This window comes from Helicoverpa zea, chromosome 31 (genome assembly GCF_022581195.2).
Source record: "Helicoverpa zea isolate HzStark_Cry1AcR chromosome 31, ilHelZeax1.1, whole genome shotgun sequence".
NCBI lineage: Eukaryota > Metazoa > Arthropoda > Insecta > Lepidoptera > Noctuidae > Helicoverpa > Helicoverpa zea.
Window position 1 is genome coordinate 5,220,265 of NC_061482.1, and position 487,285 is coordinate 5,707,549.

Consider the following 487,285-nt stretch of genomic DNA (forward strand, 5'->3'; position numbering starts at 1 on the left):
TCAAAATCTGCTCGGATATTCCGTGATTCCAAGTGAACTTTTGTCTGTCAATCAATTACAAGAGAAATATCACAATATGCAGGTTGGTAGGGTAGAATTTTGATTTGCACGTATGCAGCTTCTATTTCCACGAACACGGCAAATCGTTTTGGTAAACCAACCCTCCGGTTTACTAACAAATCGAAAGGGTATTCAAGAACTTCCAATTTGTTACAAACCAATTGTGTTATCGGAATAGTTTCTCTTTCCTACGATACTGCATTTCAAATACGATGAGAAACTATTGGATTTGATGGATGTGTGATAAGACCACTCTATACCTATACAATCTCAGCAGGGTCAGAAAGGGGGCTAAAGCTAAAGATGTTGAGGGCTCCAAAGATCCTACAGAGCATCTGAAGCTAAAAGCTCTTGAACTCAGATTGATAAGCCTCTTGAACTGTTAGGCTAACTGTTAGCCCTGAACTAATACTTCAAACTGCCTCGTTGTTCTATTGTGAAATTCAACAGCCTATATCATCTTGTTCAGCCATCTTGAGATTGACTTTTATATACAAACAAGTAATTACAAATTCCTACCACTTGTAAGCAAATCAACAAATAGAAAGGTCAAGGGTATTAGCAACAGTAATTACACAAATGTCTTGCGCAGCTAGCTCATCTCCTTACAAGATGCCGTTGTAGCTACCGAAAATGACAATCGGCCTGAACGCAATTATAAATGCAATCATTACCACAATCGGCGCCATGATAGCCGTATTAACGTATGGTTTTTCGGTCTCATAAAATAGATAATCGAGGTACAGCTTATTTCGAGAAGCTACTTAAGATTAGATGTCCTTTGTTAGGGCTAATGAGTCCATTACGTCAAACAGCGAGGAACCTGTCACCTCGGTAAAATAATTGAAGTGGCGCCGTGTAGGGCGTCGTATCCACAAAGCTACTTGCGTATGGCGTTCTTAACCCTTCATGCTATTGTGTTTCTCAGACAGGATTGTTTGATTCTAGGAATCGTCTAGTGCAGGGTTGGCGAACCAATGGCACGCGTTCCCGTAGTGGCACGCAGACCAACAATTTAGGCTCGCCACTTGTAGGTAACTAAATTATTGCAATTGAAATTAGGTAGAACTAGTTTTATCGAGGGCATTTAACCGCATCCCGAGGGATGTACTTCCGTATCCGATAAATTAGAGCCTAAAGGCTTGAACATTATAATGGTGAACTATTTACTTACAACGGTCAATTAGTTTTTTAATAATGAGCTATCATTCTTGACTGTTTGCGTGAAGGTACTAAGACGACAAAATTTATCACTCCTTTATCATACCGTAAACCACTGCCTTTGCATTTTTTTAGGAATTTCGCGCGTAAGGCGATAGTAGTTCACTAACCCTGATCTAGTTACCCTACGTTAGGAGTACACACAAGTAATAAATCTGGCTTGAACAACTGAGAATGCTTTAACGCAACATCAATGAAAAACAACATCATAACAAGTAAGGTATGACTTTTTACTGCAGAATCAACCGATGAACGGTCGAAAAACGTTGGTGTGATACTTTATAAGTATATGGTGGTTGGCAACCAATTGTATGACAGTAATAACTATGAAATGTACACCGTGCACAGCACACATTGGAACTACCACTCCAAAGGTCTGTCAATTTGCACTGTGATAGGTTTTCGGCGAACGCGACTGTGAAAATTTTCCGGATTTGTAGTGGTTATGTTTTTTGCCGCGGAACCCAAAATCTATCTATCCGTAATCCATTGCGTAGCCCTTTGACATGTTGTGAAGTGCGCTTTTTTTACTGTACTTCCGGGCGAATGTTTTTGTGTGACTGTCTTTTTTTCCCTTTGAACTAAAATGTTGGATGAACTTTGCAGTTGTGGTGGCGTTAGATACTCAAAAATTTTAGATTTGCAACACTTTGACTAAAGTTATGAGATCAAATAGTTCTTGTTTTGAGTTTTTGATTCATTGCCCAATTGTAGCTTCACGTCCATTATGTTTGGGCTACAAATATTTTTTTGGTTCCTTTTTAATGCGATGCGACACTATTCAATAAAAAAAACTCATTCATTAACATTCAATTAGCGTAAAAGTAGACCAGAAGAAATAATTGCCGCAAGTGATGCTGGTAAAATCTCACCTTCATTCATTTTTGGGTTAATACCTTCTTACATCGAGTGATATTTAAAAATTTATTTTCGTTTCATTTATTTTGGATTCCGAGAAAGAAAGTAAACCAAAATTTCAATTCTTGCACAGCGAATAATCGTGATTGACTTACTAGTCAGTAGTTTAGGCCTAAATCCTATTTTAGTACTTAGTAAGTCTAGTTTTATCTAGCTATGATATCAAATGGTTCTGGTCAGAATTTTAAAATTCTTTGCGAAATTATATCTGTGTCCCACTCAAGTTACCAATTTGGATTCCCTTTTATATTTGTATGATAACTTATGTTATTTTATTTAGGTATAATCTCTTTTATTCTGGGATGGGGACGAATTTTTTGACGCTTTTTAGTTGTTTGTTTTACTAGGATAGTTTTTGATATTTATTGTAAATATGTATTGTAAATATCTATGTAAATAAAATAAAGAGTATTTTATTCTGTATAATAAACATTTTTATAGGTAAATCCGATTTTTTGGTTTTGGTGTTAGTACCTATGTATCTATGTAAAAATCCAAATATGTAAATCTCCAGTAACACAATTAAGGTATCAAGAAAATATTTGCTTTGTTTACACAAATTACTTACCTTTTATTATTTCCTTGGCGAGAGTTTTTTGTTTAGAGGAACTTTATAATTATGAAATCTGCTACGAAGCTGAAATCCGTCAGAAAAAAGTTACAGGCGTTTAAAGTTCCTTCGTTTAATCGCTGCTTGGCTTCGTTTAAACTTATACATCGTATTTAAAGGCGTATCCACACTGCACTTACTTTCCGAAGTGCAACAGTATGCAACACTATAAAGCTAGGTAACATCCTTCAACTTTTGCAAAAGTATAGGTAAGTACTTAGTCAATTATAAAGATAGCTTTATAATTGACTAAGTACTTACCTATACTTTCCTGCTATCGGATTGATCATTAAAGTAACATGTTGCTCCACAAACAGTGACTGCGGTATGGATGCACCTTTACTTTGAAAGGAGTTAACGGAAAAATCAAAATTTTACTATTATAATTTAATTATATGCAAGGGTATAAAACTCCATAGAAATCTGTCCACTCTCTTCAGTCATTTTCTTTTAAATCATGCCGACATTGTCGACTCCACTCCCATTCGCCAAAAGTTTACCATAATTATTTCTCTATAGATACTACTATTTACTATAAGTATCAGTGCGGTTAGGAAAACACACGGCTTACACGTGTTTATTTATATATTTATACTAGCTTCTGCCAGCGGTTTCACCCGCATCCCGTGGGAACTAGTCCCCGTACCGGGATAAAAAGTAGCCTATAGCCTTCCTCGATAAATGGGCCGTCTAACACTGAAAGAAATTTTCAAATCGGACCAGTAGTTCCTGAGATTAGCGCGTTCAAACAAACAAACAAACAAACTCATACCGTCTTACCACAAAAAACTTTTTAACGTCAGTTTAAGACTTGTCTAAAAAAATGTCAAATTATGATGTTGACATATGGTTCATTTTGGAGCCACATTTTTTTTAGACAAGTTTAAAACAGTGGTTAAAGTTTTTGTAGTAAGGCCATTTAGCTTTATAATATTAGTATGGATAGAGCGTCCGCAGCCAATTACACTATTTAACTACCTAATTTTAACTCAGTCATGCATCCTTCTCACAAAAAATCAAACATGCTAACATGCTTTATAAACAATACCTACAACATTTTCTTAGCCTTAAATATTTTATCTATAACTTTCGAAATTAAAATTAAGTACCTACATCTAAATTGCTTTGAGGCATACTATTACCGAGAATAATTATAAGATCACGCCTCACACCTATCGACAACTAAGTTTTCACCTTAAACACATGGTAAAAGTACATCCGTCATAACACAAAAACTTTTAAACGTCTGTTGAACACTTCTCTAAAAAATGACAGATTATGACGTGATTATGAAATGTATTAAAGTCAAAGTTTAACATTACAGCCTTACTACAAAAACTTAAACATCTGTTGAACACTTGTCTAAAAACGGAAGGTCCGTTTTGCAGCCACACTTTTTTTAGACAAGTGTTCAACAGATATTTAAGTTTTTGTAGTAAGGCTGTAGTGTTTAACTTTTAAATAATAACACTATTACACGCGATTATACATTGCATTGCTAAAATAGTTTAGCAGACAGCTTACTGACAGCGAGCTTACCGCCGTCAACCTGCCATGTTGCCAACGTAAAATGTATCGAGAACACAAAACTTAAACGTCTGCTTGTTGAGAGCACAGTCCAGTCTTTTAACGGTAGGTTTCTATGACTAACAGCCAGTTTCTTCATCAAAAGTTAAAGCCAAAGTAAATGTCAAAGTAATGTCTAAAGTAAAAGTAACGGTCAAATTCAATATTTCTATTAGTTTTGCTGTCACTTTAGTCTTGAAAAAACGATTTTGACCGTTACTTTTACTTTAGACATTACTTTAACTTTAACTTTTGATGAAGAAACTGGCCGTTATTTATCCGTTTTATGCCATTTGAGATGGATTTTTAACATTAACGGCCAGTTTCTTCATCAAAAGTTAAAGTTAAAGTAATGTCTAAAGTAAAAGTAACGGTCAAATACGTTTTTCAAGGCTAAAGTGAAAGCAAAACTAATAGAAAAATTGAATTTGACCGTTACTTTTACTTTAGACATTACTTTGACTTTTACTTTGGCTTTAACTTTTGATGAAGAAACTGGCTGTAAGTAACACAAAAACAATGTCTCATAGAAAAACAATATACCTATTGGTTATTATAATCCGCAGCAAGTGAGCTATGATCTTAATAAATTACCGGAAAGCTTTTAATTATTTCTTCTAATATTCTGAATCAAAAATGAGTTACACTGAAAATTATTACAATAACTGTTATTGTTTCCATGTAGTGATTTCAATGCTAATGAATTATTTGAATACCAAGAATAATACTTGCATAGTTGCTATGTTCATCTTCTCAAAGTAGGTAATAGGTAAATCAATAAATGGCTATTGATGTTTGTTACCTAATATTTTGATGAAGACTTAATGGCTAGATTCCTATGGTGTGCACTTTGAGCCACAGTTAGTGAATGTTTCTTCTGGTCTACTCGCTGTAGCAAACAGTTACAAATTGCGTGCGAACATTTCTAAAATGCCTGTGAAGTGGCAACCCACGTGGCAACCTTTATTAGTGAAAACATGCTGGCTGTGGTCTAACGCCTACGCGTAAACATTTTTTTTGTGGAAAACTATTTCGGTAGAATCTCAGCAAAAAGTCCTTTGATAGGTACAGGTTCAGATGTAATTAAGCAAACATATCGAGTGTCTAATTATTGTATTTTGGCGACTGTGTAAGTCCTAGTCATAACAAAAATTGTAATCTAAGCTTTATTTACACAGAAGTTGTTTGGTAAACCTGTTGATATAAATAACTTATAAATAGCTTCGCATTTATTAATGCTAGCTAGCTATATATGATACATATAGTATGATAGCTTTGATTAATGCTCAATCCTTCTCCGTGTGAGAGGAGGCCTGAGCCCAGCAGTGGGACGATAAAAAGTCTGTAAAAGTAATAGTAAACAGCTTTGCATTTATTATGATTATAAAACTAAAACTGATGTTGTCAAGCTTTTCAATTTCAGTGTTATAAGTAAGTATGAAATCTTTTGTAGTGAGTTAAAACGGGCGAAACGTCTTATCAAAGTTTACGTATCCAGTACAACTCGATTTAACTCGTCATATTTTGACAACAATTAAAATGTTAAATCAAATATTAATTTGTTTCCCAAATAAAATAATAACCGCAAAACCGTAAGCCCAATTAGAAAACTATATGATAATTTATTATGACAAACACTACTGAAACTAATCAAATTGATATTTTAAACATAACAATAATTTTCTAATAAATCGGCAATAAAGCTTAATTACAATAGCTATTTATGCGTAATTAAGTAAAATCATTTACGGGTACGTAGTTACTAGTTTTCCAATTGCTAGTGTGATATAATTCCTGGTATCATAATTTGTAGCGAAAACCCCTCAGTAATTTGTTAACTGTAAGATTGGTTTTTATTCACAAAATATTTACATTAATTGAAAAAAAAAACTTATATATATATACAACTTAAAACTAATACCTACAGTGCATCAAAAAATTGCTCCTCATCGCTGTCACTGGGTAATCTACCCAAAAGACTGGCAGCATTGCCACGTTGGATGGCAATGCTCAACCTCTGTGCGAAATAAAAGCCAGCCTTTGGGTCCCGGGAAGTGTCAACCAGGCGCTGGGAAATATCCCTGGCAAGAAGGTGGGCGCTCGGACCCCACGGCCCTAGAGTTTCAACCCAAAACGGCTCAAACATTTGTTAACTGAATATTGCTGATTGGTCAGTTCCAAATTGAAGCTTGTGTTCCCATCCACCAATAGGCAAGCTGTGTAAAATATCCTCCTCTCGCTTCCCCGCACTATATACAGAGTGCTTTTGTTTAATGACCTTGGGAATATTACAATTTTCAATTCTACAATTTTTGTATAAAGTTCTTAATTACTTATGTAAATTAATATTTAATATCATCAAATTCTTTATCTGAAGACCGTCCATACCAAGACAATCATATTTCGTAGATATCTAAACACAAAAATCCGACGAATTTACGATGTAGCGAAGCGTTTTAGTTCTCCGAAGAAAGTTTAAAAAGTTAACCTCTGTCTATGTAAGTATAAGACAAGTTCTTATTTACCACAGATTTGTTATTTTTCGTTAAATTTTAGAGAAACGCTCTTAGTTTAGCGTGATCTTGTAATTGTGGGCGTTACCAACTTCAAATAATCCTTGTACGTAACTAATTAATTAATAAAAAAAGAATAATGTATTTATTAATTGTTAATAAAAAAAAATTAAACAGAATAACCCAAAGAAAAAAAGTGACGCACATCAGGAATTCCAGCAGGAAGGCGGGCTCAGCGAAATAGGCGGGAACTGCATGTTCCCGCCTATTTCGCTACCTGCTGAAAGTAAATGCAATAGCAATATTCCCCTGCCCCTCTAAATATTGTGGCCAGTGCAAGCTCAGTAGCCTTCGTCACACCAGATCGTTCTGACGTGACAATACGGTAATCCAGCACTTACGGTCATATCCCATCGAAGTACACGCATCGTCGCGTTCCTCCGATCATTTATTTATTTAATTTTTTAGTGAAAATAAAATCAGTTTTACAAAAAAAAATATTTATTAAAAAAATGTGTTTTGAAACATTCAAAAAAAATAAAATGAAAAGTTTTTTCGTTCTCGTTGTTTATAATCAAACAGTGAAAACAAATTCAAAATAAAAATAAACAATTGCGGAAATAAATAAAAAAACTTTTAGTGGATTTTTAAAATTGTTTGAAAGTTTAAACAGTGTTGAAAAAAACTTTGAAAGTTTTTGAAAATTACTGAATATGTCTCATTGCGTCAAAAAATCGTAAGTACTATATCGTATAATCACAAAAAAAGTATTATGGTTATTTTTTAATTAAAATGAATTACATAACACTGTGAATAATTTATTGTTTATAGGTTCAGCGCCGTAGGTGAAGTACTGCGTGAGTGCTTCAGTAGCCGTAAGACACGATTTATATTTAAATGCATTGATGTCTAAATGTGTATCAAAATTCATAACAACCATTGATCATTCAAGATCATTACATTCGGAAACTGCATGATGATAGATCACCATCACTATCATTCATTGACATCATCGCATCATAAAGCTTTAAAGTTTTTCATGCTTTTACCTACAGTCAATCAACCAAAATTTCTGTCGGTTATTGAGGCACTCACTATGAGCGTAAGGTATTTATTCTATAGTTTTAACATCTTCACTTCATCATAAAATGAAATGTTATGTAAATAAAGATCCATACGTACAGACTCATTGTTGAACGAGATCAAAACAACCAAAACGCGCCGTCTCAAGTTAAAGCTTGCCAATAGGTACTCCAATCTTTTGAGGTGTCAATAGCCTAAAATATGCGTGGGTTTATGAACGAGCAAAGGTACAAGTTCGAAGCCGTCTCATCGGGCAAACAGTTAGGATTTAAAAACTACAGATTTCTAGACAAGCTCGCTGTTTGTTTCCTGCATGTAACACTCGAGCAATAAAACATAAATAACATTATTGGGACTACAATAAAAAAAATAAGAAGTTTTTACAGGCATAACATCCATAGCATCAACAACAATACCGAAAAACAATATGAACAAAACTTATAATAAACTTATAAATATTTATACAACTTAAAACTAATGTATTTTAACTTTTTTTAAATTAATGTAAATATTTTAATAAAAACCATAATTATTTGAAAATATAAAAAAAAGCATAATTAAAATGAAATAAAAATAAATAAAATAATCTTCAGGATATAATTACGGCTACAACGCAATTTGTTGATCAGGAACACCGTTTCTAAAAAGGAGTTTATTTTAGACATAACAACAATACAAAAATGTAAGTAATAATTAAAATTAAATAAAACAAGATAGGAAAATTACTCGTCTAACTAAGGATCTCCATATTGAAGATGAGATCCTACCCGCCAGTCTCCAGAATTTCACTTTATCAGGAACACCGCTTTAAGAACGTTTTATGTCAGAGTTTTCATAACATCCTTAGCCTCAATAATAATACAGAAATGCAATAAAAATAAAATTAAAAACAAGTAAAGATACGGAAATCAATCAAAGATATCAGTACACCGTTTTTTAAAATGAATTTATTTCAAACGTAGCATCGATAGCATCAACAATAATACCGCAAAACAATAAAATACAAGTTGCAATTACAATGAAATAAAAATATACAAAATAATATACGGAAATCATCCTTCTTAATAAGAATCTCCATATACTGAGGACGAGATCCTGCCCGCCATCGCTGTAGTCTTTACGATTTACTTGCGACTGCTACGCAATCTGTTGATTAGAGACACCGTTTATTTCAGACATAGCAAGAATAATAAAACAGAAAAAACAATATTAATAAACATTAAAATAAATAAAATAAGATAGGAAAATAACTTTTCTAACTAAGGATTTCCATATTGGAGATGAAATCCTGCTCGTCACAATTTTCAAGATTTAATTGCGGCTACCACGTTCAACAAACAAACAATCAACGTTCTTAAAAATCAATTTATTTCAAACTTAGCATCGATGGCATCAACAATAACACCGATAAAAGTTATTTTTATTTATTTTATGTAGTTAGGAAACAAACAGTCTCTACGAGTACAAACTAATGATTACAAAAAAAATACGTATAGACTTTGAGTTCCATAACGTTAATTATAAAGTAATATTTAAAATGAAATAAACAATATAAGATACGGAAATCACCCGTCTATCGTATATTGGAGATGAAATCCTGCGCGCCACAGTTTTTAGGACTTAAGTACTTGCGGCTACCCCGCAATCTGTTGACCAGGGATGTAATTTTCTTACGCGTGTCGGCATGAAAACCATCAATATAAAATATTGCAAACATCTGTGATGTTGGTCGACTGGCAGGGTCGCCATGTGATGTTGGGCCTGCCAACCTTCCGACAGGCAGGGTCCTCAGGTGGTAATGACGGATAGTCGTGTCAATAAAACACAGAACCACAAATCGAGGTTTAGTTAAGGCAACTAATATACAATAATCTTGATATGTAATGCTATATGTTTATCTTAACTAATCAATATCTAATTACTATCTTCTTATCTGTACGCTGAATTACTATTATGTACTTATCTTAACATTATCAATACATGATGAATACAATACGTGATCACAGATCACACATCACTTACGTACTACACAAGCGAGGCAGCTCCAACATCGTCCTGGATACATTATTGTAATACAGTCTAACCGGATGCTGAGAACCTGTGTTACACATGGGGCGACTGCATGTCAGACTTTCTGGATTTTGACTAACAGTTACGACTACCAAAGATGTTCAAATGGCAGGTGAGACCCACCAGTTTATCGCGCCTTCCGAAACACGGAAGAACTCATTATGATAGCAATATAGTCACTCATCCACGGAGGACTACACACGTTTAAGAAAATACCGTCGCCAATTTGGATGTGCGCCTAAGAAACGTGTGAACGGGCCGTCTTTCTAACTAACGTTCCTCAAAACATATCGGGCCAAGCAGCAAGCGAGCTGCTCGCGCAAAGTATGGCTCCGAAACCATCCCACAGTCGGCACATTACGGTATTAGAGTTAACTTGTCAACAAAAAGAGCGTAATAGGTAGAAGGAAATAAAGTAACAGCACTTAGGACGTATACGGCTGTCATTTGAACACCATTTGCAGTCGTTACGGGCAGTAAAAAGCTAGAAAATCTGACAACCAGTCTTACCACGGTGTATTGGGCTTCCCGAGTAAATGGGTTGAGAATTGGCAGTCGCGCCTTGTAAAACACTGGCACTTAGCACCATGCGGTTAGACTAGAAGCTGACCCCAACATATTTTGGAAAACGATAGATAAATGGAAGAATAAATGACTCAGACATATACACCTTTACGGTGTATTAACAGACAATAGCGTGAAGGAAATAAGCCTTTGTGGTCACCACAACTTATAAAGACTTCTATGAAATGTACTGTTTACGAGTGAAATCATAACAGCATAAAACATTTTAACCAAGGAATTAACTGGCATAATTTAAATCCCGATAAAAAAGTCACACACATATTACATTTATTTCTTTTGTAGAAAAACTAACATTGCAATCCATGGAGTTCCAATAACAATTACGAGCTTATTATTGTGAAATACCGACGCATTCATTTGTCCGCAATATAATTAAAACATGAGTGAAGTTACATTTATTACATCGTTCGTCAAACAGAACTTTTTTGTTTTCCTTTAATGATGATTGTGAAAGGGATGATAATATTCCGAATGGCACAGCGGGGTTTCCATAAATGCTTAACATTTAACTATAGTATTATGTGAAAACATAGACAAAACATATTTTGATGGTGACAATATTAGTTAGTATCACCGACTATATTAAAACATTCTCCAACAAAAACGGGCCACATTTCAAGTGAATCTTCAATACTCCTTATTATTATTCTTTATTGACACTTAATATGTTTATAACACAAAGAATACAGACAGTTTATGTACAACGGCGAGCTGAACCCAGAATTCGGTTTTCTTACAGCCAACCTTAAAGTGATAGACAGTTATAACATAACAGTAAACTAAACTCCTTAAATTATATCTACTCGGTAACATTATCTATCGTGGCTAAAACGTTATGATTTTAAATAAAATTCAATTAAAGTTGATTTAATTTCCGAAATTTGGCAGTTCTGACCAGATGTGCTAGCTAAACGTCTACTAAAACGATTAGTCTATTAAATAAGCCAATCAGAAGATCCGTACTTCTTCAGAATTAATCATCAGTAACTCAACCCGGAAAAGGAAACATAAACAATAGAAAAAGTATTTAGTATTTCTCTGTGTACTCCATTGAAGTGAGCACATATCACTTCACAGTCTTTATATGACTTTTCACTTAAAAACTCAGATCATAATAAAATTTAACTAAAACAAATTACAAACAATTTAAAATTATATTAAATCAATTTTTAAATAGTTTAAGCAAACGTTTATTTGTTTAATGCGGTATACCTGTAATTAAGTGCATAAACAAATGGAGTACAGCTATATAATAAAACAAGTTAACAGAAAGTTGGAAAGTTTTTCCTAGCATTGGCTTCTTTGGCGACCTTTTCATTAGACCACCTCGTTCTGAGTTGGACATTCATTGCGCGAATAAGGATGCGTTTGAATCAGTGGTCTGTCAGTGGCCAGGCTACAACTTCTTCTTCTTATACAGGGTGGCCCATCCATAGGCGTCCAAAAGAAAAATTTAGAAGCTCTATGCTATGGGGTATCCGAATCACCCCCATGTATGTTCTGCGATTTTTTTGTAGTTTAGGAGCTAGAATTGTTTTTAATTTTTTTCCGTAATTTTCATTTCAACATTGTTTTTTATATTTTACCTTTTTTTCCTAACGTTTCCAGATGATTTTTTTTTTGTAATTAATCATCATGATAATAGCTAACACCTGAAAAAGGCAGTTTGGCTAAACATTCTAGAACTTACATGAAATTTTATCTGAAGTTCAAAATTACTGTTGGAGTTCAGTAGCCAAAAATGTTAAGGGCTTAAAAAAAAATTATAAGGGGTTTCTAAGCAGGTTTCTAATTTTGAACTTCAGATAAAATTTTATTTAAGTTCTAGAATGTTTAGCCAAACTGCTTTTTTTCAGGTGTTAGCTTCTATCATGATGATTAATTACACAAAAAAACATCTGTAAACGTTAGGAAAAAAAAGATAAAATAGAAAAAACAATGTTGAAATGAAAATTACGGAAAAAAATTAAAAACAATTCTAGCTCCTACAAAAAATCGCTGAACATACATGGGGTCGGATACCCCATAGCATAGAGCTTCTAAATTTTTCTTTTGGACGCCTATGGATGGGTCACCCTGTATATATGCAGGTTTTTTATTACCTAATACGCCCTAGTGTCCGAGTCTTCTCAAATCAGCCTGACAGCCCCAAACGTGGAATTGTAACAACGACTGCTGCTGAATGACCGAAATAGCTTGTTTTTTATTTATTTATTAAAAAAGAAAATGGGCCAATTACATTTGTTTTATAAAAGAAACATTCGTACGCTCATTTCACAGTACTCCAGTTATGCTGACAGTATCGTGTTACAATCGTCCGTAAACAATTACGTGTTGCCATAACGGTCCTCCGAATATAATTATTATGATCCTACCTTTCTTGCTTTGATGCCTCGTACAAAATAAGCCCGAAACTACAAGAAACTTGAAAATTAATTTAACATCACATTAGAATTAATTTCACATGAGACATCATTCGCGGAAGTAATTTTTAACGTCCTTGTGTAATTCGAACTGAAAGAACTACTCCGAAAGTTCTTTCGCTAAAAAAATGATAACAGAGATAGAATATCATCATCTGCCTATCCTTTTCCCATCTATGTTGGGATTGGCTTCCAGTCTAACCAAATGCAGCTGAGAAGCAGTGCTTTACATGGAGCGACTGTCTATCTTTCCCATCTTACCCAAGCGACCCGATACCCCTTGGTAACACTGGCTGTCAGATTTTCTGGCTTCTGACAACCCGTAACGACTGCCAAAGATGTTAAAATGATAGCCGGGACTTATCTGACTGACAGTTTAACGTAATTTTCGAAAAATGGAAGCACTAGACAAGATATCATTTGGTCACCCATTAACGTACTGATAGCGCCAAGAGTTTCTTAACTTTGTAATCGACCGATCCTATCCACGAGTTTTTCATATGGGTAAAATATAAATAATATACATATTTTACATTTGAATATCCCGCTACCAGTCGAAGGATTCACATTAATTTCAAAACTTCAACAATGTTCTTTCATTCCTTTATGAGTACATATATTCACTTCATTAATATTTAAATAATTTGGGTTCCGCGAAGTGTCTTTGGACCGCATTCACTTCTACTTATACATTTCTACGAAGTTGCGCAAAAATCTCTATGATGCATTTATATGTAATGCATGATACTATTATGAACAGAATTATACAGTAGAAACGGAAATTATTTTATTTGTTGTCTGCTACGCTTTTCAGTATGTTATGGGATCGGTTGCTACGCTTTCGTAGCAATCTCGTAGCAACTTCGTAGCACGGAAAAAAGATGCGTGTTCAAGTTATTAGCAAACAATTTTTCAATGCCGTATTTCTTTTAGATTTGGATACTTATGTGTAGTCACTTAAGGATCAAGTACAAATTAACTTGACTTCGTCGGGCTAGAAACTCCTGGAAGTTATGAAAAGTCCGACACGTATCCATTAGATTAAACTGCTATTCTCTGCCTCAAGCAAACTGTGCAGTACTATACAGCAAGAAAAACACCTGTCTATGCCTGTTACCTTGACCTTTCCAAGGCTTTTGACCTGGTATCGTATAATGTCTTATGGGAAAAGCTGAGGAACGAAACCAGCCTACCGTCAGAGGTGATAGGTATTTTTAGGTACTGGTACGAAAACCAGCGAAATCGTGTCAGGTGGGCCGAATCACTTTCGAGCGAGTACAGGCTGGAATGCGGGGTGAGACAGGGTGGTTTGACCTCACCAGCGCTCTTCAACCTGTACATGAATAATCTGATTGAGGGCCTCAGTAGTACTGGCATCGGATGTCATATAGACGGTATTTGTGTAAATAACATAAGTTATGCGGATGACATAGTGCTGCTGAGTCCCTCAATCAGAGCTCTGAGGAAGTTGATTGGTATGTGTGAGTCCTATGCTGAGACTCATGGGCTCAAATACAATGCACTAAAGAGCGAGTTTATGGTTTTTAAGACCAGTAGTAATAATTACTCTGATGTGCCACCAGTTTTGCTACGTGGTACTCCACTGAACAGAGCTACTAAGGTCAAGTATTTGGGCCACTGGGTCTCGGAAGACCTGAAAGACAACCTAGATATCGAGCGGGAGCGCAGGTCGCTTGCTGTCCGGTTTCGAGTCCCGGATTTTTGGGAGGCGAACGTGGGGCCGAAGCCAACACGCTGAAGCCCTTTTGAGACGACTTTAATGAAATGGTGACACAAAACCGACGATTATCCCTGTATACACTATAGAAATGTACCCAAGGACAATCCCCGGTTCTGTGCTAAACTATTGCTAACTATGGATGAAAACTACTTAGGCTATTGTGATTGGATGCTAATGGACTAGGAATGGGGAAACTACGGGAACTATGGCACCTGCCGATGACAATGTATTAAATACATGTTAAAATGGCAGGTGGAGACTCGCCAACTCACTTACTGGGCCCCCGGGAATCAGTCACTGAAAAGCAACAAGAGGGCAACAGGGACATGAGCGGCTGAGAAGGGTGAGGATACCTCGGCGGACTTTTAACTTTATTATTATCTCTTCCAGACCTCGGGACTATAGAGTCCCGGATTTTTGGGAGGCGAACGTGGGGCCGAAGCCAACACGCTGAAGCCCTTTTGAGACAACTTTAATGAAATGGTGACACAAAACCGACGATTATCCCTGTATTCACTATAGAAATGTACCCAAGGACAATCCCCGGTTCTGTGCTAAACTATTGCTAACTATGGATGAAAACTACTTGGGCTATTGTGATGGGATGCTAATGGACTAGGAATGGGGAAACTACGGGAACTATGGCACCTGCCGATGACAATGTATTAAATACATGTTAAAATGGCAGGTGGAGACTCGCCAACTCACTTACTGGGCCCCCGGGAATCAGTCGCTGAAAAGCAACAAGAGGGCAACAGGGACATGAGCGGCTGAGAAGGGTGAGGATACCTCGGCGGACTTTAAACGCAGATCACGCGCTCCCTGTGGGTCCAGCATCACCGGCCCACTCGCCACTTACCACGAGGCACCTACCCTTCGAGCAGGACTAACCTTGCTCTAGCGACTCCACTCTGACCGGCCGATGAAGGCAAGCCAAGAGGCGGGAGACCTATCCCCCGTCATGCTTTACTCCGGCAAGCCGGAGATGGGGGACAGTATACTCTCCCTGGAGCACTCGGATATATAGCCCCGCGGGGTCGCTACTCCCCGTCATCCGCCTCAGATGCCCTGCGGGGCTTATTGTTATTATTATTAGAAAATTATGTACTCGGACTCGTAACAGTTGGAAATGTCTGTGTTACATTAAATTACAGAGTTACAGATTTAATGTTTTGAGCAGATATTTAGCTGAAAACCCATTTCAATTAGAAAAGATCATAATACAAGACTCTTAGTACAATAAACACATAAGCACTTTTTCTTAAAGAAAACTAACTAGGTATGTTTTCGAAATCTAGGCAGATAATTTACGGCCGGAGAATAATTGTCAGATCCAATTGTACGTTTTAGACCAAAGACTTTAATGGATTTCGTAGACATGGCATTCCATTCACAGGAACTTCGGACCTCGATACTCGAGTTTGCTACAGGTTGGATATTTCGAAGAAAAGTCCTTTTTAGGGAGACAAAGTGCATTCCAAAAAGTATCGGTTATTAAGTTTGCTTGCAAAACAAACAGTGATGGGCAAAATGTCATAAGTGCCTTACTTCCTACAAGCTAGCCTGATTTTACCGACAGTCTGTACGACGAGTGATAAGTTACAGACGATAGACAGCAGTACCTAATAAAAGCAACCTAATGAAAGCTTAAATTGAAATGATGAAAATGATTTTAATGCGCATTCTAATAAAGGATTTATTGATGAACAGACATTTTTGTTATGTTCAATAATCATCATCTCAGCCATAGGACATCCACTGCTGAACATAAGCCTCCCCCATAAATCTCCACAAACTCCTGTGGGAGGCGAGCTGCATCCAGCGTCTTCCGGCGACTTTTATAAGATCGTCTGTCCACCTTGTTGGTGGACGTCCAATAATGGGCTTGTATTAATACGGATTGTTTAGGTTTCACCTCTGATAAAACATATGCTTTTGTAAGTAAAGATGCAAGGCTGCAAACCACAGAATTCTGAGGCTCAAGTTCACCGAAAACACAAACGTCAGTTTCTTAAAAACCATGATGTTTACTATGAATTTTTATTTTTTATTTTCAAAGTGATCAGTTGTCAGTTAATTTGAGACTTAGCTATAGGCCAAAATAGTTACTGTCTAAACGGTGGTTAGATCATTGTGTCTTGTGGAACCAGAGCATAAAGTTCCGCAATAAGAGCGTACTGCAATGGGATATTAATAGACGGAAACCTTTCTGTGTTACTAACATTCAATGAACATTTTAAATTAAAGAAGTGATTGTGTCTCACGTATACAAAAAACTATAAAGGGGTGCAAGAAACCCCGAACAGATGCATAGATGAATACGGGAAGGTTTGTCAATAATAAAGGAATAAGCTAAGGCTCGTAAATCCGCAAAAAAAAAAAACAATCTGCCGGCAAAACTTGTAAAATAATATACTTAAAGCAAGTCCTGCCATACCATGCATTAGCGTCACAAAAGCAGGCTATAATTATAGTATTATAGTAAGAGCACCGAGGACAAAATATGGTATAAAGGACCGATGTGTATTACTTTACAAGATGGTCCTTTGCTCTGTGAATGCTCTTTTTATAAGACTATTAAGGAGTCGGAGTCACAATTTTAAAAAGGCTATTCGAGCACCATTTGTTTAAACGATAAACTGTACGTCCCAGATCCCATGTGAAGAAGCCAGTAACTCTGACAACCAGTCCTACCTAGGTGTAGTGGGTTGCCCAGGTAACTGGGTTGAGCAGGTCAGATAGTCAGTTACTCCTTAGACCTTTTAAAACACTGGTACTCAGCTGCATCTGGTTAGACTGGAAGCCTACCCCATTATAGCTGGAAAATCGCTAGGTATAGTGTAAGCTTTTTATTTGCATTTTATTTTCACTTTGCCACGTATCCTAATCTTAATTCATAAGTGAATAATCGACTTTTTTTTGTGGAAACTTCAACCGTCAATTTGCATGTAATTGCTGACACTCATTAAATGAGCATTGACTAAAAAGAAAAATTTAAAGAGAAATAGAACATTTTTAGTATGATAAATATTATTTGAAGACGCTTTAAAAAACTATCCATATTCATAATTATTACGAGGAAAAGAAGTTAACTTATAACTTAATCTTCAAACAAAAACAACACATAACTCACACACTAATGAGTATGTTATCTAAAATAAATAAAATATATAGGAGCAAAACAGCCTTCGTGCCTGTGATTTCCAAGAATCGTATGTAAACTTTCTTCACAAAGTATTAGCTAGAATGTGTAAATCGAGAACTCGCAGTAACATTTTTTATTCCACAACTTTGCTTTTTCAATGTTTATTCTGTGTAGCGTGTTAAATTTCATGCTCTATTAAATACGATACTTACGTAGTTAAAAGTTTTATGTGCGTAGCTATTTAGGCCGTGGTTTTACCTGAGTTCTGTAGGAACACTTTCCCAAATTCGGATAAAAAGTAGCCAATGTCCTTTCTCAGACTCTAGACTAAACTATTTGGTTATTAGTTCTGTGTTTTATTGTTATAAGGCCGTAGATCAGAGCGCAGTATGGCAGGTCTCAGTGCTGGCATCGGTCAGTTTGGTCCCCTTTGGTCCAGTCTGAAACTATACTGATGTTGAAACTCGTAGTCCGGAATGACGAACTTTTATTGAGTTACGTTCATAAAAAACAATTTCCTTATAAAATACAACGACATAGTGTCGGCCCGAAACCCTAAATGGCTCAAAGGTATATTTACCTACGAGGCTACTACGAGGGTTTATTGTACTGTTTGAGGTTCTCTGCGGCAGCAGCAGCGGAACCAACGGAACAAGCGGAACGGAAGTTTGATGGTGCAACAGAATGGACACAAGTCCCGTCGCAACCTAATGACCTACCCATATCAAATTATTTTTATTTAATTATTCATTTATTTATTTTTAAACATATATTTTACATTTTTAAATATTAAATATAAAAATAAAAATAAAAAACATTTAAAAATATAAAAAATAGGTTACCACCGATATCGGGCACAGGGTCCAAGGTACCGGTGGTTAGGGTCCCAGATACAGAAACCTCCTCACAATACGCGCCGTATCAAGGAGTACTGTACGAGCACACTCGACAATTTTATGCTGACGCCCGCGATCTTTACTTACGTTAATACTTTATAACATATGCATTACTGTAATAAGTTTAGTTCAATAAAGCTGCTTGGTTAATACACATGTCGGTGTTTTCTTCCACATTGCACATTAGAATTCCCGGCGCACAGCATACCTAAGCGGCTGGACTCTACAAGTACTGCCTTCTGAATCAGTCCCTTGATCCAGCCGCCTAACGAGAGCCTCCTGAGGTGTTGGTCGAGGCTCTTGGCTATTAGATCATTGGCCGTAACGACAATCGGCACAATGACAGCCGTGTCGACACTCCACATGGCGACAACCTCGTGCGCTAAGTCAAGATACTTTATTTGTTTCTCTTTCTCAGCTTTCACGAGGTTCTCGTCATGCGGAACGGCGACATCGACTATCATCGCGCGGCGCGCTAATCGATCTATCACCACTATATCAGGCTTATTGGCTGCAATAGTCCTGTCAGTGATGATAGATCGATCCCAGTACAACATGATATGGTCGTTTTCGAGAACTGGGTCGGGCGAATACTTGTAGTACGGTACCTCAAGATCTACAAGTTTGTACTGCAGAGCAAGCTGCTGGTGGATGACCTTGGCCACTTGGTTATGTCTGTGCAAATATTCACCGTTAGCCAAACGAGAACAACCAGAAATAATATGTCTGATAGACTCACCCGGATGGTGATATGCCCGACATATGTCAACCGTCCCGTCTCTCATGATATATCTCCGGTAGTTATTCGTAAGGATAACTTCGTCCATAATTGCACATACAAACCCTTCGGTTTCTCCAAATAAGTCACCGAAGCATAGCCAAGATACGGACGCTTTGAAGTCTACATCGGGGCCATGAAGAGCCCCGGAGAAGCGTCCGTGTAGCTGTTTGCTCTGCCATACCTCCTTGCGATCATGGGTAGTTAGTACCACAGGTTTGCGCCAGTTCTCATTTGCCAACAATAGCGGGGTGAGTCCTCTGTCCACTGCTACCACATCACGGTGGTATTTATTTAATTAATTTATTTATTTATTTTATTTATTCTTAGGTAGGTAAATGACCAAAACTAATTTTAAAACCACCGGACAAGCAAAATGGTTACCAAAACGTTTCAAATAAAATATTTGCAGAAAACTGAAACAACAATAAAAAATTATAGAAATACAGATAAAATAAATAAACTTTAATTAGTAAACAACAACGCGTTTGTTTGCCTTTTCCTTGCGTTTTATTTTCAATACAGCAAATGTTAACCAATTTAACATGGTGTGGTTTAACATTACGTCAATAACGGCAGGTTGAAACGAATTCGGTTAGCGAAAACAAAACCACGGATACCACCGTATACAATAATTTGACGAAATAAAAATCAGAACCAATAGTCGCACCATTTCATAATTAGGCAATAACAATGTTCACCAATTATTTCTCACTAAATATTTTCCATAAACGTCCGTCATTACAAATCATTATGTTGCTCAATAGAACTTTATGTTTATCGCTGGATTTTATTACGTGCGACACATTCCGAACGACAAAAAGCCTGTTGCGTTTTCACGTATCTTCATTTGAAACGGTAGTTGTTTACCGCAAGTACGAGTGGAAATTGCTGTTTATATTGCTGCTAAAGGTATGCTTTTAATTCTTGCTGCTGACTGCAACTGCCGACCGCATGTGCAGTCGCTGTCAGATATCTGACGTCTGACGAACATGCTGCTGCTACTTTGATTCAAAACGGTTGCGTGTAAATAAATACAAACCCGTACTGCAGCTGCGGCTGACTTCATGCAGTGGCGGCATGTGCGGTCGGCAGTTGCAGTCGGAAGCAAGAATTGAAAACGTACCTTATACCCTTGAACTTCTGAAAAACGATGCAGTAATACTACAATCGACCTTCATCGATAAATAGAATCTTAAAAAGCTGCAGCTTAAATTACTAAGAACTAAGTCCTAACAAAAACAACGCACGCAATACGTGAAGGTTTTAGAACTTTGTTGTGAGATCCCAACAAACTTAATTAGTGGCTAGACTGAGTGTCATGTTACATCATTCCAAGGTCGACGCTTCATATATCTGAAATATTTTTATTTTTTCTCTTTAATCTCACTCTCATTCTCTCATAACTGTATAAAATCTAGTCCTTTCTATTTGTTATTTAAGTTGTATATTATACTGAGCACTGGTAGATCAAATGGTAAATTTCTTTTCTTTTGACTTTTAGTTACTTTTGGAACAACGCATGTGAAATATATTGTAACATTTTCCGATTGGAGCGTGGCGTGCTTGAGACGGCAAGAGTTCTGTTTTTAATATTTACTACAAAATATAGTAAGACCTAACATACTTTTTACAATTGAAAAGTTACTTTTCGGTAATTTAAAAAATATCGAAGTGTAACTTTCTATATCCAATTGTGGAATGCGTGTAACGGAATGCATCTCGCGTGCTTTTTGGTCGAACTCTGCCATAATATTTGTTTGTTAATTCGCTTGTTGAACGAGAACAAACAGTTTACTGATTGTAAACTGGAATTGTATTACTTGTTCAACATTATATTGTGCTGTCAAACACATATGGAAGAGAAGACTGAGGATAACTGCTATCAAATAAAAATCATTTCGTAGCCTAGTTTTTTCACTTTCTCTCGTAACGTTTCGTTCCATTCAAGATATGTGTATATTTGACTTCATTTATTGTTAGATAACTTTTCTGAAATATAACAAGTGTGCACTTCACTTTCACTGAATGACATGCCTTCATGTTACATTAGTACGTTGCATGTTTTTGATTTCAATTCAACAGGTATGAATATTCTTGCAGGTTATATGTATTGTATTGCGATGTTGTTCTTCATTACATTTTGTAACTAGTTTCCTCCAGGATTCACCCGTGTCCCACTGGAACTGCGCACCTGGATAAAAAAGTAGCAAATAGCCTTTCTCAAGACATTGGCTAACCAATATAAAAGATTTTATCAAATCTGTCTTGTGGTTCCTGATTTTAAGCAAAATACTAACAACATACCTGCAAACCAACTCTTCAGCTTTTTATTATTAAATATAGATCTCACATACATGTACCTACTGCATAATAATGTATTATATTTTGGCATTAATGATTTGTTCGTTTCACAGAAAGTCCCGCACAACGACGCCGACGTCACCACAGTCTACCCAGCAATTTAACCAGCCCGAGGTCTCGGTCTGAAGAAGTTAGAACCACAAACTCCACTCCCAGTAGGACTGGACATACTGATACCCAATCATCCGATACTGAAAAAGAAGCATCAAACAAAGATTTATACAAAGAAATTCAACATTACACGCGCAATAATCGAAAGCAGTTGTCTTTCCAAGACGAAAAGAAAGAGCGTGCTCAGCGAACCTCAGATGCATCAACATCTGAACAAGTTCAAGTTACCGTACTAAGAGAGAGTGTAGTCGCAGAAGTACACCAAGCTGAAAACAGTCGATTCAAAAAACGCTGTCAATCAGCTGAATCTGTGATTTGTCCTAAAGAAGACGCAGCCGTTCAAGTTCCAAGTACTAGGGCTCAGGGTACTCAAACACCAAACTTTGAGCCACCAGTGACTGAACCGCCCACGCCTGTAAAATACAAGCCTATAATCCCCTCGACAAGATTACAAGCAGCGTTAGATATCCGAAGAGCTATTGCGTCGTCAAAATTAGTATGTTCGGGAACCAAGTACTACGATACTCCGCCGACACAATTACCATCCAACTACTTCAGAGAGGTGTACCCAACATATCCCTACAGACATAGTTACGAGCCGCCTCCATCACCAGCACCGACTGCAGGTTACAGCGGTGGTGACTCACAAAAACCATTCCTCGACGTAAGCGGAAAATATTGCGAGGAGTGTCTGACGAGTGGCCCTTCTCAGTCCGGAGCGCGGCTCCTGAAGGACCCGTGCATTGGTGACTTTCTGCTCTACAGAGAAAGAATAAAAAAAGAAAGAGAGTCTCGACTTAAAAATACTCTGAGTGACTGGAGGCTGGAAAGCAGAAGCCTACCGAACTCACCAAAGCGTTATTTGAGGAGAAACGCATCGCAGCAGCTGTACTCTGAGGAATTGCCCTTAACCAGCAGTTTGAATCTACCGGGTTATGGCTCACTGACTACGTCGTATTCACGTTTTCAAGATAGTGGCCTGTATGGCCTATCAAATATACGATCTGCATCATACCTAGGTAGTGTCTGCGATTTCCATATTTTACGATACCACTAGCTTTCGGTTTCACCCGCGTCCCTTGAAAAGTAGCCTTCCTCAATAAAATAACTGAAACACTAACATTCGAACCCGATCACTAGTTACTAAAATTTTCGAGTTCAAACAAGCAAACAAATAAACAAATTATTCAGCTTTATAACATTAGTATTGAAAAGAAAACCCAGTTCGACCCGTGAAGGATATTCGGTATCTAAATGAGGTTCCATGAATTCAGAAAACTCAAGGAAGCCAATTTTAAAATAACTTGCAATAATATTTCATGAAATCACTATGAGAATTCGGGGTTGTGGGTTTGTTTCCAAAAAAACTAGGGGAGTCCGACGGTACTTTTGCAGTAATAGATAACATGTCATATTAATTTCAATTCAATTTCTTTCGGGTTTTTTAACATTTTACAAATATTCGTATTCAAGAAAGATTCAAGCAGACTTGTTTAAAAACCTTCAACTTCAAGACATGTTCACGTAGTGTTTAAAATATTTTTATAACTAATAACTCCGTGTTTTTTTTTTGCAGAATCCAACAGAAACGAGCCATTAAGCTATCTTAATCAAGGCTCTCAAACTTTTGTGCGATTTCCTTCGCATTTCGAAACGTCTGACCAGTACGACTCGCGTACCGTAAGACACAATTTATACTATTACTAGTTAGTACTACATAATTATTAATTGTCGTATGGCAGCTATTTTTTCTACCGTTGTAGTTTCTTCACCTTGGAAAGCTTATTGCCACTTGTTTCAATATGTGTATTGCTATCCATTGCTGTTTTTCTTATCTGTTATACTCGCTTTGATTATTATTATTTCTGTTGGTGGCTAAAATAAGTAACCGACATTACTTAATTGATAGGATTTCGAACGCCAGCCAGGGGAGGTTAGGTTTCAAGAGCCGTATGCAGAATCGGTGCGCGCAGGCTCCTCTTACAAATACGCGAATTTTGACGTGGAGCCGCGACGGCCGAGAGAGCGACGGTCTGAACCCCCCACCTGGCATCAACCTACACACAAGGATCGACATTATTATAGACATATTAAACAAGTTAAACCACAAATGGGGAGGATGAATCCCCTTGACGAACACGAGCGCAAAATCATCATAGAATTCTGCCATCTCCTTGAAAAATCCAAGCAGCTTTTTAACGGTTTGCGGTGAGTGCCACATATATTTTTTTATGTGTATTTCAATGTGATTTTCTCTCTATCTGTCCTAATATTATAAAGAGGTATTTGTAAGTTTGTATGTAGGGAACATTTGGTTACGTTTGACGAATTTGTATCTGTTTGCGATGTTATCTCGAGATAGCTGAAGGGAATTTAAAACTATTTGACGCTTTGCTTCTGATTCAGTTTAATAAGTAAATAATGGATGATTTTCGAGATTTAGAATCAATCAACAATAAACGCAACATCGGGACTCGTTAGATTAAGTCGTGATCGTAAACGTTCTGAGGGAACCAGCAACCGCAGTACTTATATTTGTAGTTGAACAATAAGCTCTGAACAGCGCATTTTTAAATACATTTTATTTAAAAGTAACTGGCTTTTCAATAACTCAGTAAGATTTTGTTGTGTCTACCGTAATATTATGCACTATTTAAATTACCAGTGAATTATAATAAAATGACGTGCGAAATCAATCACTCAAAAATCATGTCAGAATTAAATTCAACAAGAGATTTAAATAAAGTTCTATAATGCATATGATTTACACTTTATTAACGTTCAAATAAATGTACCGTTTTTTTATTATCACTCCATGTCCATGAAGTGGTATAAGTTCAATTATGAACTTACAAACAGGAATTAATTCAATAGAATTTATTTTGGATAAAGTACAAGCTTATAAATGCCTTAATTCGTTTGTTTTGTTTATTTTACTGTTGGCGCTGCATCCGTTAGTTTATGTTTATTAGGCATTTGGCAGCTTAGTTTTTAAGTTTATTTTTTTCCGTTGTGCTTTTACAGCGAGACGAGCCAAAAGCAATAAAATCAGGCAAGTTCTGTATTATGTTGATTACTTAATCGTAATAGCTGTTTAATGTTGTACTTATCTATAATTCGTAATTTAGGAAGTAGCATACAGCCGTACGTGAGCTACCATCTCAGCGTTTACAACTATAATAGGTAAGTACCTATTGATAGTTATAAAACTAAAAATACAAAAATCGTTCGTTCCTGACAATTTATATTTGCAAAATCACAAGCTTGGTTTTTATTTATATAAAAATCACAGGCTGAATTTTCATTTCTATGAAAATTAAAATTTTGCAACACTATATCCAATTTTGTAACTCACATAGATTGGAATATTGTGTTTCTGATGTGCACTCACAGTGTATGTTTCAACGAATGTTTTGTTAAAAACATTTTGGACATTAAAAAGGAGGTTAGATAAAATGAAACAGTACCTACCTGTGTATCTACTGTAGAATGAAGGGGGTTGGGACAAACTGCGGACAGACACTTGTTACGCTTGAAACCGAGTCGAGGTTTACCGGCCGACACGAACCGGACTCTGCAAGTTTTGTTTACTAGTTAAATACATTTGATAACTCACCATTGCTAACATTTTAACGTTGAATATCATCAATACTCATACAAACTAGAAATTAAGATCATTTTCACTTCATATCATTTTTCTTTCTGGAGAGACGCAACATCCATCCAAAGTATGTATTATGTACTACATATAGGCACAATACACTAAAAACATTCATTTGATTGTCTGATCCAACGTTCAGTCTCTGTCCCGGTTAGTTCAGGGGAATTCCAGCTTTGTCTGTGGCCATCACACAGTGCTGTCGCGGCGTAGGCAAATAATCATTTCCCTCGATTGGAATGTCTATGCGACGAATGTCATTGAACGTCAGTGGACGTACCATGCAATATGATTGCATTGTTCACTATCGCAAAGGTGACCTGCCCGAATAACTTGCTTTGTCTCTCTCAACACAGCTTCGATTGTTTACTAGCTGAACTTAGTTCTTCGGTCTAGGTGTTTTTTATTTCAGTTGCTTTACCTCACCGGTTTTGAAAATCGATTCGTAATTTTTACCGAGAAAATGTTACAGACAGACAAAATCTCTTTCTAAGTTTTTTCTCGTAAAGTTCATTTCCGCGGAGAATTTAGATCGTCCCGTAAATTTCTAACCAGTTGCCTAGTACGCACTTAGCTTCGTAGAACGAATTCACGACTAACTCTTTATCATATTAGCATGGATAGTTAAATGAAGTAGACTTGCCATAATTCCATAATCTATTGCAATGTTTCCTTCCCTTCTGTCTCGCAGTGAGCTTCCGCAATACGGACACAAGCAATGGCACTCTTACTTCGGAAAAACCTTTGATGTTTATACGAAGTTGTGGAAGTTTCAGCAGCAGCACCGCGCTATTCTTGATTCTAAATATGGTTTAAAACGTTGGCAAATTGGTGAGATAGCGTCCAAAATTGGACAGCTGTATTATCATTTTTAGTAAGTATTCAACGCCGAGCGAACAGAAACGTATTTATCTAAGTGGAGACTATTCCATTTAATAAAAGAAAGAACACGATAATAATAATAATTACAATATTATTTATTGTGTTCCTTCTTTTCCCTCATTATCGTATATTTATATCTCATTTATTTATCATGTGTGTGTATAAAAAAAAAAATATTCTACTTTTCCGATTCAATCAAAATGTTAATAAAAAGCTTTGCCGACTATTTAGTAGATGGTTTATGTAAAGTTAACCAACTTATACAAAGTGTTCACAAAAATATTATTGGGTCGCCAAAAAAGGCATAGACAGTAACCAACAGAAGGACCACTGGAAAACATTATTGAAAAAGCAATGAATACGACCACCATACTACCCAGCTTTCGTGGAATATAATAAAGCATTCGGGCTTCACAAAAAAACCAAGGAGTAGAGAACCAGTACATCAGCATATTCAAACAAATATACCTATATATTAATAGCACAGTAAAGATACAAATAGAAAGCTTAGGAGATCAGTTTTGAGGTGGAAAGGAGTCAGACTGGGAAGCCCGCTATCGCCAAATTGAATGCAATATTGAAAAATATCGTTAGACAAATGAACTGGGATGATTTTGGCATTAACACATACGCGGAAAAAAATTACACCATCTAAGATTAGCAGATGATCTCACCTTATTCGCAGAAGACCCTTGTCTACATCTTATATGTATATAAAAGAAAGTCGTGTTAGTTACACCACTTATAACTCAAGAACGGCTGAACCGATTTAGCTGAAAATTGGCAGAGAGGTAGTTTAGAGCCAGGAGAAGGACATAGGAGGACACCGCTATTCCAGACAGTCAGCAGTTTGTGAACACACACTAGACAAGGCCCAGCATTACATCAGATTTGATAAACCACAAGTCCTTGCAAAAGAAAACCGATTCCTACCTAGGATGATTCGCGAGGCTATTGAAATTAAAAAACATCCAAATTTCAATAGAGAAGATGGCTGGTGCATACCACCTGCTTGGAATCCCATCATAGAAACTATTAAATCAAAATCCAAGCCTACAACTGCTCGACCTATGGATACAGTGAGCTCGTTTTGCGTGAATCGGATTGTCAATAATAATCAACAAAATGTAGGGTAGCTGTTTGTAACTAATATATCAAGACGACCAACACCTTAGTCTGCCCGTGACCATGGATGCTGTAAAGGATCCGAAATGTCGGGATTAAATAATATTAATATAACGCGATAAAATCCGTAAAAGTAGTTTTATTTAAACATCACTATAGTAGCAGATGTTAACATAAAAACACGAACACTGAAGTAGAAATGGACAGGCCACATAAAAAGTTAACCAAGAAAGTCACAGATTATGCAGAGTATCCAAGAAATGGAAAAAAGACGTAGTGGAAGGCTATCTAAAAGGTGGGAAGATGATCAAATGAAGGATTGGACGGGAATAGCGTTGGATCGCTGCAAGTGGAGAGAACTTGAGGAGGCTTATGTCGGAAGACAACCAGACCCGATAGCTGATTAAGATTTACATAATCATTTTCAAAATTCAATCACAAGATTTACATCATCAGTAGTATAATATATTTTTGCAGTGCCTCTGCTGACTAGATCAAGAAGAAAGAATTTTTTCAAGAAGTTATTTTTTAATCGTTGTGTAATCGGATGTTTTAAAATTATAATAAATCTTATTTATAAATATGTCTGTAAATTTTGTTCAATATATTAAATTAAGGCATGCGTCCATGCGACGCCACTGGTTGTTTTATAATTAAAAGGCATGTTATTACTAAAGTGACGAGCAGTTGACACATCTTTAAAATCTTAGATAATAGATATAAAGATAATATGGTATCATATACCATATCACATTGAGTGAGCTGAGCTTAAACTCTATATTAAAATGTTATTTATTTATTTGCAGTTTAAGAACAAGCGATACCGTTTATTTAAGTGAAGCATTCTCATTCTATTACGCAATTAGAGGCAGAAGTTATTACACTCAAGCATGTAAGGAAGACAAATGTGAGCTAATGGTAAAGAAACTTCGCTACTATGCAAGATTCATAGTAGCGGGTTTACTTTTGAAAAAAGTAAAATTAGTAAAAGATTTATTAAAAGAGCTCGACAAACAAATAACTGAATACGGCAATGCGTACCAGCCGGATGATCAGAACGAGTGGAGGATTGTAGCAGACGAAGTCAGGTCTTTCATTAAAGTGGAGCCGGTTGTGTCCGTGCACCACCCTGACGAGTACGTGGTAATCCTGTCTCACCGGTAAGTTGTAGCACCATGTTACGATTTTTTTCCCACAGCTGTTTCACCGAATATGTTGTTTTTCTTTTTTAGCCTCAGCCCGCAAGTGACGCCCCCGGTTGAAAGGACCCCATCAATGATTCTCTCGCTACAAGAGGTGCTGATTATTGGCAGCAATTCTACGCAGGTCAAGTTTTCAGAGCTGACCATGGATATGTTCAGAATGATGCAAACTCTTGAACGGGAGCCTTCTGGCGATATTCAACACATCTATGACGAGTCTCCGCGGCAGCGGTACCCATCGACTCCAAGCGCGGTCCACAACAAAGGTAGGCTTCACCGCGAATGTTTTGTTGACTTCATGCTCCGAACATGCGATGTTGCTCCTATTGACAAAATGCGAATTTACTATTGGTGCTTGCGCAATATACGATCTGTGATATTCAAAGTACGCAATGTTCAGGAATTATGCTCACGCTTAGGAACACACTACACAGCTGGCTAATAACATGTAGGTAAACTGACTTGGAATTAAAATCAAGTCAAACAAAGATTGTTCGCTTCTCGTTTCTGATTTACAAAATCATCATGGCATCGGCTAAAATAATAGGAAGGATAGCGGTGATAATTATGTATTTAACAAGATTTACCTATGTAAATGTCTCGACAACTTTATGATTATAAAAGTTTTAAAAATTGAACTACTAATAATTTGGGGACTTTTCTAGGATATAACTTAGAGTGCGGCAGCAGCAAAATCGAGAGTCCTCATAAATACTTGCTATTCAAGCCTTCGCCGAACCAAATATTTGTGTACTTGGCGAGCGCCTGCGATGACCTGCCACCCAACGGGGTGGTCCTGCTCTATATATCGGCAGAGGGACTCATCGTTCCACCCGTCAAACATCCTGAAGATGGTAAGTACAAATTGGCGACAAATAACCATCACATTAATAGGGATAAAATGTACAACGAAGCTACTGTTTTACATATCCACTATAGTAGGTGATCTAAATACAAACGATTCCCTTGCTGTTGGTATTTTTCCAATTTCAACAACAACTTATACAACGGATCACTTGCACTCAGTGACATGTAATGTTTGACAGCTGGTGGCTACGACGTAGGAGGTCTCATCACAACATCGAAGATGGACGTGCTTCACCGAGAATCAAAAGAAGGAAAGCCATTACCATCAAAGCACAGGGAGCTTCAGGTTTTACACCCTGGCGACCTGTTCCCCTTCACGCGGCGACCGATGTGCATCATCGTGGACTCTGATAACTCCTTTATATTCAACGACATGCCTCGGTATTTTGGACAGCCTCTGATCATTCTGATGTCCCCGATTGAGCTGCCCACCACTTTATATCGTAAGTGTATACTTGGTTTTAATTGTGTTTTTTTTTGTTTTGTTCACTCTGGTGTGTCCTGGCCTTGATACCTAATGTTTCTCCGATGTGAATTAACAAAAGATACTTAGCTTGAAATAAAAAATAGTGTTTCTTTATAAAATCTACCTCTCTATACAAATACCACTATTATTTTCATATTAGTACTTTAAATTTAAGATTTCGTAGAATCTGACCTTGCAGTGTAGTTCCAAGTTTTGACCTATTGTCTAGTACTTATAAAACTTGAAATATTTCAAGGAACCAAAACTAAGTTGTTACTAAAGCTACTTACGTTGTTCGTTGTCTTGTACCGGTCAGTTTTGTCTAACTAAACTGAATAGGAACTTATAATAACGCTTCTTGGCAGTTGGGTAAAAAGTTTTCTTAAACGGTTGCAAGGGTACCTACGAGAACTTATTTCAACAAAATTGAATTTGATTGTTTTAATTTTAAAAATGCGTTTACGTTAACTGTTATTTCTACTATTATTTTATTAACAGAGGATAACACTTTAATAACTGTTTTGTGTGCTAAATACTAGCTAATCTAGCTTTTAATGATTCTGAAAATGCATAGTTCAATATGTCAAAGTTAAAAGTAGGACGTAATCTCATTTAACTGAGAAAGAAATGAGAGCAATCATAGTTGGCACTCGATCGTATGCAACTATTGCCAGTAACAGCTTCACAATCATCAGGTCACGGTTCATTGCAGCCCATTTAATAGTTACAAGAACCGCACTGAAATCGAGTATTGACAGATACTATTGATACATTATTCTAAACACATAAGTAGCTGTTTTTGAGTTACAGTCACACAACTAGGCATTAACTTTTGCATATTGCATTTCCAAGTTGAGTTACTTACCTATGTAAAATATATAATGTACTTACATATTTTGTGCCTTTTCCTAGCAGGGTCAGATGTACTTCAGTACACACACGTAAATTTTTAAAATGTTCAAAATTGACAAAAACTTGATTTTGAACTAAATAGTGCAACTTAGCCATTACCTACTGGCTTCAAGATTGATAGACTTAGGCCCAAGTTTACCGACAGCATAAAAGTCAGTTTTTCTTAGATCACTTTTTAAGAACCATCTTTGACACTTGAACGTGATAACTCGCAGTAAAAACTTATTTCGACAAAACTGACAGGTAGGGTGCGTCTAAACGGTGCATGTAGCTGACAAGAGCACGCGGTTGGGTATTTTGCTTTGGTACATGCGCGAGTCGCTGGACCCGCACTGCATTTTTAAAACGCATGTGCCTCAATATGCGCACGCTACTTGCACGTGTAGATGTACCCTTATGTTGTCGGCTGTAAGTCTATATAACCTCTGTAACCTTCCAGCTTCATTAGAAGACCAGCGCGTCGAAGGCAGCTTGTTCAGCCTGTTCCTGCACTGCCCCCTATCGGCCGTCTGCTTCTGCTGTGACATCAGAAAAATGTCCTTGATGAGCTGGGAACGGGCTCAGGCCTACATCGACTCGTATCTGGCTGAGGCTGCGATGCTGCTGATACGGAGCCGCCCAGGTTAGTTTTAGGACTACGTATTTATTTTAATTTTAGTTAGTTATTTTATAAAATGTCGCGCAGCTATTGGCTTATTCAGCCACAAAAGAAAGTGCTTACAGCCAGCACACGGCCAGTTAGAAACCGCATACACCAGTACTGCCGCAATCATCTGACCTAGATGCACTGTGGCCAATGACGATGATGATGTGTTGATTCCTTTTCGAATTCGAATATGAAAACAAAACCTCGAACTAATATCTTCAGTTCGTCAAGCATACAACCTTGCACCCAATGCGACTATAACAATTGTGCATTACAATTTCAGAGAGCATGTACGTAGCATACCTGGGCGACGACTTCCTCCGGCTGCTGATACTCAGATTTATATTCTGTGAGACAATCCTGCGCATGCACCGACTATTCCGCGGACGTTCGCAGAGGACCCGCGCATCCCCACCGCTGCCCGAAGACATCTACGAACACCCAGCACTCACGCACATCGTCATCGACCTGGTCTCCCATCTTCAGGTAATTAAGAAAAAAAAAACAATTGAATCTAAAACATGGCGAGTTCTAAATTCTAAATTCGAATGCGAAAGCCATAATCATGTGCGAAAGTCGCTGCGCTGTTGCTTTTCATTTGTTTTCATTTAGTTAGTTACAACGGCTGGCGGCTATTAGCGGCTATTAGCTATTTGAATATAAACTTTTGATTAATGAAATGTGTTGGTGATTTTTTTGATATCATAAATTAGGTGTTTTGTGATAACGCTATGACTGTAATTTTCAGGTTCGAGGACACTTCCACGATCCGGCTGCTGGTCCCCCTTCTACTAGGGAATGATATAACAGGGCCTCAACCGTATCGTTTGCTGATCAATAAAGTGATGAGTGTTTGTCGAGAGTCAAGTGTATATGTAACATGGGCTTAATGAGGACAATGGAAATGCAAGGACAAAAAGTGTACTAACTTCGTCAAAATTATACGTCACTGAAAACGGTGACTAGTTTAATCTATTTAAAAAGTTTTATGCACTTATGGCCGGTTGCTACAGACAAGATAGGATTCGTTTTGCCTACAGAAGGCAGTTTTTTGATGTCGATTCCATGAAGATTAAGTCAAAATTTGTCATCCGTATGCAAAACGATTGGTTTCTTGTTTATAGGAACTGGTCATACAATAATTAAGTATATTGTAAGATGGACTTTACAAAATTGTGGGACTTTGAGAAAAAAATATCTTTAAACTGTGAACATTCCGGACACGAACATTACGGAATTTAGTATTAAGAAATGAAAGTACATCAATATGTGCGTCTATGAAGATAAACGTAGTTAATGAATTGAAATGATATGAGTAAAATATGTAAATATAAGCATTTATAATAATAAACGCTTCCTTGCAGATCTTCTAACTTCACAATATATATCATGTAGCTTTATATGTAGTTCAAATCATATATTTTAGAAATTGAATGTAAGTACATAATAATCAATTAAAATAGGTAAAGATATATTTTGTGAAAAAAAATATTTTAAAATAGTACGTTTGGAGCTATATTCATCCATTATATTTAAGATTACCTTATTTAGTAATACACCTATGTACAAGATTTGGCAAACACCAAACTAAGGTATGTACCGACTTAACAAAAGGAGGCGTAATGAAGACTCCTAGTACATACCTAGTTAACAATAAGACAGCAAACACGGAGAGTGTTTGCTGTCCTGAACTGGACTGAGTTAAAAATATCAGAAATTATTTTTGCTACTTTTAATAATGCTTACAAACAAAAACGAAATTCGATTACATTTATAAGATATAATCATTTTAGGATAATATTCATAGCAAATGTATCATAAGCACTATTTTGTCAGCATATTGCCATATTTACATTTTCGAAATTTTTGCCGCATTATTGAATAAAGTTGTATATGTAAGTATATAAATCTAACCGATAGTATAGGTCATGAAATACAACTTTTATCCCAAAACCTTATATATTATGTAACACAATATAAGTATTTTATAATGTAGGTATATAATTATATATATACATCTCATAAGCTTTCAGCTTATAGCTTCTCTTACACACCTATAGGTATATCTATATAACCAGTTATTTTCGATAATATGTTAATATTCACAAATATAACTACTTTTAATACATATTTCGTTATAACGTAAAATAATATTCACTTAATTTAGTTAAATTGTGACATATTGCATCAAGGAAGACGGTACATTTATGTGCAGTCTGAAAAACTTTAAAATCCAGCATTTCATTCTTATAATTGAATTTGAAGTTTAAGATATTCTAATAAAACATTCTATTTTATTCATTCCCAGTAGACCTTAATAGTTATGAAAAGATGCATAAAACTTTTTAAAATAATAAGTTTATAATACTCCTTATACTTTAAACACGTAATTTTAACCAAATTATTATTTAAATTAGCATTTAAATGAACGTAAAAATACCAATAAACTGATAAGAAACCCAATACTTAAATATGTAAATAAGTATATGTAATGTGTAAATTCACTGATTACAAAATGAGAACCTATGGGTATCTCAAACAAAATACACCCTGATTGACTAATTCCGGCAAGAATTTGCAAAATTGATGATCTCGAATGAGAGACCAAATTATATACCCGGACTTGACCAGTGTATACTCATACACACTTTTTAATGTCGTTGAACAATTAGTACAGTTTTCAACGGAATTAATGACATACAACTTATAAGTAGGAACATTTGATCAACAAATGTATAGCAAGACGTATGCAAAACATACGTATGTATTCCATCGGAATGAATTAAAAAGTACATCAAGATATTCTATATTATGTCAGTGTAATAAATGTTTAATAGTCACAACGTCTCCATTTCCAATCAATATTGTTACAAGTTAGATTTTTCGTCATTTCAAATAGATGCAACGATGTTAAGATTCATATCTCATCCATGTGTCATCACGAATATTCAAATCACAATTTTTAAGTAACTAAGTATTCATTTGTTTAATTACAAAGATTGAAAAACAATCAGTAATCACAAAAACACGTTAAATAAAAGGACAAAACAAATGATTGCCAACCCGTTCTTATTTGCCGAATAAACACAAATAATAAGTCAATCGGATTACAGAAGATTGATTTCTGGCGTCTAAAATAACATTATGTTAACTCCGTGGTATATTTATGACCACTGGCAACAGATATAACGTTAAACCCACACGTTCACAATAAACCGGCGATATTTAGGTGAATGACGAACGAAATATCACTGTATTTGCTAGTCTCAAGAAATCAGATCTGAAACATAAACTGCAGACTTTGAAAAAACATTCAAGGTCTTGCCATTAATCAAATAGTTGATTTGTTAAAGTATCCATTGTTAACACGATTTTACCATCAATATCCATAATTACAGCCAATATCTCATATTTGTATCCAATTTATGATCAGTAGTGTAGTAGTTGTAAGTTTAAATATTATGTCATTTATATTATATCAATTGTCAAATATTGTTCACCTTCATTTGTCTTCGAGATGAAAATGCAATTAGATTATTTCCTATCTTTTTACAATAACAGTGACGACGGAACAAATTGAATTAAAAAAACGAAAAATTCGGGACGGACTCCCGAAGGATTTCGGAACTACTGAAATCATAGTATGGGACATCACCTCAAATAATGCAAAATCAATCACTTTTGTTGGATGGGAGTCCGCAACAATATTGAGTTTTCAGAAATACATCATCCAAAAAGAAAGCGAAATATTGAACAAAGGTCTATCTATCACGGTTCATAAGATTCAACTAACCGATGAAAGACGGACAGACGAACAGCGAAATGAAAGTAATAGGGTCCTATTTTAACTTTTGGAAGTACCCAAAATTATCATATTAACGTAACATCCTACAATTGTAGTTACATCATCATTGCACACTTTGTATAGGATTAAATGATTCACTTGGATATTGGGTATATACCACATATGTATAATAACTTCTTATCGATCTCACGAAGTTTTGAGGGCGCTCAAACACTAGCTGGCTTGGTCGCGCGTATGCATTCGAGCGGCAAAAAACCTGACACACGGTTCCAGATATCATCGTTTAAACCAGAAGTTGTCCGTTGTTTGATGTCGCTAATATACGCGAAAAACTGACTGGAAAATGCGCTGGTGTGAAAACGCCGTAACATCAAAATTCTTTACCTGGCATGCTACAAAAAAACTTTAGCAGATAGCCATCTTTAAGACATTGATAACTTAATACTAAAAAACAACAAAATTATGAACTCCAAAATTTTAAAATCGATGGGGAGGGAGGAGATCGATATACCTATCACACCTTTAGGTACATTTTGACAAAATTTTCACATGGATTCGTAATCTAAATTTAAAACAGATTGTAATTAAATATATTTTATTATCAATGAAATAAATATAGTATGTACTAAGTTATTATTTCGGAAATGTGCCTGTTAACTTTTGTCGTTTACTTAAACGAGTAATGATTTTGAAACAGTTACATACATACACACATACATACATTGCAAGTTAAATAAAAGCTTGTAAAAAAGACGTTTTCAGACATCACAAGGTAGCCACAAGGTGGTAGTATTTCGAAATCGCAATAAAGTCAATAAAAACTGGTTTCACTGCATGAAGAATATTATCAAAAACGATAAGTTTTTTCACGGTTCACGGTTTTCGTAAACGACGGAAGGTAAGAGGCAGCTCACATGTTTGTTTAATCTAAATCTTCCATGCAAAGGTATATAAGTTAGTTAATATTTTACAACCCACACGTTCTCTTAAATAACTATCTAGCTTTGTAACTTGTACGTACTCATAATGATTAAGCAAGCTAATATGTTAAACAATCATATTAAGTTTCTTTTTTACTTTTATATTTTTAATTGTTCTGTGCAATGAAATTAATTTTAAATAAGTCATATTTTTGTATTGAGCTGATAATTTATATTTCTGTTAATTCAACACTTATCGAGTTCCGTAGTAAATGCTATGGATGAAAAATTCAATCTTGCAATATTTTTCAGGATATAGTACCCACGTCGTATAAAATCACTGTAATAATTTTAATTATTGACAACTAAATGCAGTTGTTAGTTGCACAACTACAAGGGAATGGTCAAATGATGAAGAATTGAAAACAAACGAAAAACTCATTCTGATTTTAAATACTTGAACCTTTGGATTAGGTACTTCTACATTTCAGGTAGGTGCTCGAGCCAATACATCATTATTCAGCTTAGTACGAAAAGATAAATTAATGACAAACGCATTTACCCTCACAATCTTGCAAGGCTGCGAGCCTGAAAATTGAAAATTTTTGGTGTTTACTACGGAACCCTATAAAAATCGTTTATTATCATAAGTTTGAAATTGTATTTATCCAATGTATAGCTGTATAACATAGTTTGATATCACTATTCACATTATAAATATCGATATTTATATTATACAAATTTCATTCTCATCTAAATATTATATTATATCATTAAAACTGCACTCGTGAGTTTCATTTTTTCCTCCCCTCCCTTATTTCCCCTCCAATTCCTTATCTCCGGTTTCCTTCCCTGCCTAAGAAGTTTTTTGGATGACAAAATGCTAGTATATTATTCATTATACTGATTATGATTATGTATCATCATATATCATCTTCAGTAATAAGCGTTACGTCAGTGAGGTGTTTCATTGATATATGAGAGAGACTTAAATTAATGATACCGTGAATTCAACAAATCTATGTCATAATCCGACTACATTAAATTGTGTGTGGAAAATGTACATAAACTTTACATTTTAGGCGTTATAGTATATAGTAGGTAGGCAACACTTTCAATGTCTCCTAATAAAACCATCACAATGTGAAGATACTAAATTAAAAGTTTAACAATGACTACGTATCTGTTAAATACATATGTTTACATAATGTGTGAGTACGTATACAATTATACACATATACATAAATAAATAAATGTGTAAATGTAACAGTCACGCGCAAACTGAGTCCGCCGCCCAGCCGCACCAGACACTTGGACTTCGTTCAAGGTGCTATAGGTAAGTCCACTCATTACCAAGCTGAATGACGGCACTAACCCACCCTTTTCATTCATTTACTTACACCTCAATCATCTCTAATTACATACGTCGTAGCAAGCCTTCAAAAATCGAGCACGGTCCTATAGTTTTAACTGATGACGCGAAATACTCACCAAAAATAAATTCATGCTCAATCTTATATTTAGCGCGCTTGCTCGGACTAAGACGTGTCGGCCAGTTGAACCGGGATTCAGTGGAGATCGCCAATCGTTTTCGATCGGAAATATAAAACAAAAAACGCGTCTAGTGCATCCCATGTCAACAAACAAACACCAGGGATGGTGAGGACTCACGAGAGAACTGGCCTGATCGCTTCAAGGTAACACCGGTGCATTAGTCCAAAATAATCCGTTGGCCAATGATCATAGTACACAACTTATTCACACCTATTTCTACACGAGCCCACGCAAACATAACGTGTTTTCAGTTCGAGATTCTCACATTGAAACGAAATGTTGTGTTCTTAGTTTATACGGTGAAAAAGTGAATTTTGCGGGGTTCGTGCATTAATATTTAAAATATCATCAACCCCTCACAAAACATTGTGTTCGGCAAAACTTACTTAATTGATCTATTTTTTGTCAAATTAATAAAAATAAATTAAACAATTAAACATATGGAATCTGAATTGTCACCAGATAAAGAGAAAGATTTACCACCAGTGCCAATAAAAACATATGAATGGGAAGATTTGAGAAGAGCACGTGAAGCGGGAAGGTACCCATGGACGCACCTGTTGAAGGCGCCACTTCAAGGTGAAATTACCGCTGAAGACATCATCAGAGAAACGACGCCAAGAAGAAGCATGTCGCGAGAATTTTCAAGGTCTCGAACGCATTCGCCGGTAGACGATGACGTGCAGAGGATACTCAACCTTGATTCTTCACCTGGAAGTAGTCGCAAGCACGGCGAAGAAGGTGAAGATGAAGGAGTACACATACCAAATTTTTCCAAAGAAGTATCATTAGATTCTGAAGATGATGCCATAAATCAGGCTGTGAAAGCTTACGTAGTTAAATCTCCTGAAAGTCAAGCTAGATCCCACTTAGCAACACCTGTTGAAATACCAAAGAATGTTTCCCCTAAAGGTATACTTAAGCGCCGAGTCCCAGAGCAACAATATAACATAGGAGTTACTTCAGAAACCAGAGAAAAAACCAAATGCTGTCATCCTTTGGTGAATAAAATAAAACATTTAGCGGATAAAACTTTACATAAACTTGAGCGTACTGAAAATGAGAAATCACCAATACCAAAACGTAAAAAGAATGAAGAAGCACAAGAAATAAGACAGCTAAGATCTTCTCCTGGTGCAGTCCGAAGACAAAAATTCGGTGCTATAAAATTAGGAAGTTCTGATGAAATGAGTAAAACTATGGTTGTAGACACGCCACCACCGAGGAAAAAAAAGGAACATATTTACGAGGATATAGAAGACGGAAAAGATGTGCATTTTGCGCCAGATGTCGATAAACAAGACATCAATAAAACAGACGAGGAAAGTAGGAGTAACAGCAACAAAGAAAATGAAAGCCTGTTGGAGAAAAAGTCGATCGCTTCCCAAGACCCCAGTTTAGTTCTGGAAAACACGAGCCTGAAATCCGACGAACATGTTATGGAAAAATTACATAAAATGGATAATGTAAATAGAGAAGCTATTATTTTAGACGAAGAAATGGATCCTGATGAACCCAACGTAGACGAAATATTTCAAAATCAATTAGATGAAAGAGGACCAAGCAACGAATCCCCAAATATCACTATCACGGAACTGACTGAAGAGGAAGCAGCAGTAACAGATGACCAACCTGCAGCAATCCCCATAGAATCATCGCCCAGCCCCAGCCCACACGATGCCAACGATCGACAACAAACAGAGTACCCGAGAAAATGGTCTAAACCCAGCAGGTAATTATATCATTTTTTAACATAATAGTTCTACATCATACGTAACTGTGACATAACAACCGTGTTCAACTCATGCAAAGCGAACGCGCTAGCTTCTGACTGTTTGATAAATATAGCTCGCTCCGACCGATCTTCCTGCACATTGGGAAAGCTCTTAAAATTGTCATCAGTGATCAGTACTCGCGGCTGCTTTCACGTCTGTGATTAGTTCATTTACTGTCTAGCTTTGAAAAACATGCCTAATGACTCATTGCCCGCGTGCAAATGACAGTTTGTGTAGTTTACGGGAAACGAGTAATTAAATATGCCCTGGATTCGGTAGTTGGTAGTTATGACTACACTTCGGCGATGGACTTCCGAAGGTGGCACTCCAATAGAGAGGCCTGTGAGGCCTACCCGAGAGGGGAGCGCTCAGATATTTACCCCAGATGTCCGATGCGCTTGTCAGTTTTTTCAATGTGACTCGCTCCTACCGGAAAGAGTGAATCCAGTTGGTACTAGGCCCACTTCGCGAGCTAGTAATTTTATTTCGTACGAGAGGTAAGTCAGCCCACCTACATTTATTTGAAATAGTTTACGTGACATTTTATAACTAAAATTACGAACTGCAAAATTATTATGAAGAGCATCTTTCGCCCGGAGGCTGCGGCTAAAACGAGCGCCGGCTGTTGGCCTAATTGTGACTCGAGCAACGTGTGTGTGTAGTTTAAATATAACTCAAATCTTCTGCGACGAATCTCAATTTTTGCGATTTGCATTTCGTTTCTGTGTTGTGCTCTTTCTAATTAATGCCATGCGAATGATTTACTGCTAATCAAAAAGTTATATTTTTTATTAGTCCATTTGCGAATGTATGTCATAATCATGCTCTGTATAATAGTTATGTTACCTGCTATATTTAATACGAATGTTCTCATTCCAGTGATCACGAATATGAAATCATCGAAAAGCCACCGCCAAACATTATTTACACTGCTCCCAGTGTAGACGAAAAACCAAACCAATTGGTCAAAACAGATGATGAACTGTCTAGTACAACTTCGTTGGAACGAAAATATTTACAACACACATCAGATGATGAGGAACAATTAGATGAAAACTTAAATTTAAATGAAGATAAAAACGAAGAAATGATCAGTGCTGAAGCACTTCAACGAGATATTGAAGACAGGTATTTTGTAAATACTCCGTCAACACTATCGCGTACAGAGTGTGAAGTAAGTACCAGTCAAGTTGATTCATCTGCATTGGAAAAGTTACCTTTAAAGCGTGACAGTAGATCCAAAAATGCTGAAAACACTGACAGTAAGATTCAACAACGTATCAGAGAAGGTACAGGTAAACTAAAATCACAAGCTGGTAAACTAAAAACCAAATTACAAAGTATTAAAACAAAACAATTTACAATGCCTGAAAAACCTAAGATCAGTATGCCTGATCGGCCCAAATTTAAAATGCCGCAAAGACCTAAGATATCTCTGCCTGATCGGCCTAAATTCTCATTACCAGATAGACGGAAATTTAGTTTACCTGATCGACCTAAATTCAATATTGCAGAAAAATTACATCGATCTAGATTTACAATGCCAGAGAGACCCAGGTTTACTGTCCCCGATCTTCCTAAATTCAGAATGCCTGACAAACCCAAAATAAACTTCCCTAGTCTTGGTAGAAAAAAAGAATACAAGGTAACTAGTGACTCTACTAACTCAAACGAGCCAACAGATGTTGCCACAGTAGAATTTGAAGCTAGAACTTACCCCCGACTATTCAATAGGAAAAAGAAATCAGAGCTTGCCAAAACGTCTTCAACCCCTACTATTAATAGGGAAGATACACCACCCCCTACGTTTACATTTACACGGGTTAAAAAACAAAAAGAAGAACCAAGTTACATCCCCGATAGCCCTGAACAGCCGCGAGAGTATGGGAATATTGACAACGATGATGCAAACTTCAAAATGGACGATGTCAGGCGAATTGAGACTACCTATGATTTTGATAAGGTGGACACAGAATATTTGGACGATGAACCTGAACCTTCAAATCTAGAACACGATCACGATAGACAAGATGCTGCATCCATACCCGATATATCACCATCTAAACAAGAATACACACATGTCATAACCGAAATTAACAATGACGAATTTTTTGTTCGACCGAGAGGTATTTCTCGCGAAGATATTCAAACAAGGGAATATTTGAGCGACGAAACACGAAAAGCGTTTCAAAACCCGAAGAATATTCTTTCCCTAATAGGGAGTAATTCGGGAATGAACGACGATAATATGTACATCAACGATCCTGACGCCGATCCTGAGCTGATGATCGATGACAACGAACCGATGAGGTATTCAACTGAAGATTTGAATGATAAAGATGATGGTTATTACACATTTCCACCAGTGCGACCATCAAGGGCAAAGCGGAAGAAGAAAGAGGAGGAGGCAACTCCATACATGGACGATAGTGTCAACGCCAGTATGCAATTTAGTGAGGTGGACTTGTTAGACGAGCATCATGACGAACGTATCAGTTGTGACATGGAAGAAAATATTGATATGCAGGTCAATAACCACACTGATTTTACACCCACGACGGATTTGCATTCCATACATGAATATGCAAATGATGATGTTATCCAGTATCCTGACACCGTGCCAATTCAATCACAAACGCTGCCGATGCCACCGAAAAGAAAGAAGAAATTCAATAAGAAGGATTTCAAGCATTCATCTTTAAACGACTTTAAAAATGCTTCGCAACTTTGGGAACAGCCGCAAGAACATGAAAACACGGACGATGTGAGTATAAACTTATCATTTATTGCACACGATTATAAAATGCTCGTAGCGATATTAACGATTGAGGTAAAATTATTATCTCTCAATCACAGTAATTGCTATTCAATAGTTGTCTATGTCTGTTAAACTAGGACGGAAAATGGCTGAAACGACTATATAAACTAAAAACCTTAAGACCCGGTAGGTGGTGCGGCCAGTTTAGTTGGTTAAGCTTAATGATATATAATATGTAAGGCCTTATATAATAAAAAATATAACCAGGTAGAGTAATGAACGGTATTTTCAGGGATCTTTTGAAATATGTAGAAAACGAGTCATACACCTAATGCAGTTTTTAGGCTTCCAAATCTGCGGTCTAAAGTATCTACGTACCATTTTTTCCTCATCGTCAGCCGTTTGATTGTTAAAAAAATCCTGGAAAAAAGATGCTACGTACGCTTGAGACCGGGAGCTTTGATATATTTAAATAACTTTATGTTTGTTTTTGATTGGGAGCGAAGTGACAACTTCAGTATAAAAAACTATTCTGTTTAAACATATTTAAATGGTTGTCCAGCCAGGCTACAATTAAATGAATAAAACCTTAAGACTAAAGAGTTTCTAATTGCTCTACAGTACTGACCTATAGGCTTTAATACTAATTATCCATAAGGCTGGCTAAGAAGAAATATATAATTTACGTTTGCGCAGATGAAGAGATAATTTTAATATTATGTAGGTAAAATATAAATGATTTTCCCAGCAACTCAAGCTGGCAGTCATCCAGTGAATCTATACGTCGAGATGGACTTGAGATTTATTTTTGGACATTGTTGTTTCATTTGGTTTGTTGACCTAGAAAACGAAAATATAAACAAATGGCGACTACATTATGCTCATCGACTGATATAGGTACAGGACGTTGTACGGCAGCTACAAAATAAAATAAAGTATAGAACTTAAACTTTAAAAAATCTTAAAATGTTTCCTGCCAACTTATCAAATAGTAGTCTAGCCATTATAGGCTCGAAGTTCCAAAATTACAACGACAAAAAAATAATTTTATACATATCTTATCCCCATTTTGCTGTTTGCCTGCCTCAACCTACTAAAGAGTTTTGCATATGTGTAATTCTTTTGAACTTCTGCCAAAAGACTACGCCTTTGCCATTACATAAATTAATTTTACGGCGATATTTTTGGGATTATCGTGTTTTTATTATGTAGGTATATTGAAAATTACTTTTCATAATATTTTGTTAGTAGGTCGTATTCGGAATCGATTAATTTAAATAATTTTGTAAGTATCAAAATGTCCTTTTTATTTGTAAATTTTAGTCTTTTAAATACAAAGCCTATATTTTTCCTTTATAAAGTAAAAATTATAACAAAGAATATAATAGAATAGAAAATAATATTAAGATTTTTTTTAAATACGCTCGTTTAAAGGCGCCGAAAGCTAAAAATATTATCAAATATAAGTTTGTTAACCTCATGAAATAAAAACAACACCCTTAATTACTAGAACAACTATACCAATTCTAATGAACGGCATTCGATACCAATCTTAATAGAAGACAATTAAGCCCTACTGCTGTTACATTATTGGTCCCATTAAATATAGCTTTTGTGTTGGTTCAGTTTAGATACAAGGTCAAGGAGCTATTGTCGTCATTGACACTACAGTTGCTTCATTCAAAACAAGCGTCAATTTATCAAACTATTATAATTATGCTTATTACATTCCAGATCATTGTTTATCGCACTGAACACGAGTATATCGTACCGCAAGAGTATGTGCATTCAACGGTCCACGAGCATAGCCCGGTGCCCCCACGGCGCACGCGCTCCAGGAGCTCCCGAGGGACTTCTCTCTGTGACGACGACCGCACATCGCATGGTGCTGAATCTCTAATACTCGATACTAACATAGCACCCACTGAAGAAATTGATATCGAAAGGGAAATTCGCCATGAGAGCCCTGGATACGCAACTGTTGACAAAAGCCCATACGCACCAAGCAAAGGTGTAAGACGTTCTAAAAGTAAGACCCCGCCTAGACGCAGGAAGAGCAATAGCTCAGAACGTAAATATTATACGGTTGGATCCACTAAACCTGCCGGGCCTGATCGACCACCACGAAAGAAGTCTTCTACCAGTCTTATGACATTAGACAGCTTCACTAAACGATCAGTGAGTGGAGATTTGACTCAGTATGTTGAAATAGATGAACCATTTGAAGAAGTTCACAAAGACTTAAAATCTGGAGAGGTTGTTAACAAAATGAAAGATAGGCCCTTGCCGCCTCCACCACGCCCACCGAGAGGATCAAGGCGAAGAAGAAGGGACAAAAATAATCTTCAACGGGACATTTCTACAGACGCCGAATCAATAGGAGTACCCCGTGATTTCGATGAAAATCAGAAACAAGACGATGTAATAGAAATTGAAGTATCTACACAGACTGACCCACTGCCAGATGATGTCATTTTTGAATTAGGTATGGATGAAAATATTGACGTCTCCATGTCCAGCTCCTTAAGAGACATTGTCGATGAAGATTTTATGCATTCTAAGAGTCAATCAAGGGCCGACGAAAGTCCTCGCGTATCACGGCCAACATCCCGTTCTGAAAAATCTAAAAAGCTTTCAGACCCAAAAATATCTGAATTATCTAAACCAACTCTCGGGCGTACATCGCCTACAGTTATATTAGTAGAGAGACGAGTGTCGAGTCCAACTAGGATTAATGAACGTGAAGAAATGCTAACCGAGGCTTCGTTAACTGTTCAACCTATAGACATCGATGATTCACATATCCCAGATGTTCCCCCACTACCACGATCAAGAGGTATTTCAGGCACTATTCAAACTCAAAAACCTACAGCGACGCCGGTTGAAGAACAAGCCCTCGAAAAAGTAAGTGACACATGTCGGGAAGTCCAGTTAGATAACTTAGTGACTCAACGACTACAAGTGAAAGACTTAGATGTAGGTCGACTAAATGTATCTGAACTGCAAGCCAATAAAATTTTGGTGTCAGATATAGAAGGAATGACATTACAAGTCTCAGAATTAGATTCGAAATCTGGGCACATTTCTGTTAGCGGGATTGAGTTTTCCCAATCGGTCATAGACGAAATTGTCAAAAAATTCGCTGAAATATCTACAGCACACGCTCCTCCACCTCCGGCAGCTCTAGAAACTATCGAACATCCAAGGCCGGTAAGTAGGGAAGAACACACACAGACTGACGATTTTCCTGTTGAAAAAACTTCGGAAACCAAAGTAGAAGAGGTTAAATTGTCTCAAGAAGAGGCGCCACAAACTCCTCCACCTCCTAGGCCTCCTAGTGCTGAGGATGCAGGAGCTCCACCTCAAAGACCTCCTCCCCCCGATTTAACCCCATTGTTGTACTCGTATCTCCAAGACATAACCATACCTCCTGCTTCTTTCTTCCCTGGTCGTACGCTAAGGGAACGACCTCATTTTGAGTTTCATGACTCACAACACCAAACCCCTCCGCCACCAACAAGGCGTGCTAAAAGGAAACCTGCAGCTCCTCATTCTGAATCTAGTTCCGACGATGGTAGACCTCGTCCTTCCCCGCGTCGAATCGCGCCCCCCGTCAGATCCCATGAGCCCACTATAACTGAAGCAGGAGCCCAATTTCTGCGTGTTTGCCACTCTTCAATTAGTAGGACTATAAGGAGCATGTTCAACTCCTTCATGTCGTACATAAGTGGCACGGAAGACAAGAAAGACGTGCAAATGGCAATGGTTATATTCCTCGTGCTGATTGCGGGCCTAATCATGTTTGGACTGAGTGACAGCCGGGCGGTGCACCATCACCACTGGGAGTTCTTTAATCCACCAGATGGGAAGCCTTGATCTTAGTGCCTCATCGTGTATTGGTATTTATCAATTAATCTTGTAGATTACGAAATAGTCTTAAGTTCGACAGGCTTGTTGGACGCGTTGTTGTTGATTTAATTTATGATGAGGGCCATCGTTTACACGGTCTTTCCTGAAAATGTATGAATTATGTTGTATTTAAAGAAACTATATTTATTTATTTGTAGCACCTTTATGATATCTAGTCACTTTTCCTATAATTATATTCTCCACATTGTTAAAGATTGTCAAGAAAGCGTCCAAACAAGTCTGATTAATTAATTGTCGTGAACTGTATGATGCAACGTTTTATGAAAAGAAGTAAAAAGCATTTTATGCAAAGCAGACTTTCCACTACAGTTTATTTTTAATGAACACTTTAGTTTTATTATAATTTTTAAGTATTCGTTTAATTTACTAAATGTCCAGATGGTGCTTGATCTTGCAGTACAAAACCTCCACATATTAATTAATTACCTACATAATTGTTTTGCTTTCCTTATAACAACAATGGTAACAATTAGATGTAAATCACGCATTTTTAGTCATGGCTCTCGACTTCCTATTTATATATTATTCGCAATGTGAAAACCTAATTTAGTATTTTTAATTAAGGATAGAACCACAACAGATTTAGGTAACGAAGAATATACATATTCTAAAAAAGGCACAAGCACCATATCGGATCGTTTGTTTGTCACCTTATATAGAACCCGAGAGTTTTATAAAAAATAACTATGATAACTTAATTTGTGATTTTAACATTATTAGGTGCACTTTTTTTCAAAATGTTTCAAACAGGCTTTGGCTTAATTAAGAAATAATTTGTAATAGAACCACCTGCAGAAAGTCTTCAAGTCTTTGCACCTAATAATGCTACATTATCTATGAGAAGTTAGTACACAGGAAGAAATGTTACAAGAACGAAATTTCTTAAAAATGTTTAGATGTACTGTTCTGACTACTGATTAATTATTAACTGTAGAAATGAAGTAAAGAGTATGGTCAGTGAAATTGACAGATCTGTCTACTAATTATTACACCGCTGATTAAGGGTGATTGACCCGTCGTCTTTTTAATTTTTCTCCTGTGTATTAATTTAACTCAAACAATATACTGTTACCTAGTTATATAAAACATATTAACCACACTGTTAACGTAGTATTTCAGATGGCGTTATGCATTTTGTAAATTTCCTTTTTTTGTTGTGTAATTATGAAGGAAAATAAAATTTGTTAAATAATCTGTGGTTCGCTTAATTCATTCATTTGTTTTATAAAGATGACTGCTTCATTAGAATTTAAAGAATATTCACTGAACTTATAGATATTTTGTAGCATCAGACTAATCACATGATGAAAGTAGATTGAATTCAAATCTTTGGAAGGAAGGCGCTATGGGTAAGTTATCGTCAATGCTGCATTTGCGTAGTTCCAAACGGGTAAAATGAAAAAAATATTCTCAATTCGTCATTATCTACAAATCAACAATATTATTATCGAAGGTGCTAATCCACTTTTACAGTAAATAAGCTTATGTCCAATATAAATTTTATTAAAAGGAAACAGTAAAAATACTCGTGCTGTTCTTTTTCAATTACATTGAATTAGATCGTGGAATATACTCGTATAGTACGAAGAACTTCCAAAACAATGGAACAACGCACGACCTACTGAGCACACAGATAAACAAACTACAAACAGTACATACATTTATGTATAATGTGCCTTGTTATCATTGTAAGGTATATAAATAGGCGGCTAAGAGGAATGGACGCTAGCCAAGACGCAACGAATTACAAGACTTCAACCTAACCCAGTTTATTGGTAAGGTCATTTATGTAGCTTCTGGGGGTAATGAAAAACTTATATTCCGAATCACGTATAAAAGGTAAGTTTGACAAGCATAGGTATCTAGGTACATCACCTGCCCAGCTTTTTCTCAAGCAAGTTTGACGACAGACAACGGTACTAATACTACAAAGCTAAAAAGTTTGGAACGAATTTTCCGAATTAGAAAAATTTTGCTCTCCTAGATGGCTTATTTAGCTAGGAAGGCTAACCAATACAGTAAAAAGGGTGAGCTTATGAGCCGCTGGTGGAAGATAATAGATACATTAATAAGATTTAAAGTGAGAAGCAGAATGGAAAAAGGATATTACTGAGTGATCAGAAACGAGATGCTTGTGTGTTGACTTTAGGTATACGTATAAATGTCACGACTAAAGCCCGAAGTGCGGCTACACCTACTACGTTTAACCAGCTACAGCTAGGCCAGCCATATGCGGCTAAACTTAATTGTGTCCCCTTATCAACGGCTAAAACTAGGTGTAGCCTTCATCATAGCTGCTAGAACTCTAGTCCTGGTCCATGGCCTGGGTGTATCCGTATCTTTGGCTTTAGACGTAACAATACATTGATATCGGTAAGCTAATTCTCACCGAACAGCAAGGGTTGGTACAAAGGACGACCAACTTCCCCTTATAAATAAGAGATGGCGCCACACGTACGTAAGTTTTGGGGTTGAGAGGAACTCTCAAGGAATTAAATATTACTTGAATTATAATAAACAGATTATTAATAAAACGATATTCAAACATACAGGAGAACAGGGAAAATTTTATGAGATCTGGTTCTCGCTTCAACAGTAATAAACAACTAACGATATCATACTTCCATACCTTAGTAGAGTTTTCTTTAATAAGTAAAACATAATTCATAATAGGAAGGCAATTTAAAAATATTTTTTTGTTTATGTGAATGAACAAAATAAATAAAAATCTTTATTTGATCTTATCTTGATTGCTTTCATGCATAACATTATTTAATGTTGACATGGAACGCATGTGAGGCCGAGAACGTAATGCATCAAGTTGCATTTTTGATTTTGACATGGAACGCACTTCAGGTCAGAAACGCAATGTTGCCGCAACAAAATATTTCAAACCTTTTTTTTCATACACTCGATATGTGTATTGAGAAAAAATAATAATATGAAATCATAATGATCGAATGAAAATTGATCTTTATGTTTTATTATTTGGTTATTACTTTAGAACGGTTTGTTATTAAGACATCGAAATTCGAACGGAAATAACATGACAATTTTTCAGGTCTTGAGTAGCGCCACCTGTCTTTTTATGTCGTAGTAAAAGTGTAGGGTACCTAAATCAAGTGCAACTTGCATTTAGTATTTTCAAGAGACATCTAGAGCTGGAAGCGGATACTACTAATAGAAAGGTCCTCGTGACTTTTGCTAGATGGCTTGGCTGCGTTGTTCATCAGATTAAAAATCCGCTAGGGGTTTGGTCAAAAGCGAAGGCCGTGGGTTGACGATGGACGTCGGGTCCAGTCGGGTGCTCCCAACCGGCCCTGTATCTCGATTCTGGAGGACGTATTCAGCAGTGGACGTCCTTAAGCTGAGATGATGATGATATTGAGAAGTTCTTTTTTCAGTCTTAGGCGCATTTCAAAGATACTTGAAACTTTATACGATTGCACTGTTCAGTTTAAAACCAAATACGATCGCGGGGCCATTTAAATAATTATAGGCACTTTTACGCAAAATTATAATTTCCCTGACAGTTCTATTTTTTTCAGCCTTGCTTAAAGGTTTTAAATTAAGATTATCTGTACTTTTACACTAATGTACATACGGATGATATTATAAAATCGAAAAATATATATTCCGTAGTGCCTCGAAACTACTGAATCGATTAGATTCTTTCAACTGCTTTATTTTCGATGCAAGTAAACCCGTGGAAAATAGAAAGAAAGAAAATTTTATTAAAAAAAAAAAAAACGGTTGTCACTTGTTTCTTTCTAACGACGAGCTTAGTTACAAAGAAGTATTTTTTTATGTAGAGAATTCATTGCTATGCAGTTAAACTGATATTTTTTAAACCCACTGAAAGCTACGATCGATTCCTGGCTGTCCCACCTCACGCTTCGTACCGTGCTATGGATACAGAGCGAGGTGAGGCCACCGTGAGGCAAGGTTATAGAGGTCTAACTTAACCATATCTAATAAGCGAATGTAGTACTAACCGCAGATAAACTCAAAACTCAAAATTGTTTATTAAAATCAGGCTGATAAATCAGCACTTTTCAAGCGTCAAGAAATTAAAAGACAGCCCCCTCCCCCCCAACGCACACAACAAGAGATACGCACAAGAGTCAACTTAAACTAATAGAACCCTGAAGAAATTTTGATGCAACGTCACATTAGTTACTCGGAAACAAAAAGTTGTCCGACTACTGTAGACTGGCAACACTAAGTTGTCATTATAAGATGGTGACCACATAAGCACCAACCACTCGGACATTCCTGATAGCCACCGTTTGAGTCACACTTCTGTAAACAGTAGGTAAATAAAATGAGTTTCTTACAATGAACTAGAATCACTAGAATTTTGATATTAGCGCCATACAAGTACCTTATGTCAAATTCTTAGTTACTAAATGGTCAAATGCAATTTTTATTTAAGTAGTATATCATAGTTTAAAGCCTAAGGAAACAAATTTTTCAAGTGGTTTTTTCACATCATGAGGATTAATTAATTAAATGCCATCATCGGAGTCATCACTTAGAAGTTCAAAAAATAATAAAAAAAGTAGATCAAACTAACTCGTATTAACTGGGGCTAAAGTACTTTAAACACTATCACTTTATTAAAAACTTAAAGTAAGACGACCCACTGACCAAGGATTGTAGTGTTTAATTTTGGCAATAAAAGTATAATTTGTATTTAAATAACATTTAAAAGTATTTACGGTAATTAACTGTTACTTAACCAAAATAATTTTAAACCCTATCGGATTATCCATGATTAGTTTACACAAAATATACATGGCAATTTCACATGTATTAGGTTGAAGTATAATTCTGTTTCCTATAATAAACGTTTCATTTAAAAAGTTTGATGTCACCAACCCGTTAAAAAATATAGGTACTCTGAAGTGTGGTTAATTTATATATCAATGTCAGTTAAGTAATAAAATAACCCCGAAAAGTTCTAAAGTGACAGTTTAATTAAGCTCAACATACATTTTGTACCCAGAAGCATCTTTAATCCTATAAAATTGACTATCGAAATGGTTCTATGATATAGATTGATAAGCCGCTTCCACCACCGGGCCTGACAAACCAATCACAATTCGCAATTCAGATGGAAACATGGCCTGCATTTGACTGTCTCGTTCTGATGCATTGCACTTTCCCACAGCTCTTCTCAAAGGCCGAGGCTCCGGTTACGATGGTTCTCTATTACGCGACTGACAAACCAGAACGAATGAGAGAGTGAGCGAGATGCATTCATTTAGTTTTCATTCGGTGCCTGCTCGTTAAGTTGTCAGCACTTGACTCGGCGGCTGGCCGCGCGCCGTCCGACTTCGTAGTAGTCGTTGTCGTTCGTCCGCCAGCACCGTAATCAACTCTTATCGCGATCGCGTGTCGTATAGCAAATACTATAAATTCCAACTAAATATTCGAAATAAACATGAGACCCCGTCGAGTCTCTCTAATATCTTGACATATAAGCGCTGATATTATTTATAAATTGGCAAAAATGTTACACTGGATTCAAGTTCTTCGAGGTGTTTAAGATAAATCTCTCGTCGTTTACGATCTTGGCGTTTTCGTCAGAGAGACTTTAAACCCCGTGGTCACTTTCCGCCGTCAAGATTAATAATAATATGCAACGATGTGGTTTCTGCTCAATGTTGTCTGGGCTGCTGAGGAGGGCGATGTGTGTCGGCAGCAGAAGAGGTAGCAGTGAATCATACTACCGTGAGCTGGGCGACCAAGACACGCTGGTAAACATTTTAATTAGTATTAACCGTACATAAACATCACTTTAGTAGCACTGTGCTGGTTCTGTTCATTCATATTATTGTTTATTTCATTGTGTGAACGTGTGTCGTGCATTGCTCGCCATCAACCTGTTTACCTGCCTTTAATAAGTGTGTGTTATGATGTATACTAGCGTAACGCCGTAGTATATGCTAATCAAACATGTGTATTTTTATCAGAGCTAATATTGTATGAGCCTTATTGCATTTTTTACATTTCTATGAGCTGGCCTGAGTACTTAGTAGATATTTATGTAGTTGTCAAGTAGTTCTCTCACTAGTCAGTCAGTGTTTATTAAAAGTAAATATGTTGTCTATGCTTTATAATGTGTAGTGAAAGTGGAGTTTCTCTTTATGTTTAGTCACTGCTAATTGTTGGACTGTTAGCCTCATGAATCTAAATGTGTTTACTTATGTGGAAATCCTTGCTTAGAATGGTTTGTACATCTGGAATGCATCTTATAATTTACAAATACTATTAATATATCTCATTTATATCTCAATTGCTTGGCACTTCCATACTTAATTTTGTTTTATTGTTTATGATTAACTGCAAAATATGAATAACCTTTTCCTGATAATTTATTTACCTAAGTGTGTTTTAGACCACATGTACTCATAAGGTAATAGGATACACATTATTGTTAATACTCTACATGGATCCTAAAGTATGAATTATGATGTAGGTAACAAAAGTAAGTTGCCCATAACGGTAACATCACTGACCACACCAGACTCTTGTGACACACTTAAATGTACACATACTCAATATTCATACTCCTTTTGACAAAATCTTCTGATTAAAGAAAACTACACACAATAAATAAATCTTCTTAAAACGCTTTGTAAGATTTTTACACATGAATAGTTTGGGAATCAATATCTTCTCTTGAGAATGAATCTAACCTTCTTGGAATTATTACAAGAACAACCATAAACTGTAATAAGCTCGTTTGAAAATAGAATTATTGCAAATCATTTAGAGGCCTTGGATGCCTTTAAGTCTGCTAGGACACATAAAGTCATGTTAAAATGTACTACAGCGGCATAAATAGCACATTTGAAATATGCACCGTGAGGACTTGCAACAAACTGGTACTTAACAATTATTTGGCTCAGTTTTAGAATCTGACATTACATTCATGCTAAACATAGTTCTTAGTAAACTAGTTTATGAGAAAATATATTTTTAGAGATAATAATATGCAAAGACACAGCGTGGCTGGCATTGATTTTTTTAAATAAATTTGGATTAGTGACACAGCCTTGCATTATTTCTAAACATAGAATCTTAATACATAATTACATTTTTATAATGGTGTCAACAACACAATGATATAAACCTTTTTGTACTGTCTTGATCAAGAATTTAATTTAACACGCTGTTCAAAAATAATATTGTAATGGTCACACGTTTGAAAATTGTATTGCCGACCACGAGTTGAATTCCTCAAGCAAAAATATTGCTAAGAACAACTCAAATTACCTATTTATTAATATTCTACTTAAATACAGATCTCATTCTAAAATCAACAGTTCAACGGCTTTGACAATTGTTAATTATGAAGAAATAGCCACAAAACTCACAAAATTATTATCATTTTCATTGTTCATATAATTAAAAATAACCACATCCCAAGTATAAAACCTTTATGGCATAAATCAATTGAAAAAATAACTATCTAAGGGCCAATTTGGAAAAATGAAAGCAAATACCAAAGCCTCAGAATATCATTATAGGTGTCTAAGTTAAAACTTACCTACAAACACCAACTATCCTCTATGACCAGTTTAATAGAGGAAAATACTTATTCCTCAACATAATATTATCATCGGCATTGATGGACATCATACTTAAAAAAATGGTACCTAGTAAAGAATGGCTTACTGAAAATATGTAGTAAGCATTCCAATATTAATATAGGGATATCTCTACATGATGAGTAGAGGTAATGAGGATCATAAATTGGCAAACTGGTTTAAGTTATTGTCATAGGTAGTAAGTTCTTCATTACATTTAAGGCAGGCAGGAGAAATGCCTGAACCAAGTGCAAGGACATTATCTGTATTGACAATACCCAAGTTGACGTATTTCGAAGAGAAAACAACATGACATTCTGACAAAGGCCCTCATCTAAACAGCCATAAAATATAAATCAGAAATTCAAATGTTTAGTTAAACAAAGAACTTCAAATTAATGTTAGTTTCTTGATGTTGGCAAATATTTGTCAAACAGTAATATTTTGTTAATTTTTATAAAAAATCTTGATGATATAAAAGTTAAGATTTTTTCAGTTTTTAGTAAAATTTATCAAAAATGCATCTAATTTATTGCATCAATGTAACCTTAATTCAAATTGTTACTAGGTGTCAATCAGACTACTAGTATTTCGTAACAGGTACTATAAGGAGTTATTCTTGATAGCAATGAGATCCTACAACAAATTCTGGTTTAAAATGGTAGACCCGAAACTTAGAACCCATTCCCTAATTATAACATTGGATGTTACAACACTTTAGCGTTTATAAATAACAAAATCAAGATTAAGCCAATTATATAGATGGATACATAGTCCTGTCAAACGAGGAAAATATCTAGCAGGTTAATTTATTTGTATCACATAACAAAACCAAATCTACATTACCCTAAGCTAGTCATATGTGGTTTGCCTTTACAAAATGACGGGGTTTTCAATGCGCGTGAGCATAAGTTACTGACGCCGACGTTCTCAGAGAGTTTATATTTCATTTGCAGAAAAAAATGTGGTTTCTATCCGTCCGTAATATACATTCCGTCAATTTTTAATTAGGTTCAATATCGAACATTGAAGTAATCTGTTAACGCCATTGTCAAAACCACGGGTAACCGTTCTGAAGTTGTCCAATCTACGATTAACGAGCACTTACGTCTTTACGATGGCTCAAGCTAAATAATTATTAAACCAAATAAATTGCACGAACGCTAATCATCTGCATTCAATCAAAACTATTCGATAACATTGCAATACATAGTAAACAATATTTTATAAACAGTTCCGTAGCGTGTTTTCAAATCCAGGAATGAAAACCTTATTGCTACGGTTTTGTATCGGATCACACGGCCGTTTATTGAGACAATTCGGCCGATCGACACCTCTTTTGTCAATTTAAATAACATTGTCAGGATTTAAAAATCAGTAGGTTTATTAATTTTATTCTTTTTTAACCCCCGACGCAAAAACGACGGGGTGTTATAAGTTTGACGTGTCTGTGTGTGTGTGTGTGTGTGTGTGTGTGTGTGTGTGTGTATGTGGCATCGTAGCTCCCAAACGGATGATCCGATTGTAATGCGGTTTTTTTTGTTTGAAAGGAATGGCATTCGGGAGTGTTCTTAGCTATGTTTGGTGGAAATCGGTTCAGGTCTTCAAGGTCATCAGCTCGTTTGATAGGTGTGATAGGAATGTTACACGCTCAGTTTACTTACAAGCATATGTGGGATCTGAAATTTGAAACACTAATATCTTCTGGAACCACTGAGCTGGTCTGCTGTTAGGGCACGAAGATAGGAGACGTAACCCTGAACTGCCTTTTAGTAAACGCATCGAGTTTGGGCTCGTTGAATTTGTCTTGACTAGTTCTCTTCATGATTCTAATTGACGAGAACCTGATGCTGGAAATGGGATGTGACGGATGAAACCCAGGAATGCCGGAATGAAACGGATAAACCGATTTATATTTTTGCTGAAAATCTAAAATGACCAAAAGTGAATCTTTATTGATTCTTAATCTGTGCAATTCTTTAAGAGCCAGTATGTCATGAGGATTGTTAAACAGCTTCCTTTGGCCGTGATCGCATATAGCGACCCCATCTTAAAATAAAAGAAATCAAATGAAGGATAGAAAAATTAAGGAGCTCCTTCAAAAAGCATGAAATAAAATTAAATTATAAATTTAAAAAAACCCCCGACCCAAAAAAAGTACGCAATTAAACCCTATAAAAAGCAAAAAATAACTTTAAACACTACGTAAGTACCAACTAAAGCATGTCAGACTAAACAAAATTTTGACGTGTCGGGGGACCGCTTTTTACCTTTAAAAATACTTACATAAATCAAATGATACCTACCTAATTACAACACTCGTATAAAAAAACACGTATCTAAACACAATTATATACAAAGTTATAAGTAGTATATAATTACTTCTAACGTTAGGCTAATAAATTAGAGCGGTCCCTCGACACGACAAAATTTTGTTTAGTCTGACATGCTTTAGTTGGTACTTACGTAGTGTTTAAAGTTATTTTTTGCTTTTTATCGGGTTTAATTGCGTACTTTTTTTGGGTCGGGGGTTTTTTAAATTTATAATTTAATTTTTAACACAAATCAATCAAACCATGTTTTATTTATTTAAGTACATTTTGAGTAACAAGTTTATGCTTGGACCAGCATGTGTATTAATGACTTTACTACATATACTATTATACCTATTACAATAATTAACCATTATTGTTTTAAAACTTAATTAGTTCAATAAATGAACTTTTAACAGTAAGATGTATAGACGCAAAAGATATGAATATTCTTATAATACACAACATAATTGAAAAACATCTCAACACGGTAACTGGGTCCGAAATTCCGAACCTACATTGAAACATCTGAAGCTTAACATTCAATAATGTAACACTGACGCTCAGTTTATTTCGGCTGCAATTGCGTCGGGACTCGGTTATTGGTAAACCCGATGTTTCCATAACCGTGTTAATTTTGCCCAGTTATGCAATCAAATAATTCCCTGAAGGAATGAAATCAATATCGATCTAAAATCAATATTTCGTTCTCGTTACGATGACAGTCAGCCATCAGCATGAGCCGAACCATAAGCCATATAATTAAACAATAGGCGTATAGATCTAAAACGAGACTACTTTATTATGTCGTTTCTTAATTGATTTATTTATTGCGGACTTGACAGCTCTTATTCATAACAGTGAGGCCAACATTCACAAAACATAGTACAATACATGCCAACATGAATAAGTTCCTTATTTACAATATCCGAAGAAACGCCTTGAGCAAATTAATTTATGTTATTTATTTGAAAGATAATTAAGACACGTGTAACATGTCTTCACATAATGCTAGGCGCCCTGCCATGAACGAACGCAGAAAATGCGAATATGTGTGTAAATATGTCAGAAGTAACCTACCTCAACACAACATTAACGGTAGGTTATCCATATCAGTTGCTGAGGAATATGGTAAAGGAAATGAAATAAAAAGTTATGGCGGCTTAGTTGCTAGAACGCCAGTCTCTCAAGTACGAGTGTGCAGGTTCGATTCCAAGACAAACGCAAGGGTAATTAACGCTTATTCCAAAGACTGGTGGTGAACTTACTATGGTTCAGACATTGCAGTTCTAAATTCTGCTTGCATTGCAAATAAGTTATAATTGCTCAAGTTGCTGAAGTTTCAACTACTTATCTCTTTACTAAGACTAGCAATTAGAACCAAAACTCTTGACTTGTTAACTTCAACTTATCCTGATCTCTGAGGTCCTGACTCTGGAAAAATGTATCTTCGTGAAAACATCGTCTTTGTTATAATGGAGTGTAAATGCTTTCTGCTTGATATAACCAGGTACTGCCCAGCAGTAACTCATTTATTTGGAAGGCATTTTAGATATTGGATTCTAACCAGGTCAGGTTTGTAACAGGCTCCAGTGTAGGTTTACTTTGCAAAGCCCCTCTTCCTCTGAAAAAATGTGAGAAACATTTATTTAAAAATCCTTACGACTGCAACCACAATGTAGAACGATCAAGCTTAAAACTATTTCAATTGGAACGGCTGTGAGAAATAGAACGTATGATAATGAAATTTATCAACGGCAACTTGTCGCGGAGACGCCTATTTCCGTCTCGCGAGTCTACAATGGGTGTGCATCCTTAGGCTGTCTCCTGCTAGCTTCAATCTTATGTGCAGCTCACTGCATTTCCGTTCTATTGTTGCACAAGACTTGTCATATGGGTCAACGCAGTGTTAAAAGATCCATGTTCGTGCATGCAGGCCTCTGGTTATAATCCGAAGTCAATATTAATAAGTTCAGTTAGTTTGGCAAGCCCAAAACAATTCCTATTTATTTCCTCTTCTGTGAAGAAACAATGAAACTTAGGCTGTGTGTGAAATTACTATCAGACGCCGAAAGTATTTTAGTATTTTCACTTTTCCGTTTACATCTAACCGACGATACGTTATTACGCTATGCAAACTATTAGACACGGACATTCGGCCGCCGATTATGATTTTATTTTCACGTTTACACTGAGGCTCACAGTAAGCCTACAAACGGCGACCGACAGTCAGTTTGATTTGAACACAGCCTTAAAGAACTCGTTAATCAAATAGCACCTTCTGGTGATGGGCCGTACGTGCCTCAGCGGTATTAGGACCGCAATAATTGTCACATACGCAATCTGGAATAGAGGTCGGTGATCTGAAATGCTGAATGCATGCTACGATGCCCTGCACCATCGTATACGTCCTGTGACACTCGCTTCACTGGTTTGCCATATCATACATCACTGACTACTGAAAGCATCTAATCAAATCGGACAGTGCGAAGACAAGAGGTTCGATTTTAACCCTGGCTGGTTATCGATGCTAGAAGTCTCTGAGAATCGATTAAGTAAAATATTACATTTCAATTTAGTTACTTTCAATACTTTCCTGCATTACAAACATCGCAGTAACAATATGAATTGCGTATCGAATTTACGTTAATGCGTGAATGAAGAAAATACTAATGTGGTTACCAACAAGTTACTCTTTAATAACCCACAACTACGTTAAAAGTAAATCAGATTTTGCGGGGATCAAAAGCTGATAAATGTTAAATACCACATAATTGAAATAAACTGATTAAAACTGACAATACCTGGAATAATAAAATCAGAACACGATAATCCACAGTATTGCAAAATAATCCCCTACAATATAATTAATAGTATCTATGCTACAAAAATATTAAATAGCATTTATTTTACGCGGTTCAACTCGCGTCAATATTTAACCACTTCATGGAAAGTGTCCTTATTTACAAACCCCGTCACGTTCAGTTCTGTTAATAACCGTAAATGTATAATAGTTTCGCATTTTTACTATTTAATAGCAATTTATTTATTTCATCGAAGTTTTGTATAAGTAATCGATTATTGCGATGACCATCTTAACTCTCCCCTGTATCTACATACTAGAATCATGCAAATTTGTCCGTAAACACCAAGAGCTGTACACTCAACGAGACGACAACCAATCACGCTATCAACTCAGACCCCGCGCTAAACTAAATATACCCAAGTCAAGATTAAAAATGCACTCGACAAGTCCCTACGTTATGTCTATTAAATTGTACAATAAACTACCCGCACAAATAAAAAGAGAAGATAAAATTAATATATGGGCGATTCTCTGTAAGCTCGTAATCGGCTGTCCGGACCGATTTTTTCAATAAATAGTTTAATTCTTATTTAAAAAATCACATTTTATGAAACTTTAACCCTGAAGCTTCACGGGCCCTTTGTTTTTATAAACATAATTACTTTAATTTTTTTTCTATACGTTTTAAAAGCTCGAAAAATACAGTCCCCTGGCTGTCCCTTTCACTGCATTTACACCTAGAAATGCGATTTCCGAAAAACTTGATGAAACTACATTCACTTGGCAGTTAATATCACAAACAAAAATAATGAAATTATATTATTTTCGTAAAACAAGCACTCATTACAACTTTATTCATTTTAATAAACTCCTGTAAACTTTGTCCTGAGAATTTTAATACAGTCCCCTGCCAAAAATTTAAATCAATATTTAAAAAAAACTATAATATTTTACAATCGTTTTATTAGTGCAACGAAATGCAATTGTTGTGAAGTTGGCAAACTAATCAAATGCGGTAACGATACGCCATTCTGTTTAATATTAGAGCGTCATTTGTGAGGTGAACAAGCGTTTGGGCCGCTACCTCACACAGGCCTCTGGTAAATAATTGTATGTAATTTAATTACTTAAATTATCTCTATTTATAGTTAATTGTTACATTATTTGTGCCTTAATTGATCGGTAGGTTCTTAAAAAACTATAAGACATCGGTTTCATAAATATTGTGAAATCTAACTGAAATACACAGTCCTCTGGCAACAGTCCTTTGCCAAAAAACGCAACAGGGGACTGTTTAACAAAACAGGGGACTGTGTATTCTGCGTATTGGTTTAATAGTTTTCATGAATTGTTTGTGTAAATGTATTCGCTAGTCTCTTTTAATAATTTAAGAATCAAACTATCATTGCATCGCATTATTTTTTTCCTTTATGAACTTGAAATATATTACACAGGCTGATCGAACGCACGTGATATGGCCCCTAAAAAGAAGAAGCTATCCCGAGAGGAATTACTACAAAAAAAGAGAGAAGCAGTGCGGCAGGAGCGACTGCCCTATCTGACCTCCACAACTCAGTTACCCGTGCAACCGACTTTTTTTAACGACGCTAAAAATCATCAAATGACCCCTCCCGCTGCGGGTCAGAAGCGGTGAGGGAGTGTCAGACTTTTACTGACTAAAAATCCGTCGTGTTCCGTCGTAGGCCTTTAATGTACCAGGGCCGTGGTAACTCTTTCGTACAGCCCCGCAGCCCCAGCGGCCCTATGCCCTGCTGGGCCTAGCTAGGGTTGCTGACATCAACTTGAGGAGCGCGTGGAACTACGCACGCCACCAACACGGGTCTGTTGTCTAAAAAGACGCAGGAACGATGAACCATCCGAACTCATCGCCCACAGACCCACGCCTACGGTGGCCGGGAGTCGTCTCGCGCAACCCGGCGCCCGTGGTGACTACCTGGTCCAGCCGGGATGAGAGATGCGAACTCTGTCGTTCCGCCGCCTACTTCTCGAGCATGACTGCTTCGCAGAAGGAGGCGACGGCATCCCATTCCTCTCGCCCCGGACCATGGCCTGAACCAGGGCCGGACGCCCTCGACGAGGATCCGGCGGTGTCCTTCCCATGCAGGGCACTCCTGGACTGTGAGGTCCACCGTGTCCTCGAAACTGTCCGCATAGTGGTGACACCCGGGCGCCACCTCACGACCGATTCGATACTTCCCAAAACAACCGTGTCCGGTGAGGACCTGCGTCATGCGGTAAATGAGGGCGCCGTGACTCCTCCCGAGCCACTCCTCAAAGAGGTCCCCGCTATGGTGGCGTGCCCTAACCCTGTACCCCTTAGTTCGACTGGTGTTAGACTTACTGGCGTCTGACTACCCGTAACGACTGTCAAGGATGTTAAATAACAGCCGAGACCTACAGTCTAACGTGCCATCCGAAACACAGTCTGGTGAAAGTACATACAGAAAAGTTGCATTGGTACTTGCCTGACCTGGAATCGAAGCCGCGCCCTCATAATTGACAAGTTGGTTCTTTACCCACGAGGTCTACCACGACTTTTTGGCCGGCGACGTCATTGGTAAGCAGTTGAAAGAAATGGGTTATCAAACCAAACGCTCAAAATGGCGAAACACGTCTTTGTATAGTTCACAGCCACATAGACATGAAGCTCAGCGCTCTTCATACTGCTAACATATTAACTTACAACAATCACCAGGAGTTGCTGGAATATCTATGTTGCGACGTATCTAGATCTATGTCGTGTCATGCTTGCGGTAATAAAACCCCAAAATATATGGCTTTTGATCATAGAAAAGTCATAAAATGTGGGTTTCTGTTCACATTCAAAACAGTCCCCTGATGCCTCAAACAGTCCCCTGTCATGATTTTTTGGAAAATCGCTAATAACTCGGAAAATAGGTACAAATTCAGTGGGCCTCCTTGTCTAACTAAATGAATAGTTAATTTTCTTTGGCATAGGACTAGGTTTTTTGTCAAATTTAAAAAAAAATTGCCAGGACAGAAATTGTATGGAGCTGAACGAGCTTACAGAGAATCGCCCATATTTTTAAAATAAAAACCGGCCAAGTGCGAGTCGGACTCGTGCACGAAGGGTTCCGTAAATTACAGTTAAATCAACCTATCTCAAAAACTATAAGAGATACTTTGATCAAACCAAAAATCGTTGAAAGAGTTAATTAGCATGCATCACCTCTATTTTTTTTAGAATTTTATACCCCGTAGTTATAAAAATAGAGGGGGGGGGACATACTTTTTACGACTTTGAGAGCTGATATCTCAAAAACCGTTCACTTTAAGAAAAATGTTTTTTAGAAAACTTTATATCATTTTAAAAGACCTTTCCATTGATACCCCACACGGGTATGTACATCGAAAAAAAAAATTTCATCCCTCAGTTACATGTATGGGGGGCCCCACCCCCAATTCTTTTTTTTACTATTTAGTGTCATATTTTTGTAGCGGTTCATACAACACATATTCCCATCAAATTTCATCACTGTAGTACTTATAGTTTCCGAGTAAATCGGCTGTGACAGACGGACAGACGGACAGACGGACAGACGGACATGACGAAACTATAAGGGTTCCGTTTTTGCCATTTTGGCTACGGAACCCTAAAAACTTAGACAATTTCTTATAAGTAAATGCTACTATTCCGTTAACGAATACCTAAATGATAAAAATATAAAGACATAAACAGTCACACACACATACACACACACACACACACACACATATACGCGCACACACACAGCTTCCAAGTTTGCAGTGTAGATTAAGTGTTTAAATAAAAATAAAAATTAAAATAAAAAAAAACAACCTTTAAAATAAAAATATGTAACTTATTTGCCTATATAACTACTTTAGTCTTAGTTAACAATAATAAGTAACATAGCCGATAAGAGCTTCCTCTCTCCTATCCCACTTATTTTGCTGTGCCCGACAGGGTCCATGTGAACTATATATATGTAAGACTACCACCTAAGAATACACATGGAAAGCAAATAAAGTATTGAGTATTGAGAACTCTTGGCCGCCTTGGCTTTAAATTTAATATCAATTTCTCGTTATTTATTAATATCTCTCGTAGGCCAGCAAATTGGTAAACTTTCATCTGTGTACCGACATTGCTTTTGGGTCCTCTAGAAAGTCCGCTTGCGGTGACATTTAAACGTTGGGACATACATGGATCTGCCCAGCATTTCGCATATTATGATTTTGAAAATTTTGTAGTACGAGACACATTAATCTAAGCGTAGCTTTGCGAAGCTTTGACTGACAATAGGTATTCTACAGCTTTGACTGACAATAGGTATGTTACAGGGTGTTTTTCAGAAAAGAATACCCTGTGACGCACAGGATTTTTTTTTTATTTCGTGAATTCTATTACATTTACTCTAATATTAAAGAATATATTGTTAACTAGCTAAATCTGCATTTTAAATTAAAATTATAAGATTATTTTAAGAAATATTAAAGTTTTTCTGTCAGCGTATGATGCATAGTATTCCTGAACGTCACAAAATATAATTAATTAAAAATAAAACAAACAAGTATTAAAACGAAATCAACTTATGGTAGCATAAAGATATACTTAAAATCTTTTAAAAACAAACAAAACGATAGCATAATTCTATAAGATTATTAAATAATCAGCTAAATAATTTCACTTTCGTCACTTCTTGGACACATCTCACTAGAAAAGTTGTTATTACTAATGATACCCGCTACAATTTCCAAAATCAAGCCTAGTGAGAAATTTTAGATACTAACAAAATACTATGATGCCAAAATAAACGCTATAAAATGAAAAATATATATTTTAAAACCATTTTTGTAACATCCAGAATATGGGACAGTGACTATTATGAAAATTTCGTGATGGATAAGAATAATTTGAGCAATGTCCACACTGCCGTTTTCAAAACACAATTACAAAGAATAAAGTATTAACTCACAATTTTTTTAGATATAAACCTTTACACACACATATATAAACAAAACCGATTAAATGTAAGCCTTTTCGTTTGATACCTACCACACGCACGGACAGGACGCTCCCATAAATTATTTAATTGTACACTAAGCTTTACAATTCAAGATCGTTACGATTTTGTTCCGGTAGTATGTAACGTGACGCACAGGAGGTGACTTTTTCATCTCACGAGACTTTTAAAATTGAAAATAACTAATATTTATTTAAACTACCTTGTTTTTAGCCTTACTAATCTAATAATGATGAGTTGTTTATGTTATATACAGTGTTATAGAGTTAAAAAAACAATATATTAACCTTTTAAATACTGCCACTATCCGGACCAAAAATTTTGCGCGCCGATGACACCAACATTGTCGTCACAGTTTTCGCCTTAACTGACTTTAAAACGGCAATGGCGGAATCCTAATACGATCATAAAGTTGCCAAGAAGGTAGAAAAAACACAAATTAGTAGATTTTGTCTTCAGTACGATATCAAATTCACCGTGACGAAACCGGATTTTCCGGAACAATGATTTTTGTAGGACAACATTAAAATAATGATATTTCTTAAAATAACAATAAATTTATGGCATAAAAATTAAAAATACGTTTTTAGAAATACAGAGACTAAGTTCAAAAACTTAAACATACCTAAAAACGAATATTTTTGAAGTTAGATGTATTTGAAATCTCCAAGAGCGCCATGGGACACACGATATTTATACGTCCTCTTCAGGTTTATTTTAAATATAAAAATAACTATCCACTTTTTATGCTACATATCGATTTAATTGTACATTAAAATATATACCTAAATTAATCAAAAACTCACTTTCACACGTGCCATATAAAAAAATCAAAATAAAAATGTTTGAATGTGTGGGACAGGCCCATTTTGCTAGGCTCAAGTTTTCTGAAAAACACCCTACAACAATTGATGGGGAAATGAAAATGTAGTTGAATCGGCTGCATGTTTGTGCTTGGCTATTATGTTCTAAATCTAAATAACCTTTTGTGCAACAATTCCTTTTCGACTGAGCTAAGAGGGATAATCATTTAAGAGGGATTTTCTATTCATCCATTTAAAATAATTTATCAGTGCGTCTGCATCACCGTGACAAAAGCGGCGTTGTTCTCTTATCGCAACTATGAGACTGTATGTCTCCACGTTTATCAGATACTGTCTAGTCACAGTACAGTGCATGTATTATCCACAACAATGCGACCACGTAAGGCATCCTAAAATAATAATCAAGATAAAAATTTGACACGTGTAGTCAGAGTTAAGCTAACACCTAATATTTATATTTCGGGGACACGGGTAGGCCGATGAAGTAAAGAAGCCTCTGATGAAAATTAATATTTTCTTTTTATAAGCACTATTTAGCGTTTATTCAATATTCACTATGTTATTATATGAATATAATACTGGGATTTTAGTAGGTAGTTTCACTTTAAGTCTTCAAATCGGGCGACTGGACTTTCAGAATCAATTTGTCAGTCAAGCAAATATTGTAACACCTACAACAAATATTTTAATTATTTTCAATAGTGCTTTAAGTATGATTTTAACTTTTCTCTTTTCCCGACTCTAGAACCCTTGACAGCACTCATAGTCGCCGCGGAATTCTAACCGATAAAAATGAAAAAAAAAAGGAGATACTAGCGGGTAAAGGCGCTTTAACCGCATCCACATTGCAGACATTCTGAAGTCGCGTGGTTGATGTATTTCCCACTAGATATAATTTGCGAACTGACTGACTGTACCTGGAGATAAAAGTGCATATGCGGCAGTCGTTATATTATATTTTCGCGAGCTTTTTAGTGTGCATGGGTAGTGGTAGAAACAGTTTGAATGACATATTTTCCTTTAAATACTTATAGGATATGTTCTATGTCACAATAAGAAAGAATTACATTATATAAAGAGCGTAAGCTATAAAATAAAGTCCTAGATAAATAAAGGAAAATTATTGTCATGATTTCATTGATAATATTATTTTTGTAAAATTTATCTTAGTAACTACATTCGCTTTTGGCACTTTTATTTGTATTTATAAATATTTAACCATAGCTAAGCGTTTTGTTTAAAACATCCTCAAGTCTTAACCGATTCAAGGTTTGTAGCCATAACGTAGCGATATAATAATAAACAAAGGAGATTCTCATTAAATGCTAATTTATTCTAAACTATTATATTGTACATACTTATTGCCTGTTTTGGGGCTTACAATAATCGAAACTTATGTATAGTTTGACTATTCATATTACCAGTCGGATAGATCACAATGAATTAGTTCTGATTTCATATGTTGCTAAGGTACCTACATTTCAATATTGGACATGAGTCCTTACTAGATCACGATAAGTAATTAAAAAGATACATGAAATATACTATTTTCCTTTTTTGCAGAAAATCGAAGATAAATCTTCAGACCTCTCAGACGATGCTGAGGAAGAAACCAGTAAGTACTAATTATGTAACCATCATTCGGAGTTAATAAATAAATCTAAAGCCCAAAAACTTCATCTCATATCATTCTTCGCAACCTGGACAGTCAAAAATCATAGCTATGAATGCGACAGCTATTAGCCAAACCCCACATCATATAAAAAATATTGCATTCGGCGAAAATGCATACGATTAAAACATTGCTATTCAACGAATCATTTTTGGGATTTGTATAAAACAGTTGTAATTTAAAACGAAAAAGCTCGTGAGCTCATCAAACATGCAACGGTATGGCTTGAACTGTTTTAGCTTTTGACACAGTCCTCTGCGTGAACTTATGACTATTATTGTCGACTAAAAAGTATGACGCAAAATATGTCAATGAACACAGTTTCTGAGTCTCTCGTAGAATTTTCATAATATCTTATTTATGATGTTGCGATTTTCAAAGTTCCGCGGCGCTCCCTCTTCGCTTTCACTACAGAACATCAACCAGTATGGCTTAATGGCCTGCCTATTCATGGCGCTTGCGTTAATCGTTGTTAACACTGTGCCATAACAAATTCTTATAATGTTTGAATATGATCCGGCAATATTATTTAGGGACATTTAAGTCCTGCAGGGGTTAGTATGCAATCGAATCTCCGGTCAACTCGGGACAGTCAGCTTCGACAGCAAAATATTTATATAAATACTATAATATAATTGTAGCCACTATTGTCAATTTCCGTATTCCGTCGGCTTAGCTTTGCCTTATCAGTTTTTCAGTCACGCGATAAAAAGTTCTCTGAACTTGCTTCTTGGCATTCAATCTATCGTCAAATTAAGCCTCTGTGTAGAACGCTCCATTACTCCGACAGCGTAGGTATGAGCCCCATCACCTTGGAATGAAGGCGAATGAAAAACAACTGGAAGGATCTTCCATCCATATCGAATTTAACTATTTTAAGAATGATTCCCATATAAAACGGTAGTTCAACTCCAATACTCAGCTTTGAATTGAAATATAAATAGCTCAAGGAGTCAGCTCATTAAATTATCTTGCTCATAATCATCTTAAGTTTTAAAAACATCGTTGAGATAATCAAGAGTCATTAAGGTCCAAAACGAAATTGACAGCGTTACTTTTCTTATTGACATAAAATGAATTTGAAAGATACGATCCTCCCTTATTGAATTCAGTTATGGAGATCAGGGTGCAAACATCAGCACCTTTGAGTTCCATTGAACTATTAAGTTTATTAATTTCTCTTATTTTCAGGAGGATCGTAAGTGCATTCAACTGAAGTGAGCCTTGCGTCATAATACTAAATGAAATATCGTTGTAATAGGTCACGAAGCGCGGTTCAATTCGATTGACCGAACAATTTATTTATTGATCATTGTATAGCTATAATTGTCAGATCGCGCAGATGTGCTGCGAGAGAAAAACAATTTGTTAATAGTTGTTGACTCTTATAATAGGTACTGTGGAATATTTTTTTGGTTTCATTGATTTAAAAAAAGAAGACATTAACTGTGAGACGGACTCTCTCTTTTACGCGTAAAAAGAATAGGGCGGTTTGACTGAACATATCTGTATGACATTTGAAATGTACAAATTAATTGAAAATATCTCGAACTTTGAGGGACTAAATTGTTGACAATAATAAGGAAACTCAGTACCAATATTATTGTCATTTTGATTGCGTCCATTTATTTGAATACCCTGATTGTCAACATAGTTTTTGACTCTGTACCTGGTGCAAAAATAATTACAAAAAGAATGTTATGGGTGCTGAAGGACAAACTAAATTTTACCGTCGGAAAACGGTTGTCCCGTGCATGCATTACAATCGCGGTTCACGTCGATAGCGGTTAGTTTACCAACTGTACAAAATAATTGTACAAAACTAATTATGTGCGAGTGACGTAGCTCGGTTTCGGTTTCCTGGTAGTTTTTTAATTACATGCAAAATTGTTTACGTTAATGGTCGCTAGGGATGACTTAACGCAGAGAGATGGCTGGATGGATTTGAAAGAAATGTGTCCGTACTGGTGATTCTGTAGAACATACCTGTATAGTTTTCAAGTGGGTACCTACATCATTTTTTGAAACGAGTATTTAACGTTTAATAAAAACCCATCTAGCCCCATTGCTCAGGTACTATAATAGTTAAGTTGAAACACTACTAAATTACCCACGTGTGTAAAACAGGAACGCGAACATTTATCATCATATTTCCTATCGCTATCAGTGTATCACGGGCCGTTAAATGAACGTGAAATAATGGTATTCCAAACTATAAATATTCTTGAATGCATTGCATTTAGATAAATGGTTCTAGTTTCCTAACAGGGCAAATCGTGACGTCTTATAAAACACTTATCCTATGTATCATCGTTATGTATAAAGATTCCTTCACACGGCATAATGACGAGATTCCGCCATGATTGTTCGCTCACATTTGTTCGCAAGCAAAATTTTGTACGGCACAAAACATGTGTTCGCACACAAAGTTCGTAATTTTGCGGGCACTTTAGAAATGTTCGCACGCAAAGTTTGCAAGACCAAATCGACCAGAAGAAACATTCTTGTGCGCCGAAGTGCCGCACACAGGTGGAATCCTACCTTAACAAGTTCACCGTCTTGTAACTTCCACTACTCAATCAGCTTTATTAGTTGCACTGCAACAGCAAAACTATGTTCCTAGTATCTTAGTTCATTCGTTGAAGTTGCTTTCCGAAGAGCAAGAAGCGTATGCATTGTTCACTTCGCCTCACGTATTAATATGACTTATGACGTCTAGAAACTATAAAATTAATAATACATTGAGCAGGATGTTTTCCGGTAGTCATTGTATATAACACCTATACATAGTTAACAGATATCAAGTTCCCCTGTCCAGTTGATGTTTAAACTATCACCTATTTATTTATGACTTGTTATCGTGGCTGGCGGGGCAAGTAGGGTTCATATCGAATCGTATCATGTTGTAGTATGGACACAGTGCGGAATTAATAGCCGTACGCTGAGATGCATTAAGTGGATGGCGATGCATGCAGAATTCTTGGGTAATTCGTACTTATAGTAGAAGCACACACACACAGTATCGTCAGTAAACGTTACCCAGATTAGTAGAAGTATTAGCTTTGCCAATTTATTTACAACAAGTTTCCGCCGACTGTTTCACCTTAGGGTTCTCTTCTCGCACCGGGATAAAAAGTATCCTCCATGTCAATTCTCTGGTGTACTCTCCAGAATTTCGAACATAGTGCACAATTTCAAAGGTAAAGGGCCTGCATACATAGACGTGTTTGTAGATGCACTCTGTTTCGACACTCTCCGTGTACGATGGGGAGGGATTAAATTCCGGATTGAGGGCTGTACAGCGTTCGTGCCATCTGGAGCTCGCAGGGCGTTCCTATGTGTTCCAAACATGTTCACCGATCCATGGACTTACAGCTACCGCACTGACCTATCGATGCGTCCCTTTGTTCAGCTTAACATGCTTTTGAGGCTCCTCGACTAAAAGCTGTAACAGCATGTTCATCCAAACACTCCGAAACAGACAAATCTCCGGTGTCAATTTCAACGCTGCATTTGATAAGCCTTTACGCCAACAATTACTTAGAATAAGTGCACATTACTCTATTAATTCTACGATTTCAAAAGTCAGCCCTAATGCGGCTGTAAATATTAGAACCGTGCGACTTGTAGGTTTCTTGTTAACTGAGTCGCTGCTTACTTCAAGAAAACCATTATCAACTATTTCTCTAATTACATAGATACATACGTTGCTACATACCTCACCAGACTTGGAGATAGTCTAGAGCACGTTGCGAACTGTGAGCTTCCAATGTCATCAATCGACTTCTATTTTTCATCCGACTGCTTCGTTTAGGAATATTTTTGTTGATCAGTCAGTCACACAGGTTTCTTATTTTATCAATATTTTTATTTGCTGCAACTATAGATAATCGCAACATAAATAGGCTAAACTGTACTCACCACGAGCATTAATTGGCTCTCAACAATCGCTTATCTGTGAACTGCTCTTAGAAGGTCGTGGCTTGTGGTACCTACTCATTAGTAGCTCGAGAGCATGGTATAAATAACAACGAAAGTAATTACATACGTATTAAATTGATTTGCACATCTTAACCAGTTGTATCTAGTTGTTTTTACAAGTGTAATTGATCTATTGCAAGGGAGATTCTGAGTTAGAATGTGGATGACTGGGAAAGCACATGGTCTAGAAGACGGTAGGGCTAGAAAAGATGAGGATGAAGATGTTTATCGTGTCAGTGATACCTCAAAGAGCTGAACATTTCTGTATGACTGGTCAGATCACATTTAACTTTTCATGCGATTGAATCTACACTATTCACATAATCTTGTAGCGTTACATCTTAAATGGAAACTCAAATAAGGCATTCAAACGAGGGGTCATACCAGGGGGGTGAGAGGGGTGCAAGACGGTGTGCAACATACTTCTCGGCACCCAAGCATTCCAGGATGAATTTTTCTCAGATACTGCATTTTTCAGTTGGAATCCCGGAATCCCTACGTGTGTATGAATTTCCTCTCCTCCGCTGAAATCCATGCATATCTCTATATTTGTACTTGGCTCCGGATAGAAATTTTACATCTTACTTATAAATGTGAAAGTTTGTGAGAATATATGGATGTATGTTTGTTATTCAATCACGCAAAAACGGCTGGACCGATTTGATTGAAATTCGGTATGTAGATAGGTGATACCCTGGATTAACACATAGGCTACTTTTTATCAACAGACCACGCGGGCGAAGCCGCTGGCGGAAGCTAGTTTTACAAATAATTCTCTACACCTTCCGCATGATTTGAACCGTACCTACATTTGAATCTATCAGCCTTATAGTTTTATTGATGGAAGATGCATATTTCTGAATCACGTTCATATATTATGCATAATGCATAATTATAACATGCCTCGAACATATGAGATGTCGAAGAGGCAGCATAAAGTCAATTGAATTCATAAAATGTAGCTAAATATAGCATATAGAAATAAAATATAGCAGTTACAAAAAAAACATTTATGTACGTTTTGGCTATTCAATAAAGTTTTTTTTTCGAAACGTATCTATTTGGAATTACTTAAATTAACTATATTGAATGGAAAGGCAATCACTGAAAACTTCATTTAAATATTTACGTTCGTTATTTATGCAGAAATATTTAATTTATTTTGATTCACATTTTCTGTTACTGTGCTGTACGTATTTATTTGCATTTGAATTTTCATGAAGCAAATATGGACATGAATTGTGCATATTGGCACAAAAGTCTGCAAGTTTCTAGGAAACTGCAGAAAACCGTAGGAAAATCCTTCTTGAAACTGTTAAGGTACTGGCGATCAGCGGGTACCTACGTGTGAAGCCATTGTAACAAATTAGATATTGTTAAAGAAAACCGCATGAAAATTCGTGCAGTATTTTTTTAGTTTATCACCAGAGCTGTCCGTGTGGACAGAAGCGTCAAATGGCATAACATTATTATTTCAAGAAACCATCGATTAAAAACTAACTTACAGCCCTGACAAGCTGTTCTCACGTTGATAGGATAAAGGTACACAATTAAGTTATTTTCTATTGTGTATTAAGTCTAAATAAAGTATGATATAGTCAATAGAGTTTAATTACTCGCTCCATAGATCACACCTTCGTTCGCCGTAAACGGTCGCCGCTGTGACCTAGTATTTAAAACCATTTGAGGCGACGTACCTACTTACTTTGTAAAATCCGCTATATTTACTAACTAATCGCTTATTGCTCGGAGTATGACCTCGTCCTATAAATTATAGTTTTATCTTTTACTTACCTTATAAGGTCAACCACTTAGGTTCATACTGGTTGGTAAGGTGGCTAACATAAAACCAAGATAACTCATACCACCGGAAGAAATATTAATAACCAGCTAATCTGTTTATCGTGTCTCTATCGATGATACAAGGTATTCAAATCAGTTTATTTTAAGTTATATCGACAATTGCAAAAGTGTCTCCCTTGAAATAAAATAAACTGTATTTACTAGGTATTTACTTATTCATAAGTGGGAAATAATTTAAAACAATATGTCGTACTTTGACGAGCCTATGTTGCCATCACGACTCACTATAGAAAACGGAAAACTCGTCAAATGCGCATGATTGAATGTTAGGAAGATTTTCAGCATGAAAGTGCGATAGATGAACTAATGATTATCTACATAGAAGATGATAAGGGTGGAATGAACGTTACTTGTGTACTACAGATAGAGAAGTGATAATGAACAGTATGGAAGAAGACATATTCCGTCGACCCGTATGCAGAAAAACGTTGACATGACATAATACGGAACCCAAAATGTATAAACATTCACATGGAATCTTAAAATTCAAAATCTTATCTTAATCGTTATCAATAACATTTATCGATACCCATCAGCCTTGCTTTACTAAGTCTATGAGTTGTTACACTTGTTACGATTTGACGAGATAGCGCCGTGTACAGATACCAATATAAAATGGTAGCGATTGATTAAATCTTGACCGTGTATTCGTGAACTAATCCTACTTATATTATAATTGTGAAAGTTTGTGAGAATGTATGGATGTATGTTTGTTATTCAATCACGCAAAAACGGCTGGACCGATTTGATTGAAATTTGGTATGTAGATAGGTGATACCCTGGATTAACACATAGGCTACTTTTTATCAACACACCACGCGGGCGAAGCCGCTGGCGGAAGTTAGTTAGGTAATAAAGCAATTATTTTATTGTCAAATTTTGTACTATCAGTAGCAGTAATTATACTACGAGTATTAATATGCTGTTTAGCGCGTGGCTTTTAATTACTAGTATTTTACGGAAAAAAAAAAACAATCAGACATTTTTAAGTTTGATGAAAAATAACAGTATTTTTATAAAAGTTGTCAAATCGTATTTCTTGAATAAAAGAAAACCTAAATTAGTATATTTGTAAACGCGCATGAAACTGGCAACCATTATTCGCTCATTGAAGAAATAACACTGCGCTCATGTTTTTACGATCTAATTGTTGGTACGAAAATAAATAAAACAAACCTTCTGTGAAATCATAAGCGTAATATTGCTATGGTATGACACTTAATAGTAAATTGATTTACGGCTAATTATTACTGCATGCATGCTGAGTTGTGGCAAGGTCCGCGTCCAGCGCCCCCTGATGCATCGGACCTCTCCATTTCTTGGAAGAAGTATTCTTTGTAGTGTTTTTTGATTGCCTCTACCAGTTCTTTTGTATGATCCCAACCTCTGGTTTCAACAATCACTTTCAACTGCAAAATAGGAGTTAAATTCTGTTAGCAAGAACTGCTTTCTCTTGCCATCATAATGAAGTCAGATTCATCATCATCATCTGCCTATACTTTTCCCAACTGTGTTGGTATAGGCTTCCAGTCTAATCGGATGCAGCTGATTATATAGAGCGACTACCTGTCTGCCCCCTCGAACCAGTTACCTGTGCAACCCGGTACCCCTTGGTAAGACTGATTGTCAGACTTTCTGCCTTCTAATTACCCGTAACAACTGCCAAAGATGTTCAATTGACAGCCGGGACCCTAAAGTTTATCGTGTCTTCCAAAACAGAAAATAACTCTTCATGATAAGATGGTCACCCATACACGGACCGTTGTTTAAACTTCCGATAGATCGGACTTAGCCACGATCTCTTCTTATGAAGTTGGGTTCTAGATACGAAATTAAAATATTCTGGTTTATGCCCCACAGTTCGGGTAACCGTCCGGAAAGAGCGAGTTTATTAAACTTGTACTTACTTGAACACTGAAAACATCTCCTTTGACCCAGGCTCGTTCAGGCACACAGTCCCGCATGGTGACGCCGAGGCTTGCAAGCATACTGCACAATTCGGCTAGGCCTCCGGGTCGGTCCGACACCGTCACCTTGAACTTCACTAGTCGCCCCTCCGCTGCCATACCTCGTTCCAGCGCACGCGTAAGAGTTGTTGCATCAATGTTACCCCCAGAGCAGACTGCCACCACTCTGTAATTTTGAGTTTCATTAGTCGGTGTGGTGAACATGAAAGCTTTGAGAGGTTGAGTGTAGTTTTTTTAGCGATTGTCATTTGCTATCGATAAAATAACACTTACGTTTTGCCTTTTAAGTGTGGGAACAAGCCGGCCATAATAGCTGCAATACCCACGGCTGCGGCTCCCTCTATAACGACCTTTTCTTCTTCGATCACATGCATAATAGCTCGAGCCACCCAGTCCTCCCTTACTACAACCTAAAAGGAATTAAGATTATTCGCTAGGATCGGTTAAAATATGGAACACCAGCTTACCTCCGGGGTTTCACCCACTCGTCAAGAGAACTACTTCCCGCGCATAAATAAAACATATAATCTACTGATGTACAAGCTATATTGCGAAGTTTGAGCTAATTACCATTTTGTCGACAAACCCTCTCATGTTGTGGAACGTGTTGGCACCAACTTTGTTCACTGCTAGTCCATCGGCTATCGATGGTTCCAGTGGAATAGTGACGCGTTCATTCTTCTTAAGAGCCTCTACCATACTGTATGTTTTATCTGTTACCACACCCTGCAATGAGAGGTGTCCGATGAATAAGGGATTAGGCGACTAAAAGTACTTTGCACATTAAAGTGAAACTTACATAAACTTCGCAGTCGGGCTTTAGATGTTTTATGGCGATGGCTGTTCCAGCTAGCAGACTTCCTCCTCCGCATGGTACTAGAATGGCATCCACGTTAGGCACCTGTTCTATCACCTCTATACCAATGGTACCCTGACCTTCTATGACATTTGGATGATCGTAGCTGCAAAATAATACGGTGTCAAAGTCGAGTACCTACAATATGAAGTCACCATATAAAAATATATTCCTCAGAATTATAGTTCGGCCATTCAGAGAATGCGTTCCTGACACGTCGCGATTGAACTGACGACGTAACTTTGCAATGGCGTTGCAGTTACGATAAAAATATTTTTGCTGGTTGTTTACCGTTTTAACAATTGAGGAGCATTAAAACAACATTATTATATCAATAATCAATGAATGTAGTTACGTCGTCAGTTCAATCGCGACGTGTCAGGAACGCATTCTCTGAATGGCCGAACTATAATGTAAGGTATCTGATAGACAAGAAAAAGCAGTTCCCCACGGTTTCGCCCGCACTCTCGCTAACCTGCATAAATATCTCCGTACTGCACAATCATACAATGAGCGTTTTCGCAAAATATCAAGCTTCGAGAGCTGGATCTGGCAGCGTCATCTGTGCGTTTATAAATTACTCGGTCTTATATGCTATACCTTTTTTTTTACGTAGATGTACTGAAAGAAATAGTTCAGGAAAAGTGACTTACCCGTTAATATACATCATTTTCTTCTCCTTCGCCATTGTCATGGCATAATGTTTAGCCTCTGCCATACTAGCGCCATGTAAAACTATCTTTCCTCCAGATCTTTCAGCCTTATTTATTTTGGTGATCGGGGCATGTATAGGCATGACGACCATGCTAGGTATGCCCATCTGAGCGGAGTGATATGCGAGAGCCCCAGCATGGTTACCGGTGCTGGCTGCAGCTACACCATATTTTTTTTGTTCTTCGTTTAGTAATAATAACGTGTTTCTCACTCCGCGTTCTTTAAAACTATAACACAGACATATGAAATATCTTCATACACTTGAATGATGCCAGGGTAGAATTCTCAACTGAGACAGTATTTTGATAAATAGAAATCCAAAAACTTATAAGTGCAGTAAATACAAATCCAAAAAAGTCCTCACAAGTCTGCAGAGAATTCTCGAGTACAGATTGAGCTCCTGGTCTTATTTTTATTATTTTGATATTTTTTTATTATTTGGGATTTGATTACAAGGGGAATACCTCTATTTTTGCAGGCAACCAGAACGACTTTCTATGCCAGATACTTTGCTGTTGACGGTGCCCATCCGCATAGACTCAAAGGAGTCTCAGTATATAATTTATGAAACCATAGGAATATTATAAATCATTAAAATATATTACCATCCCGTGGCCTGAAGGAATTCCTCTTTCAGATATAATTCCATTCCCAGTCTTTTCGACATATGAGCTCTCTGTATGAAAAATTGAGAAATTGTTAAAATGTATGCCAAAAATAGTCAATACAGGCAAATCTAAATCAGTGTGTATACTTAAATTTCTTCAGTCAACAAAATTACTATTCTTATTATTCAATTTAACCGGTATGATTACTTTTATCTACGAGTAAATAATTAAATACCTTTTCACAAACATTACAAACAACTACTAGTTGTGTATCTATGCTGCTAACCATCGGGGTGCAAGCCAGCCATGAGAAGTATTTCAAAAAAGTTTATAAGATCTATCGATCACTTACAAACTAATAAGGCAATTAAACAAAAGCTTTTTTATTTGGCTGTAATGTCCAAGGCGGTTTAAGCATCTTAGGTATTCGCGGTGAATGTAAAACAGAGGCGGCGCATTGAGAATCTACTTTTGGCCACACTGGAAGTCAGTTAAAAATACTTACCATACATGGTGTTTTAACAATCTGGCCTTCAATACGACGTGACGCAGCTAATATATCGTCATATTTGATGATACGTGGATTATCTGGATCACACCACTCGTCGTATTCGGGATCCTAAGTGACAGGTTTAAAAATAATCACCTCAAAATCTGGATGTAAATTTTTGCAATTGGAATGCAAAATAAACTGTAAAATACTAACGTCCTTTGGATTTGTCATGGCGCTGAAGATGGTATAAAACTGTTAACGTGGAGGCTATTAGTTAATTAGTATTTTGGGTGTTATGACTCATTTTTTTAATGTATACATTTTTGATTCTAAAAGTTTGTCATTTTTGTGGAAATGGCTATAGAAATTATTAAATTTTGAAAAGCACATCGAAATCCGACATTACGCTTGACGGGTTAAGATTTTCAGTCGGAAAAAATACGGCTTGACAGCCATAAAGTATAGTGCTGTCAGATATGGAAACTCAATCATCCATCATTGAAAAGAAGGTTTAAATACTCAACTTTAACTTTATTTTTTGTTTGTATCTTGTTAGTCTACGAGGTTCTTGTAAAGGAGGTTTTTTTTGTATAGGTATGTACGAGTATACTACTTCTTGCCAAAATTAACTGCTGTACTGTACTGCAGCAGCGGTTGTTTATTGTTTTTTTAAGAAAACCTAATATGAAAATAATGCAACAACGACGTTTGCGACCCAAAATTGAACATTGAGTTTAATTTCTATCATAAAAACATTCATAGTAAAAAACTTCTTGGAGGCAAAGATGACCAAAGTGTCAATGCAAAGTGTCTTTGATAATCACCAATGTCACAACATCTCTGAAAAAACTCTATTTTGTCAAGAATGTTGTCAGACTGCGTATGCTAGAAAGAAATATTATACTACAAAATATAATAACTCAAAAAAAAGAGGGAAGCAATTGAAATAACATTATGCATCCAAATTAATATTCACCCGCACCGCTGTCGGCCGGGATCGAGCCCAAAAGGTTGGCTGCATTGGAACTTTTCATACCTATACCTCTACTATGCCTTTACTGATCTTTGTTCAAAGTTTTGGTTACGGTTCGTAAACATTGCTATAATAATATACTTCCCTTGCAAAGCTGACGGGATCCTAAGCCCCTGGATCTTTATAGCCAAACGGCTCAAACATATAATTTCGAAACGTCTTTCATTTGAGATGTCGGTAGTTACTTCAGCTGCAAGAGCGCAGTTTTCGCTTTTACAAAGTACTTAAACCTGATGTAAATCTGTATATATACCTACTATAGTAGCTATGGGTAAAATTGTTGCCGTCTATCTTTACTAGATTTAGTAATCGAGTTTCAGATTTATTTGATGAGTAGCTGAAGACATGTCAGATGGTATGTTGTTGAGCTTCTACTGAACTTCATCACTTCTGCACACCAAACACTTCCCAATAAATCAGTATGGTGCAGTTATTAAGTTCCTTCATAGTTTTGCAAACATGCGCCAGCTTTGTGTACTTTACTGTGTACACCTGCTAATTAATGGTACTTATAATAGTGACATCAAAACTTCGCTTGTTTGTTGGCTACTCGACAAGAGTGCCCTCTGAAATACACACATCAAAAGTGTCTAGGGATCAAGCATTTTTATGCGGATTTCTTGAGATTGAGATGTGGCTTTGTAATAAATTTATGATTTTATAAATTTATATGGATCCTTTTTGGTGCATTTCATAATTTGAATCAGGAACTGTGAATCAAATTCGAGTAAAAGATGAAAATCAGCTGTCAATATTTTCCCTATAAACACATACAACGCATTGAAGACATTATTAGTGCTACTGTTTCCCTACTACTGATTAAAACCAACGTTATTATGGAGCGGCGACGTCATTTAAGCAGGGAAGAAATGCTCAGAGCCGTGGGAATGATAGAAGCTGGTTCCCGGCAACGTACTGTGGCTTTAGCTCTGAATACAAGTCAGAGTGTTATCAGTCGACTTTGGACACGTTACCGAAGCACTGGTACCGTAGCTGAGCGCCATGGAGGACGGTATCGCTGCACCACACGGAGACAAGACCGATACATTCAAATCTTAACTCGAAGAGCTCCAACAATAACCGCCATGATGTTAGCCGTGAGGCTTCATCACTCTTCAGGGAACTTAATTAGCGACCAAACAGTCAGAAACCGCTTGCATGAAGTGAACCTTCATTCCCGAAGACCGCTACGGGTACCACCTATAGCAATGCACAATCGTAGGATTCGATATCAATGGGCTCTTGAACACAGAAATTGGGCAGAAGAACAATGGCGTTTCGTGTGCTTTTCTGATGAGTCTCGTTTTGGTATGAGACCGGATACAAGACGTATACGACACTGGAGAACCCCTGGACGCCAACAGCGATTAAAATCCTGCCAGGAAGTCCATCCTTATAGTGGTGGAACCATCATGGTATGGGCGGGTATTTGGATCGGCGGAAGAACTGAGTTGATTTGGATCAGAAGCAACCTCAACGCTCAAATTTATGCTGAGACGATTGTATCAGACGTCATCGTTCCTCTACAAGTGCAAATCGGTCCCTTATTTCAGTTAATGCATGATAATGCACGACCGCACACCGCAAGAGTTGTAAGACAGACTCTCGCGGCAGCTAACATCAATGTCCTGCCCTGGCCTGCTCAGTCGCCAGACTTGAACCCGATTGAGCATGCATGGGATATGCTACAGAGAAGAGCTCTGCCGAATATGGAGGGTATCCAGTCGCAAGAAGACCTTTTTTTGTTGTTGCAACGAACATGGGCGGCCATTCCACATCGTGATTTGGATGAACTCATTTTGAGTATGCCAAACCGATGTTCTTGTGTTGTTAGTGTTCGCGGTAGAAACACGGATTATTAATTGTTTAAGTTACCCAATAAACTTTTAAAGAAAACTGTTATTTCAGTCTTTTTTTTCGAACTTTTGTGTTAGTGTTTCAAATGTCAAAAATCCCTTTATTAGGAAAATGGCAAATTTCTTTATTAGTGCAAAGGTGACTTGGTTTATCGTTACTGTGACAAACGAAAACACTTTATTTGATGAATCCTTAAAGAAAATTTTAATTAATATCAATCAGGAGAAAAGTTATTGCAAAAATATATGTTGATCCCTAGACACTTTTGATGTGTGTATATTATTAATCGAACGAAACGGTGAAAATTGTGTGAGCTAATTTTATCGACGGGGCTTAATAATACTTGAATACACTCCTTACCTAGGTACACACAATCTAGACCCAAAGCAAACATCTAGACACACGGCAGTGTGTCCGCCAAGTTCGAGCAAAAAAGGCGACACACCGGCCGTGGGTTATATTACACGAACCATTTCGGGCCAAATTCGACCCCCCTGTAACTCAAAATCTATTTTATTTACGCATATCAAATTTCTAGTATCTGTTGAGACCCCCTCACTTATCTAAAATACAAAATTTCATTAATATACCTATTGTAGGTCTTGAGATATTGACGTCAGAAAATCGCTATTTTTACTATACACTGATTCACTTATTCACTGACTCACTCATCAAAAACCTAGACCACTTCCAATGGTCGTATTGACTTGAAATTTGGCATGGAGGTAGGTCTTTATGTCAAGGTAAAGGGAAAAATCTGAAAATGGCCAAGTGTGAGTCGGTTTCAAAATAATGAAGGTGTTTTATACCCGGTGTAAATTTATACCCCTAAGGAACTAAAACGAACTAAATTTATCTATATTTATATAATATATCTTCGAATGGTACAAAGGTTTGTATTTAGTCAAAGTAACGTAAAAATCTGAAAACGGCCAAGTGTGAATCACTTTCGAAAATAACAAATGTGTAACTTTGATCCACGAACATAATATATGATAACATGTCATGTCAGTCAGTTGGTAAATCTAGTCATAGTTAATCTAGTTCATTTCTTTGTAAGAAACATAGTGCATATTAAAAAATCTAAAAAATAGTATAAATGAGACATTTCTTTAACTAACTTCATCATAAGAAAAAAATAAAATAAACAACCTTACAAAAATAAATGAAATCCCACCCAAAACAAAAATGTGAAAGACTGCCAAGTTCGATAATATGGGAATGCTTCGCCTATAAAAGAAGTGAGATCTGAATAAGTACCAAGTTCCATACACATACCTCAGTTAAAAATAGTTACTTTTTAATGATGATTACTTGGCAAGTTTTAATAGAAAATTAAATACTTGATTCATTGCGTTTAGTAGGTTTATAACAAGGTGTATGAAAACTTGCCAAGTAACATCATTAAAAAGTAACTATTTTTAACTGAGGTATGTGTATGGAACTTGGTACTTATTCAGATCTCACTTCTTTTATAGGCGAAGCATTCCCATATTATCGAACTTGGCAGTCTTTCACATTTTTGTTTTGGGTGGGATAGATTATTAATAGCCTAGTTCATGACATACTCGAGACTTTCCACATACTGGTTCACACCTTCATTAAACCTTTAAGTATTATTAAGTATATCTCAATATTGGTTAAATTAGTTGTGGTTAGATAAACAAATTCAAAATTGCCCATAACATACTGCAATACTCGTTTTGTTCCTTCATAATATCTGTCTAACAATGCGAATAAATTGATCTCTGCAAACCGTGTCTAGACTCCAACTAACAAAGTCGACATAAACGACCGTAAACTTCATTTAATATACCCACAGAAAGTTAACAATGGCTTTATTCGAATCACACTAATATTATAAAGGCGTTAGTTTGTGTGTCTCCTCCACGCGCAAATGGCTGAAACCATTTTGACGTAAATTGGCATAACAATAAATGCTACTTTTAATCAGGATATAAATATATGTATACTGGAAGTAGGTCATTCGGGAAGCGGATGAAACCATTACCTAGTGGAAGTTAGAGTTTTCATAAGTTTTGTTACTATAGTTCGGCCATTCAGAGAATGCGTTCCTGACACGTCGCGATTGAACTGACGACGTAACTTTGCAATGGCGTTGCAGTTACGATAAAAATATTTTTGCTGGTTGTTTACCGTTTTAACAATTGAGGAGCATTAAAACAACATTATTATATCAATAATCAATGAATGTTATAATTTTGTGCCAAACTGAGTGTCAAATAACTTGGTAAACAATATTTTTCTAAATCTATACTGCGCTATTACAAGGTTATGTCAGCGGTTTATATTTTGTAGTGCTGTGCTAAAAATAACAGGCAAGTATCGTAATCTGTTCTTATACAGTTATAATATAAAATAATACGTTTTGATTTTCTTTTTAAGAATTGGAAAATAATGGACTATAAGACTTAATTATAACTTTTATGAAATATAAAAATAAAACTATGACCAAACCGCATTTTTATACTTAGATTAAAAATGGTAACCCCAAATGGCGTTATGGGCCGCCATTTTGTGACGCTAAAACAGTCGTCCGTTGTCGTTTCGTGCGCATAGACCACGTTTTTCAAGTGTTTTCGATCTGTTTTTATTTGATTACCCGGCTTTTGTTAGACCGAGATATCAGGATTGATTCTGTTATTGATAATAATATAATTATACATGTAGGCGAAGATGATGATGAAGACACCACCTCCTCAAGCAAATCGGAGTCTGATTAATATTCTGTTCGCACATTCAATTCAATGTACTTGTAACAAAGAATAAATAAAACAATTTTATTATATGAATATTACCTTTTTTTGGTTTCCACTTAAATAACTAAAATATAAAACAAATGCCAATTTAAAACGAAAATAATCTTAAAATAATGCGGCGGTTCATTTTGAAGGAACGGTAACGAACTCAGTGTTATGTTGTGCCCATCACTAGTCGTGACTAACTGATAGGTGTCAGGAACGCATTCTCTGAACGGCCGAAGTATAATTTCACTGACATGGGGTTGATGAAGTGACGTCGCAGCGTCACGCATTGCCCTGTAGATTAGACAGCTAATATAGCCTATTACTTGCTAGACTGATAACAGGCTAAGCTGATATAATAGATCAATTACTATTTAATTGACCGCTGCGCTGTTTAAGCTCCATTAGTTACTTAAGCGCTTTCACACTAGCGTATTTTCCGCTTGGTTTTTCCGAGCGACAACGATGGAATCGCACGGGCGAATTAAAAATCGCGCGAATCTTTTCTAATCGGAATGAGTCGCGTGTCTAAGCGCGAAATATCCGCCAGTGAAGCGAGAAAGCACTGTAAGCTATCTGGGTGTGCTTTCTTCGAGTGAACGTTGTGCCATATTAATATGACCTTACTGTTTTCAAAAAAGCTTTCTAATGGGTGAAATCTAGTGGTTTTTGTTGTGTTTATTATTTTAATCCTAAAAAGATAACAGAGCTTTCCTGTTTATAATATCAATGTTACCGTGGATGTAGAAGCAACTTGACATATTCTTTGTCGAATATCTCAGGTTGGTAACTGGAATAGGAAAAGGTTTATTTTAGATTTAATACCAGGAAACGAACGTTGAAGGAGAACCGGCGCGTGACTCTCCAAAGCTAGACTTTAATTCAACTTCGGTTTAGTATAAGGTCATGACCTCAAGATGTTAATGGTCTGGAAAAGGGAAAATCTTACATCTGTAGTGACGTCTTATATTTCTCACCTTTGATCCGTGTCTAAATTCTAAATCTGTTTCTTCTAAACTGTGAAGTGAGTGTCCGGCACATCAAGATAATGTTAAGAATCGTCCCACTAATAACTGGGTTATATTAAAAGTGTGATAAGATATAAAAGATAAGGAATATATCTACATACGATATAATGCATCGCAAGTCTGAGCGAGAGTCATCTTTCAAGTTTAATTACATATTTTTAATTAAATTTTTAAATCTAAAACAATAAAGGTGACTTTATTTTTATAAAGGGTTGTTTGTAAATAATCTACTTCCAATTGGGATATCATATGAAAGGGCTTAATGTGCACATTGCAAACTTTAGTTTACTATGTTTTCTGACGCATACAATTATACATAGAAATATTTGATTTTCGTAACTCTAAACACGTTTGGAACCCTTGGCGGCCGAATCATACACTCTCCTTCCGATGATTTTTTTACTTCTTAGTGGGTAATAAATTATGTCAATCACTGTTCATAATTCTAATATTTAACATTTTTGGGTGTGTATAATTTTCTAATATTATTTAACGTACCTGTGGTTCCACAGTGTCTTGTTGTACCTGTCTCGCTGTTCAAGTGGTCGTTAGCGAGACCGCGCACTCGCTCTCAGATACATTGCCGAGTCTGGCTGAAATCGCATCGTGGGTTTTTACAATTTTCAAATGCAGCCCGGAGCCTGGCAGTTTTCAAAACCCCCGTAGGAATACACGTTAAGCCGTCGCCGCGTCGTTCCCAGTTTTCTGTTTCGAAGCAGTTGTTGCAATTGCATGTCAAACTGTTGTGGATTTTTAGACACTTGGGCTTGTGGCAAAAGGATTAAAAAAGCATCTCACACTAGTAACAGTACTTTTAACGAAAAAGTTAATTAATTGTTATCTTCCGAAATAATATAACTGAAAGCACTGCAAAACAAAGCAATCCAGAATCTGAAGTATTTTAATTTTAAATCCGTCAAAAAGTCTTCCAACGTTTCAAATTAAATTCGAACCACTTTAGCTGGATTAAAATCTTGCTGAAGTGGTATTCATAATTTGTTGATACTTTAAAACTACTGCAAAAGTTGAGGATCAAGCCATTATAACTGGTGTCCGTAAGTCAAATAAACTTAGTTGGCGCTTAAAATAATCTGCTGTTGGGATCAGAGCGAGTTGATTTATTTCACCAATATTGCAGCTGGAGATCTAATAACACTCCTTTTATTAAATCAACTGAACATTCAGAAGACATTCCCAGCCTTCCGGATCCTTAATTGAGACGCAAATGAAAATACTTCGTGCTCTTTTAGTAGTTTTTGTAAGGAATACTTGATCAACCTACTGTTGAAAAACCGAGTCGAGTTATATCTATGTTTGCAGTGAGTAAATGAGTGAAAATGCTGATTTGAAGTTCTGAATATTTTCGAGAAGAACTCTACTCTTTCTGAAATACATGATGACGTAGTTTTCCTTTTAAATGTTATATTGAGGCAATTTCTAGGTAGGTACCTAAGTAGGTACATAAGTAAACAAATAAGCATTCTCTGTGTGCTCGCTTAGTAATAGAAAGATTAATATTTAGTCAATCTACTTAATTGATATTTCGCCAATCAAACAGTAGTGATAATAATATCAGCCAATTAATGGGATTATTATTTGAGTGTTCGCCGGAGAGAGTTAAAATTGGTTAGAATCGGGATGGCTCCGTAGTCATGACTTGGATTCCGAAGTATTTAAGAGGAAACATAATTCTCAAAAGATCTTTGAAAAAAGTATTGCTGTCGCTTGGGCGTCCGGCCGGTCAAGTGGGGCGTCAACTACTTTTACTGAAACGGAAAAAAATAAACGGCTTCCTAAAAATAAAATTCCAAAAATTTAAGAGAGACGACAGGCGAATTGTGCTGTTGTTTAAGTCACTGATTGCGACTTATAAAGTGATGTTTTGTTCCAAAATGTATTTTTAGATAAATCTGGAATGTGTCAGTAAGTAAAGAATTCTCGATATAAACACGAACAGATTATGATTCATACACAAAAAATATCTACAGTTACTGTCGCGACAAAATAATTATAACTGGGCGGGCGGCGATCGGTGTATTTTATCTTATGACGAGTTTTACGACACACACTATGCGATGGCATTCGCAAATATTATGTGCAATTATTCGGTTGCGATTGAACAAGGCCGGTGTATCTTGTCGACCCTGAAGGATTAGCTGCGCAGTAGAAGATTTCGTCCCTAAAACTCAAGTCAACTTATTGTATTAGTTATGTTTTAGTTCGGGCTTTCCAGTCGGTTATGGTTTAACCGCTTGTATGTCACTAATTATATTATAGAACAATAGAAAATCAATTGTATCTCTCGTATATCTGGATCTGCGTACCGACATACAACGGGTTAATTAAAGATTTAATTATTTTGCCTTATGGAGATCTTTTTATGTTTTTTTTTTTATTTAATACTGGTGGTGCCAAAAGCACATGCTAGCACACACGTGTGAATCTTACACGCACTTGCCAGTACACGCGTTATAGCATTAAAATTCAGGAACACATTTATTAGAGTAACATGTGACCAGAACGTAGAAATAAACACAAAGTCGTAGGCGATTTAATGAAAAATGTTTGAGGAACTATTTTAGTACACACATTCGCGACACGGCGGATGATACGACCCGACAGCGTCGGTACGACATCTATAATGCTATTCCACAGAAAATATGATATTTTTCATCATTAACATTTATTTTTAGCGTTGAAATAATCCTTGACTGGAGTATAGACTCTCAATTCGTTTTCGTCTGATCGACCTCAAAGATCTGTAGCTTCGGATTCAGCACTCGAACTCAAATATGAAACCTGTAAGATGAGCGGAAGAAACGTACTAGTTGATCGTTTATTGCTTGAATTTAGATTCGAGATGCCTGCGTGGTACTTTTGTTTATTATAGTCGATACCTTGATATGTAAAAGCGCGTTGATACTAAAGGAAATTTCATTGTATACCCGCCTGTTAATTTTTTTTTTTTTTTTGTGGGAACAAGTAAAGAATGCTTTGCAACCGCTTAAGTACGTACGGAGACAATTTAGATGGCGCAGTAGATCGGGAATTAAATGCCGCCGCATACGTCTACATAGAAAACAGCTAGTGCCAGATAGATTCTTAGATTTGTTAAAAAAATGTCGGGAAACTCCCGGAAGAACCGAAAGTCCGAACTCCACCTAAGAAATGCAGAAGAGGTTTTAAACAATGAGTCGAATTTTTTATCCAAACAATTTTTTATCCAAACAAGTCTCTGCCAAGTCAGTTCCCGAAGCGGAAAAACTCTGTTTAAAAACTACTCCGGTCCGCTTTAGTGGAGTCTGGGCCTAAACGCTAACTTAGCCACTCTTATCAAACTCAGTCGCCCTTGTTATTTAAGCAAGCTGCGTTGCTCATTTTTTAAAGACATCTAAAAGTAATTTGCAATATCTCTTGTGTAAAAGGAGCTCCGACTGTAGCCGACGGAGTTCAGTTAAAGTAACGTAGCCTTCACTGAGTTTATTTCGAATAGGAAACTTAAACGTTATTTCTTGAAACTTTTATTTATTTTCCAAGCTGTAGTTACTGAAATTTTGACTATGTTATTTCTTTTATTTCACTTCCTGGCCACAGGCCCAGCTTCTGAATACTGTACATGTTTTTCTGTTTAACGTTTTCAAAGTATATTTCTGCAAAGAATTTTCGTACTGGAAACGCCAAAGTGGCGAATAGACGGAACAAAAATGCTTATAGCTATATGTAACTTATAAGATAAGTAACAATGTGGGGGTAACTTTTTTTTATTTTATTGGCTGCTAGTATCCTCTTTTCCTTTTAAATATTCCCAGTGGAATTAAAAAAAAAAAACTTTCGGACAGTTCTTAATTTGACGTTGAAATAACACGGTCCCTAAGATTCTTACTTCTGTTTTAGTATTAGTAATGCTACAATGATATCTTGAGTCTGTTTTTTTGATTTGTTACATGAATACAATCTCATAATACTAATACGCAACGTGATGACGTCGTTGTACCGAAAGCATTAAAACAGGAACAGTGCATGACGCGTATATGTTTGTGACAAATCTGTACTAGGTCAGCCCAGACATGTATAACGCATTGTTAGACTATTGCTTTGTATTTCAGTTTGTACACTTTATATTCTACAGCTCGTACTTGTTAGACTAAAAAAGCTTAGTTATTAAGACTTACTAGCTTCTCTAAGGGATGTGTAAGTACCTTATATTCAAGATATAAACTATCTTGAATGTTTACAATCAGTGCACTCTTAATTGCTCTAATTAAGTCATAATATACAAATCAAATGACAGTAAGATTCTTACATATGTGTGTGTGATAAGCATCTCCGTAAGCTCTCTCGCTCTCAAAGGTAGCACGTACAGCGAATGCATTTCAATATTAATTACTCCAGGGCTTAGATGAGAAACGCCTAGCGTTCCAATGACTGCATACTCATTAACCTCTGCTCAGGATTTCTAATTTAATAAATGTGTCTATTTTGCGACACATTTTAGTGTTTGAAATAAACGCATAATGATACTATTGCGACCCGTTATCTAGAGCTTTTTGCTCCATCTGAATCAAATATTTCAGTACCAAATTCTGGATAAAGTTTTAATGAACATATTAAATTATCTAAAACATTGACTAATATCCGCTAATTTATATGCCAGTAAAATCTACGTTTAACGATTTGCGGATTACGCTTGAAAAGTGCCTAGATTTTATTTGTTTGGTACTAAGACAACGAGTATAATAAAAGGTAGACTGGTAGAGAACGCCCAAGGCGTTAAGTCCGCCATTGTACTATTTGTGCAAGAAGTATTTTAAATAAATAAAAAAATGTAATAAGTAAACTATGTATACTATTCATATTCAACCGCTGTATTTCCACCAATATAAGCATTTTCAGCGCAGCATGTTTCATTTCAAATGGGTTCATTGCCATTCATACAGTGGCTCATGTCCAAAATATTGAATTATCAATATGACAAGCTATTGATAAAGGCTTTAATTCATAATCGGCTTATTCTTAAAATAACTAATTAAAAAAAATATTCCAAATTACTAAAACGCCCACACGGCAATTGATACGATTTATTTTAATCGGTTTAAAAAAACTACAGAAAAGCTTTTAATTAATAATATAATATAAAATTGGTGCTCTTTGTTACAATATAAATATATGCGTGGGATACTAATTCCGAGCATATAATTAATTATACCTAAATTTTTGACGTAAACAATTCGGAGATTCATTTTTCTTTATATAAATTAGATAAGTAAAAGCTAAGATTCTTACATAACTTGAGGTGATTTGAGGGAAACTGCAGCAAAGCTAATTAAACATTTCTCGTTGCGAAATGTCGTAGCAATTCAGACGCTTTCACATTTTTACTCGGAATTAAACTGAAGATCTAGTTTGATGCTGCAGTAAAAACATGAATTACACTGGAACTTTGTAAGGGAATAAAATATATTACAGTAATAAGTCGGGAAATCTAACATTTTGAATAAGTATTGCTTCAGTAGCTTACTGTCTCTCAGTCCCTTTTGGTAGCGTTCCTTGCAAAGCATTTCTGGGACTAGACTTCAAAGAAAACACGGAGTATAAATTAAATTACACGCTTTCAAAAAACTGCTTTTTAAGATCTGACGGTACTCCGACGTGAAAGCTTAACACCTCCAGTACAATTTTTTGAATAGCTGTTTGCGAGTTTTTTTTTTTGTAATTTTGAAAAATACTAGCAATGAAAGTCAAGTACATATTTTGCGTTGAACGAGCAACTTGTTCTGTTAGGGAAGTGAACACCACAACCAATTCAAAGCGAGTAATAGAAATAGAGAACTAGAAAACTTCCATTTTTATTCTCCGATATTGAATTGATACACTATGGATGGAAAGCCTTGGCTCCGGTTTTCATTTTTGTTAAACGTTTTTCGTCAATCTAGCTAGTGCTCCGTTATGCCTATTGCCATTGTGTTTTTGAGCAAGTAGTAAGTAGTATTTGAGTTTCGGTGTATTTGTTACTCCTAAAATTCTAGTTCTACATGGCATATCCCTATGCTATTCCCTGATCATAATATTCTACCAAACCCTACTAATACTCATACCCTATTACATTCTACGAAAATGATAATTCAAAGAAAAATTTAAAAACACCTCTGGGATAGGTGTTGTCACTGACATTTCAGTATCTTGAAATGCGTCATACAAGCTTACGAAAGTCGTTACTTACAAATTAAATAAAAACATTGTTTCAATTACGGCTACCAAAAAATTGAAGATTAAGTTATTTTTAAGCCTAAACGATTATCTTTTAATTGATTAATAAGCTTAAACCAGTGTCTGCTTACGTAAATAGAACAAAAAACAACTACAAAAACAAGATAAATACGCTGATAGAACCTTATAAATAGCGTTATTACATTATAAAATAGTTTTTCTGTATTATTATGATAAAGCTACGGATCGAAAACATTTTCACTTCACACGTTTGGTAATAACGTTTATTAATTATGTGGTGTAGGTGCGTGAAATTACCAAATTACCCCGTGTATCTATTGGTGGCCACTTTGATCACATAATATAACGTGATTTCAGATTTCATCATGCAAAGTCCTGTAGGTAAATTACAGGTGCAGGGCCTGGTTTCTATAGAAATTACACCTAAATTATTTTGAAAGGGTATTGATGCACGAAATATGATTAGCCCCGAGTATTTTCACTTTCTAGGAAATATGCCACCAGTAGACACACTTGCATATCAATGAAGTACATATACATGATTTTATTATTAAATTAGGTACATAGTGTAGTTTAATATTTCCTTCATGCAACTATAAGCTTTATGGACAAAGTTTGTTCTTGCCATTAGTTTCAGAAGTTTTTAATATTGAAATTACTTAACGAACTCTTGTCTTGTCAAGGAGAATACATCAGGTAGGACACAAGTAGAACAGAATGATTAAAATTGCATACAAAACTGCAACACAGGTACAGGAAGAAATGTTTCGTGCCATCTGAGGTCGGACAGTACTTTATCACGATTTCTGTCAAAACAACAAGTCCTATGAAAAAAAGTTTATCAATTCAATTTCTCAGTAAAAATGACTGGCTTTTCCCATTTATTACATAGGTACTTTTAATCTCGTATAAAAGCTATGCAGCTTAAAGATGAAAGACTAGGAGCCACAATAAAATTAATAAAATATAGTGCAGTGAATCCTCTCTAGTTTCGTTTCATAGTATTACTGGTCCTGTCAAAGTATTACTCTTCCAGATTGAAAGAAGCTTTACTAGTTCATACGCTTCGATATAATAGTATACTTTTGAAATAAGTAGGAGGATAAAGGGAAGAAGCTTACGCCTCCGGTTCATTATTTTAAACAGTCTGTTATATGCATGGGTTACTGATCGGAGATCGGCATAGTACCTACATATGTATAGAACTTTTATACCATATTTTATGGATAGTTGAGTTTTATTATCAAGACGTAATGTAAAAATGACAATTTAAAAATGTTAATGACAATTTATTATTTGTCGTTTGTCGTCATTTATGAATGATAAAAAAAGAGATGTTACATAAAAGGGTTTCTATGACAATGTGATCACGAGACAATTCAGAAGATTACCTCCTACATACGAGCTTTAAAAGTTTACTTATTTACAATACCAGTAGTATTGAGTAAAACATTTTTTACTTTTTTAGCTTGTTACCCTTGTTTAGTAAAACAACAAATAATCCTCAAGCTTCATTTGTCATATCAAAGGAATCGATGTTTTTAAAGGTCTATCTGCTTTTTTAAATAATATGCTGTCTGAGGCTACAATTAAAAAAAAATCATTTTGTTTTCACTATAGAAGTAATCTTCTATGCATTTTCCTATTAATAAAATTAAAAAGTTTGCTCCGGCCGATACTAATCTTGAAAGTCTCTTTATTTATACAACCTCATTAGTCCCGGTCCCAATACGGCTGAATAAAAACAGCTCACCCGCTTGAGGCATAACATCGTCCCTGGCTTCCGTAGTCTCTAAAATTAGATATTTTTATAGGACAACGCTGGGGGCTTTTATTAAGCTTGTGGTCCATTCAGGCGTAATGTCAGGAGAAGTTAAGTTAGGAGTATAGCCTAGCCTCGACCATGTCTAAAATTTGTAAGTCCTTACACCTAGAACAAAAATGGCTTCAATTAAATACCACATCATTCATTTCGACTGTGATGCAAATATCATGCCATATGCATAGTCGTCCTCTCTTAAATCCACCAGTCAGTTATTAAGTACTAGTCGCGAAACTTTCGGACCTTCATCAAATATTTTGTGAAAATGTTACACGTGGCAAAAAATTACAACAGAGTATAATCTCCATGCTTGGATAGATCGATGCAACTTTATTTAACCTTTTACCGGTATCTACTTTAAACCTTGCATACAACCCGCGCAGCTGTTAGTAATCTACGAAGCGTTCTTGTTAACTTACCTTGTGTTGTTGAAACTTACTCACAATTTTCTTCAGTCAAAAAACAACAGACACGTGCACTGTAACCTTTAGTATGCTAAAGGGTTTTATAATCTCACGATAAATATTTATGCAAATTTTGATGATGTACTGAATCTTTATACATGAGAAGAGCTGTTTTTAAAGCAACCCACGGCTCGATGGCTTATTAAGGTCGCAAGGTGTATACGAATCGTTGTTGTTATAGGTCTTTGCCATGGAAGTCGCGGGACGCCGCGGGCTAGCCCCCGGTCTTCGCCGAGGGCGAGCCCGCGGACGTCTCCCCGATCGTCTCGGCGATCGTCCCCACGGATGTCTCGGCGGACGTCCCCGCGGACTTCCCCTTGGATGTCCCGGCGGGCGTCCCCGAAGACTTCTCCCCGATCATCCCGACGAACCTCACCACGCTCCTCCCCACGGACCTCGTCGCGGACGTCCCCACGGCCATCCCGGCAATATCCACGTGAGTAACCCTGCATGAATTGAGTGTTACTCATTTACATACTACTCATATACCTGTAATTTTTTTTCATTGTTACCCATGCATGTGTCAATTCATTTGTTTACGTATAATAAAAAAAGTTTATAAGTTCGTAGTAGTAATTTTGTTGTTATAATTTAATTTCGAGTAGTATAGTAAACGTTATAGTAATAGAAGAGTAAATAGAATCTGGTACACATGAGTGCTTTCATTTATTCACATTTTGTAAAAAAAAAGTTTTTAAAGTCGATGTAAAATAACAAACACAATATTTGTGTTTTTCATAAATATAGTTTTGTCCAAAACCTTTTATGTAGATATGCAGCATTGTTCGGCTTACCTAGGCGTCCTATATTTTTTATGCATAAATTTTTACCATTGCAAACACAATTTAGCTATGTATTTTTCGCTGTTTTGTCCCCCGGTCACAAAGCTAGCTTGACAATACATAGCCGTTACACAGAAGGTTTTAAAAGTAATCCAATATAGTAGAAACAGAGGATTACATCTGTGCCAAACCAAATAAATAAAATTAAAATACGTTACTTAAATTCCAAGTTTCATCCAAGCGATTCCATCCGATGTAGGAAAATATTCCAGTTTACGCATTAAGGCACGGAACACTAAAAACCTTTTAAGTTGTCAAAAGAAAGAATTTTGACATGTACCTCATGTGACTGATAAAATATCAACATCATAAAATATTACTTTGAATGAAGCAATCTGAATCTATTTTTGTAGGTATTATAGCATAAACGTATTATGATATTTTGTAGACTAGGGTACAACAATTGATAATTAATTAAATTTTAGTACCAGATCATTAAGAGTGAATAGTTTGCTTATTTTATTAAAAGTGTTTTTGAATGAAAACTATTAAAATAAATCTTTCATCATACGTAAAACACATCAACTGGGGGAGATCATTGTAAAGAGGTTCTCTAAGGATACTTTCCGCGCCTTAGGGGATAAGGCTCGGGTGACTAAAATCCGTACATACATAGTCCGTACATATATCATATGATACTACATCAGTGCCTTGGGCTCCCATGTTCAAGAAGGTGCAATAATTTTGCACGCTTAATCCATTTAGTTAACTAAAACATTTTTGAGTTGGTTGCGTTAGTCAATTATTTCAACTATTATGTAGGTATGCAATTTCGAACTGAAGTCACAAAGCAACTGCTGAAACCTTTACGGCAAAAGAATAGGTTAATAGGTTGGAGTTCCGAAAAATAGCGATTCAAAAATATTTTCAGGAACTCCTCTTTTCAGACTTTTCGTCGACAGCGCGAATGCTGATACTAATTTGATTAATTAAACCTTTCACGGTTCGATACTGAACACGAGCATTCTTCGTCGAAATATGGATTTTGTAAAAGGTTTCAAAAGGTTAATCCTGCATCGTTGAATAGTCCTGCACTAGTATGAGTACGTTGTATGAAACCCACTTTTGTCTACTATGCAATACATATGTATGCATACAATAGGTACAAACAAATTGGGATTAGCGCGACTGTTATTCGAACGCTGCATATGTGTGCAAAGTTGGAAAGAAAATTAAAATAAATTGACGTGGGGCTTATTTCTGAGAGATTATCAAAAATAGTTTCCTTTCGTATTTAAATAGTTAATACTAATGCCAATAACATAAACGCCTTGCTATAAGAATAGATTGCAACAAATTGGCCATAGATAATTCTTTACATCTCTGAAGGTTCCAGACCACCACAAAAGCATTTCTCAAGATTTTAATTTATTGAACAATGCTATGTAAGCAAAGAGAAACAAGAGTATAAAGTGGGACGTATCAACATGAAATCCCCGGTTGCACATATTTTCCTATTCCATCCAAATGCAAGCGTATGCAGTCGTATAATTTCCTTTTACACTGTAAAGCGATCGATACCTCGAACGTATAATATTAAACGGGGAAACAAATCAACTGCATGATTCCGGTTAAAAAGAAAGTTGAAAAAGAAGCCAGATAAAGTTCGGTTTTCAGAACAAAGGGTTTTAAACTAAAGTTAGGAAAACCGAAGATTTCGTCCGAAGTTTCGCAATTTTCTACTTTACTTACATTTGGTTTCTATATTTTGACCGTAGGAAGATTGTTTGACATTTAAATTCCCTCTGCAATTTTCTTCTCGTCAGAAAATTACTCAGAGTAGATTCGCTATTGAAACCACGTTTAATTTTAGATCGTAACCAATGTCTCGTATAGTTATGGAGTAGATAATACAAAATATCTTATGCAACAAAGGACCGGCAGTAAAAAATAATAAAACATACCGAGTCTTCTAAAAACTGAAAACCTCACGTACGGCTAGATTAATACTTTTGCTTATGGATTTAAACGTAAAAACTGTTGAGATGCACGTTGCGTTTTTACTGTGTTGGTTATTACAAATTTTAAGCCGGGAGATTGAAATAAAATATTTTTACCGTAAATTTATTTACCTCGTTTCGAGGAAGTAAGCATATGGTTATTTTAAAGACCATCCTAGTTCCAGTAGTACTACGCTAGGAATATAGGTATTGGTGCAACCACAACGCAGTTGCTCTTTGTTGACTTTTCTCTAAATGGATAGTAGAATGGGCAGTCACGGCAATCACATTCGGTTGTTAAACCAACTTTGTGCCACATGTTGGTCAGTGGCTAAAAGTTCCAGTTGTATTTATTTCGCCACTGACTTTTAGAGCGATGCTTGTGAATTTGTCGCGAGTAGAAATACCGTGCGTTACGCGCGATAAAATACGATAGTCCGAAAACGCTATTATATTCGTGGCCTATTCTCATTCAACGATGCAGTCAGTGCTAAAAGATAAGAATCTTGGCAGCAACTAACGCTTTGTTTTCCGGATTATCATATCAAACTTGAATTACATACATGGACGTGATACAAACAAATCGACTAAGTGCTTCGATAAATCATTTCTCGATTTTGCAATATTTAGTTTAATTACGCTTCAGTCGAATCGATTGTACACAATTCGATTTGTCATTAACACTAAAAATATGTTAAAACACGGCTATTGTGTTCGTATTACTATTTTATCGCAACAGATAATTCGTTGCGAAGTTTATCAACGCGCCGCTATATCAATATACCGCATTTGGTAACTATTTATTTTGCCATCACCAAACATAAGGACGTGGTATTTGTTGACGGACGAGCTTTTGCTGAAAAATCAACTCTGTAGTTTATACAAACTTACATTCGAAAAAAAAAAACAATTGTGTTTCACATAGTAAAAAGTTGAGAGTCGTATTCACGAATGTTCTGTTCTGTCATTGCCAACCGAGTTAAATCTACTTCTATTGTATTCGCCGCAAACTATGTTTTTGTTAATTCAGCTTATTTTGCAGCTGTTTAAAAGTTTGTCTGAAACTGAATAAAGTTTATAAATGAATTGTAAATAAGTAGGGTATTATACTTTAGTGCTGGACAAAAGCTTAAATAGTAAACAGAATAAAGTTCCAAATGTATGTCCGTTACAAAAATAAATCACCTCTATTTGATAATTTCAATTAATTGACGTTTAAACTGGAGGTGTTGGAATGCGAGTTAATTTAAACTTACAAAGTTTTAATAATATCTTTTCCTTTGACTACCTAGCTGAAATTACAAGTTCTAAATCGAGATTCAAAAGAAAACCATTAAGACATAAACATAGAATAAACTCTTCAGGATTCCGCTTGCTTCATGGATCAAAAACGTTCAAAACCGTTTTGAATAGCGAATTGTATTTCCTCAAAATAATGTATATTATGATATGTACCAATTAATTTTCATAAGCGAGTCATTTGAAGTCCGATAATTCTGTACGTATGTGAAATCAATTTATGATTATGAATGGCGACGCGACGGTAATTATTATTTTTTTTTTTTGTTTTACTTAGATAAAGTGAGGTAATCAGCAACCTTAAAAGCTGTAGACAGAGCTGTGGCTTAAAAGAAGTTTTCATTAATTTTTCAATATCATCTTTTCAGCAAGAGGAAGCCCACGTCAGCTGCTATTATTTTCTGTAATTTATATGGAAACTATATACTTTTTTCTCTCTCTTTATGTCAATCTTTTCTTAAGATTTTAATAAATAGGCGAATAGCCGATTCATTTCATGTAATTAAAACTATATACCTAGATACTTACATTCTATTCGTAATAACGTTCCACGCAATTCTATGAATAAGTATAATGAAGCTCAATAATTTAATATTGGTGATAGTGATAATAATGCAATAATTTACTGTCACTACACAGAAAATTTTGTTTTCTATTGATGTAAAGTTTTCGGAGGTTGATTAATTATGCATGTAACATATATTGGAAAGCCCTGCTTTGCTGTTTGTTTAACAATAGTCCCGTCTTGAGTGCTAAGGGTCGGCACACGATAACACTTAATGTCTGACTGGTGTTAGTAGACTTGCGAGATGAAATTGTTCCAAGTACTAATTCGCAGTTAAAAACTTTCAATACTGTTTCACATTACCAACATAATATGTAGGTGTAGGTTGTGTCATTCTTTTGACATAGGTCTTTCGTTTGCCATTGTCTTATATATTGATCTGTGTTTCTTTTAGGCCTAGGGCATTTGGTCCACTTACGGCCAGTTTCTTCATCAAAAGTTAAAGTTAAAGTTATGGCTAAAGTAAAAGTAACGGTCAAATTCGTCTTTTCAAGGCTAAAGTGACGGCAAAACTAATAGAAAAATTGAATTTAACCGTTACTTTTACTTTAGACATTACTTTAGCCATAACTTTAACTTTAACTTTTGATGAAGAAACTGGCCGTTAGCAACAATTTTCACTGATCGATATTATATTATTTTGCTTATTTACTTATTCTTACATCGAACTGCTAGGCAAAATCTTCTATGAAAACAACTTATTCAAATCCCTTCTCCAGAGCTTTTACGGGGAAAACTGTTCAAATATACAAACGTTGGTCGTATATATAAAACATGGTTTCCCGCGTAGCTTTGTGGTTTCCACGAGATCCTGTAATCGATTAGCATGGTACTTAGAAACGTAACATTATTTAGAGCGCTTCGTAAACGCTTTTACTGGATTTTTATCAATGCTTTTGTAAACAATGAGTTTGATAAACTGCTATGTTCCCTGATATACATTCGTGTTGATATCATCATTCATTTTCGCGCAACTCCTCGGCCGTTTGGGTTATCGATATTGTGGAGTTCACGTCAATTTCCTATTTCGAAAAACTTCTTCATTACTTTGAAGTCAATATAATAGTATTCAGTAGTCAACTGTGTTGCAGCCGTAGTTAAAGAAACCGATGTATAAAAAGGACTGCATTTACTTAATGCTCGTATTGTTTACAGAATCGAACATACAACCGGACCCGCCGGTAGAGAAGTTCCCGGAGCTCAACAATATGAAGCAAAAGAACATGTCTGCGGGCAGATTTCTAACCATGCATAAGAGACGGAAGAAAAAATTACTCACACGATCTCTGTACACCGAAAAAGCTTTACTCGACGACCTATCGCTCGGCCAAGTGCAAGTGAGTATCTGCTCTTACAAACACGCGGACTTATGAACGATTGCGGACTGCACTCGTGACAGGGAGGTTTTTATCGAAAACTATTCCATTGATTACAAAGTAATAAATACATTAAGTACAATTTATCACTTATTTAGTACTTGATTCGTCTCCGCGATCTGCATTAAAAGTTTATCTCTCGCTTAGGAATTAAGTTGAAGCGCTCAGCGCTCAACTCCCAAAGTGTTGCGAAAGAATTAACTAGGCGTTGTAACGTATACACGGCGCATAGTTAATCTGTGCCATAATGGGCATGTTTAACGCGGCGGCGTCACTCATTGTTTCTCCCATCATGGTCATTCCGCAGTCCTTCGCTACAGCGACTCGTATTGTTTCTAGCTCCGCCACAAATTTAAATGTCGTTTGTCTGTATTCAAGAACCGTCCTCACGCACTATTTGTAGGTATGTTCTTGTGACATATTGTTGGATGTCGTTCTGCGTTTCAAGTAGTCGAGGCAAGGACGTCGCAATGCGAATAAAAACGTATGTCGATTTCTTCTGTACTCGTGGCGTCCAGCCCCGATGCGAGATGATGCCCTGTTTGGTGGCGACGTTATTGCTCTTGATCTTATTTTTAGCGTTCATATATGGTACTGCACCTTATATGATGTTATAGTATACAAACCAGACCTTCATCTATACAGCAATCATAGTAACGATGGCCGAATGCATCTATAAAAATTGATAAAATCCAAACGATGTACGTAGTATGCAGCCGTAGTTACGAACGCTCGCGCATTCCTTTATGTAAAATTATTGCTTAATTTTATTGCGAACATAATTGTCGTTTCTATTATACTGCAGTATCAGAGTAGATGTCACATGCATGACGCATATTAATAGACTTGGCGGTCACATAATAAGTCTCAGGTTTACCGGATGAAAAACCGAGTCTAGTCTCGTAAACAACCACTTTCGACAATTTATTTACACGATGTATATTTGAAGTTACTTATGCGGAAATGCAATATGCGTATGTGACTTATAGTTGCATATTTATGCATGTGACGTTGACAAGTATTAAAATTCCTACCTGATGCAATGGACATTGACAGTGGGCCAAGAATCCGCGGAACAAACATGATTCTTTATCGTACCAAGTGTTTATCCACCTTGCTTAAAGGTCGTTGACTCGACTCGATGCCTTGCGACTTTTTACGACATTTTTCTATCGCATTGCGACTACTTTCTACAAAACTGCTTGCGAGAATGACTTCGCGACTTCAAAGAGAAGCGCTTTTGAGGGTGTTAATAAACTTTTCTGCTTTTGTTACAGTGCATCTTGAATCAATCAGTACAATGGAAATTTAACGCGTTTATTCTTGAGAATGTGTCAGGAGGTAATGTATTTTATTGAACTGTAGACAAACATATTTATAGTTATAATTGTAGAAAGAGCCAAACATTGACTGCGATCTGATTATTATGACGTCCTCGCCTTAACTTACTCGCGATAATAGAAGCTCATTTTTGGGTTAGCATATAAGAACCAATGACAATGTTTTTTTTTTCTAATAAACTCATGAATATAATGCTCTTAATGAATATACCTAGTTATAAATTTAAGTAATTTCAGTACGATGTTAAGGTTATATCATTCGGCACAAAGATAAATGCGCTTAGAAATAGAAAAACATGATATATAAATAAAATCTATAAAGTCGGTCACCGATGCGTCATTCCTCTCAATAGTTGAATGGACGGGAAATACAAGCACATCAATATTGCATTCACATGTAGCTCACTAGCGTAGGGAAATAAAGCTCTCTACTGAAATCCTAACGTTACGAGTGAAATACAAGCAAACACAATTTTCCACCATTTACTTTTTGATTGCAATATTGATCTTTTATTAAAGATATATAAAAGTGGTTTGGTATTTGCGTGACTAACCAGCACTTACGAGAAAATTATATAAAATAGGCACCCATAAAAGGTCATAATCATTTCCGAATGATCGTTTTACTACACTGCGCAGGTGCATCGATACGCCAACTGAAATTAATTATTAATGTGCTATGTTGAGTCGTAGTAGGAATGTTTCTTATTTAAATTCCTGTGTACAGTTTACGATGAATGCTGAATTTACTCATTTTGGTTCCGACTGTACCCTGAAAAGCCAATGAAGAATGTTTAGTCCACTATGCGTCTTTATTGCTCATTTTAGACTGAATTCAGAGCTTATAGACCAACAGTTATTTTACCGTCAAATTATCAAGTGTGAGGTTTTCTTGTCTCTCGATTTCAAATTCAAATACATATATTTGTAAACACTCATATGTTAAAAAGTAAGTTTAGAAATGTGACCATACAGTGAAGCCCATTTAGACGATCACTGAACAACGCGTGTAAGTTAATAATAGTTCAGGCAATACCCAGATGTTCGTTCCGACTAGGATATAAGTCATTAAAATTAGTACATGTCTAAAATAAAGTATATCAATCGCCATTTGAATAGGACTTCTTATTTTTGTTCTTCTAACAAAACCATTTTCTTGTCTTTACATACCGATACCGGCTTTTTAACGGGATAATTAATTTTAAACAAAGTCCATCGGCCTTTCGCATAAAATAAACCTTTTCGTAACTTACGGTTTTGTCATAATATTGACAAAAAAAAAACTATTGTCTATAACAGCCACAAAAACAGAAACCTCAACAGTTTTTGCATAATAATAGTGCATGGCTATTTCAAAATTACCATGTAGCCTGGTGTGGTTGCGACATATTCGTGTCACTGTCGTGTCGGTCGCAGCGTTGTCACCTCTGTGCCCCGACTTATTCAGACTTACACGGCCCTCGTTTCTATGTCCAACTTTACAAAACTCGATAAATCGTAGAAACAAAATACGTGACTGTTCGGACAAGTTTAAATAAAACTTCTGTTTTTTTGTTTTAACTCTCCCGTACCAGGCCTGTTCTAAGAGAAGCTTTCCTGTCTTAAGGAATAAGCTGTACCTTTGTACTCGATTGTCCTATTATTCTTCTTCTCTTATGGACTGTTTAATAATTTTATAAAAAAAGAAGCTGTAGGTTTAATCACCTAACAATCCATATAGCAACAGAGTTTTTCCAATCTTCCGAACGGCCTCTCACATAGAAATGAAATAAGTACTAAAATACAAAAATCCAGTTTTCTAGTAAGCTACTGTTAGTCAAAAAATACGAACATAGGAAATGAAATATCACGATTGTAAAAGCTCTTCGTAGGAAAAAGTCGTTTTCCTCGAGATTTCTGATTTCCCGTTAAGATAGATACTATGATTATATTTTATCTGTCTCGGTGGAACGGCGCTCTCTAAAGCAAAGAAGAAGTGCTAGCTTTGCATAGCCATTTTTTTGAGAATAGCTCATGTTATAAATATGATTGGTAAATAATTAAAATTATTCTCAATAATCGGTAGTTTTGAGTTTTCTTTTTTTTTAATGTTAGATAGCCAATTTATCGTGGAAGGCTGATGGTTTCTTAGTTGGGTGCGCAAAATAGTGAAGTGATTTCGCTAAGTGAAACTGCTGGCTTGCTAGCTATAACTTAATATGCCTATTGCTAAAATGATTAATGACATCAGCAGTGTTTTTTTAAATTGCATTATTTAAACTGTTTTATTGCTATTGTACACAAGTAGTGGTATGGGGGTGACTAACGTGATTTTTATGTTATTGTATGAACACGAGCTTATGTCGCTGACGTATATAGCTACAGTTTAAAAGTTTCGATCAAAGCCTATTTTTACATACCTAACTTTAGTATTCCAACTTTGTTGTCCTAGATAGCTAAATATAGTCCACAAAGTTGAACATTGTAGATTGTATCAATTTTCAAAAAAAATATATATGTAATTACAGCTATTGTGTGCAGGTGCACTTATGTTCTAAGTAGGGACACGAAAGGGGCTTATCACACTATCTGCTATAAAGCGGCATTTTTTTTTCATGTGAAAAAGCAAATAATTATTTCGTGCCTCGATAAAATTAAGCATAGATTCAATCATTTCGATATGTGCACATTATGAAGACTCGCACGGTATAACTTTATTCCATTTTAGTCATATTTATTTTCAAATGAATTGAAGTGGCTTTTCGTTAAATAGGGGTTGATTTTCCAACGGTACGAGTAATTCTTCGAACTACCTACAGTTATCTCACTATTTGGAAAATCTCTCGTTGTTCTCAATTCGTTTTATTCAAGCGTTCTCAATTACTTTGTGCGATCCGATTTACTGACTTTAAAAGGCTTAACGCAATCAAAACAAACACTGAAAATCGTAGCTGAAATATACAGCTGAAACCAGATATACTTGAATTACTGTCGAACATAAAAAGTCATCAATTCGGATATATAAAGCTTTTTGTGGCTACCCTAATTGGTTACTCGGCTGTGCATTGAATTGATGCAGCTGGAAATGATTAAAATCTTTTTCAATGTTGTAGTATAGTTGATTTATTTCGAATTCGACCTTTTGTCAATATCCGTGAAAAATAAAACTCGCTATATTTTCATTGTTACTACTTTATTTTGCCTCTACTAGTGCCGCGTTCATATATCAGCACGTCTGAACATGAAGTATTCTCGTTAACATTAATTTAAACTTTGACCGCAGCTTTGGGCATAAAACAATCGAAACTGAGCGAACCTATTGATACTTGTAAAGGCAGTTTCATTCTGCGAATTGATATTTATTTTTTGAACGCAGTGAATATCAAAGTGATTGGTGGATACGCCTAACGTGGCAGTGAGCGGTATTGTATGTGAATCGCCTTAGTCGTGTATGGCTCTTTGATACAATTATAAACTGTTAACCAGACACCGGCTGTCATCAGCCGTTATGAAGCCTGTTAATTAACTTATACTTCGTTGTTCCACCAGGGAGATGCTTGCCCGTGCTGTGCGTGCATCTCTTCCAGATGTACGGACTCCTGTCCTATTTCAAACTCGACGCGGCAAAAGCATGGAAACTGTTCAGCCTAATCGAAGAAGGATACCACAGCAGCAACCCCTACCACAACTCAGTTCACGCAGCAGACGTGACACAGGCAATGCATTGCTTCCTCCAACAAGAACGGGTAAGTCATTCATTTTAAGGCTTTTACTTTGATTTTTTTTCGTGTAACATCAGACCTAGATACGGTTGAAAAACGATATGGAAAGTTATAAAACGTACCGATGGTCTACTTTTACTCAACGTAATGTTAAATGACCGAAGTTTTCAGGCATAATCACATTTTGGGTGCAATATTTCGACAGTACAAAAATTGACGCTTAGATTTTTCGTCGCGGTCCTAATAAACAGATTCTTTCTTAGATATAGGTACCTAATATTAAATTAGCTTACTGCCTTTTTTATAACGGCCAGGAGTTTCATACTGGTACTAAAATATCTATTTTATGAACCTTTCGCGTATTATATGGAGTGTAGCAGCACTTTCTCCTCCGTGGGCAGCACATTAAAACAGCAGAATTAACCAGATTTAATACTCATGTAGGTAAGATCCTGGAAGTTATATGCTACCTTTTTATCTAGGCGCGAGATGTTTCCCTCTGGACCTAGGTGAAAGCGGGAAAAAAATGAGACCTATTATGATAAATGAACCACACAGCAATTTCGTCAGTAATAAGTCGGTCGAATACAAAAATACAAAGAGCAACTATTGCTATGAATTTATTATAATAAATAAAGTTTATCATTATTTTATAGTTTAAATACCATCTGCTAAGCGCGTCTTTTTTCGCATGAAACATTGAACCTCGGCAATACTATGAATTGTTCAAGGTTGATAAATGTACTATACTTTACGTCGTCGCCTTCAGTTAATAGCACATCACTGCCTTAGGCTTCGAGGAAAAATGCTAGAAATAAGTGTCCTTTTAAAATTTTAGTCATTCTGTAATGCTGGTGCAAGCTAGGTTCTAGGTCATCGGAACAAATTAAAATTAAGTTATATCTGTATATATCGTTTCTGTGGACGTCCCAAAGTAGTGTAAATATGCAAAAAAAATCGATTTCGCTAAAATATGTTACAAAAATCCTTTCAATCCTAAATTGATAGATGTATTTGGTTAGAAAGTATCCACAGTTCTGTATGAACACATTCCGTATCACGGACATAGGTATTTTCAATTTCAACTGAAATTCGTTAAAACTATTTTTCACAAATACCGGTCTCGTAAATTTTATTTTAATTGTGTGTCATGTGCAATTGTGCATAGTTTGCTACGAGACATATGAACAAAGTTTAATATTACAATTTAATATTGCCAGGAGTAGTTGGCCCCTGGATCGCGGTCCGCGGTTCGCAAACGTTTGAACTATGCTATGCCCCGTTTGTGCATTGCTGCCGTCGAATAAGTAAATAGCTCAGTGAATTTATTAATTCTGCGTCTAATAATAAAATTCATTTCGTACATTCGACGAATAAAAGACAAAAACAGTAGCGATGACTCGCCGACCTTCGCTTCAGCATTGACAATGGAATTAAAATTGCCAATTGATAAGCTTTGGATGTATTCCAAACCCTTCCATCTGTGACCTGCAGTATTAAATGCTAAGATTAGCACATTCACTCCTTCAATGTTGTACAAAAGATCGTATTTTCAAAGGAGAGTTCCGTCACTCTGGCTTATTTATTAATTCCGTAAAACAATTTGCTGCATACAATTACGCATCAACATTTATTTCGATGAAGTTCAAATAAACAGTAAAGTAAACAAAAACAGACTTGGCGTCAAATAACAATACCTAGTTGATTCATACAGAAAAGGTTAATGTACCTGCTTTCATATGTTTTCCAGTTTTAAATATGGTTATTTATATTTGAAAGTTGTGCCTTCCAAGTTATGAACTCACAAAAAACAATGTTCACAATAATCGTTTACTTATTACTGGGTATGTTAAAATAATAATTGTAAGTCTTGATCATAAAATAAAACATAACTTTAGTTAGACGGAAAAATGCACACAATACATAGATCAGGTATCGAACAGAACTTGTACCTATTTGATAAATTGAAATACTAGTCATTGAAATAGAAGTCGCTTTTATAGTGGCACCGACTGGCGCCATATAATTATTAAAACAAATATAATTCCATTTATTGCAATTTCCCACGCGGACAGTTCAATGCAATCTGTCAACACAATATCTTACATTTACTCATCAATTAAACGGTCAATGGTAACTATCGAGCTCAGAACAATACAGGCGTTCGTAGAACTGGGTCAGCCAGGTTGTGTTGATCATGCATGTGTCTGCAAGCGTCAATTTCCATAATAATTACAAACTAACTACATATATTTTTGATACACTGACTGTTTATTCTACATATGTATATCAAAGTTTTGACAAATTTTGAAGATGGCATTCAACATATTTAGTACTAGAGAACGTGTCCCGAACACTCATTGTATCCCCCTCAACCTCAGTATAATCCACACGCCTATCAATGCGTTGTAATAGTGTGGTTTAGTGTGGTTTTGACATTGCCTTAGTGTGAATGTTTACGAATTATCAAATTTAATTTGGCAGTCCGTGTAGAAAATTCAATCGCATTATAAAAATCACTCAGTTAATTGTTAGTTAAAAATAAGCGTCACTTTCGCTATTTAAAATGTTTGAGGATGACATCTTGCATATCCGCAGAAAGTGCATTTCGTAAAGAATTACTGCAATGCATCCGGCGTCTATTTAAAACTCTTAAAACATTCCTCTTAATTCGGTAATTATTGGGCACGTGAGGGCTTGATTTGAATATCGGCACGTGTCGTAGTGGGTCACGGGGGTATTCTCAATGTTTTTAAACACAAGTACCTCCTTCCGCGAAGTTGGAAGTTATACTAATGTTAAAATAACTCAACTGTATAATACAATCGATTTCCTTGTTACGCAAAATTTTATTCGAATGTGGGTTAACTGTGGAGCTTGTTTAAGTAAAATTTTTGGTGTTTCCTGTGTATAGAGCCGTGCCCCCTTTAAGTCACGTGCGGAAAACTCAAATCGCAAATTTTCACGTGCCTTAAACCGTTGACAAGTTGAGAGTAAGTTTTTACGGTTTTAACTCAAAGCCTTGTGATATTTGTAAACCTTTTGGGAAAAAGTAACGTACACGTGAATGAAAACTTTTAAAACGCTCTCAAGGAAGAAAGTTTCTATGAAAATATATTGTTCCGCGGTTTGTAACTTCCGTGGCTTCTTCCTGTAAAGTAAGAAAAAATGTTATTTTGAATATTGGTAATATGGAGTGACAATTAATACAAAGTAAATATTTTAAAACATTTTATATTTTTTGCTCTGCGATATTGTTGTGTTTGACGAGGCTTTTGCGGTGCGATACCCGCATCATTCGACGTATTTAGGCGTAATCTAAAACTGTGATTTTATTTCCGAGTAATGGATTCACAGGTTATTTGTATATTTTTGTATTATCTAAATAATTGAATTGCGCGTTCCCAAAAAAATATCGGAAACATTAAAAAAAAGAAGTACATGCAATGACCAGAATCCACCCGCATAGATAAAATAATATTGAATAAATATTGATGAAATACCGAAATTTGTCTGAAGTAGGTGTACCACAATGATCAGACCTATCTTACCTCATAATGTAGACAAAGCAGCTTTATTAATAGATTTGTAACAATATGGATATCGTACTCAGGCGATGAGCGTTCTATTGACGTAATACCGCTAGTATTCTGTCAAAGGATTACTAAGAACTGTTAGAAATGCTCTTGTTATAACAATTTCAAGCAAAAGCACGTGGTTTATGCCCCTGGCAAAATGAAGCAATATAAATAAAATGATTTTCAGTTCACACCCCAAGTCATGCAAACAAGTAATAAATATTCCGTAAATATTCAGAGCCAGCTTCTATTCCATCGATAAATACAATATAATATTGTCTTTACAAGCTTATGGGTCCTTGTCGTGTTCTACATAACGTAATCATATTATATTCAATATTGTAGGCGCTCGGTGCTAAAATAGTCCAGCCTCATACTAAATGCATGGAGATTGGACGCAAGTGCCGACCGCCGCTTCCTTTTGACTGACGTAGTGTCATTTTAATGAAATTTGCAATGTAGGTTAACATACGAACGAAAATTACGGCAGACATATTACGGTGGTGCTATTTGAATGAGCACCCACCATCATTAAGCTCCCATTATTCGGGTTGGGCAAATAGTGTCGGTTCACGTAGGTACACTGATTACGGGATATTAACGGAGCGTAAATCCGACGGAGCTGAATATGCAAGTAAATTTAAGGTTTGCGGCTCCGATGCATTACTGGGAAATGAAATGCAGGTATTGTAGTTCAACAATCGGATATTGGAGAGATGCACAAAGGCCCTTATGGCTTACGTAAAGAGGATTTTAATATCACTAGAAACGTTCGCTAGCAGCAGATATTCTCTATTTGGAATTACAGGATAGCTTTTGATAGTAATACATGATTCGAGACCTCGAAACAGTTACATATAAATAATTGGAAGTTTACAGTTGTTCCAAAGGCTTGAAGCATTTTCCAAACCTACAAATAAGGTTAGGTATACGATAAAGTTTTGAAGTTAGTCACGTTAATATTATTCGATTACTTGGTCTTTATTGTTCGGAAGGAAACTTTCGGTTTAAAGTTGTAGGTATTCACTTACAATTGTTTTCAATGTATAATGCCTACAAATCCAGTTATGATAATAGAAAAGTCGAGCCTAGAAACTAAAGTCACTGCTGTGCTGCTAGATGTTTTGAGAAAATTCTTTGAAAAAGCTCATATTTTCGTATTAGTTTTTATTTAAATGTGGTTTATTGGGTTAACATCGAATAGCGTAAAAATCAAATACCTTGACAATCTCTGAACTTGGCGCTTATACAGGTGCAGTATAATTCGGTGCGTCTAGATCTTTCTACGAACTCTGCTGCATCAACCATTTTCTTCAACCTTAGGCCACGTTCTCGTCACGCCCAGAAGAACACAAAATCAAACGCTTCCAAGATTTAATCAAATAAAAATACGATCATCCTTGAATGCGTTTTGCAATCTTATTGAAAGCTAGAACTCCGATCGCTTTCAGTTTAATTGAAAGTACCTACAACCATAAATGTTCAATACGTTTGCTACGTAGAACCGCTAAAATAGAATGAAGTCCCATTCAGTGAAATCCTCGGTTGTCATTGAAAATCAGCGTTGGAACTCCTGTACAGGGTCGCGGCATTATGATGAGCGAGAACTGATACCCGAGAATCCGACTCATATGTGGCCTTATTTTAATCTCTTTTGTCTAATTAGTCAACAACATGCCACTTATTGGTATTGCAGAGCCAATCATACCGTAACGAATTATTTGAATGAGACGATGAAATAGTCAAATGATAAAAAATCACGTGCAAAACATTTATAATATCGTGGAAAGTCAAGCTAAAAAAAGAAAATACCTCAAATGATCAAACATTCAGGTACATCGTTACATCAAAACCTACACGCAAATCAAAGAAATGAAATAACGGTTCCAGGAATCTTACACCCTCACTTACTCCTGAAGCTTTTTGGTCTTCAAAACAATTTTACAATAATAATATTTTAGGACCTAACAATTATTACGTTAGTAAGTTTTACGCGTACCTATGTACCTGTACCTATCTTCGTTGTTATGTATGTTTTTCTCAACCATCTCGAAAATTCACAATCAAACTATTTATTGATACGACAAAGAGAAAGTAAGCGAGTAGACCATGTTGCCAATGATAAAAGACCTTAGTAATAATGGACTTCATAGAGCAGATTACGAACCTAAAAGGTAAATGGAGTGGACCGACAAAATCGAATTATAGATGTAGAGTTTCGCACGTGAACCAAGTTAACTAACAGCCCGAGGAATTGCTAAACTGAAAATGGCGCTGAGAGCTTTTCTCTTGCTGTTATGGTAACTGAACTATAGAAGTTTCTCAAAAAAAAAACTCATATTTTTAACACTTACAGCCTTACTACAAAAAGTTAAACATCCGTTGATCACTTGTCTAAAAAAATGTGGCTGCAAAACGAATCTTATTAACCGTTTTTAGACAAGTGTTCAACAGACGTATAAAAGATTTTTGTGGTACGACAGTTTTGGTACAATTTTGGTTTGGTCTCACTATTTTTAAATTAAAATTATTTTTAACTACATATTAATAAATTCAACTGCAATGCAACATCACAGTTATTTATTCAAGTAACTATTTCTCAATTCGTAATCCAAGTATGAAGTACTAAGAACTCTCGCTCCAAAACGTCGGAGCAGACAACTACTTACCTCCTACAACTGGGATTACATGGCACCGTTGGCGAACACTATGCACCTGCCTTCTAGAACTTAGCTCTTACAAGATATATTGACCAGACTTACCGCAGAACTCTCGGAGTTTGACAGAAATATTATCTGTATCGAGTCAATATTAATTTGACTACTCGATATTAGCATCGGAACTCTCGGTTAATAAATCAATAATTTTGAGCCAGTACTTACTGAGAATATAAAAACGGACGTAACTATCTGTCTGTCGCGCTTTCACGCCAAAACTGCTAAACCGATTTGCGAATATTCTGGAAGCCTGGGAAAGAAAGAAACCAGACAATTTTTTTTCTAAACTACCACTCCGCTCGGTTCACGTTGAGTTTTGGGACACCTTGTCAAAAATGAATTGATATTCCTTAGTTTCGCCAAACATAACGTAAATAGGCATAACAAATTTAAATGTCAAGTAAATAATTAGCAACTTGGAGTTTGCTATTGACAACGTAAAGCATTCATTGAATATAAGTTTAGGTACCTACTACGGTGCTTTCACACTAACGGTTTTTCCGAGCGACACTGCACGGTTTCGCGTTCAGCGCGAAATAAAACAATTGACGACCCCAATATGAAGTTAAAAACCGTCAGATTTTGACTGCTCGGAATGTGTTTGCGCGCTTACGCTTGGTTTTGCTATGCGCGGAAAATCCTCCAGTGTGAAAGCGCTGTCATAAGTAAGCAGTCAGAGTTTCCAATATTTTCTTTCAAAGTCAGAACTGTTGAGAAGCGATAGATAGTCTCGAAACTACTAACAAGCTTTATTACCTTATGCAAGTTACCTACGGTTGAAGTATTTTTTCTTGTTAAGGAGTTAACTCGAAAGTTATAGCGATAAGATTAATAAAGCTTTGAGTACCTATGCGATTGAAGGACCGGTTTTCTTCAGTTTTCTAGTAGGTACTTACTTTTTTTCAATTATATTCCTATAAAATGGAAACCCTCTTCAGAAAACACTGAAGAGGAAAAGAAAAAGTTATAATTTTTTAGAAAAGATTTTTTGTGGTTTTGTTTTTTTCTAGTATGCTACAAGATAAGTATATAGATGATACAAAAAGTTACAAAAAAGGTTACTTATAATCAAATCCAACTTCAATTATACCATTGACATATATTCTAGCGATAGACAAGAACATCCATACAAATAATTTACCCGCTTATGTCGTCTGTTGACATCTCGATGACGTATTGTGACATGTAGTCATCCTCATTGATGTTAATTGCAGAAGTGTCGCTCGTATTTTGCCTACATTTTTCATTACTCAAAAAGTTTATATCTAAGTGAATTCAAAATCATGTAATATATCAAAAAGTTTATTTATATCTAATTGAATGCAAAATCATGTAATATATTAAAACCAGGAACTTATTTTTAGGGTTTTTAATATTAATTACGATGTTTTTTTTTTTAAGAGGGCTATCACAAATTTTCGCGAATTTAATTATTTTTTCTTGAAAGTAAGAACATACCATGACAAAGTGAAGTCTGTTTTCATTGATATTTTACCTACTGCCAGTTTTATGGCACATCTGTTTCTGCACGATTTTCTTAATCCATAATTTAAGATGGCGGGCGGGAACAAATTAATGCATATTTGTAAAATTGAATTATAAATGAAAAGTATGATATACAAGCGTTGTAATAGCATGAACAGCGTGTAATTTTACTAACTTGACTCTCGAATTAGTTTATATGTGTAAGTTTATACCTTGATATGTATTTTCTATTTTATAATTGTCGTTTCATAGACATCCATCTGACGCAGGTGTCAAAATCGCTCTGATTTGCCATTTTGGGCACTGCATAGTCTGCACTGCAGTTCAGTGTGGTAAGCTTTTTGTTCGGAACGTTCTATCTAGTACGTAGTACATATATATCGATGAATTATACCTATATAAGGCCTCATTTACGGAGACGCGGGGCGTCGCGCGTTGCGTTGAGCGGCGCGGCCCGCACTGAATTCAAATATATGGCGCTGTATGAGTGCGTTTACGGAGAAGCGATTTTAGATGCGTTTGTTTGAATTAGGGCGTTTTTTGCGGCCGAGCCCGCGGACGGCACCGACGCGTCCCACGCGGCGTTTATCGCGGCGGCGCACGCAGCGGCAATTCTCGATGAAGCTATGTCCAATGCGGAATCTTCTGTCAGTCTTATTTAGAAATCGCGTAACACAGACGTAGTCACCGTCGCAATGGAGTAACATATGATCGACTTTTTTTTAGAAGAAAATTCAAAACTAGTCGTTTTGATCGAGGCGAGCGTGCGCCGCCGCGATGCCCGCCGCGTGCTTCGCTAAACGCCAGAGCATTCGCCGCGGTCGACGCGGCGGGCACCGCCACGCTTCCCGTCTCGCTTCTCCATGAACATGGAGGTACATTGCTATAAGTTTGTGCTTACGCGTGCGATGATGCGTGCCGCTTCACGCGCCGCCCCACCGTAAACAGAAAAAACGTCAGACGCGCCGCGAGACGCCCCGCGTCCCCGTAAATGAGGCCTAAGGTGTACCTTCATGTACAAAATACGTACGTTTACACGAAACGGATTTCTTAGATTAATTGAAAATATAACACGAATATGCTTCGAATAAATCCAATTAAGAGTATTTTAATATGTTTTGACCGTTTGTCTAATTTTACACTGTTAGGTTGTATAAATCATCGCTCGCAGGATCCATTTTAAGATATTTCGCAAAATAATTATAGCGAAACGGAGCGTTATTACACTCATTATAAATAAAGGTTCAATTTAATGAACAAATGTCGAATCAAGCTTGCACTAATGTTAATTATTACGGTTACATAGTTTTTACCCTGTCTGCACTCGTATAATGGTAAACATGCTTGCTATAATATAAATTGATATCATCGTAAAGTACCAAAGAATATCAAATTGTTTTCTTTTGTATCATAATAGGCTGTCCTCATTGTGAAGAGGTAGTTTGAATAAACCAGACCGCAGTTGAAGTACTCTCAAATACTCCGTGCCGTACACTCAAGCGTTGAGACAATGTTACCCAAGTTCGGCCAACCGATTTACCCAAACATTACTTGTGTAGTTGAACATTATATTTATGTCTGCAAATATAAGTACGGATCCGAAGCTTAGTGACCCGTTTACATTAATCACATGAGAAGCAATTAGCCAATTTTGAGCAACAAACATGCTTGCTCGCACAGAAAATCTGTCGCTCGAATATTTCATAACGAAGAACATCCGTGGACAGGAATAAATCATTTATTGCAAAGCGGTGTATAATTGCATAATGGCCAGTGACCTAAACTGCTATGTTCAAAGACATGAGTGATGCTCGATGCCCTAATTGCATTGTCTGTTGGTCGTCCGTCCTCTATATCAGTGCATAACTCTGCGTGTTTGCTTCCTACGAAATTATTTGTTTCCACATAGTGAAACATAGGTGGTCTCGAAACAGTTGCCGTTTAACGCCAATCATTGGCTTGTTAACCCAGAATTCATGAGTAACTTGTTGAAGTCCTCGCCAAAATTATAATTTGTAACAAAGCTTATATAAAATTCTAGCTTTTTTCCACGATCTATCATAGAACAGGAACATAATTATACGACGTGTTGTTGTAATATTCACATACAAATTACACGTGTTTGATGCAGACGACGAACTGTCTAGTCCAGAGTTGTATCGATTGTTGACCAGGGCAACAACCCACCTCATTGAATGTGATTATGCCTCTTTATAGAACGACATTAAAGTCTTACAACATAATGACGTTCAGACCGTTTGTCGGACACAACAACTTTTCTCTAATGAGCGAGACATTATGCACAAGCGTTCGCCTAGACATAGGTGCACTCTGTATTAGCTCACTCTTATAGTCCGATAGGCCGGCAATCCTATACGACCGAAAAAACAGCGCAGGACCGATATTTAAGAGCTCTTCGATGCACAGGCGTATCACTACCAACTTAGCAACTTCTTAATCAAGGGGGCAGTCTTCTAAATACCACTTGTTATCCCGGCATTGTAAGCTTTTCTATCCATGCAAAGCTTTCATACACCTATACATACATACAAGCTTATTAACGCTGTCAAAGTCACGGCCGAAATCTAAAAAGTGCCTATTTATATCTTAATATTGTATTTTTTCTTTGTTGTCCCATAGATACGCGACCACCTGACACCACTAGAGATATTGGCATCTCTGCTGGCAGCGATCGCCCATGACATGGACCATCCCGGCGTTAACCAGCCGTTCCTGATAGCAACGTCGAACCACCTCGCGACGTTATACAGGGTAAGTCTACTTCAATCCTACTTGCAGCCAGTTTCAGTGGTTACTGATAAAGTCTGTTTTCCTATCAGGGACTTATCTGACAGATAAACTTTTGGTTTTACATGTCTCGTATAGCAACATGCCTGTAAGCTGCCTTTATCTGGTAGATAGCATTAACTATCACTTCATCGGTAACCAGTGAAATGGGCTTTGATGATTATAAATGCAAAACGGACGTACGTATTGTGTACGGTTCACTTTTTGATGAAACTCGGAACTAATATAGCCAATAACACATATATCAGAATAACTACCAAGCCACCTAGGCAGCAGTTCCTTCGGTACACAGGTGAAACCGCGAATGGAAATTAGAACTATAATAATATAACTTCAGAGCAGAGCTACGGCTGTTCGAATTCAGTTTCTCCTGCATGTAAACTATTTGTTAATTATGTCTTATTACAAGTGTATCCGCGTATATTGCAACTATCCTGAAACTCTCGACTATCTTTGATTCACTCGTACACTTTAACTCTGGTGATATAGGTAATATTGTTGAGTTTAGTTAAATGGATTCAACATAGTTAGAAACTACCTTTGCCTTTCAGTGATTTTAGGAACAATTTTTTCATAATGTTTTTCATCCCGGAAATTTAAGTCTTTTGGTCTATATTCACAAAAAATATCGTAGTTCTAAATACAGATTAAACACTAAACACAGCCTATTTTCTTCAACTGTGTTTTTTTTCTATGACCATTTTCCCTAAAATCTTATATGTTTCATCTTCCTGTAAAGGTCCTAATTATAGTCCAATCAATATGAAATCGTATGTCTCAAAATAGACTCATGTTTGCGTTACGGTCAGTCTAACTTAAGTATGTCTAATGTTACCGACTCATATTAGCGATGTTTATAAGTATCTTCTTTAATTCATAGTGTGTATTCTATGTTTCGATTTTAAATTTTAGTGTAGATGAACTAGCAAAGTTGACTTTTCAATATCCCGCCTATTTGACGCACGAGAGTATGTAAGGCAATTATTGATTAGAGAAGAAAAGCGATCTTTATAATTAGGCTCTATCAGCTGATTCCTGGTAATCTCATGTAGCAAACAAAAAACATAAACCTCTGTTGCATTGTGGTATAATGGCAGTATTGGTCCATATTAAGAAAAGGGTCATGGACAGCCAGGATTATAAAAAAATCTAAGATGAATCTTGAAAAATATAAGGCTATTAAATATACATTGTTGCTATGAGGCCTAAAGGACGTGGCACATTACAGCAGCACGGCAACAGCACGGCTCCACACCAGCATTTAAGTTGTCATTCAATTTAGAGCATTAAATCGTGTATATTATAATATATTTCGTAATGTCAATATGAAAAAGCCAACGGCGAGCAGTCAGCGTGCTTGCCGCTTCCACACAACTCGACTCGCCGCCCGCGTGCTGCAAGCGAGCGGTCCTCATGCGTACAGCGCGCCGACGGCGTGCTAATTGCGCGCCGACTCCGAGCCGGCAGCGACAATCATAACATCAATCATAATCGTCTTAAAATAATATTGAGTTTGCGGTGACAGCAAGCTTACACCTCGCGGCCGGCGCGCGGCCGGCGCGCCGACGGCGAGCGGACAGCGCGTGGTTAGCGCGCTGTCCGCTCGCCGTAGTCTTAATTCGAGGCGACGCCGTGCTGCAGCCGTGCTGTTGCGGTGCTGCTATAATGTGCCACAAGCTTAAACCTTTAAATGAAACTATAACAGACAATTTGGATGAAATTAACGTCTCTTTTGTTTTCTTGCGGTCAATATCAATTATAACATTATACAGATGTCAATAATAATTATTATCAATCCAAATATCATCTTATGGCGTTTCCATGTAATTCCGACAGGCTTAATTTCAGTTGATCCTATTTTCGCATTTCATGGAATTGAAATGGCCAGTTGATAGGCATTCTATTCGTTAAACCGAATTATCTTACAAAAGCCGTTGCGGTTCTCGTGTCTAGTATGTCAGAATTTCCAATCGACAACCAATTTTCAATTTTCGGATTAACGGTGTAATTGAACTCCTAGTCGAAACTCTGTCAAGGATTTTAACGTGAACATACACCTATCAGAATTGAACGCAACGAAACAACATTGTAAATTACTAGAAATTCGGATATCAGTGTAAATTGAAAAGTCTGTCTGTCTGTTAACGATTTCAAAATTAACCGACCAGATTTTCAGACGATTTTCACCAAAAACAGAATGATCCTTGATAAAGGTTGGGATAAACATTAAACCCGTGTGTCGTCGTCGTGTTGGATCACTGAGTCAAATAAAATTTGTCTCATCAGTAGCCTGCTAAATAAGTTGTTATTTTTTTCTAAAGATGCATTTTAAGTTTCTTAGATTTTCATACATTCAAAAACTTTTCTAATTACAAACACGTGAGAAAGAATTGTAAAGCAAGTCAATCTTAAGTAAAGAAAATAAGTTTAACTATTGTATGTAGTAAAAATCTGACAAAAGTTAAATAACGGTTTGAAGTATAATTTAGCGTGCAGGAATATTTAACTGAGCATTGTAAACACCACCACAATTAAGAATTTATCGGCGAACCAATTATGCAGCCCGTAATTCTAGCTACCACTATTTAGTTTGTAAAACAATACTTTTAAACTTTAATAAAATACGCTAAGTTTAAAATGTAATTCCTTGTCTTAATAATGCTACTGTTGTTATAGTTTTCATAATCAATCTGTTTATTAAATTATATTATCAGACTACATAGTGGTTGAAACAATGTTGCAAAAATAATTTTAAACACAATAAGTTGTTGAACCTTGTTTCCCGATTAGGCTACATAACTTAACCTCTCAACTTTTTATTAAGTACTTTTGATAAATTAACTAGCACAACCAAAGATAAGATTAACACAAATTATAAGAATCATAAGTCCGTCGTGTCACCCGCAAATCGTACGAATGACCCACCAAAATTATTCCATGTATTTTACCAAAATATTAATTTTCCATTTTCGAGCTAGGTGTAAAACCGGATATCAAATATCCGGTATGCGGCGGTTCGCCAAATCACCGACCGCTGCATCCGTGGTATTTCCGAATATATATGTAGCTACAGCTCTATCTATCTCGTCTCGAAAGCTCGAACACTATGTGTTATTAACTGAAATGATTTTGTAATATCGAATTTGGTAAACAACGATTCTGAACTACAGATAAGCGTGTTTTGATTAAAAGCTGCACTTTGAGTGCTTTAAAACTGGAGCAGAGCTTTTCGAAAGGACGATGGGCGTTTTGGTACCCTGTCCAACAGTGTTGATTCTAGTACCATTGCGTAGGTCTTGGCAAGCCAAAAAATGTTTACTATGACGACTAGTCCCAATTCCTTGTCCATTTCGCGTGACATCGACTTATAGAATGTATAATGTTCATAAATCATCAACGTAGATGTAGTTGTTAAATCCAACTGTATTGAATAAAAACTGGTAAAGTAACAAAAAAACAAGAATTTGGCCTTCTTAGAATGTTTGCCTGCCCACTGCTTTAAAAAAAGTCTGTGCGCAAACCTTAGCAGTTCACGCAGAATATAGCTTATGTATTTGATGAAAGTCTTTCAGTATTTACAATCAATTAATGTTTAATGATTATCGTGTTTTAATAACAGGTTTTTTTTTATTTCATATAATGTGTAGGTACATGGAAGCCAGTATGTTTAAAGATAGTATGTAACTAAAATGATTAGTTGTGTTTTCAGAAATGTTTTGAACTTTTGTCAAATCAGATGACGATTGTGTTTCCGTAGTATGACTCCATAGACTATTACAACCTTTAGATTATAATAGAGTGTATCTCAAACAATTTAAGATGTCTATTAACTGAGTTTAAAATTATTATACTGACGACATATGCCTCTTAATGAATTTGCATATATGGATGACATACTTGTTTCCATGTCGATTTAATTTTTATCGTTACTCGGATCGGACAGCTAATTGAGGCAAGCCCCATAGTTTTTATTATTGTTCACGTAAATACCTTTCTAATGATATATCATACGTTACTGTTGGAGCGGGTACCAAATCCCATACAAAGTGCCCATTGTCCTTTGTAAGGTCTGCTATGCTTGTATGTCCAAAATCTACGATGACGTAACGTACAGTTGAATAGATGCTATTACGTTAGGAGACACGTGAAAATTTGGATGGCCCTGCTCTTCATGTTGTTGACGGCTATTTTGCTTGGTTGCCAGTTTCGGTAAGATAAACGTCAAAACGTATACAGCAAAATACCTATCTCCGAAAATGGAGATCGGCTCTCAAATAGCTATCAGAAGCGCATGTCACTATCAAAATTGCACAGCAGGGAGCTGATGACAATAGCCGTATCTTCGCTTTGATACAAAGAGGTTAATGTATATTGTTGCATAATGAGATGCATGACAATCCCATTTGTCAGAAGTCTTGTTACATAATTACCTCGCAGGACTATTGTATGTATTGTGTAATCAACCTCAGCAATTGGATTCAGGTCCTTCAGGGTTCACCGGCAACCTAAACGTCCGTTTTTGTTAAACAAACTTTTTACTTTGAACTTTTACTAAGAAAACTGACGTTTATGCTGTCGGTGAACTTGAGTTTTACTTCGTACATTCCAACGTTTGGAAGTGACGTGCTGCGTACTTTCATCGAATAAACACTTGCGTCTTTTGTGCATATAATACTCCTGCGCGCTCAGAGTGCAACTTCTAACAAAGGCACAGTCTGGCGGATTTAATTAAATTTTACTGTGAGTGTTTTATTGCTTTTCGTATTTTACTGTTTTGATATGGGAATTTATATTTATTACGTTTTGTTTGACTAATAAAAAGCTTGTCGTTGTAATTAAAACAGAAATTCTATGAACATTTTCATGCATCTAATACACAACCGTTTTACAATACATCGTACGTAGGCTACCTTACTACCTTTTGTAATTTCCGTGGTCAGTGCTGTCGCTGACAGCTATCTTACTGCCTTTGTGTAACTTTGCATGCATCCTTCCATGGTTGTAAATTACCTTCTATAATTAACATGCTTTGTTTACGGAAGAAAAACTGAGATCATCATATTTTATGAGATCACTTTATGAGTTAGCTTTTCCTTGCACCTCGCCAAAGGGAATATCAGGATTAAACTTTAATAAATCCGGCTAGCGTGCATCAAACGTTTGAGCTTACGTGGACTGTTTACCTACATTATAGCGAAGTCCTTTGAGACTCGATATACAGGGTCCTTTTAGAGCAATTGACATAGCCCCTAGCTAGGCAAATCAGCTTCCAAGCATATTCACAAACAAGCTAATAAACTGTTAAGTCTAACTTTACTGGATTTATTCTGCAGCCTTGCAATTTGCATACAAGGTAAACATGCATTGAAGTAGAAATTACCTTAGATAGCCGGCGATCCTCGGTCCTCGGTCATTCGGCAGATATCCCCAGAAAATACTACATTTATTAAAAAAAAACTTCGATACAAGTTTTTTTTTTAATAAATGTAGTATTTTTTTTAATAAGAATGCTTTTTGATTAAGCCAATAAAATGTTTTCGTGATCTTTAAATCTTTGGAAAAATATGTCATCTAAAAGTACAAAAAATGGAGTCTTGAAATTCATATAACAAAAATAATAAATAAGTTCACTTTTTGTTTTACGGTCTTGACATTTCTATTCTCCATGGTTTTAACCCTTCCAAAAGTAACTTTATTTTTATAAACTGTAAATAAGTAAACATAAAAGCATTTTCTTTTAGCGAAAAATATGGACTCTGCTTACGCAATAATGTATTAGTATAAAAGCCTTTCGGCTTACAGTTTTAAAGTTTTATAGGCTTCAGCGTCAGAAAATGATTGTTTCAGGTTGGTTTCTAGAAACTCTTAAATACATTTCAGAGTGAGAATTGAAATACGTATTTTTTTAATGTAGGTAAAAAGGAATTCTTTCCTTACATGAAATCGCAATTTGTGTTTCTGAAATACGAGTACCTAAAAGTATTTCCTACAGAAATGGTCGATTTCTGAAGAGAGGAATTAAAGCTCGCGACAGGCAAGCAGCTTACAGGTCTTAAGGGACGTCTGTTAAGAATTTGCGGAGACACCATCGATTTGAAAATACGGCGATAGATAAGATTTTTTTACAGAAATTAATTTACAATCTCCATTGCAATAGCCGCAACCTAACAGTGATTTATTTAAGAAACTAGCTGTTGCCCGCGACTTCGTCTGCGTGAGCAATATAGAATTACCAATTTCGTTTATTTATTCATTCATTGCTCAACCCCCGTAGGTGATAGCGTGATAATATATAGCCTATGTGTTGAACCGGCCCCCAGGTAATAGTGATGCAAAATTTGATTTAAATCCATGCAGTACTTTTTGAGTTTATCCGGGACAAACATACAGACAAACAGACATACAGACAAAAATTCTAAAAACTACATATTTGGGTTCAGTATCGATTATGGATCACCCCCCAAGTATTCTTTTTTAAAAATATTCAATGTACAGTTTCGACTTTCCTATCATTTTATTATATGTACGTGGATGACAAAATCGAGAAATGTTGACGATTTAACGATCTGGTCAAATTAACATGAACATTTCATGAAACGCAACCATTTCATGAAATGCTCAAGCTTTTCATGAAGTGGTCAATTCTACGATATGGCTACGACATATAGATATTTCAAGAACATTCAATTGATTCATTTTTATCCGCAGTAAATATCTCTCTGAAGTGGTGTACCTAGGAAATATTCAGTCACTTTTATATATTCTGAATTTGACACACTGACAAATATCTCTTTGCTGTACAAAGGTAAATATTAGCTTCAAGCTCATTGCTCAGACCGGTTTTAGTAAATTGGATGCTTTTGCCAACTGCCAGGAGCCACATCTACCGCAATGTGATATGAGTTTCCCATTCGCAAGTCTAACATATTATAAAATGGTCTGTCTACAACATTTGCCAGTAGGAAAATTATTGCCTTTGAAAATATGTCAAGTGCTTAACAATGTACAATGTTATTAACATGCACGCACACTAGTTAATGGAGTCCCTCTATTCAACTGTCTCCAAATGCAGGCGCAAATTGCAGCGAAACATGCCATTGAGGACGGATGTAATGGGTTTCACTTTATCATTAAAGCTAACCTTTGAACCTGTTGACTATTAATATGTATGAATTTGTTCACTAAACATGATAGTTGCCTGTATTCAAGCTCGCAATTAAGCTTCACACGAGCTCCGGTGCTCGAGTTACATAAACTTCATGGAGTTAATTGTATACCACTTAGAACATAGAAATTTGGGAATTGAGGTAACCTCTAGGATGCATAGTATTTTAGAGACATTTTAGAAAGAGCTATTGCAGCTCTGACAGCCTTTGAAATATTACCAGATTGAATCGCTATATTCTTACTAACTTATTATTTACATTAATAAAACTAAGATATGGTAAATTACGGAATTATCGGAGTGGACAATTACCACCGAAAGATACAAACTGCTTCATCTAATATTACGGTGTGAAGAAAATGTTAAATTAACCATCCCATGGTTTCTTTGTACCAATTCCAATACAGCGATTTATTTCTTACTTACTAGCAATGTTGAGACTGGTATCTAAGGCTTATTCGTGCCACACGAGCGAGGGTAATTTTGGATACGTGTCCTTTGTACTTAAACGGTATCTAACCCGTCCTTGGATCATAAGCGTGCTTGAAAGATGGGGCAGGGAAAAATATAAATACCTGGTAGAAGAATAACTTAATAACGATTAAGTCGGTGACCATCAGTGAAACTTTTTACAAAATCATTCCAATTTATTATTTGTAACTTTTGCTGGTCATAATTTTCCGAGTTTCATTTCATCAAAAACCAAACTCCTTTATGCTATTGTCTCATACGGCACTTTAAGCATTAAGAAACAATTTGTTCCTAAGAGGATTTTCTGTTATACAATCACTCTTCAGTGTAATTGTAGTATCTTGAGCCTCTATTCCGCTGAGCTTTCGAACGAACATCGATGATTGTTTTCTTAAGAGTTTTACAACTGCGCGCAACAAGTTTGCTCGACTAAACCATTTAATTTTCCGTTCGAACGCTTTTCTGAACACCATGTAGTAGTATTACCTAATTTGTTTCTATTGTTTGTGTAGAATACATCGGTCCTGGAAAATCACCACTGGCGGTCAGCAATGAGCTGCCTCATTGAAAGCGGTATCCTGGACTGCTTGCATGCCAGCCCGGGGCTTCGCACTAAGCTGGAGAATCAGATCAGTTCGTTGATCTTAGCCACCGATATTACCCGCCAACAAGAGTACCTGAACCACTTTAAGGTAAGTTTAGCTACGTAATCAAGCCTCTTGAAATTCCTTTGATGAATAAACCACCTGTGCTCGACTGCGCACTACGGTGATTATCTTCTAAGCATATCTTGAGATTCTTGGTATACCTTTTGCACATAATATAAGCCTTTTGAATGATGTTGTCTAATAATATGTATATTGGTTAATTAACCGATCTCGAATTTGTGCACGAGAGCATAGGTAGATAAGTATGTTAGCATTTATGAAACTCCTACAGGTAAAAATCTTCCTCTTACTATTTTTGAAAGGATGTGTGGCGATCAGATCTAATTTTTGAATCTATTTAAAACTATGTTTAAAGGGAGGGTTTATATCTTTTTCCAGACAAGGATTTTCTTGCATATAATATATGTAAACTATTTCCTATGCACAATATGATTTGTCTGCAAATAAAATATCAGGCGCACTTCTCAATACAGGAATATTGTTCGTAGATGTAGTCGTAGCTTTGAAAGCTTTCCTTCGATGGACGAGGGATTTCATTTCCGGATGGCTTACCGTTCGTACGAGCCGTGGTATAGTGCGGTCGACCGAAGCCTTGCGACTCGGCCGTCACCTCCCCCCTTCCCTAAATCATCGCCAATAGCCGTGTTGACAGGGTTAAGAAATAGTGTTTCTAATCCGTCTTTGAAATAAGCTAGTTATATTGGACAACGTGTTATTTATTTTAACAAAACTGTTAAAATATTGAAATTATGATGTATTGAAGATTGGGACTGTGGGCTTGGGACATCTCACCTACGTAAAATTTGTATCTAGGTAGGAGTAACATTTAATAACATAAAATTACGGCCCACATAACATGAGTCGTATCAATTCAAAAGAAAACTTATAGAATACCATCACTCATTACTACCCACAACTTGCCTTTTCAATATATTTTTTACATTAATCTTCTTAGCGTTTTACTGTGAATTATAGTTCGGCCATTCAGAGAATGCGTTCCTGACACGTCGCGATTGAACTGACGACGTAACTTTGCAATGGCGTTGCAGTTACGATAAAAATATTTTTGCTGGTTGTTTACCGTTTTAACAATTGAGGAGCATTAAAACAACATTATTATATCAATAATCAATGAATGTAGTTACGTCGTCAGTTCAATCGCGACGTGTCAGGAACGCATTCTCTGAATGGCCGAACTATAATTTGATTGAAATATAATTAATCCTACGAATTGAATACCTGCGCGTGGAAAATTTCATCTTCGGAAAAATCCAGATATTAAAAAATCAGACCGATTACTTTCTACGAAAACAACACAAGACTTTACTGACATTACAAGGAGATAGTTGGAATGAATCTAAACGAAGTAAGGAGTAGCTTTATGCATCCTTGACACTTAAAAATCGGTTTTACAGGACGTAGTAAACAGTTAAAGAAGAATGTTGGTGGACTTTTGTGATACTACTAATAGGGAAGGTGTTACCTTAATCCTTTTGGCCGTTCCCCCGTAAGGTTTTTTCCAATCGCGTTAAAACGGTGTAACGTGCTCCGAGATAAAAATAAACCTACCTTTAACATGAGTACAAGATGTTACCTCCAGTAATGTCCCTAAATAAGGACGCTTATTAGCTGAACGTTTAACGTCGTAATATTCATAAATAAAACCTAAAAATAATGGTTTTATAATAGCTGTAACCGTGGCTATTACCTACATGCACAATTTAGACCAAAATATATTTGATCTGCTTAGGCTTTCAGGCCGACTATCATGGGGTTGGCTTCTAGTCTAAACGGATGCGTCTGAATATCAATGGGTCACATGAGCGTTTGCCTATTCTCTTCTCAGTTCATTGCTTCTAAACCGTAATGACTGCCAAAGATGTCAGAATGACAGCCGCGACCTACCAATTTAACAAGCCTTTCGAAACACGGAGTTGATGTATCAAATATATTTTAATTGCACATTTTAAGTCCATTAAAACGAATGAGGCGTTAATTCTTAAAACCTATATTTAACGATAAATAACATTACGATAACTACAGTCATCAATTCATTACTTTTAATTAAGTTTGGTATTTGCGAAATGAATGTTTATTGGTAAATCGAAATCCTGTTATCATTTCCAATTCAATCCTTAATTTTACTGTATGGATTGCTCACTCAGTGCACCGGACAGGTATTTACAGAAACGTCGGAATATCGTAGTCCATTCCGATCATTTCAATTTCGCCTTTGACTGGCATCATGTTTGATATTGCGTCCAAACCTTTTACTTTATTGGGTTTCGTTATTAAAACCGTACAGAATATCCAGGTATATAGTTAATTAATGTTTTATTTGCATTGCTGGTGAAAGGACATCGCAACATGAGTGTTATGTTTAAAATTAAATATTCACACCTCGAAAGGTTTTCAGTGATTTTCAGTGTGTGAGTTTGTACCGATACATAGTTTAAATTCTGCGCAATCCTGTTATCTCAGAATCATTGCTTTCAACCTTAAAATAAGCGAGATCCCCAAGGCTTCGAATTATATGGCATTATAATATCATTGTTTCTAAATAAAAACGAAGACGGAACTCTCGTCGGCCGAGGTCAACACTCACGTTAAGTTCTGAAAAAGACAACACCCCTAAATATGATTATGAACAAAGACATTTTGAATAATTTTCCACACTGAGGACGCCCTGAGGGAGTAACACTTGCCGTATAACAAAAAAACTGGAGAAAATATTAAAGCAGTGTATCAGTACCTACAGCCAGGAGAGATAGCTCGGGGGTATGGAAATAACGATGTGCCATAATCGCAATGTTAAGGTTTCTTTGATTAGGTAAATCAAACGTTATGTGAATAATGAGATTTTTCCCGTGATGATGTAATAAAGGGTGATTCTATTACAAAATCTTGAGACGTATCGGCAATTTATTTCTATTCTGTTAAGTTTCTCAAGTTGCATCAAGTTAAAAGTAGTCAAAACATGAATCCCACACGAGACCAAAATATATAAGTATGTTGTATTTTTCCGATATCCAAGAACAATGAAGCTCGTTACTGACCTCGGTTAATAAATGTGATTTTTTCCGTACGAATACAGAATCAAAAATAAGAACAATAGTTTGTTAGTTGAAATGAATCGCTACAATTTGTTTTGTAGCCTATGTTGGTGTAACGTTTGACATTTTCAAAATACATTTGGGTACAGACCTCATAGGAATTTTGTATTGTACTTTACTAGTTGACGCGTACGTCGTACGCGCATAGACAATCTCAAACAATCGATGAAGCGTAAAGTTTCAGTTTTGTTTTTTAATTTTCTGCGATACCTTCTATTTTTTAATAACATGTATCAACTTCTCCTGGTGAAATTATAGATTTTATATTGTTTCCTTATATTTCAAAGGGCATTTACCAAAGGCTGTCAACAAGTAAATGTTATTAGATATTCTAGGCCGCCATATTGAATGCAGTACAAACATGGATGTTTACTCATGATTGATTATTATAGTAGCTTTCCAATTAGATCGTGATTAGTTAAGCAAGAGACCTGCCCAACCATAAAGCTGTTTGCTAATTAAACTAGATTTGTTTGAATAACTTGCATACACCGTACCTTACATATTCAAACCACAAAGGAAGAAAAGATGAACGAAAATGCCATCATGCCAGGCTGAAAGGTCAGGTGTCTTCTTCTAGATTCAATACGTACGGTGAACGTGACCACAACGCTTCATCATGAGTGAACTATCGAACTACATACATACTACAACTACACATTATGGACGATTTTTGGTTTTAAATAAAATGGGTGGGTTCCAAAGAAGGCTTTGGAGAGCGTAGCCAGTAACGTTCCTCGTCCCTACAGCACCCGCATTTTGGCGACGCTTTATGACATCTCCGCTCATCATTTTGTTTTCCATGATTAAAACCTTATATCCTCAATAGCTTTACAAAGTCTTTACGAACGGAACAATATTTATTTAAATTCAATTGACAGATTTCGTGACAAAAACAATTAGCCAAAACTCTCGTAGCTTTTTCGCTGGCCGGAATTCAATTGTAAAACCACAGTTGGTCCCGTCACACGTGAAAACTTGATTAAAATTATTGCATTGTTTCAGTTCTCGATAAACAAAAAGACGTATTTTTCCTCTCGATTGTATGTTCGAATGTGTAATTGAATGTTGGCAGGCGTTGATTTTATAAATCTTTAGAACGTTTGGTGTCGTTTTTTTTTTACAAAAAGTGCTAAAGAAATGCAATGTATGTTTTTGGAAAACATCTGAAAAAGTCCGGTAATTATTTTTTGGCTTGATTACGTATTATGGATTACTTTCCACATACAAACAACGTAAAACTTGAAAATAGCAACCAATAAGCAACTCGTTACACTAGCTACAGCCTTGGCCAAAAGTATTGAGCACCTTACAAATTTCGCTAGATCACGGTAATTATGGGAGAAACCCGAATCTATCGTTGAAATATTCTTTTATCGGTTATCTACAAAGATTTTAAAACAATGACTTATGCCACAGCGGACAATAAAACACCTGGGTGCAAGAAAATGTGTCTTTTACAATTTTTGAATTTATTTTTTAGCTCGCTACCATCGCTCGTTGTGACAACATCCAGTGATCTAGTGCGCCTTTGGTATTTTATTTCAAAGTTTTAAGTGTTATAGTTGTGATATGCCAAAACGAAACGAACTTTCTTTAGAATAATGAGTGCAGATGCAGCTTCTGCATGAGCAAGGGAAATCACAAGTAGAGATTTCCAAAACTGTGAAATGTTCGCGCCGATTCGTGCATTATGCTATTCAGCGATTCTCTGATACCGGATCACATCAAAATAGACCGAGAACCGGGCGCAAACGCATCACCATAGGCCGTCAAGATCGTCAGTTACTGAGAGAGTCATTAAGAAATAGGAAAAAAACATCTTCAGAGCTCGCTGCTGAGTTTTCAGAACAAATGAAGAAAACAATTTCTGCTCGAACTACTCGTAGAAGGCTTCAGAAAGCTGGTCTGAAAGGCTGTAAAGCTAGGAAGAAGCCATGGCTCTCCGAGAGCAACAAAAAAGCTCGGTACAAATGGGCCTTATAACACCGAACTTTCACCGCTGCAGATTGGTCAAATGTTGTGTGGTCAGACGAATCAAACTTTGAGGTGAGTAAGTCTATTTAATGCCCTAACAAAATAATGTAAAATGGTTTAAATTCTAAACGCATAGAGGAAGTTCTTTTTATTTCCGGAACTCAGTATTTTTCTCTTTATTGCAGATTTTTGGTACACCTGGTGTGACCTTTGTGCGTCGCCGGGTGGGCGAAGAATTGAAGCCAGAGTGTGTGGTCGCAACCGTAAAACACGGCGGCAGCAGTATAATTGTCAGGGGTTGCATGACAGATTCCGGAGTTGGCGAATTGTTCTTGTGTGAGGGCCGCATGGACTCTTCTAAGTACATAAATGTGCTAGAAACTGCGTTGCTGCCTTCGTTCACGAAACTTTTCGGTGACACGAACATGGATAGTGATAAATTACAGCAGAATAACGCGCCTTGCCACAAATCTGCCCGCACTATGACATGGTTTCGGGAAAATAGCATAGAGCTTCTTGACTGGCCTGCCCAGTCGCCAGATCTGAACCCCATAGAACATTTATGGGTTTTATTAAAGCGTCGAGTTAGGCGCCACACAATTAACAACAGAGAAGAATTGAAACGCTACCTGCGCCTAGAATGGAACGCGATAGCTGCTGAAGACTGTAAAAATCTTGTTAGCTCTTTACCAAAAAGAATTTCTGCTGTAATTAAGACAAAGGGTGGACCCACAAAATATTAATTTTAAATTAATAAATAGTAAATTACAAATAAAAAAAAACGTTTTGTTTTATTCCTATTTGATACTCCGCATAAAACTGAAAGATGTCATGGGTGCTCAATACTTTTGGCCAAGGCTGTATTTTCTTAACTTTTAAAATAATGTACTAGTTTCCATAATAATAATTTAAGTTAAATTCAATCGGTAGCTAAGTGGCTATAGCCTCTTCACTGACTGACTTAAGTACGTACACTCGAAGTCTGTTAGATACATTTACTTCATTTATTATTACAGAATAAGATCGAAGAGCACTAGGGTATACTTACTCCTACAAGTAACCAGCTACTTAGTCATAAATAGAGGTACAAGCTTTAAAAGTCTTAAGTAGGAAAACACGGTAAAGGCACTTTCAGTCGGCCATATCAAACCCCGCAATAGTTCGACGATAAGTTTAAATTGCGACGTTGTACGTGCGGTTGCTCTCAAGCCTTTAAGTTCCCATTAAGTAATTACATTTCTGGTTTATACCTTTAGACGGACGTTTGGTCGCCCAGGACTTTACAGAAAGTTCTATTGATTCTTAGGTTTAATTATTCTTCTTTAAATGATCTTCATCTCTTGTGAAGCCGCTTAATTACTACATAGGAAAAACATTGTCTGTTTAATTATGATACGTAGATGAATTTAGAAAGCCTTTCAGATATTCTCTTGGCATTAGGAATAAAAAAGCTCGGTAGATTTATCCATTTAAGCGCATTTAGTTTACTTTAGACGGTCACGTAAATGTAGCTGAATTTTTACACTAACTTCAAGCATGCAGATAAGTCCTAATTTTATGCGTTTGTTTTGCTATTTTCAGAAGGAGTCCTAACTAGCTACTTGTATGTCCCTCTCTAAACATTTTTGTTGCGCTCACGTCTAGAATTTAAAGCGAATATAATTATTTCCGTACAAACTGGAAACATGAAATTTCAAAAATAGGTCATCAATTTGTGGGGACGTATTCAGAGTCAAGATAATCGACATTGATATACAGACATTGACGGACAACAGAACTATCGCATTAGGGGCATATCCCCTGAGAACTGGCTCCTTCAATAAATAGGCGCGTTCCTATTGTAAGATAACAGACTAATTTTAGCTAAAACTGGGAATATTTGACGGCGTCGCTAAGGTACGGCGAGAGTTTTATCATACATCGATAGAATTGGCTACGACAACATTAATCACACGTACGCTTCATTTAACGCAGTTTCGTGTTTAGAAAATGGATCGTTTACGCCAATCTATACAGGGAACGTAAACACTCTGTACCTAATAGCAATACTGAATATGAAAAGCTTTGCCCGTGTAATCTCGTGAGCCAATTAATCAATTGCTCTGTATTCCCATACTCGTTTATTGAGAGGATCGAATACCTTCCCGAGGCAAGCTTTATGAATCATCATGATATCATTTGAAATACGCAACTCTCTATTAGACTTTTTTAATCACAACTCGCTTCTACTACTAAACATGTTTGCTAAATGTTTGTAAAAGCTATTAGACCACTCTAGAAAAACACATACTTATTATCGTCCGAGACTTGCTTTTTTATATCAGAACGTCGTTGTTTTTAATTTTGTCGTCGTTAATTAAATGTTAATTTCCTTTACAATATTTACACATGTAGATGTGATGTGATGTGTGATGTGACCTGTATTTCATATTTATTAGTGGAATGAAAGCTCGTTAATTACAAGGAAATGTTAGCTGCTCTCTAACATGTGTTTCTAAACATACTAATAATGCTCTTATATCTAACGTTTTAAGAGTTATTTTGCTTTGATTCTCAGATATCTCAATCATTCGAAATAGTGTGAGTTGGGTCCTTCTTTTGCCGTAATAAAGTATGATTTTGGTTTAATAGGACTTTTAATACCTACAGTATCGTCGTCCGAATTGCAAGTATTTTAAAAATAAGCCTTTTTCAAGACTATGGTCAGACAAAACCGCGGACCAAGATAACTAAACGTATGCGCATTGAATGGAGAAGTTTTATTTGAAGCAATGTAACAAATAAAATAGTAATTCGTCTTAATCAAATTGTTTTGACGCCAATTAAATAAAGTACAGGGCTAATAAGACGCCTCCATAACACTATATCTGATTCAATCTACATACCTTATGAATCATTAGAGCATGCCTACTGAAGGCGAGATATGCTAAGAGACTTATTTTGTTTTTACAACCTTTTGTATTTACCATGTCTGTGCGAATAAAGATTTTCATTACCTAACCAAATGCCAAATCCTATGGTTCTTTTTGCTGATGACAGCACTTTAATAATTAAATGTCACAATAAAGATTCCTATGAAGATAACGTTAACAGTACGCTTGAAAAATTTATTGATTGGCTGGAAAAAAATAACTTAATTATAAATTTAGAAAAAACCAAAGTAATGCATTTTTATCAAAGAATAGTAAATACAAATATGAATATAAATTATAATGGACAAACAATAGATGAAGTTAACGTAGCAAAATTTTTAGGGATTACGATTGATAGTCAACTGACATGGAAAACTCAAGCAGATAACATTTGTAAAAAACTTAGTTCAGCTGCTTATGCTTTGTATAGCTTATCTAAAAAAGTTAACACTCAAACAGTATTGATAGCTTACCATAGTCTAGTTGTTTCTGTCTTGAGATTTGGAATAATATTCTGGGGTAACTGTAGCGAGAGAGAAAATATTTTTAAGGCGCAAAAACGCTGTATTAGATCTATTTTTAATCTCAAAGTGACTGACAGCTGCATACCTACTTTCAAAAAATATAATCTTTTAACTTTCCCATGCCTATACATATTGGAAATAGCTATTTTTGTAAAAACTAATCACCACCTATTCCCGACTTTAAAGATGTCTAGAAACAGAACCACATGTCTAAGATCTCAATATGAAGATAAGTTATATCTAGGTAAATATAAAACTTCTTTGTTGACAAAGAGTGTCATGGGTATGGCTCCTCGAATCTACAACCATCTACCAAAAATGATAAAAGAGCTACCATTAAGAAAATTCAAAAACACACTCAAAAATTTACTTATTAAAAAATGCTATTACTCTGTATCCGATTTCATTAATGATAACTCAATTTAGCTTACAGTATTATTGTTCTTAGATTAAATTAATATAGTTATAAGTGATACCTAGATTATATGTTTATAGTATAAGTCCTATTTTTTGCATGCCATTCTGGCAGAATGTACACGGGTCAAATAAAATTGTAACACCTAATTGTAAATTACCTACATTTTATGCAAATAAATAAATCTATTCTATTCTATTCTATTCTATTCATTTCATACACTTCATTCTAGTTTACAACAACTAACATAATGTTTACTCTACTAGTCTCTGTATTACAAGCAGTCCTTCTACCCGGCTTAGGTCGCCGTAAATAGGAATATCACCGCCCCTTTATTTGCAAGACGACATCGCTAAATTACTGAAGGTGCGCCCCCATGCACTGAAAATGTCCACGACAAACGTCAAACTTACAAAACGTGTCTTCGAAAGTAAGGACAAATGCCCACTACGATTTTTTGTCTATTGATAAGTCGGGATATTATTTGTTTAAAAAAATCTAGACTATATTGTTGTTACTACATTATTAGATAAAAATAAATCACTTGCCCTTTTGTAATACAGGCACTCACGTGCATAAACGAAGCGATGTAAAAGCGAGAAAAGTTTTTCTTCTTCGATAATAAAACAGAGAAAAATCTTTAATAAAAGATAGCATTCGATTAATTTCATTCGCCAAGTTGCACTGTTAAAATATTGGAGTTATTAAGAGGAAAATGCTCGCGCTTTTATCTGCCAAATCGACGACTCGTACCTATATTATTTCGTTCAAGCAACGTCTGTGTAGTGGTGAAGACTAGCTTTTCCCCTCGGTCCACCCGGTGCCGCGGTGCACCCCGTGCCCGGTTGAAAAGTAGCTTGTGTCCTTTAGACTATTCGTACTCCCAATATAATTTAAATCGGTTCGGCAGTCGTCAAAGCGTGACAAACTGTTACTTTCGCATTGATCCCCTTCATGGAGTTGCATACTGAATAAAAAGAAAAACACGGAGCCACACGACATGGATACGAAATTCGAATAAGGATGCAATCGCTGCATTTGCTAAACTAGAGATACAAAGAAACTCCTTTCTACCTGTCTCCACGTGACGGGAACTACGCATTATTCACATACCTCACGAATTCTTCGCTGCCTTGCCCAAGAACTTGGCAGCTGAACTGCTGGATTACGACTTTATTTGTGCAAATAACTGTTAACATTCTCATGTTTCCATTGTAATCTTCCAATCTTGTGTTACCCGCGACATATTGGAAATCTAAGACAAATTTGAAGATGTAATCGGTGAGATATATGTCGACTTTATAGTTGGCGCAATTTTCCTTGCAACTTGGAACGTTTTATTTCAAATCCACTATTTTTAAAAGAATGCACTTTTGGAAAACTTAGCACTGCTTCATGTTCGCGTGCTGATTAATAAATTATATTATCAGTAATAAGCTTACCGTATCCATTGCAGCCTTATAATGATGATACTTAACAGTAAATTAATTTATACATCTGAATTAGTGTCGAAACTGTTCTCTCTGGTCGCAAATAAAAACGCGTGGAAAAGTTACTGTAGTAATTACAAAAAAAAAACTGTTAATCAAAATAGACGTGATTTTTCGTTTAAAAATAAATCGGTGTGAAAATATTTTTTGGCATAATTGCGTAAACTGGTTAACAGCGGCGTATGTAGCCTACGTTAATAGAATAACAATTTAAATGGATTTGGTGGATTAATTTGATCATACATATTGATAACATGAAAATTATTTTCATTTTTAATTTAAATTGCGATTTTTATTATTTCTAGTAAACTAGACCAGTTTTAAAACTAATGGTTCAAATAAAGAGACTCATCACCTAAGTATGAAATCCAGGTAATTGTTTATGAAGTAATGAAGTAAATGATATAATGCATCAAAATATGTCCAATATTCATTAAAACAAAATAATAAAATGACATCCATTACCATCTATCAATATATTTAATGGAAACTGTGATATGTTTTGATTATAATTATAATAATTGATGCATCTGGCAAATTCACGTGAAATTAACATTACCGTGATAGTTTACTGATTGAACTAATTAATTGGAGTGTTTATTCAAAATCATTTCCAGTTTACGCTTGCTTATTAACAATGCAATCCATAAAAACGAGCTTTAAATATGGATCATAATTATCGAGTTCTCGCGTAGCATTTCACGGTGAATAATTCATTCTTATTTCATATTTAAGTTTGTTCTGACAATTTAGAAATAGAATATAGAAAGAATTATCCGATTCACGGAGAGCAGTTTTTCGCAATCTCCGCGCGTTTTTATGTTGATTTTCCGATCGCAGATTTTTATTATCCGATAAAAGTTTCATGTTGCGCTTTTGTTCAAAAATAAACAAAAGTGCACTTTTGTTAATCCCGCCCAGCTTTGCGCAGGTTTTATTTTTCCGTACAATTTTTAAAACACATTCATTTATGCACGAGTTTATATGGTAATCTTTGATACCTGACTGAAGTAAGCTGTCAATAATAGTTTAATAAGGTCTCGACTAATTTCGAACTGCACGTCGTACTACTTCAGATAGCTTCGTAAAGTTATACCAATTTTGAGACTAGCTGAAATGTTTAAACTAGATAGGTATAGATTTGTTGGATGTCAAAATTCTACCAAACGTCTACCTTGATAAAAATTAAGTATGGTCCTAGAGTTTTATAGAAGAAAGGAGATTTTTTGTTCGTTATAAAAGCTATTTGTACTACACGCGGATGGAAATACTTTGAGTAAGCCTATATCATATCATAATAAGTATCGTAGGTAAAACTACATTCCTGTACGGAAAATGCATTAACAATCCTTTTAAGGATAGTGAATACCATTAATGATGGTCTGTTGTACTCTGACGGGGCAGGCCTGTTACGTATTAATTCACTACATGCAGTTACAGAGCCGCGCTTAATTTAGACACATGTATTTATCCCGAAACTATTACCTACATCATCATACGACAGATTATATCAGTTATCTTAAATAATAGAATGTATCAGAATGTCGTTGACCCGCGAGCTACTGGCTCTGTGCGTCGCGTATGTATACATAATCCTAATCTGGTCTCAGAAAGCGGTCTGTTTGTTTGCTTGATCTCAATCCGCGGATGATTCTCCCGCTAATCTATTTAAGATAGACGCCACTGGGTCACCATTACTCGTTTGGTATGAAACGCAACCTAAATCCGTGCCACAAATGTATTCGTAGTGCGCTTATTTTTAGTTTTCTCCATAATTGTGACGTCACGCCTTTGTCTCCATAGTTCTACGGAGTTGTGACGGCACTGTGGTTTTATAGTGAAGTAGTAAATCGCTTCTCGATCTATTTACACAAATATTCGGTAACAAAATTTTGTAAACCTAAGCCACATGTCAAACCGGATAACACATTATTAATTACTATTTATAAAATAATTGCAAACTTGTTGATTTAATTCCCACCTGTTATAACTAATACTATAATGTAATATTCAATTACCAAGTGATCTCCTCTGCCTTGGTCTGAGATGAATTATAAAAAAGGTAGTTGTAAAAGACTGAAGTTTTCAAAAACATCTTTGTCTGCAGGAATTTTGTATTTGAAATAGTGGAAAAAATGTTGTTGCAATCCGTTCGGTTGCTGCAGGCCATTTTTCCAGGTATCGAAAAAGTGAATGCAGCATTCTTGAATCCTTTGAGAAATGTCTCTCCCAGCTTTATAATATTTTTTACATTCTTTGTTGTTCATGACTTGTTGTTCTTTTTAGAATTTTAGAATGCTTCCCCGGTGAGCTATATTAATTAAATTATATCGGGAATGTAAGGTATAAAAGCTGGAATAACATGGAATGCATTCAGCGTTAATCCCCATGTTCACTATTTATGGAGTACTTGTGCCAAATGAATGCATTTTAGAGTGCTGACGCTAATCGCAATTCTATTTATATGGAATATTAAGGATTATCAGCTCTGAATTGGTAATTTATTACAAACTGTATGTGGGTTGCAAATATATTCAGCTTGCTGATAATATAGGTGACAAAGCTGAGCTTTTATGTGACGTCGTCTGCAACATTTTAATTTCGTCAAATTATTATAGTTGTGATATAACACGTGTCTCTTTAAGTCCATTCCATTTTCATTATTACAAAATATTATGAGTACTGTATAATTAATTACACAAACGTGAGATTAAGCTTGAATTTTTGAAGATGGAAACATAATGCAACGACAGTAAAAAGAGAAAAAGGCTTGTTCTTATGTCCACAACATTTTCATTTAAAAGAATATGATGTGTTATTATCTAGAGTCTTTACTTGAGACTAAGCTTGAACTGAGATATGCATTTTGTTATGCATAAAGGATACATAAAGTAATTACATTAAAAAAAAAACTAGAAGATGTTCTTTACACGTGTCTGCTTAACACTCCTCTACTTTCATTATAAAGAATATAATGTACAGTTAATTATCTTAAGTAAAAGACGGTAGTCTTAACTAGAGACTAAGCTTGGCTCTAAGATATGCATTTAGGTTCTTTACACGTTCCTACTTTCCCATTTTGCATTACAAACAAAGAATATGATGAGTATTGTGTAATTCATTATATAGAGGCCAAGACAGGAGTCTTAACTAAGCTTGGGCTTAGATATACGACTTTGTCATGCAAAAAGAATGCATAATGTATTGACACAAAAAAAAAAACTAAAAAAGGTTCTTTACACGTCTCTACTTTTTCATTTGCATTAAATACACAGAATATAATAAGTATTGTGTAATTCATTATCTAGAGGCCAAGACAGGAGTCTTAACTAGAGACCAAGCTTGGGCTTAGATACGTCTTTAACATGCAAAAGGGAAACATAATGTAATTAAACTAGTAAAACTAAAAGAAATTCTTAACACGTGTCTCATTATGACCACTCCATTTTCATTATAAAGAGTATTATGTACTGTTAATTTTCTAAAGTAAAAGACAGTAAAGAAAAGACAGTAGTCTTAACTAGAAACTAAACTCGGACTAAGACATGCATTTTTGTCTTGCAAAAAGGATGCATAATGTAATGACACAGAAAAAAAAAACTTAAAACTTCACACGTTTTTTCTTTTCCATTTCATACAAAGAATATGATGACAATGAAATGAAAGACTAAGATTATGCATTTTTGCATGCAAGAAAGAAACATAATGTAATGACAACAAAAAAAAAGTGTCTTCTTAAGTCCACTACATTTCCTATTGTAATTAATTATCTAAGTTAAAAGACAGCAGTCTTAACTAAGGACTAAGCTTGAACTAGGATATGCATTTTTGTAATACATAAAGGAAACATAATGTCATTACACATCTTTTAGTGTCATTACACTAAAAGATGTTCCTACAGAAGTGAATACAAAGGTTTCACTGGCTACTATTACATTGAATCTTGGGTTTGTGTATGTGAAAGCCGTTAAGAACTTTCTTTGTACTAGTTTGTTGCACTGTAAGACTTGTAGTTGTAACATCATCTAGCTATTGTACCCATTGTTTTCAGTATTGCTCGGGCAAAAGCTTCGTACTGAATGAATCGCTCACTGACAATAGTACTCTAATCGTTGGCTTTCCAAGCATCATTGTGACACATCTCGACATAAGTCACCTTAGTTATTTATGTGAACTTTTCATTTTACGATTATGAAGTACAATCGGTCCTCATCAGCAATCCAGGGGATATTCTTCCCACAATCGGATACCAATTTTATAGTAAAATAAAAACACTTTCGCCCTTGTAATATTGGTCGAAATGAAAAAAAAAATGAAAGTGTATTTCGAAATATGAAGAGGCAAAATTGACACCGAAAAAGGTTGAGCACTATTTTAAGTGCAAAATGCACGCGTGCAAGGAAATTATAAACCTCAATTATTATGCAGTTAAATACATCATCGACCCATCGATTTTGTGAATACGCAGCGCGATCGGTTCACTAGAGGCATTGGCTGTACGCCATCAATTACAAATTAATGCATATGCTGAAATTATGTCATGTACATGTATGCTATCAAACAGGATTACCGTAGCTTAATACAGTTTGAGGTAATTGCAGTTGACGTGAACATTCAACTTGGGCGATGTGATGGGCTGCCACGCTGCGGGAATATCCAAACCGATGATATGTTGTGCCTGCGGACACGACCGTGCTGTGCGTGCGGTTAAACCACTGATTTGGTTAAAAACCGCCACTGGCATATTGTGTCAAAATTCGGTTAACCGCAGCTGAACCTTCACTGTAGAATAGTGTTCGACAGTTTCGATTCTTTTGGATAGGGAAGTTAAAGAGTAAATAACACTTATTTTGTTAGTTTTAGTTTTATTCTTTTACCTTAACCGCCATCTTTTCAGTTATTTACTTTTATTTCAGATCATTTTCCATGTAAAAAAGCTCTCGACTTCGATATCAGCCATCATCTGATTTTTATCGCTGCAGTCTTAGTTTAATAATACATAAACAGCGAAGTGGAAAATGTCCAAACATAATCACCCAGCTGGTCACTATAACCGATATTATCAAAAACAAATCGAGCCAGCGAGAAAAGCTAGTTTTGCTTTTATAAATACCACAAGAAACAAAACAACCAAGAATAGACTTCGTGCACATCAGTCGCTTTTGTAAACAGTAAACTACCAAGATAAACATTTTATTGTTGTATTGAACATGATCCTTTATCATGTTATATCGTCCTTGTCTCAGACCCACAGTATTCAGTATATTAAGCCCTCGGGTTAAACAGTTCAGTGCGGCGGTCAGTTCACATCAATCATAATAACTTTTAGCTCAATTAAGTCTGCACATTACGTAGTGTTGTGCTTAACATTGTTAGCTCTGAAGCCTGAGTTTACCGATGTCGACAGGTGGTACGCGTGCATCAGCCATTGGAAAGCGTAAACCTATTTTGGAAGCTTCGGTGTCAATTAGCTTTATAACAACGGACATGACACTAAAGCTGGACTTTCATCGGATAGAGGAAATAACACGTGTGAAACACTGGGTATAGTTAGGTATTTGAAAATTTTGATGCATCTGTATTTCCGTGATTGAATGGCGATCTGACTATTTACATTATCTGCTATCGAAACTAATCTTTGATTGTAACCTATATCGCTGTCCAATCGAAAGAATAAGCCTGTCTTCATTCACTTTTAATGTCAATAAAAGTGCATAGGTTAAAAATAACCATAGATTTGTACGTAACAACGTAGCAATGATATGCACACAAATCAAATATAACTCGTGTTCGATATAGCTTACTCGGTCACAGTGCCAAAGCACCACTTGAAAACTGCGTTGGTATAAATACACGCAAGGTGCAAGTTTAACATTAGTTGTTGATAGGATGCCAATATACCGTCAACGTCTATAGTTGATGGACTGATGAGTTGGGGAATCAGAATCAGGTAAACCAATGCAGTGACGTAGCTACGGGCCTTTTGCCTATATTGTTTCCTGTGCGTCAATTTAGCGTGCCATATATGATGTTAACGATATATTGTAGTAGGTATGTATCACAAAGGTATGATTAATTATGATATTTTTCATTCTGTTCTAAATAAGGTCAAATCTGGGTGCCCAGTACAACAATTCCCTTTAATTTTAAGACTTATCTGTTGTAGTAACTCGCCGTGACCCTAAACTTAAAGATGTTGCGGTGAACCGTGGTTCTGTGCCACACGCATGCGGTACTCAGTGAGGAAAAGTTGTGATTCTCAAGGGTCTCACCTTGTCAGACACGACGTCATTAATATGCGCGACTTGTCTGAGTATTCTATTCAGTAGGAAAATGGTAATACAGTAAAATTACTCCTCTTACAAAACAAACAAGTATTTGACTTCGCTGTTTATAGGGAATGCTTAAAAATCAACTGTATATCAATATGAATCCTTTTTTGTAGTATTTTACTACTACCTACCGCTGCTTGTGGATTTTTTTATAAACGATTCAATTATAATATTCTAGTGGAGTTTAAGAGGACACTGCTAACTTTTAGTGCACATTACAACAATCTGGTATCTAGCCAGAATCTTATCGATCAAAAAGTTTAATTGGATTCACGATTAGCATCAAATAAACTGTCAACTAAGCCGCCGGGCCAACTATCGGCCGACAGTTTAGATTGCAGTGTGCAGGGGGTATAATAGTTCTTGCGCCTCAACTTTGTCACATTATGCCTTGCAGCTACAGGATGGTATATTACATAAGGACAGTCAAGTTTCCTTCTTACTTTATATCTTTTTTAAAGAAATCGGTTTTTGATAATTGTTAATGACGTCCTTACAATCGAGCTTTACAAAAACTTTACGTCTTTACAAACAAATACAGCGTCAATTGAAGAATGAAAAAATGTTACGCAAACTAAGAACACTCGAAAAACCCTTATCCGTAGCATTAAAAAAAATGAAATCGGATTGTAAGTTTCGGCGCTTATTTGGTACAAAACAATGTTTCCCTTTCATCCTTAGCTTTTAACCTGTTGTTATCAGTACTTACGTTAATAACTATTGAGTAATTTGTGTTAGTACAGATGTACTATGATTTTAACGTGCTGAAAAACGGTCAATGTTTCTCCTGATTTTTGTACTGTTCCATTTATCGTTTGACAAAAATAGGCAATGCATTGCAACCTCGTATCATTGTACGGTAAGTAGGTACGTAAGACTGCACGGATACTTGCACTCTTATTCAACATGATAGTACTTAAGGAGTCGTTTCTTCGTCTTCCGAGCTCTGACTTATTACATTGTACCATTTCCTTGTTCTTAGGTTCATTATATGGATCTTAAGCGTACTTTAGTGTTCTGAGATTCGTACTTTCGTCTGTTCGTTTTTGGTGACTAGCGACGAAACGAGATGTTTCTTTCACCTCGGTTCCGAGTACCAGTGATCATGTCGCTACTCAAATACAAAGAGGCTTTTTCGGAATAATGATAATCATACATTTTAATTAAAATTAATGAACAGCTTTGATTTGGTAAATGTGGTCAATATTATTGAAACAGTCGCATAATGATATGTACATTAATTTAATGTAATATGGAAATGACTACGGGCTTACAAATAACATTGATGACAGTTAATGGTGCAGTACAAGACCACTGAATAGAGTTTTGATTAAATAATCGTATTCAATCTCTGCCTTACAAAGTACAAGATTGCAATATTGATCGACTTATTTATACTTTATTGTTGAACGTGCAACCGGGGTCGTTTCCATATGAGAGAAGAATCCTTTGACTATGGATATAAAATCTTGAAATGTCCTTCAGTTTCGCCCATCGGGAGGCAACATGCTTGTTGAGAGATTAAAAAAGATAAAGCTATGGATTCATCATAATAGGAGTATTGAAAAATCCAATATACTAAAAGGTACGGAGATACGAGGACCTTTGTTCAGAAAACTGATTTGAAAATGAAGCTCAACAACTGACGTTGTACCCACACAAAGAGCTCACGCTAGCTCAAAGCGGTGATTTCAGTTTTTTTATTATGTTTGCAATGCCTTTATAGTTCATACAGAATGCGAAACACTATTAGAATAGGGTATTACCCTCAATGTTGCCTAATGCAAATAAATAAATCGACAATGCTATATATCACATCTTAAAAATAGAATTACTCACTGCGGCCGCGCCGCGAGCCAACTCACACGTTTTTCATGTAAATATTTTTTCGGGACGATATACTCCTCAACGAAAGAAAGAGCTTTATAGTATTTTTCTTGCTATTTAATTACTATGTAAAAATAAAATACATAAAATACCTAAAACCATAAAAGACATGTATTCACCTACAGAGGAAAGTTTTCAGTTAAAAGGTTTTTTTTACTCTATTTTCATAGTCATTTTCTGAGAACGACTTTTAATACATAAAACAGAGCTTTTCTTTTAATTTTAAATTCAAAGAATTCGATAGCGCTGGTCCTTTTGAATAAATAATAATAAAACCAGTTTGCATTATGAAAGTAACTCCATTATGAATTGAAAATAAGTTTGGAAAACCATATGTTTTACCCGTTGTAGAAATAAATAAGGGATCATTTTTGAAAAAGCACTATATGTAAAGAAATATTATTGAACTAAAGGATTCGATACGTAACAATACGAGTGCATAATACCTTAATGAAAAGCTTTATAGAGGCACTGTAACTTTAAGTAAAATTGTCTGAAGATGTCGAGTGGCAAGGTGCGCTACGTCAAGCGCTGTGTACGGCTAAAAGAGGAATTTTATGGAACTGATATGATTTTACAGAACAATGACAATCGAAAATATTGAACATCTTTGGCAGTCGTTACGGGTAGTCAGAAACCAGTCAGTCTGACAACCAGTTTTACGAAGGGATATTGGGTTGCCCAGGTAACTGGGTTGAAGAGGTCAGATAGGCAGTCGCTTCTTGTAAAACACTGGCACTCTGCAGCATCCGGTTAGACTGGTAGCCGACCCTAATATAGTTGGGAAAAGGACAGGATGAAGCCATTGTACACTAAAAATAAATAAGTAAATAAATAAATAGCTCGGTAAATGATGAATGAGAATCGAAAGCGATAAAGAAATATTTAAACCACAATTTTTACTAAAAAAAATCAAAGTATAACCACTGTAGATGTAACTGATTAGCAACAATAAAGTTTCTCCGAGAGCTCGGCCCCAAAACAGTTGTTTGCATTGCATGACCGTGTTACTTCAAGATATACGACTCATGAGTCACTCATGCTGTACGCACTTCCACGTGGACCGAGCATTTCTAGCTAACCGATTTTACATGATACATGAAAAACTGTAAACCCAGTTGCACCGTTTAACTATAACGATAATACAACCAGCCGTATAATTGCCGCAAATCGGCGATTTGACAACCGAAAATGGTTCGGATATCGATAACTAATGGTAAGATTAAATTATTCCGCAAAATATGCGTAAAACTTATCGAAATAAATTGTGATTTTCATGCCTGAGTGTAAGAACTGAATTTTACATGCACCTTGTAAAGTCTTATTACCTTCTAGGGTAGGTACAATTTATATTATTGTGTTATATGCGGCTCCATACTGCATTCTAATACATACCGGCAATACACGAGAGATAGGTACAATAGCAGTAATTATTACTACGCTCAGTATTATCTGTGCAGTGCGGTTGAAAAGTAATCAAGTATTATCAAAAGCGAAATGTTGAAACCCTCACTGTCAGAAGCAAATTAAGCCTACAAAATGTAGTAATTAACTCTGAGAACTCATCTGCGGCTGCAAGCCTCCAATTTCCGTTTTCATTGAATTCAAAAATCTGTACATGCCAGTACTTTATTTATTGCCGATAAATAAATACTCTATCTATTACTATTCACTAACATTTCTACCTGAAAACTGACAGATTTTTCGCAAAATGCAATAACTCCCGAATTCCAATAGAGGGTTCAGTGAGTTAGTTTTGTGCAACTATTTTTAACGTGCTTGATTTGCTTTCGCTTTGCCATGGCTGTAACTTTGAGTTTACGCAGGTTTTAATAAACCTTTCCGGACGGTATTTTTTCAACATATCAATGAAATATGAATACTGAACCTATAAAAAAATATAACTGCAAACAAATCCCCTTTGCCACTATATTGCCGAACTTGATTGACAGTAGGATCTGTCAATCAAGTTCGGCAATAAAAAACTGATATGAAAACTTAACTAGGTTGACGATTTCTACCTTTAATAGTATCAGAGCAACATAAAACGGCATCAAGGTAGATTAATCATAGCAGCTTTGAACCACATTTCCATGATTGTCCCACCATTATATCCAATGTCAAACGTCACCCTTTAGAGCACTTGTATTCTATTTTTATATTCAAACATAAAAGTGGGTCATCATAAGACAGGTACACGGTGCACTTAAGGTCTCAGACCACTTACACGGCACCGCTCCCACCCGGCAAAAAAAAACCTAATTTAATTATCTACTTAAAATTATTGCCCGTTATAGTTCGGCCATTCAGAGAATGCGTTCCTGACACGTCGCGATTGAACTGACGACGTAACTTTGCAATGGCGTTGCAGTTACGATAAAAATATTTTTGCTGGTTGTTTACCGTTTTAACAATTGAGGAGCATTAAAACAACATTATTATATCAATAATCAATGAATGTTATTACGTCGTCAGTTCAATCGCGACGTGTCAGGAACGCATTCTCTGAATGGCCGAACTATAGTTAGGTAAAATATATAGACAATTTAGATTGGCCATATAAATTAGCAGATAGCTCGCTGTCAGCATACTGAAACGACCGCACCGCGCGGACAACTATGTCCATAGATGCAAGTTGTTCGTCGCTGCATTTAATAAAAGTAGTAGTGGGCTAAGACCTTTACGTTTCTTTTGAAATGGCCTCAAATTACATCTGTCATTAAAAAAATTCTTCAAAGCCATGAAGCGGCCCTACGGCTTTAATTTACTCATTATGTCCGACTACTGGGTTGTCTTTCTTTATGAATGTTTTATTGTACCTGTAGACATGTTCGTCGAACTAATATCGGCACTACGGATCCAAAAGCGTGGATACGACACTTGTCATCAATAATTGAAAATAGAAAAGCGGTCCATTTTCCTTTGTCCTTCGTCTATGTAATCGCCTTACTTCGCAACAAACAACGCTTTGTATGGACAATTATTTCTACCATTCCCCCGGTCTATTTTTAACAGGAACTCATAACATTTGATTCAATAGGTAACTACGCTTTAACAAATCTTTTTGTTTCAATTTGGAATATCATTCGTAATCCGTCGTGTAATTCCACTTGTCTATTGAAACTGCTAAGATAGGCAAGACATTATATAATTAAAAATCGATTGATTTAAAGATTCGATACCTGCGAAATTTCGTGATGAGTGAGTGGTTTACCTTTCGCTTTTCTATATGTATTAAAAAAAATCGAGTAATCTACGGAAACAAAAACAAAACAAAAGAAACCACATTCTAACATATCCTAACTAGCTAATAACTTTCAGGTGCATTTCCGATGACAAGCATTATGTGTAACATGTCAAGGCGAGGTGAGGAATTACGTCAATCATACTGGCCGTTTAAAGATGTACTTCTATTCACTTATAGTCATTACCATACGGACTCTTTGCTGCTCCGATGAATATTTTATCATGAAACTTGCGGCTTGTGTTTTCATAGTTAATGCACAACAGATTACACGCCGTACAAATTGATCGTATTTTCTACGAAGTCTTGCCAATAATTGTGTCTTGTTAGATACCTTATTTAATGTTTAATTAGCATTCATGCAGTAGACAATGCTACTTAGTCTGTACGACTTTATCTATTAGTTAATACGTTAAGTAGATTGCGGTTTGCACTCGATAAGCTGTTAGTCTGCGGTACGTTACAAGTATGGAATAGGTTTAATTACCCGTCAATTTCAGGTACCTGTACAATTAGTGGAACCGCAGTATGAACTCGACGCGCTAATTTGCCTCGCCTGCGAACGGTACCAGTCCTTGCCAGAATGTATGGGCTGCGATAATTATAAGTTGCAACACATTGCAAGGGTAAATTACTAGCATTGTCGTTTGCCGTCAAATAGCTTAGACGAAATTATTAGAAATACAGATGTAAATACTCATAATAAAATCTTGTCCCAACAATTAGAAAAACAGCTTTAAAGAATTTACCAATTAGTGTACCTTACCTACCACACTCATTCTTAAGTTATGCGCGAACATAACTTACGGCGATTCATTTGAATTCATAAAGTTTTAAATGTGTAATAACATGCTAAGTTACGGGTAACTATCATAAAACTACCAACTTTAATAGACTTTGATGGGTCAGTTCGATATGCTGTCAAAGTTACAGACACATTATGCGCCCTGCAACTCGTAGCATTAAATATAAATCGAAGGCAGCAAAGGCCTTGTAATTTAATATCCTTGTTCCATATCTATGTATCCGGACATAATAGCCGTTTTATGGAAAATTGCACTTCATTAACTGTATTGGTTTTTAGTTTACTGCATTTTCTTTAGGGGTGGTATTTTTTTATAAAATTGGGCCTCTCCCATAGATCCATGCGACGACATTTGCGCAAAGCATCAATTTGGTAGATACTTTTATTTGATATAATAAGGAAATTACTTTTTTTATATACATTAATGCATTATACTTAATACCTAAAAGTTTCGTCAGTTTCACGAGCAGTATTAAGATAGTGCAGCTTTTAATAAAAAATCTTAATTGCAACTCGAACTTAAGTAGACGATCGCGACAAGAACTTTCTGCGAAACTTGCTCTCAAAGATGAAAGTTGCTCGATGAAAGATTTCTTTTTTTATAGTTTATTACGGTGTTGAATCTCAGAGGGTACTTCTAATTAGTTACTACTAAATGGTCTCTGCTTAGTAAAGGGTAATTACTGAATAAAATAATCGACTTTTGAGTTTCAACTTTTACCCAATAATACGCAGTTAGTTTATTACCTCTATATACGTAACACCCAAGAGTGGAGTGAAAATGCCAGCAGCTGACGAGACGCACTTGACACGAAAAACATTGAAAACTCTTCATAAAACCTTTCGAATCGGATTAAATAAAATAATACAAATGAAAAATAAAACAGTAGATACACAATATTGGATAGCATTCTCTCGCTAATGGAACAACGCAGCAGAATTATTGGAAGCCTGCGGAGGTTCAAAGTAACTCATTTATCAAGACTTTATATTTTTCCATAAAAATAAAACCTGAGCAGTCTCATCTGTAAACAATTGCAACATTCTCTCTTTATTTTATTTTTAATCCTTTTTCATTTTATTTCCAGTCTTGTACATTTATTCCAATATACTTATGAGTTATGTATTAACCATGTATAGAGAATAATCCACGGCATTTACTTAGTTTTATATTTCAGATTCTCTTTACGCAGAAAGCTTGCAACAGTTTTTAAAATTTGCTATTCATTTTGTAAATATTCATATTTATAGTTCGGCCATTCAGAGAATGCGTTCCTGACACGTCGCGATTGAACTGACGACGTAACTTTGCAATGGCGTTGCAGTTACGATAAAAATATTTTTGCTGGTTGTTTACCGTTTTAACAATTGAGGAGCATTAAAACAACATTATTATATCAATAATCAATGAATGTAGTTACGTCGTCAGTTCAATCGCGACGTGTCAGGAACGCATTCTCTGAATGGCCGAACTATAATACCCTTTAAGCTTTTAGTATGTAATATTTTATTTTACTTTAGAGTGAAAGATGTTTTGCTTTATACGTGCATAAAGAACAATGGCGAAATAATTATTCATAGATTTATAAATCGTCTATGAAGGTGAATATTCTAGAAATCGAATAAATAATGTTCAATGTTTTATTAAATCCAGCTTATGATTTACCGAAGTTTATAATAAAAAAAGTCCATTATAACCAAATACTAAGTTTGTTCTAATTTATTGATACATTTTAAACGAGTTGGTATACTAAGGAAGAGTACGGGTTCCTTGACACATCTATAGAAGATTTTTGATTTTGCAAAAAATGGGCGTAACCAGTAACGTCAGCGAAGCTTTGGTAGAATATTTTCCACTATGACATCTCCCGCTCCGCTCGTCATTTTGTTCTCCATAGTGAGAGCTTATTACTCAAAATCAGGGTGCACCTACACGGTGCAAGTAGCATGCGCAGGTAACATGCATTTTAAATACGTGCGGGTCCAGCGATTGCAAAGCAAAATACCCACCCGCGTGCTCTTGTCACTTGCGCATGTTAACTTGCTCCAGCTACGTGCACCGTGTAGAAGCACCCTTACTGGGTTGGCATTACTTGACAATTATCAGTTTGAAAAGCTTATTCTACCTGTGAAAGTAACAAAGGGGTAGATATCGATTACAAAGGCTGCTTGTGTTGTAACTGAATCGCATAATAAATATCGTGTATACTGAAAAAACGATGTTCACGATTTTGTGTGTGTTTATATTGGAATTAGGTATTTTAATTCGGCAAATGCTCGATGTTAAAACTTTTCTAGATTTCAAATTTTACAGCAAAATACTCAATTATAAACATTCAATGATTTCTTTAGATTAATGTCTTTGTACGTTAGTATTTTTAAGGCACAAATAATAAAGAAGGAGACATACAAATTGTGGAAAGGGCATAATACAGTCGCATTGTATTATGCACCTTTCACAATTCGAAAACGTAGGTACAGGTGTTTGTAGTTGACCTGAATTCATTGCTACCGCGTCTATCACATACATACATCAGTTATAATGTACACTGATAAACAATAAATATTTCATTACAACAAAACCTAAGCTATATAAATGAAACTTGTCTGTCCTTTCGTGCGTCTGATGCGCTTTCACGCCAAAGTAGTGAACCGATTTAGGTAAATGTTTGATACTCAGATACTCTAAGCCGCTACGCTGGATGCAGGTCGCTTCCAACAGGTATCTGTGGAGATCAAAGGGGGAGGCCTATGTTCAGCAGTGGACGTCCTATGGCTGAGATGATGATGATGATGATACTCTAAGCCTAAGAAAGGGCACAGGCTACTTTTTATCTGGTTGCGGTGAAACGTTCTTTCGGGATTCTGGTGGAACTGCGGGGAACAACTAGTATATCATCACAAATCTGACAATCTTCTAGTAAAGTCAAAGTAGGTTGCATTTTGATGTAGTAGTTTACAATTTTAAATATTAAAGGATACATCGTCATGAATAAAAGAATTTTAAGACCACTGCACCTATTGCAAACAAATGATCTACATATTTTTTTAATATTACATTATAATAACTTTTCAGGTAGCAATAGACAATATTTTCAGCATAAATAAACTGAATGCATTTTGAAACCCTTTAAGGCATCTAGTTCTGTGAACATTGCCATTTTCCAAAATCTATTATTTGCTTTATATTTTTTTGGTTTTAAGTTATAATAAGATTAGCCGGCCAAATATCAACTGTTACATTTTCAAAAATTAAACCTTAACGTTTTTACAATGGGACTACAAGTTCTTTACAACTAAAAACTAGTGTACCTTACTATGTAATGTATCGTAATCTCGTATAAAACAGTAAACAACCACGAATGACATAGTATCATGTCATCACATCATGGTACAAAGGCATTCAAATGAATGTTACAAGTGCATTACTTGCACGCAACGCCTTATAGATGTATTATTCTTGCTGTCAATACAAATTCCCATATCTCTATCAATGCACATACCAATTTCGTGTCAATCTGTCAATCTTTCTTCCTCATTTAGTATTTATATTATACCAGATATAATCAAATTGAAAGTTAAATTTAGAATAAAGCCCATGTTTTAATAATAGGTAAGCGATGAATGATTTATTTGTAGAATTGGCACAAGTCGATTAGACTAACAACAGTATGGGTATGTACCCGCAGTTTGTGTAAGAGATGTTTATTTTACTTGACTACTAGGGTAATGATCCGTGTGTATTTGAATGTATTTTCATGCCTTTTTTTATAATACTACAAGATATATTAGGTTATGGTTTGGTTCTAAAACTACATAGTTATTAATTATATCATAACTCATAATACGCCGTAGTCGGGTTCAAATAAGATCACAGCAACATCTATTAGGTATTATAACTTAAACGCAACACCATAAAAATAAAGAATATTATATCTATTCTAACAGTAGTAAAGTCCATAAAACTAAAATTATTTAAAGAATAAACCAATGCTTGTCCATAATGCGAGGCAAGGAATACTTGTACCTCATAATCACGTACTTCGCTAGGACGGTCGCGTAGTAAAATATATTTAAATGCGTTACGCAACGGTACTTTACGCGCTCGCTGGATTCATGCACCGAAGGTCCGCCGACTTTACCGTCGACAATCTATTTATATTGGAAGAGAAGCATCATTTTTAGGTTTTCGTACTAGATTTGTAAAAAGACAGTGATACTCGTCTGTCACCGAACCAGTGCATCCCAGAAACCGTGACATCGAGACAGTTGAAACTTCACAAATGATGTGCTTCTGTTGACGTTAGCAAAAGGATTAAACAAATATGAAAAGGGGCGAAGAAAATAAACGTTTTTGTCGATATTGATAACGGTAGAATACGGAATCCTCCTTGCACGGGTTCGACTCGAATTTGTCCGGCTTTTAACAAGTAGGTCATACTATAGTTCGGCCATTCAGAGAATGCGTTCCTGACACGTCGCGATTGAACTGACGACGTAACTTTGCAATGGCGTTGCAGTTACGATAAAAATATTTTTGCTGGTTGTTTACCGTTTTAACAATTGAGGAGCATTAAAACAACATTATTATATCAATAATCAATGAATGTTATTACGTCGTCAGTTCAATCGCGACGTGTCAGGAACGCATTCTCTGAATGGCCGAACTATAACAGTTTTTAATTCTATGAAAAGGGATTTTTAAACACTTGCATCTCTCTCAAATTCTAGAACATATCTCTACTTTTATTATAACGGAGAGTTCTTATTAGAAGTGATCCTTCTAAGCATATGAACTTCTGCATATTTTGTAAGTCTCAAATGCTTAAATGAAAATGGGTAACGTACGTTGATCCCATGCATTGCGTACTTCTCACTGCGTCACTACGTATATGTTATTCAATCCATTTTAGATCTAGCTGTGTTCACTATTAGCAGATGCAGAATGCAACTGCGTTTACTTTATGCAGGAAATAATGTGTTAGATTATTATCAAAGTGTAAATATAATTAGCATATATATTACCGTGGCATCCTATTGGTAAAAGAATTTTCAAAATCGGCTAACCAGATCCAGAGATAACACCCACAAAGTCGCAAACTCACAAACTTAAATTGATTGAGGTTGTATACCTCTTAATAATATTAGTATAGATTTCGAATTGCAACGCTAACAAGAAATACTATTAGTTAAATAAATTGAGAGAGCTTAAATGACTAATTGGTTTACTCAGTGGTCGAAGCGCTGTGACTTCCAATTATAAATATCAAGTCTATCCAGTACAACCTTTAGCAGTGTTTTGTAACCATTCTATTTATTTAATGTTCATTATATATAAGTAATTATATCAGAAAGAAGTTACCAGATAATTTAGGTATTGAGCCTAGCAAAATCTTACCGCTTTTTATATGATGTATCGCCCACAACGATTAAAAGCATTGAAAGTATTTATATAATCAATAATTTATGGGTAATTGACGCTTATAATGTTACCCACTTAGCTGGAAACATTTGAGACATCAGACATTCCCTTTTACCTAAAATAGAATTGACTCTCAACTTGGGACTCCAGATTATTTCATAAGAGAAATATGATATAATTATGCAGATTACTTTAAAACACATACTTTTTTGCAAGTAAGTATATATCGTTTTAAGGTCGTTTAGTGGATCGATTGGAGGAATTGTCTAAATGCTTAGCTTAAATTTCTCTCCGCACAGTGGGTCAAAACGTGAGTATTTAATTCTCACATGTTGTTAAATAAAGATAACAATAATTTTGCAAGCGTTTCGCAACGAATGTCGCGCTTACGCTTGGCGCCAAGGCGTACGCCTTGAACATATTGATAAGGGTCTCATGTTGCTGTTATCATACTGATGGCTTAGAAATGTACCTCGTGTCCGTGGATTACTTGTCTAAGACTGCTTTGTATCTTATTAGTTCAATTACAAATACCTTTCAATTTTTTATCTAGGAACCGGCCAAAAAAAGATCAGGGGAAAAATAATGAATTTTAAAATACATCGTGGATTCGTTGCGTCAAAAAAATGTTACACCTGTCTCCTGTTCGTTGATCATATAAGTTAATTCACATGTGGCAGTTTAATTTTACCTCATTAAGTGTATGCCTGTAGTTTATTCCTCCCGATAATGCATTCCAGGAATAAATTAAAAATAAAGGTGCTCATAAAAAGAATGACAAGGTTTTTGGTACCCACTATGTTCCCGCTGAAGCCATTTTCTTAACATTGTACCAAAACAAACTGAAATATTCTAGATTTATTCAGTATATAAACAGAACACTAAAAGCCGTCGTTCTATTTCAAGATGTCATCGAGTTTATTTAGATCGACGGCTTCTAATTCTGTAACATCGCGAAACTGAATTCACTACAATATGAGACGGGGTTACATTCAAACTGCAAGTTTATACAGCACCATTTTATTTTACACTTTAATTAAAAATAATAATATCTTCAGTAAATCATGTCAAACATACATGATTTTAGTGATTTCAACAACAAATTATAGATAGACAGCCCTGTGCCTAATCCATCGGGCCAGATGTGTGGGCGCTCTATATTTGTCACATCGGAATCATATTTTTAACCGAGTGCTCGAACGATACCATTGGCACCTGTTCCTAGTATATTAGTGACCCTAATTTTTGTCAAGCATGTTTACTGAAACCTCGTAAAACCGTTAGTTATATTCCTAACAGCCGGGCTAGAACACAACATAACGCCTTCCAGATGTGTGCAGTCTCAGAAATATTATGTATGGCTGTAATAATAATATATTTGTAGTCATTGTTATGTAGATACACTCGTAAACACGTAATAACTGCTATGCAGTTTGTGGTCGCTTGCCAACACACAAACACATGAAGTACTAGTAACCTATTAGTTAAGGTCTGGGCCTTAGTCTAATAATACGATGTCTCGTAACGGTCGCAGCGGTCCTTAGCCGCGACGATTATGTGCACGACCACTTCTAATGTAAGTATGTAAACCTTGCATTCGTTCAAAAGGATGCAACGGCAATGACAATACCTCATACTGCGTGATTATTATGTGTACAGAATTACCATAAATTCTCTTATGAGAATTACCAAACATCTAATATCCAACAGTCGCACTATAAAGTACAATAATAACTTTCATAATAAATGCATATGCGTTTCAAATCCAAGGTTGACAAAATAATTTACAATCTGCACTGAAGTGAAAATAAACTTTATGCACACATTTCAGCACAAATGCTACTCAAACATGTTTATGGTTGCCACAGTAGTCGTAATTAAAGAGACTCATTTGTGTGTCGTGTACAATGCGAAGTGCATGTGTTCGCGCGTGATGCTACTACATGCAGACTCACGGCTTTAATGCGAGGACGACAGGCCACGGGGGGCGGCTTCACCACATTTTGCGTATTATTTGAAACTTTCGGTCAAATAAGTAGGTCTTTTGTTCCGACCTGACGCAAACCGCTTACGGAACACACGGACGACAGCTTATGAGTTGGTACGAATAGTTTAAAAGTACTTAGTAGTTCGTTTGTTGAGTCTATAAAACACTATGAAATAAGTAAAATGGAATTTGTCATCAGACCCATTAAAGACTCTTCGCAGCAAGCAATTAAAGTGAAAATAAATACCTAAGAATACAAAAACAGCGGAAACGTAATAAGTAGGTAGTTAGTTCCGAGATTCCGAGCTCCGTGCCGATATTGTTTCCAATAAACAACTGGAGACAATATCGAGAGCTCTCTATAAAGTAATTAGTGTCCATCGATATCAATTGTGGTGCATTTGCTCACTATAAACCAGCTGTCTTTAGTTTTAAGCCCCGTCGGAGAGCGATTGTTTCAATGGAGATTGTTCTCAATAAACTGATTATTAATTTATTATGAAGTTGGCTTGCCCATCCTGTTTGGAAAGCGGGATTTGCTATGCGCTTGGGAGCACAGTTATTCGAACAAACTTCTGAAAATTGTACTTCGGTGAAAGCTTATCTATTCAATGAATAAATGGTTACCCTGTACCTTTCAAGTTCATAGCTACTTTAGATAAAGCTTAGCTTGCAGCCAATCCTTACATAATGTTTTTTTTTTTTCAGAATCATCTCGACATGAACACCCTGGATATGACAAAGAGTGAGCACCGTCACCTGGTGCTGCAGATTGCACTCAAGTGCGCTGACATCTCCAACCCGTGCCGGCCGTGGGAGATCAGCAGAAAGTGGAGCCTCAAAGTGTGTGAAGAGTTCTTCAGACAGGGCGACTACGAGAGGAAGCTCAACCTGCCAGTCACGGCACTTTGTGACAGGCACACCACCTCCATACCTAAGATTCAGACAGGTAAACAGTGTTCAAGGTCAACTGATGATACTCTTTTGATGCCCGTAAAGACAGTATTTTTGAAACTATAATTATACTTTCAGGTTTCTTCAAATTCGTAGTAACACCGCTTATAAGCGAATGGCACAGGTTCTTACAAAATGACCTGTCCTCTCAAATGCTTCGTAACCTGCAGTTCAATCAAAATAAATGGGAAACCTTAGTTCTCCAGGAGCAAGCTGAAGAGACCCGTACCGAAATATCCGATGCGGATGTTGTGGATGAAGACTCGCATTCGGATACCAATATCTCAGACAGCTCCGAGCTACTTCTGCCGCCGCGGCGAAGGCGCTCCCTCAACCCCGCCAGGCAGGGCGCATTGAAAGAACAGTTCCGACGGTTCTCAGTACCCTTGAACGTATTCCAAGATAGTAAATTCAAGAACAGGGATAAGAACCGCGCGTCATCGTTAGCAGAGTCGCGTAGCCGCGGTAACGGCAGCCCGTCCACCAGCGAGCAGTCCATACACTCGCAGCTAAGCGTGCGCGGCCACTGCGAACCCGCACAGGAGCCCGCCGAGAAGGTCCTCAGCTCAGAGAAACTTTTGCCTGATTCGTCGATAGCTTCTATCACCACGCCCGGCGAGGCTTCACGCCTCAACAATGTGATCAAAGAAGGAGGCTCTTGGAAACTGGTCCGGCAGCAAACCTTCCCTCCTTTAGAGTCAACATCGCGTGAAAACGCACTCGCGGCGCGACCGTTGCACACGAGTAATGAAGATTCCGTTTGGTTATCGCGTTTCAGACCAGACCTCCTGAAACTTGATCCGGGAGCAGGCTGTTCAAAGGATGATAAATATAGCCAATTAGTCGTGAGAGACTTAAAAAAGACTGAGAGTGAAGCCAGTTCCTCTGCAAATGGGGAATTGCCATCAACTTCGCGTAGCTTAGAGAAAGAAAACTCCGAACCGAAGCAAAGCAGAAGACATTCAAGCGCGGTAGGCAGTCAACTGCGCGACAACTTGACGTCGATGCCATTGCCCCTCGATTCAAATGCACAGCTGCAGCGCCGAAGGAAATCAGTGCCTACGGAGAGTTCCGTGTTAAGTGAGTTATTTTTAGCTACCAAATTACATTCTCAACATCCTAGGTACCCGAGAATGAAGTTTTTGATTTCCAGTTTCCTAATTTAAGATGTGACAACGACTGTGACAAATTGCCTCTCAGATTGTATACTCTTCATAATTCTGAAATACTTAAAACTAATACGACTATCGTAAGCTTTGGAACGAAACCAGCATAATTTTGAATAACTTCATATAAATTTTAGATATCATGCACCTACGACCGAACTTACAAAACAACAAAACTGATGTTACAGGTCCCAAAGAGGTGAAAGTTCGTGAGTCGCCGACTCTACTGCCGCAGTTACTTCGGCGCACCTTCTCAAACAAGGAGTCGTGGACAAGGCGGCGAGGTTCAGCTCCGTCTCCCGTGGCCCCCTCAGAGCTGCGAGGACTGGCATCCCTCGGGTCATTGCGACACAGCGTGAACGGAGGCCGAAGGAAACCAAGCCCCATAGCGACTTGCCAACAGTGGCTCGCCAAAGCAACGTACGGGGTTCATGAGCGCACACTCCAACAGTTCCCTCGCAGGAGTTCACTGCCCGTTGAGGTGATGACAGGTGCTCAATAGCTTAGCGGCTTTTTTATATTTTTTTCTTTTGCACATTCTTTGAATATTTTGCATATGATCAGGTTTCATTTTATGCAGTTATGTGTTTTGTTCAACCAATAATTATGGTGATCTTTAAAATAATTAGTTTACTTGCAATGAATTATTATTCTCGCTTTTGATGTCGTTCGCACCACCTAGTTGAATTTGAATGTGGGTAGACTCCATCGTTAATACTCGGTGTATTGAAATAATGTATTTTTCAACATTGAAGATGTTTCTAGTTAGACTACAAGGAGACTTGGTATATGACGATTTTGTCGTCCACACTTAAGTACTTCGAGTTGTATTAAAATTAAAATCACACACTAAAATGTTCCAGGTATATCAACCCACTGATTCCGGCGACAATACATAGTATTTGCTTGAGCCCGGAGAGGCTCAAAATCAAGATTCATTCAAAGACGCTGATTCAGAACCAACTAACAACAATTATGACGCGGACGATGAAGACATCGACGACGACAGTTCGATCGACGATGACTACACCAGTCAGTTCCACGAGAATATGGTTCATGAATATTTAGACGCTCGCAACAACGAACATTTAGGTGATGACGACGACACTGATATACTTATTGATCTACCCTTCACGTCTCGTCATCGTGCTTCTTCTATATAAACTTTGAATCCTATCCTCTCCCCAATGTGTACCTATGTAAATAGCTCTATCACTAATGTTAACTATGACCGTAAAGTGTATCTAACTGACGGTGTTTGTATATGTGTGACATAAAGTTTCGTTTCTAATCCTCGACGGTCATTAAGATTCACTCCGCCTCTTCACCGTTCTGCGTAGTGATTGAACTTGCACTTTGAATGCAGTTCGCGTTCTATGTATTCTAGTACTGAAATTATTGTAATTAGTGTCTATACGCTTAGTTAATCGCTTATAATAAGTCTCAGATGTCAATAAGATATGTGATTATCATACATAAACAAATGGTATTTAGTGAATTAACATACCTGTAAAAGTAGACACTTTCAATTTAATGTCTTATAGCTCAAAATATGCGGTTTTCGTTTCTTATACACTTTAAAGCTAATTAGTAAGGACATCTTACAGTTATCGAAGATGTCAGTACACTAGGACACATTTATATAAAATAGTACCCGTTATACACATTTGAATTAAATAGTGAAATGATAAGGCATTCAATAAATCGTGTTGCAGATTAACTTTAAAATATATTATTTATCTTTACAGTACAAACAGTTTCATCAAAATCAATTATTTTTTAAATTTTAAGTTTAGTTAATTTGAAATAAATGAAATTGCGTTCAATAGTGTAAAATATTTTCGTCTCATAGGTTAACCATCAAGTTTTATTGTAAGTTTTAACAGAATTTATATTTCGCCTAATTTATAAATAGTTTTTTAAAAGTACATACATTTGATGATACCAAAAAATATGCTTAACCTATTTGAAATGTGAAATCTTGCACAATGAAGGGCTAGAGTCTCATAATCAGTAACTTTTAATGTTTCGAAAGTTAAATAGTCATAGTGTATAAGTACTTAGTAGTTTTTAAGACGGAAGGTGGTAGTCGCTCTTTTTGAGTGTGACACGGTGGGTAAGAAATAATGTGGTTAAAGAAAAGTTCAGTATTATGTACAAACAGCATTGGGGCCGTTTCTGTTGATCGCCACAACTAAAAACTGAATCTTTTGTAAAATATTTCCAATAAAATGTTGTCTTTTCTGGATGCAAATTTTAAAAAGAGTTATTCAAAATCGAATAACTTTTACTTAGATGATATACTGTCTTTTCTGGATGCAAATTTAATAAAAATCGATTTGAGAATAACTTTTACTTAGATATAATATATGACATACAAAAAGCGAGCAACAGAAACGAGCGAGGTGTGGACAATTCATGAAAATAATTCACAAAAGTATTCAATAATTTGTTGTACTGTTGATTTGTATATTTGTGTTTTAAATGTATTATTGTTAAGACAAATTTAGATTTAATTTTAACATGGATTTTATTTCTTTGGAATAATTTTTAGAAGTTTTTTTTTATGTTTAGGTTTATTTATTCCAAAGATCTTTCAGGGTTGTCCACGCGTATTGCTGACCGTGCCATTCCTGTCACAATCGGGCCTGTAACCACTCACAATACAACTACAACATATTATGTGGATACAATTATTTTAAAATAATTAAATTCGTTAATCACTTGAATTCAACGATCCTTTAAAATATTTCTTCTATAGTTTATTATAGTGTTAATGTACAAACTTAAGTTTAATGATGAACGATGTATAAAGGTATCATAATATATATATACATAGCGGCCGGCCCGCACTGCTTGAGGTCACACTAGAGGTCAAATTGCTTAAAGCAAATTTGGAACTTGGACTTGATATGAAGCGACGGCTGAGGTAACTAGACAGCACTAAAGTTATCAGTTATTATTGAAAAACTGCGCTTTCACACCCCATAGCAAATCCGAGCGTATAAAATCAGTCGCGTGTTTTTTGAAGAAAATCCGCTAGTGTGAAAGCGATGAAAGCAGCAGCAAGATTAAAAATAACAGGAAATGTCATAATCTAGAATCACCGCTTTTAGCTGAGCCGTCGTCGCTTACTTTGAAACAAATTGATGTCGGCGCTGGTTCGTTGACGGACTTGCAATGCTCCTAAGAGTATTCAGTCCTAGGATTTACGATTGGAAAGTATTGTAGTTAAAAACAAGACTTGTTCGGCACCCTAAAAATATGGGGTCGGATATCACATCAATTGGACTTTAGTCGATATGAGATTTTAAAATTGTGAGCCTAGCTCGCGAACAATATTTTTGTAAACCTGTCTAAGGTCTCAATGTGGTTTTGGAGTTATTAAATATTACTCTTAATTTATTAAGCAGTATAGTTTCTATACAAAAGGCATGATATGGAGGTAGTGCCGTTCCCTACAAGGGATCTAATTGTGGAGGTTACGACTAAGGTGGTTTTTTTAATGTCATAGTGACCTCTAGTGTCCAAGAGCACTGTTGTTGAAAGATTCCTTTTAAACAGTGTTTCATTAAATGTTTATTTATTAAGTGGCCGTATTGTAACAGCTTCTACCATCGGTAATGTGTATGATATGCCAGGGCAAGAACATTTCTGTACAGTGGTTGACATCCAGAGTGGACTCACTTTGATTGACAAGACAGAGTGAACTGTATAGTTATCCTCTACATAAACATCACAACATAGTTTCCTCACTTCAACGTAATCGTTAGTTGTAAGATCTTAGCGTTAATAATTGAAACGATCTTATTTTGTATAGTTTACTGCCACGCCCGCTGGGACACGTTTGCACAATAATATTACATAGTAAATAGTGTAGAAGTACTTACAGAAATGAGTACAATAGCGTCGATGTTCAATTTTAGCACAAGTCACAAGTATATTAAGTAGGTGTTCATTACTGTTATCTTTGTCTGACCACAATATTTTAAATACCCAAGCGTGTCCACAGCGGCTATATTTCGGATCTTGTTTCTCAATGTCTAAGTACCTTTTAGTAAATAGTATGAAAAAATATGTGCTCAAGTAACATCATTAGTATTATTCAGGAGGGACTTTTCCTTCGAACTGTTAAATGCACAACTCTAAATTATGTACTATATTGCCTCAAGAAAGTCTGCTGGTCTTTCAGCAGACGTAGGACATTAATTAATGACTAGTCTTGTAGGTATCTGTCGTAATAGGTTGGTACATGTTGAAATCGGGCTCAATCTTCTAGGTATTATATGTTTACTCTCTATACGTTTATAGGACATCAATGTTAATAAAACCTTTATAAAGTAGTGTCAGTGTTCAAATAATTAATATTCTTAGTGACAAGATTGTATAATTGGTTACTTGTAATGTGGTCGTCCATTTCATGACGTTGGTATACATAAAATGAAAAGTACCCGCCACTTAGCGACTAAATTGACATATAATAATCTGCAGAGACAACAGCGGCAATATTTACAAATAGTGCCAAGCTTCATTGAATAACTTTTACTTACATTGACTTTTCTGGATGCAAATTTTAAAAAGAGTTATTCAAAATTGAATAACTGTTACTTAGATGATATACTGTCTTTTCTGGATGCAAATTTTAAAAAGAGTTATTCAAAATTGAATAACTTTTACTTAAATGATATACTGTCTTTTCTGGGTGCAAATTTTAAAAACATTTAAGTATCACTTATACTTACTTAAAAAGCGAGCAAACGAGCGTGGTGTGGACAATTCATGAAAATAATTCACAAAAGTATTCAATAATTTGTTGTACTTAGTTTCCCCTCAACCTTCACAATAATACGCAATAGAAAGGTAATTTGTACTTGCTTACAAAATTGAGGACAGCTTACACTGATCTGGCCAAAATATACATATCATCAAATGTCGATTTTTGAACCAATTCCCTGTTTGAATCATGAAATGCAACTGTAGTCAAATGGTCGGCCACGATTTATCATATATGAATATAATATTAGTAAGGTTGTCAGTGAACATTATATTACAGTCTGACCGTTTTTGGTGCAGTTGATATTCGCTATCAGACAGCACAAATAAGGTTATCGTCGCCTAAAAACTGGCCGCTGTCAACTGCACATGAGTCGCGTCACTATACCCGATTAGAGCTAGAGCCATGGGCCTATGTCCTGCCCCAATGACATTGTAGCGAAGTGAATTTTGATGTACGAAGTGTATAATTGGTGTTATAGATAATTTTAATTAGGAATATATCGTCTTTTGATTGCCGACGGCTATGATGTCACAAATTTTTAATTTATAACGTTTTAAAATAACTGGTGTACGTACAATACATGTTCTTTCTTAATAGACGTTTTCACGAAATAGTGTAATCAGATACTATATAAAATATTTATAGGTAATGTAATTGGGAAAGACTCCGGTTTTGGCGATCTTTGCCGGAATTCTTGTATTATTATGTCGTATATAGTTAAACTGCAGAATCTTATATTCAGGCTAAATCAAGGGATCACTAGTAAATTGTAAGGAGGAAATGTTAGGAGAGTGCTTTCTGTGGTTCAACTGTAAACGACTTAATTATTTCATTTTAAAGTAGGGTATCCAATAGGCTACGTAATATTGATCTTGGCATATTAACTGGATGACCTACAGAATGGAACCATACCTGGATTTGAACTTGTATGCATGCTTTCTCGGAAATTGTTTCATATATACTTGCAGTGTCATACAATACATGTAATCTATAGAAATTACCATTTATCTGAAATATGTAGGACCTATGTCCTTAAATTGGACTTGTGAATTGCATGTACATATTCATAAACGTTTAGTAATAAGACATTTCATCACATGGTTACTAGTAATATTATTAGTATAAGAATAATGTAATCCACCTACTTAGGCGTACTGGAAACCCTGCTTTATGTGTTCTTATGCTAAGCTTTGAGAGGCAAACTATTTTACTCATGTGATAATTTCAAATGAAGTTCAAAATTATACTAATGTAGTACTAACTCAAAAAAAGGAATTAAATGGATTTATTTTCTTGTTATATTTTGATGCAAAATTTTAAATGATGATGTAATATTTAATTTAATGTACCAACCGGGATGTGTCGTACTTATTATTTGCGAAATAAATGTTTTTTTTTTTTTCATTTTTTTTTTTTGTTTTCCTCTTCCTTTTTATTTAATTTTTGTCACTTTAATTTATTTCCTACTTATTTTACCATTTCGAGCTTTGCAAATTGTCATGCACGGAATTCAGGAGTAACCAATTTCGAATTTACATTGTTTTGTACCTAATATTTAATCTATTCTTAAGGAAAGAAGTATTCCGTAACGACTTGTAGATACGTTTAATTATTCTATGAAGACTGGCAATTGAATTACTTTGATATTGATATTCAGGACATTGTAGTTACTGATCGAAAAGTAGTTAGTAAATATAAATCAACACAATGTAGGCTCTGTAGTGAAACTCAAAGTACTGTTTAACTTGTGTGTACTATCTCACTGTGACGATCGATGTTTGCTCGGTGTGTCCTTAACCCTTTTGATGTGAAATAAAATCGATGTGACTGGATTATGATGTTTTATTACACCTCATCAATTGACTAGCCTTTTAGCCAACTATGTTGGGATCGGTTTTCGGTCTAATTAGTTGCAGCTGAGAATCAGTTCTTTTCATGGAACGACTACCTATCTGCCCTCAACCCATTAACCTGGGCAACGTAATACCCTTAATAAGACTGGTTATCAGACTATCTGTTTTCTGATGACCTGTAACCACTTCCAAAGATGTTCAAATGACAGCTAGGAAGCATTCCACAACTTACATAAAGTCGAATAAGGGTCACAGCACACATATCGACTTTGGAGCGGATCGTCAACGCCTCGCATTCCCCTTGGAGTCAAACCAGCTCATGAAGATCCGAAGCTCCGGCACATGGACTCTGCTTCAGCTATGTGACCACCACGGCCACTGGTCGACAGCTAGGCGGCATTAGTTTAAACATTTTGCCGGGACGCAGACAGCGGAAAGTAGACAAAGAGACGCTAGCGTATGAATGTAGAGTTTCCGAGTCAATATTATTTTCTACTAAGACACTAAAAAATATACTGTTGTGCTTCGCAAAGCCATTGATTTCGCAGTAGCCTTTAGGTACAATAAATACCTACTAGATATCTTTAAGGTCAACTTCATTATAGTTCAAGAGTTTACCCCATATGAAGATGTTTAGGGACATTCAAACAAAGAAAACTGATCTCTATATATTTGGATTCATAAAACACTACCAATTTCAATTTCAAATCCTCTAAGTAAAGCCAAAAAATAAATTACGGAAAGAAGCAATAACAAGCAACATTCTAACTAACATGATTTAATTTATTTGTGTAACTTATAACAATCTAGTTTATATACAGTTAAACGGGGCCCTGGGGCTTCGCTGACGGAGCACCCTGAGGCGTATTATCGCTATCGGCCTTCGTGGCTGCTTCTAGGTTCTTCAAGTTACTTTCAAACTCCACGGGGTCAATGAACTTTTTACGAGGGAACGGCGTGGGTCCAAGTATGCTCTTCACCTCTTGGAAGTTTAGCGTTTCCTTTTTCAAAAGTTCTTCGGCCAACTGAAAATTAAGGTTAATATTAGAAAGGCGAAAGTTTGTGTCTACTTTTATTCAAGCGCTGAATGGACTCTGATGACCTTTGACAGTAATACTTGTCTTGTTGAATTGAATGTTTTTTCCTTCCATACTATTCTATCTCCTGTCTTCTCACGAGTAACATTCCTTCTAAGCTACGTTTTAACTGTAACTGTCAGTAGCACAAAACTCCATTATAATTAAAGGTCCTTTAAATCTATTGCTAACACTTTTTTATTTTGTTGATAAGGAAAGAGTTGGCAATAGATTCAATGAAGCTTTAATTTTAGTGGACCTTTCTGCAACTGACGGTGAGTAACATTTTTAATGAATTTAACATACTAACCAAGATAAGTTTGTCATTATTATCTTTAAGCAGCTTCTCGGTCCTGTAATACGCTTTACCGATGAGTTTCCTCGCTTCGAGATCGATCAAGTTCTTCAATGTCTTACTGAAAGGACTCTTGCCGTATCTCTTCACGTCAGGGAACGAGAGCGGCCCCACTGCGTCTGACATACCGTAAGTTTGAACCTGGATGAGGAAAATACATTTCATGGATATTTTGTAAGGAACAATTCATAATTTTATAAGTAACAATAATAAAAATATTGATTACAATATGTATAATTAGAAATAATAAAACACAGTGTGGCACAGCAATGCTTAGAAAGTAATTCGTTATCGAAATTGGAGCACATTTGATTTTATTTGAGAAAATCGCGTAGCAAGAATTATTATGAGCCGATGAGCTTGTGTAGCTCTTCCTTAAAATAATGAAACTTGGTAAACGAGTATGTATTTTGTCATGGCGAGCATTTTAAGTAAAAAAATCGCATAAGATACAGCAATGGCAAATGCTTTCGCTAAATAGCAAGCAATGCGCTATAGGCTAAGCTATTATTAGGAAGATAACATGATTACAATTGCTTGTATTGCAGTCCAGATACAAAATATATGAAAGTACAATGCTTATTTACTATCGATCGCTCTAAGCTGCGCAGATTTTCATTGATATAGCGTCATCAATCATCATTTTTAAATAAAAGTGATCATGATGAGAGAAGACGCTGCTAAAGCAACGGCAAATTTTTTATAAGTTTCGCAAGAAATTCTCAGTGAACGTTTTCGTTAATTTGAATTAAATTCGTAGCATAATTTACTTATATGCGTTCGGTCATTACTTAGCATTATATACACACACTTATTAAGCTCCACTCTTACACGAAATCGTCTCACGTCACATCAATACGTCTCAATAGATCTAAATATTTACGGAGTCCTAAATGCTATTAAATAAAATACCTGAGCATAAGCGATCTTAGTGACTTTCTCGAGGTCATTCTGAGCGCCAGAGGTGATCGAGTTGAAGGTAATGGCTTCGGCCGCACGACCGCCCAGCGCCATACACATGCGGTCGAACAACTGAAATTAATATTTAAATGAATTATTAACATGGATAGATTGTTTGTTGTTCCTTTAAAACCTTTCTTTCCTCATTATAATAGTGTACGTAAAATGTAAAACGTATGTACAACCTATGTTACTGGCAAGTTTCATCAAAATCTATCCAGAATTTATAGCGGGAAAGAGGGACAAATGAAAGAGTAATACCAACATGAAGACACACATTCTATACATCTTTTATACAAAAATCATCTGGCTATCAAAGTGAAGGAATAAAAAGTACACCTGTGTCTGCACAAATGCTTGTCTATACTAATATTATAAAGCTGAAGAGTTTGTTTGTTTGTTTGTTTTTTTGTTTGTTTGAACGCGCTAATCTCAGGAACTACTGGTCCGATTTGAAAATGTTTTTCAGTGTTAGATAGCCCATTTATCGAGGAAGGCTATAGGCTGCTTTTCATCCCGGTACGGGAAGTAGTTCCCACGGGATGCGGGTGAAACCGCTGGCAGAAGCTAGTGTACTATAATATGGCCTGCGTAGCTGGCTCCTTTTAAGTGAACAGCCGCCGTGGCCGACAGTCAGCGCCATTTTTCTGATATTATTATATAAATATTCTCAAATATATAGTATAAATTACGATACAAAACTAACCTCCTCCTTATTATAAAGCTTCTGATCAGACGATGTGTACTGAGCGAATCCAAGCGCCATATTAGTTCGTGGCACTATAGTAACCTTTAGCAAAGCGTCCGTATGTTCGAGCAACCACCCGGCCAAAGCATGGCCGGCCTCATGATATGCGACTATACGCTTTTCTGAAGGGGACATCGCGTGGCTACGCTTTTCTGTACCGCCTGTAAATTAGAAAATTTATTGTAAATATTTAGAAGAGAGTTACGTAAGCACAAAAACTAAATCTGTATTAAATTGATCTTGTCTTGAAGATACTGCTGTATTGAAAATAACTTTTGGAATTGATACTTTATTACTATTGAATCGATAGTTTTGTATTTATTTTGCCAAAAAAATCTGAAAAGTTTATCTATTAATGAATTAATACTTTTCAAAATGCATGTGAACTATCAATAGTTATAAGTAAGAAAGCAGGTAGGGTTTTTAATATCTTATAAACAAAGGCTGATTGAATACTATACGTATTTGGCACTCATTTTGGTCCTGACGGGGGTTAAAAATGGTCTCTAATATAACCTAGTTATTTAAATAAACGTGAATTACACCATTTGTGAATTACTACAAGGATAACCAAACCATACCCAGCCATAAAATTGTGGCCTCTTAGTCAAACCTGCGATTTGTCCACACAGCAGATACATACATATAGGGCTAGTAAGGTAACTTTCCGAAGTTTTTGGCAAAATAAATAAGTGTAGACAAACGTCTCGCCTTCAAAAGTCATAACAACAAATCAGTCTATATACATACCCACGACTCTTTCGACAGCATACTCCAAGTCAGTGTGTCGCACTAATGTCTGTTTGTGCCTCGCCGCGTGCAAGGCTGCCTCGTTGCAAACGTTCGCTATGTCTGCGCCACTGAACCCGGGGGTTAAGTAGGCTAGCCTGTGGAAAAATAACAAGCAGTTAAGTTGATTTGTACTATGGCAACACTAGCTTAACCTCGCCCTGAGGAAACTACTTCCCGTTCCGGGGTAAAAAAGTACCAAGTTTCATCCATACATAGAAACTTAAGCGTTTATACATAGTAGGAAAAAAACGTATGGGACAAGTTTTTTATTTTATATTTTAAGGCAATGCTGGTACTTTATTTTTATTCCAAAAAATCCTCTATTGATAGAATATTTTTCAAACACATAAGTTTTTAAAACCTAAAGGGTTGAATTTACCTTTTGACATAGAAATCAGGCAGATCCTCAATGACGATGCTCTTCAGATGTCGGTTGAATATTTCCTCTCGCTCCGACAGTGTAGGCAGGTCGATCAGGATGTGACGATCGAAACGACCGGGACGTAGTAATGCCTAAGGGGAAAAAATTAGGTTATTTTAACAAAAAAAGATGTGCATTTTAGTACTATCATGTGAATCGACTATGAGTATAACAAGGCAAGACAAGGCATATCTTTCAGCCTCCTCAGCAACATTTTAAGGAATATAGTGAGTAGTTTCTCAAGCAACATAATTTTAGTAAATTAAATACATAGTACAGTAGAAAGCCGATTTTCCGAACGCCGATTAACCGAGTCGCCAACTATCCGAATCGGTTCTAAGCTCTAAACCTCTAGACCTCTAAAATTTTCGATTCGATCATCCGAATCGACGCCGGCCCCAGTTAATTCGGATAGTCGGCGTTCTACTGTATTTAAACTTACCTTATCAAGCACATCAGCCCTATTAGTAGACGCTAACACCACGACGCCTTCACGACTCTTCATGCCGTCCATTTCCACCAGCAGTTGGTTGAGAGTCTGTTCGCCTTCCCCTCCCCCCGGGCCGAAGGAGGATGTCCCGGAAGACCTGGCCCTCCCTACTGCATCCATCTCGTCTATGTAGATGATGCAGGGAGCTCGAGAGAGAGCCTCTTTGAACAAGTCCCTTGAATTTGAAAAAATGTTCTTCAATATACACCATAAAATCAATTTTGGTGTCTCAAGCGTCCTGAGGGAACTACTTCCTGCAGATGGATATAGTAGCCTATATATTATGCTGGTGCGTAAGCCATAAAACTGCAAGGTTTCATCAAAATCCATTCATTAGTTTTTGTGTGAAAGAGGAAGAATAATAATAGGACAAGAGCAGGGAGATGATGGCGAAACAAACATACAAACTTTCACATTTAATAGGATTTTAATGCCCTTTTCTTCCTCAAAAAAGATAAGTTTGAAATTCTACAAATTCGCACAATAATTACTTTATAATTACTAACCTGACTCTAGCAGCGCCAAGGCCCCCAATCATTTCAATGAACTCGGAGCCGTTCATAGACAAGAACGGTACGTTCGCTTCGGTAGCCACTGCTTTGGCTAACAAAGTCTTGCCGCAGCCCGGCGGACCTAGTAAAAGAGCTCCTTTTGGCACCTGTATATAATAGTTGAACCTTTTATTTTTTTCATATATTTGGATAGGGAAATAGTAAGTAGCATTCACAAGATGTAGTGTAAGAAAGATAGGATTTTGTGTAGAGGACGTGTAATTCAGGTAGTGAACAATTAATGAAATAAAATTATCTAATAAACTATATATAGTTCTTGAACAAAATCTAAATGAATTTAACCTCGTGCGTTGTGGCTGTGGCACAATCGAAAAGACTACTAATTACGTAAGACAAAGACAAACAACAAATAAATTATTTACAAAAAAAAAGTAAATACAAATACAGCCTTACTACAAAAACTTAAACATCTGCTGAGCACTTGTCTAAAAAAAGTGTGGCTGCAAAACGGACCTTATTTCAGCGTCATAATCTGCCATTTTTTAGACAAGCGTTCAACAGACGTTTAAATTTTTTGTGTTTTACCTTAGCTCCCAAGCTCTTATAATGTTCAGGCCTCTTCAGATAGTCGACAAACTCCATGACTTCAATCTTTGCTTCCTTGAGACCAGCCACATCTTCGAACTTGACTCCTTTGCCCGGGCCACGCATAGAGTCCACCAGAGTGAACTTAGCACGACCCAATTGATTCTGTATAATGGAAAAAGTCATTTCATAATATTTCAGACGGGTAAAAGAAAGATTTTTCACATAATAATATCTTTTGTCCAAACTGGTAGACCAATTTCTTGCCATTCATCAATTTAAGAGCCCAGATCTCGTCGGTGCAGCTCCTTCCATTTACGCCTATCTAGCGCCAACTCCGGAACTTTCTAATACTTTACGTCACAACCTTCACCTTTTCTTTAATTTGCTTGATGTAGCTATACGTGTTACGGGATACGAGTGTTATGTTTGATTCGGTGTTGTCATTTAGACCCCATTACGACCACATTTGCAATAAGGCCAATCGTTTACTATCTTTTGTGTTACGAAATTCCAAGCCATTTAAAAATCCGCAAACACACTTAATACTATACTATTCCCTAGTTAGATCTATATTGGAGTACTGCTCCTCTGTGTGGTCTCCGATATACAATAACCACATAGATCGCATAGAATCTATACAGAGAAGATTTGTCAGAAACTTAAGCGCAAAATGTGGTCTAAGACGTAAACTCCCCAATTACAAACAGCGCCTCACACACTTTCACATGAAGAGTCTTGAGAGAAGGAGATGGATTAGTGATCTAAGTGTATTGCATAAAATTGCCAATGGTTCTTTTGATATTAACTTACTTGACCAGTTAAGATTTAAGATACCCACTCGATCTGTACGCATTCCACAATTATTCAGTATTCCCTCTAGTAACAATAATGTTTCACAGAATAACCCGTTATCAAGAATGTGCAATCAATATAATACAATATGCCCTAAGGTAGACTTGTTCTTGAACAGTTTCAACGAATTTAGAAATTGCTTAAATAAATTGTTTTAGTCATGTATTAGCTTCTTAATATTAAGTACTTCAACTTTACTGTCTCTAACGAAGCATATTAATCCTTGAATGTTATGTACAGGAATAATTGGACTTCAGATTTATGTACTGAATGCCAACTATTGTTTTTTCTTGACTGTCTTAACCTGTAGTCTGTCACTGTACTTATTAAATAAATAAATACCTTGAACGTCCAATCGTCCAATTTCTAAATACTAAACTAGGATTCCTATAACCTTGTGTAGTGTAAATGTTTTACCTCAGTACGTTTTTAAATTAGTACTGGTACATAGATGATCGATTTTTTTAAAAAAGGAAGAACATTTTTATAATTTGCTTATCAGTCTGCTCGGCTCAACACAGAGGAATGAATACAGAGTTTTGTAGTCAATCAAGAGTTTTGTTCCAATAAATGTGCTCTAAAGAGTTTCTCGTTACAATTGCGGGTATCTACTGAAATAAGGCTGTGATCAAACCAAACTGACTGTCGCCTAATGCGAGCAGGCTCATTGTGAGCCTAATAATTATGTAATAACTTACCGTTGGTTAGATGTGAACGACAAGTGAATATGTATGGAAATACAAGAAACTGCGTAACGTTTGCTCACATTCGGCGGCTGACAATCAGTTAGATTGGGACACAACCTAAAACTGTTGATTACTTAAGAGGACGAATTGGAATTTTTGGCGCCAAGGATCTCAATTTTTCTCAGTAAATACAAAACGGATCAAAATACAACTTGGTTACCTGAAAGTTCATGATACCTCTTTTTAAAAAGAGATTCACATATTATGGGCAAACGGGGCCGATTTAAGCCTCTTAACTTTTTTAGTAGTTGAGTATATACATACTCTTTAAAATTGTAGAAGGATTTTTTATCAAATTATCATTTCTAAATAATAAAATTACAAAACCATTTTGTCGCTTACGACTTTTAGTTATAAGCTAGCGCGCGTATTGTTATCCTCGCCCCGCTCAGACGCTCCGACCCCTTTTGGCGCCTTAGATGCGCGTGCCGGTTATGGAATTATTGTTGACCAATTCGTCGCCTTAAACAAAATACTTCAACAGGTACTTACAAACCCTCCAAAACTGATATTCGATCTGAGGGACTTCGTGGAGTAAAGGAACGACAGGACGATAGCAGCAATCAGCAGTGTTGTGATCACCTTGCCGGCCACGCTGCCGTTTCTATCGTACAGCACGCGAACACCTGTATATACATAAATATCCAAATAGAATAAATAATATTAGAAAGATGTATATTTTTTTACATTATTTTAAAATAAACTAAACCTATAAACAGATAATAAATAAATTTAAAACTAATAACGGGTGTCGAAAAATTAATTGTTTTTCATTTGTCTTGCTATAACTGGACTGGACATAGGCATTTGCAGAGTTTCACAGACAATTTTCATTAAAAAAAGGTACATGATGATTTAATAATGTACCGTACATCATTCAAAAGATTTGAAATGAAGCATCAAGCAAACTAACAGGGTACAATATATACAAATAAAACTGAATGTTAAAAAAGGACTCCTGAAGTTAGTCATAATATAAGGAAGTACATATCTATACTATATAACATTATAAAGCTGAAGAGTTTGTGAGCGCTAATCTCAGGAACTACTGGTCCGATTTGAAAAATTCTTTCAGTGTTAGATAGGCCATTTATCGAAGAAGGCTATAGGCTACTTTTTATCCCGGTACGCTGAGTACCACGGCTATTTCCCACGGGTTGCGGGTAAAACCGCTGGCAGAAGCTAGTATGTTATAAAAAAAAGTTATATAAATATACATAATATGTGGTGTTACCTTCTTTGACTCCCAAATTCTTCTCTGTGTCCCGGAGTTTCTCTTCAAAGCGCTGAATGTCGCCCACGTTCATGTGAAAAACGCGATGGTTGGCCTGTTAGAAAAACATTAAACGCTTATTCCTTATTAACGTTACAGCGAACAGAAGGGATTTTGTACATGTTATAAACAGAACAAATAAAACTGGCAAGTTGTTTTGATTTTGTCATGATTTAGAATAGTCATCTTATGTCAAGTTGTTCACTGTCAAGGCAACACAACAACACACAGCCAAATTTGGTTTAGGCGACTACTGCAATACAAATTCGTATGCATTCGCACACATGTATCAGGTCATCTTTGCTGGCTATGCTTGCTTGTACAGAGTAATTAAAAGATCTTAAACATTCCCTTATTCTTCGTAGTCTGTACTTCACTACATAGTATAAAACAAAGTCGTTTTTTCTGTCCCTATGTCCCTTTGTACGCGTAAATCTTCAAAACTACGCAACCGATTTTCATGCGGTTTTTTTTAATAGATAGAGTGATTTAAGAGGAAGGTTTATATGTATAAAAACATACATTAATAGTGGGGAAATGCTGTTATCCCGTGCAAAACCGGAGCGGGTCGCTAGTAATATTATAAAGAGGAAAACTTTGCTTGCTTGTAATGGATAAACTCAAAACCTACAGGACTGATTTAAAACAATAATTTCACCTTTAGAAAGCTGCATTATCTGCAAGTAATATAGGCTATATTTTATAAAGGTATGGGCAGTAGTTCCCACGGGACGCGGAAAAAGTCTAGTATACCATATTATAGTACTTACCCGTTTTCCCTTGATGATGGCACCTTCATGTAATATGATAGTAACCACTTCCAAATCGGGTCGTACAATGAGCTCCTCAACCTCTCCTTTGGACAGCATGGAGTACACAAACTCATTCCATGACACGTAGCGCATCATCTGAAAGTAGGATCACTTATTCACGCACCAATGTATGTTGTTACTGAGGCCTACATGTATCACATAAGCTAGCATTTTCAGATCAATGTTGAAAATGACAGGTTAAGGTTTATATACGGCTGCTCTCCCTTGTCAGACTTTTTAAAGGGCCGACTTTTTCTGACCGACTCTTTGTAGTACAAAAATAGAACACTCTGATAGCAATTGTGCAACACATATCAATTGTTATCAGTGTGTCCTATTTTTCTCTATAAAAAATTGGTCACTATAGTTCGGCCATTCAGAGAATGCGTTCCTGACACGTCGCGATTGAACTGACGACGTAACTTTGCAATGGCGTTGCAGTTACGATAAAAATATTTTTGCTGGTTGTTTACCGTTTTAACAATTGAGGAGCATTAAAACAACATTATTATATCAATAATCAATGAATGTAGTTACGTCGTCAGTTCAATCGCGACGTGTCAGGAACGCATTCTCTGAATGGCCGAACTATAATTTATCTGACATGGGTAGGCAGCTTAAAGTTGTGACAGATCATGAACAGTCATAAAACAGATACTTTCCAACTATACACAAGTTTTAGTACAAACTAGTTTTGCCTAGACCAAACTAATTCTTCCTATATGTCTTAGGACTATACAGCCTAGGCCAAATTAGTTTGTCCTGAAAATGGGTAATAAAAGCTTCAATTATAACGTTTATGTGTGTATTCTATACCTCGTTGTGACCACCATCTCCTCCAGGTACAATGAGAGAGCTCATTATTATCAGAAAGCATGTTGTAATCATCCAAAAGGCTGCCTTCATCATGAGTGATGACATTTCTTCATTCTTTTTCTTTTTATCTTTATCATCCTGAAAAAATAAAGGTTAGTGGCCTTACTACCAAAACTTTAACCACTGTTTTACACTTGTCTAAAAAAAATGTGGCTCCAAAATGAACCATATGTCAACGTCATAATTTGTCATTTTTTTAGACAAGTCTTAAACTGACGTTAAAAAGTTTTTGTGGTAAGACGGTAGATGTCTAACAGTGTTGCCTAATCATCTTTAGTGCTAGTCAGCCAGCAACAAGTATATTTATTAAACCATAACATACCTTTTTTTGATCATCCTGTTTATTTTGTTCACTATTATTTGTTGATGTAGAATGAAATCCTCGGATATTGTGAGAAAGTAAAGAATTGATTGCTGGTAGGTTTGATCTCTTGAGTAAAGCACAAACTGCTTTGTATTCCGCATTTAAACGGCGAAGTTGCTGTGAATCAACATAAATATATATTTTTAAATTGAGAACTAAAGAGTGTTCAATAAACAAAACAAACCTCTTTCTTCAAATTAGATATTATGGCTTAAGTAGGTAAGATTTCACAATATTTTTACTATATTACATGAGACATTTGCTATTGATTTATATTTAGAAATTTTACGAGAAATTGCACGTCATAATATTGTCTTGTTTATTACTGGATGTATTCAACTGCATTAGCGAAATATTTCTTTTCTAATTATAAAGGTTATATCATCATATAATAATGCAGAGCAATAATATTTTAAACATTAGGTATACTGTGATTTATATAATTTTTAACGATACTGGGAAACCATAGGTAAACTTACTAGTTAAAAAGAAATAGGAAAATAGGTGGAATGGAACACTTGACAGTACAAATGTAAAAATTCTAATTAAGCCCACCAAAGCTAAGGACAATGCAAAAGGTTGCAAACTTACCGGATGTTTAGATTTACTCGTCAAAACGTGCAACGCGGAGAAAGATCTACAGAAATTCACTAAATCATTCTGGCACTGTTTATTTATATGCCTTTCAAGAACTCCGTTTCTTAGCAAAAAGTTTGGTTTCTGTTGTATTTTGGATGCACATAATGTTGGTAATCGTTTAATTGAGAGCATTTTTGATGTTCAAAATCTTTGTTTCTTTATTTATCTACTAAATGCTGCAGTAGTAATAAAAATCATTTTTCTATTTCCAGAAGTGCGGATGAAGTAAAACTGATTGTGAATTGTAAGGTTAGTCCAAACAAAACTGTCATGTTGACTTTGATAGTTCACCGTGACTTTGACAAATAATATCATCGGATGGCCATCATCAAATCGAATATCAGTCTTTTCAGCAACATCGTACTGTAATTTTATACTGTCTAATTTCCACGAATCATGCACAGTTAGCTTTGTTAGCTACACAGAAACTAGATGCAAATAGGTGTCTTATATTTATACATCGAAATAAATAGTAGTATTTAGTAGTAGAAATCTTAAGCAGACTGGCTGCTATTATAATTCAGGCATTTTTTTTATAATGCCTGAATTTCCTTTCTGTAGCTAAGAACTAGCGCACATTGGCGACTTTTCAGGGTAGCAAAATGATATGTCGGATTGAGTGAATAAATCATTTAATTTAAAACGTCCATAGCTCCAAATTTGACAGTACTAGAAAAAAGTTCCCTTCGCCTCCTGGGATCACCTATTCTCGATGAGTCCTTCACAAGTTATATTAACGAGAAAATTCAAAATTTTAATGATGTTTCAGAGAGATTATACAAAATCAGTATACATTCGGCCTTCACTTTGATTCGGTACTGTTGTTTTGGACCAAAATTTACTTACATTCTTCGCTCCTCACATATATGGAAGCACCCACAAGTTTTGGACAAAGTTGACCAAATTATCAGAAGCACCCTCACCTCCATCCTCAATGTGGCCTTGGACGATCGAGCCTGGCAGCAAGCTGCACTCCCAATACGCATGGGAGGTCTCGGCGTCCGCAAAATTTCAAGTGTTAGTTTACCGGCATTCCTCTCCTCGGTTCACGGTACTGATACATTAACCAGAAAGATATTGTCGTCTTCTGCACTGGTTGATGTTGAAGTACCGTGTTTGACCGATGCGCTGGATGCCTGGAAAATGGCTACTCCCAATATGGATTTGCCCGGCAACCGCTGCTCTCAGAGACAATGGGACGGGCCGCTCTGTAGCACTATACGGAATAATCTATTAAATACGTGTAATAGTGCTGCTGAGCGTGCCCGTTTGTTGGCTGTGGGAGAGTGGGAGTCGGGCCTCTGGTTACAGGCGATCCCGTCATCTAGCATAGGCACTATGCTGGATGACACAACGTTCCGCATCGCTACATGCTTACGGTTAGGCGCTCCCTGTGTTGCTCCGCATCGCTGCCATTGCGGTGAAGCCGTCGACAGCCTCGGGCATCATGGTCTGTCGTGCTGCAGAAGCGCTGGTCGTATTGCACGGCATGCCAGCATTAACGACATTATCCGTCGTGCTCTTTCCACCGCCGGCGTGCCAGCCGTGTTAGAGCCTAATGGACTGGTACGTGACGATGGAAAGAGGCCAGATGGTATGACGTTGTTGCCATGGAAGTTGGGTAGGCCCTTGGTGTGGGATGCAACGTGCGTCGACACCCTGGCGCCATCGCATCTTCCCTGCACGGCAGGTCATGCTGGTGCGGCTGCTGCTTCTGCAGAGACCACCAAGCGGCGCAAGTATAGTAACCTTATTGGGAACTATACTTTTGAGCCGTTTGGGGTCGAAACGCTCGGACCGTGGGGCCCGAGTTCACGGTTACTTTATAAGGACATCGCGAAAAGGCTTGTCGACGCTTCGCGTGACCAGAGGGCTGGCTTATTCTTCGGACAAAGAATTAGCATTGCCATTCAACGTGGCAATGCAGCCAGTCTTCTGGGCACGTTTCCGGAGGACAGTGATGCGGAGGAATACTTCGACGCCTGATCGATGCTCTTTTATATTTTATGTTTATATATATTTTGTATATAGTATTTTATTTTTAGTTTTGTATAAAGATAAGTAGTATAAGTTAGTTGTATGTTGTATATGTATATTTATTATTAAGATATTGTAAAAAGTCAATTAAAAAATTTAAAACGTCTAATACCTGTAGCTTGCAAATAAACTCTACAATTACTTATTGAATGACTTATTTAACTTATTATTCTCGAAGATTGTTATCTCCTAGATAAATCTTTAGAAATCGATACTTTCTTTTCCGATTCTTAGACATTATTGTAAGCGGTAAGCGGGACACTGACCAAATTCAAGTGTGCGCTCTGGGTATTAAAACAATAGACAATCGTACGTCATTAATCTTGATTATTCAGAGATCATTGTACTTATTTGTTGTTAATTCTCGAGGTATAAGTTTGGTATGGTTCGTATAAAGTCTCTAATTGCAGGCGCACTGCGTGCGAGAACTGTTTTAGGTAGTTTGCACAAGCCTTCCTTACGAATACAAAAATATGCAACGGAACACTGCGAGGGACCTCCACAGCCATTTGACAATTTGCCGTTCAGAGTGCTTAACCGGTGAGCTGCCTTGTTTTTCGAATTCAAAAAATATATACAGCTGTCAGTTTAATATCCCACTGCATAGCACTGCAGCGATCACGTACCGACTTGGCTGTTTATTTTTGGTCAGGACTGCGGAAACCATGATTTCTGCCATAATTGGTGGTGGGTTTTGGCTGGATACTTAATACGATCTTTTCGAACCTTGTTAACAACCTTCTTGGAACTTATTTTACAATTTGACCTTACAGGTACGTTGCGACAGTGTTCTTCTCCATTTTCTTCGGAATCGGCTTGTGGGCTCCATTCCTTATAGTGTGGTATTCTATGGCTAAACGGTGTTTGTAATTAATTGAAGAGAAATAAATTGAAAAAATATTCTTGTTGTTTTATTGTATTTCTCAATATAAAGGCCACACTACACACAAAAGCGGCAGTGCCGCCGGCTTATTGCCAAACGGCGTTCAAGTCAAAGGGTGCTTACATAAAGAAACAGGTTGCCGGTACAGACAACCCTGTACGGGTAGGTACCGATCAGTGCAGGTATAATATTTCAATACAATCCTATTGACTCACTTATAAAGAAACAGGTTACCGGTTTACCTGTTTCTTTAGAATATTATACCTGCACTGATCGGTACCTACCCGTACAGGTTTGTCTGTACCGGCAACCTGTTTCTTTATGTAAGCACCCTATGCCTTTAAGCCGCCTGGCAGCGAAATACAGGATAGTTTTACTAGTTTTCGTAGCTCACAATGTTGTGTTGTATGAAATCAGATTGCACAAGTTGGCAACATTCGTTAAAGTATTGATCGAACCCTCCCACCCAAGTCCCATTTCCGCAGCCAGTGCCAGTCGGTGCGAGTGAACAAAGTGGTGGCAATTTATTGCTTTGTCTTTGAGTAAATAAATCGATTAATCTCAATCACAAATTTCTAACTGAAGTGATAATGGAGCCGCTGCAGTTATCATCTGGCGAGTTGCTGAACCCGGAGCAGCTGGGAGTATGGAGCCAGAAGGACAAGTTTAATCTTTGTCTGGCGTTACTGAAGACCGGCACTAAAGACCTGGACACTGTGTCGGCTTTTCTATGGGAGCACACTGAGTGCACGAAGACGCGGGTGCAAATTAATGCTGCGATTGAAAATTTCACCCAGATTGCCAATGATATATTCTATCAAATGCAAAACTAAAAGCAGCACATTTCGCATTCGTCCAAATTGAAAAAGAATTTTTCTTCATCTTCATCTTCTACCCTCATCTTCAAAAAAAACCCATTTATGTCAAAAACAACATCTTGGGATTTTAACGGCAGAGACGGAGCTTACAATGGAATGCTGTAGAACATGGAAGGAGTTTATTTCGAGACATGAGGTCACCAGGAGTGTGCCTGCCCCAAAACATGACCCTAGGACGTAGTCATAAGATTACCATCAGGAAAGAATAGGATCACTATTGGAAAATGTGTAGGGTTACCAATATAATTGATATGTCCCGCGATCAGTGTTTATCTACGTGTAATATTATAATCATAATATAGCGTCTAAGTTAATATGTATTTAGACTTAGTTTAGATTTGAGGAATGAATGATTTGTATTGAGAGTTTAGGCATTAAGGAAAGCGGAAATCGTTGGAAATATTTTTTGTATTATGTATACTTACTTATTATTTTGTCTATACTCAAATATTTTTGATCTATTTAACTTTTCTGAACTCTGTCTGATTGTAATCAGAAATTTTAGTATAACTGACTATATTACTTCAATTTTAACAAACACATTCAACTATTACTGTATTTTTTGGATTCAGTTTTAATAAACATATCCCCACTTTAAAGATATCGTAGTTTTGCGATAGTATTGCTTTGAACTTCCAGGCTTAAAGCAAGACTATCGTAGAATCTGCGTACTGTTTTATTGTTTTTAACCAACCCATGATCTAATCATCACTTGGTAATGACATTTGAAAGGAAACCTTTGTGATGCTAAACCATGATGACCATAAATCATAAAACCACTTAGGTAATGTCCTCTACAAACTCCAGTCGTTGTCCTGGAGCATTTGTTAGGTTCTATTATTCAATAATAAAGGCTGGAACCAAAGCAGACGTAGTGTGATCAAAGTTTATAAGTTACCTACATATAGGGAGCCCAGGTACCTACATATCTGCAGGAATGTGTGAAAGAGTTACCGCGGCCCTTGTACATAAAAGGCCTACGAAGGAACATGATGATTTTTAGTCAGTAAGAGTCTGACACTCCCTCACACTGCTAACCCACTACGGGAGAAGTCATTTGATGATGTCCCAGTAAAAAAAAGGTGCCTACGTACAGTTTGATTCATTGACTTATTTTGCGGTCTTACATAACTTCAAGTTGTGTGTCAATTTTTATAACGCTAGCTCATTAAATAAATATCATGGAAGAACATTGACAAGACGCAGGTAGCTTCATAAAAAAAGTCGCAACAAGCAATACATAAAACTTCATAAAGGCAATTTGATTAGTAAATATACCCTTCCCTCCCCCCCCCCCACTTAAGTATTGATTGGTGGTACCTACGCCTTATACCTACATAAAATTGCACCTAGATGCGTTGTCTGCATGGTTGCTATCAACCTGAAATAGCACATCCTACTTGCAATCAATAACTTTATGACCTGCGCATTTCGAACCTGCTATTAATTGCAATTACAATATACCTACCTATCTTGTATCTATCCAACCAATAGTTGTATGCAGTACAAACGTGCGAGGATGTATGTATATTTTAATGCAAGAGGCAGAATGAACGTTTTTCAAATTCAGTGTTGCCAATGCAAACGAAATTTCACAAAATATAATATCGACGGCGCCGATGCACCACAAATTCTGAAAAATAATGTCTAGCATTCAGGTTTTTTCGAAGTACCCACCTACCTACAACACTGAAATGAAAATCCTGTAACAAAATGTCTACCACCGTATCATCCGTTTTAGCTAGTGATAGCGATAATCTAACTCACTATTCGCTGAGCCGTGAGCCAAAAGGTAAACAAAGAACTGAAAGAACAACACTTGGAATTAGTAAGTACTACGCAACACTTTTTATATGTGGGTATAACGTCACATTTTAATATATAATGTTCGCAATATCTGTGGTCTACAATTTAGTACATTGCTTTATCCATTAAATTAGTAAGTAGGTACAACTGGAAGGCTTACTCGCAACCTTTCAACATCTCAATAAGCTCAAACAAATAAAGTAGGTATTTTTTAAATAACCAATATCTACTTAGAGAAGTGAGCGTCAGAATGAAAGAAAACTCCCCACTATCCCCGGTCCCTGAGATTATGCGTGGACAGACATAGTTGACTGCGGAACCTTAAAGAGTTATACCAATAGATTAACTGGTATTTTGTAACGAGTACTGTACCAGAATATTGTGGGATACTTCTTCTCCTAGTGCGGAAAGAAGTTTCCTCAGAACACAGATGAAACCACAGGTTTTTGCTGAAATATGTCACCCAAGGTCAGAATTCTACCCGTTTTTTACGGTTACGTACCCAAAGGGTAAAACAGGACCCTATTGTTTTCACTCCTCTGTCCGTCTCAGTCTGTCACCAGGCTGTAGCTCATGAACCGTGACAGTTAGAGTTGAAATTGTCACAGATGATCTTTTTCTGTTGCTGCTATAATAACAAACGTGATTTTTTTTGCTTGGTATCGATAACAGCAACAGGTAGCTTGCTTGAAATATTTACGTTTATTAATTATGGAACCTTTTATAAAAAATAGTGCGGAAGCCTTCGGACGCGAGTCCAACTCGCACTTGGCTGGTTTTTTGAGCTTTTAGGGAATGTTCAGTTAATTGAGGAGTGAGTATTTAAATAAAAAACACCCATAAATTAAATCAATAAAACTATTTTATTAAACTGAAACATGAAACATAATTACTACATATGCATTACTTCAAGGCCATGATGGTGGGTCTCCGGCCTTGTACTTGGGTCCATAGAGCTTGGACTTGTCCCTGAAGTTAGTCATCCTCAGTGTTTCTTGATCGTCCAAGTACTTGCCAACAAAGTAGCCTCCCATCGGGACAGCAAACCAGACATATCGCAAAGTGATACCGAAGACAGCCATCTTAGTTCTGTGCCTTCTGCTGTAGCTTCCAATTCTTAGTGTGACTCCAGTCGAGGTAAATGAAGGTTACAGTCAGAACGGGAAAAGTAATGCTCACCAGGTTACGGCGAAGAAATGTTAAAAACGCCATATACCTGTGGAGTAAAACATTAGTCAATTAATCAAATATAATAAGATTGTACATTCGATTTAATATTTGTTTATCTTGATAGGCAAAATAGGACCTCTTTTGAATAATGGGAACTGGTAAAGATACATAAACTGACAGATTTTTTCATTATGATAGAACGCAAGCATAGTCTATTAAAAAAATAACAATATAAAAATCGCATTTATAAGAATGCTGTTTCTTTTTGGACGGAACAAACAGTTCAACTGTTGACCTCCAGAAGTACAATTTTTTTAACTGGAGTTTACCTAATGTTCTAGAAATTTGGTTATTGATAACATCGATTTACAACAAAAATATTTCTTAAGTACATATCCAATCCATTCAGTAAAGATGAAATTAATAATTTACCACTTGCTTAGCCATACTCAGACTGCAAACAAGGTGCTGGACATTAAAAAAAAAATACATAAAGTAAACCTAACGACCCACTGACCAAAACTGCAAATTGACTAGGAGTCACGCATCTAAACAAAAAATGGTTTCAATGTGTGTTCCAGTAACTTGGAAACATAACCCGACCTAAAAATGATATATTAATATTTGCAAATTATCCTATTCACATATTTCCTATGACATTCAAATTTTTTAAAGTTACAATGAGGATGAAACACTATAGTTCGGCCATTCAGAGAATGCGTTCCTGACACGTCGCGATTGAACTGACGACGTAACTACATTCATTGATTATTGATATAATAATGTTGTTTTAATGCTCCTCAATTGTTAAAACGGTAAACAACCAGCAAAAATATTTTTATCGTAACTGCAACGCCATTGCAAAGTTACGTCGTCAGTTCAATCGCGACGTGTCAGGAACGCATTCTCTGAATGGCCGAACTATAACATTACATAATAATACAATCAACTGAAAAAAACAACGCTACTAGGATGAAGTTATGTACCAAGTCAATAGATGGATTCCTAAACACAGCACGATTAGACACGAGAAAATAATAAATTGTCAGTGTTGAAGAAGAATCAGAATAATATCAAGAAAATAAGAAATAAACTAACCTAAATCCAAGTGACGATTCTGGAATCAATTTTTATTTGACATTTTATTTTTTGACGTTTAAAATTTAGACCTTACTTTCTTAAATGAAGTTGTTTGGAACCATATGATTTCAGACATGATACATAATATATTTATTTTATTTTGAAATACATTTAAATAAACATATTATACTCGAGGCAGATGATGAAACAATCTTGTTTTCATTATTATAAATTTCAAATGCAAATATAAATATAAATGAATATTGAAACATTACAACTTTATATTGAAACATGTTTCTAGCAAATAAAATTTCCGATTTGCAGTAGATAGTGGAGCCTACTGAAAATAATTATCAAAAAATAAAATAAAATTTAACGGCAGTTATAGTTGTAATTTTTAACTCAAGAACTGTTTCACCTATGCAAACCAAATGTTTAGTATTTGTTTGGACTATTAAGTAGATGGTTTATGTGAAGTTTCCACAACACCGGTCGAGTGGTTCTTCATTTATTAATTTTTTTTGTAACAAATGGTGTATTAAGTAAAAATTATCACGTAAAGGTAAAAATAATATGGTTTTTGTGATAACAAGATAAATTAAATTTGTAACTAATTAGTGTCTCCATTTTTGCCTATTGTGGGTACTAGAAGGCTACCAAAGCTAAAACACAATATGAATGTTAATTTATAATGCAGACAAAGCACAAATAAGTTTGTACCGTGATATCCAACCTCCAGCTACAGGGCTGGCTGTGGCCGTTTTGAAAATATTGAGGTCAGGGGCACGATTCCGCTATTTTACTTAAGCCACATACGATTCACATCCGACTGAGATCCAATCCCGACTCAATTACGATTTAAGCGTATGTGGCATTGCGGTATTTTTTCTTTGAAATAAAGTAGAGCGCGCACGGCAGCGACAGTCGCGATGCACGGAATGCTACCTTTACCAATCATCCGAAGCTTCTCAATGATATTATTTTCACTGCATGATGAGCAAGGAATAAATGATGTCGTACGGAAAAATATATTTTTGATAAGATACTTTCCAAAGAAAGACTCACATACAAACACACTATAATAACAAAATGTAAGCCCAAGCATAGTGGGAATCAGCAGTCGTACCTTTTGTGTGTAGTGTTTTGATGTATAGCAACATTTTTTGATTGATTATGTTGGTAGCAGACATTGTGTGAGCAGATTTCGACTTGTGCGTTGCGAAGATCGCGAGCGAGCATGCCATGGAGCGAACGAGCGAGTGCCTTCGTCATCGTTTGCTGATTTTCATTCAAGTTAAAAATTGCAGTGTAGGGTGCTAAAATTATGTTAATGAAGTGAACAATAGAATTGGTGATGTTGGCCTTAGGCTTATTGTTATTTCGCAAAAAAACTGTTAAAGAACACAAGTTTACTGTAGTAATCCGTCGAAAATCGAGAAAGCTTCAAACGTGTTTGAAGCTTTCGTTTTTGCATTAATGGAACTATGAACCTGGACCCTTTAACGTTTAGCTTATCGCAAATCAATTATCTTGTTATAAATTTAAGTAAGAAGAACTTCAAGCAGACGAATCAAGAGTTGTCTCAGGTGAGATATTGCCACTTTACAGCCATTCTTTGTTTTCTGTTGTCGCCATATTGTGCATACGGAAAGTCATGATCGTTCGTAATAGTATTGACTGGATTTAATTGTGATGGTGGTTATGGCTTTCTACGTGGTTTACTGCATAATATTAATGTGTTGCGTTGCGATGCGCGATAATCGTTGCCAAAATAATCATCTGTTACGTGATTGTCGAGTTCGCCATACGGTTTATTACGGTTTGTTCCCACTAGTTCTACTGCTTAGTTCTACCTTAAAACTAATAGGTTCTACCAAATGAGGTGTAACAAAATAGTAGAACTAGTGGGAATTATGATTTTCACTGGTGTTCCCACTAGTTCTACTGAACATTTGCAGTAGAACTAATGGATGGACATAATTTTGTTCTACTAGACAAGAAGTAGAGTCGACGGCCTGGGTGACATCACGCCGGGTCCGTGGTTATCCGTATTTGTGATTTTTTTCAGAGCTCAAAATCGATAGCAGTCAAAATAACTTAGATTTTTTCATATCTTTCAACAAAAATCAAATGTTTTTCTTTATAAAAGTACTAGGCTCCCCAAAACACTGAAATGCAAAAAAAAATCTGTTCCTCCATCATCAGGTCCTCCATCTGCCTAGAATTCGATGTCTAGTGGATGATGATGTCTTTATTTCAAGTCGGTTTTATTTTTTTGTAAGTTTTTTATTATTGGTTTTTCAGTGACGAGCATAGTTGTCACTATCCATCTATCTCCTCCCATCATTATCTATATATCCGCATTAGTGGAAAGTTCTCATCAATACCAATAATATAAGCCCAAACACGAGTTAGAGTCGGTTTAATTTTCTGTATTTATCAATTTATTTAAAAAAGAGATGAGTCACTGGATTAACAAATCTGGATTTGTTATTCCAGTTAAATTCCCAAAAATAAACTAAATGTTCATTGATTTTGTACGAGTTTGTCTGTACTAGATTGTGCTATCAAGGTATTAATAAAAGGGTAGAAGTGTTTTGTGACGAACTCACAAAATACATCTGCTATCTTATTAAATAAACATGGAGTAAAGTATGGAGATGGATAAGAATGGAGTAATCTATAGGAGGTAGAGTAGGCACTTAGGTTGAGACAAACAATCTTGAATTATTTATAGGACTTTTTCTACAAATTATTATAAAACAAACATACCACTGCTTAAAATAAGGTTTTTAACCGCTTTTTATTATTGAACTGAAAGTCACATTTGAGTAGGTACTACTCAAATGAAGTAATGTCTAAACTTATGAAAATGTATGGTCATTCTTTGTTTTTTTTCTGATGTATTTTTTATCTGTGATTATTAACAAGATTGTTATATTATGTGTACTGTCCTTGTCATTGCATGATAGAAGTTACTAAACTCATTCATGATCTGAGTGGCTATTGATTTAATGCAAGTAGACTACATTAAATAAAAAAAATGGTACATCTGTATTTTTGAAAATATTTCCTTTAAGCTGGTATACAATTTGAAAGCTAACTAGTGACCTTACTTTTTGATGTGTTCTGTCACACAAGTCTCTTGGCCACGGTCATGAAGACTGAATAGGAAGAGTTTTAACAGTTGGCTGACAAGGTTAAATACGAACTTATAAACTAGATATAATAAGGTCTGCTGTACTATTGAAATTTTGTAGTAGCATTTATATGCAATCAATATTTTAAATCTTCATAAAAGATCTGGTAATACATATTGTGCTGAAAGATTGATGAATTTTTACTCAATAATTGATGCTATTTTTACTTCTTTAAACATAACCTTAAATAAATAACAAGTTGCTCATAAGGATCAGTTGCCACAAACTTCATGATTTGTATTGGCATCACTAATTATAACATATTATGTACAATGTATACAAGAACAAATATGTTACAATAAGTGACTTGATTGTAATAATCAAGCTTTAATTTGTATCTTGATAAATTCTCCTTAACCTCCTCGTATTATCTGCTCTAATCCAAAAAGTAAACTTTGACCTAATCTCTGATGCAAAGGAAAAGGCATAATCTTAAGTGTGAAATATTTCTTTTGTGCTCCAAAAACATTTCCTTGGCCAATGTCTTCTGAATTGTAGAAACTTTTTAAAATATGTTTGGTACTGAATCACTTGTAAATATAAGAATCTGGTATCTAGTAACAATTTTGTAGGAGCCCTGTTTATAAAATATTATTAATCAACAGTTAACAATGTGTTTAACATACTGTGTTGGGAACCAAAATACAGTAATTGTTTTTAACAAGTTTGTTCTCAAGCATACTCAATAATAACAACCACTGTTATGATTCATAAATGATTCACAGGTTGCCAAATCAGTTACTTTTATATTTAAGCATAGATAATTTATAAGTGATGCAATAGTTATTTTAATTGTTATATTTTTACTTGAGTATAGACTTTTGCTAAGTAATGCAATTATTAAGCTTATTATTTTCATGTAAGATGAAAATGCTACTGCAAATGCCAAATATTTTAACCTAGCTGCGCGCGCTCCCTTAGTTACAATTCTTATTGTCTAAAATATTATTGATTTAGAGTGTGGGAATAGTGAGTGCACCTGTGTCTGCACAAATGCTTGTGCACTATAATATGTCCTGCGCAGCTGGCTCCCCTTGTATGAGAACAGCCACTGTGGCCGAAATTGGTCTTGGACGCCGTTATCTTTATACAACATTTTAATTTCCTGTAAAAAAATGTCTGTTGCTGAGCTAATTTTCATTTCTCAAATAACCTTTTTCATTTCAATTTCTGATTTTGCTGTTTGAGTCTGATCAGCCTTGGTCATTTATTAAAACAAAGCAAAGTTTTTATTATCCTACAATATTATATTCAATTCTGGCGATTTAAGGCTTATATCTTTATTATATTATTGTAGAAGTACATATAGATATTTATTATAAGGTTAATCATAAATTTTTTTGTTGAATTATGCTGAATATCGATATGTTGATTTGGAATTGAAGAGCCTAATTATAGAGCTGTGCTTTAAGTTAGAAGCTTATGCATAATTTATTTGTAAACATTAGCTGTTTCATATGGATTTTCGGATAAAATTCGGAAAAATATTTTCTAGATCCCCTACTACATTTATATCCATACCACATTTAAATCAGCCATTGTTTAAGTCTTCTCCGAGTTCTTCTCAAGTTGTTAAGGAAAACAGGGTTGATTTTTAACTTTCACAAGCAATGAATTTACCAGGCAGTAGATCGTTTGAAAACGTGACGGAGTGGCGCAACACCCTTAAAGGCACGCGGCACTGCGTTATGTTCAATGTTATTGCTTCACCTGCGTTGCTTAACATAACTGTAAAAATATGGCTCATTATCAATGAATTTAACATCACCCTTTTTTTAAATGTATTTCCGATAAGACGAAGGTGGAGCAGAAACTTAACTAGCTCTATTTAACTTTAAATTGGCCAAATGTTAACTACGGTATATTATTCGAACTTCCGTAATTATGGTGAATGATTATGCCCTTTCCTTTTGCATGAATAAATTGCAGGCTAGGCCATCTGTCACTGCGGGTGTCACAAAACAGACTCAAAGGAGATATTCCATAGTCTCCATTGGGACCATTTCTTTCGGTGTTTGATACTGAGCCGTACATGGCAATTTTGTTTGAATTCAACGTTAAAGAAATTGCTAAAACTATAAAAGAACATGTTGAGAGTTAAGTCTCCTGTCCGTGATGACCTGACCATCTAACACCTGTACCACGCGGGTCCACATTTCGCAGCTGACAAGCCCCTTATCACGAGCTTCTGTGATAATCAAGGAGTCTGACAGCATGTTTAATACACACTTAAACTTATAAAATATCATGATAACCATTTCAGTTTTTGACCTGGTTTATTCAACAGAAAAAGCGTTGTGTTTGCCTTAAGCATGCTGTCTTATACTACACACTAGGTTGTTATAAAATCACTGGGAACAACTGCACATGACAAATAGTAGCTGCTGTGGTTTAACCTACTTCCTTGTGTTTTATCAAGTATAGTTTTCCAGCCAGAACCTTCTTGAAGCTTCTTGATCGTATAAAGTGATTTACATGCTACTGTTATCATAAAAGTAAAATCTGAAAACTATCATTTATTATTGGCACTTTTTGAAACAATTCAAGTATGTAATAAGGAAGAATTTTGTATTGTATTGGTAACTTACTCCGTTATAGATATTTATCTTCCATATGGACATATTACTTGTGGATTTTACTAGGTATCTCTCCCAGACTCTATAATCTATCTAGATATGTTATTGGGCCATGAAGCCTTACTTTTTTAAATTATTCATATACGTATTATTCGAAATCCTGATTAATAACCTAAAACATGTCATGACATGTCACAGGCTTCATTAGAAGTCATATTAAGAGTGACCATTAAAAAGTCCTGATATATTTTCGTGCAATCTATACGGATCACCTAAATTATGATTAGGATCATAATTATTAAATTTTATTTATTCTAGTAGATTGCATAGAATTGAATGTCCGAGTCAGTCAGGTCATGTCAAACAAGTAGGGCAGTCAATAATATACCTAGCTATGTTTGTAAGATAATAATAAAATGTCAATAATGATTAGATCGATTGTAGTCGGCAATTGCAAGTACATTTATGTTGTATTATGCACGTTGCGGCGGCAGTTCTATTTCTGACGATGGATCGAAACTTTTGATCTACCTGTACATTTCACTACGCGTATGCCATTGCAAGCTCTAGTGTAGCTGTTTTACAGTGCATATTAGCTTGCACTGTGTTATCTATTATATTATTGACGAGTTTATTACAGTGATTTGAATACGATTATATCTGCTAATCATGGATTATTGTCACAAATTGTTTGTTTTATCAGTCATACATTGTTTGTAATTTAGCAAAACCAGGCACATAAAGTTCATTTTCACAAAGCCGGCTGTGGATACCATGGCTACGTAGACGCAAAACAAAGATTAGGTATCAGGTATACAATTGTTGAATCTAGTCCATTTCTTTAGTCGTTGCCTTTCCCTTGCGAACAATGGAAAGATTTTTGTGCGATAAACGAAAGTAGATTTGAAGATAGAGGTTTTTCGGCTGGTTTCGGTCTAAACATGCGTGGATATTCGATTTTGGACTGTATTAAAAATTACTTTGTGATAAAGTACGTTTCCGTGTTATAAGTATGTTTAAATATTTTGTAAAAATTGCAGCTTTCTACACTTAACTGCACGGAAACTTGATTACGATAATTTTAAATTTAAACTTATATGGCCTTACTACAAAAACTTAAACATCTGTTTTACACTTGTCTAAAAAAATTGTGGCTGCAAAATGAACCATTAGGTCAACGTCATAATCTGACATTTTTTTAGACAAGTCTTAAACTGACGATTAAAAGTTTTTGTGGTAAGACGGATAGACATTAAAGTAGAGGTAGATACATCGATTAATTGTTTTTTGATTAATAAAACAGTTTTCCAAAAAAATAAGAACTTTACACCTACTTACCTAGTATTTTATATTGTCATTTGGTGATTTCGAAATATTCACTTAACTTCGTCTTTAGTGATAAATAGTATTTTATCTGTTTTAGTAGTTTTTGAAGATTGAGGAGTAGGTTACACTATATTCACTATAGTTTGCGAGAATATAAGTGTCACATAACGAGAAATATCGAGCTTGTTTTATATGAGAACTCATTGATCTTATATTAAAAAAAAAAATAGTAAGTAAGTGTAACATTCGCAGTTTTGGAACATAATGTGCACCAGTGATTGTGTTCGAAAGTGAGAAGAAAATGTTTTCCTTTACGGATATATTGGCATCACGTGCCGCTAAATGCATCTCGTAATCACATTGTGCAGAACGTGTGAATAACGAGTTAGTGCACTGTGCTGACTTTACATCGTCTGCTCTTTTATAACCTAAACTAATATTATTAAAACAACGTTTGTGAATTTGTGACGGTGGGGGCCGAATTACTGAATACGATGAACTGATTTTGAAAAATAATTGTTCAACAAAAAGCTAAGTACGTGCGGACGAAATAAAAATAGATTAACAAATTAAGATGGGTGGATTTCGTTTATTAACATATTGATTTCATTTCGTTTTAGCTTTTTTACATTGTACAACTTGATTATGGAACAAGAAAGGACATTTACCGTCTTACCACAAAAACTTTTTAACGTCAGTTTAAGACTTGTCTAAAAAAATGTCAAATTATGACGTTGACATATGGTTCATTTTGGAGCCACATTTTTTTTAGACAAGTGTAAAACAGTGTTTAAAGTTTTTGTAGTAAGGCCACTATTGTTTTGCGCTGTTAGTTTGATATCGTGCTGTTTCACTTTTTTTACTATGTATTGAATGCTGCAAAATAAAATAGAACTAAATAAAGTGATTAAAGACTTTTTAAGGATAACTTGTTAATTTTTTATAACTATTCTTTGTTAATTTTTGTTAAATAATTTTATTTCAGGAAAACTCAAAAATACTACATAATCTGCTAGTTTAATTGTTAATAACATTTTTTTGTGTTCCTTTTACAGCTGGTTAGTCTATATGGGCTAGAAGCGGAAAATCAACTCTTGAGGTGTCTGCTCACTGAGGCAGCGAAGAACTGTTGGGATACTGATCGTCCAGGAAATTCGTCTAACAATAGCATCCACGCGTCTTTGCTCGCGCAGCATCTAGCATCCTTGCTCAACCATCCAGCGAAGTCGACTGTTATCTGTCGCGCTGTAGACCAACCGACCAGAACACTACAGAAGGTAAGTATCCTCAGCGAACCGACCGCTCCCAACTATAGTTGAAGATGCTCATCTATCTTCAATGCCCATTTCACCTGTATCGTCTGTTTGTCCTGTTATCCAAACCATTGTTATACCATACCCATATTTGCGATACTCAAATCCCTGTTTTGTTTTAGCGCAGTATTATCAATAATAATAGATTTATTTTATTCATTAACTAGTTCGACCGATGAGCCGCCTTCATTATTTAAATCTCTAATATAAAAAAATAGTTAAGTTTTTGTAATTGTTGGTATGAGATGTTCTGTGAAATATATTTTGTTAACTGCAGCTGGCCGGGAGGCCTTTGGGATTATCATAAACACAAGGACATAACACACCATACAGATGTAGGTACTATAAGTTTTTACTATGTCAATGTCATACTATATTGATATAGTGTAGATGAGATTAATTTACCCCTCAAATATTATTACCAATACCAGATTTAATTATAATTAAGTTTTTCAAAATATCAAAAAGTAATGGGCACTCAAAATCAGCTGTTTCATATTTGCGGTGCTTTTATTTAGCTATTAAATTATATCTGAATACTATTAAAGCACTAATTTCTTACAGATATTAAAACCTTCAAATACTTTACTCAATCGACTGTCAAGATTGTTAAAGTTAACCACCGCAGAGGATGTTGCCCTTTCGCTGGTTCTAAGGAGGAACTCGTCGAAAACTGAAATCGTAAATTTATCCAAACAACATCTCAAAAAGAGATTTTTAGATCTCGTACAGTGCTACCTCGACGCAGGTTGGTATTCCAGTGTCTATATGTTTGTTATGGCGATATGCATACGCAATATAATAGTCGTTTCGGTTCACAGAACGCGGACATCAAGTGGAGCGTGCCGGACTTCAGGAATGCAGCCCTGAAGTGTTGCAAACTCTTCTTACTAATCTCGCGCACGAAAATTTTCGTTTAGCCGCAGTGACAAAGGACTTATTTTTGAAGAAGTTACGAATCGATTTCCCTCGGGAAGTAGTGCCAATAGTGCTCGCGCCCCTGCTGTATCCCGACGATACAAAGACGCCTCTTGAGGAAATGACTACAGCAGACGACATGGCCGCAGCCATGATGGACAACTCTCTCGCAGAGATCATCCGAGATATCGGCTATTCTTTCACCTCATCCGTTGAGGAATGCAAGAACAATATGTTGAACTTCGGCGCCCGAGAGCCTACGGCTACGGATGTTGCCAAAATTATATCGACTATGGTGAGATACCACACGACAGTTCAAGACGGGCCACCGATACAGACACCCGGCAACTTCTGGGTCGGCCACGATGTCAAAAAGGAGCCTTTGTCCCAAGGGCATGGCGACTCGTGGAACGCAGAAGTATTAGTTCAAACACTAAAGGATCTAGCCTCTAACCTTAACTGGAAAGAGGTCATTCTACAACTGGATCACCCTGAATTTTTCGTCGCTGACAGACAAGGCTTGAGCTTGCTGTTCACAATATTGCGACTTGGCCTTCAAAGTGCGGGCTACCCGTCAAATATATTCCCGGTTGAATATTTGTGCCGTCGATGGACAAATCTAGAAGGTCAGATGAGCCTCATAACTAACATACTGAAGCACCCAGACATATTTAGTTTTGCTGATCACCCGTTTCATCCAGTTTCTATCGATTTACTGAAATCACCTCCTGAAGCGGACAACAAAGACGTAGCGACCTGGCGTTGCCTTTACCTGGTTGAACTACTGCTGTATGCTTCAGAGCGTGGCTATTACATGCAAGTACAAGAACTATTCAAGATACCACTACAGTATTGCCCGGATGTATTGATGCTGGCTTTACTTCAAATTAGTCCACCTGTCAATGTGGTTAGACAAGAGTTGTTTTCAACCCTAATACCAATATTTTTGGGCAACCATCCTAATTCAGGAATCATTTTACACCATGCTTGGCATAATCAAAACCCTAATATCAAAGCTGTGATTATGCATTCAATGGCAGAATGGTACATTCGTGGAGATTGTGATCAGTCAAAACTTTCAAGGATCTTAGACGTCGCACAGGATTTAAAGGCGTTGTCCTTATTATTGAATGTTCAATCGTTTCCTTTTGTGATCGACCTTGCTTGTCTAGCGTCCCGGAGGGAATACCTAAAGCTTGATAAATGGTTAACCGACAAAATTAGGGATCATGGCGAAGCCTTTGTCTCCTCGATGGTTAAATTCTTGCAAAGAAGATGCCCATTAGTCCTTGGTAAAGGACCAGAAGAGCAGTTACCAAAAGCAGCTCAGTTACCGCACGAAACGATTGCTACGATGCTGGCATGCTTACAATTATGCATTCCGAATGTTCAACAAGAGCTACAGGAGGCGATCTGCAATGTAATTGCTAACTGCCAGACTCTCATACTAAGTAAAACACGGCAGAGCATTGCGGGAATTGCACGACCTCACACCAGAGTCTTGGAAACACCGTTCAACCCTGCTGGATTAGGTGGTCAATTATTCCCACCACATGTGGATTCCATCACTAATTTGACTCCCAATGTAGCAAACATGAGCTTGGGCGCACCAGCTAACACAGCGTTTGCAATGCCTGGTACCTTAGGACCCCTTGTGACTACGCCAGGGTCGCCTTCGCGGCTCATGGGTGCTGGGCCTAATAGCCCGTTTGCAATGATGCCCTTGCAACATAACGCAAATGTGGCTAATATGGGATTGGCCAGAATGGTCCCTGCTCCAGCAATGGATAAGCCACGTATTCCAGATCCAATTCACTTCCCTGAGATGATGCATAATGTTGCCAAGGAAATTGAGGATGAAGCTAACGGCTATTTTCAAAGAATCTATAACCATCCGCCTCATCCCACGCTGTCGATAGACGAAGTGCTTGATATGCTGAAAAAGTTTCAAGATTCGCCAAACAAACGAGAGCGTGAGGTATTCTCGTGTATGCTGCGAAACCTCTTTGAAGAATACAAATTCTTTCCTCAGTATCCGGACAAAGAACTTCACATAACTGCCCAACTCTTCGGCGGAATCATAGAGAAGGGCCTAGTACCCAGTTACGTCTCGCTTGGCCTGGCTTTAAGGTTTGTTCTGGACGCGTTACGGAAACCAGAGGGCTCTAAAATGTATTACTTTGGTATAGCGGCTTTGGACAGATTCAAGTCGCGCCTCAAGGACTATCACAAATACTGCGAGCATGTTAGAGCTATACCTCATTTTAGTGAATTCCCTCCGCATCTCATCGAGTATGTAGAGTACGGACTCCAGAGTCAAGAGCCGCCGTCGAAACCCCAAGGGGCTGTGTTGCCGACTAGCCTGGCAGCTATGTTAAACCAAACCGCAGTTGTAACTGTATCAGCTCCGTATAGGTAAGACTTTACATGACATATCCACATGAATTATAACATTTTAATGGAGCTTCTTATAAGTTATACTATGTTTGTGTTAAAACTGATTTAAAATATTAAAATTATTTTTTATTTTTTACAGAGCTGTCGCCCCACCTATTTCGGTGATATCAAAAGTGGCAAATTGCACGTCAGGTGGTATGGGAAGCCGACCATCCATTGCGAACGCCACGAACATCGACACGCTGCTGACAGCTACGGACAGGGAAGAGAAAATCAACGCTCCGCCTGAACCCATTCAAGACAAAACAGCTTTTATTTTCAACAACTTAAGCCAGTTAAACTTACAACCTAAATGCGAAGAGCTCAAGGAAATACTCACTGACGAATATTATCCCTGGCTGTCTCAATATCTAGTCATGAAGAGAGCTTCTATCGAGCTCAACTTCCATGCATTATATTCCAATTTCCTTGATGTTCTTAAAATTCGCGAGGTCAACAAGATGGTTACAAAGGAAACTTATCGTAACATCAAAGTATTATTGCGCTCAGATAAAGGCATAGCAAACTTTTCTGATCGTTCATTACTGAAGAATCTCGGTCACTGGCTTGGCATGCTTACGTTAGCACGTAACAAACCTATTCTGCATGTCGATATTGATCTAAAAGCACTAGTACTCGAAGCTTATCATAAAGGCCAACAGGAACTGCTGTATGTAGTACCTTTTGTGGCCAAAGTTTTAGAATCATGCGCTAAAAGCGTTGTTTTCAAGCCTCCCAATCCCTGGACGATGGCATTGATGAATGTACTAGCCGAGTTACACCAGGAGCCAGATTTAAAACTGAATTTGAAGTTCGAAATAGAAGTACTGTGCAAGAATCTAGGCCTAGATATAGCTAATCTGAAACCTGCCATTTATTTGAAAGATCCTGAAAAAGTAAGGCAGATAGAATTTCAACTGTCGCAGCCGAAACCGAATAAAGAGGCAACGGCAGTGGTACCGGTTAACCCAGCAATCATCCAGGTTCCGCAAATGCAAATGATGCCACCTCCGCCTCCCATGATACCGACGGAGGACATGACAGTCACCGCGCCCACGCCCACCAGCGGCCTCATGGGCGACCCCAATCTAATGGGAGTCATCGGCCTGCCTGAGCCTAGATTCAATTATGTGGACGTTAATGTTTCGTCCACATCTGCATTCGGCCAAAAGATATGCTTCAATCCTCAGATTCTCTTATTCCAAAACTATCCGAACTTGAAACAGTTTGTCAAGCCCGCGATCGAGAGGTCGATCCAGGAATGGATCCACCCTGTTGTGGACCGATCAATTAAGTATGCTTTAACTACGTGTGAGCAAATAATAAGGAAAGACTTCGCGTTGGATCCTGATGAAGTGAGAATGCGAACCTGCGCGCATCACATGATGCGAAACCTGACCGCTGGCATGGCGATGATCACGTGTCGCGAGCAGATCATTAGCACTATCAGCACCAACCTGAAGGGTGCTTTCGCAACCGCCCTGATGCCCTCCACACCCCAACAGGTTAGTATTTCATAAGCAAACATGTTCATTACCCTCTAATACATATTGAATAGGGAGCTTGCCTCTGATCGGATGTGAACTCTCCATACAACATGTATTAAATCTGTGTTATGAAATACTAGTCGAATTCATATAAACCCTTGTTGACACAGTCCATAATGTTTATTCCATTTAAATCTTATTTTAAATATTTATGGACATACACTGATTTGTAATGGGTTAAATAATTATGATTAGGGAATTCATTGGCGAGGACAAAATTGTATTTCAAGGGGTTATTATATATTTTGAGACTAGATATGGAGATGCTAGTGTAGAAGTTTGAAGCTGAGCAAATGGCAAGTATTAGGTTGTTTATGCCACATAGTTTGGGTGGGATAAGATTTTTACAGGTACAATAGAGGCCGTGACGGCTGATTGAACTATTCCACCACCACGAAGAGTCCTCGGATGTTATTGTAAGAAGGCTACAAAATTATTTGTCTCATTCTTTGATAGGCTTTCATAGTTTACCTACTTTAACTAATAACTACTAATTACTTCTTACTTCTTCTTTACGAGTTTTATTAATTTTCCATTTAAAAGTTTTGTCATAGATTTATTCTGATTAATGTATAGAATATCACAGATTTGCAAGTCCTCCACAATATCTTTTTAAGTAACTAGGATGATTAACAACTATTTCTTTACTAACAGACAGACAGACAGACATATTTAGTTATTATTATTTTCTTTTTATTTTGATTTCCAAATTGGCAATCAAAAGATTTTTTACTATCATATTAATAGTTTCTGGTATTTCAGAAGGAGATTATAGAAAGCGCAGCTGCTGTTCTAGCTACCGAAAATATGGAGTTGGCGTGCGCGTTCATCCAGAAGACTGCGGTGGAGAAGGCGCTGCCCGAGCTGGACAAGCGCCTGCTTAACGACTACGAGATGCGCAAGCTCGCGCGCCAGGAGGGCCGTCGCTACTACGACCCTATGGTGCTCTCCTACCAGAACGACCGCCTGCCCGAACGCGTCCGTCTCCGCGTCGGCGGCCCCACAGAAGTCCAAATCACCGTCTACGAAGAATTTGCATGCAACATCCCCGGCTTCACGCCCATTCGCGACGTCGGAATGTTCTTGCTCAAACCGGCTCAGGATCAAATGTCTCAACTCACGTTCAGCCAGGTCATCAATCCGAGTCAGGTGTACGGCACGGACGAGATGAGCGCGCTGATCTCCGCCGCCGAGATGTTCCTCGCCAACTGCATCGCCGTCGCCACGCTCGCCGTGCAGGGAGCTAACATGCACTCTCTCCTCGAGTGCCTCTTCCTCGCAAGAAGAAACCGCGACTTTGTGTCCGGATGCGCTTTGCTCCAGAAGGTAACATAGAAATGATTAACGAAAAAAATTTGCAACGAAGTGTCAGCAATTATTGCATTACTTTTGATGCAATAGTTCATTGATACATATTTGTTGCACATTTTTCCATACTTACATTTCCTGATTATGTTCGAACTATCCTATTTTTAATTTTTTCATTACTTTGGTTATTTTTTATTTTGATCTTCCCAATTGCGTCCTGCCAGCATCGCTGTGACCTTATAAATTTGTAAGTAATGAAAAGTTTCAATAGCTTATAGATGTCTAAATGCGAGGCTTGAAAGGACCTGGTAATGGATAGGTTGTTGGACACCGAGCCAATGTGGTATTATCGGTGTAGGCACGCACCACATTGTTGTAACAATACGTTCATGTGTTAGGCGGTGGAGGGGTTGTTGGACGGGCACATCGTGCAGCCGGGCATGAGCAGCGAGCACGTCGAGATGATGGCTCGCTACCGCGACATCCACCTGCGCGTGCTCAAGCTGCTGGAAGACCAGCGCGTGTACGGACACGTGTGGACCTCCAAGCAGATCACCTGCTGCATCACCGAGTGCCGCGAGGAGCTGCGCTACAACATCGAGGCGGTCGACTGCCTCATCAGGAACCATCTGGTCAACTTGCCACAGGTTAGCAAAATACTGCTACGATTTGTTGAAAATATTACATTTCTGCTTAGTCTTGATACACTGTAACTCTCTCCTCTGTAAAGCTGGTTATCACTCAGCTGGTTGTCACACAGACTTTTGGTATCGGACTACAAAAACAAATAACTTGCTTATTCTTTGAAACAGGCCGAACTGAATTGCCTAAGCTACAAACATGTATTCTCTATTCACAGTACGACCTTGCCATCGCTCACTTGATGGACAGCGGCAACAACTACATGGCTGTTGCGTTCGCGATGCAACTGGTGCAACTGTACCTCGTAGACGACAGGAACAACATCTACGTAAGCGAAGGCGACTTGTTCCACACTGCTGAGACGCTGGTCAGAATCTTGTCCCACTCCCGCCAGCCTCCGCCCGAGGGCCTTGGATCCCTCATCGAAATGCTCCGAGTAAACCAAGATCCTAGCGCCTATTTAGGGGAAAGGTCCCCGTTAGGACCAACTGCACACATCCACTCTGGAATCCTGCAAGTTAGAGTAAGTCTTATCATATTTATCAAAACAAATAATATTATACTATGTTCTTGCCATTGTCACATGTGTAATTGTTTAATTGCAGGCCCAGAATTACGACGACCCGCCCGGTTTACAAGAAAAGACGGAGAATCTTCTCCGCGAATGGAGAAACGTGCTTCTCAGCCCAATGACCGAAATAGAACTCGCTCAGAATTTCAACTTGTATGTCCATCGCATGAACATGAACGGAATCCTTAAATCTGATGACATGATCACGAGATTTTTTAGAATTGCTACGCAGATGTGCGTTGAGAACGTTTATCAACAGTTGAGCGAGGATAGGATGAACACTCCTCCCATACCACCGAAGAGAGACAAATACTACACAATGTGCGACTCATTCATAAAACTGGTTTCGCTCCTTATCAAGAACACACCTGATGGCGGCAATCCGACGCCCAAGTTGAACCTCCTAAACAAGGTATCTTACCACGCCTCAACTGTATAATACAATTCGCGTTCTCGTACAGTTTTATACTTCAGAATATTTGATACTTGTGACTTGTCCCCAGATTTTAGGCATCATTGCTGGCTGCTTGCTGCAAGATCATGAAGAGCACGGCACGAACTTCCAGCAGCTACCGTATCATCGTCTACTACTCATCCTATTCCTTGATATGAATATGGCTGAACCCGTTTTAGAATCGATGAACTATCAGGTTAGTTTTACTTCTCATTATACTATATATAATTTTAGTTTAGTTGTTTATTACTTATGTGAAAACTGATTTTTTTTTTTGCTGCAGGTTCTAACTGCATTCTGCCATACCCTTCGTATCATTCGGCCTAACATCGCGCCTGGCTTCGCGTACGCGTGGCTCGAGGTCGTAGCGCATCGTGCTTTCATTAACCGCGTTCTAGCGGTAACACCACAGCAGAAGGTAGGTCTTCAAACTATTATTCATATAGTTTTCGCCAAACTTAATGGCGGCTCGAAGTGCACTTACGAGTACAGGTACGCGCTTGTGGACCTATTCCATGTCGCCCGCCGACATCCAAAAATTATTTTTACGCAGAAAATGTTATTCCGTCCTCAACTTTGGCATGAACTATAACACCAACGAACTAACACTTACTAACAGTAAATCGAACCCTCTGCTAACACATCTAACTTACATAAATATTATACTATCTATTCATATTACATTTAAGGTGATCCTGGTAAGCATTTCCTCCTAATAAATGGTGTAGCTGACTCATAGAAGCTTCATCCCTCATATAAACCTATCATCTTTTGGATCCATTTAAATTATCGCAATCATTACTTCCAAAAGCTTGTTATTACTTTTGTGTTATATAAAGGAGAATTAGAATATTAAGTACGTATGAAGTTTTCATTTTTCAATTAAACCTCTATAAATTGTCCATAATTGCCTGACCTCGATGAAATCTTGGAAGTCAAGATCTGAAGCGGTACATCAAATTTTTGTAACCTTCTAAAGAGCAACCAGCTTGAAATAAAGATTCATATGACAACAACTTTAACTCAAATTCAGGAATAAGTAGTAGATTTTAGTGTATTTGGGGTGCATTAATTGAAATGCATAATATTTGACACAGAAACATTTGAGGTATTACATAGTTAAGCGAGTACTTTCTCAGTACATAAGGATTGTATTTATTTATCATTGTTTACAAAATACAGGAATAGTATTGCAGAGCATACATTTTCTTTTGTATTGATTTGTTACTGTTTTGTTTTTAGCTTGCAACAGGAGGCCAGGCAATTAAATTGATTTACTTTTTTGTGTGTTTACTCCCGCGGCCTAATTAGTAGAGATGGGCCAGATTCTTTAAAGTGATTTAGTAAGATAAATAATGTAGTAATTAATTAAATTAATTTTTGGTTGAAGGTACATGTGTATGTGAGCTGGTTATCGAGCCCATGTCTATTAATTACTAATTTTCACGGTAGTGTGTTTGTTCATCGAAACACGTAGTTCCATGTTATCAAAGATAAGCCAAATGCTGCTGCCGCGACGAGTGCTTTCAAAGCTTACAGAAACTTTTTGTAGAAATCTTTTCTTTGTTTGCCTGCATTAAAATTCATCTTCAAAAACTAGGGAAAATGTTAGTTTTGTTTGTTGACAATTCCAATACTTTGTCATAATGCGATGTAGCATGTTGGGATCGTCATTGCATTTATACGGACTTCATAAGACGAAAGTCTGAAAATCACAACTCTCTGCATTTTCTAAGCTTTTGTAAGATTGGATATGCAAAATCAATGGAAATATAAAGGTTTATCCTTCGTGGCTGTTTCCTAGCAGCAATAAATAAATGACAAGACACTTGTAAAGATGAATGTTTGGCAAATAGTACTTGTGCATGTCTTTGCATGCCGGTTGTGTGAACTGTCATGATGGCCAGTGAATTAAGTATTTATATTTCGCAGGGCTGGGGGATGTACTCCACACTTCTGATCGACTTGTTCAAGTTCCTAGATCCTTTCCTTCGCAACACAGAGCTCGCGACGCCCGTCATGATGTTATACAAGGGCACGTTGAAGGTGCTTCTCGTGCTTTTGCATGACTTCCCTGAGTTCCTGTGTGATTATCACTATGGTTTCTGCGACGAGATCCCGCCAAACTGCATCCAGATGAGGAACCTCATCCTGTCTGCGTTCCCCCGCAACATGCGGCTCCCGGATCCCTTCACTCCTAACCTGAAGGTGGATCTACTTGCGGAGATCACGCTGCCACCCCGCGCAGTGATCAACTACAACACTATCATCCCTGCGTCACAATTCAAGAAGGATTTGGATGCTTACCTGAAGGCTCGCGCACCTGTCACGTTCCTGTCAGAACTGAGGAGCAACATGCAGGTAATAATCTAATTATAGTTCGGCCGTTCAGAGAATGCGTTCCTGACACATCGCGATTGAACTGACGACGTAACTTTGCAATGGCGTTGCAGTTACGATAAAAATATTTTTGCTAGTTGTTTACCGTTTTAACAATTGAGGAGCATTAAAACAACATTATTATATCAATAATCAATGAATGTTATAATTTTGTGCCAAACTGAGTGTCAAATAACTTGGTAAACAATATTTTTCTAAATCTATACTGCGCTATTACAAGGTTATGTCAGCGGTTTATATTTTGTAGTGCTGTGCTAAAAATAACAGGCAAGTATCGTAATCTGTTCTTATACAGTTATAATATAAAATAATACGTTTTGATTTTCTTTTTAAGAATTGGAAAATAATGGACTATAAGACTTAATTATAACGTTTATGAAATATAAAAATAAAACTATGACCAAACCGCATTTTTATACTTAGATTAAAAATGGTAACCCCAAATGGCGTTATGGGCCGCCATTTTGTGACGCTAAAACAGTCGTCCGTTGTCGTTTCGTGCGCATAGACCACGTTTTTCAAGTGTTTTCGATCTGTTTTTATTTGATTACCCGGCTTTTGTTAGACCGAGATATCAGGATTGATTCTGTTATTGATAATAATATAATTATACATGTAGGCGAAGATGATGATGAAGACACCACCTCCTCAAGCAAATCGGAGTCTGATTAATATTCTGTTCGCACATTCAATTCAATGTACTTGTAACAAAGAATAAATAAAACAATTTTATTATATGAATATTACCTTTTTTGGTTTCCACTTAAATAACTAAAATAAAAATTTAAATGATTCCGCCAATTTAAAACGAAAATAATCTTAAAATAATTTGGCGGTTCATTTTGGAGGAACGGTAACGAACTCAGTGTTATGTTGTGCCCATCACTAGTCGTGACTAACTGACAGGTGTCAGGAACGCATTCTCTGAACGGCCGAACTATAATACTTATGAAAACTTTAGTGAAAATGTTGGTTTAATAAAACAATAATAAACTGCTAAGATGCAATAACGCATTGTAATGACTTTGTGTTGTGGCAGGTGAGAAGTTGTCGCCATGCCTGTAGTGGAATATCGTAAGAGCTATTTAAAATGTTATAAAATTTGTTTAGGTGTTGAACGAGCCCGGTCGGCGGTACAACTGTCAGCTTATGAATGCCGTGGTGCTATACGTCGGAACGCAGGCGATCGCGCACATTCGCTCCAAGGGACAAACACCCAACATGTCCACCATAGCACATTCCGCGCACATGGATATCTTCCAGAATTTCACTGTAGACTTCGACTTCGAAGGACGGTAAGATTTAAAGGCTTACTTACTTACTGGCTTCTGAATAGTCGTAATAAATATGATAATAGGATGCATTAGTTAATTTCACCAGTACACATAAGAAACCACTGCCCAGTACTACAGCATTGTCCTATATTTCCAGATACCTATTCCTGAACGCGATCGCGAACCAGTTGCGGTACCCTAACAGCCACACGCACTACTTCTCGTGCTGCCTCCTATACCTATTCGCCGAGGCCAATTCTGAGGCCGTACAGGAACAAATCACGAGGATGCTGCTCGAACGACTCATCGTCAACCGCCCCCACCCCTGGGGCCTACTCATCACCTTCATCGAACTCATCAAGAACCCAATCTACAAATTCTGGTCGCACGAGTTTGTTCATTGCGCACCTGAGATCGAGAAGTAAGTAGATATGCTATATTATACTGTAGTTTTACATATGTAGTTATAGGCGCTTACCATGGAGAATAATATGACTGGCGGAGATGTCATAACGCTAAATCTCCTAAGGAAGTAGCATGCCAAAATGCGGGTGTTCGGGGGAAGGAGAATGTTACTAGCTACGTCCTCATAAGCCTTTTTTGGAGCCCGCATATTTTTTGAAAACTAAATCACCAATCAATGAAGATCAATCTTTGACAGATGTTTGAAAGAACACCACGTTAGTTTAAAGTAGCTAATCGTTTTAGTCACTTTACTTGACATATAAGAAGGCGCCTCACCTGCCTGCCTTATGGCATTTCCGCTCATCTTACTTTCCTCCATGGCGCTAACGCAGTCATGAACATATTAACCAGCCATGAAGTAGTATAACGTGATAGAATAGCATTCACCCTGTAAGGTGTGCGGGGGTAGAGCTTTTAAACGTGCTTCTGTGTTTCCACACCGCTCTTACTATTTGTAGATCAATGTTTTAAGTTTTGGTACCAACATTTGGCACCAAAGTTATTGTTTAGCAGTTTGTGATGTACCATTATAAATATGTTGCCATATTTTTTTATGTTAACAAAATAATTGTAAGCGCTGTTGACGTTATAAGTCATAGTATACAGTAGCTAAAAATTTACAGATATTTATGTAACAGTTTTGCTCCACAAAAGTAATAGCGGTTTGGATCATCAATCAATTAAATGGAACACCATACAAACGGTGCGCTCGCGCCAATGTCGATTCAAATCGTTCACCCGCACATTTTCACTCCCTAGCTTTTTTAACCCAATATTACAATACACCCAGTCCTATTCATAGTCTGGTGGTAGAGACTAGACACATATTTAGCCCGCATACGTTTTAATAGACAGTATGTTTTTTTTTTTTAATTCAGTCATTTAGTCACTCAAGGGCATAAAAGGGGTGAAATAGTTATTTCTATCAGAATGAGGCTGGATGCACTGAAGGGGAAACGTTCTGAGCGCATGAAAAGGTTTTCCACTTATTGAAAGTTCAATGAGCACATGAAATATAACTTTGTTGCTGCATGCTTGAAAAAGCAAATTAGCTTTCCTGATGTCTTATTAATATTTTTATGTGATGTTAAAAGCTGATTTAAACGTTTTCTATTCGCTCTCTGTGGATTGTATCGATTTCACAGTTTTTTACTGGAGTGAGTTCACTGAACAGTTTGGTCACACATTCGAAACTAATTGCAACATGGCACTGAAGGAATTTTTACCTTTGGTTGTCTGCCAACAGCTTGTTACTGTTGCCAATAAACACATTTTTAGACGTTAGACATGTATAAATACAAAAGTTTCTAATACATGTACTGCTTTTGATAATGGAGACGTATAAATCAGCAAGTCTTTGAATTTTGAATAATATCTAAATGCAGGTGAAGATAATCTTGTTTTTCTTTTTCCATTAATAGTGCTATCCGACTTCACCTGGAGCGGTAATTAGCCCCCTTTTATAAAAGCTCATCGTGTACCGATCGAAGCCATACATCTTTTACCTTTTCTTGTTCTATATGTATTTTAGTTTCTAGTCCTTCCTCCCCTTTGGTGGTCGTTATCGACGTTAAACATTTTTTTTACACTAGGCTACAATCTCTTACGGCAATCATCCTTGCAGTTAGAGATTGAGTAGTTACAAAATTCAGTATGGCCTTTTATCAGTACCCGTCGGAGCACATATTAATACTAGAATAAATTCAAAGGACTCTCGCAATCACGCGGTGGTCGGGCGTTCAAACCTAATCAGTTTTTAGTACTCACAATGCTAAATAAACAACGCATGCTCGCTAGATGTTAATTAATAAGACTAACAATAGCATTTATTTGTACGCATAACGCTGACCGCTTTTTGGTTGCGCGTGTTCCATTTTGAGGGTGGGATTCCAATAGGCTACTAACAGCTCATTAGTTCGTGTTTGCTTCCATTTGCCTTAAAGGAATCTCACCCTAGAGCTTATTCCAGAGCATTTGTTACACCAATGCGGCCGAGAATACGCTAGCTAAGAGTATACTGTCGATGGAGCATTAGTAACGTTCAGATTGTTGTATGAGTGACCCGCATCGGGTCATATTTATCGATAAGCCATGGAGTCTACATCGATGTACTTCACTCGGCTTGTTTTTTTCACTTACTGCCTGCATTGATGTAATCTCTGCTCTACAATGAGCCGATGCCCGAGACGAAATGGCGAAACTGCCTGTTAAGCTCGACGTCAGCACAACACCAGTTTAATACATCCTGCTCAACTATCATACCGTAGCTTAATAGGCTTTCGTCTGGTCCCGGACAACGTAAATGCTAGTTAGATAAGGGGACGGTCTGAGTATTTTCTTTTGAAGAAAATATTTCGTTCTGTTCGTGATAAGGCCGTGCAAGTGGGCCGTCAACCTTTCTTCTCACTAGCATGATAGATTCACAGCTATGCGCGTATGAAATCTAAATCAATTGGCTGATTTCGATTTTTTTTTATAAAATCAGGGTAAAGAATTGAGAGATTTGCCTTCATTATCAAATTATGATCGAAAAATATTGATAAACTCGGCTGATTTTCTTAGCGTTCATCCGCACATGTGTATTAAATAAACACTTGAGCTTTTTTACTGGCCAAAGCTTTCATGCGCGCTTAGCCTTATTTTTTGTTTAAAACTCTCTTTGCCCCCATAATTCGCGAGTTGGTAACTTGGAATATTCCTAGCTAAATTTATTAATTGAAACATCACACTTAAGTGGTAAAGATTCAGAAAAATTCATTTGGTTTAAATATCCAACTATCATGGTATGATTATGTGATGTGTTTAAAAGGATGTTTTTTCGTTTATTTTCAATACAAGCTAATAATTTGAGTTAAAAACATAATGCTCCTACCGTAAAATCAAATATTATATTATCAAGCAAGACTATTTTGTATAGAGAAGTAATGTATTCGCACCCTCTAAATTTTACTTTTGCTGCTATGGAAATTTGAGGTAAAAGTCTATTCTTTTTAGACAGAGGCTCTACTTCATAAATTGCAATGTAAAATTGAGTCATTCTTAAACGCAAACAACTCTGAATTGGGCAAATTTTTCAAAGGGTGTCTCTCTCACGTAATGTGCCAGATTTTTGTCTCTTCATAGATGTAAAATAACTTAATAAAAATAGAAGAAAAAAACTATTTTTACTTTACTGTCTAGTATTTATACAGTTGTCAACATTGCGCATGAGTGACTCCCACCAAGCATCGACCAAATGTATATAGTAAGCATGCCTTGATGTCGTGAAACGCCAGTTCTGTTGGATACTAATTTGTTTTTGTGACCAGGTTATTTGCATCAGTGGCACGATCCTGCATTGTAGACAAGACGGGTGCGGGAGGGGGGGAAAGAGAGATAGCCGAGTAGCGTCGCGCCAATTGGGAGTCGGTCCGGCATAAGCACATGTATAAAGGCTATGTCGAGAAAGGTACGTTGCTTTGCTTCTACAAAACATTCATAAAAAAATTTACTTATTTTCTGAATTTGTAAATAACATTGTGTTGTGCTGTAGGCTTCCAAGGCGAGGCAGGACCTAGCCAGCCGCCGCAGCCACAGCCGTCCACTTCAGGCCAGCCCCCCAAACAGATGTTGCAGTGGAACAAACTGTTTCAAAAGAAGTAAATCAGTGACGAACAATTGTACTGTACATATATTTATAATGTTGTAGTGATCTCTTTGTACATTAATCATTTGGTTTTTGACATTTGCTCGAACAGATAATCTTTTCAAAGTGTAATTTTCATCAAGCTTTAATTTGACAATCCTCTCAAGTTTTGATTGACTATTTGATATAATTATGAATTCAAACAAAAATAAATTAAAATTTTCTCAATTGTTTTTTCTCAATTACTCAACAGCAATTTTTTTAAATAGTTAAATGACAGTATGTCAAAAATCAATTAATATCTCTAAGGCATATGATACACACGGATTGTGTGTTATGGCAAGAGAATCGCCACTTCGGTGGTCAAATCACAAAATTATATATACTATAAAGTTAGTATTGTACAAAAATTGTGTGACCGCAGAATGTCGATTATTGAAATCTTGACTTAATTGACTATTGTCTACATACAAACATTTAAAAATAATCGTTAAATTCACATTTACATAAATTTCATTTAGTAAAATATACTAATTCCCATATTACATTCTGGATTACATCAAATTATTGACTACAAACATTTAAAATATAATTATGTTTTACCATTCATTTTTACATTTTTGTCATTTTTCAATTTTTAAATAGCATAGGTACTTGCACCGCGTACCGCGACACGGACCGCACAGAACGTTTCACTCGCGCTTCGTGCTCGCGGTACTCGCCACTCAATCATGTTATTAATCCAAATTAAATTTATTCCATATAATAAATACTTTTGTACATAAATGTCATGAATGTTAAAATATATAATAATTAATACAGTATATAAATATTACATAGGATATAAAGGCGGTTTAAGTGGATAGTTGACGGTGGAAGTTTCTTAACGCGAATGTAGTGATCACTTGGCGTGTAGCGGGTGGCATTGGTCCGCAACTAAGATTTACTTGACGCTGTAGTCACTCGTGTTCGGTGTGTTCTTCTCACACGAAATTTACAATTTTTCATTTGTCGATGTTTTACTGCATGAAATTACAATTCCACCATTTCTAAATAGGTACTTGCACTGCGTACTAGCCACGACCAGAGTGAGGTCTTGTTTATAATCCAAATGCATGTTACATTTATTCCATTGACATTGAAAGTAATAATAAATACTTATATAGTGAAAGGTGATGAATTTTAAAATAATGAATACAATAAATATTACAAATGCGGTTTTAAGTGGATAGGTAATTGTGGATCACTCGGCGTGTAGCGGGTGGCATAGGTCCGTAAGTAAGATTTCGCGACGCTGTTATCACTCGTGTTCGGTGTGTTGTGCCGCTGGTCGCGACATTAATTAGCTGCATTTAAAATTAATCTTACGACCAGACGTACAACACACTCAACTCTCTTATTTTAAGGCAAATTACACTAAGTGATACAGAGCTAGCTTGTCGAATTAAGGAAATCGACTGATTATAAAGGTAACCGCTAAATCAATCGTTAGTCTCATAAAACATTGTATTTTTAATTCTAAAAGTATCTTGTAGTTTTTATGATGCGACGGTTGGTTCTAATTGTAAAACATTTTAGTGGTAACTTATTTAATAAGTTTTGATGAACTTAAGTTCATGTTGTAAAGTTTTTTATGTGTGATTTCAACGTAATATAGTAATGTACGTACCGGTGAGGGACTTGCTTCGCATGTAGCTCCCCGCCGGGCTATGCATTTTAGATTTAATGCTAAAATTAAACTTCACTTTGATTAAGCCATGTAATCACCTTTTCTAAAGATGTGTTTTATTAACTTTAAACAAAAGTATTTTTACATCAAATTGTTTTATTAATTACCCCAAAACCTTTCATAGATTTTACCTTTTGTAGCATAAGATAATACACTCAGCTAAAAAAGACATAGTACATGCCTTTTACCTATTCTGATGTGGGTACAGCCAGCTCCAAGTCTCTGTACATATCCAACCAAAACTGCTGATAATTTGATTGACAATGGAAACAGAATTCGCTACACATTCAAAGGGTGTGTCCACGTCAGCTTGCGAGCCGCACATTCGTTAGATGTGGACTCACCCTAAAGGTCTCTGCACACAGCGGGCGCGGCGCGGCGCGGCGGGACGGGTCGGCGACGCGACACTGAGCAGTTGTAATGTACTAGATATTACGTCACACAGAGCCGTCCCACTCGGCGCGACGGGACGCGACGGGACGCCTAGAAGTAGTCTCATCCGGACTACTTCTAGCACCCGGATAAAACTAGCCCTATGTTACAGTGAGTTGCTCATTGGAGATAAATTATGCGATTTGAGCAACGATTACCATACCACCGTTAATGATTTATAACTTACTAGCGACCCACCCCGGCTTCGCACGGGATAACTGTATTTTCCCACTATCGAATGTATGGTAAGTATTACAAATATGAACCTTCCTCTTTAATCACTATATCTACTAAAAAAAACCACATGAAAATCAGTTGCGTAGTTTTGAAGATTTAAGCGTACCTACAAAAGCACGAGGATATAGGGACAAAAACTAATTACAAAAAAAAACCGACTTCCAAAAATACTAAAAAGCGGAAAGAAACTAATTGTAGGTGCATCGGCAAAGAAGTCGGTGGCAAAATTAACTTAGGGACATTCATTGGACACCGACTTCTAGGCCGATGACCTAAAACTAGTTATTTTTTCGCTTTTTAGTGTTTTTGGTAGATAAGTAGGTTTATTTTCACATTTGATAGGTACTGATAGTTGTCACTATCCTCATAAATGGAAAATTCTCATCAATACGAATAATATAAGCACGAACACGAGGCAATTTACATATTCAGTTGTCGAGTTCCCTCGACCTTCTCTGGTCTCCATCATCAGGTCAGCTCCAAACCCATTTTTACCCTGTGTATTCCTACAACTTTCGAAAGTTGCACTCGATTTTTCAGGCTTTCCGTCATCAGATCCTGACTTGATGACAATGGGACCACCTCGGAAGTATACGCTAGCAAACAAAAAAAGAATCATCAAAATCGTTTAAGAAATGGCGGAGTAATCGCGTAACAAACATACAAAAAAAAAACGGTCGAATTGAGAACCTCCTCTTTTTGGGAAGTCGGTTAAGAAAAAGCGACTTTGTTTTATACTGTTGTAGTTTCACCCGCATCCCGTGGGAACTACTACCCGCACCGGGATAAAATATAGCCCATGTTACTCACGAAGAGTGTAGCTTTCACACAGTGAAATAATTTTTGAAATCGGTTTATTAGTTCGGAGCCTTCAGGGTACCACAAAAAAATGTTTCCTTTTCATTATTTCAGTAGGTAGGTATAGATATGTAGGTATAGATCGGTAGGTAATATAACTTAATAGTTATCATTAAAATTCCTTTCGTAGTTTTCTCGTGACAGAAACATCTAGACTTTCTTCACGGTGTTGTTATTAGTGTGTCGAAACTAAATCACTCAAAAAACCATTTTGCCGACATCATAAAATTGTTAGTTCAATGAATCAGCAAGAACTTTACTCCACCGCAATATTTTACCCTCCAATCTCACGGCAGATCCACAATACACGATACCAACTTCCCACAGACTTTCATAGAATTTTGTCTACGAACAAAATAGTGCATATAAAAGGCTTTTGGGCTGTATAAAGTCTCGAGGAATGTCTGGCCGATAGCCTCGAGGCTCAATACTCGCCTATTATAGTTATCGGCACGAATCTTGAGCTCTGACCTACATCTGCGCAGAAGTGATTTATTAGCAAAGAACCAATCCCGAGTGACGGCTATGACGCGATGCACTGCGGGCCAAACACCCCTTTGGCCGCCCCCGCGCCTCACTTCATACCACAAAAGGGACCCAATACATTTTTTCTGCGCAGCTGAAGGTCAGAGCTCAAGATTCGTGCCGATAACTATACCCAACCGGTCGACCCGGCTCACCTACAAAAGTTCAAAGCCGAAGTCGAGCGCAGATCCTCCCTAATACCGCAAGAAGACCCCGACGATCCCTTGCCTCCCGTCACTCCAGACGAAGTGGCAGAGATCATCAAACGTCTCAAACCCTGTAAAGCTCCGGGCCCAGATAGAATAACCAATAGCCAATAAGGTATTCAAAACCCTACCCTTCCTTCGTAATGCTCATGACCGCGATGTTCAATTGCGCCATGACATGCGTGGTCCCACAGGCATGGAAAGAGGCTACCGTAATCGGTATTCCCAAACCCGGTAAATCAAAATCGGACCCGTCCAGCTATCGCCCTATCAGTTTACTCAATGTGTTCGGCAAGATCTACGATATACTTATCTATAAGCGTCTCAAAAATTACATTACATTTAAAGTCTGCACAAACTTGTCATCATATTATTGTCACTACAGATGTACCTAATTAAAGTGATGTCAAGAAAAGGCTTATTAACCCAACCGACTTGGCGACGCACCGAACAACAATTTCTGGACGCTCCACATACGACAAGTTTTAATGGTAGGTAATCCTTGTTTATCTAGAACACTATATTTTGCATACTTGCGTTCCTTTAATATGACTTGAGGTTTTACAAATTACTAGCCGTTTTGCCGCGGTTTCATCCGCGTTCCGTGGGAACTAGGTTTTGCCCGTACCTACCGGGATATGACCGTACCATACAAATGTTACTCGGGAAGTGTGTAGCTTTCCCACTGTTGGAAAGCAACAATTAAAAACAAGTTTTTTTTAAATCGGCACAGTAGTTTTTGAGTTTACCTATCCGTTACAAACAAACAAGAATACTTCCTCTTTATAATCACTACATAGTATAAAACAAAGTCGCTTTTTCTGTACCTTTGTACGCTTAAATCTTCAAAACTACGCAACCGATTTTCGTGAGGTTTTATTAATAGATAGAGTGATTGAAGAGGAAGGTTAATATGTAGGCCTATATATAATAGAATCTTTGATCTGAGAATAAAATCCATTAAATAGTGGAGAAATACTGTTACCCGTGCCGCACGGGTAACAATACGCACGGGCCGTGCGAAGCCGGTGTTGCCAGCATCAGTATAAACTATCCGTTTTCCCGCGGTTTCACCCGCGTCCCATGAAGTGTAAAATGTAGCCTTTGTGACTTGGGAAGAGTATAGGTAGCTTTCCAACTGTCAAAGAATTTATCAAATCAGACCAGTAAATACCTAAATATGTTTATCGTATTAGTAAGTATAGATAAAGACATGTGGAACAGCTGTTATAGTAATCTATGCAGCTAGTATCAAGTACCTATTGTAGGAAGGAAACTATACACTGGATTAACATAGTACCTACAGTGTGGAGTTTAGGCTTTATTTTACCCGGGTGCGGGCGGTGAGGTTTCCTCCGGAAGCGGGGGGTAACAGCTCAGGCGCATGAGCACAGCTAAGTCATCATGTACCTAGCCTTTTCCCATTTTGTAATAAGAGACTGCCTATCTGAAATCCTCATCCCAGTTACCCGGGCAACCCAATGCCCATAGGTAAGACAGGTTGTCAGACTTTAGGCTGTTGTCAGGCTTTGATTACCCCATAACGGCTGCCAAAGAGGTTCGAATGATAGTCGGAACCTACAGTTTATAGTGCCTTTCGAATTTTACTTACCTACTTGGTATCGCACCCATACTCATACTGGAGAGGTTGATTCCTTACCCACAAGGCCACCACGACTTAAGGTAAGTATTTGTAGGAATATAAAATCAACTTCGCTATTCTAATACGAGCCTAAAAGAACTCAACAAAAGGATATGCGGGAACCTACCAAACAGTTACAATCTAAGTTTGGACTTTACCTAGCTGGTCTAATAGTCGTGTAGCACGATTGCAATGCATTGGGTTCGATGCCCGGCTCGGCCCGAGACATCGCTTTGAAAAGATCTTCACAAAGCAGCTTGGAGTACCTATGGAAGTTGGTGATTGATACACCCGTAAGTACATCAAATCGCTCTCTGGTCGTGACGGATTGCCGTTCCATCACATCGGACTACGAGAGTGAAGGGATAGGTAGGGAGCGCACCTGTGTCCGCGCAAATTCGTATGTGCAGCTGCGCAGCTGGTTGGAACAGCCACCATGACCGATAATCTGTAGTGACGCTATTGTTGGGTAGGTAGTGACAAAACCGGTGTTTTACCTGTCGCCTATGCCCAGGCACACAGCGCTGAATCAGGGAAAGCGCAAACTACGAATATGTTTTCCTCATCCATCCCTCAGCCTACACATGTAAACTAAATATTTATTTACACTTCGTGTAAATAAGTAGATAATGGTTCGTAGGTACCTAAGTAGGTACATGACCTATGCGTAAGCATATGCTTATGCATGCAATCGGGAAATGCCCTGAGTAGCCTACCTGTAGGTATAATTCCCTTTGCACGACGAACGACTACAATGGGGAACCAGCATGAGTGTCTCTTATTGATTGCATTTGTGTAGCAAACGCAAAAACTATGGAAATAGTAAATCAACATTATAGTAGCTACTTAATTATTACCTATCAGACACAAAACAAAACAACAAAGATCATGTGCTTAGTAAACCAGGTATTCTAATTTACATCTACCGACATTAAGACAAGTTTATAAAAAAAACTACAAAATGCGTAGGTCGAAGTATTTTTCTCAATAATATCAACGGGCGACGACTTTCCTTTTGCTCGGAACAAAAAAAGACACGCGAGGTCCAGACGGGTTCGGCGTCGGCGGCGCGCGGGGGCGCGGCGTCCTTGTTCCACGGGGTCGCCGCTCAGCGCCGCGGCGCCACCGTCGCCTGTCACCTGCGACGACCGACGACGCTCGATTCCGTTACCACAACACTCTTGCGCCGACGCGCCGCTTTATATTCATTCACTTTGTAACTTTGTTTATACTCGTCCAGTGTTTTAAACCAGTGAATCAGACAAATATATCTGCTACCGGATCGTTTAAGCTAGGGTAAGTGTCATATTGTTGTGTGTGTTTTGCAATAAAGTTGAAATTTGTGTGCGCGCACGAGGCTTTTCTGACAGTTATCCGATGTTGTTGTTTATGTTTTGTGTTGTTGATGCTATTTAATTTTGCATCTTCTATTGAAATGTTGTACCTACCAATGTCGATAATGTGCTACATTAGATATTGAAATATAATTGCGAACTGCTCCTATTTTCATTTAAATAATTTAAAATAATGAATAAAGTAGGTACCTAGGCTAGTTATAGAGAATTGTTAATATTTGTGCTTTGCGAATGACAACTTATTATTTACCTACCTTGGAACTTGGCTGTATTTTTTTTAGTTTTAAACTTTGTATTGCTATCGGGTTTGCCGAGGCTCGGTTGTCCGGTAAGCATGCTTCAAAATATTTGATGGTTACCGGAATTGAGACTTTAGGCCGTTGGAATAATGGATATGTTAATTTGTGCAAGCGAGTAGCCTTGAGGGAAAGGGACGTCGCGTCGCCGCCGCCGCGCCGCCGCCATCGCCATCCAGGTAGGCAGGCAGGCTATCGTCGCACTAGACTACATATTTCGGACCAGAGTCGACACTGGTTTGAGTTGGCTCATTCAATATTTTTGTGCCTGTTTACGTATATAATCTGAGATTTATTTTCATATTAGATACCTAATTTTGTACTAAACCAACTTAGGAGGTCGCCAATTCATTTGTTAAAATTAGCTCGCTTGTTTTGTGTTAAACTGAGGTCATATTTTTTATTGTTAGGTAGGTAATTGTCGTATGCATTATTTGTTACATGATACTCCAAGTAGTCCAATGGGTGCCATTGAAACAGTTAGAAACAATAAATAAAATCGTTAATGCAAAGCCAAGTAATATTTGTTAATATAGGAAGATCATTTTGACTGGTTATTGTTTTGACGAAGCGCTGTAAATTGTTTTATCAACCAAGTACCTATTATTCAGTCATCCGTATACATACAGTCTTCCGTAGGTGCATAGATTCATGGATTTGCTGTAAAACTACTGCCAGTAACATTCACAGTGTCAATCTTCATCACCCCTAACATCTAACAATCAATCACACAAAAAATATAGTTAGAAACCTATAAATAACTCTAGATGGTAGTACAATTATAATTAATTTGATATTGTAGGTACCTACATGATTTTCCAAAGTTTCGCGGTTATTCACTTTGCAGTCTGTAATGAAAATCGTCAAGCTTCCTAGAGGTACATTATCATCAGAGAACTGTCAAATACTATCACATCACATCTAAATCATACCTATAAGCTTAGAAAAGTATTTTTTTATAAAAAGTTTATTTTGCTGTACGTTTGTTCAATGAGAGATTATCCTGTAGGCAGTTTGTGAAAGTATGTTGGTCGCATCTGTGAAGTCGATTAGTCTTTGCTCATTACGATGACGGAGTGTAATGCGCTTCTGGTAGGCTCGATAATTTCAATTAAAGTCTTGACTTAATTAACTATTGTGTGACGGACGTTACCTTACTCTTTAATAGAATTTTCTGTTTGTTTTACTTACTCATTTTTCGTTAGTCGATCAGATTGCTTTCAAGAGGTCTTTTTACTTAACTACTTGTCCGTAGCCATTGACATATATTCTAGCGATAGACAAGAACATCCATACAAATAATTTACCCGATAAGTCGTCTGTTGACATCTCGTTGACGTATTGTGACATGTAGTCATCCTCATTGATGTTAATTGCAGAAGTGTCGCTCGTATTTTGCCTACATTTTTCATTACTCAAAAAGTTTATAGGTATCTAAGTGAATTCAAAATCATGTAATATATCAAAAAGTTTATTTATATCTAATTGAATGCAAAATCATGTAATATATTAAAACCAGGAACTTATTTTTAGGGTTTTTAATATTAATTACGATGTTTTTTTCTTAAGAGGGCTATCACAAATTTTCGCGAATTTAATTATTTTTTCTTGAAAGTAAGAACATACCATGACAAAGTGAAGTCTGTTTTCATTGATATTTTACCTACTGCTAGTTTTATGGCACATCTGTTTCTGCACGATTTTCTTAATCCATAATTCAAGATGGCGGGCGGGAACAAATTAATGCATATTTGTAAAATTGAATTATAAATGAAAAGTATGATATACAAGCGTTGTAATAGCATGAACAGCGTGTAATTTTACTAACTTGACTCTCGAATAGTTTATATGTGTAAGTTTATACCTTGATATGTATTTTCTATTTTATAATTGTCGTTTCATAGACATCCATCTGACGCAGGTGTTAAAATCGCTCTGATTTGCCATTTTGGGCACTGCATAGAATGCAGTGCAGTTCAGTGTGGTAAGCTTTTTGTTCGGAACGTTCTATCTAGTACGTAGTACATATATATCGATGTCCGTAGCGGACCCCGATCGGTCCCGAACATCAATGTCACCGTAAGCTCGGTAAAGATCCAAATCGGTTCCGTCAAATGAGTCATACACTATCCTAATTATTTATGCTCATATTTATTTTCTTTCCAATCAAACCGTATTTGTGTGTACTAAATAAAATAACGAAATAAATTTAAATTATTTTTACGCCTTCTAACCTTTCATATTTAGCATCGCGTTAGAAATATACCTTTTGAAAATCCAATACTCGTAGTAATGCTGGATCGAAGTCGCCATATTTGTTTACATAAGCAGTTTTTTTTTAAATTTAAAGACGCATAGACGAGATGGCGATGGTGATAGAAGTTTGACATCGAATGATACGATTCGTTAAAATAAAGAATCGATTTAATAACTTTATATTTTAATTTATATTACACTCGTCCCGTAGCCGGATGACAAAAACCTTCTCCCGGGTCTAAGTTACCTCCCCTCTAATTTTCAGCCAAATCGGTCAAGCCGTTTTCATGTTATGTCGTGACAACGGAAAGCGGGTTTCATTTTTATATACCTATATATAGACAGATTACTTTTTATTTAAATAGATATATTTACATATTTACGATATTGCACTTTCTGAAAATAAATAAGAAAAAGTAAAATGATTTTATTAATTCTGAAATAAGGCTGTGAAATCAGTGGCAGAAAATACGTTGTAGCCGGAATAAATTACCAAATTCTTCGGTTTCTAGGATTTCTGAAGAGTTATTTATTAGGTACTACGGGTGTTTTATGTGCAGAATTCCTGTAGTCCTGCCAAACTTGCCGTTCGTTACTTTCCAACTTTTTAACTGAGCTATAGTTCTCGCAAAAGTTAATGACGACTTTACTGTTTGAAAGGGGAAATAGTCGCAAGTGCTAATCGCTGTTCAGCGAAAGCTGGTCCAAGACGGAAGGAAGACGGCCTCCGTCAACAATTTTTTTTTTCAAAAATCTGTCAGTATTGGTATCAAATAAAAGGCATTGACAGATTAATAGAACAAGGAAGATTATTTTTGAACCTGGATTGAAAATGTTATAAATGTGACGTTTGTGTTGCGTTTGAGAAAGTGATCCGATTTTATTTATTGGTAAGTTTTCACTAAATTTAAAACGCCTAACTTTTCGATAGACTTAGGAACACGTAATTATTAGGTAGGTATCTATTTCTGATTTTACTGACCCCATTTGAACTTTTGCACGTTGTTGTCAAATAAGTGTGCTCTAAAGTTGTAGTAAAAATATTGCTCATAAGTCTTGACTCTCATAAGGCATTACGGACTTAGAATTCATGTGCCATGTCGCGATTCCAAAATGTACTACGTACTAAATAGAATGTTCCGAACAAATAGTAGTACCTTACTGAGATGAACTGCAGACTAAACATTGTCTAAAATAGCAAACCGAAATCAACGGTAATGTCATATGCAAGGTCAAAACCTCGTCGAGCAGAGAGGTAAAGGCTAGCAAGATCAAGCTTGATAGATTAAAAAAACGTGTTTTAGCTCGCATATCGCATTGTTTACCTAAAATAAGGTTAGGTTTTCCCCAAATGTTTCCAACGCGAAAGATCCCATCATTTTCAATTAAGTCTACGGAGCCTTTATGTTTTTTTTGACTACCTACAGACACAGATTATATAATAGTTACCTACAGACCACAATGCATTGAATCCAACACCGAGGCTACAGTTACTATCATAATGCTCACTTTCTACTAAAGCGCTACACATGGACAATGGTCACGTAGAACTTTGAGAGATTTAACTTTGGTTCATTTTACAGTTCCATTTCAAAAAAGGTTGCAAGGCGACGTAGGTTATGGTCAGGCTCTTGGGTAGGCAGCTGCCTACCTTGTTGGTTCGCTTCGTTCTTCATAGATGGCGCTGCCAGTCTCATTTTCAACATTGCCCCGACCTATCCACTACCTATAAGTATTTCCTCGAGTTTATTCCTATATTTTAGGCATTTTGTGATAGGTCTGATTTTATATTTTTTAGTAAATACAAGGTGTTGATTTGCATCTGTGCAATATTTCAGGAGGTCGACATAAAATACGTAAATAATCGATTGGAATTACAGTAGACGGGAAATAGCTAATATGCACTGCTTTTTTTGTCATTGCAATGTTATAGTATTAATAACCCAATATGATGAATGATATTTATGAATTATCGTTACGTATGGTTTGTGTTTGCGTATGTGTGAGGGCGCAGCACGGTTTTAAGGCTAGTAACACACGCGCCGAGTTTAAATACGGCTAGATGACATTGCCGGATTTCCGAAAAAAAAATGACGTACAATTTTTTTGTTGATTTGGGTTGAGAATCATTACATTATTATAATTACGTCCTTGAATATTGCACGGATGCAAATCAACAGCTTGTAGGTAATTGAAGTGAAACGGATAAGGGAAAAGAAAAACATTCAGTAGGTAGGTATAGAAGATAATTGTCTAACTTTTTTCAGCATACCTATCCCCTTTAATATCTATCCCCTTTAATCGCAGAAGGGAAATCGTCGTATTTATATTGTAACAATAGTAACTTTGCTGTTGTGACGATATCAATTGACGAGGGGTCATAAATAAATAGTCATTCACAATAGTGCCTCCTTATTTTTCTACGAACACAATCTTGCTCCCAAACATTCGGGAAAGTCTGAACATTTTATACACAATGCAGGCATTTTTATCTAGTGAGACTAACCCTCCATAATCAGAAAGTTTATCGTGACATACGCTTTACGAGGGGTAGAGGACACATCTCATCCCCATTGTCCATAGCATTAATTATTATTTAACAGTTCACTCATTAACTTTCCCTTTCTATTACTTTATACTTTAAAAAGGAGTCATGTTCTGCCTAACCTTTTCTCAACCTTTTTGGGGGTCGATTTCCATTCTTTACCGGATGGAACTGAGTACTAGTGTTTTACATGGAGCGACTGCTTATCTGACCTTCTCAATCGATCCATTTTAACTTCAGTAGAGTATGCGGATTAAAATTTCATTAGGTGATAGGTTATTAAATGCATTTATTAAATATTTCTCAACATGAGAAAGCCTTTTCTCTACAAGGCAAAGTGACAGCCGATAAATAACTATTTATCAGGTGTGTAGCTTAGTCATAATAAATTAGAAAAGCGTTTACTTTTTACTAGAAATAACAACATTTTCAACAGCACTTTACGACCGCAATAATTGTTAGTGCTCGTCTAGAAATATAGCTCGAGGGAGCGCGTTTAACCTAACTATTATTATTTAACAAGTGCACTCTGTCCGTCCGTCATGATAATATTTATTGTTTGCAACAATATAATATTAAAAGGTTTGCGTTTATGTTCAGTTAATACCTTTAAGATTATACGTTGCGAGCGGCTGATCGTGGCTTTTACAATAAATAAATTCAGTTTGACGGTAAAATTGTATTATACGTTTTAATAAATACCGATATATAATGACAGGCCTTTGAACGTGCAGATTGCGAGGCAATGCTTTTGTAGAAAACAAAAAAAAACTATCTAGTGTTCGTCTAATGGAGATTACCAGAATTGTAAGGGACTGTCTGTAGGTAGAGGGCAACCAAATAGGTATGCTTATATCCACAAATTACCAATTCTCCATGTGGGAGGAGGCCTGTGCCCAGCAGTGGGACGATAAAAAGGCTGTAACAGTACTTTTTGTCTGTTAACATCATTGTACCCACTGGTTTTTTGATTGAATTCATGGGGAGGAAAGGAATGTTGTGATGGTAAATATGAATACGCATTATTTTTTTCAGCCAAACTTTATGGCGTACTTATCGTGCATATTTTTCTTAAAACGTAGCATGTACTGACACCTCTTCCTCTGAAATAGCAAAACAGCCCTTAAAACAGCAACAACAATTCGTCGATTGTACTAAGGTGTCGGCAGTAAACAAATCCATTGAAAATCTAATTCCAAATCCTGATAACATAATTTCAAGGGTGATTGAGCACCCACCACGCCTTAAAACCGACATTTTATATGATTTGGCAAGTACGGAACCCCGCTGAGCGTATTGCATTGAGCAGTTCTGTTGTCGCGTAGACCCTCGGGATACCACAGGGCGTGCTCTGCGGGCCCCTAATAGCTTGTTTAAATATTTTTCATTTTTAACTTTTTTCGTCTCCCGTCGCGAAGTAATGAAATCTAAGTAGTTCAATATTTTCGAGGGTGCCCCATGTATGTTTTTTTTTTGCAACTGTAGACGCTGCATGATTTGGGCGATAGAAAATTGATGATGATGTGGAATAAATTGTGTCTGCGTTTGTAAATATCTATCGGATACATACATAATGTGTTCCTGGAGCAATTTAAGTAAATACAATTTCATTATTTAATTATCTGTACAAAAAATTCGGAAACGCTACAAATAAAATTGCTCAATCCGAAATGAATTACTTAAATCATATTGTACACCCACAAGTCCGTTGCCTACCTCGGAACTGACGTGTGCTTGGGTATCGTATATCGGCGCGCACCATGTAATTCTATGGCATAAATATTAGCGCAAATAATACATATTCGAGTTCAAATCGCTCCTTGATTGATGTCAAAGTATTCGCAACGCCGTGGTAACTTTGTGCGCTTTCAGTTCCCGACACACACAAGACAAGATAATTTGTTAATATTATATCTTTCCTTTTTACGTAATTACGGATAAAAATATGGTCTGGGGTTCTGGTTATTTTATTTTTGAGCAATTAATATCAAAATGTTATAGGACTTAAATATATGTATACTTGTAGAAGTCTATAATTAGCTAACATGTGAATGATTGTCTAATTGTAATTTAAACATATTTTATACAATACCTTCTAGCTCAGATGATTGTCTCTAAAGCGTTCTTCGATACCTAAGTGGGCTATTTAACACCGAAATAGAATTTCAAATGCGATCAGTGGCTCCTGAAATAAGGTAAATTATTTTCTGTTAAGGTAAAGCCACAAAAATATAGACGGAATCAATTGCTTTCCCACAGCCCGAGAAACTCGTGTGAACTCGCAAACTGACAGTTTATCCCAATTTGGGTTCTTGCCTGTTATTCTCGCCCTCGGCGTGTTCCAACCTAATAGTAATGTCAACGTGTTTCTGAAAATGTTGAAACTTATAAAACAATTCCCTTGAGAAACCTGTGAAACCTATCGTTTGGGCATACTCAGATGCAGACAGGTACACATTAGAGTACAGGCTGCTTATCAAAGTTTAGCGCAGCTTATTTTGGTAGGGTTCAAATCCATCTTTGGACGAGTGATAGTATTTATGATTGATTGATGGTGAAGGAAAACATAGTGAGGAAACCTATCACCATGAATGACCGTGATAATTATCAACAATTCCATCCCTGTATGAGTAGAGGTCGGTAGCCTGCAGGGGACGATAATAAGGCTGATGATGATGATGGCGATGAGCGTAAGTTTTCGTCACTAAGGCAAGCCTAGACTTTCTACTAGCATCAACATTTTAATAAATAGCACCAGATTATTAATCATTACCAATGAATACAGGAAAACCTTCAGAAGAAATTAGCTCAGGTCAAAAACTTAAATGATCTAGACATAATATCATATCAGCAACATTGACCATATAAAGATCAATTTGAGTTCGATGAAGAGTTGCGCACCCGCCGCGAGCAAGCGCACTCCCTTATTAGGAATTATAAAAATATAATATGCCCTTGCACTTCTTGCTTTTTGTTTCGGTAGCCGCTACTCACCACAAATTATTATGTATTATAATAAGCGAGGTGCCACTGTCAGCGGGTACTTGTCTTTATTATAAGGGCAGCGGATTTAGATGATGCAGTTATATTATGCCTACATATACACTAACTGTGCCTTACAATTTCCCCCAAATCTCAGTTATGTCCTCTCTCAAACTATCCTTCCTCCACATTAGATTTCAATTTCATTATCGGTTCAGAAGTTTTGCTGAATGCACGACAGGTAGATAGACAGAATTTATGTAAGGATATTTGCCTGACCGATTTCTGCTTGCAAGGAGTTCAAAGGATCACCTATATGGAGACTAAGGTACGCTTTGCATCACTCTCTTAGTGAAATTGGTATATCCATCAACATCGAAGTGAGCTATCAGGTGTAGTGCCACGGAGGAAGGAAGGATACCGGAGATGCCATAATAAAGGCAGGTGCCTTCTTGTAGGTCTATCAACGTACAACAGGCGTGATCAATAACGAGGAGTTGGGGTTCCTGGTCATATCAAAACTAATCAGTCAAAGATTGGTCTCGATTGATTGTTGATTTTATTTTGACAATAATGGGTGGGTTCCATAGAAGGCGTGTAAGGTCGGAGCTAGTAAAGTTCCTCGTCCCCCGAACACCCGCATTTTGGCGCGCTACTTTCTTAGGAGTGTTAACAACAAATTACCAAAACTTTTCACTCTTTGCGTTACGTTTTTCAATCCTTAACGCAATCCGCTCCGCTTTCGATGTGACCTATCTATCTACATTGGAATATACACAAGCGTGAGCATCATTACTTTTTTTACTGTAATTACCTTTTTGAATTATTATTCCTATAATTAAAATACTCTTGCAAGGCGTTTGGGTTAGCTCGTGGAAGGTTCCATACATTTTTGGAGTCAGTACACGACTTTTTGCATTCATGAAATGCAAATGAAGAATTTGAGACCAATGCGAACATACCACTAATGGTACACTTTGTTGTTATCTATATTGTTTCATCACAAATTAGACCGCGTGAATGAATATTTAGTTATGATCTTCCTTCTCAAATATTCTAACTAAATTAGATATTTGGACGGACGTGTACAATAGCTTTCCGTCTAAACCTTGTCTTCACTAAAACATCTGCTACCAGCTAGATATTCTGTTTTTCAAACGTTCCAATAGTACCTATGTAGAAATTCAAGACCTATGAAGATTGTGTTTCACAAATTATTACTTGTTACAATAAAGTACGTTTACCAGTAGGTAACAGAACCTAAGTGTACGTTAAAAATCAAAAACCATCACTTCGCTCCTTGTAATAGGCACTTAGAGACAAGTCTATTATCATCTAATACTATGAAAAGATATGAGTACCTAGGCTTAAACCCTAGAATTTAAAAGAAAAAAAATATAATACATTTTCTATTCAAAGCTAGCCAAACGTGACAGCTAAATGATAGGCTGTCCTTCAAAGGGAAATATTAAAACTAGTATGTCCATTTGTCCATCTAGTAATTTGTGATTTCTATGGTAGTGGAGCGTTTAATATCTGTTAAACAAATAATGCATTTGTAAGGAGTGGGTCTAGCTAGACGGTAGTGGAACATGACTGGAAACTTCACAAGTACCTTAGTCATCCTTTTTCCGATTATGTTACTTTCCTCAGGAAATAAAAAATGAATAACTTTGAACATCGACATTCGACACCATATTGCGCACCTAGGTCTAGAAGGGGATTAATTAAAAAAATCTACTTTTTTGGGTTAGGTATAAGTACTATCCAATTCTTTGAACGAATACCCCTCAACCAAAAAACAAAATAGATTTAAATATATATTCTTTTTTTTTTTGTGTTGTAAATATGTATATAAATTTGATTAACGCGAGTGATGTAATTAAATAAACACCTATTGTTAATAATTAAAAAAGAATGAAGATATAAAAAAAAAAAAAAAAATATATATTCTGACTGAATACAAAAAGCACTTTTCAATACAGATTTCACAACGCACGAGGAAGGAAGAATCAGTATTTCGTATTTAAAAAAAAAATAGTAATTTTTGTTTCAAGTCTAGTCCTCTTTAGATCTAGGTGTTCGATTTTATACCATCCCAGACGCAGACCGCAGAAGTTAGTCCGCGATAAAAACCAAAATGTTTTAAATCGCACAAAACAGTTATTATGTCTGACTTCAATAACTTGAATGATTCTTTGTTACGTCGTAACTGGAGTATTACATGATCGTTGGCTATCGACACTGCATCCGCTGTTCCAATCAAGTTTTTTTTTTATTCATTAACCTTTGCTCTGACATAAATTACAAGACAATAGAATATCAACCGTGTCAACTCATGATCCCTTCAGATCATGAGTACTGCTTACTTTCCTGCAAAACTGCTAGTTAATGCATACCTTCTCTTACATTCTGCTAGTTTTGACAATCATAATAATAGTACAAATTTATTGCGTCACCATTTCATTAAAGTTGTCTCAAAAGGTCTTCAGCGTAGTGACTTCCCGTTCCCCACGTTCGGCTTGCAAAAATCCTCTATAGTCCCGTGGTCTGGTGAAGACGTACCTACAAATAAAAAATCAGATTAAAGTTAAATCTCACTCAAGTTTAATATGGTATTTATCATCATCATCATCATCATTTCAGCTTTTTGTTGTCCGTGAGACAGTGATTCACCTGTATTCGTATTTATGTAAGTGGAAGAATTAGATCAAGCTCGTTTATGGTCTATTCAAACCCAGTGTTGTCTATAGAACAAAGCGTTAGTTCCCTCTTCTAGTTGATTGACTTGATTTGATTTTTTTTGATTTGACTTGATAGCCATCAGAGAAATTCAAGATAACTCGAGATAGAAGGTATACGAGCTTCATGAATACAATGCATGTAGTGTTAGCATTAGCAGTCTTTAACTACTGACTATTCCAAATGACTCTTAAAAATCATCGCCGTGTAATTTAAATTATTGCAAATTATACAAAGTGCGGCTAAATGAAGTCTTCAAAAACTAATTCCGAAATCGTTTTATGGCCTCTCCGGTACGGGTAATCGGAAAAATTACAAACTTGTGTTACAGGCTATTAAACAATTATATTTGCGGCAAAGAACTTAAAATTGCATACAGTTGCGTGGTGTCTTTTTTATGTTGCTTTGTGTAACTACATTTTAATTTATATAAAGTAAAGATATAAAGGTAAACTATATCATGTCATATTGATATAGTTTATATATTTCTGCTTGTAATAGTTTTCATCATTATCGTACTTTTATGTATCTATTTAATTTAATTGAGTCTTTTTTTAAATGCCTCTACAATTATCTTGTTTATTGTTTATCCGGTGAAGTGAATAGCATGAAATAAAAAAAATATTTGTGATTAATGTATGTGTTTTATAAAATAATTGTTTTTACGAAAAATGCAATAATTAATACCCAAAGTTACTTACAATTAGGAATGCAAGAAAGAATTATTAACGATGCGTAAAAGGATTATTACAAAAAATGTAACCTCGATATTATTTTACCAGCGTAATTTAAACCTCTGTGGCTAGATAAACGAAGTGCTTGGTAGCCACGAATTGAAAGCACTAAAAACCAGCTCGCGATCCTGACCTTAAAGCAAAAAATCTTAATAAAACGTCTCGTCTATCCACGGATCGTGAGAAAGTCATAATAAACATATCAATTTTAAGATCGATCGGCTTTCTCGTGATGCCTAACTGTTTATTAGTACCCTATATAAAGGGTTAGTAAGTATAGCGAGGTTCTGCAGTAGCCATATTTATTGAAATTACTTACAATTTGATTGTGGAGTGTAATAATGGCCTGCAAGTCGGTAGCTTCGTTCGCCTTAATATCAGGCCGCATTTTGTGAGTAACCACTAGAATTAGATGGTTTATATGTTAACGATTTAGTGGGTCTCGAAGCGAGTCGTGTGCAGGTAGTCTAAAGTTATTCTCCTGTCTTCAATTGCTTGCCTAGTTAGTAATCTCAGGAATTCATAATTAATGTACCTTCTACAATGGCGGTGTAAACTTTGAACGATACTAACTTTTTTACAGATGTAATCAGGAAGCACATGATTAACAAAACCCTTTACTTCCTTTATACGTTTTTCTTATGTTTATGCTTGATTCTTTTGTAAGACCGTGCATGCTGCCCCACTTCTGTGTAAACTTCTGTGTTTACCTTCTCCATCTCTATCCATCTACACGTTGAGGCTAATTGGCGAGGAAAGTGTCCAGGTCTTCTCGACAGCGCTTCCTAGGCCTGCTTCTAGGTCGCCTTCCATCATCAGGGGTCCATTGGCTGGCGATCTTTATCCCCTTATTCGGGTGTATAAAGTAGATGATAATATGATATTTCCTGATAAAGTCTCACTTGGTACCTATCCTAAAAAAATCCTGCTTGTAAAAAACTTCTACTGATGAAGTGAAAAAACTTCTACTGCCTATCTTAACATTTTAAAGTGGAGTCAGTCGGTCATCTCAGCTTGTCAAGTTCGTAACTGTCCATTTTAAGTGAAATCGCAAATCTGGTAATCAAGTAATGCCAAATCAAATCACTGTTGTCCTAATTAAGCCTGGACGCATAAAAAGTTCTCAGTTACCAGAAACCTTGAAACATTAGTTTTCCAGGCCACAACTTGTAGGAATCCCGCAACTAACAACATAAAGTACCCAGTTATTCAAACTTTGCCCGGTATTCAAGCTAATACTTATTCTTATTTGTCTAGCTCGTTGAAAGCCAGGCATACCGGTAGGAGCCCGACAATTAATCATTGAGATAACCCACCAATGAAGGAAGGAAGTATGCAACATTTATATTTTGTATGACAAAATACCTAGCGGTTTGATCCGGACATAAAAACTCAAACAGTCCGCGTGTTAGGGATTGAACATTCTGGTATGTCATGTCGATAATTCTGATCATTTAATATATTAGAAATGATTATTTGGTTTATTTTTATTTAATTTTTTGTTCTACGGAGACTTCGTTTAATATTACTATCTGAGCTTCACAGCATCCTCTACTTCTACATTTTTATTGCTTCATAACTAATTTTCTCGGAAGTCTTATTCTTCTTGCAAAGAACTGTACTTTGCTAAAATTGAAGACTGTGTTGATTTAACTTACATTTTTAGTGGATCATCTCTAAGGAATTAAATATAATTCAGACTATAAAGGCACCGTTAGTAAAAAGTACGTACCTAGTGGAGTACCAAGAGTCTTTCTCTTATTGTAAAAAGTTAAATTGATCACGTTTTTTTATATTCACACTCACAACAACCATTTGTGGCCAGTAGAGACCATATTCAAGACATTCATAGACAATTTAAAACATCGTCATTGTCGATACACTCGCTTGTGCAACACGTAACATCACTACCGTTTCACATTTGAGCCTTTCGCGTAGTCGCTTATCGGTCTCGTTTTACATTTTTATTGCAAGCGGATACGGGCGGCGCTGTGGTGGCGTTATTATTTCTCCCTACAATTATTGCTTAGAGAAGTCCGGTCGGCGGGCGGGCGTCGCGATTGTCGTACGAATGTTTCAATGCTAGTTTTTGCTTGATACACGCGACTGGGATATGCCGCTATCGTACTTTAGGACTTATTCGAGAATTAATTTTGAGGTGCGTTTGAGGCGTGGTTAGCTCTTTTTTAAGAAAATATCTTTTGTAATGCTGAGTCTCCTAATTATTAAAACGCTCCTTTGATTTGACAAATATCCTCGGTAGAACAATTTAACCGATTTTGTTAGTCTGAAGACGATGTGCGGGGTTTGAGAAGGAGGCTACATTTCACATTAAGTAATTACCGTGGTGTTTGAACTTATTCTCTCCATATTAATGTTCATATTTATAAAAATACCTATATATCCTACATCCTACATCCTACATCCTACATATATTATAAACGTGAATGTTTGTGAGAATGTATGGATGTATGTTTGTTATTCAATCACGCAAAAACGGTTGGACCGATTCGATTGAAATTTGGTATGTAGATAGGTGATACCCTGGATTAACACATAGGCTACTTTTTATCAACACACCACGCGGGCGAAGCCGCTGGCGGAAGCTAGTAATTCTATAATATATACCTACTATGACAACTTAACACTAACACAAGGAGACGACACAGTCGACATCAAATATTAAAAATAAAAAAAAAAAAAATAAATAAAAATAAATAAAATTTATTACGTAAAACATTATTTACACAGAATTTTCTTATATAGTACAGAAAGTTGGTACATAGTATATTCTTATATAAAGGTTAAATTACAGCTTATAATTAATACAATTGTATGACTAATTTAAATAAATTACAGGTATACGATGTTTATACTAGGATTTCAAATGTAGTATGTTGCGACCTGCCTGATGTAGGTTTATACAAACCTGTGTTTCAGGCCATCACTTCATTAAAGTTACAAGGGGTAGATATTTATGTTATGTGCTATTTATAACTTAGTCGATTAAAAAAACTAAGCAAACTTACGATTAATTAAGATAATAAATACTTAATTAAATAAACGAGTACAGGAAACAATTAAACTATTATGCACTAATGTTAAATTCATACTAAAATTTCTAGCAATTTTTCTGTGTCTCCGTAATTAAGTTCCGCCAAATATTCTGATAGAGTAGTATTACATATTTTATAATTTAAATTATAGATCTTAAGTAATTTGTTTAGCTTGTTATATAGGTAGGGTCCTAAAAACACGTAGAATCTATTTGCAAAAACACGTTTGGTTTGCGTCTTCATACAAACGAAGTCTTTTCTCCTCTTATCTGAAGGTGTTCGGTCATAAGGAAGTTCAGTGTGTTGATGCAATACTATGTTTAGAATGGCTAACTGTCGCACTGTTAGTACCTTACATGCCGCGTAAAGCTGTTGAGTGGGAAATCTAAAAGGACGAAAGGTAGCGACCTTTAAGATTGCTCTTTGAGCACGTTCTAAAGGCAATAAAATTGTTTTTGCAGCGCCACCCCATGAAGTTATACAGTACGTAATAATGGATTGACACAAAGCTAAATAGACCTGTCTAATTAATTTAAAATCGGCTATATCACGTAAATTCTTAAAAACATAGATTAATTTGCGTACTCGCGTACACAGTAAATCGATATGTTTACGGAAATTTAGATTTGTGTCAATCGTCACGCCGAGGTATTTCATATGATCAGCTTTAGCTAAAGTGTAACAAGTGCATGCGTTGTCAGCGTATGTTCTACAATTATGTGCAATAATGTTGAAGTTAGTAAGCGGAATGTTATTATTTCTAATCGTAAATAAAATATGTTTTGTTTTATCTAAATTTAACGTTAAAAGATTGTTATAAAGCCAGTTAGAAACCATATTAAAACCATTCTGGGCATGATTATAAACCTCCGATCGTGATTTCGCTGAGAACAGTAGAGCCGTGTCATCGGCGTATGATAGGATGACACCATTTTTGAGTGGCAAGCTGCAGAGGTCATTTATATAGATTAGGAACAAACTGGGGCCCAAGATGCTTCCTTGCGGAATTCCGTAATCAGTATTTTTTTGTTCAGGACTTATGAATTGACCAATTTTCACACATTGATATCGACCGCTAAGGTAATTAGCAAAAAGTTGAAGTTGTGTACCTCGTATTCCAATGTTTTCCAGCTTCTGTAATAATATAGAACAAGAAATGGTATCAAATGCCTTAGCAAGGTCTAAAAAGATCACGAGAGTGGGCATGCCATTATCTATATTCGTACTAATATAATTGGTCAATCGGTGGACTGCTTGGCTAGTTGATCTTTTGGGCCTAAAACCGAATTGACTGTCTGCAAGCAATTTGTTGTCTTCGAGGTACTTTATCAATCGTGTGTTTATGATCTTTTCTAAAATTTTTGAGAGACCTGTTAGGACTGAAATGGGTCTATAGTTATTAACAGATTGCTTGTCTCCAGATTTAAATACGGGGGTGACTACTGCTTTTTTAAGTAATTCCGGGAATACACCTTTTGATAAACATAACTGAAAAATATATGTTAATGGAGGGGCAAATACATGTTTAAAACGTTTAAGTATGTGATTAGGGATGTTATCCCAGCCGATAGCACATGCATCCTTAAGCTCGGTTATACAGCGTAATACCTCATTAACGTCGGTATCTAACAAAACAAAAGATTTTAGCGAAGGTGTTGTTACAGTTGAAGTTTGGTGAGGGCGACTAGTATTCAAAATTTTGTCTGATAAGTTTTTACCAACGTTAACGAAATAATTATTGATTTTGTTCATTGCTTCGGATGTATTGCTCTCGGGTGATAGTAAATCAAGCGGGGGTTCAGATTTTGTTAGTCTAAAAGTGTTAGTTTTTATGAATTTCCACACAAGCTTACTATTTTTACCTGCCTTTTGCAACTCACTCTGATCATATTGCTTTTTAATTTTTTTCAAGAGATTGTTACAGAAGTTTCTGTATCTTTTATATGAAACCGAGAGAATTTCATTGTCAGGTGCAAGCTTCGATTTTAAGAGTAATTTGTCTCTGTGTCTTATACATCTAACGAGTCCCGGTGTGATCCAAGGTTTAATGCTTTGATATTTTCTAGGAATTGTTTTAGTGAAAGTGTTTTTATTTATTGCATGTTGTAGCGACTGTATAAAGTACTTTAAAGAAATATTTGCGTCGTTTGAATTATAAACTGGGTCAAAATTTATTTCGCGTATGTCATTCTCAAGGTTTCTCATGTTTACTTTAGTAAAGCTGCGCAGGCAGTTTTTTCTCGGTGCTAATATTTGCAATGTTAGTAAAACAGCTTGGTGGTCCGTAAGTGACGAGTTAGTGACAAAAGTGAGGGTTGGTTTCTTGGATTTTATAATGATATGATCTAAACATGAGCCGGATTGGTGCGTAGAATGGTAATGAGCGGGTAAAAGTCCATGAAACGCACAAATATTTAAATAGTTATGAGCATGGGTATTGGTTTTCCCGGAAGCAATATTAATGTTTATGTCACCAACAAGTATAATATTCTTAAATGATGATATTTTATTTAAATTCATATTGAGCGAGTCTAAAAAACTATCAATATTTTGAGAAGGGGGTCTGTATATTGACATTACTACTGTGTCTGGAATAATTTTAATCAATAAGCAGTTGCTGTCCTGGAAAATAGGTTCTTCTACCACTGTTTTCAAATCGTTTTTTATGTACACTACCAAACCATCATTTTGGTTGATGTTTCTTGCAGTTTTATGAGAATAAAACCCTTCAAGCGGCGGTAAATTTACTGTTTGTTTCGACAACCAGCATTCTGTTAGAATGATGATATCACAACTAACGTCAAGGTTCTGTAGCAAGACTTCAAAACCATTAAAGTTTCTGTTAATGCTACGGATGTTTTGTGTAAGTAGCGTTAAAGTTTCCTCTCCAACAGGAATCAGATTTTTGCACTCCTCAACATTACAGATTTTAACGTCAGACACAGAGAAACTGTCTAAATCACAATTTAGTTGATTTATCATTTAAAAAATATCCTACTGCTAAAGTGCTTACTTATTAGTTTAAACGGTGACGCTCTTAGGCGCCTTCATAATCAATTGAGTTTATGTATCTGTCTTCTGCATATTTGCGGGCCGGGCAACTTACATCACCAGTGGGATGATCAGAATTCCTTTTGAATCTTTTACACGTCGCGCATTGTGAGGGAGCAGCTTTATTTCCACATTCCTTGGAGGAGTGACCGGCTTCTCCGCAGTGGTTACATGTAGGACTAGTTTCTCGGCAAAACTTGGCTGCGTGTCCAAACTGCTGACAGTTGAAGCACCTGGTGACTATCGTGAAGTCCTTCACAGGGCATGAAGTCCAGTTAATGAAAATTCGGCCTTGATTTATCAGCATTTTTCTAATGCTAGCGGGTACTTCCAGTATGTAGTTACATGTAGGAAGGTTTTTCTTACCTGATCTATGGCTCAATTTTATGGTATTTTGAAAGGACTCACGATTAGTTTCCGGCACCTTATCAGAGATGTTTTGTTCGTATATACAATCAAAAACTTCCTTTTCGGTGAGGGCCACGGGGACACCAATAATAGCAATTCTGGGCCGACGTTTGGCTGGTTCTTCAACTGTGAGACCCGATGAAACTAGTTGCTCTGATTTCTTCAGTTTATCAATGTCGCCTTTACTGTCTGTGCTAATAATGATACCCCCATTTCTGACTTTTCTCAGACCACGGACATGCAGCTTTAGTTCTTCCGGGGAGATGATTTTTTGTAGAAGAGTTTTGGTATCGTCGCTTGTTTTGGTCTTATCTGAAGGATATATAGCAACAGTACTCAGATTTGCTGGGCGAATAAAGTTAGCGCTACCTTTTTTCACCATGCTGGCATATGTGGTCTCTGGTTTCAGTTTTGTTTCAACGACCTCTTTAAACTGTTGAAGAGAGTCCGAAACGTTCTGGTGTGCCTGTAAGTGCTGGATGGTGCTGTATGCCTGGATGGTTTTCTGCTTTAAAGATTGGTATAAGACGGCCATCTGAGATGTCCCCTTTGATACCCTCCGGCAAAGGTTGGATACTCGGAGCTTCTGCTCAGAGTTCATTTTTCCCTCCGAAACTATAGCACACACTTCGTCCAGGATTGTATCTATGGATACCATCCATGTCTGAATATCAGGCGTGGAGATGACTTCCTTCGGTAATTCATTCTCCTTGGATGATGGAGGACTTGGTTCTTTGTTTGGGGTCGGCGGTGGGCTTCGCTGTACTAGCTGACTCCGGCCAAAAGGACTAGATCCTGGCTGAGACATATCTAACACGAGCACAATTTAATTGTTTACAAGGTTTAGTTCATCTTGCACAATAGGCTAGTTGGTAGTTACCTAATCACTCGCGACACACTTATACAAATACCTGACAGCGCAGATAATCTTTATGAAATTAATGGCAATTATTTAATTAATTAACATTTTATAAATACGATACAAAAAACACGTCTGCTTAGTTAGTCAGTTATATATTAATTTTATGTTCCATGATAATGTTTTCCTTTAATACCTACGTACCTACATGGCAGAGGTATTTGGAATGCAGTTTAACAGGGTGCAATTCCCTCGACTGCATACATGTAGCATACCTACTAGCGTTTTCTATATGGCCCCATTGAAAGGAAACACTTAACATTGATTAAAATATTTCTGTACTTCTTTACCTAGCTAATTATTGTGAGGTTCTAGTTGAAAACATTCTTTTTAGATTCAAATATGAATACCTACATGACTTTTCAAGCTATGATAAGCACTCGTAGGTTCTAGGTTGATCGGTTAAAGCTTAAGCAACGCTTGCCACGACAAAAGTAGGTACCTTAAATTGTGGTTCACGGCTGCCATTTGTATCTTTGGAAGAAAGAAATTGCTATGTTGTGAAGTTAAAGCCAAAAAGTCTGAACCACTCCTACCATGTATCATGTTGTATCAGGTTGCCCTTGTGAATGTGTCGTAAGAGAAGCACTTGCTACATGTGCACTTGCAATTAAAATCATCATCGGTAAGTTGTAAGACTTTAGGGGGACCCCAACCGCGATTGGGACAGGGTCAGCCGTCGACCGGGCAGTCTTTAGATTTGATATTTTTCGTTAATAGACCGTACATAACATATTACGCATAAGCTCACGTCTCAAGGGTAATATGGGCTGCACAAGCCGTTAAAAAAGTAAAAGCCAGGTTAAATATCATATCAGTTGCGCCTAGACATGGTGCAGATTAGATTTCCGGTTGATTGGCGAACGCAGCAGCTGCCAAACATTGTACAATCGATAGCCGGTACTAATTAAACATTGTTCAGCTCAAATTGGAAACCTGCTTGAAACTGTACAATGTACATACTTGTGTCGTATGAGCGCGTGTGGCCCGGCTTGATTTACACCTATCATTTGTATTTCATAAATGTATCGGGGTCTGCGCAGGGATGTTCAAACATCAGGCGCACTGTTTGAGTAAGATAGCGCTATGAGCGCCCTGTATATAGCCATCCCATTTTAGTAAAGAAACTTAGTTTTCACACATCAATGCCTGCAAATAGAAGTGTACCTACATGACTGAAAGGTATATTGCAAAAAATCGGGTGAAGTTTTGATTAGTACAGTTTATTTCGATTTTCTTCATGTCCGGCATTATCGGATAAACAAAAACGCCTTTTGTAACGATAGTTGAACTGTTTTGGTTCTTGCTTTTGATTTTGGACCTGCATTTGTCACTCTCTTTCATAAATACGAGTATGTTCTTATCTACGTCAGAAACAGGAATAATACAGAAGTAGGTCACTACTTTTTATATTCCTATGTATAACAGCACCTTTAAAGCCATGTATTCACTGGGAAACAATATTTCAGATACACAGTTTCTGAAACATCACGTAGATGTTTACAGCAACAATGTTTCGGAAACTCTGCCGACCACATCGTCCACAGAAACAAAATTATATGTTTCTGAAACAAATAATTTTGTTTCAGAAGCACGTAGATCTTGTTTCTGAAACAGTGTTTATAAACAATTGTTTCTCAGTGAATACATGGCTTTAATAGGATTACAGGATTATTTTATATTGGCGCAATCTCTTTAAATCAGTTTTTTCTTTCTATATTTTTTTATCGTGCTGCATTGATATGTCCGCTTAATTAGATGCGATAACATCTGTCATAAAATTAACCTGGAAACTCATTGTGTCTTATTTAGATCGAAACAGTTAGGTACCTGTATTTGTATATAATTAAAAGATGTGTTACAACCCTACTTGTCTGTGATTGTGCGAGAGGTACAGACATGCACATTTTGTCAGAATTATTTCGTTTTGATTGATTGATTGAGATTTGAATGTAACATTTGATGTTAGTTTCTCCAATTTAATGCAATAAAGGTCAGAATCAGAATCTTATAAGAATTCATCATGACTTTCTGTATTCAGAATGCACGGCACTAGTTGATCTAATAATCACACAAACTTATTATCGTAAGGTAACCTCAGGCGTTCAATTACGATCCCACCCGATACAACTTTATAAGCAACTAACCGTTTTCCGTGGTTTCATCCGCGTCTATTGGGAACTACTGCTCGTACAGGGATAAAATATAGACATGTTCCTCGGGAAGAGTGTAGCTTTCCAATAGTGAAAGAGTTTTAGAAATCGCTTCAATAGTTTCGGAGCCTTTAGGGTACAAACACACAAACAAACTAAACAATGTTTCCTCTTCATTATATGTATTACTTAGAAGATGTGCCCATTCCATATACATACCACATGAAATAGAAGCTTTTCACATTTAGTACCTAAATAGGTATTATGGGCGTAAGAGGGACCAGTAAAACTTGCGAGGCACGGTACTAGAAGGGCGTAACCGCCTTGCAATATCCGCGCGGAAGGATGCCAGACCTCCCTAGTAACTGTGAATTAACGTTCTAGGATAATTATTTCGCTCAATAACGCTGTGTATGTACAAACCTATGTATTTTTTTTGTCTAGGTATACAGTACCTATAAGTACATGTTTATTTTTATTTTGAAACTTATTTTTCGGTGTTTTTTTCTCATTACTTTTCGTATTCAAAATATTATCCTCAACTTTTATTCGGTACCTCAGTTTGGAGATAGAAACAACAATGTAATTCAATGACTATGTATTTAAGTCTTAGGTCTATTTAAATATATGTCTACAATATGTACAAGATGCACTGTAGATACATCGATACATCACAATCCAATATCTGTTTATTAAAGTATAGGAGGCCCGAGAAAATTAAATAATCTTCCCCACGAAAATAAATTGCAATAAGGCGAAAACCGCCGTCGTCAAGTGTAAAGTATTTTAAATTACATCAGTTTACTAACAACCAATAGGATGACGGGGAGCGTGGAGCGCGTGGTGCCCCACCAATAGGATACGAGGATTTGAATTTGGAATTTTACGCCATAAAGCGCGGGTACTGTCAGTAATTGTTTGGTATCGAGTGGCCTTGGGGTGAATCATATTGCTGAGAACATTGCAAGTTTTGTTTATTTATTTACTAGAGTCTAGTCTGATCCGTGCTGTACGTATAATTGCCGGGGAGTACTTTTATAGGAACTTTATAAATCAGCTCTATGTGAGATGTTTCATCCGACCACGCTATATGAAGAGAAGAAGCTCGGATTTCAGCTAGCGGGGCAGAAAGATTCGACTTAATTGTCAATAAATATTTACAAATGATACCTAGCTACATGTCTTTGGTATATAATGGATACATTTAAAAAGTATTATCTTTTAATTAAATGATGGCTTTATCCTTTTATCTTGTTTGTTACAGATTTTGATGACAATTAGGTGCTTTGCTTTTGAGACACAATCTTCATAAGTTGGTCAAAATTTATGTAAGTACTCGTATATAATTCGTTCTGAATGAAAATAAAATGAATATCCGAACTGCTTATTAAAAAGTACCTAGTTTTTGGTATAATTTTGTTATTGTGTTGCAGATTACCAGTACGGGGTTTTTCGGCGGTTTCTATTCGGATAACGGGTGATATTATCAAACAATTTTATTGTGGTAAGTGTACCCATAAACAATTTTAAAATATTTTTTCAGGCGTGATTGCGAAAGTACTTACTAAAGTTTTCAATGCTTTCAGCAGTAAATCAATTCACTTTATAGATAGAAAATACATTGAAAAGATTTACGGTTAGAAATATAGAAAACTCGTACAGAGAAAACACTATTTCCTGTTCAAAGCCGGGGCTGACGGTCACAGTACAAAATAAAAATATTTAAGATAGAACTATAAAACTCAAATTGAAAGTGCATCCTACCTGACGTTCGTTTAATATCTTATCTCTTCGTAGACTGGAGTCAAACTGTCTCTAACATAACACAAAGCGAGACATGAGCCCTAAGGACTTTTCAATTTCCGTTATATATCTTCGCTTATAATATTGAGTTGCCTGAATTACTTCCCTCGTCTCCTTACTTCCTCTATATTCCTGTCTCTATCAGCGACATCTGGTGGCTGTAGATAAAAAAGGACTGAAGTATTCTGCCTATTGCGCAAAATTTTGCACCTGATTGGTTTAAACGTTTGTTCTACAAAAGATTTATTGTCGAACAAAGTGTAGGAAATGTTTGAGATTTTTATCAACAATATTTTGTCCTACATTTCTGCTCTTAGATCTAAAAGATCTCTTTCTTAAGTTTGAGAATCAAGAAAGAGGTGTCTTAGATCGCAGCTTTCGAGATGTTAAGAAGTCAATGTGCATGAAAAACTTTGAATAAGTTTGTCCACTTATTCACCACAATTTTAAGTTGGTACGATAGAGCATAGTTGTAAAAGTACAAATATAATTAAAAAGAACAAATAGGAAGCGACCAGTATTTTATTCCACGTTAAACATTCATAACTTATATGACCGCATCAAAAACAAAGTGAAATCATTAAGTTGCGAGTAGGAGAGCTCGTAAAGTGTAGGACAAGCAAATATTTAACAATCCTAATGATAGTTAGGGCGCGCGGTACAATAAATTAATACTTTATAGGCTTTAGTCGTACGTTGAACGTGCGTCATAGGCACTCCCAACTTTTACTTGTATTTTTTTTTGTTTAGTTTCTTTTCATTTTGCAAATCTTTTTTTCTAAATTCGGATTAGTATGGAATTTTAGAAGCCAGATGACAGAACAATTTTGTTCCTTTAAGATAGACTCAAAATTATTGAGTTTTCGTGACCTACACGATCTCTTATTTTGAACTGATTTCCACTTATATATTAAATTGTAAATTATTGATATATTAATTCAGTGAAATACCTACTTCAAATAGTAGTAAAAGCGAACTATTGAAAACTAAAAACCATACAGGCAATTGTGTTAAATGACTATCCCTAATTCCCATAGCATATAAAACCAAACTAACTTTTTTCAATTTATTGTTTTTATAAGTTCTTCTACATCGATTTCTTTAGCTATTCCTATCTTACAGTCTAGTGGTTACGTTATTTATCATACAGTTACAAAATTCCCAAAAACGCCGCAAACACGAAGATCGGCATGTCTAAATTAAAATTCATTGTCCAATATCGAGGCAATCGCATTAATACCAACAATATGAAGGACTATCCGCCTCTAGCCAGTTGATTTGCGCCTAGTTCAATTATCTAGTGTATGTACGCAATGTCGGACGGCCTGCAATATTAACCCTCATGGTTCTGCGATAGAGAAATCTTTAACGGAACAACAGCCACACAATAAATATGATACTGCACTCTAATTGCATTATTTGGATGTAATGATGAGTATTCTGTTAATGTTGCCGTGAGTTGTACCATTTAGCTGTAACGATGGTTGAAACATTTTTAGTTGTCAAATCCGAGTTTTGATCAGTGGGCGGTAGGTATACTGCTGGTTGTGTTTTGTTACTGTTATAGATAAATGGTGTTAGTTACCCTTAGTATAGCATAATAAGACGTAGAAATGACTAAGTACATCATTTAACATGAATTCGCCAAAAGACATGCTGCCCCAACCATAATTTTTGGAGACTTTGCGATGTCTTCAGCGTTCTGCGTTTGTGAAATAATGTCAGATAGAAGAGTCTGGAAAAGAAGACATGTTGCAGACCCTAAATAATACTAGGATAGGGCAGGAGGATGATGATGTTTTATTTGTATCGAAAATAGTTGATAATGCTGATCTGAGATTTATTAATTCATTTTTCAGTTTTATAAGTCTTATCAGTCTTATAAGTGTCTATTTATGAAAAAAAAAGTTTTTGTTTATGTGGTTAAAGTAGTCATGCAAACTAGAATTTTTAAGGCCTCTGATATTAAATCGTTTCAGTTAAGCTCTCGACATTACACACTTTGTCAAAACATCACGTACATATCTTGAAGTGACGTCGTATCCTTATTTATATTCTTTATTGCACACTTAACAATACATAATAAAATAATAAAGACAGTTTCCTTCATTATACATTTGATAAAAAAATACAACTAAAAAAAAGAATCCAACACCATTTAGTGCACACCAATCAGTGGTGCCCAACGTTTAAACTAATCTATTATAGTCTTTACCCTCAAATGCATTGTACTATTGTCATCCTTACGTCACGCGTGCCTTTGCGAACTCTCCTACCAACTTAACTGCGGTACAAAAACAAACAATTATAGACTGTATTCGTATCACGTTATGGGTGTTCTCGTGTGTGAGTTTAGCGTGGTAATATTGACAAGACAGGTAGTAGGGCCCGCACACGTTCGCCTCTCACGAGTCGTGGAGCAAATCACGACACTCCGTGTTAGGAATAACAATGGGGTGACCATACCCCGCACGAATTGATTCAGTACTTCAATTGTCTAGGTTTTCACATATTTGTCATTATTTTAATGTGACATGTTACTACGAATAACGGTGAATTGTAATGACACTTCATGGAAATCAATTTTTATAAATGAAGGCTGGTTGCATTATTTTTTTAATATAATGAAATGAGTATGTATCTTGTTATCTGAATTTCCATAGGTTATTGGCTCATTGTTAAGTTATTTCTTGTTATTTAACTATTATTAAAAATAAGGTTTTATTTACAAAAAATATGTACATATTTCTTATCGTTAGAATCTAAACGTAAAATTAAATAATTTTTATTTCAACTACATAGAAGTAAATCCAATTTACAACCAAATCGATATCTATGTTTTCACTGATTGAAACTAAGGTCTCAAATAAGTAAGTTCTTAGTTTTCGGATAACTATGAACTTACTTATTTGTGATAAAAATGGATTTTCCCATCAGAGCCTACCCGTTTTTTCCGCTAACCACATTCAGGCTGTATTGTAGACATAACCAATGGGCTACTAGTTGTGTATCTACAGAAATCATGCACTAATTGCATAGTTGCTGTAAAACTTCAAGAAGTCACTTTATGAAAAAATCCTAGAAAAGTATTGTTTTTGGAAGCGTGTGTAACGGTTCGTCAAAGTGACTTTTTACCCAAAGACACGAAATATAAAGTACAAGCAATTACTTGCGCTACACTTTTTTCGGTAAAAACAAGAAAATAGAATCTACAATTGTGATCGTTAGGCTACTCTTATTCGCTTTGTGCTGTCGGGTAAAAATAGCCAAAATGGAAGCTTTAAAAGTCGGTTTGAAACTATTCGGTTTTCGTGGAAGTACTGCAAAGGCTAACAGGCGATTTTTTTGCGATTCTGCGAATAAAAGTTGTTTGAATATCGTAAAAATATTATAAAAAACATGAAATCCGAATGCACAAAGTGGATAGAAACAAGTTGAACAATCGCAGTTGGGTGATTAATGAAAAGCTTTTGGTCAAAATAGTGATACAAAGGTACAAACCCACATACATGGCCTGTTAATACATTAACGTCTGCGTGACGCAGTGAGATAAAAGATTTTCCATTATCAATCCTTCCTATGCCGCTGCATATAAGACGGTATAGTAATCTGTGTCTCGAGTATGTCTCAGAATATAATGCGATGCATAAATGATGTAGGTCAAGGGCAGTCAATACTCAAAGTCTAAATAAAAATACCGGTTAAACGCAGGAAGTTTTCAATAATCCCGATAGCGCACTCTGTCAGTGGCAAGCGTGATATTGTGCTGGAGGGTAGGGCCGGCAGGCTCTCAAGTGGAGCTCCCCGAGAGATTACTATGGACCCTATATAGGCCACTACTTGTGGGTAAATATGATACAGATAATGTAATCCAGCTGCACTCGCTAGGGCTGAAAGATACGACAGCCTATAGCTTTACTTGACTACTTTTAAAACCTATTTTGAAGGCCGGTATCCCATGGACTTTAAATGCAATAGGAATTCGACTTGATTTTAATTCGTTTTCGATTCGAGCGATTCGTTAATTTTAATTCATAAATTTTCAAGAAAACTATTTAAAAAAAATGTGTGGACTTGTGTTTTTTTTATGATGACGAGAGAACACTAGCGAGTTAATAAATCATTCAAATAGTTTCCGTTACGCATACCCAGATCTAAACTTGACAAAGCAATAAACAACAAATTTTAATGTCTTATATAAAATCGATTACCTAAGAAAACTGATTTTATTTTAAAACCTCGTGTCACACAGGCACCTGAGAGCGTCGTTTTTAATCGGATTACATAGTGATCATCCGGATTGACAGGCTAGTTGTAGTGACGGGGCTACCCCACCGGTCGTCTTGACCGTCCGACACGGGAATTCGATTAGGTTGCGTAGGCGACGTAATTGGGGGACCCGCCGCACCTACAAGCCGCTTCCGAATTGAACGTCTCACCAGCGCCGCACTCGCTATAAATCTAACTATATGCAGACTTAAACCCTTGCCTGAGTATCAACTTCGTCTTGCTCTAAGAGGTTTTGTAGATGCACCGGGATAGCTATTGAATTGATTGTGTAGCTGAGAAACTACTTACTACAGACCAAGAAAATGATTTTGACAGATTATTGTATTCCTTTTGTAAGAATATAATAACAAATATATTCAGATCGCCGGGGAAAGTAAAACAGTCTTGCCGCACTTCAAATATGTAGCAACATTATTTTGCAGAAATTTCGAAATATGTATCAATATGGGGATCGCTGATCCATCAGAGAATGTATTTTCGACAAATATTCAAACCACAGCTGTTCAAATGTAAACTTCTAGCATCCATTGTTGGGGGATAGAAGGGATTTTCTTCCACGTTAGGGTTAGAACTTGTATGGGAAATGTCTATAATCGGATTGTGAAATAGTTCGCAACTACTATAGCATTTGGATAATATTAAACATTACCATACCTTTGCATTGTATTTTGATCAAATTCGCCGAAACATGTAGTTATTTAAGGATTTTTGTGGAAGGTACTACCTACACGATTTACAAGCGACTAGTAGTTTTCCGCGGTTTCACCTGCGTTCTTGGAGAACTTTTTCCCGTAACCTGCTGTAAAATATAGCCCAAATTACCAAGGCTATTATAGTCTAGCTTCAGAACAGTGAAAGAACTTTTCAAATCGGTTCAAGTTTCGGGACTGTTAGCAAAAACAAACAAACAGACACAAACATGTTTCCTCTTTATTCTTGTCTGCACCGGGGAACGGATTATTTATGCTAAGTACCTGCCCCTGGAAACATAAAATCAATTGAAACTTTTTGTGCAGGTTATAACCAAGATGCGTGGTGGTCAAACTGAGGATAGCTGATCGCGGTGGACGGAGAAGGAGGGAGTCAGCGAGGAAGTTCGACGAGCGGCTCGACGGGCAGGTTCGACGAGCAGTTCGGCGAGCAGTTGGAGCAACAGGAGTGGAACGTGCTACATAGTTATCAGTCCACCGCCACGCATTCATGTAGTGTTTGTAAAAAATAGGTGAGTTCCTGGTTTGGCAGTTTCTTTTTTTCATTTTAGAATTAGTAGTTGATTAGTAGTAGTTTGTTGATATTTTTAACCATGTAGGAAGGACTTGCATTTTAAAAAGCATGCTTTGGATAGATCGTGTAAAAGTTTTGTTGCACTAAGTATCTAGACTTTTGAAAAGCATGCTTTGAGTAGGACCTCTAGTTTTGTGCATGTTGTGGTCTAAAGCCTACTTGAGTAAAACTTATGCTTTATGCAGTTCTGGATTATTACTTATTATAACTATACCTATGTATACTCTGAACTTTAAGCAGAGATTTACTCAGCAAGTCTCGTAGCAAGCAGCTGCAATCAAATTCATGTTAATCATGTACCTATAACAATAATGTTAGAAAGCTCTCTTATATTTATATATTTATTTTGAACCCCGAATAACTGAAACTTTACCAACTTAACTTTAAGTCTTACCTACAAGATTTTCCGTCGCAGAAGGGTGATACTCGTAGAATGTAGTTTAAGGAACACTTATTTGAGTGTAATTACAATATTCGTCACGTTACCAAATGTAACCCACATTTACCCTATTCTGCTAATCTGCATCGGTTTGAAGCTCATTGGTATCTACTTATAGATTCTTTGCTGGTCTGCGAGTAAGTCCCCGCTCGCTGGTCGCATTAATTCATGACGGATGGCGGCGGACATGCAGTGTAGTGTCCTAACATTACATGAACAATGATCTATGATAAGCGATATTCCCAATATTTTCCGTATTTATTTATTATTAGCCTTTTAAGCCTATGTTGAGGAAAACTTTTTGTTGAAGTTTCATAGTTCTTATTGCAATTGAGTTTTCGTATTCAATAAACAGGGATCAAAATACGTTTATATTCTCTTCTTCTAATATACTCATTCGTAAGCTTGACCGGCTTTATGTATTTACTTGCACATACGCTTTCTCCGAACTTTATCACCTTCGGGTCACAGACCGACTTACAAACAAACATATAAAAAGGCTTTCGCATCCATATTATTAGATAAACTGCATTATTATGGCAACTATCTTGTTATTCAAAGGTTGTTGATCAGGTAAGACATGTTCCAACAACTTTTTTATTATTTTAATATCAGATACAATGTTTGCAATCGTACAATCTTTATCGACAAGACTTGTTATCCTACAAAGTTATTTTAAGTATAATTACTTGTTTTAAAGTTATTCACACACATGCATGAATACTACTTTGTTGAAATGAAAAGTTCATTTTTATAGATTGCCATATGCAAGCCTTCGTGTACTTTTTTGTGGATTAAAAGACCGACATCATAAAATAACTGTTTTTAAATATTCATCGGGAGTCTATTTGGAGGATTACAAATAAATTGGTTTTTAATTCAGATTATATTGCATTCGTTTAAATTCTGACAAATTGGCGAGGGGGAAACCGAGACCACATAGTGGAGGTTTTCCCGTCCAACCGTCTAAGCTCATGGTTAGACAGCATTTGGACATCCGAACTCACGACTCCATGCAGTTTCTTGACACATTACAGCACAAGACGTCTTACTATTTAGTTTCCCCATATTTCGTAAATCCGGTGTCATGTCCAATCGTTCTGATGTCCTTGCAGGCAGCCCCTGCACGTTCATTATTAATTCTAACTGTGCCGCCGTCCGTTCTCGCATATGAATCAGAGATTTTAGATCATCCGTCAATCGTGGCCGCACTTAATTGATGATATTAATTGCCAAATTTGTACCGTATTATCTATTTAGGTATGTGCGGATTTTCATTCTCATTATTACGTCATGATTTGCATGTTAGTCATCAAAATACTTTGCGATTAATGGTGTAGGTATTTCTATTTAATCTATTTATCTATGTCTTTCAATTTCTAATTGCAAAATATTGGATAGATAGGTTATATAAATCCGAAGTTAAGTGGTCTATTGTTTGGACAGGTTTATGGTTTCATAAAAGTTAGCAATATTTGCTGGTAATGCTTATAAATATATTTATCCTCCGAATGAGCCATTAATTTACAGATTTCTATGATATTTAACAGCCATAAGTGTTAAAGCAAAATTATTAAGAGCTTCATTTCAAAAACTACTAATAACTTTGATCAGGATGTCGATAAGATTGCTTACCGTATATTAACTGCACATTACTTGGTTTTACTCCTTGAGCCCTCAAGTCAATTACAAGTATATTATGGATACCGTTATCTGTAGGTACTAATATAATATAGAGGAAAAATGTTTTTGTAGGTTTGTTTGTACCCTTAACGCTTTTAAAAGCCACACTATTTTCGAGTAGAAAGCCTAAATTTATCCTGGTACGGTCAGAAGTTCCTCCGGGATGCTAGTGAAACCGCGTGAAAAGAGGCTAGTATATAACAAAGAGGAAGCTTTTTTGTGTTAATTTGTAACCTAAAGACTCCGAAACAATAGAACCGATTTGAAAAAAATCTTTTGCTATTGGAAAGATAGAGCTATCATAAAGTAACATACAACTGAATACGCGAAGGAATTCCCCGGGACGCGGACGAAACCGCGTAAAACCGCTAGACTTAGCTATATTGATGGGAAAATCAAACTTTCCATATTTCCTTGCAATCCTTACATGACTACTAAATAGTGAAAAGCCTTACATTTTCTAGAACCCATTAATTATTAATATTGTAAGTAGCATGAACTGTCAATGACTTGGATTGATTCGCATACCTACCTGTGTGACGAGAATCATATGCTTATTCACATGTCGATCATATTTATAATTAAACAACTGATTATTACGATTTTACCTACAGGCTTAGATTATTTCAAAATGTTTATCAAGAGGAATTTGTAAGTTTGTAAGTAGAGGGAAACTCCCGAACTTTTTATTTGGTGGGAAATCATCAAATGACCCCTCTCGCTGTGGTTGCAGCGTGAGGGAGTGTCATACGCTTACTGACTAAAACCCACCATGTTCCTTATTAAGCCTTTATGTACCAGGGCCGCGGTAACTCTTTCGATGAATCTAGCAGCCTAGTATCCTGAACTGGGAACGGATTAAAAAAAAAAAAATACCGATTGGAATCTCTTTTAAAAACATAGTATAAAACAAAGTCACTTTTTCTGTCCCAATATCCGCTTAAATCTTTAAAAATACGCAACGGATTTTGATCAAATTTTTTTTAACATATAGAGTGATTGAAGAGGAAGGTTTATACATATAGTAACATCCATTAAATAGAGGAAAAATACTGTTATCCCGTGCGAAGCCTAATAAAACATTCAATCTATTCTCATAGCAAGTTCTCCTTTCTTATCAATTTCATAGCAAGTATTCTTTATCTCTAGAAGACTGAACATCAGACATAATAATTTGCGAAATGCATCACAGAATCTTGCGTCCACATTGGATGTGTGTGTAACCAATACGTATACATCAAGGATGTGTTTGTGTGTGTGTGAGAGTGGTGTACGAGGTAGTGTTTATTGACTGTCTGGACGACTGTTGTTCTATTAATAAATATCTAATCCACTACTTCTGTTTCGTCTTTGGTTTAATCGTAAAGATTTAGCTTTATTTGAAGCATTTTTGATAATCATTATTATTGTTGTTTTGAAGATAGAGTGTAACTATGTAAAACTCAGATCCAATCCTTTGTTTGGGAAAAGGGTCACTTTTATAAAACAAAAAAAATGTAAACAATACCGCTAGTTTGGTTGAGATTTATAAAATACTAGCTTCCCGCCCGCGGTTTCACCCGCGTCCCGAGATAACTGCTTCCCATAGACGGATGGTGTCAAAAACTATCCTACGTCATTCTTCCGGGTTTAACCAATCTCCCCTCTAATTTTTAGCTTAAACGGTTCAGTCATTCTTGAGTTATAAAATGTGTAACTAACACGACTTTTTTTTATTTATATAGATTTCCTTCAAATATTTCCCGAGCGGAAAATGCGCTAGTGTGAAAGCGCTGCCAGTATAAGTTCGTATCACATTACGAAGTTTGATATTGAGTTACAATATAGTAAGGGCTGTAATTGACGATTTATTATATGCAAATCTTGGTTTTACTAAGCTACTGTGACGTCACTAAACCGTGCGGTCCCACCAATTTGTGACACGTTCAATGCACAAAATTGAATTAAATATGCAGAGTACCCGTGTCCAGGGCGGAGGGCCCTAGACTCGAACTTTAGGACCAATTTCGTGAGACGTTGAAGAGTGGTTCACTTAATTTTAACTTACCTCAAATGCCCTCTTATTAGCCTACTCTTAATAGGCTGCATAGGTATACTGTTGGTAGACTTTGGCTCATTACATATTAAGAGGAAAGCCTGAGACCAATATACACAAAGCTATATAGGATCATGAGCTATATAGGATTATGTACAAACAGGTCAACTGAATTGTAACCCATTTGGTAAATAAATCGGCACGTTTAATAAATACATTTAAGTATTACGTTTAATAAATACGTAATACGTTTAATAAATAAATTTAAGTCCTTCCTTATAACTACAAAGACACTATGTAACTTTATACTATTAAGACTAATTATCGCACTCGGAGCCACAAGATACAAGCTGCGCTTAGTTTGTGGCTCAACGGCAATGTCAGAGCTATGTAAGGTTGTTTAAGAACGTAAAGTCAACAAAGATCAACACTTACGATATCCCAAGTTTTGTATAAAGCGCGGTTATACTGACGCGCTTAAAAAAACTAAGCTTATTTACGTGCGTAAATAGACTACTCTAAAACCGCCCTAGGATCTTAACAGAGTTGAAGAATGCAAAACATCACGTACCTATTTAAATAATAAAAAAAACATAAAAGAACATCCTCCTTTTTGAGAAGTCGGTTAATACAAGAAACAATGAAAATGTTCGCTAACGCAGATCTTGTATCTGTATTTCAGTGAAAAATAAGTGGTAGCTCATGACCAGTCACGAGCCAAATTAGCTGACAGTACATACCGTCACAGGTATCACAAATTGATGGCTGTCCACCAAACCGGCTGTCAGATGCCAGGAATTCCCATTCGGCACATGAACAAATAGAGTCCCAAGTTCTTGAGAGCATTTAATTTACGATAATCACGGACATAGACCGGACATATTACGCTTTATCTATGACTGTTTCCTATTTCCCTTTGTATTTCGCATTGCTGGTGAAATAGACAGTGTGGAAGCTATTACGTATACACTAATTTGATCAATTGGTCCCGGACTAGGAGCGCTTTAGCGGCAAATGTCGATGTCGGCTAAATGTTCGTAATCTGCATGCGGGTTACCTTTTTATTTAATAGTGTCAATTATAGCTCTGTTTATTATTAGGAACGCGTTAATACAATTTTTATATAGATATAGATTAAGATTTTAACATAAAAATCGTTACAAAAAAGTGATATTTACCATCTCTTATTCATTCCGATGGCTCTAAGTTACTGATAATATCCTATGTTATAATTTAATAAATTAATTTAAAAATTGCTACACTTAGTCAGACTGCTGCGGTGTATTTAGCAAAACTAGCGAATCCAGGTAAACAATAAGATTGATACACATCGACACATTAAAACCAATGCAACGTATAATACGCCATCAGCGCCCCCTACTATCACAAATGGTCATTAACGGTCACACCGTCAAGTGCATCATAGTCACCATAAAGCAGAGAAATACAGAGTTACGACGCAAGTAACATCGCTAAACACGCTGCGGATGAACTAAAGAGAAATTATAATCCGTCCGTCACATAACTACGGGTTAACTTTAATTAACTACCACCATTATTAATAATATGCTGTCTCGTACGTACAGTTCATGAAAAAAGTGCTCGAACACAACAGCGTTAGAATAGAATGAATTGTGCCAAAAGAGATGCTGATTTTGAAAAAGGAACAGCAAAGCGACTATGTCGAATATTTATAGGGACTTTTTTGTCAATCTCAAAATAGTTTTTTTAATAGATACCTGTGAAGTGAGCGATTAATGCAGATGCATCGCATGCGACTCGTAGACTACAAAGCTTTATTGTCGAATAGTTTTACATAGAAAATTCAAATGAAATGTTTGGCTCACTGGACTTTCCACTGCGTTAGACAGAATGTAGGTAACTCTACAATGACTTTGATACGCAAAATAAAGTTAATAGCCCTCGAAATTCCGAAAAAGTTAGTCGGGCAGACAAAAAGTGTTTGAATATAGCTTTACTATTTTAAAGGAAGACTTTAGATTTATCTATTTTTATACGACACGGGCTTTTTAAAAGTCACGAAATCAGATATAAGTAAAAATATATTTGTCGCGCCAGACGCATAGACAGACGTTCGATTGATCGGTCGTTTTTTTTCAACAATATTGTTCGAAATCCTAAAACTGGATTCACTGTCGAACTTTTTGATTAACTTTGTCATGCCTGTAGTGTATATTTGTGACTTTAGTGAAGGACAAAATGGAGAGGCTCACTCTGCAGACTAAGCAGTCGGCCGATAGTTGTCAACTTTTTTTTGAAAAAATACAGAATTTCGACCAAAGTTTTCACTCAGTCTTTTACCGGCTAAATACCTGATATTGGTAATGTGCGTAATACTATCCATATTCATACTGGTTCACAAGCCCGAACAAACAATCGGCCGACTAAAAGTTTGCAGTATGCAAGGGTACTCTAAATCTACAGGTACTCTCTGCCCGTTTGGCGGGGAAACAGCGGGAACTGTTGGGAAACGGGCGGGATTCACCGGGAGATTTTGTTAGACTGCGGAAGTGAAGGAGATTTGAACTCAATAAAAGCTCGGATGCTTTCGTTTATGGGAGACGAATTGTGGGAGTTTTCGTCGCTAAACCAACCTTGTGAGATGTTTTATATAAGACATTATATTTGTATGTATAAAGTCGGTATGTTTGCATATGGTTATATTTTAGGTATCTGGACTAGCAGTTTTTTTTGTTTATAATAATTCCCTGCTTCTTAAACTAGGCAGTTCTCATAATAAAACTGGAAATATAAATAATAAAGGGTACTTACTTTTTTTTTTTTTTTTTTTTTTTTTCAATAACATAGTTTTTATTTACAAATAAAAATCAGGAGGAGTTTTTTGATGCAATTTTTTAAATATTTTTATTTATAGTAAGTGTTTATATTAGGTAATAAGTTAGTTGTATGTTGTATATATATTTATTATTAAGTTATAAAAAGTTATTTGTAAATAATAAATAGGTAAGTCAAACACTTTTGTCCGCAACTGTATTCTTGTAATTGCTCGTACGTATTAATTGTTATGTATATTTACAGATGCACTCATATAGTATAAAATTATAGACAATTGAATTATAACTTCTTTCCGTGACTATGTAATTGTGTGTATACCTATGTCCGGTGTGTGATCACTGTCCTTTAATCAGTACCGGTACATTGTACCTCACATACATGCATTGTTTTGATTACATACGCGCGGCACTCATTAGATAATTCCTCTAGTCTCACGGTTACGTGATTAAAAAAATCGTTTTCAGAGAAATACGCACCGGGTTTGTTATTTAGTTATACTATAGTTCGGCCATTCAGAGAATGCGTTCCTGACAGTTCGCGATTGAACTGACGACGTAACTTTGCAATGGCGTTGCAGTTACGATAAAAATATTTTTGCTGGTTGTTTACCGTTTTAACAATTGAGGAGCATTAAAACAACATTATTATATCAATAATCAATGAATGTAGTTACGTCGTCAGTTCAATCGCGACGTGTCAGGAACGCATTCTCTGAATGGCCGAACTATAACATAACGTGTAATTATAATTTTCCAATCGATTTTCATACATTATGCTTTCGTTCAGGTTGATGCTTACAATTGAAATGTTGTATTTAATTACCGTCATGGACATCATACACGATTTCTTTTGGCCTTGTCACAGAAATACATGAAAATATTTTTTAAGAGAACTTTAGTTCGGAGTTCTTTCAGAGGTCGTTCCATTACAAAAAGGTCTACCACCAAAAAGTCGTGTTTACAAGGCAACAGATATCCGCAATTCAGCTGTTCACAGCCAGACTTCCCTCGTCATGTCTGGCAACGCAAAAATGAACGACAGAGTTCCGCCACACGCGTGTGTCGCCGCTACATCACGCGAACTTTAGTCTACGACAAAAGTTACAAACGCTGTAGGGCCTGTCGGGTCGTGAATGGTGAACTTTATTAGTTTTATTTTGACCGCGAGTAGGGCTTTTTTTTCAATTAATAGGTTACCTATTTGTGTCCTCCTTAATTTTTAAGCAAATTATTAAGTAGTTTCTCAGCTAAAAAAACTAATATTTCACAGCCAATGTGGGTCTTTTTCAGTCTCTCAGTTCTCTTTTATCTATAAGGCACTGTAGGCAGTTGGTCAGGCCGATCGATACTGACTGTTTTTTTTTTTGGTCTAACGCACTACCTCCTTTTTTGCCAGCGCCGAGGGCCCTTTATTCTCTGCATCCCAGAGAGGAAACTGTGTAGGTTTTCCTGCCACCACTTCCTGGGTTGGCTTCTAGAGTCAAGGTCGCCTACCATGTAGGTTTCATATATATTTTTAAAGTTTTCTTTTTACGAAATGGGGTGTTTAAAACACGCTTTTGTGGTCAAGATTAAGTGGAAGGTAACTGTGAAGGTTTTTCTGCAAGCACTTCCTGGGTACTCCTAGAGCCAAGGTCCATTACCATAGAGGTTTCATCAAAATTTTTAACAAGTTTATTTTATTAAGTGGGGTGTATAAAACACACTTGGCGAAAAGATATGATGATCTACTACAAAAATAACCAAAATTGAATTCATATACCTACAGATGCATTAACGTAGACGGTACGAGACGTCTAATAAATAATGAACAAGCACTAACTAATAAAGGCCGGCACTACTTACCTATGTATCGATCACTTCGATATTTCGCGCGTCACAGAGTACCAATTAGTAATATTAACATCGAGGGAGGGAAGAGCAAGTCTCATACGCAATGCGCTTAATTAACTTAACGGCTAATTAAAAATGATTTTAATTAGTAAATTATTCAACTGCATTGGTCTGATTTTTCGTATACAGATCGCGATTTATTCAGTCGGAACGAGTTGATTTGATTTTGAGCAGTTTAGGATGATTGATTTTTATCTTTTTTATGAGTGTAGGTTGTTTGGTTAAGATCTTTTTTGTTTTTTATTATTAGCTATGAAAAGTGTGACTGTAAATCCTGGTATCAAAGAAGTGATATCAAATATCGTAAACGAAGGCAATTATTCCAGCACTAATCTGCAGGAACCGAATACAATAACCTTACTCATATTATAAACTAGCCGTTTTCCCGCGGTTTCACCCGCGTCCCGTGAGAGCTACTGCCCGCACCGGGATAAAATATAGCCTATGTTACTCGCAGATAATATCACTTTCTAATGGTGAAAGAATATTTAAAATCGGTCCAGTAGTTTTTGAGTTTATCTATTACAACCAAACAAACAAACAAACAAACAAAGTTTTCCTCTTTATAATATTAGTATAGATGCGAAACTGTCTATCAGTCTGTCATGCTAACAAATTAAAACTACTAAACCGATTTAATTGAAGGGTACACAGATAATCTAGCTTGGGCCTGACTAAGGGCATACATAGGCTACGTTTTCTCCGGGTGCGGGAAGTAAGCAATTCGTTCGGGACGCGGATGGAACCGTGGGGGATGTATGTGGAGAAAAATAGAATCCTAGAATCAGATGGGTAAGATTTCAAATAAACATCAATTAAGAGTTTTTTATTTGACGTTTTAATGAAGTTGGGTTATTAAAAGTTTAATAGTTTATGCTTAATTTTGCCGTGAAGATATGACTCGTTTGTAGCAATTATCTTAATAACTTTATAACAGCGTTAAGTAGTTTCATTAACCGAAGGTTCTAGCAAGTGTGCGATTGCAAGAGACCTAATAATGACAACCAAATCCTAAGTTGACTTGGCTTATAAAACTGCAATGTGCAACGAATTATGTACGTTAGAGGATTTTGTATATTCATTGTACCGAACCCTCGGTGCGATAGCCCGATTTGCACTTAACTGGTTTTGTTCCTTTGAAGGTCCAGTTCTCAAAAAAAAAACATAATTATCGATAAACCGTTAAAATAATCACAGGTCTAAATATTAATATTTTGTTACTGATTTCAAAAAGAAAGCAAGTTGTCATTTCGGATGAGGTTCGTTTCGATGTAAAAAAAGCCTAAGTAAGTACAGAAAAAATAACCATCTTCCCCTATTTTTAGAAAACCCTAAAACTAAAAAGACAGCTTTATTAAAAGTTCAATTTCACGCGTTTCAGTTAGTAATAACTAAACTATTAAGTTTTATAACATTATAAAACGAGGTGCAGAGTGGTGTCCGGCACTTAACTGGTTTACAGGTTCCAATCAATATTTAATGTTATTTGCTAAAATTTTGTCTATTATATTTTGACGACTTACAGAAAATTGCCTGCGCTAACGGACCTACCTATACTTAAATATAGGTATGATAAATATAAGAAGTTGTAAGTTGTGGCTACATATCACGGATCACGCATGACTAGTTTCTATACAAGTAAATAATAATTTCTATACAACATATTAAGAGTAGATTTAAAATGGTCTAGATATCTATACCTCAACGTAGGTATGACACATTAAATTACTTGTATCTACATGTCACGGAACATGCATGATCTCTAAGCACTAGTTTCTATATACGTAGGTATTTGAACAGTGTATTAAGAGCAGATTTAAAATGGGACATACAACAGTGCAGTGTCGGTGTGTTCGCAAAAATACAGTGAACTCACGAGCTGTCGATGCATTACATAAGTTTTTTTACCTCCGTACAATAGATGCAGGATTCGGTCCTAGGTCGCCATGTCAAGAGCCGTAATTGGCCATCCTGTTAGGGTGTTTGAAAAACTCGCGCGCCGCATTTTCTTTTCTCCGCTTTAAAGTGCTTGTATGTACCTGTACTGCAGTATTTTGCCACTGACTTTACCGGCTCAAAGTGCTACGAGCCAAGTACAAAATATTATTTTATCGTCATTCTTTTCTTGCAAAAGGTTCTGCGGTTAAACCAATGAACCTGCAAACTCGTCCCAGTTAAATTTTGAAAGGAATATGTTGGCACTACATACCTACGCAAGTTATACGTCCACCAGACTGTTAAAAGAAAGAGGGAAATGATGTCCTATATTTGCTAAGGTTTTAGACATAAAATTAATGCAAAAAAATATCAATTAATCATTGCCGGCAAGTAGTATAATGACAGGCTTTGTCCCCACTGTCCACGGCCTTCCGCGAATTGCACACATGAGGTACTTTATGCCTAATCAGTTTTAGCGAAACTGATTGCACCTCATTAATCGTTTAACTGCAACTTTCCCTGCTAACTAGAACGTCCTGGGTGCGCTTTGCACTCCTAGTAACTATCGTTTCGTGCACACTAAAATGCCAATGGCTTTCGATATAACATTAAAAATTTCGAACTAATCAACAATTGAGGTGCTATTTTCAAATAAAGACTGCGTGTTTCACTCCAGTAATTACTGAGGGGGTGGCGGGGGCTTGGTGGGGAGAAAGGGGGTGTATTGCGAAGTGAAAGCGAAGCAATAGTGGTAGGTGGCGCCCTCAGCGATTTATTGTTTTTAATAATAACGTGAACTCGTAACAAAGAGAATAAAAGTCGGCGGTGCGCCGCGGTGGTTCCACAGAGTAGAGCGCATTTTCGCCTTGGATGCGGTATTTAACGATAGTATTTAAATATTTGGAATGTTCCTATTCCTTGATACCCAGTACCGGGAACATTAAATACAGCAACCCTTAGAGTAAACATTTCAAATCTACCATCCACGTTGCAATCTCATAACTGTTGTAATTACGGATCCATGGGATCTCCTGTCCGAGTAACTGCTTAGATCTTGTCTCATATCCAGATTACGTTTGAGCAATGCCTCATGGGACGCTGAAATATCAATTTGGTTAGCTTGATCAATCTCATGCTCGTATGCAATATTGACTACTAAACTAACAAAGCAGGTCACGCATTGATAAAGCATTTAAACTGGATCAATTTTAATGCTAAAGGTTCAGGTCAAGTTTAGAAGTAAGATTTGGTGTAGAGACCCAAAAACATACTAATTAAATCCGAACTATAACTACCCTTCCCGATATTCTATCTATCTGTTGATTTGCTAACTAGAGATAGAATTTTGACATAAGCTCCATAGAAGTAATGTCAAATTCAGAACGGCTGTAAAGGAACCAGTCTGAAAGATATAATACTTAAGAATTAAACTTAATCAGCCTTACTACAAAAACTTAAACATCTGTTGAACACTTGTCTAAAAAAAGTGTGGCTGCAAAACGAACCTTTTTTCAATGTCATAATCTGTATTTTTTTTAGACAAGTGTTTATTAGTTAGTAATTACACTTACTTAAGTTCTGTAAGCAATAGAATACCAATTGTAGATAGACCTTTGAATTAGGTATTGACGTGTGTATGTATGTAACCATTATCATAAATCCAAGTTGTTTTTCAATGCTTCCGTAACTTAATATTGTACATTTGTTTTTAACGTTAAAAAAAGGAAAAAAATAGTTTAATATCCTACTAATTCCTACAATTCCTACTTAATATTATAAATGAGAAAGTTTGTGAGAATGTATGTATGTATGTTTGTTATTCTTTCACGCAAAAACGGCTGGACCGATTTGGTTGAAATTTTGTATGTAGGTAGGTGATACTCTGGATTAACACATAGGCTACTTTTTATCAACACACCACGAAGCGCAGCCTCGAGCGGAAGCTAGTATAAAATATTTTATCGAATTTCGAGTCCAAACTGTGGATCTTCTAACATGGATGTACAGGCTCTACTCGCAGTCACACTGGGGCGGCCCGCGGTCGCAATATTAACATTCGTACGTTTTCATCCGACTGCGCTTTTTGTGATTATAACCTAACTTTCAAACGTCGGTCCAACTATTTAAACAGTCCCACAGTTTGAGGTTACTTGTCTCTGCTCTTTAATAATGAAATATTTTTCTGAAAATAAATATTTCATTATATAATTTGGAACCGATCCTTCTTTGCACGAGAAGAGGTATGTGCCCTGTATTGAGACTGGAAAACGGCTAATGCTAGTGATAATATGAGTACTTATAATCGAATCACCTATTTACATGTTTTTCAGGGGAAATTTTATTCGGCTTGTTTCAATGTGGCCTAGACATATTCTACGGTGATCCGTTAACATATTTCTTATAACATCTTTGCATAACGTGAATTTCTTTGCCAAAGTTAAGCCTTCATCTATAAGTCTACCATTTTATACTTATTCCTATGTAATCGTTTGTGGTAGTGGTATCTATTGCAACCAAGTTCGACTAGTGGAATCAAAGGCAAAGGGAATGAATATCATTCGTTCTCCGTAGTCAAACTGCTATCCGAGAAGACGGCTTTACTCAGTTCCATGACTTATTTAACGTAAGCTGACCGAAGTGCCTTTGTGAACTTAACGTCCATATTTAAAGCATGCCGAAACCTAAAATTCGTTAACATATTCATTGTTTGAAACAGACACAATAGTCAAACAGATGCATTGAACCACAAGCGGTATAACGGACTGCTAAACTGTTAATGTTTCTCGTATATCTACTAATAGATTACCGACTGCACTAAATAATTAAGTCTTCAATAAGAGTATTGGTTCCGGTCGACGGATTTCTTTTATTCTCATAATGGGGAGACAAACAAATCCCGTCTTCTTTTGCGAAGTCGCTAACAGTTAACCCATTTAGCAAATGACTCGTTGAATCTGATTATAGTCTTTTTTTCAAGTGGTTTCTCTTCTCAGCGCGACATTGTTTTGTTTTTGAAGGAAAAAAACTGTAGAAAAAAGTCCAGTTGATTTGTGGCGTGGCTGTGCCAACCAGTAATTGAATTATATCATCGATTTTCCATTAAAATGGTTTATGGTATGAAATGTAAAAGTGTGGGAGGGGTCTGGTGGTACTTTCTCGTATTTAAGTGCGGATTACATTAGGCGGTGTGGAGTGAAGCAACTGTCGTCCATGAACCTCATGAATGATGAATGGACACGTATCGCCGGTATTGCCGGAGCGCCCGTGATCCCTGAGGTGCACCGTGTGTAGGCACTTACGCTATTTCTATATCTGTTGCAATCTCACGTCATTTGTAAAATAAATATACCGAAGTTGTCTACACGTATCGAAGTATCCCATATCAAAGCTATGTGATTACGACAGCCTAGAGACTCGATAATGCCTACCTTTGGCCTTAACCTAATTAAGTACATAGTAGGTAATCATATTCCAAAAGTAAATATTAACGCGCACTTTCACGGTCAATTTGATATATCCGTCTAAAAAATGTTGTAATCAATTTCTCAGTAAGTTGAAATAACGTGTAATTAATAAAGTACACGACAAGCCATTTTAACACTAAAATAATGTCAACATTCTGATAGCCACTTCCAATGGGCCAACAGCGTCCAGCAACAGGTATCGTAGTGCATTATATTCCTTACAAAGCGCACATATTCCTTACAAAACGTCGTTGGCTGGTCGTGTATGACCAGCCAACTCAAAGACGTTTAGTCGGCCCCTTTGATTAATTGTTCTAACTCCATACACCGCTTTACGGTAGTCTAAGAGGTTTCTAACGCACTGTGTTCAGGTTTCAGATTCGAAACTGAAATACTCGAAGGCAGTTGTGAAGGAGTTTCTTCAATGAGTATTGCTGAAAGTCGAACTTAAGCTCAGACCACAATTGGTTGGAAGGCTAAGGTAAAATCAGTAACAACGAAGTTCTCAGACTTACGAACTAATCGTGGTTATAAAAGCTTCTTATATGAAATCTAAGTTTCGTCTCTTCAAAACTTCATCATTATCTTTCCTTATTACCATGCATATTCAATTTCAAGTATTTTCGTCTGGATGTTCATACACGGCACTGCAGTCATGATCTCGGTTCAGCACAACTTGCAGTGCGACGACATGTAATTACAGACTGCCAACCGCAAGCATGATGACAGGTGTTCGTCAGGTTGTCGATTGTGATATTTCGATTTAATTAAGTACCTGCCTATGTTATACATATTGGAGCTTGATTAAATGTTCCCTCGATTAATAGCGCAAGCGATTCCTGGTTTAATCGCCCCTGTGACGTAGTTCCGCAGATACAATACTCAATACCTCATGACATAATTACAAGGCACAGTTTGCTGCAGCATCTCAAGTTCAAAAGATATTACATCTTTTCTACGGTCTCTTTCCCGGGTGCTACAGTGACGCTGCACTCTATCTGGAAAACTCGACTTTCTTGTTTCTATTTATGAATTTTTGATTTATCTTTCAACACAGAATGCGAACACTTCAAAATAGCGAGATAGCCCTGGACCCTGATCGAAAAACGTTCAACCCTTCAATTTACACTCCGACCCAAAAAACACAGGAACAATATTCATAGATATGGGAGTTCGCGATTTCAATTAATGTCTTGCAAAAATAGTCGTGAAAACGCAAAAAAGTCGCGCACAAAGCTCTTGTTCACACATATCGACGTGCCGCGACATCGTCGGACTGCTGTCCGTCCGACAACCCTTTTCCAATTAACCGCATGTCAGTACGACAACACTCACAAATCGGAAGTATGGATGAATAAAAAATATCCTTATGGGAACCTCCTAACCAAGTGCTAGTACCTAAGCTTTAGAACTAATTGCATCTTAATGTTGCGGGCTCTATTTTTGCACTACTTTTGGAGGTGGTTACGTTTTGGGGATAGCTGCTTTGCAGAAGCATCATTCTCGCTAGATTTAAAAAATAAGTTTTCATGTCGGGGCTTCGATCTTCGCATGGGACTTCTAAAATTTGCCGTGCATACATGTGTGGGTGTAGGACTGCACCTAGACCCAGAACATAAGAGAATTCCGAGTGCAGGAAAATGTTTTTTTATGGAATTAAAACTATGTTCCTTGCAGTTTGACGCGCGTGCCGAGAGTACTAGTTTCCGCAGCCGGTTAAAAAGTTGCATATGTCCTTTCTCAAAATCTACACCATACATTTAAATCGTTTCAGTAGAACTTGATTTAAATTAATTATTAGGAAGGATAAATAGTACAATGGTAAATAATAAATAGTAAGCTTCGTTTTCATTGCGTTATATACATAGATATGATCTAAAATTCTATAGTATACTTTTTCTACGGTATCAAATTGAAATATAAAAAACAATTTTAATTAGCTACCGCGGGTATCAAAACGTGAGTCATTTGTACACAATAAAACACTATCCGTCGTAGTATCTTTTAATTTATTACGTGTACAACTAGTTTTATGTTCACTGTCAGTTATTAGGGTTTCCCCGGTTCGACCAAATTCTGTTTTCGGAACGACGGGCTTGAGTGACGTAATATTTATCAACTGATCTTATTGAAAAGGAGAACAGTTTCAGTTTTTTTTTTTTTATATTAACTTTTTGTAATCTGAATATGAACAATGTTTAATGATTTCATGTACGGAACCCGCCGTAGGCGAGACCGACTGACACTTGACCTATTACATAGGCTTTACAATCTTTTCTTACACTCATACTTGTGCACTATCAGATTCGCATCTCGAGTTTATAAATGTCATTAAGAATTTATATTTTAATTGTAGTGGTGATCTAAATAAATAAATGATATGTAATTTACAAAAGACACAATTAACTGGTCTTTCATCCACAACAATGTGGTTCATTTATCTTTTCTTCACACTCAACTCTTGAATAAATGAAGAGAAAGAGTAAATCGCAATAACTGTTGCTTGAGTCCATATTATCGTTTACTTCCTTTTGTCATGTAACCGTTCTCACTAAGAAAAAACGTATTTATTTAATTAACAATTTTAATTCGACTCCAGTTTACATGAGCGGCGTCCGTTTAAAGTTCATTCTGAGAATTTTTAATTTAAAACTCTCCGTATGAGTGTAATTAGATGCGTCTTTTTAAACACACGGGACAAATATTAGTTTCGTCTCGTTCCACCATGTTTTTTGTTAATAAACCTCGTTTTGTGGACATTAGATTCTTTTTTTATATTTAAACGCTCGCGGTTACAAAGTTATTTCGAGGAGTTTTCTGTTTTCGCGTTTTGCATCGTGGTTTTTAATATTATGCTACGTTTTTAGTTTTGCTTCTAGCTATTTAATTAAATGTGGGTTGGAACTGTTTTTGAATATTTATTTTGATGGTACGATTTATGAGTTTTTAGGTACTTTATTACTACATGGCTATCAGATGCTAGAAGGAGCTCTGATTTAAATAGCAAAATAATGAAAATCATCATTTGCAATATTTAGTTCATCAATTTCAAAAGCAAGTTCGTCAAATGAGTCCAATTAACCAGGCTTGTATATTAAGATTCACGCTAGTTTAATAAAACAAAGGTTTCGTATTAAAAGTTCATTAAGTCATTTCAAAGGACAATTTCTAATATAGGAAATTGCAAACGCTACTTGGAAGCAATCTGCTAGCTACTTCGAGCTGCATTATATTTACTAATATTGTACCGGGAATTCTGGGTAAGCAGCCAATTGGCTGTTCTGATAAAAAATGTCTAAGACTGTTGAGCTAGGCATAGAACGCTGTCAGTAACTAAATAAGTTTTCTGAAAAACGTCGATAGAACAATCATGTTCCCCTGTATTATGAGAATATAATTTGGATGATAGTTTTCTCTTTAAAATTGATAACATGAAGTGACCCAAGTACCTATAGCCGGATCTCCTTTCAGGAACTTATTCTTGCCGAAATCGAGTACCTACTATTGCATAATAGAGTCAGCTTTTCTTATTGTTTTTTTTCCGTATTAGACAATTTAACGGGGTTAAACCTACTTTGAGTGTATTGCACTTTCACATTGTCCCGTTTGAGACCATTCATGTCACTTGTGTCTTTTTGTGGAAACTTAAAACCTATTGGCACCTTCTTAGTATCTATTATGCTTGTAACCTACTTTTTAACTAAGAATCAGGTGCTGCCCATTGTCTATGTCGGGCGTCTATCTTTCAAACGATTGGCATTGTTTTATAGGTGCTTAGTTCCATGTGTCCTCTTTGGAAGATAATGGAATATCACCTTACGTCTTTTAAAGTCAGTCAATATGGACGATCATATGTGTTATCGTGTTGTGTCGTATGTGCTTGTAGAATGTCTTTATGCTTTGAAGCAATAATGGTGAAAGAGGGCTCTGAATTAGGAAGTTTGATTTTCAATAGTCGGTTACCTTAATCTTTTTGTGTCTGAGAGACAAGATACTCACTGATCACTGTCCTTTATAGAATCAAATAAAACATAGAATACCAAACTCTAAATTAAAAATAAATCAATCACTCTTAAAGAAAGCGTCAAAGAAAACTGCAATAAAATGCAAGAGGGCAAGTCAAGGTTCACAAATGACGTCGCTTCAAGCGAGTTCCACTCGAAACCGCTAGATGGCGCCACGATCCAGTAGCGACCCGCCCCCGACTTTATAGATCCATAAATATGCTAATACAGCCATGACTTTTTTATAACTTAATTAATAACGTGTTTGCCTGACGGTCGTAGTCGAGATTATGATTTAGAACATTTTATGTGGTACAATTTAATTGATGTTCGGGAAACTCGCGTGCCCAGGTATTGTCGACACATACTGTTTATGACTGATGTAAAATAATGAAAAATACCAAGAGTCTTTTATACCCTGTTTGATTTAGTACCGTGTGTTTATGGATGTTGGTTATAAGTGAAATTGTAATCATAATGGATGAGTAATGAATTTCGGTTGTAATGCGTGATAGTGATGACACTGATTATAGTGTGCGGTAAACTGAAATTGGCTTTAATAGTGTTTTTTTAATCTGCGTGCATCAAATTCTCGCATGATGTCAATTTAGAACCGATCAATCACTATTAGTTGCATCACACTTTGATTCAAGAAAAATATCACGAACGTGAATGTAAAAAAGTCTACAAAGTTTTCATCTACCAAAATCTGACACTTTTACTCCTCCGTTGCCAAAAAATACTTAATAAAATAATAATAATCTATTTATCCTAAGGAATGAAACAGAATCGCTAATCTCCATCTATTTCCTGATATCCTTGCACAAAAATAGGTGAATAGGAACTTCCCACTCAACGTTTGGGTTCGTCAAAACCGATAAAAATAAATCGAAAAAACTGTTTGTTTTACAAACAAGGGACGCTCTTACGCAGCCCCCACACGTCACTAATACTATGAGTTTTTATCTCTTTCTAACTCGTATAAAATCACTATAGTAAGATGAGACAAAATATAGCTGATTCAAATTTTTTACCACGGTTGATGAGCCTTACGGGTCGATCATGAGTTAAGCAACGATTGGCGAGGTCCGGGGAGGGGTCATCTAATATTATGATGAATTTCAGTATTGTGCAATTGCAGTTTTTAATGTTAAACACCACATATGCAGTTTATGTCTTTATCACCATTCATCATCATCGAATCATTTCTTGTTTTTAGGAACGGACCATACTTAGTTAATATATGTAACATTTAGGTACTATAGTTGTGGGAGGAAAGTTTGTACGCCCACAAACACTATTTGTTCAAGTTACCTGAAACAATCAATTAGTTACAAGTAGCTATAGTACCTAGTTACTTTTGAGCAATGAAAGTCCAACGCAATCCTAGTTTTCTGAAGGTCAATAACCTCTTCTGGTACATTCGCTAAAGTAAATGGTTGCACAGAATTTAGATCTTCAGTTATAAATATTATACCTATGATATTTCTTATTTTGACATGTAGACGGTTGGTTTTTATTGTGTCTCCGAGATTATGCGCAATCCGATTAGAAAATACTGTACAGTTGCTGCAAAAGTTGCTCCATGTGCAAATCGAAGTTTTTTTGGTTGGATAGGTATGCACCAACATCTTTTAATACTTGATGAAGATTCAGTACTAAAGTTAAATGAATTAAAATAAAATATATTCCACGGCCTGTCTTTAGTCAAGTGTGAGCGTGTAGGTAGCAAACAACCTTGGTACCCGGGTGGTCCGCCCAGTCCTTCACACAATTCTATTATTAACTATTTGTACAGAGCCAAAACTATTATAATATTTGTACTATATACTTACACCATGAATTTTTCCACCCTTACCATAGACTTGTTAATTTACAGAGCGGGGATATGATTGAATTATGATTTATATTATTAAAATGGAAAATGTTTTTGAAGATGTAAAAATTTGATCAGAAATATTGTGACATAATTATTAAGTACTTCTGAGCCGGCGTATAAAAAGGTGGCATTACTTAAGCGTATTCACTAAATAGACTGCTATTCCCTAAGTTGCAGTTTTGTTTGATGACCCTTAGAACTTGGTGTAAAAAACTGTAACGATTGAATGGAGGACATTCAAATGTTTCTCACAACCTAGTAAACCCCGTATTCCTACCATGATAACGTAAACCCGAGTATTTCTCTCCAAACGAGCGATGTTCTACAGAAAAACGTTAAAAATTTTTGAAAAACTCCGTTCACACTTGACTTAAGCCCTCACAATTTTATAGGCAGTATGAAAAATATGTCAGGTTTCAGACCAGTTGAAGTTTTTCAATCGACGATTTTAAGCTTTTCCAGGTGGGCTGTATTGTAGATATTGCAAACGTTTTTGAAAAAGTTGTGTTGCTACGAATATTGCTGGAGAGAGTAGGTACCTATGTAAGCCGGTCAGAAAAAAACTATACAAGTATAAGTTTCTATTGATTTTGTGCGTTTGTACGTTATTTAGAAAGCTATAGATATAAAAAGGACCAAAGACGCTTTAATTTTTTTTGTCAAAATATAACTCTCTAACCAGGTCAGCACAATATAACAGTAATTTTATAATATCACTAAATTATTATTAGCAATCAAACTATCACCATTTTACAATCTGTGCCGTAAACTCCGTAAACATTTGTGACCGAACTATCGGTTTCACCTCGCCTCACTATAGTGCATCCCTTCTATTCGTCACTAAGGCTACGTCCCCATGCGTACTCTATTTGTTTGCAGTCCACGGAGGGCTCTTGTATATTTTATATTGCCCCTGTCCAAACATGAGCGACTGGTTTCGTAGAATGACTTTATGTTGCCAAGGCTTGTGTTACAGTCTTTTGTCTTTGATACTCCTCATAACTTGCATTTTGTTTGTTATCGCGGCCGCGAAAGGGTTATCACGTTTTTGAGTGGGTACAGGTTATTTTGAGGGCGTAATTAGGTCCAGTGATAGTTTCATTCAGCATTTGCACTTTAATGAGCTGTTTGTCTAGAAGTTCTTCAAAATGCAATAGCCGCTCCCTCAAAATCTAAAATAATATTTTTGCGTAACTTTTTGTGGAAGGAGTCATTCTCATCATCTTCATTTTTTTTGCATTATGATTTCTAATTTTTATCTGTGGTATGCATTACATATTGTTTTACTACTACTATTATTTTTTCGTAATGCCTAGATGCGTTTGAAATAAGATTTATAAGCCAACAGTATTCAATTGAGAGTCGGTATTTGATATTTTGGAAGCTTAATAAAAACTGTGAGAAACCTTGATTAAAATGATTATGTTACTGATATATCGGAAGCGTACAGAATCGATTTATTTTTAATCGATAAGATTGCCTTGATCGCAAAATTAAAATATGTGTTATTCTACTAGCTGTTTCCCGGAGACCAAACAGCACCTTTTGTTACCAGGGGATAGTCTAGCTTCCCAACAGTGAAAATGGTCGAAACTTTCAAATCGATTCTGCTGTTTCGGGGACTTTATCTACATACAAACAATAAAGTTTTTCCTGTTTATCATATTAATACCTACCTATAGATTAATACAGATCTAACTTGGCAGTGTTACATGCTCAAGGCTCGCATATGTAGGCAGGTATTCGCACTATTGGCCAGCTAATGCCGGCATAATACCTACCTACTAAGAGGTAAGGCTGTGTACTCAGCATTAATTAAACACAGTTTTGTACCAGGTTTCGATTTTCGTAAGAAACAAAACACAATCTGTTTCTTGCAATTTGCAACTTCGTCCGCATAAATTGAACTCATGTGGACGCAATCATAACATCAGGACTCACAGCTTTTAATTCCATAGAATTTGGTGGGAAAAAGCTTAGATTTCAAGGGACGGGATTTTCATGACCAGTAAGTGAAACTGAAGAATTCGTTCAAGAATTTACAATCAGGAATTGAGAAGACCGAAATAGATAAACCGAAAAGTATGCAACCCCCGCTGAAAATTGTAAATAATATAGAAATGACAGACTCATTAAATGAACTAGCAAGCTTCTCTCTCCATTCACATAAGCCACATAATAAGCCTTCACATAAGTATAATGAAATATCGTGATTTCACTATGTTTTGTCACTCTATCTGAGTACCTAGGGATATAATTTCCATTAACCTACACAGAAAAATGAGCAGACCTCTTCTCAATCCTTAAGGTTTGTTCTGACTACAAAGTACACGCATGAGTTCAGCTCGTGCAGTCTATTATGAAGACACGTGCCCACTTAGATAGTTTAGCAGTAACGAACTGTTTTGGGAAACAGCAGCTAATAAGTTGCATAATATGGCCTAATTAAGACGTTTCTTATGAAAGACGCTGTATGTTGTTTGCTCATATTTAATTATTCTTTAGAGAAACAGACTTTCTCGGTACCTTTATTTTATTACTACTCAGTAATTACTTACATAGTACTAATTAATATTACTTACGTAGAAATGAAATTGTTTGTACTTTTTCTCATAACTTGGTTAATGCAAAAGTATCATATGCAGAAATCATAATTATAATTTAATTATGGGTTTTCCATTAACTACCCACCTACACTGGAAGAAATTCTTAGTAATAAAGGTGAATTTTCTTCTAAGTATATTTTCCGTAACTTTTCCCGTATCCTGAGGCAACTTCTAATGCATCATTAGGGAACTACTTCCTGCAAATGAGCGGGTTAGGGGGAAACTCGCCTCTGGGCCGCGGCCCAGATTACACGGTATAATAACAGTCGGGAAAACTGGTCCGAATGTGCGGGCCAGATTACTATGTGAAAAAAGTGACGGAGGTAAGTCGACCCATTGGGACTTAATTTCATAAAATCCGATAGTTGTGAAATTTTTCACAGCTCAAAATCGTCAGGAGGCAAAAAGACTTAGATCTTTTTCATAATTTTCATCATAAATATAATACTTTGTCTAGATACTGGACTCCTAGTAGCTAATATAGACTTCGTTAAATAATGAAGTTCCTATAGATACTTAATTAATAATCTCAATTTATAAGTAAAAGGTAAATATAGAAACATTGTTTCTTTTTATCAAAATTTTGTTCGAGTGTTACAAGAAAAAACAAATCCCCTTTTGGCAACAAGAGTATTTTTCGCACCCTTAGAATGAAAGTGACTTAGTTCAAAATTCCTGTAATACTCGTTTTTGCAATAAACTGACCTTAAAAAGCATAATCTATAACCCTGTAAATAAAAAGAGACCTATTTCTAACTATAACAGAGACTACGCTTATTTCGGTCTCTTTCACTGGTTCCGCTATTCGTTTACGCATATTGTGTGAAAGAGCCAGAACTAGTATTACGTCAGATGCGCTTGCGAGTGAACATGTAAAACATCGGCGAATGTCAAAAAGTGTCCGTTTATTGCGAATACTGCCACGGTAAGTTACACAATATTTTTTGCCATAAAGTGACATTTTGATTAATACGTCTTTATAAAACAAAATATGTAGGTAGTATTCAGTGACCTTTTAAGGATTAGGTCTATTTAGTAAAAAATAATTATAAAAGACAAACGACACTTATAATAATAGGTCTGTCTATGACTAAAGGCATATTCATTATTTTTGTTATTCTTAATATTGAACCTGTTTATTACTAAAATTAAAAAGTTTAAGTTGTAACTTTTTTGGAATATGCCCCTATAATATTAAAGTTGTGTGGTATGTTAAGATATTTAGGTACACAGAGCCACACATCAGTGTATTCAGATCTGTGAATTTCTACAATTTATTGATCGATGCTCACCTTAAACTTTTCCAACACGGTACGATTTTATTAACCTGATGTGGCTTTTTTCCTACACCGTTTTACCGCACTCCAACCCGTATGCATCCGACAGGACACCCGCCCACTTAACATAATTGTATTGGTTTTTATACCAATACTTTAGCATCCTAATGATATCGCTTGGGAAGTTCTTGATATTTTCTCCATTTTCACCACAATTTTCTGCATAGGCAGTCGTAAGATACGAGGTCGAAAGCCTTGGAGAGCTCCAGAAAACATGCATATACAGGTGTTTTCCTACTTGTATAGTATTGAACAGTCTGTTTGAGCCATAGTATAGCTGTTTCCGTGGATAAGATTGGCTTAAAACCAAACTGGGCATCGTTAAGTATTAAGTACTTATCCAGCTGCTGGTCAATCAGACTATCCAACACCTTTGCAATGATGGTAGCCAGGGATATAGGCCTGTAGTTGCTCTTTTTACTCGCATCTCCAGTTTTATTCTTAACAATAGGCACAACAATAGTTTTAAGTAAATCCGCTGGAAGATACGAGTGACTCAGGCACAAGCTAAAAAACATTGCTAGCACTCGCGGTAAGTGCTTACCAGCATGCAGCAAATGCTCTATACTTAGGCTGTCATGACCCAGCGACTTGCCTCTCTTTAAGTTGCGTATGACAGTAGCTACCTCCCTGGCCGTAAACCATCTGGGTTTGCTGGGGGGGCTTCAGACCCCCCCACCACCTCAAGCCCACCAGACGACGTACCCAGGGGAGACCCAACCCTAAAGGTTCTACTAAATAGGTTGGCGATATCATCAGGATCACTAAGGCCATCAATACTCACAGGCAGACCCGACCTTTGATTCAACCTGTTCGTGGCTTTCCAAAAACTACCATAATTCTTTGCGTCATGATGACTTGCAATGATGTCCATTTTTATTTGGTCCTTATTATTTTGGCACCATTTCAATTTACTTTTAAAAACCTTTCTACTTTCCACCATTTTTTCATATAAATCACCATTTTTCGGTCTACCAAACAACGTCCAGGTTTGAAAATCCGAGCCTGTCTGTGTGCGTCCTTCACATGCTTATTCCAGCCCGTTATGTAACTCTTTTTGCGCTGTAATCCGTTCTTACAGTTACTTGCGATTGCACCTTCATAGAGTATACGCACAATTTCCGCATAAATATTGTCTAAAATAGTTTTATTTATTTTTATTTTATTTTATTTATTAAGGCAAACCAACAACATATACACAAAAACAAGTATAGTTACAAAATTTCTTACGTAAGTATTTACTGTGTGAATATGTCACTTACAGGTATGCACACCATTTACAATAAGTTACAGAGTTATACTTATTTATACCATTACTGCAGTCAAAACTATGGAAAATGTTCCTTAATTCTACATCTAGTTTTACTACATTCAGTAAATTCTAAGGGAAAGTCTACATTTTTCAAGAGATCATTACAATAATTGCTATATAACTCAGTCTGCTGCAAAGCTCTGTCACCCCATGTTACTTTGTTACATTTAGGAAGTGCAACTTTTGGCCTTAATAACTTAAGATCACACTTTATAATTAGAGGTAAATGGTCCGACCAAGACACGTCATAGAGCACACTAGCGTCTCAAACAGTGTTCCACGCCGCGTCTGTCACTACGCAGTGGTCTAACCAACTAGTAGAACCATCTCAACTAGCACACTAGTGGAAACAGCAGCCTATTTGGCAACTGTTAGCTGTACAGTAGTGCTTTAGGGGTTCCGAAAGTATCTTTAAGTTCTATTATTGCTTCTGTAGCTGCTCATAGCTGCTCATAGCTGTAAATATCACTAAAGGCAGCAGAAACTGAACCAAATGTCACTCTGGGTTTTACAAGAGATCATTCTACAACCCATTTGCAGCCTACATCTTTAAAAGAGAGTTCAAAAAATTATGTTAAAGGTTAAAGCTGCTAAAAAGTTTCTATTGCCGCTGATGTACGCGTTAGAACTGCATAAAGACGCTAATTGTAGACTTTTTAGCGGAACTGTTTAAAAGATATATTTATCACTTTTCTGCCACTAAAGGTTTCATTGCAGAAGTGATTTGTTATTTTGTGCAGACTTAAGTAGGAATTTGATCCTCTGTTCTACTTATAGCCAACACAAGGCTCCACAATAGAAGCAGGAGGTCAATAGACATTGCCTGCTCATTTGGATACATTCTGTTATTTTATTCACAAACACAAGCAAAGGTCCCGTAGATTTTGTTTTCTCAATTACTGATAACGAATCAGTTACTTGAATAAATGTTATTAAGACTGAAATAAATAAATACATTCAGAATTTTATAACATTGCATTTTAATTTAATACCCTATGTCCAAATAACTTTCAGTATGACAGTGTCTTATTATTTATTGTGTCTACGGAATTATTACCAATATGTGTCATAAACAGACTTAATTCTTAAAAAAACATAGAATGGAAAACATAATTTTGAAATAAAGTGACTTAATTTGAAACTACTTTATATTTTATGTTAAAATATATATAAAAAAATACTATAAACATAAATTTGCATTGTCATTGTGATCTCAAAAGGCTAATCCACAAATCTGGTAAAAATCAATAGTAAGCCATTAAAAACGGAAGAGATATATTAAGATGTATTAAGTAATATAATTTTTTGATGACGATTTTGCTCATTTCCCACAAATTGCATTTTTTGGATTCGGTCACTTTCATTCTAAGGGTGCGTTTTGTAACACTCATTTATGTTGACATTGGATATATTGACATCAATATAAAATAATATAAAAATGAATCGCAAAATGTGTTGGTAAGCGCATAACTCAACAACGCCTGGACCAATTTGACTAATTCTTTTTTTGTTGTGTTTGTTATTGTCATGAGAAGGTTCTTATGAAACAAAATAGGGTAAAGTAGAGAAGTCAGTTGACGGGAGCGAAGCCGTGGGCAAAAGCTAGTTTTCGATAAAATTATGAAAAAGATCTTTATTTTTTTAGCTCCTGACGATTTTGCGATTATTAAATATATAGGTATAGGAACTAAATATGCAACAAAAACTTTAATGGGGTTTTTTAACATGCTGTAAGTAAATAAAAATAAATATTATATCCTACTTATACACACATATTCTACATAATATGTAAATATCCCACTATCTCCACTAATCTAGATATTTAAAAAAAGTAAAAATAAAAACTATGTATCAAATATCTATAGGAACTTCATTATTTAACGAAGTCTATATTAGCTACTAGGAGTCCAGTATCTAGACAAAGTATTATATTTATGATGAAAATTATGAAAAAGATCTAAGTCTTTTTGCCTCCTGACGATTTTGAGCTGTGAAAAATTTCACAACTATCGGATTTTATGAAATTAAGTCCCAATGGGTCGACTTACCTCCGTCACTTTTTTCACATAGTAATCTGGCCCGCACATTCGGACCAGTTTTCCCGGCTGTTATTATACCGTGTAATCTGGGCCGCGGCCCAGAGGCGAGTTTCCCCCTAACCCAAGAAAAATGGAATGTGAAACTATAGATACATTTTTAGCATAACGTGTTTCATAGTCCTTGATTTTTAGTCTCGTAGGTCCATCATAATTATGTAAATGGGTAGGTATATATGACACCATATTATCGGATTCCTATCAATATGTTACTTTAGAAGCACACCAATAAGTAGATACTCAACTCAAAAATTTGCAGTAGGTACTTACAATTAAATTGAATTTTCAAAAGAACCGTGAGGTGTGGTAACAGATTAGTATAATGTAAGTAGGTACAATTGACAAAAGTTTCAGAAGAGTCCTATAGAACACACGCTGTTATGTCACTGCAAAAATGTGCAGCAAGTACTTACTTAGGTACATTTTAATTTATTTTTTTTTGTTTTAGATAGGTACCTAAATCTATTTCTATACAATTAAATCACGTTGATTCAGGGACAATGAACAATAGATTATAGGATTCCTATCAATAGCTTAACATATAAACACACAATTACTTAAGTAGGTAACTGCAGTAAGTACAAAAGGACCATTTTGGGTGTAATGACCCGAAGTGACCACCCAATACTGTGAACGGATCGTTAAAGTCGTTTTGTATTAAAAACAAACTCATGCGTTTTCTCAGGCGTATAATGAATCCCCCAAAGTGGTCCAAAGTGTTGGTGAAATAATCTGAATGAGTGATTTTTTTGAGTTTTTTTTTTTTTTGGCTGATTTGATGTGGATGTTTGGTAAAGATTATAAAGTATTTTGTAAAGTAGGATAGTAATTAGGTATGGATGTGTGTAAAACTTGAATTTCCCCGTTCCTGAGTTAATTTTTCAATTTCGTTTGAATGTGTCACCTATGATTTTACGTCCTTAAATCCCAGGAACAACATGTAAAAATATAGTTAACTGTAGTATCTAACTAGGCAAAAAATAAAAAAAGAAACTCAACTTCTCTACTGTAAATAAAATTATATAACACCCAACCTACCAACCTTTTAGCATCATCGTACATACTTATCCTGTAAATTGTGTCTACCAGTTTCTAGCAGTAGGTAAGTAGGTATAGATACCATCTATAAGTTCAAAGGTTTAAGGTTTAAGTATAGGCACTTGTACCTATTTAACTAAATTAGGAAAAGAGGTTAAAGAGTCATTCACATTTGCAACACAAATACCTAATAATGCGAAATTTATATTTAGTATGATAACAATTTCTTTAAGAAAGAAAAAAATATTTCTTATCATTCAAATTACACAAACTTTAAAGCGGTTACAATCAAATTACATTTTAAAGCATCCTACTTAGGTAAAGTAAAAAAAAATTACACACCCAACACGTATTTGATATCAGAATTACGCACACAGTCATCGGTTACCAATGTTCGTTTACATAAACACACTCACACATGCTAAATTGGTTTTCCTATTCGTTCGTGGCAGCGTTTATTATTGTCAGGTTCAATGTAGGTATAATATTACATGATTTCATGCGAAGAAAATCTATATATCGCCGCCACTTGAGTACGAAACTACATTATGTTTCACTGAACGGTATACACCTACTTACATCATACGTATGAAGTAATGGCGTCTTATACTAACTGCTTGCCACGGTTTCACCCGCGTCTTGTGGAAAATACTTACTGTACCCGGATAAAATATACCCTAAGATATCACCTGGGGATAGTGTAGCTTCCCAACATTGAAAGAACTTTTCAGACTAGTTTAGTAGTTTGGGAGCCTTTAGGGTGAGAACAAACTATAGAATGTTTCCTCTTTATAATATTAGCACCTACAGTGACCTATTTTATCGGCCTCTTGTACAATGTACAATCACTCAGACTTGTACAGTGTGTAAAAAAAATCCTTCTCTCATACAGAGATATGCTAAATCCTAATGAAATGCTAATTATCATGATAAATAGCCTATCGTTATCTGTAACAGAAACCAAACTAATATTTAGTAGTAGTTTTTCTTACCTGCAGTTCTCAGTTTGTACTTCGTACCATTTAACTGACAGGCTAGTAGGAAATTGTCAAAGATCTGTCGGTTGCAGGAACGGGCAATAAGGCACAGGTATACCAAACGTCAGACAGACTCCTGTTCGACGCCCGATACCCTCTCGAAGTGATACCTTCAATAGAGATTTGTTAGCTTGTGGCACTTCCAGATGTCTGTAACGTATGTTTGATCTGTGTGGATTTATTTATTAATTACAGTAATAGAATACTGTTTATGCACTTTTTGCACATTGAGGAAAAAACTAGTTTGGGCCTTTAGGTAAATTGCTGAAAGCAGCGATGGAATTAGGTAATGACTAAAATAGTTTTTGCAAAGGTGGCCAGATATACTCTGAGAAGTATAATCTAGTTGCTATTTTGAAAGTTTAAAATGTTTTATCTAGCTACTATCAAAAAAATGGGGACAATAATTGTAAGGATAAGGATATATTCAAGGAAACGATTCTTCCCCAGAAATGCCTGCGTATAGTTTAGGTAACGTATGTAAAGAAAGAAAAACTCAAAATGTAATAAGTAAAAATACCCAAAATAATAGCCTTTCATTAATTTTTATGAAATAATATTTTGTAGATACGTAGGTACTGGTGCACAAAAATATGTTTTTCTTAAAATACTTATATATTTTTTCCATAGGCTGTATATTTGAATTTTAACCTAGGTACCAAAGGGAAGATACGTCTGGCCTGTACCTAGCCTGATGGTCTACCTAAGATTGGTACGTCCGTCAGACGTGTCAGTAACTGACGAAACAATATCGATGCATGTATTTTGATTGGTACATTTAAAGCAAAGCTACTGGGCAGGATTTAGGCACAATAAATGTCGCTTTCATCATTTTCATCTATATGAGATGTTTCATTATCATCATCCTCCGAGCCTTTTTCCCAACTATGTTGGGGTCGGCTTCCAGTCTAACCGGATTCAGCTGAGTACCAGTGCTTTACAAGAAGCGACTGCCTATCTGACCTCCTCAACCCAGTTACCCGGGCAACCCAATACTCCTTGGTTAGACTGGTGTCAGACTTACTGGCTTCTGAATACCCGTAACGACTGCCAAGGATGTTCAATGACAGCCGTATGCCTCATTCTGCATTACCTCATTAGGTAAGCTATGAAGATCAAGCGCCAAGTTTTGGAGATTTATAAGGTGTTACTAAAGATGCAAGTGCACCTAGTAGGTGTACTAGGTGGTTACACGGTTCATATGAGATCTCTTTAGATGTAACCGAATCAACTATTTTGGATCCCACGTGACATGATTGCTTAAGTTAACTTAAGTCGAAGACTTGTCATGATGACTTAATCCTTTTGATTGCGTAGGCGTGATTTATTTTTTGAAATACCTATGTAATTACCAGACTATTCGTTTTGAGGCTCTTAGGTCAGAATAAGTAGGTATGTACATACATAGAATGGGGACTAGGGGTGAAAAAATAAGTGCAGATTTATTTTTTACGAGTGTGGAAGTGTTTCACTAGGATCGGAGAAAAAATAAGAAAATAGCTTCAAGTTAAAGTTACATCAAATTTAAACAATAAAAATATTGAAATTAATTAAAGAGATATCGTTACCCATAAGAGCAGTTTTCAAACACGTGACCATAACTGACTTCCACCTTTTCAGTTTTACCCACTTTTCATACTTACAACTTCTTTGCCTCTTTCTTTCTAACTTTCTTCTTATTCTTGAATTTGAAGCCTGATGGGACAATTTATTTCGGGTCTTTAATACCGAACTTTTAGATTTCAAATCCATTAGTTACTCTTTCTGGGCCCTGTTTTTGACTGAGGGGGGCTTAAGCGAGGAAGTCATTATATCCTGAACTGTTTGAGAGAGTAAATGAGATCAAGTCATAAATAAACTACTTTTATTAATTATCCCAATCATGCCCTGTAAAATAAAAGCCACCTAAGAAAGATATGAGGCAGAAGAAATGCATGTAAGATATGCTATCTCTTTAAGACTAGATGCAATATGCAAGGCTGAAACAACCGTGATGAAAATAAACGGAAATATTGACTAACTGACTGTCTAAGCCGAACAAGACCTGACTTCAGATTCCTGGACCATCGATGTGGGTGGCATTATTCGTCCAGAAACTTAATTTGTTATGTTCATCAAGCGTTACTTTCATACCTGTACCTATCCTCTACCTCTATCTAGGTACCTAAGAAGGTTGGTTTTTGTTTTTTTTTTTAGATTGGTATCATGTGGGATCAGACTTGCTAATATTCCTAGACAGGTAGCAGGATGATGGTCTAATAAGGTACAAAGGTAACGAGCATGATTTGTATCTACATCTTATTTTATGCATGTTCATTAATTAAATGTTATGATCTAAGGAAACAAAAAACTCTGATGCCTATGATTTGCATGCGTAGTACCTTGTAGTAGTGTAGTAGCTCTTGTACCTACTTAAGGGTTCCCATGTTAGTGGGAACCGCCTGCAGGTAAATGAGATGGTAACATGATAATTATTTACCAATAACCAGTAGAAGTAGATATAAGCATGTCGTCAGCATTATTTAGTAATGTATTATCATATAAATCATGTATCAATACATTATCATTTCTATATGAAGTCGTGCGCATAGAGTGCAGTGTTAATTAAATTCGATTCCAACTAATTAACTTTTTGTATCCATCAACGATGTTTACCTGCGTACAGCAACCATCTAATGATAGAATTTACAATTTAAAAAGGTCATATTTATTGCGCTACTCAGTGGAGTTAGTATTTGAATTGCCATTTAATTGTAATTTATCGCCAAATGTAACGCGAACGTTGTACAATATGGTAGTGTGCGCGCGTGGTGCGCGCGCGCCGGCCGGTCGATGTGGGGGCGCGGGGCGCGGGCGGCGCGCGGGGGGCGTGGCGCGGAGGCGGCGCGGCGTGCGATTCCATTCGTCGCCAGCGGAGGCGGCTCCGCCCCCGCGCGCCTCCCGCCCCGCGCCTCGCCGCTTCATTGCGAAGCAAGCCGCTCAGTGACTCGCGGTCCGTCGTCTGTGTCGCATGCGTATTGTGTTTAACTCGCGCCTTCCGCTGCAGATGCGATCCCGTTGTCGTTGAAGTGATGCCGGCCGAGGAGGACCCCGCGGCGATGGAGTGTCGGGAGCCGGTCGACTCACCGCAGCAGTTCTGCTTGCGGTGGAACAACTACCAGAGCAACTTGACCAGCAGCTTTGACCAACTTTTGCAAACTCAATCTTTCGTGGATGTGACTCTATCTTGCGATGGACAAAGTTTGAAAGCACACAAAGTGGTTCTGTCGGCATGCAGCCCTTACTTTCAGTCATTGTTTATGGACAATCCCTGCCAGCATCCGATCATAATAATGCGTGATACAAAATATTGCGACCTGAAAGCTGCTGTGGATTTTATGTACCGGGGCGAGATCAACGTGTCCCAGGAGCAGATCCCGGCGCTGCTGAAAGTGGCGGAGTCCCTTAAGATCCGCGGCCTGACGGACGTGAGCGGCGACCACGCCGTGGTGCAGCCGGGCACGCGCAGCGCCAAGCGGCCGGACCGGAGCCGGGAGGCGGACTCGCCGCCCAAGTCGCGGCGCCGCATGTCCGAGGACCGCGCCAGCGGGGGCTCGAGCCGGGCGCCGCCGCCGACGCCCAGCCCCACGCCCGCCGCCGACCTGCTGCCGCCGGCCGAGCCCACCAGCGCCGCGCCCGTGCTGCCGCCGCTGCACCCCGACGACGTGGACATTCGCCCCGGCATCGCCGAGATGATCCGCGAGGAGGAGCGGGTGAGTGTCTCACGCACGCCGCACCACGCTGCTCTTAAAAGTTTTCCCGCCGTCCGGGAGGGTCGCGCCCCGCGCCCCTCACCCCCGCCGACTCAAACTTTCCATACAGTAGTTTAAAGCGCATTACGTAATTAATTTATATTTGACTTCACTACTTTGTTAATGCATATGTGAAAGTTATAATAGTGTTGCTTACTTCCCCCGATCGATATAGGCCTCCGTTATGTGCAATTTGTAACTGCAGCTGCACAATTTATTTGTAACTCATTAAAAAGTGTCAACTTTATCTTTAATGAGTTCGTCAGGATAGGTATTGACAAGAATATGAAGGACCAATTCGGTACCTTACACTTTCAAGCTGCTAATTGAAGTTTGGGTGGCCTGGTTGATAGATTTATTTTAGGAACTGAGATATGGCTTGAATTATTTAATTACATTTTATTAGGCAAATTGGGCTCTTATTAGGTAACCAACTTAAATAAAAAAATGTTTAAAATGATCTGTCAGTTATTAGAGTTTAAGAGGGACTAAGTTAGGCCCTCAGATGTTTGTTTAAGGCAGAAGAAGTAAATATCTATAATCCTACATTTAAAAGTAAACTCATTTACCTACTGTTAGGTAATAATTCCAAGCTATTTAGAAAAGTTTTCATACTTTTAAATATTTTAGTACATTGGTACATATTTTGAATTTTTAAAAAAATCTAACAACTATAGGTATATGTTTCAAGGAATTAAGTAAAAGAAAATGAAGAAAAAATATATATAAAAAAGTAAAAAAGAGGATGCGCGGGAAATCTTTCAGGAAAATTAAACAAAAAAATTGTATCTATGGAAATTATTTTATTTTAATTTTAAATATGTTATCGCCATCTCATGTATTTAACAGGCAAACTATTTTTATAACAGAAATATTTATTATTATAGGTAGGTAACTATATTTAGGTATCCCACCTACTACCTATAAACAATTAGGCGCTTACATTATTTTTCACATAACAAAAAATGATTTTCAATCAATCAGATTAACTAGCTAAATGCTAAAAAAATAACAAATTTTCTAATATTATAGAAAAATATATGAAAATATCGTAGACATTAAAAGGGATTTTTTTATATTTCCCTGTTAAGGCTACTTAACTTAAAATAAGTATGTAAATTAATTCACTTAAGTCGAGAATTTCATGACTGGAAACAAGTTAATATTAGAGCGAGTATCGGAAATCAAATACGTATATGTAAGTCGACTTGCCAAGCTAAAAGGCTACAGTTAACCATTCAGAGACGGAATATTAAATATCGCTGGATATATCGGGCGTCGATAACCGCCGTATCGAGAGAACGAATTAAAAATAGATCAAAATAACTTTGTGGCAACGAACAAGAAACGATATTTTTGCATCACAATTAGTATCGTACGAAGTACCTAATGAATTAATAAACCTACCTATATTCCTCGAATCTAACCCGCTCCGCATTTGAATAATAACCTTAATTTTATAACAACGGCAAAGAAATACTAAGAAATGTTCGCAAAACCACTAGCCAGTTGTAGAAACATAAATTTTTTGTTGAAAATATAAATATACTAACCGTCCATTGTTAGTGCAAAGTTGTATAATTTAGCGTTTCGCGACCAAAACTAGGTCTTTCTTGTAACAAAAGGATATTGTTTCAGTACAATTAGCAATGCAATCAACATAGATAAGTAAATGTTTGCGTTATTCCACTGCCTACTTTGCTTAAAAAAATGTTACGATTATTTAGCGGTGTTTGTTAGCGTTTTATCGTTGGAAAATGAGGTCCGACCTGTGGGTACGCCGAATATTCGCGGAGGCCGAGGCCGAAGCCGGATAGACGCGCGAGTCATTGTTTCGGGCTCATTGTGATTTTTAGAAGTTACACGTTACTGACGGGCGGCGACTCACAGGCCGAAGCTTTATCTCTTCCCTAAACACAGGAAGCCAGTTTTTATAGCACTTTGATTTGATTATAAAACATATTTTTGAAATTCCGACGAGCACTACTTCGCGGACACAGACGAAAAGTAGCCTACACATAACCAATTATCGTTCCAATCATTTCACCCCTTCTTTGCTACGAAAACACCGCAAACAAACAAACACACATTCACAGTTTGTAATATTAGTTTAGTTAGTCTTTGATTCAAATAAAAAAGCTTATTTATTTACGGGTTCCAAGTTACAGCAGTCGGGGTGAATTTCACCTCCCTATTTTTGGCGAATGACGTTTATACGGCGGAGCGCGTTTAAATGTTGATCTCGCGTCCTCACCCCTCGGTGCGGGAGCGACTGCCTCTGAAGTCCTAAACAAGCCTGAGGCGCTTGCTAATACTATAATTTGAACAAATAGTTACACGACAGGTTATAGGTGATAGGTGGTTTGATCAATTGCCTCCGAGCGAATCAATGATCACCTATTTGTAGGTCTCTTCAAATAGGTGTTTAAAGCACTTTCAGAAATGTGTGTGATTTTTGCCGATGTTTTACCAATATGGCTTCTTTGCAGCGGGGGTAGTTTATGATGAATTAATGTTATTAAAATTAACCTATTTTTAAGCTCATTCAGAAGTCACTTAACGTGTTTTTAATATTAATTTTGTTTCTTTTAATTAGGTATTATTTGACTTCGATAGGTAGAGAAATAGCTGTATGATTTACAGATATCATATATTCTTTTGCAGATACTTTTTTTCACGTATTGAAGTTTAAAGAAATAGATTTCATAAATATTTAACGTGAATCTTAGGAGAGATAGCGTAATTAGTTTAATTGGAGATCAATTAAGTGTTTAGGTAGCTATTTATTAGAAAACGGATTGTTTAGAAAATCTTACAAAAAAAAGAACAATTTCATTCAAAAATTGCATCAAACAAAACTCATTCCAGATTTGCTAATTAGAAATCTTTGAAATTAGAACTTAATTAAATTAATTATTTTTTAATTAAAGATTTTTAATTAAAAACCATCAAATCTAATTATCGATTATTCTTTTTCGATTAGTGATCCCAATCAGAGGTATCGTGTCCAAGCATTAGTCTGTTGATTTTTATTTCTAGAACAAACTAGAAAACATTAATTCCGCATATGAAATCACCAGCACGAGCATGCAGATTTCAATTAACGTTCGTAATTAAAAATGTAAGTAGAGAGAATAAAAAATAAAGTATTAAGTAGTAGATTAATTTATGCTACTCGATAAGCCTATTTATTATACTTGCTGTACGATTAATTCTGTTAATATCCAATGGCCGAAGAAACTTTGATAAGGTGACCGATTTTATTACTTATTCAAACGACAACCGTTATTTTGCGTATTTTTGGTCTAATAACATGATAGTTTGTGTATTTTATGGATTTTTAGTCGTCGTACCGACGCGTGAGTTGCAAAGTTCGCGGGAATCAGTGAGGCGACTCTAGCGCATTACAGACTCATTATAAGTTACGCTGTCTTACCTTACAAGTTATAAACTGTTTGCCGGGAAATCTTAAGCTAGAAAATGTGTGCTAAGTTGTGCCCTCAGCTATCTTAGTTCCTTTATAGTGAAGTTTTGAGAGCGTTGAAATTCAACAGCGTTCGTTCTGTATTCTGTATCAATTATTGAAATATGAAAGGAGAAAAGTGTTCTGCTATTGTGTAATGTTGCATGAAATAAAGTATCACAATTTGAAGAGAGTTCAGTTGCCAATGAGATAGCAATTTGTTCTTCTATTTATTATTGTCCTTTTTAACCAGCGCGTGTGCGGTGAAAATGAAACCTTATTATTTCTTTGACTTACTAATTGGCTTGAAGGTAACTAATAGAACCACTGCCGGGTTGCAATCAAAAAATATTTAAATATTCAGAAAAGCTTAGGATTATAAAAAAAAACTAATATCCGTAGATATTTTTTAAAAGGAATCTGGTATTAGTGCATTTTTATTTTGCAATATAGATGTTTTAGTTCAAGTGTCAAATAGGCCACGCCCCGTCGGATCACAAATGCGTACAAGTTTCGATGTAAACTAATTCAAAGGAATATTTCCGGAGAGCGAACGTTAAATGGACCACATTAATGAATCTAATTGGAATTAATAACTCTAACCCTTACTACTTCGTGTTTAGAATAACGAACTTTACACTTACAAACTTTTTTAAAGAGTATTTTTTTCTAAGCTCGATTAATTTTAATATACCTCTAGATGTTGGATAAGAACTTAGAAAATAGTTTTCCGTCCACGCTGAACCTATATTGAAACGATACGATTATGATTATAAATAGAAATGGCTTTTCTTTAAAATATTTCAGTATTAAAAATATCATAAGAAACGGCTGAGCTGAATTTTGATAGAAAAATGAAGCTTGTGCGTTATAATAATAGGTAGGTACATGCTACCTGGACTAAAACAGTAGGGGACGTCCTGAACCTAATAATCCTTTGCAGTAGTTAACAGTTGAGTATACCATGTATGCTTAACACAAGTTGTGGTATACTCAACTGCCATGCAAGTCTATTACAATTACGTACATATCATAGATCTATAGTCCCACTAGAATCACGAAACGTAGTCATACCACTACATAGAGGTACATACAAGTAGGTGCTTGTTAAGGTCCAGACCACAGTAAGAGCTAAGCGTATTACCTGCGGAACTAACTAAATCATAGTAGGTTGAAGCTCTAGAATGTACCCGTAGAGTTTACATTTGGAATTAATCAATTCATATACTAGTAACGTGATGGTTTAATAGTTCTTGTTTAGGTATCTGAGGTGTTCCTACCTTAGGACCATTTAAGATTTGGAACCACCAAACCATTTCGTTGAAACCAAAATATCGTTTTAAGTGGGGAAATAAAAAAGTTTGCAAAACTTGGTATTGACACTTACTGTTGATTCGGGTCGTTCGGCTTTTAATATAAGTCTTAAAAAAACATATTGACAAGTTATTATAAAATTGAACATATATTTTGACACATTAAAAAGAGAAAAGTCTTGAAACTTCAGGATAATTTGTGTCACTGGGAACAGCAACAAGCTGCGTGGTCGGACATAAAGTACCTACTTTTTGACGCCTCAGAGTCAAAAGCTCGTAAGTGCAAAAGCCTAATTTTTCAAAAGAAAAAGTGGGATGTTCCTTGCGACGTTTCCTTTCAAGGAACGCAATAAAAAGTATTGAGCAAAAATTGCATTTTCGACGTTTTCACTCTAAGATGACGTTGCACTCATTTATGTACTTACATAGGTAGGTCGGTTAGTTTTCTGCCCATATCAGTTTTGCCAATAAATTTTTAACAACATTTGTAATGTTAATATTGTATAGCTGTAACAATAGTTTCAACTTCATTGCTCATAAAGATAAAATGGTAATTACATTCTTAATGATCGTGATTCAGCTTTAACCATTATTTTAGCCGATATGCGAGTGACCCGTTTAATGGTGGTGACTGGTCTACCTACTTACATATTTCTATGGTGGACGTAACTATGTGTCATCGGTTAAAAGAGAACGGAAATTCGAATTAGAAGTAGGTTTTGTTTCGAGATGACTCAAAATTTTATTATTTTTTTATGTTCACTGTGAGAAAATAGAATTGAACCTCCGTAAGTACACACTTACAGCCTTTTTATCGTCCCACTGCTGGGCACAGGCCTCCGCTCACCCGGAGAAGGCCTTCTTCATAGGTAATTCAAGTTAAAAAACATTAACTTTTTTAAACTCGTCTTAAATTAATTTAGCAGTTTCGTATTTTCAATAACACCTAGGTAGGATACCTACTAATTAAAAAAAAACTGCAAGTACAGATTAATAACCTACTTATTAGCTTACATTAGTACACGCAAGCTCATAATAGACAATAATATGTAGTTTTAACTATAGCACAACGGTAAAACCAGGCCTTTTGAGTGCAATCACTCTGCTAGGTATAGTGAAACAATTGAACCGTGAACATAGTCGAGTTGAACTGACACAAACTACCCGGGTCCCGTTAGCTACTCCTAGTAAACCTTCATTAAGCTGACATTCACTTTGTCAATGGAAAAACTAAAAACATATTCTTTTTTATCAATATTTTATGGGCATTTGTTGCAATTTTTCAGAATTTGTTCTTTGAAGTGGTTGTTCATCATGAAAATGTGCAACCCCTAAAAATTGTTACCTCTAAGTTGGAATAAAGATCTAAGTCAATGCTTCTCAGGGACAAAAAAAAACAGGTCAAGGGCGAATGGGACTTGTAAAGAAAGGGGTTTCCGTAAAATGCGTGCAAAAACTTCTTTGGCGGAAATATGTCCTGTTAACTTTTGGAACCAAAAAAGTGCTTATAAGTCTTATAACCAAGACTGAAATTACTAAATGACAAATTAAGTTGCTCTTTATAGAACAGGGTGCCAAAATGCAAAAAGTGTAGTTTCACTTACGGTAATCCAAATACTTAAAACGCCTAAGGCGTTAAGTCCGCCCTTGTACAAAATGTGCAGAAGTATTAAATAAATAATAATAAAACTCCAATTGTACGTGAAAAATATAATTTTAAAATCTGTCTTCTTAGATTTGATTGCATAAACAATTTGTATCGCAGTGTTATGTATCTCGACTAAAGGGTTCAATTGAGTACAGGAGGGGTACAAAGGTCATCGGGTCGACGACCCCGAGGGACATTTTTGACGAATGACTGGTTGCTCAGGTGCCTATATAAATCAGGGCTCTATAGTTATGGATGCCTGGCCTATCTAGCTATAGGTTCAGGTTCAGTCTATTCAAGCTGTGAATTTACAAAGTCATGTAAAGGAAAGTGTTTTAACAGAATATATTTCATAGGAAATTTTGGTACCTAACATATAAATTACTTAATGAAACTTAAACTTATTAGCTTTGGTGTCTAAAGGCGTCTTATTTTGGATATATGTATAAGCGCGAAATATGCAAATCGCCTTTTTGTAATAGGTATTATTTTTCCTATTAGAAAAATATATATATATTTATATTTTGTAAGTATATCAACAAAATAAAGTCGTGAGAAATATTCTTCCATAGTCTTAAGTGCCAAAATATAATGAGCCGTTTCGCTCAGTCGGCTACATATTACAGAAAGATTAGATAAAATAATTACAACGTGTATTATCTGCTGTTTAAACTAAGATATAATCTTTAGATGTTGGACTTAAGCCGTTATGCGTAAATACCGTGGGTAATGCTGCAATATCAGTTGTTCAACATTTAAAACATTATTAAATAAATATCTTTTCAGGAATTATCTGTTTGCTCCAGTCATGTTTAGTTATCCACACAATGAGTTAGGTAAAACGGAAAACGTTATATTTATCCAATATTTAACTCGGATAAACATACAAGATGCATAATTACGGAGATGGAACAAAAAAACCTGCTGACAATTAATTTACATTAACAAGGCAAGCAGTGGGAATTCATCAAAAACAAAAGAGCGTCGCGTCGTGAGTGACAAATATTTTATTTGTGACAAACGTGGGCCTTTCAGTGTAAAGTCGTTGTCACACCGGCCAACAGTCTTAACCTTAATTCATAGGAACTGACACTTTTTTATGTTATCCGTGTGTTTTTTTTTTATTATTAAAGAGATATCCGATGTTTGTTCATGCTTAATGAGTAAAGTACCGCCCAAGTTTACTTTAGACCAGTTGTGTAAGGCATGTTACCATTGTATGTACGGTGATAACGTAAAAGATATCATTTGCATTGAGTAATGGACTTGTGAAAATAGAGAAAATGTTTTTATTGGGCATGCAATGCATAATGCGAAAGAAGACGGTTAGTGCATTAAAGAAATAGAATAGAATATCGCTGTCGTTTTCGATACTTACTCAAAATTAAATAATTAAGGACATTTGCAAAAAAAATACTTTGGCGCTATTTGACATACTTACCTACTATTTCGGTCATGTCTACTATTTCCCGCCGCTTCAGAATTTCTACAACTTTTTTAAAGAAGGCAACATTTTTGCTAAAGGGAGTTAAGTATAGCAGTTGCGCAAAAAAAAATAAGTATACTCAGACTGAAACCTCAACAAAATGGACATTATGTGCTAGCTATTTCTGAAATAATATTCGATATTGGCAAATCATCTATACATATAATAAAATGATAGGAAAGTCAAAACTGTACATTGAATATTTAAAAAAAGAATACTTGGGGGGTGATCCATAATCGATACTGAACCCAAATATGTAGTTTTTAGAATTTTTGTCTGTTTGTCTGTATGTTTGTCCCGGATAAACTCAAAAAGTACTGCATGGATTTAAATCAAATTTTGCATGACTATTACCTGGGGGCCGGTTCAACACATAGGCTATATATTATCACGCTATCACCTACGGGGGTTGAGCAATGAATGATTAAATAAACGAAATTGGTAATTCTATATTGCTCACGCAGACGAAGTCGCGGGCAACAGCTAGTCATTCATAAATATGATTTAGATTTTGCAATCCGTTACCATGTTTGAACTTTTAAAATATGGAATTGGGCCTCGAACTTCATTATATACTATACAACCATGATTTTGTTGAGGCTTCATGCAAAAAAGAATCTGATAATATATTCGATTGTATATATTTACTACATAGCTAGATAAATCTCGATTCGATGGTAATGTATAAGCATTTTAATCATATCCTTATTAATTACGCATGTGCATATTTTTATTTAAAACTTGGGTACATCTTAGGGTAATCGGATATTGATTTTACTTTAATTGTTCCTCCTAACAATAATTTACTTGGCAACCTTATAACACGTTGTATAGAATTAGATAATCATTTTTACATAAAATATATACATACGAGTAAAATTACTAATAATTTTTCATAAAATTATTTTCAAACATATTAATTTGAACAACATTAGGTATGTTTATATACCTTGGTCATCATGATGCTGCATGGAGATAATAACTTGTCAGATGTGTAGCAATACAGTTTACCTTAAGAGACAGGTCCATAATGATATTGAATCCACAAAGCAAGCAGAAACGATAGCCTGTATTACCAATACCTTTCTCATTAACTTGCTTAGCTAAAAATACACGTGCATTGATAAAGGCTATTCTAGTTTTGATAATTTGTTGAAACTTGTTGACAATGTTGTGTATTTTTATTAGTGACCCTTGTTTAAATGAGGCACACCTACGGAATCCTTTGACCTCGGCCGTAAACCTCGGCGCGAGCATGCATGAAACAATATTGTAATAGACTCATCACATTGCGCATATTATGATTTGAAAAATCGAGTAGATCGGTTCGACGACCGCAAATGACATTCAGTAAAATTTAAATTTCGAATCGAAAGCCCTAGAGTTACTGGTCGCTCATTCATTTATTCGTTTATGCGTATGACGCTGTGTTCTTGAATTAGGCCTTTGTCGTAATGAAATATTAATATTTTGGCGAATTATTTGCCCGATGCAACACTGACTTTACAAACAGGCTTGAGCCGTTACGTTATTAAACATTCATGATTGTTGTGCACCCGTATGTCTGTGGGCATAATACTGCAAAATGCATTGTATCCTAAATGTTGCTCGGAAGTCGACCCTGGAACAAATCACGGTCAGATGCGTGCAACGAGATCGGAGAGGGAAAAACAAGACGCCACCGAATATCATTACTCGATTAGCGATGCGGCCACGTAAAGGTGTTACGTAATCATTGAATTTCAACCAAAGTGTTCTGTCTTTACATACAACTATAATAGTGTTACTAAGACTTTATCTTAAACCAAAGTAATAAATGCAATTTTATTAATGTTGAAATAATAAAGAATTGCACATTGCGTGAATTTTAATATCAAACCATATATTTTTTTAATTTCACGGGTAAATAAATATTAATTGAACATTATAAAATATCTCGTTACGATTATTAATATTCTGAAAGTTTTTATGGCTTCTGTATCGATAACTTGGTTATTAATCTTAAAAACAAACTTATATTTAGTTTGCACATATTACACTGTTCAGGAAAACAGATTGTTATTCTCAACATGCACTCAGTATTTTTCCCTTATTACAATTTATTTTTTACACGACTGAATCTGAGTTACCATATTTTGTTACAACGACATCTTTTTTTTACTTAACAATGATGTTTTAAGGTTCTTCAAAACTAACAGATAGACATGTGTTGCTGGGAAGTTGCGCCACTTTTTCTTCCCTGCAAATACAAATAGGAAGTGGTGAAGGGTGGGTGTTTTTAGGTATTCGTGTCGTGTAATATTTGACGACCGAAAAGTGCTGTTATTTAGCTTACATGTTTTGAGTAAATGCATTTCCGTACGTTTCATTGTCCTATTGCAGGGCAAGTATCTGTCCTTACACAGAGAAGGAATGAGCGTTAAACATCACGCTTCCTCAAGGCGAATTGGCGATTCCAGACTTTAACTTCCTTAAGGAGTTTTCATTCATTTTGAGTATTTTTTTTCTTTCACAACAATGACTGAGTAGTCATTCAAAGAAAAGGGTACTTAGAAAGTATACATACATGTATATATCTTGAAAACTTACATTGGTACTTGCCTGACCTGGAATAGAACCACTAGGCCGTGACGGTATGTGTATTAACCGTAAGAAAGACCAACCTTCATGCAGAGGGAAGGAAACTTTGCTGTTTTATTGGTACGTACCTACAAAAATATAACACACAATGCTTACAGGAAAATGCAAAGTTATTTGCAAATTCCTTCGTATAGACCTCAACAACATTGAAAGTAACTTTTATTAGATCAAGGCTAGCGAAAACAATAACACCACATTTAATTATTAATTTTGTGACTTTTTGAGCGCCAATTTCGCATTTCGCGTTGCGTTAACCGTGGTAGACCGGGCTTTGCTTGAATCCTTTGTGTTGACATTGCGGAAACATTGACCACCCTCGTCGCCACTACAACCTGTCGATTCGCGAGCCACGGCTCCGGACCTGTCAAAAATGAAAACCACAATTCCCATTAAACACATTAAATTCTGTACGAACTGGGTGCCAATGAAATTAGTTGAATGCGATGTTTTTCTATGAACTAGGTACATGTGGTTTGAGGATGAACTTTTTGAAATTGAAATATTTTCTTAGGAATGTGTGATATAAATGAAAAATAATGTTTTTTCTCTTGTTTTCATCCGTATGGAATGAAACTTAGCGAGTTCTTAGAAGATTCCTGGCCTAAAATATAAGGTCCCATTTCCATATTTACTGGAAACTAGACAATATACCTACGTACATTCAATTCTTAAAATAGATGGTTTTATTCATCAGTGTAAATGGAAAATGGAGTAACGATATTTCTTCTTAAATCACAGAATAAAGATTTTTCAGAGAAAAAGATTTTATAATTTTTTGTAGGTACTATAAAAACAATAACGCTTCGAGGAGCAGTGTCAACATTCCTAGAGTGCGCAGTTAGTAGCCGAATACAAACAAACAAATGTATACATAGATTAAGTTAACTTATCATCTAACTATTTGCGTTTAAAACTAATATTATGTCGTTTCTTCACACTGTTCAATTATTTTAAGCATATTCTTATGACCGAATTACCTTTAATAGAAGATTGCTCTATGTTTTGAGTAGTTAAAGTTCTGTAAGTGGTATGTTATGTAGATATAAATATCTGGATTTCAGCACTATAAAAGTTCCATCTTTATAAATATCGTTAATTTACACGGTATGGTTCAGTCTTTTATGCAAGTACATTTTATAATAAGATAAAACTTAAACCCGTGTATGTTTAAGACATTATAACTCTTCTAGTTACTACTATAAAAAATAAATTGATAAGTCTATGATGATTAATCTGTTAAGTAAAGTTTCATTACAATTCATTCTGTATTTTTTACGTGATAGGGTCATAAATATCCACACATCCAAACTTTCTCGCCTAAATATAGTATTTGTAAATTTCGATGGAAGTTCTGTTTAAAAATTGAAAAATCTCGTGGTATTATAAATATGTTGAGCTTTATTAAATTATTTTGGCAGCAAGACACTACCGTTGATGAGGCACATTCAGCCCGGAAAATTAAAACTTTTAATTTTGAAGCAGAAGTAAATAACACAAAACCCCAATATGTTGGGAAAAGTTTCTGTCACTATTAATTTTATTTTGGAGGCGAGCTACATTTTAAATAACTATCCTTTACGAAACTTATTATACTTATATAAGTCCCGTCACCCGCGGATTTTATTAGTGAGTATCGAATTTACCAAATTAAAGTTTCATTCAAGTGCGCATCACAGGTCTTCTGGTCTACGGTCTTTATGCCAACCGGTATCAGCTATACACACAAACACAATGAAGGCTGGAAAACTTGTTTTACTTATCAATTACTTCCGTTGGATCTACAATCTTTTGTAGGTCTTCGTCTACTGCACAATCATCCTCCACGGAGATTGCCTGTTCTTATCCTGTTGGCAAACTTTCCTATCCTTTCTAGGTCTTCTTAGACGCAGTTGCGCCAATCTTCCTTGGCCTTCCTTATTTGCTTACACGTCTTCATTATTCTGGTAGTTCTTCTATACGGCGTTCTTTTAAGCTGTTTTCCTCTCAACTTTTATAACTTGCAATACTTTTTTGTTATGGGAAATCATCAAAGGACTTCTCCCGCTCTGGGTTAGCAGCCGTGAGGGAGTGTCAGACTCTTACTGACTAAACCCCATCGTGTTCCTTCTTAAGTCCTTTATGTACCAGGGCCGCGGTAACTCTTTCGAACAATTCCGCAACTTAACTTGCAATACTTAAAGATATTTTCGTGTCCAATGAGTACATCGTTCGTGGTTTACTTACCAATACACCATAGTATCCGTAAACTACCAACTGTATATTGTCCATTCAGTCGCTTCAGTGTGTTATTTTCTAATTACCGAATCGTATAGCAATTAGGTATTATAAACTTTCTAATAGTGCATCATAGTGCATGGGTTGTGCACTGATGCGGTACGATTTCTTTATCATTATCAATTTCTAATTTCTCCATGAATGTATTGTTCTTTACTTATATTGTAAAGCTGAAGAATTTGTTTCTTTAAGGTAAACTTTTTAGCGTGTCTCTGGTAAAGTGAAGTCAAAGTCAAGTTGATAAGACCCAAGATATTTTCCAAGATCTTAAATACTGGTAAAAAAAGTTAAAATCCGCGCTCACCGTGTGGATGAATAAAATGTGTGTATTTTATATCGCCTACCAATGACAAAAAGAAAGCTTTATAAGGTTATCCTTGAACTATTTTTTATGACGGATACATTGTAAGTAGGTACTGCAGTTTCAAAACTCGTTTTTCCGTTCATACCAACGGATCAACACCAGTTCAGTCATAGTTAATACTATTAAGTAGCTCTAGTTAATTGAGAACACGCTGACATTACAATACTTAAGTTACTGGCAGCTGTAGCTACTTTATCGCAAAACATAGTCAAGATAATATAAATTGATATAATCTTATTATTTTAAAAGGCTCCGGACCACGTACAGTTGGCTACATTAAAATCGCTAACGCAATCGACACATCCCGTATATCAATATCTCATCGAGTCAATCGAATTACATTTTAATATTAAAATTATTCATATTGCCAATATATTACTGCTGGACCGGTGTCGATTGATCCAACTCCGGTAGGATTAAATAACTTGAATACATGTGAAATTATAATTAAAATATCCCTTATGAATATTTTTTGCATAATCCACGTCGGGACAGGCAAACATTTTAAGTTTTTTAAAGTCGAAATTTACATTTTAAACGTTATAGGATCATGTATCGACATCGTAGTCGGTACAAGATTTAAAAAAAAGTTACGTCATGATCATAAGTTATGGTAATATAATAATATCGTGAGTGGTACCACGTACTCTGTACTCATTTATAAGTCATACTTGAGTAATTCGCACGTAAGCAGGATATCGGGGTGTTAGTTAGAAGACAACTGTCATAAATAACACTTTAGTACCACAATAAATATGTTGGTGTTATAAATTAGAATAACGTTTGTGTGAAGTGTTATAACGAGACATTTGTACGTTTTAAATCTCTTTTTGTATGCGCCTACTATATAGTTAATGGAAAGCCATTAATCAGTCCATGTAATATATCGTCAACATAGACAAAAAAAAAAACAGTATTTTCAAAATCCATTTAAGGCCCTAGTAAATTAAACGGTTCTTAAGTTACATATACCTAATATGTTCAAGTTGCGTTTATCAGTGTATTCATATCCTAAAATGTCTGTTAATATGCATATATTAAAAATACAATTTAATCGAAAAGACGCAGGTGTACTTACTTGTAACAATTAAATAAGTGAGTTTATTGATTTGATTAGTGAAGACGTTGACTCTTTATCAATATAATAATAATCGAACCAGATCGAACTTCAGCAACTCTGCTTGCTTTAAGCCAGAGGAGATCAGAAGCGTTTGCGCAGACATAGATGCACTCTCTGTTCTCTCACTCTCAAAGTCCGATGGACGCAAATGGAGAGAGATCAGGCGCAGCATCGACATTATTTTACATGCTCATAGAGGCACGGGTGTATCACCATCCAAACTCTGGGATGCTTTGTGAAAATGTCTTCAAACCCACAGAGCGATTTTACTATTTCAGTCCGACCCGCTGCCCCTTGCACAGTGGTCGCACCTTGCTACCACTAGACCAAAGAGACAAACAACAATGATGGCGTGCAGGCCAACACTAAAATTGACCAATTATAGTTCGGCCATTCAGAGAATGCGTTCCTGACACGTCGCGATTGAACTGACGACGTAATAACATTCATTGATTATTGATATAATAATGTTGTTTTAATGCTCCTCAATTGTTAAAACGGTAAACAACCAGCAAAAATATTTTTATCGTAACTGCAACGCCATTGCAAAGTTACGTCGTCAGTTCAATCGCGACGTGTCAGGAACGCATTCTCTGAATGGCCGAACTATAAAGAAGTCTCTTTATTTCAGTAAATGGTCACTGCGAACAATATCATAAAATACAAATTTCAATGTAGTAGGTACATATATTATTATACTATACCGCCCGGTTCTAGCCTGAGTCATCCCATTTCTGCCAAGACGTGGTCTTAATTAAAATAAATTATGGTGAATATCTTATTGTAACAAAATAATAAATGATATAAAAGACATTGGAATCTCCAGGTAATATTGACAATATTGTGTATTAACATTTATTTAAAATTATTTATAAAGTTGTTGGTATTTCATACAAAGTTCAATGAAAGCTACGGAAATTCATTATGACTGTCTTATTCACATTACTATTAAATGTCAACCGAGGGTCTGTCTGCATATTATTGTAGTGTGAACGCTTTATCTATTCTATAGTTTTTACCTACCTACATAATATGATAAGTATTTATGTGAAAACTTTCAGGGGTGAATATTTAATTGTCAATATTTAAAAACAAAATTCCACTTTACTTGCCAAAACGAAATTTTTTTATCTTAGATTATCTTAAAATGTTATTGAATTTGAAAAAGCATTTTCTGCTTTTCTTAAACCTACGTGGTACCTAAATAAAGATGAACTGTTAAGTCATGATTATGACATGAAACCTACAATGCATCTGCATTATTGACAAGCCTTTTCGAGACAATATTAAATATCTACATGCTACATTTTTGATTGGTGACAGCCGAACAGTCTGCTATGCAATTATGCATGTGTTCACGTAGAGTATCCCTATTTTAGAAAGCTCATCGACCTGTCGCCTGTCGCTACCTGAAGGACATAGGTTACACTTCATATTTATTTATAGTATCCAAATGATTTGCAGTCATATTTATAGAATAGCCTTGCAGATTTGTTTACACACAAAGTGAGTTAAGTAGTAGGGAACGGTTAATCACTGAAACGACATACTGAACAACATTTAAAAATATTTGTTTAAAAACATGTCCCTTTTTTGATTTTCAATCACATAAGTAGGTACACTTTAACACTGAAAATTGACTCAGTGTCAAATGTCTTATTTCCATTAATATATTTTACGATTGTTTTGTTGTGTGTTATTGTTGCAGTCCTCATATTATAAAAAAAGTTTAAAAACATGTCCCTTTTTTTGATTTTCAATCACATAAGTAGGTACACTTTAACACTGAAAATTGACTCAGTGTCAAATGTCTTATTTCCATTAATATATTTTACGATTGTTTTGTTGTGTGTTATTGTTGCAGTGCTCATATTATTAAAAAAAATATTTTTATATATCAGATTTTTCATCCCGTACAGAAATAAAAATTACAAAGCGTCTTAAAGACGCGGTCCGCACTTCAATCTTCCGAGTTGGATAACTTCGTCAATATTGAGTGTTGACAGCGGTTAATATCAGCGATCGCCACTGGGCAACCGTGGCAGGAACACGTGTTCGAAGCGGCACGCCGCGGCGAGACCCCAGATTAGAATCTCCCACCGGTAGCCAATGATGTCGGGTCACTTACGGAAAGTCCCGTGTTTAAATTATTTTATTCACAACACAAAGTTACTTTAAAATGTTTTTTTTTTGGCTTTATGTTTAGAAAAAAGATATGATATTCAATTGTTTTATTAACTATTTTATTGGGGTATTGGGTTGCCCGGGTAAGTGTGTTGAGGAGGTCCGATAGGGCAATCGCTCCTTGTAAAACACTGGTACTCAGCTGCATTCGGACTGGAAGCCGAAATAAGGTAGGATGATGATGATGATTCAATTGTTTTATTCTGTTTTTGAAAGTGACTCCTTGTTTTGTTATTTAGTGTAAGACATGTATTAGCGGCGGAGGCCTCACGGATCGGTGCTACCGGGCTTATTTATACAAAAAGAATTTAAGTTTGGACATTTTTGGTTGTAGACGATAAAGATTAGATTGTGAGATAAAGACCTTGTAATTATTACTTAGTTCCGCCATGTTTTGTTAATCTCAACATGTACCCATCATTATATTAGAAACTTCGTGTAATGTACATTCAAGCTGTTCCACTGGCGTCCCGAAAAAACAATTTCCTGCAGCCGGATAAAAAGAAGTCCTTTCTCAGGCTATATTGTAAGTGTTTAAAATTTCATTTAAATCGGTTCAGTAATTTTGGCGTGAAAGTGCAACAAACAAACAGAGTAACTTTAAAAAGCCTCTCTAAACATTACTCCTAGATATTGACCCTCCTTATAAATAATTTCCCTGCTCCTATAACCTTGACTAAAACGAGTACAATTGTGCCGATTAGCCCTAACTACTTACGTGGTCCGTCCTTCAATCCGTTTGAAAAACAGTTAAAACGCCGCAATTACCGTGCAACGTCAAAATTAAATATAATTAAATGACATGTGTAGTACGATGCATGATCGGTCTCTAGTTAGTAAATAGATAATGGTGGTATGTTAGCAATTAAGTTGGTTATTGCCTATGTTTGTCGTGTCACTGTCACACTGTAGTACTCTTGTTCTGCTGTTATGACATGCTATGGTGATTCAGATTGCCGTTTGTAAAGGAAAAGGATGACTTGAATTTTCTTTATTAAGTCTTTATTTAATTTTGAAGAATTAGAAAAGTTTTCAAAGTAGTATTACCTATGCTAGGTGATATAATAAAGAGATTTTTTTACCCACGACGGAACGGAGCAGGTATATGCGTTTTGTTTGTTTGTATCCATATGGCACCGAAACTATTGAGCCGATTTAAAAAAATTCTGTCACTAGAAGCTAGACTTTCTCAATGTTACGTACCTAGGCTAATTTTGTGCAAGGGAAGACGTTTCCCCGAGACGCAAGTGAAACCTTGGAAACAGCTAGTTTATGAACAAAAATTACTTAAATTACATTTCGAAAAAAGTGCATACCTTCACAACTTTCACAAACTGACTTACTTAGCTATTTTATAGTACCTATTTTTAATTTTAAGTTTGTTCACTTTAACTTGAAAAACTTTTGTCCAGTACTAGACTTCAGTGAACCGTCGGCTGTATATTTTTGTCACTCTTTGCGTAAGGGCAGGCGCAAACGCATTCATCTGCATAAGAGATAAGCTAGCTACGTATGTTCGTACGCTTTTACGTTTTGTACATTTTTTTATACTGGACTATAGCAAAGTATGAGTAGAGTTCAATGTCTATGTGATTTTTAATTTTCTGAAGTATATTTTTTATGGTGATGAATAAAAAAAAATATTTCAAGGATGCCATTTTTTTCTGTACGCATGATGATGTTTGGCGACTTAACACTTCGGTGTCGTATTCAATTCTTACCAATATTTTGAGTTCGGAATCTTTGTAAAGATACCTAAATAGGTACAGGGCTAAATTGATCGGTCTATAATTGACCGTCTGTATTTCCACGAATCGCTATCGTAGTACTTGGCTTGTTGCAACGATCATTACTGAGTACTAGCATTCGAAAATGCCCGCTTTTCATACCCTCGAATGCACGGGGTTGTAACACCGCTAACTTCCAGGCTCCGGGCTACTTTTTGGTAGTCTCTAAAACCCACAAAGTGATTTTGGATCGAACCGAGATTCTTACAGTATTTTTTGAGATTGAAATCCATAAATAAAAAAATGGCGCAGGGTACTACTAGGTAGGTAAATAGGTACTTATTTCAGGTAGGTACCATAAAACTATGCATTAATATTATATTCTGGAACATGACAACTTTGTTAAGTAGCAAAGTTCAACGAGATGTCCAAATTCAAGTATGACGTGAATAAGTAAAGCTGGATTCTCAGCCATCTTGGAATTAGTTAGTAATAATTAATATTCGAATATTGAATTAGAATAAAAGTAACTTCTTATAATGTTAATTTATAACTTACGCTTGCTTATCTAGTTCACTGATAATTTTGAGTTTCTTAAAAACTCTAAAATATCATTACACGTTTAATGATAGGTTCTTGAAGTCTTCATAAATAAAGCTGTTTTCAATTTTTGAACAGGCCATAAGGTTCGGCAAATGTGCCTGCTAAATCGAGATGGTAATTCGCTAATTAGTTTGAATTTGAAACTTTTTATTCGCCAACCTAAATCCACTTAGCTATTTTTTAACGTAGAGGTATTCCAGTGGTCATTGATTAGTCTGTGGACATTTTCAACAATGCATATTTGATTAGACTTTAGACTATAAATAAGTGAGCTGCCCTTTTCTTAATATAGAAACTGCACTTTCGGCCATCAACCTACATAATTAGGTACCTCTATATCGACAGTCGCATACCGCTCACTGGCCGTGACTGTATTCATTTTTTACCGTTCAAAGTGTGCAAACGTACAATAATTGTATCTATAATAGCTTCTTATTATTTGCGATGCCTTTATGACACATTAACACGATCATCACTGATACAATGTGGTTAGAAAACTTTGTAATTGCCACACATTTTTGCTCCACTCGACCATAATAAAGTATTATACTCGAGATAGTTTTTTATTTAGAAATAGTTTTTGTTTGTTTTATAGCAAGTTGGACGCGAGTGTACGAGTAGGTACGCCCCGCCTTGCTAGAATTGTATTTTTTCTACTTGCAAATATAGCTCGGAAATAATGATCATAGCTTTTTTCTGTTTGCTGGTTTGTTTTTTAGTTACATTATAAATTGCGGTAAACTTAATAATTTTGTATCGGACAACTAATTAGTGGAGAGAAATGAATACAGAAAAATCTTATAGGAAAATGATACGAAGAAATTAATCAAGCATTTATAATTAATGTGGTGATTTTCTCGTCTACTACGAATATAGGAACTGAATAGAAACATTTAACGATATTATTTTAGAAAATATTTCGAGGATGCACGTGAAGTGGAAAAACAATTTTTCAAAAATTTTCGTTTCCAGCTTTGACAATTTTATCCCGCAATAGCTAAGGTTTTTTTTATCTGACAAATATTTCATGGTAAACGCATTTTCTGTATTGTGAAATCAATATATTGCATTTTTTTACTGCACAGTCCATAGGTTGAAGTTTGTTTTTGAAACTGCGGACGAATTCCAAAACCTCACAAAGTCAGATTGATTTCACTAGCCTTTAGCTGACAGTCAGGAATTCAAAGTAGTTTTATAATTGAAGGAAGCCGAATGCAAATCGTTTATTATTTATAATATTATAATTACGCAGCGGTTATTACATAGTTGTGGCCGTACCAAATGTTGTCCAGTCGGTTAGAGTACGGAGTGACCGGTTGTTTTGCATATCTTGTCGTTTCTCTACATAACCCCTTTTCCATAAGGGCGTTTGCGTCTATGTTTAGAAAGTAACACTGTACTTATCGTAGATATGATAGTCTGGAATATTTTTCCGTTATTTTCTCAATCATGCGAATAACATTTAAAAATATATATTTTTGACTCGAAACTGGTGTCTATGACTGATGACTGTGAGATTCTGAATGAGTCTAAATAGACAAAACAGCGACATGAGCTTACAGTGTAAACAAAATAAATATATAAAAAATATCGAAACCAAAAAACATAATATGAAAATAACATCCACATATTTACAATTCAATCAAATGCACTTATCCATAATCAAACAGAGACGAAGAAATTCAACAACACAATATGTTTAGGTCCTTGGACTGATCAGATCAATGTACTCGTAGTGCCCAGTTCACGTATAAGTACCATTCAATCATTTAATAAAGATACAAGCCAGTGACGTCATACGATTGGCAAAAAGCCAAATTAGGAAATTTTAACGTCGTTTGATATACTAACAATAATGTATAAACACAACTGTTTGAACAGTACATGCGGAACCATTATCTCTGGAAGTAGGTTAAAAGAAACTAATGCTTTAATAGGAAAAGCCAACAATATACAATAGAATCAGTGGAAAATATTTGTTATTACGATGACGTGGACCTTGGGTCTGGTGTGGGGTACCAGTGTTGGAAGCCTGTACACAGCGATCTACATTTTCGCTCTGCGTATAAATGACCCGGTTTTATGGACAGCACAGCCGAACTTTCATGGTGTTAGCAACCAACATTTAAGTACATTATTGGAATTTTACACTTACTTATTTTTTATCAGATCTACCTTTGTTTATTGGGCCTTTGCCACGAATATTGTAAGACAAGTTAATATTGTTCTTGATGTAAAAATGTAACAGTACTGAATTGGTATTCCGCTCCACTACACGCTTCAACTGGGACCACACATAAAAATGATTCACGTTCGGTAGCTGCGCGTACGATCATAATGTGCGTTAATTTTATCTAAAAATAACACCCATTCTTTGTTTGTTAGATTTTTACGAAATCTGCCTGCCTTTATTAAATGTGTAATTCGTTTCTTCAGTTTTTCTGTTTCGTATTTTATCGTTTTAGATTCATGTAAACTATAAAGTTGTGTTACGAGTAATTCAGAAACTTTATTACCGATATGAGTTTTAATGTATACTTAAACTTGTAATATAAAATTTGATAATCTATACTTAGTAAAAAATATGTTAACCTATTTCTTTTTCTTAAAATTATATTATCTGGTTAAGTACCTTGCTTTTTATTTGCATATAAAAAAAATTCATGTTCTAAGCGAAATTAAAATAATAGTTGCGCAGGTACCTAATACTCGTTTCAGTAATTGCACAAATTAAGATGCATATAATGTAGGAGAGATTCTGAATAGCTAATAGGGCCGGCAATGCACTTGTGACTCCTCTGGTTTTGCGGGTATCCTTGGGCACCAATTATCGGTTTTCAAAAAGAGTAGCCCTATCGTAAAAAAAGAAAAAAAAAGGTATATCATAAATAACCTAGGTCTGCATTAATACTAACCGAAGTGTAACATAGTAAGCAGCTACATCGGAGCTTATCAAATCGAATCATAAAATATAACACGTGCAATAAAAAAATAAAAAAATCGATTAGTCAATATTCGATATTCGATTGGTGGATTCGAAATCTTATCATGCAATTGGCAACGTCGCGATTTGTTCCGTCATTTATTTATACAATAACGCATTATATTTAATCAGGTCTTTTGTAAACAGACGTATTACATCAATTGTATCGATATAAATGTCACTGCTATATTTATTTATTGTTTTAATGAATGTTTGTACGTTTAGTTGGTTCGTGTCGATTATGATTTAGTACCAACATGTTATCTACATATACATCGACTCAACGTTTTCACGACATAAGTATTTATAAAGTTATTGGCAGAATTGTATGAGATTATTCAGTTTTTGGAGACTTTAAAACGGAATTTTAACTGTAGTATTTCCCACAAATCTAAAGATTGGTGTATCGAGGGGAATTACTTTTGATGCGTCATGGAAAATCTTTTGTATACTGATTCTATAATGCAGCACTAGTATAGATTTAAAAATCGTTTGTATACTGATTCTATAATGCAGCATTAGTATAGATTTAAAAATCGTTTGTATACTGATTCTATAATGCAGCACTAGTATAGATTTAAAAATCGTTTGTATACTGATTCTATAATGCAGCATTAGTATAGATATAAAAATAGTACAGTCGCGACAAAACGTTTGTAATCAATTGCTTAGATGAAACTGAAACTCTAAATTTAAATAATTATTGATTCTATTATGCAGAAGTAGGTATAGATTTTAAACCGATATATTTTAAATGTAGTAAGTACAGTCACCACAAAACGATTTAATCACTTTCTTAGATGTAGCAGGAACCCTAGCTTCGACAAAAAGGGACATGAAATTATAGGGGTTTTAATAATTCACCGTATAGCAAACTAGACAATGACTGCAACGAGACAGAAATAAACCTCTATTTATTCTTCTTCGATGAAAACTATTTTTAGTTTGAAATTACATCGTTTTGATTTTTAATGTTCCTAGATTATTTAATACGATCGCTGTATGTTCTTGGAAAGACTGGAATTTTATGTCTGACAAACTGAAAACTATTATTAACCTTTGTTTTTTTTTTCTTGTTACAGGTACGTACAAAAGTGTCTTTCGAGAATTGAACGAAAATAATTTTTTGTAATTTTGGACCGTGATTAGATAGAAACTGGAGTACTCAAAACTTAAGGTATGTTTTTGATTTTATTGTGCAGACGATCGCTAAATGTGGAATTCATCGTATACTGTATTCCTTAGGAGTCCTGTCAACTCAGTTTATTTTTTCTCAATAGTAAAATCTGGCAACATTCCTATGTGAAGTTACAAAGTTTCCGCCCATTTTCCAAACGGGATACCTATAGGATATTGTTATTACACACATGTATGAGGCAGTCCCAAGGCGCTACAGGTGGTCACCTATTTTGTAACTGTCTACATAACTATCGAATATTCCGTATTCCGAGAACATGTCTCGAGAAGACAAGAGGAACAATCTTATAGATAGTACTCACATACATAGATGTAAAAATAATAGAACGTTTCAATTAAATAGAAAAATAGTATTTTAAATTGATGCACTATTTTTTTTAATTATAAAATATGTTCTAAAGTATAATAGTGAAGGTCCTAAGCCTACTTGAACGACTCTGTTCCATCACTGAACAAGACCAACACCGCCCTTGACCAAGGTGACTCCTTGCAGCCTCTTGGCTATAGGTAGAAGACACTTAGTAGTCCACATGACCACATGTTCAAGCCAACAACGTGACTTGTGCATCCAATAGGCAATGTGCAATCCACTTGTTTACAATAGGTAGCAAAAGAGGTCTCAGCAGTCAGACAATCTAGCAATTTAACTTGTCAATGTAAAGTATATCTAAGAAGCAATACTTAAAGCCCATATTTGCATACAATTTTTTCCGGACGGGAGCTGAGCCATATAAGTAGGCCATGACCTTAAACTATCTATATTAATATCATTAGACCCGCAAGCTTTAGTAAAAGATGTGCCATAATTATGTTGCAAAAATTCGCGGAAAGCATTTTAGCGCTCGTCTGTACATGTTTGCTTAATTATTCTATTATATACATTGTACGGTATTACAGAATTTTACTAAGTTGTACAAAAACCTTTTAATCCTCATATTATTATGCATATGTATGCATATACATACGGCGCGCGGCTTGTAATAAACTTTTATCTATAGTTTGATCAGAATAACATACAAAGTGGTACCGCAGTATGTAGCTACCGTGAAATGGAGATGACATTTTTATAGTAACAGTGTTGAATCTGTGGGAACTTTGACTTAGATTTTTACTATTTATGGAAATATGTTTTTTTGTTTGTTTTTAGTTGAAACATATCGAAATGTTTATTAACTTTAACGCTTCAAGAAGAGCCTTAGATAACTCTAAAGACTAGTATTATTTCAGAATCAGACATTCTGCAAGTAAATATTGTCAGTTGCGCCTTGAAGTTACTTCTCACTAGAAATTATTGCGTGTGAAAAAACCGAGCGGATAATCCGCTGGTGTGAAAGTGTTTGCAATGATGATACGATATTGGTATTTTCTAACGTTAACTTTAACCTTAGAGCAGAATTTTAATTTACTCTTCAAAAAATCAAATGCAACAGAAAAATATACTCACATTTATTTCACCTCGAGCACATTTTTACTAACATTATTTAGCATAATTAGTGCAACAATTGTTTCTATAATAAAATTTACATTCAACAAGATAGGACCGCGATAAGTCTATTGTTTAGTCAGCACTTACACGCTAGTATGTAACGCTAAACATATTTTTAACTGCCGTCTATACATTATTCGTTTTTTATGTTCTCCGTTTATTACACCGTACATTAATTATAACAGTTAAAATGAGCTTAGTATAATAAAAATGTACATCGCTCCCATTTTTTTTAATACCGGTAAATGAAAGACTGTTGGACTGTTTTGTGATTGTTATTAGTTTTAGCGAAGCTTTGGCTGAAATCCTTAGTTAAAAATGTTTAAAAAGTGGCTTATTTCCGTGTCCTGTCGATTCGTGAACTTTATTCACACGTGTCGCTTGGAACTAAAATCTGACTCCTAGTTTTGAACAAATATAAAAATTAGCTTATAGTTTTGACAGGAGAGTGAAAATAATCCTTGTTTTGTTACAAACAAGAAAACTATGAGTTTTGTTTATTATTTAACGAAGCTTTGGGTTAGGTTAGCTTTTATATGTTATACAAGAAAATAAAAATATATACGGACCTGCGGAGTGCAGACAGCTTATGTTCAAAGGCGAGTTTAGACCAGCATTGGCTAGTGAATCCAATTGGACTACAGCAAGCAGACTTTGGCCCGCCCATGTCCGATAGTCGGTAACCGATATTTTGTAGGAGAGAAAAATAGAATACACTGATAGCTTACACGTGTTCTACAAAAAGACGTTCAGAAAATTCTAGTAAGACAGTCCTACAAAAAATTGGCCCGATTGACTGTCCTACAGATTGTTTGACGTGAGTGGGAAGCCTAATAGAGAGATTCCATAGAAGTAGGGGTGAGGTTGAAACCAAAATTATACATACATACTTAGGCCCAAGTGTACCAACAAAACATTACTTTTCTTAAAACAACTGTTCACTATGAATTTTTACGTTCAATTTTCAAGGAAAACAGTTATTCTAGAAAACCGGACGCTTATGTTATTTTTTCTTTGAACTTGGACCTTTATGTTGCAACGTGACAGTTTTTTCATGACATTTTCAAAACATTTTGATATTGTTGAAAAAAAAATCACACTTTTTTTTTCAATAACATTTTGATTTCTTGTTTTTGGGCGTAGTGGCAGGTATATTAACTAAGTTTCCTGGTAGCTTAAGTTTTCTAAAAAAGTGTTCACAAACTTGATAAGTTACAATAATTTTCTATTTTACAACAGTTCATATTGTATGGTAGCTTCTGCGCCTCTTTATTTGTTTGCTACGTATTTCATAGTACAACTACCAGTTTCCGTTCCTACTTATTTTGTATGTCTGTTTGCTCTCAATTATTGACTTTAATAAGACTTTGACTATTCACGGTAGGTAGAGTACACATGCCTATTATTTGTACAAGTTGTATATTTATATATATCTACGTATGGTTGGAACTGGAATGGTTTGTGAAGTGAACTTTGCTGCTTTCGTGTTTTGTTTTGTCGAGGATACTGTTTTGAGTATTGTTAACCTTTTTGTGTACTTACTTAAGTACTAATAAAACACAAAAAATACATAGGTACATTAAAAATAAGTAACATTTTTAAGCGAACCACTAATTACTATTGAGGCAGTTTAGTATTTATTAAACGCTTAAATTGAAAATAATGTATCTACCTAGTTATGTAATATAACATCAGTTTCATAGAAACAATTTTACGCCGATTAGGTATTAGTAATATAAAAATACAACGTAGGTAATAACTTCCATTAGCCACATTAAAATACAATGAAACAAAGAAAAAAACATTAAAACTAAATCATTGTCTTCGCTAAAATGGAATGCGAATATAACTAATGTCTCAACTCTAGTTTAGATAGAAAATTGTGTTCGTCATCAAGGAGAATAAAATAACTACCAGAGATGTCATAACGCAAAATCTCCTAAGAAAGCAGCGCGCCATAATGCGGCTGTTTGGGGGACGAGGAACGTTACTAGCCAGCTTTCTTTAGAACCCGCCCATTATTTAAAAAATAAAAAACACATATTGGTTTTGAACCAATATTTGATAGACTAGTTTTGATTAAAAAAAAAAAATTACAATAAACTTCCCAAAGCGGTTTGGTGACTTACCTATCAAGAAATTTAAAAACCATATAAAAACCAAACTTTTGAAAAAAGGATACTTAAAATATCTGATTATTTAAATGATAAAGAAGCTTGGGAATGAGCTGCTCGCTTAGTCAGTGATATCTTTTCACATGCCTGTGTATTGTTACATTTGACATTTAAATATTATTATTATCAGATAACATTTTATTAATGACATAGTTTACTGACATTTATATATATTACAATTGTATTTTTTGTGTGAATGTGAGTATCGTGTATGCGAGCAACATTATAATATATTCTTATAACATAAATACTGTCTGGCGGTTTTGAGTATCTTCGAATGGCCTACGCAAATGTTCTGCAGATCTGGTATCGTCGTGTGACAGGTAGTTGAGCTCCCTAAGATATGGTTTGAGCCACACGACGACTGATGCATACGTGCCGTCTGTTGGGACTGGTCAGCTCCAGGCTGATGTGGCTCTTTCCTCAAAAGGCCATTCCAGACCGCGTACATGGTGACACTCACACATAATATTATTTGATTTGTAACATTTTTGGACTTTAAAAGAGACTATGAATGACCCTTGAGTTTGTTTCGGCGTTTCTTCTCAGAGATCAGTCGGTTAGGAAATGCCGACTCCGACGTTCTTAAAATGACGTGTAAAAGTGATTTAATGTCTTACTTGCAAAATAAACGATTTCATTTCAAAAAGTTGCTAGTACTTAACTGATTACACCTTCCGTACTTTGCTTGACCTACATGAACGCGCCTGACCTACCTTCCTTTGGCATCTCTGCTATATTTCCTTTCTCCTTGGATCGTCACTACGCCATTCATCATGCGACATTGTTTTGGCACGCGCTCTTACCTCGCTTCTACATTAAAATTATTCTAAACAAATGGCGAATTAAAACAAACGTCTATTTTAACATATCAAGGATTTCGAATTCCATTATACGTTTTTTAGTTAGATTAAAAAAGTCCAACGTAAAAAAGGTGAATGTTTTGTCTACGAATGATTTAGTCTGCCTTTTGTTTGCACAGTTTGAATATAACTGTAATGCTGTGAAGTTGGAGACAGGGTGTGGGGGCTCACTGAACGAGACACGGTGGAATAATTTAATTCACAGCACAATTGTTTGAAAATATGTCCACAGGAGAATTATTATACGGATCACGTTGCAGCGTTCAAATAGATGTGAAGCTTTTCAGATTTAAACCAATTTTTGAACTTGTCTCCCTTTCTTATATTAATTAGGTAAACATTACACTCAACCAATGCCTGTATTAATATATTATGGAGACTTATTTCGTACGTTGTGATACGGTTCAATAAAAAAAGAGTGTTGATCAATATCCGATAGTTTCACCTCTTGACGCCGGCACTGGTCCCGAACCTTATAACAAGTACACACGCCTCGTTCAGTGGCGTGTTTTGTCTCAGTACACAAACAAAAATTGAGTCTTCCACAGTTGAAAACTAATTGGTCGTCATATTGTACCGGTTTTATCATCACAACAGATTACCCACTTAGGAACTCCGTTTCCAGCTAAGTGGTTATTTATCTGGCGCTAAACCAGTACGGTTAACCAACAGTGACCATGACCAAACTGACAAATTAAGGTTTTCGTTCAGAGAGACCATATTTGCCTATGTTGTTTTCCGTTTTTGAGGAAATCGTCTTAAGTTAACACAAAACAAAACATAGCGTGCGCGATAATCACATTATTATTTCTAAAAACATTTGATCGATTATTTACAGGTATTTTTTGCAAGGGTTGTACTTATTACTTGTAAAAATATTCCATCAAAATCCCATGAATGGGTTAGATGAGTTCGCAGTAGCTTCGGCTGACAGATATATCAATATTTGCAAATAGTTGGCAAAATACCAACAAGCTTATCAAATATCAGTCTGAATCGTCTATAAGTACAAAAAGAGAGCCTCACGCTATAATATTCGGAAACTATGGAACAGGGTTAAACCCTCACTAATAAATTATCTGGCTTCTAAATATTTGAGTCGGTCGATGTTTATTTTTTTTACGCCGGACGCATCGAACCTGCGCTATAGTATTTAAATGTATAGTCAAACAAAGGGAGAACAAGCCCCACGGTGTGAAAGGGCCCTGCGGTATCTACTACTATGCATAGTGCCTAATTGAAACACTGCTTACTGCGCCCAATGCGGCTTGATACTTTACGGGCTTTTATTTCAATTTATTGGTTTGATAGTTCGTAAGTTATTTGACATTTCTTTTAAATAAAGTAGTCGAAAACACTGTCATGGAATATTTTGTATGTACTTGTCAATTTCTTGATCTTCAGCTATTATGATAAAGAAAAAAACCTTTGAATCTACCCTAGTGTATCAATAATAATGTACGATTTATTTGACCATCAAAGATGAAAATTATTAAATGCGTTTCTTTTAAATGAAGCCACGGAATACAAAAGCAATAAAAGTAAGCAGTGTTTACGCAATTTCTAAGATGTCTATGCCCACAAAAGATATTATAAAACTGCGGTATTCTAGCTTTTAACGCGAAATCACATCAAAGAGTTTTTTATTTATATTGTATAAACTTTTATTAGGCTACATAAATCTTTTCGTTTGTTGATGAGAATAATAATATCTTTGTTTACATACGTATTTATTTAACGCTGCGTTCCAAAAACCATTTACTCTACTCAGGAATTAGATGAACTCATTTTTTGATGTAGATATCTTTCTTGATTAATTAATTATGAGACTTTTATTATCTATAGCAATACTTTTGTACCTAATAGTGTACCAAGAGTATCAAAATAAAGGTTTTGCATGTTTTAGGCGCAGGAAGTTTTTGTATCAAAACTTTAATACCTTACTGTAGTTGCAATTTTATGGAGACAGAAGCAACCCCACTTCTCACATATATTGAAAAAAAAAATACCTGTATAAAAATAGCTCGCTGCTGGTCGAAATGTTTCAAATATCGGAATAAGTTTAAAATATCAAGATGATTCATGCCTCGTAAACGGTTAGGGTTCTGGCCAGCCAGCCTTAATGTTTACTTATAATATTAAGTTAAATATTTCACATACCCTTGTGAAACTGCCTTATGGACGGAGAATAATCACTTCGAAGTCATACTGCGCCTCCAACCTCGTGTTTTTATGACAATTAGATGCGTTTTACTCGCCCTTATTGTTATGTAACATTTGTGTTGAATGTCAATATGCTGCCACGTTGTGTGGCGTGGTAGTAACTTTTGTTCGGGTTTGTTCGTTAAAAATATAGACTACCACGTTTTTGGTGGTAAACAGACTACCTTTGGTGGTGTAAAGAGTAATGCTAACATGTTGTATGGAGACGGCCACACGCGGGTGTTCGACTGCCCGACTGCCTCGGGTCTTGAAGGCGATGCACGCATTTTAAGCCTGTTTGACTTGCGTATTACGTTTTCGGCTTTGCTTCCGTTAAGTAGTCTTAAACGATCGGAAATCATTAGGTGGTGTTAAACTGATCTGCGCTTTGATGGATGCGGAGCTATTATTGGTGACTAGGTTTATTTGTACATAGTGATAGCGTTATGGTTAATAAGAGCTCTTTGTAACTTGTATAATCTACAGTTGTTAATTAATTGTGAGTTTTCTGATACGAGGAATCTACTCTACTGTCGCTAAAGTTTATCTAAAGGACAATGGGCGAAATGTTTGGATGTTGGTCTACTCCCCCTCTAGTAGATAATGAGTCATACATCATTTGAAAGGTCTTTTCAAGCGTTACATTTTGTACTAACATACTTACTACTTACCAAATCTTAGTACTTTAGATGTTAGAACATGTTTAAGGTTTTCTTTTTATCGATATGGGCTTTCGAAATAGTTCTTAGATTCCTTCTCTAGTAATGAATTATATATCACTGGAAAGGCCTTTTTAAATAGAACATTTCGTACTAAAATACCTGTAACAAATTTTCAGTACTTTAGAAGCTACAGCAGATTTTAGACATAGTTATTATTTCACTAAACACGTTCTAACTCCCTAAATACTAACAAATGACAATCGCCGCCATACAAGAAAATATTCTACATAACACAAGCTTTCTATTGATATAGGTATCACTTAATGCTAGAGGAGAGTTAGACCAAAACGCTCATTGTCCTTTTACAGCCTAAACAAGTTTTTAATTCGGATTATCAATTTTATTTTATTCACCTTCTGTTATTTTTGTACTGAATTTATTTTGGATTATGACATAAAATTCGGTAATCGATGAATAAATGAAAAAGTAAAATACTTACACTGGCTTGCATAGAATTGTGAACTTTGAAGCGAATTAAGACAACTTTTGGTTTATTCCTAATTCAAAACTAGTCACAAAAACTGTTGAGAAACAAAACAATAGAACGCAATAATAATTAATTTGTAAATCCTGGTTTACATGAAAACAGGAAATGGACCTACGTACTAATATTCGTTTCAGCATCTTTACCGGGGATCTAGAGGACAAAAGGTGTAGGTATTTTAAATTCTCAAAAACTTGCAAAAGATCGGATATCACGCTCTTGATTTTTCGGTTTTAAATTCTGTAGCAAGTCAGTCGGTCGTATAACTGGCATCGTGTAAAATAAGCTTTATATAAATTTAATTTGCCAGTGAAGTTTGTGAAGAAATAAACCAACAAATAATAACACTTGAAGCGAAATGAAAGCCAACGGGCGCTCGTTCGTTATTCCAATGTATAAATATCGACTGACTAAAAGGAATCTTTTCTGTAATATCTTAAATATTGCACTACAATCTTACCATTTTATTTATTGAATTTATCAAAAAGCTGCTTTTGATGGTGTTTGTTATCATCAATTATTCAGCACTTCGTTCGATAGATATTTTATAAAGTAATTAAGAAGATTTCCTGATAAAAATATTTTCCAATTCTCCAATGTAAAATGTAAAAATTTTATATTAAAATGGTAGCAATTTTGCTCCTACAAAGTATAATTTATTATTATTACCTGTAAATTTTTAAACAAAAACATTATTTTTTCATTCCAGTGGAAACTTTGCTAATATTAACATAAAAGTGGCTCCTCATAAAACATGCGTTCAGCCTTCCTAAAACACTTAACCACTTTTGGAAGTACGTTATGAAATATTAATAACACAAACGTTGCGGGCGAACCCGCGTGGCGAGCTTCTATCACAATAACACTCAACAAACTTTTCTCATTTTAATGTTGTTGAAGCAAAAGTTTAAATATAAAAATATAATGATACTGTACGCATTAGTGACTCATTGAGCGGCCGAGTGCGTGCCGAACTTCCACCCTCGCGTCGCGAATATACAAGCTAAAACAAATGGAAAATAAACTTTTGAAATAAAATAAAAATAACCCTCTTGGCGGCTGGGAGGGCGGGGGCCCTCTCCAATAAAAAATATAATAACTTTTCTTTTTATTCGACGTAATGGCAACGATTGTTCCTTTCTAATATTGTTTCTGTCTCGTTTTCTCCGAGATTATTATAATGGGGTGCGGGACCGGCGTGTTGGCCGCGATACTGTGCCACTTTCTACTCAAAATAATCGAACTGCTAATGAACTTTTTAATATTTATGCTAACCACAATGTACTGTCATTCAAGTGTTTCACTTTACTTTTCGAAGTATTCGCCGTTATTGTTTCTCGCACAATAGGAAAGAAGATGTGCAAGAAAAATTAGCTGATGTTTCAGTATTTCCGATCTAAAAGTTTAAGCTTATCTTAAATTCGTCCGTTTATGTCTCTTAAGCCTGGCAGTTGCTCCATCTCAACTTGAAAGTAAAATATTTAAATTCAGATTGCTAATCCGAAACTGTTTATTTTTGGAAAGAAATCTCATGTTGAATATTAAAGTAACAAGGGAGTTGTATGCACTACTTAGAGTGGGCCTCTACGTAACGGAGTCACATCTATAGGTCTGGTACCTTCAGGTAACATCTACAGAGTATCATTGTGCATCGTCTAAGGTGCACCAACGTTGGCAGCCGTGATCTTATGTCATTCATTCCTGTACCATGGATGATAACAGTTATTACGACCCTTTAGTCTTCGCGTTGATGATGCTGTAAACGTAAATATAGATATTTTTGTTCCCTTTTTTATGACTTTTGATATGTTAAATTATAGCTCTGGAAGGCAATTTAAGGCGTCTGTTAGTATAGTTATGTGTTATTTTTAATAACAGTATTGTGGTTCTGATAAGTTTCGTACCTTTAGTTGGATTTCTTTTTGACATTTACTAGAAGATAAATTCCTATCCTTTCACACCATTCTCCTGGATCTAGTGCCTTGCTCATGGATCATTGATGATTAGATCAAAACACTAGCGTTTTTGGATGCTGCTATATAACACCTATATTTTTATTAGTTACATATTTAAACGTTTATAAACGGCCAAGACGATTTTGGCCACAACCTCAAACATCCGTTTTGCAAACCCTTGTATCCGTGAGAATTTAATGCTTTCACTTTTTGGATTCGTTTGAATAAACAAAAACCTGTGTTTTTATAATTTGGGGTCGGCATTAGTGGGTTGACAAAGTGGCAAACCACTGGTTTCGGAAATATGGAACGACGGGTATTTTGCATTGAAACGCCTAAGTATGCTCAGTCACCGTAAAGTATAACATGTTATTTGCTTATTGTCAACTGTTTGACGACAGCTTGGTGACGATTTGATCCTGTTCGCGACTGTACTTAACAAAATGAAATGGTTAAGGTGGTGGTTAGTGCGGCAGACGACACAATTTAAAATACAAATTCTCTGTTTTTTGTAAATACATTTAAACAGACTGTAGGCAACCGAGACGGCTTGGTCTTTGATGTTTAAAACTTATAAAAATATTAGATATTTGTTTGTGTTAAGTATCCTCAAGATTTCTGGATTCAAGATTATCAAAATTGATTATTTCATAGTGGTAGCATCAGCCACGTTTGTGTTTTTATAAGTGTTCCTGTAAACAGGTAATAAGTATTCATTTTGTAACATTACAAAAAAACAAAAGTCACAGATCAGGATATTATTATAGGTAATGAGTATGAATGATCTCTGTGCATGCAGAATGCAACTTTTATTACGTCGGTGTGTCTGTTATTATTACAATAATATCTATTGTTCACGATACATTGTAAAGCGGCTGATGTTATGAATTCTATACGTATACAAATAATAATATTGTATTTTGTTTTAATGTTTTCCGTTGGCGCGATCATTATGTCTAATAATTATAAGTTTTGTTACATCCATATAATGAAGACTTTAAGGAATTAACGTCTTTATTACGTCAGGTTACAGCTTATTTTTGAATGAATGGCTTTCAGTATTTCACTTCTCAAGATTTTTATAATAGATTATTAAATCAACATTATGTTCGTTCGTACTATATTTTATGTTTCTTCGTTCTACGATGGAATCTACATTTTTTATGCATTTTATGCAAGTCGAACTGATAATCATTTGGTATTTATGAATACACATTGTATTTATCTACTTTTCTTCATATTTTAAAGTGAAAATGATCATTATGGACATGTTTTGCGAACCCCCCAGCACATTTGCGACTCCTCTGGCATCCTGGGCGCAGTTGCAGCATAGTTTGCATGCATGCGATTGCCGAGTGAGTCGCAATGTGCATTTCAGTATTTTTCATTGTAAATGCAGGGTAAACTAAGAGATTATTAATTTCTTGTTTCACATCACATTCATAAACTTGGTTATTTTTTGTAATATTTACTATATTGTTATAACAAACAATCCAGAATCCGGATGTTTACATTGCCTTTTACTCAAAAACTCTAAATATAATAGCATTTTTGTTTAAAATAATATATAACAATATTTAGTTCAAGAATTTGAATGGACTCTTTTGAAGACGGACCTTTTTATTTGATCGCCATAGACCTTTTCCCCTTTGTTTTTATAGTTAACGTCGACGACACACTATTTACTTTACGGCCTTTCTAAAATAAATCGTGGTAGACTTGAAACCACTACGCTTGGGCGACAACTGGATGCATTCAAAATATTTATTTAGCATACATATTCCAAGGGGCAGTGTCGATGTTTGAAAATTTAACGGTCAATTTGATGTGCAGTGAATATTCTTTCTCATTCCAAAATGTGGAACACGCCAATCGAATAAGTAATTCACGAGGAAATTGATAATGACAGGTCTAATACCTGATTTCTGTCATAACGATATCGAATTCTCAGTAGTTTACAAGCCCTTGCAAATTGCCCTTACACAACAGCCCTTAAGGCATTGTTCTTCATAGTTCATAAACTTATAATTTCCTAATCGACTTTTTGAACCTATACCTTTTATCATGTTATAGCAATAATATATTATAATATTATTATAAAGATACTCTGACGGTTTCAAATTAGAATCATAATACGTATTCTTATATGTTATTTGGCGAGCGCAGTAATTGCTTGCGTGTGGATTATAAGTTAAAATAATATGTCCATATTATTCTTTATGAATGTTACTCATGTTATTATCGTAATAAATAATGATACACAAATGTATAATTTACAGTTATACTAAATACAAGGGGTGATATTAAGGTTCATATTGTTTTGTTGGTTGTTCAGCTATTCACGGAAAAGTTGTTTAAGATAGATCCTATATTTAGATTTTTTATTGAAATTCGATCTTCAAATGGTAAAAAAAGTGAATTAAAAAACCTGTTAAGGTGTTTACGGTGTTATCCGACTTTGAAATTGCAAACCTTATTAGTAAGTATGTAGTACTTTTACTTTACTCTGTAATTTGCATGTTATCGATTCATGTACCTATTTATTACATCACTAACTGCTTCTCACGGTTTCAGCTATTTCTTAAGGAAGTAAGTTCATACCCGGATATGTAACCATTTCTAGTGTTGAACTACCCCCCCCCCCATTTAAAGCCATTTTATTTCATGTAGAATTGTAATTACAGTTTCTTACGAAACTTCAGGTGCACTGTAAACTTCTCCTCATTCAAACTTTTTTACTGAGAAGATTAGTTTTGCTTCAAACTCGTTTATACTAAGGCTTCCATTAAAGCCTATATATCACTCTACCCGTAGGTTATCTAGCAAGATAACAAATTGTGGGTAATAAGGCCTGACTGCATGTAGCGTGCTTTTTGGCACCAACTGATGCACCAATTGCTAATACTCGTCTGTTAATCTTTCGGCTAAGCTTTATGTGTTCCCACTTGAATCAACCGACTGGGAATTCACAGAACGCTGTCGTCTGCCGGAGAAGCTAAGCGCAGGGTTATAAGCTCAAACCTGCACCACACTTAACGCTAAAAATGATAAATGCAGACGTGAATTTCGAACGTGTATCTACTTCTGTAGGTACGAGTTCATATCTTATTCTCACGGAACAATGACGCAAACTGTACAGGTTTGATTTAATATCGACAACATAACAAAAAATGTGTTAATCATAAAGAAACAGTAGATAAAGCCACCTCTTAAGTGGAGGCCGACTTCAAACTCAACCCTAAAATTCTGTATGTAAATTCCATTCAAATTAATACCTGCTGTCATTTTATTTTTGAAGAATCTTGCCTTTGCTAACCCTAAGCTGCGATAGCCAAAATGTTCGGACATGGTATTTACCCTTCCATCGTCGGTACCACGGAACCCCGTAACCACCGGACCGAGAGCCCACTACTATAATTATGTTCAATATAGGCAGTTCCGTATGTTATTAACATGTTTTTTGTTGATGAAATAAAATTATAATAACAATAAAAAATATTATTGTCATGTGAATTTGAATGGACGTTTGATAATAAGTTTGAACAGTTCTGTTTTTGTATGAGATCTTCATTGTAGTTACGAACAATTATTTTCACGGATCTAATGATATTGTCCTCTTAATCTGTAATGTCTTTTAGTACATTTGTCAATCTGGAAGTTGCTTTGTAACATTTATAAAAGTTTTGCAAAGTATAGTTAATAATGTGACTGTAAGCAGACACACCGAAAAACGCAGCTGAATAATCTTAATTACTTTATTGCCCAAATAAAATTTTTTTCAACCATTTGAAACTGTAACTTTTGAGTTAATCTGTACATTGAACGGGCTCTAATTTATGTGCCTTTTTCTAATGAAACAGGTAAAAGAGCGTGTTCTACTTTACGCTTGCTAGTATAAAAGAATAGGTGCAAACAATGGTATCCGCGTTCTAAGAATATCACGCTAGTCCAGGGATAGATAAGTATGGAATAACAATAAGTAGGTATCTTATCAATTAGATCGACCTACATGAGGGGCGAAGGCCTAGTCTCTGTAGAATGTATTTAAATGTAGCAATTTGTACCGCTGTTAATGCGTTTCGGACGTAGTAAAAAGCTGTATCTTTTGCTTTACATACTTCTTGAACTGTGTTGTATGAAAATAAACGGTATTGTGTTCTGTGCATTGTAACTACCATCTTGGACAAAGCTGCTTAACAATTTGACCGAAAGATGTAGTAACTGATAGGTACCTAGAGTTTTCAAAGGGTCCGCGGTGATGCACAAAGAGGAGGATTGCTCATTTTTAATGTCGACTTTCGATTACTTTTGTCAAACTTTGTATGGTCAATGACATGATCTTTTATGAATAAATGTTATGCAACCACTAGCTATACCAAGGTTACTCTCGCGTCCCAAGGGACCTCCTTCCTGCATCCGAATAAAAAGTAGCCTATGCCTGCTTAAGTCTATTCTTATTGGAATCCTTTCCAATCAGACTCCATCTAAGCAAATCGTACTAGCACCAATTCTAACACGATAAGTATTGATGCTGACCGTACATAATATGTTACATTAAATCGCCAATAAATATACTTAATAAAGAAAAGATAAATGACGATTTTCTATTGACAAGACCAAGAAGTATGTGGGTTTAAACATCGAGTTTGTTGCACAGTGGACGTTAGCTACATATATGAACATAAGTAGGTATGTATACATAGGTACACAGTTATGTATATTAAGAAAGTAAGTTGCTAATTAAGTGAGAAGCGCAACTAGCTCGATAGAACACACGTTTGTAAACATAAGGCAACTTTTTAATCAGCAGTCCATGTAAAAATAGGTTTTAAGTGAAGGCGATAAAGTTGAATTTTAATTATTAGTTGCAAATTATTCCTGTTGCGGTCGATGTATAAGTAATTTGTTTGCTATGTTTAAAGTTAAACCTGTTGACATCGACTTCTTAAGGATAACTTAAATATCATAAATATAGAAAGTCTTACTTGTTTACACATGTTTCTATCCTAGTATAAACTTAGAAAGTTTTTATTAAAATCAATTCAAGTCTCTCCCTCAAGTTTGCAGCGCCATCAAACATGTAAAACGAGTAGTTTCGAGTTGAAGTTTTCACGAATGAACAGAAGTTCTAGTTTGAATTCACTTCAAATTGACTTCGGGTAAATGTAACTTTTATTAGATCCTTGACTCAAACGGGAAGAGCTTGTTTGAAAAAAGGTTACTCATTGTTTGATGATCCTAGTTTACCTGGCCGTGTATCTCTGTACCCGTTAGTAGCATTTATTACCTCACCTCATATATTTCTATAGCAGAGTCAAGAATAACTTCAGTAAATGATTCCCACGTTGTGTACACTTTTTATTCACGAATGTTCTACAATGTTTCTAACGTTAATAACGTTCATTTTATTCGTTTTAGTGAGCAATGCGGTGCGTTGGCCCTCCGCGCTCTGTCATAGAGTAAACAACTGCTCCATTAGTTATATTTGTTGTTATACCAATTAAATGTGACTCATAACGCTATAAACGATAAACGAGGTACGGTTGACACTGATCGCAGTGTTTAATGAACTGTTGCGATTTTTTAGGTCAGAACAATCTAGATAGCATTGTTAATAAGATAGGCTGGTCGAGATTACTTCCTAGTTGCCTATTAGATTTAATTATTATTTGACATTTTGATCCTGTTACTATTACATAGTGGTTTAGATTTTATAATTTCCCTTAGTAACGAATACATAAGCTTCATTAACATTCGCCAATAAATCTGAACACAAAAACTCATTCTTTATGCGAAACGAGTAAAAACATTGGAATAAAGAAAAGCAACGTTATCATATTACTGTATCTCATTTTTAACATTGCAATCAATGCGCACGTTTTAAATAATGCTCATAGGCAATTACCATCGCGAGCCCCATCGAGTCCCATCTATTTAATTATTTACTCATTGTTATTATTATACATGAATCAATTTATTCGTGCGCAGCGCGCGAGCGACTGCATATTTTTCAATTACGTCAATTTAAAATAATACATAATTCGCTATTGTGAGTCAGTCGGAGCATTGTGTCAGACGGCCGGTATGGGCAAGTAGTGCTGATTTCATATGTAACTGTCGGCGTGTTTAAACACCGTAGCCGAATGTCCGACGATCGCTTACTTTATACTTGTTCTAGATACGGTATGTTTGGATAGATATTTTTCCGTTGTTTAGGTTTCCATGTAACTCAATTATTTTCTATTATGCAGTTTGTGGTAAAAATGCCTTTGGTGCGTGTGTTCTGTTACTGGTTTCTGCCGTATGGGATCAAAAGCATTTTTCACCAAAAACATTTTTTCTGTTTCATTGTAAACCTATGTCCTCTGCCTAGCCTTTTCAAAACTAGTTTCGCTTCAAAAGCGTTGAAGGATATTCCAGGAAGCCCTGAAAAATTGTTGTCACTCTAGTTACGCAGCAAAAGTTTGTTTGCAAAAAAGTTAAAATCGGAATCTGCGCTGCATGCGTGCGTTCTGTTGAAAGACGATTAGAGTACAATCAAATGTCTACAAATGGGTCCTTATTTTGTCATAGAGCATCGACATTTGAGCTCGTTGTTGCTATTTTGAGCTGAACGCTATGTTTGGCTGTTTATTTATGCATATTTTTTGTAATTTTAATCATACTGAAACTTTCAAATAAGCATTTTTTATAATTTACGTGACTGTCACAAATTGCATTGTAAAGCAAGCCAAATAAATTCGAAAGTGAGTTTCGCGGTGAAACAGCTACACGAATAAAGATGTCAAGATAGGTCCTAGATTATAAGAATCCAGAATAGGCTTCTTTTTAATCGACACCAGAAAAGAAGAAGATCTTTGGGAAAATTGAAACCGCAGGAGCAGCCATCATATATCTAAATAAATGGAATGCTCATACGCTTCCTCTATCAGTAAATTAGTGAGACGACGCGGGAAATAAACGCTTGTAATTAGATGAGCGCAGGCGTCGCGTGCGGCGTGGTTTCCGATTTGTGTCGAGAACATACGAGTGACAAGTCTCGTGCTCCTATGACGGATCTGTTTTATGACTGGTCTTTGGACAGTCGTAGTTTTAAAAGTGACATGATTATGCTGAAAAGATTTTAATTTTATTTGCCATAATGGAAGATACAACAACCTGCTTCTTCCTTATTCATGCTTACCTTATGTAAATAAGTATAATTTTTGTAAAAAATTCGATTCATTGCGATTATTTCGTACATGAAATTGAATATTTGTTAAATGTTCATACACATTTCTCAAGCGATAATACTTTTCGGTGCACAATATCAGTAGCTAAGAAATATTTTGAATAAATTTTCATACTGCAACCGATAAGAAGTTATTTTTAGTATTGTATGGAAAATACCCCCGTCCGTCTGTATGACTCAGGGTAAAATGGGTAAAGTTATTTACTTTTAAGTTTTTTTCGTAAAGACAGATCTTTATCTAACTAACATAATGTAGATTAACTAAGTCTTTCTAATTGTATGAAAGGATACATATTAAACACCCGCATTAATATAGCACTGACTCTGACCCTCGATTTTACTCGCGCCCTGAGGGAAATATTCACACTCCCGGATGAAAACTGGCCAATAAGCTGTCATGGTTCGCATTTCCCACTTATTTCAATCGCTAATTAAATCTATCTACAGTTTACGGTTTCATAAAGGTTCTAAATGATTAATTTTGATGAATGACTAAATTGAAATTACAAACATTCCCCATAAATATAGGCAAACTGAATTAAAACTCGACGCTTCGCTAAATTGTCAGAGAAAAGAAAAAACACGTCGTTGGCAAGCATTTGACGAAAGGAAGAATATTAATCGCCAGCATTACCATCTCTAGAGCCCGCACATAACACACCCGGCTCATATAAATATCTAAGTAGTCCATTTTGAATAAATATACATAGCTATACATAGTATTACAATGTTGTCTGTCTGTACAGCCCCGCTTCTGTATTTATTTTATACCAACCGTTTAAGTTTAATTAGACAATTTATATTCAAGTTGCAATGAAGTCTGCCGTTTTATTATTTATTGAGCGTATTAAAACGAAGAATGTACTGTTTCAGTTATGTTCAAAAGGTCTAAATAGACATAATTATGTAGCGTGAGGTTTTGGCTGTTTGTGAGATTTAAAGCGTTGCTCATGGTTAGTTTTGTTACATTATACGGAGTTCAATAGGTTGTTTCGCATTCCAGTTTATTAATACAATGTTTGATTCACCATATTTTTCTATTTAATGTTTGTTGCTTTTAATTGTGAATGGGTTAATAATATACTCGCTTCTAATCAGCGTTTTCACTACGTAATCAAATGGAAATATATTTTTAATCGATCAATGTAAGGGTATGACAAACATGTAAAAGTCTTGACATTCGTTAGTATTTGACCGTTATTTTGGAACATCTCAAGATTGCACTGTTAAGTACACGTCTTAGATTGGATGGGCGTTAATTAATGATAACGATTACGATTGCATGAGTGTCTGGCAGCTCGAGTACTAGTGCCTTCATGCGGCGAGCTCACATGTCCTGGTGGCGGCGTTGAGCGTCAGCCCGTTGAGCCACCTAAGATAGATCTGAGCTTCACCATCATTTATTCATGCTTGCTAGCAGACAGGACAGGCCCACTCTAATCCGCCAGCTCTTTCCTCAAAAGGCTTCTAATATTATACTGCATTGTGGCTTGATCTGATCTCTACTTTCGATTTGTGTTTTTGACAAGTTGTCTTTTAAGCTACGATCAAAAGACTGCATTGAATTCGTATTAATTGGGAACATTCATCACTAGCTAATCCTTTGACGAACCAAAATTCTCCTAAGACCCTTAACGGCCAGTTTAAAGATGCTTTTGAAATGGTATCGTTTGAAATAACACCACAGAGAGCTTCTGCGATAAAAGTAGGCATAGGTCATGGCTACCTGAAGTGCCGGTTCGTTACGTCAAAACGGAACGTCGAACAAACGTCAACATGTGCTTTTGGGGGCGTACATATTTTGAGTTGCTTTTGCTAAAGCCGGATTAGGCTCGGCTCGAAACTTAATAACAAGGTCCCTGGTATAAAAGAAAAGTTTACGCTAATAGCTTTAGGTTTTTGTCTATAACATTTTAGTGTTGAATATTAAATCAGGATTCAGAGGGAAGTATAAGGAAGAGAACTATTCTGTCATGATTCGGAGAACTTAGTTAATCCATGCCGCTAAGGACAATGGGCACTTTGTATGGGATTTGGTACCCGCTCCAACAGTAACGTAGGATATATCATTAGAAAGGTATTTACATGAAGAATAATAAAAACTATGGGGCTTGCCTCAATTAGCTGTCCGATCCGAGTAACGATAAAAATTGAATCGACATAGAAACAAGTATGTCATCCATATATGCAAATTCATTAAGAGGCATATGTCGTCAGTGTAATAATTTTAAACTCAGTTATTAGACATCTTACATTGTTTGAGATACACTCTATTATAATCTAAAAGTTGTGATAGTCTATGTAGTCATACTACGGAAACACAATCGTCATCTGATTTGACAAAAGTTCAAAACATTTCTATTCATCTTTTTTTAAGAAGAAATTCATCATTATCTCAGCACCTCTTGAGGAGCAAGATTAAGTGGTAATATGTACTATGTTAACATCGTCCCCTGACTTTGCAACCTTAATTGATTGTAAATACTGAAAGACTTTCATCAAATACATAATCTAGTTCTGCGTGAACTGCAAAGGATTGCACAGTCTTTTTTTAAAGCAGTGGGCAGGCAAACATTTTAAGAAGGCCAAATTCCTGTTTTTTTGTTGCTTTACCAGTTTTTATTGAATACAGTTGGATTTAAGAACTACATCTACGTTGACGATTTATGAACATTACACATTCTGTTAGTCGATGTCACGTGAAATGGACAAGGATTTGGAACTAGTCCTCATAGTATTTTTTTTTTGCCTTGCCAAGACCTACGCAACGGTACTATAGTGTATTCACGGAGACGAGTTAGTATAGCGCCTTCTCTATTGCACATTTTCATACAAATGACAAAGACAAAAAAAACTTTTTTAGGATCAGTGGGCGTTAACAATACCTTAGAAATGTAAACGTGCGTTCACACTGCGCTTCTTAAAAGTACGCTTAGTTTTTTCTTGCGGCTTCGTCTATCGTATTAATTGAGAGACATTTTGATAGAATTTATTTATTGTTACCTACTTTTTTATTTAACTGATGGATATGAAGGAAAGAAATAAAATCGAGAGTTAATGATTATATTTTCTTTATTATATTATAATATCTACCTAGTATACATTTTCATAACATATCATCATCATCATCACTCTCCGTACTATCGCTACTGTCGTTTCCTACATTTATTATGAATCTTTCAGTCATTGCTTCCACATTTCTGTCCATGGCATCCATTTTGGGCTCAACTATTTCTTTGACATGCTTTATACATTTTTTCCATTTCTCTGCGTCAATATATTGAATGGATTCCTTTAATACAATTTTTAATTCTGCCATTTTGTGTGTTTTCATGTGTGAAGCTACATTTCCTTTAACTTGAGCCCACACTAGCTCAATTGGATTTAATTCGCAATGATACGGTGGCAGTCTCAGTACAGTTTTGTTTTGTAACTTTGCCATTTCGTCTATAATACAAGCGTCGTATCGCTGTCTATGGTTTTTAACAATGTTTAATAATTCACGTTTCAACATTTCAGCGTTACAGCTAATATTTTTTTCGCGTAACCAATTACATATATCCTGTTTTTTAGATTTGGCCGTTGGGATTCGCTCTATTTTCCTAGAGTGATAGGAAGCGTTATCCATGACTATCACAGAATTATCGTCCAGCATATTTAAAACTTCTCTAAACCAATTTTCAAATTCTTCGGCATTCATCTCCTTGTGATAATCGCCTTGTTTCTTCGACTCAAACATATTTAGACCACCTTCGACGAATCCATCCTCACTCCCAATATGAGTAATAAGTAGTCTTTTGCCTTTTCCTGTAAAGAGAATATAAAACATGTTATAAAACACGTGTTTCAACACTGAGAACATAACTATAACTTAATGATAATAATAACAATGGATGTAGCGCACCTGGGCCAGTTTTCTATGCAAAAATTGGGAAAAAGTATTTTATTATGATAATGCTCATTTATGACAAAAGAACAATAAACCGGTCATTAGCACACATGCGCCGCTTAAAAATTAATATTGACCATTACATAAATAAAAAATACACACCTGAAGGTGTTTTCAAGCCAGTTGTTAGTCCATTAATAAAAGCGTCTCGCCTGCTTTTCACTGTGGTATCGACCCAAGCTTTTGAGGTAGTGTGACCTTCATTCACCCAAGTTTCATCTAAATAGTAGATTTTTTGATGATTATTTCGTGCATTTTTGATAGCTCGCAGATAATTTCTTCTCCAAAAGAATATGTCATCGCGATCCAGCAATAAGCTGTTTCTGCTTCTCTTACAAAATTTAAAACCAATTTTTTTCAATATTTTATGTAGCGTCGTTCTCTTTATAACGCCCAAAGTGCCATCATCACTGATTTTCTTTAAAATCTTATCAAGAGTAGGTATTTCATTCTGCGCGAAGAAATTGTGGACTATATTTCTGATGGCACATTTTGTAAAGTTATCAATCGTATCAACAATTGACAAACGTTGCTTCAATTTCTTCGGAGATTTTAGCTCGCCACTATCATTCTTCTCTTTTACAATTCTATGAACAGAAGCCCAGTGAACACCTAAAGAAGATGCAACTGCTTTCAGAATGTCACCCTTGGAGGCCGAAGAGTCTGCATTTCTCATTGCGTGGTACATATTTAAAATCATAGTCTTCTCGGTAGACAAAAAAGCCCGCCGTTTTCTTTTAACAGCAGATTGTTCGATATCCGCCATTATCTCAATCAAAGCAATCAATCATATAATCCAATACACCAGCCGGTTCACAAGTTGAGCGCACAGTCACAAAGAAGAGCACGTCTGCACAATACGGGAAGTATGAGTAGACTAAAAAGTACTCGTACTGTGTACACCGCCTTAGCATTTATCACTGACCAATCGCAGTTAAAAAATTGTGTGAGTGAGATAGCGCTCTACTAACTCGTCTCCGTGAATACACTATAGAATCAGCACTGTTGGACAGGGTACCAAAACGCCCATCGTCCTTTCTTGTTTTATTCTGGTTACGATCATACTCATTCCTCTTCATCGCAATTTTCTTTAGTTTTTTTCCCTTTTAGCTTTTCTTATTTTTCTCCTAGCGTCTATCTATCGATATAAAACAATCCATCGCTCCGTACTACATTCGCATTAGTAATACACTGCATGCCAGAATCAATGACCCATCTGTTAAACAAATAATAGCAACGAATTAAATCGGTCCGTCGTTTATTGTTCAATGTATTTTATTTGCAAAATTGATCCTGTTGAACTTATCAATTACTTATTTTGCAACAATGTTTTGCGTACTGTTTGTGGTACGGTAGGATCGTGGTTCGTATTGAATTTCTTTCGGCTTAACCGATTTTCTCATTTGTTCGTGCGTTTTATTTTTTGAAGGTTATTCTTATTTTAAAATGTTAATTATAACGAAACTTATACTTGGTTTTAATGGTTTATCAATTAATTGGGAAATAAATACAAATAGTGCCTAAGTAGGCATTACTAATTATAATGGTTGGATAGTTTTTAACCGGGTGCATAAAAAGTTACTATTAACATAAAAGTACTTACTTATTTTAACTGGGGATTAATAACACAACACAGCTTTTTGTGACACCTCGATATAGAGACCTACACCCTTCTTGTGCAAGAAGGGTATACCTCTATACCTGTTACCGGCTTTTAACAGTTTTGAAAGTGATAACAATGCAAACTTTCGCATTTCTTAGAGTACCATTAAGTATTATATTTATGATACTAACTGTACATTACACAGTAGTTTTCTTTTCATCATTATCTACAAACATTTTAGTGTGCGTAGATTTTTTGCTAGCATTTCATTAAAACGTTTTCGTTTGCACGCCTCGACTATAAAAATATTTTCTCTGTTATCTACATTCTAATCGGTAATTCAGTGCACCGATCCAATTGTAAGCTTTTTTTAAGTCATAATAAAATTGTTAGTAGACACTCAGTTTATTTGCACTCGGGTGTAGGCAACACTGAACGTTGCTTAATATGATAATTAAATATTCTTTCCATATAAAAGCTGGAACGAGTATTTTTATATTTATTTTCAAACAACCTGGCTTTTGGGATTCTAAATATTTTACTTTCGACGGATGACTATAAATATACGTGTAAAAAAGGAAAATCTATTTAAACTAACTGCATTTATTCATTTTAGAGCACTCTGCACTTTTGTTGTATTAAGTATTAAGAATTAGCAGTCAAGCGAGTAGTCAAATAAGTATGGGTTATTTACGTATAAAATATATCAATTATCATAAAAATACGTTGCCATGAAGCCACTCCTCCCATTAATATTATAGCGTAATGAGACTTTCATATCATATGTCAGTTAGCAAGTACATTTTGCAACACAATCACCCGTGCGCAAGAGCCGTGAAGAATCATATTAATAAGAGTATGCTTTTTATGAATGTGAGCGTGCGAGGCGCTGATGTTGTGCCTCCCAGCTGATCTAGCGTGAGCGAACACTTTTTTAAAATTTAATTAATCTAATATCATCTAATTATGTAAATAGATATAATGAAAATGCATCTCGCCGTCGTAATAAACGCGATTCAGTAATAAACATAGATCAATCGTCTCTCTTATCATGTTAATTTGAAAAAATAAGTTTTTACCAAGAAATCAACGACTGTAATGCAACACTAACGCTGTATACACAATTAGATATCACTTTTTTATAAATCATAATTTAACTAAACAGAAAATAAATTACTTTGTAAGTTGGGCGTTTTTTCTGCAGTGCAGTGTGAGATCGTGTGCACTCGCTTGCAAAGAAACTGGATAAAGTAAATTATGTATTGCACCTCGATGTATGCAATCAAATAAATTGCTCCACACTGTATTTGAAATTTATTTTCATAGAATAATATTTTAATGGTTATTACTATGTATTACCGACCCCGAGTCCTTTATTTATTCATAACAAAACAACGAATACTAGATATTGGTGGCATGCCTTCAACTTTGTCTATTTGACTGAGTGCACTTATTCAATTGTTTTAAATCTATTTATTTCGACCGGTTGAAAATTACCAATGCTTTTCAAAAAATGTAATTACAACAAAATTCCCGAAAACGGAAAGAAAATAAAGTATTAAAACATACTCGCTATAAATTATCATTTGTAATATAATCACCTGCTTCCCCTTCATACGATATCGGAAAGAATTTCGCAATTAACTCACAATCAGCATGTTTTTCCAATACGACTTAATTAATTAACAATTTTATGATATACATGAAATCATTATAGAAATCTCGCCAGCATATAACAGTGTATTTTTCACATAAACTGTACTTTCGGTGTTAAAACTAACTAACGGTGTTTAAAATGTATGTTATTTTCATCAATTATTCAATATTACTTTTATATAAGCATATACATAATATTATTATAACACATATTATAAACAAACTTCCATCTTAAATTAAAAAAAGGTATGTGTACATAATATCGATAATTTCATCAAATTATATTTTTTCTTAACAATTGTAGTGAGCTATTTAGTTGCCCTAAGTAAACTTTTTACTTATACTCAATAGTATGTTTAAAAGTCAAGTGTAGCAACATTGTAGTATGTAAATAATAGCATTCTACTGCCAGCCATTATTCTCTACTCTATGCTTTTAGCGCGCATTTTAGTATTTTTCTTTATATCGAATTTGCTACTGTATTACATCTTCTGTTTTCTTCTTTAAAGGTAACGTCGTATCCTAAGGTAAGATTTCAACTAACAATAAATGGTCTTACTACAAAAACTTAAACACAGGTCTAAGACTTATCTAAAAAAAATGTGGCTGCAAAATAGACCTTATTTCAACGTCATAATTTGACATTTTTTTAGACAGGTCTTAAACTGACGTTTAAAAGTTTTTGTGGTAAGACGGATAGGATTTTAATATTTCATAGAAATACTTCATATGTTTTCAGTCCGAAGTAAATTGAGTTTATTTTCATTGCGATACATTGTGAACTTCTGATATATATTTCTCAATGAATTTTTGATCGGATAAATTATACCAAATTCGATGTATCTATATTAAATTTTTATTTTAATAATGACATAGGCAGCTCTGCCGCTTAATCTATGTCTTCACTGCTAGAAGCGATTGTACCTAACATAACATGTGCCTATACATACAAACAATGGATAATTTATATCGATACACAAAAGTTACGCATCAACGGAGACCTTGCAAGAAATAAGCTGTTTATTGTTTACTGTAAATTATAAATATTGAGGGCTGCCACACAATTAAAGTATATCGAAAAAACTTTTAACAAGAAAACTGACTGCACTAACACTACGGTAGTAATCCTAACCTTTTTATTTAATTAAAAGGTAACATGTGATGATGTGAAAATTACGTTTATTGGTGCAAGGTCAATGATGCAGTTATTAATTGTAGCTGAGAAAAAAAAAATACGTGTCTAAATAAGAATATTTAAAAAAGAACATCTCATAAAAATACTAAAAAGATTTTCATGAAACTGTGCAGAAATTATAACTGACTAGCCGTTCCCCGCGGTATTACCCGCGCCCGGTGTATTTTTTGCCGCTCTGGTACATGGTGAGCAGTTGCATCGAAATTTCGTTATTGGTATACTTTACTAAGGTGAATTATGCTGTCCTAGTACTTTACTTTTGTGGTTCTGCGGCATTCCGTAAGTTGGTTTTTGTCTAATCACTCCCGTCCCGGGAATCTTACTCGCAATTTTTTTTTCCTTATTTGCTCACCATTTAGGCTTACCCTGGACTACGACAAACATTTTAAAACTAAAATCAGCTCAATCGGCCCAGCCGTTCTCGAGTTTTAGCGAGACTAACGAACAGCAATTCATTTTTATATATATAGATACATAATTAGAATTACATATGAGGCTACTTTTTGCCAGAGTGCGTCAAATACTTTCCTTAGTACGTGGGGAAAAGCTACACTAGGGTTTCCACATTTCGCAAAAAAAAATCTGGAAGTATATCTTAAAGCTATTTGATTGTACTCACATATGTTGTCAGTCTTTATAATACAGTGTATAGTGCACTTGCTGACGCCCACGTAACTGGTGCATTTAAATATAAATAGATACCTAAAAAAGAAATTAAGAACTTTATAACCAAGTATAAAAAAATAAACGTTTTTCTGATTACAAAATTATAAGGACACTTTAGTGCTCAAGTGAATAAAATACCGGATAATGACGGGTTTCATTAAACTATATATGTATGTATAGGGTTTTATAAAAAACGGCAACACTATAGCTTGGCATTTTAAATTGACCTGCTATGCTGCCATTGTGGGCACGTAACCACAGATATTGTAATACCATTACTTATAATATGAGTAGATATAAAATTTATTTTGTCTACTCAAACTCACTTAGGTATTTGGTGATAGCATTCCAAAGTTGTGACTTGTTGTGGTGCCAAGTTTTGGTACCCCTAAGAAAAAAAGAAGCTTAGGAAAAACTATTTTTGTTGTTAATTTATTTAAATAAAAAAAAAAAATAAACATGTTAAGTAAATATCATGATTTTAACAAATGTTTCAGGTCTCACAACTTTATATGATAAGCACTCCCATTCAATCATTCCATTCATTTGATTACTAAATATGGAATTCCAATGAGTTAAGTAAAAATATTTAATCTATTACAACAAAATACTCTTACTACTTTGATACATAGTATGTTCCAAGTATTTGCTTAACTCAATATTAATATAATGACACATTTGTTATGGTTCGTCTTCACTTTCTGTCTGCTGCCGAGACTCGAATGGTTCATTTGTCAACTTACATGAAGGATTTATGAGACAATCCTTATTATTGTGAATTGCTGAGTTGTTTTTGTAATTATATTTTTAAATTCGCTGATTTAGATATTTCTTTAACGCAGGCACGACCACGAACCAGGAGCATTATAATTTAATGATTGGATCCGTCTATATGATCGATGCTGATACGATGACTAAGTAAGAGTGATGATACCTCTTTCATACCTTCATAATAAGATCGTTTCTAAATAAATTAAGAACCTACGACTTTAGATAATCAGAAAAACATAACTAGTCTAAATTAGGTCAATAATCCGTTGTAATACCTACAAACTTAAGTTGCTAACTAAAGTTCGTGCTACTTAAAAAAAATAAGTGATAGTAAATTAATTACGCCTTCTATGGGTAAACATTGTCCTTAAATCTCAACTGAAAGCCACATACTGCCAATACTTATGTCACTTGCAAAGCTTCCCAAGTCTTAGACATTGCGATGTACCATATCTTCATAAAATGCTCTGTGGACTCCATTCCGTGGCGAAGGTCGATTTCATTTATGATCCCTGTATTAGAATGTTATTGCCTTTTATTAATAACACGAGTACGATGACTTCGCCTTGTCACGCCGCTGACAAAATCGTCCCGTCTTACAATCTTCACATGTCTTTTGGACAAATTAGATTAAGTATAATTTTTGAATGGTAAATTGATATTTAATTTTCTTGTAATACGGTCTTTTTAAAGTGGTTTATGTATATTTAGCTACAGGCCTTCAAGAGCAGAGTAACTTCGCGAGCTCGCAAGTTGTCCTACTGTTCAATCAGCTGTGAGTCATAATTTGCATCTGTGTGCGTGGGCTTGTAAGTGTGCGTGCTAATAGACGTTTCATATTCTGAGGTCGCTGACTCCAGTTAACATTGTAATGTAATTTATAATATATTTAAATGTTCCAACATTTGATAGATGGATGCGGGGTTCTGCATTGTAAGAACTCGAGCTTATAGAGTACTAGATGGTTTATGCCAAAATGTATATGGAATTACAATTCATATTTTAAGCTTCAGTTTTTCTTTTGAAAGTGGTTTTTATTTATGTAACACATGTTTGTTTGAAAATGGTTTTGAAAAATAGTAGTTTGGATATATCCAGTCAATAAGTCGGTAATTATCAGTAATTTAACCACAAAAAAATACAAATGTATAAATCAAAGATACTCTACGTAAATGAGAGAACCATTGAGTGAATAAAACATTTAGAAAATGTTTCAATTTATACTACCTACTTCTGAAGTTGGTACGTTTGATTTCAGTCCCTAAGTATAAACTGCACAATTTTGTCCATAAAAATTCTTCAGACTCGCAAAATTCCAGACATAGTAACTACTTTTCTTATACTAAATATTTGAAGTAAATTAACCGTTAATGAAGAATGCTTTTCCAACACTATATTTATTTATTAGGCAAGTAGGTGAGCATAAAGAACTCGCACTTTCAATTTTCCAATATAAAATGTATTGGATGCTGACCAAGAAAAACAACTGTAACCCATTGTGAAATATCATAATAATAGAATGGAGTAGATTTATTATGTAATCGTTATTGCTATTTTAGTTAGTATTCCTAAGATAATGTAGGTATGTTTAATTGACAAAAAAGTGGTTAGTAGGTCATGAATTCTTACATACTACCTTGCACTTGCGACTTCACTCGAGTCCTAAGGTAACTACTTAACATATCGATATAAAAAGTTGGCCTATACCCTAACTCAATGGGGCAGAAAGGTACTTGAATGGGAACCACGTCCCGGAAGGCGCAGCGTGGGCAGACCCCCCACTAGGACGAACGATCAGGCCAAGGTCGCCGGGAAACCGTGGATGCGGGTTGCTGAAGATCGAGCAATGTGACGAATCTTGGGGGAGGCATTTGTCCAGCTGTGGACTTCTCGCGGCTGACACTAAGACGACGACCCTTAGTAATTGTCATGTAATAAATCAATTTGAAAATCGAATCACTAGCTTTTGACATAGAAAAGTAGCGCTTGCATATCCGAACTTAGCCATTTGTCTCCTTTCGCTTTTATTCGTACAGATCTTATCGACAACCTTTACTGACTTCTATTGACTTCACAATAGTCAAAACATGGATAAACAAAACACAACTGCGCTTGTGTGACCCAACAAATGGCTAACTTCTCAAATGCAAAGTAAATTGGCGCGAACTGTACGTAAGAAAGACATCGTTTTGTAATAATTTTTCATAGTACAGACAGCCGCATTAATTGGTTACACCCTCTCTGATATTTTTGAACGTGTTACAAAGTACAGGTGGGCACAAAATATTGGAAGGTCTTCAGTAATTAATTACAAAAAGGAAATCTCTTACCTTTTATTTGCCATAAATATACTGAATAAGACATTATAATAAATACAGTTTGTACACAGATATTATAGATCTTCGTGCGTTGTTCACATAACGTCTATTTGCGTTTCCGTTTCAAGATAATAATTTTCTGAAGATTATTGCAATCATATAATGTACTTCTATGCAATTTACAAATCAACCTTACATCTGCGTAAGGTAAGGCTCGTAAACCTACTTACATAAATATTTACAATAATACATATGTAATAATATTATTATTTATCATTGTTGCTGAAACACAATAGATCGTATCATTTGAATAATTTTATCTGATACAAGTATACGTAGCGCGCCGTTCACTGCGGTACAGTCGAACACGACAACATTACATAATATTTTACGTACCCCAAATAATGTGCAAAAATATTATGAGTTTACATATACCTAAATAATGTGCACAATATCATTAGTTGACATAATCATTTACATTAAATCAACAATAATTCATGTAATAATTTCTATTATGACAATATAATAACGTGAAACGAAAATTGGCAATCACATGTGTCATAAGACAATTTAATAAAAGAAAATAGGCCATAACACTAAATCAAATGTTACGACACACTCCGATCGCGCGGGCATGTTTTTTTTTTGTGGGAAAACGATCGCACGTGTATGTGGAAATAAACATCCAATTAACATTGTGCGAAAAAAGCAGCCATTAAGTCATCAAAAAATAAATAAATCTTCCTGTCCCGATCTTGACCCCTTTGCGGGTTATATTTAGCCCGCATTTTTAATGAAATTTAGTCAAAAATATAGGTCTAAAGATAAAATACATACATTATAAAATAAACTAGGACCATTATTTTCTATGTTGGAAATGAACACAGTGAAGTACATAAAAGAAAACTCATTTTTAACAAAAAAAAGTCTGATAATCTTGTTAAAATTGAATGCAAACAACGGGTAGACGTAATAGAAGATAAGAATCTGCTATATCAATTTCAAAACTGTTTTTATTACAGCTTTTCCCCGAACAAACGCTTTTCGCGTCGACCGTACACAGACGGCAGTTACCACTTAAACATTATGATATCGTAATTTTGCCAAAATGCGTTCTAATTCTATTGTGCTACGGCTGTTTTTGTATTACACTGATCACTTTCACTCCTGGACTGTCTTGTAGATAATATTCAACGGCCCACAACCACTTTTAGGACTATTTACGCGATTAGATTGATTATGGATTGTGTTTTAGCCATATCGTATTGTATAAGATGAATAATAGGGCTGTGGTAGAGTCACAACAACTTTTATCTGGCGACCTTGCATCTTTTAAACTACGTTAACAATTATTTTGAAATACGCACAGGTAGTTACACGTTCTTCCCTCTAGAGTTAAGTGCAATTAAATAAAATAAATGTTTGGTCAAATTAGGGATAAAATTTGAGAATTCATTGTAAGGAAGGTAATAAACTGGCTGATGAAACATAGCTTGTGTCTTTTGAACACTCGTATCTCAAAATAGTGTTGTAAGGAGAAGTGTTCGGGCGACTAACACGTCGTTCACATAAACAATACACTAAAAAAAGTTATTTCAAATAAACACGAACCCTTCGCTTGCGTATGTACAGTTGGAGTTGATATTAATTTATTTGATGTAATGTGCGGTGGGCGCCGGGCGCATGCGCTCGCCGCCGCACCGCGAACATTCTGGACGCCAGTTTTTATGTGTTTATATATTCTAATTTTATTGTTTTCTTTATTTGCGTCCCACTTTTGTTTGGTTCGGAGCACGGCATTGTTCCCCGTCGTAAACGCCGATTTAGATGATAAAATGAAAATGTTGTATGGAATTTTTATTTGGTATGCGTAATTTCTTTGTCTGTCCGTCTGTTCAGTATCACGTTTAATTTTATTGTAGTTATGTCATTAAAATTAACGAAATATTACGAAACTTGTATCACAGATGTTTCAGTGTTGACGCATCTATTTGTTACTTTTAACGATTCTAATAATGTAACTGCTATTGTTATCGAGAAGGTATGTTGTTTAGATTTCCTTGATTATAAAGACGTAGCAACGTTTCCATAAAAAATGTCATTCAATTTGACGTAAAAAAGTAAACACGCTATTTAATGTGTTCAGTGTCTACTCGCTTAGCTTGTGTAAAACCATTATATTTTACAGCTAATTGTAATATATTCTAAATGAGCAAAACGGCCGTCGTTAATTTTATTGTTTTAAATCACAAAGTAACTTATTCTACAATTAAATTTAAAATAAGACACGGGTTTTGAGTTATAAGTGGTGCAATGAGAACTCTCGTATCGGGCTTCGAGACCAAACCTGTTTTTATCGCGAATTAATATTAATAATGAATACTTGAAACGGGCGCGATTGTGAGTTGTATAGTTGTAATTAAGTGCGATTATAGCGGCACCGGCAATTACTGACAATGTCTGCGGCTGCACCGGCATTATGCCGGCGCTCGGCGGCGCTCGGCACCGCTCGGCGTCGCTCGGGGCCCCTCGGGAATACTCGGCTTCACTTGTGTTCCAAGATACAATACTTTGAATATTTAAATTTAGGAATGTTTAATCGAAATATGTAGCGATCATTATTTTATTTACGTTCGTTTGCGTTATTTCCGCGGCTGAAGATACAGGAACTTTTTGTTTGACTTTTTGTCAACATTATTAATTTCTGCAAGTGGCTATACGTTACATGCAAGCTACGCACACAGACAAGCAAACAATAAATAAGCGAACACTCTCATAATGGCCGAGTAACTTTTGCATTTGGCAGTAGTTCAATATATTTGTATTAAATAAGATGAATTACTGCCTAGATATTACTAGGTCATCTAATATTTTATGAAGAGTGCTATTGTGATATAATATGTTTCAAAAATGCTGTTTTCATATTGAATAGGTGCCTTCTTTTGATGTTGCTTATTTTTTTTTGTTGTTGGGAAAGTTTTTTGGTATCTGACTTAAAATATGTCAAGTCATCCTATCGATTAATATTTGAGGTTACGCTGTGGGGGATGGCTCGTTAAAAATAGGGGCGGAAGTTTCAAAATAATGCAGTCCCGATTTTCCTTAAAAACAATATAAAATAACATTTTATGGATAGGTAATAAAGTCTTTAGATGATCAATATGCAAAAGTATTATTAGACATTTTAATATTCTTATCATAATCACCATGGAAGGTTAAAGGGAGACCTTTGCCCATAAGTGGGTCAGTGCGGCATGAATAAAAAAAAATCACAATGAATGCTAATTTCCCATAAGCAAGCTTAATTAAAGACCTTTAGGTCCTTCAGTCATAATAAAACTTGAAATCAATAAATCTGAAATTATAGCTGCTATTGTAGTGCGAAGGTTAACGGTGTAACTGCCCTATTACTGATGCCCTACAGAAGACATGTTACAAAATTATATGGTGGGTACCTTGTAGTTGTAGGTACCCGATTTTTTACCTGTCATCGTATCAGAAAATTGACAATTCAAATTATATTGGTAACTGGGTTGAGAGGGTCAGATAGGGCAGTCGCTCCTTGTAAAGCACTGGTACTCAGCTACATCCGGTTAGACTGGAAGCCGACCCCAACATAGTTGGGAAAAAGGCTCGGAGGATGATGATATCAGAAAATTGTCGTCCACTGCTGAACGTAGGCTTCCCCCAACGAATGCCAACAGTCCCGGTCATAGGCAGTTCGTGTTTTAAGGGAACTATTATTATTCCTGGATCCGGGTAAAAAGTAGCCTTTTTTGAGTAAGAGCTATATGACTCCCAAGTTTCGTCAGGAATGCATTTAGTAGTTTTTGCGAGCGAATGAAGTATGTTTTGAGTTATTCTAGGCAATCTTTTACTTGTTAGACTAGAATGGAGGAGTTGCATTAAAATATCAATTTTATTAATTGACAAGACTGGAGCTACCACTTTTCTTGCACTTATTTTGAAATGCGTTATCGTAAACTATATTCAGTAAATCAACGCATTAAGTATAACAATAATTTATTTTTCAAAATCATAAAACTCATCAAAGAAAACCATTATGTCATGGGGAACGCATTTGTTTGCGGTTTGTCAAGTCACTCCATAGAATTAAAACTTACTACGTAGAGTTAACATTTCATAACAATACATTGTGTTTGCGCATACACAAATTATTGTATGTATTTTCGTATTCTAATGTATAATTCAGGGCTTCAGGTAGACATCGATGCACGCTGTGACTCTGCGATCGTCATTTTGTTACATAATTCATATTAATTAAGGGGCGATGGAATAATAATTCGCACTACTAATAATAGAGCAGAGTCAAACTTTGCATATTCGATGCTCAGCCTCCAACGTATACTGTTTATCATGGATTATATTGAACTCCTCATGTAAATGCGACTCAACAATTATATATTTAGAAGTTGTCGGAGTAGTGGTCGTAGAACCCCCAGACTTGCATATTCGTTATGCATGCTATGGCAAGGACGCATAAGCCACAGGACCATTGAACATTATCATATTACATGAAGGCACAGATTACGTCAAGGACGAAAATCAAGCAAATAATCAAGTTCCCAGTACATTAGGAGTTATCACTACTCCGCTTAAATTACGCGGACGTACGGATCGATGCAAACAACATTTTACGTTCTATTTCCGAAGAAACGCGAAACCGACACGAGCATCAGCCATAATAAATTTCTTGTCTTATAAAAATAAAACTTTTCTTTTTGCTGGCGCGGGGCGGCGTCACATTGTGCGATTGATCAGCATGTCAACACTTCCGCGGACGATCCGGCCGGCTTATGAATTATTGTTATAATTAACATTTGCTCACCGTATTGTCCCACATATTCAATGTTACTTCAGAAAGCAACACAACTACTTATTTATTTGTATTTAGGAACCATCTTAATACTTTGATATTCATATCAAAAACACTCGAATTTTGCACTCAAAAATATTTTTGACAGAAACTTTTCCTTACAAAGAATTCAAGTATCAACGTTACTTAAAGTAGTGTTTGATTTTCGGTTATTTTTGAGTAGTGGGGCTTCTGACTGGTCTGTGCCGTGGCGGGCTTGGGGTGCAGCGGCGGGCGGCGCGAGGAGGGAGCTCCCTGGGCCCGCTAAAGTTGTGAATTGGCCGCGCACACAGGCCCACGGAACATTATTGTGATTCATATCGTTTATAATTTTATATTATGTTAAAGCGGGCGGCGGGGTTCGGGGAATATTAAAAATACAAGAGCTCCGCGCAAGTACTTTCCGCCCGGCACCGTCTGCATGGTAACCACCATTGTTTGTGTTCAAACTATTGATCCGCTTTATGTTAGTAGACATCTTAACTTTTGATAACCACTGTTTAGAATTGGGGTTTGTGCCAAATTCAATTGAAATGTTTTGATTGGAATGTCACACCTTACAAAAAAGTTGCTTTGATATTTAGTTCGGTGATAGTTTGCCATGAGTCTAAGCAATATAGGAACTTAGTTTTATTTTGTTGGTAGCCTGGGTGTTTTCTAAATTATTATCATAATGGGGAACTGATAAGTTTCAAGAAATTGGTTAGATATTTAAATGTAAAAGACAAAACAATCGTATTGCAGTCGTACGTATGCATGCGTCCTTACGACTTCATCAGCTGTGCGCGTTTTTCGTCCTTCCCCATATAAAATATTTAAACGTTCAATTTATTTATACTTGGGCGTGACATCCGGTGCTTCGCAATCCCTTAACTCGCAGACTGGCCAACATACTTGCGACTGGTTTAGGCCAAATAAGGAACACACTTTTCTAATTAGGAAGCCATATTTAATTTTTATTTATTTTTTTACCTAGCGCGTGGAACGAGTTTTTTATGGCGTCATAAACAATTTCTTAATAGCGCCCTTCATATTTATACACAATATTGTGTACTAAAAATATAAATAGTAAGGCTTTATTAATATTCTAAAATAAATGATACACATTGATATTGAAATATTTGTTAGTGACGGAAGGAAACAATACTTGCTAATTAGCGTGGGCCACCATGTGCTCTACTTAATAATTGCTTTGCAAATTATTGCTCATAGGTACGCTGGATGTTTGAGCGGCTGCATTGAAATGCAACAGCGTGTGTATATCCATAGTAATCATAACGGACATAGTTCAAATTCGCACCATGAAGTCACGTGCGTTCAAAGAGAAGCGACAGGCGCGTCAGACAAAACGAGGCTACGGTGAACTTGCGCCAGCCAGAGTGGTGCCAATTGCCCTTAAACCGTCCATACAGCTTCAAAACGTGGAATTGAATGTATCATAGGCCGTACATTGTAAAGACGGCACAGTGGGTCCCAGCACCAGGAAGCATCGCTAATAAACAACAAGCGACTATTAAACGGTCCGTCGAAGCGAGTAACACGATATATAACCATATATTTATATGCAATACAATTTCATTATTAGATGCCTATTTGTGACTCGTTATTTCTATTGTCGCTTTTTCTATTTATTATCCGACACAATGTGTGATTATAATGTGGCTTATAACAAATGAGGTATGTGGGAGTCGGATCGTTCCACACGGGTGGACGCGCGGCAACTACGAAATTTTTGTATGTTATTAGTGTCACTATCGGCTGTGTGCTGTATAAGTTTTTTTCGTCTCACGTCGTTTTTTGCACATACACGCTTATTTTTAATTAATTTATTGTATTCCAGAAATAATTTATTGTTCTTTAATTTCACGTGGACAGCTCATTGTAGTATTTTTGTAAAACAATATTTATTTGTTTAAACAACTCTAAGTTAATTCGTGTTTCACTCGCGTAATTAATGGCATCGTTTATAAAATAATTGCTCGTTTTTATTTGTAATGAGTGAAGGAACACGAATAACTTCGTCATAATTTTGTGTTAAAACAAAACGTAATAAGAATTTTATGCTAAACTTATTATTTTGCACACTGAGCGGAAGTGTAGTTTAATTAGTTTAAATGTTAAAGATAATAAGTAAGTACGTTCGTGTAATTATACAATAGGTAACGTTACTTTGTAATTCCTGCATCGTACAAAGTTTCACAATATTTTTATTTGTTTATTACACACCTAACTACTCACTATATTAAGAATAAGAAAAATCACTGCTAACTTAAATGTAAATAACAACTATTACCACAAAGTAATCTAGTTCCGTTGCTTCTCTTTATCCAACAAATTCTGCAAATACTCTATAACTAATCAACAATTCAATAAAAAGTTTGTGTGAACTTAAAATCCTACAGTGTGACTTGATCGTGTCCGTAATGGAACTTTGTTAACCGCAGCCATACAGTTCTAACTCTCACTTTCTTCCAACCCATCTTCAACCTTATCTCATTACATTAAAGGTCAATGTCAATTGTCTCTACGCAATTATGCTTCGAACTTTTGAATACTGAGCTCGTTCGTATCATTGTAAGATCGCAAATTTGTTTACTGTTGTAACAAATTTAATTCTTATTGTTCGGTATTAGGATTCAATTTTGTTTGTGTGACCATTAAGAGAATAAATCCCTATTGTCATTTATAACAGAGCTAAGGAAATCAACTGTTTTAATATAAGTTTATGTACATACAATGCGATTAATTAAATTTATGTTGTGTGTCTGGAGCGAGTTGGTGATCTGAAGAAATCTCTGTTTGAACTTGGTTTCTAAAATATTATATCTTTATGGTTGTTTTTCTCATTAGATTGTTTTAACTGCTTAAAGGAATTCTGCTGTCGTTTCATTTGTTTTAACGTTGACCCTTATTGTATACTTTGTATTCAATGGTAAGTTGTTATCCCCTGTGTTTTCTCAAGTTCTTGAGTAAATCGTGAAAGGGACAATTAGTGCAGACTAGTTACAGAGTCGACTAAAGGCTGAAAAAAGATCAGTATCCTATAGAAACGACCCAAGATTAATTCATAGATTACCTAATTCCTGAAACCAAAAAGAGAGTTTTTAATAGACATAAGTTTCTAGACTACTCCGTGGTCGAAACATTAACGAATTTGTGCCCCACGTAGCTATAAATAGTGCAGTTTATCCTCCCACCTGTGCAAAAAAGCACATGCTATATATGGATTAACTAGATTTAACTTCTAAATTGCAAAAAAGTTATATTTCAGCATCAAGCTACGAAGATATCTCCATCGCTTCACACACACGACTAAACTTCCATTAAAAGTTAGCTTTTAGTTAAATTCCTCTGAAAATAAATTGTACTACAGAATTTTAAATATAATGTCTGTCTTTTTATGAAAGCTGAGCAAGTGAGCACAGTCCTTGAAAACGTTAAAAGCTGTATTTCCGTACGCTGCAATCGACATGTGATTGACTGGTTATCGTATTGATTGGATTGATAGGGATAAAAAGTCTCGACTTCATATCCGCTTGCGCAAAGCCCACTCTCAGTCTAGAGTTTTGGGAAACTTAATTACAAATCTCCAATCATCTAGGCTAGAGACGGCTGAAATGAAAAGTTTTGCGCCGACTCCCGCTGTTCATAATGTTTGAAATATAAACGAACTTTATTTGGCCAATGTTTTACTGGTTGATTTGGAACGCTAGCGCGACAAAAAGTCGTTTTTTCTACAAAGCCAAAGAGTGTACTAATAAAGATGTATGTACTTCTTATGTTACTTTTTTGATAGGGACAAATTCAACGTGCCTTCCGACCTATCCACGGACCGTCCTCGTCATGCGTTGGTTAACTTTGTGATCAATCGATCTCTGCGATTGGGATTTAGCCTCGAGCTCCTTAATCTTCCTAATTACCCGTGTTATTTTCAGCTAAAAACAAAAGGCGGTTGTGATGCAAAATTAGCTGAACTATTAACACTAGATTACACTATTGAATTAAATATCAACTTTGTTGTGAGTTTTTGATAATAAAGCTAAAATGTTTTGACCCAACTAACTTTGTTGGACCGACAGTTTCGACTAACATGCTACCTGAAATTGTGTTTCGTTATTTAGTATAATTATAAATAGTGGAGGTTTCGATATAGCAAAATTCGTGCAGCTGGGCTTTGGGAAGAATTATAACGAAAATGAAGTACCTACATGAAAATTAAACACTTGTAAAAATGGCACCAAAGCAAAAGCATAAACATCGTAACTTTCAGTGTTAAATAAAAAACAAGTTAATTTTAATTTTCCAATTTTTCATTAAACGCAACAGAATTGAGCGTGAAAATATCTTATGTTAAAATTATAATTGTACTCATGTGGACCAATAAAAATTAAAGGTTTTCATTCATTTACGACTTAACAATACAAGTTTTAAAATTAAATTTACATTAGTATTTGAAACCGTGATAAGTTTTTACCAATTTACAGTCAGTATGCAGAAATTGATTATGTGCATGCGTGGCAAAGTATCGATGAATTTAATATTTTACTTGAAATTTTAAAAGAAGCAGCTTATGTAAGTGCGAAAGTCATTACTCATTCAATTATGTGATTATACCTCTAACAGCAATTGAGTGTATTGCTGATAGTAAACCCCAAAAGCAAAGATATTGATATTGGTGGGTAAGGATAGAAAGGAACACACGTTTGTTCTGTTGTGCTGCTTTTAATGTATCCAAGTCAGTAGAGAAGACAATGTTTGGTAATACCTTTCTCTGGTCGTATGCCCTTAGAAGCTGCAAACGCATATGCATTTGCAGATCTTTTATAGAAAGCAATGTGGGAAGCAAACCTCCTCTCATCAATGCACGAACAGGACACTCGTGATAAAATTGTAAAACAAGTTCATAACATAATTATAATGTTCCGTACGACTGGATAGAAGTAATTGTCCTGGACACGTGAACAACTGACGGCTTTTATTCAATCAGTATCGTTCCTGATCGTCCCGTCTATGCCGTGAGGGTAGCTGCCAATACGTCATGTTCCGAAGAATATTTCAAGAACTCAATTCTTCTGCTTTGGATTTTATCGGAATTTCCATTTAAAATGCGCACTTTTTAACGTGATTCTGATGTAATTTGTGGTACATTGATGCGCTTACTGATTGATAGATAGGTACTTATCGTTGGATATAATATAGGAGCATGCGGTTCTACAGAAATGGTACTTGCGTGACAGAAAATGGCGTAGAAGTGCTTTTTGGAAAGTAATCTCTATTTCTCAGGGATATAAGGTAGGTATAATCTCGGTTAAGTAAAACATTTCCTTGAACATAAATAACATTACACGCTAGAAGTTTTTAGAAACTAAGAAGAATGCAGAACTTATTTTTAGAGCTAATGGTTCTATTTAAATACGCATTGAAACTTTAAAACAAGTAATAAATTAAGAATTTTAATTGAATTGGAGATTGAGATTACATAATGAATAGCAGTTTTTAGCATCAAAGTAATCTGAATACATAAACTTCTACTCACTAACGCTCTTCCATAAAAGTTAAAAGAATAAACGTAGCCTTAGGATTCAGCTCAAAACCCGCTGCAAATGAAAAAAACAGCGTGAGTATAATTACTGCCTTCAACACCATTTAATATTGAGCAAAAAACCGATGTAGTGGCCAGTCGACATGAATTGCCCTCTTATAACTGGGCTCGATGCATACAAACGCACAAATGTCACTCACTGAATTTAAAATTCATATAATAATTATAAATAAAAAATAAAAAAATGAAAAAAAACAGCCAAGTGTCGCGGTCAGTTCCTTTTTCATATCGCAACATTGTTGCATCAAATTATATAGCTAGTAACTGCGGATCCTGTTTACACCACACGACTCCGTGTCGTTTCGCTATCGTTACGGATAGCCCCATTGAATTGTTTATGATTGTTAATTTTTTTTCAAAACCGGTTTTCCATCATGGTGGTATTTTAATAAATCGTTAAATGTATTACCTTTTATGCGGGTTGTATTTATGTTGCTTTATTTATTACTAAGTGCAAATTATGTAACGTTTTGTTTTCATTATGTGAGTCATTGTTGCCTTTATTAAAAAAAAGAAACCAGATAAGCTCAATTGTCTCGTTCTTAGGCTATATAGCGATTGAGGAATTTGCGTTACTTCAACAGGTTTCATGTGACTAATTATGGACATCATAATACGATATCCAGGTTATCAAAAATACGTAGCATACGAAGCGTAACAAAAACCAGGTAAACGAAAAGTAAACCGAGTCAAAACATCCCCTCGCCGATAAATAGATTTGTACCAGAAACACACCGCAAGCCACGTAACTTATCAATATCATTGCCTCCTTGCATAACCGTTCAACAAAATTACAAGCACTTTATCTAAAACCCCATCCTTAACTTTGCCAGCTCGCGCTAACACCAAAGTTTTATCTGTCGAAATCACGCAAGTTAAACTCTCAAAATCGGCTTGTCATCACATTAGCCGAATAGTAACGTCGTATCGCCTTCGCGTCGTTTCGTTCCCTTCTTACAAACCCCGCGACGAGGGTCGTTGCCCTGCCGAATGGTACGTCGCCACTAATTAAAGTATATTTTATTGTTCCCCTAACTATTACTATCAATACAGACATGGCGGGCTGGCACGAATGCGGGCAAATAATAATTATGATTACATTTTATTTTTATACCGCCCTATGACAGTAACTGCAAGACCTATTGTGAGGTGTTCTTGGTCTCGGCGCACATCTTGCGTGCTCTGTCAATGTGTGCGTTGGTAATTTGCTTGTGGATTGTCATAACCGAGGTCTGTTTCCTTTGAGGTCTGTAGTAGTATAGATAGAGTATATGGTTTGTTCCAATTTTCATTAACAGTGCGGCCGAGTTTGTTTGGCATAGACGCAGCAGAGTGTGATAAGCTGAAATGATTGAATGTTGTATCTGACGAGCGTAGGGCAATGTCTCTATTCCAGCCTTAACTTATTCAAGCCATGAACTATTTTCGTTCTAAATCTGCCAGTAGATTTCTTTGACTTTATTCAGTTTCGTGAGCCGAAAATAAACTTTCATTCTATTTCATTATCTGGAACTAAGTGGTAGGCTTTTAATTCTCTATGACGCTAGAAAGGTTTAACATGTTAAGGTATTTTTACAGTTAATGCTCGTTTAAATCTATAGTACCTATTAATAAACTGAACACTTAGTTACACAATCGTCTCTTTTAGCTTGCGTGTGATTACCCAAATTGGATATCTGTCCAGTGTCCAGGCAACTTTTTAAGAGCTTCCTAATTTGTTATTGTACAAAACTGGTACTTAATTTCAGATAAGGAAAATCTGAATATATTCCTTTTGAAACATGCAGTCTATTTTGAGAATCAGATTATATCCTTATAAAAGGACTAAGATAAATGAAAACTTCTACTATAGTCAGCGATACCTAGGGAAATTCTCTCTGCATAAACGATTCAACTGATATAATTTTCCTTCATTTATACTGCGCGCACCCTTATAAAAATTTGCCTACGTATAGCTTCACTCAATAAGTAAGGGCTATCTAAACCTGTAAGAATTTTGCAAATCGGCCGGTAATTCCAAAGATTAGCGCGTTTAAGCAAATTGTTTCGTAAACCCAATAGCTTATTTTGCTATAAACATTCCATAAGTGATAGATAAAAATAAAGATAAAAGTACTCATTCTTGTTAATACTATAGTGTTACCAGTTACTTAGACGAAGCCATATTCTAGACTAAACATTTATAAGGTTAAAATAATATACATATAACAATGTCTGTATGTTTGATACGTCGCTGGCAATGCACTCGTATACTTGGTATCCGATGTTACATCATTCATTTGCGTTCTTACCACTTCCATTCACAACTAAACAATAGACTAATTAACGTTATATCCGATCTACCTCATTGTTATTTATATTATTTTACTAGTTTACGCCTGCGAGTTTGTCTGCGCATTGAATTGGCATTAGAACAAATTAAAACGTTTAGAAGAGTGTTTAAATGAAAAAGGATATGTTAATCCTTAAAGAAAGTTACAAAGACTGATACCTGATATGGTATGGGGATTTGATGAAGAGGTAAAAGGGTCATGTGGTAGTGAATGTTCTAGGCATGAATGTAGATGTATAAAGAGGAAGGGGACGACCAAAGCAATGATGGGTGGATCCTGTGAAAGATAATAAGGCTCGAAAGAATGCTACTTGTGTGATGGCAGATAGAATAGTATGGAAGAGGAAAACAGGCCCAGAATAAAAATTGGGACAAGGGTAGGAGAATGATGACGACAATGAATGTCTTCGGAATGAGGCGAGAACCCGTGAGGCTGCATGAAACCAGCGAGTCTGCTGGGGAGAGACAAATTGCGTTCGAATTAAGGAAACTGAGAACTCGATAAAGCTTCAATACCATATTCAGGTTTACACGTTGCTCATCGTTAAACATATTGTAAGCATACATTTTTAAATCAAAGCATTCTATAATAAAAACCATCTATAAAACCGTAAGAATGCTTCAGTGCTTATATTGCAACAATAGGTGTAAATGAAAATCTCATTTAAAACTATGATCGCTATAGCATTGTGGGTTTAAACTATTCAATGTAAGCATTGCTAACAAAAACTATATCGATACAGATAATGCACTTGTAGGTACATTGTATTTATTATTGTTTTAACAGTGTGATGCAGCGAATTTGTAACGTGTTTTATTTATATAGTTTGGATAAACATCAATAGTTGTTATAATAAATACACGGACGTCAAAGACGATGGCAGTCATTCTTATTGTTATAATGACATTTCTAGATTTAACAATGGGCTCCAGGTGTTGCGTGTTTGTTTTGTATGTTGATCCTTAAAACTATCTGTCTGAGACATTGTGATTAGTGGTGTACGTTTTTTCTATACATATAAATCTCCTTTTCCACTGGTCTTCTTTTGAAAGAGTACTTTTAATGAAGATTTCTGATTTTGGTTCCGCGTTCTTTAATTCTTCGTAATTTCACTTCTTTATATGGTGTCGATAAAGCACGTCTTCTTCCGTACTCCTCTGTCTGATATTATATTTCAAAAGACTTTCTTTTCGCCTCCTACTCAACGTTTTTATGTTCTGATTTCCACACCTTAGCCTTCTCTATTTTCCTACGTTATTAATTTGAACTTTTATAGAAATTGGCTTTCGAATCGATTCTCTCTTTAGTACATCCTTCATAATAAGAAAGCCGTCTTCCAAGAATGACCTTGATGGTCCTTTCCAATGCAATCAGGTAGGCGTTTAGTGCAAACAAACATCGACAGTATTGTTATGACGATTGATAGATTGCTCTGTTGTCTCAGTCGAATCTTCGGCCGAGTGCACAAGAGTGGCTCGAGACGGCCGCTTAGAACCGTAGTCTCGAGATTGTTGCAAGGTTTACTCGGTAACATACGGTGGCATGAATATTCTCGTAAGCTATAAGATAAGCAAGCCAGTGTGAACAAGGTCTTTAATCTATTACACGTTTGCGACCATTTAACTAAAGTGTGCATGAGCCATGATGCACGTACACAATAGATCTATCAGTTATCATCTGAGATGCATGCATGAAGCTCGTATTTTTCAATAAACTCTGTCACCAACGCGCTTTCTCCGAAATATCTCTTATGGCAGGTAAATACTACATTATAATATCTATTTTCATATAAATAACATCAAATATGGTTTGACACATGGTATGATTCAGTGCGACGTGACGTGTACATATATTCTTGTTTATAGTGGCTCCTGTCAACCGTCGCTCGTTCGGAGAAAAAAAAATGTATTAAAATATATTGCGTTTAACTTCCTTTGCGTTTTGCACGAGAAAAAGAAGATATGTGTTATACTCATAACTCTCTCTCATTTTCTTGGAAGTTGATATACAATTGCTTTGTTGTATTTGTTTATTTTTGTTAACAAAATTAAAACGGTTCCGTACATTTTTAGCGGTTTAATGATGTTACCAAGAATGAGTGATGTGGAACACTCGGACGGTTGTGTTTAGTTATATTTAGATATTACTTTGTCATTCGACTGTTTTGCGTGCTGAAGCTGCATTCACTTCCAAATATTTTTAAACGCATTTTCAAAATTCGCAAAGGAACTCTTTTCATACAACTATATCTGAATAAAAGAGCAGCATTTAATTCGCCAAAGGCCAGTAAAGCAGAGCTGCGGTTTAAATTTTATCATTTCGGTTCTGGGAATATGAAATTAAAATATTTCTTTGGGCAGTGTTTCATATAAGGCGACGTGAACCCTATGACAGATTGACAGACAAGTCAACAACCTGTTGTGTAAGATGAAATACAGGAAGATGTTGTGAGTGAAACTACTAAGACATGACACGATTTTTTCTTCTGGTCTTTGAAGTATTCCTCCTAAACGTTACTTAGTATAATTTTATTGTTCACATTAACATGCGTGCAGTTCAAATATATCACGCAATAGTTGCAAAAATGTGTGTTACTTGTGAGTGGTGTGGTCGGGTGCATCTAGTCGCAAGTCGCGCGTCAGACAGCCGGTCGACAAGTCTCGGGCGCGCGTCGGCAAACGCCAGCTGTGGCGCGCCACAATAAAGTTGAAATAAAACTTTTTGCCGGCTTCCGCCTCGGGGGTCGGCGTAAACGTACATTTTTATGAATACTTAAACTAATAATTAACGCCGCACTTATTGTTAGTCGCGCTTAGAACACTGTTTACGACTAAATTTTCTTCGAAACCATTGTTTTGTTATATCCACGCACGGAGCGTTGCGGTCCATTTTCCAAGCTGCTCATTATTCCGTATCAGACGCTTGCCACTTTTGCACGCCACATATTTATAAACTGCAACATTTTAGTTTTTTACTAATAATTATTATAATTAATGCTTTTGTTATAAGGCCGGAACGGAGCACTGCGCTATGCTACGCGAAGCTATCTGTTGTCAAGAGAAATAAAGCTGTTAAACGAGTGAACATCTTTTCAAATATTTGTTTACTAAAACATTATGTATGCCAGATTACTAAAAACCTACTACATTCGTAGGTATTATATGACCACACGAAGTTATTATCACGCTTACCATCTTAAAAATTAAACATCCAAAAATCCGAGGAGGTCCCTTAAAATGTAATGTGAAATCATCCATTGATGAAGAAGAAAAATAAACTTGATACAGAGGCAAGTGGATAATTTAATAGAATAATAAATGTTAACATCCGTATTAAGAGTACTAGGGGCATCGCATTGTATTGAAGCGGCAACAATGAGCACGGCGAGGATAAAAGTACGTATTACTTTACTGTACAGTCGAGAGAAAAAATCTTAGAGCGCGACGACGTCGCACGACTCGACACGTCCCTCGAGAACGCTTCAAACTAGCAAAGGCGACACCGGCCTGCCGACCGTTCAAACGACGCAACCCAAACTCTAAATTTAAAAAATGTTCTTTAGCAGTGTTAATTAAATAAAATGCAAGACGTTCATTATGACTTTTTTTCGCGTCCGTACTTATACGACAGATTCGTTCCGCCCGTCGGACAATTAATATTAATTAAGATTTAAATTGGTCTAATTACATAGAACCCAGCCCATCTCCAGCAGGCAAGCAGGCTATTCTTTGAGTGCAACCGAAATATTACACAATACAAAAGCATTATGATTATGTTATTTATTATTCAGTTTGTATGAAAAACAGTATTTTTACGGTTAAGGAAAGTTTACTTGAGCGTGTATTTGAACCATATACTCTTGTTCTCCTTTTTAAATACCTTACAGGGAAATTGTACCATTTTGCATATTTCATTGATGTTATTTTGTTTTCAGGTAAGTATTTTATACGCATCAACAAACAATACCCATCGCGTGAGAGGTAAGTATTTTCAGTCTGCATGATAAATCAACTGGATTCGACATGAAGCTGAAATCGGAACATATTATATAAGCTTATTATGTATATAAGTAGGTAGTTACTTGTTAATTAATGGACGGAGTTCCTTTTCCCAAAACCTGATTAAAAATGTTGTTTGTGAATTCACATATTATCCGTATTGTATTGCGGAATTTCATGGATTGATTTTATTGCACGTATGACTTTGGAACGAACTGAGCCACGTTTAAATATAAAGACGGGGTTTATATTTTCTTTAATGAAAATACCTGTCGTGGTGTATGTCGAGTTTTTTACTAAAACCACATACAATATCCTTTAAGTTTTTTTAAAAGCTGTTTTGTATGCTTTGCCGCGATTACCCCTTTCACAGGTCCCCCGCACGAGGCTTTTATTTTATACTAGTCTGACTGTACTTATGTTTATCTCTAGGCGACGTCGCGTATCCTTTAATAAAACCCAACACTACCGGTGTGTAACAGCTCTTTCAGAACGCGTGAAAAAAAATTTGTGTGCACAATACCGCAGGCATTTAAGAAGTTCCGTACTTATTAAATAAATAGTTTATCAATCTGAGACTTTCTTAGCCAAATTCATATCTTCGTATTGTGCGACTGCTACCTTAACTTAGTGTTTAGTATGCGGATGTCGCGTTGGAGTCTTAACAAAAGTACTTAACGTACGCATAATGTTTATGGGTTTAATCAATTAGCAATTAGCTGCTCGTTCACAGAACGCCGATCGAGATAATTCGCGCGGCTTTACGCTTGCGGTACCCAAAGCATGTACACTTATACGCGTCGGTTTGTATTGTCCCTCAATTTAGCGCTCTGCTTTAGTGGATCATTGAGCACTGCAAAGCTTTGGGTTAGCGCGACAAAAGTGCTAGATCTCTCCCTTTTAATGGCGTGTTGGGAATGTTTTTAGTCGTGTGTCGTCATGCAACCCTTTGTCGGCGCCCGCGATAATTTGTCGCGTTCCGACTACGCGTTTGAATAAATGTATCGCGAGATGCAAGTGCCTCAATTATATAGCGTTATAGTTTTATATATTTGTGTAGCAAGTCTTAACGAGCGACGTTCACGCTCTCTGTACCTTCTATTTACCTGCTCTATTTCAGTTGCGCGTTTCATTATTTTTACTCCGTTCATGAAAACGAAAAGGTAGTTGGATGTGATAGAGGTAGTATATTTTATGGATAGAATTAGTATTTTAAGGGCCGATCATTGTCAATAGAACTTCATAAAAGATAGTTGTTGATTGTTGCTGACTGTTTATTTCAGTAAACTTCTCCATTTTTAAATCTCTTCGGTCGGCGTAAGGGATTTAGAACAGTTTGCGGTTGGTTTGCGGTTTAAGACTGATTTCACTGATTCATTTGGGTTAAGCAGGATCTGTTGGGCCGGAGGCACGGTGGACTTGCTAATGTGAACGGACCTCACCTTCCGGAGGCAGTTCGTTCTTATAAAGCATCTTCGAGAGCTGACTAGTTACTAAAGCTATTTAAATAGGAGCATAGAAGCTACATCGCTTTGTGGTTTACTTTTAGAGACCAAACTTCAGTCGAATGATCCAAATGTTAAAAGACTGAATCTCGAAAGTTTGAATATTTTTTAGGGTTCCTTACCAAAAGAAAAAAAAACGGTAACCTAATTCTAAGACTCTTCTATACTTAGCAAACAGATATAGCCAAACGTGACAAAAGTCGCAACGTACGTCATTTACCTACGTAAACACTTACAGCCTTACTTATAAAGGTGAATTAAATATAAGTAATACTTAAGGGCTGCTTAAGAAAATTCTTACTTATAAACGTTTCTTAAGCATGTCTTAACGAACATTTAATCAATGCTTAAGACTTTAAGTAGTGATTAATTAAAACGTTGCTTAGAAGGTGATTAGAGATTTTATAAGTAAGGGGGCAAGTATTATCTTCTAACAAATCCTATCATACTAAGCAGTCGGCCGATTGTGTGCATTCAATTAAAGTGTTTAGTCGTTCTAATACCGGAAAAATACCTACCATTTATTTCCATACTGATTTGTGAGTCCAAACAAACTATCGGCCGACTAAAAGTTAGTAGTGTACTCTTAACGTACCTACTTATTAATGTCCAGCAAATGTTTTTATTTGTAACACGATAGCGTACTTTGAGCCACAAACCGGCCGAACCTTGTTTCAGCAGTTTTCCTTACATAATTATGTAGCCATTACATTTACAGAAAATTGATACACTGTTTATATAGCGCTAATTAATTGTATGGCTAAATGACGAAACTATCGAATGACCAACGCTTTAGGGGTGATCATTTGTGAAAGAGGTCATGTAGATCTCGAAAAAAAAGAAAAATATGTCCAAAACTGTACCTAGTAGCCAACAACTGTTTAGGCTTTAGCTACTCTTTTAATATTATTAGATTGTGATTTGATAATGTAGTCCTATTATTTTTATCAACTAAATCCTACTAATATTATAAACGCGAAAGTTTGTATGTATGGATGTATGGATGTTTGTTACTCTTTCACGCAAAAACTACTGAATGGATTTTAATGAAACTTTACAATAATATAGCTTATACATCAGAATAACACATAGGCTACAATTTGTAAACATATTGTTCGAAATACTAAACCTGCGCAGGCGAAGTCGCGGGCACCAGCTAGTAAAATATAGGTTAGGTAAGTCATTTAAAGTACGAAAACCGTTCTATTAGCAAGTTTTATTAAATCTTCGTAATACAATGGCGGAAGTTTTTTTGGTAGAAGAATTTAAAGTAAGTGCGCTAATAACCGAATGATTTTTCCCCGGTACGTGGATCGAATTCCTATTCCTCACTTAGAATCGCAGCCATAAGCTACATTATGATAAATTTTAAATCATACAACGAGGAACCAATCGGAAACTAATTTATTCAATACGAAACAGTTTTCTGCTCCATTATACTTAGTCACCACTGTCTAAACTTCCCATTTGACTTGTTAAATAGGTAAATTTTAGTAAGTGGATACCGATGCCATGTTTTATTAGCAATTAAGGTTAATTAACTTAATTAATTGAAAGTTATTTGATATCCTGTCTTTGGTTAATATATTTTTTATGGCATTTAATATGTATTTAATAACTATTTTTTTGACGATGGACACCGTCCGATGACCCCTCGTGCTGGGGGTGCAGCGGTCAGACTTCAAATCATGATCATTTCTCAAATCGAGTCGCGTTCAATTCGGGTCGGATCAGTTTAAGTAACCTTCGACCCCATCGGGTAGCTACTTTCTTATTATTGTAATTTAATCACAGGGGTGTCAACCAGTGGTAGGGTTACAAGATTAGGGCATACAAAAAACCCTTTGCTTTTGTATAAAGCAACCTGCGCTTGCCACCACTGCGCAAAAAAAAAATTAGCTACATGCCCAACACTATTTCTTCTTTCCGTGTTTTATTGCCTCTATAGAAGGCATTCAGGCAATGTTCGCTAATTCATACGGTGGTTGAGAGAGCGAGTTTCACACTTACGTCAATCAGTGCGTAACTCAAGTAAAGGCATAGTGCTCCAACCACTGGACTAATTTAATGAGAGGGGCCTTTTCAACTGGCGCGCGCCGCCTGCCTGTCATACAACGCATATAAATGTGATTAACGTAGAAATGACATAATTAAGACACTACACTGCGTACTTTTAAGCCGAAAACTTTGAGTTTTTTCTCCAGGTTGTCCTTTTAGTTTTAATCTTTACTTAAACACACGGTTTATTTTTAAAGATTACTAACACCAAAGCGTGTTGGTTTAAACATTGTGGCTTATTTATAACGAGTTCGTTTCAATATTTGAATGCAAAAGTTCGCGGAATAGCAGATTAATGTGAAGTGAATTTTTTAATAAAACACCTCAATGTTTTATTTGGTAACTGGAATATCAAAGTATGATGTTCCATAAATGTGGCATTTCACAATATATGCCGACTGTACGTGTGTAACTTTGTCTGTTTTTGCTTTTCCTTTACGTTCGTAATATTATTTCGTTTTTCCGGTGGTAACTCAAAGCCCACGCTTTTTAGGGCGTACGAGGCTTTTTATTGTCCCACTGCAGGGCACTGCCCCTTTTCATACAGAGGAGGAATGAGCGTTAACCACCACGCCTGACTTTTCGTGTCCAGCTTTCCTCATGATGTTTTTTATTACGTTTACTCCGTCATTGATATTGGAGGTATACTTACATAGTCCAAATGATCACGTTGATACTTCCCTTACCTGGAATCAAACCCGCACACTCGTGTACAGGTTCAAACAAAAACTTTGTATTTCCCAGTAATGTTTAATCCGTTTAATTAAGCCGTATCTTTTAGTAGATACAAATAATAATTAATCTTATTACAAGGCCACAATAGGTTTATTTTCTTGCAGTGTTGGGTATTGTTATGAAAACCATTTTATACTTCTCTTTTACCTGACTTTTTTCGCAACCGTATTGCATGTTTTGGATCCAGCCAAATATCAGTGTTTTTCACGGAGCGACTGCTGATATGGATCTCCGAGAACTCAGTTACCTGAGCAACCCGTTAACCTCTTGTTATGCATTTACAAGTCTACTTTCTGGCTTCCGACTCGTACCGACTGCCAAAGATGTTGAAATGGTGGCTATGACTTACCAATTTAACGTACTTTCTGAAACACGAAGGAACTCAACATGACAAGACGGCCAAACATTGCTTGACCGATCGACTGACCCGTGCGGTGTTTATTTAGACGAACTTCTCTTTATGTTGTAATAGCTCTCAGTTCTTCACAATATTCAAATTTTAATTCATTTCTCTTAAAAATTATACCAAACAAAAAACAATGGCCAAAAAAAAATAACAAAAACTTAAATTATAAACGTGTTAAGTCGGCTGTTGTATACAATTATAACCGGCGCGACTACAATGTGTAGGGGTGCAGAGGCAGAATTAATGAGGAACAGTCGTAGGGTAGTCGGCCATATTGTTTCTGCGCAGTGCGCTGGTTCGCGCTCACTGCGCAAGCGGCGAGCCGCGAGCTCTGCGCAAACTTAGCTCAGCTGACTCACTATCGATTAGGGCACATTGGGCACATTCGCAACACAAATAGGGGCTAGCAGGTTATTATTCGCGGGGTGAGTTTTTGGGTCAATTGCTATTGTTGTTTATGCAATACATATCATTATGAGAAGTTCTCGCGGCGTTGAATTATTGTGTATTTGTATTTAATTGAAAAAATATTCTGGAACTGATTTATGGTTGGGAAATCCTATTAAAGACGTTCTCTACTAAACATTCTAGCAGGAAAGATTTCCTTTGAATGCGGAATTCATCATTTCAGAAAATGATAAATCTCATGACCACGTCATGGGAGGAACATATTAACGATTCAAATTGCTAATGGTATTATGCCCAATAAGACCTTGGGCTAACTCATAACGATTTAAAACAGTTTCACTTATATAATTTTGGCTTCAGAATCGACATCAGTGGTTGACACGCACCACGCGCAAGTCGTCCCGAACGTTTGTGCTCAACTCTTCGGATATTAAAATTAGGATCCAATCGACTTGATTCTGAGCAAGTACATTTCTTGGAACAAACCCTCATTGTGAGCTATTTTACATAATTGACGGCAAGCCGTACAGTCTTCGTGTGCACTCTCTTCATAAGTTATCAGATCATCGATTTGCGCTTAGTGTTCCAAAACTTTGGTTTCTGAATACTTACCTGATAAAATGTGATTAGGTATAATCGTCTTCCCAGGCATAATAGCAATCATGGCCAAAGATATAACGAGCTCTGCAATATTTCAAAGCTCACACATTGATATCGTTGAATTGCTGGCTTCATGGCTGCTAAATAAATTATTTACAATAGCAACACCCAATGAACGAATCTGGCAATTCGATACAAGTAAATAATATTCCATTCTGTCCAATCACGTTGGCTGCTCATAATAAATTAGCTTTACCAACAAAATTCACTACCTATAACTAATACCTAAATAATTACATAACACAACGACACACCTAAATAATTACATAAAACAAACATTCGATTGGTACAACAGAAGTATTTGTGGAACTTTACGTAAAATCGTCACACGGCTACCCGATTCTGAGTAATAAGAAAATTATTAATTCATGCTAGGAAAAGGACTGCATGCTCGTTTATAAAATTATATATAATGGTGCCTAGTTGTACTGATTACAGTATACCATTGATTGATTCTGTCCATGTGCTCAGTATAGCCAGAGAGAACGTATTATATATTAATATAGAACGTCGCAATTCAATTAAGGTCCCCTTGTTATACCTATTACTTGCCACGAGGAAGGACCTCATTATTGCTGTAAATTGATTTATACATGACATTTTGAACAAAAAGCGTTGATAATGTAATATTAAGGATAAAACATAACACAGTTCTTGGAAGTCGTCACGCTAAAACTGCGCTTCCAAAAATATTTCGATAATCTGCAAAGTTCAAAAAAAAAACTATTTTTGAAAAGAACAAGATGAACTCATATTTAAAGTTTATGAATGAACAAAGATCGGCTAGAGATTTAACAATAGAAGTCGCTATATCTATGTTAGAAAACTCATTTAAGTACATACCAATAAACTATGGTCGGTCCGGTATCAATATTTAATTTGTTGATCGCGTAAAAGTTCCTTGAATGAGATGTTGTTTTGATAGACGATTTACTCGGCAAAGCTTGGTTAATTTACTCGCCCAGTTATGCAATTGATTTCTTACAGCCAGTTTCTTCATCAAAAGTTAAAGCCAAAGTAAAAGTCAAAGTAATGTCTAAAGTAAAAGTAACGGTCAAATTCAATTTTTCTATTAGTTTTAATGTCACTTTAGCCTTGAAAAAACGTATTTGACCGTTACTTTTACTTTAACTTTAACTTTTGATGAAGAAACTGGCCGTCAGTAAGTTCATTGATGACCGAAAATGTTCAACTCGTAATACGATTATTGGTCCTGTACATTTAGCGGTTACCACGTAAAAAGCACTAAACGAAAACATTCACAACAATATTCTGGTACCGCTTAATCAGTGATTATATACGTATTAAGATTAAAGTTTTGTATCTTAAAAGTGTACCTTTAAAGCTATTTTTTTCGAACAATAAATTGTTTTGTGAAAAGTCCGTGATTTCCTATAAAATCACTTTAGTATAATTTGCTAAGTACCACCATGAGAATGGAGAAGGTGGCGTCAGCTGTCACTTGCAGTGCACCCATAAATGATAATTATCGGGGTGAATATTATTACTGAATCGATTACCTGCTATAATAGACAATCGATTCAGCGTTTCTGTCTTGTACACAAACAGCGATAGAAAATAATAATTACGTTCGACTGTTTTGAATAATATTGTGCGAGCTGCCCGCCCTTGCTTTTACGGGGAAAGTTGGTTAGTTTTTCTGTACATTTTTTCTATAATTTTCTGTTATATTGTCTTGGCACATAGTTACAAATACATTAGGCAAATAATTGTAAGTCATGCTACGGGAAAGATTATCAATATTGATTATATAGTAAATGTACTCTCAAAACTTCTCTGGTAAACACCAAATACAAAATAACCTTCCACGTTTACTTATACGAATAAATTCTGCAACAGAACAAAGACTAACTCATCTAAACGCTTCCTCATCCGATGGAAACGGAACTCTCAAATCAAACATTGACGCTTATAAAAACAGTCTTAAATTGCGTTAATCGCACGACAAGTCGCATACGGCCTTGATGGTACGTTTCTTCAATTCTCTTTAGTCGCACACGCGCCAATTTGACTTTGTATGACGACAGGAACAAGCCGCGGATGCGTCTATTAGAGCACTTATTTAATACTTGAAAATAAAGGAGTTGAACCATTATGGCGTAGCAGGAGCTTCCGGAAGAATTGCATGCGCAAGACACGTGCGCCTCTGTCGTTTGATCGCGGTGATCTGCGAGCTCTCAATGAAATTAGGTCATTGCAGTTTTGTTGCTTGAATGAACTAATTTGTTGTTATAGATGTGACTTTTATTCGATGAATGCGACTGAGGTGGGATATATTCGATTGGTTTTACTTGCGGTGAGTTTCATTAGCTATATCTAGAGGTAACCTAATTATCTTCACGTATCTTTTAATAAATAATTGCTTGGAGTGTATTCAACATTATCTTGATTCTCTTTGCTTTTATTATAATAATCTTTAATCCTGGTTCATCGTAGTGGCGCAGTGTGCGACATACCCAAGCTCTGGGTTAAACGGAACTGGCCCACTCGCTCATCAGGCCCCTAATGTGGCGCTCTCGGCTTCCTATGACGACACACTATACGTTCACACACAAAGAGATAAATCAGCCGACAAAAGATCGGAAATTGCTCTATTACAGACAGGCTGTGCTATAAAATTAACCTGCGGTTTAAGAAACTTGCTGCTGTTTTTAAATTCTAACTCCCAGTTTAGTTTTAGAATTCAAACAAGTAGTAGGTACTCTATGGTTGCCCATAACGGATTATAATACAAAAATATTGTCTGTTTTCGTAGCCAATTTGCCTTCCCCGCGGCTCACGTCGAAAAGCTATTGAAAATTCCATTTTATACTTTTAATATCCAAAGGATCCTTGTCGTTGATATTATAAGCGTAGTTTGTATTATTGTGCTAAGCCGCGTTACTAACAAAACCTCTATTGAAACTTATTCTACCCCAAGCGTCGACCACAGACAAGTATATTTTTATTCTGCCAACAAATTGGCTTTTGTCACTGAAGTATTGCTACTCTATTGTACATCAACTGTCCTCTTGTTTGAAGGACATTATTAAAATAACTACTGTGAATGCTGCATGTAAAAAATCATATTGCCGTAGTGTTTTGTTTTTAAAGTGCACTACAAATAGACACTTGAGCTAGTTAACAAAATACCATTATTACATTTTATTCTGTCTTCTTTTTACTCTCACTTTATTTAATAACTTCTTATAACACCACAATTTTCCAATACATAGAAAAGTCATAATTTCTAAGCCATAACATAGTCCACAATTTTAGATCAGACAAAAAAAAGTAAGGGAGGTTTTACATTCGAGTCGGAAACACCGATCGCGGAACATGGCCGCCACACAATATTCCTTTGAAATGCAGAAGAATACAAAAGCGTATCATGCTGCATTTTTAATGGTGAACGTATTTGTAATTTCTAAAATAATCGATCCCCCACCCCACGCATAAACTGCGTCTGCTTGGCACCGTCGCGAGGGACGCATCGTTATCGACCAAATTTTTATTATGCATATTTTTTAATTTTATTTTTTTTCACCCCCCGCCCTGGGGCGAGTCCACGTGCGTATTAAATCAATACTCGCAACGAGATTTTGCTTTTATTTGTTGGATGGGGCAACGGTATTTTTGGCGGACCTCGCCTTCTGGGCGCGTATTCCGATTTCCGTCTAATGGAACTCCATGCGGGGTGCTCAGGAAATGTATGCCGTCAGACTATTTTTACGTACGACTAATGCTCTTCGTGTCCACTTTTTGGTGTTTCATATGTATGGATAAACGGGTAAAGGCCTATGTTATTGTGCTGGTGCTAATGGGAATTTGAGATTTAGCACATACATATTATTTTAGACGTATGACCAGTAGTCGGTCTCAATATAATCGTCCGATGAAAGAATGTCACATAGTTGCTTATTAATTTCTTAAATGAACCCCGATTCATAACTGTGAGGTGTATCAGCTGCTTACAGTGGAAGCTGGTTTAATTGTGGCTACCTAGTACGCACAGCAGGTTATCATTATCTCGATCCTTAAACTTAATAACTTATTGCACACGCCTCGAACAAAAACAAGAAAAAACCGTGTTTATATATTTTTTGTATCAATTTGACAACACCGGACAAGTTGAAGTCAGTTGCGTATTAAATGAAGGCGTATTATTAGGTTGGTGACATGGACAGTTTAGCATTTAGAGAATGTTCGAATGTGATATTATAAATTGTCACATTGATGGCTTGTCACGGGCATTACACTGAATAACTCGTAATCGTGGTTCCCGTACTTCACTGATATACTGAAAGGGTTAATTTTCGCTGTCTGCGCCGCAACTAAGTTGTCAGTAGTAAATGTTACAATGTCTCAAGCTAACCATTTCACGCGGGGTCCCGCCGCCGAGAGCGGAGCACGTGACGATATCGAACCGTGGGATCATAACATGAGTATTCTAACAACAGTTTTTATACTATTCTAAAAAGTTTGTGTGTTATTTAAGAGTTTATTAGAAAGAGTTTTGTTATTGTTATGGTATTTTTTATTGTCGACTTACTTTCTTTTCTACTTCTATTTAATGTGCTTTATAAAGAAGTCATCTTAGCTCTTATCGGGTCAGCTTCCAGTCTAACTCTAAACTTGTGTCATTAAGTTGATAAAAGAAAATGGTATAAGCACATACCCTGCTAAACAAAATTATGAAAGTCTATTGAACTGATTGAAACGTTTCATGCCACCGACGTATAAATTGAGAGCATAAAAATACTGGGTCTAACTAGAATCTACCACACTTGAAATACTTTTCTCCGTATGCACTCGTGTAATTGAGTCTAAAAGAAATAATTAGTTCTGCTTTGAGTTAAAAAGCAGTTATAGATAAATAATCTTTATAAAAATGTGTAGAAATTACTTAACGATTGCGATCGCCGGGGTAGTAACCAACATTGTTTGTAAGTTTATGATATAAATTAGTCATATTTCCGCTTCACTTAAAAACTACCAGCAATAAGTATTCATATTAGGAAATAATTAAAACCAACTTAGAATACCGCTAATAATACGCACATAATTGAATTTATTTTACATTCATTTTAATTAAGTCCCAGTCGGGTTCTTACGCAGTGTATGCGTAACTTCCACGCTGCAAAATAAAACTAAATAATATATTTTTCCGTTACAGTAACATTATAAGGTATGAATTATTAATATAGCGATAGTTAATAATTCATTTATACTACGCTTTATTGTGTGCAATAAATTTCGCGGAACAATAAAATCTCTTAGATTGTTTCGCGTTTTTTTAGTTGCGGTAATATTGCATTGGTTGAGTCGTCTCACCCGGTTTTTGCACGCGATATTTTATATAAACAGTGTTAATAAATGCAATAATGTTGCCTCAAGGAGTTTCTAGCCTTATTTTATTTATTGTTAAATACAATAAGGTCATGTTTGTGGTTGGGAAGTTACAAATATCATCAGATCTGTCACACCAAATGTGAGTAGTACCTTTGAAAAATGTGATAACCTTTTATTAATATTTCAACCAAAACACAATCGTTGTGCTTGAAATTCCGCCGAGTGGGCAGCCGCGACAAGCTCAAATTATTGAATTTTTTATGAATATTCGCCTGAATATTTTTAAGCGGGCGTATGCAAAGTCGCGTTATGTCTATACAAAGTTAATTCATTTGTTTTGCCAAATAAAGGCAATTTGTTTTTTTTCCAGGGCCTTTGTTTACTGTTTTACTTGTTCAATAAGAATTGAGATAACCAATACAGGAATACTTAAAATATGTGAAATTAAAACAATGCAACGATGACGCATTCGCCTATTAATAAAATTTAACATATCTGTTTCATTCAAAGTGTAAAAAGTTTGTTATGAAAATATTGGACATCAATGTGGCGTTCTACCCAATGAAATACTAACCAAAACTGTATTACAGTGTAAATATTATTAAGAGTGTCAATTTTACTTTCCTGGTTGAGAGTAATAGAACACTATGAATTGGAATTTTCTGGTGACATTAGCTGCTCCACGTGGTTTCACTTGGTGAGGGAATTTCTTCTCGTATCTAGATAAAATATACCATATAATATTATAAATGTGAAAGTTTGTGAGAATGTATGGATGTTTGTTATTCAATCACGCATAAACGGCTGGACCGATTTGATTGAAATTTGGTATCTAGATAGGTGATACCCAGGATTAACACATAGGCTATTTTTTATCAACACAGCACGCGGGCGAAGCCGCTGGCGGAAGCTAGCATAACACCGACCAAATCGGTTGTAAGATAAGGCTAATTTTCCGTAGACAAATTGTTAATTTTAGTCAGAATCGTGCATGAAGTGTTACAGTATTAGGAGTAAGAATAGTAGCATCTAGGTATGTAACGTCTTCTTGCAATTGTTTGGATTTCACAGTTAAAGGACTAGTTATTTCCCGCGGTTCCACCTCGAGAGTCGTGAAACCTACTTACCGTACCCGGATAAAATACCACACAATAGTTAATACGCTTCTATTAATTACACTAGTTTACAAAATCAAACTTTTTGCCTGTTGCCGTGGATTTAATGGCTGGTAACATTCACTTATGTTTAGTTTTTATTAATTACACCCGCAAAATTTTTTTTGTAGCTCGACTTTACTTGTTATTGACTTTCTCTTTTCTGAACCTTTTTCAGTCGCTAAAGTACGTATTTTATTGTAATTATACAAATATGTGAAGTTTTTACCACACGAGTAGTTCAAGGAGGCGTTGTTTGAACAATCCAAACCATGTTTGTTACTTATGTGGAGAATATGTGTTTGAGAAGTGTAGAAATGTCATCAGAGACGCTTAAAAATACTTATTTTTTATATTTTGGAATGTTGTTAGATAAAAATGACAAATCTTGGGCTCCTGATTGTGTTTGTAAATCGTGCGTTGAATACTTAAGATTATGGAAAAGTGGTAAAAGAAGTACTTTTAAACTTAAAACACCAACTATTTGGAAAGAATCGGAAAATCATCTCGACGACTCTTACTTTTGTAGCGTGAACATAAACAGCTTAAACACCAAAAATCGAGCTAAATTTCAAAACCGAAGTAGTACATATGTTCAGCGTCCAGTGCAGCATTCACCTGAACTTTCAGAGAATAAAAATTATATTGAATTTTGAAAAATTATAATGAAAATTATGTTGAACTTGTCGAAGACCTGCTCTTACAATTAAGAGATATGGGATGCAATTTGAGCATAAACTCACTTCCTCTTCAGTCATCTGGACAGATTTCCGGAAAATTTAGGAGATATGAGCGAAGAGCAGGGAGAACGTATGCATCAAGATTAACGTGTCATGGAAGAACGTTATCAGGGTTTCTGGGATGTAAATATGATGTCTGACTATTGCTGGTCTCTGATACGCCATTTCCCAAAGTCTACACATAAGAGAAGAGCTTTAAAGCCAAGTTTTTTGGAACTTAACAAATAATATAATTTTTAAACAAATATTCTTTAAGGTAAATACACGTTTTTTCTCTGTAAACCGCACTTAGCTGAATCTCAAAAACTAGAGCTGATAAAAAAAAACTACTAATAGTTTTAAATATGGTTAAATATGAGTAGTCAACAACAGCTTAAAAAATCCCGGCAACAAATGTACTGTAAACTAGTGTTATCTGTTATTCGCGTATTCAGTTATTTTCGTCGCCGAGATCAAACAAAAGACGTATGTAAACATTTCTAATGATAGAAACACTATTTCATACAGTTTATTTACTGAACACTGAAATCTGGTGCACAGTGATCGTGAATATTTTAAATTCAATGATTATCAACTAGGTATTTAAAAAGTGTGAGTAGACAAAACATTCGACAATCCTGTTTTATCATTTATGGGCATGAAAGTAATTGAGACTTTGATGTGAATAAATATTAACAAATAGAAAATAATTACAAAAAATATTCATGTATTACATTGGTAACTGCTTTAAAGAAAGTAGCTAGTTCTAGCTCGTCTAATTTGCACAGCAAATATTGTTATTCAAGCTAGCTTCCCGTCCATCCATCCGAGTCCAGGAGGAACTATTTTCTACTGCCGGATAACCCTATGGTCATTCTTAATCACTATCATAAAATTTGTACTTTTAATTTAGATCGGTTCATTGATTTCTGTTTGGAAGCACGACAGATAGAGGTACATTCGCGTTCATAATATTATTTAAAGATTTGTATAAAATAAATATCAAAAAAAGAAAACATAATATCACGAACAAATCGACCCCTAAGTTATACGTGTTTAGCACTCTTGTCCACTGAGGCGTAACGTAATAAATTCGTCAGTGTAATGAGCAAAAACAATCGGCCGACATGGTTGTCAACAACATGTTGTATGCCCATCACTCACTGCGTAAATCGCAACAAATACGCATTGATATAGACGTTGTGAAATGTCTTAGTGGGCACTGGTCTTTACGTTTTAAGATATTTTACGTACATGTTACAACTGCAGTGGTCATTATCTGACATTTGACTGAAAAAAAAAACTAAGTTAAAAAGGTCAAAACTTTTCTGAAAAACGCTTAGAATATCAACATACCTATTTAAATTAATTCCATTGACCATCATGCTTAAATCTTTTGACTGATTGAGTAGTATTGGGTAAAGAACTTTTCTAAGCTAAAAAGCTTAAAACTTTTCTGAAAAAAAAAAACGCATAAAATATCTACATATTTAAATTAATTAATACGTCACATTCGCCATTGATCTACTCAACTGCAAAATTTTAAACGAGAAAAATACTTATCAGCCCTTATTCGCCTTCCATCAAATTGATATACAGACTAGCTGATATTTTAATTAAATTTGCACCTCAGAATGCGTTGATGACGAGTTTTACACGGAATATAATTCATCATTTCATCATGTTTAACTGACGTATTGATGAACCGTTGACAGGCGGGTTTAAATTGGTGCAGCCGTGCTTTTGCCGCGGTTTGGCCCATATTGCATTTAAATGTTTGATCAGATGAGCATGTTAAGTTAACTACGTATTATCAGCGAGTGATGAAGTGCGGTTTCAATAACTGGAGAAATTCGTTGAAATGTTGTTTAGCATGCTTTAAGTTTGATTTACCTATGATTCATTTGTGGAAATTCTTGTTTACATCCCATTTACCAATTTTTGGTCACCTGGAAAAATGACTATAGGCACGCAATGATTCAAGCTTTTTAGCAAATAAAACTAATTAACTGTTTCGCGCAGTCGAATCCGCGACATGAGGGAGCTACTTCCCCTATCTGGAAATAAATACAGATATCAGTAATTATACCCTATCTGTGCTCCAAACATTCGAATAGTTTTTGCGTGAACGAACTGTTACATTAGTGCCTAATGTATACAAGTAGTTACTTATCACCAGAACTGACCTTATGTAGCTAATTACAAATTCTAATTATATATCTATTTTTATATATATTTATTTTTAGATAGGATTAACATATTATATTTGCACATATTATATATATTTGCGCATTCGGTTTCATTCAAATTTCAATTCCTATAACTTCAAATTGTGCAACTGAATAGTTAACGTATAACTAGCATAACTAGTTATAATATTTAGCTAAGATAGGCCACTGCAGAAATGAACACTTAGAAATCTAAACAAGTGTTTTATTTAAAACATCACATTAATTTAGATGACAAATTCAAATAATATAAACAACACCAAAATCAACAGCATTGTTTAACAATTACTACATTTCGAAACTAAATTAGATTAATTATTCAAATTGTCGAAAATTATTTCGGTATCAATTAGTTCCAAAAACAAGTGCGTAGTCGGTAAGTACCGCAGCACGCGGTCGTCGGGCGATCGCGTAAACATGCCCGACATTATTCGGTACAAATGTGCAGAGGAGCAAAAACTGTTTAATTGGGCGGCGAACGCGATACCGAATCATTCGCTATCACTGCGTGTGTGTACTCGACTTTAGTGATGCTGCCTTGTCGATTTTTGTGCGTCACCGCTACTTTTTTTTGCTCCTTTTTTATCGAATTTTCCGGATACAAATATTGTTTCGATTTGTTCAAAGCTTTGTGTTCGGATCTGCCAATCCGTTTCAAATTAAGGGGTTTTGTTACCTGTGTGTTGAGTTCTTTATTTACTTACTTTACTTGCAATGATCGTAAATCCAAACAATATGCTGAAGTATTCAGTACTATAAAATAAATAAAAGAGCTTTAATCTCAAAATCTAAACTTTGGAAATCGTTCTTCGACGTAAGCTTTGGTGTACATATTTTTTATGAAAGTTGCAGGCAGAAGTCTAATATGACTTTTGAGATGCTTACTGTAGGCATCTAAAAGAACGACATCCAGGTACCAGATTACATTAAAAATCACCAAAACATATTAACCACAAAAACGAAACTATCGATTACCAAAAAAATACAAAAAAAAAATAGCCACTTCACTATTGTAAGTGCGACAAACAACAGGTGTGACGTGTCCCGTCACTAGCACGGGACACGTAAAAATAGTGGGCAAATCTAGCAACCTGTTAGTGTGGCCGCTGACAGGCCGCCGCGAGTCGACTGCGACTAGTGATGTGCGCTTGGGGATGTTCCCACTACGGGAATACACCAACTGGGCATTCGCGGCAATTTGGGAATATTGCTGCCAATGTTTCTACTACTATGTCTTACCCTAAGTTAGTCAGCTTTGGAAGCCAAATTGTTCTCAGGTCGTTGTTATATCACTTCTATTGGAAGTTCCGACTTTCTGTAAGATCTCCTTTCTTTCCGTAAGATCTTCAACCCGAACGTCTCAAGACCATAACAAATTGTTCTACGTATAAGCGGAAGAATACTTCCACGAAATCCGTCCCCAATTTACTTTATAGACACAGCGTAGTAAGTTAAGCTTATCCTTGATCAATCGAATATAAACGTTCGACCATTTTAAATAAAAAACATTTTAACGTTAACAACAAATAATATACAATGACACCAAAATACCAATTTGTCCCACATTTTGGGAATAAAGTCCGGCACTGAACATCACTAATCACGACCACTATCACCGCAACTACTTTCGGCTTATGTAGAGAGATTTGTTTTTATTTTTATATGGGATAGTTTTTTTTTGCTTTGTGCTAGTTTATTGGCTCAAGGTATTAAAGCTCTTTAAGAGATTAGAGTGGGATTATGGGTATTGGGAAAAAGTTTTAACTTTTTTTTTTGCATTTTGTGATCTCTTTTGTTTTGTATCTCGAGGAAGACCCATCTAAGAATGTTCGCCTTCATAGGATAGTATCACAAAGGTGTGTTTGGTGACTCCCCTATGCAGGTACAAAACTCTTTATATGCATTTACAGTAAACCGAATGGAACAAGATTAGTTCGATCCGCACTTCTGCTAATCTCATCGTGTTAATTTGTGGAATGGTCCACTATATTTATATAGGTAGCTCTTATCTAATTTCAATGGAACAGTCGCTTTTGCAATAAATTGATGTCGGACTATAGGTTTCAATTTTCTGACGCTACCGCTGACGCTACTTCTGACACTTCTAAGAAATCAGTAAGCAAGAGGTCGCGTGGGAGTCACTCAACTTTATAATATTACTCACTTCTGTCAATCAGTTACAATAAGAGTGCACTAAAAGAAGAAGCATATATGCATACAATATTAATGTCTTATCATAAGTTCGCATTCATAATTGAAATAGCTTAAACCTTGGCGAGGTCTTAAACAGTCGTGGTGGCCTAGTGGGTAAAGAACCAACCTCTCGAGTATGTGGGTGTGGGTTCGATTCCAGGTCAGGCAAGTGCCAATGCAACTTTTCTAAGTTTGTATGTACTTTCTAAGTATATCTTGGACACCAATAGCTGATAAAAAAAGGTGAAGGAAAACATCTTGAGGAAACCCGCATTGAGCAAGCGTGGTGATTACTGCTCAATCCTTCTCCATGTGAGAGGAGGCCTGTGCCCAGCAGTGGGACGATAAAAAGGCTGTAACAGTAACAGTTGGCGAGGTCCGAAGGATTGTCAGTTGTCTAAACCTGAATTTAGGAAAACGATATCCATTTGTGAAAAATGTTTCGTATATTTCGTTTAACTAACCCTATGACCTATGCCCGAACTTTCTGGGACCCTCCAGTACTGGTCATGAGTGACCAACATGTAAAATAAAACATTGGTAAATATAGACAGAGCACAGCTTTTGAATACACAAGACTGGCTGCAGGCTTTAGTTTACCCTGTCAGTTTTCAGGTAAAGGAGATCTGGTTACTAATGGTCTAGGTTGCATACTACCAATTTAACCCCGTGCTGCGAAATGGGAACCTTATCCGAAATGGAGGGGTTATTTCTAAAATCAAATCAGAGGTGCATTAAAGAATGAAAAATGAACAGAAAATCTGCTTCTCCAAAATGATTAAAGTTCGGCTTAAATGTGTTGCGGAATAGTTTGATATTAATTAAGCAATACATATAATTTATTATTGCTCCGCAAATTGCTCTTTCATACTCATTTGGGACATTCTTTCCGAGTCTAGGTTTATTTTTTTTGTAATAATATGAAAGAAGGCTGCTAGAAACTACATATTTTGAAAAAGGTAACAGATACCTAGGTATATTTCAATTAAATTAATGGACTCCTTTGTATTCATCTTTTTTGAAATTCGGAAAACCATCTGAAATAGAAGTGCGATATTGGCCAAGCACCATTTTCAATAACAGCTGCGCAGAAAATGGCTTTCTGAATTCTGAAAAATATACAAGGAACCTACCTACGTAGGTAGGTTATGTACACATATATTGGATATTGGAAGTTACTTTTTTCGAGATATTGCAATATTCCCCGCTTTGAAGACTGAAATTACAGCCACATATGTAAACTGTTCCAACTTTGTACAGTCCAGTGCAAAGTCATAACATAGGGCGCGCCCCGCCTCCGATATGGAATTGAAATTGGTAAATACCAATGTAACTTTTTCAGTGTTTGTTAACATTCAATACCATCCGCCTAGTCCTTTCCAACTAGTAGCACGAACTATTCAAAAAAGTAGCGCTCCAATAAAAAAATCTCAAACAAATGTTTGTTCGCGTTTGTAAAAAGAAATCGAAAAACGCTATAACTACTCAATTTTCCAATAACTTCAATGACGTTGTCAATTATCTTTCGTTTTCGAAACTTCATTCAGACGACTAGTTAAACTTGTTAAATCAAATGCCAGCGCCGCGTTCGATAATGAATAAAATCAAAAAGCTGAAACCGTCCAAATAGTTTCATTTATTCATTAACCGAACTACACGTGCTATAATTGCCATCAAAATACATCATTTGCCATCAATGCCCTAACATCGAAAAGCGTTCGGTGTAGGATTAAAACAGGTAATGCTATTCATTTGCTAATTTCCTAACACTCTATGTTAGGTATCATAAACTCATTACCTAGATTGTTATTTTAGTAAGCTTACGTGTTTGTTAAACATTTAAGACTTATACTTACAAATATTTCCCAAGACAATGCTTTCTTATCGTATAGAAAGTTTTGCTGTTTCCAATAACATATTGTCTTCTAAGATGGTTTTATATCTGATGGAAGACATCCTCAATTGTATTATATTGATACAGTCTCATATCCGTAGTACCTTAGAAGACTGTATGAAACCTGACTCGGCATTGCGTGAGTGCAATCTTGAGTATTTTTATACGGTGCTCTTCCAGTGCATTTAGTGATTAAATGGTTTAAGCGCTTGAAGTAATTCAGAGAGCTTTCTTGTGAAAATTGTGACTGGTGGTTGTAACCGTAAAGCTTTTAAATAAATAATATATATTTTTTTAACTTTTTGTCCTCTGAAGTAAAAGATCTTTCACTGAATCTATGTATACCTAATACCTTACCACTTATCAACTATCAGAAATTAGTTAAATGGGTAGGTATGCGTTTGACACAACAACTGCAAATAATTACATAAACCTACTAAATCCTAAGTGAATTTCATAGGCAGCTAAGTTGTCATCAATTCCATTCACAAGTCACTAAGTCCCAAACTACATTCATGAATCTGGTACTCTCTTTACGAGATAGACTAGTGTGTCCGTACATACAGAATATGCTTCTAGAAATTCGATTACCTCCGATGGCTATGTCAATGACTTGAATTTCAATTAGAACAAATTATCTAGGGATACGGCAGGCAAACTTGATTTGTTAGCGCTTGCACAAACCGCTGCCTCGCTAGGGCTCTGAATTACTACTCTGTTAAATTTTAGTGGACTTCATACACCGATAAACATGAGTGACTCGCTCTGATGGTTTATTTGGGCTGATGATATCGCGTTTTCGATTGTTTGGATAGGTACTTAAAAAATAATTATGCAAACTTAAGGAGAACGAAAGTTCTTACTGTCACTTTTTATCTGATCTGATTTAAATTTGGCTGCTGTTTTTTTGACAATACAATTATTTAAACCACTTTATTAAATACTGGCTGTTTTCCCTCGGTTTCACTTGCGTCTTTCCGTGCACGGACCAATTATAGCCTGTGTTACTCGGGGATAGTCCAGCTTCCCAACAGGGAGTTTCTTTTTTTTCAAAGTTTTAGAACCTTTAGGGTACAAACAAAAGGATTATGTTTTTTTCAACCTATCCAAAAAACTTAAATATTGATCATCGTAATCATAAACGTATTGATCATGTATATTAACACAGTCCTAAGGTCCACATTAATTCAAGCGCGCCCCAATAGAAATCAATCCTTGCTTTGAATATACGGTTTGATATTAGGAAACTCACTAGTTACTCGATGTCAATCAGTGTCCGTAGTTAATTAATCATGAAATTTTGACTAAATCGCAGACTGATGCGAGTATGCCCCTGGGTCATGGCGTTTTAGTTCTATGTATCAGATATCAGATGTATCGTGGAAAACTTGCAGCTTGGTTAATGATCCTTACGTTCCTAAATTATGAAATGAGGCGTTACTTTGTGAAAATCCATGACGTAAAATATTAGTTCCTTCTCTTTTATATAGGACTGTTCTCTAAACCACTTCTTGATTAAATGTTGTTAGCAGGTGTTGTTTTAGGGTCTATTTAAAAAATGACTTTCGCCTAAGGCGTGGCAACTTTTGTTTTGTTCAAACGGCGATGTCCATCGGCGCTTGTCCATAGATATCTATAGTATCATAACACTCAGAATTAAGGCCATCTAGCATCACTCTATAACAAAAGGATAGCAGTTTCTGATACCGTTTACACAGTTTGAATAGGAACTACATAAACGTGATTGACATGTCATCCCCGAAGGGAAACATGTGAGCCATTGTAAAACGGTACGGGCTAACATTGACGTCTTTACTTGAGTGGACGCAAATTGACTCATGATTGTCTTAAAGACAGTGGTATTATCAGCTCTGACAGTGTATTAAGGGATGCTGATCAATGTTGCAGTACAATGTTGTTGCGATTGAGAACCGTCTTGTTATGGGTATGGACTTATCAGTTTATTGGTTAGTTTGGGTCTAGCCATCAGTATATATGTACTTATGTGCTATGTACTAGATAACAGGTTCCAAAAACAAAAACCGGCCAAGTGCGAGTCGAACGCGCACGAAGGGTTCCGTACCATTATTTAAAATCACGTTTGTTGTATGGGAGCCCACCAAAATATTTATTTTATTCTAGTTTTCAGTATTTGTTGTTATAGCGGCAACAGAAATACATCATCTGTGAAAATTTCAACTCTCTATCTATCACGGTTCATGCTATACAAACTGGTGACAGACGGACGGACAGAGGAGCGAAAACAATAGGGTCCCGTTTTACCCTTTGGGTACGGAACCCTAAAAATGGTGTCTCACTCAACTGTACTTTGCACATACTTAGCACTTGCGATCAGAGCGGTTTTGACATTGATAGATATACTTTATTATTACCGTTTTTTTCATTTTTGGTTTTAGCACTAATTAAAGGTGGCATTATGAGCGATATATATTTTTCATTTATATCTTTAACTACCTAAAAAATATAGTAATTCTAGCATGTAAATTAAGTGATCCCCCTAAATATTACACATTATAAAATCCAAGACATTAGGTATTATTACACTTTCTATTGTTTTACAAATACTAACATTAGATGAATTACTTATCCATGAAAAACTGGTATTTAACGATAAACAATAAAGGATTGTGTTGATATGATAAATTATAAAGGATTTAGGTAAAATACGAGCAAAAACGTTTTCAATTCGGTGATTAAAATCTATGAGGATGACATATTGTCACAAGATGTCAACAGATAACGTATTCGGACATATTATTTGTATGGATATTCTTGTCGAACTTTAGAATATACACTCAATTCTTTATTAGCATTCCATATGTTATACAGGTGGTATATGTCAATGGGTCTTAACTATATCAGTAACCAAACTATGACCAGCCGTAGTACATGCCGCCTATTGGTCAAATCGGCCATTCACCAACTGAAAATGGTTAGGTTATTGTCATAGTAGAATGGTGCAACTCACTGTAATTATATTATTATCTACTGAAGTTTCACGGATAATCAAAACTACAATCAAGTTACTGAAACAAACAAGATAGCAGAACACGGACAAGAAAAAATAATAGAAATGAAAAAAAAAACGTAACTAACCCTACCAGCTCAGGCCGTGTCGATCCTTTCATCTCCCTAATTGAAAAGTTCTGCACTGAAACAAACACAGTATCAGCTTCTGAATCTTTGCTATATTTGATGAGAAATCTGACACGTTCTGACAACTACTGACAGTCGTTAATTCGCATTTTGGGGTTGAATTCTGACTGGGAAAAATGTAAAAAACAATTGAATCTCAACGATTACCAATTACTACAACGTTGAAACTGCTGAAGTGTGTTCGGTAGCAAATTACTGGTGCTGTTTTTGTAAGGCTTGTAACAGACACGAAATCTTATTTGAAAAGTAAATACAATACTTCTTATTGTGTACTTAAATCTTAAAATAATAAGCTTACCAAACGTTTAAATTAAATACCTAGGTAATTAGAATTTCGTGTTATCGAGCTTTACTCGCATCACAACTAATAACAAACCTTTTGAGGTATAGATAAATAGTAACAATAGGAACCCAGTCGGACACGCCAGTAAAACGTATCATTTTAAACTTGTACTCACTTAATCTTTATAACTTTTTCTAACACTAAGCTACAACAAATAGCTCGATCAGTAAGTACTGGACAATATTTTCTTATATGAACAAAACAAATAGTTTATTGTATAACACAAGAGGCTGGCATCACAATACGGTAATGTTCAATGATAGATTGTGCCGCACTCAGGATAGGCTCGCTCTTATAATGATTTGCACACCCCCTCGTTGCAGATATACGAATCTGAATTGCAAAATGTACCCCTCTTAATGTTTGCGTGCGTAATGTTAATAATAGCTCCTACTGCATGTGTTTGTGTTCGATTCTGTAAAGATATGAGCTGCGTGGCTGACGTGTTCAATTGTGATCACTTTTGTACTAGGCTGAAGTTAGAGTTCCGATTTCAGCAGATAAGTACCTACATTTGTTTGAATGATGCGAGTTCTATTCTAGTAACAAACGTTTTGTTAGTATACTAATATTATAAAGGGGAATCAATTTTTTTGTGAACCTTAAAAGGTCAATTTTTGTTGGTTTTCATTGTTGGAAAGCTACTTACATTAACCTAGAGTAACATAGTATATTTTATTGGGATACAGGAATATCGATAAGATGAAAACATCAAGTTTGTTATCCCAATCTTGAAATATGTAGTACCAGTAAGATTGTCCATTTCTAATTGGTCGTTCATTAAAAAGTTAGGGTTATATCTACATATTTACTGGAGATAAGTCGTCGTGTGGTTCTGATTGACACGAATTTTGTCTTTGTCATGTTGAAATTATTCTTCAACTGCGTTAGAATTGTTTTTGTGACAACCTTTAACTCCCCTGCTGTTAGCTGTCAGAGAAAATGAGTATAAAAAATAAATGAAGATTCGCTATTAATACTGCTGGAATTCATTTACCTATAGCTCATATACTGGCATGTTTCTTTCCAAGTAATCATTTTAAATAACTGTTGGTATATAAAATTGATAATTTAATCGAAGGCGTTCTGAAATTGAAAATTACTGACTGTTTCTCGCGGTTTGACCCGCGTCCCTTTAGAAAATATTCCTGTGCTTAGATAAAAATATAGCTTATGTCATCCGCGTATAGTGCAGCTTCTTAACTGTGAAATAATTTTTCAAATCTATTCATATTCAATGGAAAAATTAAATCTTTCCTCTTTATTACATAAGTGCCTATAGATAAATTAAATAAGAAGATCTATTGTTGCTATTCAATGAATCTGCAGTTGTCCCCGTCATTAACGAAGTATGCCGAAATAATACTTTTTTCGTCAAAATAACTCATTATACAAAAATATGAAGATTACACAGCTTTTACAGCGAATTTTCCCAAATAAAGTGCAGCATGATATAAGTAGCTACTTAATTAAAATTTAACATTGTCGAAGTATTCACTTTCATATCTCTGTTTAAATTACGAACAAACAATCAATTGTTGATTGATAGCAAATATGTTTTATAGTTTCTTGTAAATAAATATAAATATCTTTGTTCGAAAATCGTTTCGTGGGCATTTTCTCTTAAGCGGATTTTCTCCGATTGGTGGCGCTAGTAGTGCCCAGCTTGGCTCACTCACGTGTGTGTAGTACGGAATAATTTGCGAATTAATTCCTTAAAAGCTTCGTGTGTTTTGAACGAGTGTTGAAACAGCTCGATAAAATAAACAAAGTCCACTGCACGACTTTTTCTTCGTAATTACATTGAAACAAAAAAATGTACCTAATTCGCTATTTGCATAAGACAGGTTCTGGTCTGAAAAGCATTGCTAAGTGGGACTTTGTCTCTTTTGTTCATTTAAACGTTGTGAAGATTTAACAATTAGGCATACTTATCAGGCTATCAATCTACCAATCTACAAATAAAAATAATAAAACAACGCAAAAGGATAATTATTAGGTATAACCATATGAAATGTTTTTATTTTCCGCCACTAAACATTATATTACCTCTATGTACAATATATTTAATATTTTACGCAACAAAATTATAGAATAGCTTAACAACGCTCCATTTTTAGACTTAAACAAAGCCTGATTATGGAAAGCAAAACCATTTCAGTTTCTACAATCTCTCATTAGCAACACGGAAAGATTATTTTAACTAACTTTACCTAATTGCAATATTCCATCACCTATTAATTTTAGTTCAATGCATTCGTCGAATACTTGACTATATCGCACGATGCTTTAACGGAATAATTGCCTGCACTGCAAATCCGATAGACAGGAGGACTATCTAATCAAGAGTGGAAACATGATATCTTAGCTTCCAGATCTGTGTATTGGAGCGAACTAACGACCGGCGTGTACTTCGAAATTGTCTAGTAGCTATGAAATTGTTATTAGCTCTGATTTGAAGCGTTTGTGCGTTCTGCGTTCTGCATTTGTTGGTATTTCTCACCTTAGTTTCAGCATATTGCTACCACTTTTGAAGGTAGACTTTCTACTATTCTGTTCTTTGTTATCTCGTACCCTAGCACAGCCCATCACTTCTATTAGCATAGATTACAATATACATAATATTAAAAAGTCTTTGACGTTCCTTGCGGGTAGTCAAAAGCCAGAAAGACTTATAGAGGACCATCGGGTTGTCCGGGTAACTGGAATGAAAAGGTCAGATAGGCAGTCGCTTTTTGGAAGTCGACCCCGACGTTACACCTCTAAGTTATAAGAATGAAGCTCGTTTAAAAAAAATGTTTGCGAAATCCTTTCAATTTACAATTAAGCTTCGTAGAAACGAAATGAAATGTATATCAGCATAACTGGAGTAGCTTAAGTGGTTTTCTCACCAGAACTATATTTTTCATGGAATAACAATGTGAACATATGTATAACATTCACGGCACACATTAGTTGTCAGCAAAATAAACTATTCACAGTGGATGGGTCGGTCGTATTCCCGTTGCGAACAAGAGATGCGACCCTAGTCAGTTTAAAGTATTCCTAAGCTATTAAAAAGTCTTGAGCTCCAACCTTACATATATGGACTATTTATCTAAAATGTTATTAGGATAAACGGGTTAGGTTTGAAACTATAGTGAAAAGTTTAGCTTGACAAAACTTAGCAGTGTGACTGTAAGACAAACTGTGTTATTTTTTCTGTCACTGCAAACCATAGGGCAGTTTCGCAGTCCCCACAAGTTATCTAGTTTTGTTAATCTGACTAGTTTAAAGGGATTAGCGCTGTCTTCATAATCGGGTATAACCTCGCAGATCAACCATGTACGTCACGGGAAGTTGGACACAATTTCATCTCGCGATACTCAATTCCAATTTTCATTTCGGTTTCTGGAAAACCTTTAAACTCTTGTGCGAATAGATGTCGATGGACAATGGACACGTCATCTGTATTGGACATCAGTGCGGTCTCATTGTTGTCGATTGTCTCGTCTAAGCGAAGTTTCTATTGTCGCCCGTGTGTAAAGTTTGAGCTATCGACAAGCCGATAACGAGTGACTGAGCGCCCGTGTCGTTTGTTAAAAGGACCTTCGAGTTAAGTAAATTGTTCGGACTGTATTCGCATAAACACAAGTCATTAGAACCATAGAACAATTCATTTATTTATCGACTGTTGTTCACGTTGAACATTTGTTTGTTAGAATTTGAATTAATATAGATAATCCTTGAATGAAGCCATCCGAAAGTAGTAACATTAACGGGAGTTGAGACAAACAGGTGCGCTGTAGAGCGGTGCACGAGAACACTGTTTCACAATGCAATAAATATACCTAGTAGTCCGTTTCACTGCTTTTCATACAATATGGATGGCCGCCGCATTAGCCCCCTTTTGATTAACAAGCTTATACAAGCTCGCTGTTTGACGTACCACGGTCAAGTTTATGTATACGAATTTGTTATTTTACCCTAATTATGTATTCATACGTTAGATGATTATTTGTTTTAAACCACTCGCGCAATATTATATGAGTATCATACACGTAAATTGCATCGAAATAATTAAACGGTCTCTATTTGAATGATTCTAATCGATGCCAGCTAATGTTGAATTTGATAGGAATACATTTATTTTACTCAATTGCAGTAGAAAATGTGCAAAATTCAATAACTTTGCTAATAAAAGTTTATTTAATTACTAGCTTCTGCCAGCGGTTTCACCCGCATCCCGCGTCCCCATGGAAACCTCTGCACGAACCCGAATAAAAAGTCTAAAGCCTATTCCCCTATGTACTACCTACTTTTATCACTACCTAATGCTTTTGCCTTCCTCGATAGAATTTTTCAAATCGGACCAGTACTTCCTGAGATTAGCGCGTTCAAACAAACAAACAAACTCTTCAGCTTTATAATATTAATATAGATTGATCTGATACGTTTGAAAATAACAATTGAAATATGTTCCTATTAATGTATTAAGTTATTGAGTTTAGTGACATCTTACAAACATTTGTATACATTGTTCTTGTATGATACATATACGCGGTAATGGGTAACATTATGTTTATTCTCCTTACCGTAGTACGCCGTTCCAATTTCTGTCCTAGAACTTAGCTTCGAGAATTGCATTGTCAGTAGCATCCATATCTTCCTCTTACATTAAGTAAGGCATGATACTTAAGTGTTCTGCGTTTGTAGAACGGAACCTCAATTACAGTATAGAATCCTCTAAAATGTCCATAATTTTCATGGGAAGGTTTTGACTTGGAAAGGCTGAATTGAGAATTCTTTTTGTTAATTTTTATCTTGGTTAAGATGCTTGAACATTGGGTACCTGTGCATGGTATATGACACGCAGGTACTTACCTATGTGCTGTTACATGATGTGATCGATTATCGAATAGGTAGGTATGATTATGTAACTTGCGTCACTACATGCCGACTGGTCTAAACCACTAATAGTCAAGCATGCCTCTTGGCGGTTTGCAGAACTACCGAAGCGCGCAGTTCCCAGGTACTTGAACAATATTCCAAATTATTAATCACTATACAGTTTTCATAAGCTAATCGCCGCTGACCCTACGGCCCGTCCACCCGAATTCCTCATTACGTATTAATGAAAATTACAATACATATAACTTCTCCGTTTAAATATTTAAAGGCGTAGTTTTCCTCGCCGGGTTCCGCCGAGCCGGGCGTAATGGTGCCTCTGAATTATTTATTATGAATTTTATGATACGTCTCTCGCGCTCCACTTCGTAAATAATACTTTTGATTTCTTGGGGCGACCGGCGCAGGAAGTGATGCCATCGTGTTCAATAAGACGGCTATCGAGCTTCAGCTATTGCAAGATATTTTGCAGCTTTCTGATGATACATTTTAAATTGTCGTTAGATAAAAACATTAGGTTCATGAAGATCTCTCTAATATCAATCATGTGTACATGTATATACATATTTTGCGATTCTGCTGTCGTCGTCTTTTTGAATACGGTGGATAATTCTCATTAAGAAAACCGTTAAACTGATGGCTAACTATATTAATTGAACATGTGTTAAGTACAGGAAATACCAAAATACCTCCATGTAATTTACATTTGTCATTTGCGTTTACTAGGATGCCATAATACGATGCAGTTTGACCTTTGAAATACCACAAACGCGCACTGCCAGTGGATCCGTTTTCCCAACAGGTATTTAGATGCGCAAGAGGTCGGACCAAAATAGAATAGATTGAAAGCCACAGGACCTATTGTACTCGCCCACCGAACCTCTATGTACGCATAATGTTATTCCCCTATGTACTACCTACTTTTATCACTACCTAATGCTTTTTTCAGTTTTTCGTTGGTAGTGCACTTCTGTGATATTTTAGCGGCTATCCGACTATCCTTTGTTGCGCTGGATAGTTTCATATGTATAACGCTGTTTTTGTTTATGCATTTTTGTGATATTTAAAAATATGCCACTATATTTAAGTGGTATTGTGGTTTTTACAGAAAACTACCCAGTTTAAAATTGTTTCTTGCCTAGCAATGTCTCTTAATTATTAAACAGTATTATTAAGTAACTAGGCTGCCTTAATTAAACTTTAAAAAGGCTCAACGTGTCACGTCAGTACGCCCCTTTTATTCAGTGATAAGTAATACTTATCAACAGTAGATGACGTCACAATATGTACAGCTAACAATTAGGAAACAAATGAAGCCCGTTTTGACTATTAAATCATCTCGCCTCATACAGTCTCTAAGGCACGAATCATGCAATAAAAATTTAAAGGTAAACCCACAAATCAAGTTGTAGTGCCGTGACAATAGATGTTTCCTGTTAATTATCTGCATCAAGGAAGGGTGGGTGGGTGTGACAGGGAGGTTAAACCTCCCTGTTGTCCCAAAGCCCACTTTGTCGAACAAATGTGCCTGATTAGGTCCGCTTTGTCGACCTCTCCCCGGCGCTCACTTCGCCCGCTTCTATTGGTTTGAGAACAGTTTTATCTAACCCCCATCCCCCCCTATGGCTCAACCATAATAAGTACGGCTGACCTGCTTTGTATTGGTCAAAACTCGGTTTTGATGCATTATCGTGTATAGGTACTGACAAGAATGTATGTCATACGTCAGGTGTAGCGAACATTTTTTTTTGTAGATAGATCTTTTTATATGTGTTTAGTAAACAGGTTCTTCTGTCGTGTCAAAATAAAAAAGTGTGGTAGAAAACTTTATTCGTTTTCGCAATAGGAATATTTTGTCGCAACATAAATACATAAGGCGATAAATAATATAAATAAGGTGTTCACACAACATACAATTAAAAGTTCGAATTTTTTAGTAGCGTTAAAATATAAAATTATTTTTCTTAGCACGGCTCCAATAAATTATCTACACTTTAGGCTCCACAAACAAGCCATCACAGATATTGGTAGCAATAAATAGAGTTGTACCAACACTGATACGGGCCGTATTGTCTAGATTTAAGCATCGCTAGTCGCCAGGTGTGCGCCCCCCCTGACTTCCTCCTAATTCACTTTTAGGCTGCACTTCCAATTCATGGGCATGCAATCACAGCGATGCGGGAGGGGTAAACATCGATAACACTGGCTCATCCCTATTTGCTATGGTTATGCTACGAATGGATATTTTGAAGCCGACTCGTAGTTTCACATGATTTCTGTTCGTATGTGTTAGGGAGGTATTGTTTAGGTTTTGTTGCGGTCCTTGTATTCTGAGACGATTTTTAACTTACAACTTGAATAAAAAAGTGGTCTCTTAAAAATGATTAAATAGTTATTCATGTTTTTTCGGAGTTCAAGTGTCAGAAAAAGCTTGAGAAATCAAAGTGGGAGTATATATTTTACTAGCAGCAAGCCGTTGTTCTAGAAAAAGTTTTCCCGTAGATTGCTCACATTGATTCATCTGTGATTCAATTACACACAACACACAAACGCGCCTCAAAAGATGAACTTTAAAATAAGAAAAAGAAAACATCTTGTTTATCCTTTAAAAGGGAAATAAAACTGTTTCAACGTAACATTGCTTGAAAGCCTTGCTTTCATGTTTTCTAGGTACCATAAAGTTGCAAATTATCGGACGAAGTTCCCGGAAGATGACGATAGTGATAGGTTGGCAGGTCTTTTTCAATCAAAATTCGGTTGAAAGCTTCTCGCGATAATTGGCGATGCTCAATTGAATAACGTTCTTGTTAACGTATTTTATTTCACCGTCAATCGTAACTGTAATGAATACAGAATTTCATAGCACACATTTATTCATGTTCCTCACTTCATACAAGACCAGCCATTTAGTGACACCAAATTGATAAGTTGAGCCTGGCGTAGTGTCGTAGCAGCTACGATACTACGCGTGTAGCGCTGTAGCTCGTAGCGCGTAGATGGTTCAATCGCACCCCTCGTGTGTGGGGCGACGTCAACGTAGTTAGGTAACGTCGGTGTTACATGATTGACGTCGACGTTACTAGTTACAAGACCGACGTCGGATTGGTGCCGTGTACACAATTTAACAACTTATTTTGGGATAAGAACCGTCTGATCTAAATAAGGCCGTAGGCTAACTTGAATAGATTCCTAATAATGTAACGTATTCAAAATAGCTTGATATCATGATGTATTCATTAATGTGTTCTGTTTGTAAGCAAGTAGAATTATTCAAGCAGAAAGTGTAGTTGATACTGGGAATGCAAACATACATTATGGATTGACATGAAATATTAAATACAAGCAATTCCTGATAACGGAGCCTATAATTACGACAATGCCTTAATGAACAACGCGAGAACTAAAACACCTGTGAAGTGTACAACATTGTTATTTTATATATTTAGTTGTTGCTTGTGACCTTCGCCATGCGGTTGCCATGGCAACGCACGTGACCGGCGCGCGCGCATCAACTGGGTCGCTGTAAGACATTACCGCGGATCACTGGTATCCGCACGTAATTGGTCCACATCCGCAACAGAATTATGTTTAATCGGACGAATTGTCTGTCAATTGGTTCATGTAGACCAACAAACGTGAACATTTTTGTGTTATGGTCGTTATTTTATTATCTCTGCTAATATTTGTAAAACAAAATATTTTTATGTTTGTTTTAGGTAGTTTAGGGCTATCAGTGACAATGTGGATGAATTTAAATCCTGTCATAACGAAAAGTAGACTTTTTAACAATACATAGAATCTAAAAATTACAATTAACAATAAATATTTACAAATAAAGAAAAGCATTAACAAAACATCAACGGAAAGTAGGTATTACAATCACTATTGCATAAGAAACAAAAATAAATCCAAAGCAATCTTTCAATACTTAAATCCCACAGCAATACGATTACTATTTAGCACATTTACACAAACGGGAGTACGCACTTACTGATAACATTACAAGTTTCACAATTCTTTGTAAACTTCGTCGTTTTGCTTTCACGTGCCTTTTCTAACCAGGTGCGACCGATAAGGAACTCAATAAGTAGGTACTTTGATCTGAGTTTAAAGCAACATTGTTAAGGCTACATATTAACCAAGTCTTGCCAAGCGATATTGGGTTGAGGAGGTCAGATAGGCTAGGCCTCCGGGATGGTTCGATCGGCAGGAGTCATTTGATGAATTGCCATAAAAAGGGGTATTTCAGGGTAGTGATGATAACCATGGTTGTGAGTCGTGGTAGCCTACTGGGTAAAGAACCAACCCCTCAAGTACTAAAGCAACTTGTCTAAGTTTGTATGTACTTTCTGAGTATATCTTGGTCACCAATGATTGTGTTTCGAAAGGCACGTTAAGCTGTAGGTCCCGGCTGTCATTTAACATCGTTGGCAGTTGCTACGGCTAGTCAGAAGCCAGTCTTGCCAAGGAGTATTGAGTTGCCCGACTAACTGAGTTGAGGGGGTTAGATAGGCAGACGCTCCTTGTAAAACACTGGTACTCAGCTGCATCTGTTTAGACTGGAAGTCGACCCCAACATAGTTAGGAAAAGGCTCGGGAGATGATGATGTTAAGGCCAGATACTATTAAAATTATAAATAGAATGTGTGTTGTAAAGTCCACCCTCCCTGTGAGTATTCGCCTGTAATGTGACGTTATAGGTGCCTTATATCACAGAGGGGTACATAAAATTGCCCTATAGTTTTTCTTTTTAATTTTATTCTCTTTCATGGCAATTAACTTTACAGCGAGAGATAAATAGGTCATGTTTTTTTTCATCATATTGTAATATGATATTCCGTCATCTTTACCCTATTACTATGTAGTTTGTGCTTATTTTTGGGGTTTTTCTACTGAGCAACATAATCCCCCTTTTTAAACAACTAGATTAGATAGATAGACAACACTACTTGAACTTGATTAATGTCATTAAATGAACACTACACATTAAATATTGGCAATGCAGTACCTTAGATGTTGCATACAAGTTTTAGAGGCGTGAATGTGTAACGCGCGGTCGCCAGTTACCGTTAAATATTAGCACATAATTCAGATTGTCCATGCGAAAACATTACCTACATAACTACAGTCGCTCAGGGCAACTACGATTTAGTCGCACGACTAAACGCACCGGCGTGATTTAAACGCGTAAGATTCAATTTATGTCGCACTAACTCAACATTTGGAATTAATTGTGTATGCTATACGATAAGTTGTTTGCTGATTATCTTCGTTGGGTCGTGTCGGGTGTTTTTTCGTCTTTTTAAGTTCTGTTATGATATGACATTAGTATAGGAGTTTCCTTGAACGAAGTTTATAAGGACGTGCCTTTTTTTGTGTCATTGTAGAGCTGGTTGTAGATAAAAATAATTGTAAGTCTTATTGATGAGTTGCCAATTTTTTTGATTTTAAATTAAAGCTCCAAGAAGAACCCAAAGACAAACTTTAAGACAACAATGAAATGTATGCTAATATAAAATAATGATAAGATTAATCGTAACTTATTGTTTGTTATTCCGATTAAACAATAAACTAAAGTATATTATAATAAAACATAGGTAGGCGGTAAAGCCACCCTCGTTCTAATCACGTACTCATGAATTTAGATTCGCCGCTCGCTCGAAACATAGGGTTGATAGATCTTTCATAGGCTACCTACATTTTTGTATATTTTATGCACGCGTGTTTATCTTTAAAATATACTGCTAGAATAAAAAATAAATCGCTAGTTTATATACAGCAATGAATGCGTCTAATAATGTTTACCTGATCCTTATTATCAGTTCAAGAGGGATTTCAGATGATTAAATGAGAGGAAATGTAAGGCCTGTGGTATTTTAGGGACACTTTTAAGGAGCAGACCGAGGTCGCCCGACTGTGGCCTATCTAGGATTATGTTGTCTTCGCTATCTCTTACAATATCTTCGGCACGGGCCAGACGCTGTGTACCCAGAAGTTAACTCCAGGGAAGGCTCGCCATCGTGATTATGGTGAATCAGTGAATAAAATTCAACCATGTTCAGGAGCCCATCGTGAACCAAGGCCTCTCTCAATGGATCCAAAGCCTCACCAGCCTTAGGCCCTTAAAGGACTTGAAGATTTTTCACTAGGCCAGGTTAACTCAAAACCCTGTGGCAGTCTTATTTTCTCAACATATATTTTTTAAGAATTCGTAATTTAGGACGCTGAACAAAACAAATGCCGCTCACCAACTCGTATGGGCAAATCCCCTCCGAAGTGGAAGTCCCTTGGTCGGGTGGGTCAACGACGAATACAAAGAAGGGAACGTTACGAATGTCACATACAGTTATTAAGAGTATATCAATATCGGCAAGCTTTTGCAGGCTATCAAACAAAGCGTTTGACTTAAGAGTCGTACGAATGATGGCGGGTAGCCAAACAGTGTGTCGACCTAACTTACCTTCATTTACAGCGCTTTACAGGCGTTTGTGAAGTTTCAAAACCAAGCATTTTTTTTTCTTATGTTTTTATCTATAGGTATCTACTAATATTATAAAGAGTAGAGATAAAGAGTAGAGAGATTAGTAAGAGAGAGTTTTGTTTGTAACCTCACGGCTCCGAAACTATTGAACCAGATTTAAAAAATTGTTTCACTGTGGAAAAGCCACACACAATTACCGAGTAAAATAAAGCCTTTATTTTATCCGAGTACGGGAAGAAGTTTCCACGGGAAGAGGGTACACTGCGGGTAAACATCATGAAGTAGTTTGAATGGAATCAGAATGTAGATAGATAAGTTCTATAAGAGATATTGTCTCTTAACATAATGCCAGGAATATATTGTGTGCTGTGCAAACCCTGTGCGGGCATAGTTTGTACTACTTGTCTGACAAAATGGATAGATCGTGTATAATTAATTTATAACATTGCGCTGGCGGGACCAGAGTTTAACAATAAATATTAGCTTTATAAACAATCAATATTTTGTTTCTGTTGATATCCAAGTGCCACCTACTTCTACTAAATAACAACTTCAGTCGTAAAGTCACTTTATCAATAAAAATAATTACATAAAATATACTGAGCGGAGACATAAGTTAAATGCCGATCAGTTTTTATAAAGAAATCGATTTCATTGCTTCGTTAAATAATTGAAGCGTTCACAATCGTATCGTGTCGAAATGATTTAAAGTAATGAAATCAGAAGGCATCACGGAATGATATAAATTATTATAAAAAAAATACAACTTCACAATAAAAAGGTTAATTATATTGAACCAGAAACAGCAATAGATCGCCTGTTATAATGTTTCTTTTAAATGTTTTATTGTTAATTTTATCAGTTGTACGCAAGGCTGTTATCACGCAATCTTTTACACAAGAAATATATTTATGAAGGCGACTATGGCCTATTGTAATAACAATGATTAATATTCTATTAGGGCAGCTATTTGTTGGAGAAACAGTGTTATGTAGTTGTACTATTAATCAGTACTGTAACTGCTGTTTTGAACGATTTAATAAAAATATAAATTATAGCCTAAACTAATTACGCTAAAAAGTTTTTTGGTTATTTTAGCTTTACATGACTACACAGGGATACCACTGAATATAGTACACAGTCGCGGTATTAAGCCTGTGATATTAGGAATAGAGTACAAAGTCACAACGATGGTGTTTTATTCTATGACTTAATCCATTTATTTGAGTCTTAGCTAGCTTTGAAAATCCAGTACCATAAGTCTTACCAATCAATTATTAAATTATTAAAAAATAATCAGTTTTACATTTACACTATAACTTATGATAAAATTAACGTCTATTAATTCAATCCGTATTTTCCAAAGAACGGATTACGATAATTGCTTGATTGGAAAATATGTTTTTTTCGGTACATTTGGTTAATGAATTTAATGACGTTTTATGAATTATTTTTATCGAGATTAAATCTTCATCCGCTTGACTTTTTGTCCGAACCAATGCTTCTGAGTAGTTTTGCATAAATATACTGCGTGTCTGATATCCACAATCCCCGTTATTTGGTACCAGGTAACCCGATCCTATTGGTAAGACTTGGGCTATCTGGCCTGTAGCAATGTAGAAAGTATGAATCTTCGAGTGAAAGATCGGCTTAAACGCTTTCGTAGACATCGAGAAACTACTGGTTTTTTAAGGACTTTTGATTGGTCTCTCTCTTTTCGACACTTCATACATTGGTATTCTGTAAAAGTTTCCGATACAATTAATCTTTACGCAGATAAATTCTATCATTTAACTGATCTCAATATCAAGAAGTTCCTAACATTGCTGTTGCTCAAACTTGAAATAAATTCAATAAACCAATAAATATTGTGGAAACTTCGGCCAACAGTAGCACTTCGTCTATTTCCTCGGCTGCGGTTGCGAAGACACTTGGCGTGACATAAGTTGTTTATACCAGTTCAAGGCGTCGAGTCCTCAAGTTTAAACGTACATCTCAAACTAAAGTTAACCCAACGCCGCCGGTATTCGAGTCGACCCTACAAACGCGTCCAGATTCAATTTTCGCATCGTCGACCGCTGTCGCAGCGGAAATTGTCGAAAACCCTTGGAGCGCCACGGCCTTCCAATGTGCATCTGTGCAATTTTGTTATGGAAGCCTCATTGACCCGGCGACGCCTATCCGCTTGACTTGTGCTTCAAATGGATCTATAAACAATCTGTACGTACGCCAAATCAATAGGAAGTTTGGCAAATTTGCTTTAGTGGCATGGTTATTGGAACCGTTCTTACGACAATTAAGGTCCACTGCTTCTGGTTGTGCAATACTACTCATAGAATAAACATTGTTGTTAGGTAATTAGCGATGGCATTAGTAAATGTTATTAAAACTTAATTAATTCCATGATAATTATAGACGATCATTCTGTAATGATTAATCGATCAAAGGTCAAGGTTTTCAATAAAGGGTGGCACGCACTGTTTGTTTCTTAGATGAACAGAAACTTATCTACCTAAAAGATTATCAAATCCCATACTTATTCTACTTCATCCGTATCGAAGAAGACAAATAGGCGCAAATGTTAAACAAAAACAGTGTAAACACACGATCACGTTGCAGCAAAACAACTATGAACAATGACAGTTTACATTTTAACAGAAAATCGCATTACATTATGGAGCCGAGTTTTGAAATCTTAACAAACAGATTCATAACAATAACGGCTTGACGAGTTACAGTGAACTATACAGGTTTTCCAAATACACACACTGTACAATAGAAAGAATTTTGTTGACATATAATGATTGCTGAATGCGGTAAGCAACGGTCTTGCGTGATCGAATGTAAAAACTTACCGTAGCGAGGTGCACTTTTGACTCTTAGAGTTTCCAGTGGGACATAGAGCTTTGTTTCTGATGGTGACTGTGATGCTACTGTAAAGTTCTCACACACCATAATTAATTTACGTATAACAATGTTTTTGTACAGAGTATCTTCCAAGAACTTTCAATAAACTATATTGATAGAATGAAAAATGTAAAGGAAGTATTCAAATATATCCTGAAAAATTTCTATATTGTTTAGTGAGAATTTAATAAAGATAGTTTCAAAATATGAGTAGCTTACTTAGTATAGACTGGATTTTCTTCGTTCTTCTTTAATAGTGAATAGGGTAACTTGTGAAAATATTTTGTGAACTAATTTTTTAAACATTTCTACTTAATTTTCTTGTAAATACCGCTCGATTATGAAGTTGTTCTTATTATAAAACCGAAAGCAGAAACATAGTTACGTTTCCAACCAGGACCTCGAGAGGTATTAAAAGTACTTGCAAAGATACTTCGTATTTTATTCATTGAACTTGATAGCTACGTGGAACCTTGCAATATGTTTTATCATTCATTTCATCAAGGGACCTATTCGTTATTTAAAAACAACTTGAACATTGACTTATCTATAATTGAGTCACCACGCTCTGTATACTTAATTTTAAATTCATATCGCTTGCTGCACACAGACACAAAGTGATTAATCAATTTCATGAGTGTTCCGTTTTGCCAATTGTAAAAAGGAACGTTACGATGTACGGGTAGAGGTACCTATATGTATAAAGCATGCATCAATTTTTAGAATTTACGTTATCCAGCTTTTCTTGTTACACAAGAACGAACAGCCGATTCATCCCGCTCTAAAATGGCACAGTAACATCAATCTACGGATAAAATTCTCCGGGTTTTTACACCGAAGAGTTCGAGAGCGCGCCGAAGCCATTATTTTTGATAGGGCCATAATTGGTGCACTTCCCAAGATGGCTGCTTCATATTCGCTTATTCAACACCTATTCGGGGTGCGATAGGGTTTATTTATTTCGAATTTCCCGGCGACACTTTTAATTATTCGTTTGCAATTTATTATAAAATTCGTGTTCATATTTTAAGCGAAGTTTTGGCTTCAGTTCAGGGGTGCAATTCTGCAGACACTTATCAGTCATTAATTAATCGGTATCTAAACTTTAACTGTTTACGAAATGATAACGGTATCTAATGAAGCCCACAATTTAGAGTCATCCTTTAAATACATCGTATCTCACACATTTACGATGTCAGCTGAATAATTATAAATCAGACAAACGCGTAACACGGATGACGCTTCATTAGATATTTAGCGCAGTCGGTGGTTAGGTAAGCACATTTAGCGCAAATAACACTAAAATAAATTTAGAATCGAACGTAGTGCGCTATCGATTAGGAGCCGGCGTTCACAACAATTAATGACCTGCATGTCCCAGGCCCGACAAAGCTATGGCAAAACAAATAGACGCCCAGCGCGACACAGGGTGCTCCAATATGCGACACGAGTTTCTAACGAATCTGACGAATTTAAAGCCTCTGTCCTGAAATGGATGGATGCCGATTTTCTTGTTTCTTAACGTAGCCTTTAAACAAATCTCTCTGAAGCTACGTTTTCAAGTGCAGCCGAGTCAATATAGTTTTGATATTTTAAGGACTGTTTTCTGGAATTCTTATACGTTGAGCTGCACGTTTGAAACATTTTGTCAATTGTTTACGTACTATTTTCAAAAGAATTTGAAGTGGAAACTGCAGGAATCAGTTTTGGCAAAGAAAGTTTTAAGTCTTTTCAGTGAAAAGTAGTCGCTGGTTAGTTTTGTTTTTTTTTCTTACATTTCGTATTCTTCCCATCCCGGTTGAAAAATCTGTCAGAACCCTTTCATTGAAGGTTCTTGCAATCGTTATGTTGTTAACGCAAAAAGCACGTCCAAAAACATGCAAACGGTCTGATGATAAATTCTTTGAAAATAGTTGATCCCGCTGTATACAAGGGGCATGGGGTGTGCTACGGTTGTGTGTGTGTTGTCTCTGTGTGAGCCGGTTTAGGCAGCGGGGCTATGCTTAGACAATTTTAGTATTACGTGTGGAAATAATGCAGCCCGGTCATACTGTATGCATAGTCTCCCGTCATACACCCCGTTGTTTATGCTCGCTCCCTTACACTCTCTTTTTTACACACTTTTATATTCGTTATCTTTTGTGATGTCACTAAATATACGATGGTTAAGCACTTACGTATGGCTAGTTTATATTCAAATTGGGTTTTCCTTCATTTTCATATCGTTAGGGTCGCTGATTGCGTTTCCAACTTTGTTATAAACTAATATATGCGGCCATCACCGGACATAATCTGATGATCATAATATTGATATTGACTTGATCATGTAAATTAATTTGTAGAAACTTAATATTGACATATACAATTTCATTTAAAAAAAATCTAGAAAGACTTAGTTCTTATCCCTGAAAAGGAATATTGAAAAAAAAAATGATTTTGTTTATTAATCATCAAAAGGTGTTCTTATTTTATTTCATAGATCGTTTATTATTTTTTTTCCCTTCAGTGTTACAGTTTCTAATCAAATGATGCGATAGTCGCAAATCAAGCATACAGCAAAGCTTACATGTTTACGTAGACAATAATAGCGGATGAATATTAGCGATTCGGAATATCAAATATAGCCCCGAATATTAAAGAGTTAGCTATCGATTTACTTGGACAAAGCTTATGTTTGTTATCGTCGTTCGAGTTCAGCCAAATTAAACTTTCAAGGTTTACAGAACCTTGAAAGTTGAAATGTGAATCGGTAGTAAAAACAAATTAGAGATTAATTGTTCCAGTATCTGTAAATAAATTACTTATATTTAAGTTTGCTGGTGCAGTTAAAAATGTGTGATAGTGAATTAAATAAGTATGTAATGAAATGTTTGTGTTTTATTTAAATGCACTGTGACTTGTTTATAGTTAGTATAAAAATGTAGAAAAAGTCATAGTATCAAATTAATAAAACTGTAATTTTAATGCTTTTACGGCAGTTAAATCTAGTAGACAAATTCATGGCTCTGCAAAGAAGTCTCCTCAGCTTGCGGTGCAAGATTGATGTACTTAAAACCTGAAAAAAGAAAAACATAGTTAAACTATTATTAATACCCTACCGCAGTGTACATAAATAAAAATGTTAAATGCCTCCTCTCAAACAGAAAAAATACACCAAAAACAATTTCAAAAACTAGAAAAATCTAGATAATGTCACGATGGAATCTCACAACAGTAGACTAGTTCGATCACAAGGAGGCTCATATGCACGCACAATGTATCCCCGGCTTAGGCTGCGAACAGACGTCAGCGCGCACATTCGGCTGTGCGTTGGGAAGATTGTGACAGACGCGTCATTTCCGTCCGTGCGTCGCCAGCCTAACAACGTCAGTTACTCTGTGAGGATATCAAGAGGCCATTGTCCAATATAAAAGCTCGCTGTCGCCTTTTGTTCTGCGGTCTATGGTCTACGGAAGACTGCGTGTTTCTCTTTCTTTTTTCTTGTTTTTGTCGCATTTTTCTGTTTGTTTTTTCGAATAGAATTAGCTTATATGCGAATCGTTTTTCGAATTTTTAGTTTGTTAGTTTTTATGGAACGTTCTCTTGCATGTAAATAATTGATGGACGATTAAATCTGTTGCATGGGCAGCGTGTAAAAGGGGATTTCGAAAACTCGATATACATACCTAAAACGGTTTAAAAAATTTACTTTGCTGTCTTATATATGTATTCTAAAAAAAAACTATGACGAAAAAACATGAAAGTATTTCAGTCAACACTTATTTGTAAAGACTTTTCCAATTAAATACTAAAGGCTTGAATAAGTTATAGTGGATCTTGAGTGTAAAACAATGTAGCAGACTTGTTTCATCCCTATAAGAATCCTTAAGAACTCGAAAGCTAAATATTCATTACTGAGTCCTGCTTTTGACGCCTTCGAGGCGTCTTCCTATATTTTATTTAAGTTTGCTACAATATTGTAAGTAAGTGCTATATGGAATGATACAAAAATACTCCTAAAGCCTAAAAATAAACAGTCAAAAATACATACTGATGTTTTAACCCTTACTCAGTACAATCAAAGAGTAGGTAACTTAAGTAGGCTATATTCGGTAACATCATATTTACATTAAATAAAACCTTTAAGGTAAACCTTAAGTAAAGGAAGTACAGAATAATTTGAACGATGTCGATATGATTTGAAATTAAAACCAATAAGTTTTTCAGAAAACGACGTTTTTCGGCACCCGTACCGTAACAATGAGATCCTAGTATACATATAGAATGACAGTTTGAGGTAGACAACTATTAAAATAAGTGTGACCCCTCTGTTACAAATATAATCTATCTTCACACCTTTTGACTGACATGACAATTGGCTGGGGTTGACGATGTAATTGGCTTGACTTGGCTTTGGTAATTTATTGTAATTTTTGAACACAGTGTGTCTATTAATGAGAAGATCACGAATAGAAAGCAAAGATTATTTTTTTACTTTTTGATAGCTTTTCCGAATTTACTTTTTGTTTATTTTTTTAGCGCATGTACCCAAAAAAGTATATAACAACACATACTAACATTTACTAAAGAGTATTGAAGTTTGTAGATCAAAAAGTTGTTCTTTTTCTACAGTTGAAAATCTATGAGGATGCCAACTTGTCACCATTACGTCCTTAGACAATGTATTTAGACAAAATGTTTTGAACGGAAAATACTTGTATGTCAATGGTAAATACACCGTCGCGACTTAAAAGTAGGCATTAATGGGGCATAAATATTCAAAGCTATACACACATATTCCAACATTAAAGTAATAAATTGCCATAATTAGCTATTTTCGCTGTGAAATTGTCGTCAAAGAAATACGATCAACTTTTGAACAGCTGTTTAACGTCGACTTTTTTCACTGACCTATCATTATTGTATATAGTGCAATAAATTGTTGTAATAATGTGTATTCAAGAATATTTTATTCCTTATAATCCATAATAGTTGTGACCACCATTATTTGTTTGCTTGAGCTCTCTTGAGAAGTTTTTCTGATAACTTTCTACTTTACAAAGTTTTGCTTGTGAAAGTTTGATGTAACCTTTAGTATCAAGTTACCATCGTAGATGAATCAGTACCAGTTTTAGGTTTGACGTAAAATTGATAAGCCCCATTGAAATTCTGCGTCACATTGAACTTCTATATCTACTTGCGAGTCACGCCTCAACCGAGAGCTGTTTGCAACGTGTCCTTAATTATATGGGGAAATGTAATGTCGGACACGCAAATTACACCACAACCCTCCGCATGAGTGAAAATTGACTATCGGATGAAATACCTTTATCTGAGGTAACCAGCCCAAATTCGAATTTCAACCGATGGATTCTTAACAAGGCCCCCGGCTCAGCGGGCTAACTGAAAATCTCGAAAATCCCACCGCAGATCGCACGAGAATCGGAATATGTAAGGTATTTAGCAAAATGATGGTTCGACGCCGACGCGGCTGCCCGGTACATCCCGGCCCCTGTAGTGGCATTCCTCAACGCTATTTCAAATGTGTTTTTGGAGCTCGATGCGCTAATGTCTCGTCTCTTTGCCAATCTCGGCTTCGGACATTTTTTGTCATTGTTCACTTTTTAAGAAGATTCGATTTTAATAAAAGTATGCCTAGAAACTCAAAAACGTGTTTTTAATAGAAGGTATCAAATTACATGCATAGTTTATTAGCTGAAAACTAAATTGTCCGTATAAAATACATTTATGCTAATCGAGTATTCGCTTCGTACTCCCTTATAAGTGATTGTAACGTAATATATATTTTTTCTTTTTTCAGGTAAGTTTGGCACCATTAAATCCAGCCTGTTTAGAATTCCGACCGATTTCGTGGCAGTAAAACAATGAGTGTGAGTATTTTTATGCTTAATGTGTGTGAGTGTGATTGCGTTTGTGTGTGTGTATATGTAACACATGAGGTTAACACAATGAGCACTTTATGCGTTGATTGTTGCCTTTACTTGGAAATACATTATATTGTACTTGGTGCTGCTCCGGCTTTGTACGGGTAATTTAGTTTTTCAGTACAAGTTTTCAATAATTTTCTGACATGCAAATCTTGTTTTGATAGTTACAATCACAATAGACTAGTAATTGGCCTATTAAGTGCACATAGGCAACCATTCAAGTTGCAGCGGTCGGCTCGGTGGGCGGATTTCTTCTTGTGTTTAGTTTTGATAACATAACGATACTTCTTGAAAAAATAGCCTATTCCCAGAGTATTCTGTAGCTGTAGAAACTGCATTGACATAACTCTACTGACAAGTTTCGTAAAAATCGCTTTAAAAGTTTTAAAACGAAAGAAAACGAACATTATCATAATGCATCCTTACAAAATTACACAATCCCAATGATTAGTAGGATAAAAGAAGTGAAGTTATATGATTTGGATAATCTGCTGTGGTTGTAAAGCCTACCTGTCAGATCAATCAATACTCAATTTATAAAGCAATATGATATGAGGACATATTATGCATGACTCATGCTTAATTTTACTTGCGGCTGCCTGAATTATGTACCTACATTTTCCGACCAAAGTCTATCCTAAATAGTGAATAAGTAGCCTGTTATTAAATGCAATTTAGATTGCTCCTTAAAAGTACTAAGGAATATTTAATGTTTGAAAATGGGTTTTTCGATGATTAATACTTTTCCGCTAATAAATGCGCAAATGAGTACAAAACGATCAAATACAGAAGCCATCAGCTCAAATTACAAAATACAAAGACGCCATAAAAATATAAATCGCATCAGCGTTTTTGTCGCACTTTGCCGTCAAAGCACAAAAATGAGAGGTCTAGCGGCCATTTTGATTTTCGTAGTCGCACAAACAAACGCTTAAACTTAAAAGCAGTAAAAAGCGCGGGCTGAGGGGGTACCTATTAACACATTACTCACACAACCGACAATGACAAACGGGGTAAAACAAAACACGGTAGCGTACCGCGTCGAAAAAACTTGAAAAAGAGAACGTCGATTTCGGATCGGGCGAAGTTCGGTACGAAAGTTGGCTCAGTGTTATGGCGAACGACCGCGCTTTAAATGTACTTAATATTAGTGTTATCAGGCATTGTTCAGGAATTTTGCTCTTTTATTTAGGTTCGGAAACCATCCTAATTAGGTATGGTAGTTTTAGCTTGCTATTAACAAAGATTAAAAGTGAATTTGAATAACAATACCAAAACCCAATCATACAAAAAAATAGTAATTAAAAGTTAGTTTTTAATCCCAAGTAACAATGACTAACCGCTGGTATGCATTTATAATGGTAACAATAATGGACATTCGCGCATAAAAGTGTCTCGTAGCAGAGTGGCTGCGGGGGCAAGTATAGATAGGGCAGGCGCCACCTTTGTTGCACCCGTCGAGAACCGCCGAGTGCAGCGACGCGCAATTCGCGCGCTCACTTTTAAAATAAGAATCATTCTTTTCACTAAAATGTTCTTTTTTGTATTTTAAATAACACAAACCCATTACCATCCTTGTAAATGGGAGCCTTATTTTTCCGGATGCGAAATTGTCTCAAGCAATCATCAAAGTTTATTTAGAATTATAAAAGCCGTGTTACGAACTGTTTGCAGAATTTTTAACCCCCGACGCAAAAACGACGGGGTGTTATAAGTTTGACGTGTCTGTGTGTGTGTGTGTGTGTGTATGTGGCATCGTAGCTCCCAAACGGATGATCCGATTGTAATGCGGTTTTTTTTGTTTAAAAGGTATGTCAGTCGGGAGTGTTCTTAGCTATGTTTGGTGGAAATCGGTTCAGGTCTTCAAGGTCATCAGCTCGTTTGCTAGATGTGATAGGAATGTTACACGCTCAGTTTACTTGCAAGTATATGTGGGATCTGAAATTTGAAACACTAATGTCTTTTGGAACCACTGAGCTGGTCTGCTGTTAGGGCACGAAGGTAGGAGACGTAACCCTGAACTGCCTTTTAGTAAACCCATCGAGTTTGGGCTCGTTGAATTTGTCTTGACGAGTTCTCTTCATGTTTCTGATTGACGAGAACCTGATGCTGGAAATGGGATGTGGCGGATGAAACCCTGAAATGCCGGAATGAAACGGATAAACCGATTTATATTTTTGCTGAAAATCTAGAATGTCCAAAGGTTAATCTTTATTGTTTCTCAATCTGTGCAATTCTCCCAGAGCCAGTTTGTCATGAGGATTGTTAAACAGCTTCCTTTGGCCGAGATCGCATTTAGCGACCCCATCTTAAGATAAAATAAATTAAAGGAAAAATTAAGGAGCTCCTTTAAAAAGCATGAAATAAAATTAAATTATAAATTTAAAAAAACCCCCGACCCAAAAAAAGTACGCAATAATTATGACAAAAGGTTAAAAACGCTAAACCCTATAAAAAGCAAAAAATAACTTTTAACACTACGTAAACTAAATTTTGACGTGTCGGGGGACCGCTTTTTACCTTCATAAATACTTACATAAATCAAATGATACCTACCTAATTACAACATTCGTTTAAAAAAAAAACACGTATCTAAAGTAATGAATTAGAGCGGTCCCCCGACACGACAAAATTTAGTTTACGTAGTGTTAAAAGTTATTTTTTGCTTTTTATAGGGTTTAGCGTTTTTAACCTTTTGTCATAATTATTGCGTACTTTTTTTGGGTCGGGGGTTTTTTTTTCCATTCAAAGTTGAACATGGATAGTGCAAGTATCAGACTAATACACATTAAAATATCGCATACTATCAGCTCATAAGCAAGTGTTTAAAAGCCATGTTAACCGCTCGACATATTTCACTATCTAGTAAAGTTAGCAAAATAATACGTCGAGGGTTATACAATTTTCGATACAAATGCGTTGCTTATTAACGCTCGCGTACATGTGAACTTTTTTTTAATTTGTTTTCAGTTCAAAACGGCAAACTTTGACGTGGAAACTTTTTAATAGTCGACACGTAGAACTAAGCGTTGCCTCTGAACATACAAACTCAACGTTTTTATTCCGTCAAAATGTTTTTATACATTTAAACTGTGTTACGTGAGCTATCAAACGTTTTTGATTAAATGATTATGAAATAAGTTTTTCACAAAGTCTCAATTTTTTCTTTTAAAAAGGTTTTGATTAATATTTGAGAGTTTTTTACGAATCGATACTTGAAACTACGTGCGGGAGGAGCGATGCTTAGATTATTTCCCAAATTAGCAACACGTACCTATTTCAAAATTTTGCAGTTGTGCCTTAAAATCTATTCCGCATGCCATTACAAAAAGACAACCTTGACTGAAGCAGGCGCGCTGGTGGGAGGGGGCAGAGGCGAGCGCGGTAACGTGTAACACAAATTATAAATAATAGGTGAACGTTATTTTTTCGGATACATATTTCATTTTATATTGTACGGGAACGCGTAGCGAGCGTCGCAGGGGTGGGGGTTAAAATAAAGAGAAGCGCAATTGAATTTTTAATATTTCATGAAGAGGGACGCAAGCGGGGCCCGAAGCAGTTTTAATGGGGTTACGGCGAGCGTCGAGTCGCGCCGGTGGGCCAGCCCCGCACCCCTCGCGGCGCCTCCGCTCATCGGGCTACACGTCACATTCATCATTAGCCACCATAAAACTAATTCACAAACATATCGACACTGCTATGGTGATTATTCGATCCTGATATCAAATCGATGCAAGGAAATTATGAGATCAAAAGACGCTTCTGGTCATCTCTTAGATTAAGTCCCTAGTCTCCTTTTGTCGTCTGCATTTTGAGGTCATTTTCTAGGAAAGCTAAAGTTTTGTTCGCGTGATATTGTTGCTTAGTTGTTGATTCTCGGCCAGGCTGTGCTGGTGCCCACATGGTTCATTAGCTTGTTTGTTTTACAACTGGATGTCAAATGAAGCGCGCAACTACCGACATTTGGATATTTGACTTTATCATAGATAGACCAAAATAGCTCCACTGTAATGTGACGTTTTGCGTGACCGGCGTTGAAAATTCTCATTATAAAATCTTCTTAGTTTAGAAGTTGCTCTATGATATCTGAAAATACACAAACCACTATTTCGAACATCTCAATATTTACGTGCACCAAAAAAATTACAGCAAAAATTATTTCAAAATCGCTTCCTAGATTAATGTTGATAAACTTTAAAACTCCATTAATGATCTGTTGTCTATTTTCAATTAAATTTCGTGACTGATATCGTGGATTCCGCGTAATACAATCTCAGCGTCCGTTAATTACCTGGGCATGATCTAAACTCTAAACGCCGTGCCGATACGCGAACATTGCGTATTATGTGGTGCTTTGGAGGTAACTCAATTGTGACCCCCTCCCATGAAGACCCCCGGGTACCGGGGATCAGAACAAACTGGACGTACCAATTCGTCCTTGAAATAATTATTTTGTCCCGGAACACTAGTGTAGGTAAAGGCCGTCACATATTCTGTGTGCTTGTAGATCACATTACTATTTTATTATTTTGCCGTGGCCAGCGCATCCCTTGTGTTCAATAGATACCTATTGAATAATGCACTTTCATTTGCGGATTGAATGGCTCCATGAATATGTTGTTAAACCTAATTAATAGAGTTTTACTTGATATTGACTGTGTGGTTCGTGGCTTAGTGACTATTTAGTTACCTGTGGCATTTTAAATTATAATTAGGTTCTCTTTCGCTACTTCCTGAAGAGAAGGAAGAAATATATATTTCTTGTCTTCATGTTTTTATTTCGGTTCATCTATACAATTAACAAAATACACAAGTTAACCTCAAAATATTTTGAAGTGAACTAATCATCACCAACAGTCAAAACAAAATCGACCGCCATCTTTAAAATAATCGCACAAAAAACACACCGTAAAGCTGTTGGATACAAACTAAACAATAGGTAGGTAATCATTACAATGTCTTGAGGAGTCAATTTATCATATCCGCGGCATCGCGTGGCAGTATCACATGGCCCATTCACCACATATAGTTTTGTTACTCGATCATAATATCCTGCTCGGTATTATATTGTTTACTTTTCACACGTAACACTAATAATGAACGCATGCGCATCTATTCAGCATAATTGGGAACATTGTTGTAGTAATAAAACATTTACGCCCATGCGAAATACTCGGAATGCGTTTGCTTGAGTTAGACGGAATTTGGGGGTACCAAACATTTACAGGAATACTTAGTTTCTTATAAATATTTTTGATGGTATGCTGGTGGGATGGAAATTCCCCGGTTCCTGTTAGTGGTATATCGGGCATCAATGTTCGCTGATAGAGTTGCAAGACAAAGAGGTCAGGCGGTCCGTCTGAAGCCGACTCACTGACTGACCCACATCTGCACAATACGCTTCCGCCTAGCGCCACGCAATTAAGCTCTACACCAGACATAAAAAATTACCGAAACAAAAGCGAACGGGGGTTATCCCCCCCCCACTCGCCACGCCGCAGTTACAATTTATCATAGCAAATAAAAATATGCGGAATTAAAAGAAAAAGGAACAAGAAATTGGGGCGAGAGGGAACGTTACTGCCGTCTGCTGAATGATCAAAATAATACTATATATTTTTATTACCGCCCCGAGGGAGTAGGGGTGACGGTACGTCGGTAACCAATTAAAAAAAATATTGCTCTTCGATAAATGTTTGATGTTCTAGGTCGCTGAAGGATGCCTAGAATGTTCTTTAGAAGGCTACATTTTTGCTACTCAATTTGCGTAGTCTAGCCAGCTACTAGCGCAGTGTATAAAAATGCTAATTAATGGGGGCTATTTTACAAATACAAAATAGAATCGTTACTATTAAATGAAAGGTACTCAAATATTGTCAATCAACTTTACATTTGTTAGGATATTCCGGTACTAGCTGTACTATAGTTTGCTGATTACTCGGAGAAACTCACCCTTAATCGCAATATAAATAAAACGCATTTTGGGTTTACATTTCAAATTGATCGGAGTTGACGTCAGACCCCATAACATTTTCTTTATAGCCGCCCAAATTACTCTAATAAATTATTCAGCTGTAATCAAACTATACTCTAATTGTACAGGTAATTAATACATTATAAGTAATAAATAAGGCTGCGGCCGTATTGTCTATTAGTGGCTTAATTAAAAAAACATATTTATTATTAATTTTCAATTATCCATAGCCATAATGAGAGGTGAAACCACCTGGAGTAATGTTTGAATTGTTTTGTGGCTTAGATACTTTTTTTATGGAAAACTCATTAACTAGTTTATAGAATAACAGCAGCAAATGTAGGTATGTTCTGTACGGATTATTTGTAATGCGTTGATCCAATTTACATGCTATTAAAGTAATGAGGGATGAGAATATTTTCCAATAGGGTTAATTCATTAGTATAATAAAGCAAACAACACCTCTTTGTGAAATTAATTTGATTGTTGTTTTGTAGTTTGTAATGCAGGTTAATTTTGTGGATGATCTCATATAGATTTTTCTAATACTCATTATCACGTGTGTATAGCTTTTTGTATGCGCTTAGGTTTTATTTCACTTGACTTCTTATACAGAGAAGAAATGAACGGAATCACCACGCTTACTCCAATACACCTAGGTTTCCTCAAAATATTTTCCTTCACCTTTACTTAACTATCAGTGCCAAAGAAACATAACTTTTACATTTTCGTAGAGTAATAACTAGCAAGCCCATTCTAAAATAATTTAGTGTGGTCACATTGCTAATTAACTTAACTGTGGATTTTCCGCTTTATATGGAAGTAACATGAACCGTAATTTAACGCATTATAAAATTAAATTTAATTCCTCTACAATAATTTCTGCGGTTTTGTAATTATTAGCAATTTTTCTAAGTTATCACTAAATTATGTAGTTTAACTTGAGAGCGAAAAAAGAGTGTTTCAAGATCCCAAGTATCACAGACTGACCAGTTTCATTTGACTACAACACTGATCCAAGTATCACGAGTATCATGTCAGTTGAATCGCCTGACAGCAAAAAAAGAACTTTTCCGATTTAAATAGTATGTTTTTTCACCCAAGTTGATATCGCATTCTGAGGAAGGGCGATAGACGTGAAGAGGGCACTGGTAAACAGGCTATATCGCTCAAGCGACTCCCCGATACAAATTCAATATTTTTTTTCTACTCGAAACCCTCATCTCAATGGAACCTTCTAATTAAAGCCCACTGCTTGAACCAAAGTTTTGAATTGGTAATCATTTCGAATCAAAGAATTCTATTCATCTTTCCTGGTTACCTTTCAATGTGCTATCGATCGTTGTTCGTCTGATCCCAATTAGTTTGACTACATCAACGCGCTTCTATAGATAGTTTAGCAAATTATGTATATTAATACTGAGCTCAAGGGATGTGCAATTTTTTTTACCCCTACCACCAGATGTACTGAGGCTAAGTTGTTGCGTAAGAAACTGTTAGTCGTACTAATCTCTGATTCGGTATTAATATTAGGTATAATTGAGCTCATTAACAAATCATGTGTATTTAGTATATCTTCGGAATAAGATTGCCAAATTTGGAGAAGTTTAACCATATCAGAATATATAAAAATTATTGGTGGATTTTCCAAATAATGAATGAGATTTGACCAGTGAATGAAAAGTTGTCGCTGTAAAAGACAGAAATATTTCGTTCTTAATTTTCTCACTCATCTTTGATCGACCGTAAAAGGTTGTTAGTTACGTGAAAATATTCCTTTGTTTGTTACTTCTCTATTAACCTTTTTATTCAGAAAATCTTTAGTACATTTCACGTTCAATAAAAATAAAGTGAGAATGTTATTTTTTCGTTAACACACTTATTTTTATTCACAGGTACTCTTCAGTGTGAACTAAATTTAAAATTCGTTCGTTTAAAGTATTTTTTCTATGCAAAAAAAGTGACTGTACTTGTGTTGTAGCTTGTAAGATTTCGTAGTTCTGAATGGCCAGCGAATACTCCACAGTGTACAGATAATATTTGAAGTGGCAGGGGGAAGCATTCTCTCACAACTACACTGTCTGGCACACAAGTAATACCCACTAAAGGGAACAATGCGTTATCTCACCAACTACTCATATTACGTCACGGTGTCTGTGTAACAATAAATACTATAGAGTAGGGAGTGAGGGATTTGCAGTTGCAATGTTTCTTGCTATTTATCTATCTGTTCATATTTTTAGCTACCGTTTTTTGTTTAGTCTCAATTTTTAGTGCAGCTCTGATCGTTTATTTGGAGCGCTTTCTATGTTCTATTAATATTTGGTTGTGTAATACGTTTGTGTGATCAAATATTTGGTTGATACGTTTGATATAAAAGTAACATTTTTATTTTTTTTGGCGTTTAAATGCGGTTAAAATTAAAAATATTAAATGTACAGTAGTGAAAGTGATACAGATAAAACTTGAGTTTGCTCCAAATTCTTAAGTAAAGTTCTTATATAGTCACTAAAATTGATGAGGTCGCCCCATAAAGTATTGCAGAAAAATATGAACAGAAGCGAACAGAAAAGCCAATGCACCTTTGATCTTTGTACACTACGAGCCTCTCAGAGGCTACTCCCATTACTGCATGCAGATTTTATACTTTGTGACATTTTTGTGCGAACGGCGCGCTTGGCGTCTCACCCCTCCCCCCCTCCGGCGCCACCTGCCGGGGTGCGCTACTTAGCTGATGACTTATTAAGAGTGCATTCTTCAGAGGTGTCTGCCTGTCGCGGCGGGTTTAATGACGTGGGTTGCAACGTGCTCTCTGATTTCGTACTTCGAGTATGTCCCACTTTTAGTCACAATGCTTTGCGGTTTTGTGTGCTGTTTGTTCAGCAGGCTAGGGTTAAGGTTTTAATGTAATTTTTGGGTATTTTTTTTGGTTTGCTGTATTTTTTTTAAATTTGGACTGTGCATTGGTGCTACGTTATTGTGACTGAACAATTTGATGATAACTGAACACAAATCTCATGTTATTCAATTACCATTTTCATCTCAGAACCATTCTTATAAAACATCTCTAATCTTACATCAGCACCTAATTGCATAACAAAAAAAAAACAAAACACAAACAGCTACATCCTTATCTGTTAAAATAATTCTACATTTAAATATTCCAAAAAGTTTGCGTTACGTAGCACCCCTATTACGAGGCCCGATTGATGCTTAGAAAACTTGCCGGCCTAAATTACGAGTCAGGGTTGTCAGTGTCGATGATAAAAGGTATCTGACAAAGGGATCGTGGAAAATTAAAAGGGCCCTGTTGTATTTGTTCGTCATTTCCGAGGCGAACACGCGATCGCGGCCTCGCTTCGTTGGCCTTATAATTGTTGATAAGAAAAAGTTTTTATAGATGCCAAACATATTTCTGAAGGTTCATATTTTCGCCGCTGTCTTGATGAATGAGGGATAGGTGTATATATATCTTAGTTGTTTCTTTGTATATAAGAAAAAAATGCAAATGGCTGCAACCTCAACAAGAAAGTAGAATATTTATTTCATATCGCGAGACTTACAAAACATTCAAAGTGCAATCTTATCTACCAAACCGAGATTTAATAAACAAACTACATGAATATGTATATTATGCACTTGCACGAGAATACAAAGCTTCTTAGCAAGTCAATTACAATAAAGCCATAATAGATAACCAATGAATTTCGCAAAAAGCTTTTTTTTTCTTTCTAACGGTACCCTAAACAGGGGAATTACAATCGAATCGAACCATTAACCTTTACAAAGACTAGTAAGAAACGGAACGAAAAAAATGTATGATGAATGCAATATAACGACTATTTTAATAGGGTTGTGTGTTTTCTTCGTCGATAAATTACCGCTAATGCTGTAGATACGCGACGTTTCTTTCATTGTGGAGAATTGTGAGTTTTTTGTTACAATAGTAATTACTGGCAGCCGCGTTTATTGCTGTTGACAGCCCTAGCGTGGTTGTGTAAGCTAAGTGTTTGCCACCCCTGGACTTAAGGCAAATTGTATACCTATGTTTGGTAACAACATTAATTTGTCAACCGTTTGATTAGACTAAAGATTTATACTAATGTTCACTCGCTTGAGATGAAGACAGCACATACATACGTAATTGTTAATAGCTACAGATGTATTATATGGCGTGAACGTACAAGTAAAAGGCAAATATTTAATTTATGACACCCTAAGTGGTAGTTAGACGGTCGACTGCAAGCAAACGTGCAATTTAAACTGAACTAATTTACGAGTAACAATAAAAGTTACTCAAGACATGTCATAATATGTAAAATGCACACGTTATGGGGGGAAACCACACCATTCGCCATACTTAGTTTTAAAAGCAAATTACACTTTCTTAAGTAATAGAAAAACGCAAACTTAGCCCGCATGGGAAAAATATGTGCGGAACATTATAATATGAAGAGAAAAAACGTGTCTACATGAGTTTATAGAAAACTAATCGTTATACGGGAGTAGGAGAACAATTATATGTGATAACTGTTCTCAGTATTAACAGTTAACTAATGAACGTAGAGAAAATGTTAATATAAAATGTATTTGAAGATCATTCGCTGCGTTATTTACTTAGTACAAACTGAACAGTCTCGGTAAATAGTTTCCGTGTAATGTTTGCACAGTAAGTAGCCTCACGGAATTTGTTTTGGATTATTCTACACCTGTAGTTTAATTTCATTGGATTTTCTTTGTAGCTGTAAAGAATATTTTGGACAATTATAAATATTCAAAACAGCATATAGGTTGGAGATTGTCTTTTAACTATTTTGAGAGATTTGGTTAGTCCCACACATCAGAGGAAAGTCAAAATCAAGGTTTTTATTTCATTGTTCCTTGCGTCCCGAGGGAATCACTTCCTGCACATGGATAAAGAAATAGCAATCTTTTGTCCTTTCTCAGGTTCTCAACTATCTTTATGTGTACAGACTCATAAACGTCAAAACCTAGATGCAGACTGCACTTGAAGTAGAATCTTATCCTCATATCTCGAATCCAGATTTCATAGTTTCGAACTCATTGTAAAGTGATGTTTTCCGCCTCTGTTTGACTATCCGTTCGGAAACGGTATCATTTTTTAACCATACCATAGGGTGAAGGTAGTTTTAGGATCCCCGTGATCCCTGCTGTTTGCAAGGACAACATTTGTAGACACACCCGAGTGCCAATAGATGAGGTTGCCGCCCCAAGCGTGCCTGTTTGATTGATGTATGCGAGTTTCTATACCTTAGAAATAATCTCATAGTAAAGAGGTGGCTTTCTTATTTTTTCCTTTTCTTTTTGCAACGTTTTCTATGTATTTTAACACCCTGTAGTGTTTTGGTACTACATATCTTCCAGCTCTTATTTAGCTTTATTGACCAGTAATGTAAATATGTAACAGAATTACACCTAGTTATCAGTATTTACTTGAAAAATAAAATCATCCTTGCAATGGATGGAAAATTATCGTGTAAAATAAAATGACTTAATCAATGGGCGTAGAGTACTAAAGGGTCCGTCTTGGTTCAAAGAAATTTCCCTTTTATAGTCATTTCTATCGGTGTTGAATACTACTGAATAATGCAAATAACAACACCTTCGAGTGCAACTCTGTCAATTATTAAACTAATAATTATGAGTCGTAGAAGTGCAACAAAATTGCTATCACTTTCCTGTCTTCCATTCTCATATTGAAAGGTTGGTAAGTGGCTAATTAGTAGCTATGGTTTATAGTTGCCGTTGGTACAGCGATCAAAACTTGTTTATTATTTACCGTGTAGAATTAAAAAGCTGTATTTGTCGCTAACAATGGTTCAGTCGGCTCTGTCATGTCCTGTAAACAGGGATCGCTGCACCATCTAGTGTGAAAGGAACTATTGCAAATGTTACATAGTGTTTCCAACTAGAGTTTCCAACACGAGCGAGAATTTTTATATGATTTTGTAAAAGTATTTTTTCATTTCAATTTATTGCGAACTGCAGCGCCTAAAGTGTTTTGTTCTGTCAAACGTTTGCTTTTGAAAGGGAAATATTTTCATAATGTTTAGAGGACGTGAAATTATTTGAGTGTTTTTAAATTTGTTATTCAATATTTAAATATCAAATAGATATTTTTAAGCTCCGATTTTAAACTTTTTGATGGGCAATATTTTTTGCATTTTATTTATAAGTTAATCAGAAGTATTGGATAAATATGAAAACTAAACATTAATATATTGCGGTCAGATAGTTAAAAGCCGATGATGCGCTCTATTCATTCCAATAAAAAAAATCTACGGTCGAGTGGCTCCGGCGATTCCCGCTTGCTTTCACATTAAATATCGAGTCACGGCATTTATTATTTACTTTTCTTTATAAATTATTTTAATAATGTATTAAACTTATAATCTTACATCAGGTTAGTTTTGCAGTAATTAGTGTTATTCACTCACTCTTCACTGGGAAATAGAATTTGATAAAAGCTACTTTTCACAAGAGATAGTTAAGGATAACAATTCTAGCAATTAGGACAGTGTCCCAATAATTGTCCATATTAAGGCTTTACCCCATAACCGTGCATTGTGAAAAAGATAGTTTGATAAATCATTTCAAGAAACTCATTTTGCATATCGCATTTTCCGATACACCCTCCCTTACATAATTTACTGATCTAATGTATATTAGTATAGAAAGCTATACTATAGACGCTTGCGCATTTCTCATAAGGGTGCTTACATAAAGAAACAGGTTGCCGGTACAGACAAACCTGTACGAGTAGGTACCGATCAGTGCAGGTATAATATTTCAATACAATCCTATTCACTCACTTATAAAGAAACAGGTTGTAACTTACCTGCCACACCGACCCACGAGCTTTACTTTCGAATTCAATGATTAGCGCGTACCAGTAATACTTTTTTTCATCAAAAGGTCACGTTATCAATAACCGAATGAATGGAAGCCAATATTTCGTTACTCAATGTGAATATTTAAATTTTCGTTCGAGGGTGCGATAAACCGTGAACAAACAATTTTCAAATATTTAATGCCTGCGGGCAGCTGTACCAAATTATTACACCATTCCTTCTCATACTAGGTAAAGGTATTCCGTAGCTACTACAGCAATGTCTTGGTTCCTTTACCTAAGTAAAGGAATGTACATAGAGCACAGACTCAATGCTTTAGTTTTGATTCCAAGTCCGCACGTGACGATTCCCGTTCACGCCTTCATTATAAATCATTAAACCGAACTTTTTAATTAAGCATTGTGCTCGCAAATATTCGTACAGAGGTGACTCACATACATTCTACATGTCTGCATTAAGTTAATTATATCAGAATGTAAGTGACATTGTGCTTCGATTATGATTCGATACATTTTTATAGCGATCACATGGTGGGCATTGTTTGGCGTGGAGTTCTCGCCTCTCAGCTCGGTTTATTGCTTTAATAAAGTGATTAAATACCATGGCGTAAAGCCAGGGCTCGATACAGGCCGAGCTAATTTCGAAAACTTGTATTCGCTCCCTTTTAGGTCGGTCGGTTTTAATGTGGGGTCAGTGACTTTAGATCCTGAATTAGAGTTGTAAGGCGCGCAAATGATTGAACGTATACGACAAAGCGCGACTGGCCGCCGTCGAACCTGAAACACTTGCACACTTTTTGTTATGATATTTAATGTTATTATGTTCCATAAACGGTTTGTAGCCAACTAATGAGGTTTACATTTTTAATGTTTCTTGCGCTGAATCATATCTTGGAAAATTGTACTCAATTTTGATCGATCTAGGTACCTAATATCAAATATTACGAAGTGTTTTTCCAGTTTACCGAATTTATATTCTCAACATACCTTAAAAACATTAACGTAGTTTTTTTTATTATTTATGGTCAAATTTAGCCCACCTCGCATTAGTGTACTTATTTGAAAAAGCCCAGACCAGTTTCTAGGTACCTAATAAAGGTACGTTAATTGATAATCTAATAGTGGAGTGAAGTTCCACATCTCGAGTAAGCAGCGTAAAGTCACAGGTGTTGCAGCGCGAATATGAAAAACATTAGCGGCGTCATTAGGCAGGTGTCATCTGCGTGCATTGTTGCGTGCGGCGCGTCGGCGGCTCGCAGGCGGCTCGCAGACGAGGCGGCGCGGCGCGGCGACGACGCAGCGCACCCCTCCGCCACTTTTATTTTTGTTGCCTTACTTTTTTCTATATGAAGGTCCACTCACTTATTCATGCGAGCGGGATTGTAATTTTTTTTCTACTTTTTGCATGCGCCGTATATAGATATTTTGGCTACCTCCTATTTTTTCGTGACTATAAAACTGGGCCGGGGTTGTGCGCTTTTTTCGCGGCACTCCTGCCCGCCGAGGGGTGTGGAGGGTGCTCGCAGTTAGAGAATTATTCATTGCCTACCCCGCCGAACCGGCTTTCCGTTATTTCTGTTTGTTATGAATTATGTCCGATGACTTTTCCCGACGCCCCGTTTCTTTCGTTTTCACTAATTACTTTTTCTATAGAAACTATAAATCTTCATTCCTTAATCGAGTTGGGACTTGGGAGTGGAGCGGCGCGGTAATGACATTGGTCGCGTGGCTCGGCCGGCACACTCGCCTTACTCTTTGCTAAATATATTCGTTTGCGATAAAACATTGTTTTCCTGTATAAACTGACGTACTAAACGCTAACAAAAGATTCAAATTCACACTCTGCTGCCTACTAAAATATGTAGAAGAGCTCGCTCCCAGCCCGCTACAAATTTGAATTTCATATGTATGTTTCGCCTATTACGGATGCACTCATTAATATCTTAAGTGATGTGTGGAGGTTTATGGCGTGCAATTTTGAGCTTTATTACTTCGTAACATGGTTCATTGCCGTCATAACGTTTAGGGTTGTCTCCATTTATACAGAGCACGCGTTAAGATTATGTCGGATGAAAAAATGCTGCAAATTGTATGACCCCCCATGAAAAAACATTATCATTACGGGCACATCCGTTGGGTTATCTTTTCGTATGCAAATCTTGAGTGCTCACACCGCTTCTGTGATACTTGGCGCTACTACAAATTGTTTATTGTGAACTGCGGCGGTACTGTCAAGTGTGAACACTTCACTGCTTACGCTCCATTCAAATAAATAGTTGAACACGAGACGCTTACAACTATGACACCACATTTTTGTGTAACAGCACTTCTTATTTCAAACCATCGCAATGGTGTAAAGGTGTGAACAATTAATAAAACGCAAAACCACACATATCCGAGTCCTAAAATCACAAAGGGAAACAAATGAAATAAATGCGGATAATGAGCAACCCGCTAATCGTCTTTTTGCTGTGCTTACAAGCCAGGGTCACTTGGGGTCTAAACAAATTAATTAGTACCTACCGGCCGCAACCACCGCCGACGCCATGAAATGACAATAGCCTTTTTTTTCATTAGGACATCTGAAATTCCATATACATCGTGTCTCTCTTTCGTATCTTTTTTCTAATATACTTTAAAAGGATGAGGGCGGGTAATTTTCTTCACTTTTTTGTGACCTTTGGCAAATACTGCTTAATTCAATATTCAATGTTTGTTAAAGGACTAATTCACGATGGGCGAGTATTCTAAAAAAGCGTGCGAAATGCAAAAGATATGGATATGGCAAAAATGATTAGTCGCTTCGATTAAATTAACCCTTTAAGTTCAACATCGTATTGAAACTTTTCCTCAACAATAGTGGCATTTATAAACTTTCTATTATTTACGTTAAAAATAAAATAAAAAATAGCTAGGTTATAAGTATAAATAAACCAAAACAAAAATTCAAAAGCCTCTATACATTTTTTCCCTTACATACATTCACTAAGCGATTTAGCAGTTCGCACGTACGTCACGCCACCGCCTCACCTAGTGCTCTTCTCACACTTGACGCAAACGCTATATGCTTTCAAACGGCGTCGCCTATTATCACCTTGAACACACGTTTATAATTTGAACTAATTATCTTCGCGCAAGGATAGAATGCTGCCATTTATGTCTCCGTTATTTTGGAGCATGATGTATATATAGTTTTTTGTTAATTGTGTCGCTTCTGTGTTGCTTGGCTTGTTATAATGTTGAGTAAGTTTGAATATCAACAAAAGAAGTTGAAGAAATGGTTAGTTTGTAAAGGGGTGGTAAAATAAATTATGAAGAAAATCGCTTGTGGTATTAGGAATTATTGTAGATCGGGACCTAAACCTCAACAATACCTAACAACATGACAATCTGGTTACTATATCAGAAACTCAAAAACAAAAGCCTGTGCAAAATTTTTGTCAATAAGATGAAGAAGAACTTCAACATACTGATACAAACCACGACAGCATATTTTTTTATAATTAGCCACAAAACCCCCCAGAAACCCCCACAAAAAATCATCATAAAACACCATTTACGTTTGATAGTTCCATAGGCTCGTACATATATTATGTAGTTAGTAATTCGCGGAGTAGCAATGTCACAAAGAAGCGCTTTGATGAAAAGGACCTCAGTGCTATTCATTCATATGTAGTGTGGAGCGAGCGAGAACCGCCCCGGCGTACAATCTTAACGCAGGAATGTATTAGGCGTGTGTTTGTAACCTGCTAATGTTACAATATGGTTCACCGAAACGTCAAACTCAACGTGACTGTACCGTCGTACCAATTACGGGCACAGAAAAGCGTGTATTGATTGCCAAGATTACTGTTATGGTCCTGGTTCTAGAAGACCGGTGTTGGAAATTAGGTACTGCAAAATTTAAAGAGAATGGGCTCTTTTTGAGGCTTGAGGCTATTTTTACGAAATTGTGTAGCATAATGAAGTTTTTTATGAAAGACTTTCGATAGTTCAACGCATTCTTAAAGGATACCAAAAAGTTCCTTGAAAAAGTTTGTTATCTTAAAATCGGTCTCCCCGGACAGTAGTCGCGTGGTCTCGTAGAGACATACATACTTAACACTTTTTTCTTAACCTTTTCCCAGTTGCTACTAAATCAATCGAGTAATTAATATTTTGATGACCAACGCAATCCAAATGTTTGACTGGCTTTTATTTTTATGTTTTTCTCACATCAAACGTGCCACTGAATTCGAGTCACAAAATGTAAATGAAAATTCTAAGCGGAGATTAACCGAAACCGTCCACCATAAAAGTGTACTTAATTCCTTCCATATTATTTCTCACTTTCAGTTTATGGTTACCTAGGTGCTTTTCAGAAATACAAAAGATATGCATCCAGGAGCTTAATTTTCAGAGCATTTAAGCATTGCAGCTGTAGCTCGAACAAATACCTTTTTTTAAATTGGTTTGCCACTTCGGCCGAAAGTGATTTTGAGATTTTCGAAGCTATAAACAAATTACCTACTATTTCGTTCTCGTTTCTTTTCTATTGACGTGCATTTAATAGCTTTAACGAATACTTTCTTTTCTTGTTCTGTTGGTGCGAATTGGATATTATTTGAAATATCTTGCTGTTCCTTTTAACGTGTTACTTATTCTGAAATACTCAAAAGTTTCTTAAGTTTTTAGTATGTACTTTTTAAACATACATTTGGACAACACTTTAAATTGATTGATGTTTCAATAGTCGTCCAACATATATTAGTAACGTTAAAACACTGACCTCAGATAACAAATGCACGTCAGGTGCAGGTACAGGCAACTGCTTCACTTACAAACTCGCTTCGCGTGACGCGAGTTTTTGTATACTAATAACAAATTAGTTCAAGTCGAGTGCTCACGTCAAAAAGTCATCTCCCAAATCCGGGTCTGTGCGTCTTAGGTCGCTCCGACACTAATAGACGTATGACGCGTCCTCTGATGTTGAGACAAAGAGTGACGCGACGACTATTTTTATTAAAACCCACAAGCTGGGGCATACTTTTTTTAATAACTTATGTACGTAGGTGCGGGTCGAGTCATTTGAATTGCACTCCGGGTTAGTTCACGCTCACGGCACGAGATTTTTTTCCCAGAAAATTGTGGAGTGTAGGCCTTTGTGCGGCAGGCTTTGCCGCCTTGAGTCGCGCGGGTTTGTTTCAAAATGTTTTCCTTTTTAACCCCGCGTGCAGGGTGCCAAGTCGATAATGTTCGTGTTCTTCGATATCAATGTCTTGTAGCTTTCGAGTAAACGTTTTGTGAGACTTTTGGTAGTGAGTGTACCTGTGGATGGATAGTGGTTTTGTTTAATTGTTATTAGAAATAGTACAGTTTTGTAACATAATTCATACGCTACTAAATTATTGAAAATAGACAATAGTTTCCATGCCATTCACATTTATCGAACTACAAAAGTTCGGCGTCAGTATTTATTTGATACCAGTACTAAAAATATTTTGCAGCACTATCACTAATACCGGTGTTACCAGATCAATCTAAAAAAATGATGCAACACAGACAACCTTTGACATGTCAAAGTTGCACAGAATTTCAATGGGTGACGACTAAAAATATCGAAGTTGTACTGATAGTTATGTTATGTGTTTCTGTGCGTCTGCAAAGGGTCTCACTACGCTTCGCCTTTCATTCATTTCACTGTATCCCTTAGACTCTTTTCAACACGACTCCGCTTTTAAGCAGCCACTATTTATAACCAACTTTAAAAAAGATTGAGATTATGATTTTTATACGAACTTTTTGACAAATCTGCTAATCTAAATCGTTATAGAATCAATGTGGTTAAAACCTTTCTGGATGATTGAGTCCATTTCATTGGCAGACGGAGATGACAAAATAAAGCACTTGAATTAATGTCTTTAAAAATATCCCCTTTTAAAATTTTGTACAGGTGATGAGTAGGTAGGTATTCAAATAAGCTGTGACAGACAGACGGCTATTCAGGTACAATACATTTGAATATTTTTCCTCAAATATTCACATACATAAACATTGGCAGTCGTCTAAGCATTCGTCACATTTATTCGTAATACCTAACTACAGCTCTGGCAATGAAACTTCATTCGCAAACCATCAAATATTAGGTACATTAAAATTGTTTATGTAAATCCTCGTTTATTAAGCGGCACGCAGAAGTCATGGCATTTATTATTCGTAGGAATAAAGATAAGTACACAATGGCTATAAAAATCATGTCTACAGTTCAAGATTTCCGTCTTGGAGGGAAATTGTCGAATTGTAGGAGCGTACCGCCCGTTCCATCGGCGGGCCTTCTGAATATTTCATTAGGACATTCTGCGCCTGCGCGTGATCCGTCTCAAGATGACAAAGTTCAGACTTGGCATCTTGTGTCTCGAACAACCGTGAGCCCAAATGTATGGCCGGCAGGTACAAACTTTTAAAATTAATGAACCCGTTTGTTTGAAATGCGTAGATATTTCTATAGTCATATATTCAAGCAGAGCTGTTTCGGCCTTAGATACTAAACTGTCTATCAAGTTCAAGATACACATGCCTTCATAAAATCAAGGCTAATCTCGTTAATATGCATGACCGTGGTTTTTCTTCGCAAAACGTTTTTATTCATAAAGATATTCTATTCTTCTATAAAGTTTCATTGTAAAATAAGAGAAGGTTGTAATTTTTTGTTGATAACGTTTGCCCTTTACTTGCAAAATTTCTCGGTTACTTTCCTTGACTTTATATTTAAAGAAATACGAATGGTTAAGTGATGAGATCACCATCGAATTATTTAAGCACGTCTGTAATTAACCCTAAAAATATCTAAACCGCAACACCACAAAAGACAAGCAACGCGGTAATCTGGCAAAATACAAGCCGGGACGTTTAACTAGACGAAAGACGCCTGGAATTAAAAGGAATCAAATATGAACGCACTATACATGTTACATGAACGACCGGGGGCTCGGCGGGCGTGCCTCTGCTCTCCGACAACTAAAACTTATACATTAATAATGCGTTTGCTTACAATGCGCTTTAAATGTAGATCCAGAGCGTGTCCTGCTCCCACGCTTCGCTCCCTCTCACCCGCAGCGCACACGACGCGCGGTTCATGCAAAATGTACGAAGTAAGCGACTAACGTACCCCGCTTCCCTCTCAAGATAATGCTGTTGGAAACCCCCCCAGGCTCGGCGGGGCCCCCCTAAACAGTAGCCCACCCTTATCGGCCTCATATCGATGGTCATCGCACACCCCCGTGCCCGCGACTCATCAAATCATCGTTTTGTACCATGCATCGTCATCGTGTGTTATGCATGATGATTTACAAATGTGATCTCAATCTACCGAAATGTAACCAATAATTTGTATATTTATAAATCAATATTAATCAAATAAACACAAACTTGGTGACGTATTTTAAGTTGTTTATAAAACGATAAAAATACTCAAATAAAATGTAAGTTGTCCTTGAATACTAAAAAGAAATTAAAATGAATACATGAAATATGTAAGAACTGACTGAAACCATCCATAAGAGGATGCTGTACACGTTCCTCTCGCAGTTGCTCAGTAATGCAATGAATAATTTGTCGCCGGTCTCGCTAAGCGGACAATGATACTAATAATGTTTATATAAATACGTTTATTTGTACAGTTTACGGACATAGAAAGATGAACGCTATTGTTTCGAATAAACAAAGTAATGGTTCGCTTGTTAAAGATATGACAAACATGTGCCTAAGCGATTTATAGGATAATTTATCGAGTATAATTTATTGCCCCACTTTTGTACACGGGATATGAGTTCTGTTTTTAAACTTATTTGTTTAAAAATGTATGATACCTATTTTGTATAAAACGATTTTTTTTTTAAATTAATTAAGCTTTTATAGGTACACACTAATATTCAAAGTGACAACACAGCGGAAATCAAAATAGGTTTGTATTCTTTTATATGGTCTAAATTAAGTTAAATATGTAAATGATGAAATAAATTAAACTTTTTATCCCAATATTTAACACAAATATTGTGGCTGCAAAAGCTAAACTGACTGTCTATTACTAAACAATGTTTTATATGAAAACCACTATTTCGAAAACGCAGGGTATCTTCAGGCAAACTTTAGAGATGTACGTTCTGAGTATCGTTGAGCCACTATCAACCAACTTTTGAGCAGTAAAGTTATTTGACGAGTTCCTCACTACTTAGTTCCAGACAATCTGCTGACAGACAGATAGACAGTGTAAGCTAAGTATTAGAGTTCTATTAAACTTTAAGTAAGCAGATAGTATTTAGTATTATTTCTCGACAAATAAAAATCACTTGTTTCTCAAACACTTAATTGTTGTGATAGCAACATACGTCTGTTCATTAAGGAATCCCATCAAATCACTTTGACAATGTAAGTAAACATCCTATTCAGTCATTTTTCAGTGATTTTCCCACAAACACTCGGAGCGAGACGCTCCAAACTTATATATCAATAAAAGAAGTGCCACTATAGGAGCGCGCCGTGGCTCCGGCTTTCACAGAATAAATAATGATAATGCTTTGAAAAGGTTGTGTAAATGTGTAGTCTTTTGTTACTAAATTAGATAATGGAGTCCTAATTGGCTATAAATAGAAAATTGAATTTTTTAATCATCCATTTGGGTTCGTTTGGCTTTTGTTTTGATACTTAATTGCTCACGGCGAGTCTTTCCTATGCATTTTGCATACAAGAAGTGCTGCGTCACATGATGATTGTTGCATTACGCCTCATGATTGTTATATTATATTTAAGGAGCGTGTTTTACATAACATGCATTATGTACAGTCAATAGGTAGAGGCAGCCGTGGCTTGGGAATGTGTACCTGAATAAATGATTAGTTACACCGAACCACTAAAATATGCAATAGTTTTGTGTAAGTTGAACGCCTTGGGCGGGCACACTTAATACCGCGCGATATTTTATTAAATAAAGTTACCCAGTTACGGCGTTATTCAACAAACTTTGTGTAGTTTTCCACCTATTTGTGTAGCGTCCGGATAAATGTTAATGACTGGAACAACCGTGTATGTACGCGTTACACTATTTGACTTACTTGTTTACTCAATGTATTTTTAATGAAGTACAAAACTAATGTTGAGGACAAACTGGTACAACTTTTGTGTTGTTCTTTTTTAATTTGTTTTAAAGTGACAAGAGGGTTTTTCACGTGGGGTGTTGTTAGTATTTTTATATGGAATTGCGGCGGCAAACGATATCAACTCGAGGTGTTGATAACACTTCACGCAAGTACGGTTAATAACAGATTAAAACGATTGCAGCACTGAATATAAACGAGTTAACGATGCTTTCCCATATATTTTTTTCACATTTTTTGAGTGCAAGCATTTTCAGTCAGTTGGATTTGTATTTTTTATCGGAAAGAATGAAGTGGTTATTCGGTTTACGCGTTTTTTTGCATGTTACAGGGAATTTATGAATGCAATAAGTTCTTTGTAGTTCCTAAGATACTGCTAAAGTGATGTGAGAAATCTTTAGTAATTGTTGCATTACCTAATTAAGCATACATTTTCTAGGAAACGCATAATCATGGAGATTTTTTGAAATATGTCAGAAGGAAAATCCATACATAGGGTTTATGAGACAAAGTAGAGTTCGTTAAACTATTTAAATTTTGATATGCAAAAAAAGAGCGAAAAGTTTTCTTCACAGATTTTTTCTCGGTCCTTAATAGCTGAAAATATATTAAATTTTGTAAAAAAAATTGGCGATACGAATTTTTCAGACCTGATTCGTTATGAATAAATTAGCTCTAATTATCGTTTTTTATTTATCGACTTGTATCCTATACCTATTCACATTCCCACTTGCCATTTAGAGATTCTACAGAAATTCTATATCAGTGAAATGATTTCACGAATTTCGTGTAATACCCACAGACTTATCGTATTTGTCTGTGGCTCAGAATAGGCTAAATTCTCGTACTCACCTTCCATTATTCCGATTCGGGTATTTACGTGGGTAAGCGGAGTGTTTCGATGGATTGCCTTGAATAACAGCAGCATTTAGGCAGCTTAATCATTTTCGGAAACTAGGCTTTTTCTAATTTTGACACACCGGAAACTGTGTGAATACTACATTCATAATTTTGTACAAATATAAAAACTACATTTGCATGTGAATGCAGCAAATACCTGTGTATTAATTTAAAGATACTTAAATTAAATTCTTGATGACAAGGTAGCTGAGAAAGTAGAAAAATCAGGCAGACCAAATAATAATAAGGAAAAAAAGAATTAGGTACGTCTAGACTTCCAAATTCAAATCTACAAAAAGTTAGACTGTTCTTTTCTTCAATCACGGCGAACACATATGTCAGGTACCTATGTAAGGTCCAGGTAATTGGGAACAATCACGCCGCTCGTGATTCGTTCTTCATAACCCGAGCAACCAATCAAAGCGTGGGATCCGTTTTTGAATTGAAATGATACAGACGATGTAACAAGTTTCTTCCAATTGCAAACGACAAAACTGGACAGTAACGAAGTTTAGCTATTAAATCCGCGCTCTGAGTACTGTCGATGGATCAAGTGTTCGCAAAGATTCGGTTAATTTATTTTAATTGATATATATTTGTAACGGTGAATGGTCTGAATGGTGTGTTGGTCTGTTTGTTAAGGAGGCGTGATTAGAAGTACATGTACCTACTAAGGATTGTCAACTTCGAAGTGTAATTAATAAATTAGCTGAAGCAGTCGGCGTAATGTTAGACACTTATACCAGTAATGCACCGCTGCACATGTGCTTTCCGGACTATGAAGCTACCACCAATAATTTTGTATTGAACCACGGTATTGCACCGAGAACTAGACTGTGTTCAAACATAAGTATATAATTTTCCATTTTTAATGTTTCAAAATTTAAATCATTTTACAGTAGAAGGTTCTAAGTCACATATTAAAAAAGTTTGTTTTTGACAAAATAACATTAACGCATCTTTCATTATTAAAACTTATCTATTCAATTGAAATCTTGTGTACGATAGTTACTTCATTCAACTTAACGAAGTTAACAAAAAACTTTTGTAGTCGTCTGTACGTACACAGCGAGACTGTTTTAATTGATCTTGGTCGTTTTCTATTCGTTCTACTGGGGAATCCGATCCGATTGTTCAAGGTACCGCTAGAAGTGACTCCAGGAGTGTTGTGACGTCAATTCTATGACGTCACAAGGCACTACGTCATTCACGAAGCACATTACTACTGCAACACAATAATCCGATCAGGATATTACCGGCTACAGGACGAGAATACATACGTCTGTTTGTTGCGTCTAATGTAGTCCATAATTCAATATTGAGAATATTAATATCACATCTATGCGCGGATTGCTTGTCTTAACATGATTTCGATTATTAATATATACTTCAAATATTAATGAATTGATTTAAAAGATTGATGAATTTTCATGATCTATCTAGTCTTTTCCCTATAATGTTGGGATCGGCTTCCAGTCTCACTGAACATGCATGCCAATACTACTAAAGCTGCTGAGTATGCATGCTGAGTGTTACACATGGAGCGACTGCCTATTTGACCTTCTCAACCCGTTACCTGGGCAACTCGATACCCCTTGGTAAGTCAACCAGGTCAGAGTTTCTGGCTTCTGCTTACCCAATGACCGACGTTGCTAAAGATGTTCTGGGGTTTTACGTCGTTGACTTGGCTAAGCGCTGGCCGTCCAAAGGTGCGTGGTGATGGTTAGAGTTCAAAACATCTGTGACCTATGTGGCACCTCTGGAGCTCAAGAGCTCAAAGCTCTCATATGCCGTCATCTAATATGCCAAAAATATGCAATTAGACTGAAAACCACCCAATCCATCTATCAGATTTCCTATGACAGTAACATTAGAGGTATCAACATATCAATCAATTTGCTAATGGACATCCACCAATAGCCTTGCTTGAAAATTATTAAAGGATTATTCTACGTATAAAGCTAAAGCAGTAAATAGGCAGTAGGAATGCCTTCAATAATATAACGAACCGCGACTAAACGAAAATAGGAGCTTCAACAACAGGTTAAAACGTCAAGGATATTGGTCAAACTAAAATTGAATAACGTCGGTTTGTACAGATTGAACGCCGTATCTGTCTATCCTATTGAGCGGAATTGTCGATTACAATTTACGCTTTATGTGAGAGAACAATCAAACACCTTCATTGGAGTAACCCGGTACCTTTTATTACACAGAATTTAGAATTAAAAGAAACTCTTGATCATAGTGATTTTTTCTCGTGATTGGCCTTGATTAAAGGCCAAAAAGAATAATTCTGAAGGCAAAAGATAAATTAATAAATGTCTCGGTCTTGCAGTTTGCGCTCTCAAACAAAGTTTCAGTTACGACATTTCAATAAAAGTATTGAATTTAATTGGTTGTCAACTACCGTATAATATTCTGTCATAGACCTGAAAATTTTAATTGCTTTTCTCCTTTATAATGAAGAGTGACTCCTTTATATGAGAAATAGAGCGCAACATAATTGGCAACATTCGTTTCAATATTGCCAAAAATATTACTTTAAAAATTTCTGTATCAACAGAAAAATATCTTGTTTTTCGTTTAAAGTTTGGAATCAGTTTCGTCTATACTCGTTTTTATCTAACATCGGATGTTAATTAACCTTAGCCACACGCTGTTCTCATTTGCGAACAGTAATTGACGCTAAATAATTTATTTTCAGCCGGTCATCGGTTTCCTATCAAGTCTCACTAAGTTGTTACTGCAAAATGCTGTTTTGTTTGAACTTAGAATTTAAAATAATTTAGGGTCACATTTTAAATGGACTCTCACATTTATTTTATGGCATTACGTGGTAAACGCAGTATTTAGGTATGCATTTTTGAACGTCTCAGTAAACATAAGATCGATTCAGAACTATTCAAAACAATGGAAATGCAGACGATCTTGTTATTAATGTGCAATTACATGGAGCAGTAGATATAGTTCGTAATTGGTTTACCTACATATTACTTTCCTTCCATTTCTTCCGTTAGTAATTAAGAAAATGTCGTTGATATTTATTTTCTCTGCATCGTATTCGATATTCAAGTATGAAGAGAATGCTATCAGAGAGAACTGGCAAGAATTTGCAACAGTTCTTTTCCGCTATTTTGTGTACAAGATCCTTAAATTCCATGGTGCTATATCGCCAGCGATGACAATTCAAAATGAAAGCTTAAAAGCAAAATCATGGAACATTCCTACGTAGGATACAGTCGCACCTAGTATCATTCAAATCACGATACATGGTCGACGGTGGCGGTGGGGGCGATTTTTTTTCTACTTTCATTACTAGCAAAAGAATGCCGCTACTAGATCGGGGTTTATTGGATTTCAAATTCGTTATTGCAAGTGTCTTTTTCACTTTGGATGGTGCGAGATTTTTTCCGTGGTGGACACACAACACAATGGAAACTATTGAAGTCTATATTGTGTTTTTCGAGTTGACAGTCGTCATTGGAACTGTACTGGGTGGCAACAGAATGTTTTATCGGTTTTGTAATAACGCCGTTTGATTGGACGACTCGTTCGGAGTAAGAGGAATACGAATACCTACTGGAAAATACCTTTTTTGTTTTAATCAATCAATATCTGCAATCCGTTGATGGCAGTTCTATAGAAGGGGTTCTAAAATTGAGTATCGCTTGACAGTATCATGAAGGTAAAAGTTTTAAAAAAATATAAAAATTCTATTAAGTAATTGACAATAATTATTGCCTCTATTACAGTTGTCCGCTATTTGTTTGATGGACGACCGCTGCAGTATGAATTCCTTTAAATAGTTAAATTGCTGCAAGAACTTTCCGACTTGTGTGTGCTAAAAATAACCGTAGACAATCAAATTACTCGCACATGTCTATTTAATAAGGAATCGGCGCCTGTCTTATTACTTTCCCCTTGTTGTTACCTTTTTGAAAAAGTGCTGCTTTAATAACTTTTTAATGGCAATATTAGTTGTGGTTTTATAATCATAGAAGAAAAGCTAACACGCGTGGTTTAAGAGTAGCTTTTTTCCATCTTCATGCAAAATTTTTGGAAATGCCAAGGAGATGCCATTAGTTAGGCGCCTTCTGATGATCAAATAAAGTACGGTCGGCGTGACTAAAACCGTCAGTTTTTAGTGAACTAACAAGTCATTCAGGTTCCTTGAGTCATCGGCTAAAGATTTGTCTTGATTGATTCGGTTTTATAAAATATGTGCGGGATTCCATTACGACATTTCTACTACATAAAATATAACCTAATATGTATTCTTTTCAAAATAATATTCTTAAAACTCTTTATAATATGAAATTACATTCTATAAATACGATGTTTGACCACAAATAACCACGAGGTATGGTTTCGGCCTCTTTACTACCGTGATTGAAATCATATGACAATTTACGTAAAATAAATAAACTTTGGCCGACGCAGTAGTGTCGTCCACCCTTTCCAACGGCAGAACGCCGACTACTGACAATATACAAAATAGTAGAGGTAATATTTTGTGCAGGAAGTTTGTGAAAATAGACGTGAGTCAAAATGTTTACTTTTATGACACTACATTTAAAACATGTGTTATTCACGGCGATAGACTGTGAAAATAATTATTTATTAAACAATGTGCACTTTTATTTTGATGTCCTGTAATTATACAGCTGTTTCTCGCGGCTTCACCCGCTTTACGGGTAATAAATGAGCATCAGTCCTTAAGCTAGATCAGCGGTTTAGGGATCATTATTGAATAAATCAGTCACAGTACTCAGTACTAGTATCTTTTTAATTGCTGTTGTTTTTATTTTAAAGGTGTTAGATACAAGGCTTATTTTCATAGACTGACTGTCAAACTTAGTGACGTGGTGGCCTAGTGGGCAAAGAACCAACCTCTCGAGTATGAGGGCGCGGGTTCGATTCCAGGTCAGGCAAGTACCAATGCAACTTTTCTAAGTTTGTATGTACTTTCTAAGTATATCTTGGACACCAATGACTGTGTTTCGGATGGCACGTTAAACTGTAGGTCCCGGCTGTCATTGAACATCCTTGGCAGTCGTTACGGGTAGTCAGAAGCCAGTAAGTCTGACACCAGTCTAACCTAGGGGTATTGGGTTGCCCGGGTAACTGGGTTGAGGAGGTCAGATAGGCAGTCGCTTCTTGTAAAGCACTGGTACTCAGCTGAATCCGGTTAGACTGGAAGCCGACCCCAACATAGTTTGGGAAAAAGGCTCGGAGGATGATGACTGTCAAACTTACCGCCAAGTCGAAGGAATACCGATTGATTTAACATGTTTGGCATAAACTTGACAAACATTTGATCGATATACTGGATCCAATTGAGATGTCATTCATAAGGATTTGTTGACGGCAAGACATTTAGTATGTTTATGTAACCTTACGTCGTGCACCGCGACAACATAATTGGTTCGCTCTGATTAGATTACTATTTTAAACGAGTGCTTTCGGAACTGTGACGTTTTCTCGAATTCTATTAATCGATTCAGATTTGATTGGTTTAATCGATTTCACAGTTGTTGTAGTTCTATCAGATTGAAATAAATGTAAGAAATAGAGATTATGGTCACTAATTTTGGTCATCTTTTAGATTGGATCATGTCCGTATGTAAGGCAAACAGAGTTACTTTCACATTTACGAGTATTTAAGTAAATAGATAAGTATACTACAAACTTCTACAAACGACTTCATACTTCTGTACCACAAACACTCGAACAGAACATCATTCCAATTTTAGTAACACGCAACAATAAAACGGAATCGATACCTACATAAACAATATTACTCGCATCGGATATTAAAAGTTTCATAGCCGGCCGATTAGCAAGCATTTAAACGAGAAAAATTTTCCCGAACACAATATTGGCACGATCGGTCGAGGAGTTATCTTTAATTTGTAAACCAATAAATGTTAATACATCAGGCCGGGACATGGCAATCGAATGGCCAGTCCAATTCAATTTTTCACGTTGCCAAACTAATTTGGGAACTATACGCATCGGTTTTGGGTTCTGCTTACGATGCTACAGTAATTATTTTGTTTGTGAAAATGTTTTTCGCGGCGGCGTTGTTACGTGTTGATCGGTAGTCAATATTTGATCGGGCCCTGCGTACCGTTTTTCGACGACAATATTTAAATAGATATTGTTGTTTTCATGTTGTTGCTAACTGTGATTTTTTTTACGGAGCCTGTGTTTTTTCGGGTTGCGTTTCGAATGCGATTTGAGCTGTTTCTGGATTGTTTTGTTTGGCTATTAAATTACGTTTGAGATTATTTAATTTTATGTTAGACATAACAATTTGAAGCAATAATAAGATTTGCTTGGGGGTGATTTTTTTTCACATTATAACAACTATCACCATTTTAACCCAAAAACCCAGCTAACTTAAATCCACAGATTGTGAATCCAATTTTTAGAATAGAAAACCTTAAATAAAATCTATCACAAAAAATATCTAAAAGCCAGCCTCACTCTAGATTTAAAATAACTGCTTAAAACCGACTAATCGAAGTTACCAGTTTAGCTCTACTAAAATTTTAGCGATTTCTGAGCGCTGCTACGAATGGTCTACGGTTTGCTACGAATAGTGTATGATTTGCTACGATAGTCCTCGGCGCTACGAGCTTAGCGAAGTCTTAAGAATCTATTCATAAAATTAACTAGCACATTTACCTATATTTATTTGCGATCCTGGTATTTACTACTGTTAAAATTATATGAATTAAAAAATAATAAATCAGTAAAAAATAATTTAAAAAAATGTTTGTCAAAACTCACTGTAGATACTTAGCATACACGCCAAAATTATTGAACAGAACATTTATTCTTTCTGGTATTTGTATCGAATTTGAATACCATGCACATTTATCTCTCAATAAAAATCTTATAACATGTCTTAAACTTTAAACTCCAGAAAGTTTCGTAACTTTAAAACGTCCAACCATTAAAGCCTTCACTTATTAATTTATTAAAAAACGTACATAATTTAAGTGTGCGTACAGCGGATGTCAGAAGCTTTTTGCACTTGATATATCGTTGCAATCAACGGGCATGTCGCATACAACATTTTAACAACACCATATAGATTTCATTTTATTACGCCCTGTTTGTTGAAATGTTTCTCCCATGAATTGTGATACTATGATTGAGTTATTATTGGCCACTGGTTTCTGATGTATTGCGGTTTTAATAGAAAGTGAAAATTTACATTGGTGGGTCATTTATAATGTTTCAAAATTAACACAATATTCTTAAGTGTACAGTGGCTCAACTGCATATAATTTTGAAATGAGAAAGTATGTACCTACGTGTCAATATCAATTGATAAAAAGGAGTTAATTAATTAAATGTATATTTAGTACAAAAACAGTAACCGCGTACATTGATAGACAATACGATCAACGCCATTAGTCCGGCTGAGCCTATTCAAAAGAGCAGATCATCAGCATGATCGCGTAATTCTAACCAAACTAACTTTATGACACCCCCGTTATAATCGCGATTCTATACACTGACTTCTGAATTAGTTATTACCTATCCATTTTCCGATTAAGGCCAATATTAATTAACATATCACAAAGTGCAATTGCTTTGTTTCTATAGATGCAAAATTATTACAAGGATAAAGGAAAACCTTGTTGAAAGAGATACAATTTAAAAGGACTTTTTTTATTGCGACTAGATGCAATTACTTCTCTCTGGTTCTCCGGATAAAGGAAATTGCGAGCCGCATCTTGTCAATAACAGAATGATATCGAATAGATTAGCGGCAATGTTCTGTAGGCCGCAACACTACGTCCCCTTCGTCTATGTTTTTAAAGCGGTTTCGAAGTTCTGCAGCATATAAATATGGAATGAACAAAAGTTAAACTCCAGCGAGGAAAGGTGAGCTTACGCTACTTAGCAAGGCAAGCAAGCTTTAAATATTAATAGCAAGTAAGTGCTACATTTGAGATTTAGTGTTATTAGCAAATTCACCGCTATTCCAGCGACCTATGACGTAATCTAGCTGTAATGAATACAAACTATGGCAAAGTTTATTGAAAAGAGAATGTTTAACCCTCTCGCTGGCGGCCACATCCAGCAATATCCCGACGCGCGAAACGGTATTTTATCGCTCATAGTATATCCAGTCGGTTAATGAATTAAGCCGGGCGAGTGCGAAAACAATTTTGTCCGGACAACGGTGATAATACGAATTTATTATATCATTTAAAACGTCGAAACATTAACAAAACCGTGATACTTATACAACATTGGGCAGCCATCCGTTCGTGAGACCACTGGGTTACTGTTCAATGGAAAATTTAAAAGTTACGTATCGGAAATGTTTATCTTGTGCCGCGATATTATTCGACTATGCGTTAATTTTGACTTAGTGTTGCTATTGAATAATTCAGTTTCATTGTACTAAGAACCTGTTTGTAATGGTTTGGTGCTAAAAGTGCTGCAATTAAGCCTCTTATGTTTTGTACTGTATGTGCTATATAAATGTATATGGACCAAATAAGTGCGGAAAGGTAGCTAGTTGCGAACAATAATAATACTTATTAGTGAGAAGCTACTTCAATAAGTTTGTAAAGTTAATATAAATTCAAGTATCCACGTACGAACATGAACATATTAGAATGTAAACTGTAAAAGTCGCTTCTTTTAAAACGTGAGCTTGCAAATTTATTTTTTTTATCTCACCTCAAATGGCTGAACTCTGATTGTCAATCGTCCGCACCGCGGGATATGTCCCGATAGCGGTTAAAAATTCGCGTCAAATTAAACCATTGTCCCGGGCGCTGGTCGCCGTACCCGGGTTAATTGCCGGGACCAATTATAGCTACCGGTATCACTGTTAGTTTACGATAACTGACCGCTAGCGCCTTTTTCACGGGCCCACACTAAAATCTGTGCAATGTTTGCAATGCTATCTGTCTATCCTGTTATTAAACTGAAAACAGTTCGGCTGTGAACGGCATCCAAGTACCGTATTGTGGGGTCCCGTACCATTGTAAGGGTAGCTCGTTAAACTATGTTTTTCTGCTAATAACCGGCATTATAAAGTACATTTGTTAATATATTCTTTGTATCATAAAGTACAGAGTTCGGAGTTCATCACTCAATGTAGACGGCCTAATCGCGCCCGGTAGATGAAGCGACTTGACCGTCGCAGCCAAATTACAACCGGACACCCCTCTGCCTCCCCCTCTCTCAGCTCACCCCGCGGCCCCATCGTTGTTAATTGCCAAAACAATTAAACCATTTATCAACAATACCAAATTTAAGTGTCCGATTTCATTCGACGTAAGCGGCGCACCCTGTCTATGTCACGCCCCTAATTATTTCACGAGGCTAACGTACGCATTTCGCATCTTCAAACAGAAAATATCATTAACCTTAGTGGACGATGATGCGCCCAATTTGATTGTGTAATTAATTTATCGTCTATTAATTATAATCATAGGTATATAGCGGTTCATTTAAATTAATAATGTCCCTTCATTAACATTGTGATATTAATGTCGCATTTCTGAATGTCATAAACATCTTCCACGTTTTGGTGACTTTAATGAAGCAAAGCATTCAAAAAGAAAAGAATGAGCAAGTTTATGCAACTAAAATATGTAGAAATTGTAAATAAAACAAAACAAAAGTTGTAACATAACCCGCATCCTTTTACACAAATTCCCGCGGGGAGGATGGCATTCAGGTTTTCATATCAAATTTCAACTGAATGGATTCAAAGATTTGATTAAACATAGCAATACATTTGCTCGAGATTCAACCACAATAATATTATGCAAGTGGTTGTCTGTTTGTTGAAAAAAAAAGAAAAACTAATATTTTCATTTCCAAGATGAAAATGTTTGTACGAGTATCTTTGGCACACAACATTCCAAAAATAGTTACAACATAGGCTTTGATGTAAATTAGGTAAATGCATTACAAACCATTTAAGAAGGCGAATTCTTAATGAATTTTGTCCACCCAAGACTTTTTAAATACAACGTTTCCATGACAGGTCTTCTTCTTCTTCCTAGGATAAGTGCCGATTTTAGCCTTTCTCGAATAAATCCATTTTCAATTTGTTGCTCTACTGACTGACCTATTACAGTATAACGTTCAGCTTAGGGTCTAGAAGCACATTGCTACATAAAAGAACCTACTTAAAGGCCGTACCGTGAACTGAGAACGAATGTTTTCGGAAAACCCTTTTCTTCTTAATTCAAATACAATCTAAAGCATTACAACAAAAAACAACGTTGCAGAAAAATTAAATTGTTTTAAAACAATAATAATTTTAATGCAGACAATACATTGTTGAACAACTTGCTACGTAAAAGCGTTAAATACTCCATAATGCATAATTTGTACGTACAAGGTACGACGCGCCATACTACTTGAAGTGGGGGCGACGACCCGAATTCACACCGAAGAAATGGTAGCAAATACCATTACCATTTCCCATGAGTAATTCATGTTTTTCCAAATACCTTGAATGGTATACCTTCATATTACTATACGAGTAAATAATTTAATATGTGGGAAAGCGTTAGAAAATGTACTGCTAGACAATTTATTGACGAGATGTATTATGCAGCTTTGTTATTAATTTAAGGAATATGGAAGGAATATATTTATTATTAATGTATTGTGTTATTTTGCTGAAATATTTAACTAACTTTAAGGTCTACAAAATGGTCCGCGATGCTATACATGTTTAAATATACTTAATCGTTTTATCCGATTGTTTCAATCAAAAGATATATAACGATATTGTCAAAATTGAAAATCAGGAAAAATCCGGACGCAACGCAAGCGCCGTTCGCCTGCGGCTTGAATGGTTCCGCACGTAAGTAACTGCGGAGCGAGCAGAGATCATTTTTCGAACAAGCCCGCTGACCAGTGAAAGTTCTACTACCCAATAGCATATCAAATCTGTACGCGAAAAACTGGAGCACTAAATTGGTAAATTACCTTTCTATTGTGTTAGTAACATCAGAACAAGATTTCTATGACTGTATTGATAATAATATTAACAGAAAAACTAAATTACCTCGTGCGAAGCCGGCAGCTCATACAATTATAAAGTCAGCTTTCACGCATTGTCTACGTCTATATTGTAGAAACACAAATATCCATAAACGTAAAACTAAACAGTATTGCTACAGTATTTTTTCTTATCATTACAAGTATGTCGATGATATCTTTTAAAATATGCAATACAAAAGTAGGGCAACGCTGCATGAATAAGTTAGTGATGCTATTCCGCGAGATAACGTGTAGAATATATTCGATATAATATTTATTGGACTTGAATATTTTAACGTTTTTATTAATTTGGGACACCCTTTTAACAACTTTTTACTTTTTTATTTAATTACCGCGCTTGATTGCCTCGGATTTGAGAGCATTGAAAAATAACGAAAATTTGTTTTATCAGACTAATTTCGAATAAGTAAACTGAGTAAACCTCATCATGTTTACCCCAAAAGCAGGCCCTTTAATACCAAATGTCAGCTGTCAGCACAACACTGCATCGATAGGAATGCAAAAATATGAACTAAGTAATTCTATTTATTATCATGCATGCATCTCGCATTTGGCCGACAGTGCGGATCCAAACAGAAGTTAATTGTGTTAGCGAAAATTTTAAAAGCATACGCTTGTCCCGTTTTGGGATAGAAGGCAGATAAAAAACTTTTTTTTGAGATTTCTGGAAGGGAAGGCCTGTGCGGTTAAAAGTGGTTAACAAAGTTTTTGTGGTGGCCATGTTGGGCACTGCCGCCCATCAATTGAATTGCCAGCTTCATTTGTTACCTACATATACATGTATGTTTCTTGTAGGTAGTTATATATTATGTACATTTGGAAAGGTTAAACTAATAAAAAACAGGATATGTAATTTTATTATTGAGGACAATTTTGTTCAAGATATTAATCAGTTGTATGACGTTGTAGGTAATAGTGGAGTTACGGGTTTTAAGATCTGAGTAGTTTCACTCGACTCGAATATTATAAATCTGAACGATTCTTTCAGTGTTAGACAATCCATCTATCAAGGAAGGTTTTAGTCTTCTTTTTATCCGGGTGCGCGAAATAGTTCTTCAAGACGAGTGAAACCTCTGACGGAAGCTATTTGTTAATAAATGTTATAGAAGCAACTCCAAGCGATAGCAGATATTATGAAATACATAGATATAAGGTATTAATTGGCCTATTATGTTTGTTAGCCACGCAACTATGTTGCTTTGCTACCGACCTTTATTTATTTACAATACGCAGTCACGTGCTCTTTATAAGTAATAAAATGCTTTTTGCTGTGAATACAAAAGAGCAAGTAAATACGTTTATAATAAACCATTTTCTTTACTATGATGCAATAATGTTATCTGTTGTAATTTATAAGACCCTTTAATAGTTAGTCTAGTAGGTCTCATGATAATAAACTGATTTAGCCAACTCATACAATTGCAAGAATCTTCGAAGTTTTATTGGCTGGCATTGTAAGGTTAAAAATAAATATTTATATTAACTATGTATTGTCTTTATTGGTATTATGATAAGAACTTGATCAATAGATATTTACAACACAAAAAGAAAACTATCCTAGTAGAACAATAAAAAAACTAAAATATATACACTATATCTAAAAGGCGTCAAAAAATTCATCCCCATCGCTGTTAACTGGGAGCGTACCCAAGAGGCTGGCAGCATTACCTCGTTGGATGGCCATGCTAATCCTTTGTCCGAGGTAATAGCCAGCCTCTAATAGCTAGCCTTATATTAACTTACATTGCAAATACTCCTAATATTTATTCGCTTATTTGACACGAATAGACAAACTACCGTATCGAGGTAAGCTAATTAATTTTCAACAATTTATAAATGAGCACCTGTTTGTAAGTCATTTATCATAGAATACGGTGTGATAGGCGGCCACAAGACCGTCAGCGCACGCGATGATTTTCTCTAGAATATTTAATTATAACATTGTTTCTTGTATTATTAAAGAAAATTACCGTTATTAAAGATATCATTTTTCTTTGTTAGGGGAGTTTGTTTTAATTGGGAAGACCCAACAGATTTCCACGAACAAACTACCAATTTGCAGCACTATTGTTCACCTCATTAATTGAATTTCGTACATAACACAATAATTATTCATAACAATAGAACTATCAAAATGTCGGCAGTAATTTTATATTCTCACTAGCAGTTTGCGCGGCATCGCTCACATGTGTTCAATTATCTACCAAATACACGCTTTCCGAAAGTTTTGTTCAATTTAGTGTACATTGCTGTATTAATTAATATACAAACTTTCACGTGTCTAATATAATAGTGTGTTATATTATAGATACGTAGAGTAAATAATTATTAATAGATTGCGTGGCGATATACTAGAACAACATTGTATGAAGCAGCGAAGCGGCCGGTACGCTAACTTACTACACAAGCATTTTACACTCATGTATAATATATTAATTCACGCTATACGCCCAGCAGTTTACATTTATTTTCTTTCTGTTACACCTGGCACAAATATCAACGCGCTTAATTATTTACTTTAATACCTCCAGCTTTCCGAGCGGATGAGTAAATAAGTTTTATTTGTCGTGTCGAAGGTTATAAGTGTATTTATTTTTATAAGAATAACGCTTGTTGAATCAGCATAAGGATTTATTTATATTATATTAGTTAATAAGTAAGATAAGAACAAATGAAGTGTTAATAATTTTAACACTTGAAATCATGGATAAAAATATAGGTGGTATTTAACCCAACCTCATTGTAGGATTTTAATTGTATTAAGTATGTCGTATGTATAAACAATAGGTACAGTAAAATAAACGAAAAGATTAACGCGAGTGTTGTCGAAAGGACTAAAAGCTCTTGTTTTTTTTTTGCTACCATATTTGTGTCGTCGATGCACTTTTCTGTGCACGCCAAAAGTTGTATGAGCTCAAAACCGCCTGCAAAAGCTGGTTATTTATGAATACAGAAATGGAGTTATTGTTCTAAAAAGTAGTTCACATTTTATAATAAACGCGTAAAATGCGTCTAAAAAGTATTAATTCATTCAGAGTTATACAATTTTCACTTTGTTTTTAATGAAAATTACTTTCTTTTACAGGTAAGTGAGATCGCGTGCTCTGTTATTTGGCGTAAGTAAGAATATTTTAATCACGTTACACTGGTTTGTACGATTGGTAAGGTTCTAATTATTGTAGACATATTTTTTGAAGAGGAAGTAGTCACTATTCAACATTCACAAGTTTTATGTTTGGTGGGCTTGATTAACCTTTAGTTGGAAACTTTAAGTAAATAATCTAACTTCTGAGCAGATGAAGTTTCAGTAACTATTGAGATAAAGATCGTTGGCTATTTTTATCTTAGAGTTCCTGCACTAAAAAGACCGCACAACTGTTTCGCTCAGGGAAATAATAAGAACAAACGTAGTAGCTCACGTAATCCGGTGACGAAACCACGTGGCTGCAGCCAATCACACGTGCTTACAATACGTCTGTCAGATTAGCAGCCGCAAGCGTCCCCGGGCGGCATCATTAGTCTTAGACACGACGGGGGCCGCCAATTACAACTGAATGAACGAACGCCGGCTTTAAAAGAACGCAGGACATTCGTTTTAGCTGAAATTTTAACTGCCAACCTTGATTTTAATTCCTCATGCCGATTCCACGTTTTTCGTTTTTCGTCGGTTTCCAAATATCTAGCTATACTCTTTACATGGTGGTATTACTCCAATCTGGATTCAGGAGTGATTGAAAACGTTCACGTGTAATCATAGGCCGATATTGATTCAGAGGGGTGTATACAAAATAAAAGCACGTCTTCCGGCGCTGCGTTATCACAATTCCGCATCGCGTGTCCTCGCATCTCAAGCTGCGCCCCTCCGGTCCGCGGCTCGTCTATTTTCTAATTGAGCGGTCCGAACGCATCCCCCAATTAGCCCACCACGTGTGAAGTAACTGAAGCAGGGCCGAACAGATAAAAACTCACTCCTTCACTGAAACGATCGATCGTGGACACAAAAAGAACAATATGAAGTGCATCGCCTTTTTTCGAAGTCGGGCGGCGCGAGCATGGGAGGGGGAAGGGAGAACTCCACTCTCCCCCTCCGAGTCGAGTGCTTAACGCGCCAGGAAAGTGCTTTTCGGGTGGCCGGATGACAGAAAGGCGTCAACGGTGACTACAGTATCTAGGAATTAGCTTTGAGAGCCGTTCTTGACGGCTCGAGAGGTGCAGCTGTAGACAGGTCATCTATATTTATAATTAGCTGCGTCTGTATGTTGCACTAAAAATTAAGATACTCTATCGTTCAAGTTTAGGTGTGCTACCGGCACCCCTTTATTTATTTACTATTATTTACTGTTTCATTTTCGCATAAACGATACAAAGAAATGGTATATCATGGTGAAATATTAATATGCAGGGTAAAAGAACAGTTTACATTTGATTGGTTCATTATAATAGTTACCCCAGCTATTCGATTCGAACTTAAGTGCACGTTTGAACATAAATATTAAATTATAACAGCGATACTTTGAACTTTGTTCGAGGACTAAGTTCCATACATTCGTTCAAAATATTTCGCAAAACCAGCGCTTGAACATTATGAAGGAAAAGTAATATTTAATATACTCGACATTGCTTCAAGCGAAAAAAATGCAGTGGAGCAAAATTGCCTGGAAAATAATTTGTAGAACCTATTTTCATCATTTCTTGAGTAAACAATCTGAGCTTATTTTTCTTTTAACGTTAACAACACGCAGACAGGCTTAGCGCGAAAGCCTTTTGTTCCTGGGAATCCTTTAACTACGATTTATATTATAGTATTGTAAATCCACCATTTAAAATCATTAACCTTGAATGGATTTTGATGAAACATGGCAGTTAAAGCTCGAACATCAGAATAGCATATGGGCTACTTCTATCCGGTTGTGAGAAGAGCATAGGTACTTCAAGGAAGTAGATGAAAAAGCTGGCGGGCTGGCAGTACTAGTCGCAAAATTTTTATTTCAAAATGAAGTTACTAAAAGCACGTGATGCATAGGTTCGGGTTAGGTAAGTAACTTATGGTGAGACAAATAATTATTAACATCGGCACCAAGTATGATTAAAAACAACGAGTATTTTCTTTCTGTCTTCTTGTCATTAATACAGGTGCCGTATTTTTTTAGTATTTATTAGGACAGGCACATACCAAAGCTAGGACGGCATTTCGTCACCCGAACCCGATTGCACTAACTAACGCCAGCTACAAACGAAAAATACGAAATAAAGGCGAGATTGTGGAGCTCTTGTTTATTCAGTTAAAAGCAATACTTTTTAGGATTTTTGAAATGGACAACGATGTACCTATTTTTGGTAGTAGAATCTCATATACCTACATATTTGTCTAAAGAAATTTTTGTGAAGGAAGTATGCAAAATATTGGCACCTTCCAAAGTAATGAAAACACAATGAAAGAGAGAAGTGAAATACACTTCTCAACTTTTCAAGCTTTCATAAACTATCATAAAACAATTCACTCGTCAATGACGAGTTGAGTGACAAGCACACATGCAGAAGAAAAACGAATTTAAGAACAAAATGTGCCGTACCATATTATCGATTAAAATCAGAACATCGATAACTTACCTATTAGCATGTCTGTTAAAATGTAACTAATGAATTTAGAAAGCAATATTAATGAGTAACAGCCAGCCTCCTCTTGGCTATCTTATATTCAAAGTAAGGCCCTCATCAGATGACCCCCCTTCTCGCAGTAGATGCAGCAGGACGTAGTATCAGATTTTTATGGTTCCGTGATCAAGTGTAAAACAGGATCCCGCTACTAAGATTTCGCTGTCGTCTATCTCCTGTTATCAGGCTGTATCGCGAGATCCTTAATATGTAGGCCATTAAAATTGTCATGTTTGATGACGTTTTACTTTTGCCACTATAACAAAACATATTGGAAACTGTAACAAAATGAATGTTTTGGGCACCCTTACCTTCAGCAAACGTCATTTTTGCTCTTTTCATCCCTTCATGCACTAGTCCCAATAGAACTTGGCCGTTTATACAAATTACAATCTACCTCTGTTTCTTCTGGAGCCCTTCGTAGGTGCGGTAACTCTTGCAAACAATATCGTAGGACAGTGTCATGTCTAGCAAGCCAATACAACGTGTCGTGGCATGAGGCAAGGCTGCGTCGGAAACCGGAGCGCCGCGAAGGCACGATCCGGAAATCCCAGTTCCGTTCGGATCCGGCCCGGGACGTCGAAAGTGACCAGACGGTATGATAGTGGGTGTCTTATACTGCTTGTAGGACTATATGATATCATCTTATTTCTATATAAACAATAATTATTATAAATGTACTTATCATTAACCACTTCACTTTAACTTTGTTAATTTAAATATATTATTTTACAAACGCTTTAAAAAAATAATCATAACTCGCGTGGTCGGTCCTTGGACGGATGACCGTCTCTGTCTTAATTAGTACGGTAAGGCACGTAAACTTGATGAGCAGACAGAAGCCAGTTGGACTGACAATCAGTCTTACGAAGAAGTATCAGGTTGCTCGGGTAATTGGGTTGAGGAGGTCAGATGGGCAGTAGGTCTATGAATTGGTATTCAGCTGCATCCGGTTATTCCTGAAGCCAAAATAGTTTGGAAAAGGCTAGGCAGGCTATGATATTTATTTTACATATAGATACAGGACAGGGTATTGTTTACAATGGCTATTAAAAAAAAGCAGGCACCGCATTTCTCCTCTCAAAGCACAATAGAACAAACAGCAAACATTTGGGTCATTTGTTGTCATTCTTCTGAGAAATTCGTCACGGCGCGCAGTAACGACTAAATTGTATGAAGCATGCAGGAACACAATTCAAGTAATAAGTAACCGCTTTTAATTTAATAAAAGTTCATGCACGTACGAGTTTATGATATTTATTAGTGCTCGTTCACTCATTACTAAGGTAATTTCCTTTGGCTTTCCGTTTTCAACTTTATCGATTACGGTAAACGGTCCTGTCATCGGACACAATGTAGATGGTTAACCAGTTTATCGTAATTGTCATAACGAGTACCTCTACCCTTTATTGAAAGTAAAGTAACATTTGAAAAATTAATAAAACTACATTCTTCGTATGTTTCGAATCGATTTTTCAATGGAGCATTAAGGGTATGGTTGCGTGTTAGAAGCGAGTATTCGTAAGTAACAAATATATTTAAAGATGGCGCGTTTTTTTGCATTTCTATTTTTTACTATAAATAAATATTTTATTATTTATCAATGTCATTATTAGTTATGACGTTCAACTTTTAAAATCGATTCAATTTGTAATCGAGTAACGACTAATATTGCTCGGTCTAGGTGGCAGTCGCAGGTTTGTACGTTTCCTTACCTATATATCTGTGAGTAAGGAGGTGGATGTCGGTCATTCAAGCGTTCACACACTTCCTTTCATTTATTTTAAATTGGACGGCCGCTTTGCTCTCGGATAACTCGTATTTGTGAATTTTCAAACGCAGTTTAATATTCGGATGCTTTCTCGAAACTGTGAACAATAGTTAGGTCTATATTTGCCAATATTGAGTTTTGAATTCTATTCGTCCTTTAATAAATAACGCGTTTCCATCTAAATTGTGGGGATATACTATAACGACATGATTTTAAATTAATATTCCATGAAACTATAACTTTGGATACCTCTAATCCTTAATTAACCTGAAGCAGGAGTGGCGCTAATAGTTTTACTACAATATGCGTACAAAAAGATACTACAGAAATATAGTGAAAGACTTTCGTTTGGAAAACTACTGTCCCAATACAACAATATCGGCCAACTGCAAATAAGTTTAGTACCAAAAAAGTTCTTTATATCAGAGGGCGAAAATGATCTATTCATGAAAATGATATAATGTGAACTATGTATAAGTTGAATTATTGAAGCCTCTTAAACTCTAAAGTATATAAAGGGCCATTCCAAATACTCTACCAATCTGAAGGTTTTCTATCTAAAGATAGGAATTTAACAAAACTTGTATGGGGCTATCGTCAATTCTATCTCTATTATGCTAATCGATGGATAGATATAATATTGGGGCCGATCCACAGTACCACTAGACAACCCACACTTAAATAGACAGATGTTTTTCCCGAATAACAACCAGTCGCCAAATACGGGAACGACGGCTACCTATAATGTCATATTTAATTCAGCGCTTAAGTGTTTATTCATTGCTCTTTCATATTTAAATACCATTTTAATTAATAAGTTTTTTAAATGTATTCAGAGTTCATTAGCAAAAAAGCTATCTGTCTGCTTTCAATAGCTCCGTATATATTTTTGATGATTTAGTTATTATCTTTAGTAAAAATATTGAAACTGCGAAAAGTTGGGCTTTCATGCTAAAACGACTAAACCTATTTAATATGCCACTTTATCGGGATGCGGGTGAAACTATGAGGAATGGCTAGTTATAAATAATAATGCTCCCGTGAAGCCTTAACTCTGTTATTTTTCTATTAAATCGATCCTCTAGTAATAGGGTTACTTTTCTAGACGTTGAACAATTAGGTTTTCTTGGAAAATTCACCCTTAACGTGTAATCGTATTACATGTGACATAAATCGGTAATATACGAAGCCAATAATGTGATACCACGCAAAAAATCTTTCAATAAATATATTCACCAAAAAGATACTTATAAAACAGTGCTACACAAAAATGTTATTTGCACACTTTTCTTATTTTGTAACCGCTGATGAAAATAGCTGAAATTGTTTTACCCGTCTCATTACTACTTCAGACTAAAATCTACGAAAGCAGAAACCGGTTTCCTATGAATGTAACATTTGTAAAAAATATATAATTTCATACTTATATGTAATACTCTAGCTGTACCCATTTCTTATACGAGCGTCAATACAATATAAAAATGCAATGAAAAAATATTGAATGACTTATAATTGATAGCGTTTGCTGTGTTTAAGGGACGTGTTCGCTAATTAATTGAGCATTAACACAGTAGGTAGTTATTATACTAAGTGAAATTCCAACAACTGCCCGTTTCAACTTGCTCTTCACAAATAAAAACATATTTGTGTTTGTAAAATGTTGACATTTAAAAAAATACAATATCAATTTTTATAAAAATGTCGCGCCGTACGAGGTACAGTCGCGAGGACAAACGTATTGGGAGGTAATGACTTTATAAATAGCCACCTGCGTGCCTACCACGAAACAGCGGATGCCGATACAAACTTATTATTAGTCAATTAATAGATGTAATAACTTAGATCCAGAAACATATTTTGCATATTATTATGAACAAGTTTTGTAGCTAATGTATTGCTACAAAATGTTATCTGATAGACGAGGTAATTGCTTTGTAAAAATATTATTAGCGTCCGTTATCGGCGTGGATAATTATGTGACACCTTGTTGAAATGTACAATTTTATGTAGTTTTTTGAATTCTATCGTAATTGCTTCACCAAACATTGTACTTATAATAGCTTATTAATGTCGTCGTGCCAAGCAAAGACATTTTGTGCTGAAATTTTAATCAATAAGTACAATTAGCAATCACTAGTCGCCAATACGTCGGATTGTATTTCAATAAAGAATGTGTAACCAGTATGAGTATTATTACCTCATTCAATTTACACATGTAATTTAGTATTGAATTAACATTATCACAAACTAGAAATTCTGCTTGTATTGTGAAATATTTATTTGTCAAACCACCTAGAAGGGTGGCATCATTGATAAGCAAGGAATCCCTGTCGCCACCTCTCGCTACCCACTCCGTCTCAAGGTGAACGACCGGAGTAACTTAGCCGCCCGCCCGACCACGTGACCCGCCCAGCACTTGAGCTAGGTCAGGGTCGGCCCGCGACATCTGCACCGACTTACGCTGACCCCTGCCGCCGTGGCCGTCACCTACGCACGCAGGCCATTTCTGAATGGCTGCGCGTCGCCTTACCGCGTCGCCGACCCGCCCGATTTTTCCTGTCGAGTAGTTTCTGATACGTCTGATGGGTCGCGACTGTTGACCTCTATCGGGTTAGGTCAAGGATAAGTATATTTAAATGCGTGCGTGACAGGATGTGTGATAGTTTTATTTTCGGAAATAAGTTTTTTTTTTGCGTGATTGTACAAAATGTGATTTTATGCTGACAGCTCACTAAATGGATTCTGTGATAGGTGACTCTTTTAATTTGTTAACTTAACACACATGTCGATAAATCCCCTTTTACGCGAAAACAATGTTTATTAGAATTGACGCGGATTATTGACAGTATAATATTGGCTTTAAAAATCGCCGCCCAAATAGAGATGTCAACACTATATACTGTTAATGAATATGTATTAAAGATTTATTTTGGATACCAAGGCCTGGGTACTCATAGAATTATAATTCCTTGTAAAATCTTATCTTTATATCATTACACATTACGATACGATTATAGATTTATCACATAAAATTGAGAAATACAGGATGCTTTATACGGGATAAAGCATCCTGTATTTCTCAATTTTATGTGAAAATCTGTAGTCTGATTGTAAATGTATTGTATAGAAGGTGACCATTTGTTGCTCCCTAACTAGATAAGCATGAAGTGTAGGACACTTCTACTATGAATCCTTTTGAAGGTGATACCGACATACAAGATTTATCCTTATCTCAGAAGACACGAATATGTATCACCTCCTGCGATTGACTGACAAACGGTTGAGCATTTCATGAGATGAAAATAGGTAGTTTTAACCGCGAAACCGTTAACCGTTAAAATTTATGTGCGCGATTGTCTCACGTATGGTTGCACAGAGCTTTTTATTTCTTTCCAATTATATAACATGTAACTTAATTAACGCACATCCTGAAATTAGTTTGTTCAGAATCGTTTACTGAATCGATTTATATCATTTTTAATATAGGTAATTTTTAATCCCAAAAATAATTAATACTACGGAAATTATTGTCATATTAACCCTGTACAGTCAAAACAAATTCAAATAGACCGTAACTCAAAATAATAAGACTTCGTGTATTGGCTTTTTCTGTAGTTTCGTTATGTTGTGTCGGGACGAGCGGCGCGCGGCGCGACATTTGCGTGCGTAATAGTATGACCAAAAAGTTCTCCAAGAATTGGTATAACTAATTTAGTAAATAACAATGCATATACATGTTAAATTAAAAATTCAGTGTATGTATTATGATTATAACATAATATTCTAATTGGGGTGTTTGAGGGTGTGCGTTAATTACGTTACATGTTGTATATACAAGTTTTGTTATAGCTTTTCCTTTTAACAGGTACAGTCACTTTGTTACACTTTTTCAGTGGGATAGGTAGGTACAGAAGCCACCACATTTTTTGTATCCGGGTTTTTGAACATTTTTGTAAAAATTCAATGGTGTCTCTTATTGTTTTTCTATTTCTGTAAAAATATTCGCACCTAACGAATTCCTATTGCTTTGTGTTGCGCACTTTGAAGTATGAATGAAAAAACTAACTTTTATCAAAACCTCTCTAGCCCGGAAATATATTTCTATAGATATTTACGTTGTTTAAAAAAAAACACATAACTGTGTTATATCACTATTTCGCATTAAGTTTTTTTTTTTATATTAAGCAAAAAATAATGATATTACGAAAATTACACATAAAACATAAACATAAAATGCATGTCTTAAAAACTGTTTTTTTTTAACCTTCTAAAATGGCTTTTAAACAAGCGGATTTTCTAGTCGGTTTTTCATATCAGAACGCACGGGTCGATGAAATGTGTTGCGCGTAAAAAAACGAGCGTGATTGCGCGATAATATTATCTGCTAATGTAAAAATGCTCTAAAAGCTATATAGGCATAGTCCGATATTTTCCATCTTAAGTCAATGAACAACAATAAAATAATATAAAATGAAGATTTTAAAAAATAGAAAAAAAAAATGGTTGAAAAATATTTCGCAGTCTTGTATAAAATAATATCTACCATCCTACGCTGTTATGTTATTATGTTACGCTTTCTAAGTATATCTTAGACACCAATGACTGTGTTTCGGATGGCACGTTAAACTGTAGGTCCCGGCTGTCATTGAACATCCTTGGCAGTCGTTACGGGTAGTCAGAAGCCAGTAAGTCTGACAACAGTCTAACCTAGGGGTATTGGGTTGCCCGGGTAACTGGGTTGAGGAGGTCAGATAGGCAGTCGCTTCTTGTAAAGCACTGGTACTCAGCTGAATCCGGTTAGACTGGAAGCCGACCCCAACATAGTTTGGGAAAAAGGCTCGGAGGATGATGATCCTACGCTGTTATGCAGTATCGAATATATCTTCATACCTTCCTATACTAGAGTCATATTTCGTGGCTTCGGAAGGTCTATTATTTTATGTGGATTTCTGCCTTGAAATAGGATCAGAACAGAAAACCAGATTTCAAAGTAAATCTGAAAAATGAAAATGGGTTTAATGGTCTCCCTTTACTTGGTACGTTCTAGTAATCGAATATCCGTCTATGGAATATTTTATATTTATGTAGGTAGTATTTTCCTTATTACGTCTATTTTTATTCTTTAGTATTTAAGAAGAAAAGCTTATGATACGAGTTCGTATGAAACCGCTGAATGTTATTTTCGTTTCACTTTTTACCAAGAAGGCTTTATGCAAATAATATGTAGTAGGTTTAAGTATGGGCTTAATACTGCCTACGTACATTTTCCGTCTATAGGTAGGCAGAGCAGTTTTTAAACATTCACTGTTCATTCTTATTATATGTTCCTCATTATTTGAGGACATTGATGAGACTATATTCCTAAAAATATCGGGACATCTTTCACACACGGTAGGTTATCTAAATATATAAAACTCAAAGGTGACTGACTGACTGACTGACTGACATAGTGATCTATCAACGCACAGCTGAAACCACTGGACGGATCGGGCTGAAATTTGGCATGCAGGTAGATGTTATGACGTAGGCATCCGCTAAGAAAGGATTTTGATCAATTCTACCCCCAAGGGGATAAAATAGGGGATGAAAGTTTGTATGAAACTTTGTCAGTTTTAAACCGATCGGACTGAGACTTTGCATGCATAAAGCTACTATGGCGTAGGCAACCCTTAAGAAAGGATTTTGATAAATTCCATCCCTAAGGGGATAAAATAGGGGATGAAATTTTGTATACATCTTCTTAGATTTTATGAAGAAGTCCTGATGACGAATCAGAATTTTATGATGACGTTCGCTTAAATACGATTTTGATTAATTCAACCCCCATTCAACCCCCACGGGTGATAAAATAAGGGATGATGAACGCTGTGCATTTTCGTCTCATTTCTGAATCGCGGTGTTAAGATTCTCCGCCAGTTAATTACCTTCGAACTGAACTGTAGGTAATCTGTTTGTTTGGGTGCTAAACTATTGCTAACTATGGAGGAAAACTACTTGGGCTATTGTGATGGGATGTTAGTGGATGACAATGTATTTGGTACATGTAAAAACGGCAGGTGGAGACTCGCCACCTCACTTACTGGGCCCCCGGGAACCAGTCACTGAATAGCAACAAGAGGGCAACAGGGACATGAGCGGCTGAAGGGTGAGGATCCCTCGGCGGACTTTAAACGCAGATTACGCGCTCCCTGTACTTACCCTCCGAGCAGGGCTACTAATCCTGCTCTAGCACTCCACTCCACTCTGGACGGCCAAGCCAAGCCAGAGGCGTGAGACCTACCCCCGTCATGGTTCACTCTGACCGGCCGGAGATGGGGGACAGTATACTCTCCCTGGAGAACTCAGTATATATAGCCCCGCGGGGTCGCTACTCCCCGTCATCAGCCTTAGATGTCCTGCGGTGCCTATATCTCATTATTATTGTCGTTATTATCTCAAGAGCCTTTGTCCCAATTATGTTAGGGTCGACTTCCAGTCACGATGCAACTGAGTACCAGTGTTTTACAAGGAGCGACTGCTTATCTGACCTCCACAACCCGGTTACCCGCTCAACCCAACACCCCTTGGTAAGACTTACTGGCTTCTGACTACCCATAACGACTGCCAAGAATGTTCAATGACAGCCGGAACCTACAGTTTAACATCCCCTCCAAATAACGGTCATTGGTATCCAAAAAATACGTAGAAAGTACATACGAACTTAAAAAAGTTGCATTGGCAGGTACTTGCCAGACCTGGAATCAAAGACCCACGCTCATACTTGAGAGATTGGTTCTCTACCCACTAAACCACCACGACTTCCACTAAGTCACCACGACTTTGTCATCTATTTAATGGTTTTTTACGTAATAATACGTGTAATATTTTTGCCACACACAACTTAAATGCCGACTAATTAGAATTACTACTTTTATCCCTATGGTCACGTCTATTGCGGTTCAGTTCTCAGCATTTTGTTTAGTCTGCTGTGCTTTTGCCGTTAAAGTACAAAAATTAAATATATGGAACGTTTCTAATGGTTATGCGTATTCCGGTGTTTTCAAGTCAACGGGCCCTTAAAATTCAATATCAGAGATCTTTGATTTTGTTGACCCCGTAGTCGCTGGCATAAGGGACAGGATCCGCGTACGAAGTCGCGGGCAGAAGCTAGTTATATTCATAAGCTTGTTATTTCCAAGCTGTTCAAATCCTGTACCCACCAGAAATCGAAGAAAGATCTTGACCCTCTTCCAGTCACTTTTTAATTACATACAATAATCTAGGTTCAAATATACATAAGAGAAATCCAACCACCCTTTAAATAACTCACGAAGGCATACAGTTCTTTCTGTATGTAAAGCAATTCAAAATATAGAAAGAACACTTGTATTTGAACTCATACCCATTATTGCCACGTCTTGAAATGACAAGCCAGACTTTAAATTGAAGGCTGGCAGCGTTTGATTCCGTGGCAAATTACTATAAAAAAAATAACATATTGTCTTTCCCAGACTTCCGTCAACATCATTAGGTTTTTTACCGCCTTGAAACGGAAGGTAGTGTTTAGCAAGGAAGACTTGGTAAATAATAAATAGAATTAGTTAAATAAGAGGAATAAAGAATTAACACTCAATTAGTTTAATGGAACCCTCGCTGAAACAGAAATAAAATAATCTCAACGATTACTTTTATGTGTGATTACAAAAGTATGTAAGTAACATATAAGAATACTATAAACTCATCTAGTTAAATATCGCTGATTCGTCACCACCACACAAGAGTTTTGACAAAACTAGAGTAATTGAAAGAACGTCGCGATAAAACACTTATCCGGGTGGACTCAGCTTTCGATTTTTACTTCAATAACTATGTGTTGCTCATGATTCACTTGTTAAAGGACGCTTATACCCGTCAACGTATCTGAGAGGTTGCTTAATCAAGCGAACGCGAGATAACGGATGCTTGAGCATGCGAATACAGCCTCATTAACGCAGCTAATTGCGACTGATCAGCTCCAAGTACAGGCCAAACCTATGTAATTTGCTGATCAAGAGTATGAAGTTACTACATCCTTGACTCACCATACGAATAGAGTGCCCGAAACTATTCACCTAGGTAACGCACTTCCCAAATGATTAAGAACTTCCATTTTTCTGTCCTACACTCTGAAGTACTTTCGTCGCAAAAAAACGACGAAGAAACAAACCTCCTTAATTACATTTTGAATTTACATTACACAAACTTGTGATTTGTTTTTTTTTTCTCCTAAATAAAACAGAAATAGCTGTACGGATCACGTGCGCGATTTGTATAATATTATGATTTTATTATTAATTTAAATATCCCGTATGAACGTTCTGTGCCGGGGCAATTTCATTATTATTTCAATCAACTGAATGTAAATTTATTCAACAATCTCACGAGGTAATTGCGATGTGTTGTTCTCTTTCACTCTTGGCTCTGTCTCGTTCGTTCGCGCGGTGCTACTCGCGTCTCCCCACATTCTTATGCGTTCAATCAAACCTAAGTAGTGGTACGCAGTCGCGAGTCCCTACATCTCGCCGGGTCGCATTGTTCGTTCCTTTTGTTTTGTTATGAAAATTAGACGTCGTCGTCCGCAGTATGTTCTTGTGGCAAATGTAACACGAGCCGCACAGTGTTGCACGGTCAATCCGCTCAGACGTTACGTAAAACAAGCCGCCGCCGACGGGTGCGCTTCTTAAAACTCATTTGCATCTAACGTATGAAAGCTGGCTAACTACTAATGCTTCCACAGTCTGTGGCCTCGTTCTAAACTGTGCAAATCCGACTGTGTATTACAAAAGTTTTGTAATCAATGACAGTGAATAATTAATATTTCTCTCTACAAGTTAGATGTATGTTTCTCCTTTCCTTTTATTGCGCTGGCATCATAAAATTCCTAAAGATACGCTTCCGTGGGTAATATGCATAGGCGAAGGTTCAAACAAGCCTGTATTTTCGTAGGCATTTCTAGATCCTCAAAATCGCCCGCTCCCGGTCTATTTTTTGGTCCCTTTTTATTAATCGATCCAATATTTTTCATGTTATAGCTGTATTTATGTGGTATTGTACTTGGCATGCGGCCTTTTGCTTTATTTTGCAATGAAAATTCTACATGCAATTGGTATCGTAGGCCAGTCATGCGCCAGATTTTTGTTTTTTTTTTTCTTGACAATCTTTTAGAGGTTTCGAATGAATATAGTTTTAATACATTAAAATTATTTTGGCAACATTCACATTCTAATGCGTGTGCATTTTCACCTTGACTTGTACATTCTACAGTCACTTATAAATGAAGAAATTTTTGAAAAAAAAAGTGTGTGAAATACAACAACGTAATGAGATATCATTGTACAAAAGCCACAGCCATACAAATTTTCTCATAACTCTAACTTAACATCACATTAACTAAATCGCGAATTGAACAAATTATAAACTGATAGCTCATCAAGGAGGTAAAGGCTCAAAGGCCTAACTATTGCATCTACTTTGCATTCGGAGCTCAGTTCATGCAATTATTGAAGCCAACCCTCGAATCGGTCTTAACGCCTCCCCAAACTAATTATCGATTAGCTTTAATATTGACATGATATAATAATCGAGATGCTTATTGCAAATGGTGCCGAATTTTGGGTGTGCTGTTGTGAATTTCAGCTTCAGTGTTATAGATGCTAACAACACTTTAAATGTTATGAACTGAAAGAAACCTAAGTAAGAAGTTTCTCAAGATCTCTCCTCCTCCCCCCAGAAAGAACAATAACAAGTAATTTGATCCATTAACCATAGGATAAACTTAGCAATATGATAAAAATTTCATTCAGACTTTTCTCATCTTTATCTTCTTGTTCTAACACATCTCAAATGCCCTTGATACAAGCGTCATCGTAAATAAATATTTATAGCTTGTTCAGGGTCAAATATTTTCCGTTACTGTTACAGCCTTTTTTTCGTCCCACTGCTGGGCACAGGCCTCTTCTCACACGGAGAAAATATATATTTTTTTTAAATATTTTCTATCATTCTGTATTATATTATCTAAGAACGTTCATATTGTATATCCAATAGATGAATTCACCAAGTTACTATAAATATTTTTTGCACATAACAAGGTTGTCTTGCTAATACGAGCTCGCTCCCCAATCAGCTTTGTTCTTGAAGAGACAATTAATTAGCAGTTCTCAATTGTCATGAACAAGGCATGGCCGTTCAGTGATTTCGGGTGCCGTCGTCAAAGGCCGACTGTCGATTCAGGCTTGAAATTTCAGTAATTGCCTGCAGAGCAAACACCTTGGGACTACTTATGGTTCAGTGGCACGCTACCCCTTAAAATTGGCTTGAAAACTCGCAAAGATTATAAAGTTCATCAGATATGTAGGAAATGTAATGTGTGCTAATTAAGTTTCAGTATGATTATTTTAGAAATGACTGAGTCTGAATATGTGTTTTTTTTTTTCTTTCTGAGCCTGTTTATATGTCAAAGTTAATTAAATATCTACCAAAGATCATACACGCATTCGCTACGATTTTTCATATTTTCATCTCTAATGTGGTCGAATAATTAGTTCTTTGAATTTTACAGTATGCATGTTTGATTAAATAAAAAGAAAACTTTTTTTAGAAGTCGTATTGGAATTTCGTCTGTCCTTTCCAGTTTTCATATTCGAAGTTAGTGGAGAAAATATGTGCCATTGATTAAAGTCAAAGCTAACATTCTCGGGCGACTCAGACGTTGGTCTATCATAAAACGTTTGTAGCTCAAAGTGCACAGAGAATTAAATTCCGACAAAGACAAATACAATATTGAAAACCTTTCAAGATTTTAGTCCAAGCGGTGCGACCGCTTTGCTCTATTTCCATTTGTCCAAAAATGTTGCAATTGAATGCAATTCGGTATGGAATATTGAAACCTCAGCGGGCGATGCGGGTATTCCTCATGGTTCGAACGTGCACGCATCGCGGGGATGGCGGCAGCACGCCGGGGGATGGGTGACCGCCGCGCCGCCACCCTCCCACTCTACCTCTCCACCTTTCCTAAACCTACCCGCAAATACTACGAGTACGTACACGTTTGCTTGGCAACATTTCATGCTTAGTGTGTACAAATAATGTTCGGTAGCGCAACAAACTGTGCAAGGGAATACCGATATAAGCACAACTATGGAACGAGGAAAATCAAACGAATCTCAAATGATTCACGTTCTAGAGGATCCCACTCGCCGTACTACGGAATTGACTTCGTTTCATATGCAATTAAAATGCATGAATTCATTTGGAAATAGGCACATGCAATTGTTTCCACTTGCATGCTGTGCGCATGCCCAGAGCTTCTCTTAAGGACTACAGCGTGAGCAAAGTGCGTAATAAACTTATGCTTACCATATTATAAATGCGAAAGTTTGTTTGATGAGCTTTCAAAGTAAAGCAACTCCAGATGCGGGTTAAACAGTCAGCTTTAAGATTATAGAGTTATATAGTTTCAGCTTAACTTAGGACCACACTATCGTCAAATGCTAAGAAAACCTTGTTGCCATCATACTCCGTCTTCACAAATTTAATTATTTCAATTGAAGATGCCAACAGCATACCTGTTTAAATAAAAAATATAAAGTTAATTAAAATTTCGAATCCTACAACTTTTCATATTTTACCAATTGAAAATGTTGACTGTCCCCGAATGATGTAATATGCAATCCGAATGAACAGAGCAAACATGAATATACCCTAATCATTCCTCGTCAATGAGGTGCCAATTCATAGAATTTATGTTTAATGTTTTAATATTGCTTATTAGAATTTGGACGCCACTCCCTCTAAAACTGATTAGTATGTATCAAGTAATCAAGTGGATATGTTTCTTTATTTCTAGCATCACGAAGAAAATTGATTTTTGATGAAGATGATTATTATCTATGTGTTCAATAGAAGGTTCGGAATAGCTATTTCCTCGATTGGCGTGGGTTTAAATTGCCTGCCTTAGGCTGCGTTAATCCTTCTCTCCTAACTTTGGCTAGCGATTTGCACCAGTCAATAGTGATCAAAGCTGATCACAGAGCGATACAGGTTCATTTCTCGGACGTTGAACACTTTTACTCCATGTTAGTGACGATGTATCGCTTCCTAGCTTTGGGAAGCCGATTTACACGGTAAAGCTATTTCGGATATTCGAATCGGGGTCAATAGAAGGAATACAGTTCATATTTGTGTATACAGATTTCAGGATTGATGAAAATGCTTCTTCGGAACTATGTTCGAAAGGCTTTAGAAATATTTGATACGCTATGACTGACTGATTGGCGCGCGGGCTTCAAAGAGACTATTACCAAATGGTCCGCACACCATTCATGTGTACAAAAGAACCGTTAGGAAATAATTATTGAACGCTATTTTGCTAGTATTGCTGGCTAATTACAAATCAAAGCCATGTTTTGGCGTGGGGCTAAAACACAGAAGAGTAGGTAGGTATAGTTTAAAAAGCGTTCTCTGAGTTTATGTTTTGTCGCAAAAAAAAAACTTATATTAGCCACGAACACCCATCTAGTTAATAAGCTTAACATCACGGTAAAAATAACCAACTTAAGCATCTATAATTTATTTTTCAAACGCGACGCCATCAGCCACAATCTCATATGAAAAAGTGAAAGTTTCGCATAGAAAATACAGCATTATTGCGTTGAAGATAATCCTTGCCGGAGGTGAAACGTGGAAAATATGAGCCATTTAGTTCATTAGGACACGAGTAGGAGGGAGGAGGGGGAACTCTTGACCTTCAACTGACCTTGATTTACTTGGGTTTTGAATGTAGGTAAAACGGATCGGAAAGTTTAGTTCGTGTGGTCAAGTTTTAATTCAGTTGTACCTTAGTTTTGAGAACACGAGTACAGTTTTTTTTTGATTACTAGTTTTTAATTAATTTTCGTTTTTAATCAAAGTGTGGTTTCAATGTGTGCAGATGACGTCGGTACAAATTATGTTTCCAAAAACTTACGGAGTCAAAAAAAAACATCTTTGGTAATTCGTCCGTCTACCGGAGATAACTTTTACTTCATTTTATTTATTGCAATCGTGAACTGATAATGACCGAGTTGAACCGTTGACATTTTTTTAAAGAGTTAATTGATTGCGATGACATCTTAAATGATTCTTGAGTAACTGGTTGGCACTGCTGTAATACAATCCGATGGCATTCTACAAATTAGTCAGTTTCTATAAAGTCGAATATACAATATTAACAGTGGTTTCACACTTTTTGTTTGGAGAGAGATTTTCTGATTGGTTTTTCGCGCGGCCTTGCTTGTATCGTACGATCGTTGTTGCGCCTATAGATACGACAGCAAACAGTTGACTACTACTTTTCAAACGATGAAACCTGGAACCGCACGATACGTTTTTTTGTCGTGCGGATTATGTCGTGCGTACAAAATCGAGCGATAAAACAGTCGCGCGACAAAATCCGCGTGATTAAAAATTTTGAAATATCAGTTCGATCAAATTGATTTAATATAGTACACAGTTAATCTCGATTCAGGCTCAGAATGGCGTTAACTATTGGTTAACGTGAACGTATCTTAATAATAAATAATCGATTAATGGTGTAACAGATTTAATGCGCCATTGTGCCGTGAGAAAAAGCAGTGTAAAATATAAGTATAATAAGGTTATTACTGTAATAACGAATAATTAAATTGCCAACAGGTATCTATCTTACTACTACATTGTAACTGTAATTGTTATAATGAAAAGTCATTGTAATTAAAATATGTATAGTTCGCGAGGAACTGACAAAGAAGTTGATCTTGTTTGCTTATTATATAGAACTGTTAAAAATCACATTACGTTGATATTCGAAGTATTTTAACTCACACTTATTTGTAACAGGATTTCTGTTTTACTTTATATTATTTAATTTACCCATACGGTTCCACTACTGAGCTCTTTTCTGTCCTGTTTCGACGACAGTGCCATAACTTCAAGACTTCACAGTGTGGTCTGTATTTTTCTCACTTGTTCTGAAATTGTTCAGGTGATACAATATCTTTTATCTCATCTGCTCAATATTATTCCACATAAACTCACCACTATTTAGAAAGATTATCGAGGTTGCAACCAGCAAACACAGTTTGCGATCAAAAGTTCGTGTAATTGTCAACACGAACCCTTCATTGTTGCTTCACTGTTTTGCCGCTAGTTTGTCGGCCCCTAAAGACAGAATAAATCGTGGTCCACTAAATCGCACACATTACTACATACCTACAGCTGCGTTATGCTCAGACGTGGCGACCGACAGCGAACAGAATCCCCAAGCGCACGGATCATTCAGCAAAAGGCAGAATCCACAATCTGCCTGTGACGTTCACGCATAAACACTACAGCTCCCCAGGGCTGCCCGCACAAAGTCGGACTGATTCGCAATGCAAAACGCATCGGCCGCCCACCTATCTAATATTGCCCGATGTATTTTGAATAATTGCTGGGCATTGGGTATGCCACTGGCCGCTGATTGCGTCCACAAAGAGACAAGGGTTGAACAGAAAATGTCTTGCCACCGATTTGTGGCCCCGCCGCTTGTATTTGTGATGTCATCAAAGGTCGGGCGTCCCACGCAAGGCGATATTCACTGAACTTAACGTTTTCACACTTGTGCCGCGCCGTTTCTCTGAATTCACAGTTGCGGGAAATGCGAGTAATAGGCTATGATTACGTCGTCAAACTATCTAACCAGCCATTTCAAATTTCAGAAGTAAATTATCTTCTATGTAATGTTCATTTCCGTAGTTGCATATACCTATTATTTTTTATTTTCAGTTAAACCTAGAACATAAAACAAGGAGTTAGAAGGGAAAAATATAGGTAATATTAAAAACACGATATTACCACGGTAAATAAATTAAGTTGTTGCGACGTGAAATAGCACCTGGCTTTCAACAGTTTGCAAATAACGCTAGTCTACCGGCTCTGGTTAACCCGAAGGCGCTTATATACCACTTATTAATAAATATTGTGGGAAAAACATTCCGCTGGCAAATTGCAATAAAACAATATAAAAAGAAAATAAGGCTTCGTAGCATTAATAAATCAAGTTTATTCCAAAGTGGTTGTACACATTTGATTTTGTTAGCCGTTAGTTGGCTTGAGTTTCAATAAAATGTTATAATTTTTTCATAAAGCCATTTTAAATATCTAAAATTATGTGAACGCGCAACATTTTTGTTAAGTGATTATTTTAAATAGTCTTCATTATTTGACTTACTATTGACATAAACTAAGTTTGAACCTCGTATTATTATCTGTCAATATCTAATGGGCAAAAAACACATCCATTGTTGTTTAACATTGTGTAACGCATCCCGGTGGTGTAACGAACTAAAACAAATTGTCTTATTGCATGTAATAGCTAAGCTTTCATCGCAGCAAGCGAGCGTAAACTACCTACTTACATATTATTTTATTGTACCCTGCTTTTTCCCCTCAAACGTCCGGTAAAGTCAGTCACTCAATAAATAGTAGTTTTGAAGCCTTATAAGACTCGATTATAGTTAGAACAGTGCATTTATTTTGAGTTCACTGTACCTAAAAGAGATATACGGATTTGTTGAAATAAAAGCACTTCTGGGTGGATTTTATTTAGAGTCGGATGCATGATAGGCTGGGCTGGGAATGGTTGACTATGTATTTATTTTATCAGCCTAGACTCTCACATACGTTTCCAAAACTCAGATTTTTTTACTAATTACACCAGTTTCAATGGTACTCATCCAGGTCTTCCCGCCGTTTCAAAAGTCTACCACGTCTCCGTTGTCCGTCTTGTATCAATTGGGTGCCGAAGTGGGGTCTTAACTTTCTAACAGGGCGTAAAGTAGGTCCGTCGTGAGAAATATAAATACATTTTATAAGAATACTTATAATTAGTGATGATTTGGATCTGGACTTGCTAATCATAATAATTTTTTTGTCTAAAATTTGCAAAATTAAGTAAGCTATTGTTCATATAAGTGCACATAATTTTGTTAGAAAATGATTCTCAGTTCAAGGTTGTGTGTAACTCGAATGGTGTACTAATTGGCGATGGGCCCGCCCCCACTTTGAGATTCGGCGGCCATCGCGCCGACCGCCATAGGCAAACTGCAGCACACCTCTATTATACCATTAATTAACGTCTAAGTACTAATTTAATATGACATCAGATCATTATTGCATTAAAATGTAATATGGCTTTCATATCAAAGCGATGTGTCTGTAAATGTCGAGAACCGTGATGAAATGGCTCGAAATCTTATTATAAATGTTTTATTTATTTAAATAAGTGTCGACTGTAACCTGTGCTGTAATTACTCAATACATGGAGAGACAAATGATGACACGAAAATCAAATCATACAATCAATAATTTATTCGCGAATAAAATGTGTGAGAGCACTTATTTTATTCACGCTTCCATTATCAATTTAATCATTTTAAGCTAATCTAAATAATTAATTTCGTTTCGTTCATTTACCCGCGCCGGTAAATGGCAATACTGACAAATGGAATATCAAATGTAACACATATCGAAATCACGAAAGTTGTTTTCTTTATATTTTTTACTTGTGACCCGAATATTTGACGTTCTGCCAAAACGAAGAGAAGCACAACATGTGATGCGGATCTTCTACACAGACTAGAATGATTTTTAATTAAAAGACTATCGGGCCCGCCTCGCATCGCCTAGACAGAATATGATTTTTCGGCAAAAAAACGCCAAAGATTAAAAGTTAGTTAGCTAGTCACATCTATAGCAAAACAAACGAACAGCAAAAAGAAATGCAAAACTTCAGCGACTGCTGAGTTAAAATTACTTACGTGTTTCAATCAGTATAATTGCAAAGACCTGCCCAACGGAATGGCTGGTGCGTGGCGCTCTAAACGCAAATTCTAACACATAATAATAACATTAACAAATCATTAGCAATGACTTCTAATCTAGGTATAGGTATAGCGTCAGTTCGGCCTGCATTGTGGGGGGAGGTGGGTGGCCAGGCACTAGGCACTAGGGAAGGGGACCACAGACCGCCGTTAGATCGATTCCTACAGTGGATATTATTCTGTGGTAATTAGAATTCGCGCTTCGAGGTACAACTTGTTATGGTGCAATGGCGTATAGCTACGTACGTACGGTATGGGTAGATACTCAGTCTCTGTGTACAATTGTACATCGTTCATATGAGCTCTAATTATTATTGTTCGACCAATTGCGATTTCCAAGTTAGTTTCCGATGACTGTGTAAACAAAAGGTTATTTTCTGTTTGATTGGTATAATATTATTAATTAATAGTATTACAGTGTGCTCATGATATTATGCCAACATTGTCATTATTTTCCAAAACCTAGCTTTAGGATGGGCATGTAGCTTTTAAGCTAAAGAAAAAAACTGGTACTAAATATACAGGGTGCGACCGGAAAACAAGTCCTAATTACAGTACGTCGCCGGCTTTCAGCCCAAAAACTGGTAAACCACAGTAAAGGCACCATTTTTCCGTTAAAAGCCACTTTTCGATCGGTTTTCAAAATACTTATAATATTAAAAGAAATGTTGTAAGTAGTTTAAGTTTATGTTTCATCAATGAAAGCTGGATGAAATATTTATAAGCTTAGTTTTATATAGTCATAATAAAATTTAAATAAAGTAGGACAGGACCTTTTGTTAAAATGAAGCTGTTTAAAAAAAACACAGTATAGAAGTTTTCTCGAGTTTTTCCACAATCAATACAAAAAATATAACATGTACCTACTTAATGAGAAGTTTATGAAGTTTAAGTACTCTACAAAAATAATTCCGGATTTCAAAATTGCTTTTCAACATATTTTTCATGCATAGACACGCAAAGAAAATTTGAAAAAACTTTGTTATGGAGTTTCCCATTGTTCGATTCATAAATGCATAAAGGGCCGATAGATTTATCAGCTGTCGAATGAACGTGTAAATAGTGAATTTGATTTTGAGAGAACGGAATTTCATGAAGCATTGCCTGTAAAACATTGTACGTTTTAATTGCTACCTGAATTATCTATGAGTATTTTATTTTTTTGTTAATTGGTAAGAATATTTTTGGCATTTGGCAGGAACAGCCGAGATTTTTACCGTTTGCTACAATTTTTATTTTAGCAGCAGCCTGGCTGTTTCAAGCACCACCCATCATATTCACATAGCGCAGTTCCATTTCTTCTTTGGTGCGTTCCACCGGCCTATTTGACTTTGCAAAAAGAGTCACGCCGGCCGAACAATAAAACCAGGAGAGGTAACCCTTTCCGTTCGACTTCACACTCACCGCTTTGTTCGTCCTAACACACGATAGTGGCAAAGAAAAGTGTACTTGTATTGGTGAATAGTGACACAAAGTTCATTAAGGCGCCAGGCGTGTTGGAGTGGCGACGGCGTCGGTGGCGCGAGGGCCGATCGACCGCCCGACACTATAGAGGCGGTCCTAATATTTTCGATACGAGTGTGCGACGCACGCGGTTTTGACGAACGCCGATGTGGACCTGTGAGCTGACGTTGCGTTTACCATTTTGGATAGTTTGCTGATGTTTGATAGGCTCCGAAGAATATTTATTACGTATTAAACTGCGTAGGTGGTTGCGGAGAGTTGATTCCGTCTCCTATAAAACCAAGTTGACACGGAAACTTTGACTTAACTTAAAAATAAGCTTAATGTGTACAAGAAAATACAAAATCAAATCGAGGAATAACTTTAACAACAAGATGCTTTAATTTATAGTTCCAGGCTTTAAGTTCATTTTTAAATAGTAAGTGATTTTAAATTCATTAAAAAAAATATTGACACAAACGGAAGGTCTCAAACCTACAACGTGTTTCAATCGATTTTTATCCTGATATAAATATTTGGCTATTAACACAGTGCAACTTCACATTGACATTCAAGAGTATCGCTACCGAATCTGGTGTCAAACTTCCTCGTGACTAACTTGCCTCCTACAAGTGTCCGGCAGCGCGCTACAATGTAGACACCCTATTTAAGTCAACCGACCGTCGCTTCGGCAATTGCAGTGAATTTCATTAAAGTTCCTTTACTAGGCACCAAATCGGATACTCACATTTTACAGAGTACTACTTTAGCACAAAAGTATTTTCACGCACGATGAAATTAACCCAGTTAATGGGAATCACTGACACACAACATTGTGACCGAGCACTCATAACCCTTAGACTGAACGTTACCAAAAAACAAACATGAAACGTAAAGCGCAACCAGCGGTGCCCAACAAATCTAGCCGCCAATCGATTCGGCGAGCAATTTAAAATCCACTTAAAGACAACCGCAGACTGCTAATCGAAAACTTCGTCGGCTTCCAGTGGGAACCTCTAATTGCTTGTATTAAAATAACTGATTTATGTCAAACATATCTGGGGCGCGGCGTACGTCGCCGCCTGGCACCAAGCTTCACATGTTAATAATCATTATGATAGCATCAAGTGTACGATAGCCCGGTCTTTCACTCACCCCGTACGCCCGCCAATAGTGTTGTAATTGTAAGCAACCGTCTACGGAATTTCGATGTATTTGTGGAGTTGTACAGCGATATCTGTCTTGTCAAGAGACGAATGAACATTATTTAGCTTCAATCTCAAGTAAATATTTATTTATATCCAGAATATTGATAAATAAATAGGTGCTTTCTACAAATCTCTGGTGAAAAAGCCATGAAGTCTTCAACATTAAATTGTCTAACATACCCACGTATTGTCTACAAGACCCAAATAGAGCAAATTATTTTTTTCAAGAAAAAAATTTCTTTCTCATCTACAAGCTACAAGATTATCGTCGGCAAGCCGATATTTTCACGGATCTTTGTATTTGCCGCACTAGTGGGGGCCCCTAGCCGAGGGAGTGAGCGAGCCAATGTTTAGCAGTTACCCCAGCATTACCTCGCTGTTTTGTGTGAGTTAAACGTCCTGCGCTCTGTTACGTGTCAATAAAATCAAACTACGAACAGGTGGATGCGGCGTTTGTAGGTATTTTTTTGGCTAATATACAGCTTGACATAATGTATAGAAAAGAGAGTTTAAGATAGCAGTTTTTAAAGAAATAATTAACCTTCTATAGTTCGGCCATTCAGAGAATGCGTTCCTGACACGTCGCGATTGAACTGACGACGTAACTTTGCAATGGCGTTGCAGTTACGATAAAAATATTTTTGCTGGTTGTTTACCGTTTTAACAATTGAGGAGCATTAAAACAACATTATTATATCAATAATCAATGAATGTTATAATTCAGTCAGTTCAATCGCGACGTGTCAGGAACGCATTCTCTGAATGGCCGAACTATAATACATACAAGTAATTCATCGATTTAGGAAAAAACTAAAACTGTTCTGGTAAAATTATTAAATCACTTAGGCACCATTGATACATTTTTATATGAAGAATACACAATAGATTTTCGATATTATAACAAAAGTAGCCTGCAAAAGTGAAAACTAAAACCACGGAAAAGTCTTTTAATTTAGCTTTTACATGTGAAAAGCCGCAAAATTATCATCAAACACTCATAGTTTATCGCTTGCTGAATGGTTCATTTGTAACATTATTAGTTATATCCCAAGCGAATGTATCCAATAGACTGTATGCAGCCGAGCAGACTGATCTATGATCTAATATGCGAGCCTATTTTGTAGCCTGATCTGATTTCGAAGTTCCAGCTTAATGTCATACACGGTTGCGTCTTATATCATATTAGTAGGTACTTATCTAAGAATAAAGCTTTCAGCTGTAAAGAAGAAGGTTATGAAATGAATGACTCGTATTCCGAATAGTAAAATTGTTGTGTAAAAATATACCGAAAAAAATTACAATCCCTAGGATAACCTAGCACATTTTTTTTATAAAATCAAGCTTCGTAGTGATACAACTCTAGACAGAAAAAAAACACCACATAATGGAAAGAATTTCAAAATTTTTCTGAAAGCAAACAAATATATATTCAATGAAAAACACGCGAATTTTACGAAAACCCCTGTAAAAATGTAACGGGAAGACATTTTAACTCGCGACCCGCAGATAGCCTTTGATTTCATTTAAAATTCGAAATCAAAAAATTAAAAGTGAATATTAAAAAGCCTAATTTAATTAATGAGCAAACAGTGCATAATAAAGTGCCTGGTCACCGGACGCGGCGACGCTTACCATCATCTCGACACCTTTTTAAATGGGAAATGGTGCAATTTCCGCACCGATTCGATACTCGTATATCTCGATTATTTCCCGACCGATTTTCCGACTCGATACCGAAAAGAACTCGATTTGACTACGTTTTGTTAATATGTTAGCACTTGGTAGTTGTGATTAATGGGGGGTTGGGGATTGATTTTACTTACTATAAATATGATTGTTAACAAATATTAATTAATGCAACTCGTATTCGGGTAGTTGCATTTATGTGTGTGTGTTTAAAGCCGAAGGATTATTTCAAAAAATAATATTTCGGAAATTAAAGTACAGTATAGATGGTGGATAAGTATATTTTATCGAAGACTTCACTGATACTATATAATGACCACCATTGTTTTAGATTTTTAAGTAGATTTCTAGTTGTTTGCATACATTCATTATGTTCGGCCTGAATTATACGATTTTAATGCAGCTTTCCTATTAAAGCGTAGACAAACCAGGTTAACTTGGCTACTTAATAAATTAATATAATTCAGACTGGGAAAACAGCCAACATCCATGAAAGCGAAATGTTATTCTGTGGTTATTAATAAATAATTATTATCCTTAATGAACCAGAGCATTACCTATTGTTAAGGTAACTTTAAAGGATTTATGATGTGCATAAACATGTTTAATTTAATTATTATTTACTTTGGATGATAATTATAATTTATAGCACGAAACTTTTTAATAAAGCTATCATGATTAGGTCTAAGACTTATAACGAACAATTCCCACACCAGACGGTACTTCATTGACTGTTGGTTTGGTTCTATCAGTCACACTAGGAGATATAGAGGTAGAAAGTTTAAAAACATTCATACTACACAAAAAATCATCATCATCTGCCCATCCTTTTCATATGCTCCAGATTAACTGAATGTAGCTGAGTTTCTACTGCCTATCGAACCTCCTCAGTTCACTTAAGCCGATACCATTTGATAAGACTGGTTGTCAGACTTTCTGGCTTCTTGCTACCTACCTGTAACAATCGCCAGAGTTACAAAAATTAGACAATATTTAAGAAAGAAACATAACCTTAGTTCTTTAATATATTAAAAGCTTCATAACACCTAATTCTGAATGTGAAACCATTAGCCAATTAATTCATATCTCATACAAACAGATATGAATAATAATAGGCCAAGCTCTGTCATTATTGCAAATGTCTTACATTCATTATTGACAAACATTCACAATGCATAAAATTGTACATTGTATTTTAATACATAGTAAAAGTTTAAGCAGTAGGTCAAATTGTATCAAGTATGCGAAGAAGGCAGTGGATGGATGCGGGATGCCAATGACCGGGATAGTTTGTGCTGACCGGGGAAGCCTACCTTCAGCAGTGGGCGGCTTAGGCTTAATAATAAACCATTCAAAATTATAAAATAATCAGGATGAGCGCTTGCTTGCAAGGCAGGTAAAACGGTAAAAATCAGTACAATTGTTATTTTGATACCACTTCATATAAACACAAATATACCAGTTACTTTACTGTTTGTTTTCTACAATACACTTCGAGATGTGCATTGTTTGTACAACAAAGAGCATGTATTTAATTATTTCACTCCACATTACTTTGTATGCAAATGTAGTGCGTTAGATTAATATTAATATTATATTGAACGCCTTGCCGTCTATGACGGATACTGGGCCAGAACAGAAGGATGTTTCAAAAGAAAATACTATTGTTTATTTAAAACTTTTATTAATAACTACATTTGAACCGGATTTAAAAGGTAAGTGGCGGTACAATTTGCGGAAATGAATCTACAAAGCTTTTCGTGATTTTTTCAATGAATTTATTTTACCTCACAATAAATTGTGTTAATGAAAACTCTCTCTGTCTATCTATCTATCTGTTGCGCTTTCTGATTGCTGAAAAAAGACATACGCTACTTTTTATATACAGGAGGTATTTCCCTCGGGACGCGAGTGGAACCGCGGGGAAAAGCTAGTTCTAAATATCATCAATACGCACTAGAATAATACCATATTAGCATTAATATCAAATACAGGTCATCGCCTTTACGTACCTAATAATAAAGCCACCGCGTGTACCAAAATTTCGTTATAAAAATTGATCTGATATGGCTACTTTTCGTTACGGGATCTACTAAATAGAAATTGAAAAAATCGAAGAGTTGTCCGTCTGCCGTCGTGCCGGTACCCATGCATATACTTTTTCATCTGTACGGCTCCGGGTGCAGGATATTAATGAATTTCCTCGTCAGAGCGGCACGTGATTAGTTCGTTAATGCGATTAGTTGTCTCCTCCGGTTCGCCGGTGGGCATTGTTTATTGAAGCGCGACGCGCAATGTATAACCCGATGGCCGCTACGCTATAATATGTCGCAGCACTCATTACTGGCTCTAACAATCGGAATAATTAGTAATAATGTGGGTATATAAGATGAGATACCTTGCTAGATAATTGTGCTGCCATTGTTGCAGTACTACTGCACCTATTAATTACGCATGCAGCTTATTAATTTATAAGTCTGCCTTCAGAACTTGTTCTAGTATGGAGAATAATTAAAAGTTAACCAGATAATGTAACATAATACCAATTAGACTTGTAACACTGTTTTATTTATTAACTAAACTGTTATATTGACTTATAAGTTCCAGCCATTAAATAGGCTTTTCATAGTCCTTATTGGCAATAAAGCAAAGGCTCATTTGAATGATCTGCGCATTGTCCTCTCGCATGTCACTCGTCAATAGTAATTGCCTGTAATGGACGCAGTAATACATTATATCAGGACATCGACTATTTTTGAGATACAATTCAAATATAGGTAGATACAGTTAGAATTGTATCTCAGTGAACATAAGTACGTAGTATTCATTAATATTTGTGCAATTGTGTGAAAAACGAAATGTATGTCAAACCGCGGTAAAGAGTCACAGCGAGGCGTGGTTTCAATAAACGAAAAAACCGCAGTAAATCCTAAAGTTCATTCATACGCTGCCAGTCATAAGGAAGCCAGCAGAGCCTGACCGAAAAAATATATCAAATTCGAGGTCAATTTCTGCACACATCGCGGTAGGGTTTCAAGCGTTATGTCGCATTGTTAACTCGTAAGTGACCAATTAAATTGTACAAAACGACTCCCTTACTATGTACGTATATATGCATTTTCGTATAGGGTTTTTATGGGCCTCCCATGAAGCTAAACCGACCGTATAGAGATATAAATCAACTTCATATTGTGATTTAGCAAGACTCGTTACTGCAACAGTAAGCCGTATTTACATAAAACAATATTTTTGTGTGTATATTTATAGCAGTAATTCAATATTTTCGTACCAATACGGCTAATAGGCTGGCTCGCGTTGCCTCGGGTATTAATTCATAAGTCATAACCTCTTTTATTTGCTTTTTGCTTTTTTGTATTTATTGCGTTTCCTGCGGGTTGTTTTGCAAAGAAACTTAAAAATAGTTCTCGTTTGAACAACTCGTTGTTCTTTAATGAAAATATGGCATCTCATTCTGGCCAGTTATGATATGAATGTCGCTTAGGTCTGTGACACATTCTAAAAAAGAACACGAGTTCCTATTGATTCCTCATTGCATTAGACATTTATCAAGTCCATTGATTATTCTAAAACAATTTACTTGAGACCTTTATCGTTATGCGATGTTTTTGTCGATACATTTCCGTGTTAGGCAATGGGCCTCAATCTGTGTTCGTATATAATACACATACATACCACCAACAACAATTTTTAATATTTTCCTATATTAAAAATTATTGGTTGGCTCAAGCCACCTGTTATTCGGAACAATTTAATTACACGTCATTGTATTTGTAATAGTTATGAAAGGAACATAATTGAGATGTACAGTACAAACTTATAATTGCTTTATTTATTTTAATTGTTTTTAATTGACGTTACTTTTTTATTTTTTAATCATTTCGTAGGGGAGGTTTGAGAAGAAGAACGTTTTTTTTAATTTTAATTGTCGGTCTTTTTGTGTTGGTCGGATATGTTTTAATAAGTTGTGATCGCGTGATATTGTTTTTCAAGAGGGGTTGTGCTAGGGGAAAGTGAATATTGTCCCACAAAAACCTTTAGTAAAGAGTGTTAAAGAGGCGTGTGCACTTCCCAGACACTCGCTCATGACTGCGAAGTAAAATAAAGAAAAAATTCCGTCGACTTACATTTAATTACTATTGCATAGTAAACCGGTGACAGCTGATACTCTAGTTTTATTTTCTCATAACCATTTTTTTACTGGGTTAAGGACAGTTTAAGGCATACTTTATTTTTGTATGTTTTACCTCGTCAGTGTAAAAGCAACTTACAAAAAAATCTAGATTCTAGTTTACCGACTGGAGTGTCACATTTGACTATAAAAATAATATAACTAATTTAAGACCGGCTAGTGAAAGGCCTTTCACTCGATATATTCATAAAATAATAGTCAGTTTCACGTCGAAATAGCTGTTAGCATTTACATAGTAACATGCCCAGAAAAATCTATATTTAACAAATAACAAGAAAAATATCTGCCCTCGAAACAAAACGATACGCCCTCAATTATATTGTGCCAAATTTAATATTCACAATAAATCGCTTATAGTTTCTATATTTGTACCAACATGCCCACGACATGCGACCTCCGAGTCTCAAATATAAATAACTGTTATAGGTGTGTGCGTGCGAGATTTGTGTGTGTTTACAGCACACGAATTACATTTCACAAGCAAGCGAAACAATACGAACTGTTTGTACACGTTACACAGCGCGCCCGATGCGATACAAAGAGATATTGATACGGATACAGTAGCCATACAACACTAATTTTAGTAAGTGTATTAACCACGGCGCGTATTACGATCGCAAATAGATATTCGCCGTAACTCGGCCATCTATTTGGAAGATTAGCATTAATTTAACAAAATGAAGCCGGCTAATGAAATTAGGTATTATCTTCAGCGTCATCAAATTACTAATGTGATAGCGATTATAGGTATCTATTTCAGCTATTCGAATTGCAGGGATCGTAATCCCTTATTACGGTCGTGTAATGGGATAATAGATACGCTCGCGTTTTGCACGCATTTAGCCCTTTCTGGGTGATTCCTTTTAAAATGAAGTTTCCTTTTACATCTCATTTTTATATTCATAAAAACAAAAGTTTTCATGCATAGGAAATATAGGGACATCAAAACATGTTTTCAAGATGAACGTTCTTTCCATGTGTGTGATCACAATTTTAAATTGAACCAATAAATTTCAATAAGTAATGTATGAGAATAACATATTCATCAAACGCCACCATGCGACATGCAACTTTCATTCGGCGTCAGACACTATCGCATGCAATATCTGGCGGAGCGTAGCTTCTTGTGTAACGCGGAATTAAACATTAAATGCATGAAATATGCTCTGATTTGAAACAATGGCAAAATATACATATAATAACATCAATGAATAACAATGGAGTATAAATTATCATTTAAACTGTTGTATATTTTATAAAATATAGCCCTTGTGTTTTGCTTAAACAAACACACAGACTTATAATTTGTTTTAGTGTATGTTAATCGCGGAAAAAATAGAAAAATACTTGTGAGAGGCAAGTGGCTTTACAAGGAGAAGGTCGAGGAGTTTGCTACTCTTGGTAGCTTGCTGGGACACTTACATATAGCAGGTAGGGCTTTTAAGTCTCTTATATTGCAAAGTTTTACTTTGCGGGGTATAATGTCAAATGGTTGGGGAGCAAACAAAACAGTGTACGATTGTTATCATGTGTAGGGGTTCGGTTCGATAAAGATTAATGCTCATTCCTTCTCTGCATGAGAAGAGGCCTGTGCCTGCAGTGGGTGGGAAAAGGCTGATGATGATAATGCAGACTATCATTATCATCATCAGCCTTTTGTTAAAAAACAGTAAAATACCGTACTATCCTGATTTAAAATTAAATCAAAGGAGTTTTCTTCTCGCTTCAATAAAACAGCGAATGGAGTCAAACTTCACACTTTGTGTTGTTGGCAGTCGTGAATAATCTGTTTTAGTAATGACGCTAACGCGATATTGAGACCAAGTTTATCTTTTATTCAATTTGCATTTGTTTCGCTCCTGAATTAAAACTAGACATTTCCTATTTTAGGGTTTAGACCCGGTTAGCTTTAAAATAAAGTTTCACACGATACTAGGTCCCTAAGCTAGTTTTGAAACTCTCTTTCCTGTGTTTTCTGATGTAATTTGATATTCTAGAATGTTAAATATAAAATAAAATTGATGGTGTTCAGGTCTCGGCGAGTACAGTCGCTTTAGGACTCACGATATCTTCCTACAGGTCTTTGTAGTCCTGTATCGAGCCGCTAACCACGTTAACATAATTGTAATGCAAAGTAAGCGATATCTAGTGGCGAATAAAATCATTTTGATTCTGACATTCGGGCCCGTCGGCGATCAGGTCCCGAAAAGGTCATAAAACAGTCCGTTGTCCGGAACGGCAGTCGAATGATAAGTACTAGGCCCGCCCCGCGGCTCCGTCTACACGACTACCGTGGGCCGACCGCACGACTAACTTGTAAGATGATTTTTTCGTGATCCGTCGTTCATTGTTCGGTAGCAGTTACGATTCGATTGAAATTGTTTTACATCGGCCGCTGCGGTGGGCCGATATACTCGTCTTTCTATAGCTACAGCGTTGTGTCGTGATTTTTATAGTCACACGTTTTTGGGGTCTCGTGAGGCGTGAACGTTGTGATTGCAGTTCGAATCATGTATCGCAGTGTTGCTGTTTCGTGGGCTGCGCTGTGATCGGAATACATTTTATCGAAAACTGATACAGATCTATACAGGTTGATGTAGTCCATATTTGGCGCTCGTCACAAACTTTATACATACACAACGTCCATAATTTAGAAATGTAGAAAGTAGATCCGAGTAACAAATGCCACATATGTGCAACAACCAAGCAAAGTGGTTGATGCAATGACAAATACTAACGCACTCTTATAATAGCCATACATTCTATTCAAAAGATATTTCAAACAGTTTTCCACAATAAGCCGGTGGCGCAAAACGGTACTGCTCAGTTATAAGAAAACGCCAATCGTAATGGCTCCCATACGTTATGGAAAATAGAGTACAATAGCAACAATTTGTACTTCACAAACGGAAACAATGTACGAGATATCTTCAGGTGGGTACAATCGCTTACTAAAGTCCCGAGCGCCCGACGCTCGCAAATTAATTATTACTTTTCAAACTCGCACTTTAAATGATTCTGTGGCGATCGCAATATTCAAAGCGTAAGCCTAATTGAATAGATCGTCGTATTCTTTAGTTTCCTTCTTTGACAGGCAACTGGTGATTTTAATAATACCATTGGGATGTAACGTTTTGTCTATGTAGAATAATATAATTGAAACGCCTACGTCTTTCGTAATTGATCTTACTATTTCGTTAGATTTGAATTGTGAAGAAGAAAATCGTTCTACCTTATCATAGTTACTCTATTCACATGACAAAGCATTTGACTAGATACTAGTACCGATTTAGTTGACTCGTACGCAAGTCATGTTACGTAACACGAATTCAAAAATGTCGCGCCAATTAATTTCATAGCCGTCGCATTTTCACTTGAATTACAAATGCAATTCTTAATACGTTAAAAATAACAACCAGAAAAAACTGGGCGAAAGTGTTGAACGACAAAAAAGTCTTTATTAGCGCCATTACAATTTTTACAAGGCTTTTATTGCACTTTAGTAGGCGAGTGTACGTGCCTTCAGCGGGCCTCTCGGCCCTACACTTAATGCAGTTATGCAAAACACTGCAAATATCTCGTTTGCCTCCATCAACTTACCCGAGCTGCCCTGCTTTTCGCGTTTTTTTTACATTACCTACGTAAATTACATTTTCATTACCGTGTGGATGGATGAAATTCTTCAATTTAGTATTTTTACACTCTTTTTGAAATCTATCGTTTCATTTGAGCGCTAATTTTCAACTTATCTGAACCTGAACGGGGCCTTCATAAGATATAAAACGAAGAGAATCACAATTTGTTACGTTGAAATCAGTTTTTATGAAGTTGTTTTACAAAATGGAAGCTTTGTTCGGTTCCTATTATTAAAAGAGGCTTATCTTTTTGACATGATCGATTACAGACCCTGCTTAGTGAAAATTGAAATGACCGCTAAATACGTCACAGATATGTTGACTTCCTGAGAGTTGAAAGAAAGGTAGAAAGAAACATTTATTTGCAAAGAACATAGGTGATACAACTTTGCTAGAACATTATGAGTAAGGCCCCATACAAGGTCTTCTTAATTCCGAAAGAGTGTTGCCATAAAACTTCAGTACACCATCATACATCGCTAAAATAGTATACAAGAAATCATTCGAAAACACGCAGTTTCTTATTCATAAAAGTAATTTTCGATCCGCCACTTATGCAAATACTCCATTGTTTCATATCTGGCAATATTTTCTACTATTTCGGACCGTTCTCCCGGCAATTTTCTGGTTGGCTGGCGTTTAAGAGATCCCCACCCGGAAGAAAGTACCTCCGGCATCACGCGTACTCTCATTTGAATAACATTTGTACTGCTAACAATTGAAAACACAATGCTTGGAAAACTATATAACTGTCTCATACATTAGGTAGGTATCTTTAGGCCAATTGATTCTATTATTAAAGCAATACGTCCTCACTTCCTTTCCAAATAACTATTTTTTTCCCAATCATAGACGGTAGTATCAGGTCATAAATAACAATAGCATTTTCTAAAGATAGATGAAAGTTTCAATCATGTCATCGTAAATATGTAAATTACAATTTATGAATCTAGTTCATTTTGTCATTTGGAATTCATAGAAGCCCACGTAACATGAGAGTTGATATTCAATCGAAATTGAATCGTAAAAGAAAGTCACATGTCCACGTGCGACCTTAAAATTTTAATCTAACTATTCCATCAATTTCAAGAGGCTTCCTATTCTTTCTTTAATATAAAAATCTTCAAAAATGTTTTACCTAATGCAACTTCAATCTAAAATAAACAATTTTCCTGCCGGAAAATAACCAAACCAATTCTCAAACCAAGTAGGCAAAGACAAAATAATTGAATAGAACCCCTACAAAATAGCTGGATGCTCCGAATAATGAATCTTAATGCCGTTAACAATTTAGTTTATTCAGGTAGTATTAGTTTAAATAAGAAATAGCATACAATTGTCACTGTACGTAATAAAACTTGCAGGAACGTTATTAATTCAGAGGCGAGTGTTCAAGGCAAGACCATGGTGGACGTATGGCATCCCATTACATTTGTGATCACTGAATTGATTGAAAACATCAGTATTTCAAATTTAGATTTTATTCGCGTTCAGCCAGGGTTGGTAAATGTATTCAGAGCCAAGTTCACGGCTTAAGGTTATATGGAAGATGAGATGCGACGAATAGTTATGTTTAACGAGTTGTGTATCTATGTATTTTAAAGCCATGTTTTTGTCGCACTTTATGAATTGGTAGGTTTAGTTACTTTTATTTGAAGGTGTTCATTTAATTTACTTATTTTCACCTCCAACATACCGATTCATATACAAATGCAATTTTATTGAAAAAAAGGTGGAAGTCAAAATTATGATTTTATTGCATTCAGTTAGTTGTTGATATGCTTTCGATGAAATCGAACTTTTTTATCGAAACCTGTATAAAAAAATTAACCTAACAAATATGTATATTGTTAAAACTGAATTTCGTACTACTACAGTTTGCTATAATTACTTACTAAATGTAGTTGTTAAAGTGACGTAAGTACCTGATTGCTGCCGGGCTCCTTAAGGCTATAAATAGGGGAACAACAATACGTCGTTGGACGTACGGAATTTCACGTGGCTACTGGTCCCATTGAAAAGTGTTTTATTACTTATTCAGTTATTGGTTGATTATGTACCTACAAACAAATATAGACATGTTCTTTTGTTAATATAGTCTCGATTTGTGTGTGGTTACTTGATGCGCTTGGAGTTATTTTGCTTGTTGGGCGATTGAAGTACTTGATCGCCTTTTTTTACCTACATCAGATTTAGATTAAGATGCAGCCTTCGCAACGGTGGAGTGGCTGTTTCAGACCATATTTCATTATGAAGCAATTTGTTTGTGGGGTCAGCTTTTACCTTACCATGTATAATTTATCCTAAAAACCAGATTTAAAAAAGAGATCATTTGTCCCAAAGATAAATAACTTAATACGTCACAATACATAAAACCTCTTACATTATCAGGTGCCCTCAGCTTCTCTATTGAAATAGTGAAAATTAATGTCATGTAAAATGATTGAAAGTGGTAACCATAACGATTAGATTGAGATAGCAGATCGTTCGGCGGCCGGCTGTGCAGGCGCCGCGGTATGATCCATGCTAATAATATCTGCGTTTGTCTTACATAGTGCTGAGATATTTGTTAACTACTCACGAAGAAAGATCGATCGATTAAGTCTGTAAATTACATGACTTTTGCAAGAAAAGCTGCTGAAAGAAGTGCACTTTTCAAACTTGTTACAACAATTTTTTGTGAGACTTAACTTGTCGTTGACATCTTTATATTGGTTATTTTGAATCAAAGGCGACATTTCCAAACGTTGCAACGGACACCAATGAGAAATTACTGAAAAGAATTCTAAAGACATTTTCCCTATTGATAAATGAACTGAAAAATATTTTAATACCCTTAAAGTAACAGTTTTTTAAAGAAAACTTTGCCGGTTTCGAAAACTACTTGAAAAAAAAGTCCTCTTTTAATAATCTTCATCAAGGTGAATGAAACAGGAAAAAGTGAAGCAAAACTTCGTTCAAATTCTCATTGTAATACAAAAGATGAGATGTCAGCATTAAAAGCGTGCCAGTATCTCGGTTTTTGACATAAATAAAAATTTGCGATACGCCGCGTCATTCGACAATGTACTATTTAGTGAAAGTACAACATTGTGTATGACGGATAGGTGAAGCCAGCTAAGGATGGCACTTACCCTCCACATAAATTTTAAAATTGACAGATTTATAGGCAAATATTTTATTTCTTAGCCATCCTGATTTCCTGTAGGTAGGATTGGGAATACTTATGGAAGAAAGTTGATTTCTAATCTGAGAAGGCAAACATTGCTTAAGTCTGCGTCAAATGCTTTGGCCCAAATTGACAGTTCTACAAGTACATTTGTGTTCATAAATTCTTAATATTGCTGAAAAAAATGCACGTGCTCAGAAAACAATAAAATTGGACACCTGAAAGTTTTAATTTTTCGAATAAATAAAAATGAACACATTTGAAATAATTTACGTAGGTATAGACTATGGACACGTTGGTGCACGTTTGTGTTACGATTTGAACCTCCAAAAGTGCAATCTGCGCAGATAATGGCACATGCAAGCATGGAACGTTGTCACAGGTATTAGGATGTGAGTCACAGTGCACGCTAAATCTAACTTTGACATGAAAGCATAGACAATGCGCTGTAGGTGCCTACGTAACAGGGTTTTGAGAAATTGAATACAGGTCTGGCCCTGGACACGTCGAGATTTTGCGAAGGATTTAGCCGTTACCTGACGTTAAGCCATCCTGGAGAATAAACTAATCTCGTACCATCAATTCAGCGAACTCGATTCGACAGTGCCAGCTATTGTGTCTAGTACTTGAATGGCTTTCCGAAACTCGTCACTGCCTCATCCACTGATGCGCGAAGCTCCGTTAATGTGCTACTACTGACACTCAATATGCAGACAGCTACAAGCAGCTCTGACACATACGAGCAGCTATAACCACATTTTGAGCGCTATTCTACTGTCAATACGAAGTAAGATACAGATCGGCTGACTTACCGCTGAACGCATTGCTCCAAATTGTAAAGGACGCGACTGAAAACGCGAAACAAGTCGTTTCACATAAAATCCAGAAACAAGCTGTGGTGTCACCCCTGTGGCACAAGAGGCGCGAGGCGCCGGCAGCTGGCGGCGCGCGACGCCGGGAATCTCACAAATATATAACAATAGTGGGAGATGAGAGTGAGTCGCTAGATCAAAGCCCGACCACGCCGCCGACGCGCTTTGTTTACGCCAACGCCGGCGAACCATCGACTAATCAACCAACTGATTAATTTAATTAAACATTACGAGAAAGTTCTGTTTATTTCACGTTTCCTCGGGCCCACATGCGAGTTCAAAGGAATTACGCCGGGAATGTAAACACGAGGATATTGTTGGGACGCGAGGCGAGACGTATTGTGCGTTGCCGACGCCACTGCGACACCTCTTTAGTCCACGACTCCGTCTTTTGATAGCCTCTGCTACGGTGTGCACCTGTCCTGCACTGGTGGATTACCTCACTTCTGAACTTACGCGCGGCATCTAACCTTCGTCCCACTTGTGTTTTGAATTAGGAGTTTCGGACATAGGGTGACAATCTGTATACTGCACGCTATCAGTCCTTTAAGCAGCTTTTTTCGATAATCGCTTCCTAATATATGTACCCTGTTCCTAGTAGACAATTGCAAGGCACAAGCACCTGATTGATCTGATACCGTGAAATCTTCTGCCTTCATGCCACAAATATTTAAAATCATCTCAAAGCGCTTTACCGTGCCTATCGTTTATTTTAATTTTCACTCACATAAGCTACATCGCTAACGCTAAAACGTTTCTCATTTAATAATAGTTCAGAATTAATTTACTGGCACGTCGGATGTAATAATATTAATACTAAAGAAGGTCGGACGTGAAATAAATCGAAGTTTCATCCGTCTACGGCCATGCTCGACAACTAATGGCACAAATTGAACGATAACGCAATTACTAATCGTCTGTTAAGACGGCAGGCCGGAGAGTTTCCGCGCCCTGTTTATAATTAATTTACTACATTAGTACTGCGTATGTTCGTCTGTGTGTCTATTGTTTTGTTTTAATAATGTAAGCGAAACTGGCGCCTTGCCTTCCTCTTGTTATGATAAAATCATCTTATTTTATTTCTGTTTTCCTTAAGCAAATGGAGTGTAATGTTTAATCATCACTACACAAACGCCTCTCCCCTAATCGTGATTTGGTAAATTAGAATACAAGGAGAACAATGTTTCGTTTTGTTTATGGTGGCCGTGTTCATGTCAGTTAATATTATATTTCAGCGAAACAAGTGAATTGTTTTGATGATCATTTAACGATTTGTCGAAGTTTAATGCATAATGTCACTCGAAACGCCATAGAAAGGGGTAGGAAAATTATACTGTAGAAAACAAAATGAACAACGCAAAACGCGCACAAGTTTAAGCGGCAACTAATTAAAAAACAAAAGGAAAGAGGTTGGCTTGTCGTGCGGGTAACTAGCTTCCCGAATTATACAACTCTTTTTTTTTCGCTCGTTTTCGCTTTCGTCCGGCTAATTAGAGTTAAGGAGGGTCGTGTGTTGCGACGCGTATTCAGGTTTTCACGGTCGTGTGTCGCGAGTAAGCAACCAAACGTAGTAAAGAAACACAGATTATTGTAAGCTCTCTTCCACAGTGGGAACATATTGACAGAATTAATTGATTGCTATTTAGAAAATTATTTAACTGAACTGGTGTATAAACAGCAAACTGCATTGCAATGTTACTAGACAGACAACACTCTTAAGAAAAAGACCCGAAAGACCGTGAAAGATGTACATAGGAACTTGCTATGAGCAGTGGGTCACCCAATAATAAGAGCCCCGCTCACTATAGACTAAACTGACGGCAGATAGTTGGCCCGGTAGGTTAGTTGACAGTTTTAAGTTCGTGAATCAATCAATCGACTTAGCAGATCTGATTGTTGTGTTGTGCATCTACCATTATCTTCACACTGATTTATGAGCACCATCAAACTGTCGGCCGACTAAAAGTTGTCAATGTGATGAGGCTCTTAAAGACCGTCAAAAATGTTCATAGGAAGGAACTGGCTATGATAAGTCGGTCACCCATTCTTAAACCGAAAGCCAAAAACGTAGCTTATATCTAACCAGTCTCCAATACAGTTGCTATTAAGCCATAATATCCTTTTTATTCAGATACTAATACCCTTAAATACAGCAATGAGTCGCGTTTGATGCGAACGGGTGTCGCCCTCAGTGTGAATTGCCGCGAACTTTTTAATTTCCAACTTTTAGCAGCAAAAGTTTGCGACGTACGATGGCATTGCTAATGTTCCGACTGATTTGTATTAATTTTAACGTTCATTGTGTCGATTGAAGTTAGGTGAAATATTGCCAACCGTGACGTAAAGCTTACGCGTTTTTTTGCACGTCTGTTTACTTATAGGTACCGACGCATCTCTCCGAAATTAAAGATGGTTGATTGATTGTGTAGTGGTTTAGTCGTCAATATGTTTATCCTATGGTCTGCTGGTAACATAAAATGATATTTATTCTTCAATAATAACGAGCTAATTAACTAATTCATTATGGTCGTGTCCTTGCAAGGAAGTTTGGCGTTCGTTGTGAATAATACAAAGCCAGCGTAATTTCAGGTGCTATCGTATTGTAGGCGAGAGAAGCTGTTTGTAAATTAAAAATAAATGTTCGTCAAGGTTGGTGTATAATTCAGGGCGCCCTCTAACGGGTCATGTCGGAATCAAGTGTTAGACAGGGCTGGCATGCTAAAACAAATAAATACCTTAAAGAATTATGCGTGCGACCAAATCTGCATAATTGCTTTGTAGTAAAATGACAGCTACCAGAAAAAAACGAACTACACATTACTGAACTTGTAGTATATTTCCGAAACTCTCTGTATCCTATGAAGATGTACAAATTCGTTAAAATAAATGACTTTATTTTTATGAGGCAGGATTTTGGTCACGTCATTATAGTAAACTTTGGACTGTCCAGATTTCTACCGCAAATGAATTAAAGGTTTTATGACACGCCGGTTATGTCTGCATAAGTTGCGAACATACATATCTACCAATAGACCATAAGCTTTTCCTAACTTATCCATTCGCCATTTTAATTCGATAATAATATTTGCAAAAAAATAAATTTCCAATCAGTTCAATATTGACCATACCTTACAATCAGTCAATACTTTTGACCAAAACAAAGATTCAAAACCTGAAAGTTAGTTCGCGTTTTCATACAAAAGATAACTCGCAATGTACATATGACGAAAAATCACACAGCACGAGCGCGGAATATTTTAAAACTCCCAATGATAATTTGGTCACATTGTTCTTAGGATATATCCTGGCAACCCTGTTGAAACTGGGAGAGTGGGAGAAAGGGGGGGTGATAGGAGAGGGTGAAAATTAACATGTTTGTCTTGCTTACATCGTCGCCAACACTGAAACTACGCCTAAGTCAAATAAATTTCGTCCCGTTTAACATAAGCATATATGTATGTATACTAATGTTTTAAACAAACGAAACAGCGAGCGGGACGACACTTGTTTCCAGTAATTAATGCTAAGAATTAAAATATTTCGTGTGTTCAAATGATTATAAGTTTGGTTTTGTATTTGTTTTGGTATTTTGTTACTAGTATATAGCTACAGTATAGGTACTGGTACGTTATTGAATTCTGAGTTACACATTGATTGCATAATTTAGTGTTCAATGTATTTTTATGTTTCTAAATTTTGTAAGTATGTCATTTCCTCGCTAATGCTCTGGCCCGATAGTCATTTATTTTTATACTTTCTACTTGACTAGTATTTAAGAACAATTTTTTTTTTAAATTTTTCACTAAACTTAATTGCAATATTTATTAACTTGACAAAAAAGGTATCATCGTAAAGAAATATCTAATGTCTGTATTCTACAGCTGATTACATACAAAAAATTGTATTATAACTTGCGACACAATGAGAAAACAGTCACAAACTGTACAGTTACATTAATAATACATTCCATAATATTTAATAGTACCTCTATGAAGATATGAATAGCGGAAAATTGTGTGCCTTGGTCGTAAACAGAACAATAATTTGACGACAATGGTTTACTCCGCTCTTTATAACCTAAAGCCAATATAACAATATAAAAACATTATATCGGCAACTTGAAATCAACTCTAATATTATAGGCGTTAGGTCAATTTTAGAATGTCGAACATAACTGAAAATGTCACAAAACGATTTTAGTGGCAATGAAAATTAGACCATGCAAAATTAGAATAGGGTTCCTATTTGAGAATTTTGGTTTCGCAAAGCGGTAGGTACGGTAGCGTCAGAAACGTGCGACGATTCGGACTTGCGGTTTTTTATAACAATGCTTTTTAAGTATTTATTTCCTTTATTTACTGAACGGCAGATGGCTAATTATATTTAATAATAATCGTCCTGGTCGTCTGTCGCTCGTATACGTCAGACAGTTATTTCGAAATGCAAAAAGTATTTGCTTTCGTTTTGACAGCATTTTTTTATTATTTTTCCCTTCAGGATTAATCAATTTTAACCATCACGAAATCTGATAAGCTCGTTATGCTTGAACAATACATAAAAAGAAAACAGATTCATTCTCCATATTTTTTCAATACCTACATTTTCACTTTTCCCACACCCATCAACACTTGCACTGTGAGTTATAATTCCAAAACACTGGCCAAAATAACCCTTAAAGCTAAACAAGATGACTATCATAAAAAGTAGCGTATTGAATAGCGAATACAAAAAAAATTAGACGCCAATAACCGTCAAGCTTGTCTATATTTAGGATACCAAACTTAACTCAAAAGCGTTTTAAAGAAAAAACAAATGACGGCCACGAACAAAAGCACGGACCGCGTATGTGTAATAGAGAGGCAAAGTGCCTATCAAGCCTTCAGACGCTGTAAACATATAAAATGAAGGCGCTTATTGTTCCTTCACTAACAATAAGAGAACCATTTTTCCACAATCGACTGAGGCCATTTCGAGTGAGAGGAGTGGAAATAATAACCACTGGATACCGCATCGACGCACGTTTAAACAATCAAACGGAGAACAAAAAGACACTAATGCGGAAATGGATAATGCAGAAGCGACGTAGAGGCGGGGCGCCACTGTCGGAGATGAGCCCGGCTTTAATTGTGAGTGCATGCTTTATTTTACACTGCTGCGTAATGAGCGTGTACTAATTATTACGCTTTTTCTTATAATTCACATTACATCACAGTAGGTTTTATATTTAACACAATAGATAAGTATAGATGACGTGTCGCTAGGTAACGAGAGAATCATCCTTGATTACAACATTGTGAATAGAACTGATATTGGAACGTTCATTATTTAGATTTGACCGGAGCGGCGTGTTGACACCTGAATCTTTGGTGTTTTTCATGACGTCCATCGCTGCCGTCTATCAAATGACCCCACACTGCGCTCTATGAAGAGGATGTGTGATTAGTTTTATCCTTCGCCCCTCGGAGCGTCACCCCTTCATCCCCCTCACACCCTTTCGCGCGCCCTTCCCCCGCCATTCTTCGCCAACTGTATCTCGGAACAAATGAATCACCCTGTATTAACGAGGAAATAGCATATGCGTTATTAAAGCAAATTGAAAGGAACTGGAAAATGATTCAATAATATTGTATAAATAAATTAAAGTTAGATTCGTTTTTATTTCAAACAGTATTTATTTTTTACATTTCGTCTTAAAATTATCTTCGACGTTGATTCTCTTTAAGTTCAACCTGCTAAATAACTTATTCAAAGATTGATAAGCAATCAAGTATTTTCCGACACCTATTTAGAGGTAATTCGTATGAATACACAACCGCCACACGACGAATCCGCTCTATGGACGGTCAAGAAACCATGGTCTCCAAAACTTTTCAAACAGAAAATTAACAATACTTAGTAAGTAGGACAATTATTTAGCAGAGGACTTCATGAAGGCATGCCCATGGAGCTGTAAAGTTAGCCGCATACGCATTGTTACAGAATTTTATAGATTTTTGGTGATCTGTACGTGCTGTAAGACCGTTGACCTTGGTTATAAAACAGCGAAATTAAATTTTGCGTAAATCGTAAGCTAGGGCCGGCTGACGCGGACTTATTACGCGTATACATACTTAGACAGTAATTGCACGGTACCGCGGAAGTTTATTATTGCGTTTCGTACGCAAAGTTTCGATTAGAGGGGGCGCCATGCCGCGCAGCCGCCGGAATAACATAAATAATGACCGACTAATGCGCTGGATTGCACTCATTTGCTATCTAGGAAGTTATTCTCGCAGATGGTGCTAGATTTTTGTATTACGCAAAATATGCTATGCTAATTGAAATTTGTATTCGTATGACCAATTCCGTAGAGGAACTCGCAGATTTCAAATAATCGCAAAAAATTGAGAACAGAAAAAAGCTTTTGACAATCAATCAGACAATTCGATGGTGTTGTAGGTACCTGTTAACATAAATTATGAAGGCATTTTTGACACGGCGAGGCAATGTCAAACCGGCTTACTGGAGATAGTTGATAGGAAGCGATCGAGTTTGTTAGCGACTACAATGGATGGCACCCATAATCCGGCGCGCTTCGGTTTCACACCGGCAACGCAAATATACGTACTTGTACGGAGATATGAATTAGGTTGATTAACTTGAGCGCCGCTAATGATCGCTCCCCGTCTGTCTGGGCCATTGATAATCCTGGATACCTGTACACGTTATTTGTCAAAGTATGACGTCAAACACTAGAGATTGTAACTTACGCAGACTAAAAATGGTACTTTTTTGAGCTCTGTTTTGTTCAGACTTCATGAAGGAATTAGTTCTTATGATAGCTCGGATATAGGTTAGACACATTAGCTATTAAGAAAACTCGTCTTGAACGAATGACAAACTTCTATCCTAGCTAAAATGGCAACTCACAAGAAACAGCACTAACAGTCTTGGTATAGAGTTCAATTCGTCACATTACAGAAGCTAGTTACATCCTTTAAGGATAAGCTTACAGGTCGCCGATTACGCCCCCCTACCCTCGTCAAACCACCAGCTGCTTATGTCGATGACGTAGCACGGCTCAACAAGTTAGCAATACATGTCCCACCCACCCTGCTCACAGCCACCGGTCGTTACACCTCTGACACACGCGTCACACGTCCACGCCACTAAATTAACAGCCACTGATACGATCTTACCCGTGTCTTGCGCTCACACAATCTCTGCCTGTATGATAGTTAGCCCTGTCACCATCACAAATGTTTAACAGATTCATTCTTAGTTGACCAAGTGTACCTAATTTAATAATTTGATCGAACGGACGCGTTCTGCCGCACCTCTCCGCCCGCCTGCGCCTACATAAATCTATTTTATCGTACACTGGCAATAAATTTTATTTCGGGATCTTTAATTCTTTGTTATTGAATTGGATTTTAGTGTTTTATTCGGGTAAACAAACAATACATCGGAACGTTTCAACCGGTACTTAGGGCACGTGTGCGTTTCGTAAACACGACTAGCGGCGCGCCCGTCGTCGCCCGGCTAACTTAATAAAAGATTTTATTTGTAGATTGAACTGCGTTCCGTTATTGCTGCCGTAAAATGGCCGGCTTTTGTCTGCGTTCACAATTAAAACTTCGATAATGTTTAGTTGTAGCGCTGGGCACAAAGAAATGCCGCTCTTTGCTCCAACAATTACAGGGTGGACGTAAATAAACGTGCGCTTGCGCGGCGCGGGCGGCGCGGCCGTCGCCTCATCTACAGTAGCGATCGATAAAATGTGCAATCGTAAACTTCCTGTACGAGATGGGAAATTGTAAATTAACTGACGAATTGTTCTTTTTCATCTGACCGTTATTATTATTGTACGGTAATGAAGCTGACTTGTTAAACCATTGTTGTATTAGTGTCGGCGTAAGATTTAGAACGCTGTTTTATATACTTTATTACCTATGTGCGGTGTCCATTACTTTGATAATGAAAGGAAATAAGACTCGATTCTTTGTGATGTTTATGCCATTAATTGGTGAGTGTGACTTTTGGTGTTGGTTTTATTTCCATTCAAAATAACGGTATCCGTTCATCTGCTTTCTCTGCAGGCAAAAGCGTAAACATTTTCAGTGAAAAATGATATTTTTATTGCGTATGACATCTCTTGCCACATGATGTCGTTCCGAACTCGTAACAATTTTTTCATGAAAGTTGTGATACGTTGTATAAAAAAATCTCTGTGGTTTCCCATGCGATGGTACAAGTGGAAAGTTATTGTGATGGTAAAACGTAGGACGTTCTATGGTAACCCCAATAAGCTGCGGTGGCCAAACTGATAACACCCCCGTGTTACATGGACTGTTGAAATTAGGTGAAAGCTGTTTTTTTTTAGCAGTGGGTCCGTTCTGTTTAATTGCAATATATCAGGCATTATTACCAACATACAAACTCAAGTTAAATTCTTTTGCCATGGCGATTTTTGAACCAGATAACTTTAATTTTTTGACAGACATTCGTGTCTCTCTATAAATTATACTTAGGTAATCATAATGTTTAATGTGTATAGAACTAATATTGCTTTTTTGTCCACAGGCCAAGATGATTGAAAACTCTCAGGCCTGGCTTGGAGCATCCACATCGGCAGCCATTGCTGGTTAGTAGAAACCTTTTAATGTTGTTATTTACATTCAAAGCTTTTTCATAAATAATAATTTACTAAGTAGAGCAACAAGGAGTGCGAGTTACGATTTGCGTATCTTGTCTCTAAAGACATTTTAGAACTATAGAATCCTTACTAGATGTAGTATCATAAAATGCAACCGGACGGGTATTGTTTGTCTGCCGCGTTTTCACACCATATCTACTTTAACCGAATTAAATGAAAGATACGCAGAAAATCTTGAGCCTGGCGAGGGATATATGCTACCAGTTAAGGGTTGTGTTTAGAGTTAGATGCGCAAATTAGAATCTTTCGAAATGGATTATTTTTCTCAGCAATTTTTTTACGCTTTTTTGTGTGACGTTTGTGCATGTTGTGATAACTCTAAATCTATATCATTCTAATGCAGTAGTTTATCAAAATAAAATCGTCATGTTCAACGTTAGAAATTCTTGCGTATTGTTTCTTGCTGTCACTTCGTTGTCAATTCACCACATTATAATACAATTATAAATAGAAAAACATAGTCACTCACTGTATTATATTGCCAGTACTTCTCATTGATAATAACTTCTTATTCTTTACTGTCATTATACGTGAGAAAATAATATAGAAACACTATTATATCAGATGTATACGACATTGTTAAAGTTGCGATGGCCGTGCGTCGGTGAAATTTTATAGTTTAATAGCATAAAAACTAGTATTGTGAGTTGTATGGTATCTTACATTGTTAACGTAAGAGTTTCCGCGTTTTCCTCGGCTCTTGTTAGGTTCGGTTTCCTTTCGTCATAATATGAGTATAGATATTTTTATAATAGTATATATGGTTCTTTGTTCAATCAGTTAAAACCGTAAGGCATTAGCGAGGTTTGAGGGTCATTGTATCCAAGCGATTCTACGTAACATGGAAGAAAGTACAGTTAGCATCATTTAATACTTCAATCTTCACATTTTTGATTATCGCTGTTCTTTTACAAGAAGCAGTAGCTAACTTAGGGCAAGCAAACGCATTCACCACAAATTCTTAACAGTCGTTTATTTAGAAAATACTTATTTAATCTGTCCAATCTACGAAAGTAATTTCAGTCGTCAGAAACGGCTATTGTATAGGTATTTTACTGTTTATAAAGTAATCATGAAAATGTTTTATAGTATATTATGTCTATAAGTATTTTATTGGTCATAAAATTATAGAAAAATGGTAAAAGTATCGTTAGGGCTTTAATGGTTCGACGGAGAAAATAATATATTGCATGACTGCTGCATCATAGTGATACGGATTTCTGTATGAAAGTTTGTGTTGTTCCCCACTATGTCAGATTACCACGGTCATAGCACACGCAAGCTGAAGTCACCCACATGGACGCAGACGCAGCTGCAAGAAGCCATCCAAGCCGTCGTCACCCAGAGAATGAGGTTCACTCAGGCTGCCACACACTACGGCATTCCTAAAGGAACACTGTACGACAATATATTGGGGAAATCTAAACGCATGGCTGTCTTAGACGAAACTTGCCTCTCAGCCAGCGAAGAACGAACCGTGTTAGACTTCTGCTGCGAAACCAACGTCTCACCATACAATAGACGAACTAAAAAATCTTTAAAAGAAATCCTCCCTTACGTGGAGAAATTGAGGAAGATAAGAGATCCAGGGTTTTCGTTCATAGGTCTGACAGGGTTCAGGTGGTGGTGGGCCTTTTGTAAGAAGCATTCTATAGTGTCTCTTTACTACGAAGGGTCACTAAAAAGTAAAAATCCAAAAGTTAAGACTGAATTTAATGCGGACGACGAATCGTAAACTTTGGATCCGTAGAGCGACAAGTGGTGCCATCTGTATTTCTGCGACAACACAATTCCACTTCACCCGCAAAAGACACCGTAAAATTAACCCACTTCAAGATCTTTATATAGAAAGGATTAAAATGTTAACCTGGGTCAATATTTTTTTACGTATTTTATTACCAAGACAAGTACAGTTTTCGTCAAAAGAAATAATTTAGTTTAAAACGGGTGAGTGCTTAACTTTATTAGCGTTAAGTGGCTGCATAACGTGTAAACATTAATATTTAAACGTTTACAGCTACTTCGACTCGTCGATATTTACACGCTGTATATAATTATAATATATTTTGTCGTAAATAAAGTCCATATCAGGAACCAGTATCTACTTTTTTGTCGCATTTTCCTTACTCAGTAACATTGTTTAACATTATTCGCTCAAAAATCTCTAATTTAAGGCCGTTAAATAAAAATTAATTCGGTTAATAGTGAAAATGAATCCCAATTCATTATTCATTTTGATTAAGAAACAATTTGTATTCCGTAAAACGACAGGTGTGTCGTGGGTAGTTATTAAAATTTTAACGAGCGTAATAGCGACGACATATTTTTGTTCCTTTTTATGCAATTTTATCTTAATTATTACATCGCCGAAATTGAGTTGTAATTGATCTTTTCTATAAATATTTTTTTACGGACTTTGGTGGGTTAAGCGGGGTTTGGCGCCAAACCGCGTTTTGGCACAATTTGATGAGATAAAAGTTGATATCAATGCAATGAGCAGTAACAGGTTGGCAGCCTCATGTCTCTCGGCTCGCCATGGTGACACGCGAAACACTAAAGAGTGGGCACGCGATTCAAATATTTAGACTTAGGTATAAAATAAGGAAGAAGTGCCTTAAAAATTGACAGAATTTAAATGAAGCGGTTCTGAGACGGGTTATGCAAGAGATAAAAACTCTTATACTGTACAACTAATCTGTGGTTTTCTACTAAATTCCATCGCAGAATTCAGGACATTTTGTCCGTTTGTGTCAATTCACGTGTTATATATTAATTTAAGACTTTAGTAGTTTAAGACGTCACATTGCCATATAAATAGTTATAAGTAACAACTACGAGTAGTATAATAAGTAGTATAAATGTTACTTAATTAAGCTTAATTACTTTTAACAGCCCCCACCTGTGTAAGGAATTTACACTTATTTTATATTTTTCTTTATATATTTTGAACATTATTTAGAACTTAAGACTGAGTACTCAGTAGATATGATATAATTATAGATATGAAAAGTACTCGTAATGATTTTTATCTTATCAGTATAAACATATATAATTTGCTTTAAATACATTTTGTCTTTATAGAATAAAAACTTTAGTTTATTTTTCTATTTTTTATTAAGAACCACAACGTTATTTTGTTTACTTTTTTGGCTCAAGAACAGAAAAAAGACTGCCATTTATTTTAATTATAATCCAATTTAAAGTAAAAGAGAAACTGTTTTTTTTTTTTTGTAAGAGAAAGTTTGTTTTTTGTACTTCACATAATTTTAGTAAATTGATATCAATTATTATTGTTCAGTTAAATATGGTCTTCTTATAGTCTGATATAACTTAAGTCTTTATTTCACTTATAGATAGATCTAGGAAAAATGTCTTGTGATAATTAGCAATTTAAGTTCGACAATTTATGTACATATCGGAAATTATGTAAATACTTAGTTTATATATTTTTTTGCATATTAACATGCATATAGGTAGGCACGATAACGACTCGTGTTCACTTAAAAAACCGTTGATAGTTATATGGATTATTATTAGTTATCACATTAGTACATTGTTAACAGAAATACAACATAATATTAATACAAGAACAGATAATATACCTGTTATGTTTGTATCAGAATATTTTATAAACACATGAATAATTAAGACGTTTTGACATTTAACCGAAGAACCTTAAATGGTATGTCAACGGCGAGACATAGTGTGTAATTTTCCATTAAAAATAATGGTTATAACAGCTAAGAACGAGGTAATATATTTTTAAGCCTCAATTTTCAGACATCAATCAAATGATACTGTCTTTACACTGACAGGTTCATATAATTTACCAATTGTCGGCTCACCGGTTATATTGTAGACCCATTTAGATGTCAGACAGTGTAACCTAAGATTGGAATAAATACAAATAAAATATAATTATTATATATTTATGGCCACACAATTAATGGCGACTTTGAAAATGTTATTCTGTCTATAACTCATTTTTAACTAAGGCCTAATATAGAGTAAGTGTATCCAACAAAGTGTTTTGCAGGCTCATAATAGACCTTTGTTATCCAACAAGAGGTCCATATCCATGATCCATTATGGGGTCCTTCGTATACTGCATGGCCTTTTAATACAAGCGACAAACTAGCGTGTGCAAAGGCTCAATGGACGTGCAGACATCCACTTAAACGATATATATGTAGTTAACAGCTTTGTTCTTAGTCCGTGCGAGTGACATAGGGGTTTACTCTATACCTTCCTAGTACGTGACAAGAGGTGACACAGTTGTAAAACGTCACTACAGTCAACGTCAAAAATAGCCATTTAGTTTAAAGTATTGATGAAAAATTGCGCACTATATCTACCGTATTATATTAGGTTGATTGTTTGCTCAAAATATAAGAATAAGATTTTTTTGTTAAAGAAAAAAGAAAATTATATGTTTAATTAAAAACGCGTACGATATCTGTCGTCACATATCAGCCGAAAGCTGCTGTTAAACGATCAATTATTTTTACAAGATTTGCATAGATAACGCAAAATCATATAGAGTTTCACATGGAAACTGTGAATATAGTAAAGGCCATTAAAACAGGTACCGCGATATTTTAATTACATCAAAAATTAATTCAGATTTTTTTTGGACCGTTATTAAAATGCAAAGTTTATTATTTTCTTCCACGGCTCCGTAGTTATTCAATAAAAAATACAGTTTCTTTGTGAAAACTTTATTTAGTTCTCTATTAAAATAGTTGGAATGTAAAGCCGGACTGAGCTCGCGTTTTTGCTCGTCACCTTACTAAGTTTATGGGACGAGCTACTCAGTGAGCGGAGATATCATTAATTAATAAACATTTTAGAAGTAATGCGTTCTGCCAGTTCTGCTTATAATGCGATACGATGCATAACATACATACATTTGTGATATTTTTAGCCATGTAGTGAATTTAGTTTTTTTTTTCTTTGGAATTTTAGTTTTTTTTAATTCTCTAAAAAGGCGGTCTAGCAGACAAAAATTGCATTCAGTCAACCGCTAACAAAACAACAGAAAGATCAGATGAGTTGGCTAAAGTAAAATAATTTCATCTTAGTAACACTAAAAATATTTTTCTCGTACGACTATTGGACAGAGATAAAACAATGTATCTAGCTATATTTTTATAATAGCAAGCAAGTTTGCAACATTTGTATATTCGTCATAATTACTGAATGCCACTCTGGCAGGAAACAGTACGATGTTTTTACTGTATAAATATTTTTCATTGAAATACACAATTATGTTTTATCGCTAAATATAAATTAAACGCACGCTCGCATTCTCACTTTTTCTTGCATTGTTACTCACCCACCTGCGCGGGAGTGACTGGACAGTGCATCGCTCTAGTATGTTTTAGCACAGTTACCTACACTGAGCGAGAAAAAAATAGTTTCAAACCTCAATTATTTTGTGACTTATTGAAAAATACACAAATGAGAAAATTTTAAATTACTAAAAATATTATTAATAGATAGAATAACTAGAAAAAAATAACTGCTACACAGTGGTTATTTAAGTTTTGAAAATGACTGGTAATCAAATGTTGCAAAAAATATGATGGCATTTCTTCATAATAATAAGTTCACAAAGTTTTGTTTAATTTTTCAGACTATCGGACTATATTACGATGTAATTTTTTTTTTTAAGTTAATGATACAAACTAGTGATTATCGTCAATTTGATTGCATTTAATTTGACTTAAATATGTTTAAAAAAAATGTACAATTGCTATATAAAAAGCGAATATTTTTTTGCTTATAATTTAAAACTTTAATTTTGTATTTTAAGTTTAGACCTCTTATTTATAAAAATCCTTGGCATTTATTAATAAGTTCTGTCTCTATGGTTTTCATAGTAATGAAGTAAGATAAAATAACCTTTCTTTTTTTTGAAAGCAATAGTTTATAAATAAGGGGTAATAGTACTATAATTTAAGAAAAATGTTGCATTCCTTTCTTCATTAGTTACGCCTATTTCACTAACAGCAAAAACGACCGTTTTTTAAAATAACTATTTACCTTAGAAACTTGGACATGTTTTAAGAAAACTGCCGTTTTTATTGTAAGTCTATTGGGCTTTAGTATGCTAAGTATGATCTAAACGATGGTACAGCGATCCCTCGTTGCTTGTAAAGACTGTTTTCTATATAAAAAAAAAAAAAACTATTTCGTATTATTTTGTTGTTTTATTTCGTGTGCTGCTAATAATTTTTTGTTTTTGCTTTAGTAACAGGTTACCTCAAGGTCAGTATGTAGTGTGATTTTTATTATTTATTTTTTATACTTTTTTGCCGGGGTGACTTTTTTCTTTTTACCCCTTTTATGAATGCACCAATAATTTTTATTGAAATCAGCAATAGCTTCCTGCTATCCTACTAATGTTATACTTAAACGTGAAAGTTTGTGAGAATGTATGGATGTATGTTTGTTATTATTTCAAGCAAAAACGGCTGGACCGCTTTCATATATAGATAGGTGATACCCTGGATTGACACATACTTAGGCTACTTGTTATCAACACACCGCGGAAGCTAGTTATTTATAATATACATAATTTTTACTGAGATTTCTTTTCGCACATATGTAGGTCATCTACTCCCAAAATGGGGTTGTAAAATGTATGGGTGCACTGGGTACTGGATACTAAAACTGGTACACATTTACCTACTTACATCCAAATACGCAGGCTAAATCTAACAACTATGTTCATGTGTTATGTTCACAAATGCTTGATTTATGCTGGAATTGAACCGACAACCTCCAGCAGGCAGATCTATACACTACTACGTCATCTGATCGTCATTTATTTTTATATACCTATTGATTATTTATATAGAATCTATAACGATGATGGTATGACATAGCAATGTAAGCATGATACGGCAAGTGCAATAAAACCTATATTGCCGTATATTTCATGTCTCCCATATAAAAGTTGAAAAAGTGGCTTGAAAGTAGGTGTTGCTAACTTATACTTCATGCAATAAGGAATGATCAGGGAAGTCAATTATTTTTAGTTTATACGGGACTCCTTACATGGGAGGCAGGTGCTTATTTAAGGGTTCGTACCGCAAATACCGAATTTATAATTGACATACAATATGATCAACTCAAATATAATCCCTTAAATGTAATAGTAGTTCATAATTAACCAGCCTATAAAAGAGCTATATCTTTTGTATTTGACCAAAATTTGAAAATGCCACTCGAAATAATCCCCTTTATTGAGTGTTGTTAACCTAATTATGTACCTATCTACAAAACCCGCCTACGACATTTTTGAATTTGTCTAGATATATGTAGTTGACATATAAAATGCAATTTATCGATGGTATTTCGAGCGATTTAATCGTTTGCCAAGGGTTCGGTTTTCTCGATATCGCGAAGGGAGTAGTCCCATAATCGATAAACTTCTCGATTTTACTTGAGCCATAAGGTGTTACAGTATGATTATGTTTAATTTTAATTAATTTAGTGTTCCCCATTTGATAAAATATTATTTACAAGCCAATATCGCTCTTATTGAATTCATCATTAAAATTATTGCATTTTATTATGATACCCAATATCATTTTCATCAATTTCTGAAGAAAAAATATACCCAATACTGTCCGTGTACAACCAAGAATGTTACGATTAACACATAACTTTGTTACTTCTACAGATAGCTACCAATACCAACTCCAGTCGATGTGGCAAAAGTGCTGGAACACGCAGACGCTGGTGCACAACCTGAGATTCCGAGAGCGCGGCCCGCTCAAGTCCTGGAGACCGGAGACAATGGCCGAGGCCATCTTCTCCGTGCTGAAGGAAGGACTGTCCTTGTCTCAGGCAGCTCGAAAATACGATATACCCTACCCGACGTTCGTGTTGTACGCGAACCGAGTGCACAACATGCTCGGCCCCAGCGCTGACGGCGGTGCAGGTATGTTAAGCCATTGTTCTATTTCAAAGCTCGGATTACTGGCGAAAGCCCCTTGTAGTCTACAATATTTTTCATAAATCCCACTCAGTTTAATGTTGACCATTACTTTAATTAGAACATTTTCTGCGTTAAGACACTTTTTTTTACTGCAAGTCGCGTCCGCCAGTCTGATCCCGGCTTAATGAGTGCAGATGTACGCAATTTTATAATGGTGGCACATCTCCACTGTGAATGTTGTCGCAGGCTCATTTATAATTTTGACATTAAACTTCGGACACGTTGGACAGTTCAATTCTTAAAAAACAGAATAACTTCCCTTTAAAATTGGGTAACAGCTTAATGGACGTAACGACATGTTTTCCGTTAATTCGATAATACCTACCTATTTATTTTAATAATGATTCGGATATCGATTAATTGATTTAAACAATCAAGTCAAATAATATAAATAAGATGCATTTTTTTTTTCAAAGTCCTATCCTAAATTTCAAAGTACCTTATGTATATTTTATTTATGACGAAAAATATGAAAACTATTACATAAATTATTTACTCACCAAAGGTAAATAAATAGTCATTGATACTTAAACTGATAACACAGTGGAAGTGGTCTGTATAGGATTGAACGAGTACGACTTAGTTAACGTTAAAAAATCTTATCAGAATATAAGTTCTGACATAATTTAGAAAAATTGTAAATAACCTGTGGTACAACATTTTTTAATGCCGTTCAAGTGATAATGTTACGATTAAGTTTTGTGATTGTATAATTATAAGGTGTGTGCGAAATATACTTACCTATGTATGTAACAAAAATTACCTGTGTTTTAGCATTGCGAACTTATCTGCTATGCGAGTGCTGGGAGCAATAGTTGCCTCGTATTATTTGTGACTGTGTGAAACATATGAATATGTATACGTATTTAATATCTATAGTGAGCTGTTTGAAATTAATGTCAGCCATTTATGGATACGATATACGACACAAGAAAACGTTTTCCAGTTTCTAAATTGAACATTATGTCGACTCACAGATACATACTGAGATTATATAAATGTTTAAATGTTTTGGAAACAGCATTTATTATATATTTATATACACTATTAAATATATTGCAATAAAAATACTTTTCTATACTTGCAACTAGTAACAATTTCTCATCAGTCCCTTGTCATTACACTACATTGTTCTTTTCTATTAGTAATTAACTAAGGCATACCAGGACTCGTCTACTCAAATATACATATACATGAATTATTACACCGCTGTAAAAAATAATTTCAGTGGAACTATTGATAGTATGTGTTTCTCTAGCCTAAGTTCATATATCAAATGTTTGTTTGATATTTCAAAGGTTCAGATGACGAGCGCTCATGCGCGTAACCCTGCGTTTAGTTTTAAACCAACCAAATGCGGGGTTTAGAAATAAACATAAAGAAAACTCAGGTTATAACGTACAGTTCAAGAATTATAAGTAATGAATAAATAATAGAAGAGCTTTTTACGGTCTTTAAGCCAACGCTCAAGTAAGTAGTTTATATACTGCACGGAAACGCACCTTAACGCTAGCAATATTACTGCCGTCATGCTGCGTCGTCCGTCGCAAAATTCGTCATCTGAACTTAGCCTTATACTTTATATTATATGTTCAATAAGTAAATTAAGAACAAATAATTTATGCTTTTATGTGCAGGGTTATAGAAATAATAATCTTTTTGTTTTCTTTTTACTCTACGGCACTTCTAAAGAGCTCACAATCGCAAGTAAGTTAGTTAGTCCATTCTTTAAAATTTCATCTCTCAATGTGTCAATTTATTTTCCTTATGTGGTTTAGTTTTCTTGTGTCGTGTTGTTGATTCGGCGGCAGAAAGGTTTTGGAACACACAAAACACTGTTACTTGTGCTTATCTATTGCAATCGCCCTTTGATGTATGACATCGACTTGCGAGCCGCCTCGCGATTAACGCCTTGCATGGTTGATAAGTCATTATTTTATTTTCGAATGAATTGCTTATAGAGTGTTCGAAATAAATACAAGGTGTTGATTTGCATTTGTGCCATAGTTCAGGAGGAGGACATACAATACGTAAATAATCGATTGCAATTACAGTAGACGGGAAATAGCTAATATGAACTACTTTTTTTGTCATTGTAATGTCGTGGTATTTCCAAAGTAATCCAATTTTATGAATGAAATTTATGAGTGATCGTTGCGTATGCTTTGTGTTTGCGTTTGTGTGAGGGTGCAGCACGGTTTTAATGCCAGTAACATACGCGCCAAGTTTAAATAAGGCTAGATGACATTTACGGAATTCCGAAAAAAATTAAAGAAAAAAAATTACGTACCAATTTTTTTGTTGATTTGGGTCGAGAATCATTAGCATAATGACCTCCTTGAATATGGCACGGATGCAAATCAACAGCTTGTATTATTTACAACTTTCGGTGTTTATTATTTCGAATAAGCTATAATTCACAACAAAAACACCAAAATACCTTACGTGTTCACGTTTTACTATTATGCGAATTTCCAGATTTAAGACCAAAAGGGAGGGGGCGGCCGCAAAGGATCTTACTGGGCGTTTGGCCTGACGAGCACATTCGCGGCGTTATTCGCGCAGTAGTGTTCAGAGACACCCACGCGCCCTGCGCCACTCAGGCCACAAACCTTAAAGAGATCGAACTGCCGGGCTACCCTGCCATCGCACCGGTCAGTATTCTCATGTTGCGCCAGCCGGAGCACTCTGCGTGACGTCATCCGCCTCACGCACTCTACTCTCGGCATTACTTTACTTCGCAATTTCACGTCCACATGGAAATGTTCTCTCTTGAAAAAAAATGTTCACTACTTAAGCATGTGAAGAGACGTAAGATTGCGATAAAGACACACTTTTTATGTTGTAACAAATGCATTTTACAATTGTATTCATCTCATGCCACTGAACCCTTGTTTTCGCAGCTATATGCGAATTTGCCAATGCGATCGTCAATTATAATAATTGGCTCAGCGGTTAGATTTCGCTACGTCATAATTGTGCCGACGTTTATTATATGTTAGACGATTCGAAATATATATTTTAAGCGCCAAACGTTATTGGATAGTTTGATTACCTTGCGATTTGCAGCGTGTCGAGCAAGCATTGTATGAGGAGGAATGCGTGTTTCAGGACGGAGTTGCCGTTCAAAACGCTTACATCGGGTGTGGCAACGGGCGCGAGGGCCGCATGTCACCCAACGCCGCCGCCGCCGCCGCTGTGGCCGCCGTGGCGCACGGCCTGCGCCGACAGATGTGCAACATGGTGGCGGGCCAGCGGCCCCCGGACCACCCGCCGCACCTGGGCCCGCCCATGCAGAGCTCGCCGCAGCTCACCTCGCCGCTCTCCACCGGCCTGGAGTCCCCGCTGTGCTCGCCCCCGCCGCCCGGCCACGCGCTCGAGCCCGCCAAGCACACCGACCCGTTCCGCCCCTTCGCCTCGCCGACTGATAGCCGCTACAGCGACCGCGACACTTCTTCCGACATAACTCTGATGGGTCCGCCGAAGAACGGCCAGGGCCACGTGAGGAAGGGCTCCGGCCAGGGGTCGTCGCCCTCCGAGCTGGACGCGGCGGACGGGCGCGCGGACATCTGAAGCGAGGCCGCGGGCATGGCGCCGATGCTGCCGCCCATGGGTCTGCCGCCGCCGCCGATACCGATGCCCGCTTATAAGTATTTCGTGCCGAACGGAAACAGCTCCACCTATTATTAAATCCTTACGACGCGAGGTTCCTGACATCTACAGAGCACAGTTAATTCAGACACGCACAACAGTGTCTGGAGTAGCTGAAGTTATCCCTGAGCTCTGTGAACCTCGCCTGATGCATGTGTCTCTCTTTCAAATTAGCCGATATAATCGAAGATATTATGTTTATCACCGCAGTACAGTCAGCATCAATAACAATGGTAAGTTCGGATTTATTGCATTTACACAAAAAGCTTGAAAGCACGTGTTATGGTGCTGACTGTGGATTTGAGTTCAATTATTAAACTGTTTGAGAAGGAAAGTTTCCGAAGCAGCGTTAATACGGTTCGAAAAAGACTTTTTTCTTCTTTGCAAAAGTAAACGAGTACCTAATGCTGTAACGTATTTTTATTGAGAAGTATATTATGTTTTATGCGGGACAGTTGAAACTGCGGTGAATATTAGCATACAAAATATTGACGGTATTAAATGTGTGCGACACGGCGGTGTCGTTTAGTTTTTATACCGTCAGGCGTATTGATGCGACCAGCCGCAAGATGCCAAAATCTTGCGATTCCAAAGGATGTAGTATGGGATTGCTATCAAAGATAAGTTTGTGACGTGTGTGTCGGTATGAGAAGACATTGAGGTTCGTTGCGCCCGTTGCACATTCCAAGGTGTTGTGGAGCTGTTACCACTGAGAGCTTAGAGACGATCACGTGACGGGCTCAACACGGGTCAACTTGTTTTAATCAATATTTCAAATCGGCATTAATTTACGATCATATTTAATAAATTATTGTGGACTCGCTGTGCAATACAATGCTTTGTTATTAGTTGACTTTTGTAACATTATGGATTTATTATAATTTGTATCATTATGTATTGTGTTCCATTGATATAATTTTAAGTTTTTCTCTGATATTCTTGGATGGGGTCGGGTGCTTGGCCACTCAGTGTGCCAGCATGTACCGCTCCCCGACACTATTATTATCTAATCTTATGTAGAACTTCGAAATACGTGTAAGCTTAACTAATACATTACAATCTAGATCCATCTGTGAACGTAGGGTTTATCAAAATTTAAAAAAAAGTATATTATATATACATATATATGTATACATATATATTCGGCCCGATTCAAAAGACTGTTCGGTATACCTATTCATTATAACTCAGCAAACATATTTAAGAAATGAAAAAAAAAATGGATTAGTGTTAGATGTAATCTTTTAAAGTATAGATATCCTATAGTTTCATGTCAGGTTGATGTCAATTTTTCTAGTAGCCGTTATATTGTGTGTTGTCGCTTGCGGGATTCCGCACCCAAGCTCATGTTCACTGTTCGTGCAGCGATTCACATACATGTAGAATTAGTGACCGCCAAATGTAATTTAGATGTATCGATAGTCAGTAGTGATTGTTCCAAATGTTAGGCTAAATTAGGCGTTCGCGACGGTGCCCACTTCTAATTGTTAACTCTTTTTTTCTAGACATGAACACCAAAATCAGAGCTGTCAATATTAAACACCCCAGAGTTTGACTTCTGGTTAAATATTTATGGCTCTGAGTGTACCTTTCGTTAGTGTGGCAACATTTGTTATAGACTGTGGATTTCAAAATGTACTAAAAATCTACAAACATTTTGAAAATTTCGATACCTATTATTGACGAAATTGATGAAGTCACAATTTTCCGATTTTCCATCCATGACAGCTTTCAAAAAACGACTCGTCAGCTTAACTCACAATATGTTACAAAATATGTTGCCACATGATAACAGTAGTCTCTTTTCATTTTATTAGAAGTAATAAATAAAAGTAATAGAAGATTTAGTTACATTATTGAGATTGTTTATAAAGCTTATCGATACAAATAGTATTACTTACTTAAGATGATAATATTATTTTATTTAAGTGGAGCTTACGGATACAGATGGTTTTACTTTATGTAAGTTTGCGGTAGCGCAAGTTTCACACCTCTACTATTTTAGTATAAGTTCGACTTCGAAAACTGGGAAGTACCAATTTGACTGAGTAACGGTGAAGGAAAACATCGTGAGGAAACCTGGACTTTAACAGTCTGAAATCACCAATGCACAGTGATGTAGCTTGGTGGTACAGTTCGTTCCTATCTATTTAAGACAGACTTTCTTATGGAATCAAATAATCTATAGAATATTTTTTCTTCTCGCTGCACTTATTTATGAAGACATCTGTTTCGATATTATCCTGTATAAACTCACTTTTCCGAAGCTTCATGTATCTTTTGTTGATATGCGTTAACTGACAGAAGCGTGGCCCGCCGCATTAGTTTTAGATGCACTGAAATCGCCAAGTACTGAATGTTCATCATTCATTTGTCTGCTATACTATCTACGCATAGTTAGTGTTATACATTTCAATTTACTTAGATTAGCTATGTAACTACTCGTAGCGATCTGATTCAGTGTTATTCGACGCTACAGAACTCTCGACATCGCGGTGCCACTGCGCCGTGGAATCGGGCGTTTCACCGTCGCTAGGACTTTAAGGTGTATATGTACAAATTTGTTTTACCAACAACTACTTCCCTGGACGCATAGTTTCGTTTCATAGTTTGGATAAAAAAAAACTAGTGTGACCTTCTTGCCGCAGGGGTATCCACGATTTAGATATTGTTGGCGGAAATTGTTGGCGTTCACGTTTTCACTTGTCGCGTTGTGGGAAGGCTGGGCGGCGAGAGACGCACGCGCCGGGCGCGGCCCGCGCGTCTTCCGCGCGGCTCGGCGAGGACTCGTCGCAGAACATGGTGACCATGTTGTATATTTAGTCTCCAAGTGGCCTTGATACTTCATTATTATTTTGGTATTTGGAATATCCGGTTCGGTTAAAGTTTGGAACTAGAGTATAAAAAAAGACCAAATTATTAAAATTGAGTGAAAAATTATTACATCTGCAATTCAGATTAATGTTGAAACTATTTGGCTGTCCTTTTGGAAATAAATTTAATCTAGGAAAAAAATTAAAAATTATATACTGGGCCTATAACGTTTCGGACGAATTGCGTAGATTTTGGTAAATTTTACTACGCATATTTTCTATTGTGTAAGTCTAGGCTAATGTGTTCAAAAAAATAAATTTAAATTTAAATTTTTTGAAAGTAGAAAGTGCCTTCCAAATTTTTGACCACAGTAAGTGTTGGGGGGGGGATGCGGCGATGAGGGGCTGGAGGCGGCGGGCGGCGGCTGCGGGCGACGCGTGCGCACGCCGTGACGTCACCACGAGCGCGCTCTGTCGCCGCCGCCCGCCTCTAGAACGTGCTTAACTATAAAAAAGTTAGAATAAATAAAAATTCAAAATTATTATATAAAAGATAAATACATATGACTATTATATAGAAAAAAATATACATAAAATTATATATTTGGCCGATGTGGTAATACCCTGACAGGCAAGCGTTAGCGGACTATTCGGTGTCAAAATTATTGCTATTTCTTTATAAACGATGACGAAAATCCATTGAGTAAACAATGCAGACTTGCAAGTGCCATTTGTTTTGAACTGAATCACTTATGGTTCATATTATTTTGTATCACAATGTGGATTTTGTAGTTATAATTAATCATTAATTTATTATATTGGAAAAAGTATACATTTCGGATTACATAAATAAGTACCTATGTGTTATTTTCGTGATAGATAAGTAAAAAACACTTGTAGTAATATAATATACACCTACAGAGGCGGTTTTGGTTGGTTTGTAATTTATATGAATAGATGTTAATTTATGATTTTTATATTAATCGTTACTGGCGACCATTACAATGTGTTATGCTGCATGACAAACTTTAACTTTTTGTGATATATATTATTTTAAAGGACGATATAGTATACCGATATAATTGCTCTTTTGGATTAATTATTCTGAGTATTTATTTCATTTAGCGCAACAGCCGCCGTTGGGCTCAAATTATTGACGTTACTCTTGTAGCATGTTTGTCCATTATAACCAAAAATATTTTAGATACTGTAACAATTCCAGTGTTGAATGTGCGACTGTTTAGTTATTAAGAAACGTTGTCGTTTAGGTATCTAAATGTATCGGAACCTAAGTTTATCTTGCTTTCATATCAGAAAATACAGTGCTTTGAATTTGAACAGCAGTAAGCCCAATTGGATTTGTCACTCCAATATTAAATATGGATTAAATATTAATTTAATCGTCAGCGTCATGAATTTTATACATTTTCTCTAGTATAAAGGTACAGTTATATTTTTAAGTAGTTGCTGATTTATTTGTTTTTTTATTTATTGAACAAATAACACTCGATGTAAATTGATGATTGCTTTTTATTGGGATGACAAACCCGATCAAACAATATAAACAAATATAATTTATAAATATGTATTTTAATTTGATTACAATATACCAATGAAATCAGACGTTTAATAAATTGATTCGTTTGCTGCATCCATAGTTATTGGACTTCACATCGTTTTAACGTTATTTGAACCTACGTTTTATTTCATACATTTTTCAGATGCTGCGTTTGAACGCGCGTCTTATTTTCAGTTACTGTTATGATAATTTTTATTACATTTTCGCTACTGTGTGTTCCTGATTATGGTGTAACCTTGTTTGTATGTAGGTGAACACGTAATTATAATAACATTAAGTACCTACTGTTTAGGCCTGTGCCACGACACTGTATAACCTTAGATCTTGGTAGAGTAATCGTCTCAAGCCCATGTTTATTTTCTTGTTGTTTTGTTATTTTACAACTGGCTAGTAACACACCCGTGGTACCAGCTAGTTTATTTCTTACTGATTACTTTACTTGTTGAAATATTTTCAGTAATTAAGTATTTATATAATATTTTATTACTTATTAACTGTCGATTTTGTAAATGAATTGTTTTTATACTTATTTTCGTTGTTAATTTTTCTTTGCTTTAAACGGTATTTTGTTAAAATTTCGCTTCTATTTTCATAGAAAATAACTTGGCTTGAAGAGCGAGTATTCTAAGTAAACCTATGTGGCACAGCAATATCGATACATTCAGTGTTTATCTTAAGTACAATTTGTGCAAATTGGTGTAATCTTTTAATCAAAGCTGTTTACAAAATATTCGTGTAGTCAATAATCTGATTGAACACAATTCTTTAGTGGCCGTTAATCTGAATAAATTAAATGTAGTATATCTGTCTCAATTAAATTCATTAATTTAAGTTTGTTATTGTCACAGTGTACCGTTGTCTGAATAAATAATATAACATGAAAATAGAGCAAATGTGTGTTGTTTCATTAAATAGCCATCTTTTATTTTGCTTTGTTATATCTGATTATTGCCGTCCACTGCTGAACGTAGGCCTCCTCCAACAAACACCAACCATCCCACTTTACCAGCCCGCATCCATTTATTGCAAGCTACTTATTCATACTGTCAGTCCAACGTGCAGCAGGGTATATTTTGCTATTTCAGTTCCTGCATTCTTTAATGAGATAATCTATTAGTAGAGGTTTCATTGTTCTATTTACTGGGAAAGGCTAGGTACTTTTTAAGCGGGTGCGCGTAGTTAGTTCTGCGGGAAGCGGGTGAAACCGCTTTGGGAAGCTAGTAATGAATAGAATATCTGATGACTTATCTAAGTACCTAAAGAGAAATATGGGTACCTAACTACTCTGGACCCACAGTTTTCATAACATACATATGTAGGTAACTTTGTGAGTCCTAATTAAGTAATCAACAGCCATTTGAGACCTCGTCTATGCGCGTAGGAAAGATAAAAGTTTTGTTCCTCCTCGTGGGGTTGGTCAATAAATAATAAAAGATTCTGACAATTTGAGAAACCCCTCCTTTTTAGGGTTCCGTACCTGAAGGGTAAAACGGGACCCTATTGTTTTCGCTCCTCTGTCCGTCCGTCTGTCACCAGGCTGTATCTCATGAACCGTGTTAGTTGAGAGCTGAAATTTTCACAAGTGATGTATTTTTGCCGCTATAACAGCAAATACTGATAACTAGAATTAAATAAATATTTTGAGGGGCTCCCATACAACAACATTTTTTCCGTTGTTTGTAAATTATGTAAAGCGTCATCTCTAGCTTAGGTGAAGAACTACTAGAATTAGTAGTTACCTTTACACTCTGAAATTCTTTCAAAGCGTCATCTATAGCTTAGAAGATAAACTACGACTAGAATAAACAACAAAATAAAGTAAGTACTTCTGTCCAATGTGCTAAGCGCCATAAATTGCATTAAAGATTTACTACACGCGCAATAAAATAGCATACAAAACTCATTATTCTCTTCTGAAAAAATAGCACACTAGCGCCACCTAACACTTCAAGCATGAACTGCGTATACAATATACAGCCTTCGCTTTGAAACAGCAGGTCAGACAGAAACCGCTTCAAGTTCGAGCTAATTTCAAACTTTATCCGTAGCGTAGATACTACCACTACTTAACAGTAGTGGAACACTTAGGTACTCGTACCAAGTAAGTTCCTAAGAATACTTAGGAAATCTACTATGAAATAAGTTACAAATAGGTAGCTAATAACTAGACTTATAATAAATCGGTTTTTTTTTCTTTGGACCCGTCGGGAACGATTTTGTGGAGCAGGGAACAGAACCGTTTGGAGAGCGGAGTAGGGGTTTGTTGAGGGGAGAATTTATCCGCATTATTGTAGACAAGTAAGTTACAGAACTTACAGATAATAACTAAA

At 36.1% G+C, this 487,285-nt stretch overlaps 9 protein-coding genes and 3 long non-coding RNA genes across 16 annotated transcripts; 8 read left to right on the plus strand and 4 right to left on the minus strand.

The window, feature by feature from the left end:
• Positions 1-23,694: 23,694 nt before the first annotated feature.
• LOC124645109 (protein SCAI) lies at positions 23,695-33,774 on the plus strand. Its single transcript, XM_047184855.1, has 10 exons — positions 23,695-23,790; positions 23,994-24,292; positions 26,434-26,616; positions 28,556-28,909; positions 28,982-29,217; positions 29,617-29,805; positions 29,998-30,261; positions 31,636-31,818; positions 32,126-32,328; positions 32,591-33,774. Exons 2-10 carry the CDS (start codon positions 24,195-24,197, stop codon positions 32,642-32,644), a joined length of 1,764 nt encoding a protein of 587 aa, XP_047040811.1. The 5' UTR covers positions 23,695-23,790; positions 23,994-24,194; the 3' UTR covers positions 32,645-33,774.
• Positions 33,775-37,957: 4,183 nt separating this feature from the next.
• On the plus strand, positions 37,958-47,776 carry LOC124644926. 2 transcript variants are annotated; one of them, XM_047184613.1, is made up of 4 exons: positions 37,958-38,264; positions 38,584-39,853; positions 40,776-42,660; positions 44,389-47,776. In XM_047184613.1, the coding sequence occupies exons 2-4, from the start codon at positions 38,751-38,753 to the stop codon at positions 46,528-46,530; spliced, it is 5,130 nt and encodes a 1,709-aa protein (XP_047040569.1). In that variant the 5' UTR covers positions 37,958-38,264; positions 38,584-38,750; the 3' UTR covers positions 46,531-47,776. The 2 variants fall into 2 exon arrangements, with proteins under 2 accessions (XP_047040569.1, XP_047040568.1); XM_047184612.1 differs by lacking the exon at positions 37,958-38,264 and having other exon boundaries at positions 38,332-39,853.
• Positions 47,777-51,877: 4,101 nt separating this feature from the next.
• Positions 51,878-161,294, plus strand: LOC124644732 (high affinity cAMP-specific and IBMX-insensitive 3',5'-cyclic phosphodiesterase 8A-like). 2 transcript variants are annotated; one of them, XM_047184229.1, is made up of 12 exons: positions 51,878-52,346; positions 66,715-66,766; positions 92,684-92,938; positions 98,304-98,485; positions 99,802-99,865; positions 103,393-103,589; positions 113,986-114,117; positions 122,302-122,481; positions 153,274-153,514; positions 153,598-154,599; positions 154,874-155,176; positions 155,549-161,294. In XM_047184229.1, the coding sequence occupies exons 1-12, from the start codon at positions 52,227-52,229 to the stop codon at positions 155,563-155,565; spliced, it is 2,745 nt and encodes a 914-aa protein (XP_047040185.1). In that variant the 5' UTR covers positions 51,878-52,226; the 3' UTR covers positions 155,566-161,294. The 2 variants fall into 2 exon arrangements, with proteins under 2 accessions (XP_047040185.1, XP_047040184.1); XM_047184228.1 differs by having other exon boundaries at positions 154,874-155,166.
• On the minus strand, positions 73,915-77,536 carry LOC124644734 (L-threonine ammonia-lyase-like). Its single transcript, XM_047184231.1, has 9 exons — positions 77,519-77,536; positions 77,318-77,431; positions 76,810-76,880; positions 76,144-76,431; positions 75,434-75,596; positions 75,205-75,360; positions 74,908-75,044; positions 74,575-74,800; positions 73,915-74,076 (listed from the first exon to the last, which is right to left on the minus strand). The coding sequence occupies exons 1-9, from the start codon at positions 77,534-77,536 to the stop codon at positions 73,915-73,917; spliced, it is 1,335 nt and encodes a 444-aa protein (XP_047040187.1).
• On the plus strand, positions 126,872-128,243 carry LOC124644737. Its single transcript, XR_006986107.1, has 2 exons — positions 126,872-127,619; positions 127,733-128,243. It is a non-coding gene; the product is annotated as an uncharacterized LOC124644737 (long non-coding RNA).
• A 783-nt stretch (positions 161,295-162,077) lies between the features above and the next one.
• LOC124644733 (paraplegin) lies at positions 162,078-173,085 on the minus strand. The gene is made up of 15 exons (XM_047184230.1): positions 172,772-173,085; positions 172,139-172,297; positions 171,757-171,894; positions 170,899-171,036; positions 170,090-170,183; positions 169,348-169,481; positions 167,255-167,419; positions 166,664-166,815; positions 166,110-166,332; positions 165,626-165,759; positions 165,205-165,341; positions 164,413-164,615; positions 163,659-163,778; positions 162,702-162,887; positions 162,078-162,340 (listed from the first exon to the last, which is right to left on the minus strand). The coding sequence occupies exons 1-15, from the start codon at positions 172,949-172,951 to the stop codon at positions 162,137-162,139; spliced, it is 2,367 nt and encodes a 788-aa protein (XP_047040186.1). The 5' UTR covers positions 172,952-173,085; the 3' UTR covers positions 162,078-162,136.
• Positions 172,292-173,660, plus strand: LOC124644735. Its single transcript, XR_006986105.1, has 2 exons — positions 172,292-172,399; positions 173,032-173,660. It is a non-coding gene; the product is annotated as an uncharacterized LOC124644735 (long non-coding RNA).
• Positions 173,661-175,413: 1,753 nt separating this feature from the next.
• Positions 175,414-175,756, plus strand: LOC124644736. The gene is made up of 2 exons (XR_006986106.1): positions 175,414-175,543; positions 175,630-175,756. It is a non-coding gene; the product is annotated as an uncharacterized LOC124644736 (long non-coding RNA).
• Positions 175,757-179,263: 3,507 nt separating this feature from the next.
• LOC124644962 lies at positions 179,264-180,797 on the minus strand. 2 transcript variants are annotated; one of them, XM_047184657.1, is made up of 2 exons: positions 180,692-180,797; positions 179,264-179,639 (listed from the first exon to the last, which is right to left on the minus strand). In XM_047184657.1, exon 2 carries the CDS (start codon positions 179,503-179,505, stop codon positions 179,332-179,334), a length of 174 nt encoding a protein of 57 aa, XP_047040613.1. In that variant the 5' UTR covers positions 179,506-179,639; positions 180,692-180,797; the 3' UTR covers positions 179,264-179,331. The 2 variants fall into 2 exon arrangements, with proteins under 2 accessions (XP_047040613.1, XP_047040614.1); XM_047184658.1 differs by having other exon boundaries at positions 180,580-180,723.
• Positions 180,798-181,876: 1,079 nt separating this feature from the next.
• Positions 181,877-206,543, plus strand: LOC124644740 (CCR4-NOT transcription complex subunit 1). Of its 2 annotated transcripts, none has more exons than XM_047184233.1 (16): positions 181,877-182,259; positions 188,831-189,052; positions 189,653-189,836; positions 189,910-192,421; positions 192,543-193,947; positions 194,737-195,315; positions 195,696-195,944; positions 196,157-196,462; positions 196,545-196,922; positions 197,014-197,160; positions 197,248-197,382; positions 198,897-199,325; positions 200,475-200,659; positions 200,796-201,059; positions 204,412-204,551; positions 204,636-206,543. In XM_047184233.1, the coding sequence occupies exons 1-15, from the start codon at positions 182,158-182,160 to the stop codon at positions 204,488-204,490; spliced, it is 7,176 nt and encodes a 2,391-aa protein (XP_047040189.1). In that variant the 5' UTR covers positions 181,877-182,157; the 3' UTR covers positions 204,491-204,551; positions 204,636-206,543. The 2 variants fall into 2 exon arrangements, with proteins under 2 accessions (XP_047040189.1, XP_047040190.1); XM_047184234.1 differs by having other exon boundaries at positions 194,752-195,315.
• A 4,986-nt stretch (positions 206,544-211,529) lies between these two features.
• Positions 211,530-485,848, plus strand: LOC124644942 (protein bric-a-brac 1-like). Its single transcript, XM_047184639.1, has 9 exons — positions 211,530-211,653; positions 234,119-234,182; positions 234,288-234,358; positions 239,964-240,169; positions 272,855-273,560; positions 468,772-468,832; positions 476,595-476,855; positions 479,391-479,566; positions 480,024-485,848. Exons 5-9 carry the CDS (start codon positions 272,880-272,882, stop codon positions 480,483-480,485), a joined length of 1,641 nt encoding a protein of 546 aa, XP_047040595.1. The 5' UTR covers positions 211,530-211,653; positions 234,119-234,182; positions 234,288-234,358; positions 239,964-240,169; positions 272,855-272,879; the 3' UTR covers positions 480,486-485,848.
• Positions 229,277-230,590, minus strand: LOC124645220. Its single transcript, XM_047185004.1, has one exon. It carries the CDS (start codon positions 230,588-230,590, stop codon positions 229,361-229,363), a length of 1,230 nt encoding a protein of 409 aa, XP_047040960.1. The 3' UTR covers positions 229,277-229,360.
• Positions 485,849-487,285: the final 1,437 nt, after the last annotated feature.

Excerpts from the sequence above, each read along its gene's own strand:
- LOC124645109 (XM_047184855.1), top strand. The coding sequence starts at position 24,195 with ATGGGGAGGATGAATCCCCTTGACGAACACGAGCGCAAAATCATCATA. Across the intron at positions 28,910-28,981 it reads GTGGTAATCCTGTCTCACCG|CCTCAGCCCGCAAGTGACGC; the intron begins GTAAGTTGTAGC and ends TTTCTTTTTTAG. Across the intron at positions 32,329-32,590 it reads ACCTGGTCTCCCATCTTCAG|GTTCGAGGACACTTCCACGA; the intron begins GTAATTAAGAAA and ends TGTAATTTTCAG.
- LOC124644926 (XM_047184612.1), top strand. The coding sequence starts at position 38,562 with ATGGAATCTGAATTGTCACCAGATAAAGAGAAAGATTTACCACCAGTG. Across the intron at positions 39,854-40,775 it reads AAATGGTCTAAACCCAGCAG|TGATCACGAATATGAAATCA; the intron begins GTAATTATATCA and ends TTCTCATTCCAG. Across the intron at positions 42,661-44,388 it reads AACATGAAAACACGGACGAT|ATCATTGTTTATCGCACTGA; the intron begins GTGAGTATAAAC and ends ATTACATTCCAG.
- LOC124644732 (XM_047184228.1), top strand. The coding sequence starts at position 52,227 with ATGCAACGATGTGGTTTCTGCTCAATGTTGTCTGGGCTGCTGAGGAGG. Across the intron at positions 103,590-113,985 it reads GCTTCCTCCAACAAGAACGG|ATACGCGACCACCTGACACC; the intron begins GTAAGTCATTCA and ends GTTGTCCCATAG. Across the intron at positions 155,167-155,548 it reads GGAGTTCACTGCCCGTTGAG|GTATATCAACCCACTGATTC; the intron begins GTGATGACAGGT and ends AAAATGTTCCAG.
- LOC124644734 (XM_047184231.1), bottom strand. Across the intron at positions 75,045-75,204 it reads GAGGGTTTGTCGACAAAATG|GTTGTAGTAAGGGAGGACTG; the intron begins GTAATTAGCTCA and ends AATTCCTTTTAG. Across the intron at positions 74,077-74,574 it reads GAGATGTTTTCAGTGTTCAA|TTGAAAGTGATTGTTGAAAC; the intron begins GTAAGTACAAGT and ends CCTATTTTGCAG.
- LOC124644733 (XM_047184230.1), bottom strand. The coding sequence starts at position 172,951 with ATGCTCTCAATTAAACGATTACCAACATTATGTGCATCCAAAATACAA. Across the intron at positions 172,298-172,771 it reads CGAGTAAATCTAAACATCCG|CAACTTCGCCGTTTAAATGC; the intron begins GTAAGTTTGCAA and ends GTTGATTCACAG. Across the intron at positions 162,341-162,701 it reads ATAATGACAAACTTATCTTG|TTGGCCGAAGAACTTTTGAA; the intron begins GTTAGTATGTTA and ends CTTAATTTTCAG.
- LOC124644962 (XM_047184657.1), bottom strand. The coding sequence starts at position 179,505 with ATGGCTGTCTTCGGTATCACTTTGCGATATGTCTGGTTTGCTGTCCCG.
- LOC124644740 (XM_047184233.1), top strand. The coding sequence starts at position 182,158 with ATGAACCTGGACCCTTTAACGTTTAGCTTATCGCAAATCAATTATCTT. Across the intron at positions 189,837-189,909 it reads ACAGTGCTACCTCGACGCAG|AACGCGGACATCAAGTGGAG; the intron begins GTTGGTATTCCA and ends TTCGGTTCACAG. Across the intron at positions 199,326-200,474 it reads AACTGAGGAGCAACATGCAG|GTGTTGAACGAGCCCGGTCG; the intron begins GTAATAATCTAA and ends AAATTTGTTTAG.
- LOC124645220 (XM_047185004.1), bottom strand. The coding sequence starts at position 230,590 with ATGTCTCAGCCAGGATCTAGTCCTTTTGGCCGGAGTCAGCTAGTACAG.
- LOC124644942 (XM_047184639.1), top strand. The coding sequence starts at position 272,880 with ATGCCGGCCGAGGAGGACCCCGCGGCGATGGAGTGTCGGGAGCCGGTC. Across the intron at positions 273,561-468,771 it reads TGATCCGCGAGGAGGAGCGG|GCCAAGATGATTGAAAACTC; the intron begins GTGAGTGTCTCA and ends TTTTGTCCACAG. Across the intron at positions 468,833-476,594 it reads CACATCGGCAGCCATTGCTG|ATAGCTACCAATACCAACTC; the intron begins GTTAGTAGAAAC and ends TTACTTCTACAG.